This window comes from Vanessa atalanta, chromosome 7 (assembly GCF_905147765.1).
Source record: "Vanessa atalanta chromosome 7, ilVanAtal1.2, whole genome shotgun sequence".
NCBI classification, from domain to species: domain Eukaryota; kingdom Metazoa; phylum Arthropoda; class Insecta; order Lepidoptera; family Nymphalidae; genus Vanessa; species Vanessa atalanta.
This window is the reverse complement of record NC_061877.1, coordinates 1115274-1643526: the sequence shown is the minus strand read 5'-3', so window position 1 is coordinate 1643526 and position 528253 is coordinate 1115274. Positions and strand designations below refer to the sequence as shown.

The 528253-nt window shown below is 33.0% G+C and overlaps 16 protein-coding genes across 29 annotated transcripts; 5 read left to right on the top strand and 11 right to left on the bottom strand.

The window, feature by feature from the left end:
* The first annotated feature begins 10928 nt into the window (after window positions 1-10928).
* LOC125065117 (V-type proton ATPase 116 kDa subunit a 1-like) lies at window positions 10929-52563 on the top strand. 2 transcript variants are annotated; one of them, XM_047672557.1, is made up of 14 exons: window positions 10929-11082; window positions 32204-32331; window positions 40916-41083; window positions 41380-41706; window positions 42963-43139; window positions 44283-44495; window positions 45254-45404; window positions 46026-46399; window positions 46828-46937; window positions 47025-47152; window positions 48382-48599; window positions 49509-49692; window positions 50173-50344; window positions 50738-52563. In XM_047672557.1, exons 1-14 carry the CDS (start codon window positions 11010-11012, stop codon window positions 50862-50864), a joined length of 2550 nt encoding a protein of 849 aa, XP_047528513.1. In that variant the 5' UTR covers window positions 10929-11009; the 3' UTR covers window positions 50865-52563. The 2 variants fall into 2 exon arrangements, with proteins under 2 accessions (XP_047528513.1, XP_047528514.1); XM_047672558.1 differs by lacking the exon at window positions 10929-11082 and adding an exon at window positions 18052-18192.
* A 921-nt stretch (window positions 52564-53484) lies between these two features.
* On the bottom strand, window positions 53485-66011 carry LOC125065124 (katanin p60 ATPase-containing subunit A1). Of its 2 annotated transcripts, none has more exons than XM_047672569.1 (8): window positions 65821-66011; window positions 57385-57611; window positions 56725-57200; window positions 55706-55885; window positions 55191-55333; window positions 54551-54660; window positions 53867-53993; window positions 53485-53770 (listed from the first exon to the last, which is right to left on the bottom strand). In XM_047672569.1, exons 1-8 carry the CDS (start codon window positions 65973-65975, stop codon window positions 53572-53574), a joined length of 1617 nt encoding a protein of 538 aa, XP_047528525.1. In that variant the 5' UTR covers window positions 65976-66011; the 3' UTR covers window positions 53485-53571. The 2 variants fall into 2 exon arrangements, with proteins under 2 accessions (XP_047528525.1, XP_047528526.1); XM_047672570.1 differs by lacking the exon at window positions 65821-66011 and adding an exon at window positions 58194-58366.
* An 825-nt stretch (window positions 66012-66836) lies between these two features.
* LOC125065415 lies at window positions 66837-73402 on the bottom strand. Its single transcript, XM_047672995.1, has 12 exons — window positions 73286-73402; window positions 72423-72572; window positions 72023-72119; window positions 71575-71704; window positions 70378-70386; window positions 69940-70024; window positions 69241-69403; window positions 68520-68936; window positions 68328-68450; window positions 68067-68255; window positions 67725-67804; window positions 66837-67088 (listed from the first exon to the last, which is right to left on the bottom strand). Exons 1-12 carry the CDS (start codon window positions 73400-73402, stop codon window positions 66837-66839), a joined length of 1812 nt encoding a protein of 603 aa, XP_047528951.1.
* Window positions 73403-76698: 3296 nt separating this feature from the next.
* On the bottom strand, window positions 76699-88603 carry LOC125065122 (sphingosine-1-phosphate lyase). 2 transcript variants are annotated; one of them, XM_047672567.1, is made up of 11 exons: window positions 88298-88603; window positions 87886-88023; window positions 83701-83916; window positions 82246-82454; window positions 79981-80214; window positions 79068-79277; window positions 78511-78631; window positions 77868-77985; window positions 77496-77642; window positions 77241-77361; window positions 76699-76836 (listed from the first exon to the last, which is right to left on the bottom strand). In XM_047672567.1, exons 2-11 carry the CDS (start codon window positions 88019-88021, stop codon window positions 76714-76716), a joined length of 1635 nt encoding a protein of 544 aa, XP_047528523.1. In that variant the 5' UTR covers window positions 88022-88023; window positions 88298-88603; the 3' UTR covers window positions 76699-76713. The 2 variants fall into 2 exon arrangements, with proteins under 2 accessions (XP_047528523.1, XP_047528524.1); XM_047672568.1 differs by having other exon boundaries at window positions 88496-88603.
* A 492-nt stretch (window positions 88604-89095) lies between these two features.
* LOC125065132 (ras suppressor protein 1) lies at window positions 89096-92180 on the top strand. Its single transcript, XM_047672581.1, has 6 exons — window positions 89096-89259; window positions 89628-89918; window positions 90346-90428; window positions 90631-90745; window positions 90838-90970; window positions 91397-92180. The coding sequence occupies exons 1-6, from the start codon at window positions 89109-89111 to the stop codon at window positions 91482-91484; spliced, it is 861 nt and encodes a 286-aa protein (XP_047528537.1). The 5' UTR covers window positions 89096-89108; the 3' UTR covers window positions 91485-92180.
* A 1249-nt stretch (window positions 92181-93429) lies between these two features.
* LOC125065307 (nuclear envelope integral membrane protein 1) lies at window positions 93430-102515 on the bottom strand. The gene is made up of 8 exons (XM_047672841.1): window positions 102280-102515; window positions 101926-102047; window positions 101202-101412; window positions 98540-98706; window positions 97900-98115; window positions 97408-97532; window positions 95241-95402; window positions 93430-94576 (listed from the first exon to the last, which is right to left on the bottom strand). Exons 1-8 carry the CDS (start codon window positions 102350-102352, stop codon window positions 94414-94416), a joined length of 1239 nt encoding a protein of 412 aa, XP_047528797.1. The 5' UTR covers window positions 102353-102515; the 3' UTR covers window positions 93430-94413.
* A 2186-nt stretch (window positions 102516-104701) lies between these two features.
* On the bottom strand, window positions 104702-147845 carry LOC125065464 (myosin heavy chain 95F). 2 transcript variants are annotated; one of them, XM_047673049.1, is made up of 25 exons: window positions 147627-147845; window positions 122885-123077; window positions 121651-121724; window positions 118160-118289; window positions 117731-117895; window positions 117328-117590; window positions 117044-117193; window positions 116630-116886; window positions 115032-115189; window positions 114030-114194; window positions 113478-113601; window positions 112852-112960; window positions 112566-112763; window positions 112074-112298; window positions 111778-111985; window positions 111462-111703; window positions 111258-111370; window positions 110924-111031; window positions 110532-110669; window positions 110348-110440; window positions 109047-109091; window positions 107036-107156; window positions 106661-106778; window positions 106134-106484; window positions 104702-105831 (listed from the first exon to the last, which is right to left on the bottom strand). In XM_047673049.1, the coding sequence occupies exons 2-24, from the start codon at window positions 123069-123071 to the stop codon at window positions 106162-106164; spliced, it is 3714 nt and encodes a 1237-aa protein (XP_047529005.1). In that variant the 5' UTR covers window positions 123072-123077; window positions 147627-147845; the 3' UTR covers window positions 104702-105831; window positions 106134-106161. The 2 variants fall into 2 exon arrangements, with proteins under 2 accessions (XP_047529005.1, XP_047529006.1); XM_047673050.1 differs by lacking the exon at window positions 109047-109091.
* Window positions 144561-145245, bottom strand: LOC125065466 (myophilin-like). The gene has a single exon (XM_047673051.1). It carries the CDS (start codon window positions 145177-145179, stop codon window positions 144616-144618), a length of 564 nt encoding a protein of 187 aa, XP_047529007.1. The 5' UTR covers window positions 145180-145245; the 3' UTR covers window positions 144561-144615.
* A 5124-nt stretch (window positions 147846-152969) lies between the features above and the next one.
* On the top strand, window positions 152970-178945 carry LOC125065277 (FK506-binding protein 5). Of its 4 annotated transcripts, XM_047672804.1 has the most exons (26): window positions 152980-153182; window positions 163864-164046; window positions 164767-164907; window positions 165135-165167; window positions 166319-166501; window positions 166756-166899; window positions 167264-167446; window positions 167656-167787; window positions 168114-168428; window positions 168613-168927; window positions 169236-169550; window positions 169800-169988; window positions 170075-170215; window positions 170298-170618; window positions 170788-170970; window positions 174554-174685; window positions 174767-175090; window positions 175260-175448; window positions 175527-175664; window positions 175906-176004; window positions 176385-176699; window positions 176781-176937; window positions 177012-177178; window positions 177412-177738; window positions 177807-177986; window positions 178068-178945. In XM_047672804.1, the coding sequence occupies exons 1-26, from the start codon at window positions 153017-153019 to the stop codon at window positions 178253-178255; spliced, it is 5160 nt and encodes a 1719-aa protein (XP_047528760.1). In that variant the 5' UTR covers window positions 152980-153016; the 3' UTR covers window positions 178256-178945. The 4 variants fall into 4 exon arrangements, with proteins under 4 accessions (XP_047528761.1, XP_047528762.1, XP_047528763.1 ...); XM_047672805.1 differs by lacking the exon at window positions 165135-165167 and having other exon boundaries at window positions 152970-153182; XM_047672806.1 differs by lacking the exon at window positions 175906-176004 and having other exon boundaries at window positions 152970-153182.
* A 2093-nt stretch (window positions 178946-181038) lies between these two features.
* Window positions 181039-193408, bottom strand: LOC125065271 (2-acylglycerol O-acyltransferase 2-like). 3 transcript variants are annotated; one of them, XM_047672797.1, is made up of 6 exons: window positions 193070-193408; window positions 192697-192990; window positions 185199-185415; window positions 184352-184795; window positions 183455-183654; window positions 181039-181788 (listed from the first exon to the last, which is right to left on the bottom strand). In XM_047672797.1, exons 1-6 carry the CDS (start codon window positions 193290-193292, stop codon window positions 181631-181633), a joined length of 1536 nt encoding a protein of 511 aa, XP_047528753.1. In that variant the 5' UTR covers window positions 193293-193408; the 3' UTR covers window positions 181039-181630. The 3 variants fall into 3 exon arrangements, with proteins under 3 accessions (XP_047528753.1, XP_047528751.1, XP_047528752.1); XM_047672795.1 differs by lacking the exons at window positions 192697-192990; window positions 193070-193408 and adding an exon at window positions 190242-190306 and having other exon boundaries at window positions 185199-185426; XM_047672796.1 differs by lacking the exons at window positions 192697-192990; window positions 193070-193408 and adding an exon at window positions 187272-187406 and having other exon boundaries at window positions 185199-185426.
* Window positions 193409-193701: 293 nt separating this feature from the next.
* Window positions 193702-214498, top strand: LOC125065156 (set1/Ash2 histone methyltransferase complex subunit ASH2). Of its 3 annotated transcripts, XM_047672627.1 has the most exons (10): window positions 193702-193982; window positions 194069-194247; window positions 194531-194678; window positions 196092-196288; window positions 210072-210283; window positions 210727-210904; window positions 211280-211436; window positions 212062-212185; window positions 212590-212844; window positions 213876-214498. In XM_047672627.1, exons 1-10 carry the CDS (start codon window positions 193843-193845, stop codon window positions 213978-213980), a joined length of 1695 nt encoding a protein of 564 aa, XP_047528583.1. In that variant the 5' UTR covers window positions 193702-193842; the 3' UTR covers window positions 213981-214498. The 3 variants fall into 3 exon arrangements, with proteins under 3 accessions (XP_047528583.1, XP_047528585.1, XP_047528584.1); XM_047672629.1 differs by lacking the exons at window positions 193702-193982; window positions 194069-194247; window positions 194531-194678; window positions 196092-196288 and adding an exon at window positions 199929-200012; XM_047672628.1 differs by lacking the exons at window positions 193702-193982; window positions 194069-194247; window positions 194531-194678; window positions 196092-196288 and adding an exon at window positions 209595-209792.
* A 4198-nt stretch (window positions 214499-218696) lies between these two features.
* LOC125065263 (bolA-like protein DDB_G0274169) lies at window positions 218697-220174 on the bottom strand. The gene is made up of 3 exons (XM_047672780.1): window positions 220068-220174; window positions 219805-219995; window positions 218697-219052 (listed from the first exon to the last, which is right to left on the bottom strand). Exons 1-3 carry the CDS (start codon window positions 220087-220089, stop codon window positions 218903-218905), a joined length of 363 nt encoding a protein of 120 aa, XP_047528736.1. The 5' UTR covers window positions 220090-220174; the 3' UTR covers window positions 218697-218902.
* A 20308-nt stretch (window positions 220175-240482) lies between these two features.
* On the bottom strand, window positions 240483-242310 carry LOC125065414 (centrosomal protein 20). The gene is made up of 2 exons (XM_047672994.1): window positions 242112-242310; window positions 240483-240848 (listed from the first exon to the last, which is right to left on the bottom strand). Exons 1-2 carry the CDS (start codon window positions 242205-242207, stop codon window positions 240483-240485), a joined length of 462 nt encoding a protein of 153 aa, XP_047528950.1. The 5' UTR covers window positions 242208-242310.
* An 11325-nt stretch (window positions 242311-253635) lies between these two features.
* LOC125065269 (acid sphingomyelinase-like phosphodiesterase 3a) lies at window positions 253636-339115 on the top strand. 3 transcript variants are annotated; one of them, XM_047672791.1, is made up of 10 exons: window positions 253636-253780; window positions 288234-288337; window positions 322289-322357; window positions 322711-322870; window positions 323534-323736; window positions 325091-325248; window positions 331897-332065; window positions 336617-336729; window positions 338145-338350; window positions 338487-339115. In XM_047672791.1, the coding sequence occupies exons 2-10, from the start codon at window positions 288268-288270 to the stop codon at window positions 338707-338709; spliced, it is 1371 nt and encodes a 456-aa protein (XP_047528747.1). In that variant the 5' UTR covers window positions 253636-253780; window positions 288234-288267; the 3' UTR covers window positions 338710-339115. The 3 variants fall into 3 exon arrangements, with proteins under 3 accessions (XP_047528747.1, XP_047528749.1, XP_047528748.1); XM_047672793.1 differs by lacking the exon at window positions 253636-253780 and adding an exon at window positions 260476-260604; XM_047672792.1 differs by lacking the exon at window positions 253636-253780 and having other exon boundaries at window positions 288224-288337.
* Window positions 339116-375816: 36701 nt separating this feature from the next.
* Window positions 375817-384344, bottom strand: LOC125065268 (allantoicase-like). Its single transcript, XM_047672790.1, has 8 exons — window positions 384212-384344; window positions 382987-383185; window positions 380764-380844; window positions 379193-379353; window positions 378669-378825; window positions 377300-377446; window positions 376955-377133; window positions 375817-376270 (listed from the first exon to the last, which is right to left on the bottom strand). The coding sequence occupies exons 1-8, from the start codon at window positions 384266-384268 to the stop codon at window positions 376139-376141; spliced, it is 1113 nt and encodes a 370-aa protein (XP_047528746.1). The 5' UTR covers window positions 384269-384344; the 3' UTR covers window positions 375817-376138.
* An 85999-nt stretch (window positions 384345-470343) lies between these two features.
* On the bottom strand, window positions 470344-504544 carry LOC125065303 (sodium- and chloride-dependent glycine transporter 1-like). Its single transcript, XM_047672836.1, has 12 exons — window positions 504418-504544; window positions 499498-499669; window positions 495962-496240; window positions 494650-494866; window positions 490588-490702; window positions 490110-490289; window positions 487100-487289; window positions 479795-479994; window positions 475912-476043; window positions 474436-474570; window positions 472346-472498; window positions 470344-470649 (listed from the first exon to the last, which is right to left on the bottom strand). Exons 1-12 carry the CDS (start codon window positions 504445-504447, stop codon window positions 470518-470520), a joined length of 1935 nt encoding a protein of 644 aa, XP_047528792.1. The 5' UTR covers window positions 504448-504544; the 3' UTR covers window positions 470344-470517.
* Between the last annotated feature and the right edge of the window lie 23709 nt (window positions 504545-528253).

Below are 528253 nucleotides of genomic sequence, written 5' to 3'. Positions count from 1 at the left end.
TAATAAACGCAAATTAGCGCATTAAAAAATTTAGAGGAAATAGCCCGGACTTGAACTCAGACTAATCAGTTAAAATTCACGTCTTATAACTACACCATCTCTCTCCTCCTCAATGTTGATAATCTTAACCTCAACTCTTCTAATAGCTGAGGTCCATTCTGAAGAATGTGTGGTTCAGTTCAGTTAATAATGACCCAAAACCTCAAAGCATATATGATTTAATCTCATACTGCGCATCGTGTCACCACAACACGTTCTGATCTCCTATTTGAAAGTCTGCCTGTCAGCTATAAATACTTTTGAAAATGGAACAAATAAAATAGCATCAATTTTTAAACAATTGAACATCTAAATTAAATTTAAAAAACTCATAGGCTACCAAAGATATAAGCACTATCATATTAAGCATAATTCTGAAGAATCTACAACGAATATATGTTTTTACAGGCTTTTATTAAAATTGCTGTTTTGCAATTTTTTAAGTCAAATCTTCCAAATTGAATTATACTCGGTGGTACGGCTTTGTGCAAGCCCGTCTGAGTAGGTATCACCCACTCATCAGATATCCTACCGCTAAGCAGAAGCACTTAGTATTGTTCTGTTCTGGTTTGAAGGCTCACCCTACGCCAGTGTAAACAGGCAACTACAGGCACAAGGGACATTACATCTCATTTCCCAAGGTTAACGCCTAGCTATCTTTACATAGTATAAAACAAAGTCGCTTTTTCTGTCCCTATGTCCCTTTGTATGCTTAAATCTTTAAAACTACGCAACGGATTTTGATGCGGTTTTTTTAAATAGATAGAGTGATTCGAGGGGAAGGTTTTTGTATATAATACATAGACAATATAGTTAGGTAACACTGATAATTTTAAAAGTTTCTAATGTGATGTAACGTAAATTTATACATTTTTTTCGCTTACATTGTAAACGCTGGCTGAACCCTACGAGATAGATCAAAATAATGTACTTCAGTATTTTATACCTTAAAACGGTCTTCAAAAAAGTCCGCGATGGTATATGTCTATCTCTTAGGGATTACCCACATTGCACCCGTGCGAAGCCGGGGCGGGTCGCTAGTTTAATAATAATAAAAAAGCAATGACAAAAGGTTGTTATGTTAAGCATATCCGCCTAATATTGACTCCAGACGAAAGAACTCGAACACTTCGAACTCTTCAGCACATACAAGAAATTATGTATATAAAACCTCGTGGAAGTGAAACTTCTTTCGAATCTAAATGTAAACGAAATTGCGTCACAACACTTTTTTTATATATATTCTTTTATTATCCTTACGCCTCCATAGCCAATAGAATTTGTTTTCATAAACAACTGCGTTCATGGAAAATGGTCAAATTTCAACCATGTTCAGAACACCGTTAAAACGGGAGTGTTTTGAATATTAACATCTCCGTACGTCCCCCGTTTCATCGCCTCGGTGATGGATTTTCGGAAATCCAATTTTAAGTTATTGCCTCTGTAGTATCAGGAACGCCCGTGCAAGATTGTAATCTGCACAATGTTAGGAAGAAGATTTTTTAACGTCAAAACTTCAATCCGTAGATAATTACACATGTGTGGAACTTTATTTTTAGTATAAATTACGACATATTTTTATATATATGTGAAGTTATAAATTTGAACAATAAATTCTACTGAGAACAATAAATTCTACAAAAAAATCTCCGTAGTTACTCTTCTTCGTAAAACATTTATTACGTACACGTACATTCACTTATATATCCCTTAGAGTAATTTAACTTAAATTTCAATACAGTTGATAAGAACTGGCTTAAAAATGTCTTGCGGAATGGAACACAAACGTGTAACGTCAAATTCAATATAAGTTTAATTAAGAGCACCTTTTTATTAGTCGATTCTAAAACAAGAAATTGTTACTAAATAACTTTTCTATACTAATTACATTAACAGCCTGTAAATTTCCCACTGCTGGACTTAGGCCTCCTATCCTTTGAGGAGAAGGTTTGGAGCGCATTTCACCACGCTGCTCCAATGCGGGTTTCTGGAATACATATGTGGCAGAATTTCATTGAAATTAGACACATGCAGATTTCCTCACGATGTTTTCCTTCACCGCCGAGTACGAGATGAATTACAAACACAAATTAAGCACATGAAAATTCAGTGGTGCTTGCCTGGGTTTAAACTCGAAATCATTGGTACACGCGTTCCAACCACTGGGCCAATTATTTAAATAATAAAAATGCCTAAGGAACTCTGTATGTCTGTTAGTCTTTCACGGGCCACTACTGAACCGAATTTGATGAAATTTCGTATGAAGTAAGCTTCAAAGGCTACTTTTTTATGCCTTACACCTGACACCCAACTCAACAACATAAAATCGAGTGTAGCCGCAGGCGATAACTAGTGTTATACATTTTACAAGGAACTATTGCAATACCGATGGGTTGTTTACAAGCTATTAATCAATTATTCTACTGTCAAAGTGTAAGGCTTCATCTTACTAGCTGTTTTGGTACAGGAATAGAGTAGACCCGTATCATTACAACAGAATAACATAGTATCATTTAAATTCACCTTGTGCCTTAACGATTTTCATTCTATTGTATCCTTTATTGTCAGGTATTAAGGAATATAATAGCATCGTCATAGACATACATATTACAAAGTTAGATAAATTTAAAAGCGTTTGGTGGAAATTCTTGTTATTGCTTTCTGCACACAACCTGTCGGACAAAAGTAGGTTGAAGATGACGGATTTATGCTCTTCAAATATCTGAAGGACGAACATGAACGTGGCTCTACTCGAGTTAAAGTGAAGTTGTAGTTCCGTCAGCACCCTTTTTGCTTTAAAATATCATAGCGATTTACTCTTAAGTCTTCGCTCTCGAGGTCTGTGTGTCCACTGGAATGATATGTAAGACCTTGAACGCTGCAGCGAAATTCCTCTGCCGTAGGACCGGATTTTTGTGTATTTTGTGTCATGGCAATATGTCTTTATAACAAAAGGCCACTTCTTTGGCTGATGTTTAATATGGCAGCTTTGATAAACACTGCGTTCAGGTGCCTTATGCCATATTATTGAATCTATGTACGCAGGACCGGTAACGCGTTCGTTGTAAAGATTATTATTTTTGATATGCTTCATATTCATGAACCTCCTCGATGGTGTGGAGATATATGAATAATAACAAAATTGATTTGAGTAGTAATTTTATTATGAAACACAGAGCAAAAATTTTCCACGGATTATAGATTCAACTTTGGATAATTTATATTTAAAGCGAACGTATTTGCTGTTTGATTAATTTCTCATTAAGAATAAATTCGAATTTTAAAATGTAAAAGACAATTTAAATCTATATTAAATGACAAAATATATTTATATACCAACATATTTATTTGAATAAGTATTAACAATTAATTGAGGAGAAAGTAACTCCTCAAATAAGTTATAATTTATAATAAGATTAAAATAGTAATTATGAGTACCTTAGAAGACCCACAATTTTGTAGCATTGATATGTCTCCTAAGATTAAACCAGCATTAGCCATGTAAGCATACAAAACATTTCATTTAATTAAACAAAATACTATAAATAGTTCAGCCATTACGTACACAATATTTTCAAATTACATATAGGTATACAAACCCTCATTTATCTTACTTGAGTGATTTAGAAGAAGAATAAAAAGGCAAAGGCAGAACGGGACTCTGTATGCTTTACAAAATATTTATATAATTTAATCAAATAATCTTTACACTTCATGTTCTGTGTATATTTGCAATTATTCGAAGAAAATCAGCAAATTACATAAAAATGGTCGGTACGCTTAACTTTGCCTGTAAATTAATTGGAAATAATTGTACTTAGATATATGTACGTATATATTATTTGACTGGTTCGCTTATTGAGGACTTAAACATTACAAATTCTTAATAAGATATTAGTTTAACGAATGTTTTAATGTTAGGGGATATACTATAAAGTTACTTTGTTAAATATTTTTTAAAAGTAAATATTTTAATACGAATCTAAGTATACATATTTCTTAATCTAAAAACAGTGTGTTGTCATTTAAATTACATAAATTGTAGGTAAGATTAAAAGGAAATAAATTTGTAATAACGGGTAATTAGAAGAAGGCTAAATCAAATTCAGAAGATTTTAATTGTCAAGTAATTTCATTGTGTCCTACAATTAATGTGTTGATTCTTTTTATTTCTTAATTATACTTATTATCGTTTTACAATTAAAAATTTAATACGATCGATTTATAATTGTTATTTACATAGTTATAAGTAGCGCCATCTATTGGTAGATTTGGTAAATTTGTACAATAAAAGTTGCAAATGGCGGAAACAGTCAGTAAGTTTGTTAATGTTAAACTAGATGGCGCAGTAAAAACAATGTTTTACAAATGTTTTATTTATGTATTTTTTTAAGTGTTTATATTTTTTATTGAACATTATGCAAACATTTTTTTATCGCTTACTGATATGTTTATTACGTAACTGTTTTAACTTTATTATAGATAGTTTCCATTTATGTCGATCGGTCACTATATCTCTCCTACGAACAAATCAACATGCTTTTTGTAACAGGAAGTTGGTACTTCATTTAGTCGAATATCATTCATGTATAAAATAGTACAAAGGTTAATTTTTATGTCGGAAAAATAGACGGATCCCGTACAATAGATTTATTTTTATTTTTCACAGGGCTAGGGTTCGATATGATTTTTCGGCATAGTTATATCTAGTTAAGAGATCAGAAAATGATATAGGTTACTTTTTACTAAAAGTATTTAAAACGGGATATTTGCCATGTTTTTTATTATTATTTGGTGGAGCTCGATATTTCGACATTATCTACGTATGTCTTGCTCACGAAACAACAACACATTCATTCAAAAACTAAATTATTAGTATTATAAATACTATGTACCAAACTAAACTATGTACGTAACAAAGTCCGTGGCGCCATGTATCCTTTCATAAATAAACCACAATAACTTTAAATGATGTTATGTCCAATATAAGTTGAAAGTAGGTAAAATGACTAATCAATACGGACTTAACTATAAAAATTCAAAAATTGTGAGCTAACTTTAACATTGCAGTCTAACAGTCACAATTCTAGAATTATGTTGCCTCATTAAAATTACCGTCTTATAAACGAAAATAGGATATTTAATCTGTGATATAAATAGGAGTATTTGGCAGGCTTTTGAAATAATTCATTTTTATTCTCTTTAATGATAAAGAGTGAAAAATTAATTAAATAAATATGACATATATCATTGATTCATATCGCGGACAATTAAAATAACAATGTTAGTAGTAGAAATACCAATTATATGTAGCACATAAATTGATTAATTAATAACATAGCTTGGCTTTATAATTATAAGCCTTGTCCTTTAATAGCATCTTTACATAGTTAGTCAAAGACAAAACTATTTAGTATCTCGTGGTCGTTGATCATAGCAATTATTGAAAAAACGACTACTGAACTTAACCGAAACGACTTGGGAACCTTCAAGAAAAGAGCGTACTCATTCCTAAAAGGCAGGCAACGCACTTGCAAGCCCCCGGGTGTTGCAGATGTCCATGTTGAATCACTTTCCATCAGTTGAGCGTGCTGCTCGTTTGCCCCCTATAACATAAAAAAAGGATGAAGATTACTAGAAATACATGCGACAAATAAAGATATAACACGGATTGCCCACGTATTATTTACACCAGACGACCTGCCTCATATCAGCGTCTGACCATTGTATTCGCATTATTGCGTTTACAATTCTCAGATGTTTTATATTTAGGGCTGTCGGCAAAGCGATAAACAGTAAAGGCCGTGACGTACAAATTCATTTCTGAGCCTATTTTTATATCATGGTTAAGCTAATAATTTTTGTTCGGAGAAATGATGTTCCGAGTGAATTATGTTAATTGCAAACCCTAAATATATTATGCTAAGGACTGGATGCCAATAGATTCAACGTTGTTATTCGAAAAATTTAAATGGTAGCAATTTAATTTTTAGTATAATTGGCAATCGTGCAGCCTGATGGAGTATTCTAAGTCTAAATGTCTTTGTAGTGGACACACATGGGCTTTAATGGATCTTCTTCTTGTAAAATTTTCGCAATTGTTTCATCGTTTTGTCCTTTCGTTCTATTCATTTCCTTAAAACACAAAAAATATATATTAACATTACAATTTCATATCTCTAATTGTGAATGATATATTCATTTCTTTTTTTATATATATTTTACCAGTTGCTTGAGATATAAGGATGATTTTATGCTGCGAAACTATTGCGTGTGGCGTATAGAGAGCACACCCACACGCTGGTACGCTGTGAGGCGTACAATAATGAACACTATAGGAAAACTCCCATAGCGTTAATTTGAATCAAAACAAACACTGTAATGTTTCTCAAATGACACTTCATTAATAAACGTAAAAGCTATTAAATCATGCTTGACTGAACGGAATTTATTAGAATTTGATATAAAAATCCATTACGAAATGGAACACAAGTCAAAACATAAGATATATTTTTTTTATTTATTTTTAACAGCTCGTTGAGAAAAAGAACACAAAACGAAAATCTTTAAATTCTGGGTCAAAGTTCTCCTCTTAAGACAGCTTAGTCCATTTTCTTTAATATTTTCATGCTTGTTTAAGAATAGTTGATAGTCGAACTTACTGATGTGCTAGTCTATTCCATATATAAATATGGACTCTTATTCAGACTCTTAGCACAAGCTAACTTCATAACTTCTTAACTCGAATATACATATTGTAACCTTAAGCCATACTGGGAATCGACGTTCGGTGCGACCTCAATCCAAAGGATCACATCGAGGCTGTTATAAAAACAGCCTCACGTAAACTCGGAGTCCTGAACAAGGTGCGGCGTTTTTTCACGCCTGCTCAACTGCTCCTGCTGTATAAAACACAGGTACGGTCCTGCGTTGAATATTGCTCGCACCTCTGGGATGGCTCCGCTAAGTACCTACTGGAGGCCTTGGATCGGTTGCAGCGACGTGCGGTTCGCATTATTGGCGATGTAAAGGTCACCAACACCCTCGAGCCTTTACAATTGCGTCGAGAGATAGCGGCACTCAGCGCTTTCTATCGAATGTGTCACGGCGAGTGCTCAGAGGAACTATTCTCCCTTATTCCTGCTTCCCCTTTCCTTCACAAGTCCACGCGTGCTGGTTCTCGATGTCACCGCCTAACTGTGACATTAATTCCATCGCGTACAAAGAAATTTGGCAACTCTTTTCTTTGTCGCACTTCCAAAACATGGAATTCTTTACCAGCGCACGTATTCCCCTCCTCTTATGACCTGGGTTCCTTCAAGCGAGGCGTGAAGAGGCATCTTGCGGGCCGGCAAGGCGGGGGCGGCTAGTGCAGATCACCTTTCCCAACTGCACTAGCCGTCGTCGCGTTTGGACTCTACTACCACTTACCATCAGGTGGAGCAGAGTCATTTGCCCTCCCGGGCAATAAAAAAAAAAAAAAAAACGTTACAACGAAGGAACGAACGAAAAACCTTTATGCTTTTCAGGGAAACTTTCTCTCTTCTCTAGTAAGAGGAATACTCTCTTTTTCTCCGTCTCTTTCTATTGTATATGTTTTTATATATTATTTAAACCTATTTTTTTCATTTAACAATTTTTAATTCACGCTAGATTTTTAATAACAATATTCTTCGTTCCGACACATCTCATATTTATTTCATATATTTCAGCACAAGAGAATATTACATTTACAAGAGAATGAATTTCATCCAACACATTTTGGTATAATTGCGATGTTTTACTGCTGAGCATAAAATTAATTATGAGCGTGAAATTTGCACATGAAAAGTTACCTTCAATTAAGATATTCTTGTGTCACGACAAAGCGACATATGGTTTAAATATAAGTCTTGCAGCGTGGCTATTTCCTGCCACAAAACATGTTGTACTTAAAAACACTTAACCAGCTCTTTCGACATTTAGCTTGAAATTGTACTATGGTACCACAATAACGCATAGCCATATTGATTCTAACCTTAAGAGTTATTTTTTTCTGTCTGTTGACAACCATAATCTAGAATCTAGCACATGAAGATACATACATCCTCATTCACAATTGTGTGACGGAACTCGCTATATCGTTTCGTTACGAAATTACTCTCCGTACATTCACACTAAGTCTATTCTGTATCGTTCAAATATAGCTTAATAAAACCTTCACTCTTTTCATGAGAACGTTTGCGAGTGATTGAATGAGAAAGATTCGTTGATTACGCATTTTATTATCTTCGATGGTATGTATTATATGAAGTCTAAAAACACTGAACCGATTTTAATAATTCTATCAACATCAGAAAAATAAATATTTCAGCCTGATATAATCTATTTGCCAGCCAAAAAAAAGCGCTATCAAGCTGCTTTATCCGAGTGCGCTAAATGAATGGTCCGTCATACATAAAAACTACGTATAACAGTAACATGATCTTTAGTAAATCTAAAACAAATTCCACGTAACCATGCATCTATATCAAAAGTTAATTAACGTTTGTATACTAAAGGATATTACAGAAGTAATACATTTTTAGACGATTGCACTCTTTGAGAATGAAAAGATCGCATCCAGGTTATTACAATATATATATGTCGGAGAAGCAGGATGCCGAACAGTTGGGTTCGGGGATTGATCCGACATTTGTAAGACTATGTGGGCGTGCAATGGAGATATTCATAAAATAAAACGTATTTAATATCGTCTAATCACTGTATTCATTGATTCAATAATCGTACACCACAATAATATCAAAGGATTACAATAATTCATCTCGATTAAGAGCAAATGGGTTTGCAAGCAACCATCGCATTCGAGAAGCTTGTCAAAACATAACGACTCGCGTTGCCATGACACTTACAACTCCATTCGGGGTGACCCGCTCTTATAAGTAAATCAGCCATCAAACATTATTGCCAACTACTCGATTCATTAATTATCCAAATCAACAACCAAAGTAACCACGCTCCGATATATATATTATTGTAGTTTACAATTATTAAATTTGATACAAAAATAAACCGCTGAGTTTCTTTCTCCAGTTCTCCTCAGGTCTGAGGTGTTTATTTCAGAAAATAGTAGATTTTGACAATAAATAAGCAAATTTAACGCTTCTAAATTGAATAAAGATTTCAACTTTCACTTGACCTCATATATAATTTTATGTAGTAACAGTTAAACTGTTCACAATTAGCACAACTCGGTAGATGCCGTACAATTAACAGGCCTAAGTTACGGGTGAAGTTAAAGACACAAGAGACGTAACGCTATACTTGGTCGCATCCCTTACTGACAATAACAGTGTTTACTATGAATGGTTTATTTCTCTATATATGTATATGAATTTTAAGTTGTGATTTGAAATCGGGCAAGTATGTTCTCGTAGTCAGTGGTGTAGGAAATTATCTAGAGGAAACCTGCATCTGTGCAAAATATGAGACATGTATAGGATATCTTTGCTAGGAAACCTGCATGTGTTCAAATTATGAAACATGTATATCCTTAACCTTGTGTATGTAAAACCTTCTTTTCCAGAGGAGACCTTCGACCAGCAATGGGATATTAATTTACTTAAATTGCTCACGTAGCCCATTTGGCAATTAACTTTTTAATTTTTTTATCGATAAAACTTCTAAACAACACTCAAAAGATTACATTTATATAACTACGAGTTACGGCTTAGGACGGTAGCTAATCACGGGCCATGTAAAACTCAACGATTACATAAATTGTTAGATGTCACGATACTGTCCGAAGAAGCATTTTTATTTTTCAAGCATTTCATTACAGGTGCATAATCGTTGGGCAATATTTAACACGGGCCATTCGATTTTGTTCGATAAATCTAGTAGCGTAAACAAGACGGGTGCTGCTGTGATTATACGCGGTGATGTGTCGATGGTCTAGTCACTATTAAATAAGAAATTCTCGAAAGCTCAGTGGTCTCGAAAAGAACCGGGAAGTCGTTGGTCCTGCGTTTGAACTCCTTCGGGTCGTCGTATAATTGGATGAAGAGAATGAGAATTTCATTTTTAATTTGATATATAAATTGTTATTATAAACACATAGCATGTGTATCTGTATGTCAATTTATTCAAAAGTTTACAATAACTTTAAAATTACAATTAGTTTACAAAGATTTTAAATTATTACCACTTACCTTTCTTTTTTTGTTCTGTAATTCATGATTGTCTGGAAGAGATCGCTGTTTTAGGGATAATGCCGCATCTTGTAAATGTTACTTCCACTATGTCTATGTTTATTGTGTTTTATAACACGTACTTGACTGAACGTCAACGGTTACATTTAATTCGATGGCGATAAACTGTCAATTTGTTACTAGAACTGGGGCGTTGTTCACATAATAAGTGTCATTTGTCGGATTATTCGTAGTTGAACGCATCTCTTTTTGGCAATGAAGCCCTGACCTTTTAGATCAAAGCAGGTGACATGCCGTTGGTTGTGACGAATAGGTCGGGGTTGGCCGTAAAGGCTAAGACGTTTTTTTAATATTTTATAGTTTGCTGTTTAAAAATAAAATGTCAAGAATAATTGGTTGTGGATCAAATATCGGATTGCCATGAGTGCTGCCATATCTAAGCATTGTAAGAAACGTTACCGATGTATGAAAAAAAATACCATTTACGAAAATATCGGCAAATCTTCGCGAAGGCCTCGATTTTGTTTTACATTAAAAGCAACACCTTTGATTTTAATCAAACTTTCAATCAGAACATACACCATTGAGTACCTTGAGACATATCCAAGTGGCACTTCATTATCTTATCGCAAATGTTTTCGAAAGATGTTAATTGAAAATAATTTAATCAATTAATTGTTCATTACCATTCCAGTTCTCTATAGAATTAAACCATTCTTTAATATTAACATAATTGCAATACTTTGATATTTTACAACGGTTGCCTCCTAGTGTATCAAGATGAAGGGGGAACAGAGCAGTAACGGGAAGGAAATTATGTTAGAAACGTATGCTCCACAACTAGAAATACTTGGTACGTAGTTTTTTTTTTTAGTCTACCTCGTTGCTAATTTGTAAGGTTGAACAATTTAAGAACTTGAGAACAAACCCCAAGTCGGTTCAGTAAAAAATATTCGATATTCAAACGCAGTCTGTACTTTTGAAGTTGGGCGTGTTAACTTTCCAGTGTCTTAAAAAACACAGATGGCACATGCAGTTTATCCGTCCTACTGGTTGACGTTTCATCAGTTTATCAGACTGAGGGCATAGAGAGTGTACCGGTGTTTGCTGAAATGTTTGAGCACTTATATCTTCTGCGCATGGTTGAAGTAAACGGAATCAGGGAACATCGTCATCTTTATTTCAAATCGTAATAAAATTAAGAACGACAACATATAATTTTGTTTCAACATAATTCATGCTCAAAAATAACGGGAAAAACCCTAATTGATTTTACTAAGGGTTTATCGTAACTATAATATGACAGTAATTTGAATTTAGAACACTAGGGCAAAGCTTAATATTTTATAAGGAAAACTGCATTTAAAAGTCGTGATAGATCACAAAAAATACACGATTTAAAGAATTTTTATTATTATTATAAAAACTTCTTCATATCATTAGATTAAAAAGGCCTTAAAGCTAAATGCTAATAGTAAACGTAATTGGTATAGTTGACCCGACCCATATATGAAATACCATTTTAACAAGATCCTACCCCGCTCCCTCGTTTTATTAAAATTGTTCGGAAAGAAAGGAAATCAGTACAACCATAGGGGCCGATGTTAACTGGATTAGACGAAGATAGCCCGTGCAGAGTTATTCCCATTGCTGTCAGGATTATTCACTATTGTAAAAATAACCATTACTTCCAAAATGTTTACGTAATTGGGTTATCTGAGACATTCAATACGATTTAAATCCATATTTTTACGATCCCATATATTTCTTTCTTTTTGAAATAAATTTTCACTGGCCGCCCAAAATAAGGATGGGAGTTACACTCCTGAGCTTCAAAAATCACCTTAATCCGTAACTTCTGCGCACGGATTTGAATTAGCTTGCCAAAATACCACAAATCTACAGCTTTGCAATCTACAACGCCACACGTAAGAACCACACACTTACGCGCAATCTTAGACGTTGAAAATTTTACCATTATCATGTAGATAGCCGAGTGACAATCGCTCCATAATAGCTTGAACACTCAGTACATATGTAATTTAACATTCACTACATTCAATAATTGTAAAATAAAATCAATGATAGTGAGCCTAGACATTAGAAAAAGTTTAACATTCTCATTATCACGTTCTACCGCAAAACAGCAATACTTAGTATGTTTGTGTTCTGGTTTGACTGTGAGTAAGGTATTTTAATCACAGACACAAGGCACATAACACATTAGTTTCAAAGTTTTCTTGCAGAACCAATGACATTATAACAAGCATATTATAAATATTTAAAAAATCGTGTGATTAGTGCTAGTTTATAAATACAATAATGAGAGTACACCCGGTGCGGCAATGGCTAAAGGTCGCGACCAATGACCCCGTCATACAGCACGCTCGTTCTACACTGCTTTGTCTGAAAAATATTTTTTCATTTCTAATATAACATATCATGCTTCTAAGCTTTGTATCTCGGTTATATGATATTAATAAATAATATGTAACGCAAATCTTGTGTTCCTTTTATTACAAGGAACAACAATAGTATGTACATCAGTGAAATGAAATTATAATACTTGAGAAAACAAAAGATATTTTTATTTGTAAGCAGTAGGTACCTAGTTGAAGAAAACAAATGGGTTTTTTTTTTGAGAAATGTAATTTACGTATCCATACTTTTCCATTGGATTGTATTGAATATTGATGAACTTTTTACTCCTCACTAAATCATATTTAATTGATGGCATCCTATTTAATATGCTCCGACAATTTTAATGCCCTAGCATTAATACCCGATGTATAATACTCAGAAAAAAAACCCACAGCAAAACAACATCCGAATATAACAATCTTTTTTAATATAGGTAAGACTATGTGCTAGTCTTAAGGCCAATTCTACAAATATATAACTTCGACTATTCCTAACAAAAATTAACCTCAGTTTAATCGTCACTAAGGACCAATACGATCCAGATTATATTCCGATCTGACTTTGACAGAACCGCATCTGACTTTGTGTTAATTGAATGGGAAAACAGCTCTTTCGATTCGACTGCAATTGACAATTTGAGAGTAGAATTGACGCTTTGTGTTTCCATCCACTCAAACATTAACATTGCACACGAATCAGCGTTATAATTCTGCAATATAAACAGATAATCACTATCGGGATGTAATTAAGATTCGACGACCTCCGTGGTCGAGTAGTGTGTACACCGGTTTTCATGGGTGCCTATCGATTCCCGGTCGAATCGATGCAGAAAAAGTTCATTAGTTTTCTACGTTGTCTCGGGTCTTGGTGTTTGTGGTACCGTCGTTACTTCTGATTTTCAATAACGCAAGTGCTTTAGCTACTTACATTGGGATCAGAGTAATGTATGAGATGTTGTCCAATATTTTATTTATAATTAAGACGTATTTTGATAATAACGTACATCAATTTCCATTAAGAACTCTGACATGGTTTTAAGAGATTTTATTAACTCTTAAAATAAAGTTGACAATGAAAAAAGAACGCGCACAGATTTTAGCAATATATTGTAGATATCTGCAAGTTTACTCTAGAAGAACTTAAAGAACCTCGTTGATATTATTTTTGTATTATTGTATTCTGTGTCAAGAAAACTGTGCAATGACTGATACCAAATATGTCAGATCCCATAGTCGAAAACTTATTGTCAGTGTAAAACGCCTTATGATTCTTAGATTGCCTGTATAAACATAATTGAATGACCAACCAGTAATTATCGTATATCCTATTTGATCACTAGCCTGTCCATCATAAGTTAAAATAAAAAACAATCTATTTAATTGGCATTTTTAATATAAACGTAAAATGTCTAGCTGACAGTTTCTAGAAGTGGTTTATACATCTATTAGTGTCAATTGGGACCCCTTACCCAATGGTAAGGCGTCCCAATTTACTTATGAATTAATGGCCAACCTTATGGTAGGCCATATAGTCATTATATACAATAATGAACGAATTTACTCTATTGACTTTGAGAACAAAATTCAAACTATCAAACAGTTAGCTTAAAAACGTTTACATATATATAAATCTTATAAACTAATACCTAAAACACGAACACAAGTAATATGTTTAAGGAAATACTTGGATATAATTATATAGAAATTTATTAGTGTTTATTCAATAACGGTTCAGCCGAAATATCTATCAGAGGTTAATTAATTAATGGATACAAAACATCTGGTACTTTAAATTAAAACTAAGCCTACTTGTGAAGCAAACAAAATCAAACTTTTACATTATTTAGTAGTTCCAATTTAGAATTAACAAGACTTTCTTATTGAATTAGCTTCGCTACGCAGCTGGCGATTACAGTTACTACCAAGTATAATAGACGTTTTTACACTGACAATAAGACGAGTGATCCCGTGTGACTACGCGCACAAAAGACTTAGTTCCCAAGGATCCGTCTTAATCCCTTAGACGCTCTCACTTTAAGAAATATATATTCTATTCCAACCATAACAAGAAAAAATCCAAATAAACAACAGTTCACTGCAAATCGACGCGATGTCATTGGTTGAGAGCTTGATTAATCTATGATATTCACTATGGATTTGATGGATGGATTGTGCGAAAGACGATATAGTTAGAAAGAATGCTACCTGTGAGATGACGTCCGACACAGAAGTATGGAAGAAGAAGACATGCTGCGCCAAACCCAAGTAAAATTGGGATATTGGCAGGAGGATGATGATTCACTATGGATTTTAGAGAAAATTGCGCTTTGAACGTCGGCGAATTATCGGAATTTTGGAAGTAAAATTAAAGTGAAAATAAGTAGTTGTGTAATAGTGTTGTATTATAAATAAATATATATTAATCACAAACTCTTAGTAGTGCACAATGAAGCTGAGTTATTTGCAAATCGCATGAAATACGTAAATCTAAGGTTTGTTTATCTTTTTTCCTACTTCCATTGGAATAGGCTTTACCATCCTCGATACTCTACCAACCTTGAGAACTAAGACGTTATGTTCTTTGTGCGTGTAGTCACTCGGGCTCACTCATCTTATTCCGCGAGTCTTATATTCTCACTGAATATTATTTTTACATTGAAGTTTAGTCCAGAAACTTATATCATTTATTCAAAACGATTAGTTAATATTGTACCTAATATTATAAATGCAGAAGTAAGTCTGTTACGCTTTTGGCCAGACCACTGAATCGAATTTGTTGAAATTTTGTATGAAGCATACTTATACCCCAAGAATAGACAAAGGCTACGTTTGTACCTCAAATCTATGACACTCCTGCACAGACGAATCCACGAATGATATCTAGTTCAAATATATCAGATTGCTAATTATTAAACTCAAACTCAAACTCAAACTCAAATTCCTTTATTCAATATAGAAGTATTACACTTTCTTATGTCATGTTAAACACTACCACCGGTTCGGAAAAAGAAAACACCTTGACCTGAGAAGAACCGGCGAAAGAAACTCAGCGGGACTTTTTTTTTACGTCAAATTAATTATATACATAATTATATATGAGTAGAAACAGCCAGGAGGCGATCGTTTCATTCCCAAGGTGTGCTATCAAACATAAACTCACTAATTGTATAGTAACCTTTCGCACACAAGCGTTCCTTAACAATTTTTTTAAATTTCGCAACAGAAGCATTTTGAACGCTTTCTAGGATCCTGTTGTAGAAGCGTATACATTGCCCCACAAAAGAGTTACTGACTCTATGCAGTCGAGTAACAGGAGTAACAAGATTGTGTTTGTTCCTTGTACCAACGTTATGAGAATCACATTTTCTCATAAAAACATTAATATTTTTCCGTACATACAAAACATTACAGAATATATATTGAGAAGCAACAGTCAATATCTTAATTTCTTTAAATTTATACCTCAAAGATTCCTTGGCTCCCAGGTTATAGATTGCGCGAATAGCCCTCTTCTGCAGCACAAATATAGTATGGATAGCGGCTGCGTTACCCCAAAGCATAATACCGTACGACATTATACTGTGAAAGTAACTGAAATAAACTAGGCGAGCCGTATCAACATCGGTAAATAATCTAATTTTTTTGACCGCAAATGCCGCAGAACTCAGTCTACCCGCCAATCCGTTTATATGGGGGAGCCACTGTAATTTGGCATCAAGAGTAAGGTCAAGAAATTCAGTTGTTTCAATTATAACTCTAAGTCTGTTTGTTGGATTGTATTTCTTTCACGCAACAACGCGTACAGGATCGACGCGCAGATCCATAAAATGGAAGCCAGTCAAGCGAAGTATGAACTAGTGAGACACACGTGTGAGATTCTATGATTAGTGATTACATAACACATCTTCAATATGCCCCTTACAACTCGAACACAGAGATACAATTGATGTTTGGCAAACTGATCACCTTTTTTAAGGTTTTGGCTGATGAGAATATGAGCCACCTGATGGTAAGTGGTCACCACCGTCCATAGAAAATGGTGCTGTAAGAAATATTAACCATTTCTCACATCGCCAATGTACTATAAACCTTGGGAACTAAGATGTTATGTTCCTCGTGCCTGTAGTTACCCTGGCTCACTCGCCCTTCAAACCGGAACACAACAATACTGAGTACTGTTGTTTGGCGGTTGAATATTTGATGAGTGAGTGGTACGTACATAGTCCTAGCCACGTACCTACCTAGCCAGATGTACGGGCTTGCAGAAAGCCCTATTTTTTTGTTTATTATTTTTTTAAAGTTATAGGTGGCAAACGAGTATGAGGCTCACCTGATGGAAGTGACTACCACCACCCATGGACATCTGCAACACCGAGAGCTTGCAGGTGCGTTGCCGGCGTACGTTTAGGAAGGAGTACGCTCTTTTCTTGAAGGTTCCCAAGTCGTATCGGTTCGAAAAAACCACCGGCAAAAGCTGGTTACACAGAGTGGTTGTCGTCATCAAGTTACTAAAATAATTCTTATTCTATTCTATTTATTAATTAACTAATTATTACTAATTCTTAAACTGTCAATGTTCTGCTAACCATTGTATCTAAAGTATCATGTCCCATGTGCCGACAATTATACTGACTCATTCATCATTCAAACCGGAACACTACAAACTAACAATAAGTATTATTGCATGGAGGTAAAAGAACTAATGGGTAGGCGGTACGCATCTTAAAGGACCTGCACAGAGACCTACCGTCATTAATATAAAATATAAACCATTAAATATAATAATTATTACCATACGTCAAATTTAATTAACAAACATTTACAAAAAGTAAACTTAGGTATTGAAATGATACAAGATTAAAAATGTTCCCGCGTTTTAGTTTGTTCATGAACTTAAAACTTGTAACTTAAAATAATAATGTTGATTTAAAGGAATTATACGTACGCTTTACTTCATCCTTATATTTCACGACTCAATACGTATCATAATCGAGTTAGTTACACTTATACGTAACTAATAGAGTCATTTAACATTTCATTTTCTAATCGTACATTACTGTAACGACAGCGGACTTGTATGTGCAATTTATAGCTATTTATAACTGTGACTTTATTTGAGATGAACATTTTTATTGAAATTATTTTCTTTATTTAATTAATATACAGAGTTACGAATTTAAAGTATTTACTTAAAATTCGACCAAATTAAATAACTCATGTATTTTTATCTCTTATAATATTTTACAAATAACAATTAATAAAATAATGGAAATTAATCTATTTTGTTCATTCTTAACAATTCGGTGTTAATAAAAGTAAATATATGACTTAAAAAAAAAACAGGGAGCCTTTGTTCCCGGTAACTGGCAACATTTATTAATTGCTTGGAACTGACAAACGCCAGTCGCCGCGAAGTCAGCGCGTAGGTCACAAGTGATATATAAAAATTGTGTTCTCCCGTTCTGTGCAACGAATTAGCAAACAATTTCAAAGTGGACACAGTGTAAAAAAACTACCTATAATCCCTTGTTTTAAATAAAACGGTAAGTAAAATTGTTGTATTTTAACATAATTTTTCGATTAAATCGTTTACGTAAAAGAAATATTTTTGAAATTCGAACGATAAAATATTAAATGACACGAAAAGTTATCGATGTTTCACAATCATAAAGAGACGTCATAAAGTCACGTATAAATTCCAAGTTTGTACAGTGAGGGTTATTTTACGAAATTAAACAGTTATTATACGGCAATGAAAGCGATAAAGACTTTCTTATGTACTATAATCGAGCAATAAATAATTTTTTGTCATATCGAATCGAACGATAACAAGCAAAGAGTTTCCTGTATTAAAAAGTTTTTATTACTTATAAATAAACACATATAGTTGTATTTGTAGCTACGCCAACGCTGATATATATAAAACGAATGGACCTATTATCTGCGATTATAATAAAGTAACTACGAGCTCGAGCAAACTCTAATTAATGATTATTAGGTTAATTACGGACATTCCTTTTGCACGATTTGAAATGAGCAAATAAAACTTAAGCTAATTTTAAAACTTGGACTATAATTAAATATATTAATACTATTGATACGATTGTTGCATTTCGGTAATCATTACTGTAAATTCCTCAAAATAAATACTTGCGTGACATGAAATATTAAGCTTTAGTCAATTTAAACCAATCAAGCTTCGCATGCATTGCTACAAAACTCAGTAAGAGCCAATCAAGACATTCGAAGAAAAACCAGGTTAACATTCGAGAATAAAAAAAAAAACCGGTCAAGTGCGAGTCAGAATTTCAGAGTCGCATACTATTTTGTTTCTCTGGGAAATTTACAAGCTTACGACTTTCGGTAAACACACACTGTCTGATAAAGAAACAATTATTACATTTATTTAAATTCGATAATAAATTATTCAGTAAACAGTTGAATCCGTTAAAAAAACAGCAAGTCGATGTACTGGGCCAAGGCCTCGTCTTCTTTTGAGGAGGAAGCTTTGCGTATTCCGTGTGGAAGATTTTCAATCAAAGATTTAAATCTTAACGATCTTATCCACGATGTTAAATTAAGCGAGAAGAGAAAAAGCCACGCTTTCCCTTTGAAGATATTTAAACAAAAAAAAAAACGAAAATCAAATTTTGCTAGATAAAAAATATGTATATTGATAAGTATACATATTTATTTATGATAGTTAGAGGATAAACATTGTGACATTTGACTAGAAACACACATACGTGTGTCTATGTGTGTGTGTTTTATCGGAATTCGGAAGACATTGTAGTTTAAACAAATCTTATTAACATATTCATTGCTATCATAGACAATGGCATAAACAAATATTTGTTTACTATCAAAGGGGAAAATAGACGCACTTTATCTATATTTTGTAAATATGAAGATAATTAAAGTACAATTAATGAAAACCCTGAAAGTATAAGTATTATTATTGAAAAATAAATAATTAGAAAAATGTGCTAATTGCTTTTGGCAGTTTATTTGTTTACCATTATACAATTTCTGAAAAAAAACTGCCTCATTGACTACAATATGAAGAAGACGAAATAGGTGATTATTTGTCTAAATATGACATACAATACAATAATGATTCAAAGCACAAAATTTAGTCTAGGGACAAGACGTAGATTGTTCACGTCAGTCAGTCCAATTATTTGATGTCAAACAATAATGCTTTATAGCTACGTTCCAGTTTGAAGGATACAACCAGTGTAACTACAGGTACTCATAACAATACATCTTAAATCCAGTGGAAGCTGGTATTGATAGTGTAAGAATTTGTTTACATTCGTGGTTCAGTCACTTCGGTGGTTTGGTGGGTACCAATGATCCAATGGTCGATTGCCTTCTTTATCTATCCTGTTCACAACCAATCTGTGAAACATGCTGTTGCCGGGACTTTCATCGAACCGATTATTTAACCGTATGACTTGCGAACTAAGAAAATAAACTATACTTACCTTAAGAGCGGCAACGCACCTACAAGTCCTTCGGTATTGTAAACGTTAAATGGTGATGGTGCACTTTCCTCAGATGCAAGTTGACTACCGAATCCAAACAAAAAATTCTCTCAAGTTTCGTTCGAAATTCGAAAAGTTTTTATACCAGACGGCTTGGTAGTAATTTGTTTTTTTTTTTTCAACACGTTGAGACAAAAAGTTGCAATGCAAAAACATTAATACGAATTTAATTGACCAGGTGAATTCGTAAATAGCATTTAAAATTCTTCTCGAACTCGTTTTTATGTTTCAAAAGTGAAAAGTTGACATTCGACTTACGATGATTCATTGTTTTGATGTGTAATTAATGAATTAAATTATTACATAATCGTATATAACTTCTGACATTTGACGATCGTTTTCAGCGGTGAGTTACGAATTTGTTCTTACAGTATAGCTTTACTGAAACGAGATTAACAATAGACATAGTGGCCAAATATTTATACAAGCAAAAATAGACTTGATGCAAGCTGAATAAAGTGACAATGCTGATTGATGTTCAGTCGATAACCTGTATTCATGTAATATAATGAAAACTCTTAACAAATGACAAGAAAAAAAGTTATGTTGGTGTAAGAACCTATAACTTTGCCAATTAACAAATTGAAATCTCTTGCTTAGAAAAACTCGATCAAAGGTTAAATAGATCTCAGGTAATCATTTAAAATATTAACGTTACCTACGTTGATAAGATGACACGTCGCTTCACACGACGGGGATATTTGTATTCGCTTTTGTTGCTCCACTGTAATGTTCTACGTGCTTCAGCTTTTTTTTATGGCATTGGTTGGCGGACGAGCATATGGGCCACCTGATGGTAAGTGGTCACCACCGCCCATAGACAAAGGCTCTGTAAGAAATATTAACCATTCCTTACATCACCTATGCGCCACAAACCTTGGGAACTTAGATGTCCCTTGTGCCTGTGATTACACTGGCTCAATCATCCTTCTAACCGGAACACAACAATACAGTGTACTGTTATTTGGCGGGCTTGCGGCTTGTTTGGTCATCCGAAAAATATGATATAGAGCGTAAGAGTGGTTAGTACTCGTTGATTATTTAAAGCTAAATATCATCAGACATCTATACAATTTATACCTGAGTTTCTTGTAATAACGTTCAATGATAATAGAATTGTGCTCGTATAGAGCCTACTTTTTGTGACAGATCTCACCTTACCTATATATTACACATTTCATACAATTGATAAGCGTAACTTTCCTGTAATAATAGTCACATGTTTGTGTTTAAACCTCGGACGGCTGTATGTGTTCCTTGATGTATTGTTGGATCTATTAAATGTACGATCATCGTCGCTATTTAACTGTTTACTTGATCGTACTGTTTTACTAGATGGTAAAGCAATACATTTATACAATATGTAGAAAAGGGAATTATACTTAACACTTTATTCGGAAACTAATATTTCAAACGTGTCACCGTTGTCGAAACACGCGAATCTTTTTTTACAAAGAAAAAAAAAGAACACGTTAATCTTAACTCAATATTGCCGCTTAAATTCAGGTAATGCGCTTAAGTTGAGATATAGAGATTTATATCTTGTTTAATGATGAAAGTATGATGAGGATGTTTCCTGCAAGTGTTACGAAATTCTGCCTAGCAATCAACCCACCCAATTTTCATCTCTAAGCCATCTTCTCTAAAGGACAGGAAGAAAACAATAATACATACTGTCTCTTACTTAATGAATATTTCGTAATATTAAAAACTTCAGTTAAAAAAGCACAACCGTTGATTTGATTTGATTTTATTGACCTACAATTATTATATGCCCTCATGTTTCTAAAGGTCAAACAGACGAAACTCGTGGGAATATAACACTTATTCTCGAGGATATAAACTCGAAACTCAACTTTCAACTTCATCGTAGTAAAAATGAAGCTATTGATAAGTGACATTTAATACATCCACTAATCGATTTGTTACAATCGAAATCTAATTTTAAATTTATTCATACAGAACATAATCAACAAATATAGTTCATGTTCTATGAAAATTTTATTAATGATTTCGCCATCAACGTCAAGAACAAATACATTGAAGATTAGAGATTTAGTTCAAGAATTTTAATATTGCCAGATCGAAAACGAATTCTATCAACATATAGAACAATTTTTATCGCTAATATTCGGCCAGTGCAGGAAATTTCTAGAAAAACATTTGTTTGACGTTTTTATTGATGAGACTAAAATTAAACTAGAGGACTTACGCGCTGAGGGTTCCGTACCGACACACTGATGTAACAACAAATTTACGGTCTTCTATACTTGTCCTAGGACAATGGGGAGTAGTGGTTTTGATTATCTTTGCGAATGTATTGGAAATGGACATAAACAGTCATAACTTTCGATTGCGTAGACTTACAATTTTGATTTTTCACACCTTCAAAGGACCGCAGAACTGAGTATTTAGTAAGAATTTCATTTTTTATACTTCAACGCGTTCCTATGATAAAGGGCCTTGACAGACAGATGATCTTACAAGGGTTCTATTTTCCTTTATAAGAACAGAAACCGAAAAAAGAAAATCGGTTAACGGAAGAGAAAGGTTACTCAACTGTTTTCTCTGTGCCTATTTATACCTAGATTCTCATTTCAAATATGACTGTTTATTAAATCATATACGTACTTTAATAATCGTTCAATATTAAAACCGGTACATATTGAATGCGTCAGTAATAACCTGATTGATAAAAGAATGTCACACCGATAGGATCATCTGTGATATCCCCGAGTACTTTTTGGATGTGGTCCAGGTATATAAATGGCCGAGTGCCGTCTCAATGCAAGTCTGCCTGGGAATCGTACTGTGTTGCCAGATTACTGAATTGGATTGCCCAGATGTAAAACGTATTTTGAACTCTAATTGTCATTAATTTAAAATTTATTATTGTAAACTTTATAATCTTTTGATCACGGTACCTATATAATGCGTCCGCGATTTTTAAGGTTAATCTTTAAAAGATAGTCGAGATGGCCCACTGAAGACATAGTCAGTATCACAAGGTACCACCACACACCACAAAGGTACCTTTTAGCCCCTTAGCGTTTATTTCTTCACACTTATGACATAGATTTTAACCAATAATCTCGTCTTCATTCCGGAAACATTGTATTTATGGTTTATGTCATGTTTGTAATAGATTTCGGTTTATTTGACTTCCTCGTTGGTCTAGTGGCTATATGTAAGTCCGAGGTTCTGGGTTCAACAGTTAAAGCCTCTGGAGTCTGGAAGTCGGAAGTGTGTACCCTCCCGTGCCTCGGAAAGTTCTCTAGTCCAAACATAACAGAAAAAATCTATGATATTCACTACAGATTTGCGAAACAATGACGTTTTGAACGTCGACGAAACTGTTATCGAAATTTCGGAAGTAAAATTAAAGTGGAAATAAGTGGTATTAGTGCTATATATAAATGTAATAGTGTTGTATTAAAATAAAGATTTATTAATCATAAACTCTTAGTAGTGCACAATATAGTTGAGTTATTAGCGAATCGCATGAAGTACGTAAGTAATACAGCCGTTTCTCTTGCGCCTGATCTCTTTCTCTTCGTGTCGGATTTGCCGTTCCATCGAATTATGGGCGCATACATTTATTCTACCGTCACAAAGAGTCAATATTTTTATCATCTGTCTTCCGCTTGATTATTATTAATTTTCAAAAAACCTTAACAACAGTTTTTAACTCATTGACAGGAGCCTCATCAACATCAGCAATGTTAAATATCTATTATATATATAAACTATTATCCCTCACTTTGGTCTTGAATTTATATAAAAACTCTTAGTGTTATAAGGTGTTCCTCTGAAAAATATCGTCTTGTATGTCAGTCAGTTATTTTGGAATTTCACTATGCAGATATAATATGTATATTTATTTTGCTTCGAGTCTTAAATGAAACACATGTGTTATTTGTATAGGTTTTGATTTCATACGCAACATTTAACCACGAGTACAATCATACTTGGACGGTTATCATGCGTTCTTACCTATCGAGTAGTAGTGTATTATAAATACGAAAACGTTCTATAGAAATAAGCCTAAGAAAACTATTTTAATCTCGTGAACTACGCCGGTATTATTGGACGCAATAAAATTTTTCACATTCTACGTGTGACTGAAACACGTGTGAGTCGGTAGACGCTCATTATTATAATTATGTATAGCTCTAGGCTAATTTATAATTTAAAGATTCTCATAAAAGTATACTAAGAGACGTACTCCGGAGACTTGAGACTGCAACGGATATAATTTTTTATTTTTTTTAGGCAAGTGATTATCTTGTTGGTCCATTTCTTAGAGTCCACATTCTGATCCAATTGTAACTTTAAATTAAATTTTATATTGAAAAAGCCTTAAGACTTTGAATATGTTATATTTTTCGTGACTCAGTTACCCTTCAAACCGGGGCACAGCAGTACAAAATGTTTGACGGCAGAGTAACTAATACTTAGATAGTTTTCCAGGCGGCATAAATTAAATACTATAAGAATCGCGCCAAACAATCTATTCGCCCTTCTCAACAAGCCGACCAACTATCATAATAATACGTATTGACGCACGTTCTATTTTTTCATGTATTACAGTATTTTAATCATATGCGGAACCATACACACTTGACGACTCCGGGTGGTAACTAAGAATTTATCGACATCCCAACCTGGAAATCGAACCCAGGACCTCGAGATCTGTGGCGTTATATATAGTCGCTAGATCAACGAAGTAGTACATTAAATTATAAACAAATAGAAAGACTGTTTCGGTCATGATAAACGAAAGATAAAAAAGGTTCAAAGTTCAAACATAATCAACCCAAATAGCTCCCGGGGGAATGGAGACGACAAATAAAAAAAAAAACGTTTAGAATGACATCACATCAGCGCTATATTTAATAATAGCATTTTTGCATAAATATTGCCTTGTTTAAATAAGCTAGTAAATACCCTTGATGGTAAGTGGTCATGACCGCCCATGCACATTGACACTGAAAATATTAACCATACGGACTGTAAACTGTTCCTAAATTTTAAACTTACAGTGTAACATAAGGTCTAGTTAGTTAGTTATAAAAATAAATATAGGTGCCGTGAGAGACCTGCTTGGAACAAAGTTGCTCTTCCTATATATTATTAATATAAATTGTAAGCAGTATGTTACGGTTCATAATCTTTCGACAGCTTACAATTGCGCGAGATAGATTATAATCTAACTGTATTTCCAATTTTACGGTGATATATTTAATAACAAGACAAGAAATAAAATTGTTATTAAAATGTGAATTAAAACAATAATAAAAAAAAGTTTAAATAATATTATATTAAACCGTATAGGTCAGAAAGAGACAGAATGAAGAGAAGGAAAGGTCACATAAAGCTTTTTCCATATGTGACGATCTCTGCCAGTTTACTCTACTGTAAGCCGCATTAAAGAACTTCGTTTCAAAAATATTATTAGCATCCTTGGTAGCTAAGGTGTTACACCAGCTCACTCAAACTCCAACCGGAACGCTACAGTATAAAGTATTCGCTTTAGAATATGTACTTACCCAGAGGGTAACGCCCTAGAGACAAAAAGGCCCTTTGATCATGAATATGGTTCTAGAATAAAAGAGATACTAAAAAAACACATTTACAATGACGAAAATGTATTCGGAATGAAAGGAATTTTCAATGAAAACGCGAGAATAGACCAACGATAAAAAAACCTGTCAAAAGTTCAAGTTTCAAGGTCAAATACTACAAAAACCCTGACCGCATGCCGACAACTACCGATACAGCGATAATATTTTATGGTATTAGGCTGAGTGCACATTTCAGACTTGCTTCGATATCCTAACTAAATTTATAAATGCGAAAATGACTTTTTGTTGTTTTTTACGATTTCACGTCTTCTCGACTGACGATTTCATTGAAATTAATTGAAATTGAAAACTTGAAAAACATGATGATCATGAAATTCTGTATACACGTTGCCAGGGGTACAGAAAATAGACGTAGGATACCTAACAACTGTTCCCCTTTATACGCGATCGAAGACGCGCGCCGCGAACCGACTAATTTTCAAAGAGGTGACTACCTAACTAATTTCCATACATGACCTTTTTGGTACTGATTCATATAAATTCACACTTATTTTCCAATTGTAGCGGGAAACCAAGGTTGGTTGCTAGGTTACCATTAAAAGCATGGCCATAAAAATATATTAAATATTAAAACATTAACTAAGCTAGTTCATAATTTAAAAACAGATATTAAAAATACATGAATACACAAAAAGCGAAAAAGCCGCTGACTTGGGAATTACAAAGCATCGCTAATCGTCGAACATAGCCAAGTCTTGTTATAACATTTAATCTGCACCACTTTATCGCTCACTTATATACAATTATTTAATCTACTTTGAATCCGTAATACTAGTATTTCTAGTTCAAGACGCATCTTTACAGTTTCCATTGCATATGTATTTTTTACATTATGTGATATGGTCTTAGAGCTTTTCAGAAGTGCTTGCGTTTGTTCGCATACAAAAAGAGAAACAAAATGTGGTAACTTTTTTAAAGGCGATATCTGCAAAGGTAACAAAAGTTACAGCACAAAAAAAAAGAATACAATACGAAAAAAAATAGCGACCCGCCCCGGCTTCGAACGGCTGATACTAGTGTCATACAGAATGTCTTACAATGTTCCGGTTTTTTTGTCAATACAAACCTATGTCCCTATGTCCCTGCGTTTTAAATCTGTAATATCTTCGAAAATATTCATTTAAATTACATTTTATGGTATGTAATGAAGCTAAACTTCAAATTACAAAGAATGGGTTAAAAATATTTGAAAAAATAAAAACACTGTTCGTCCTATTAAATAGAAACTTTGTATAATGTATACATTGCTGGCATTACCGATGTTATATAATATGATATTTAAAGCCGAGATGGCCCAGTGGTTAGAACGCGTGCATCTTAACCGATGATTTCGAGTTCAAACCCAGGCAGGCACCACTGAATTTTCATGTGTTTAATTTGTGTTTATTATTCATCTCGTGCTCGGCGGTGAAGGAAAACATCGTAAGGAAACCTGCATGTGTCTAATTTCAATGAAATTCTGCCATATGTGTATTCCGCCAACCCGCATTGGAGCAGCGTGGTGGAATATGCTCCAAACTTTCTCCTCAAAGGGAGAGGAGGCCTTTAGCCCCGCAGTGGAATAATTTACAGGGTGCTAATGGTAATGCTAAAAAAATAAAAAAATGTAATGAGTGTTATTTTTGGTTATTTTTTTATAATAAAATAATTATTTGCTTCGATATAAAGTTGTCATAGTGCAAGTCCTACCCTTAGTGCCCTGACAATTTTCTGACAACTCAAAATTAGAGAGAGAGAGAGATAGGAATTTCTAGAGATAGCAAGACCATTTTTTATATATAGAAACATGCGTATTATTTTTAATTTGCCAAAGAATAACAAAAATATTGATAGTGATGAACTGTAACGAGAGGTTAACATGATTGTTGTAGTTTGATAAGTAACGAAAACACTTTGCTAAAATCATGAGATTGATAATTAAAATAACTTCCTTTATTTAGTGGCATAATACCCTTATGTTTTTTTTTGTAAGAAAATACCGAAATCAAATGGTTACTTAAAGTTTCCGGCTATTTCTTTATCTGATTCAGTTCAAGTTGGGCGTGTACCACCTTCGTCTTCATCTCCACTTTCCATCAGGTGAGATGGAAGACAAAGGCCTATTCCATTACAAAATAGAGTTATCGTTTTCACAAACCAATCGTAACTAATCAGCTATCGGATGCTATCTTCTCTATGGATGTATCACCTGACCAGCGCAAGACTTGGTGCAGTACCAAGCCTTAATTTGTAGTTATATGTCACGGTTCGAATAGGTAGTAAACCAGTGTAACTACAGACGTACATATTACACATATTAGATCCCGTGTAGTTTTTTTATAATGCCCATGCTACATTAAATTCAGTGGCCACTTCATAGATACATACTCTACCTTTCTAAAATAAAGTAAAAATAAATACTATATATATATTTAGTATTTATTTTACACTGACATAAGAAATATAATCATTATATAAATTCTATTGTCAGTATTTTGGTTTTTTAGTGGTATTTTTCATGAAAATAATGTGTATTAAATGACAGGCCTAATGGAATAAATTTACACTGTTTGAGAATATATAAATGCTAATAAAATAATAAATTATAATAATATAAAACAGTATGTAATAGAGAGAGAGAGAAAATGTGGAGAGGTAGCCAGTTCAATCTGCTATAAGCCGTATAAGAACTTCGTTCAATAAACAAATAGGTTTATAAATGACGGAATTATTAGGTAAAGTAAAACCTATCATAGGATAACCTCCTTTTTTAAGCCAGTTAATAAAAATATAAACTCGATTCTTAAAATATTTATAAATAATTATTATAGAGATGTGCCATCTATGTTCGGCCTCTGAGAATACGTTTCTGATGTATGTCAATTGGTCTGGTGACTAATGATAGACTACAATAATAAACAGTTGATATAACCTTGTAACAACGTAGTGGATTTTAAAAAAAATATATTTTTTTAATTATTTGCAATTAAATTCCTACATTTTATTGTGAATTGACATAATGATATCGTTTTTATTGTTATAGTTGTCGCCGATAGATTGAAATTCGACCACATTTCATTGGTAAAAAAAGATATACATATATAGATACATACATCTGAAAGATAAAACAATATAAGGCTCAGCAAGCAATATTAAATTTAAAAAAAATTGATAAAAAGGGGTTTCTATTTTTAAATTTGACATTACGTGTATTTGCATAAACGTAAACTATTAATATTTTTGTTTATTTAATATATTAATTTTAACACGTATTATGAACTAATTTTAGTTCCCTGAACTGCTTCTCCATATAAACATTAACTATGACCAATCCGTGCGCACAATATGCTTAAAAGCGTAGTACAGAGTTTTCTTGGTCGACAGGTATAAGGCATAAAAAAGTAGTATATGTCCTTTCAAATTTCATCAAGTTCGTTTCAGCTATTTGGTCCTGAATTAGTAACAGACAGACAGACAGGGTTACTGCCGCATATTATAACATTAGTATAGATTCGCTAGTATGGCAAATAAACCATAGTAATATATTTATCGTAAATTCTTTGCGACTTTAAGTTTACATCGTTCATCTGACAACGCAGCTCTAGGGAAAGATACTCTCACGGATCGGACATTTGTCCTATGAATTCTGCCAAAAATAGTTTTTAAAAGTCACAATTGTTTATTAAATTGTAAATTGTAGACATTTATGATATACACTAGATCTTTGCCGGTGATAAATAGAACAGTTCTACTTATAAATTACCTTTAAATACTAATACCGAAACCAACCGGAACAGATGTTAGAGGAATGTTGGGAACGACGAGCGCGTAGACACTCGTTCGCGCCAAAACATTTCTGTAAAGCTAATTTATTTCGTAGGATAAAGAAAAGACAAGACATTACAATGTATTATTACTCAACGACTCAATATGATCACTGCGAGGCTAGACGAAGTCACATAGTGATAGTATACTTCGAAATGTAATATTTATCGATTTTTCACGTCAGCAAAACTTGACGTAATATTGTGGTTTTATTTAAAAAAAAGGAAGATATTGGTTGGTGGTCACAACCACACATAGACTGACAGAGTAAACAAAAATAAAAACCCATTACATTACCAACGCTACTTAAAGAACTAAGATGTTATGGCCTTTGTCTCTATAGTGACTTAATCTTCTTGAAAATGGAACACAAATATAACAAATATTGCTATTCCTCGGTCGAATATATGAGTTATTTACCCACACCATACTAAGCATTAAAAAAATGATTGTATCTTTGAGGTTTGATTTTATTTGTATTTTTGTTAAAAAAATTATAACTAAATTATATATATATATAATATTATAAATGTAAAAGTAACTCTGTCTGTCTGTCTGTCTGTCTGTCTATCGCTCATTCATTGCCAAACCAATGAACCGAATTTGATGAAATTTTGATGAAATTTTGTATGAAGCATTGAATACCAAGGAAGGACATAGGCTACTTTTTTGCCTAACACGTGACAACCAACCCCCCAAAACGCGAGCAAAGCCGCGAGCGACAACTAGTATATGATAAGCGTAAAACACACTTACTCTGCACTACGTTACACTTTACTCTGATACTTTACTCTTATTGACAATGTCTGTCTCAAGCTTATACGATTGTTTGGATGAGACCGCAGCTTAGGATACGCCTTATTGTGTACTTTAAATAATTTTATTTTGTGTATTTATGAGGGAAAATTGATACTTATCTGCATTTTCAGTGCGCCAGGTTCGTCTATTAATCAACTTCCAATACAGTCAAGTCGTTTTATACATTTCAACTTGCATGTGAACCGCGAGGACTGATTTTTAGATATTGCGTGGAGATTTGGGTCCTGTTAGAGAAGCAATTTTCGATTACTATTAGCTTTCTCCGCCATCTTGTAATAATGTTTTTCGTGATATCTGATTGTGATTGGGTTATTTTTGTTATTTATTTTACGTTCTACAATTTTAGTCAGTGTGGAATAAGAGATTGAAATTGGCTTTTTGGTGTCTTGTAATAAATATCGAGAAAACTACGATATCAAATCAAATATTTAGAGGGTATTCATATTAATTTATAACGTCGCAACAGCATTGCGATTTCATTTCTTATCTCACTCGTGAAATCTTGAAAACCGACGTACGCTGATACGCCATTTTGATACGTGTATCCTATAAAATGTATAATTATCATAGTCAATGTCGCATAACTGAAATTAATCTTAATAGAAATTTTAGAAGTCAGATTTTTTCGATATATTTTTTAATTTTACAGTTAAATAATTGTTAACGAATTGAAAACGAATGTGACGAAACCTACTTATTTTACCCTCATTCGGTTTTACAACAACCACACACACACTTATGATAAATTTGTATGTTAATAAAATATTAAAATCAAAAACTCATTCACTTCAAAACATTCTTAACTTTCCTTATATAATTATTGTACTATAATTTAATATATAACTTCCTATATGTACCAATTTGCATTTTAATTATTTAAACTACATGATTATATGAATAATAGCCATCCAAATAAATGTTCATATACAAAAATCGAATCAATTAAACAAAAAAACTATTTCCAGAGCACTTAAACACGAGAATATGCCAGTAAAGTGTTACAAGCATGTTGTCGTTGTTCGACATCACAATAATCTACGTAGCATTTATAAACTCGACCCATTCTACAAACGTTTCATTTATTACGAAAATTGGCAGTCGGTTCAGAGAACACATTTGTCTTCGAGCATGAGACCTCGATTGCATCTTAGTGTACAGAGATGCAGTTCATTGAATTAGTCTATAGAACGTCGAATCGTTCCATTCTATTAATACTATATAAAATATTGATTGATTGATTGATAGTATTGTTATTTTTCATGTGATGTAATAGATACGAAAATAGTATTAAATCTGAAGATTAATTTTCCGATAACGGCCATCGTCAAAATATGCTCGCCAATTACAGGGAACAATTTAGTGCACAAGTATGTCTGTATAAATGAAATCTCATAATCCAATGGGACGACAAATCTTTCAAGACCGGAAGAGTTCAGATGCACAACCAACAGTTTCCCGCCTTTTCGAGCCATGGGTATAAACGCTGCCAATTAATAGTAAGACCCGGGGTTTGAGACAACCAACGAGTCATCAATGCTATTGTAACAAATTTTTTTTCGTATTAACAAGCAATATAATTCCAATTAAACAAGTACTGAGCAAATCATCTATAAATTAATGATTTTTATAAATTATTTAGTTCTAGTTACGAAAACTTATAAAGTATTATCCTGTGCTCTTTCCTGTAATAAATAATTTAGGATGTATTTTATCTTTAAAATCTTCTTCGGTTTTTCTAGATCCACATCCCGCGGGCACCATGTTCCGGAGCGAGGAGATGGTGCTCTGCCAGCTGTTCGTGCAGCCAGAAGCGGCTTACGTATCAATGTATGAGCTGGGCGAGGCGGGCATCGCGCAATTCAGAGACGTAAGTTTGAATTCCTAGCACTTGAACTCATGGACAGTATACTTCTATACAGTGTCTCAGTGTTCATTTTATAATCCTCTTATTCAAATATCGATTTTTTTTTTTGTTTAAATATATTAAGCTTGAAAAAAAAACATACTTTATTCTTTTATTGATGCTTGGTGGTAGAATATATGATGATTGGGCGGTACCTACCTAGACAGGCTCGACAAAACCCTGCCACCAAGTAACCTCGTAATTTTATCATGTTGGCAACAAACCATTACCACAACATCTTATACAAAAAATGTAAACTCAGTTAACGGGTTTCAGTCTCAAATCTCAAAATATATTTTAGAGAATACCCACTTTTGTAGCGATTAAAATATATACAGCGATTTAATTATATTCTATTCCGTTAAATAAGTACCTATACGGAGAATATTTTTATTGTTACATATATCATACTATTCTCATATAAGTGAATCTGTCTTTTTGAGTATAAATTCTTTAAACCTAAATAATCACTCGAATATAAAATAATTTTCAATCTGTAAAAAAAATATAATGTTATCATAAGTACCCCGTACATACAAACAAAAAAAATAAACCTGTTTATGATATAGTTATTTACATAATATAGATTTAATAATAAGGTGGAATGTCTAAGTAATCTTTGTTATTAAAAATCAACCTTCAACTCTCCAGCGCTATTATATTAGAACTTGTGCCTTAAGTAATTACTAGTTGGCACCCGCGACTTTGCTCCCGTTTAAGTGATTGATCGTCAGGTGCTAGGCATAAAAAGTACCCTATGTCCTTCTTTGTAATTCAAGTTCGCTTCGTTCTAAATTTTACCAAATTCGATTTAAAGATTTGACCGTGACGAAGCAATAGACAAAGACAGACAGACATACACAGAGTTACTTTCGCATTTATAATATTACTATAAAAGATATTATCATAGTATGTTTTGTTTGAGTGAATATCAGACGCAAAAAGGTTTCAATTCATTGAGGTGTAATAATTTGCTTGCGCTTTATTTATTTATAACCGACTTAGAAACAGAAGGAGGTTCTCATATACCGCATGTATCTTACGTAGTGACTAACTCATTGGTCTATACTCTATTCCAACCATAACAGGAAAAAAGCCACATAAACAACATTTGACAGCAAATTGACACGATATCATTGGTCGAGAGCTTGATTAATCTATGATATTCACTATGGATTTGCGAAAAAATGGCGTTTTGAACGCCGACGAAACTGTTATCGGAATTTTGGAAGTAAAATTAAAGTGGAAATAAGTAGTTAAGTGTAATAGTTGTATTATAAATAAATATATATTAATCATAAGCTCTTAGTACACAATATAGCTGAGTGATTAGCAAATAGCATGAAATACGTATACGTAAATCTAAGGTTTGTTTATCTTTTTTCCTACTTCCATTGCAATAGACTATAGATACAAGGCCGCAGATCCCGAGTTCCTGCGTTCAAATCCCAAGTTAAACTGATAGAACCTATCGAGGCTATCGGATTATGTGAGTGTATCTGTGTGTGCGCTCAAACTTACGCACTATAATATGACTTTGTAGTTGGCTAGTCGTGTTTAAGTTTGACTACCAGACAAAAAATAAAAAGGTTAAAATTTTGAAGTCGCTTGTCAATATTTTTTATTTTTGAAACATTTTCTTAGAAAATTGTTTCATTATAATAATATATTCATGTTGTGAGCAGTTTTTTCCGACGGCCAGTGGGTAAGTATCACGTAACATAATTATGAGAATTAGAGTCTGCCCGCTACTGGTTGGAAGCGAATATATGACTATAAGTGCAGACATATCGTACATGGTCATTTAAATAAATAGGTAATCTTATTTCATCGAATTAACTGCATTCGTTATAGACAATATTATTTTAACAGCTCCGTTGGTCCAGTTGCATAAGGTTCAAATTCTGAATCGGTCCAAAAAGTTAGTTGTTAATAAGTAACACGAAGTACCGTGTCTCATTTAAAATTACAGTATTTTTTTAATTTTAACCAATATAACAGTGTACCACAATACCATATTAGTGAGAAATGTATAAGGACTTCTTGTATATCTTCAAATAGCTGTTTTTCCTTTTTTTTTTTCTTCATTATAGTTGTCTGTGTTTTTTTTAATAATATAAAAAACAACTTAGTGAACGCTCTCTTAGTGCCTTGCAAAGTACGTAAAGACGTTGTTCCTGCGTTTGAAGTCTGAGGTCGCCTCTGATTGCCGTCCCATCGAATTATTATTTCCTACACTGACTCTTCGGTCTTCGGTGAGAATGGCCGACGTAAAGAAAAGCGGTTGGTCACTGGCTTGGATCTGTGCAAGTACATATGAATACCACTCAGCAATGCAACAGGCACATAATAACATTAACAGCCTGTGAATTTCCCACTGCTGGACATTGGCCTTCTCTCCCTTTAAGGAGAAGGTTTGGAGCATATTCCACCACGCTTCTATAATGCGGTTTGGTTACACATGTGACATAATTTCGTTGAAATTAGATACATGCAGGGATAAATTATTAACACAAATTAAGTACATGAAAATTCAGTGGTACTTGCCTGGGTTTGAACCCGCAATCATCGGTTGAGATGCACGCGTTCTAACCACTGGGCCATCTCGGCTGACACATAATGATTGATGGCAAACAGACAGTGTGATAAATGACTCGTACCTCTTGCAGTATCAATGTATATAGACGGAGATGACCACTTACTCGTTTGTTCGTCTGCTATCCAGAAATAAATAAAAAATCAACTTGAAAATAAAAAAATACGCGTAATAATTTCATCGTTACAATTTTGATTGCGATATTTCTCAAACAGAAAAATATATATCTAACACTATATAGTCTAAAATAACCCTGTCTGTCTGTTGCTCTTTCAAGGTCAAACCAATGAACTGAATTTTGGTATGAGGGAAGCTTGAACTCCAAGGACGCAACTCTTTTATACGCGTTTTAGTAGCTGACGACTAACAACTGAAACGCGAGCAAAGCTGCGGGCGATAACTAGTTCCAGATATAATTGTATGTTCTTGTATTTCACACTGCATTGGAAATTCAAAATTCACTGTCCAAAGCAATTTGTAAACTGACATGTTCGAGGACGTTCAAGCTTCAAATCCAAACAATGTATACAATACATTATGTATGGTATAATTAAGGCAGTCGTCTGTTATTTTAACCTAGATGGGTAGATCCAAATGGGCAATTAAGTATCAAAGTCTCATTAAATGTTATATAATAATAATAAATATTGGACAACATCACATACATTACTCTGATCCCAATGTAAGTAGCTAAAGCACTTGTGTTATGGAAAATCAGAAGTAACGACGGTACCACAAACACGCAGACCCAAGATAATATAGAAAACTAATGAACTTTTTCTACATCGACTCGACGCCGGGAAACGAACCCTGGACCTCGGACAAACACCCAGACCCAATAAAATATAGAAAAGTAATGAACTTTTTCTACATCGACTCGGCCGCGAAACGAACCCGGGACCTCGGAGTGGCAAACCCATGAAAACCGGTGTACACACTACTCGATCGCGGACGTTTAAATATACGATATAACTACACAATATTCTTATTTTGCAAATCATTCCGAATTCATTGTATAAAAATACAATTTCCGCCCGCGGATTACCCGTATGAGCCGTGTTCTGGTGTTACGGATAAAAACCCTATGTGCTATTCCAAACAATAATCTATCTGTGTACCAAATTTAATTTAGATTCGTTTAGCCTTTCCTAAGGTAATAAACTATTTGCCAATGTGAAAAATAAAGTGTCAATATTTGTAATCAGTATATATTATGAGTTTAAAAATGGTTACTTATTAACAAAAGTTGAAAATAATAATTAATTTATTCAAAAATTCATAGATAAAAATGCATTTTTTTAAACGTTTGTCACGTGACACAAAACGATCCTGATTGGTCGCGTTTATGATGACGTCACTTGCTTGTTGACCTCGTTTGCCTACTGTATGTGGATTATATGTGCCACAGATTACAATACAGGCAAGTGACGTCACCGACCACATTGATATTTTTCAGCAAATATATACTAGAATTAAAAAAAAAAACAACTTTTACTGGGTTCCTTAACCTCTACTAAATAATGTAAAATTGATTTTAAAAACCAGTCAAATAGCCTATTGCGTAACAAACATCCATTCATACTTTCGCGTTTATAATGCTAGTAAGAATATTTTATGTCATATTAACTAATTTAATTTATATATGATACATACATCGTTACATTGTATTCCTTGGATAATAATAAATAAATTAAATGAAAAATGTAAAAAAATCGAAATAAATATAAATTAGCAAGTCCGAGGCACTTGTCTAGTTTAGTTAAACTGACTTCTAGAAGCAGGATATCCTACTAGGGCCCGTTATGTCTCTATCAAATATTAAAACATACTACAGTGGCTTTAAAAACTTATGCATTTTATTTATGACTAAGTTTATTGTTGTTTTTTAACGTACAAATGTTAAAGGTATATCTTATTACTTGGCAATTGTGTTTGCAACTTTTTTGTCACTCTTCAGAATTTCACTAAAAATTGTTAACAATTATTTTTAAGTAGTGTAACTGTAACTTCTGGCAGAGTATAATATAAACATCGAATCAATACTTGGGTACTGTAAAAGCCGACTAAGGCTTTTTTGTTTTAAGTGTATCCAATAGGTTTGATTCTACTATGTTTGAAAATGTACATCAAAATGTTGATTTTCCTAATAAAAAGCCATAAAAAATATATTTTGGCAAAATGAACACGTTTTCTTGGCATACTGGCAATTTAATATAATTATATTAAATTTAAATTTCATAATTTATTTTTGACTACTGAAAGTACCCTATTCAAAACGTACCCACATAAAATATGTATGTACCCATATAAAATAGAAGAAATGATTCGATAATAAATTTATTACGTAATTCAACCGTGTAATACAAGTATTTGCATCTTTGTGTTGTATCTAAATATGTCGCTACTTTCACATCACGCTGTTGTCAGCCGTGTTCGCTATACGAGCGAAGTCAATCGTGCCTTTATTCTGAGGGGCCAACTTATGTCGCGCGAATCGGAAATCAGCTCTTATGTTCGTTGATCTTTATACTCTTATCCATAAAAGTTCCATGTCATTAAGGGTGATGATTGGTTGAATTGGAAGTTTATATAAACATTTATTATTACTATTTTATGAAATATATAGGCGGACGAGTTATTATTAGTATTACGAAATATTAACCATTTTTTATAAAGTCTATGCGCCACCTACCTTGAACACAACAATACTGAGTATTGCAGTTTGGCGGTAAAATATCTGATGAGTAGGTGGCAACTACCCCGGCGGGCTTGCACAAAGCTATACCACTAAGTAAAGTGAGTTCATGATTTATAGCATACCTTCGGAATGAAACGATCGCCTCCTGGCTATTTCTTCGTAATATCAAATATGGAAATAAAAATTAATATCTGTATAATTCACTACAGTCATATATCAGTATATAAATGTATAGTCAAGGCGGGTAAAAAATAGTCATAGTCACTTACGCGATCTTTCAAATTAGGCTAATCCCCAAATATTATATTCAACGAAATTGCTAGGCCTGTCTTGTGACCCTCCCAAATCGCGTGCTATCATAACGCATACGCGTTGAGTTAGGCACGCAAAGGAGTGGCTTGACTCACTCTCTATCGATTTAATACGATGGCATATTTTATTTAAAATATTTAAGTAAAAGTTCTACGCTAAGTTCCACTTCTACGCTAAGAGAAACTTAAAGGGAAATGAGATTAGCGTTTGAAGATTGGAGTTCGTCTTGAATGAATGAATGAATCACTTGTGGCAAATTTTCATTCGCCACACGCATATTTCCTCGTGACGTCTTCATTACCAGACACGATAATATATAATTATCGCAATCACATTAAGCTTAAAACATTTAAGTGTTCAAAAAACTTATAGTGGTTATACCTGCTATAAGATACTTTGTCTTCTTACTTCAATTGTTTAATTGCTAATGACAGATAGAGAAATTAATGTCTACCTATTCAGCTGATATGATGTACATACCTATATCGTAGTAGGGACAATAAATAAAGTTTTCAAACAAATTCCTACGTTTAATTAATTTTAATTCAATCATAACTCATCTACGCAACTCAACGGTTAAAATATAGTATAACACTGTACGTACAATTGTTTTTAATTGAAATGACAATGGCCAAGTCCGAGGCACATTTTTATCACACTTACGTAACGCGATAAATGTAATTGTTTACAAGGGGATAGTAGCTTATTGTTCTTCAATGTTGCCCATTATCTGAAGGACTACATATTTGTCCCCTTCGTCTCTATTATCGTCAAATATACACGCTATACGTTTTTTCTGTTCGCCTTTGTTCAAGCAAAGGTTGCACAAAGTGCAGCCTAGTGAAGGTTCTTTGAAAAACATCATAGTACTTTTCTTTTATATATATAGTCTTTTATCGAAGGATTTTCTATTGAAATTAGAGTTATGTTTATACCCAGACCATATGTGTGATATTTTATGTATATTTTTTTCGAATTTAATATGTTTTGTTTAATTTGGATATTTCCGCGCATGTTTTATGAAAATACCTTTAATACCAAAATCTGCAACCATGATATGTCCAAGGTAGTATAACTCTCCGTGCATCATTTTGGAGTTTGCTCTACCACTCTACATACAGCTTAAACAGATTTCAGAATCGCTTTCTTCTCAGCAAATGTATATCAAGGTTGTTTTTCGTAAACATTTCTATGATCTAAAATTAGTTTCTGCGCAATTTTCACAATAAAATTATCGATACCCTTAAAAAAAAATGAAAATAATTTTTCATTTTTTTTTTTGCACAGATGACATCTTTGGAGACTTAATTATTTCATTACAATCCCTAACGTTCATGCAAATTTACAGCGAAATGTGTTTGTATAAGTTGACACGTTTACAATTATCTCAAGTGCTATGAAACCTAATTAATAACAATCTTTCAAGTGGAAATATCTTAGTTGAGTAGAAACTTCAAGAGGACTATCTTCATTCGATATTTCACTTGCTTTACAATATATACTTTAACAAAAAACATTAACACTAAATATGAATTCTTATAAGTCCTTAACTATATACAAAGACAAAATAAAAATATTACCGTACAGAACATGACCGCGTTGAATGATGGTAAGAATGCCAGCAGCATTTAGTTTTATTATTTATATCAATTAAGAATCTTTGTACGCAAAATTTGATCATATATGTTATTGTTATTATTTTTTTCTATCCCACGTGATGACACCGAGAAACAAAAGAAATATATTCAAGCTACTATTTAAATCGAAATATGAAAGAATTGCAACCTACAAATATATGTATATGGCTTTCGTAATTTATAAGTGATATCCCAAAGAATCGATTAAAAACATTAAAAAAAAATGTTTGTATTTTTTGGATTTTCTACGCGATCAAAAATCCCCTTAGTCCAGGAGAGTGATATTTAAAGGTACTTAGATTCGATTATTAAAACGAAATACTTAGAGTATATTCTGTAAACGATCAGCCAAAACAATGACATTTCATATTATGAAACATAGAGCAACAAATTGTAAATGGGAGCAATAAAAGTTATAAAGAGATAGGATGCTGCGAATGGCCAACTGATGCTCTATTTTTGGTATTAAGGTGTGGTCTCGTTAGTAGTTTTATTGGTGTAGTCATTTTTTTATGTTGCGATAGTTTATTATTTATGACGATGTTGGTTACAAAACCCTTTCAAGGCGAATGGGTTTATCAATAAATCGACTGTATATATTTATTTTGTGGGCTAATATGTGGGGTTTACAGAGCTCATTTAGCGTACAAAATAGCTCTGGTGGTTGATAAAAAAAAAAAGGAGCGCTTATGTGCAAAAGGTTAATTAAACAATAAGTTACTTGTGGTGATAGCACACTTTGGAATTGAAATGATCGCCTTCTACCGTTAATAATTACAAAATTATGTAAAAAAATAATTCAAGGGCAGTTTCCTTGGTCGGTTCTTCTCGAGTCAGGCTTTTTTCTTTTCCGAAACGATGCTATTATATGATTTGACAATCAATAAGTGTAATATTATTATATGATTTCACAATAAATAACTTCTATATGGAATACAGAACTTTGAATTTGGATTTTCACATAGTTTAATATTAGAATTTTTGTACGAGGCGATATTCAGAAGCGTTCCTATAAAAGAGGTTATATATAAAAACGTAAAAATATGCAGGAACTGAAACGGTTCGTTACTCTTAACTCAAAAACCGGTCACTTATGTACAATAATCATTCGTTAAATAAAATAACAAGACATTATACCTTTATTCATAAGGAGCTTGAACAGTCCTCTTTTTATTCAGTTACTTAGAAATATTTTTACTTAGAAATATATTCATCAAACCGCATTGGAATAGCTTCTCCTTTTCAAAAAATGAAAAGAAGAAGATTAATATTGCATGAGTTTGAAGTATATAATTTTCTTTACAGCTGAATCCACACGTGAACGACTTCCAACGTCGATATGTAACGGAAGTCCGACGTTGCAACGAAATGGAACGCAAGCTGCGCTGGGTGAGCGGGGAACTGCCTGAACCACCACCTCCGCCCAAGCCGTCGCCTCGAGTATTAACACCGAGGGAGATCAATATATTAGAGGTAAGAAAATCCTTTCCTTAAAATATGACTGAGTTCCGAGCTTCACGTGATACACTAAACATCAATACTTACTGTATTATGGTCAGTGTAGTGAGTAAGTGAACTACAGGCTAATCGGACCATGAATCACCAACCTTGGAATCTTGGTTCCAAAGGTTGGTGCCGCATTTACAATGCAAGGGTTGGTTAAAATCACTTGCAGTACCATTGTCTATGGGCAGTGATGACCAGTAACCTGAAATTTTCAACTGACTAAAAATACATTACCATTGATATATCGGACGATTTTCTTCCAGGAAAGGATCGACTACATCGAATCAGAAATCCAAGAGATAACAAGAAACGCCCAAAACTTAAAAACGGATTACCTCGCGCTCATCGAACTAAAATTGCTGATAGAAAAGACACAGACTTTTTTTCAAGACCACAGCGCTCATAGGAAGATCTCCGCGTCAGTACAAATTTACAATAATGACGGTGCGTTAGGGCATTTGGGTTTCATAGCGGGTGTTGTGGCTACAGCGAGGGTACCGTCCTTTGAAAGAATGCTATGGAGGATATCACATGGAAATATTTTCTTTAAACAGGCCCAAATCGATGAACCCTTAAAAGATCCGGTTACGGTAAGTTACAACTAAGATTAACCCACTAGATTCCGACCGCATGCATCTACTCTATGTAGATAGCAACTCGAAGACTCGAAATCGTTTATAATTTTTAACCAAATCTTACAAAAATACGGATTTAACTTAATAAAACAACCATACGAAGTATTGTTACTTGGTAAAATATATCGCAAGTAAATAGTATCTCAGACTTGATCTTACTATCAACGATTTTCTCAATAAGTCAAAATCCAACATGAAATAAAGAAAAATACGTGATATTTATTTTCTTAAAGTATAAAATTAAAACAATCGTTGAGGTGCAGCGGACACGAGCGCGCGATAATCACGCGTGTTTTTAGTAAACAATAGCTACATGTAATCCTTGAAATACTTGAAAATATAAGCTCCGTATCGATAACGCAAGTGCCAATTGCTGATAATCATATCAAATAATGATACAGTTTGAAAACAAATCGTTAAAACATTGATTTAGAGACTAGTTAGAACTTGACATGCTATGGGCCACGCTAAATGCTATTCGGTCGTTAACCTAAGTTTTTATTGATTTTTTACCCTAAGGTTTACTTTATTTATTTAAGTGGCCGACTGGCATTTTGTTATTTTAAGAACGACTTAAACGTGAACTAGCGTTATACATTTACGACCTTACTAACAATTGTTGTTTAGTAGTTTAGTTAACCAATTATATATTTCACACAATATTGTTTGAATACGTCATCTCCTAACAGCATTTTGCGCTCATCAGCAACAAAGACAAATAAAATCTATTTTTTTTTCTATTGCCTTCTTTATTCTAACATTAGGCATATTACGCACACAAAGACATTTTATAAGCACGAGCGTAACTCATAGTAATGCATACATTTAAACGTGGAGGAGCGCGCCTGAGTTTCTTTCGTCGGTTCTTCTCAGGTCAGGGTGTTTCCTTTTCCGAACCGGTGGTAGTGTTTTTCAAAAAATCAAAATATACTTTATTCAAGTGGGCTTTTACAAGCACTTTTGAATCGTCATTTAACAAACTATTTAAAGTAAAGCTACCACCGGTTCGGAATGTAGATTCTACCGAGAAGAACCGGCAAGAAACTTAGTAGTTACTCTTTTTCTACATCTAAATTTAATTTGACTATGAATAATTAAGTATAATGCTTCTATATTGAATAAAGGAATTTGATTTTGAGTTTGTGAGTGTACAGATCCGTACGGTTTCTTTTGTCTAATTAGGAAAATTATAAAATTGTGAATTGTTCCAGAGCCACGAACTACAGAAGACAGTGTTCGTCGTATTCTTCCACGGAGAACAAATAAAGCTAAGAGTCAAGAAGGTGTGCAATGGCTTCCAAGCGACCCTGTATCCCTGTCCAGCGACATACAAGGAACAACAAGATATGCTGGCTGGGATAGAGTCCAGGATTAAGGACTTAGAAATGGTAAAAATTATCATATGACTATATTAAAATTAGACCCTAGAGTTTTACTATATTATAGTGTTATGTCAAAGCTTAAGAAACGTATTAAAGTTTCATGTTGATTGTTAGCTGTTTACTACATGGTTTGGAAAGAAATGCTTCAGACCTGAGCAAGGAAATCAGAAGACCACTACAAATCTTTATATCATTAGTATGACTCCATTACAAATTTACTTAAATAATCTTTTGTCACACTATAGAATCATAATTTTACAAAAATTTAAATATAAAACTACTCAATTTGTAATATCCTTACTTGTAATTATTTTAAATTTTTATGTATAGTAAGTGGTCACCAATGCCCATTGACATTGGCGCTAATAAACAAATCCTACACCTTACACCACCAACGCTTCGCCAACCTTGGGTGTAACCTTGCTAGCTATGAAGTTATGTCCGTTGTGCCTGTAGATACAATATTACCCTTCGAACCAGAACACGACAATACCAATCTCTGTTTGGCGGTAGAATTTATATATAAATATATATTTTATTATCTATAAAAGTATAAGATATCATCAAAATAGAAACGAACTTCAACACTTAATTTGCGTAATATTATTATCACAATTTAATAAACATCTATAAACGGTGTCAAGGCAGGATCTTCTCAAGTGATATACATGTTGTAATTATCGCATCGTGACTGTTTACAATTAAATAGGTTTACAATATTGTTGACGGAACTTTTTGATAAATATTTAAATTATAATCTGTACAAACATTACATCCTGCCGTTTCCATTTCAATATAACCACTTTTTTTATATGTTATTGTATTTAAAATAAAGTTATTTTATCAACAACAAGATACGGCATAGTATTCATTTGAGAAACGAGAAAAAAAAAACAAAACATAAATAATTTAAAAAATGACATAGGCAAAGAGACATTGTCCATGACGAACCCCCTGAAAATAATCGAGGTCGTCCCGTGCTCCGGATCCACCCTAGATAACGGTTTACTTAACCAAAATATATATTGATTTGGACGAAGGGTTACCTCACCTCAGCTTTATGTTGCAGTACACGTGTATAGCACTGCAATGCCGATTCAGGTAGTAAAACTATTGCTCAAGTCATACAAAATGTGATAAAAATTCCAGGTGTTGGAACAAACGGAACAACACCGTAGACTGGTGTTGGCGAACATAGCGAGAGACATCAGCACGTGGATGGTCGTGGTGAGGAAAGAGAAGGCCATATACCACACGCTGAACATGTTCAGTATGGACATCGTCAAGAAGTGCCTCATAGCTGAGTGCTGGGTCCCGAGGTGTGACTTACACATCTTGCAAAAGGCTTTAGACAACGGGGTCGTAAGTCCACTTTCAATCTACTTAAAAAAATATGGTCTATTTCAAGGGGGTTAAGCCTCATATTTTTTCACTTTGCTCTATCCTTATATTAACATAATAAATATGACAAAATTGGGTCGGTTTATATACTGACTTATATATTTAGAATTCTGATTAATTAAATAAAAAAAAAATGTCAGAGATATTTTGAAATTTGTACCTAAAAGACCGCCTTACACTATATTCAATGTTTTCTGTCTCACTATATGTAACTTAAATAATTTGATACAAATATACAAACCAGACCTGAGAAACGTCCGGGATAGAACACGTGAGTCTAAGCCGAAGATAACTTTACTATTGATCGCTTAAAACATCGTGAGAAAACATGTCCGATGAAATTTTGCCACGCGCATTGGGGCAACCGGAGAAGACATTAACAGACTATTATTGTTTCAATATAACACCGAAATCTATATATATATTCCAGAAAAAAATACCTAATATTTAAAGGAACATAGACAATTTATGTAATTTTTTTAAACTTAATTTTTGCTCAGTATACTTAAAGAAAGTAGATAAGATTGTTTTTAAGTGATTTGTTTTTTTTTTTCACTGATTAAACCTAATACTAAATTAGAACCTAACCTAATAAAATTAAAAAAAAACAATTAATTCTAAATAATCAAATATTCGTAACTGAAACCATTATTCGCATATCCATATCCGAAATTACCCACCCATGACATCCCCGGTTCACACGTAATGTATTATTTCAGAAAGCAAGCGGTAGTCCCATCCCGTCTATACTACACCACGTCCCCACGCTAGAGATACCGCCCACGTACAACCGAACTAACAAGTTCACTCGGGGCTTCCAGACTCTCATTGATTCCTATGGAATCGCCAGCTACAGAGAAGTTAACCCAGGTAATGAACAATCTTACTTTTTCCATTTAGACAACTGTCATAAACATGGACTTCTTAACATTTACTGACATGTATATCAATTAAAAATCTACAAAATATTCATAAATTTTTATATGACTAATGACAAAATGTTTTGCCATTTATTGTACCACTAAATATTGCATTGGATTCCTTTATTCTGGTTTGAAGGGGTAACTTCAACAGACAGGGCCGGATTTATAGTACAATACAACAACCTTGTTTTGTACTATATATATATGTATATTATATACTACACTATATTTATTCCTAGGAATTAAATATGTTTTTTTTTTTTTCATTTAGAAGCCCCGGGGCTGTATCCCCTAAACCCCAACTTGATTAGTCATTGGAGACAACATCCCACTAAGTTTGCTAAAATTTGCTAAAATTGAAAGTTTAGTGTCTTTGATTTTACTTACAAATACCCAAAATTGTACCTTACCGAATAATTATTCAGATCAAGTTATTCAGAGTAGTTTCCTTGAACTGGTTTGTTTAAAATACAACACTAAAATTTGATCCAAACATACTAAATAAAAGATTGTTAAGATAAAGATAAAAACTAGTAAAAAAAAACACTTATATATTTTTGTATTTCAGCTTTGTACACGATAATAACATTCCCGTTTCTGTTCGCCGTGATGTTCGGCGATATGGGTCACGGTCTCATTATGACCGTTTTCGCCGCCATACTCGTTATATTCGAAAAGAAATTCGCAAAGAATAAAACGGACAACGAAATATGGAACATATTCTTCGGCGGACGATACATAATACTTCTAATGGGAATATTCTCCGTCTACACGGGCTTGATATACAACGATATATTCTCGAAATCGTTAAACATATTCGGCAGTAGTTGGCAAAATGTGTACGATGAACAAACTCTGAGAAATTATAGTACTTTTGAATTGGATCCAAAAGACGCTTACACGAAGACTCCCTATCCCCTTGGAATCGATCCTGCTTGGCAAGTAAGTAGGGAATGACAGAAATATTTACGCAATATTAAACGTCAAACATTGTTACAATTTATAATAATAATAAAGCTTTTATTTCCATAACCTTAATTTTCCATTCTAATGTTGGTATTTGTTAGTAGTATTGTTAAATTTTAGTGTTTTCCTTATGTCTAAATGTTAGTAAAAGTTAGTTTTTGTTATTGATTATGGACCCCTCCTCGGGTGTAGGCCTCCTCCAGTTCTTTCCACTCATCTCTGTCTTTGCCGATATTTTTCCAATCCTTTCCTATTAATTCCGTTAAATCGTCTGCCCATCGTCTCCTCGGTCTCCCTACCCTTCTTTTGCCGATGGGCCCTTTCCACATGTAGCCTTTATTGTTACAATTTAATCTCTTCAAATATTTCGTGTCAATATTTTATTTTGCGTTGTTTTTTTACAGTTTGCCGCCAACAACATAATATTTCTGAATTCGTTCAAAATGAAACTATCGATAATATTCGGCGTACTACATATGGCATTCGGGGTAACATTGAGTGTGGTAAACTTCAAGTAATTACTGTATTCAAGGAATTAGATACCATAGTTTGATTTGAATTTTGAAAAGTTTTTATATATATTTTTCTTTTTTAATTTCAGCTTCTTCAAAAAGGCAGAGCTAATATTCCTACAGTACATACCACAGATACTATTTCTTCTTCTCCTGTTTTGGTATTTGTGTATTCTGATGTTCATGAAATGGATCATGTATTCTGCAGATGCGACAGGTAAATAATGTTTAATTTATTCTTATTTAATTGATTGTGCAGTTGTTGTGATTGACAAGATCTAAAAAAAAAATATGTGCCGCACAAAAAGAGGATTTATCGCTAACTGGCTATTTCTTCCAGATCTCTGAGATTTGTGACCTTTTATTTGTAACTAGTTGTCGGTCGCGGCTTCGCTCGCTTTTTAGGAAATGGCCGTCAGATATTATGCATAAAAGCAGCCTATGTTCTTCCTTGGAGATCAATCACCATATTTTACCAAATATGATTCATAGATTTGTCCCTGAAAGAGCAACTATTTGACAGACAGAGTTACTTTCGTATTTATAATATTATTAACAAAACAAATTTTCTTTTAATAAATTTATTACATGAATATAAAATAATAATTAATAATAAAATAGTTTAATCAATTTCTTGTTTGCTAATATTATTACAAAAACAGTTTAACACGCCTGACCGTATATTGCGCTGCTTCCCGCCAAAAAGAGAATGAATTTAAAAGACGTCTGACAGTTTGACGTATAACGTTCGGAAAGTCACACTAATTCTCCTTATAATATCATATAAATAAATAATCATTTTTTCTGTAACATTGATCTAATGGGCATTGCAAGGAATTTATGCCATCTCTATCATAGTCCTTGTCCAACCATTGGGATCAAGAGGTTACATCCTTTGTACGTTTTATCACACAATTTATCTCATACTAAATAATGATAACAAATTATGAGCGACTAGTACGTAACCACATCAAAAGTGATAACAATAGTCCATAACGTCAGGATTGAGCCGGCGTCGGTAAAGACACAGTTGATGATCTGTTTAAAAATAGAATTTGACGTATCCCTACCAAAATACTATTATAACAATAGTCGCTTCGGCTTCTAAATGCTGAAAACAATTGAATACATTCATTATTTTTCGACACAGCTCAAATTTTATTGGTTAATAATGCGCGTCAGTTCACAATATTCATTTACTTGGGAAATGTTTCAAACCAATATCAACTCAGCGCAGCATGTCTTCCTCTTCCATACTTCTCTGTCGGACGTCATCTCACAGTAACAGTCTTTCTAGGCATATCGTCTTTCACACAAAACATCCGTCGTTTCTTTGGTCCTCCAGTACATCTATATCCACCAAAATATTGTTCGGAAGAACTGATCTTTTAAAATGCCATGTTTTAAATTATTGTTTTAATGTGGATATTTTATACATTTTTACAGATAAAGCCCTAGGGACATCTTGCGCACCATCCGTATTGATAATATTCATTAACATGATGCTGCTAAAGGAGTCAACGGCTAAGGGATCTTGTAAGCCCTTCATGTACGCCGGTCAGGAAATAATTCAGAACATCTTCCTAGCTATTGCGTTCTTGTGCATCCCCATCATGCTGTTCGGAAAACCAGTGTATCAGATAATGGCGGCTAAAAAGCAAAAGGTACGATAATTATAATAAGGTTAATAATTGACTCAATCCTCATCTCTTTCTATTCTTATATAGAGACAGAGAGAAAGGAAAAGAGAGAGAAAGATCGCCTGGTGGGGGCATTGCGCTTTTTCCCTACGTGACGATATTTGCCTGTTCATTCTTTTGTATGCCCCAAAAAAGAACTTTGTTCCAAAAAATAGAATAGAATAATAAACAATGAATTCTAAATATACATAAAATTGCTATACATATATTATGACGCAGCTGTAAGTGTACCTAATTTCATAAATACATTAAGAACATCTCAATTTTTAACATTATAAATAGATCGGATTACAGACTATATATAACTTCTCTGACGCGTAATGAGAATTCCACTGATGTTTCAATTTAAAATACAGTGGCGTATTTGTTACATTAAGATCACTACTGTTTAAACGTCATAAGTACAGTAAAAACTACACATTAGCTTTTTTTTTGTATTCGAAACTAGATTATTTGTTGTGAAACAATCATTCCTCAGTGATCATCATAATTCATTTTTATTCCGTAAACGATAGATAATTTATGATTTATGAAACAATGAGATCGAGAACTTTAACTTTAGCATATTTTAGTTGGTAAAAGTATACGTGTTCTACTCGATGCTTCAGACAATTCAGAAAATGCCAATAGTTTCAGCATTCAGTTTTTTTTTCATAAAGATTGCTACCTTCGTATCAGTCGATGAAAAATAGGTACATCACTAGTTAATAGTGTTGCCGCATCTAATGTGGACGACTCTAAGAGCGGGGACGGAGGTGTGGCAGGTGTCGGGTCTCCCCGACACTACCGCACTCTAGTGCCGCTCGTCGTGCGAGTGAGTGAGAGTGTCGTCGTGAGAGTGAGAGTGAGTCACAGCGCCAACCGTACCCGCAGCGCAGCGGCGTGGAGGGCGGCGCGGCGGGCGAGGCGGGCGCGGGGGGCGCGGAGGGCGCGGGCGGCGAGGCGCTGGGCGAGGTGCTCATCACGCAGGCCATCCACACCATCGAGTACGTGCTGGGCGCCGTGTCGCACACGGCCTCCTACCTGCGCCTGTGGGCGCTGTCGCTGGCGCACGCGCGTGAGTACCCGGCGGGACCGGAGCGTACAGATAATGTCGTCCTGACCGATTTCCGCCGTGACTCTCGAGTTCGTGGGGGACTATACCCATACCTACGCAGGGCATATTGTTGTGTACAGGTGTGTGCGCAGGCATAGGTGCACCCTCCCTAATCCCTCACTCTCATGGCATGGCAAATCCGATACTTGGTAGCTTTTTGTCGGTCCGACCTGGGATTTAAGCCCCATACCCCGGGATCCATACGACCTTATCTATATCCATCTAGCCACTTCACCACCGAGGCGGTCGATGATCCTCAAAATATAAAACACTCAAAATGTTTAAAATAGTCGTGCCCTACGAATATGTAATTGGCAAATCTGTAATTCTAGCAATAAAACTAACCATATATGTAACAATATAATTATGGTTAATTTTATTGCTAGAATTACATATATTGTTCAAAAGCTATACACTCATATTAATCTTTGTATCCATCAGAACTATCGGCAGTTTTGTGGCAGAGGCTGCTCAAAATAGGCCTCGGCGGAGGGTCTCCGGTAAACGCAATCTTGCTGTACTTACTATTCGCCGCATGGGCTTTCTTCACTCTCGCGATCTTGGTGCTAATGGAAGGATTGTCGGCATTTCTACACACGCTGCGATTGCATTGGTAAGTTAATTTTTTCATACTCTTCACTCAATCTAAGAACACTGTTAAACAAAAGGGCATTCCCCTTAGGTTTGGTATTTTAAGCCATTTCCTCGCATTCATCGTTTTTATGAAAAAAGATCTCCAAACCATCTCCAACTATCGCCCAAAAAATATTGCCCTACAAATGTCTATATCAATATTCATAGCGATCGGTTTAATGGTACAGGAGTTGATGTGCTGCACTGCCATCTAGCGGCGAGACACGACATGTAAACGTCGACATCTGTCAGTCTTAAACAGCATTTCTCTGTAAATGATGAAATCGCTATGAATTTAATATATTTTTACGAATAAAATTTGTATATATACAATTTTTGGAAAATATTTGCCAAATTAAATCTCAAATTACAGGGTTGAATTTATGAGTAAATTCTACGAAGGGCAAGGTTATGCCTTCCTACCATTTTCATTCTCCGTGATCCTGGAAGCAGACGAGGTTGATATCAAGGAGAAGCCCAACGGTGGACCACCCGAGTGACATTTCCCGAAACGGAAATTTCAACTTTATGACTACGAAAACTGTTTGGAAGTGAGACGAATTTGGCATACAGAACCGATCTCTTGATAAAACATATTGATAAATGAAACTGCCTTACAAAATTATATATGTATTTTTCTAATTGGTAGATTTACTATCAAAGCATATTTAAAATGCATGTGCCTTTTATATTATTTAAAGGTTTAACTAATATTATAGATGAATGAAAAATCAAATGACACCATTTAGCGAATTAATTTACTTAGTGTATAAATTGATTGCTGTGGACATTTGTTATATTTTCTTAATATGTTTAAACGATTAAGTTTTAAATAGTTGATAGCTGTAGGACTATCATAGATCGCGTATTTTAATATTAAGTAAAGAATTGCCCGTTTTAAATATTATAAATGCGTTATTGCAAGTTTTGTTAAAAGTTATTTAGTTTCTTACAAATTTTATATACACATTTTTAGATATAATAAGGTTTTTTTTAAATATTTTTTTGTCAGTTTCGGCTGACTCAAACTGTTATTACCTTGTTGTTTTCATTTTAATGATCTGTAAGATCGAAATTTGATATCAAATTAAATAAATAAATTCCCTATTCTGTGCAATAATTATTTTTAAGCTATGGTACAAGTTGTTTAGATTATTTTTTTTAATTTAAAAAGATCAAGGTTAAGGTCTTACGATTAATTTTGAAAATAATATAATATCATTTTAAATACAATTCGTTATATTTCCGATGTAAGCCTAATTGTAAGTTGTTGTATTAACATAGTCTACATTTATCAATCGCTTGAAGCCAAAGTTTTATTGTACGTTCTTATTGATTGCATGTTTTTAATTGTTTATTGTAAAAATAGACTTTCTCGTGCCTTTTAGGAATTAGTGAAATTTTGAACTATTTTTATAATTATAAGTACTAATTAATATTGTAAAGACACTTTAATAATCTTATAGTATTTTTAAGTTCATCTTTGAATATATTTAATATTGTATGTGTCATTATTGTTCAATTTAATATATTATTTTTTTTACATTTAATTTTTCGATATTTTACGTTGTATAATTGATATGTTTAACTTTTTACACATAAAGTTCTTCGAACCAATAAATATATATAAATCAAATTAAATTTTACATATTTGAAATTATTGTTCAAAGAGCGGTTCTCACTAGCTCGTTATAATCGACTCAAGTCAATGTCAAAGTCAAAACTACCGTTGACAGCTGTCAAAATTATATCTTCTTTCGAGTTTTGCAATATTAATGTTCATATTCTACTTATTAAAATAGGATATACTTGGCAAATAAAATAGGAGACAATTTGCACTCTTTAATTTAGTAGTGTTAGATTCTAAAACTTTACTAAATTATATTGTCATCGCTAACTAGTGAGAATCCTTAGTGCGTAACCGATGACATACACGATGCCTTACTATGATAAATTTACTAGACAATACTTTGTTATATATAACCTCAAAAAAGGTTATATTTTTAAAGCAATAACGTATCTGGACCAATTGTCATGGCCTCGAATTTTACATATCGCTTTATTCAAACAACAATATCAGCAAAAGTTTTATTAATCACAATTTTACAGCACATTACACTATCAATTAATTTACATTACAGACAGAAATTGTTAAAAAACCACAACACCATTCCTTAATAAAGCTATTTTAATCGAAAACGTTTCTTATTTTCAATTTAGAACCAAATTAAAACTTTCATTATTTATATATTTAGATAGACTGTCAAAGTTACGAACGCTTCGAAATAAGTTGTGACCACACGCACACGCACACTTTGACACTAGTGACGTAGTATGACGTTTGGCGAGTGACAAGCGTAACAGTCACGCACACCAAGATAGAACAAAAAGAGAGGCTAGTATGTCAAAAGAACTAGCTTTTGTAGTTCAACAGTCTCTCTAGACGTATAAATAATCTAAGAATTAGACATCTATAACTTAGAACAAACGATATCTATATAATTTTAATAAAGCCTATTGTAAATGTTTTGTCTCTATCGTTCCAAGGACACGTTCAATTTGTGTAACAGGGATAGAATACTATTCTGAAAACCGCTTTAATAGTATATCTAATTGTAACCAATTTTAGTATGTATTGGTTGAAATTGAAAATTGTAATATCAAATAATAACCTACAATTTACAACCTTTGAACAATATTAGATAGTTGGCATCTTTTGTGTTGTCCTTAGAATTGGTGACAAAATCCTTTACTTTTTTTATAATATGATGATAATCTCCACCGCCCATAGACATTAGCTCTTTAAGAAATATAATAACATTTTCTTACGTCGCCAATACGCCACCAACCTTGGCCTGTAGTTACACTAGCACATTGTCAATAAAAATTGATACATGTTGTAATTTTTGATGTATTTCTGTATTGCCAACTTAAGTGGAAACAGTATATTCAATACAAATAAAATACACCATTGCAACTCTTAAATCTAGCGAAACTGCTTTAATATCCTCGAAACACTCCATAAAACATAAACAACAAATTTATTTAACAAAAAAATAAAACGTCAGTAAAGGCTTATAAAGTTAATAATAGTATTTATATATTTTCAAGTGCTAAATAGTCAATTCACTGTTATAAAATTTTATCACTTCGCACCTACTAATTCTTTAGGCACCGAAGCAGCGCTTTAAGCGCTTTAGCCCTACGCTAGGAGCAGCCGTGCTTTTGTATCCAGGTGGTGTAACGCGCTACATCAGCTTGCGTGACGGTGCGACGCGTCTTCTCTATGGCAGCACTAATATCCTCTTTGGAGACTGGAGCATCCAATTCGGAACGCTTCAAACGTCGTATCTGGTCAGGACTTTTTCCAGCTATTTTACGACGCATTGTCATCATCGCCGCGTCCCTAATTAATGTTTTTTAGATTCCGATAAAAATATATATATATTTAAGGTATTTTTTTATTTTTTATAGATGATGGATAAGTCATATAATTACTTACCTGCAAAGATTATTTATATCCGAGCCACTGTAACCTTCTAACTTTGTCGCTAATTCTACAAAATCGACGTCGTCTCCCAACACCACTTCTCGTAAGCATAGCCTTAGTAGTTTCACCCTCGTTGCCTCTGAAATATAAATAAAACGATTAAGTGTTATTGTTAATATTGTTTAATACATAGGTGAGATATCCTATATTACAAGTAATATGCGAGTTCGTGAATATCTTAGCATAAAATTGAATTTCTATGTCTAGATGGTCTGAATTCGAATTCTGTGCTATTAAATTTTCGTTATGCTTGTTGTAAATAAAGATAATTAGTAATAATATAATTGAAATAAAACTAGTTTTTAACGGATTTAATCGCGTATATTAATTATTTTAACATCCCGACGTTTCGTGACATTTCGTGGTCACGGGCACGTGACCACGAACACTGCAAAGTGCTCGAAACGTCGGGATGTTAAAATAATTAATATACGCGATTAAATCCGTTAAAAACTAGTTTTATTTCAATGTGTAATAATCGCGAAAATCTAAGACAACATTAAATAATATAATTGTAAATAAATAAAAATATTAATTAATAATATGATACCTGCCCAGGTACACGTCATACCACCTTTTGCGTATCTCTTGTTTATATATTTTGATTATTTTATAAGATCATGGTTATTTAGTTACCGTCAGGCAGTCCCACGTAAATTCGTTTTTCAAATCGTCTCCTGAACGCCTCATCGATATCCCACGGGTGGTTGGTTGCAGCCAGCACCATAATCACCTTATCTTGATTGCTATAGTGTTAGTTAATAATAAATATTATTATCCGAATATGTTAAAGGCAAGAAACATTTTTTTATTACATACATTAACATTACACTAACAGCCTATAAATTTCACCACTGCTGGGCTAAGGCCTCCTCTCCCTTTGAGGAGAAGGTTTGAATCATATTCCACCACGCTGCTCCAATGCGAGTTGGTGGAATACACATGTGGCAGAATTTCGTTGAAATTAGACACATGCAGGTTTCCTCACGATGTTTTCCTTCACCGCCGAGCACGAGATGAATTATAAACACAAATTAAGCAAATGAAAATTCAGTGGTGCTTGCCTGGTTTTGAACCCGAAATCATCGGTTAAGATTAAGCGTTCTAACCACTAGACCATCTCGGCTTTTTTATAGTTATCTGTATTTTTTTCCAATAAAAACGATTTTTAAAGCAATTGTAAAAATATAAATGCAGAAATAGCGTTATTGACGGTATCTCTCAATAACATTTTGAGTGTCAGTCAGTCACATAAAAAAGTGACATAATTACTAACAATGCTGCAGCCAGACCATCCATTTGAATGAGCAATTCCGCTTTGAAACGCCTCGAGGCTTCGTGTTCCGAATCAGCACCTCGGACCGCGCATAATGAATCGACCTCGTCCAGGAATATTGTACTCGGTGCGTAGAAGGCCGCCTGCGAATTACAAATGTGACACGAGGTCACTGTTTATGTTTTTCATTGAATTCACCTACATATGTACTAACTGTATGCAGTATAAGTGCACTGTGGTGCATATATGCATAATGAATATCGGTAATGTGTACTTGGAAATAAAAAGTAATAAAATTATCCGTCCAAATCGTATTTTCTTTGATTAAATTGTACATTTAATATTTAATAGTACGCCAGTTTGATTGAGGTCTATACCAGGGGACTTTAAATTACTAATCAGTTAGTATATATCTATATATAGTAAAAATGTTATTGAATAAGACTAAGTAATCAATAGTAATTATTCAAAAGTCAATTGGTGGACTGATTTCTTTATAAATTATGAATCTGTACCATATCGAATAGAAGTCTGACAAGTTTCTCTGAATCCCCGCGGTACTTTGAAGTTAGAGTCGCTGACGAGACATTGAAGAATGTGGTCCGACATTCGGTCGCTACTGCCCTTGCAAGAAGCGTCTTGCCCGTACCCGGAGGACCGGTCAATAGCACCCCTTTCCATGGTCGACGAATGCCCTGAGATATAGAGAAATATTAATTGTAAACTTAGTTATTCTATTAATAATAGTATATCATCAATAATAACGGATGGATGGAGTTGTAAAACGTTTGAAAGGAGATCTCAAATCCTATAAATTACAAGATTTTTATAAATAAAATAAAAGTAACAAAAAAATACAATCAAATTAAAATAAACTTCGATGATTTTTTTAATAGTCTTTCCGCCATTTCATTTCTTAGACGTTCGCTTTGTAGAAATAATTAAGCGTGCAGCGTGAATACTTAGATCCATGTAGTCGCTCACGCGAATCGCCACTTAAAACTAGGCTAGACCAACGAATTTGGTCAGTCAATTGTTCTTTTCACTTTTATTACGTATGCAGCCGAAACTTAATCATTAACATTTTCTAAGATTTATTTATAAATTTGTTAATTAAAACTTAAAAACTTGAACTGGTAAAGTAATATATAATGTAGCCAAATATTAATGTACCTATTACATTCATACCTCTCCAAGTAAGGTAACACATAGAAATTTACATAAAACCACACGTGAACAGAAAAAATATAAATTAACTACCGAGAGCCAATTTTTTCGTCCGGAAATTTCAATCAGAAAATACCTTTGACAAATGTCCAAAGACTGTTTAAAAAAAATACAAAAATCAATAGCTGCTCTTCGTGAATTCTTCAAGTCAAAGCCCTATGAAAAATATCTTACACCGTACTAAGTATTTTAATTTTGAAATAAACCCGTTTCATTAAAATATATATATTTTTTAATTTTTAATAAAAAAATGTTTATAACCCCTTTTTTATAATAAACCTATTCTTAATCCAATAAGTTCTTTCACCTTGAAATAATCAGGCATTACGAGCGGCAGTACCATGGCTTCTTGCAATACAGACTTCGCGTCGTCCAAACCAATCACGTCTCTCCAGCGAACGTCAGGATTTTTCTGCAATATATCTCTCTCCAAAGTTTCCACTAAATGTACTTCATAACCGGCAGTGTTGAATATTTTTTCATCTTTTTCTAGCATGGTTACATCTCCCTCTGAAGGTATATCAGTTTTTCGGACTACTGGCTTTATAGGAGCTAGCTGTCGGCGAGTTCTAGGAATCCGATCGACTGAGCGCGTCTTCCTTCCACTGCTTACTGAAGAGTTTGTAGAAGAAGATTTACGGGATACAATAGATGGTAAAGTCGGTTGGATGTCTGGATCTCTTTTCCTTAAAGTGCCTGCCCATTTTTCCGTCGTTGGATCCGTCGGTTTAGATGGTTCAGTCGATTGTTCTTGGAATGAATTTATTGGCGTCGGTCGAACAACTAAAAGAAAACGACAATCCATTAACAAAAAATATTTTCAAATGAAATAAGGTTAAAGAGTTGTGTAGAATAGAAAGTTTTATGTGCTACTTTCAGTATCACAAATCACAAATAACCTATAATTACAGCAATTTTGGTTCTAGTAATTTACTCTTTTGATATAAAGTATAAAATATCATTTTACCTTGTGTAGGAGGATGTCTTGTGCCATTACCGAGATGGGTGTTGGGATTTTTCGCTCTCTCCCTCCTACTATCACTTTTATCAGTCCTGAGACCATCTCTTGGTGGACCCTCACTTTTCTTGTCACCCTCGCGTCGTGCAGTCATTTTTGCGAAACCAAACGGCTGAAGACTCTCTGACATCATGCGATCCATCATCCTGGCCATTTGATGGAAACCAGAAGATGGACTGTCAAAGAAAAATATGTAAATTTAATAAATAATAATATATAAAACTTTTTATGAGTATGTTTTTATTTCGATAACTCTTAATACATAAAAAGCAAAATATGCTTGGAGTTAGAAGTGGGCTAGATGAGACCAAGTTACAAGTAACTAAGTAGATGATGATTTGTGCTTGTAAGACACGATTATGTGTTTTTATTACAACGTATCCGTTATATTTACTCATCAGTTATTCTACCGACAAACCTTATACAATATCTTGTATATAGTTACCATATGTTGTTTCGAAAGGCAATGTTAATAGAGAATGTTTAAAATCCTATAGTTGAAGTAGGAATGATCAATCATTTTGGGTGATGTGCTATCAAGACTATTTGCCCTAGAGTCTTTGTATTACAAATCTTAAAACTAATTATATGTCATGCTACATTATCAACCAAACTTGAGGAATATATTTAATATCTGAAACAGTATTAGGAATTAAAAATAATGCAAATTTGACGCTATAAATAGCTAAGTAAATATCTCCGTGATATTCAACTATAACGTATATCCTTCGCAATATTTCCAACAAATACATACATACCCAAAAAATGGATCATGTTCAAAAAATTGTCGTAATCCGCCGACATTGGGAATCAGCGAATCGCCAAAACCAAAATTCATGGTTCGTTTGAAAAATTTCAGCCCTTTTGAAATGTACATAGGTATGCTTGTATAAAATGTCACGAAAACATAATTTGTCTGTAATTATGTCATTTTCTGTTGGCCGGTCATATTGTAAAAATCTTTTGGCAAGTCTGTTTTGTTCACGTTGCCATGGTAACAGCGGAAACTCCTGCCGGCCATACTTGTGCGTGTAATAAGGTCACACTTCTTGCAAGGTGTCAAACGAAATTGAACTTTATGAAAACGCCTTTTGGTGAGCTATGAATATTTTTGTCAATTAATATATATTTTTCTACAGAAGGTCATTTCACAACCACAGATTTTTATCGTTATTCATATTACTGACCTAGTTTTTTGAATGTTAATACTTCAAGGGGCACTTAACGTTTTAACCTTTTTCAATCGAGGAATATTTTCTATTTACCAGGATTATAATCGAAGTATTTTTATTAATTTAAAAAATGGATATTAGTATAATTTTCTATGCTTATTTATATTCGACAAACATCAATTTTAAAATTTTAAAATAGATATTTGTAAATAGATGTTTATAATTATATAATATTAGCAATACAACAACAAAAAAATAGTGTTTAATTTTTTTCATATAATATCATATCCATAAAGATGTACTTCTTATTTCTAATTAAAACATACGAAAAATTCAAATCACTAATAACGCATTACGATGTAGTGCAGTACGACGATGAAGATTCAATAAAAAGTCTACAATACAGCACGATTTTCCAGAGGTCATTCAACTTCATGTTTGTCCATTGACGGATGTGGGGTAAACTTACAAGCTACAAGGATGTGTGTCAAAGGCCATCGACTACCGCGGGGTTAATGAACTGAAGATCCATCGATGGTATCGAAGGCATTTGATGCCTTTTTAAAATAATTATACACTACATCGCCCTTAAACAAGGTTATGAGGATATTAGGGTCTGACCCGATAGACCATTAAGGTTGATGTTCTAGTTCTTTAATTATTATAACGTGTTAGTTGTTTAGAAATATCAATTTGTAGGACCTACCTATTCCAGAACAAAGGATACGGAGGTTAAGGTAATGCGGTGTGGAGTGTATGTGTGTGTGTGTGTGTACTATGTACTGTACGGTTCAAAATGTGAGTGAGCTATTATTATAGGTACAAAGGACATCATATCTGGGATGCCATTGATGATGGTCTTTAGGCGAATGGTATAATAAGATACCGGCAAATATAATCAATTTACCATTTACTAAATTTAAAAAGTTTATTAAGACTAAAATAATAAATAAATCTTATTATTAATAAAAATAATACTTTTTAGAAAAAGCGCCTTGATTTTTGCTCGGGTTTCCTCACATCCATATTGTAAAAAAACAGCATTATAAACCTATTTATTTGAAAAGAGCAACTATGCGAGTTTCTTGCCGTTTCTTCTTGCTGGAGGCTGCTCTCCGAAACGGTGGTAGTATTTAAATATCGACGATTCAAAAACACTTCATTGTGAGACTTCACAGTCAGTCACAGAATAAAATTGATTTGATTTAATTTGATGTATAGAGTGCTTTATATCTCTGTGACTGCTATTGTCTATGGTCTATCTCATCAGATTTATCGGATTACCCATATCATCGTATGGGGGTCACCTACCTCAGTAAAATAAATATAAAAATATACGACTTAGTCCTTAATGTCCTATATATGCATACAAGCATTCTTAACATTTATACCTTTATATCATACATCACAAAACAGATATTTAACTAATTTATATTGGAATGACCAATGAAATCATTTGATTTTTATTTTTTACCAATAATGTAACTTGTTTCGTCCGACACGGGTCGATTATCTCGACTGTTATGCAAATTGTATGCTTTATGTTATTTTTAACGGACTATTAATTTACTCGTGTAGTTACTTCCTGATTCCAATAACTATAATTAAAATTCACCGAGGACTTTTATGCTACAAAACTTACTAGGATGTCTATGATATCGTTACTTCTCTTGGCGCATCGTCAAATTTGTAAAATAGGGACAATATGCAGGGCTGGATTAACACTAGGGGCACTCGGGGCTAATTCGCAAGGTGGCAAACGAAGGAGGTTTTGAAAAACAAATCTTCGCGTAATCAAAAATACTTTTATATCTTCTAATCTATAATTATACTTTCGATATTATGTAAAATTTCGATAATGGAGCGGATTTTTTTACAGTGCCAATGTGTTAACCATCAGCTTAGTAGCAATAAAAACGCTTATGCGGCTATCGCTTTGTGAATGAGCGAATTATCATAGCATATTTGAGTTATTTGCCAATTCAGCTCGTGCATGGGTGACGAGTACATAAACAAAGCGATATTGCTACACGAATAAGCTAAGCCCAACAAAGTACCGTCGTTAACCAATGTTCTAACCCACTCCATCCTCCTTATACAACTGCGGATTATACAATATGTGGCAGAGTTACATTCAACTCGTGCAGATATTATGTTCATCGCACGACTATGAATTCCAAATACAAAATAGGCACATGAAAAACCAGTGTTGTTTTCTTTCTTGGCAGACCAACTAATAGGTCACTAGATGGGAAGTGGTCACCATTCCCCATAGACATTGTCCACTACCCAGAAACAAAAGTGCCGTAAAAAAATCAACCGTTCCTTACATCGCCAATGCGCAACAAACTTTGGCAACTAAGATATTGTGTCCCAAAATGAGTGCACCCTATCCTTAGGTCCATCTGATAGGTTTAACCACTCTTGTATGTCAAAACAAGTGTAATTTCAGTACTTCGGGATGGCAAAATAAAATTATGTTGTACCCTGATGTTTCAATCTCTCTCTATATTTTTTTACAATGATCACAATTATCCAATTGTTTTCCTTATGACAGCTCAATCACTTTTAAATTAAGAAATAGTGTTACATGCCAGTATTAAATGTTATAAAATAATATCAACTAAAGTTGTACAAATTATTGATCAATTAATTACAATAATAATTGTAATAATACGTAATAACAATAATAATGTGATATTATTAATTATGATATCCTATGACGTAGCACCGTATTGGAGGCTAGGGCTAGTCTCGTAACACAAGCTAATTTAAATAAGCCAAAATAATTACAGACAATAACGATATAACATCCTAGATACCATTGGTACCAGCGCATTAACGATGCAAGTCATCTATGGATAACCAGTCCATCTTCTGAGATCAGTTTGTCCTTTGCTCATCTATATTCCTAGGTTGAAAAAGAGTACTACTAACTAATCATTTTCTTGCCAGTTCTTCTCGGTAGAATTTACATTCCGAATCGGTGGTAGCTTCACTTAATATAGTTTGTAAAATGTCGATTCAAAAGTACTTGCAAAAGCCTACTTGAATAGAGCATATTATTACATTGACAGATGTAAGTAAAGCAAAGAGTGGGCTCCTCTCGAGTGCAGGGAAACCCACGCAATCATTGAAACAATAACGTCACTTGAATATATCCTTGCATGTCGTTTTATCCTAAGGTCATTACTAATTTATTTTTAGTGTTCGTGCCCTCAATCATCGTATTAGAGGCTGTTATAATTTATACCATTGCGAATTGTTTGATATGGTTAAGTTTGAAATGATTGCGGACTCAATTCGTACGATAAAAACAATTTAGCAAAGTTACTGCGTAGATTCTGAGAGCATTAACCGAATAACAAAACTAACTTTGTAAATCTTGGTACTTTATCATACTAATTTTGAAAAAGAGTTTTTGTTTGTCTGAAGTATTTTATAAGTTTTCATTAAATTGAGACTATTTTTGTAGTTTGTTGTTTATCATTACTAAATAATTAAAACAAAAATAAATAAATTTACTTGGTGGTATCGGCTAGGTGCAAGCCCAACTGCTTTGGTAGTTGGAATCAGATTCTTCCTAAAAACAGCAAAACTTAGTATTGAGGTGTGCAAGTTTGATGACGCATTGGCGATGTTAAAAATGATTAATACCTTTTTCTTCCAAGGTCAATGTCAATGGGCGGCGACATGGAACAAATCCAGGGGACCTTGAACTATAATTTAAATCCTGAAATTGAAGACCTAACCGCAATTTATTTTTATATTTGCTGCAATACATTTGTCCATTTTCTGTGTTAGCTATTGAATTTAGTGTTTGTGAGTACGCAACTGGATCGAGACCATCGACGACAAAAATACATCATATTGAGATTTTTTATATTTTTGTGTCGTCACAACGCAGTTCCAAAAAGGCATGATTGCTCAATAGAAACTGTGCAATAAATTCCTTTTAGAATTCGAAATCGGTTTGCAGGCATCCCGAAGCATACCTTTCTTAATTTTAAGTTGATTTTACAACCGCTACCACAACCGCCAACGAAATCCACACCACATACTTCCTTTCAAACTATCACTGAATCATTATTTTATAACAATATATAAGATAAAAGTGATATATTTACTTTGAATTAAAGAATATTTAATATTAAAGATCTGTCACATTCTTTTAAATTATTTTAAATCACTTGAAAACGTACGATTTGTCCCTTACAAAACAAATAATTAGTAACTGTTAAGGTCAATTAAAAAAGTTATAATATTGTTTAATATCTTGTGATAATCTCTACTAATTGTATTCTCAACAGCATGTTTTTTGACACATACAAAGGAACATTATTTAATTATAAAGTCGGATCCCAATAACTGTATCTACCTTTTTCCGTAGAGACTTGTACTAAGTTAACTTTGAAGTCTGGAAGAAGTCAGAAAAGGCTTTAGAGATATTTTGTGACTTACTTGGGGCATTTGATTGCGTGCAACACGAAACACTGGTCAAGAAGCTACGTCACTACAGCATCGAATAAAGAGTGTCGTTTATGTATGACAAAGTCTCAAGTTTTGTATATCTCTTAAATTCTATGTACTTTTATTTGTAAGGGATCAATATCATACAATTAGTACAATTATTACTTAATTAGTCATAATCCTAACAGAAAATATAAATGATCAATTGTCTTATTACCATCAGAATCTCAAAATATTATTACATCAAGTTTAAACTATAATCCAAAATCAAATATCACGTAATGCATTGCATTGTGTTATTTGTATCAAAACAGAGTTACACGTCACATTGAATATCACAAGTTTCCTTGACAATCAAACTGTGTGATCAGATACACGGTCGGTTTAAAAAAAATCAATAGTTTTATTCACGCCAGTAACACTCTTTGTCATGACCAATGTACTCGTCCGTCTAGACTAATCATTAGTGAATTAAATGCATGCAACACGTTTTATTAATGCCAGACAATTTTAATCATTCTCCAGGGAACAGTAGAGTTATTCTGTAAGAAGAAACTCGAAACTCACTGCAGAACACGAACGTGAAATGTCAGGATGCGATAGGCGACAGTGACTATATTTATTAAACATATATAGACGTATTGAAATGACATGTCACCGTAATTCGTTTGTCAACATTTCACAAGTGAGATGCGAAGTGCATTCTTATACAATCGCCCTTTGTAATTTGTAAACCTTGTTATATCGGATTAATCTAAGCGAAAAGACTAATTAAATCGTTAAGAATAGGGTACAATTACTTTTTAAATCAATTCATTCAGTAAACAAATACAATCGCAATAAATTTTAAATTTTGTAGTTGAAATAAAAGACTTGATATGATTTTAATTAATAAATCGAACCGTGTAGGGTCTGATTTATGTATCACAAACGAAAAAAAAGTTTTCAAATCAGTCCAGACGTCTTTAAGTAATGAGGAACTTATATTTAAATTGAATTGAGAAACTTCTCCGTTTTTTTAGGTCGTTTTTGGTAAAAACGTGAACTTGGCATTTGTAGATTTATAGCAGGACATACATATATAAAAATAATTGTACTCTATTGACATACTCCGCAATTAAAATCGTGGAAAAGAGTAACTACTGAATTTCTTGTCGGTTTTTTTTTCAATAGAATCTACTTTCCGAACCTTTGGTAGATTAAATTCAACATTGTAACATGATGATTCAAAAGTCCTTTTAAGAGCATATTTGATTAAAAAATATTTTGATGTTAATTATGATTTTTTTTAAAATAATATTTATATAGCAGTTTTAGCAGCAGTTAACTCCAAGATATTCAAGTAAACTATTATAAGCAAGTATGAAAATCAATTTTACAGAATTCTATTGTTTTTTCAACAAAATATTTAACTTATTAATAGACAAAGAAAGTTAAATATTCTTTAAACACCAATTAACGTACGTGCCACACACGCGCTAATTTAAAAAACCCTCATAAAACACAGTGAGGTAACTCCTTTCTAATAATAACACCATACAATTAGTTCCCATATCTTGAATATCGCGTGAGTAAACGAAAACAGGTCAAATAAAATGTACAAATATCAAGAAATAAGTACTCAGTCCTAATGATACCATGGACCGTAATCAAAGACCCAGTAAGGACTATAGAGTTTCCTCGTGTTTAATTTTTGTTTATAATAATTAATATTATAAAGAACAAACGAGACATCTGATTGGAGGCACTTTGTTTGTTTGTTTGTAGTAATAACAATTTTATCTATAAACTTAATTAAACCGAGAAAAATAAAAATATCGGATATTAAATAATATTTTTAAGGGCATTTTTCAACGATATTAATTATGCATTTTAAATTATTTCAATCTAAATAATTGTTACTTTTTATTCGTAATTGCTTATAATATATTTTTATATCCTTTTTCAGAAAAGAGTACATCACAATAAAAATAAAACGACATCTTCATTATCATTAGCAGCCCGTAAATGTCCCACTGCTGGGATAAAGGCCTCCTCTCCCTTTGAGGAGAAGGTTTGGAGCATATTCCACCACACTGCTCCAATGCGGGTTGGCGGAATACACATGTGGCAGAATTTCGTTGAAATTAGACACATGCAGGTTTCCTCACGATGTTTTCCTTCACCGCCGAGCACGAGATGAATTATAAACACAAATTAAAGCACATGAAATATCAGTGGTGCCTGCCTGGGTTTGAACCCGAAATCATCGGTTAAGATGCACGCGTTCTAGCCACTGGGCCATCTCGGCTCTTAAACGACATCTACGACAACAAAATATTTAACTTGCTATGAATACATTACATACATTGTAATTTTCGGACATATTTTGGTAGGGAGTAATCGGTTAGTATACCCATTGTATTGATGATGAAATAATTAAAATAATGAAATGTTTCTGGCCGAATTTCGACCACGCCATAACTACCATCGACTAAGCATTTGTGCATACGATATTAAAGCACTCAAGTGTGTATGCTAACACAGAAACACTAGATTCTTTCACATAATCCACTAACAATCCTAAATTTCACCAGCATGACGCATGACGGAAGTAAAACCTGTCTGACTAACCCTCCGAGATACCAGGGCCTCGTAATTTGCATCCTTATAAAGTAACCAATAGGCTTTGTTTGTATAAGTTTGGTTTTACAACTTAGCATTACTAAAAAATACTAGCAAAAAAAAAATGCTTACAACTTACCAACCGATATCCCAAGCAGAGTGGAACACTGGATGAGCGGACATCGCTCCAAGCGGTACCCCGAATCCAAATTCGATTTTCACATCATTGTCTCTTCTACACCACGATCGAGACCCGTTCAGATCCATTGATGCTGACTTCATATCATTCGACATATTATCTATTTAAACTTTTAAATAGACAAATGTAACTGTTACAATATATTTTTATTTAAACTGAATAGGTTAAATTATGTATACAAGATATTTTCTAGTTAGTTAAAAAAAACGACTGAAATGTATGACCAATCATTAAATATATGTGATTCAATTATATATCATATCTGATAGATATATATGTATATCTATATACAGGTTTATATATTAATTAACTTAAAAAACACGAAAACAACTCATTTAACTATAATATGTTAATGTAGATGAGTTCTTTAATAACATCAAGATTAACAAAACAGCTAAAAGTTCTATCAATAAAATGTCACAATGTGTCATGAAAGTATTTAGAAGAAAATACTATTTCTACTTTTATATATATAATAACTTCTAACCCGAACAATACATCCGCCTAATAGTATGTATGTTCGTAGAGGTCTACGGAGCTACGCGCTGCCCGCACGAGCTCGCGAGCACGACTGCGGCCGATGACCGCGACTCGCCAACCCGTCACTTCTCACTGGCCTAATTGCACTAGCCTCTGTAGACTCGTAAACTTGCAGCTTGCGTTGAATAAATTTAAAAATGTATTCTATAATTTATTTATAATAATAGTTAAGAATAATTTAAAAAGTGATTCATCTATAACTAAAGCAATAGATTATCGTAGCAACTAATTTCTTAAATCGATATTAATAAAATTAAACGATGACAAAAACTTAAATAACAATAAGATAGATAAAGTACGTGTTTTTATAAATAAAACCACATAATAAAACAAATTGATTTACATTATAATGCTTTTAAAAACAAACCAAGATTCAACGACAAAATTATTAACATAAAGAACTTAGGAATTGAACATCAAAAATATAGCAAAGTACCAAATAGCATACTAGATAAAGCAAGAAACTGACTAGACTCTTTGCCACTAGAGCTCGAATCGCCTAAAATGCTTTTCTCGTATTGTTTTAAGTATGGCATATATTTCATCACCATATTTAACATTGGTCCTCTCTCTAATGATTTATTCCTTTCCGTTTCAGCTGATAGTATTTCTTGATTCTTCTTTAGGTTTTCTTTGTCTTGTTCTAAATTTCTCAATTCCCGTCGAGCCTTAAAAGAGACATTATTTTTTTTTATATTTATGTATGTCATTTCTGGAATAGGAGAATTCCAGAAGCATCTTATAATAAGTATGATATCATCCTAGTTGTCGGTCAGCCCAATGAAGAATATCGAACTTCGCCGGATATATTATACTGCAAAAGTGTGCGTTGAAACACAATCATTTCAAACACACTCATTAAGAATAGTGACAGAAAATCTATGCCCAATAGCTATACGTTCTTTCTGAGGCAAGCGAGTGTAGGCACTTTTAAAGTACAGACTCCGGGCCTCACCTGGGATCTTGACGACAGAACAACGAAACAGTTTTTTAATTAACTTGACTTGGAGTAGGACCCGAAACCTCGAAAGCATCCTTATAAGCTAGTCACTATTATCTAAGGAATCATCGTATAATCATTAATTAATTATATATATGTATAAATATGTGTCCATTTGACATTTACAATATATTTTCCTTTTGTAGTTCATGAAATTACTAGAGGCGTTCGTTTGAATTTCAACCTCTGCTTAAATCTGCTAAAAATAATATGTAAGTCTACTTTGTGGTATTCGTGCGTTCAAAATTTCACAGATGTGCTCATAAGCACACCAAAGTTTAATTTATAACAATACAAAAATCACCTTTCCTGAAACCGTCACTGGAACTGCTAACTTCTGCTCCATACGATTTAGGCTTGCTTGTATTTGACGAACCGTTTCAGCTGTACATGCAAATATAAAGGTAAATTATGAAGTATCCAAATGCTAAAGAATATTTACTGCTGGAAATTAGGAAACAATAATGTGTGTGAGTGTGTTTGGCTGTGATTTATAGATTACTGTTACACTTTTATCTTATATGCATCATTTCGGCTTATATATTTACAGAATTAGGTGCCGACATGGCGGACATATTGATTTTCTGAAACACTGTCTTATCATAATTGCGAATCTTTTTCTTTTTTGTTTCTTTTATTTACTTACGATCAGAAAGATATTCTTCTATGACATTTTCGTCTATTGCTGTTTCGTTTATAACTCTTGAAATATTTAGGTTGGCGATTATATCATCGATGTAAATGTCCAACATTTTTGTTATCATAATTGTAGATGTTTCAATATTTATTATTGTAGTGTTACCTCCATCTATTTCCATAGGTTTCACAGAAGTGTCTGAAAAGGCAGGTGTATTTTTACAATAGAGAAACACGAAGCTTAAATATTATGATTCTCATAAATAATGACAGTTTCTTGGTATGGCTGATTCTTTTGTGGTATGAGTTGGATGCGTTGTATCCTCTCGGATGTATGTCAATTCGTAATCTTCAACATATGTCGCATCGATTGTCGTTTCTTGTACTTTATCATCTGCAACATTTGACAATACACTTTATATCTACAGCAATATATAATTAAAAATTTCCGTTACTGACTTACTATTCTCTTCGTTTTTATGCTGATCGTTTAAATCGTCTATGTTGTAGGCCTTTGGACGGCCGACAAAAGTTCCTTTTTGTTTAAGTACTTTTTTATTTATACTATGAGTTGATTTACTGTTTTCGTTACTTTCAATACTGTTTGGCTCAGGATCTATTTTTATTTTCGATTCAGCATTACCGATTATTATTTCATCTGTATCCACTATATCACGTTTTTGTATTGAATTATAAGGTGTTTGTGTTAAAACTGTATCTTCAATAGTAGCCACAGCTAGTTTCGTTAAGTAAATTTCATCCAAAGTTCCGATGTTATCTAATTCTAAATTTTTTTCGATCAACATAATTGTATTTAAAAGCAAATGTTCTTCAACTGTCATAATATTATCTTCATCGTATGTCTCGTCCAAATCATACTCTGAAATTAAAACGTGATCTCTGTTTTTATTCGTTTTTATTTTATCCGCTTTTTCTCCCATATTCTTATCATATTGCAATGAAAAGTAAAGTCCGCCTTTTTATGAGTAATTCAAAGATGACTACGTTTAAATAGTTACAAAGAAAAAATATCGTAATTATCCATAAAAATAAATTAGCAAACATATATTAAAAATATAAGGACCAGCATTTTCGAGACAAATACCGTGCACATTCTTATTTCACATCACGATTTTTTTCCGTTTCAAGTAGTTCAGTAAAGTACAAGTCACTTAAGTACTTACGAAAAGTGCACAGTCCGGGTAAGTCAATATCGGGACGGGAGCGAGGAGGACAGTTGGAAGCGGGTGCGGCGGGCGACCACAGCGCTCGCCACGCCACGGGCCCGCGGGGCGCAAAGTTGCACACTAACCGTTCTACGGTGCGCTGACGGCCACGCCATGGTATCTAACGATTACTATAGTCAGATTCATTCTTCTTATTTACTTTTGTTTCTAGATTTATAAAATATTATCTTTTTGTGTGAAACTATAATACTATTTTAAAAATGTATTGAATAAATAAACAGTCTGATTCCGGCCCTCTTGGTTTCATGACTCACACTGCCGTTTATAGTTTGAATAGTTTTATCTTTAAAGACAATGCTAGCAATGCAGTTTCACTATGTTAAGAGTGGAACGGATGCCCAGAAGACAACATTCATACTTGATATATTTTTTATCGTATATAATATATTTTACCAATTAAAATTTAAATCAAATCGCTGTAGTTTCTTCCGACATTCGATACTTCTAATGCTTCTAGTCTTCAACTGTAAATATTATTAATTGCAAGTAACTCATATCACACAAATTGGCATATAGGATTACATTAAACATACAAAATATTTTAAGGCTGAAAAAAAAGACATTAGTACTCCTAATGATGATTTACAGAATCATATTTTTTTCAATATTACATTACAATATACATTTTATAAGTACCATAAATTTGCTCCTTCCACACCCCACCATATAAGTTCGCGACCAGACCATTTGCGCAAAGTCATCGTAGTAACTCTTGTGTGAACTGAAAGTTAAGAAATGACGTGAATTTTATATCGAAAATATTTTAAGCTAGCTAATTTAACGTATGAGGATAACCAGCTATCGCTAATATCTCACATATTGTAAAGGTTAATAGAACCACCAACCCGCATTGGAGGAGCGTGGTGGAATATGCTCCAAACCTTCTCCTCAAAGGGAGAGGAGGCCTTTAATTAGCCCATCAGTTTGAAATTTACAGGCTGCTAATGTAATGTAATGTAACTATATAGAAGATAAAAATAGATTGATTATCGTGTGGGATAAAAAATTGAACACACACACACACATCAGCCCGCATTCATCCACTGCTGGACATAGGCCTCTCCAAATGCACGCCACTGTGGTCTTTCTTCGGAAAATTTAATTGAAAAAATTGAACAGCGTTTATTTATATTTTGTATTTTTTTAAACTTATTTAACACTTTATATTTATTTATATATGTTTGTGTATTTGTATTATGTTTCACTGGTACTTATTTTGTGATTGTTTACATGTAATTTTAGGTATACATAATACTACTCAATTCGCCACTGACGTTTTCCCTTGTTAAAGGTTGTCTTATAGCCAAATCTAATAAATTTATGTGTATTTCACTTTTATTTTATTTATTCTGTGTAAAATAAAGACGTTTTTATTTTATTTCCTTAATTATATTTATAATATTCATAAATAATTGAATTACAACCAATTTACGAGTTTCTTGCCGGTTCTTCTCAGAAAATTCTACACTCAAATGCGGTGCCAGATTTACATTTACAGCCAAATCTAATATATAGAACAGATACAGAAGAATACACAAAAGTATTCCATAAGATCTGATATACATACTATGAATACAAGAAATAAGAATAAACTTGTAACCCCTACTTTCTGTTTGCATACGGTACAGAAAACGATACGATAGAGATACCGGTAAATGGAACCAATTAAATAAATCTTATTATTCATTAAATGAGTACTTTTTAGAAAAATACGCCTTTATTTTATTTATCATAAAGATTTAGGCTCGGGTCCCATCACAGGACACTAATTATTGTAAAAAAAACAGCATTGTAAATCTGTTTATTTGAAAAGAGGAACTATGCGAGTTCCTTGCCGTTTCTTGTCGCTGGACTCTGCTTTCAGAAACGGTGGTAGTATTTTAATATCGACGATTCAAAAACGCTTCGTTGTGAAGTTTACTTAAATAAAATAGATTTGATTTGATTTAATACAATAACATGAAAAATTAACAATATTAATGATCTACTTGAATAAATATCCTGACACTATCAACTTTAACTCAATCAGATGGAACAGACAAAGAGTCGTTGATATATTTTTATTTAGGGGCGTACAAGCCCGCAAGTGCAAGTTTCTACCAGCAAACAGCAATAAACGGTACTCTTGTATTTCGGTTTGAATGGTGAGGTAGTCAAACTACAGGCACATAGAATATAACATCTTAGTTCCCAAGGTTGGTGATGCATTGGTGATGGAAGGGATGACCAACGTTCCTTAGAATGCCAATACGAGAGAGATTCGAGACTTACGGTATATACGAAGTTGCATTTCCTTTGTAGCTCATACTTTGCGTGTACCACAAGTCGACCATTGTTTCTGGGCGAAGTCCTGGAGCTTCGCCCACAACTGACGCTACGCACTGTCCCACTGATATCGAATCTGAATGAATTGACCATCATAATTAAAGTATGACAAATATTTAGTCAGATTAGAAGAATAAAGTAGCCGTCCGTAAGAGCACTCTTTTTCTAAAGATAAGATTTATATAATATTTCACCGTACTGCGTCACCCTCCAGTACACAAAAGACATGAGATTGAATTTCATCAGACGCATACAGGTTTCCTTAAGACATTTACCTTCACGCAAAGGACATGTATTATACACACTGATTAAGCATATGGTCCAGTGTTGCTTATCTGAACTTAAACAGTGATTTACCATCAAGCGTTAAAATTGAAATATGACAATCACATACATAAATCACGACAAGCGTCATGTAGCTCCGGAGCGCTTGGCGGTTGACATTGATCAGCCCAGCGTTGGGCTTCTCGCGCCAGTTCTTCAACCCATCGCTATGAAAAATATTTTTTTGAATATAAAGTGTTACTCATGAAGAGTAAGCAACCTTGGGGGATAATTTACGGGGGCACAAAATGCTACATAATATGTTTCACCAAAATCTTCCTTCACAAACTAGACAAACTCCAGAAATTGCTACACAAACATTATAAACACTTATGTGTATCAGACATGTGATAATAGACTTATTTATATAACTAAATGTATATATTTAAACTTCTTCTTACTCATGTTTAAAAGTCAACACGAAATAAAAAAGTCTAATGTTGATTATGATCTTTCGAATATTAACTTACCAATTTTAACATATCCCCAGCCGTGGGCAAGCCGCGTATGCCGCGCGCCGCATCGCTGCGTCTACGATTCAAACGAGCTAAAACACGAGCTTTTTCATTCGGCGACAGCTCTGAGTCGATGTAGCCCATACATGAAGGACTTGGACCAGGCTAAATATTTTTGGACATTTTATACAACTTCTCTTTTAAATACTCAACTCTAAGAAGCTGTCACCAATAATTTGACATTCGAATGGAAGGGACAGTACATTTTGTAACCAAACAACTAATTATGTTTTAAGCACTTGTATAATATTTGTACAAAACTTGATTGGTCTTGACAAGCACTTTTTCAAATTCACTTGAAGTTACCGGTTAAACCAGTCTCTGTTCATTATTGGACTAAAGCTGTTAAGTCTCCTTCTTCTATGACTACACTGCCTTTCCACAAAACGGAAAAAATAGCTACATTTTAATAAGTGGTAATACTGGCTAAACAGTAAAAGTAGCCCCCAGTAAATGTCCCACTACTGGGCTAAGACCTCCACTTCTTTATGAGAAAAAGGTTTGGAACTTACTCGACGAGGTTGGTTGATACACGTAGCAGACTCTCATCCGCCACGTGGGGGTTTCCTCGCGATGATTTCCTTCACCGCCGAGCATGAGATGAATTATAAACACAAATTAAGAATATGAAAATTTAGTTATGCTTGCCCGGGCTCGATCATTGGTTAAGATTCACGCCTTCTAAACTGGGCCCTCATATTTTTTATCAGTACATTAATAAATTAACTAAACTCTTAACTCATATTTTTTATCAGTACATTAATAAATTAACTAAACTCTTAACGTAGCATTAGGTTTATAATTTTGGCAATACGTACAGGATAACGACAAAATGTATGAGAATCAGTGTGCCCACACATTTTAGCTCCACAGTAATTAATATATCCGTCCGCAACTAGTATGTCTAAAAATATTAATATTAAGAAGATTTGCATTTTGTTACCCTTGAATTTTGACACAATTTTTTTTAGACTTGTTTATATAAATATGTATGTCATTTCGACATTGATTATAAAGAACAGAAGAAAGCCAAGCGTACACACGTGTAAAAACTTATGCAACATTGTGAATTTGGTTGTTATTTTTATATAAAACTATAAATAATTAGAATAAAATAATAATTACCCTATGGTTTTCTATCTTTTTAAATTCATTTCTGTTACCCTGCAAATTCTTAATGCACTTCATCTGTGTGTACAATCGAGCTCGACATTGAAGAAAAAACGAGAAGTATTCTGGGATACCCGATATGGCGAAGTTGCTTTCGCAAACAATAAAAAAATAGTTTAAGTAATATTATATAAAACCATATTAAATAGAAAGAAAAATGGAAAGATCGCCTGGAGTGGGCCTAACACTTTTTCCTTGCTTGACGGTATCTGCCAGTTCAATCTACTGCAAGCCGCGTAAAAAAACTTCTCCAAAAAGCATCACGAGGAAACCTGGACATGTCTGATACTCTTGACACATTAGCGTGTCCACCGACCCGTTGTAAAGTACAGTCGTAGGCTAAGCTGGCAACCTTCTTCTACAGACAAGTGGATACCTATATCAGCTGTAGGATATTAGTTTACTTATTAAATATATATTGAGTGGGTGGTCCCTCGACGGACATACTCAAAGCCTTACCACCAGTAATGCGATAAAATATCCATCACGTGACAATGACAATTGATTTGCTACTTACTCCGTGGTGCTATTACGGTTAGAGCAGCATCTGTTGCTATCAAATATTTGTTGCGGATTGATAAATGTGGCAGTCTATAAATCAGTACTACAGAGAACTATGCCACTGCATAGGTCCATAATACTGATTTATATTTTTTTGGATTTGATTTGATATTAATCCGCATCAAATATTTGATAACAACAGTTGCTATGTTATAACCACAATAGCACCACTAATGACAGTGGTGATTGAAATTATAAGCAACATAAAAAAATGATATAAACGATATTTATTGAATTATCTTTATTTTAAATATTACACATGTAAACATACATTAAAAGCACAAAGCAAAATGCTTTATAAAATTGTGATTTCAAAATTATGTACAATTATTATAAAAAAAAAACATACAAAATTTGTTAGTTTCATTAAAGTACAAAATATTATACAGATGATGTAAAAAAAAAGTGTAAACATCTTCCAACGTAAATAAATATGACGACCATTCGTGGTAACTGTTGTACTTAATATTTTTTTTTTCAAAATTGTTGTAATATTATCATACAACTATATATAATAAAAAATGTATAGTTTTTCAATATTAAAGATTTATCATACACAATTCGAATGTGCGAATGTAACTTCCCCTTGGCTTTTCTTTACCATAACAAAAAAAAAGTATATACATTATATGGCAACTTTAAATTTCTGCAACCATTTGTAAGATTAAATGCAAAATATATAATTATTTACTTTTTGAAATCACATCGTTGTATTAAATAACTCGTAATCGGAATGTTTGATAATTATTTAAAAATAATTATTTAATAATTAAGTATTAATTTAAATCAACATCACATTAGTCTTAGTAATTTAAATAGTTAATTAAACCATCCCTAACGACCGTTACTATATATATGTAATTCAATCGTTTAGTTAACTACCGCCATAAAACATAGTCGCTCGACCGACGATGAAACACTTCGACTATAATAAGTTTTAGACTTATTATAGTCGAATGGCAGAAGCAAAGATATTTCAACAACATTGACCTTGAATTGAAATGACATCATTGCTCGATCTTAATAATCTGTGGTATTAACAAAAATAAATTTAGGATATCGGCGTAATAAAATTGTTATCGTATACAACTTTGGAAGTAAAATTAAAAACGATACAAATAGTTAAGTCGAAGAGTGAATATACTAATACAATAAATGCGAAAGTAACTCTGTCTGTTACCTCCTCACGATTAAGCCGCAGAAACGATTTAGATGGAATTTGATGTCATCAGGTAGTTCGAGTCCCGGGTAAAGATTTTTCTAAATTCACTTCTCGAAAGTGCCAAATGGGTGGACGGTTTGTGCGCTATAGGTTCAGGTAGTTGTAAATAAAGATATATTATATATGAAGAACTGTTTGTAGTACATAATAAAGCAGAAATCTCATGGAATATGTAAACTTATGTAAATTATTTTGTTTATCTTACTGCTCCTGCCATTGAAACACACCAACTAATAATTTGTACATTTTAAAGTTGGTAGAACGTCTGTTTGAGCTATCATCTCATCCACACTGTTAGACTAAAGTTTTAAAATTGACTAACAATCACGACTACAATGAACCAACTACATACTTCTACTTCATCATTTAGTAGTATTCGATCTCGAAAAACTACTGGATGTCTTTTAGCTGGTACCTTGGTTTGTTATAGAATATAATAATTTATTATACTTAGTATTATTGTTAACGAAGATCGCGAGCTACAAAACGGGCAAACTCTTGAGTTGCCGTACGCTTACTTTTTTTATAATTCATCTAGTTAAGTCGTGAAGTAACTCTTGCTTGTTTCATGAACTATAAACTACAATGGCATGTTTGAGCAAACCCTTCTTTTTAAGAGGGGATGCATAAGCCCGCTAATGGGAAATAATCGGGCTTATTTTCTATTCAGTTAAGTTTAGTTAAGTTCCAGTCTGTAAATCTTCCACTGCTGGCCTAAGGCCTCCTCACCCTTTTAAAGAGAAGGAATGGAGCTTATTCCACCACGCTACTCCAATGAAACACCATAATCCACCAATCCGTAGTGGATTATGGTGTTAATAATATATTATGGCGCCGGCGCGGTTAAGACGCGATCTAACCCCTGGGCGATCTCTGCTTCTATCACTACATATCTCGTAATTGTAATTGAACTTAACTGTTTAGTTGATTTGACACGTGTCAAAAGGGCATGAATCATTTCGCCATTGTTATGAATAACTTAATTTGCAACGACGCAATGAGAAATATATATCTTTCTCTTTTTGACAACAAGGGTTTTGTTAAAAGAAATTCCCTCGACATAAATCATGTAGATAGAAACCAGCTTAGAGATGAAATTAAATGTTTTTTATCAATTTACAAAATTGCAATTCCCCCACTAAATATTCCTTTAATATATTCTACTGTTTAAACTCTTTGAGTACCGAAGGCGTTACGAATGTTATTATAGGTATATCTTTGACATTACATTAGAAAACCGGTTTAAACCGCTTACAACCCTTTGAAAAATAACAATCATTGTATTTTAATCGTTTAATTCTCTTCCACGTAGTCTTCCGGCTTAGGCAGATAATACATTGAGTCGATGAAGTACTTGGTGATGTCTGACACGAGACTTCGGTCGGGAATGCCTTGAGCGACGCCGTATATGGCCATCTGGAAATATAAAGACGCCAATCAGCTTTGGATAATATATTTTGTAACATAAAGTTCTAACTCGTTTGAGAGATCTAATACTAATAATTGCTAAACATTACTTTTCACAGAATTATAGTTAAAGAGTTCAGAAAAATCAGAGAAATCAGAAAATAATTTTCACAGTTGGAACCCGTTCTTCCTTTCCGTCTGAATAACATTATCGTAGACAATTTACACCAGCAATGTTCAGTCAATCAGGAGAACTAAGATGTTGACTTGTATGTCTTATTACACTGGCTCACTCACCCTTCCAATCGAAATATTAATACTTAGAAGCCTAGCCTAGCCTTGAGATACTGCTTTAAAAACCTAATATTTAAAAAAAGGTAAATAAACAATATTAGATGTACGTAAAGACCGACCTTCCCCTCCACCGGCTCCCCGCCCTCCTTGAGGCAGGCGCTCGTAGCGGCGCGCACGTCCGCTACGAACCGCTCCGCTACGCCCGCCTGCGTGTGCGCGTGCGTCACGGCGATGTGGATGCTGGAAAATAAGATGCATTTTACATCAATAAAATAAATAAAACCTCCTAACGCAGACCCGGCACGAATACCCCGACCGTGTAGTTTTCCGGAAAATATTGGTTACAATAGGTTCAAGTTTATGTAGCAACTCACCCTGAAGGGAACTGCAGGGCGTTCAAGCTCCATCCCTTCTTATGCAACTTGTCCGCCAACTTGAACACGTCGAACTTTTTGGAGCCGAACGCGATCACCGTCGTGGCCGGCTTGCCGAATATAAATATGCCTTCGATTTTTCGTAGCCTATAAAAATATAAAGTTAACATAATTATTGATCGATGGCCTGTTTCACTAACTTAAAAAACCCATTTATAGTCTATGATTGTATATGACAAGTGATTCGATTTACACGGTCAATTTAGTTTAATGGCGAGACAATGATTTAAGATAAGAGATTACTATTTCCGTTAAGTTCAACTTTCAATTATAAATATAAGCTCATAGCAAAAGTGGAAAATGAAAACTCACTCAGCTTCGATGAACCTCGCGACGGAGACGATCTCCTTCGTCATCTGCACGTAGCGCTCCACCCCCACGAACATCATGGTGGCCCAGCACGCCGCGATCAGCCCGCCCGCGCGGCTGCCTGCGACACGAGGGGCTCCCGTTACGTCCCGTACTTGTACAATTCTATTCTTATATGTGGTCATTTCAAAGTTTATCAACCGGGAAGTACTTATCTTAATTGGCCATCAGGGATAAGTTCAATATTCTTGATTCGTGTTTGATGGTAAAGGTAGACATTGTATGATATTTTTTCAGAATTATAGTAAACGCAAAGTTACCATTGGTTCAGAATGTCCATTCTACCGAGAAGAACCGGCAAGAAACTCAGTAGTTCCAACGTTTGTATTACAATTTTTTCTCAAAGTTCATATAATTATTATCACTAAATCAATTAAAGTGAAAAATATTACTGTGAACATATAACTGTAAGTATCTCTACTGTGTCAAAAACATCCCAAAGGGAGTCTCTCGCTTGTACATATCAGGTGATAGTCTTAGTGCTGACAATGTGCAAATCTTATCAAGAGAGGACGCCTTCGCCTAGAAGACAGAGGCAACATTTGAAATATGTACGAGTGATTAATCAGTACAGCGTTATAGTTACCGTTAACCGTAGGCGACCCGTACACTCCGCCTGGCCAGTCAGTAGTGACGGTGTACTGGTGATGCCGCAGGCTCAGGCGACGGTACACCACCACCGACGTGCCCTTGGGGGCGTAGCCGTACTGCGGACGACATATCAATACACCGTGAAAATTAAGAATCTACAAAAAAAATCTTTCCGCCGAATGAAAAAATCGTAAAAAATTTAAAAGCAATTCTAATAATTGTCGAAGAGTTTTTAATGTTTACATGCTTATAGGATAATATTACAATGGATAGAATGTGGCTTGAAAATGCGTAATAAATGTATTAAACTACATAAGGGCTGAGCTCAACGGTTATAGAGCTACAAATATTTTAATTATTTATAAGAACTCGGAGCTGAATAGTTATAAAGATATATTTTATTAATATTTACAATTATTAAATTAAATTTGACACAGAAATGTATGACACAAAATCGGAATACGAGTACTTTTATATCGATTCTTAAATAATGAATAAAACAAAATTGAATGAGATAACGGGCCGCAGGGGCGCAGGGGCGCAGGGGCGTACCTTGTGCGTGTCGGCGGAGATGCTGGCGACGCCGGGCAGGCGGAAGTCGAAGGGCGGCAGCGCGAAGCCGGCGCGCGCCATGAAGGCGGCCGCGAAGCCGCCCAGGCACGCGTCCACGTGCAGCGGCACGCCCGCGTCCTGCGCCAGCGCCGCCAGCGCCGCGATGTCGTCCATCGTGCCGTACGGGAAGTTCGGCGCCGAGCCCACTATCTGAGGGAACCGCCGCGTTGGCATTACATCTCGTTTACTTGGTGGTAGGGCTTCGTGTAGGTCCCACCCACTCATCAGATACTCTACCGCCAAACAGCAGTATTCGGTATTGTTGTGTTCCGGTTTGAAGGGTAATGTAAGGAATGGTTAATATTTCTTATAACGCCATTGTCTATGGGCGATGGTGACCACTTACCATCAGGTGGCCCATTTGCTTGCCAGCCTACCGATATCATAAAAAAAAATTCTAAACGATATGTCCATTACATTACATTAACAGCCTGTAAATTTCCCACTGCTGGGCTAAGGCCGATTAAGCTTAATAGAAAGCCTTTACTGTCTTCCTTGGCTTAAGATATCAGAGACAGGACAAAGATATTTGTAGGGGACGAAGAGCGCACTCGGGAAAGAGCCAGAGGCAAGATTCCGTCTACCCGTGCTCGGTCCGAAAGGTGGGTAGGACCGTGGACTGGAGATGGGATTCGTCGTCTTTAGCCGCTAAAAATCCGCTTTGTAGATTGTATTTGGAATAAGTATTCCAAATACTCGACACGTTCCAAATCTGGACAAAGTTTCTTCTTCTCTTAGTGAGACAATTTGCAGATATTATATATAGTGATTGATTTTCCGATTTTGCTATATATTTTTTTAATTACTAAAAACTGAAAATTTAATATTCTCATATTCTCCTACTGAAACTCACCATACAAGTTCTCCTGCCAATAGCCCGTCGTACGGCATCCACGTCGACGGTGTAAGTTTCACTCGACACTGGCACCGTCACCACAGATATGCCCAAGTACTGCGCCGCTTTATCGAAAGCTGTATGCGCAGTTACTGGCAACACCATTTGAGGGTTGCTAATGCCATTACTGTAAGCCAAATCTCGGAAAGCTTTGCAAGCCATCATAATCGACTCCGTCCCGCCTGTTGTCACCTAAAATTAATTATAAAATGTAAATTTTACAGCCTAATGTCCTACAATTTTGCTAAGGCAAATTTTCATTTGATACATGTACGAGAATATTTCTTAACGACATGAAAAATCAGTGGTGCTTTCCCGCGTTTCCAGCTGCAATATTCGGACAGGATTCACGTATTCTAAATCCTAGTCCATCTCGGTTGATATACTCTAAATACTATAAGGAAGTAACATGTAATAGAATTAATTCTGATTAATTTTGTCTCGTAGCATTGTCAGCGTGACAGAGAGAAAAAATAATCTAATAAATATCTTAAAAAATATGATTAGTTTAAAAAAAACCGAAATCTCAATATTTCCTTGAACATACATACGAATACTAGAATGTGTAATGAATCATATTCATTAATAATATTACAAACAAGATACAAACTTTAGAGTAAAATAAAAAGACCCAACTGAAGGGAATCTGAGGAACCTATGTAAAAATACAATAAACCTATTTTGATATTAGTATGTGACAACACAAAAAGTATCTAATTATGATACATGAACGTCCGCCATTTTACAATGACAGTCTAGTGATACGGCCTATTCGGGTTTAGTGTTTTATTAAATCTTAATAAAACATAAACAAAGCTTTATTACCAAATCCTGTAATAAGATAGTTTACCTAATACCTATTACGTGTCATGTTAATCTAATGCCTAGGCCACATACTTCGCGATAACGCGAATATTCACGTTACGTGTCGCGCATCAAATGATTTTATCGCGATGAGTTTACTCGCGCGGCCACAATAAAATCAGACACTGACTGACTGACAAAATATAATGGCAAAGATTTATAGCAATAGCAATTAGCATGCACACTCGCCTTAGGCCGAAGACGAATTTTCTGACAAGAATATTTTAAGTTGCTCAAATGTTAAGGAAAAGCAATAATTTACACGATCTTATCAATATTATCTTATGAATTCTCTTATAAATTCAGCTACAGTTGCGTGATTGGTGCACATAGCATGACAATGCAATGAATTACGCATATGATACTTGAGCGAATAAAATTTAAACACAGTACGTGTCTTAAGATCATCGAGGGCGAGATCGGCGACGTATGCGTTTACCGACATTTACTTTGCTATATTTCTATGACTTTTATTATTTACTATATGATGTAAATTAACGCATATTGTCAAGGAAGTTCTGGTAACGATAACCGGGAAAAGAGGTATTAATGTAGCACAAATTTCCGCGCCTCAACTCGTCCAGCAATTAATCATTTAAGCGTTATCGTCATCACCGGCGTGTTTTAACTTTAAGGAAACTATGCTTTAAATATATTTTAACGAAACATATCCTCAACGATTCAGCTTCTGCGATATTAATAATGTTAATAAAATAAAAAAAAATTTTGTTCTGAACATCAATCTCCATTTTTTTTATTATTAACATTCTATGTGACTGGACGACATAATAGTTTTCCAACACAAAGTGAACTTTGTCGTTTTGATGATTAAATTACATTTCTTTACCTACCCAACTAGTTCTTAACATTTTGAAAATGTAAAATATATTCCGAACTCAAACCTGTAAGATTTAATTGTGCGGAACACGTAAAGCTAAAAGTAAACTCAGATCGTATCGACAGAACAGTGTAGTATATTGTGCACACCTATTAAAGTACTTTGTAATATGTTTGTTCGATCAGAATTGTTTGCAATTGTTGCTTTACAGAATTTCAGTTGACCGTGAATTGAAAACCAATTCACTAAGCTAGAATATAGGCTACAGACCAAAATAGTTACTCTTTTAATTCATATGTTACGGAAAGATCAGGCACAGGACAAGCGGATTCCACCATGCTGATAGATGCATTTTGATTTTCTTCCGACGCGTGCAAATTTCCTCACAATGTTTTAAACAATAAACAAGCATACACTAATGTCGCCTACGATCTTCGGTAATCTTAAGCAGATTTCATATTGTGAAAAAAATGCACTGAATAAAAAAATCTGGTAAATACGAATTGTATCAAGATACATACCGTCCCACAACAATCGTCGTCGCCGTGGAACAGGTTGATTGTCATTCGTACTATTTCAGCTTCCATCTTATTGATGCCCGGGAACACGTCCGCGTGAAGCGGATTCGTGTACGCGGTCATGGAGTAAGCGGAACACGCCACATCGCTGATGTCCTCGTTCACGTGGTACACGGCTCCAGATACGTTACCAATTTTCCAATCATATGAACCTAAAAGAGACAAAAAAATATAAAAAGGTATTAATTTAATATTAAACCATTATTATTACTCGTTTACAGTAAAAATTGTAATTAAGAACTATCGCTTCGGAAATTAAAACTCTCTGACTTCAGGAAAACTGGCAGGAAAAACTCAGCGATGTTTTCTTTTATAAAATTTCATAAACATATATAATTTTAAATGGTTCGAAAGTGTTCCAAGTGCAAGTTTAAAGTCACACTAATCGTATGAGACCTTTTTGAATACTAACGTCCCTCTACATCATTTTCTTCTTTATTTTATTTAAGAACATAATATATATCGTGAAAGTTAAATCGTATACATTGACAACACCCCACAACAGACTCTCAATCTAAATATCGAGTAACAGGGTGATACACATTGTTAGTCTCAGTTTAAGAATTTGTTATTATCTGTTGTCCTGAACTGGTGGCTCCAAAGTTAGAATTGATTCACCACAAATAATTATTCAAACAGAACACACAAATCATTTTCTTAAAAATATGTTATATTTATGACTCCATTGACGAGTAAAATCTAACGTTATCATCAATTTAAATCATGACATCCACTAAACCCAAGATACTAATTTCGACCTAAAACATTGCGAATCTTCATGCTTCCACACCCATAGGTTTTGTCTGTGAGTTAGTCAGTCATTGTAAGAGTTTAATTAAGTATAACATATTCCAATCACAAGACTAGAGACAAATAATCAACTATTACAGTGAATTGACAAGCCCTACCGCCAAGTAAATATTGAACAATCTACGTCAGTAATGTATGCATTCGTTTATTAATACGTTCAAAAAAAGCGTCTAGAATGTCGGCGAAGTAGTTATCAGAACATAATATATAAGTGGATATACTGTATTATTTACTCCATGCATGCGTGCATCTTAACCGATGATTTCGGGTTCAAACCCAGACAGGTACCACTGAATTTTCATGTGCTTAATTTGTGTTTATAGTTCATCTCGTGCTCGGCGGTGAAGGAAAACATCGTGAGGAAACCTGCGTCTAATTTCAACGAAATTCTGCCACATGTGCATTCCAGCAACCCGCACTGGAGCAGCGTGGTGGAATATGCTCAAACCTTCCCCTGAAAGGGAGAGGAGGCCTTAGCCCAGTAGTGGGGAATAGATCAATCAAGAAATATTAGTAGGGAATAAAGTAGACCTAAGTTTTGTTAATTTCTATTGCTTCGATTTGAATATCATATATGCAGTATCTTACCTAGTGTCAGATGTTTTTTGACTTCTTCAGCAACCTCCTCAGCAGTGAAACCACGTTCAGGCAGTTCCCGGTATATAGTCATACCGGCTAGTCTCTTCGCTACATCTTTCTTGAAACCTTTCTTGATATCATTCATTCTCTCTTCTATCTTTCGACGAACTATTGGTACTTGACGAAGCCATCTGAAGAACTCTCTTCGTAGTCTCACCGTGACACCTGAGTTTTGAAGAAAATTATGTGTTTAATCCACTTCATATAATTATGTATTCAATAAAATCAAATGTTATTTATTTTAATATAATATAAATAAATATAATACGCTTGAATTAAAGTGTTTAGTATTAAAGTCTTAGTTTGTGTTAACTCTAGTGTTCGCCGGCGGCTTCGTCCGCGTGTCGGAGCGGTCGTAGGTTTTAGGTATAAATGTTTTAGTTCTTTGGTAGCAAACTTGCTTTATACCAAAATTTATCAAATTCCGTTCCGTTCCGTGGTTTAGCCGTGAAAGGATAACAAACGTGCAGACAGAGTTACTTTCGCATTTATAATATTAGTATAGGTTTAGTTTAAAAATTATGACACCCAAAAGAGTTGCAAGCGCGGTAATTTCTTATTTTAGTCATTTAAGCGCTGCTGAATAAGGTTACGGTGTTGCCGAATTTTTTAGTCACCAAATTAAATAGAAGACTACCAGTGTTAGAACTTTGTGCTGCTGGCTTGTCTTATCAGTGATTTTGGGAGAAGATAACTGGCCATCAGCTAGACTGTTCGCTAGCCCACCTTCCGAAAACAAATTGCCAAAAAAATAAAGGAAAAAATTGCCAAAGACGATAAAAAATAAAATACGAGCGACGTAAACTGCATTAATATTTTAATCAAACGAAATATGTTTTAATTGTTTCGCTTACAAACGCTCCTAATATTTAAACCATATATGTCCGGAACATACAACATAGGCAACGGTTTTACTCATTTTCACATAACTGTTTTGCTTATTAAAGAATTTACAAGATGTCTAAACTATGTAGTGGTAATTTGTAGTCATCAGATTGATTACTACTTTGTTTTAATCAGTCAAACCTTATGAGCAAATATATACATATAATAAAATTGGAGTATATGTTTGTAATATTAAAATAACCGCTTCTTCTAAATGCATATGTATGTATACATGGTACATATACCAAAATAACATTTTATACATTTTTTTCTGTCTGTTTGTTCCGGCTAATCACTGGAACGGCTGGACCGATTTTGACGGGACTTTAACTGGCTGATAGCTAATTTAATAAGGACTAACTTAGGCTATATTTTAGAATTATATACAAAGCCACGCAGCAATGTCCAAATACTGTCCAGTACCACGCACAGCTCTCGCGGATGCCACCACTCCGCCGTCACGTCGGGTGCCTTATTATCACAAATGCTGCCTAATACAGAGTTAATAAGTTACAGTAAAAACCGCGAACTGAATAATAACTTTTTAATCATTCGTGCACGAAGTCGCGGGCACAGCTAGTAAGGGATAATAGTGTAGCGTCTTGCTAATACTGGTCAATTGTCATAATAACATAACACAGTAATGTTTTGGGATACAATAATGAATTAGCAAAACGTTTTGTTCTTTGAGTGTGACGAAGAACTACGAATTGTTAAAAAGTAGTCGCCCGCGGCCTCGCTTAAAGTGTTACTCGTGCAGTTTTAGGCCTATGTCCTTCCATGGGAATCGAGCTTGCTTCAGAACAAATGACATGAAATTCAGTTTAGTGGTCTGGCCGTGAAAGCGTAACATAGAAACATACAGACAGAGTTTATAATATTAGTATAGATAACTAATCTAAATGTAATCAAACGGTAATGATAGCGAAATGTATTTTTACGACATAATATCTCAACATTATGTTATAACAATAATACATCATTTGGAACATTTAATCGAAACAACTCCCTCGCTTATAAAATATTTAACAGATAATTATTTAAATTCATAAATTGAATTATAGGTAAAATTATCAGTTGAAATACTTAGTACTAGTGCAGTATTTGTATTTGACATTAATTGAAAAATATATTAATTTAAGTCATCTAATTTAACATTAATCTTTATTTATTTTTCTTAACTAAGGAGGTCAGGGATTTTTGTTGATTAGAACATTAAATAAAATATAATCGGATACGTTAGGAACTAGGACAGGTTTAAAGCGCAGTTAAATTAGCAAAAAGTCACCACAATGCCTTAGCAAGATGGTGTACATATGGCAGAATTTCATCAGCCGATCACGAGTTATAGATCGCTACCGGATTAGAGCCACGTATTCTTTTCACTTCATCCTAGAACAGTTCTTGTGTTCTTTTTTTTGTAATACCAGCTACCATAAACGCTCGCAATTTTATCTACTTGGCTACACGACAAATCTTTTATCTCTTATTATATATTTAGATATTATCCTGTGATAACTATAATAAAAAATAAAAATGAAAAATAATAGAATTTAATTTTAATTATACCTAAACAACTTCCCTACTAACGCGGAATGTTGGAATGTAATAAATTGTAACACCAGGTTCCGTCTCCGCAAATTCGATTAATCTTTCCTTGGGCTATATGTAATGTATAATAATAATACTAAAATTCCTCAAATTATTTTAGCCTTTTAATTAAATTTAAATCACATGTTAAGAAAACTTTGATTAATAAGGCGTAATATAAGATAAAAAATTATATAGTTGATAAAAAAACGTGGAGTGGTATTCGTTCATTTCCATGCGAGATATAGTATATTAAATCCTTGTTTTTAATAATCTACGTAACCGGTTATCGGAAAATTGTAACTACTGAATTACATGACGGTTCTTCTCGGTAGATCCTACACTCCGAACCGGTCGTAGGTTAAAATTGAAAGAGAGCAAAGAGCCTATTTGAATAAAGAATACGACTAACATATGCGACCTCCTACATCACGGTGCATGTAACCTTTATTTACATCTCACAATAGACCGCTACATAAACGATATGACTAATGGAACAAAATTACGAGCTCAAATAACAACAATAAAGTTGCAAGTCATGCTCATATGACAAATGTGTTAGAATTGCACCATGATACATAAAAAAAAAGTATTTATGTTTCTTTTCTTTTTTTTAATTATAGAATCTATACACTGGATATGCATTGGATAAACCGAAAGAAGCAAAGAATAATAAAAAGAAAACTATGTCCAATATTATACATATTTCAGTAAATAAATAATTAGTATATTTAGATAAACCATATAAATGAGCTAATCTAAGGAATTTATGATGTTTGAAGAAAAAGAGCATCAAATAGCCCTGATTATACATATATGTATAATGTGTATATAAGTAAATTTCCAATAATACATGAGACATCAGCCAAGGAAAACTTCTTAATTCTTTGCATGAAATATAAAGAGAATATATTTAAGAAAAAGACATATATTTTTTTTATTAGATTACGTAATCTACATGCATGTAATAAGAAATAATTGGGACGGCTTTGTTTTTTTTTTTATTCACCCAGAACGGCAAGAATATGCGGTGCAAAGCCAATGAGGTGCATTGTGAAGAAACTTCACTTCAAAAAGGATGTGATATCTATCATAGAACAACTTACTAAAAATATATAATGTATACTAATATTATAAATGCAAAAGTAAGTCTGTCTGTCTGTTTGTTAGTCTTTCACAACCTAATCACTGAACCTAATTTGATGAAATATGTTATGAACCAAATTTGAACCCTAAGGAGCGACGATGGATATTTATGGCTAACACCTAACAACCAAGCCCTGAAATGTGGTCAAAGCTGTGGGAGTCAACTAGTTTGTTTCCATTCCCATCCCATTGATAATATACATGGTAGTTTTTTTTTTTTTAATTTTTTAAATATTTTTTTTTTTCATAAATATATTCTCCCATAAGACACTGTATAATTTAAAAAAAATCTTAGCTGTAAGAAAACATGAATTGTTCAAACCACAAACCACAACAAGCATTGATTTTCATATGTTATGTTATGTATAATTTGTATAAAACATAATAAGGATGTGCATGTATCAAGGGAAATTCTGTGACATTTGTATTTATCTAAGTTTTGAATCTTCAACAGAAATAGAAGGCCTTCGCGTAGCAGTGAGACCTTTAGACAATAGAGGAAGACTGACTTACTGTCTTTGGCATTGTAGAGACTGTGTGCCCATACTATTGCTAGCACTGATGAAGCAGTCATTGTAACTATCTGCCATGGTTCTTTGCCTTCAAAAAACCGATTAACAGCTTTCAGTGGCTGCGGACGCTCACTCATCTCTAAAGAACAAAAGAATGACAGTAATTATATTTTAAATCTTTGCACTAACATAGCTAATTTATTTTTAATTTATTATCGAAAAATAAATAGACATTATATATGAATTTAGAAAATAAAGCAAAATAGTTTTATTCAATATTTATTTAGTTAATGATCATAATTTGTTAACAAAAACATTGTTCGTGAAATAAAAATGTATTTAATATTCTATACAATAAACTTATTTAAAATCTGAATCATAAGATTTGCTTTAGTTTAAAACACTTCACCTACCTGTGCCTTCTAGTAAATGGAAAAGAAGCTAATTAAGTACGATATCGTAAATCTTAATTTTCTTACTAGCAAATCAATTAAATTGTTAACATAATTGTTATCAAAATAATTCCAATGATAACAATAGTTGTAGATACACTGAATTTACGGCACAAGTTTGGTAATTAAGAGCACAGGAATCAACGAATTAATACTGACTGTTAATAGATAGCAAGAACACCAAGTGCAAATTTACATTCAACAATAAAACGATAAAAACAGCTGTATAAACTGCCGTAGGCTCGTTTAGTTGAACCTTGTACCTTGAAATAACTGACAGGTGTCAAATTCATAATAGTCGATATCAATAATAATATTAGCTTTTTAAATAATGTATTGGCTCTGGATAAAAGGTTTTTATTAAATTACCAGGCTTTTAGAGACTTGGCAAAAAATCCAATCTCTAATATTCTAAATAATCCAAACAATATCCATTAATTGATATAGATCAATTAATCATTTTATAAGGTATTTTTTAGTATATAATATTTACTAGTAAATATATTACAATGTGATTATATAGTATTATGTAGATTTAATGCGTTTTAAACCTTTTTTTAAAACATAACTGCTGTTATGTCTTGAAAAAAGGAACTAACAAGTTATATTTAGTTGTCTGTACACTTTAACATATGTTTTATCTACGTAGATCAATTTGTTTTATTTGTATTTTGTCCAACCAAAGCAAAGTAAATAAAAAACAACCAACTCTTATTGGCTAAAATGTCTGATATATTGTTGTCGCTCTGAAACGCTTAACGTACCTGCAACAATGAGTCATCCTCCGCCTGTTTCCTGTATTCCAAACACTGCCAAAATGTCGAAAGCTAAAAAAGTAATTGAAGAAGCGAAAGAAATAAACAATCCAGAAATTGATTTGGTGGATAAAGGGATTTCTAGCTTAGACGAAATACCTGGACTATGTGAGTTGGACTTTCTAAAACTAGTTTTCCCTTATATAGCGCAGAACAAGTTTTCGTACTTAGTTTGGCGAGTGTTTTGATTTTTTTTATACATAAATATATATTTGTGCACATAAATAAAATAAAAATAAATCCGATAAACTTGCTCAAAGAACAATATAAAATATTTTATTATTTTAAATTAATAGGTCGTAAATGAATTCCAATTTCGTTGATGATCTAATGCATAGAAGTTACGTGGGTTTCCAGAATGTAGTATTTAAAAGTATTTAAACCATGGAAAAATATCCCATGGCTACGTAACATCTAAATACTGATTACATCTTGTCCTAAGTAATAGTCAAACAATTATCATGTCTGGATTTCAGTTAGTCTCGAAAACATTACACGTTTAACACTGAGTCACAATAAGCTGCAAGTCGTTCCGGCTGGACTAGCGAACCTCATTAACTTGGAGATTCTTAACCTTGCTAACAACCACATCGAAGAGTTGCCAATAAGTTTGTCATCGTTGCCAAAACTTCGAATTTTAAATGTGTCGCTTAACCGGCTCTATACTCTACCAAGAGGATTTGGTGCTTTCCCGGTGTTGGAAATTTTGGATTTGACCTATAATAATTTAAAAGAGCAAACTCTACCCGGAAATTTCTTCATGATGGGTGAGTTTATTAACTTATGTTTTTGGAAGTGATAAATCCCTAATCATATTTATTAATCTATTGATTGAAATTATATATAATTACTTCTTATGATATTTTTTCCTTGTGTATTAATCAAGTGAAATGCTGAATGTATATGGATAGCCTATAATTTTTTTAATTCTGTTGATCCTACCACTGCTTTTTTATAATTTTTATTTAAATTGCTGGTTAGCAAAGCAAAAATGGACCAGTGTGTAGTGTGCAATGACGTTCCGCTGTGTCATACTTTTATCCCTGTATAATGTATGATAGTAGTGATGTTAAAAAAAATGTACCCAATTAACAGAGATAGATGAAAAAGGTTTTATATTAATTAATATTAATACTACAATAGGGCAATTTGGGATGAAAACTGTTATTAATTAGTCATAATTGTTTCTTTCAGAAAGCCTCCGAGCATTGTATTTGGGAGATAATGACTTTGAATTCCTACCACCGGAAATCGGAAACTTAAAGAATTTACAAATTGTAGGTACCTATTAATACTTTGATATTTTCCTTATGTAAATGTTGTGGTTTAAAATTCAAGGAAAATATGATTATTAATGTAATAATTAACATCAAAATGATTTAATATCTTTTAAAACCTTCATGAAACAAAAAATATTATTCATTTAAATTATTGCAATAGCCACGTAGTCATGAATAATATGTTTTTTATTAATTGTAGCTTTCAATGAGGGAAAATGATTTAATAGAAGTGCCAAAGGAGCTTGGTCAGTTGGCCCGATTGAGGGAATTGCATTTACAGGGCAACCGTCTTGTTGTCTTGCCACCGGAAATAGGTAAATCCGATTATGCAACTGAGATTTCGTTTATAAATGCCAAGTAAAATTTATGAACAGAAAACTAACAAATATATCAATAAAAATTTCAGGTACATTAGACCTTGCAAGTAATAAATCTGTGTTAAGATTGGAAGGTAACTTCTGGGTTCCACCAATCGAAGACCAATTGAAGCTGGGACCTTCACATGTACTTGACTACTTGCGTTCAGAAACATATAGAGTGTAAGTATTAGTGTCCAACAATATTCTATTTTTAAATATGCATATTTATAAAATTTATTGAATTGAGTTTCACTTACTATGATGAAGTGTTATAAATTGTTATTAAAATTTGAATAGTAGATACAAACAGAGTTGAAAGTATAATATAGTTATCATCATTTCATTCCTTCCATCATCTTAAAATTATCAGTAAGTACTAACCAAGTACTAGAGTACTAAATTTTTAGATTAGAATCTATGCTGATAAAATAATTGGTTATGTAAAGATGTTTGTGTTTTGCTAAGTATATAAAATTCAATAGGAGCAAATAATATATGCACATTGCACATATTATACTTTAATGATAAAAGTTATGTTAAGATAGTGTATATACAAAAAGAATTTGGATGAAATGGTAATAGTAGTTACTAAAATGTGTTTTGCAGACTGTACAGTCGCCACATGTCAGCTAAGCCGCCTCCGCCACCGCAGACACTGGACAAGAGCAAGAAAGCCAGCAGGGCTCGCTCCTAACTTCCTAGCTTAATATTTGTGTTTTCACTATCATCATAGAGTCATAATTTAAGCATAACATTTACTAGTATTACAGTTTTAATCTATACTAATATATATGCTAATATTATATTCGAAAGTATCTAACTCTGTCTGTGTTGCTTTTTCACTGCCAAATCACTGAATCAAATTTGATAAAATTTTGTATGAACCATGCTGGAACCTCATGGAAAGAAGTAGACTACTTTTTTATTGCTAACACCTGACAACCGATCCCTAAAACACAAGAAAAGCTGCGGGAGACAATTGTTATGAATTGTTTTAATGCAATGACATGTTAAACATTTCTCAATTAGTAGTGAGCTGAATAGCTCACTACAATAAAGAGAAACAAAGTTAATTTTGCTTTGTAACATTAAAACAAGATTCTTTAAAGTATAAATCAAGATTGAATCAAAGATATTTCAATTTGTTAAATGCCAATTTTGAAAATGAAATGATGCTAGTTATTAAAAGACAAATGGTATATGACATTAAAACAGTGAGGCTATTTGGTAAGAAACAGTAGAATCTCGACAAAAATTGAAAATAATATTTATTATGATTACAATTTATCATAATCACAATGATATCATATATGTGGAACTAAAAGCCATTAAAAGATTTTTCTTTTTCTCTCAGTTTTAAGCTTTTAATCATTCATACATAAAACTGGCATAAAAAAAATATTGGGAATTTAATGTTAATAAGAGATTGATAAATATAATGATTTTAGAGGCCACTTATTTTGTGGCATTTAACGTATAAAATATTTCAACTATATCAAGTTTGCCATAATGAAAGTAATAAGGTTACTAAAATATTACGAGGAACATAATTAAATAGTAAAATGTAATAGTTTGACATGCATTTAAATAGTTTGAAAGTGGTCTCTATAAGTGCCATAATTTAATGATATATAAACAAATTGTTATTTATAAAAAAATTACAACCCGATCACTACATCTGTGCACTCGGCGTCGATGACGTCATATCATTGTTCTGGTATGGCGTGAAAAACAATTATTCCTTGAAATATTAAAAACTAACCTTTTATTTATATAATGTTTGGAATAATAAATTATATAAAATAACAGGGAGAGAAACTAAAGGGGAAATATTGCGAGTTGTAATTTAAAAATTATTGATATATCAACTAAATTTTAAATTAAAAAATATACCGTCTTTAGTAATTAAAAATTTATTTGTATCTTAAAATATAAGGAACACAATAATTGTTATATAAAATCACACAAATTCATATATTTATTAAACACGAACACATGGTGCTAACTTAAATGTTATTTTGTCAATTCATAACATCTTTGTAATACAATAATTGTAAGAAATAAATAATAACTAACAAAACGAGTTTTTGTGCATCAACCAAATATTTGGAACGAATCCTCAGTGGTTTTCTCTGTGAGGTATATTTACTTTATTAAAAGTAATGTTATGGCAATGCTATGAATGAATATCTATGATTATAAAACCATTTATTCTAATTACCAACACAGTAAAAAAAACTGAGCATAAAAATTTTTTTATTATGAACATCAGTCACTCAGCATCTGATAAGAGAAGGATTTTTGGAAATTTCAACTTTAAAACTTTAATTACTTGGGTAACTTTGTGTAAATTTTACTTGTGGACACCTGGATATGTATATTGTTTAATAATACCGAGCTCTAAATAAGTCCTTATTCCTCGAGATGGCTAATTGGACAGAATATGTCAAGGCCAGTCATTAAGCACCTCTGGCTTTCACATGCATTTTTAATTATTATTCATTTTATGCCTGGTGATAGAGGAAAACATTGGTATCGGCACCGGATATAGCTATGCCACAAGTGCATACAAAACAAAAGCTTATTCCTTGGCAGGAGATAAGGTCATTGTGTTGCAGCATAATAATACAAAAAAATTATAAATTAATAAATATCAGAATTCGCATTTAACGTTAAAAAGAGCATTCTTATACGTTTTAGCAAATTTTATAATAAACTAGTTGTTACGAGAAACTGAAGCCGAGATGAAAATAAGGCTTATGTCGCTATGTATATAAATGAAAAAGTTCCAAAGAGTTCGTTTAGCCGTTTACATTTCATTTGTAACAAAATATACAAAAACGTTTTAAAATTCAATAAACTAAGTACAAGTTTAACGCATGAGCTTGTTTAGAATTTGGTCGTGTAACTTGTCTATTGTAACTGAGATATAAGTGCCAATGAAGGCAACATGCTAATTAAAAATATAATAATCTAAATGTGATAAATGAGATCTAATATCCATACTAAAATTATCAAACTGGACGATCATAGGAACAGTAGTTCCTCGGATTAGTCCGATCAAAATACATAAGATTTTTGCTGTAGGTTTATTGTTGAAGGATCTAGGTAGTATTAACTTGTTATTTAACAGAAAAAATTAAATTAAACGCGGGTAAACTGTCAGTAACAGTATTATAACACTAATTTTGTAGGAATTAAGAAATAAATTTAGCTTATAAGAAAGTATAGATACTTCAATTTCAATAAAAACATAGTAATGTCAGAGTTCAAAATGTCATTAAAGTGAAGTTATTTTAAGACACAGATAATAAAATGTATACAACAAAAAAAAAATCAGACTTTTTAAGTATGTAGTAATAAAGTAAAAAAATTGTGACTGAAAATTAAATGAATATTAAAAAATACTTGAAATTAATATGAATAAATCCATCCTTCGTAGATGCTTTATTTGTTTACGTTACGCAAATCACGTTTAAGAACCCCCTAAAATCCTTCAAAAACGAGGCGATGTCCGGAGAAACCGGGACGAGCCTAGTCCAACACGACTTCGTCACTTCGACGACCAATATTTCGAGAATCGTTACGTTTTTATTAGAATCACCAATCGATCGAAAATTCATTCAATCCTCGTCACCATACTCCGACGAGTCGTCATCGGATATCTCCATATTCCTGGTGGAGTTCGCGACCGGCTTCGAATGTTCCATCGAGAACGCATACGATTCATAGTCTATGACTTCGTCGTCGTTCAGGTGTGAATTACCTTCCACGAAACTCGCAAACCTGGAAGAAATCAATTTATACAATCACTGACGTGCCCTGAATAAACCTAGACACTTATTCCACGCGTCCGTGTAAGGAATGTATCGATTAGTAAATATTTGTGTATGTGTAAATCTCAGGATTCGATTAGTTTCTAATAGGCTATTTGACTGGTTTTTAAAATCAATTTTATATTATTTAGTAGAGGTTAAGGAACCCAGTAGTTTTTTTTTAATTCTAGTATATATTTGCTGAAAAATATCAAATTAAAAATACCATATTTAAATAGCGCGCGGAAACGCTACCGTGATAATATGGCACTGCAATGGGGTCGTTGACGTCACTTGCCTGTATTGTAATCTGTGGCACATATAATCCGCATACAGTAGGCAAACGAGGTTAACAAGCAAGTGGCGTCATCATAAACCCGACTAATCAGGATCGTTTTGTATCACATGACAAACGTTTGAAAAAATGCGTTTTTATTTATAGATTTTTGAATAAATTAATTATTATTTTCAACTTTCGTTAATAAATAACCATTTTTAAACTCATAATTTATACTGGTTCCAATAATTGACTCTTTATTTTTCGCATCGTCAAATAGCCTATTATATATTTGACGGCACGTCGGGTCATGCCGAACGTGAATACAAAACGTAGATGCAACGAGAGAGGCGCCGACCGCTTGGCGTCGTGCAGGCGCAGCATGACGCTCCACTGCTGGCAGTCGGGGCTGGCGCAGTAGCGGCGCAGGCCGTCCAGCGCGCGCTGCGTCTCGCGCGCGCCCTGCTCGTAGTACTCCTCGCTCGACAGCAGGCGCGGCTTGGGCGGGAAGCGGCGCCGCCTGCGGGCGTTGTATTCTTCATGGATTCATTGCGATTAGCATAATATCAATAAATAAATTATTGAATAGAAATCTTGACCCCCTACGATGTAGAATATCATATTCATATCGTTGATCGAGCACTTAAATATGATCTACCTACCTGCTTATAATGATCATTATTGCATCATTATTTATGCATGATCATTATTTATGCAGCGGTTTCCTATAGGCACGAGAATTATATTCATACAAATATTTTTAAATTCCATGTTAATATATAATTTTGTAATTTATAAAAATTCTCCAAACCATAATTCCGATCACCTTAATTACTTTAATGAATTATTACGGTAAACATATAGCTGGGCTGCCTTTTAAGTCGTGTAGGTTGCCAACCTCGCGCGATTATTAAAAAAAAAATATGGTATTTTTATCTTTTTGAATTTAGAATTCAAAAACAAAAGAATGTTTTCAGATTGGTCGTAGTTAGTAGTAGTTTGATTGTATCGTCTATTCAAAGGTAACGACGACTTCAGTGTTTTGAGGAGATCACTTCTGTGTTTAGTGATGCAGCACCATGTCTTAGGACTGTAGAACGCTGGTATTTATAATTTCAACGTAGGTATTCTAGCCTCTGTGACAAGCCACGTGAAGGTCGTCCAAAAACCGCCATGACGCACAAGAATAATGTCGAAGCCGCGCGGCAACTAATCCTCGAAGACTGTCATGTGAGATACCGTGAAATAGAGGCATACGTGGCCAAAGGGTGGTCACGTCGCCTTTATTGTACAAGAAGATCGCAAGACGGTTACCGCTGACTGGTATAACACTGTTTGTTTGCCACAAGTCATCACCGAATTTCGAAAAAACTATTCAAGACATATGATACTGCACCATGCCGATGCAATTTCGCACGCGTTCATCTGCCTTACAGGCCTGACTTAAGCCCAAACGATTTTTTTAAGTTTCCCAACATTAAGCAAAATCTTAACGTATCAGCTCACTCGAAGAAGCCGTTGACGCATACAAATCGGCCATTTTGACTACCCCCACTTCGGAGCGGAATAAATGTTTTAAAAACTGGTTTGAACGCATGCAAAAGTGTATTAAATATCGTGGAGAATAATCTATTAGATTATCTATACTTATTTCAAACGACACAACTTAAATGGCAGCCCTCGTATAGTGTATGCGTAAATATTTGTGTTTGCGATTTCGTTAGTTAGAAATTACATTCGCAGTGACGTGTTTTAAGTGTGTGCAGCCCCGCTAAAAATAACCGTCTTTTTCGAACGGCGTTTTTTTACGCGACTTGCCATGGAGTGAACTAAAGGAAATCGTCACGTAAGCTTTATGCCTCTTCCGGGCGACTTATCCCTCTCTTTCTTTTCTCCCTGTCTCTTTCTATCATCAACGGTTTTATATATTGTTATGTATGTCACATTCGGTCAAGGGTACAGACACTCAACGGAACGAAAAGCGCGCCTACGGTTAAGAATTTGACTTCGATGTAGTTCGGTGCTAACTTCTGCGCGCTTTCGACAGAGGCGTGAAGGCATCGCTCGGGTCGAGGCAGATGACTTACTGCAACGCATTGGCCGAGTGAGGTCACGGAACTGTCCTACCGTTACTGAAGTGCTGAGCGTTTTCATTCTAATTTGAGTACTTTGTGTGTGAACCTAATAGTGTAATAAATTGTAATTAAATATTAAATAAGTGTTCTTTGTATTATTTACACGACGACCCACTGTGAGCCCACACGACTAACAATAATAGTGACAATAGATCTGATGTCCCTCCGACATGTATAAACTATTTTTTTGTTATTATTTTAATTCACACAAAATATTTCAGTGAGAACTTTATTTATCGTCATTTATTTATTTTCATACATGGATGATTTATTTCATTGACTGTTTTTTAATACATATTATATAGCAAAAGTGATTACGTTCCAACTTTTTTTGTTTTAATATTCAGAGCAATAATATTCCAGAATAGAAATATACGTGTCATAACTCACCAGAAAGCCTGTATGTAGTAGAGAATCGATTTCGGGAAATACTTGGTTCCCAGCGTGATGACGGTCACAGCCGTTGATGCTTCTTGATATTGACTGCTGAATATAATCACGACCACGCCTACACCCTGCAATAAACCAATAGTCAGTATTGAGGATCTCAAACAGTGACTATTATCAATGAATCCTAATATCATAAATTCGAACGTTAGTTTGATCCACGTTAATTCATTCTAATTAAATTTTGCATGTTATTAAAAAACAATTTTTAATTACACCGAAGAAATAGAACGTCTCACACGCAGGCGCACACGCACGTTTATAGTGTACGCACGCGGATGGAACGAATAAATTATTTCCACATGTCTTTCTAACAATTATTTAACCGATCAGTATGATTTTTCTACCATTCATTTCAATTCATTCTTTTTATCATCATATATCTCTACGTGTTCATTCATTCGAATGAGTTTGATTAGTTGTCAAAGGAATTACCTGCAAAGTCCACATGACAAGATTTTTGCTTCTCTGATTCTTCGGTGGTCCGATTCTGTAGCAGACCACGAAACTGATGAAGCCAGCCATCAGAATATACCAGAAGATGTATGATTGATAAGCTGCCATGATGCTCCGTATGTTCTCCCAAATTTGCTGCACGAGATACACCCCTACCGTCCAACCGCCGATTAATAAGCCATAGGTTAATGTTCTCTGAAATCAAATGCGTAAAACATTTTATTTTCCTGGCTGTATAACCGATTTCAATTGCACAAAAAGAGCTATTAATAAATAAACGACAATGACCTTGATTTGAAAAAACATTATTAGCATTATTGGTCGAAATTTAAATAAACTGTGGAAATCATTATTTCTGGATTTGTGGAAAATGAGAAATAAAATAATTATAATCCGACCAAATGTATTCTTCTTCGTCTATCTAGAAGCTGCTGGGGCTCATTTTGCAGACCCTCACCTTGTTTGTGTCGAACAATACGTATCACACTCGTACATTAACATTGGGGGCGAATAATTACCAAGACACTCATTATCCTGGATAATGATTTTGATTTTAACACTTTCAAAACTAAAAACAAAGTACTTTAGCGTACGAGAATGTACGATAAAACATACATACCCCTGGTATAAACCTACTTATGTAGTACACGAGAACCATGAACGATGCTGATACACCAATTACGATGCCGCAAAGGTAGAAGAATACCGGATTGCCGCTCAAGGTACGAGACATAAATATAAGGGCTGCACCCACAACCATCATCAGAACACGCCAGAGATCCACCCCTGGAATTATCGCGGTCATTATTAGTGGTTCCTTTCAATATAGAGGAGTACAAAATAATTATTATATTTATTCAAGCCTGGTCTTAGTAAAAACAGGTTTAACGGGTATCAGATACAGTTACACAAAATTTTTTGAACATCGGAATATAATATATATTTTTATTTAATCATGAACATTACACACATTATGAAGACATATTTAAATCTATACTAATATTAAAAATTGGAACGTATCTCTGTCTGTTTATCTTTCATAGCCAAACCACAGAACCGAATTTTATGTTATTTCGTATGAAACAACTATATAACCCAAGTGAGGACATATATTTGATGCCAATATGCCTGACGAAAAAACCAAAAACGCGAGTAAAATCACGAGATACAACTAGTCTCATATAAAGAGCGGTGTTATTTTATTGAAGTATGTATTCAATCAGTTTACGCATCATTCATCCGATTTAGTTGATACTATGATCAGCTATTGTTGAGTATACAGTTTTTTAGTAATAGTACCATCTGTTAGAACTAATAGCGCACAAGTTGAATCCAAAGCAAAAAAAAAAAAATTAAAAAAAAAATAGAAGCGCGTTTTTAGCGCAATCATACTTATATTGTCATTGGTCACATTGGTCACAAGCCTCAGATATATAATACATTTAAAAAAAAATGTTTCCTAATTAGGTAAATAATTTATGTATAGTTTCATTTAAGGTATAAACGAGGTCACTTTCAAATAATTGCCATAGTGCTAAAAATACACCTTATTTAAAATAGAATATTTTAAAGGAACTTTGTGACACTCGCTATTAAGCAATAATCATTAATGTATAATTATAAATCCGGTTATACGGCGGTCGATGAACTAATTTTACTATTTTGTTACGAACGCGATATCTTATGAAATGGAATAAATCGTTTAATACGCTTGTGATAGTGAATAGCGAGTTTATTTAGGTGAAATCTAAATACGTTATTTAAATTTTATCTTTAACAAGCATTTAAGTTAAAAAAAGAATGAGAGCTGAATAGAAAAACATATACTATCAAAATGTTAAAGTTACCGGTAAGGAAATCAGCAGTCACTCTTTTCAATCAATATCATTTATCACTTGTAATTACGAATATACGTAATTTTTATTTTTTAATTTACCGCAACTCAGATCAAATTCACGCCATTCAGCCAAATCCATCTAAATAAATGCGAATAGTTTAATGATTCATGATTCCATTGTCTCATTGACTTCGCCGCGTTTTAGGGGTTGGTCGTCTGGTGTTGAGCATAAAAAAGAAGCCTTTGTCCTTTTCCTTGGATTTCAAGCTTACTTCAAACCAAATTTCATTAAATTCCGTTCAATGGTTTGGCCATGAAAACGTTAGGAACGAAGTTACTATCACATTTATAATATTAGCATAGAATTCTATTTTTGTATAATTTTTTTTTCGCTTGTATTTGCAATCAGCCCTAGAGCTATGAGCACATCTGTTCAGTGATGCTGTCATGCAAAGCGGCTTCCCATTGGAGGCACTACATCTGTTGCTCAGAGCTACTGCTGGTCTTCTAGCACTAAAATATGATGATGTTTTAGTCGTTTCACATATTTGTCTATGGTGAGTTGGTGAGCGAGATTTTTGAATATGGCAACACTAGTCCAGTGGCTAAACTTCAACTATATATTACAAATTGCTTTCAATATAATTTCATGATTCTATGGATTTACCTAGCAATATGAATTAGGAAATTCACTTAGTGTTTTACTTATTTACATGTAATTAAATAAATTTTATTAGTGCAATAAAACTCACCACCGGATAACCCTGGACTTCTTTCGGTTATGACACTATTAGGCATATTGAATTACTGTATTTTCTATACTGTGGTAATAAATATTTTCACTGACAATATTTTATTACTCATAACAATATAAAATTTTATAGTATCTATAATATTTTACATAATATATAATCTAATACATAACTATTGAAATTGAACATTGCACATGCAATTTCCACAATTTTAGTATTGTAAAATGCATAGGTGGTCTAGCTAAGAGGCTACTTGTTTATTAGTAACTACCATCCACAACCATTGATGATGCAAGAAATATTAACCATTCCTACCAACCACAAAAAGCCCTGGGAACCAAGATGTTATATCACTTGTGTATGTGTTAATGTGGCTCACTCACTATTCGATACTAAGTTTTGCAGTTTGTCACTAAAGTATGTAATGATTGAGTACTACAGCTTATTTAAAATTATTTACTAAAAATGACTCGACCACTAAACTAATCTTAATAAAGTTGTAGCAGGTCAAATTCAATTTGAGTCATTTAATTAGTATAATTTTAACTAGTTTTCTAGTAAGTGGCTGTAAGTTTTATGTATAAAAAGTAGCCTACCAAGCTTGCTTCATTTCAAATCCATAACAAACAGAAAGAGCTACTTTCACATTTATAAGACTAGTAAAAACAAATGAATAAGAAGTATTTACTTACTTTGAACATGTAATTCAATGCTGTGTTTTTCTTTTGTATTGACGGCCATACATGTTGGTGTGAAAATATCCAGCGACACACTCTTGTATGACTTCTTTTGAAATGGATTAATAGCCCAACCATAACTATCTTCTGTGTAATCTTTGTAAACTTGTTCTGGATTGTCACCGAGGTACTGGCTGAATTCATCATTTTTTATCTTTATATGGAACTGAAATCAAAAACAATAAAAAAAATTTGTTTATCATAAATAAATATGAGCCGAGATGGCCCAGTGGTTAGAACGCGTGCATCTTAACCGATGATTTCGGGTTCAAACCCAGGCAGGCACCACTGAATTTTCATGTGCTTAATTTGTGTTTATAATTCATCTCGTGCTCGGCGGTGAAGGAAAACATCGTGAGGAAACCTGCATGTGTCTAATTTCAACGAAATTCTGCCACATGTGTATTCCGCCCACCCGCATTGGAGCAGCGTGGTAGAATATGCTCCAAACCTTCTCCTCAAAGGGAGAGGAGGCCTTTATCCCAGCAGTGGGACATTTACGGGCTGCTAATGCTAATGCTAATGCTAAAAATAAATATTTAATGCAATAGCTTGGGGCAAGTTAGTATTACCAAAGTAAATATTATTTTATTACACTACTATTAGTCAGAAAAGTGAGGTTATGTTTAAATTATTGTGTTTTTAAAATGCACAAATACTATTGCAAGTATATTGTTACCTTTACAGTTTGCCACAAGGTTAATAAATTCTTTGGTGTTCCAGTGTAACAGTATATATCAATAGTTTGCTTCAACGGCTGCACATCACGTTCAATAGTAGCAGGCCCACTGAGCCAGTGAACTGGAAATATTAAATTTTTGAAACGCTATTCAAAACAATCATAACAATATTAAAAAAAAACATTATAATCGCAAATTTGGCTTATTAAAATTACTTGATTAAATAACCAAGACAATATCAACATGTTTCAATTGGTTTCGAAAATCAATCGGAACTTTGCCAAGTAAAATATTAATCAATATTGAAATATAAAATATTCAAAAGAATTCACTCGAACCGTGATTAATCTTACCGTCATAAGCTAGTGAGTTTACCCGAGTGATAACAAACAATATCAACACAATAAATCGTCCGTTAAATTCCATTATTTAGTAACACAGTTTATTCACAGATACTCTGTAAGTTAATCAAGCACGGTGCTCTTATAACACATCATTAATTAGATAATATCAAAACACTTTTCTTAATGAGCCCTTGAACGATCAAAAATATCACAAATCTTAATCTATCGTAATATTATCTTTTGGTTTTGACTTTTGACAATTAAACGACAACAATGTCAACAAATAATGCATTACTATTGACATATTTATCTATTCACGTTATGGTTATGATCTGTGGTGTTTAACAGATATTAAAAGAACTTTTGGTAATAAAAACATTTTTTTTTAATTCATATAGCATAAATTTAAAAAGTCCTTTGTTCGGTATTTCTAATACATTTTCCAGTAGCTAACTCTGTTAGGATTTTAATTTTCTGAACTAATAACTCTGCAAAAGTGCAAATCAAAAATTATACTGCAGATTCCGAAGTCCTGGATTCAAAATAATTATAAAGTTAAATAAATTGCAAAGTAGTAGTAGTAGTACTATCACTATTGCTGCTGCAAATCTTGTAGTTACAGGCCCAAGTACACAAAACAGAACATTTACTAATTATTTTATTTATTTATTTATTTACTAATTGTTATATAACATGTTACGATGTAACAATTATGCTAAGGATGCATACTTCGCAGATACGTCAATATTCACGTTATCGCTGTATGTGAAGCCAAATTTTTGGTAAGTCGTTGTCGGTAAGCTCTCGTGCATCAAACGTTTTTATCACGAGCTTTGCCGTGTGATCCGATACCGAGCGCAATGAGTAGGTACGAGGTATGTATAATTTCGAATGAATTGTAACGATAACATTTTAGGCCTTATTCATTCTTGGCTATTATTCTTATTATTATAAGGCCTAAAATCTTATCGTAAGTGTCATGAATAATTACGTTAAATTATTCATGAGACTTCACGTTAAATTATACGACGATGCATTGTAGCCAAGCTCATTCGCAGAGGAACAAGGCGATTTTTTATCGCAAGATTATTGTGGCGATAAGTGCGGCCTAGGTATTATATGATTTTATTGGCTAGTAGTAATCAATGGTAACCGATCGAGAATAGTAATTTCCTGCCAGCTGCCTTCATAATGATTGGGCTCGTGCAGTGTGTGAGAAGGGGAGATAGGGTCATAGGGAATCATAGGATGCAGTGGACCATTTTCTATAATTTAAAATATCTTACGCTAACGCACAAAAACAAACGCGAGTTTGTTTTATGTGAATAAGAAATATAAAAGAAGTTATTATATTTCTTATTTTGTTTCAACATACCCATATCATATTTTCGTAGTGAAATATTTTGTTTTGTCATTAAGATATGTGGATATTTGTTTGTTTTCTTTTTTTTTATCATAGGAATCAATGGGTCACAGTGGACTGCTGATGAATGACCTAAAACAACAACAAAAGTACAAATCCCTGGAAAACGATTACGAGGAAAACTAGTATCTAGTATCACATAGGAGAAACGATCTAAAGATGGGCAGAAATTAAGAGAATCAACAAGTTGATGTGGACAATCACCATAACGAAAATTATCACCAGTTTACTATAATGAAAATGATAAATCGAGAACCCAATCCATGAGGATCCTGGAGATGTCTTCCTGCGAAGAAATCATTCATCATGATCAAGTAATTATTTTATTTCTGTAGAGGAGGTTGTTTGAAGGTGAAGTTAATAAATATGAAACGGTTGCCAAAAGAGAGGTTTTATTATAGTTTAGTTTGAAGAAAACAAGTTTATAGGAGAAAATAGAAATGATACTGAAGCCTGTTTTTTTTAAAGATCTGTCAAAATTGCTTACGTCTAAGGGAATCCTAGTTTTAAGTTTTTTTTCCGAAGATCTATTGCGCCCTAATTGATTCGCTGTCACCCATGAATTGATTCAAAGACCCATTCCCGGGTCAAAATAGATAATAAAGAGAAAAACGATCGCCTTTTCGTTACGTGACGATTTCGGCCAGTTCACTCTATTGAGAGCCACGTTAAAGAACTTCGTTCCAAAAATTGTAGGTAATTCGATAATTTGGGCTTAAAAACTTGCCGCCTAGGAAAATTATCAATACTCAATCAATGTTACTAAGCAGTTACGACTTAGTTATTTAAAAAAATCATTAAATACAGTATTTTTAAAAACAAAACATAAAATTAAGTTGTATTTTGTTCAATTACTATCACTAGATAAGTCTAATATACTTAGTTTGTGATAAATTAAAATATTGTAATTATAAAGATAGCATTTATTTTTTTATTTAAAATAATGTTTTATACCTTTGGCTTTAAAAACGAAATAGGTGACATCAGGCAATTAATAAAAGACAAAAATATAATTATCTTAAATTTATTTGGTAAAGCATAACACAAGTCATGTAATATAGGCATGAAAAAGGCACTCATAATAACTCTGTACTTAATAAATTGTACTATAAAATATATTACATTATTTAAAAAAAAATCTCTACTTTAAATATTGATTATAGGAATGTTATAAATACTGTTGGATTTATACTTTCAGTTGATTTCGTTTTAAATAATACCAAAACTGCCAGTCACCAGTCTTTTGGTTAGCATTTGGAATGCTTCAATAAATACTTTTTTTTACTACAATTCATCTATTAAAAAAAAAATCACAGTTACAAATTTCATGATTAATTCATGCACTGTTAATTATAAATATAAATTTCCGAATAAAATATTGAATATATCTTTTTTTTTTTGTATACTTAGGCACTTGTACTTCATAATGAGTAACGTTACTGAATATTTTCTAAAATGTTTGCTAAATTATTAAGCGAGCAATTGGTAGGGAAAATGATTATGATATTTTTTGATATGGCAACATTTACATACAGAAATATTTTTATATCTAAATAATTTTGGCAACAAGCAACACTGCCTGATGTTATACATGTATTAACTATAAATATTATTCTTTGAATTCATTGGTCATTTAGAAATTAGGTAAGTTTTAATTTGTCACTTTCCCTACCAAAGCCATTAAATCTAAATTGTGTATATTAAATCACAAAGTATAATTCTACGGTGGAATATGTTTATATATTGCACTATCATACAATTATAGTTCACTTCATTAGAATTGATAAAATCTAATCTAATAACATTAAAATACTCTTAATTATCTGATAAATAACTAAGATTAAAATTGATCTTTTACTATTTTAGTGTGTAGTGTAATGATTCCATGAAGTTAGTTGATCTTCAAAGACTATGGAAGGAAACTGGAAGTAAGTTACTGTATAACTTTTAAATTACGTACAATTTAAAAAATATATTCTGTTCTTTTTAATTCTAATGAAATGGACCAATCATAGCATGTGAAGGCACATTTTTGAAAGCACTAAGTTACTTTATATTGTATCTTACTACTCATCTTTGAACTAAATTTCTATATATTTTTTGTAAACGGTTCGTGCTAAAAGGATTCTTCTTGTTATCTGCAAACAAAAATAATTATAATTAGTACAGTTATACGCTTATAAAAAATAATAATAAGAAAATCTTATCACTGATTGGTCAGTTTTAAATGTTACTTTTGCTGCGAATCAAAATGCGTGAGGCCTCCCGCCCATTCCAGTGTTTTTAATACTAAATAAGTTAATTAAATGAGTTCAATGGAGTTATTAATTTTAGTTAAAATTTCTTTACGATTATTATTTAATCTATATGTTTGCCTTTAAGAATCCGATGACGAGTTTCGAAGGAAACAACAGAACTCTTCAATAAATGCAAAACCAACCGCGATTGGTGCTGCATCGTGTGCCTCGCTAGGGCTGCGCGGGCCGGCCGTGGCGCTGCCACTCGCGCTCGAACTCGTGCTCCAGGATCTCGGCGCCGCGCTTGCGCGTGAGGCCCGTCTCCTCCAGGCTCAGCTCGCACATCTGCATGTCGTCCACGCCGGCCTGCAGCAGCACGGGCGTCTTGTCGGGGTGCAGCTCCATCTGGCGCGCCACGTACTGGCCGTCGAAGTGCGCGTACCACCAGCCGCGCCGCTCCTCGCAGTCGGCGCCGGGCCGCACGAACGGGATGCGGAAGTAGCGGTGCCGCGCGCCCAGGATCTCGCCCTTCGCCGGCAGCCGCGGGGCCTTCGCTGCGGACGAGAGTCATGTGCGGACTCGTGTAAGTGTGTCGTGTCAGCCGGGATGGTCTACACTCGTTACGTACTTATGTGCATAACGTTACGTCGTAGACATTACACGTATCGCACACGACAACGCTACAGATACCAAAGCTGTTTGGATTAAGCTATGTAGGGGCGCGACTCACCGGCGTCGAGCACGGACTGCGGCGCGCGCTCCTGCTCGGCGAGCGTGCTCTTGCGGGCGTTGCGCGCCTTCCACGCGTGGTACACCTTCAGCCGCCGGTGGAACTCGTGCCGGCACGCCTGCGCACACGGAACTAGTGCAGTGCTAGTGTCTAGGCGCTAATGTGACATTCACGCCGTCGCAAATTAGATTTTTACTACATTTTTATGAGTGATATAAGAATCCAAAAAATACTATATTCAAAATAATAACAAACACAAAACTTATGTCGCATGAGGCAATATTACTATATAATAAGCAATTATTGCATTCTGGTCGCCAGCTCGATCCTGAACTTTTAATATTTAAGCACAAGAAAAAGAAAAAACCATTGTACCTCCAACAGCTCAATATCGCAAGATGTATTGATAGTGTCCCGCAGCTCCGAGTACTTCCACTTGGAGAGGTCGTACTTCTGCTTGCCTTGCAGCGCCTGCTGCATGCGCACGCGCTCCGATCTGTCGCGTCACGTACACATAACATCTAGCCACTGACGTCGATTCATATCTACCAGCACGTAGCGAGTCCAGCCAAAAGCATTAGTATTCTATCTATATCTACAGGCTTAGAGTTGATATACGATCAAATACGCTTTAGCTACAATCGCTCAACCCGTAGGGAAACAAATTTCAAACTAGTGCAATATAATTTTGAGAATTTAAGGAATTATATCATGTTATTTGATAATATCGACTCACACGCCACAACCGTAGAACCGATTCCAATAGCAGAAGTTATAAGTAAACAACTTTGACCTTGAATTGACGGAACACGATTGGTCTTATAAATTAATGTGAGTTACCTAATGGTAATCGTGAAAGCTGATATTGAATTTCGGTGAAGTATTTATCGCAACATCACAATAACGATCGATTTAATATAACAGAGTTATTAGCAAAACACAGGGAATATGTAATTCTCAACGAACGTTAGAATAGCGTAACCGAGTGCTATGCTAACGTTCACTATATATGACCACGAAAATAATATACACATCTAGGCAATGTATTAAATTACAATTTTTATCTCCATACTGGTACGTGTCCGCTACGTGCGATCAGATATGAACCGACTTTTACTTTAAGGTTTATCATACATGAAAACAGTTTGCGTCGAATAAACTAAAAGTTAGAACTAAACTATGCAAAAGTATCACTGAAACTTCATGTGCTTAATTTGTGTTTATAATTCATCTCGTGCTCGGCGGTGAAGGAAAACATCGTGAGGAAACCTGCATGTGTCTAATTTCAACGAAATTCTGCCACATGTGTATTCCGCCAACCCGCATTGGAGCAGCGTGGTGGAATATGCTCCAAACCTTCTCAAAGGAGAGGAGGCCTTTATCCCAGCAGTGGGACATTTACGGGCTGCTAATGCTATGCAAAAGTATCAATTAAATACTGTACCGAGTTCTCTTCTATTGTAAAGATGTTTTTATTCGTATTAAAATAAACTGGATTACGATAAATTTTAAATGTTATAATTAATAGCGATCTAAAGGAGTTCACACACATGCTAAATTAATTACAATATCCAATTTCATACCAGTCATAGTAACGTAATGTCATTCTTCATAATTATATAGACTATGATGAAATTACTGCAAGTATATCAATATGATATTATAATCTGTTTGGTAGAGAGTATCTTCTCCGCGTCTAATTCATCCAAATCTAAAATCTTCCAATCACAGACGTATTAAGTAATAAATTAAAACTTTACAGTTTCAAAATTCATAGAGAATATAAAGTCAAGCTCATTATTTATAAAAACCTAACGAACACCCAAGAAATACCAAATAGAACGAAATCCTGCCTACGACTAAAAATTAAAACTATTTAACAATGTTAATTTTGTTTTTTAATATAATGACATTACGTTATTTACAAATAAAACCACGTGCAAATAGAAATAGGAAGCAATAGCCGTAGTGTTAGAAGTTAGTTTTGTTAATGTTCCCTCTTTCAATATATATCTTTAGTATAAAAGTATATATGTAAATTATACTGTTCTCACATTATTATCAAAATGCAACGTAAAACAAGGATGACAAATAATATCACACGTCCGTCTAAAAACACCAATCAACGCAGAGATCTCACACATACATTTGCTTTTAAATGAGACTCATGTAGTTACCACAGATAATAAATTAAAAATAAACGAATGAATTAATGACGTATTCTTTACTTTGTATTTGCAAAAACGATATATCAGAATTATATTTTATCTGTTTGACTGACACTGGATGCATCGCATTTACGGGCGAATATATTAAAAGAGGAAACGAGGCAGCGTGCGGAAGGTAAAACTTTTTTTTTATTTAACAGTTATCATTCACTTGGTACCTGTTCAATCTATTCTCTCCGTTCACTGAGTCCATTGTTGGGAAACTGTGCAAACATACAACATTACTGTACCGTGTACAAGCTATGTACAAGAAGACAGGCGAAACTTTGTGGACTTATATTTAATATTTCTTTACGTAATATATAATTTTATAATATATTGTCATGTCGTATCAGATTATCGTATGATGATAATATTGTTTCAGTATATTTTTTCAGCCTTTTGAAAAGTTTTAGCAAGACATTCTCATAGGATAAAATAATTCGACATGACATTTAACGCACACATACACATTAATCCATAAATAAATCTTATTGATATATTTCACTTTTAATTTTTAATCATACAATAAAATAATATCAAATTAAATCTATATGAGAGCGTTATTTTGCGTAATTGCCTCTCGTATATTATATCTTAAAATTATTATATTACATATAAATATTTTAATGGACATTTTTGTGTGGAAATAATGTCGGTACCTTTAGGACCATTATTATCTTACCGACAGCAAAAAAAGCCAATATAATAGAACTTATAATTAATATAACCTATGTACTTCTCTTTGAAGATTATATTGTAATTTACATATTCTGTAATTAAAATGGTGGCAGAGTTCTTGTCGGTTCTTCTCGGTATCAACTTTCCAAAACGGTGGTAGTTCTACATTTAATTCAACACTAACATGACGATATAAGTGCGTTTTTAGCTTTACTTGAATAAATATTTCGAATTTTCATATTGAGACACTTTTTTTTTAAACAAATCTGCTCTTCGTGCAGTTAAAGTCTGGGCTAGAAAATCTCGTCGCCTGTAATTACCTCTCGCTCGCACACATGTAGTGTAAGTATAGATAGCGACAATGTGCGAGCGAGAGGTATTTAGAGGGGACGATACTTATAAGTACATTTTTTAACTGCATAAGTAAAACGATGTCGATTTTTTCCAACTTGTGCACAGTAATAGCACAGCGTAAAGAAAACTAGCAGTGGGCCAAAAGAGGCGTCAGACAAAAAATAACTATTTTGTAAGTTTGTTTATGATAAAAATATTAATTATGTACATTATACTGGAATATAATATGGAATTGACTAAATATAAAAAATAATAAATAAATGTAGATCCAAGACTACAAAGGCGATGGCCGACTGGTAGTTTTTCTGTACGCTGTGTTGCATGGTACCGGACAATTTTTCCTTTTCCTTTTTTTAAATTTAATTTTGGGACTTTCGTCCGTCCCAACACCGGACAAATATATAGTAATTAATTTTATCGTACATTATTATTACTGTTCAGTTACCTCCGAAGTTGCGGTGGTGATCCTTCTACATGTCCGTTGGTCTCCTTCGCCAGCCGCACCGCCATCTCGTGGTCCCTGCGCTCTTGTTCCAATCTATAAACAGTCAGGAGCCAAGTGAGCATACGGTGCTGGTGACGCCCAGTGCGCAGGCGTTGGGGCCGTACAGTGCGCGGGGCGGGCTCACCGGTCGCGGTCGGCCAGGTCGTCGCGCGCGGCCTGCTCCATCTGCCGCTGCAGCGCGAGCGCGGCGGCGCGGTCCCGCTCGTCGCTGCGCGCGCGCTCCGCCTCCTCCGCCTTGCGCCGCGCCTCCATCTCCGCTTTGCTGCGGGAGTGAATGTTTTCAATGCCGAGACCCTTCGAGTACCACGAGTGTCGACCGGAAGTGGATCTTTTGTATCGAGTCCGTCGGACGTGGCCGACTTGTGAGAGAAAATAAATGTGCAAAAAGGAAATGTGTAACTCGGGATAGAGAGTCGAACCTGAGTACTTGAACTTGAGAATGGAAAAATTAATACATAGTGCCTCGACCACAGATTAATGAATTAAAGAGCAAATCGATTGTAAGGCAAATCTCACAGTCTGCGATTTTCCTCCTCCTGTCTGATCCTCTCTTGCTCCTGTCGCTTGGCTTCTTCCGCCGCTCGCATCTCCTCCTCAATCTTGCGCAGTCTCTCTTGTTCCTCTCTACAAAATAATATATTTTAGAACTGATACTATCAGTAATGTATGTATGAATGTACCGAGTCGATGTTCAAATATTATTAGTATTGTAACAAATTACTACTGTTATTTATATCGTTACACCGAGACTTGGAGTCAATCGGAAATGTACGAGACGGTGTTTATGAACATCATATAGCTGCAACTTTTATGAAATAAATACGTAGAGTGAGAAGCATGGATACGTTACTTATTCTTCTGCTCCACCATCGCCTTCTGCAGGGCGGTCATCTGCGACTCGACCGACCTCGTCAAGTCCGCATACGTGCTCTCGATCTCCTCGCGGGTTATACTCTCGTCACTCTGAAAGCGAAGCGATTCGCACCGGGTAATAAACCTGCGCAAGCACACACAAGTAACGACTTCCGCATCGAAGGCGGAAAGGCGGGCGCACCTTGATGCGCGCCTGCGCGCGCGCCAGCGCGGCGCCCACGGCCGCCAGCTGCTCGTGCACGCGCTCGCGGGCCGCGCGCAGCTGCGCCGCCGCCGCGCGCACGGCCGCCAGCCGCTCCTCCAGCGCGCGCAGCTTGGCCAGCCCGCGCAGGCGCGGCCGGTGGCGGCGCCGCGCCAGGTGCCCGCGCACGCAGCGCTGCAGCGTCACCAGGCAGCGCCGCCGGTACGCCAGCTTGTGCTTCACTGCGGACGGCGGACGCGTGAGGCGAGGGGACTCCACGGCGGGGGGCGGGGACGGGGGCGGGGGCGGCACTCACGCTTCACGATGGACAGCACGGTGAAGATCCCCCTCCGCCAGCGCGACTTGACGAGCCAGGCGAGCACGGAGTCGACGATCGCCCGGAGGCTCTCGGGGTCGGAGCGCATGATGGCGTCGAACTCGGAGTACTTTCCGGGCCGGAAGAACACGCGCGTCACGCCGAACTTGTAGTCCTTGTCGGACAGGCCGAAGCTGTGCACTATCGCCTGCGGGAAGAAAAATAATTCCCGATGGTTACATTTAATTTAGAGTATTTTAAGTAAACTTTGAAAGTATGTGAATATTGAAACATACCTGGCAAAATACTTTAGCCGATAAATTCTGCAGCTTCGGTGGCAAATAGGAACTGTACATATTGTGTAAATCTGCGAATGGAGCCCTCGAAGGGAAACCGTGCTCCATCAACGACAGTACTGCGATAGTTCCACTGCACTGCAACTGCGTGAGGACCAGGGAACCTTCGATCTGCTTCCCCACCATGCGAGAGTTGGGCTTGATACAACGGATGAAGTTTGTGCCCTTTTGATGAAAAACATAATATGTTGTTATTGGAAATATCTAGAAGTTCGTCAAGCTGCTCTTATTTAGGTCATCGTTACTCATTATTTACACTGAAGTACTATCGGAGACTCATATGGTAAATTAAATGCAGTTGCAATAAGAAGAGTCGACAGTTTACATAAATATGTCTGTCGAATAATTCTCAGTAGCGGTCCCCCTCCGACCGAAACCACGAACAGAAACTACAAATTAATGATTGTGTCAAATGAAGATCGATTTCCTTACATTTTCTTTTAATTTGTCCATGAGTTGAGACAACTGGCTTTGGAACTTAGCGCCGACAGATATAAAGTTCAATTTCCCTTTGGCGTTGTTGTTATCCGACGTTTCGAACAATTGCTGCACCAACGTGTTGTTCGACTCCTGCACGAGGAACTCCAGAGAGGCATGAAGAGCATCGTTGTTCTTCTCGATGAATTGACTCTGTCGATAAGAATAAAGAAAGAAGTAAATCACAAATTTCTGCGTTCAAGATTATTTATTTGAAACAGCATCGAGGGCGCACACGCACCGTGTTGTAGCAGACGGCGCCGGCGAAGTGGCGCAGCAGGAAGCCCTCGTGGTCCCGCAGTGTGCGGTGCGCCTTGAGGCGGGACGCGCGCGGCAGCTGCAGGCGCGCGCTGCACACACACACACACAACACTTACACATTTTAAGACTCTTATGTGTTCCGAGGAAAACTCGGCTATTTTTTTCGACAACTCAACAATACATGGTATTTATAAATTAATACAAATGATATCAAAACTTTATCATATTATTATTCACTTGGAATGGTCACCTGACACTGTCTGTGTTCGATATTTAAATGTGCTTTACGATAAATCAAATATATGATATTCAAAGGTTACGGTGGTGTAAATCTGTACCGATGAAAACCCATAACGCCCGCCGAAGAGACGGGGAAGGAATCATTGGTTTTTTACTGGGTAATCCGTTTTACTAGGGCGCACTAGGCGTCCTGGCCAAAGGCGAGTGTATTCTCCCCCCATCCCAAATCCCCCCACTTAATGTGAGGGAGAAGCGTAATATGTGAGTGAAATAAAATTGAGAAAGATAAATAAAAAAAAGTCTTTACGTATTACACTTAGTTTGACAGTCGGACTGTGACCGTGGACCATGATCACTACTACTTACTTTGCATTACTGCCTCCGAGCTCCTTATGCACCGCGTTTGTGAAATGCCCATATTCTGGTTTTGGTAATTTAGATTCTTCATCAAGAATATGAAAAACACCGTGATTCTTGCTTTCAATGAGATCTGGAAAATTTAATGAGATATGGATTGCCACTAATTTTTAATTGCCACTGATTTCATTTTTTATTTTACAAATAGGTCAGACCGACTAGCGGGCTACCTGATGGTACGCCACCGCCTCTATAATATATATAATAAATATACACGCTTCACTCAACTTGGGAATTAAGATGTTTTGTCTCATAAGCCAATGTACACGCAGATATACATTGGCTCACTCACCCTTTAAACCGGAACACAAATACTAAGTATTGTTGCTTGGCGGTAGAATTTTTGATTCGGGTGTGCTACCTTATATAGCGAACTTATTCTCTAAAAGCATTTGATAAGTTTTTCACATATCACTGTCACGTGATATTTTAATGTATGCCTGTGTCATGTCTATGATTTTGTCCAAAGCTAAAACCTTGTAAATGACAATGAATATTTACCAATGCAATCCTGGTTATCCACAAATCTGATCTCGGGCACGTTTAATCCTTCGCGTTTGTATAGTTCCTGTTCGTTCTTTAGAATACGTTCGTTGAAGAACTGTTGTAATTTCTCATTGCAGTAGTTGATACAGAACTGCTCGAAGCTGTTCATCTGAAAGTATTCTGGATAAAAACAGAATAATGCAAGTGATTAGTCTTTGACTATTATATTATAGTAATTGTTTTATCATATATAACATAAATACTAGCTCAGGAGTAAGCAACACCCATAAGGTGTAGATATATGTATACATGTTCGAACTAGTCTTCCCTACCCTTTCTATAATATAATTCCGCAGATATTTTTAACTTTACTGTTTCATAAATTCAAATCGTTCCTAAAAAAACATACTATTCGATAAATGGTTATACATATGATAAAAAAGCGCGGAGCTTAATAATGCTTGTTGACTTCCAGGCAGTACATAAATAATGAACTAATATTACTTTGTATTTAAATTTTTGAAAAGAGTAACTACTGAGTTTCTTGCCGGTTCTTCTGGGTAGAATCTACATTCCGGACCGGTGGTAGTTTCACTTAATATAGTTTGTAAAAGTGTAATATAGTTGCACATAAAAAATCGGTTATGGCCTCATTTTGAAGAGCTCCAGCCGTATATGTGCAGAACAATAAAAAGGATAAATTAATTTTAGTGAGCGGAAAAAAGGCCGGTTAGAGAACGGTGCTACGGCTGTATAATAAAAAAAACTTAAAAAAAAAATAAAGTAAATTGTTATCGACAAACACCAACACTAACTGAACTAATGTATACTATTTGACAATTAAAAATAAAAATCTTTTGAACAAACGCGAAGTGTCGCGCCTACTAACCACCCAGTTTAACTTGTTATTATAACTTTAAATGCTTTTTTTTAAATTAAAGCAAAGCTGCATATAGGCTTAAGTTATACAATTTTAAATATCAGCAAAATTGATTAAAAATAATTTTGCATGCGTACCAAATCCGGCGATGTCGAGCACCCCGATGTAGTATGCAGAAGCGCTCGATGGGATGCTTCCGTTAATGCGTCGCACGATAAAGTCAAACATTCGGCTATACACGGCCTTAGCCAATGCATCTCGAGCGCTACACGCCTCGTACGTCTTCAGTGGCACCCTGCGGATACAACAAAGACACTCAGCCACATGCGTCCCGTCCCGGGGCAGTTACGCACACCCAGCACGCCCGGGTGCTACGCACCGCGACACCTGCGCGACCTACGCACACCCAGCACGCCCGGGTGCTAAGCACCGCGACACCTGCGCGACCTACGCACACCCAGCACGCCCGGGTGCTACGCACCGCGACACCTGCGCGACCTACGCACACCCAGCACGCCCGGGTGCTAAGCACCGCGACACCTGCGCGACCTACGCACACCCAGCACGCCCGGGTGCTACGCACCGCGACACCTGCGCGACCTACGCACACCCAGCACGCCCGGGTGCTACGCACCGCGACACCTGCGCGACCTACGCACACCCAGCACGCCCGGGTGCTAAGCACCGCGACACCTGCGCGACCTACGCACACCCAGCACGCCCGGGTGCTACGCACCGCGACACCTGCGCGACCTACGCACACCCAGCACGCCCGGGTGCTAAGCACCGCGACACCTGCGCGACCTACGCACACCCAGCACGCCCGGGTGCTACGCACCGCGACACCTGCGCGACCTACGCACACCCAGCACGCCCGGGTGCTAAGCACCGCGACACCTGCGCGACCTACGCACACCCAGCACGCCCGGGTGCTAAGCACCGCGACACCTGCGCGACCTACGCACACCCAGCACGCCCGGGTGCTACGCACCGCGACACCTGCGCGACCTACGCACACCCAGCACGCCCGGGTGCTAAGCACCGCGACACCTGCGCGACCTACGCACACCCAGCACGCCCGGGTGCTACGCACCGCGACACCTGCGCGACCTACGCACACCCAGCACGCCCGGGTGCTACGCACCGCGACACCTGCGCGACCTACGCACACCCAGCACGCCCGGGTGCTAAGCACCGCGACACCTGCGCGACCTACGCACACCCAGCACGCCCGGGTGCTACGCACCGCGACACCTGCGCGACCTACGCACACCCAGCACGCCCGGGTGCTAAGCACCGCGACACCTGCGCGACCTACGCACACCCAGCACGCCCGGGTGCTAAGCACCGCGACACCTGCGCGACCTACGCACACCCAGCACGCCCGGGTGCTACGCACCGCGACACCTGCGCGACCTACGCACACCCAGCACGCCCGGGTGCTAAGCACCGCGACACCTGCGCGACCTACGCACACCCAGCACGCCCGGGTGCTACGCACCGCGACACCTGCGCGACCTACGCACACCCAGCACGCCCGGGTGCTACGCACCGCGACACCTGCGCGACCTACGCACACCCAGCACGCCCGGGTGCTACGCACCGCGACACCTGCGCGACCTACGCACACCCAGCACGCCCGGGTGCTACGTACCGCGACACCTGCGCGACCTACGCACACCCAGCACGCGCGGGTGCTACTGCTGCGGGACGCGAGCGACCGGTGAGTACTCACATGATGGCGGTGCCCTTGGCGCCCCCCCGCGAGCTCTGCATGAGGCGCGACACGAGCGCCATGCGCAGCTCGGCGGGGTCGACGCCCAGCAGCGCGGCGGCGGCGGCGAGCGCGGGCTCGCTGTGCGGCGCCACTCCGCAGCCGCCACGCGCGCCGCCCTCCTCCTCGAACTGCACGTTGCCGAGGTGCAGCACGGCCGCCACTATGGAGTACACGGACTTCTTCTCCGCTTCGGAGAGACCGACCCTCGACAGCGCCTGGTCGGAGCGAAGGAGAAAGTTAGAGGACGACCGAGGACCGACCGTCGGTCACGGGCTCATATGACCGTAGAATTATATGATAGGTATATGATTATCGACGCGTCTGTGTTCCCTATGAGTACCTCTACGAGAATATCTGATTATTGATATAAACCTGATGCAATCTCTGAAAGTCCTCTACGTCATCTAATATAGGATCACGTAAGCCACCTTTCGCTTGCTGTTGCTTACTCTTTTGACTAGCATTAATTTTTTTTTCTGATTGAACCGAAGTGAAATACTGCGTGCAACCATTCTTGAGATACTGAAAGAAGACATAATATGTATAAATGATTTTGGGTTAATTGCAACACTGTTAATATTTAATTTGTTTTTGGAGCTGTAGTTATACAAATACATTGTAGCGACTAAACATTCATGCCGTAACAGCATAGTTACCAAATAATCATCAGGCTTGGTTATTTTCAGAGCTGCGCGAAGTTCAGGTGGGGCTCCTGCGCACAGAAGGTAAAACACATGGTAATTCCTTTCTTCAGCGCTCTGGGTACATATCCTTGACTTTTCCAGTAGATAATGCGAGATGTGTCCGCCTACGACTTGATATTTGTTCGAAAAGTGAACCTCCATAAATTTACCGAACCGGGAACTGTTATTGTTGCGAGTTGTCTTAGCATTACCGAATGCTTCGAGGATTGGATTGGCTGTAAAATAAATTTGTTTGATGTTCTAGTAAATTGTCAAAACTGTAACTTAGAACATATATAAGATATTCACCAGCACCTGATAAAATAGATACGAATGTAGTTAAAAAAAGTCCAAAATCCGATCTATTAAAACTTACCGTCTAAAATCTTTTGTTCCACTGGTCCCGCACCCTTGGCCCACAAGTCACACAGGTATTTAAGAATATATTTGGTTGACTCCGTCTTTCCAGCACCGGACTCTCCTGATACTATTATAGACTGAGATTGTTTTAGTGATTTCATATCACGGAATGCCTTGTCCGCTGAAATTTTTAATTAAAGAATTACAAAACATCGTGAATTGATTTCAAAATTATCTGCTAGAATGAGCGAGATATTTTTTACTTAATGGTGATTTGATAGGTACTATAACCACAATGCTTTCAGCAATAAAGGTCATACAGTGGTTACCATATAATTAAGATCTGTTTTGAGAAAATATATAAAGAAATTGTGTTTCATAGTTCATAGATTTTTACATTAAACAGTGTTTTCTTTATTGTGGCGCAGTTGTATGAATAACATACCTATAGCGAATACATGCGGCGGTAACTCTCCCAACGATCTGCCTTGGTATTTTTTGATCGTATTTGATGAGTACATATCTGGAATATCTTCATACGGATTAACAGCAAGCAATATGTTTGCAACATACGTCTGAAAAAGAAGTATTAATCCATTGTTATGATGACACGTTAAAAAGACGCTTGAGTTATATGAAGTTGGACTTATTTATTATCTCTTTTATTCTTATTATGATATTATTATAAATGTGTGCGTATGCATAAATGTGTTATCTCTTTAACGTATAGTTATTTGTTTCGGATTAGTTGTAATTCTATTGATGTGTGTGTATGCATAAATATTTGAAAGTAACTGATAATCATTGTAAACACACGAGGAGAAAAGGCAAACTTATAACAACAAAATTTCTAGATTATACTTGTAAAAAAGCGTGACTTGAGTATTTGTTGATTCCCAAGTAGGGCACATATATAATTATACTTTGTGCTTTGCCGGCTTGACATGACGATTCAATGCTTTTTGATACTACTGACTCACTATGTTTTCCTTCACCGCTGAGCATTGGATTAATTAAAACACAAAAGACACATTAACAGTCATGAAAATTCGTCGCTTCAAGCTTATTTCATTGTTCTTCACCAATGCGATTTGATGGATGACATAAAAATTAATAAAATAATGCGTTAAATTGTAAGCAGTATGTTACGATTCACAATCATTATATTCACACATTACAGTACCTAGTAAAATAATCAATATGGCGTGCGATTTGTTCAAGGTGAGGATAATTGGGTAGAAATTGTTTCATGACATCGCCGTGGTAAATAATTACATACGTATATTTAGGATGACCTACATAATCATATTTTCTGTAGAACTATTAACTCGAAATTTATCGTCGATCGGGACATGTGCACGGGTGTGCCCGCGCCTTAATCCGCGCGAAATCCATAATTACTTACGCTTATTGGTTTACCCATAGCACACAAACCATCACGCCGATTTTACTTCCACGAGGGGTGCATTAAAAAAACTATCCTTTCCCAGGACTCAAACTCTCTCCATACCAAATTTCATCCAAATCGGTTTAGCGGTTTAAGCTTGAAGGAATGACAGACAAAGTTACTTTAGTACAGGCATGATACAAAGCGTTATATATACTAATAATATAAATGTCAAAGTAACTCTGTCTCTCCTCGCTTACGGCTGAACCGAATTTGATGAAATATGACAACTAGTATTAAATAAAATAATATATTAATAGTTTAATACTTTATTAATAATGAACGTCGATCGATGGGCGAACATTAGTAACAATGATAACATTTAAAGCATACAAGAATCGAAACAGCGTTAATCGATTTTCACAAGTGAGATACGACGTGAATTTACATAACAGCCCTGATAATTGTTTAATAAAAATTGAATAATTGCATAGAAATCTTTTCATCTAATTAATTACTGTGAATTCGATCGTACGAATAGATTTCGTTGATCTGATTGCGAGAAAAATTATAATTAACACAAGAATACATATGTAATGACATTATAACACGTATAATTTAATTCAGAATTGTTCAACTGATGTTCTTTTGTTTGGTTCAAATTGTTTGTGTAACTGCTGCAATTACACCAGGACATTTTGTTAATAAGTACTTTTTTTTAATTTATGTTTATAAGTCCCGAGCACAGAGAAAGGTACATCATTAGGAACCTGCATTGAAGCAGCGTGGTGATTTATAGTCCAAGCGTTCTCTTCGAGAGGAAAACTTTTCCCAGCAGAGGGAAAACTGTGTCATGTACTGAAGGCGTATACAAATAAGTTGTTCTTTAAGCCGTTAATCGAATCACTCGTCCGATATCAGTGTTTCATATTCTATGAACTAATTCGTAACTCGTCTGTGAATTTAAATTAAAACAATAAACTCTTTTTATTATGCGACATTATGAAATTTGGTCTGATGATTTGGTCTTATTTGATGAGTCTAGATTTGGTTCACCCACACCTTTATACTTCTCAATTTTTAATAGAATTTTTAGGGAATGCTCAATCGAATAAAAACCATACATACAGATACCCTTTAATGTGAAATGAATAGTCTATTAAAAATATTTTGCAAGCATCAATACAGCTTATCAGGATTACTTGGTGTTAGGGCTTTGTGCAAGCCCGTCTTCTTTCTACCGTCAAATAACAGTACACTGTATTGTTGTGTTCCGATTAGAAGGGTGAGTGAGCCAGTGTAATCACAGTGTGTATCACAGACACAAGGGACATAACATCTTAGTTGCCATGATTGGTGGCGCATAGGTGATGTAAGGAAAGGTTAATATTTCTTACAGCGCCTTTGTCTATGGGCGGTGGTGACCACTTACCATCAGGTGGCCCATATGCTCGTCCGCTAACCAATGCCATAAAAAAGAGCGACTTTCACGGAAAAGGAGTTCTCGTCTGAAGTTTGGGAAGATCTATATAAGAAAAACAGTTTTTTTTTATTTATTTGTTTATTTATACTAGTCTAACCTCTATGGTTAAATTTTAATCATAATAATTACTTACCAATAATCATTAAAATTGTTAATATATATTAATAAATGAGTCTTTTTTATATTAACTAACTGAAACACAGTTTGGCGAAACCTAGCTATTATGGCCATAAATAAAACAAAACGCTTATTGGCTATTAAGTTTGACCACAGAATATGGTGTTGGCACTGTGACCATAATCAATGAATATTTTATTTCATACAATGTAACTATAACACATATTACAAATAAATTAACAAACGCACACATGCATGCACATCACTTTCACACACGCACACACGCAATCACGACGCACTCTCACACACGAAGGTAATCTACCGCGCACGTTAATAAAAAGAAACATACGTTTATTACAGAAGTGTTATTATTAATTATAGTATTCTTGTAAATGTATATAATGGCCGAGATGGCCCAGTGGTTAGAACGCGTGCATCTTAACCGATGATTTCGGGTTAAAACCCAGGCAGGCACCACTGAATTTTCATGTGCTTAATTGGTGTTTATAATTCATCTCGTGCTCGGCGGTGAAGGAAACATCGTGAGGAAACCTGCATGTGTCTAATTTCAAGGAAATTCTGCCGCATGTGTATTCCACCAACCCGCATTGGAGCAGCGTGGTGGAATATGCTCCAAACCTTCTCCTCAAAGGGAGAGGAGGCCTTAACCCAGCAGTGGGGAATTTACAGGCTGCTAATGTATGTAAAAGAAAATGTAAACAGCATTACGAACATCAATATTGCTGTGTGCCGGTTTGAACATTGAGAGAACTAGTGTAATTCCCGGGTTCAAGGGCAATAACATCTTAATTTCCAAAAATAGTAGCGCATGGGATAAGTGATGATTTTTATTATTATTAAAATAATAGGCGGTGGCGACCATTTACCAACAAGTCAATCTACCTAATCTATTAAGCAGGGTATGTTTTAAATAACTATTTGTACTTACATATATCTTATTGTTCTTGTAACGCGTCAGCATGTTGTTAAGAAGCGTCGCCTCGTTTAGGAACATTAGCTCACCTGAAAATTATAAATAATCGGTTAATGAATTGTTTTAAATAAACACGTTACTATATAAATGTTAACCCAAGATCACGAGTCCAAACCCGAGCCAGCATCACTGAATTCTCATGTGATAATTGAAAATTGAAAGCAGATCAGGGAAATAAGCTCCAAGCGTTCTCCAAAAGAGAGGTCTCTTATCCCAGCAGAAATTCATAAGCTATTTTAAGCATGATATCTACGAGTACATATCCTTAAACGAATAATTAAATAATTTAAGAAAAAATCACTCGCTTATATTCGCTTTAAATTATTTTTTAAGTAATGACACTTCATTATAATAGCAACAAACTAGTTACGCCTGCATCATCCAAGGAAAACAAGTCCACTCCACACATGAACTTTTCAAGGTTCTCCGATTGTTTTTATTTCAAGAATCATTTTAATACGCTGTAAAATTATATCGTATAGTTTGGGTTTAAAATATGTATGAAAGATTAACCCTTTATTACCCTTATATTTATTTTTTACTAGTTAAATGTTTAATTAAAAAACCATTGTGTGTTAAGAGGATATTATAAAACTAATAAATTCTGAGAGAACTTGCGAAAGGATCACTCGTTTCGAATAGAAATATGAAAAATTATACTGTCAATATAATTGTTGAAAAAGTACCGCTTAGTTTCTTTCGGCGGTACTTCTCTTGTCTGAGATGTTTGTTTCCGAATCGGTGAATCGATTATCAATAAGTGAGATGCTACTATATTGAATAAAGATATTTGACTTTAAATTTCACTATTGTAGCCAAGGAGCCGATATGGCCCAGTGGCCCAGCGGCTTTAAATCCAGGCTACATTTTTTTTATTATTAATTTCGTACTTGGTGGTACAGGAAAACATCGTTAGAATATCCTGATTGCATGTTTCAGGTGAAAATTTGCCACATGTATATGCAACGACCTGAATTGGAGCAGCGTCTTGGAATTAGCTCTAAATCATCTCCTCAAGAGTAGAGGAGAACTTTGTCCAGTGTAACTTACTTTACTTTTAACTGAATTGCAGGAATAATTCCTGTAGTTCAGTTCTTTGTCATGTGTATGATGAATAAATGCCTACACTTTAAAATATATATATTCTTTACGTCGAATCAAAACTTACAAGAATCTAGAATCTACTTACAATTATCATCAACATCTTTAGTTGGCTCTCCAGCTGGGAAGATGTCGTCAAAGTTGCAGACCCTCCTCGGATATTTGTTGTCGACGGGAAACACGTCGGCCTCTTCCCCCATCAACTCCTGGAGCCGTGCTAACACGAACCCCTCGTTTGGATCCCGGACCCATACTAACTGTTTGTCGATCGTCATTTTTCACTGAAACAAAGACATTTAAATTATAGTCACAATTTTAACATAGCAAATGATTAGTTCTCGTGTTCTCTAAAGATCTGGCTCAAATATATTTAGATCAGATTCCGATTTTCAGTTGATCTATTTGGGTGTATTTACTAGAAGTAACGCAAAGTTCTACACACAAAAAAAAATTTTTTTTTGAAACGAATTATTTGAGTCGAGCAAAGATCCGTCATCCAGGTACTTATTATGAAACAAGATTTCAGCTCATCAGTCGTATGCAGTGTTACGATATTTGAACTTTTATTTCAAACAATCAATATTTTGTAAGAATTCGATGTTATAATAATAACGAATAACTGAAAAGTGATAACACAACAATCTCAGGGGCTACAGCCTCGTAACAGCCTCTAGACAAAGTAAATAGTCTATTCCGATCGAAGAAGAAATGTAGATAAAAAAAACTTTAGATTTACGTATTCCATGCGATTCGCTAATAGCTCAGATATATTGCGCATTCATCAGCTATATGTACAGCCGTTATCGTTTTAATTATAAACAAGATTTTTTTGAATTTGAACAACAACATCATGACTCTTGAATACTAATTAATGCACTCAACGTAATTAAACTACGAGTCACAATTCCAGGCCTTATGAAAACATGAACAGAAGCGCAACCACGCATAGAGATCAGCAAAAATAATACAATGTTTGAATAATTATGTAACCGTTATAAAAATTACGAGCAAACAGTTATAAAAAAATAACCGACACGTAATACATCGAGAGCATACCGAAAGTCATAATTCACTTTCGTTACGAACAAGTGTGGAATACTTTCGTGTTGTGTAATTTGTGTAATTACATTAATACTGTGTATATTTTCATTTTAATAATATTATGGGAAGGTGATCGTATAATTAGGATTTTTGTAAGATATATTAACCAGCAGATATTGTGTGGCTTCAAGGCTGTCCGAAGCCGAAAGTTGTATTGTTTAATTTAATCTTACTAGGCGAAAGCAGGCACGTCATAAAATCACGTCACATCACGTCACGTCACGTAAAGTAAATAAGAAATAATGAAAAGTTGAAAAAAGTACCACCAAAACATTGGCCATAAAAAAAAATCCGATATTGTCTCTTGAGTTTGAAATGACACTGGCTGACTTACTCTTTTCGCAAACAAAGTAGGTATTGAATATTTGACGGTCGATAGATTTATGTTTAGTTGTTACTCAATGTATCTTTTGTTTTTTAAATATATAGATAGTAGCAACGCCTCAAATTAATTAAGGTATTACTAATAATTTTATTTAGGACTCTTTTTAAGCTTATCAATTGTGTTAGGAGTCGGGAGAACAATACCTCAAGGTTGTTTACATTTATAAATGGGAATGGAAAAGAATACAGTTTTGTGTTATACCCATTTAATTTAAGTAACAAGTATATTGGTTACACACCAATATATCTTATTGTTATAACAATTTCAGGTCTTAAATTAGTTATACAGTTACTAAATGTAGTTACAGTTGATCAGTTATTCTATAACTAACAATAATGCCAGCTAGACTCAGCGTGCCTCACTAGGGATAAAAGAACGTTTGAAAAGACAATGTATTATTATTTAAAATTAATGTTTAGGCGCTGGCACTGACGATTTAATCATTTAGAACAGCGTTCGTCAGGCCGGTGTAATCTAAGTTTGTATAAAAATAAAAGTGGGTACATCACCAAATTTCCAGCTACATGTGGATATTGCTGATATCTAAGTGAACTGGCATGCCATCTTTCAATAAGAATATAAATAACCAAAAGATAAATAAATACCTTCAACGAGAGATGTAAGCAGTAATTTACCCTCTGGAGGTTCAGTCCTGCTTACTTTAAATGACGATTAAAAATAATATTGACGATTAAAATTAAAAATAATGGGTCAAAAATCACTGTAAACCACAAATTAAACATGACTATGACTCGACTACGAGGTCGGTAGAAACATGTTGTAAAGGTTTATCAAACTTCAAAACTCCATTATTAATATATGCTGTTAAAGCACTGAAGTAATAATCAATTACAAATTAAGAAAACTATTAAGGTAACTCACCGATATATTCAGTATATCGAATTTGAAGTTTGAATTCGGTGTTAAAAGCCAATGATATAAAAATGCAAAAGGAACGAAACGCAAGTTCTTGAAACTTTGAAAGGCATTGCCAAAATTAAATAGGAATTAAATCCATATTTAAATGAAAGAAATAATTATGGAATAATTATTTTATTTAATAAAAGCCAATTATAAGGCAAAATAAATCTGTCATAATAATACTCCGATATTTTTAAACAAATACTAACCTTTACATTGGATGACAGCTAATTAATCGATCTGAAACGATGCAATATGACTTCCACCAAATAAAGCAAACAAATTAAATAATAAAATCTAATTGTAAAAATTATTTCACTGCACCGATATTAAATAAATTATAAGAAAATGCCAAAATGAAGTTTTGGGTTAGCAACACCAATAAATGGGAAGTAGGAAATTGATTAACGCCACGGAATCAGCGTATTGTCAATACGCTGATTTCTCGATTTTTGTGACGTTTTAATTTTTTTTTTGGTATGTAACCATTTGTCAGGGTCGATCCTGCAACTTTGGCCCATAACATATTGCACTATTGACGCTTGCTATATAGTATCAGTAACAAACCTTAGATATATTACATGCGATTTGCTGATAGCTCGACTACATTTTGCACTACTAACAGTTCTGGATTAATACTTATGAGCACTTTAATTTTACTTTTAAAGTTCCAATAACTTAAGTTTAAAAACGCAATTTTTTGGCCAATCCATATTGAATATTATAGATTATATTAAAGCTCTTGACCAATGATAGCGTGTCAAGTCGATGGCAAATGTTGTTTATTTGGCTTTTGCCCTCTAGTAGTTGCAAAGACTAAATCAATCCAAAATAAATGAAGAAGAAAAATCGTTCTTGTTCTTCAGTTTACTTATATTTATTATTGTTTATTAATAAGACGATAATACAGTATTCTTGACATTTGTTAATATTTTTAGTAGTGCCTATGTAATATTATCAACAGTCGCTGCTGATCGTTATTACACATTTCGCGTTTCAACGCAGCTGCCGTTCCGGTGGATGCTTCCGGAAACGAAATGCTAAATAAGACCCACAGCTCACCGTCAATCCAAACAACTCACTATCGACCGATAAACAAAAAACTGTTACATTCGGTGTGTTTACTCCCGAATTGTTTACTATTTACATTTACGTTTGTTAACACGAAGACGCTTGTTAAAGTAAATATACATTTTGTATAAATTCCGTCCAAAAACTGTTATAAATAAATATATTTCATAACATAAAATGATGTATAAGAATAAAAGCGTACGCGTAAAAAGCAAAATATGTAATACATTTATAAAAAAATAAATCTAATTCTTCGATATGAATCGCCCGATGATATATGAGCCAGCAAGTGAAAGTAACTAAATATTATAAAAGACGACATTAAACTCAAATTGGCCATTAAGCCATTATACACATCGCGTACCGTAAAACACTTTTTGTGGAACACGTGTAATAACAGTTAAATAAAAACTTTTAATTGACCGGATCAAATGAAAACGAAATCTGACAAAACGATTGTATAATAGGAAATAAAATCTCATAGATTCAACTTGATATCGTGGAACAGAACATTAGATTCAGGTCAGGCGATAAAGTTATCAACATAGTACATGCTATGGATAATCGAAACGAATAATATCACTACATATTATTATGAAACCAAATTCATCGCGTCTGTCTGATAGCCAACAGATTTTCGTACGGTTTTCACCAATGAACGGAGTAGGAAACGCAATCTCGATATACCGGGATCCAGCATACATTTTTCGGGGCTCGGTAGAAAATTTTGCCGGATCCCGCTAGACTGACAGATTACGGAAAAGCATGGATTATAGGCGTTATCCCTTTGCTAAATTAACAATAAAGTTAGAATTATAGTCATCATAATCTTTTGTGGTACATTTACACCCGCGTTAAAATGAAAACCACTAAAACATATATTAGGTATTTATTGATATTGATTTCAGAGGTCTAAATGCACCCTGCTGAATCCCACAAATACCTGGACCCAGCTAGACTAAGATAGTTCGGTCCCACAAATACCTGGATTGCAATTATTGTGCGGGATTGCATCCCCTAGAACGTAGTGTTTCATGACAGATGACGTATGTGCAAATTGGACAAAACTTGACAATGATTACATTGAAGATGACGAAAAATTACGCCGATCAGGGCTTTACTGGTTTGCGCCACGTCAACCAAAACAGTTATACGTATTTTTTTATGCATTATTATTTCTCCATAGACGTACTGGCCTTGCCATTGTTTTATCTTATTTTTTTTTTTATTTGCGTGCCTGCGTTTTATTGCCAGACATGTTGAATCCATACAATCAGAAAATTTGACACAATATACATTTTTGGATTATACTGTTGTATGTATTACAATATAAATGCTTCTCTTTACGAAGCTGGGTGTTTTATTAATAACTATATATATATGATATTCTTCTTCTTTTAAAAATATTAACTGAGATAAACATACAACGATTACTCACATCGATTTTGACTGGTCTTCGTGGAGAGAACAATGAAAAGATAAATCACTTTATGAAGATTGATTGCCGTGATTGTGGAAAACAAAAACGTATGAATAAATAATAAGCACTGGCGGAAATAAGTGAACATTAGCAATAATCAGAGGAAAACCGACGAGAGTAGCGAAAGCGTATACAGCCTAAATTGTAATGACGATGCGATTGAACGTACAATAGTCTATTGAAGAAAGTTAATTCAATAGAAGTCACTGAGGATTTAGATTGCAAATCGTAATATCCTCAAGGGATATATTTGTGAAAAGGGATTTTATTCTCATTGGGATTAGGTTTCGATTTCATTTCCGTGCTTTTTACGCTTAGGACTGCAAGAAATATTAATTTAACAACGGTTTAGAATTTTTTTCTTTTTTGGATTCCGGAACCAAAAGTTCTACAGTACAGAGACACTATCAGAGATTATATCTTAAAACTATAAAAAAAAACAACTCATGGTGTTCAAGGAGGCGACTAAATCGTGAGTTGCGAATTTAACTCATCTTACCCGAGGTCACATAAGCATTTTTGGCGGAATACGCTGTACAACGAAGAAACCTGTACCTCATTTCTAAGAATCACTAGCAAAATTAAAAAGCCAAGGGAACAGAGCCAAGGATCGACATCCTATGCTCGAGTTTATATTATAAATAGTAGTGTTATCGTTTCTAGATCAATTTCTATTTTTAAATTATTTTCATAACAAGAAAATAAATTCAGGCGATTTAATTTGTTTTAAGGTGAGTTCAAAAGTATTATGTCATTATTGAATTTGAGGTTAAGGAACTCGATAAAACATTTGCCTTTTTAAACAGACTAGCATTAGCATTAATCATGTCCCGGCCCCCGACATTTTTAGAGCGTGTTGGACAACAATGGATTTTCAATGCAATCTTATAAGACAGTTATATTATGCTAAGGTAAATTATACCTAAAAACATTAGCCTATAGTTTAAATTCCAATGGCGTGATAAAGTTCGGTCACGGTATACATTAGACCTGACCGTATAACCTCAAATTATGGCATTTTCATCGAATGAACCCGAATGGGCGCACCTTCCAATTTTGCTGAGTGTACAATTAATGATGCTTCTATTAAATATTTTTATGAAACTGGTACGTTTGAAGAATTATTTTAAAGGAAAATGCAAATGTTTTTCACGAACAACCAGCAACAAACAACAACAACCTTGATCTGTACTTGGATTACACATGACGCATGAACTTGTAGGTATATCTTAAACGGCAGATGTTTATGAGCAAATAATTTTTTGATAACACACTATTTTAATACTGCAAATATTGAGGCGATATATTTAAGGCGTTTATTTATTTAACAGTTTATTGCACTCAATATACACTAAATATATTTTACGTTTGATTATTGCTTAAAATATTCGTACCAAACAACCTTAGGAAGCATAAGAAAGAATATTTTGGGTGTGTGCAAAGTTAATCATACACAATATGTATACAAAAATATATGAGTCATATTGAAAATATTGTTCTTAATGAACAAATTGCCACAGAGAAAAGTAGCACACTTGTTTTCAAGACTGAGTTTTCCTTTTTTATATTCTTTTTAGTTAATCGGCTCTTTTATTGAAGTAGGATATACGTTTCATAACTACAAGCAATGATCCTAAAGAGCCTGGGAGCCTAAGAACCCTAAACGATAACGAATCTGGTATTTAAGTACTGAGAATTTCCTTATCATGTGTTTATATGGGTGGGTGTATGTGTACTTAAATAAACGATTTAATACGCACACATACATGTAGAATAATAACTGGGATAGCATCTGACTTATTAAGAGATGTAGATAGCATCTCTTGATAATAGGGATGAGATTCAAGAGATAAGACGATCAAACAACACTCGATGCGCCGGAGTTCTCATGAGTCAGAGCATTTAAATTAGTATCAGACGACCTCCGGGGTCGGGTTGCGATTTGCGCAGCAATGAATTCAACGTGGACGAATTGATATTCATTAATCAAAATATCTTGTAATTAGATTGACATTGAGACACTCGATAAAAAATATACATACAATTTACTTTCTTTCGATATTTTATTGTCTTCGTTTATCTCGTCTCGTAACATAATGCCGGCAATTATTTATAAAACGAAACGATTTTTTAGATATGAGTTATTTCAGAATTAGATATTTTAAGTCATTTCATGTCGTGTTTGAGATAAATAAAAATCAAAATCGTTTCCACACATAGGTGTGCCCAACAAATAGGAAGTCTGTCTGGTTTTACTAGTAAAGGGTATATGATACAAAAAAATAAATAAATATAATAAATATTGGACAACATCACATACATTACTCTGATCCCAATGTAAGTAGCTAAAGCACTTGTGTTATGGAAAATCAAAAGTAACGACGGTACCACAAATACCCAGAACCAAGACGACATAGAGAACTAATGAACTTTTTCTACATCGACTCGGCCGGGAATCGAACCCGGGACCTCAGAGTGGCGTACCCGTGAAAACCGGTGTACACACTACTCGACCACGGAGGTCATCGAAAACAATACACAGTCATTTTTTAAGTCTTATAGGTATTTGTTTAAAAAAAGTTAACATACTATTAATATATGATACGTTAGCATATTGATACGAAAATAATTAAAACAATTAAAATAAGTCATTTATTTGACATCGTAACGAATGACACGACTTCGTACATTTCATTATCTTATCGCGTCAAGGCTCCGGCCACAATGAAAATTCTTAGACGAGAACTAAGTATTTCTCACTTTTTGTTTGTAAGAAAAAATAATGAACAATAAGTATGACGCGTTCGAGCCAAACACGTCATCTCAGTGCAGCTAAAATATAAGTAAGAATTCATCTTGTATTGTATTACACAATGTTTTATAGACATACTAGCATCTATATTTCCAATCTAAATCCAATCTCAAACACACCCAAAAATTCTTCGAAAGCGGTCCAGCCGAATACATTATATGAGCAGAGATGGCCCAATGGTTAAAACGCGTGCATCTTAACCGATGATTGCAGGTTCAAACCCAGGACTAAATTTTCATGTGATTAGTTGGTGTTTATAATTCATCTAGTGCTCGGCGGTGCTCATTTCAATGAAATTCTATCACATGTATGTCAACCCCTATTGGAGTAGTATCGTAGAAGTAGCTCAATACCTTCTCAAAGGAAGAGGAAGCCTTAGCCAGCAAGTGGGACATTTGCAGGCTAAGTTATAAAAATATGTAACTTCATATAAAAGAGTCCGACATTTAAATTGAATTTCGACTATAAGTAAAATCACCCACAAGGTTTCCTTTTCATAAAGATAATCTTTTTTAGGGCAAGTTATATGACCGTCTATATTTGAGCTGCCGCTATGCAGGCTTCAATTAATTAAAAAATAATCTCATTAGTCGAGCCCATTATATACTCTGTATTATAATAGATATCTGACAAGACACGTGGATTAATCGCTGGATCTCGTCTTGTATTAACTGATTCTATGTAATTTATACAAAATCGTAATTCTAGCAGATCCTTTTCATTTGAATCCACATGACGTAACGGTAAATCTTGATCTTATGGATATAATGACGTACTTTGTAATAGTCAATATCAATAAAATATTATGACAATATCCGCTAATATTTACTTCGATATGCGCATTGGGTGTGGTGTAAATGTAAATATACGACACCAATGTCTTTGCTCATTTATCAATGATGATGTTATAACAAAAAAAAAAACAATATAATACGGTAGGGACAGTAAAACCTCGCAAAATAATGCTACACATGGCGATAAGACGGAAGAGCCGAGATGGTCCAGTGGTTAGAACGCGTGCACGCGTCATCTTAACCGATGATTGCGGGTTCAAGCCCGTGCAAGCACCACCGAATTATCATGAGCTTAATTTGTGTTTATAATTAATCTCGTGCTTAGGAAGTGAAGGAAAACATCGTGAGGAAACCTGTATGTGTCTAATTTCAACGAAATTCCATATGTGTATCACCAACCGTATTGGAGCAGCGTGGTGGAATATGTTCCAAACCTTCTCCTCAAAGGGAGAGGAGGCCTTAGCCCAGCGGTGGGAAATTTACAGGCTGTTAATGTGTATATGTAATGTGATATGACAGAAACTTGTATAAGAGTCGACGGACACGAAGATTACGCATTATCCTTTAAATGTAGGCGTAACAAGAGAACACCTGCTCACATCCAGTGCGCCTACGCATCGCTCCTTTTAATACGACTTAATTACAAAGTAGCTTTTATTTGAAACAAACACGATATACTTATTGAGTTCATTATATCTAGTTGAATAACACTTTGAGTCATCATCACGGTTCCATTCCAATCGCAGAACAAGTTACGATGCAACCTAAGATTTAATCTGCGGGCAACACTGCAAACAGATTTTAATTATTATATATTTATAATACCTGATTATGAGTAAAGTGTAACCAATGAGTGTATTGCCGGTTCTTCTCTACATTCCAAACCGATGGTAGAATTAAATTAATTTAATCGTGTAATATAAATAAATTTGTTCTCGCAAGACCATCATTGAATAAAGTATATTTTGATTTGATTCTTTCTTATATACTTTGTATACTATAATTCCGGTTTTTTTGTTTTGCTCGGATCCACAGTGAGTATTATTCATCATTTTAGATTTCGACCAATTTCACGTAAATTGAAGGACAAAGCTGATCTTTACTTCTTTCTAACTCGATTCTCGTAAACATAATTTTTACTTTGATCTGCGTCTTCTTGCTACATGACATCCCAGTGCATTATAAGTCGCAATTTAATTGAATGAAATAAAATATTTATACTTTAAGTTCCATGACTCAGTTAATGAGTCCAATTTGCAGACCCTTTGTGGAGTCGTTAACTCACAATTATTATTTATTTAGTTTATTCTAAGACGTTCTCGAACCGGTGCCTACCACCGGTAGATTTTTCAGTTTACATTTAATTCTATTTTTTTTAATGATATAGATAGGAGGACGAACAAATGGACCACCTGATAATAAGTGGTCACGAACGCACATAGACAATAGCGCTGCAAGGGAACCAATATGTTATGTCCCTTGTGGCTGTACTTACACTGACTCACTCATCCCTCAAACAGGAACAGAGCAATAGTGAGTACTATTGTTTAGCGGGAGAATATCTGATGAGTGGTAGTACCTACCCACATAGGCTTGCACAAAGACTTACCACCAAGTAAAAATTACGATTCAAAAGTTCTATTTTGATTTTGAGTATAAGTTAACTGTTATTATGTCATCGAGACGCAACGTCACTTGAGACAAAAGATAATTTGAAACGTCAATTTAATTTTACCGTAAAATTTTCATTTAGATAACTAGTTCTTCATTAATAAAATTTACCATAAAATTATTAAGAACACCATACGCCAGACCGGTAAGAACTATGTTCCGAGATTACACTTTATCAAACAAGAACATAAACAAATTTTCAATTTTAATTGTATAGTTTTAACGAAAAAAGGGAACAGGCCCAACACATCTCGAGTGCATCGAGCAGAAGCCTGAATACACTCAGACAAGAAATTGCAGCCCAACTTAAAAATAAATCATAGAAATTGTAAAGAAAGATTACAAATGTTTTGGTAATTACTGGATATGGGCGATAACATCATAAATGTATTTAAAGACTTACTTGTAACGCCGCCGCCCGGTAGGTAGGTACATTACGGTTACAGAAAGATATATTTTCGTATGATAAGGACTTCGCAATGAAAATACTTGAACACTTGAATTCAATCACAAATTAAAGAGATGATTCTTTAGATAACTCATTTACATATGTACATACATATATTCAGTATATCGATTGAAAATATTTTTGAAACTATGAGAGCTTTATTGAGTGTGACCAGTATCAAAAAGAAAATGTTCTAAATGGGAGATATTCTTTATTTCAATTAAAAAAAATAAAACTCGGTTAAAATATTAATAAATTCATAAACATATACAAGCTTATTGAGACGCCACGTCTAAAAACGCCAGCGATGAAGCAGTTAATGATGAAATATGGAGAAACGATTAAAATACCGTTGTTTTTATAGAATTAATGAATGCTATTCTCGATTTAATGATTCACGGATCGTTGTTTTAACACGAGATATTAACATTCGTATTAAATTATTCTCACACCGCAATGAAATTGTGTTATGAGCATCGATGTGTGTTATTTCATACATATTTTATCTTTCTCAGCCATTTCAAACGCTTTTAAAATATAAGTACCGTAAAAATATTATAATAAATTATTTTTGTGAATAACAAAACGATCAAGGTTTATTACGACTAGCGTGATGAGGGTTCCGTGTATTTATCGACACAATATATATTGTATTGACACAAAATTAAACATATTCTTGTGCTGTTTGTGACTTGAGTTCTCTCTTTATGCAGACTCTGTAAGTCTATAAGAAGTATTGTTTACAAGTCTTTAGTCTGGGTTTCGTTTATCAGTAAGCGTGGAAATCTATATAATACGGTAAAAATGCGATGTATCCTGTCTTATGAAAATTACGTTTACGGGGTAGTATAAAATTTGGCACAGTTATAGGAGTCCTGAAATCTAATATTTATAAATAATTAAATTACAAATACATATAATTAATAAAAATAAAATTACACTCTACCAGTCATACACATATAAATATTTAATAAACATTCATAGTTTACGTTCAAACTATCACACACGTCATGATAGAGATAAAAATAAATAATGGTATTTTTGGACAATTGTTTTTTTTATTGTGATAATGACAAGGTAAGGACACTAATCGTCCACCTGGGCCTCTTTTTTCCAAACGATTTAAAAATAAGTATATATTAAACATTTACAGACGTTCCTGGGTTTCTTGACACCAGAACATTGACACGGAACTCTAAAACATTTAAAATGAATCGTTCTATCATTGCAGTTTAAAAGTTTTATTTAACCTGAATAGTTTTGACATAAATCACGAACACAAACTTAACAGTTTCATTAATTATTTTTTGTTGTTGTTATAAATCATTTTATTGCAATTAAACAAACAAACAATTAGTAACTCGAAATGGACTAAGACGAACTCATTTCAGTGAGATGTCTCTTCCTACTCTTTGAGATATCGAGAGAATAATCATTCAAAAAATAGATTATATCTGTGTGAAAATCTCTTAACTAATAAGTACTTCAATTAAAAATACTACAGGCGAAACTTATGTATTAAGTTAAACAAATGAAATCGTGTATAAATAAAGAAAATAAGAAATTATATTAATAGACACATAATTACAACTACTATTATAAATATGCATCGCGTTTTAAAATAGTCGCCTTGTAAAATGATTAAGATGAACTGCGAACAAAAAAATCAAAGTCATCCCAACGGAATACGTTATTTTATTAGTTAAGGCAAATACGAGCTATCGAATATCGTTACGTCATATACAATGCGTTTTTTGTTAAATAGTCACTCTATGGTTACTTTGTGTAGGCAGAAATGTACACGTTTGTAAAAACTTGTTCCGACCAAGACGATCTTAGTCATCTATCATCAATGCCAAGGCTGGCTCGCTTTTGGTGCAGTTAGTAAAACTGGTTGTATATCGGTCAGAGCTATTTCGTTAAAGTCAACGGTCCGACGGCGCAACCGGTAAATTCGCTAATGCAACATTAGGAATGCTATCAGTGAAAGCGATACTAAAAATATCGCTTTAAATTTTGAAACATTTATTAGTGTTTTGTGCAAACCTTAACAGGGAGGGTATCATCCATTTAAGTTGTAAGTCAGTAGAATATCTAACATCGATCCAATTGGGCTTTGACACCGTATGGTTTGTGAAAATAGTTTGGTCTCTAAGATTCTATGAAACCAATAAAATTTATACTAGTATATTATAAGTATAATACACAAATGAGAGAATAGCATGATGAACACGACTATGTTGATGGTATTGGTGTTGGCGATGACGATAAGTAAAATAAACAAGTTTATAGTGAATTGGCCACAGATTTGAATGTGGCCGCCAACGCTCATATATGTACATTGGAGCTGAATGAAATAATAACTATTACTTACATCGCCAAGTTTGGTGACGCATTGGCGATGGATGGAACGGTTAATATTTCGTTCACAAGGAACGTAGCATGTTTTCCATTTCTTGTTGACGGTACCACAACAATTATATGTATTGCCGTTTGGCGTAGAATAACTGATGAGTTAGTGGTACACCCCAGACGGGCTTGTACAATGACCTACCACCAAATAACATTAATAATAATAAAACGATTCATAAATATAATATTTTCGTTTGCAATGGAGTAGTGTATTTATTTTATTATGCAGTTCGTATCAAAGGAAGAATTAATGGCAATGCAGACACTGCAATGGAAACGGGTTTATTATAATGTGGTATACTTTCAAAACCTAAAACCAGTTTAAATACAGTTAAGGAAAGACGTTCAACAATATGGATTTAAATAAAATGGCAAGATTTAAAACATTTTAAAGCAAATATATTATTTAGCGAAATTATCTCAACTAGACTATACTCTCTGTGTCAGCTTTTATGAATATGAATTTTTTTTAATTTAAATTTAACTTAGACGATATTAGAAAGTTCCCCTCGGTGCGACTTTTAAACAGAACTTATTGCTTATTCATGTATCTATTCTAATATTATATATGCAAAAGTAACTCCGTCTGTTTGTGTGTGTTGCTCTTTCACAGCCAAACTACTGAACCAAATTTGATGACATTTGGTTTGAAACAAGATTGAACTCAAAGAAAGAAATTCAGCTACTTTTATAAAAAATATTAAACTCTTAAAATGCGAGCAAAGAATCAGGAGACAACTAGTTAATATGTACATAACACGAAACTGATAACAAATTACATAAAATGATTTAAATTATATAAACCTCATCGCTTCCGCAATTCCATACAATCAGTACAAGATGTAGAACGTAAAAAAGCGATACAGTCAGCGCTGCCGCAAAGATGCAGTTTCCGGTGTGCCGACTTCCAGTATATTAACAAACGTAAAATAATATAATTACTGTTTAAACGTAGCTCTGTTACGCAACACGCTATCAAGGAAACATAATCTAGTAACATTAATCATTACGAGTAGTAAAAGAGTGTAAACGATTCCAGGTCTATACAGGTTAAGAAGATATTAATAATTTTGTACCAGATATTATTAGGTATAACTCAATGGTATACGGGTGAGTTGAAAGTTCTTTGTAGGGCTTTGTGCAAGCCCGCCTAGATAGATATCACCTACTCATCAGATAATCTACCGCCATACAGTATTTTTGTGTTCCGGTTTTGAGGGTGAGTGCTCCAGTGTAAGTACTTACAGCATCTTAGTTTCCAAGGTTGGTGACGCATTGATGATGTAAGGTTGGTTAAATGGTTAATATTTATTTCAGATTCGAAATCCAAGTTTCATCCATTCCATCCGAAAATCCACAATATTTCGATTTTCAAGGCATCGGCTTTATATCGGCCTTTCTCAACATCTCTGCGGAACCAGCATTCGCCGGGTATTTTTACAAATACGATTTGGGAATCTCGTAGTAAAGATTTTACACATTTTTAAAGCTTGCCAACGCACCTGCAAGACCTCAGGTATTGCAGATGTCCGTAGACGGTGGTAGTTACTTTTTATCTGGTGTGCGTCTTGGAATCCACAAGATTTACGCAAAACTAAATTCAAAATAAAAATGCATATAACTTTGATCAGTTTGAAATGAAACTAAGACACGGATTTGTTCTTGTAATTTGATGAATTTCATACAACAAAATTTGTACAAGCTCAATGCGTTGTAGAAATTAATTAGTGCTAGTATTCACGCCGACTCCATCATCAGATCAGTTCTCAATGGTAACAATTTATTACACATAACAGTGCAGAGTCTCTAAGAATATGTCGTTCGGTTATCCGAGTTACAAATGAATATATCGTCTTAATTGACTTCCTAGTTTTGTTACAAACAAAAACTTATGATTGCAACAAAAAAAATAAAAAAAATTACCAATCATAAATATAGTACAACGATCTATAAATAACAAGCAATAATTAGTAATCGTCGTAGTTGATATTAATTAGTTCAATCTATATCAATATGTCGATTAACGAATAAATCGTCACGGGAGGCACAGGGCCATATCAATTGATCCAGTTCCCCTCACACGGATACGTGATGTGAGATACGTCACTGCAGGTAAAACGTTATAAATAAAACTAACTGGATACTATTGTTTAAAAAACAATTATTCCTATAATTAATAATGACATCAAATGCATTGCAGCTTTTGTATTATGTTTCAGTCAATAGGTTTTTCGGTAAGCTTCTATGTACGTAGATGTATGTTTTCGTCCAAATTTTATTAGGTGATAGCTCCTTGTGTGAGTACGTCTGGATAGGTACCAACCACTCATCAGATATTCTACTGATAAACAATAATTCTCAGTATTATTATGTTCAAGTTTGAAGGTCGAGTGATACAGTGTAACTACAAACATTTTTGCTCTCAAGGTTGGTGGCGCATTGGCGATGTAAGAAATGCGATGAGATGGTCGATGATGATCACTTACCATCATGCCATCATAACTAACTATATTAAAAATAATATATACATAAATACTTCGCTCCAATTCTATATTGGGTAAAAATTTTACTAGCTTATTTTTTAATATCACTTGAGCACCATTAATGGAGTCAGGCACTTCACGTCACATCTGGCACAAAGCAAAACGTACATTGACTGTATGTTTTGAAACCATAATATTTTTGGTATGGTCTTATTAATGATTACTTTTATGAAAGGAACTCTTATATCTTAGTATTAAATCTTTATCTTTCTGTGGTTCTAGGTTACCGATTGCCAAGGAAATTGCTACTAGTAGTAGTATATCTTGAAAATTTAATTGATTTTTGTTCTCTCAATTGTACCGATCAATCTCGTTCGTGTCTGTGTTTTCCATGTTCCAAAGCCATTAAATAAAGAATTAATTTATTGATTAAAGAAACTCCTGCAAAGGAAATGAACTACGTGGATGTTTTTTTAATTAAGTTTAATATTAGATATCGCCAATCTTTCCCTGAATATCATTTCACCAAATCTTGATAGTTAAATTCGGAAAATTGATATAAATAAATCGAACAAGACAGCATAATTAACGTGCACTTATTTATTATGTATTTTAATTTGATCGATATTTTGATAACTTATTATTTTAATACTAAACTCTCTATGACTTGAGCTAACCTCAAGATTTCGACTTTACTTTGTTAGGCTGATTTCAAGAACAAATCTCGGTAGTAAACCGGAGTTAATAAATTGACATTGCTTGGATTATGAAAGTGTAGAAATAGAGTGCCTGTATTTGCGCAAAATAACATTTCCTGCGTAGGACTGTCTTCGTTATGGACAACGTGACCAGTATCTTACAGACAGACAAAGATATTATTTCTTAATAAGTCGTTTATGTTACACACATTTGTTGGGGTTTTATTGGGGTTCCTTATTATTTCAACGTAATTGGAGAAAATAATCCGATCGAGAACTTCTATCTAATGCGATTCCTATCAAAATTATAATAAATACGTCGATTGATTCGTAAAACTCCAAAATATGTACATGGCATTTCGAAAATCATTATTTTTAAATAAAAACAAAATAATTTAGTGCAATTTATCACACAGTATTAACCCTTATCAAAACATACAAAAATATTTTGTATATTTAAGTACTTCCTGTTAATGAAAATAACAATTTGGATTTTAGCTTAACTAATCATATTAATTCAATCAATAACGTATAATAATGAATTAATTGATTTGTTCGATACCGATTGTATTATACCTTAATTTGTTATCGACTCGAACTCATGCACTAAGCATCCATGCTACTAAAATGTATGTCAAACTAATTTGATAGAGACCACGAAGTCTAATACAATGGCAGGAGGTGTAAAGATAAACAAACAACCTTGACCTTGAATTGGAAAAAATGGCGTTTTGAGTGTCGGTGATGTTGTTATCGGAATTTTGTAAGTAAAATTATGTCTTTGAGTGAAATAGTGTTATATATTTGATAGTAATAAGGGATAATGTAAACTTTAGGTAAATTCGAGATTTGTATGTTTCCTCCTCAGGCCATTGAAATACAAGTGCTATGTGAAAATATCGAATGATTATAGCTATCACTTTGTAATCTTACTAATTGTGTTTCACTGTTTTGGTGCGGACTACTTTAAGTGTCGTTGGAATCAATTTCTTCGAATTTAAAGTGAAAGACCAGTACTTACAGTTACGTAGTAGTTTTACTTAGGCGCTAAATTTAAATGCTACTAGCATACTTGCCACCAATTCATGATAAGTACATTAACTATTTTTAATTTTTATTTGTATATAATCAATGCCTTAGTGTAAATAATTCTTATGTAAATAAATGCTTTACGATTAAACTAAACCGATGTTATACACACACTTGGAAAGTAAAGTTTCATCTTCATAAACCTCCAGCTTTCTAAACATCAATGTATTTCACGAAGCATTAAATCACGAGTGCTGGAAACACATACAAAGCTATCTGACAGCTTTTACTACCGTTAATCCCAGATAGCTTCAGATAACTGCCTATTGGTCAATATCTTTATACAGGATGGGCCACTTCATCATTAACTAAAATCCAATATAGTCTACCTGTCATATAAATATATACAATAACTTAAAGTGTACACATTTGTTCGGGCTAAGCTCAGAAATTGCTGTTCTGTTTGAAGTTTGATTGGAAATAAAAAAAAATCCTTAAATCAATGAAATATGGATATAATGTATGATGTATTTTCTCTTAAACACTCGAGAAATCTGCGACACTACATGTCTGTGTTATAACAGAGCGTCATGTGTGAAGACTGACATGAATATTTTCGGTTAATTTATAATGTTTGTTTCTGTCGATTTTAGTACAGATAAAACAAAAGCTTATAAAAAAAATTGAGAATGCGCCCTGCGCATTATAGTTATTTAAATAAATATATATGAATAAACTAATTTTAGCTATGTACAGAGGAATAATAGGGGAGACTATTGTCCACAATTTAAACGTCAAGATATATATGTATATTTTTTATATTTTTATTGTTCTTTGTTAAATTGCTTATTAAGCATTTGCCGCCATCGTAATATCTGCATAGCCAAAAGGTTGAGTTGCAAAGCATGACATCTACGAAAAATAAACGGAGTATTTCTTTACCTTTGATACTAAAACTTAAATGTATAAAATATTTATATTTATTTTACTATGCTAATTTGAAATGACTTGTCACATTTGTAATTCGATGTCCTAATTTAGATATCGTTAGCAAAGCTGTTTATATATTAATTAAAACAAAACTACATAGATATTGAGTTTCACTATAACCATATTGATTTCTAATACGATTAATTTAATTATCACTGGCGATAATACAGTTATGGAACTTTTCGCTTATACCGTGTTCCAACGAGCGGATGTCGTTCCGTTAGCGGGATAATCTACGGAAGATTGACTAACGGTTCTCAACTCAAGGCTTGGACACAAATACAAATAGCTATTAAAACTTGATCGAGAAAACTGCAAGATTCAAGAAGACTTTCGAAAGTTCCAACAATGTTCCAAAATATCCTTGATTTACTCTAAGAAAAGACGATATATTCAAAAATTCGAAGGAAATTTGGCTACAAGTTCGTCCAGAATATGTAAACACTGGGAAAATTATAGTAAGCACCTAAGATATAGATGGAATCGGCGTACCGTAGCGAAGCCTTGCAAGAACGATCGATATCGTGTAACGTGGGAATGGCGGTTAGAAAAAATATTCTGTATGTTCTGTTCATGACATATTTGAATAATAATATTAATTATTATACTTGATCGGTACATATAGTTTTTTTTTATTGACCTGATGATATTGACATTTAACATAAATATATCCATCCCTTACATTAACTATGCACCACAAACCTTGGGAACTGAGAGTTATGTCCCTTGCGCCTGTAGTTATAGGCTCACATGGGTATATCCAATTAGAAGGGTTTCCAATTGGAACACAATAATACTAAGTATCGCTGCTTGGCTTGAATATATGCCAGTATGTACCCAGACACTTGCACAAAGCCCTCCAACAAGTATGAAATAGGCTTTGCTAGTCTTTTAAGAGCGCTTGCCAGACTAAAATCCTCTTAACGAATACTTTAGCTGTTGAATACACGACGTCGCATGGAGGGTTGAACTACTTAATTGAAAAAAAATATCTCAATCAGCTCTTACGACCCCTATGTGACGTGGTTGCGCTATTCAACTCTACCGGAACCACTCGGCATATCTTTCATAGGTAAAGCAGTCGTAATTCAAGCTAAATAAAATCTTCTCTAACTCCTCAACCATCACGGTTTTGAAACTTTAACTTTAGTTGTACAAAGGGACTTGATCCAATTTTCTCTGTGTTTGTCCTTCGATATAAACGTTAAATGTAGATTGATAACCGTTATTCTGGCCGTGCGAAGTAGGGGCGGATAGCTAGTTTTACACTACCTCAATAAAGCAGCGAGCCTTGACTGTCGTTTGAACAAAAAGCGTATCCAAAACTATTTTGTAAATTGTTTCAAGTTTTTTTTCTATTATCGTTCAAATAATTGTTTTTCGTCGATTCAAAGTGTTGTTACTGTTGTTTGTTTGTGTAAATTATTTATCAAACTTACTTACCTTAGACCGTATCGTCATTGGTACAGAATTACACAACCGATGAAATAACTTCGTAACATGATTTGTAGAAATAAATCGCTTTCTAAAGCATTAGGAAAATTGCCAAATCATTGAAGTTTATCAACTCATGCGTTTAAAGTAACTTTCACACAGTAACCGTTCAATACATCGATGAGAGGTTCCAGATAACGGACGCTTTAATATCTGTCTATACTAATAAATAAGTTTATTAGGCCTTTTTATGTCACAGTCGGGGTCTGGCATTTGGGCTACCTGATGCATGTAATTAGTCTTTAAAAAGTAAGATTTTCGTTGGCAAGTCGGTAAATATTTTTTTATATCAAAGTCGACAAGTAATGGACTAAGCGAAGTTAGGTCACCGTGGTAATCCAGGCTGAGCCCGGTCAAGGCTCAGAAATGCCGGTCAAGACCGATCGATCAATTGTATTATAAAAATTAAGGACAAAAATATCCAAAACACGTCAATACGACCTGTTATTATAATAAGATTATCCGTCTCTTTTCCTCTTTTTAGATCACGCGAGCGTTAGAGCAGGGGGTGATGATTTTTAAAATAGACATTTGAAATGACCTGGGGTCGGACATCCGTGCTTCCGTTGACTGCTGGCGCGTGACCACACCTTCCGGCCGTGTATGCTTTTGTTTTCAAATCACGTCAATGTTTTGTTACATTGACACTAATTAATGTCAGTCTAAAATCGTTTCTTTAAAAAATACGATTATATCATTTATCCCAAAATAACGAATTTTCGTCAATTAGTAGGAATCATTTGGGTATTTGTATTTTGTTATGGTCTTAATTATAAAAGAGACATTAATTTCTCTCTTTCTAACATCATTCTTTTAATATTTAAAAGAAAAAGATGCATAATAGTTTAACTGATCACTCTCTAAACAGGGTATAGGCATAGGTAAATCCTTTTGAGTATCTTAATAGGAATTAACAGGCGGCTTAACTTTAAGCAATTAAATGTGTTTGATTTATATTACTCGTATCGGCTTAATACAAAAAATTGCAGACCATTATTATCTTCAGCGCTATTAAATAAGATAAGCTGTTTTGATCAATTAATTAATGTATATTAAAAATATTAATTATTGCAGTCGAAAGTCATGTAAAACAACATATCACGATCGAATTCCACATTGAGTTTGCGTGTATCCTTACAAAATATCTCCAAAGTTACCTGAATAACCTGTGAAATTTTCTACGTCAAAAAAAAAACTTCGAATATCAAACAACTTTTAAAGTGTAATATACTGATGATATCATTATAATTATGCTATTACATTACTGATTAATCATATAATGTGTCATATTAAAATTATGTTCGTTCGATACCTAGGTATCACAAAAGATAAGTTATATTTTCACCTTTTCATATTTCCCTCTGGAATTCTAATCAGGTAACAAGTATTTGCTTCAATTGTGTGAAATATTTTCGACGATAAGGTTTTATAGTTGTACCGCTCGTGGAGGTAACCTTTTCCTTGCCAGGCAACGGATTTGCACCGAGGTTAGATCAATATGCTCGGTGGTGACGTCATTTGTACCTTCAGATAGGTATTTTATTACATTATATTTTTCTAAAGGTTACGTCAAACAGTCAACCAGATAATATGTAACATTTACCTAACGCGAACAGTTAGTAACATACTTCATGAGGATAAAATATTTTTTCAATGAATGGATCGTCAGTCGGTCTGACTTCTGATCGGCTCATTAAAAACCGAAATAGATGATGTGGATAACTTACTTATAAAACAACCGAACAAAATAAAATTACCAAGCAAAAATTAAGTACTTGATAAATTATTTAGTATCAGCACATAATAAGTCGCGTATTGAGAGCTTTATTGAATGTATAAAATTGCATTAAACAATCGCATTTTACATCAAGTATTCGAGCGTTATCTAATCGCCTTAAGCTACGCATTCTTTCAAGTGTAATTATTAATTCAACAAACCACACCTTACTACGAAATAAAAAAAAAAAAACAATTATAAAAATAAAAATATTTATTACGTTTAGTTAATAATATTAACAAAAATGTACATATCACATCTGACGTCTGTTACCGAAGGAAATGCCACTCTGTTGGCCCTTGTTCGTTCCATATTGAAGCGAAATCACATTCTGACCAGCTTTTAGTTGATCTTCGCTGAATTCACGAACATTTCTATCGGCTTCCTTTGGTCCGATCGAAGGAAGGCCGTAATTGCCGGCTTTCCTGCCCAAGGATTGCAGACATATTACAACAGAGTAAAGATTTTGCTTCTCCCATAGATCAATCGTTTGGAAAGTTTCTTGGGGGGGCACGCCCAATTTCTTCACGGTCTCCAGGAACGCGTTGATATTTTCCATGCACTTGAACGCCATTGTCGATTGGTTGATTTTCTTGACCGATCCTTCTTGGAACTTGTTAACTAAATTGCAAAGGAGGGTACCGTCTTTAAGGACTTCGTAAAGATTGTCAGCATCCCCAGCGGTATTCTCCGGCTGTCCCGTAATACTCTTGATCCATTCGAGCGTTTCATGAGCGATGTCATTGTTATATTTGCTGTTGATTCTGGCCTGAGCCTCGGCATTGATGCCAGCTTTTCCTGCGCGATAATCAGCCATATTTGATACTTTGTGTTAACAGCTTTGCGGCCACGTAGTCACTGAGCTCCTTGTGATAAGGGAGCCCTCAATATCAGGTGCATGACAAATATGATGCGAGTGATAGCGATTATCATTACATAAATATAACCGCTTAAAAATTTATCATTTTTACTATCGAAAAAATGATTATATTTTATGAATTGATAACTAGTAACAAGAATATACATTATTAAATAGAATGTATTTTTTAGAATATATGAGTTCGTTTGAATAATGTAATTGCCTTTTAGTTGATGAATATGCATTCAGAACTTCATAAACATTTGCATAAGTATTTTTTTAATTCTTATTTTATTTCATATATAATCGTTAATAGTAAATAATTATTATGAAGTGCAAATACAATTTATTAATCAATAATGCAGATAAATTGATAGTTTCAGTCAACATATGGAAATATCTGGAAAATTTTACCGGTCAATCTTATCGGTTTTATAATAGACTTGATTATATCGTATTAAATTGATAACACACAATAGGTAAATTTCAGAATTACAATTGTGCTTTATTGTAACTTAATCATTGAAAACAGTAACTATAAAGCTGTAGAGGAGTTTTTCTCAAAAGAATCCACGTTCCTGACTGATGGTATTTGTAACAATTTAATGTTGCTACACAACGATACAAATGTGCTTGAAGGGAACCTTTTTGAATTTATTATATTTAAATTTCGAATTATATGATTCTGTGAAATAAAAAACTGTACATATATAAATGTATTCATATTAGTTGTCATTCACAGTCTCGTTCATTATTTATTTATTGGTTACCTGTTCGGTATAAAAAGTAGCCTATATCCTTCCTTAGAGTTCAAAATTATTACATACCAACTTTCACCAAATTTTATTCAGTAGTTTGGCCGTTAAATAACAAGAGACAGACAAAAAGAGTTACCTTCGCATTTAGAATATTAGTAAGTATATATTGTTGGTTTAGAGAACATTATTGATTGATAAATTGACCTTGTGTCGTGTGTTTACCATTTTTAGGTTCTTGTTAAAAATAATACCAAAGATTGTGTGAAGTCGATTTATATTAGTAAATTTTTTTAAGAACCTTCATTCTGGGCAGAGTGTAAGATTACCAAGCCAAATTTGAGTGTGAAGTTTTAATATAAAACATAGAATATAGCGTCAAAACAAAAGGCCTTCATGGTTAACGTCTCTTTAAAGGTTTGGTACAAAGTTATTAGTAAGTGTAAATAAAGCAGAATTTATCTGATACATGTAGGTCTACTCAATATGTTCTCCACCTTGTTGATGTGGACCATTCAACAACTTTGGGGAGCTAATCAACAGAATACTGCTCGAATACTTTTGGTTTTTTAGAATAGAAACAATAAAAATAATATTCTTGGGATAAGTAATATTAAACCTAAGTTTAGCTTAAGAAACAAATATCTTTTTAATAATTTGTCAAATGACAAAATATGGTATAAATTTTAAGCTAATTCTCACATCATCAATGCATCTGCTACGATGGGAACTAAGATGTTATGCACTTAATAATTCCGACGGCTCACTAACCATCGGCATTCCAAATTGACCACAGTAAAATCTGGTACTAACCCATTAAACAATATGCTGCATACTTAAAACACAATTAACTATAGTATTATTTTATTAACATGGGTACAAGTCACTATAAGCATTTTTCTAAACTAGGAGTGATATTGTTCTAAACAAACAATGCTTGCCCAATTTAACCTTGCTCAATCCCACAGTATTGCGATATTTTATTGTGTTTTATCACCGAATAAAACAATGGAACCAAGTGAATTGTTGGATACAAAGAACTTGCTATCAACTAATGATAAAATAAGTTGCAGATATGGATCTCTAAACATTGATAGCGAACCCTGTGTATCATATGAATTGTAATGGATAATTATAGAATAGTTATTATCAATTTTTAATTAAAATTTATGATATATTGGAATATTTTTATGTTTCATGTACCTGAATTTTAAAACTTGTAAGAAACACAGAGAGAATTATTTTCTTAACTATTTATTTTTAGAAAAAAGTTTAATATATAATCCGTAAATGATTACCAATTGAATATCTTAGAAAACTTTTTTCTAATAATAAATCTATAACGCATGTAAACTTATATTTAAATATAATCGAATTTTATATCATCTCTTTACTTAACCTTTTAACGGAATAACTAAGTTTTGTGTGCTTAACGTAACATTTTCGAATATCGGTATTTTTTATCGCGCCTGTAAACTCACGTCGTTTGATTAAGGATCTAACTTCGGTAAGGAAATAAGCTAATTAGACATTTTTTTCGACTGAACGTTAGACAAATTGATAAGCAATGATATCGTGACCAGGTAAGTAGGTATTTGAATATCATAGATGAAAAGTTAACAAATCATCGAATAAGAAATGTTGACTTACCTTATTATCGTATTACAGTTTGTACGTAATATGAGCACTTTACACAGAAAGGGACGCAATTAATAAACAATATCCATTTTATTATTTCACAACACCTCACTTTCACGAGATAAAGTTGTTACGGTTTACCAACGTTGAGCGGACCGTCCGCGCGGCGAAATACTTGTTGACACAACAGCGACTTACATTAATTCTGTGGAACGTTCAGAAACTTTTGCTATCCATTCATTTCAAATGCCGCTCGGCCCCCTCCAGCCCCTCTGCGGGCATGTGACATTAGTTCCACGTTCCTATTGGTCCCAGCTAGCCTAAGAGATGTCACAATTAAAAAATACGTTTATCGATACTAAAATAAAATTAGATAATAAAAAATAATGGAACATTCTTTGTACAATTATAAAGTCTTCTTTTAATCTTAATTTTATAATTAAATTAACTTTATATGGTCATCGTTATATTATTAACAAATTTATATGTCATATTTTTATTTACATATATTATATTGAAGTTGGTAAATATATTATATTTGTTTAGATGCATATATTAATGATTAAATGTATTTATCAAAATTGCATCCTTAATAAAAATATATAGTCTATTCTAATCGAAGAAAGAACTCAGCTCAGCTACCTTGTACACTGCTAAGAGTTGTTGATGAATATATATTTATCAATAGTTTCATTTTTCTATATAAATAGACGAAAAAGTGATTAGTCAGAAAAAAATACACTAACATATTCAGTTTACATATAGCGTCATAGCTTTTATAACAGAAATATTTTTTCACTCGAATGAATGTATCTCAATGAAGTAATTATAATATCATTGAATATATTACAAATTCCAGGAATATTTTTTATAATATAATTTTTTTCATTGAATTTGAAGTTCCTTAGGTATAATTTATAGTTTTGTTAGATAAAATTAACTTTTTATGAACTATTTGATAATACATATTATTTAATACAAAAATAATTCTTAAATATTAAGCTTAATGAAATACAATATCATGTATCAAATGCCTGCCTGTGTATTATCCTTATAAACCTATTACACTAAAACTTTCCAACAAACTGATACAAAGGTGCATGTAGTTGTTTTATATGATTTTTATAAATTAAAATATATATATATACTTAGCATTTAAATATTGCTATGATAAATCAAACCTGAATTAATTCAAAATTTTCTAGCAATGTCGACTTGTTACCCTAGGTACAACACTAAATTTTAAGTTGACATTGACAGTTTGACATAACACCGACGTTCGGAAACTGGTGAAAGTTGGGCTTTAAACTGAATAAAGTGTCACGAATAGTTTTTACATTTAATATCGTAATTTTAAATGATTACAAAAAAGTCAAAGCGTAGATTAGCAACATTGTTTATTATTTTTAAGTTCCTAAAAGTATTCATTTGTAAATAAATTACCTTAGAATCCGAAATTAATTAATAAATGACGCTTTAAAGTTTTAAAAATGATAAAATAAGTTATAAATAACGATAAACGAAAAGAGATTATTTGCGTAAACCATTTGACTTCACTTTATTCCGAGGTACAAACAATGGGCCTATTAATATGCAAATTTTATAGACATCCTTTCGTCCAATAAATTGGAAGATATACTGCTTTGCGTTGAGCAGCTTATTAACGGTCAAAAAAACTGTTTTAAAAACTGTTCGTAATTGTTATAAAATTGAGAACTGGTTTTGGCTTGAGACAGTTTCGGCTACAGAATTAGTTATAAATAAATTTCATTTCATTCTACTGAACAAAAAAAACGATGCAAATAACATTGATATTAAAATAAAACTAGTTTTATATTAATTTCTCGCTTTAGTTGGCGTTCATACACAAGAATGTTGGATCTGTATCTCCATATGATTTATAATTGTTATGGGTTTTGTTGTTGTTGTAAATGCAAATGGCGAGCAGCCGCGTTTGATGCATGATCGTGCGGATAAAGGTTATAGAAGAAACTAGTAGTGTTACACACCTGTGACTCGGAAAGTACGTAAACCGATTAGCCTTGGGCTTGTACTTTTTTCGGGTGGTGGCCGTCCTAATGGACTATAAAATTGATCTTAGAAAAATAAAAATAATAAATAAATATACTTTATCTCAACCCAACTGACCGGGGATTTTCCAAATAAGAAAACCATTTACAATTTGCAAATGACACCAAACACAGAGATATTGTTTTAGTATTAATTTATCCATAGTTGGGATTTAACGGCTATTTAAAAGATAAACGTGTATTGGTCGTTTCAGTATTCAACGACTAGTTATGATTTAGATAAAAATATTTAATTCCGACTTCGAATGTAACCGAGTCATGAAAATCTAACCTAACTCATACAAAAATAAATTTAAAATGGAAGAAAACGTCAATAGTGAGTTAAAAACATACCTTATTTATAATATAAGTATACTCTATTCCAACCATAAAAAAGCCAAATAAACAACATTTGACAGCAAACTGACGCGATACCTTCGGTTGAGAGTTCGATTAATCTATGATATTCACCATGTATTTGCGAAAAAATGGCGATTTGAGCGTCGACGAATCTCTTATCGGAATTTTGGAAGTAAAATTAAAGTGGAAATAAGTAGTTAAGTGTAATAGTGTTGTATTATAAATAAATATATTATATTAATCATATACTCTTTGTAGTGCACAATTTAGCTGAATTCTCAAGTAAATCGCATGAAATACGGAAATATAAGGTTTGTTTATATTTTTTCCTACTTCCATCGGAATAGGCTCTTTCCACACTTTTAAATCGTCGTTTCAAAAGATTAAATAAAATGTAGGCTTTTTACGAATGTTTTCTAATTTCCACTAAGAAAGAGATTAAATATAAATTTTATTAAACTTTACAATACAATAACATGTATGCACCGTGCACGAAGATCAAGTAGAGTTACTTGATCATTGTGCACGGTTTCTATTTTGTAATGAATTCAAGTTTTAATTTAACTTGTAAGGCTTGTTCAGATCAAATTTTACCAGTTAAATTAGAACCTCTTCTGAAAGTGTGTCTGTTTACAAAATTGCTATTCTAAATAATAGATAATTGATGACAATTAATTTATATGATAAGTATGAGATGACTCTACAACCAGTATTGGCTCCAAATGAAGGAACTCCTCAATGGTGAACAGCATAGACACTATCAATTTATTATTTTAAGTAAGTATACTAAATTTTATTCCTTTTGGTACTAAGACGACCAACTTGCTTGTAATGTCCATTTATTGACCATAGACCCGAGATGGACAAGTGGGTAGAACGCCTGCTTCTTAACGCTGCTTAAAACTGCGAAGGTTACAGGTTTCTACCCAGGCAAGCATAACTGAATTTCGATGTTCTTAATTAATGTTTATAATTCATCTTGTGTTTGTTGAGGAAAACATCGTGAAGAAACCTGAGTGTGTCTTATTTCAATGAACATGTGTATCCATCCGCATTCTATCAGCGTGGTGGAATAAGCTCCAAATCTACTCCTAAAAGTTACAGGAGGCCTAGCACAATAATGGGACATTTATAGGCTGTTCCATTTTTTAGTTTTTATAAACCATCTATGAGATTTATGCTAGTAATTGATGACGAGGACAAAAGGAAAAAAAATAAATTAAATGTTAATATGTTTGTTACCGATACACTAGGCTTACATTTGAAATAATGAAAGGAATAAACGGAACTCATAATCTGAACCCTGTGGAATGCCCCTTTGCCCATACAAAAAGCCAGGAATTTACTGTACTTAATTAACATAAAAAATTAAAAAGTATTTAGTAATTTCATTGAGATACAATTTCAATGGGTATCTTAAGTTATATAGCAAATAAATATATTGTATAAAAGGCTGTATTGACCATCGTCTGCCAATGGCAAACAAACTGTGCTTCCAGCACCGTCATAAAGTTGCCTGTTCATTCTAAAGGATATATTTCGGAGAGTGAGCCAAAGAAGTATTTAATTTTGTTCTCCTTTCACCTTTTTACCACAGAACTGCGAGGCACCGATCTGCGCTTGTACGTAGTTGACGTACTTAAAACATGTACCGAACGATTTGCTTCCTCGTTTCTGATACGCAGCGCTAAGGTCTGGAATACCCAACCTCCGTATTCCCCACCACCTACAGTATGGGTGCCTTTAAGTCTAGAGTGAATTGACAAGAGCGCTCCACCTTAGGCTGTATCATCACTTTCGCTATGAAATAGCAGTCAAGTCCTAGCTAGCTATTATTATTGTCCTTTGGTGAAATTCTAGGTCGAGCTCAAAAAAAAATAATTATTGGTTTTTGTATTAAAAACAACAATAGCAATGTTTTTGTATTGAAGTGGCCAGAGTTAGGATATGTTTCAGACAGTCTACCGTCAAACAGCAATACTCAGTATTCTTGTGTTCCGGTTTGAACCAGTTTCACTACAGGTACAAGTCACATAGCATCTTAGTTCCAAAGTTTGAGAGCGCATTAGCAATGTAAGGAATGGCTAATAATTCTTACAGCGCCAATACATTTGGGCTGCATTGTATTTTTTTAAAAAAATATATCCGTTAATCTCGCGTGGAGCGTCTGTTTACTTTCCGGTCACTATCTTGCCCATGGGACTGTTAGAATAGAGCATTTGCGAACCCATTTGCAATGTAATACCTCCTACACACCACTACACTAATAATTAGAGCATTATCGACTGCGACTCTTTACTACTCCAATACTCTAGTGTTCATATTTATATTGATAGAAGAGGTACTTTAATTTTTTGTTAATATATGGAGTTAATAGTTCTTTAAATCGCGCGATAATTGTATTATGTTATTATTTTAAGTATATCGTCATTCAACAAAAGTTTTATAGATCAATAGTTTGTTTCATTCGTCGTCTAGCATCTAGGGTCCATAATGTCATATAATATTATGTTAAATGATAAGAGTAATTTAATATTATATGGTGCTCTTAAAACCAGTTGATTGATTTCGACTTTCGTCGTGTTTTTAAAAAAAAAAATATTCAAATTTGACTCATCGTCCAGTTTTTAACTATTGTTTTAGATTTTACGTTATTGTTATTTAGTTAAATTAAATGAAATAATGAAAGGTTTACATAAAGTAATGTGTTGAAATTACACTTTTTTTAAGAAAAAGTTTTTATTAAAAAATACGACTAGTCTTCTAGTTGATAAGGAATGTCATAATTATTTTGCTTTATTTGATGTAAACAAATCAGACCAAAGTAATCGACTGCATTCGTTATCTTGCAAATAAGCTGTACGTTGCGCATGCGCAAGGTGCGCGTGCGCGGGCGAGGCGGGCGGCGAGGGCGGATCGCGCGGCGGGCGGCGGCGGGCGGGCGGCCGGCGTCAGTACGCGCGCGCCCTCGCTATGGCTCGGTGGGTGCCGGCCCTCGTGGCCCTGCTGCTCGTATCCGTCGTCTCCGCCGCGCGCAAGACCGTGCCCCCCCCGCGCATCGAACCGCAGATCGAGGAGGTCACCGCCAAGCAGCTGGAGCGAGTGCTGGAGGACAAGGACTACGTGGCGGTGTTCTGGTGTAAGTGCGCGTGCGTTGCTGGCCGGCCGCCAGCGCGGGGGCGCTGCGCCCGCGCTGCCGTCGGCCCATCTCCGAGTTAATGATCTTCGGCCGCTCAGCGCGGTACGCCGCCCGCCTCGCGCGATATTTTCGCTGCGAGCCACGGCCGTTCCCGGTTATGCAACCTCGGAGACAATAAAACCCGAGCCGACCGCGGCGGTCGTCGGCGCCGCCTAAAATGGCGCCGAGACTCGTTCCTCACGGTCCCGTCTCTTCAAGGTCGCCGGGCGCCTACGCTCCCGCTCGGCTAAAGCTATATCAGTGTGTGCCGCACGTTTAGCTGAAATAGATTTCCATTACGTGATATTGGCATTCCGAATGTTTTAGCTTGTCGCCAAGTTAAAGGTCCGTTTCTGTTGACCCATCGAGTGTTTGTTGTCTGTACCGAAATAGTTCTGAGTGTTGAAAGATGTATCTATGTCAACTCGCCAATACCTCTCACCCTTTAGTTCTTCATTACCGTCACTTAATTTTGGCGTTATTCAATAATACCCTGATATTCTTACTTTCGAAGCGAGAAATGTTAAATTTTAGTCATCCGAAAATCAGTTCTTGGCTGATGGTCGACGCTTTCTATTCGAGCAGCGGACTTAATAAGAACGACTAGCCTAGACTGTAAATCCACGTCAGAAGACATAATTTGTTATGTGCTAGAACATCACGTCTAGTCGAGGTTAAGTCAACATAAACATAAATAAACAAACCAGGACTATCAGTCTACATATATTCACAAAAAAAAACATTTAGTTAAAGTTTGCTTAAAATAAACATTACATTTAATGATAATACATTGGATAGATTAGAAGAATTATCAGCAATTAATGTCGCCCTTGTATCGATTCTTAAAGAGCTACTTCTGATTGATGATCGCTTTTGAGGTTAATTTTTATGGCTCAACAAAATTTATTTTTATTAGTTGTCCTAATAACTTCACCGAAGTTTATAAGCCCGTTATAAATTGTCACGTTTTATTTTAAGCCAATTTAAATTTAATATAATTTTAACATATGTAACAAAAATATGAATTAATTCGTATACTGCTAAACGTTCAGAACGTTTTGCGGTTTCATACTTCTGGTGACCTAAGAGCTGGTACTGACTTAGCTCAAAGACTGAGCATAGGAGTTCAGGTATTTAATGGTACCAGCTTCTTCGTTACAACGCCACTGGTCAATCGTAGTTACATACATGCATAGTTTTATTATATTTATTTATTAATCATTGAAATATTACAATTCATGAAAAGTATATAAAAATAATTTTACGATTATAACTGGTTCCACTGTTAGTAGGTTGCATTGTTAGTGTGATTTCGAAGCTCTAATCTACTTATGTTGGTTATGTCCGTTGTCTTTTTCAAATAATTTAAGCATTCTTCGATTTATTTATTCGTATTGCTATTATCATATAATTATAATTCTATACTTACTAAACGCACTGCCAAACTGAGTCTAAAAGCTGAAATTAGGAACACAGGTTTATTTTATGACGTAAGCATTCGCTTTGAAATTATGTTTGGAAATTTAACTTTAATGGGAAACGGATTCAGTAAGTTTAAATGAATATTACTCGTACGAAGATCAATCGCTGAAGTTTGCTCAATGCTACTGCTTATATCAGAAAACGGATATTTAATTTCTTATGTTCATAAGAACTGATCTTAATCGTCTTAAAAATAGTCTCAGTTGCCTGGTATAATGTGTTAGAGAAAAGACATAATTACGAAAATTCTGTGGTACAAATGTTTCGTTTGGAGTTCTTCCAAAATCATAGTATGTGATCAATTTATTTACTGGATTAATAGAATCTGTGAGTCTTGTTAGGGAGGAGTTTCTTGACTTGAATTGCTAAGTAAAATTTTATTTAGAATTTTATTGAAGCTTTTATGTAAGTTATACTTATGTGAATAAAATAAAAAAAGGGTAACACTCAAATATACAATATACTGCTACCCAATACATTAAATTAAAAAAAAAAGTATTTTAAAAAGTAGAAATGTGATGAATTGGGTTTTTAATTAAACAAAATACAGAATAGAAGTTCTTTAATATGCTTTCTTTTTACTAGTATATTCTTATTAGTACTAATTCCTAAGTCAAGTAATCATAAGAAACAAATGAAGTAAGTTCATATTCTTCTGACCGATTTCGACCACGATACCTATTTTCAAGAGAGACAAGTCATTTTGTAACTGCGTTTTACTCCTTCACTACACACACAATTGTGTATACAAACATAGAAGACCACTCTATGCCTTCATACTCATAGCCCTTGTAAGAGGTACTTGAATAACGTAGGTACTTAATCATAGTGCGTATTAGAAAGTAACTACATATTACTTGTAAGAGGCTAGTCGAATAGTGATTGTACATAATGATACAAAAAATATTAACAAAGAATAACTCGAACTTTTTTTTTATATATTCGTTTGTAACACGAGGTAATTCTGTATCGTGCCCATTTAGCATTGAATAATAAAAGCGTTGAGTTGTCGTTCGGTTTTGTATACAACATGAAATGTATAATTAAAAAGATAATAATAATTGCGTTCATATTGATAAGTATCTTAATTTATGGTATATGCGAGATATGTTTTTCAGTTGAGTGATAATGTAAAGTTTTTTCCAGCTCAACACGAGGCTCAAATAGAATGCACCGTGTTTCACATTTGACCATTATAATAATTTGTGCTGAGCTAAGATTATTTAAGATGATTCTTTCAATGACAGGATTTAAGTATATTATCTCTGCGATTAATTGTATCGAAATTAACAAGTGCTTTTATATATATATATTCGTAAATACATTATGTATATACATAATATAAGACCGTAGTATCTACTGTCAAAAATTGTCTTACTAGCATTACAAGCTAATTTTAATTCAATAAATCCTCCATTTAAAAACTTATAAATAGTGTATTTGAATTAAAATTAATTTAAAATATTTACGGGGTGTTTTAATGTGTCATAATTTTTAAAGTGCTAATGTTCATTTGTAGAGGTAACCACGCTTTTGTTATCAATAAAAAGAGTTAAAATGATTGAAGGCGTTGAATCATAATTATTATCATCAAAGTACCATAAACGTGTGAACACAAATTTATGATATTTTTGAAACACGAACACGTCGAATACGGAACACAAAAAAATAATCGTGCAAATTAATAATATATACCGGATTTATTATTAATTTGCATGTTTGTTAATCTGATTTGAATAGTTGAAGACGGGGTGTCAGAAATATTTCCTTTCAATAAATAATTATTCCAAGCGTGTTATCGACATTAGGTTAGATTAATTTTCCAAGAGTACCGTCATTTTTAAGTCTTTATAAATGAATTACGAACAATTTACATTTAAATTAAGTATAAACAATTACAAAAAGTATTATAACTTGGTAAAATAATAATAATCATCAACAACGTTTTCCTTTGTACAATTAAAAAAAAAACAAATAGTACGATGTTAAACGCTTTCGCTAATTTAAAACTAAAAATTACCTTTTTGTGGGTTATAAACGGTTTAATAGGGTTTAACGTAGCAAGTATACTTGTTATGATGGATTTTATGTGCGATTAAAATGGCAGTTAATCTTGGTTTATAATTAAGTGATGTTTATTGCTTAGAGTACAGAAGCAGTCACTATGAGACTCGTAAACATTTAGGTTTCATTGCTAGTCACAAACAATTACTTTTTGTGTTTACTTTAAATTTACGTTATGTTACGTTGATTATTTTATTAATACAATATATCTAGTATCGAGTATTGTAATGAATCGAAATCGAAATTAAATGGCTTATCGATAGATTATGGCAGTTTTATAATGGCTCAGGGCGCAGGTTGCGCAGGCGCCAGGATGCAGGGGTACAAAAACCCCGGGCGTCACCGTTAACCGTATGGTCAAGTCTTGGACTATCGGATGGGTGCGCCCAACGCGAGATTCTAAAAATATTTTTTGGATAACGGGAGACTTGCTTTGGGCGCTTGTAGTCCTTAAGACAGGGCTGATAGGGTTCTTTACAAGCATTGCGTTACAGTACTGCCTCACTGACTCACAAATATTCATCTTTAATGTATTCAGTTTCGGTTTTGAGTCGAGTCAATTGTTTTAACAAGGTCGGACGGGGCGGTCAAATTGAGCGAGGTAAAATTTCGATTATGTTACTTACGTAAAAAATCTAAATGAACAGTATCGATATGGTGAAATATGCGAGGTTAGACACTGATGTAATGTTGCAGATTGTATACACAGGTTGCACACTGTAATGCTCAGTTCTCCTCATTTACTTAAATAATGCTCAGATTTGTACAGGCGAATGCTTCTAGTGAGGGACCGCCTTTGAATACCTAAAATAACTAGAATATCACTTTTTTTTTTTTGAATTTTTATTACTATTTAATGAATGCAAGAAGTCGTCCACTTGATGATAGTCACCTTCCACCATAAACAATTGCCTTGACTAAAGTATAAATCTCACTCACTCACTCTCGATAGATGACAGCAATACAAAATATTGCTGTGTGGCGTTTGAAATTATAAGAATAACTAGTGTGAATGTTGTAGTCACTCAGACGGTATAGTACGACACAATTTAAATGTAGCATCATTACATAGTATAAAACAAAGTTGCTTACCGCTGTCTGTCCCTTTGTATGCTTAGATCATTAAAATTACACAACGGTTTTTGATGCGGTTTTTTTAAATAGATAGATTGATTCAATGTTAAGGTTTATATGTACAATATAGTAGAGAAACACTGATAATTTTAGAGGTTTCTGAAGTGATGTCGTAAACAATTTTTGCGCTTACATTGCAAACGCTGGCTGAACCCTACAAGATAGATCAAAATAATGTACAATACGAACGCCATGGTTAAAAAGACGACACGATATGGTTAGAAAGAATGTTACTTGTGAGATGACGTCTGACAGAGAAGTATGGAAGAAGACATGCTGCGCCGACCCCAAGTAAAATTGGGATAAGGGCAGGAGGATGATGATGATGACGAACGCCTTAAAAAGGTCTTCAAAAAAGTTCCCGATGATATATGCCTATCTCTTTGGGATAGCCCATGATAAGACTGTTTTTATCCTTTATATTTTTACGAATAATAAAAGCTTATGTTAGACGCGATTTTAAGCAATACAGCATTAATCCTAATCCAATTAAGAACATTAAATATGACTCTTCACAGCATGTAATTTAAATGTATATTTTCGAAGAATTTACAGATTTAAAATGCAGGGACCCAGCGGTTTGTATTGTCTTCGAAATGGTTTGCGATTTTGTTAATCCGTCCTTGAGCGCCGGTCGGGAGATACCACTGGCATAACCGATTTAAAAAAATACGATAGTGAATTTAACTATGTAACATAGGAATAAATATTAGCGGTGTATATGCTTTCTAAGACAGGTTTCATAACAATTTCCTTGTCAAATATAATTACATTTGAAAAAGGCCGTGAATGCCCTATTGCTTGAACATGTGAATCATGATTAACGATTACGGCTCAACCGGTTGAGCCCAACAATGGGACATTAACTTTTTTGTAGTATGTGTTGTGAATATAGTTTTAACAAAAGTAAACAGTAAAAAGTCATCATTCTCCTGCCTTTATCCCAATTTTACTTGAGGTCGGCGCATCATGTCTTGTTCTTCCATACTTCTCTGCCGGACGTCATCTCACAAGTCTAAACAGTAAAAAGAACACTGCATTTATTTTCACTTTAGGTAGGGTAATGCTTGTTTAAAACATCAATTAAAATAATAATTATCAAAGTTAACCCGTAAGAATTCACAGTCTGTCAGGGCTTGAGACCCTATTAGGATTTCAACCTCCCCCCAAATCCGCAGTTGAATATATATAGCAACTAAAGTACCTAGACATAATAAGAATCGTACCCTTGGTACACGTGTTCACATGTTCTATCTATTAGGCCATCTCAGCTATTAATAAACTGACACTTAGAAATATTCGTTTTCGAGCATTTTAATATGCTATTCGCGTTTGATGATACAAAACATCTACACATATAATAGGAATGTATCTTAGCCGCGTCAAGTGGAAATTAATACACACATTAAAATACTAATTTTATACTACAGATTAAAAATATACAGTAGTTGCTGGATAAGTATCATCCATTTATCGGTAATTTTAAAGTTAGTATAGTACAGCACTTTGTATACGGTTTAAAAGGTGAGTGAGTTAGTGTTATTACAGGCACAAGGGACAATTTCTTAGTACCCAAGGTCAGTGATGATATTGCATTGGTGATATAAGCAATATTTCTTACGGAATTAATGTCTATGGCCGTGGTGACCAATCACTATCAGGTAGCCAAAATATAAGAAAAAATCCTTTTTTTTTTTTTGAAAATAATTTCAATATTGATTGCAAGAAAGCTGGTATTACATAATCGCATAGATACATTTTACTTGAAAATTAAATGTTACCAGTAAAAAAAAGTACTTTTATAAACGGATTTAATGGAACAGTTTCTTTACTATTTAAATTGCAATTATTTGATTGTTACAATGACATTTAAAACAAGCAATTAATCTTCAATCGCTTTGCGTTCTAGAATTCGTTCTTAGTAAAATCAAACCAAAGATATAATACGAATACATTTGAGCTATTTTAATATAAGTTACGATGGCAGAAATCTCATTTTACGTAAGTCTGACGTAGGTGCCGTTCCGTTTGTGAATCAAGTCTCATTGAAAATATTTAAATCAGGTTAACGAAATTATAATGCGAATAATCCAAACATTACTGGAAGTTATTGTCGTATTTATTAGGATTATTAAATTTCTCACTTCTAATGTGTCGTACGTTATTATAATAATAACGTATGCATCTAAGATATTTTGTTTTTGAATTAACAATTAATATAATAAAATTAATAATATTTTATATTGTCTGTAAAGACTATGTTCATTACCTATTAAGTTCTATAATTAACTATCAGTAGGCATCAGTTAATTATAACGATAGTTGTAAAAATTATATAAGAAACCCTGAGAAGCATTGTTTTATTTCTGAATTAAGATCAAGTGCTTGCTAATATTATAGATATTATCTTGCGGGGCGACATTATACTTCTTATATATTGGTTCCTGAACTAACTCTTTAAAGTACTTACGTTGATAGTGATTCTACTCAATAATTTTATTATTTACTAATTATTTTTAATAAAATAAATATAAGAAATATAACCTAATTTGTATTTTTTTGCCGTCTGTACTCTTAGTACTCAAAAGTTAAGGCATCTTTTAAGCAGCGTCACTTACTCAATGCACGCGGATAATAATAATTTAACGGCCTGGGGCGCCTTCATAAGTAACTTCATCGATGTATGTCAGTATCAGTTATTGTAAATACCTTTCAGTTAACGCTTCAGGCATCGACACTGCGTTGCTTAGGACTTTCAATCTTGAAGAAAGAATTTGTCAGACTATTTGACATCTCAGATCTCCAATTATCTTTATCTACATTTCTATTCTTATATACCAATTTGTTTGATTTCAATTGTCATTCGGACCATGGTTTCACTAACACAGTAGCTTGTTTATTTCTTCTACGTATTACATTTTCTTCTGTTACTTATATATCATATATTTATACTTCAAGCGACATGTTCAACATACGTAAGTTAAGCGAGACAATAAAATTTTCACAGTGGTCATTTTAGGGTTTTAATACACCAGTATTTGTTTCTCTTTGTTTTAATTGTCCCTCTACTCGAACTGTTTAAATTACATTAATTAATTGTACACGTGAGTTATTTCTGCCGTAAATGTTCATGCTCAGCTTGATGTAATTGCGATTCCTCGCTTGTTTAATTCGTGCCAAATAGAGTAATAGTTGTGTAACAGAATCGAAAGCTTTAAAATAATCTATATATATATAGGTAGGTCGATCTACATATTTTATATGCTTGTTTAATACTTCCTGCCTCTTAATTCATTTAAATTATTCTTTATCTTATTTTATATTACCTTGTATTTTATTCCACATAACCTTCAATTTATTTTGTTTGGATTTATATTCCTCGAGCTCTTACAATTTTATTTATCGTGTTGTGGTTTAGGAAAATCCTTGATATAGTTTTATAGATTCATGTCTTTTTTCTTGCTTTAATTTTGCATATCATCATAATCTTTATGTAATTTGTTCCCTATATATAAATCACTTTTTAAGTATATTTTTTAGTTTTGTATTCATTGCTTTGCACACTTTGGTCTTGACATTTTTTTTGTTAACTTTTATAGTAATAGTTATTCTTACCAGTATGTGATTACTTCGAGTTTCGACGATTTGATTTGCTAATTACATTCTAGTTTTAAGACATTTTTATTGTCTATATTGCCGGTTCCTTCCAATTAATTTGGGTTCACGTTATTACGATTTTTTTATTTGTATTAGAGGAAAAAATTAATACTTAATCATTTTCCTATTTTGTTGTTTCTGTTGCTGTACAAAGCAAGGTATACTTAATACTTTAATGCATTTTATATTGCTGCCACATACGTTATACAAATTTATTTATTTTGTTGTGCTATGTATGATAAACACCCAAAAAATCTCTGCCAATTCTAAAAACATCTGTTACGTTCGTCTATTCAGTATTAATATTATTTAAAAAATCCTAATCAAATTCAATCGTGAAAAAAACACTGAAAATGATAACTATGTATTTAATTGTGATATCGCAAAAGCCCTTTCGAATAATATTTGGTGTAATAAAACATATTTTCAGCAACTGCTTTATATAAACACGTCAATGACTTAACACCTCGTATTAAACGAACATCAATAAATTAAATATTCTTCATCTAAACATATTTTGTAAGCGTACACATCGCAGCTAAGAAATATCGAGGTTTTTCAAATCAAATTAATTTAAAATAAACATTTATTCAAGGAGGGTTTCGTAATAAATATCGAATATCTTGAAAAGATAAACAAAAAAGTCTTGTAGACACTCTTCTCCATCGACGAAATAAAATAATTATATTTGAATCAAAATAATGATGATGTTATGAGATCTGCTGACTTGTGTCTAGCCACTAAAGCAATGATGTATTAAAATATAATCCATTCTAGTAGGCTCTTTACAAGCTCCTGAGAATGGACAGCTACTGTCGATTAAACAGAATAGAATGACAGAAAATATCTACGACACGAAATACCAACAAATTTTGAAATTAGTTCCACGTTTTTTTAACATTTAAATAATCTTGTATCGATCAATATGATTTCAATATTAATGACTGACACATGCAAAATGTTTATGACATACATGTCAAAGCTTTTTGTTTACATTTTAAATCGATTGACAAACTGGCGATTGTGCTACCTAATGATATATTGAACATATATACCACCACCTATAGACATTGGGGCTGTAAGACATATTAACCATGGCCAATGCATCACTTGGAAGTCATGTGCCTGTAATCGCACTGGCCACCCTTCAAACCGGAATACAACAATATACCAAGTATTGCTGCTAAGCAAAATAATATACGATGAGTGTTACCTACCCAGATGGGTTTGCACTCAGCCCTACCACAAAGTAATTTAATCTAAACGAAACATAATAATATAATTCAACATAAACGGTTACAAAGAGGCTATCAAATGAATAAGTATCATAAACGCCGCCCACTAACGAACTAGGGCTGGGACGTTTATAATCTGCAATCGTAAAAACCGGTAACCGACGCGAATTCTTGATTTGTATATTTATGAGTTTATTTTCACTCTCCAGTGTTTAAAATATCATTGAATTCTACACTACGGCAGAGGTCATTACAATTCCAGAACTAATAGATATTGGTATACTTTAACTGATATTGATGGGCTAGATATGTTAAAGTTGAAATAAGTGTTTCTTTTTTAATTTCGTACCAGTAAATAAATCTAGTATAATTTACTACTGATAATTTGTCCGTTTTGGCATAAACCCGAGTCTTATAGTATATTGAGCAAGTAAATATTAAATTAAAATATTGATCGCATCGCATCACGACCGATAATGGGATATAAAACTATAAAATATTTTTCAGAAATTGTGACGTTTAAAATGAACTCAAGTAATAACTTAAAATTAATATGTATAAATATGCATCGCAAATACCAGTAAACGTATTTTTTTTATGTAAAATGTTTTGAAACGCTTCTGTTTTAAAGGAGAGTTCGCTTTGATTAAGAACCACAATTTTTATACAGACGACCAATTCGTTGATGTTTCTTATTTTATATTTAAACCAATATGCGTTAGAAATGTTTATTATTACGCAACTAACAAGAATATAATTAAATTACTTCATTAATTGTCCAACAGAACATTTTACCCTATTATTCATTTTGATTGTGTTGCTGTTGGCCCTACTGGTCTTCAGACTATCACCCATATCAGGTGCCCTGCGAGTTCTCATAGACTTCTATTTGGAACCTTATTAAAATTTCATGCATCATCATCAATTCAGTATATTTAGCACATAGGTACTTAATATAAATAATAAAACTAAATAAATTTTATATCACATCCCACAATCTAAAAACTTTTACTAAGAAATACACGAGTAGACCAATATTGAAAACATTAATATTTTCTAATTTCTTACAGATGCCAGGAGCTGTGTCACATGCGATAAAGTTCTAGAAGAGCTAGAAAAGATAGATGACGACACTGACACGTTCGGCGTCGACTTCGTTAAGATCAACGACAAGAGGCTCGCCAAACAGTATGGCATTACGAAATTCCCCGCCCTCACGTACTTCCGTGAGATGGAACCGATCATTTACGAAGGTTATTTATTAACAGATTATTATCACCTACTTGTATAATAAAATTTTTCACAGCTATTTATTTAATAAATCGGGAGAATTTGATAGTTTTCTTTAGTACAAGTATTTAATAGCGGTTTTCTAAATATACGAGCTAGGTCGAGGTCATTAATTTCTATTTAGTATTTTCTTACATAACATTTTCAGTTTTTTCAGAACTATAACACGGTATGGTGATTTGAATCAGCCCATAGGCGGCTCACTTGTAGATCTACTCCTAGTTATATAACTATTTCCTAGTACTAGTTTCTTTCTTATAAACGCTAAGAGTAAATTTAGGAATAGTAAACATTGTCGAAGTTATAATATATCATACTGGCTACTGACAGCATAAATCAGTCACTCATAAAATGCTTGAATGGAATGAAGATATATGAAGGAACCTGTTTTACTTGCGTTTTAAACTTGGTCATCTACCAATGTTGATATAAATATGTTTGTATATGTATAAACAAATTCTGAAGACTGACATTGACGATATAGCGATTGAAGAAACAAATAGAAATGTCTGCGAGGTTGATCTTTTTGGCAGCTGATCAGATTTAATTAACTTACTTATATTTTAAATACCTGACGCTTACTGGTGTATTTACCAGGGCAATATGGTTATTTTTAGATATATGGTTAAGATTTTAGATATATTTTGATGATCTCATTAAATTATATCAATTTGTGTTTATAGGAGATCTCATGGACGAAGAGAGCGTCTTGGATTTCCTGACGAGCTTAGAAGCAATGGACCTTCCAGACCGGATAGAAGAAGTCAATCAAAAGATCCTAGACAAAATAATCGAAGACACCGAATACGTAGCTGTTCTCTTCTGTACGTATCCATGTTGTTTAAAGGGGTCTTGTTTAAGGATTTAATGAGCTATTGTGGTAAAATATTGAGCAATCTTTTCTCAACTAACAAAAGTGAAATATTATAAATTCTTTTAATGTAGATCTATTGAGTAGATAATTCTCTATCGCTTCCACTGTTTAGTATTAAACTAAGCTGTTTGAAAAGGAGTACATTGTGCCGTGTGTTTTACATTGTTTTTCACGTAGGTCCTGATCACAAAAATTGCGGCCCGATGAACAGTAAGTAAGGTTTACAGCTAGCGGTATGTTTTATATTTATGTCGTTGTGGCTGTTACTTCTAGCTTTTTAGACTAGCGCAATTCAATGATTCCGACGTGCTTTCCGCTTACGATGCGGCTGCGGTGGGCAATTTCGGAGACTTATTGGAAATTAGAATAAGAATTGGCGGCTCGAACGGCTGAGGCGAGCATTCATTAATGTTTTGGCCAATTAAATTTTTGGCTCCGTTACAACATATCACAATAGCATGAATCATTTGATAAAGTATATCGATAGTATTTTGATGTTATCAAATCGAATGTTATATTTGTACGCCGTAAACTCTTTATCTTTCACGTGCTGTTTACTAAACATCGATTATTATAGCTTAAGAGCTGTAGCTTCTATAACATTTGGCAATTCCATTTGTCTAGTGTAAAGGAAGACTAGAATCAAAAACGCGTTTGCATTATCGGAGCGTGCGGCGAGCTATTTCGGCTGTTCTATTTATGTGTTGCCAGCAAGCTCGGATTGACGGACCGACGTGTCACGAACAAGACATCGGTTACATTATCTGCTCTTAACGACCACAAACTATTAAAAGTAGGAAGATGTTGTCTAGTCTGATTGAAGCGCATCGTGTAATGACCTTGACCTAAATCAGACTAAAGGAAATAATAACTAGTAATTACATTAGACATCATTAGAAATTTGAAAATTATTCAACTTATATATAAACTAACCAAAGAATAAGATCTATTTATGAATAGTTGGTATAGTTGCGTTGCGACTGATTTTGGTGAACCCTAGATGGACTAAGATTTAATTATTTGGGGTTATTCGTATTTAGTAAATTCTTAGTTACCCATTCCCTATAAAACACATAAGGACACATGGATTTTTCCCACTTAGAAACCAATTCAATATACAACAAGTGGATCCATCACAGACTCTAGCACCAGCCTTACGCTGAGTTTACTACCACCACCTTTGCACGACACCGAACGCTTGCCATGCCACACAATACAATTAATTTTCTCTTAACACACAATTACCTGAGCAATTCGCTTAACTGCACTGCTTCGAATCCTATACGAGGCATGATTTTATTAGGCACACATGTTCAGTTCTCGAAGACAAAAGAATAATATAAATTAATCGCATGTTACAGACAAACCTGAATGCAAGAAATGTGCAAAGGCTTTGCAAGAGTTGGAGAATATTGATGACGAAGCAGATCAACTCGGTATAGGTTTCGTAAAAATTCACGATGAGGAACTAGCCGAGGAGTACAGTCTTGGAGATTTGCCAAGATTGGTGTACTACAGGCATCAAATACCTATTATCTACGAAGGTTTGTGAGTCATTTTACTGACGTTAGTAGGTACTATGAAATTTAACATCACTTTTTAAGAGGCCACCATTAAGAAGCTATTGTTTTATATTTATTTCAAACTCGTATCAGTTTTGGGTTAATTTTTTCATCACAGTTTGTCATTTAAAGTTCAATATTGGATAAAAAAGTTGAAGGTATATCATAATATTTAAAAAAAATCTTTAAAATTCATTACTTTTTCTAAAGTAAATTTGGTAAAATATACTTTATAGGTGAGCTCAGTAGAGAAGAAGACGTCTTAGAATGGCTCATTGCAAACAAGTCGACTGGGGATGAAGAAGATGTGATCGAGGATGTAACGGCTAAGACTCTCAATACTCTTATAGGAAATGTTGACAATCTTGTTGTTGTGTTTTGTAAGTAAGATTGACAAGGCTTGTCAATTGTTATTATTTATTATTTTTTGCGCTACAATATATTTTTGTAAAGTATATTGTAATTATAACTTATTTGGCTGCGATGTCTGTAAAATTTCATGATCCAATAGTAGTGCAATTTTCTATAAGTAACATTAGAGTTACACGCTTCTAGCTGCATGCACCTAGAAGCTGTGTTACATACATTTATGTTACAATTAATGCAATTGAATTCATATAATTATTATTATGGTAATTTTCTGTGGAATAATTTGTGAATTAGATGAAATAGGTAATTAATTAATTTGTATAATTTGTATGTCAAATCATATAAATATTTTAATTGTTTATAACCATGTTACAGATGATCACGGTGATGAGGAATCGATGACAGTTCTGGGAGAGTTGGAAAAAATTGATGACGACTGCGACCGACACGGAATTCAATTTGTCAAAATTGACGATAAAAAAGCTGCTGAAGAGTTTGGAATCGACGATGTTCCCTCAATAGTCTACTTCGAAAAGCAAATCCCCAATGTTTACGACGGTAATATTGTACTATATATAATTGTATTAGCAATGGAATTGCGATCAAAATTTGTTTTTAGATTTTTTAAGAACCTATTAGTATTTAATTGGCAATGTGGTACTAGTATTGATTCTATCAAGTTTGACTTTTATGAATACACTAACAAATATATATATTATATGTGTTGTTTTGCTTAAACTAATTTACATTATTATTACACATTACAGGTGATCTCGAGAACGAAGAAGAAATTTTAGTTTGGCTCGTTGATCAGTTGGAAAAGGATGAAATTGAAGATGTTACCGATGAGATGCTCGATCGACTTATCAAGGACGGGAAAACTGTAGCTGTGTTATTTTGTAAGAATTTATTGTATCTTAATCTTTCTTCAATCTACATGCATGTGAAATAATTGAATAGGCCCAGTGGTTAGAAAACGTACATCGTAACCGATGATTGGGAGTTCTAACCCTTGCTTGGGTTAGACCCCGCTATTTTATTTGTAAATGTCATCTCGTGCTCGTCATCGTGAGGCATAAGGAGGTGTATGAAATTCTGTCACATCTATATCTACCAAACCAACCGAGAGAAGCGTGGTGGAATTGGCTCCAAACCCTCACCTCAAAGGAAAAGGAGGTCTTAGTCTAGTTGTGAAATATCTACAGGCTATTTATCATTCTTTCAGATGATAACAACGATCGCAGGTCTCAAAAAGTGCTGAATGAGTTGGAGAATATTGATGATGAATGTGATCAGCTGGGCATTGCGTTTGTGAAAATCGACAATGATGAAGAAGCAAAAGAATATGGCATCGAAAAAGTTCCTACTCTGCTATACTTTGAGAAAGGTATACCGACATACTATGAAGGAAATTTAGAAGAAGAAGAAAAAGTTCTTAGTTGGCTGCATCACCAAACTGAAAGCGATGAAATTGAAGATATCACTGATGAAATGCTCGATTTAATCATTGAGAAAATGCCCTACGTAGCTGTTTTGTTCTGTAAGTGGTTTTCATATTTATTTATGTAGTCTTAGCATTGTCCAATCAATTTGACAAAATGCCAGGTTTTTATATTCCCGCATTGCTCAATGGTAAAGTGTATTGTAACACTATAAAATTAGCTCACTTTGTTATTTAAAGAACTGACATAAAAATGAGATACAGTTGTTTGCATTAATTCCAGATGATAAGGATCATAAGAAGAGTCAGAAAGTTTTGGCTGAATTAGAGAACATCGATGACGAATGTGATCAGAATGACATCGCTTTTGTCAAGATCGACGACGATAAGGAAGCAAAAGAATATGGTATTGAGTCTGTTCCAACAATGGTGTTCTTTGAAAAAGGAATCCCGCATATTTATGAAGGCGATTTGATGAAAGAAGAAGAGCTTTTGGGTTGGTTACTGCATCAAAAACGTCACAGTGAGATACCGGAAGTTACTGACGAGATGATGGACAAACTAATCGAAACAGCTCAGTATTTGGCGGTTATCTTTTGTAAGTATAACTGTTTTTTTATTTGTAGAATAACAAGTATATTAAAATGAAAGCCAAAAAATATAAAGCTACTATTGTATTGAAGATATTTGTATTTCACGTTTTGGAATGAACAAGAAATTTTCATCCGATTTTCAAATTGATAATCGTTGGACATATATATATAACTATCAACAGTTCTATTTTATATGTCCTTTAACTGTTAGTAAATCAAAAAAGTTGAATAATATTTTAAGTTTATTACAGAAATAAGTAACCTTAAATAATATAATTTTTTAATTAAATCATACTTTTTTTTCGGTTTATAGATGACAAAGACGATAAACAAGATATGAGAATTCTTAATGAGCTAGAAAATATCGACGATGATTTGGAAAAAGAAGGCATTGTTATTGTTCGGATCGACAATGACGCTGAAGCTAAAGAATATGGTATTGATCATCTACCTACACTAGTTTACTTTGAAGACAATATTCCTGCAATTTATGAAGGCGATCTTTTGAATGAGGATGAGGTCCTAGAGTGGCTTATTGAACAAAAGAACAGCGCAACGATCGAAGAAGTAACGGATGAAATTTTAGTAGATTTAATAGAAGAACATGAATACGTCGTCGTATACTTCAGTAAGTGTTCTTTTCTTTTTACTTTTACTTATCTGTTAATACATACGCAAAGACCAGACTGTATAAACTAAACATATTTCTCTTCTGTTAGTCCACTGTATTTTTTTAGTTGAACATTGGTAGTGTTAGCCAAGTGGTCGAATTTGATTTTTATTAAATTATTTTATATGACTATTACGTAAATAATTATACATATAAAATAAAATAAATAAAAAATATAATACTTCTAATGTACAATTTTATTTACAGGTGGAACTTGTGAAGAAGGTGAAGAATGTGACAACATATTAGAAGAATTAGAAAATATCGACGATGAGCTTGATGAAACGGGTATTATCTTTGTAACCACCGAAGACTTATCCTTGGCTAAAAAATACGGAATCAAGACCTTCCCGACGCTTGTTTTCTTTAGAAATAAAGAACCTCTAATTTACAAAGGTAAGTTATTACTTGGTATAGTGGAATAATCTGTATAAATTCGTACAAATATAAAGTGTAAAAAATATTATTATGATATTTTTTAGGTGATATCGAAGATGAAGATGAGGTATTGGCATGGTTGACAGATGAAGACACTCTGGAAATACCTGGAAAGATTGAAGAAGTAAATGCCAAAATGCTAGAAAAAATCCTGGAGGAAAATGACCATATTGTTGTCTTCTTCTGTGAGTTTTCATAAATTAAGATAAAAAAATATCGTTTATATGTATTTAATTTGACTGTAACCTTAATATTTACTTTTTTAAGACAAAGAAAATGACAAAAAATCTCAGAAAATATTAAGTGAACTAGAAAACATTGATGACGAATGTGAAGAGAAAGACATCGATTTCGTAAAGACTTCAGACGACGGAATTGATAAGGAATATGACCTCCCCGACTTGCCCGCATTAGCTTTCTATCGGCATAAATTTAGAACTATCTATGACGGAGATCTAATGCATGAAGAAGCAATTCTTAAATGGGTTTTGGATCTACATGACTCGCAGCCTGATGTTATTGAAAATGTTGATAGAAAAACTTTAAAGGATCTTATTAATGATGTCGAACACCTGGCAGTATTTTTCTGTGAGTACAATATATAACAAGAGGTGTAAATTTTGATTACAAGGGTAACAAGACAAACATGTATTTAAGTTAGATGTTTGACTTATTCGAGTGTTATTAAAAATGTCTCAATTTTTTTGTCTGTTATTCGCAAAGAATATTTTCGAAAATACAAATAAGTTCATTTCAGATAATGAGAAATGCGATACTTGTGAAGAAATTCTTGAGGAGTTAGAAACTATTGACGATGACACAGATAAGCATGGAATACAATTTGTTAAGTCGAAAGATTCGAAGCTGGCGTCTGATATTGGTATTTTCAGTTTCCCTGCTTTAGTTTATTATGAAACTGGAGTGCCGATCATGTATGATGGTAAGTACCCGAAAGTAAGGATATAAGGATTATATATTTTTATTTTTATAACTTGTACATATCTATTCATTCTCGAAGGCAAGACCACCTTAAATGATTATTGGCGTTATTTAGTATGACAGAGTGACGCTCGTGTTAAGAAGATGTTTTAGTGTGCATGTCACGATTAAAGTACACGAGTAAAGTCTTTCAGCACAGATCTCTCAGTGAACTGTTCTGAAAGATAGCAAAAAACAAATTGGATTATATTTTTTTAGTTTGGTTTATAACAAAATAAAAATACCTGGAGTGGCGCGCCTTCATGAGTAAATATTTATGTAAAATATTTATGTAAAATATTAATACTATCGACGGAATATCACTGAGATTGGTATCTGGGTAGGTACATTCCACCACATGTTCCATTGCCAAATAGCAATAATTTGCATTGATGAGTTCAAGTTTGAAGGAACAGTGAGTCAGGGTAATTACGGGTACAAGGGACATATCATCTTACTTCCCAAGACTGGTGGCCCATTTGTGATGTAAGGAATGTTTAATACATCTTACAGCACCATTGTATATGGATGGTGAGAACCACTTACCATCAGAAGATAGTGGTTAGAATATAAGAATGAAAATTCTTTTATTCAAAAAATTTCACAATATTTAAACCTTTGTCCTGTTTATAGGTGACTTAAAGAACGAAAATAAGGTTCTCCAGTGGCTAGTAGATCAAAAAAGTAAGAATCCACATCCATTTAAAAAGTTTATTATGTAATATCTGTTTAAGGTCTAAGGATTTGTTGATGTATTACGAATAATAAGTTACAAAATATTACGTGCATGACATCATTCTTGACATCTCTTTAAATAAAAAATGTTTTACTATACCTACGCCTTAAATGCTGGATGTTTGAGCTATGTCATTTTGCATGACAGTTACTAATGCCTGCAGGTGAAGATAGCCACCGACCAAAAAAAAAAGCTTATCCTAAATCAAAGGCCAAAGCAGATGTTGATAAAAAAACGGGGTTTCTACGCAGTGGAAGAAATAAAGAGTCATCAACAGAAAGTCCAAAAAAAGCCGAATTGAAGAAAACAGGAAACCTTAAGGTGGTATATCCGAGTGCTCTTGCTGATAAGAAACGCCAAGAAGGCTCCCCTAATCGTAAGGGTAAAGTTCAGTTGGATGATGATAGTGACGATGATGATGACGATGATGATGACGATGATGATGACGACGATGACGACGATGACGATGATGACGATGATGACGATGACGACGATGACGATGATGACGATGATGACGATGATGATGATGATGATGACGATGACGATGAAGATGAAGACAGTGATGTAGATGTTGACGAAGACGAGGAAGATGATAATGACAATAGTTTCAAAAGTTTCATTCAAAACAAATTATCATTTTTCAAAACTCAACCAAAAAAAGAATCAGGGAAACTATTGACGCGTTCTGGTCAAAAATCTGTTTCGAAAAATGTTAATGACGATGACGATGATGACGATGACGATGACGATGACGATGACGATGACGACGACGACGACGACGATGATGATGATGACGATGATGATGATGATGATGACGACGACGACGATGATGACGATGATGATGACGATGACGACGACGACGATGATGACGATGATGATGAGAATAATAAAGAAAATACGAACATTCGAAAATATAAAAAAATGTATAACTACAAAGTAGGTAGAACGCGTAATCTTGATCAAAACGATGATGATAATGATGATGAGAACGGAGACGAAGATAGTATATTCAGTAGGATAAAGAAAATGTTTACAGGTAAATTAGTAACGTTGAACCCTGAGATGTGACCCTGCACGGTGGCACGGATGTACCTCAAACACACATCTGCATGGTCGAGTAGGAGCCCGCATGGGTCCCTTTACACCAGCTGTTGCCTGCAGTCATTCGCGAACGCTTACCAATTTTAAACGTTTTCCAGTTGTTATTAATACTAACATAACCTATAGATTTAATAGCGCGCTCACCGGAACGCGTGCTAAAATTATAAACATGCACAGTATTAACGTAGTTAACTTTATTTATATAGTAATCTTTACGGGTATAAAAACAAATTTTTACTGACTGCAGGCGATCGCTGTTTCTACATTGGATTGGGGGCGAAACCGGCCGTCCCAAAAATGACTTACGAACCCTACCAGTGCTGTCCCACTAAAGTTCAGAGTCCGACAAAAGTAGCGAAGGCGACCCCTACCAAGGTTCCGGCTAAGAAACTCGACAAGGATAAGCTCGTCGCTCCTGAGAAGCCTACCAAGGGCAAGAACAAGGCCCTCGCTAAGCCAGATAAGCCAGGCAAAGGAAAAAAAGGTTTATTCGGCTCTGATAATATTTGGTGGTGGTAAAGAGTAATTGTTAGACTATTGACTATAACGTCACAAAACTCGGTTCTTAGTGGCGCTTGCTCGCGCAGCATCAAGTGGACACGAATGTTAAACATTATTTATAAAATCTCGTAGAACGGTTTCTCCTTCTAAATCTAATTGTATATTCTAACGCATCGATATACACACGTATTAACATTACTAGCTTTCAATAACCTCGTGTCCCTTGATCCCTGCAAGCACTTACCAGGGTTGTATTTATATATTTATTGCATATGGACTGTATTAATATAAACAATTTATAATAACTTCATGATATAAAATCTGTCAAAAACATCGAACATGCGAATGCAGCCCGCTCTACTTATTATATTTATGTATATCAAAGAGTCTTGCTTTTGATATCCTTTAACTGAGAACTTGTGGAGACTAAATATTGGGATGTCTAGTGATGTTGTCAACAGATGTATAAATCGTTTTTGAATGTTAATTAATTCCAATATTTAGAAATTTACTCAAAGAGAACACAACAACACAGGGCATTTTAATTTTAACTTATTTTGTTATGCCACCTTGAAAGACTTATTGTTGTAAGGATTTCATGTTCATATAGTTTTCTAGTCTTCATGGAATCTCATTATTTTGTAATGCATATTATTAATTTACTTCTAGTTTTTAAAGTACTAGATTTCTGCTGGTTGATTTAATATAAATTTGAAACCTCAAGCAATGCTAGTACTGTAGATTTTTTTAAAACAGAATAAATAGTTCAACAAAACTTTGTTTGCAATATTATTTTTTTATAGATTTTGTTACAGTCATCTTCATTTACGGCTTAAAATAAGGCAAATTCATAATTCATTTCGGTCTTACATCTAGCGTTGCATATTATGTTATATATGTTTATAAGTTGTATTGTTTGGCCGAAATATCGCATGAATGTTTTTCTTATTTATTCGTTATGTTGAATTGTCGAATTCACGTTACTATAATTTTTGTTAATAAATACATTTTTTCTATTATCGTATTTCTCATTATTCTATTCAAATTCGAATGATGTCAGCATGGTGTTGCCGTAGTTGTTCGCGCATGCGATAATTGGATGTTCTCTGGTGAGTTAATGAATACAATAAAATGGATGTGGTTTCTTTATAAATTTAAATTAAAGCGGGAGGTTCTTCAATAAAATGTAACACTTAAAATATTTTAGGAAACTTATTGGATGAAACTGAAGTTCTTGATTGGATGGTTAGTCAAAAGGAAGATGAGAGCATCGAAGAAATAGATAGAGACAAATTATTTAAATATATTGAAACAAAAGAATTTTTAGCTGTTGTCTTTTGTAAGTATTAAAATGATACTATGTTTTATTTCGTGAATCTTACCGAAACTATAATTAACATCTCTTTTAAAAATATTACAGACAGAGATGATGATCCTCTTAGTCCGAGAATACTGCGTCACGTAGAACTTATCGACGATGAAGCTGCCGAATATGGTATAAAAATTGTTAAATGTAGCGATCGGTTGATGGCGAAGAAATATGGATTTAGAAATCCACCTGGTATAACATACTTTAGAAAAACAAAATATATAAACTATGATGGCGATATGGATGACGAAGAAGAAATACTTGACTGGCTAACAAATCCAGAAAACATGGAGCTAACGGATCACATTGAGAAGGTCAATCAGAAAATGTTCCAAAAAATAAGACAAACATCTGACTACGTGGCTGTATTCTTTTGTGAGTTCTTCCGTTGCGTTAATGTAAATATTTAAAATCAGTAATTACGGATGAAATTCAACATAATAGTCTCAATGTAGCTTGGGATGTAATTATATAACAATCTCTCTAAGTCTCTTTTTTAATATATCTTTAAATTCCATCTGTATTCCATTGTCACATGTTTTAGACAGTAATGACTGCAAACAATGTCCAAAAGTACTAGCGGAAATCGAACATATAGACGATGATGCTGATGCCGCTGGTATTAACTTCGTCAAAATAGATGACCGACAGATGGCTAAAGAATTTGGGGTGTTTGCCTTACCTGCCGTACTATTCTTCAAATTGAATTCTAAGGAACCCGTTATATATGCAGGTAACTATTATAATATATTTAATTAATATTCTATTGGTAAAGTTGTATTGCTCTATTTTAAAATTTTAATAAATACAGGTGATTTGTACGATGGGCAACAACTGCTCAGTTGGCTACTTACGCAGAAGAATCCTGCAGGTGATGTTATAGAAGCACTCGAAGGTCAAGAATTATTGGATTTGATAGAAGAATCGGCATCTTTAGCGGTTTATTTCTGTAAGCATTAGTAATTTTACCGTCTTCAAACAATCTTAACATTAAACTGATTATTTCTAAAGAATTTTACATATTAATAAAATTATAAATTTCGTAAATTCGTTAAATGTAATTTAGCTTAACAAGTATTGACGTTTTATTAATATATTTAACCCAGAGCAATAATCAAGTAACACGGTAATAAATTTACAAGAATATAATGAATTATGTAATAACATAACACTATCTTACTTTTTATTAGGGAATAAAACATTGTGCGAATTGTGCAATGCAAAAACAGCGAAAAAGCCGAAAAAGAGTATTAGAGAACACGACGACGAGGAAGGGCAGGAGATAGACGGTACTTCTCTACCCCTTAAGAGAAATATGTCTGGCCTTGAAATTATCCGTCCTGACTCGTTACCATACTCCTATGTTGCATGTCGCATGTCTGTCACAATATGCGCACTCGTTCCTTTGTCTGTATGCACACTAGAAAATGTTGTTAATTTTTATTATTTCTTAATATTTACTAGGATTACAAGATTTTTGATTTTAAGTACTACGCTTGTAGTTCCTCTATTTTATATTTCCTACGTTAAGAACTCAGAAACTGAAATCCCTTAGAAATTCCTTAATGGTAGGATCGGTAGTTGGCACTTCCTGTATGTAACCAAACATTTCTGCATCTTTATTTTTTTGCTTGTCAATTTAAGTTATTAACATTGGTTTTATTTATAGATTCTCTTGATTGTGAGCAATGTAATGGAATCCTGGAAGAGCTTGAAAATATTGACGATGACTGCGATAGACATGGAATTAAATTCGTTAAAACTCAAGATTATTCCATAGCAGAAAGTTACGGAGCGACTGACTTTCCAGTTTTAGTATACTTTGAACACAATATACCTAATGTATATGAGGATTCTTTGGCTGAAGAGGAAGAAGTTCTTCAATGGCTAATTACTCAAAAAACCGAAGATCGCATCGAGCTTATAACTAGAGTAATGTTAGAGAAAATGGTAGAAGAGACACAATATCTAGCAGTTTATTTTTGTGAGTTAAAGATTAATATTTATGAAATACCCAAATGGTGAATTCTTTTTTTGAAATAAAATGATGACTATTTTTTTTTAGACAAATTAAATTGCCACATTTGTGATCATATACTTGAGGAATTGGAAAAGATTGACGACGAATGTGACGTATATGGTATTCACATGGTTAAGATACAAGATCCACAGCTTGCGAAGAGATACTCTATAAAGACATTCCCAGCAATGGTTTACTTTAGGTAAAAATAATAAAGTCATAAGAGTAATTGAGTATATTTTCTTCTGAAATAATATTTTATGAACAATTTTACAGAAATGGCAATCCTCTTCTCTTCGAAGGTGACTTGCAAAATGAAGAATCTATACTAGAATGGCTGATTGATGATGACAATCGTGAATTAGCTGATGAAATTGAATCGGTTAATGATCGAATGCTTGAGAGACTGCTTTACGAATCACATTTACTTGCAGTGTTTTTCTGTAAGTAGTATTCGATTTTTTCTTTTGAGTACATGCATATATCACAAGACTACTACAACATAATCATTAGCAGACAATTGTCTGCTAATGATAAAGGAATTACTTTAATAATGGCAGTGTTAAATAATTATAGTGATATATTCAATTAATTAAAAATTATATTTCAATACCCAAGCTCCACAAAGATTGTTTTGAAAATTAATCTATATTTAAGTACATTTCTTATGTTTTAGATGACGAGGAGGACTGTCCAGAATGTCAAGATATTCTCGAGTCTCTCGAACAGATCGATGGAGAAGTTGATCAGTTTGGTATAGATTTTGTTAAAATAGCTAGTCCTGAATCAGCTGCCAAATATAACATAATCAATATACCTTCGCTTGTGTACTTTCGAAAACAAACTCCAATGTTCTACGACGGCGATCTCCATCAAGTGGATAGAGTTCTCCAATGGTTAACATCTCAAGAAGTTTTTGAACTAAAAAATGAAATTGAGGAAGTTAATCGTAAAATGTTGGATAAATTACTGGAGGAAAACGAGTTCCTCGCTGTTTACTTTTGTGAGTTTACGCATGTAGTTTAAGTTAAATCATAATTAACTTGATTGCTAATGTTAGTTTATTTTCAGATGAGAATACAGCTGAGAGTCGCGCAGTTTTAGACAAACTAGAAAAAATTGACAGTGAGACCGATAATTTGGACATAACATTTGTAAAAATGCATGATCCTCGTTACGCCCGCAAATGGGGTGTCACTAAATTGCCAGCTATTGTTTACTTTAGGAAACGCTTCCCCAGTATATATAGAGGTAAAATTTTATAAAAGTCTGCATATTAATTAACTGTTTAAGCCAAAGATAACATTTATTTACTTTTATTATATCTTTTAGGTGACGTGATGGAAGAAAATGAGGTATTAGAATGGCTGCGAAAGAACAGATTCAGGCAGCCAGAGCTGAATATATTCATGTACGCATTGATAGCTCTATCAATAGCGTTCGTTATGTACACCGCGTTTTTGCTTCAATGCTTTAAACCCCTCGCGTCAACGACAACACAGCATCCAAAGCAGGCGTGATTTATTTTTACAGGTTTTAGACCTAAAACTTTCGACTGTAACAAAAGCCTTTGGCTTAAAATATATTTCGACATCCACCTATATACAAAGATTTTATTCCAGTATTCTAACTTAAAATAACAACGTTGTATTCATAATTTTGACGCGGTTTTGTTTCGGTGATTTTTTCTTATTCTATAAAATATGTTAACCTTACTTTCTGATGTGATCAGCTATGAACAATTTTATGCTGTACCACAGAGTGGTCAGGTAATACTAAGTCAATGAATATTCAGACTAACAATAATATGGGATCAAACTTTATTTTACATTAATAGGTTTTAGAATGAAATGCTTTGTTACTTAATTTAAACACATCTATCGTGGGAAACAACATAACACGAACATTAAAGTTTTTCATTTAATTATAATCATTTATCTACTTATTCTGCCTCCTCTGCTATAACAGAAATTATACGGCATTTTTATTTCACTTAAGACTGTATAATTTTTTACTTGGTGCCAATTTTTTCGTTGTGTGCAACACCAAGTACTTCCTTCTTATTATAATATGCATGTGGGTTTTCTATTTTATTGTTGTCATGTTTATTCGTTGAAAGACGGTATTAAACTTCATTCTCGTTATATTTTTATCCATTGATTTAATTTAATCGAGAAACTTGATGTCTCATTATTTAATTAATTTGAATGTCTTTGCGCTAAATCTTCTTTTTTAACAGATTCCAGGTTTTAGCCTTTTTGTTGATGTTATTTAATTATGTACAGTAATATATTGTTGTTTTTAACTTTTCAAGTTGATTGTATTTCAAGAAGAATCTTTTTTTAATATTTTAGATTTATCGATGCTAAAATAAAAAACTAATCATTTATTCTCTGCCATTCCCTCTAGAACTTTATCGATGTCGATATATGGTCCAGTTACGATTCGATATAATATTATTTAAGTCAAGAAACTATGGACATTTATGTTTCGAAAAGACAAAAAAGGGGAAAATTAAAAACACTTGATCTGTAACTGGATTTTGTGCACAGGTTATGTATTCTAGGTTTAACCTTTCTTCAAATATTACAGCGAGGGCTGTAAATGCAAAATGTAACGAATACGTTATGCTCAAAAGAGTAACGCGCGCAGTGGAGCCAGCGTGTGTGAAATTGATAAAACTTGTATATAAAATGTAAATATTTAAAATAAAAATAGTAAAATTTATCTTACTTTTTCATTTTATCCTACCGAGGTCGTATGTTCAAAATTAGGTAGTCTGGTTCTAAAAGGGCTAATATCCACAACCTTTGCCTACTAAAATTCGCGCTAAAGTATAGAAAATTAATATAAGCAGAATTGGAATAATAAAAATGACGTGGGCGCGTGCGACGGGGTTACACACCTAAGACTTGAGGCTTGTGGCTCTAAATGTACTGAGCGATGCCGCGACGTCGTCGGCTGCCTGGCGCGCGACAGGCGCTCGGAGCGGTCGAAGGCTTCGAACACACGCGCGAGTTTAGCGGACGCTCTTACTTGTAGTAATTTTAAAATAGAAACAATGAAAGAAATATAGTTTTTATATACCAATTTTGCATAATATTCTAGGTATGAATAATGTTCAATCACAATCGTCAACTACGTTCTAAGGATTCTTAACTTCTTTCAGTCCCTACTCACACTTCTTGTGTAAGCTTAGTTCTTTTAAGCTAAGCAAAGTGCTTTATTTCGATTTCTACAAAAAATACATGCATATTATTATGTTAGAAAAAACCGAAACAAGAATTATTCTTTCTATATTTGTCCTTTAATTTGAAAGTTGCATATAGACCCTTATTGTAGTATTGTGAAGCCGGAATGGGTAGCTAGTGTATATTATGTTGAATGATAATTATAAACAAGACAAACCATAGTGAAACGACTTAGTAAAAAATCAACAATTTAATATTAAAATTATACATTCGAGTACTCATTACAAGTATAACATTCTTGTAATTATAATTTGTACATTCTTTGCAATATTGTAAATTTCTACTTGAAGATAAATTTGAATTTGAGATATTTCATAAACGGAGGCAATATTATCAAAATACCTTAAATATAAAACAGGAGTAAAAACTCGAGCCTGGATCTAGCATTCGGTGTTACAAGTATATTTCTTGTATGTTACCATCTACTCAAAATTTGTTAAATGTGATTTTATAAGGAGTTAAAAGAATTCAATAATATATGACACCTTTAAATTTGTCTTTCGATATATTTTAAATTCGAATGTAATTATATTTATTAATTTAGACAATAACAACAAATTACCTACACGTCTACGTCAAACGTAGAATTACCAATAGGAAGGTAATTAAACCAGTGCAGATATATAATTTGATTGAAAATGTCGCCTTTATTTGGCATTCCCTAACACGCTCAGTGCTCTCTATCTAAACTCTTTAGCGGGTTAGAGTATAGATAGCAACACAGTGCGAGCGAGAGGTAAATAGAACTGACGCCATTTTAATTACACTCTTTATCTTATTAGGTAGTTCATTCTTCACTAATAATCGTAAAACACGAGTGTAAATTAAATTGTTAAAGGTTGACAGGATGAAAATATATAGTCCGCTTATATTTTTGGTGTAAAAAGTTAAACAGACTTAAGTCCGATCACAGGTAATTTTTATGGCATTGGTTGGTGGACGAGCATATGGGCCGCCACCTGATGGTAAGTGGTCACCACCGCCCATAGAGAAAGGCTCCGTAAGAAATATTAACCATTCCTTACGTGACCTATGCGCCACCAACCTTGGGAACTAAGATGTTATGTCCCTTGTGCCTGTGATTACACTGGCTCACTAATATTGCAAATACGATAGTAACGCTTTCTGTTACCTCTTCACGCTTAAACTCCGATTTTGATGAAATTTGGTATGGAGATAATTTGATCCCACATAAGACTTTTTTTAATCCACCCTTTGAAGGGGGAAAAATATAGTTGACAGTTTGTGTATTATACTTCTTCTAGAAATGTTTGTTTAAATAGCTACCTTCGCTTTAAATGATATGACTTTATCAATTGCCGCTAGTGTATTTTTCATTAAAATTGAGAGATGAGTCATATTACTTGAACTAGGACAACTAGGCAAGACAAAGGCTGATAAAAAATTAGATCGACTAACTAATATCATAAGAGAGAAAGAGACGAATTGATAAAACGGCACCGACCTCAAATAAAACAGATGAAGTCAATATAATTATGACGTAATGATACAAGTGTTTTATGAAAACGAATTTGCATTACTTGATATTTTTTGTCACAAAACATTACACAATTACTAAAGTATATTGGCATGTTCGTGCATATAATCACAGTCTTGGATTATTGATATGTTGGCTAGTAAGCTCTAGGTAATGACTAAATGTGTATTCTTATGGTCCGTTAAATACTTCGATTTTTCAGATTCAAAGAGGTCGATTAATCTTCGTGTGAACTCAGCGTGTACTGCGTCCACTTCCTCATCGGTTGGGTCTAAGTTTTTCTCTATCTCCATTGGTACACCAACTGAAATATAAAAACGATAATACATAATAAAATATATTAATAAACTATTATAATATAATATTATTGTTATATGGCCAGCCAAGCAACCGACGTCGTTTTCACATGAGGTATTTTAGTGCACAATTTAACGCGACCGGAGTGACGTTACGTGCTTTCCTAGACACGGTACTGTATCATAACAACCTGATTGTTAAAAATTAATTGCCAGAAACACTCGATAGCTCTATTTTAGTGATCTTAGATTCGAATCATAGAATACGTAAATCTAAGGTCTTTTAATCCATACTCCGTCTTAGATAGGCAATATGTTTTTTCTTTATATTTGAATATATATTGCTATATTTTGTTGTTATAAACTAATTAGATTATATGATTTACGGCTATTGACAAGTCGAACATCTTATCAAATTAAAATGTACTGTGAAAAATCGCTTTGAAAATGACGAAATCGATACTACACGAATTTGTTATCATACTTTACGTTTAATAAGATTATTTTAGCAAATATTTAAAATAATTATCTAATTTATAGCTTTGCATGTGTCCTTTAAATAACTGGTAGTATAAATGCTATGTATTGTGAATATAATAATTAATTCAGTTCAATTTAAATAATTATTAAATTCTGTTTTTTTTTTTATAATACAGTATTATTTTATGTAATCATTTATGTTTATGACAATGCATCTACATCGTTTGCGTCACTTACAGCTTTAGTCCTGATTTGCCATAATATAATATGTATGTGTAGCGTGGAAGCTTGGAGTTACAATCTTCTCACATAAGAAACATTTCACTCAAAAAATTATATATGTAAGCTTTGTGATTACATTCGAGTGTTGGCAGTTGAGTCGAAGGAGGCCGTCTCAGTAAAAAACCATATAATATTTTTTAATGACATAAGAAGTGTCAATTAATTTAAAATATTCATTTTAAACTTAGAGATAAACATTTTTTTTTATTAATTAGTATTTTAGTTCAGTTAAGAGTGGAAAGGACAATTCCAGTTCACTTTAAGGAAGAAATAAAGCATGAACATTGCAATTGTCGATTCTCTATTTTTTAGATGAATCAAATTGTTAATGCTTGAAAAACCCATGACCTTATATATATATAAAAAGTTTCACTCTATTCTAATAAAGTTTTACATAAAAATATGAAAATACCTACAGTATATCAAGACTCGAAGCGAAGCTGCGTGATAGTACTCTATAATAATTATAAATATTCTACGACCTTGATATAATGATACAGATCCCGAGGTTCTGGCTGCAAACTCAAGGTCGGTCCGATAAAAAGTAATTGGATTTTCTGTCCTAGCACAACCCGAAGTTTGGAAGTTGGATGTTTTTACAATCTCGTGCACGAGAAGCCCATAAAGCCATTGATTCTGCGCCGGACTTTTTCCGGTCGTGTCAGATGTGCTATCCCTTCTGATTGTGAGATTAAGGGTATAGAGAACCTGAGTTTGCGCACTCACTTATGCACTAAAATATATCTTACGTAGTTAGTTGGTCTCCTTTGAGATTGTTCGCCGTGAACGAAATCGGTCTTTATCACAGTCATAAAGTCAGTCAAAAGTCATAAAGTCAGTCATAAACTCTGTCATAAGATTAAAATCGCAAATCTATTAAATAATTTGAAATTACGAGGCAGACACACTTACCAACTGTAGTGATGGGCGATCTAAGGGGAAGTACTCCAAATGAGTACTGGAATACACCTCTCCCTATTGGAAACACTGGTGATATACCCGTGATCTGGCGCACTTTCTCCTGGAACTTGCGGAGCAAACTATCTTCACTGTTATTCAGTGGACGATATACGTCTGTTTCTCCAAATGAAAATACTGGTACTAGTGGTGCCCTAGAATTTATTGGAAAAATTATGAGGATCTTAATATTATTTTACTCAAAATGTCTGTGCACAAAACATAATTCCTAAACCTATAATTATATAAATATATATAATTCCTAAATCGTTTGCTGTACAGGCTATAAAGTTATGGAATGCCCATCCAGTTAAAAAAAACACAATCAATTTCAACTTTCATAAATGCTGTTTAAAAACTATTACCTTATGGTATATATGTATTAAGTATAAGTTTTAGTGTGTAAATATTTGTATGTAAGTTGATTCAAGCCTATCCCGATGATTTAAAAAAAAAAACTCCCTCAGATTGGGTTGTCTGGAAGAGATGGCTAATTAGCCATAAGTCCTTTTGTACAACACATAAAATAATTGTTTATATTTTTGTTTTGAGCATTATTTTTATTTTTTTATTAATAGGTATTTAAAGCTATACATCGTCAATGACAACGTTATCATAAGTATGTCGAAGATGCACTTGCTATCTATAAAAGGTAATGTCCTGACCGATTGATTATTATCAACTAACAGGTACACTACACGGATGATTATACTTGGAGAAGAATTTTCCCACTGCGAAAGGACATGCAAATATTTTATATCAAATTTGTTTACCTTCATTTTTTCAAATTCGTGTACTCGTGTTTTTTTCGTGGATGAAACCGCGTTAATTATAAAAAAAAAGTAGACTCACCCAGATTTCATGGCAACACGAACGAAACCTTTCCTCCTGCTCAATATCACTTTGTATTCACCCGGATGCGAATCTAACGCCTCTGCAGCTCCACCGACAAATAGCACCACACATTTCCCTCGATTTTTATTCTTATCAAGAAGATATAACAAGCTCTCTTGAGAAGACGCGCAACTACCCAGAGCAAGCACCAATTCTCTAAATAATGGAACTCTAAAATGGCCTCCCAGAGTAATCATGTTGCATGTCATGCCTGGAAATACCTTGTAGAAGTCTAACGCATTTGTGGCAAATGCACCGAACGCTCCAGAGCATACCACGCCATGGGGAAAGCAGGCGAATAGGTAGTTTTTCGAGGTATCCAATTCGGCGGTTTTAACTAAGTTTATTGGAAAATAATCTCGGTAATAGCGCCACAGAGACCAATTCCTCACCCATTCTACTCTGAAATAAATTTTGTATTAATAATTATTGTCTTAAAAATATGACTAAAGTTATTTTAATAATCTATCTGGTCTTAATCTGCCTAGTTTAAAGCTACACATCCCAACATATTGGGTTTTAATCCGAAGTCGGGTAAAAGTTAATGTTAATGGCTTTTTCGATAAATTTTCAATAACTGCCCCTAGACTGGAAGTGGAAAGTACGTGAACTCCCATGTCTCGGACAGCAAGTAAAGCCGTTGATCTCTTTCCGGACGTGTCGGATTTGCCGTCCCATCGGATTATGAGAGTGGGGAATAGAGAGTACAACTGTGTTTGCGCACACACTTGTGCTCTATAATTTCACCTGGCAAGACCGAAGTCGACCAGGAATACATCGTTATAATAAAATAGTGAAAACTTACATCCTACCACCTCTGTTGCAAACGTCGAGGTCATTCAATAACCACGCTCCATACAGCAACGCTAACCACCAGTACGAAGAATATAAAATCTGGACGTAGATGAATATGCAGAAGGCTTCTCCGAATAATATAAGACATATCCAGGTGGTCGCTGCTAAGGTCTGTAGCCTTCGGGCCAAAGGCAGGTGGAGCGGCGCCCATTCTATACCCAAAGCCGCTGATATCGCTCTGAAAATAGGTAGTTCAAACTTTACACAAGTTAACAAGTAAAATTTCCCGTAGAAGTTTGTTTAAATAAATCGCTCTTTAAATTATTACTTAGATAAGTTATCAGTCAAACACCTTCATGTTAACGTTCGAGAATTATTAATCGCCATAAAAACATGTCGTTGCTTTACTATACAACTGAATGTAGGTCACAGTTTTATATTTAAATACTTACTACGTTTACTTCAAACAGGTGAGTAAATACATTCTATAACGAAATGTTGATAATATTCATAGAAAATAGTTAATATAGGTTTTACTCTAAATTAGCGTCCTTATACACATTATGAATATATAATTAAAAACAATACATTCACTCGATGGTAGGGCGTAGCATGCCCTTCCGAGATGGTAACCACTCGTCTCATTACAGATTCCGCCGCTAAAAATCCAGTCAGTTTGATGTGTGTGCGAGCTGGTGTAGTAACACCAGTTACACCAGCTCACTGTGCGCAAAGGTCATAACATATTTGATCTTTGTTCGCAAGGTTGGTGTGATTTAAGAAATGATTAATACTTCTTACAACGCTAATGTCTAGGGGCGGTGGTGACCTACCGTCGGATTGCCCTTTTGCCTTATAAAAAAGATCGTTGCATTATTACACAATGCTTTATCTTCTTCTTGCGACTGTTAAATTGCTGATGACAGAAAGAGAAAAAGGAGGAAAGGTATGCAGTCGATAAACAAAGTTAGGAAGCACAACTGAATGTAATTTAGCAAAGAATTGAATTGAATTACAACATCAATTAACCAGTTTTTTCGTTACTTATAAATATTTAATATGTTACAAGACTACATCATTTCAATTTTCTTTTGTTGCCCTGACACAATACAGACTCGTAAAAAAAATAATACAATGGCTTTAAATCAAATTTATATCATTGTACTAAATTCAAAATCAAATGAAGTTCGGTAATGATTTCTTAAGAAAGTTTTAACTGACAAAATCCACGCCATTTGATAATTCAGTATCAAGAATTTTATTAATTCTCAGTACGTAGATTTTAAATTTGATATTAAATAAATTTTTGTTTTTACGAAAATTACACCTCGTGTGTCTCCGCTAGAGACAGGAGTGCTGGTTTGTTTTTTGTCCAGAGGATCATAATTGCGATTCAGCGGGAAAATGCTGCCAGCATTCCACGCGGTCAAGATTTATACAGTAACTATTTTGAATTCATATTTGTATTTATTTGAAGACTTCATTTCAATAATTCTTTTTTAAATAAATATATTACTTATATGATCAAAGAAATAAATTAATTAAACATTCACGCGTATTTTATGACTATCTGTACATGTAGATGTAGAATTATTTTTTTCTTTATTTCGATAATTATTTTTTACGAGCAAACAAATGACTATAACAGATAATTGTATTGAGAAATTATAGGTATATAAAAACTCTTTGTATTGGAAAAATGATATATGTTTATTCGTTATTATTGTAATTATCACTTATAAGTGGCAGGTCAAAGTCATTAAATTTAATGTAAGCCCGTGATTAAGATCAACAATACCTTATATCAAAACATTTATAAACTAGAAATAAATGTAAAAACGACATAATTTTGTACAATTAATAATGTTGACAATCATTTTAATACTTTTATTTACTTCTTTTTTTTATTGTCAGACAGAATAAAACATTTAATAATTTAATTAAATAACAATAAAATCACGCGGTCAAGATTTATATAGTAACTATTTTTAATTGATATTTATATGAATATATGTATTTATTTAAAGAGTGAATATTAATAACTCAATAACATGTAACAAAACAAAAGTGTTTTGGTACTTACTGAAATATTTTAACAATTGTATCCATCATATCGTACACTTTTAAACTAACACTTTTAACACACTTCCATATCACTGCAAGTCTGTGAAACTACTAAATAAAATAATCTGTGATTAGTTATATGTATGTAGGTAGTTTCCAATGGCGTTTCGTTATCTGAGAATTATTATTTTAAATTGTAATACAAAGTTTATTTCCATTATCTCGTGGCTGTGTTTAATAAAACTTTGACAATGACTAATAGTAGTATATATACATATAATACCGTGATAGTTTATATGCGTGGTAAAGTCCACGTGAATTAACTAATTAAGTAATAAGGCCCGATCGAGTCATCATCAAAAAATATTTAAGCAAAAGGATATAGAAATGTAGACAATTTTTAATATAAAGTATTTTATTTTGTAAGATTTAAATAATATTATATTTATCAAGTTTTAGATTTTACATTCAAAACTTAATAAACAATCTAGGAATTTTCTTAATGATTGATGCAGATTGTACTTCTTTGTTTTATCTTTAATATAGTTAATTATACATGTAGTAAGAAAATAATTAATATAGTCCATGCTAATACTAGCTGCTACCCGTGACTCCTTTATATGCGTGAGTCCTTATCAATATGCTATGTCAAATATTAAGATTTGTTCAGATTTTAGTCGTGATTAATTAGAGAAAGTTAATTTTTAATTTCTATTAATAGTCTAGATTTATAAATTAGCCGTAATGGCCCAGTGGTTAGAAAAAGTGAAACTCAAACGATGATACCTACTGAATTCAAACCCGATGATTCCGAGATGCAAGCACCACTGAATCCAATTTGCTTAACTTGTGCTTTTAATTCATTCCGTGCTCGGCAATGAACGAAAACGTAATGAGGAAAACTGTACGTGACGGATGAAAATTTGCCATGTGCATTCAGCCCGAATCAAGCAGCGTGATGGAGTATGCTAAAATTAGTAGAGAAAACCTTTGCCCAACCATGGGATATTAACAGACCGTTACTTTACTCTTCTTTTAGTCTAAATTATTAAGCTTAACATTATTAACCTAGAACGAGCAAATTTCAGAAGTTACGAAATTTTATAGCCCAATTATTGAAGACCTGTGACCTGTGACCATAAATTTTAACCAATTAGGGAAAATTGTTGGGACTCAGCATGAGATAAGCATTTATAGGTATAAAGAAATGTTTATTACAACTTACTAAATGTAACTTAAAATATTCTTCAGAAAGTTTATGATTTCTGAAATAATGAAATAAAAAAAATGTTGTATATAATAAACGTTGAGGTTAATCAAAGTATTTATCAATAATATATTTTTGAAAGTGCAAGTTGTAAAATAATTTATTATTATATTATAACGTTCTGAAGATGGCTCGGATTTTCAGTATGACAAGACTAATCGCCGATTATCTATAAAAGTAAGTAGGTAAATCGTTTGGTTCACAATCGTATCACAACGGCTTGACCGATTTCGATAAAAAAATTAATAATCAAAGTTAGGGCCGATAAGTAACTAATTACACTAAAAACTTTTTTTTTTTAATGTACAAATACGTAAAAAATTTTATACACTAGTACACCATGTTTTGTTAGGAAATTATAATTATCTATAGTAGCTTTATTTAGTTTTTCTTTTTATGATATTGGTAGGTGGGCGGGCAAATGGTCCACCTAATGATAAGATGGTCACCATCGCCCATAGAAATTTGCACTCTAAGAATTATAAACCATTCCTTACATCGCCAATGCGCCACCAACCTTGGGAGCTGAGATGTTATGTTCCTTGTGCCTGTAGATACACTGGCCCTTTTAAACCGGAACACAATAATACTAAGTATTGCTGGTTGGAGGTAGAATACCTTCCCCGGCGGGCACCAAACCCTAACACTAAGTGATTATGAGATTATATATATGAGATGTAACATTAATTAAGTTAATTGTAAAATAATTATAGTCAGTATAATCTCAATACGGCTTGATCTCTGGAATAAATTACATAAACTATAATTATTTAAATTAGGTACATATATTAGTATCGTAATACATAAGTAAAAAATAACTTAACAGTTTATTTAAAATAGATTCTTGTGTAAGTTAAGTAATTATATATTTTTTTTACTTCTTAATGTAGACTTAGGATATTTGAACTTGTTGTAAAAATAAATTGCTGCGGACTCGAGTTTCTTCATCAATTATCATCATACGGACAATTTAGATGGCTTCAGCCTTCACAGTGGGAACCAACCTATTCCTACCAAGGTGACTGATGTCTTACTTGCTTGTTGCTAATACATATTCGAGTCATGTTGATATTTTACAATCACTGCAAAAACATCACACCACATAATTCCACCAAATTATAAGTAAGTACTTCTATTCGGGGTGGGTGTGTATATTAATATCTCTAATTTTAAATTACCTATATATAATTGAAACATAAGATATCAAAATTAGAAAACATGTTAAGTAATTAAATAAATCCTTTTCATCTTATTATAATTTTTTTTTATTATTTGGCTAGCAAACAAATATTGTAATTCTTTGAAATTATTAAAAATCATGTCTGATTCATTTCTACCTATGTGATAAAACTGTTTACTGATTATCTTCGAACTAATTTATAATAGGAAAATAATCTCTACGTTTTACATGTGCATCGCATCACGTAACGGTCTTTATGACAGGTAAAAAACGTTCCTCCTGCAATGACATACATTGGCTTCAAGGTTCTCTTTTCTAAAATAAAATTCCGCAGAAATTATAACTTTGTCTATTGACATTTTAACCCAAGTTGTAACAAAGATGTTACAAAAAAAAAACATTAAATAATTTTGTTCTATCTGTTACATGATTGAAAGCGTGGATTTTCGAACCAGTATTCTTTGATTTCTAAACATGATATATTAAAAATTAAACTGCATCTAAAAATTAGACCATAATGTCATTTGAGGAAAAAAACTTACTGAGTTTCTTGCTGGCTCTTTTCGGTAGAATCATTTTTTGGTATCGGTGGTAACATTACATTCAATTCGATCCTATAACATGACGATTTATAGCTGCACTAAAGAGCCTACTTGATTTAATTATTATAATTCGATTTGAATAACGTTTAGGATTTTAATTTAAATGATAAGTCTTAAAAATATTCAAATATGAATCATTACCTATTTAATAATGAACTTTGACTCTGGGTCAATTCGCACTTTAAAATTATTATTCACAAATGGCGATCGAATTGCACAATTTCCTCGATATTATGACATATTAATTTGTAAGAATATATTAAACATTGAAACATGTCATACGCGAATGGTATTTCGAACTAATCTAGCGCATTTTCCCTATTGAATATAAGACATAAATTGACGTAGGTATTATCAATGGTAGTATTTACATTAGGTAGATATATAAATTAATTTGAAATTTAGCTACCTCGTATCGAATAATAGTCACTCAATGGAACTGGAAATTGGAGTGGATTAAAAACTGGACTCGTACAAATCGCTGAAGTTTTTTTGTAATGTACATATTTTGTATTAATAGTGCATTTGGTTTGGTCAGCATTAACCCAGCCAGCGCTGTATTCCATCCGCGTTGTAATCTCGTGTTCGACAGTGCAGGAAAATACCTTTCGTCAGGAAACTTACATTCAGTCAGATGAAAATGTACCATTTGTGCCCACGACCGGCATTGGTGGAATATGTCTGCCCTTGGAAAATCACAGGTTAGGGTGTCCGCCTACATGGCTACATTACATCGCCGTGTAGTTTCTGTCGAAGTCGGTTAAAATAAATTAATTAATTAAGTAAACAAACCGAGCCGAGATGGCCCAGTGGTTAGAACGCGTGCATTTTAACCGATGATTTCGAGTTCAAACCCAGGCAGGTACCACTGAATTTTCATGTGCTTAATTTGTGTTTATAATTCATCTCGTGCTCGGCGGTGAAGGAAAACATCGTAAGGAAACCTACATGTGTCTAATTTCAACAAAATTCTGCCACATGTGTATTCCACCAACCCACATTGGAGCAGCGTCGTGGAATATGCTCCAAGCCTTCTCCTCAAAGGGAGAGGAGGCCTTAGCCCAGCAGTGGGAAATTTACAGGCTGCTAATGTAATGTAAATAATGTAAACAAACGAGCCACCTGATGGTAGTCACCACTGCCCATAGCCAAATTAGCTCCGTAAGATATTTTAACTATTCCATAAGATAATCAATTGTGCCTATAGTTACGGTGACTCACTCACACTTCACACCGGAACACAACACTACCTAATATTTGCTGTTGGCGGTAGAATATCTGATGAGTGGGTGGAGAGTTTAGCTCAAAACCTTACCACAAAAACAAATCATTCCAACTGAAGTCCAAATTAACTAGGCGATATTTATGAAAATAGTGTTACATTATAATTATTTTCATTGACAACTTTTAATAGTAATTACCTCAAATTGTTAAAAAAGTTAAGATGTAGTACATGGACATCTTTTAAAAGCTTAAACAAAAACTATAAATGCACCACATAGAAGATTACGTATATAGTAATTGTCCCAAAAATAGTAAAGAAGATACATGTACTGTTTTTAAGTATGTTTTAATTTTTTTCTACTTTACAAAATAAATAATTAAAAATAATACAACTAACTAGAATTTATTTTAAGTTTCTAATGTTTTAAATATACACAAAAACTATTCCAATAAACATCCATTTCAAAGAAATTATAAAGATTAGATGTTCAATTTCTGTTAAAAAAAAGTTAATTATAATCGCTCTCAATAATATCTCTAAAGTTTTTGATTCTCAGTTCAGTTTCTTTGATGCTCTCTTTAAGATCCTTGTGTATTTCACTGTAGGCTTTGATAGACTGATTTGTCTCCGTGTATATGTTCCGTAGAATTTGGAGATGCAGTATTCTGAAAATAACGTCATAATTTCTAATCACTTATCATTTTTTAGACAAATTTAAAAATATAATAAACATTATATCCCAGAACATTAGCAATACTTTTTCCTATTTTATGTTCTGTATTAAATTTCAAATTAGTTACATAAAATTGAAAATTTTCTTTCTATAATTTATTTTGAAATATTTTTTTTGATTTTTATCCTATTGTATGTACCAAAGATTAAAAATATTAAAAAAAATAAGCTCTTATTGCACTTCAAATACTTGATTATCCAAAAATATTCTCAAGTATTTATTAGCAGCAACATATTAGCACTAGAAGCACTAAAGTTATTTGTGTATTGTTTTCAAACATTTTACTGTTACATGGCATTTATAAGTACATCTAGGTGGAAACTGACGCCAAAGAACTACTTAAAATATTTTTTGTCATAGAAAAAACAATATTTGTCAAGTGAGTACTTACTTAGATTTTAACTCTAATATTCTTGTTTTGAGTGTCAATAGTTCACTAGAATTGTTACTAAACGATGAGACTTCTTGCAGGCGATGGTTCAGCCATTCCACCATGAGTTCAACCTTTTCATTTTCTTGTTCTTTCAATGTATTAAGTTTGTCATCCAAACTCTCTTGAAGACCTTTTATTTCGTTTTTCCTTGTTTTCTTTCCACTGCCAATGTTTTGTTTTAATTTATCTAATTCAGAAGCTAAGATTGGTATTTTGTTCTGAATTTTGTTGATGATAGCTTGGTTCAATTCAGCTTGTTCATCAAATGTTAACTCAGCGTCAGTTTTGTGCATTAATCCTGGAAAAAGAAATTAACTTTAAAGAAATTGAACTTCAAAATTTAAGTTATTTACGTGTTTAGTAAGAATTAAGCAAACCTAGTAAAGTAGAAGTACTCTCATCAGCGGTGCTTAGTTTATGTAAACTGGAATAGTGTGATAAATCGCTGTCAGCAATGATTCTCCTTACTTTTCCAGCAAGCTTTGGTGAAAGAACACAATTTTGATTACCGCACACCTCCTTTATAATATCAAAAAGGATGTTCTCTTGAATTGTTTTACTATCAGGGCAAAGGTCTTCAGTGCTTGTAATTATATCCATATTTTACAGCAATTTTTTTGTCACTAAAGTCTTAATCTGTATTTTTTACGTTACGAGAACAATTCACAATTAGTTGCAAATATTCTTAAATCAAGCAAATAGAACAAATCAGACAATAATCAAGTTTACAAATAAATTAAAATTCGTTGGAATTTAAATTTTGCTTTTTTAGTATTTAATACTGGCAACAAGCTTCAGTGATGTTTTTGTTAAATATTAAATTTATAATTGTGTGAATTACATACATTTACTGATAAATATGTGTAATAAAATTATGAAATATATAATATAAAATTATTATAATACTTTCTAAAAAACATTTTTTGAACTAATTAAAAAAGTAACCTACTTTGCGATTGTACTTGCGACTATAAAGTTTACGTCAGATCAAGTCAAAGTGTCAAATTCGTTGTCTTTGTACTAATGTCGTAAATCGTAATTAAACTTGAAATTATTTAATAAATTACGTTAAAAAGCATGAGTATTATGTGTGAATCTAAGGGTTTTTTATTATAAAAGTGTCATATAATGCAAAATATTTGCTCAATCGATGGAATCAACAAAGAAATCTATTGAAATGGATATTGCGTCCAATAGTCAAAACATGCATTCAGAATCTCAAAAAGCGGGGGAAAATAGCGATAAGAGTAAAAACAAACTTTCATCGGAATCTCAGGGAAACTGTTACTGGTAAAAACATACCGAAATTTGTTAAAACAATAAAAAGTACGTGTTAATAGATGTTGTAATAATTAATATGTTATTTTTGTCCTTAGTGGTAAAGATCGCAACCTTAATATAGTTGAGCTGTTATGTGCGTCGTGCAACAGATGGTATCATGAGTCCTGCATTGGATATCAGTTAGGCAAATTAGTGCCTTTTATGACGAATTATCTCTTTATTTGCAAAAATTGTTCACCAACCGGATTAGAAACTTTTAAGAAAAATCAAGCTCGTAAGTATTAAAATATATAAAAAGCTGAATGTATTCTCAGTTGCAAACACTAACATTTAAAATTAATCACCACATTATAGTTGAACTTAAAAAAATTAAAATAAACTTGTGTGATGTGATGAAAAATGTTTTATTATTATTTAAAGTTATTTTTTTTGTATTTAAATAAACTCATTATTAACTGTAACTTATAACTTGTTTTTAAGTGTATTATGAAATGAATCATTTAGCATAATTACATTTAATTTAATTTATATATTATATCAGTGTTTTATTTTTATAGCCTTTCCGCAAATGTGCCTCACAGCGATAGCAAACCTTAAACAGGAGAGCTGTAAAGAAGGCAGTAACAAAAATATGTTCAGTAAAGATAGGGAGATCATTCCTTACATTGACCAGTACTGGGAAGCTATGACTACAATGCCAAGAAGGTAAAATATATTTTTTAATAAAAGTGAACCATTTATTCATACTTACCCTTTTTCAACCATTCATTCATATTTACCCTTTACATTACATTACATTAGCAGCCCGTAAATGTCCCACTGCTGGGATAAAGGCCTCCTCTCCCTTTGAGGAGAAGGTTTGGAGCATATCCCACCACGCTGCTCCAATGCGGGTTGGCGGAATACACATGTGGCAGAATTTCGTTGAAATTAGACACATGCAGGTTTCCTCACGATGTTTTCCTTCACCGCCGAACACGAGATGAATTATAAAGACAAATTAAGCACATGAAATTTCAGTGGTGCCTGCCTGGGTTTGAACCCGAAATCATCGGTTAAGATGCACGCATTCTAGCCACTGGGCCATCTCAGCTCTTTTACCCTTAGCAAATATATATATACATATAATAGAATATTGGAGTGTCTGTTTGTAATATTAAAATAACAGCTTTTTACTAAATGCATATGTATATACACAACACATATACCAAAACAATATTTTTTGTCGGTCTGTTTGTTTGTTCCGGCTAATCTCTGGAAAGGCTGGACTGATTTTGATGGGACTGTAATAAGGAGTAACTTAGGGTACTTCTATTTGAGAATTATGTATAAAATAATAATAAAGTCACCCTGCAATGTCAAAATACTGTCTAGCACAAAGTCGTAGTTATAAAAGAATATTAGAGAGTGCTTCAAGAAGTTGTATATTACTCCTTATCCCCAAAATTACACCCTCAGAGGTTGAAAAAAGTAGCCTATGTCTGTCCTTAAGTCCAAGTATGTTTCGTATATAATTTCATTTATAATATAAGTACAACACTAATAAATTAAAAAATAAATATGTGTTCCAGGTATTTCTAATAAATTCAATGATCTGTTTGCTTTAACCTTTAAGTCACCTAGAAAAGTTTTTTATACATCTTACATAACACATAATTTTTATAAAAAAGGTGTTGTCTGTTTATGGATATATCTTTTTATAAAACCTTAGATTGACCTTCTTGCCAGCGTTGCAGGAAAGACAACAAAAAAACTATAATGACAGTAACAATTATAACAATCTATAGACATTAAAAACTTTTTACTAAGTTTTTGTACTGTTACTGACAACACAATTTGTAATCAAAGTATCTATATAATGTATATATTTGGCAATAATGTACTATATGTTGTTAATATAATTAATTAATTAATTCAATAAGGTAAATGTTGCCTACAAATAATAATATCAAAGTGAAATAATGTTTTAATCTCATTGCTACCAGTAATTTGTTTGTAATTTATATTAATAAGTGTTACTTCTTGTTAATTATAAAAACTCTTTTGTTATTAAACTCCTTGTAAGAGTTATAAAATATGATTATTAAACTGAAGTCAAAAAATCTTTATAATGTGCAGGGTAACTCAGTCCTGGTACGCCACAGTACAACGAGCTCTCGTCAAAGACATACAAGTTCTCTTCACTTATGAGGAAGACCCAAACCTTGGGCCAATGTTTGGCCTGTTCAATATAGAATTGACAAGCATAAAGCCTAACTACGAAGCCATGATCAAGCAAGGGCAGCTGAAGGTCACTGACATGGGTGTCGCAACTGGTAAGTCTTATGTTTATAAAGTCGATGTGTGTATCCTATCAATTGTACAAAATTTAGTTAAAAAGCATTTAAAGTTTCCTTCGGACAACATAATGTGGGCTATGGGCTAACATATGTAGGTGTGGTATATACAAAATGAGACAAAATTTTGACCAAATCAGTGAATTTTGGAATTGTTACAAATAATTACAATTCCCCAATAAGTTACTCAGTGTTGTAACATAGCAGTTCCTAGGCAGGTAGTACATCTGCCAATATTCACTCACCACCTAGACCGTACAGCGCCATCTGGTGGCATTTGTGCTTCACCACCGGTGATTAAGTATAGAGACCGGGGTTATATATAGTATTTATACTTTTATAAAAAAATCTAAAATATGACCGTAATAATAGAAGCAAAACAACATTTTCTTTCCTATCCCTGCGTTATTTTGGAAAATCCTGAAATATTTTTCAGTGATCATAATTAAAGGATGTGTTTTAAACAGTCAGCTAATTTATCGGTTTTGTAAAACCTACCTTTAAGGAGGGAAATCTGCTAATCACCACTCGCGGCTTTATGTCATAATCTTATTTTTTTTTAATTCCTCACCTTAAAGATTAAATTTTCTAAAAGGCACAAGGGACATAACATCTCAGTTCACAAGATTGACGGCGCATTGGTTATATAGAAATGGTTAAAACTGATGACGCTCCAATGTCTCTGGGACGTGACGACCAATAACTTGAGGGACACTTTGTATTCATAAAGATAATTAACAGATAACATGTTTGGTTATTGGTATCATGTTTGGATACCGACATGTTAAGTATCCTTTGTCCTTTTCTGAAGCCTTAAAGCGTGGTGTCTTAAAAAACAAATAAACAAACTATTTTTCGCATTAATGAAGACCTTGTACATGTATTGGAAACTATTTTTTTTCGACATTTGAGAAAAGTTCGTTAAGATTGACGTACAATGAGAGATTGCTTAGTTCATCATCCTCCTGCCCTTATCCCAATTTTACTAGGGGTCGGCGCAGCATGTCTTCTTCTTCCATACTTCTCTGTCAGACGTCATCTTACAAGTAACATTCTTTCTAACCATATCGTCTTTCACACAATCCATCCATCGTTTCTTGGGTCGTCCCCTACCTCTATATCCATCCACATCCATACTCGAAACCTTTCTCACAACATGGTCCTCATTCCTCCGCATCACATGCCCATACCAAGACAGCCGGTTTCCAGATAGCTTCTCGGTTACCGGTGCCACTTTCAAACTTCCTCTTATGTACTCATTCCTTACTCTATCCATTCGCGTAACACCACACATTGCTCTCAGCATTCTCATCTCCGCCACATGCAATTGTCTTTCAGTCATCCCTTTTATAGCCCAGAGAGATTGCTTAGTTGAAATATATAATTGATAAGTTGACAGAATTTCGTCCAACACATGCTACTTTAATTCTTCCTTACTAATTTTTCCTTAAGACCTTATAATATGGGTATTGTGTGTGTATATTTTATTATATAAAAAGTTCATTCATTAATTTAAGTTGCGCATTACGAACTACCCGTATTGATTTAAGTTAATTTTGATTTATTTGGAATTACGTGTAGAGCTTCCACGTGCGTTGGTCCGAATCGAACCGAATATGAACGTTCCATGCAGATCCATTTGCTACCCGTGCGTAGCCGGGATTGGTAGCAAGTCTATAATATGCATACTTGTGCCTTACTTAATTAAGTAAATTAAATATTATATTACTATTTTTTCTTTTTATTATTAATTTACAAATATTTTTTTGTTTTTTCCCATGTACTCTAATGTGTATGTAGCGCAGTCTCCTAATACAGGCATAGTGCTCAAAGGTTACATTAACAACTTTATGAATAATGAAATTATTTGAATATAACGCTGATAGGTCACGACCACGTTTCCTCTTGAGGAGAAGGCTTGGAGTTAATACCACCACGTTACTCAGATGTAGCAGCCACTTACCCACACAAATAACCATTTATCCGATACAATATGTAGCTCACGATGTTTTCCTTCGCTGCCGAGAAACAAAATCTCAATGTTAAGTTATCTTAAGTTAATACTTACACATTCTAACCACAAGGCCAAACATGATATATTTTTTTTATAAAATAATATCTCTATACATAATAATCTTCTATACTTGTATGTAACTGAACTACACATAAACGCTTGGACTGTTTTTTTTGTATGTATTTGTATGGTTTTTGTATGTAATTGTTTAGATGGGACGGTAGGTGGCGCTGCGTTCTAGATATAAATAAAAATAATCTAATTTCACCCGGACGATCTTGAGGCGGGCAGTTAATAGATATTATGATATATGTATATTTTTTTTAGCATTAGCAGCCTGTAAATTTCCCACTGCTGGGCTAAAGGCCTTCTCTCCCTTTGAGGAGAAGGTTTAGAGCATATTCCACCACGCTGCTGCAATGCGGGTTGGTGGAATACACATGTGGCAGAATTTCGTTGAAATTAGACACATGCAGGTTTCCTCACGATGTTTTCCTTCACCGCCGAGCACGAGATGAATTATAAACATAAATTAAGCACATGAAAATTCAGTGGTTTGAACCCGAAATCATCGATTAAGATGCACGCGTTTTAACCACTGGGCCATCTCGGCTTTATGTATATATATTAGTTAATTACGTAATAGATATTTGATTTATGACTTATGAGTACTATTTTCGGTAAGCATAATAGACTGTATGTCTATTGTTTAAAAATTACATAACATGAATCGAAATTGAAGTTCTCATGACGATTTTGTAATTTGTCAGTGTTTAATGAGATACTACTGCTTACTTTGATCCGTACAAGGAAATAAGCGTTTTTTTTTTAAAACTAACAACCCTGGCTTGATATGAATTAATGAAAATAATAAGTAATTATATTATTACATTTATTAATTTATTACTATTAGTACATCATGTGATAAATATTAATAATAATTTTATCGTGCAACATAGATCAAAACTTTAGGCTTAAAGATTCAAATGTAGATATAATTTGTACCAAATTTGGAAGATCACTAAGATGTCATGAGCATTGAGCCTGTTACAATCGCTCGCTCACCCTTCAAAACGGAATACAAAAACTAAGTATTGCTATTTAGAGAATATGATATTTTAATGTCGTACCGTTACTTTACTAGTAACATCATTCATCAAACATACACAAGATCTGTTATTTTATTATTCTTATAACTGTTAAATATTCACGTATACAAAATATGAACATAACGATAAGGATTTCAATTGATAACATTGTGTACAAAGCGTCTTTACCAAAGGAAGGAGGCCATCGTCAACTTGTGCTGCTGTCAAAAGTTTATGCAACGAAAAACATTCATAAATCATATTGATAATGTTCGTAAGATTCGCTGACGTTTGCGAACAAAAATTGACAACAATTTCGACGAAACGTCACAATTACAAATACCGTAACACCGGACCAGCGTACTGCGACATAAAACTCTAGACCGCTCAAGTATTGAATAATGACATTGTTCTGTATGCGACTGTGTTTGTAAACATCGAACACGGTTACACGGACGACGGACGTCACTCACACACGCACGGCCGACGCTTGTGTGTAACATTACTTCGACTTTAACTCTCACATAGGCAGCATCGCGTTCGCTCCGCGATTTCTATATCGATTCCATATTATTTTAATTCACCTTGAACTTCATGGCTGGTAAGTTTTAGATAATTTTTATTTAACTATATAATTAATTCGTTAACGCATGTTCCATAGTTATGATTTGTATGTAATGTAAATAGTATATTAATGTTTGTTATCAAGCAGTGGCCGGAAAACTATACGGTTTCGATAGGTATTTGGTGTAAGTCGTATTTGGGACGCGAACGACCCAATGACTTATCTTATCAATGGTTCGTAAGAATTTTTAAACAGAGGTGATTTCAACTAGAATTCATCGTGGATAGTAAGTTGTTAATATTATGTTAATGTGAATTTATTATTAAATATTTAATTCGATTTAGGAACGAACGAAACGAGCTTCGAGTTAAAAACGAAATACGAATGTTTGTTATTAAGATATTAATTGTTAATTTACATCAATTAAATATTAAGTGGCATGGAATTTACATGTCGATTTCGTTGTGTAGTTATTTTGCATATGTATTTAGTTAAGGATGATTATGTAAACAATAGCTTCGCTCTCGGCTATAGTGTTATATATATACTCATCTGTTTTAACAAACTATCCAAAATTTTTGGTCAAAGAAAAAAAGTGGATCTTAAAATTTTCAGACTGCAAGTTGCTTTTGTGATTTATACGTGACTTTTACTTATACATACTATCGTCGTACAATTGATAATTTGACGTTACGAGTGCAAATTAAGTTCGTAGTGATGACGTCACATATCGCAGGAAACCCCTTGGAAATATACAATCTTGTCTATTTTGTTACTTATCACCGGAATTGGTCTTTCATTCATTCTTAAGATATCTCATACGTCGCACGATATTAGGATATTTTTAAAACGAATGTAAAAAAAATACACTCTACATTTTAGATAATATTCTTTTTTTTAAATTATATGCTTGCAAAGTCTTATGTAATTTTAATACAATAAATAAAAGAAAATATTGAATAGTATCGAAACAATAAATCCATAGACAAGCGAATATTGCGATGTATTTAATATATTGATTGATGCACCCGCTGCACAAGTCAGTCATTTTGCGTCCAATCCTTTAGAATGTTCTAGTTAAGAGGGAAGATCGTGCTTCAAGCGGATTGTCAGCGATCTTCTGTTATTAGATCCCTTAGTAAATAGATTTGTTTGTTAAACGCATACCGTATGCTACAAATACACATAATTTAAAAATATATGTATTCAAAAACATGTCACAAAGTGACAATATAATATGACGAAATTAAAAAACTAACATAAAAAAAAAATCAGTCATCATCAGGAGTCCTGCTAGGTGATGTTACTTGGTAATATGAACCTGAAATTTTAAAATGACGTAAATCCAAATCATATAAAAGATAAACTAGGCACGGGCACCATATCTGCGCAGATACGATCTCCAGCAAAAAAATAATAATAACCATTTTCATATTGAGTTCACGACCTCTATCTCCAAGTGTCTTTGTGTGCCAAATTGTAGTATGAATTGCGAAAACAGCTTTGCCTATCTGATGTTACGTAACGAATTATACTAACGTAATTCGAATAAATTAATATTTGTTTATAATCTTGCTTTAAACCTGCAACTTCAATGCTGTGATATCGATCCGTCTTTATTTATAGCCGTCGAGTCTGCAGTACGCGCGTTCTAAGTTTGCCGTTAAGGTATTAATCACAGTGGCTGTGTAGATAGGGATTAAAGCTTTTTGGAAGATATTCGTGGGTTACGGACCGGCTTAGACAAATTTGAAACGCGTATTGCGCGGTTAAAATTAAATTCATAATCGTTTATATTTTATAGTTACTCGTCTCGGCTTCGTATGGGTAGAACAAGGGTGTAACAAACGTTTATTTTGAAGGACGAACATACAAAGATAAATTCTTGTTTTTTGGGGTCATGGACTTTGCTGGTTATTCAAAACATCTAATAAAATATTCATCAACCAGATTAGTGCAAACCTTGAGTTTTATTTGTAAACAAAGATTATGTTTAGTACTAGAACCTAAATTAATGGCAGAAAAAGTGTTGGCGTATTCCACAGTACTCATATTCCATATTGTTCAGTTAAAGAAGATACGATTTATTAATGAAGTAAATAAAATAGATAATAATCTTGTAACATTAACTAGTAACAACCAATAACAAAAGTAGTTACGATTTGAGAAAGGTCATGGTGGTAAGGTGGATTGTGCATGTAGGTTTTCCTGGGATACAAACTTATGTGCTATCTCTGTTTCAAATTTAATTCAGATCTATTCAGTCCTTCAGGTTTGATTACGTCACAAATTCATCCATCCAAATTTTCGCATTTATTTATCATGATTGAAATGGTACAAATTCAACTGAAGACCTTTACAATGACACAAGATTTTAAAAATAAAAAACATTTTATCTTATAAATGAGCTGGAGACAAAACTTTCTTTATTTCTTTAATTGTATAATAATGAATTTAGAATAAAATACGTTACTTTGTTTTTGATACTATTTACCCTAGGCAGGCATGGTTGGGTGCTCGACTGAATACCGCCTACTCCTGTAATTTTACCCCAATCATGAGCCAGTATAATTACAGGTACAAGGGCATAACATATTAGTTGTAGACATTTGGTCATCTACTTTCATACTCGCCCTTCAAAACACTATAGAGTTAAATAGTAAAATATATTGTTTACATTTCAGCGGTAAATAAACGTTAATAAACCAAGTGGTAGGCCTGTTTGTCATTGAGCTACTGTTTTAAACTGTTCTCTTATTAGAGATACTTGCTATATAACAACAAATAAATAACATTTCAAAGACTAAAAAAGAAAATTGAATTTAAGTACATATAGCAACACCAGCAAAAACTTATTGGTACCTTTCCAGTGCTTAAATATAATAAAAAAGATGATTAAAAAACGTGTATACTAAGTGAGACTTTGAATGAAAGGACGAAAATCCTTGAATTGATTTGCAAATATGTAATAAAGAGTTTATTACATATTTGCTAACTATTCCTCCAGTGTGACATTTAGTTAATGGTAATGGTAATGTACCATGTAGTTTCGCGTCAATATTAACCGAAGATTACGGGTCAAGACCGGATAAGCACCGCTGAGTTTTATTGTGCTGCAATAGTTAATTAATCTATGTATATATTATGTTATGATTCCTTCTGAAAATTTCACATTGTATCCAGCAATTTGGAGCAGCGTGGATAAGATATAAATCTTCTTAAGAGGTGTGGGCAGCCTTTGTCCAAGTAGCATTGAAATTAAAATAAAATATTCTTTATTTAAGGTTCATAATAGTACATTGGAATCGTCATGTTCCTGTGTTAAATGAATTGTAAAACTATCACCGATTCGGAAAGTTGATTCTGCCAAGAAGAATCGATAAGAAAATTTATAGTCAATCTTTTCCATCGTTTTAATTTAAACGTTTAGTCTAACATATTATATCCTACTTTAACAGTAGAGTTAACAGTTGGGGTCGTAAAAAATTACAATTTCAGATTGGTAGATGTTATAATCCGATTATGATTTTACAAGAGTGTATTCAAACGCTTATCCTATTCAATACAGCTATAGTTATACCAGCAGAACATTAAGAAATATGTATGTCAGCGGTATGGTGGCGCTGTATTAAGATTGAAATTTTCACAAGGCCAAATTTAAATCGCTCTTTACAACAAAGATAATTTAATGATTACTATGAATACGACATCCTCATATCGGTGCCTGAGGGTTGTTCTCCTCGTTTGGGAAATGAAGAAAATTATGAAACGAGGTTCTCAATTCCTCTGTATATGTATTTTATGTTCGGACATATTTTGGTTTAAGAAGCGATTTTGATCAAACTGTACTTTTTTTTTTTAATTGACTCTTATTATTTATAGTCTTGTATCTGAGTTACTGGGCGCATAATATTCAGCCAATGTCACGTATGACAGAGAATACACGTAGGAGACTGATGTTTATTTCAACAGCTGCAAATAGTCATTATCATAAAATTGTATTGTTTTAAATATATGATTAAACTATTTTTATTTCCGTTTCTTCTAGGTTCAACATTTATTTAACGTAGATGTTAGTTCAGTAAAACTATTATTTACTATAACAAATCTTACACGTTAAACATTTATGTATAAAGTTAGATTTGATTTTTGACTTTAAACACAACGTAAGCGCGATTCAGAATATCAAAGTATAAAACAAAAATTGACGTTACTTAACACAGTACGACGAAGTCTTTTTTATTGAAAGTAGGTTGACAGAATGGAGATTGATTCAAACCGACCTTCATTATTAAGACGTTTCTTGGGCCTGTAGTTACACTGGCTCATTTATCCTTATATCAAAACATCACGGTACAAAGTAATTACATTTGGCGGTAGAACATATGTTGAGTAGTACCTACACAGACAAGCTTGCACAAAGCCCCACAAAAAGAATGATCGTTGAATAAACTACATCAATTTAATAAATGAAATATAATCAGTGGCGTAGCTATCGTAGGGCCAGGTGGTGCAGTGCACCAGGGTCCCTGAAGTCTGGGGGCCCTCTAACCTAAGCTATGAAAAGAGCTTTGAATAGAGATGAAGTAAGGATTTAACTTACTAATGATATGTTCAACTCACTGTATCCTGTATCCCATTCTTATTACTATCTATAATTTAGAATGCCAATATACGTTAAAGAGGGGGTGAGGGCCAGATTCTTTTTCTATGCATCGGGGCCCTTACCCACCTAGCTACGCCACTGAATATAATACAATTCTGTGGTATACGGCAACAAATGCTTTCTATTCCATTCCAAGCATTCTTAATCGCTTTACTTCCATCAGTCTTTGATCACGTAACTTTGATGTTATGTCATTTCTATATATTTTGATGCGAATTCGTTAATCGACGTGTAACTTGTCTGGGAATGTCCCCTTTTCTGTTAAATTCATAGTATCTCCTTCATTCTTCACACTTAAGTATGAGAAAGTAAAAATTTATAAAGCAGTGAATTTCGTTTGTTGAGATTGAATGTAATCTGTATAAATTTGCAAATTTGAATAATTAATAAATTCATTAATTTGTCTTTGATAAATAATCGAAGATTTGAATAAAATTCGTTTCGATGTTTTAATCGTGTATTATTCGAGAATAATTACTCTCGCTTCAGGCTTGCGTTTTTTTTTAATTTTATGTCAATGATATAAACCTACATGTCTCTTATGTAATGCGTATTTATTATTCAACGAAGACCCTCCGTGGTCGAATAATGTGTACACCGGTTTTCATGGGTACCCCACTCCGAGGTCCCGGGTTCGATTCCTGGCTGAGTCGATGTAGAAAAAGTTCATTAGTTTTCTATGTTGTTTTGGGTCTGGGTTTATGTGGTACCATCGTTACTTCTTATTTTCCATAACACAAGTGCTTTAGCTACTTACACTGGGATCAGAGTAATGTATGTGATGTTGTCCAATATTATTAGAAGAAAAAATAAATTCAAAGCGAGTAACGATTTTTATAGTAAAAAATATATATTTTTTTATATTCTAAAAGAAAAATCCTCTGATAGCACTTGTGGGCACATAAAAACTCTTTGGTGATAAATTATCAATTTTTTATAAAAAAAAGTTGATTGACGTGTCTTTGGCAGAATATTACGCATATAGCAAATATACAAGTATCAATTTAAAAAAGTAATTATATAATACGTTCTATCGTGTGAAAATGTTCAACCAACAAAACACAAATTTGAGATTGAAGTGTCCTTTGGGTATATTTATATTTAATATATACTTTTGTGGTTTTAGTGCTTATTTATTATTAATAGTATATATATATTATATAGATAGGTGGCCAAGCAAATGGGCCACCTGATGGTAAGATGTCACCACCGCTCCAATATTTTTAACATCGCCAATGCGCCACCAACCTTGGGAACTTAGATGTTATGTCCCTTGTGCCTGTAGTTACATTGGCTGGTAGTTCTCGCTTGAAGGGTGAGCAACCTTCAAGTCGGAACACAACAATACTGAGTACTGCTGTTTGGCGGTAGAATTCATGATGATTGGGTCGACCTCCCCATATGGGTTTGCACAAAGCCCTACTACAAAGTAAATATATACATATATATATATATATATATATATATATATATATATATATATATTCGTTTCTGCATGATATATAACTAAATGCACGCTCTACGCTCTCTTAATCCCTTAGGTCACGGTATTGTTATATGTTATATATGTTATGTTATAAGATCAGCGATTGTTTTTATCATGTTCAATATACTATTAATAATATACAATGTAATATATAAAATTAGATACGGGCGTTATGACTTATTATAATCACAGGAGTGAAGATTAATCACAGACATTTTTAACTTTGACGTTTCATAAATACAATTTTACAATACAATCATTTGTAAATATACATTGGTAAAGAAGGCATATTATTCGATACAAGATTATATAGATGACAAAAAAGGCAGAAAGGATTTATTACATACATATATAATTGTATTTAACTAACATGAATGTATTTTTAGATGTTGAAAAAGATTAACTACCGAGTTTCTTGGATCGATCCTTCTCGATAGAATCTACATTCCGAACGGGTGGTAGCTTCACTTAAATATAGTTTGTTAAATGACGATTCAAAAGTGCTCGTAAAAGCTTACTTGAATAAAGTATATTTTAATTTTGATTTTTAGATAAATAAACATCTCGACATTGAATTGGTAATTGGTCGAGATGTAAAATAATCGTTCGAATTATTGGTTAGGAAAAAATGGCGTTTTTAATATTCTCGTAGTTGTTATCGGAACGTTGGAAGTGTGTTAGTCAAAGTGTATATAACTAGTTGTGATAATGGAAAAGTGTTTTATAAATAAAGATGTTCATCATGAACTATTCGTAGTGAATAATATAGTAGAGTTATTAACGAATCGCGTGGTATAAATAAGATTTGTTTATTGTTAAACCTCCTACCACGGGAATATAGTATAATGAGATATTAATAGCCGTATCTGAATCACGAAACACTCCTCAATATTGCGTTATTAATAAATTCATTCTCTGTTAGTAAATTAATCTGTATCTCATACGGATATGTGTTATTACCGTTCTGATTAACGTTTATAGCACTCAAAATAAACTGGAATACAAATGTACATCACAGAATTAGCCATTTAGGATTTCGAATACATAATTCAAGCCTTTTTTTTTCTCGCTGGAAAAACGCTTTACGCGCTTCCCCCACGTGAAGGTAAGTGGGAGGGGGGTGTGTGCAACTCCCCGGAGCCCTGGACGCCGAGTGCGCCCAAGTACGCCGGGTTTACCCACTAAAAAACCAGCGGTACCCTCTCCGTCTTTCGGCGGGCGCCACGGGATCGCTTACGCATGTTACCGTGACGACTTAATTCAAGCCTACCTGAATGAGGAATATTTTTGATTTTATATAATTTCATTTGTACATGATACTAGCTGTTGCCCGCGGTTTTGTTCGCGTGGAAGTTGAATATATTTACAGATTAGCTTAAAATATTACGTAAATTTAATACCTCTTTGTGTACCACATATGTGTGATTTCAACCCTTAGATTAGAATATCCAGAAACGCTTAAGATACATATGTATCTACTCATTATTAATTAGTAGCCCAAAATGAAGGTTCTTACTCCTAACTAAAAAAAATACGGAATTCCATACAAAGTTTTAACCCCTATTTTACTCCCTTAGAGGTAGAATTTCCAAAATTCCTTCCTTAGTGGATGTCTATTTAATAAAAATAACCTATTCATCAAATTTCATGGCCCTAACGTTAATAGTTTAAGCTCGGCGACGATGAATCAGTCAGTCAGGATATGTTATTTTATAAATATATATTAATGCGTTTCAATAAGGATAAATTATATTTTAATAGTATTAATTAACATATAGATTTAATAATTTATTTAAGTTTCTTGCTTGCCGAACTTTATATGCCGAAATCCTGCACAAGGGACGCATAGGTGCATGTAAGGAATGGTTAATATTTCTTACAGCGCCTTTGTCTATGGGCGGTGGTGACCACTTACCATCAGGTGGCCCATATGCTAGTACGCCGACCAATGAAATTTAAAAAAAAAAACTTCACTCGCGAGTGATGAAGGGTTCTTATAGATCTATTCATTGACGGCACGCCTATTCTTAATTATCGGCGTGTATTAACAAACATAATCTAATTTGTTTTTTTTTTTTGCTCATTAGTCATCTCACACACGAAGGCATCTTGTAAACACGAGCGTCACTCATACTAATGCACGATACGATGTGATACGTCACGTCTTCGTGTGTAAATAGATTTATATCATGTTTTGATTAATCTTCAGTTAGCAAGGGTGTAATGCAGGTGACAACGTTTAACGTAAAACTTTAATTTTTCAGTACTAACTATTGAAATTCTAAGCCATACAAATAATTTCATATCCACAAATATAGGGGCTATATTAAGGGTGTAATGGGGATGACAATGTTTACAAGATTATCTATACACTAATTATAATATGGAATATAATTTTATTATTATTATTTATTGATTTCGTTTCGATATTGAAAACTGAAACACTTCTCGCTTTGACTCTACTCTTTCTAACTCCAGAAATGGTTTGAAATAATAATTAAATAAATTCTTATTAAATCTTGCTTAAATAAAATATTCAATTCTTAACGTGGCTTTAACATTTTTGTTAATAATATTATGTTATGTTTTAAATTCTTTTTCTTGAATTTCTTGTTTCTTCGTAGATGCTTTGTCCTAACGTAATTAGCATGTTTTTATATTTCCATACTATAATTGACGGCAAATTGTTTTATCTTTGAAGTAAAAACGTATTGCATAATACACGTTAACAAAATATAATATAAACGTACAATGTACGTTTCGCGTACATACTTTGCTATACGTCATTGACAGAAAATGGTAACTGCCAAATTATGCACTTCAATTCCGATTCACGTTTACAGACTTTATTCAAAAGTCTTTTATGTATAAATGGATTTAGGTTGTAAATGTGTACTTGGTATATTTTTTAGTATTTTTACAATTATTAACTCTATATATAAAACGGTGCAGTGATTTATGAAATATACAGAAAGACATGGAAATCATTCTACTTTATATATTATTAAAAGAGGAAATAATAATCTAGTAAGTTCGGTTAGATTTAATGGCAACATAGGTGTAATTATTGGTATGACAAATTTATTGGAAAATTGACAGTAAATACATAACGCGCCATTATAAAAAATTGGCACATACTGAGTTTTGAAATTTGGCAGAGTACTTTAAAATGATCTTCGTTTGTCTAGACTATAAAAATGTATATATCAAATGGCATTGACCGGTCCGTCTTAGTCATTACACGAAACAACACCGAAATAAACGCTGTAATGTTACATTACGACATGCGTGTACGATGTATGCACTTTTCAAGGTCATATGTTGATAATAATCTCAATTTTGATTTCTGGTGATTGTTCAACTCATGATGACGTCATCACCGATTTCGGTCATGGCGGCAAATCTCAATCAGCCAACTAGCGCACATATAGTGCATGCTTGTGTTCGTGCAAACACAAGTGCGCTCTCTTATCCCTCATTCTCATAATCCAATGGGACAACAAATCCGATATGACTGGGAAGAGTTCAGGCGCACGATTAATGACTTTATGTACTTTTCGAGGCACAAGAGTGTATACAGTTCAAACTTCCAGATTCCAGGCTTTTACTGAGAACTTTTCCACAGAAGAAGCTTTTATCAGAACCCAGAATCTCAGAATGAAGAGTAAGTTTGGAACTTACTCTCCCTTCCTGTTTCGTGGCAGATTGTCATGTGCAGGTTTTGTCACGTTGTTTTCCTTCGCCGCCAAGTTTGAGATGAATACAAATTAAGCACATGAATTTAGTGGTGCTAAGTGTTAAGATTCATTTTCTGTAATCACTGGGATGGCTCTTATATAATAGTAAAAGTACATACATAATAAACTTTATATGGAACCGTGTCTGTTTATTTTAAAATAATAATTAATGTACATATATGTTTACGTGATTAATTTTTTCGCAGTTCCTCTAGGTGGCAATGTAAAAGGGCGTCAGGGAAAGCGTCGTCCGGCCGTGGGACTCGAAGCGAGCGCGCCGGTGGGCAAGAAAGGTCGGTCAGCTGACTTGAGCGCGTTAAAACTACCCTCACACGGCTACCCCACTGAACATCCTTTCAACAAGGACGGCTATCGGTACATACTTGCTGAGCCAGACCCCCATGCGCCGTTTAGACAGGTGAGTTGCTAAACTTTAGTCCATTTCGATGGCAGGAGGAGGAAAGTTAAGCAAACCGTATTTACATATTCCATATAATTTTGCTGATAGCTGCTCTGCTGTACTATATGTACTAATGATAACTTCTATAGGTATTCATTAGAACTTGAGTTTTTTTGGGCGAGTGTTTTGTCTATTTTCTTGTATTTTTTCCGTTTTAATCAATTATATTTATTATGTATAGGCGGATGTGCAAATGGCCTTCTTAAGGTAAGTGATCACCATCGCCCATAGACATTGGTGCTGTAAGAAATTTAAACCATTCCTCAAAACACCTATACGTCGCCCGCCTTTATATCTTACTGGCCCTTTTTTAATAATGTTTGTTCTATTTAATTAAAAATAAGGATTAAGTCTCTGATACTTAGTATACGATATTCTTATTACGTGCGTATATATTCTAGGAGTTCGATGAAAGCAACGAGTGGAGTGGTAAACCGATCCCAGGCTGGCTCTACCGGTCGCTGTGTCCCGGTATTGTGCTACTGGCTTTGCACGACCGCGCTCCGCAACTGAAGATCGCTGAGGACAGACTTGCGGTCACTGGCGAGAAGGGTTACTGCATGGTCAGAGCGACACATGGTGAGATTTTTTTGATGATGATACGGTCACTGTTGTTATTATTTTTCGAATTGATTTTTGCTCTTGGTTAGGGTAGCCGCGTCAGCATCGCAAGGTCGTACAATACTCGGCCGGATACTGAGTGCTCACTTAAAGGCACATAGTCCGTCGTCCCAAGGGCACCTCCCGTGTGCCGCCGTTGACGTCTAGTATGCAAAATTTCGTGTCTAAAATATAAATGCAAAATAAATATAAAAAGGCAGTTCTATGCATTTTAGTTTTACATCGTAAACTGTCAGGCAACGAAACAAACACACGTCAAATGGGACTCCTGGTGGTAAATGGTCCCGAAAGTTTCACCTTCCCTACCGACGTGGGGCGGCGTGCGTGTTGCAGGCGTGTCGCGCGGCTCGTGGTACTGGGAGGCGGCCGTGGAGGAGATGCCGGAGGGCGCGGCCACGCGGCTGGGCTGGGGGCGCCGCTACGCCAACCTGCAGGCGCCGCTCGGCTACGACAAGTTCGGCTACTCGTGGCGCAGCCGCAAGGGCACCAGGTGGGTCTGCGTCTGTACGCACACGCACGCATCGGCTGCCAAGTCGCTGCCTTTTGGTACCTGACGATATATTTTTTAGTGTAAATAAAATATTATTTAAATTGAAACTAAAAATCGTACGACAAAATCAAAAACAACATGTATTTTCTTAAATGTGTAATCTATTAGACGTAGTGAAAAAAATTAAGGGTTCGTTTATTAATTTAAAAAATGTCTTTTAATTAAAACCTTTGGAATTACAATCAGCATTATTTTTCCAATTTTGAGTTCAGTAGATGTTTTACTAAGTTTGCGGTATCACAAATACGTAATAACATATTACGTCTCCTTAAATTTATCGGAGGCAGTGACGGAATTCATTATTGTTTAAATTTTAAATAGTTTTTTAAATGGTATTTGTATTATAGTCTAAGAGCCATTCCGCAGACTTGCAGTACAATAGCAAACTCTACTCTCAGTCTATTACATTTATTATCGCGTAAAATCTTTCTTAATACATTCAAAGTTACTATTATAATATTGAATCTCACGTCTCGACCGATCAGAGTAGAGGGAGGCGGGAGGTACGTAACGTTTTGTTAATATACATAAATGGCCAAGAGCGCCTCCGGGACTGTCGGTGCAGGTTCCACGAGTCCCGCGGGAAGCGCTACAGCGCGGCGTACGGCGAGGGCGACACGCTGGGCTTCCTCATCGTGATGCCCGACAGCACCGCCACCAAGTACACGCCCAACACCTACAAGGACAGGGTGAGTGGCCGCTGCTGTACAGAGCTATCTGTAATTACACGCTAAACGCTAAACACTAAACACTAAACACTAAACACTGTTCATACTATTGTTCTACGTATATATTTATTTTATTAAATATATGAATGAGCGCAGAAGGATGAATATTGTGCATAGGTCTTTATGTATTTTTGGAAAGAACTTTATATTTTTTCTTTTACGCGGTTCACAGTAGAGTGAATCGGTAGAAATTGTTAATGTTGTTGTTATTGTTAATTTATTGTATACTCCATATACGGCGACTTCGTTCCAACCGGGTGTCCCTTATGATGAAAAAAATCTTTTATCAAATCGTCTTCATTACATTGCTCGTTACGTACGAAACGTAATTATTTAAGTACAATCGAACCCCTTATCCGTTGCAGCCTCTAGTCAAATTCAAGAGTCACCTCTACTACGAAGATAAAGACAACATTCAGGAATCGCTGAACAACCTGAAGGCCCTCCCGGGCAGTCGGATATTTTACTTCAAGAACGGCGAGTGCCAGGGCGAGGCGTTCGCGGACATCTACCAGGGCTGCTACTACCCCACCGTGTCGCTGCACAAGAACGTCACAGTCAGCGTCAACTTCGGACCCAACTTCAAATTCCCGCCTTCGACGGACTGCAACTATAGACCGGTATGTTTGTTTCTATCGTTATTAGAACTTTGACTGCCATACGAAAAATGCCACTAAATATGCATTTTTGCCGTAATAAATCTGCTATATTTAAATGCAAACATAAAGCGATCTTGATACAGGGCGGGTGAGGAAATACGTTCCTCTTGCTTACATATATTGAAAGTTATCATTTTATCACAAAGTAACGAAGCTTTTTTTTAAATTTACTTGGTGGTAGGGCTTTGTGCAAGCCCGTCTGGGTAGGTGCCACCCACTCATCAGATACTCTACCGCCAAAAATCAGTACTTTGTATTGTTGTTTTTTGGTTAGAAGAGTGAGTGAGCCAGTGTAATCACAGGCACAACGGACATAACATCTTAGTTCCCAAAGTTGGTGGCGCGTAGGTGATGTAAGGAATGGTTAATATTTCTTACAGCACCTCTGTCTATGGGCAGTGGTGACCACTTACCATCAGATGGCTCATATGCTCGTCCGCCGACCAATGCCATTAAAAAAAAATCCTAAATTACTTATATTGGAATTATAATGTTGAAAAACTTGTTTAGTTATTAAAAGTTTGTGTCAGCATAGTTAAGCATATTCTTTTTATTTTGAGAATATACTTTTTTTGGGTGTTCAGTTATTTTTAATTAAGTTTGAAGATAACAAATCAAGGTCGACGTTTATCGAATTAAATCTGCGCTCCTACCTCCAGTTTCTGAAACGCTGATCAAGGTCGAATTAACTAATCTGAATGGGGCTTGGTAGATGGCCGCTGGTGACGCTATAGGCGATTAATAAGCATTGACCTAGTATTGAGTCCATTAAGCTAATGGATTTCAGAAACTGCAAGCTTTAAGGTGGCATATTGTCTATGGGCGTTGATGACCACATACCATCAGGTGGCCCATTAACCCGTCCATCTTCAAATAGTATAAAAAAAGTTATCAACATAAAATCGTTTTTTATTTACAAGTACATAAATATATATATTTAAAAATTTACGTTTATTACAAGGTAACAAAACATGGTTTTAATTACGTTTCAGATGTCAGAAAAGGCTGAAGAAGCAATATGTGAGCAGACGATGGCTGATCTGTTGTTCTTGACGGAGAACGAGGGGAAGTTACGTCTGGACACGTTCAATCTCTGATACAACTAACACCGTTTAACGGTGTTTCTATCAATATAGACTAATGTGATGAAAGACGTAATCGGATGTGTAACATTTTAAATTGGTCTGATTATAAGTATAAGTGACGTGTATCATGTGTGCTATTTAACTTGTACCGGTTACACGAGCCGCACTCACGCAAGTGACGTCACCATTGCAACGTTAAATACGTCTGTCGTTGTGTCGACGTCCAAGCCTGATGTAATGAATCAGCCAATATAGCGCTTGTGGACGCGGTCATACGTTAAAGACATTAAGAATCGAGTGCGTTCGTGATATTTGCGGTTGTATGTACTACTAAAAAGTGTATTGGTTCTGTGCTATATGAACAGTTTTTACTGTGAAGCAAATGGGGGACTCTTTAGCACACCAGTTTATTTTTATGATATGGGTAGGACAGGCAAATGGGTCACCTGATGGTAAGTGGTCATAGACATTGGCGCTGTAGGCAATGTTAACCACTACACCAACCTTGGGAATTAAGGTGTTAAGTACCTTGTGCCAGTAGTTACTTTGCTTCACTCATCCTTCAAGCTGGAACATAATAATACAAAGTATTACTATTTGGCAGTAGAATATCTGATGGCATGTGCCCGCCTAGGTAGGCGGGCTTGCACAGAGCCCTATCAGTAGTTAGAAAATAAAGCATCTATCGTGACGTTAAATAAAATTATCAATGTTTCTATGTAATAATAACTATCCACATATTTTAAATATCCGGTGTATTACTAGCAAGTAAGAAAATATTTCATTATTAAATGTAAGTCCAACTGTTTCTTATCGTGATTCATGTGACAAAAACTCACAGTATAAGTTAAAAGTTTTATATAAAGACTAGTGCTTACCAATATCCTCAGAGGCATAATAGTACCTCGGTGGTCTAGTGGCAAGTTTAAAAGGCTGCTGAGGCGGAGTTGCAGTTGAAATCCTGGCTCGGATCAAGAAATTTTTTTGGAATTATACAGTTATGGATTTTGAATAACAGTTCAGAGTTTCAACTTCCAAGTTCCAAGTATCGGCGCCAATTCTACTAATTTATAACGGTTACGATATGAAGGGTTCAGGGGAAAAACAACTTTTATCACTTAATGAGCACACTGAGATATTACTAATTAACAGTTTAGATCATGGATAAAATGATAAATTAAAGCCATATAAATAAAAATTCTTTTTTATTATAAACATATGTGTATTGTTAATGTAATGTTACACTTTTTTAGTTTTGAACCTGGCTTATTTAGAGGTTACAATAAAAAAAAACTTCAAAGTCAGATTTATCAGTAAAAAAACAACCTATGTCCACCAAATTCAGGGGAAAAACAAATAATGTCCCTGAGGTACATTGTAACTTTAATGTAATATGAGCTGAATCCTAACTATACTTTAGTGTTGAATAATATTGTTTTGCTGCAGGGTTGCAATATTTTGATAACGACTGAATGTCTTGGAATTTTGCTTTACTTATTGGTAAAATGTCCTTGTACGCTTGTTCAGGCAGGATAAATTCTGCTGAATCAATAGGCTCTGCACAAGGTGTTGCGTTTCCTCTTTTTCTTTTTGAATCCAGCATAACAGAGGATGTCCAGTGACCATTACAAGAATTCCTGTAGAAAATGAGGCGAGGATGTGAAATCTCAACTCTTATTTCACGAATAGGTCTAGATAAAAATGGGCATGTCTTTTTATAAATTGGTGTTAAAAACTTGGTCCAAGATCTGACTAAAGGCTGATCAACATCAATAACCTGAAAAGGTGAAGGTTTTGCTCTTGACTCAGACACTACTTTTCTCCAGTCATCTGGTGTTTCACAGGGTGCCTTCTGATTTATTAGTGCCATAGTCACTGTCATGGACCATGGACAACAGTTATTTTTTTCCTGAACATAACGGACTATGGGTGTTATTAACCAGTACCTGTATTTTAAAAACAAAATAACTCGTGACTCCGGATTTTATTGTCCTGTTTATTTTTGGGAGGATATAGTGACAGCAATGTACTTTCAGATGGTATTGCTAGTGGAAAAAATATAAAAAGTGGACAAAAGTTGTTTTTCCCCTGACCCCTTCATATGTTACCGATTCAGATCCAAACCAAAGTCGATTCTTTATCGATAGAATCTGAACCAAAACGATACGAAGTTATCATATGCTGCAATATCAAAATTAGCCTGAATTGTAACTTTTATGTCAAAGTGGATAAAAAAATTAAAATAATAGGAAATCGGTTATACTGTCATGACATTAATTCTGTTACATTCTATTCAACGCGATAAATTGACAATTTGTAAGGATAATTGGTCTATCTTCGTCGTGTCATACCATCAGACAGACAAAAGTAAGGGAATTGATAGTGCACATATGTTTGCAGATATATATGTGTAATGTAATATCCTGCCCAAATAGATAGCCTCTAGTTTAGTCTCTGTGACCGAAATGTATCGTTGGATAATTATCATTATTGAATGGTTGTTTTTGTAGGATGATAATTTAGTATCTTTTCTTTATTGAAAACTGAACGTAAATAAAATGTATTAAATATTACTACTACTAGTTGATATAATTCAATGCATTAATTGTTGCAATAAATTAATCTCTACTGTTATTACTTATTATTTTGTCGGTAGAGTTAATAGTGACTCAATCGGCTGTACAGGCTGTGTGATCTGGGTTTTAAAATTAACATAAAAGTTTGGTAAATATGTTAAAACTATTTGTCCTTGTTAAAGGTTGTAAAATGTGCGCACGACGTATTAAATAAATTATAATTAAATATCTGAAAAAGGATTGTTCTAGAAAAATATAAATCATGGTAGATAATTCTTACAAATGGCAAAATACTTCATACTTGCTTTGTCTATGGAAGGGATACAGATAATAAAATGATTTAATTGAAACTTGTCAATGTTATTTATACCTCATATTTTAGGCATAAGAAAATAAACCTAAGTCCATGTATAAAGTGATTACGAAGACATCGCTGAGCCAAAAGAACATATTTTTGTACTTGAAACTTTAATGCATATGAAAAAATTAGGTGTCCACTTATTTAAAGTTTTCGGTGAATATCTCATACCAGGCAACTGTTCAGATATTTATATATATTTATTCAAATTATGTATGTAAATCTGTGTGTAAATGTGTGACTTTTGCCTCCATAATAGCCACCTGGCATGATATGTTTCCCTGAAAATTGATTTGCTTGCTAAACAATGTGTTGAATTTAATATCATTTTTAAGTATGTGTTTTTGTCATAGAAACAAAGATAAATTATTCATAATATGATTCAATTTATTAAGAATACATTAAACAGTAAAATAAATTGTATTGATCATAAATAAAAACGGACTTTTCAATGAGTGATGTACAGTATGTATGAATAAAAGTATTCTTTGATTGTAAGATATTGGAATCTTTTTAAGTGTAATAAAATGTATACAAATGGTTCATGATTTTTATTGCAGTAAGAGCTTGTAAATTTCCCACTGCGGTTTAAACCCTCGCCCTTTGTTGAGAAGGTTTGGAGCTTAATCTACCTCGCTGCTGTAATGCGGATGTGACAAAATTGCGTTGAAATTACACACATGCAGGTTTCCTCACGATGTTTTCCTTCACCGCCGAGCACGAGATGACTTATAAACACAAATTAAGCATTTGAAAATTCAGTGGTGCTCGTCTGGGTTTGAACCCGCAATCACCTCGCCCCGTTTTTTTCCACTTATTTAATTATTTAAATATTTACAGTTATATAACCTATATCATAAAAAAAAGTCAGTGTATAAAGAATGCATTGAAACTACATAATAAAAATAAATGGTGTAGGTTCCTAAGCGGATCGCAGATTTCGTACATTGTAAACATGGAAATAAAATCTTTACTAATATTATATATGAAAAAGTAACTATCAGTCTGTTGCTCTTTCACGGCCAAGCAGCTGAACCGATGAAATTTGGTGAAAAGTAAGATTGAATTCAAAGGTCATACATGCTACTTTTTATGTATATTACCTATTGACCAACCCCTAAAATGCGAGCTAACCTGCAGGTGACAACTAGTCTTGTTTTCCGAAAGTATCGAAACCAAAGCGCACGTTCTCATAGTGCGTTTTCTAGAGCGTAGTCATTAGGTTGATCATTTGGTACCCATAAGACTTACTTAAGCTAAACGGTTATTTTCATACTATAACTAGTGTCTTATGACTTCACTCGCGTTTTAGGGATTTGTTATCATTTATTAACAATACAATTTCTTACAAATTATTGCCTAAATTTTATTAAAATGTATAAGCTATATTAATGTAGTTTCATTAAAATCCATTCAGTAGTTTTCACAGAAAGAGTAACCTCTATACATACAAACTTATACCTTTATAATATTAGTAAGTATATATTCTGGTGAATAATGTCTTTAATTTGTTAATTTACTGCTATACCGAAAAAAAAAATCTGGTCTAGATTATCCAATTATTAACTAAGGTGATTTGTATAAATGAGATAATTTCTCAATTTTTGTGATAGTATAGTATTATACTACAGAAAGTTATCTAATAAAAACCAGTTATGCACTAACATTTGAATAGCCATGCACATTATGATAGAATTAAAACACATAATGTATCTATTTTTCATATATTTATTTAAACATTAAACATCTAAATTTCATTTATAAAATTAACTAAATGTAAAGATCTATTCACTCACAAAGGCATGCCCATTCGAATAAAAATAATTATTTATTAATAATAAAAAATAACTAGATATTTATTGCTGTCTTTACTCTTAGTCTCACACATACTATGATATCTTAGAAGTACGAGCATCACTCATATGAATGCATGGTGATAATAATTTAATATTTGTGGTGCACCTTTATGAGTAACTAGATATTTAACTCTATAATTGACTTTATTTACCAAATCCACCTCTACAATTAGGGCTGCTTTCTACCACTTTGTCACTCGAATCCCATTGTTCTGGTGTCTTTGCTACTATTGATAAAGCGTGTACACCATTTTGAAGTTCATCTTTCAGTATGTCATTTACTAGCCGATGTCTCTGAAATTGGAATAGAATATTACATTCCCTATTCAATAACTGGAGGTAAGCCATTGTGGAAGCCTATAATATGTGGTGTACATCTGTCCAAAATACTCTTTATAATAAAGAAAAAAGTATTATAATCAGAAATAAAAATGTTTATAATGTTTAGATGAACTAATTTTTTAATACTCATCATTTCGCACCTTAACAATGTTAACAAATTGCTTTATTTTCTTAACTATTTTATAAACAGATGTTGTATTAATGGTAAATAGAATTTAATAACTTAAACAAATAATATTCTTTCTATGACCAATTAAAAAATATGAGATGAATATATTTCTTAATGTGTTAACATTTTAGTGCTCTGTACATAAGGCTAACTGAGACTTAAGAGTGTCGGGCGAATATGTGTAAAACTTCAAGCATTGGAAGACATCAGTGTAAGACATATTTACACATCAATTCTTGTGTTAATTTTTGCATTCACATATTTTATTTTTATACCAATATTTTAAATGGGAAAGGAATTCTGTTTGCTACTTTTTCACAACCAAATCACTGAATCGAATTTGATGAATTCTGGTAAGGAAGGCCCGAGAGTATTTCATGCTTAACAACAGATGACTAAACCTTAAAACTATATAATTTCTTCTTTGTACAATTCAATATATAACGCAACGAAAAATTAGCTAAAAACGAAGTATTAATGTTATCGTGATAATAATGTTGATTAAAAATGAATTTTAATGTAATAATTTATTCACCTTTATTAAAGCTAGTCCATCGAATTTGTCTGACACAACAACAACTTTGAAGTGCGTCTCCGCGTTTTTAGGTACATTGTGCATATGGGATTCATTTATAACTTCCAAGTGTTTCGTTTGTAAAGCTGATTGAAGTTTAGTTCTAATAGAATTCGTAATTATCCCCGTCGTACTCATTGATCTTGAATAACCTAAAGCGTTATAATAAAAATAAGATACACGCTCTGTGATTACTGATATTAATTTTTAGAACACCATATCACCTAAGCGAAGCGTATGATGCATAAATAATTTTGCCGTTTCGAGTGTTAAATGAAGAACGCGAATTGTTTAATAAATCAGCTGAATGCTGATCATAATATTTTCACGTTTAAATTGACGTTTGATAAGACAGCGTTGACATTAGGCAAAGGTTCTGAATTCTTATAAAAAATAGTTATATAATTACGTATAAATATTAATGTAATAGTTACTTAATAAACATTTTTAAAAATTTAGTAATGTTTTCATTTTCGTTAGTAGTATGATAACATTTAATAATTCTACAAAGTATTAACGATGTGTCTCTACTCTGTTTAGACTTTTTTTTATTAATAAAGTTTCTAACGAATATAAGACTATATCGCAGAGGTTTTATTAAAATAAAAACATTACATAGTATAAAACAAAGTCGCTTACCGCTTTCTGTCCCTATGTATGCATCTTTAAAATTACACAACGGATTTTGATGCGGTTTTTTTTTAATAGTTAGATTGATTCAAAAGATTGATTTATATGTATAATACATGCACAAAATGGTAGAGAAACTCTGATAATTTTAAAGGTTTCTGAAATGATGTAGTAAATAAACACATTTTTTGCGCTTACATTGCAAACGCTGGCTGAACTCTACGAGATAGAACAAAATTATGTACTACAGTATTTGTACACCTTAAAATGGTCTTCAAAGCATAATTATGTCTTAGGGATAACCCACAATAACCACTTTTTATCCTTTAATTTTCGAAGCAATTTTAAGAAATACAGCATTAATCCTTATCCAATTAAGTACCTTAAATACCTTGTGAATTTAATAAAGATCAATATAGCCCTTTACAGCATGAATATTTTTAAACATATTACAGATTTAAAACGCAGAGACATAACGGTAATTACTGAAAAGTGTGAACGTTGTCATGATCATCATTGTATCAGTGCAGTATCAGCTTTGCACCCGTGCGAAACCGGGGCGGGTCGCTAGTAATAATAAACAAAAATAGGTAAGCCTGTAACCTAAAAACATTTCTTAACCAAAAATATAATTAAAAAAAAACTATAAGTATGTATTATTCGTGATTATTCACATTATTCATATATTTATGAGCGAGCGACCCAAAAAATAAATATCATTCCCTAAAAAGGTCTCATTGGGCTCAGGCTTAGTCTTATACTATACTAGGCAAGTACGGAGCTTAAATCACAACAAATATTTGAATTGGCGATTCGACATATTACACGAATACTTTTTGCAAAGTCATCGACATAGCCCACCGGATTAGTAAGCTGAAGTGGCAGTGGGCCGGCCATATTTGTCGTAGAACCGATAACCGTTGGGGAAAACGTGTTCTAGAGTGGAGACCGCATCTTGGCAAACGTAGTGTAGGATGTCCTCAGGCACGGTGGAGTGACGATTTGCGCAAGACGGCTGGCAGGAGCTGGATGCGAATTACCGAAGAACAGTGACGTGCATTTGGAGAGGCCTATGCCTAGTAGTCGACGAAAATTGGCTGATGATGACGAAGATAACTTTTTGCATGCCACGATGTGTTTTCAAATCTTATTGTCAGTAATTCTTGTTTGCTTTCGGAGCCAACAAGAATTACTATTTTCGGATTTGTACATACATAATATATTCTATTCACTTAACCGTCTTGGTTTATTATGTTTATTTTATTAGGTTCATTAAATTATTCTAATACGACTCATTCCAACTAAATTTTGTAGAAAGGATCCTCTTACATTAAAGTGTATGAAAAACAAAAAGAAATGACCGCGGTGAATCCGAATTGTGTCAAAATGCCAATTCATATTAAATCTCTCATAGATTTCAACTTGCATTTTATAAGATTGAAAAGAAGTTATGACATACCGAATTCACCCTGAAAAAGAACTATGAAAAATCCTTCCGAGCCATAAAACGATATTAACTTTCCCTAACATTTTTTTTATCGAGTTTGATGGATTGATTTTTCATTGGATATTTGGGCAAGTTTGTTTTTTGCGATCTGTCCCATTCCTTTGATATATAGCGCGATCAAATAATGCCGGTTATGTTTTATACTTACCAATCTTTTATGAGGTTTATGCGATTGCTTTGTTTCCTTTCAGAAATGAAATGTAGATAAATCTTTTTATCATTTTGTGGCAGTAATCTGTATGATTAACGTAATTTTATCAGCTATTCGATTGCGATAAAATTATATTATAAAATAAATGACGTAATTATAAAAAAATCTTATTCATTAAAGTATTCAAATTTCAGACATAGATTAGAAGTAAATTGTTTTAATGGGAAGGCGATTTGTTGAGTCTCAAGATCTACGGTTTTAAGTAACAGAATTTTTTGACTACAAAAAGCTGAATAACTATTACTGGCGTTATACAATATTTGAAACAAGGACACTGGCATCTGGAGCCTTATACGTTAGACAAACAAGCTTTTTCTTTTTCGTTGTTTGACCAACGAAGCAAAAATTTCCACTATTGAATCTCTTGCTAAATTAAATTTCAAATATGGTTAAGCGTGATCATCTGAGGTATTTATAAATAAATAGGTTAATAGATAATAAGATACGATAATAAAACGTCTTAACAAACACATAAAGCAATAATTAAATCAACTCATCAGCTTAAACACTCGTTCTTAATGTAGTTGTCAATGTCAGCATTCGTTACGAGTGCTTCGAACGCGTCCAATATCCGCTTTTGTGACTCCAGTTGATAATAGGATAGCTCGCGAGTCAAACAATGCTATGTCCCTATGAAATGACGAGCAGTACGACTCACGCGTGTGCCCCAGTTAAGTTGATCATTGGCACGCTTTGTTAACTGACGTTAACGAATTTTTAGTTTCCATTCAATTACAGCTAAATTTTTATATTTTCGTCGAATTGAATTTGATATTTTTTACAAGAAGGATTTCTATAGAAGAGGAAGATATCTACTTAAATAAAATTACTAGTAAATAAAATGACATAGTACCCTACAAAAATACAGCTTTAACCAGTAGGTGTAACGAGAGAAATTTGAAAAGAGGAGGAATTCCTTATAGAACGTGGGCACATTTGCAGTAAGGACAGTTATTTCGACAAGACATAATATTTCGCTTAGGTTTGTCTTTTTGTAATTTAACTGAAATTCAGTTAAATGTATTATAATCTAATGAGCAGTATGTTACGGTCAGCCGGTTACTAGTAGTGTTTTGGCTAGATAGAAATATTTTTTGGCTGTAGAGGAGATCCTTTACACCCAAAAAATATTTCAATAAAAATAGTCCAAGCACTCACTTATCAGATATTTTACCGCCTAATAATAGTACTCAGTATTGTTGTGTTCCGGTTTGAAAGGTGAGTGAGCCAGTATAACTGCAGGCACAAGGGACATATTATCTTAGTTCTTAAGGTTGGTGGCGCATTGGCGATGTAAGAAATGGTTAATATTTCTTACAGCGCCATTGTCTACGGGCGATGGTGACCACTTACCATCAGCCAACCTATGCCATAACAGAAAAAAAATGATGACATGTTTAAGCGAAATGAAAAAAAAAAGCCTTCGAATAAAGGCACGCCCACAAGACTGACGAGAAATAATTATTAAAAAATAATTTTCAATCGCGAATCTTATAACTTAATTGTTTATAAATAAATTTAAAAGGGCATTAACTGGAACTGTTACCGGCTCGTATTACCAATAAAATACTTTTTGAATATAATATCGTGAGATTGTTTTATTTTTTAGAAGACCATTTTAAGATTTTGCTTTGAAGAATGACGTAGGTATGATTCTATCATTTTATTGCCATAGACGAATATTGAAGTTTTTAAAGTGGAACTTTGAGCTCATGAGAAATGTGTATTTCAAGGTTGATTTAGGTGTTCTATCCACTCGTCATATATTCTATAGCCCGACACCAATATTTATTTACTGTGATCTGCTTTGATACGTGAAAAGTTTAACTACAGGCACAAGACACATCTTAGTTTCCATAGTTGGTGGCTCATTGTCGAAGGTTCGAAATGGTTAATATTTTTCACCATCAGGTGACCCATTTGTCTGTCCGCCTATATATATGAAATTAAAAAAAAAAACGTTGCAGGCTCAAATAAGTTTCAAGTCTCTCATATGTAGTGAGTTGCACTTTTTTTTTTTATAGTTACTAAAGTTTAATGTGGAACTGCTAATATAGAGCCAGTTTAGGTAACGTAAAGCTGTACACTCATTGTAGGACCTCCAGGACCCTCTAGGACCATTCTAACACGCTAAGTGCTTGTAAGCAGAATTTTATCCAAAAGATAAAGGTTTTTGCAAGGAGTTATGAGTGCGAGATGATTCATAAACTCAAATTAAGAACATAAAAAGGCAAAGGCGACTGGATTTTAATCCTCACTCGATTACATTCCACATATTAAGTCCGCACCATTTGGGTTCTTCAAATAAATAAAGTTCATAACATTTAGGTTATCTGTATACATTTTATTTCTGGAATAATATTTGTAGTGGCCATGACCACTTACAATTAAATACATTTATTAATCATGTATTGTATCAAAAATGTTTCGTGTTGTAAAGCCTTAAAGCCACTATCAGGAAATCTTAGCAATGTAATGCAGCTAAAATAATGTTCATTGCAGTGCAATAAACGGAACGAGGAACAGCTGTATGGCGACTGTAAAAGAATAAAAACATTTGTTATGATACTGTTAAGCTTTGCCGGATAATTCTAGGGAAATAATGAATAGCTTCTGTTCCAGAGCGGTAAAATAATGTTGGCTATGATCTGAAATTTAAATCTTAGTTCTTGCGGTATTGTTGTACGACTCTTCACATTTACTGAGATTACTTTACAAGATTACAACTAATAATAATAATAACTTTATGCTTAATAAAATGCCGAATATTATTTTTTATTTAGTAGCCGATATGACCCAGTGGTTAGAACGCTTGCATCTTAACCGATGATTGCGGAAAACGCTGGCAAGTAGCAGTGAATTTTCATGTGCTTAATTTGTGTTTATAACCAGGAAACCTGTACTATTCTAATTTCAACGAAATTCTACAAAATTTGTATCCAACCCACATTGGAGAAGCGAAATTTATAAGCTGTTACTATACTAAACTATTTCATATTTACAAATAGCCACATTATAGTAAACAAGATGATATCTTATAATAATGAATGCGAAGACGTTTTGTTTCGTAATGCCTCAATGAAAAAAACTTCTGCGTCTCGGAGAAGGTGTAAGTACAATATTATTATACGAGTAGTTTCGCTGCATATTTCCAACCGCTTTAAGTTTAAGCTTGACGTACCAAGCGTGAATTTCATGACTTGGTTAATAATAGAAAAGATTTGAGTTTTCGTTTTCAGTGATTTTCGTATATGATTATTAAATGATGTTTCCAGTATAACAGGTACAAGAGACATATATTATGAACATCTCAGTTAACGAGGTGGTGTCGATAAAATGAATTTTAACAATTCTATACACCAAGCAGCAATATGAGGTAAACTTAATAAAATTACGGCGCCAATGTTCTTTTTTTATGGGATCGGTAGGTGGACGAGCAAATGGGCCACCTGATGGTAAGTGGTGACAACTTACCAATCCATTGGTTCTTCTAGATGGAATCTTCACTGTAAGAGCCAATTTGAATTAAGAGAATATTGCTAACGAATGATTCAAATATCCTTTGCAGTTAAAACTGACCTTCGTTAGAGCGAAAACTCTTATTAAACGTATAAATTTGTTTTATTGCCTCCTGGTAACCGAAGAGTTTGATGTTTCGTGATACGTCATAATAGGAATCCTACCAATATTCCTCGCAGTCAAATTACGAAAGCCAGTGTCAAATATGTGTAAATACTTATTTAAATTCTAAATGTCAACAATTGTTTTGTTAAAGAATAAATGTATACAGACGTTAAAAATATATAATTCGTCATTTTCTTCGGTAAAGGAAAATATTTTGAGGAAATCTTCAGACATTGTCTCGTAATGTTTCCTTCAAAAGGGACGCATACTAATGATCCGTGGAGAAAAGAGTATGATGTTGCTTCTAACAAAAAATCAGTTAAAACGAAACAAAAAATTGTTAAAGAAGAAAATTCAATGTAAATATTTCACGAGTTTCATGTTTATTATTACGATACTGTTTAAATAACGTGTAAACAGTGCTTAAATTGTTTAATATTATTTTATACAACCAAAATAAAAAACATGTATTATTATAGTAAACATATTAAAATGAATTAATTAATTATTCCATATGATATCGATGAATCGATAAAATTGACAAAGAAAATTGCTGTTGTAATGGAGAGGTACAAAAACAGTCACGGGAAGCCGAGTAAAATGAAACATTGAAAACCAATATACAAATAAGGCACAACTTCGATGAAAACATAGAGTTTCGTTAAGAAAATAAATACATCATTAAATAAATATGTTTCTTATTATTAGAAAGATTAATTATATAACAATGACGTATATAATGTACACACACACTCAGAGACACTGAAAAAAGTAGAGAACGGCGGTGGAAAGGGGGCCTGACGACGTGGGAAAGCGTCATGCCGTTTGACGTCACGGCATACGAGTTGATCTTGCCCTAAAAGTGGAATGAATTCATCACATCCAGTCAGTATTATATGCGTATAAAACTATACTTTCTATATTGATACGAACGTTCATGCTGTCAACCACTTGAAACATTTATTCATCGAATATAAATGAACATTTTCAATCAACTACCGCTGCAGTATAATCGCAAATAGACTTTTATAATTTATAGAAATATATTTGAATGTAGCGTTTAATAATTTTAATGTTACTAAAATATTCTTTAATGCTTTTTAATTTATATTTATGTATGTATTAAATATTTATTAGGTTTTTGCCAACGCAAAAACTTCTCAACGAAACCTAGCCGCGAGACAAGACGATAGTGTGCGTGTAAATAAAATGAACTCTTTATTCTTTTACTATTGTGATCAGATGGGATTGCATGGATATGAAAGACACGATCGAAGAAACATTTATATCGTTCATTAGTAAATTAGGAGTGGAAATAAACGGTTCAGTAAATATAATGGAGCTTAAACAAAAATCGCCTGTTCGTACGTAAACTTCACTTAATTATCCACATGCTAAATTAATTTTGATTTAACATCGTCGGCAACGTTAATGAAGAAAAAACATAAGTGAATCTTCAGGTTGAGTCGAGATGGCCCAGTGGTTGGAACGCGTGCATCTTAAACGATGATTTCGGGTTCAAACCAGGCAGGCACCACTGAAATTTCATGTGCTTAATTTGTGTTTATAATTCATCTCGTGCTCGGCGGTGAAGGAAAACATCGTGAGGAAACCTGCATTTGTCTAATTTCAACGAAATTCTGCCACATGTGTATTCCGCCAACCCGCATTGGAGCAGCGTGGTGGAATATGCTCCAAACCTTCTCCTCAAAGGAGAGGAGGCCTTTATCCCAGCAGTGGGACATTTACAGGCTGCTAATGCTAATGCTAAAATGCTAATGAATCTTCAGGTTATCCCGATCACAGGACTATTGAAACCTTCTTACTAAATATCCTCTGCGGTTACCATTCTTAATGTAGACGGAATCTGAAACGACTGTTATAACCTATCTTTATATTTATAAGTGATCCGCTTCAAAGAATATTGGCTTCAAAATAGTGAGTGAGTTTTGAAACATTTTTGTGAAGAGAATAAATTACTTTAATATATTTCATTAAATTAAAATACGATGATGCGATTTAATTATGCAAAAATAATTAAATGTAAAACAAATTATCTCGCGCTAAGCCGCTAGGAGCGTAACGCTCTATAAATAACGACCAAGGCCAGAAGAAAATGTTTATTAAGCTTTCTAAAATGCAAGCGGCACTGTACCGGCACGTTGGCTAAATACGCGATTATTTCGAATTCACAAGGAGTTCTTTGGATATTTTTTTAAATTTAAAATTTTCTGCTATAAATTTAAAATACCCCCTACATTTAAGTGAGTCTTAGAATAGAGGCCACTGACCTAGACTGCTGCGTACCCAGTGTAGTTCGCTTTCCAGCGAGGTAGAATGACCTGAAGAAGCTAACGCAATCCGATTGGTTGTGGAAGTTTTAACTTTCTGAGACGTTCAGAGAATTGGAGACCTTTCTGGATGCAGAAGTCGGATCACTGAGAGCTTTGGCGATGATGATTGGCTGAATGATGATAATGAATTTTCAAAGAGCAACTTGTGGTCTACCATTCGGGCAACCGTGTGACAAATGGAGATAGATATATACGAAAATAAATATTGCTTAGTATGTCAATGGAACAAACCTTCCAAACATTGGAACTGATATGTTATGTCCTTTGCGATTGTAATTTCACCGGTGTACCCACTTTTCGAATCGAAACATAGCAATCGAATGTATTCCTGCTTGCGGTAGAATAACTAACGAGACGAACGTACCCAACGAGCTTGCACAAAGCCCTATCACGTCTTGGAAACAGCTAGTTCATCCCTTCTTTGTGTCCATCAGATTTTTATGATTTTTATTGTCACTTTATTAAATAGATATATTGCAGTGTCTACATTGAGCGGTTGGTATTCTGCATTTCAAATTACCAGTATTTATAGCGAAATATTTTTTCAACGATTATCGAAAAATAAGCTTTAAATGGTTTGCGGTTGCGTTGAAATTTGTATAAACCTCCGCAAATGAAAATGTATGAAATATCATTTGATGAACACGGAAAGCACTCACTTTGAATAAATTTGCATGTGGTTTACGTGATATGTAAAGGTATGCTCTTAATGGCACTTCTTTGATTTAAATAACTTGAGAGTGTTATCTGAAACACTTGGATTGCTCATATATTTTTTTTTCCATTATCTACTTTTCTATCTTATTAAAAATGCCGTTGCGATAACGATTTTCTTTAAAGTTTATTTTAAATTATCCTCTAAAAGGTTTGATTAGGTTAAATAAAACTTAGCAAATAAATAACTCTGTCATCCCAGATTTAAAAGTGGTAAAAATATTTTTATTTTTTGGAACAGTTTTAAATATTTCCATTGGACATTTTATTCTAACGATGTGTGTTTACTTAACAATTTAGTGAAATTGTGATAGGCATCAATAACGGTTGACCTGTTCTCTCAATGATGAATCCAAATCAGTTATCTCCACACAGCGTTCGTTAGTTTCATTAATTGGAGCAACTTAGTATTTCAAGCGCTGCAAAGGCTGCGCTATACACTTTCTGGTGAATATTTGAAAAAAATATATATTGGCCAACATTATAATTGCATATTAATCTCATTTTAAGTTCATCTATATTTATAAAGTCCATTATCTAAAATATCAGTTGAAACACAGCTGAACGGTGACTGATCCAGTCGCCTATTACGTATATTAGCATACCTATTCTGCAATTATTTAGCGTGATCGAAAATTAAATTTTAGGCATTATATTTCATGGTATTTTTAATTACTTTTGTGGTCATTTATAAGTCGTTATTGGTTTCCTTGAACAAACGGTTAATCTGATCTATATTTTCTCTGTCTTCCAAGCTGGCTTCGTTGATATTGTTAAGAACACAACTACGAACTTCACTTGTACAAATAACAAACTAAAGTCAACTACAAGTGGATCGTATCTTTTGGTGTATTTGAGTTCATACTTATCTTTTTATTTGGGTATTTTATGCTGCTAGTATGATGTTAACCCTCTTTGGAAATGCTTAAGTTGTTGAGTTAGTTCTTTCCCATCATACGAGTGGTTGAGATATAACTTAAAAGGGGGTTTACATTCTGGACCTTAAGATATGAGATTAGTAATTAAGTATGCACATATAATTTACACTTAGCATTAATTTACAGAGCCGAGGTGGCCCATTGGTTTGAACACGTGCGTCTTAACCGATGATTTTGGGTTCAAACCCGGCAGGCATCACTGAATTTTCATGTGCTTAATTTGTGTTTATAATTAATTATTAATAATATAATTATTGTTTTCTTTTTAATTATTAATAATATACGAGATTCATCTCGTTCTCGGCGGTGAAGGAAAACATCGAGAAAACCTGCATGTGTCTAATTTCAACGAGATTCTGCTACATGTCTATTCCACCAATACGCATTGGAGCAGCGTGGTGGAATATGCTCCAAACCTTCTCCTCAAAGGGAGAGGAGGTCTTAGCCCAGCAGTAAGAAATTTACAGGCTGCTAATGTATATATTTACAAGCATATATTATTAAAAGGGATTCCGAAATGTAAACAACCCACGTGGACCATCATTGTTTTTACTGGTACGACAAAATATGACAGATTTGTAACGTGACCATTGAAAATACACGTTATACTTACTATAAAATTATTATAATATGTTTTGAATTTAAATTTGGAATAGGTATATTTATTGAAATTCGTAACAATTAAAATCTGTCAGACAAATTTAATTATTGCCAGTTCGACCGATTCGAAACAATACAAATGGTCAATAAATAATTGATACGAGTTAAATATAATTAAATATGAAAAGCTAAAACAACGCAAATCACGCCCGTGTCTATTTGAATGCTAAATATGGAAAATTTTAATTGCCGTTATTGGTATATTTTCACTGAAACGTTCGTTCATTTGTACTTGTAATAAATAATGTCTGTCTATACTTGAAATAATAAAAATATGATAAGTCGTATTGTCGTGTTGTCTGTTAATAAATTTAAATCATGATTTAAGTTAAGGAACAATATTATAGTTTAATACAATTCACTATTCGTTGATTTTCATGAATGATATATAAATTTTGTTTGCTATTTTATTTGAGTAAGATTTGTATTGAGTATTGACACTGAGTATTAGATTCATTATTGTATGTAACACAATAAACATTTTTTTAAAGAGTGACTTCTATATATAAGCGGACTGGCAATTGACCACCACCTGACCACCTGGTGGTAAGTGGTAATTATTGCCCATACTACGAGAAATATCAATCATTCCTCATATCACCAATGCGCCACCAAACTTGGGGATTACGAACACAACAATACTAACTATTGTTGTTTGGGGGTAGAATATAATATAATAAGTAAATCAGCTCGTGCAAAGCTTCCACCACTAAGTAATACTACTACTGAATCTTTTACCGGCTCTGTTATTAATCCTTTAACGTGACTATTTAATCCTACCTAGCGTACCTACTTGTATGAAGTAAATTTTGACGTCATCATGTTACGAAAACGAATACTCTAAAGCTTCATTGATATATACACTACCTTTTTTATATTATATGTACAATTACAATTTACAATTGATTACTTGATGGTATTATAGTCATAAATACCATATTAATTGGCATTGAAACATTAATCTTATCATATACGGTGAATGTACCGGCAATTAAAGCAATTAAGATGATCTGTTCCTCGTGCTTTAACTACGCCGTCTCCCACTTCAAACTGGAACAGTTGTGTTGATATTATAAATGCGAAAGTAACTATGTCTGTTGCGCTTTCACTGAACCGAATATGATGTATTTTCGTACGAACTCAAACAAAGGTATGGTCATATTGTATACCCAAAAACCTATGAACCAAAACGCGGGAGAAGACGCGGCTGAGAATTAGTTGTTGATAAATCAAACAAAATACAAAATCCTACCAAGAAAAACTAACATCTTCAAGATTCATATTTTTTTATGAATACGTTTTGAAAAATGGTAGCAATATTCAAACGAATTCGCGGGATACAGTTCTCTGTCTGAGTTCAATCGAGTTTATTTTGTCTGCTCAATACAAATACAGAATAGTCGTTCAATATTAAAAGGTCTATAATAGAATAATAAACAATTCGTGTTTCAATAGCTCGTGAATTATTATTGACTCAGGAATGAAACTGACTGGCGAAATATACTAAAATGATTAGTTTGAGTGCTTCGAATATATCGTTTTAATGTTCAACACGCAAAAAACCTCAACGTCGTTTAATTTTCAAGTACATCTTTCATAGCAATCGTTTTTTTCGATTCCATTCGAAACATATTCTTTTAGCTTTGAGATGTCGCTCCATCAACGTTCGTGTACATTTTGTTACGCCTCGTGCGACGTGTCGATAAAGTATTTTCTGTATTTTCATCCGTTTGTTATTCTAGATGTATTTTCAGACAATACATCGTTCTCCGTTATTGAGCTGTATTCATTATATTTCGTCGAAGCTTTTCTTTGACGAGACTTTCCGGGGATTGGATCGCATCAAGCATATGAGTTACTGTTTTACCGTCGGATATATCAGTATTTGTTTTTCTGGTTTAATAAACTTGTAGTTGTTTTATTTAAAATTTTGACAAAGGCTATTATGTAATTCCGAGAGAAATATTTCGTTTTATAGAATTAAATAATTTATTGACGGCCATATACTTACATATAGTTAAAAAATTGTTTAATTTCTATATTGAAGTCATAAAATATTTTTATCATTTAGTACAGAATAAATATTAATATAATTGAATAGTAACAGCCTTTAAATTTCCCACTGCTGGGCTAATGCTTCCTTTCCCTTTGATGAGGCTAGGAGCATATTCCACTTCGCTTCTCCAATGCGGGTTGGTGGATTCCCATATGGAAGAAATCAGACACATGCAGGTTTCCTCACGATGGTTTCCTGCCTTCGCCGCGCTCAAGATGAATTCTAAACACACATTAAGAACTTGAAAATTCAGTGGAGCTTGCCTGGGTTGCACCCAGAGATATTAAATATTACGGTCTATAAAATTGGTGATACTTCTTCGCCGATTTTCATTGACATCATGCTTCATAACATTACAATGCATTTCGTGTTTCGGTTATAGATTTCATAATACTGCTACTCGGACAAGTAATTTTAAAACTTGTCAGCTTGCATTACAAACTCAGGAATACAAACATCAAAGTTTTCCCACTAACGGAAAGAATACTAGAATTCCTCGTCTTTTATGCACGACCGCCTTTACAGCGAGCGTTAAAGTTGCTCTAACTATTAACTTTTGTTTACGTGATGGAGGCGTTCTTTTTGAAGGGGGCTCACAAATTTTGTTGGCCCGCGATAAATCTGAGGAGTTCGTATTTTTACGCTCGACCGTGTTGAAATGCATTTCATCGTGTCCAATATCTCTCGTTTATCTGCACCGCTCGCTTTAAGGCATAGATTATCTATCTTTTAAGGTTCAGATTTACTTGACGGTAGCGCCTAGTGCAGGCCAGACCACTGATTCGTCAGATATTTTACCGCCATACAGAAATATTTAGTATTTTTGAGCTCCGGCTTGAAGGAGGAGTGAGAGAGTAAAATACGATCTTAGCTCTCTAGGTTGGTGGAAAATTCTTTTCAGAAACTTATAAACAGCATAACAAAGTAAAAGATAAGTTACAAAATAACCTGCAGTTCATTATACATATTATATAATAGTATATTAGTTGCTTGTGTTCAAAACCGCAAATTGATTAAGATTTACGTGTGCCTCGCAAATTATTTTTTTATAATTGCTACTAATTACCTAAAATAAGCTCTGAGTTTTAGCTACTCTGTGGATCGGATTGTCGAGGACAGGATGGTAACGGGCGGAAGGAAAACAATTTATAATATAGTACCTTGTTCGTAAATAAAAGCAGCATTTTAGTCATCATAGCCCAGTAAGCACCTTGGGAAATGGCAGTTGAAGTTTTATTTCCTTAGTGTTTATTCTTAAGAGCTTTAGTACTTATTTTATTTATTCTTACTTGCCTTCACTTTTAAAGTCATGTTTAATACTGCTATATAAATAGTTCTTTGCATGTAAATTTAATATTTCATTTATAAATTTAAAGTTATTTGAACAACCTATTGTTCAAGAATAAAATGATAAATATGATTTAGTTTCAACTTGTAGTCAAGACGACTTTTTACGGAAAATAACTTGTAAAGTAATTTATTCCTACTAATTAAAAGTTATTAAACTGAGTTAAGAATTGTTTGGCTTCATAGAGCACGTTTAATTGTTGAATTGTTTGGAAGGTGCTATACGAATACAATTCATCACTTGCTTGTTTTTATCGATACTAAAATTTACTAAGGGCCCTGGTATACGCATCGCGTTGCCTTGTGATAGCTACGTCACTGAAATAAATAACATATCTCCTATTCCTTGACCAAGCTGGTTCCATAGTTAATGCTATTTTATAATCATTTACTAGTTGCAATCCGTCTTAATCCATCCGCGGTACTTTATCACGAGCTCTTCAGGCAGCGCAGCAACGACGAGAGCTCTCATAAAAAATAAAATATTTAATATTTATATAAGAAAATATTTCATGACATGCTTCGTTTCAAATCGTTTATAAGTAAAAAATAATTGATATTCACATTTCTCGAGCCCAGTGGTTAGAACGCATGCATCTTAACCGATGATTTCGGGTTCAAACCCAGGCAGGCACCACTGAATTTTCATGTGCTTAATTTGTGTTTATAATTCATTTTGTCCTCGGCGGTGAAGGAAAACACAATTCCACCAACCTGCATCGGAACAGCGTGGTGGAATATGCTCCAAACCTTCTCCTCAAAGGGAGAGGAGGCCTTAGCCCAGCAATGGGAAATTTACAGGTTACAAATGTAATGTAAACAATTCTTAAAATATAAACGAATAATTTATGTGCATTTGATATTCAATTGTTTAATGTAAATGTAATGTAATTTCTTTGTACGTTTGTCCTTCAATATAAACATTCTGTGTAAGTAATCTACCCGTACGAAGCCGGAACGGATTGCTAGTACAGATATAAATGTATACAATTTCCCGCCAGTGTACGACCTATTTTCAACTATTAAACACTAAGATTTCACGAATGAAACAGTGCTTAAGGCTATTATTCGACGCGGAACTCATTTAATGTTACGTATTATTCATATCCTCAACGCTACATACCTCAAAGGTACGAGTGTATGCTAATTGCAACGTTAGATAAATCAGTCAGGTAAAATATCAAAGTTTATAATTAGAACGTCCCAGGCATACATTTCAGATATTTTTATATAATATGAGAATGGTCTTTAGAGGCTTAAAGTCGGAGTACGTCTCAGCTCTGGACTAAGACCGTCCTTCCATTTTTAGTAGAAGGATTGGAGCTGATTTCAACACTTTGCTCGAATGTGGGTTGTTTTTTTTTTGGTTTGGGTCACATGATGGTAAGTGGCACTGTAAGAAATATTAACCATACCTTACATCACCAATGGGCCTTCTAAGTCGGAACACAACAATACTGGGTACCTCTGAACACAAAGTCCTATCACCAAGAATCGAGCAAGAAGATTTTGACAACACATGCATGTTGCCTTTCGATGTTTTCCACCACCGACCACGAGATGAAATATTTAAAAACAAAAAAAAAATTGCTTGCATAGGTTTGAACCTGCAAAAATCGGCTAAAAATTACAAGTTCTGATCGCTTGGCAATGTCTATACTGGTGTTATAAATGCGAAGGTAACTCTATGTTTGTCTGCTACGCTTTCAACGAACACCTGACGGTCTCTAAAACTTGAGCGGAGCCGCAGGTGACAATCAGTTAAATATAAAACTCAATTATATAATTTTCTTTTCTAATATGACATTTACTGTGTACGAACTGTATGTGCAATATGTAGTAACTTTCATTCTTTCAAGTGTTCATATGGTTATAAAGCAATCTACATAGAGTTTAGTCAACTTAGTCGACGTTGTGAACTTTCAAGACGTTAAGACGGGGCGGTACGGGGTGACAATTATCGAATAACTTTAAAACGTTTCTCCCCTTTCAGTGTTGCTAGCTCTTAGAATATGCTCCACATATTTTACGACAAATTAATCGGTTATGCTTGATGTTCGTTTTAATTTTACCTCATTAATAATTATTAAATACTGTTTCCCAGAAAATCCATCGCATGGAAGACATGTTCTAAATTCAAAATCCCATTCTTATGTTTCATATAAGGAAATGTTCCGTGTGTTTTATAGGCATGCTTAACCGATATTTACTAAAAGTTAATTTTAATTGGTGGATGATGAGGACATGCTATCGAAATCTATTTTTGGAACTAAGTTCTTTTACACGGCTTATAGTAGAGTGAACTGGAAAAAAATCATCACGTAAGGGAAAAGCGTTATACATACCTATGTAAGAATGGGATTTTGAATTTAGAACGTGTCTTCCGTGGAGGAGGTCCTCCAAGCTATTGTTCTCTCACTTTCTCTTTATTTATTGATCTATTTATTTACTAAATCTTTCTGTCTCTTTCTATCGTATAGGATTTTATATAACATTTAATTCATCATCAGTCATTGTCGATTTAAATCGACAAAGATACAAAAATTATTCGAATGTCAAACGTTGTTCATTTATTTTATTGTGTCTGTTAGTTAATACATAATATATAATTCAACTTCGTTCCAACCGGTAGCCCCACAACACCTCTGTTCATTTTTTTTATTGGCCCCGAATTTTGAACTAAAGACCTCAGGATTTAGCTAGCAACGAAATAAATAAATATCTTTTCACCTTTGTGATATTAATAATTCGATAAAAATTTACGAATACAATTAAATATACATATAACTACGTCATCACGGTATTGCAAGGTTTTGAAGGTATTGTTTTTATATTTGAAAAGAACGGTAGGTAGACTAACGAGCTATACCTTTTCACACTTCGACGGCCACCGACGACGTGAGGGTCGAAACGCTGATTGAGAAAGAACTGCTGAATAATATGATTTTCTTTTGCAATGTTTTTAGTTGTATTATTATTTTTTATTATAATCTAAGTCAGTTTAGCTACAGGCAAAAGGGACTTAATTATTAATATTAGTTCTTACTGTACTAATGATAGTGGTGACCACTTACTCTCAGGCAGATCATTTGCAAGTCCAGGGCCGGATCTACCATATGGTATTTTGGGCTTCAGCCCAAGGCCCCGTGTATTCAAGGGGGCCCCAGCTAAGTCAAGTCAAAGTCAAAAATAGACTATAATGCGAAATAATCCATAACTTTATTAAATTAAACAGATCGTATGTTTTGCAGCCCTGCGAGTCCTGCAATTAATCAAACCCATTCAATTCATTTAATTCATGTCTACGTTCAGATATGTCTTAGGTGGGCCCCTAAGTAGTGATAGCTCCGCCCCTTTGCAAGTCCCCATTACTATATAAAATAAAATAAAAATTACAACAACACACTCAAAACTACTGAGCCTAAAAAGCTGAAATTTGGAACATCAGTTTATTTTATAAATATACTAGCGACCCGACCCGGCTTCCCACGGATGCAAAGCTGATACTAATTGATCTATTTTAAATGCACAATGTATGTAAGGTACATAATGGGATAAGGATTAATTGTGTATTGCTTAAAATTGCTTCGAAAATAAGCCATTATTTCTCGTAAAAAGTAAAGGATAAAAAATATATGTGTTGTGTACAATACTGTATTACATTATTTTGATCTACCTCGTAGGGTTCAGCCAGCAATGCAATGTAAGTGCAAAAAAATGCGTATATTTACTACACCACTTTAGAAACCTCTAAAATTATCAGTGTTTTTCTACTATATTGAGCATGTATTATGCGTAAACATAAACCTTCCTCTATAATCAAACTACCCATTGAAAACCGCATCAAAAACCCATGTGTAATTTTAAAGATCTAAGCATACACAGGGGCCGACAACGGTGAGCGACTTTGTTTCATACTGTGTATTATATTTTATGTTAGAATATTTCTATTACATCATTTGTAATAGAAATATTCTAACATAAAATATAATACACTAGGCGAGCTACCCGGTTTTGCGCGGGCGTAATTTGTGAATAAAGAAAATATTTATATCATAATATAAATAAAATTTATACTCTATACAACTCAGGAGTAATGTATCTTTATACTCATGAATAAATTTTATAATTAGATCTTTATTAGTTCCGGAGATTAATTCCTACATACAAACAAACAAATTTAACATTTTTACAATATTAGTATAGATTAAACAGTAAAGTTAAGATGTTTTAGTTTCAAATGGTTTTAAATTGTTTTTTCTTTTTGTTTCGGTTACCAGGTTTCCTAACTAACAACATTTGTGTACATACAAATATGACAGTTTTAAAGTTATAAGCTACTTAAACGTAATGTTAAGCCTATTAGCGTGAACATCGCATGCAATAAGGATTTAAATAACATTAACTTACAACAAAAAGTATACCCAGTTACGTTAAAATTGTACTGACTTTTTATGTTTCAATTGAAATATATAATATCCGAGCCGGTCCAAATGTAATTAGAATAGGACCTTTCGGAATGGAACATGTGACGTCAACTGATGCCTCCAAGTACCGTTAGCAACACTATCGATGTTACATATTTTTATTATATTTTGACACCAATATGTGTGCTTAACGAGAAGTGCTCAGAAAAAGCGGCTTAGTGTACCGTTTGAAAAACAGAGATTCGTATGCTATGTAATTTTATTTTATTTTAGTATTTAATTAGAAATGAAAATGATGTATTAAACATTAAAATTTATTTAACATCCCATTGGTTAGACTTGAAACAAAACACTGACTTCGAGAGAAATATATTAGGTCTTTTCGGTAACAGAGAATTTGATTTAAAAAAAAAAAAAACATTAAAAAGTTTTTAGTTACGCTATAGGCCTTATGACTTTACACAACGAGCCTCAGGACAATATACGTGAACCAATCTGCTAGCTGTACTTGAATTTAGTTAATGACATGCACGTGGTTATACTGATCGTATATGTATATTTGATACATGTATAGTATTCATTTAAATTGATGAAACCGCGGTGATGTATATTATATTATATATTCACCACGCATTATATAATAATATAAAATATTTAATTTTAAGATTCTATTTTGCACCCCGCTGCGTTCGTGTTAATAAAGTCTTTCATTAAGCTACGGGCCTTTACGCTCCGACACGTCTTTATATTAGATATCAGTTGTAATTTATAAACGATGCCCTGCTTTTATCTTTCAAAGGATGCGTTTATGAACTGGTTTGACTTTTAAGCTATTGTAGTCGAGAATTTTATCAATATCACATTATAGTATAAAGTTACATATTAAAACTATTTCATTATCTTGTAGTCCAAAATTTATGAATTTTTAAGACATAATTTTATCAAGATTATTTTTTGTTTTTATGATATCCTTCTGTATAGTAAGAGCCAAATAAAGTTTTAAATTTTTACATCAGACGTAAGGAATTTAGGAACACCGCACGAGACATTATTAACGTACGCGTCGTCAGAGCTAGAACCTTCTACAGGGCTACATAGGGAAGCCTATCGTCGGGGCGTTACGGTAGTATGTCCAAATGTCCAAGTGAATCTTTATCCCGCGAAGACATGCTCCGGAATACCGGAGTATGTATTCCGGTGCATTCAACACCTGTGAGTCCCACTTAAATTCCAAATGCTTAAAAGCTTTTTCAGCGAAACTACAAAACAATAGTGGTTTTAATTAAGTCAATTTTATTACTAATTACTTTTACTTAAAGTAACACCCAGTATTGTCCCAATGCTATGCAGATATTTCCTCTTAAGGAGAAAGTTTGTAGATTATTGCGCCGCCATGCTCGATGTTGGATACAAATGTGTTTAAATTTCATCATGCACGATCACGATGTTTTCCTTCACCAATCACGAGGTGAGTAAACACAAATTAATCTCATACAGATCTAGACGTGCTTGTTCAGATTACAACCAATAATCTTCGTTTAAATTTCAGGTGTTTTAACCACTGGGCCATCATACCAGTTATGAATGTTATGAATCCATAAATATATATTCCATTTTAAACTATTTCCACGAGTCGTGTTTTATAATACTTACTATTTATATTGGAGGAATTTTAAGAAAAAAAAATCAAGAAAAAACGGATACTAAAATTAACTTTTGCAAAGTTATTTATTGTACAGTCTTAGATTGCTTTATGGATAAAAATAATATTTTTTTAAAGTCTGAGCCCTGTTATTCTTCAAACTAACATCCAAGTTTTCTTGACTTTGATATTCTTGAATAAATCAGACGTTTTGTTGATACAAATCAAGAAAAATAAAGCCTGTATTCTCGTAATATTCTTGTATCACGAGACTTACTTTGATCTTGAAATCATATCATTATGATATAACTACATATATGACTTTATGAATAATAGTTACATAGAAAATTAATTTTACTTTAAAATGTGAAACTTAATATTTCATCAGAGAACAAAGGAGGTTGTATAACACGTTTAACCTCAAAATAAAAAACTAAACTATTTCAAGAATACTAATTTTAAGAATTTAAAATAAAACAAGAAGCGATAGAAAAGTCTAGATTAAAATTTTCAGTTTTATCTTCCATAATTACATAATCTGTTGCGCGTTGGAGACTGTTCCACTGTCCTTTTTGATTCTATTAATTTTACGTTTAATTCGTTCAGTGTAAGCAGCAACGATATTTGAAAGCAGCGGTAATGTTGATGACCTTTCATCATCTTTAACACCGACCTCTGCACATAGTTCCGTTCTTGTCCTCTTAACTGTCGGCATAGCTGCCTCTGAAGTCATCACGGAGGCGGTGTAGAGGTACCCATTCCACTCCAAGTATTCCTTAACAAGCTCATTGACTAACAAAACTTCGTCGGTCGCCTTTGGTGCACCCAAACTTTTGAATCCAGGGTTTAATGACATTTGTCTCTGTTGGAGAATTTCTGTAACTTTTGCTCGCATCTGAAGACATAGAACGTGAATAGTTACGAAACTATTCATCAATAAGGCGTATTACTCGATAACATATTATATAGGTGATACATAAGTGGAGTGAGCATTCGTTGATTTATATGCAGGATAATTATGTCACATTAGTAATACAAATAATTAATATAACTGAAAATATTCTATTTACATTATATATTATATATAAAATTAATATTGTAATTAATTGTTCAATAATTTGTATATTATTTTATGTGACATAATATTTAAGATTGGCATATAAACTATTATTGTTTTTTGTTTTTAAAAGATTGATCTGTCACGGAAAATAATCACTTTATTGCGTGGAATTGCAATATATATTTATCAAACTTGAATTTATTTTGTCATCCTGACCTACTGAAATTACACCTGTTAGTCAAAGTCAAAGTCAAAAATCTTTATTCAATATAGAATTGTTTAAACTTGCCTATTGATAGTCAAAAATCTACCACCGGTTCGGAATTTAGCACCTCGGACCTGAGAAGAACCGGCGAAAGAAACTCAGCGGGATATTTTTTTTTTACCAATTTGAATGTACAATAATAATTATATTTTAGTTATTTGAAACAGCCTGGAGGAGATCAATTTATTCCCAAGGTGTGCAGTCAACTAAAAAGTCATTAGTGTTGTAATATCCTTTAGCCGATTTTGTTAAATGTCGATTCTAAGAGCGTACTTCAAAAAAGTATAATTTTAGTTGAATTGTCTCAAATTTATTTCAAAAATTCATAATAAACTGTGTTTTATTTAAGAACGGGGTATGTCTAAAAATAAATCGTAGACAAGAGTTTATTTTATAAAACCGAGCAAAATATACTATAACAATGTTAAACGAAATTTACTTTTACAATAGAAGAAATGTTTTAATTCGAAGGTAGCAAATTTTGACGTTAGCTTAATTGAATTAACGAAGGTGCGCATTGCACTTTTCATCTATTTAAAATGAGATCTAAAAAATTAAGCTTTTCATTCAATTAGGGCGTAACATCGAGCAGGAATTTTTAATTTCTTTGCAGGGAATTTTTTACAGTATTCTGACATCAAACAGCGATGTTTAACGAAGAAAAAATTAACTAGTGCCTATATCTTTGTTCTTATTAAATATTTATGGCTGAGTGATTACACGTGACGTCGAATTATTCGTATTAAATGATCACTAGAAGTGAAACACTCAATTTTATATAATAAACGAAATACGTTACGCTTAAACAAGAATTTGTTTAAAGAAATTAGTACCTCCGCTTGAAATTTATTCAGCTGACCGCTCTTCCTCAAAAGATTTTTTATTGCGTCCAGAAGCTCTTTTTCGGAAATTGTCTGGTTTTCGTTCATTTCGTTTGAAATTTAATTATTTCCAAACGAAGTATTATTTGTTTAACGACGTTAATTTGTTGTTATCTGATATGAAGTAATCTTTTTGTATTTGACTTAAAATAATAACGATAAATAATTTTTCATGTGATTCAATATGACAAGATATCAATCAAATGTCAATGACCTTTTATAACGGTTTTAACGGTTCGTTATTTTCTTTTATGCTGCCAGGGTTTTTAATAAATATATATTTGCTCCATCGGAAACAAGCATTTCATTTAATAAAGATATTTATTTTAATGATAAAATAAATTGCATCTTTTTTAGTTAAACTTATATTTTTACTTAAATCTATTATTAGAATTTTAATTAAAATATTAAGGCAAATTACTAGGTAGCTGGAATTCTCTCTCCGCCAAATATTCGTATATTCCTTTCGCATTATACGATTATGTATAGAATATTCAATAAAAAGAAAACATTTTGAGATACTCTTTCCTAAAATTCTCTATTTCATAAATAATCCCACTCTAAATTACAAACGGGCAGGAGGCTCACCTGATGGAAAGTCACTACCACCGCCCATGGACATCTGCAACACCGGAGGGCTTGCAAGTGCGTTGCCGGCCTTTAAGGAAGGAGTACGCTCTTTTCTTGAAGGTTCTCAAGTCTTATCGGTTCGGAAAAAATGCCGACGAAAGCTAGCTCCACAGAGTAGTTTTGCGAGGCAGAAAATGATGACGATTGATGAAAGCTAGAAATGTCTTTGTAATAAATATATTTGATACTAAATTCACTTTAATGGCTGCCGAGATGGGCAAGTGATTAGACCATCGAAATTTTAACCGAAAATTGTGGGTGAGTTTGGATGTATTTAATTTCTGATTATAATTAATTTTTTGCTTGATAGTGAAGATAAAATAATGATCATGTATTTTTCGGATTATAGTCTGCTACATGTCTACCCCAACATTCCACATGCAACATGGTGAAACCAATAAACCTTCTATATAATGACATTTGCGCAATAGTGGTACATTTACTGGGTATTCATGTGGTGGATTTTAATTTTAAAGTATTATCAATTAGTCCTACTAAGATTACTAAGAAAACTAAGATCATATACAATAACGCACTGCAATGTATCTTCACGACTTTGTTTAATATTCAGATATCCAAATAATAAAACCTGTATTAACACAAAAAAGTAAATTGATACCCGAAAACAAAGCAGAAAAATTATTATTATTATTTATAAAAAAAATCTAATAAGGTCTAAAAGCTCACGAACCTTAGACAATCTTTAACGGTGCCTTTAATTTTCTACGAAGACTAGAAAAAAAACGTCAAGTATCAAAAACCAATCATCTTTAAGTGATACGTCGAAGCAATCGAAGCTAAACCGAGGGACAATTTTATATGAGAGACACGAAACTATTCGTGTTATCGGTCTATCCGCCTAAATTGCCGTCACAGACGATATTTCAAAATCAAATTACTTCCACCGCGGCACCGGATATGACTAACATTGTGTAGCTACCACGAATACAGAAATTATTCTGTTGAAAATGTATTGGAAGATATTATATATCGTATTTGATTGGAGTACTTTCTATCCCTTTGTTTTGAATGGAGTGACGTCAGTGTTCGTTTTAAGAAGTTTTGCACACTGTCATCGTAAATTCGTCTAGTGTGGTGTATCTAGTAATAAATTCGTGGTATTAATACGCTCACGGTATTTCGATACAATCTACATTCCGAACTAGTGGTAGCTTAAAATTATATTTAAACTTGTAAAATAACTCGTTCGTGCTTGTAAGTGCGTGCTTTCTTGATTTTAATTCATATTGTTTTATGCTTTATTTAAGTTATATTTTTTGACGTGTTATGAAAAAATTATGAGAGTGGATTTTGATGATGCGCGCACAGGATGACATTAATTCATGATATAGATGTTAAACTGCAAATGAAGCGTCAAGTCGCTCGAAATAGACAACTTCACACGTTTTCTTATATAACAATGTTTATTTTATCAAAAAATAAATTGTGAATATTTGATAGCGTTATGATAATAGTAAATCAGAGTTATTGACATTTATCATAATAATCATTATTATTTATTCATCGATAAGTTATTATTATTTTATTTTTAATTAATTGTTTTCATGCCAATAATAAATTATTATTGCACCGAAGTGACAGCTTACAGCCACTTTTTAATATTATTTGTAAAGGCATCACATTTCGTTCATTTTTATTTAATTTTACATTTTGATTAATCAACGAAAATGAATTCAGATACTATATATAATTAAAAAAGCCTGGACTTTGAATTGTTTAATTTTCATATATAAGCTTTGGCAAAAAACTTTGACAAAATTGACATATATAAAATTAATTGTATTTTATTGACATTAATTCTCTAATTAAAATATTGGATAAGAGTAACTACTGAATTTCTTGCCAGTACTTTTTAATATAATCTATTTTTCGAATCAGCGTTTGATTTATGTTTAATTCAATACCGTTACATGATTCAGAAGTGATTTTATGTGCATATTTGAATAAAGAATATTATGATATGATTTGAATGGTTCAATTCAAATACTTAGCCTGTAGATATGACAAATTATTTATATCTATATGTAATGAAGTTTAAAATCATTATTAATTTACCGCACGTGTTGGTTTCATGTCCCAAAAATTCAAGAATTCTTTGTATTTTTTCTTCAATATAAACATTTTATATTTAATTCTTGTTCTACATGTGGTCTCCCATAGTTGAAGGAGCACACAACTTGTAAGCCCTATATTGTTTAATATTAAAACTATTTAGCGCGTATCTTTTGTTGGAGGTTATCAGAAGACTTTTATGCCGTATTAGGGTTTTCTGAAACGAAATGTGACCCAAATATTTGTCAAACACTTAAAAAAATACTATAATTAATCAGAGGTAATTAAATGTCAGGTAAGCTATTTATTAAATAGTTATTTGTTTTAAAATTTCACCTCGAAGTTCTGTATTTTGTTACTATATAATTCAATCAATAATAATAATAAGGTTATCAATTCGGTTGAATTTTTTTTATTTTATTTTTGATTACACAGAATTTACGAAGCAATTTGGGAAGTTATTTTCTTTTTTTGGGATATTTCTCGTTTGGTTTCATTTTAACTTGAAGGAAATTAAATTTGCTGTCGCTGATAAAATTGATTTGAGTTAGATTTTGTTTTATGGTATAGGTAGACCACACCACATAGAGTCACCACAGTGTTTAGTGATCACCACCAAAAATCAAATAAAAGTGTGTTTTCATTCGACAAAAAAAAGTTCAGGCTATTAAATCTTGGAGATCAATCCTTCAGGATATTTTTAATAAAGTACACTTTGACATTTAAAATTTTAATTAATAATATTTTTTTAAGCTTACTTACTATAAAATAATAAGTAAGCAATTAAAGCATTTGCAAAAAAAAAAAAAACTATAATTTATGCAAATAAATAATTAGTTTTGTACAGTACTTAAAACGGGATATTTACCATGTTTTTTATTTTTATTTGTTGGAGCTCGATATTTCGACATTATCTACGAATGTCTTGTTCACGAGACTGACGTTTGCGGGTAGATGTTGACGGCATTAGAAGTGTCCATATCGGACTACCTCCTCTCTCGTACGTTTTAAATACTGTTAGTAATAAAAATAACCATGTTAATTTAAAATCTTAGTTTTGTACAGTACAGAATCAGCGTTTATCATTAGATGTTTTTGAGAACTACAGTTAAAATCATCTCTTATTAAAATGATTACCTAAATTTCTACAGATACATACATATGTTTGTTAAAAACATGTATACATAATACATGAAGAAATACAAGAATTATAACATAAAAGCAAAAAGGTTGTTTTCGCTGAATTAATTTTTTTTTTTTGTAACAATTTAATCCTTTTTAAAATGAACTAAGAAAAGGTAGTAAGCGACAATCACTTGTTACAGAATATTGATATAGATTTGTTTATACGGATGTAAGTTAGAAATCAGACAGAAGCCCTTTACCGGGCTTGTATCTGAACAAAATAAAAGAGAGTAGATTTAAAATGTTCCAACCAGCAGTTCGTAGTGGCGATAAGAGTTCATCAAATGTCACAGCGCGTGTATCGTTCGAGCACCACTATGGAATAGTTTTAAAATGACCGCAATCTAAAATAATAATAAAAAAAAGTATTTTTTATATTCCATTTGAACCTACATGACCTATAAGTTAGAACACGTAAAAAAACAAAGAAATCAAGTTTGAATCTATCTACCTATGCCATGCTTCAAATTCTTGATATAAAAGCCTATTATTGGTAATGCGGTCCGGTAATATCGGCTACTTTTTCCGACTAACGTGATGCCCTTTTAAATTGATTTATGAACAGTTATCTAATACGATTTGCGACACGTTATTTTTACCCCCATTGCCCTACCGCCAAGTAAAATTATGCATTAAATCAACATTATATTAATCTCTGCTAGATGGATACGATAATCTTGGCACCCAAGGAATGAAATGATCGCGTCCAGGCTGTTCCAAATAACCAAAATATATTCATCGTTATTGTATGAAAACAATTATTATTAATTAGTAAAAAATGATATTTAAAAAAATCCAACTGAGTTTCTGTCGCCGGTTCTTCTCAGGTCCGAGTTGTTAATTTCCGAACCGGTGGTAGATTTTTGACAAACGATAAGCAAGTGTACGTGTACTTCTATAATGAATAAAGATTTTTCAGTTTTGAATTTGAATTACTTCTAAAACAAGTTTTTCCTAATTTGGGAGACATGGAAGTAATTCCTTGAAAACCTTTTAATAATTTAAATAAAGAAATGTGTATCTGCCAATATTTAAGAATGGCAATCACGGACACTTATTACTATGTTTTTGTTATATACAAAAAAATATTAGGAAATTCCTCAAGAACACAACCGACAGTTCAATTTTTACCAGCGTGATAACCAAAGATGGATGCTCCTTTCTTTTACTTCATGAGACCGGTGACGTCACTTTACTCAGTTGAACAGTCAGTCATTGACCACGTTACTCAGTTTTCATGCAAATGTATAACATGTTTACATAATAAATGTATATTATGAATTATATATGAATAAATGAATGGTCATAAGTAGAGTCGAACATTTGTTTTGTAATAATAAGTAAATAAGGTTCAAATTCTCCTTCGGAGGACATTAGTGCTGCAGTTTGTAACAAATGTAACGGGTGTTATCGTGCAAGCTACAACTGTCACAGACTTTAGTCTTTATAGCTTTCGACTTGGGAGTAAATAACACATTAATAAAAATAAAACAATCAAATTAATTAAAGCTGATTCAATCCTCATTTTAATGTTATTAGGACTACTATTCGTTTAGATAATGCCGTCAGTTCTACGCTTTTAATTATTTTAATATTGCTATAATAAAACTTATTATATATTTTTTCCAAAACAAATAACCATGAACATTGTTCATTTTAATAGCTGTATAGTGCTCCGCTGACAAAGATGGCGTTCTGTGGTATTTCGTCCAGCGATGGACGGCAAAAGGCTGAAAAAAATGCTTCACTCCATCGTAGCGTAAAGCTAAATCTTTTATATAAAAATTGATGGTATTGAGATTGCTTCACCGTTGTTTGTTCAATTAGCATGAACGTTTGCATATATCTAACACTGTATCGTACAGTTGATTGCTATGTCAGTTTGTAATATAAACATAGCGAGGAAATAGTCTGTCCGGTTTCGATAGTACGCCACATATATCTATAAACGGTCTGTCTAACACGAAAATATTTTTAAAAAACGACTGGTTCTTTTGCTAAGTACGTTCAGACACATAACCTCTCTTGCTTTATAATATCATAGATCAAGACTCCGACTAAGATAAAGCTATGAATTTAGATTGTTCATTTCGTCAGAACTTCAGCGAACGCGAGGTCAGAAAATTAAGACGTCTGACTACAAAGCTAACATCGTTGTAGTCACGAGTTGTGTTTACTTAGAATTAAAGAAATACATTGTAGAATAGTGAAGATTCATTCAATTTTATTTCGTATTTTTTTTGTAATGCATTACTACTTTATAACGTAAAACTTTAGGCGTTTTACTGCTGGTCTAAAAACTCCTCCTCTGGGTGTGTTTTTTTTTTTTATTTAAAATCAAAGTCGAATTGTAATGTAATGTTTATTTGTGCTACTTTTTAAAGTATTTATCAATACAATCTTAATAATATTGTTTGTGATCAAATCCATCGCGAAACAATCCGAATTTATTAAATTAATTCACTAAACTTTAAACGAAGACATTTTAAGAAAAAAATATAAAGGAGCATGGAGTCTCCCTTTAATGTTTTCAGGGTCATATTGTGAAAAGTATTATAACAAAATTGGCAAAAAAAATCAACAATTTTCATACAAATACTAACCTTTGTATTAGATGACAGGTAATCAATTGATCTGAAACGATGCAGAATAACTTCTAAGCAAATACATCAAACGAATTAGAAAGTAAAATCTAATTGTAATAAGTATTTCACTGAACCCTTAAAAGAAACGTAATTTATTTTATTATTTAAATTTTAAAATTTACGGCACGGCTTCAAGCGATTTGACACTTTTGTGACGTTTTCTATAATAAAAAAAAAAAAGTTAAAATTATAAATATAATTTTAATGTAACAAGGTAATAAAATTTCCCTGATTTGCTTACTCAATTATAAATAACAATAGGATATAAATTGCTACAAATTCCCTCGTCCCTGAAAAAAAGCCGGCATATGAAACGTCACAATAAATGGTTATTGAAATAAATAAATGAAAATGAATTAAAATAAATAAAAAGATATTTTTTTTATTATAATTATGTATGTATAATAACGGAGTCATATAGTTATTATTATTTTTTACATCTAACGATTTGTCGTATCTGACACCGAGAAGGATATTCCTTGCATTGGACAAATTACGTTCTTCGAGTGTGACCGATCCCAAGGATCGCGAGAGGTTTCCCGCAGACGTCCCATCGATCCGGACTTTATCAAATACCAGTGCTTTATCATGAGATAAATTGTAATTGGTTTTGTGAGATTAAATTAATAGATAAATTATCCTACTGTCTCAATGGAAACACAATTTGAATTAAACAAGATTTTATTAAATAATTCTTTAAGCCTACAGTATAGATTTCTTGCTGTAACAATTTAAAAAGATTAGTAGCTTGGCAGTGAAGAAAGACGTCTTTAGGAAACATGCACTTCAGATAAAATACTGGTACATGTATATATATCTACTGTATACCAATTCGCCTCCACTTGGAACTTAATTTATCACGTCTTAGCGAGAGCAGGCTTTTGTCCAGCGATGGGATATTTGCTTTCACTCGGGTTAAACATCACTGCTTCACTCCCATGGGTCTAATTGGTGTTACATGGCATAAACCATTCTCAATAAATACAGTCAAAAAATGTTTCATATCAGTCTGGTCTGTCCGAAGGTTAATGCGCTCAAACTAACGAACAAGTTCTTCACCTTTGAAGTATTAGTATTTTTATATACGATATTGGATTTTCGCCTGGAGCTAGAATGACTAAGATGTTCAAAGAATTAAATCTAGACGAACGAAACGTAAAATATTAGGGAGCAACAATTCTGTGATCTCCGATATTTTTATAAAATTTTATTTAACTTTATTCAAGTACGATTTTTTTTTAAATTAATAGGCAGACGAGCGAATTAACCGCTTGTTGGCAACTAGTCAGCACTGCCTACAATAATGTTGGCGTTGGCGTATTTGCGCTGTAAGGAATATTAAGTATTCCTTACAGCACCACCAATATTGGGAATTAATATGTTATGTTACTTGTGCCTGTTATTAAACTGGCTCAGTTAACAGAACACAACAATACGAAGTACTGCTGTTGGTCGGACCATTCGTTACCATCAATAAAGCTGACGCTCACAACTCACACGTTTTTTTTTATTATAGTTTTTTTGTTTCGTTCAGGGAAATATGAAAACTTTGGTATAAAAAAATGTGAAAGGTTATTTTATAAAGACTGTTCGATATTTATATTGAGTAATAGAATAATTCTGAACTGAATTGCGTAATTTGATGATGTGGAAGTTAAATTGCTTGGTAGTAGGGCTTTTCGCAAGCTCGTTTGGTGCCACCCACTCATCAGATATTCTACCGCCAAACAGCAGTACTCAGAATTGTTGTGTTCCGGTTCGAAGGGTGAGTGAGGTCAGTGTGACTACAGGCACAAGTGACATAACATCCTTCTTGTCAAGGTTGGTGGCGCATTGGCGTAAGAAATGGTTGAATTTTATAAAATTAATTCAATTTAATATTCCTTACAGTGCCATTGTCTATGGGTGGTGGTAATACTTATTTTTTCTTTTTCCATTAGCTGGTTCACCTAAGTATATAATTTAAAAAAAATAAGTATTTTTGTTGAACGTGTCAGATTAAGTAAGAAATAAATAAAAAATTAGACGTTACAAACAAGGCTTACACTATGTATTGTATGTTTTAATCAATTCTGTAATAATAATATTTTAATTTAAGTTATTTTTGAATTGTATTGATAACATTGATATTAAATAAGAGGGTACTTTGATTTTTTTGTTCAATATTGTGAGTCACGTGATTCGTAGTGAGGCTTATATAAATGATCGAAGCTCGGTACAGAACAGTTGGGACTACGACTTTTTACTATTCACTTTGATCCTGGACTAGCAAGGTACTAATATTTAAGGTACGATATAATTTTGTGATATAGTATAATTGTTATTGCTTGTTAAATTATTGATGAATATATGAAGTGTCTTTTTGCAATTATCAATATACAAAGTTAGTATTATATATACAAAGTTAGTATAATATACACAAAGTTAGTATAATTGTATTTAACTAACATGATTGTATTTTTGGATATTGAAAAAGAAGTAACTACTGAGTTTCTTGCTGGTTCTTCTCGGTAGAATCTACATCCCGAACCGGTGGTAGCTTTACTTTAAATAGTATGTTAATTACAATTAATACAGCTATTATAATGGCTAAATAAATATTTGTGTTTCATATATAATCTCTTATTGTATTATAACCTTCAAATATAATAAAATAATAAAGAAATAGAAATTATTCTTCAAATATCCTGACATAATGTATTAAGTCTCTCTATAAAAAAATATCTAACAAACGCATGGCAGAACCACCAGCCTTTTCTCATTATACCTTATCTTTATTAGATAGTAGAAGCTTTAAGGTTTATAAGTAAATAAATGTATTTGGTTCATAAAGTCTCTTTTTGGAAACTGGATGACTCAGCCTCGTTGGTTTTCTTTTAAGGTTACAGGTTGACGAAATGTGTGGAAATTCAGAGAAATTATAGTGATTTTTCTGTCAAAAAACATCACACTAGTAGGCCAGAGTCACGAAGTTAGCGGTATTACAGTCTCCAAAATTCAGATAATTTGACAAAAGTTCCTTTAATTTTGGTAATTATTTCACTGATTCATATGACATGAACCAGCGACGTTCTGTTTAATTTTCCCCTCTTTTGTGTCATTCAGTCAACGGCGTCATAAATAATTAAAGTACTATTATATGTGTTAAAGGTCTGTTACTGGAGGAGAGTACAACTTTTAGCAAATAAAATTAAAGAAGATATTTCAATTATTTTTTTGACGTTGACACTGAAAGCAATGTATATTACATATTTACCCTGAGAGAGACAATAATTTGTATATTATTTATATTTTTAGTATTTATACGTGTTTTGGAGACACCTACATTTATTTCCAAAAGCATTCATACTTTGCCACTTAAAGTATTCGATGAAAGCAAACCAGAAAATATTTTTTACAAGAAATAAATATCATATTTTTTTCTTGCTTAAAATTTTTTCACGTTTTATCGCGACTTGATATTCTGTCACATAATTATTAAGCATAGGCACAAATATAAATACACACACTCTCCAAACTCTGAGAAGGAAACCCAACATATTTGTCTGGACCTCATTCCTCGATATTAAATAAATAAATAAATAATTATTGGACAACATCACATACATTACTCTGATCCAAATGTAAGTAGCTAAAGCACTTGTGTTATGGAAAATCAGAATTAACGATGGTAACACAAACACCCAGACCCAAGTCAACATAGAAAACTAATGAACTTTTTCTACATCGACTCGGCCGGAAATCGAACCCGGGACCACGGAGTGGCGTACGCATGTAAACCGGTGTACACACTACTCGAACACGGAGGTCGATTTTGGTCAGATATTTCGATTGGGGTGAATATTTTTTAACTACTGGGCCTCTCAGCTCATAACTGATATTATGTTATAATTATGTGAATGTAAAATAAATCATAGTTACGTAGTTGCCATTCAGAAGAGGTATTCTTGTAACAACTAATCGTATTGTACAAACTTGGCACGGTAACTGCGAGCTACTTAGACACGCTGTATCACTTTGAATGAAGAAATATCAAAGATAATCTTCTTGGCAAGACATAACGCCAAATAATCCTGGATTTCAAATTTCGAATAGAGTCCCGTGCGGAACGTTCTTTAATCGATTTTCAATATAATATTTTTTAATTTGACCAGTATTAAACTATTTCTTTAAAGAGTTTTGTTTGTTTTTTTCTGGGTTGTTGTTTATAGATAACAATATAAATTAATGTATTAATATATTTGTATTAAACATTACATAACATTACATTAACAGCCTGTAAACGGGCTAAGGCCTCCTCTCCCTTTGAGGAGAAGGCTTGGAGCATATTCCACCACGCAGCTCCAATGCGGGTTGGTGGAATACACACGTGGCAGAATTTCGTTAAAATTGGACACAAGCAGGTTTCCTCATGATGTTTTCCTTCACCGCCGATCACGAGATGAATTATAAACACAAATTACGCTTTTTACTTTTTACGCTTGCCTGGGTTTGAACCCGAAATCATCGATTAAGATGCACGCGTTCTAACCAGTGGGTCATCTTGTATTAAACATATAAACATAATATAATTGTATTGTAATACGTATGTATTGATAATAAAGATTATTGTTTGTAATGTTATATATATTATGTAGGTACCCATAGAATTCGTCAAAATTCGTTAAGACAAACTCAAATAGATTGAAAATTAAATTTAGGAAGTTTCAAAACATAAGATCGCGCCAAGAACTTCTTAATTTATTCTTAATCGTTATTTATATCCTGAAATGCTTTTAAGAGATTAAAATTAAACACAATTCGCGTAAATATCTAAGGAATAGGTCTTCGCTATCGCTATATTTTCCGAGTGTATTCGATTTTCAAATTTGAATTGTTGGCGTCTGGCTCGCCCGTAGTGTCGCCGCGTCGCTCAGTTTGCCAGTCTTATTCCGACCGTCAAGTTAGACGTTTGTTCCGAGTCCCACATACTTGACGCGTGTCCTGTGACAGTGAAATGCGCGTGTGCCATAATTTCGTGATCACATACCTCGTGAGGACATAATATGAGTGACTGATTCCATATTGTGTTATTACGGATTTTTTCAGGTAAGTAACGAGTATTTATAAAGTTTGACGATAAAACGATTATTTTAGTTTTAACTTTATTTTGTTTTGATACGTTCTCTTAATGTGTTGCCAAGCTTAAACTTCTGTTGGAATAAGTTTAAGTTGAATAGTTTTGGGTAGAAACATTTGAAGTTCAGTTGAAATGTGTTGCATAAACCGTTTGGAACTTCGTCTTTGCTTTTAAAATATTAAGTGGTGTGACAGACTGTTGATGAAGGTTGAAGTTTAAAGGCAAGGGACACATAAAAAAAATAGACATTTTTTTTTTTGTCTTTTATAAAAATTATATTCCATTTTCAAAAATCCTGTGCCAAACCTAATACTTCATACATGATTATGTGTTTTATAGACATGTTCAATCGAATCAATAAAAATAAGTTCAAGATTAATTATATTAGATTACAGTTTCATATGTAAAAAATATAAATATAAATATATGTATATTTTAACTATTTTTATATCCTAAGTAATATTATACCTAAATGCGAAAGGGAGTTTGTTTGACACACGTACGTCGTAGATACTGAGAGGAAATTTTATTATATCTTTATTTAATATATACCCACACTGAGAAACAACTACATAACATTTTTATTGCAAATTAATTACATACTAAGTTAACATATAATTAGCATATACTTGTAAGATTATTTTTATGTATGTATAACACAGTTAATGTGTTCAAAAATTAATATTTACAAGCACTTATGAATCGTCATTTTACAAAACTATATTAAAAGTTAAGTTCGGTTCGGAATATAGATTCTACCGAGAAGAACAGGAACAAGAAACTTGGTAGTTACTCTTTTCCAACATATAAATATATCACGTAGGCTTCGTGAAAAATAAATAAAATATATATTTAAGCGTGATGTGAGTTGACAAAGAGAATCTGCAACACAATGGCAGTATATTAGTTTTAATAAATACTTTTTTTTATATATAAATGTTATTTATCATCGTCCCTGTATGATATACAACTTTTAGTTGAATCAATGCATCGTTTTTTATTATAGTTAAAACTCTAAACGTAACGTAATTCGCGTTGCACAACTCGAATAACAGAGATTAATGTTTGTTGAACTGAAACAAAAGGTTGACTAAAAAAATCACAATAAATTTCTGTGATAAATAAAATCGTGTACGGTCAGCAAAAAAATTCGAAATTCGAGTTTATGATCTTGATTTTTATACATTGCATTGGAAAACAGGGGATGTTAATAGACATTCTCGCCGTTTAAACGTGAACGTTTGAAGTTTATTCCACGTCGCTACTCTACACTATATTTACCATCACTGGCATAAATAATAATGAAAATTAATTAAATAGATAAAAAGTAAGATAAGTTTTAATTGAAAATTTTTAATAATATGTTTTGTAAACAGTACATTTCAACCGTGATATAAAAGTGTGATAGTACATAGACACGTTTAAATAAGTAATATTTAATACTTTAAAATAACAGATAAAACTTGGTATATAAGCATCGCGGGTTCCGTATAATTTTTGATAAATTACTTGGGTAGGGTGACACCGAAAAAAATAAAAATATTAACTTATAAAATATAAAAGAGACATTGATGATGGGATGTCGTTCTAACCGATTTCGGCTACTCTATAGAGAGACTAGCCAACTCGCGACTTAATATATTACCTATAGTGCACGAGTCTGTGCGCTAATAAAGGTGTCCTCTCTCACAATTCGAGGGGTTGGCAAATCCGACACGGCCGGATACATCTCTCTATTTTCTCTTTGTACGTTCGTATTCGTCATCATCCAGTTAAATAGAAACTATGTATGGTTGATGTTGACACTAGTGCAAAGATTTTTGTCTTGTCTTAGTACTAATGTAGGATAGGTCGCATTCAATTTACATTGAAGCTAAAAGAAGTGTTGAAACTCATCCCTGGAATTATTAATAATGATAATCCCTGAGCAATTGTATGCCTCGGTGGTCAAGGTCAACATCAACAAGGTCTTAGATTCTAAAGTCCGAAATTTCAAGCTCCGAGTTGGACTGAAAATAATTATTAGGTTATTCTTTCGAACCTCACTAACCATTTAGATGTTGACAGTGACACTTCTCTGCTTTGAAAAGTAAGCCGTTTGTTTTGCGCTGGAATTCTTTTGGGATTTGCTGGATTATGACGTTGATGGAATAATGAGTGTATTGGTTTTGTGTTCAAACTTGTCCACTATAATTTATCCTTCGTTGACTAGCTACGATTTGTCAGGATGTCATCTAATTTATAAGAATAATTTCAATCAATCAACATCACCCCCAAATATGTTTTTGCCAACATAAAAACATAGTTGTCTTCGCATTCAATGTAATCGTTCTTATAAGGAACCCTACTCACGAAAATTGCAAAACCCGCTTCGTTTCCTTATACGTAATTTCGAATGAGTTTCCTTAAATCCGAACAATTCACAGCGCTAAGCAATTACGTCAGCGAAGACATTACAAGAAAAAAAAATCTTAGAAAAATATTGTCTTAAAGTTAATTTCACCGTTCAGATTCAATTATTCCTTTTTGTTTATATAATTGAATATTTAAACTGACATAATAACAGGTCGTTCGATATAATCATTCAACTTTTATTTGTTATATAGTAATACTTGGAAACTTAATTGGCTGTATTGTAGCCCATTTAGGTAGGTTTACTGATCTCATAGCGGTACACTTCGTAGTAGTAAACTGTGTCATTATGTTCATAATAAATTGAATTTGAAGGTAAAGTCATCTGATATTAATTGTAACATCACCAATATATATAGATATCGTCATTGTTAAAAATATCGACCATTCCTTAAATCATTGTTTACAAGCTTTGTAACCTTGAGAACTAAGCAATTATGTCTTACAGCTGCAGTAACTGTCTCACTCACTGTTTGGCCTCATAATTTGGGATGGGTTTGCTACCCACCCAGACGTTCTCAAAGCCCATTAGGTATGCACGTTTATGATATTCCGTTTATTTTCAAAGTATAATAGATGAATATGACAGCCTTCAATTGCTTGTTAAAATAGTCTTTGAATTACATGAATAAGTTTTAGACAATACAGAGATTTGATATTGATTTTGAATGTCACGCTTTGATAGTTATCATGTTGAATGAATGTTTGACTTACGGTAGTGAACACACTGTTTAATTTATTCTTTTTTTTTTTAAATTATATTATTAATTTTTTTTTATAGTATTTCTGTATTTTTTTAAAGTTATATTTGCGAACGTGAAATACTTTTCATACAAATAATTCACTGTCAAATGGGTCACCTAATGGTAAGTAGTCACCACAGATATTGACTCTGTAATAAATATCCACCAGCATTGACGCCAGCCAGATGTTCATAGTGCCTGTACCATTCAAATCGGAACACAATAATACTAAGTATTTCTGTCTTGACTTTACGACGACGTTTTATTCATTGATCTGAAATGTTATGTGCATATACCGGTCGTATATTTACTCAATGCTCTTTCCTTTTTTATTAATGTCAAATTACTGATGACAGAAAGAGAAAAATCGATGTGTCAATGCTCTGTTATACTGTTACGTTTATCTTACTAATATCTTAATTTTTTTTTATGTTATCGGTAAGCGGACAAGCAAATAGGTCACCTGATGGTAAGTGGTCACTACCGCCCATAGACAATGGCGCTGTAAGAAAAACTAACCATTCCTTATAACACCAATGCGCCACCAACCTCGGGAACTAAGATGTTATGTCCCTTGTGCCTGTAGTTACACTGGCTCACTCACCCTTCAAACCGGAACACAACAATACTGTGTACTGCTGTTTGGCGGTAGAATATCTGATGAGTGGGTGGTACCTACCCAGATCTTTTAATATATCTTTTAATCCCGAAAAATATATGACACCTGTACGAAGGTCCACACAAGGGAGAAGATATATACATAATGATAATATAACCTATTGTTAAGATCCTCTATCTCTATGGAAAACGACTGATAATCATTAGACGTCATTTTTTGTTTCTAAGAAAGAAGATTCTTTCCAACGGATAGTCCAAAATTGTATTTCCGAGTCTGAAGTCCACACAAACGAAGTTGTCGGCACCGATTGTATTTGAAAAAGAAATCCAAACTAAGAGAAGCTTGTGAACTGTTTTCTTTGTGATACTCTGTTGCTGACTTTAACTTTACGTAGTAAACTTAACTAAACTTATGCTATTTTATTACATAATGACAAAACATCAATTTTTACCTGTACATTTTTTTATGATCGGTAAAGTATAGTAACCACTGAAATTTTGCGTGTCCTCTGGATAGAATCCGATACAATAAATAACGCTGTAAAATGCAAAAGTGCTTGTAATAGCTTACTCGAATTAAGTATATTTTGATTTTGATATTTTGTTTATGTTGTTCTTGGAGGTAGGGCTTTATGCAAGCCCGTCTGGGTAAGTACCACCCACTCATCAGATATTCTACCGCCAAACTCATCAGATATTCTTCTGTCCCGGAACACAAATTCTATTGTTGTGTTCCGGGACGTAACATCTTAGTTCCCAAGGTTGGTGGCGCATTGGTGGCGCGCCTACCGATATCATAAAAAAAACAGAAATAGTTATAATTATAGAATTAAGAACGTGGTGTTCTTACAGTGTGTGATTTCGTTTTCTTTCAAAATAAACTTATCATCAGTTACGCTTATAAACTAAAGATCTAAAGAGACTTCAAAAAGAAAGGGTAACAATTTAGCCTCATTTTATTTATTTACCCTCAGTTTGAATGTACATCATCGATAGATTCATTGACTGTGAAACAAATTTTAATTTTTCATCTGTTAACAGCAACAAATTTTACTTTTTCTTATTTTATTCATAGTTTCATGATAAAGGCTAAGAGTAGAGTATAGGAGATTTTTTCAATTAAATCCGAAAACACTGACTTTTTATCATGTTCTCAAATGATATCTCTTGAAAAAGAAATCGTACTTAAGGTTTATGAGAATGCATAGATATGTCAAAAGAAAATATTCCTTTACATAAATACGTTGTAACGATCATTGCAAAGATGTTAAGAACTATTTCCATATCAACGGTATAACTCTTACGTTACTCCGTCCATATGTTTAGCTTACTTGATTAAAACCCATTATAATAATGGTATTAAGATAGATAGAGCCCGGGGGAAAAACATTGGTGAAAAGCTAGGGCTATTTCAAATCAACCCCAAAGAGGGTATAATATAAAGTACTAATTTTACGTCAATGAAAACGCTGGCACAGAATACATACTATAAGTTACGTATGCGGCTATTCACCCTAGCGATCCGATTTAACTCTCCTCGCCCGGTAGAGTTATTCTGTAATAATAAACTCGAAAATGATCTCGGAATTCAATCTTAGAATGTCATATTGATTGTAATATTGACTAATAATAATTATATCAAGCAATTTTATCTAGATAGAGTGTCGTATTACAAAGGAACAAAAACAAACGAGCCAAATTCTTTATCTTGGTGTGTGTGACAGCTACGCTTGACGCTCTCCAAATGTCATATTAATACTCATTCTCAGCTTTGAGTATCTGCTTCAAGGCTGAGTCTAGTACTCGCCCAAGCGCCCGGTGACGCTGTAAAGGCCAGTAGAGCCAACAGAACGAGTACAAATAGACACAAAAAAAATTGAGCATCTAGACGTGTACATAATCGCAGATTAAAATAATGTTCACGTCGAAATAGCGTGTTAATACTATACGAATGCGATACGCACTAACGTAACCGCAGTAACGTACCGACTAACGTATCCTTATGAAGTAGAGTTATTCTTTAATTCTATAAAAACAAATCTGAAACTCACCTATGAACGTGATCGTGAAATGTCAGAAAGTGATATCCGACATTTCCTATAGTCATTCATTCGGGCATCAAAATAACGTATCTACATACGTAAGTTCTGAACAGTTCACGAATGAGATACGAAGTTCTTACAGAATAGCGCTGCTGATATCAATAGACACTTGATTTATACTTGACTGTAAGCGGAGGGACATACGTGCGCATTGTATTGTAATTTGTTATGGTGTATACGAGGATTGATATCACAAAAGTTGACCCTTTTTTTTGTATATACTCTACTTTCGGGTAACACTGGTTTTTTTCTTTGTATTTTATATTAACTTACTCGTTGATTGTCAAATTAAAAACTATTATATTGGAAATATATGTTACTAAAAAAAAAGAAATAAAAAAATTATCTGTATGTTAATATTTATAAAACAAACATACTCGAACTTGTACTTATTTATAACACACACATAGTACAATATCAATTAAATTTTAAATATTCCAATTTTAAAGTAGTGTAAATCATCTTTCGATAATTTTTAAAAATATAAAATAAATAATTTAAATTCTGTAGATTACATTTATTTTAATACATATTTGTTACATATGATCCAAATAGCTACGCTCGGCCGTTTATTTGTGACAAAGTTCTAAATACTACGGTTCCTCATCTCGCTCACTATGCATAAGTTTTTGTTGTTTAGTAACTCAATTAGGAAGGCCTTAGAGCTATATAATACTGTTTGGTGTTGCACCCGAGCTTTACCGATTGCAGCCGAAGTTAAACTTGTGCAGTAACAACAGGAATCGCGCAGTTTACCCTCAACCATCGTGGCGAGAGGACGTTTTGAATTTTCATAGTTTTCCTCTTACGCGACTGTGATTGTGAAAAACGAGTGTATTTATTCCGTGAAGGGATATTTGAAAACATAATTTTGAGTGAATGTATGAGTTCAAAAAATAAATTTGTGGTTTTATTCAGGTTAGTAATAAATATTAATACGGTGTTTGTAAATTTTTATTTTATTAAATTGATCATTTGAATATATTAAGTATACTAATTAAAAATAATAATTATATTTTAATTTTCTTAAAATATTTTCTTAGCATTTTTAGATTTCGGGATACCATTAGTAACAATTATAATTTATCGAAAGATTAAAAATAAACTATTTGTTTAAAGCAAATATTATGTTCTTTTGATAATTGTATTGATGAATGAGAGATCATTTTTGATAATGAAAAAAATAGTTTTTTTCTTTGTAACTTTAATTTGTAAACTTTAATTTTGACTAGATAAGGTAATTCAATTCTCAGTCGTTCTTACTTAGCACGACTATTACATACTACTACTATAAAAAACTTATTACATACTACGTTTAATACTACGTTTATTTTCCGTTTGAGTTATGTCTTCATAATTAATATTGCAAAGCCTTTCATTAACAATACATTACCATTTATGGTATTTATTTTTATTTTCTCTATTGTCTGTAGGAATTCAGCGTTATCTTATTTATAAAATTCAATCTATTCTGTTTTTGTGCCTTTTGTGTGAATGAATTAACTGTCATTGCCCTTTTATAAATACCGAATAAATATACGACAATTTTAAATGTTCACGTTTAATATATTATATTAAGCTCTTTTGGAAATTTGGAGGAATATTTCGTAACCAAATTCTATCTTTTTTTTTGCGCTTGTTCATAGTATTTGAATGATTTCAGAGTCATTGACTTCGTTATAAATGTCAAATACGACAATATTTGATTTTCAAATATTGATATATATGTATACGATTGATTGAAATTAGTTATTATTTGTGTATTGAAAGATAACCCGACTTTGTAGCGGTAGCTCACGGGTTTGATTATAATATTGGTCAATTACAAACTTAACTGAACTTTCTTTTATATAATATATGTATTATTATTTAGTATTGTAGACTAAAAAATAATTTATTTGAAAAAAAAGTGATTGCTCTCGTTAGTCAGTGAGATTTCAATAAGAAGAAAGCATGTATCATAGCAATATTTTTTAGTTCTTCCTTTGTTACTATGTATTATTTTACAAAATAAGATTAATAAATGTTATTTTAAATATAAATTCAATTTTATTTTGACACAATGAAGCCATTCAGGTCTCTTTGTTTTTTATGAAAAAAATTAAGTAGGCAGATTGTCAAATGGACTGATGGTAAGATATTACTATCAGCCATATTTATTTGCACTGTAAGAATATTCAACCATTATTTTTAATGCACCACCAGCCTTGGATTCTAAAATGTTATATCTCTTATGCCCGTAGTTACACTTGCTCACTCAATACTGTGTTGCGTTACCCTCGAATAATGCTGTTCTGTTCTGTTGTCATGGGTAAGCAAAAGACAAATAAAATCAATAGTAAGTTGGCTCATTAAAACAATTTGTATTTGTTCAGATGTTCAGATTGTTCAGATTGATTTTATTGGCATACATGCTGTAAGAGGTACAGATAAAGATATAGGAAAGCACTCCTTCCCCCTTTTCCGTCAAACACGAACAAACCAGCGAACAGAAACTAGTATAAATTTGAAAAAAAATTAATTAATGAGCTTTTAGTTTTTTAATATACATTATTATAATTATTAGATATTGAAAATAATTCAATTTCTTGTTGGACACAATTTTTCGTAGAGGGTCTACGGCGTAGACGTATTGCTATATCGAATTTATAAATATTTTCACATATTATTAATATGACACGCATTTAAATGTATGTGCGGAATTCGTCGATGAATATTAGATTTAAAAATAATTCATCTTTTGTAAGTTATGAATAAATAAACATGAATGTTTCATCTAAGTCATTGTAGGGTAATTCCGTAAGATTTCATTTCGTATCTTACTCGTGAAATATTGACAACCGACTTACTGACACGCCAATTTGATACGTGTATCCCATAAGGTTCACAATTATTTCTGTCAATATCGCATATTAGAAATTCTAGTATTTTACGCTGGTGATCACTGGTGAGATTCGAGTTTATTTTTATACAGTACTTATACAGGATACTCCGGAAACTGTAAAAACGTTAATTATTTAAAAATATATTAAAACAAGAACCGGCAGAGAGTCAGTAGTTACTCTTTTTCAAAGTTTAAAAATACAGTCATGTAAGTTAAATACAATTATAATATAAGTAAGTCAACAAGTATTAACTCCACGCTTTTTTATCATCTGTATAATCTTGTATTGTATAATATGCCTTCTTTACCAATGTAATTTTTACAAATGATTTGAATTTATGAAACGACAAAATTAAAAATGTCTGCGGAAAGCATTAATAATACTATATTTTAAATGAATGGAATGGTGAGGGAAATAACATCTTAGTTCCAAGGTTGTCACCGCAATAGTGATGCAAGAATTGGTTAATTTGTTAAATGGCAACTTAGCATTAAGTGAAACATTAGTCAGATCTCCCACCTATGGTATAAAAAAGACGTATAGTTGATGATGTATAGTTTATACATAGTAACTGATGAATAGAACGATTTGAACAAGAAAAGTATTTTTTTCAAAACGTATAACATTTTGCATTGCGTTTGCATTTTGCATTGCATTGCATTTGCATTGCATTAACAGCCTGTAAATTTCCCACTGCTGGGCTAAGGCCTCCTCTACTTTTTTGAGGACAAGGTAGGTAAGGCACTTCACCACGCTGCTCCAATGCGGGTTGGTGAATAAACATGTGATAAATTACATAATACACATGTGACAAATATGTCTTTACATATGAATAAGTAAATGTAAACAAGGAACAAGTATAATTCTATATAATTTAATAACATTCTAAAATAAGATATAGGACATTATTTAATTCTTAAATTACTGAAAGTACCTTGAATTCAAAGCTTTTATTACGAACATCCGGTCCAATTAACTTGGATGAAGCCTTTCTGTCCCGCGGGGCTTATTTTCATAAACGGTTGTTTAACTTGCCTTTTTGGGTTACATAAGGGCTCAACTCGATTTAGTTAAATTTAATCGGTATTGGATATTAAATTTTGATTTATGATGTTTTTACTTTGAGCAAATGTTTATTTGGGTATAATTTTTAAATTATTGTATAATCATGTTTATTGATATATGTATACATACATTTAATTTTATGAGCTAAAGAATTATTTATAATTTAATTTATTCTAAATTCGTGGTGTATTTTATGGTTTTATGTTGACTTGCAATGCGAAACATTTTTTTAATATACTTCATACTTCATCATTCTGAAAAATGTACTCTAAAATACGGGTACATATATCCATTCAAATACAAAAACTTATTAAATTTACATACATAAGGGGACGCCTATTGGTAAAAATTCATTGCTATAAAGATATCAGATATATTGTTTTGAAAGATACAAAAAAATGAGGCTCAACTGTACGATACCTTGTGATTATAATAATAATAAAAAAAAAACAAAAGAAATGTCAAAATAGATGTTATTGAATTTTTAAGTTTGACATGACATTGACATGTAAACTATAAATGTGTATGTATGTGTGTATCAAACGCATATTAGTATATGTAAAGTTTTTTATACTAAATATGTATTAAATGTATGTGATATAAAATATTAACTTTATGCACTTCTCCGTATGAACTTTAATTGTACCAAATTTCATATTCTCTGCGTCTGCGTAATTTTCATACAAGGGAAGTAAGTTTTAGCTTAAAGTATTAATATACAGATAGGAAAGGTAGAACTGCTACCTGATATCTTGAATAAAATACTACAGGACTATCTTTTGAAGGGCGTATGTTTCCATATTTTATTTTTTATCTTTTAATTAGTTAAATAAATGAATATAATTAGAAATTATATCTTATTTAAATCATACATTGTTTTAGAAGTGAATCTAGTCCTTTTTTTAAATATATCGATGATAATGTGCAACCTAATGGTGAGTTGGTGGTGCATAATGTACAATTAAAAAGTGGAATGCAATATTTTTAGATTAATTATTCTTTAAAAAATAAAAGCATAATAAATCAACGAGAAAAAAAACGAAAAAAGAAACAATTTCAAATTTTGTTTGGAAATTAAAATGTTGAAATATAAAATTTACGTTTCGTATATTTTTTCCATGTACAAAATAATAATTTACCTCACATCTATATATCAGTCAGGGCGAGAGATTAATGTATATCGAAGTTATACAAAAGTTTCACAAAAAACAACTAAATATTTCGCTATAAATTTTTTATACAGTTGTCAGAAAAGTCTTGCTGAGTTATGAGTACTACTGAAAACGAATCACAATATTTGTGATGTTTCAGTCTCTAAGGGCTAAATATTATCTTGACGAATATTTGCTAATATACTAAATACGAAACTCATTATGAAAAAAAGGTCTAAATAAAAAAGGACGTAACAGTTTGTAAATGTCTACTAGGGAAAGGCTTTTTGCATTTAAGGAAAATATTTGGAGTATATAGAACCACGCTTTTCGTCTTTGCTCTAGATTTCATTTGATATACGATTTCTCAAAATGTTTACCTGAACTGCCGTGTATAGGATGAATTATAAAGCCCTTAAAACCCCTTGGGCTATTGTCGACTCCACTCTTAATAGAACCTTGACGGATAACTGGAGGGAAAATTGGAATATTACTTTTACCAAGAGAAGAGGTAGCTTGTTTAAGCGATATATCAAATAGACTCTATTATTTTTTTGTTCGGATGTCATGGAAAAGTTTCTCTAGGTTGATTTAATAAATTAGACCGCTGTTGCTCACTCATTCTCCAATAGTCTAATTTTAGAACTAGAGTGGATTTAAATTTGAGATACTTACTAACTAAATTTATAAACTAATAGCCGGTAAATTTTCTACTGCTGGGCTGAGGCCTCCTTTACCTTAGAGGAGAAGGATTTAATTAGACACATTTAGGCTACCTCACGATTTTGCTTTTTCACGGTCCAACCCTCGAACCGAATTTGATGAAATTCAATATGAAACAAGCTTGAACTTCAAGGAAGGTTGATACTTTTGAGGTCTAACATCCGACGGCCAATCCCTAAAACGCGAGCGAAGACGTAGGCGACAACTAGTTATATACTTATATATCTTAAGATTATGTTACACAGTAAAATTATAGGGGATTCAAAATTATAATAATAATATCGACTAGGTAAGTGCTAAATTATGCTCAGATTCGTTAGTCAGCTGGAATTTATTAATACCTTCATTTGTTTCCGAGATATGCAAAAACTAAGACGAACATTACGGATATACGTATGTATAATATAGACGGTTACCAAACGACTCGCTGAAGAGCTCGATTGATGGATGCACTTAACAAAAATTCCCTGAGTCGGCTCTCACGACACTGACGGGTTGAGATGAAGTGGCTCTATTCTAATTCACTGGAACCATACGATGTTCTTAGCATACATATACATTCAACATATAAAGTAACAGCTATTTACTTGGTGGTAGGATTTTGTGCAAGCTCGTCTAGATAGCTACCAACTACTCATCAGATATTCTACCGCCAAACAGTAATAGTATTGTTGTACAGGCACAAGAGACAACACCTTAGTTGCAGGGTTGGTGGCGCATTACGACACTTATCTCTACGAGGAGTGGTGACCACTTATCATCAAGTGACAAATTTTTTCTCTTGTGTAGCATGCCATTAAAAATTTCCAAATATCGAGTTACCAAAAAAAGTAAATGTTTTATAAATAACTGTATATATATAGAAGCCGAAGTATCCCAGTAGATACCAAATTCTAAGAGAAGAATAATACAACCCCACGGACAAAATATATTCTATAAACCATTACGACTTTCTGTTGTTTAAATGTCTTATAGAAGTAACAAACACGATAACTATTATGGCTTCATTTATTATAGACGTTGTTATATTAAAACGTTCGATAAACGTTTATCGACGGAATAATTCGACAATTATGAAATACCTTCAGTCTATTTAATGTTGGTGTAATATAATTGACTAGACATTCAAATAACTATACACATAAGTGTATATGTTACTGTAAAAGCTCGAACTAAGGTAAATCTTAAGATTTTCCAGTAAAACCTAAGATTTATCGACATGAGTTGGTAAATGTAAGTATTTATTATAAAGGTTGACTTTTACCATTCCAACCTAACCTAACATGTGAATCCTTAGATTTACCAAGTGAACGATAGTAAAAGTTCGAATCCCAAAGTTTTATGGACATTTATCATTCATAATCGATAAATCTTGGGTTTTACTGGAAAATCTTAAGATTTATCGTAGTTCGAGCTTTTACAGTAACATATACACAACTTTATTATTCAACCATACGAATAATGATCGTTAACCTGATTAAGTCACCAATGGAAAAATATTTATACGAATCATACATAACTATTGAAATAGTTAGCAGCGTTTACAGATTTCAGATTTTCATAACGTTTTAATAAAAAAAGTAGCCTATGTCCTTCTCGAAACTCACACTATGCTCATATCAATTTTCATCTGAATCGGTTCAGCGGCTCAAGCGTGGAGAGGTCACAAACAGACTTACTTTCGCATTTATAATATTGGTATATGACGGTAACATTATGGTTCGTTAAAGTCATACGAAACTCACGAAATAACTTTTGATCTAATAGTCGTCGTGTAAACAAAGTCTAAGTCAAAAATCTTTATTCAATATTGAAGTGTTACACTTGCTTATTGATAGTCAAAAATCTACCACCGGTTCGGACATTAATACCTCGTACTTGAGAAGAATTGACGAAAGAACCTTTTCTTTAATGTCTTGGTTTCAACTATTGATTTTATACAATAACAATAAATATATTTTCGTTATTTGAAACAGCCTAGAGGCCTCCTCATTCCTTAGGTGTAATCAACTGATATTATTAATTAATTAATAAACATTAATCAGATAGTGTTGCCATAAACATTATACACGAAGTAGAGCTTCGTGGAATAATCCTACCCGTCTCCTCAGAGCTGAGGCTTTCCATTGTTTCTATGTTTGGGTCATGTATCAGTCAGTACGATTATAAAGATTGCATATCCATACAAAATAAGTATTCAACCAAGTATTAAATCGCCCGCTGGAAATATCCATTCCGAGAATCTTACAAACATTTAAATGAATTTTGGCGAAATGTTGCAGTAGTCGGGTTATCGTGACCTACTTGTACTTTTGAGTATCAAATGTTTAGAATTGCACTGATACTACAAACGCTGAAATATTTCGTTAAATATTTAATGAAGACGCTGTAACTGCTATGTTAAATAATTAATAATGATTAACATTTAGTCTATCGTTTTTTTCTTGTTATATTTTTATTTTCTGTATGTTGTCAGTGCCTTTGGTGTATTTAATGTGTATGTGATATTTTAGTGAGCCTGTATGTTTTTCTTACCAGCATCACAGTTTGAGTTTAAGAATATTGAGCTTGCAAATAATAATGTGACAAGCATAATCGTCAGACATCATATTGACATATTATACCAAAATTCAGATCAATCGGAGGTATCGCCTAAGCGGATGTTTATCCATCCTAAGCCTGATTAACTCTTACTCAGTTATTTTATAAACGCACTTCATTTGAAAGAAAGAGAAAGAAGATATTTAATTAATAGTATAAGGATAATATAAACTTCAATGATATTATGTGTTATGTAAGCGATGGCCGAGCTGAAAAATAGTTTTTCACTTACCTTTATTTATGAAGACTTGTAAAATCTACGATAAAAATATCTAGCGACTTTCATCTAAACCTAAAAGGGTCGCAGTGCTAAGCACTTTTTCGTCCGTAACCATTAAAGGGGAAATTTTCACACAAAATGTGCCCGTGACGCGACAAAAAGAAATCAGCTGATGAAGGTCGAGTCGGAAATTGAATGAAAGTGTTATTATAATGTTATTTTTAAAATCTAGAATAACATTTAGGACGTAAAATTTTAATATATAACGATGCCCGTCCTGTCTTCTTACTAGTGACATGAGGATTTTAATTTTTTGTTAAAAGCAACAAATGGGGCTGATCACAGAACCTACTAGTCCTTTTTACACCATCCAAAAACCCAAATACATTTTTGAAAAAATGCCTCTTGTTCTATAAAAGAAAAACTGAAATCCATATCGGTGACTAATTGAGCTGTATAATTTCAAACTGTATATTAATGAAGGTTTGTTATGAGCATGATGAGAAAATCTTCGTTGTCGAGCATCAGAATAATTATAAACGACTAGTTGTCGCGTGGCTTCGCTCATGCTTTAGGAATTGCTTATCGGATATTAGGCATAAAAAAGCCTGTGTCCTCCCTTAAAGTTCAAACCTGCTTAGTATCAAATTTCATCAAATTCTTTTCGGGGCCTTGGCGGTTAAAGAGCGACAGACAGAGTAACTTTTGCGTTTACAATTTGAGTATAGATTAGTTATCGCTCGTGAACTGGCGTAAGAGAGGGGGAGAAGGGGAGAGTGTCAAGTATTAGATGTCATTATTTATGCTAAATTTTATTACGATCGATTGAGCAGTTAAGACATTAAAGCGTAACAAACAAATAAACAAGCAAACTTTCTATAATGAAACTAGTACGAAATAAATTAGGAATTGGTTACCCAAGCTACCGATAGCACGTACTCTGGGGAAGCTTTATCAAGGGTTAAAATAGTGTATACACTCCATCTCGGCGAAGGTAAAACCATCGTTACTTAACCCGAATGTATAGAAAAAATGTGTATTGATGCGAGACGTTTATTGGCGCGCCTTGGGGGTAAGACCGACGCGTATATATCGAGACGGCAAACGGTATAACGTTCTCTTACTTGGTTCTACTCCCTACTCCACCACGTGTACACATATACTTTATTGCGCGACCCATTCTCGTATCATACCAAAAATAATTTAATCCGATAGAAATGTAAAATAATCATCAAAATAGTCCAAAAACTTTTCCTGTCAATGTCAAATGTCAATTCTCAAAACCCGTAACTTGCGAAAAAATTTACTTATTGGGTCACAATCTTTTTAAATAAACTCCTCTTGATAATTGTAGGAACTGTCAACGGTTCGTGTCGTTTAATTGTTATTGATAAATAAACAAAAATCGTATATCTATATATACATATATATTTTTATACATCCATATATTGATTTTTTCTTTGAGTTAAGTTTAGCATAATTTTTTCGATTCTATGAGTGTTGTGAGACGTTTAGATTTTCCAAATCTTGTTATATTATAATAAGAACATAAATTTTGTTTCTGAACGAATCTTTAAACTTATATTTATTTATAGGTTATCTTACATAATAAATCCTTTTAATATTAATTTCACTTCGGCTGCTACGGTAATATTTTTTTCATACAATAATATAACAGACCCAGTTTACTTATCAGATATTTATAATCTGACTTTTGTTAAAATGTTATACAATACAAGTACTACAAGTAACTGTATCTATCCCAGTGGATCATGCTACGTTTGATAGTTAATAAAACTTTCAGACTTGTATAAAATAGGTAAATAAAGGCCCGTTTACATCTTCGTCTCATCTTATATTAAATGCCCTCATTTCGTATTCATTAGGTACTTTTCATAAATTATATTATTATTTTAACACCGGTTTTGTCATTGTAAAAATATAAAAGTAAAGTGTCTTCGCTTATTTTGAGTTTTTTTTCTTCTTTTTTTATTATATAGGTAGGCGGACGAGCAAATAGACCACTTGATGGTAAGTGCCCACTGCCCATAGACAATGGTGTTGTAAGAAATGTTACCCACACTTTAAATCGCCAATGTGCCAACTTTGGGAAATTAGTTGTTATGTCTCTTCAAACACAACGTTACTGTGTACTGCTTTTTGGCGGTAGAATACTGAGGAGTGGGTGTCACCTACCCAGACAGGCTCGAACAAGGCCTTATCAAAATGAAATATTTCACCACTCTGACAGACTTTCATAGGATATATGTAGGTTTTCGCTCAATGTTTTTTTTCACTTAGTTGGTCTAATGCTCAAGCTGCAGATCCCCAGATCCTGAATTCAAACCCCAGGTAGGGCCGATAAAAAGTAACTGGGTTTTCTGTTGAACAATTCTCAGTAGCAGACTTGAGTCTGGACGTTGGAAAAATACACTAAAACATAAGCCAAGTTAAAAATAACAGTGGAATCTTATTATAGAAATGAATACCGAGCCCCAGGCAGGATGTATTAACTTTGCGAAGTCGGTAACTAGGTGTTATTTATTTATCTTTTCTCCTCGTGTTTTTTTTTTAAGATCTATATGATTGCGAATAAATTATTGTAAACATTTGGTGCGGTAATTGAAAGTCTGAGGTAAGCTTAAATTTAAATTGTTGTACGTAATATACTAGTTGTCGCTCGTGGTTTTGCTCGCGTTATAGGGGTTGATCGTCAAATATTAGGCAAAATTAAAGCCTAAGTCCTGGAGTTTCAAATCAGTTTTATGATTTTTCCGTGATTGAATGTATGTATTTTGAATATTAGAAAAGAGTAATTACTGAGTTTTTTAGCTTCTACATTCCGAACCGATTCAAGAGAGCTTGTAAAAGTTTAATTGAATAAAGTTTATTTTGATTTTAATATTAGAGAGTAACAGACATACAGACAGAGAATAGAACTTAGTATGGTTAAACAAAATAAAACAATCGAGAATTGAATACAATAGACTACAACCGAGTTTACCGAGATTAACATAAACACTGTTTGTAAGGGAAATATTACACAATTATAATTATCCAAACAAATGACAGGCAACTGAGTGAGAACTAAATTAAATTATGATAATTTACTTCACAAACATTTAAACTATTAAGGAATTGCTTGAACCGAGTAGAAAAATAAAACCGCCTTAATCGTTACGGGGTATAGTCACGCAGTACATTCAACGCACGTGTAGCTTCCATATAACGTATAAATAAAATGTGAAATAGGTTTTTGTTTTTATTCGAAGTAATTCCGGGGAAGCGGTCAGCCTGTCTGAACATCAACGATGTCTGTTATTACTTAAAAGGCTTACAAAGATAGTAAATGTGGAAGGGGTTTGTGTAAGTCTGGGTAGATACCATCCACTCATCAGATATTCTATCGCTAAACAACAGTACTCAGTAGAGTCGTGTTTCGGTTTGAAGGGTGAATGAGTTAGTGTAACTAGGGGCACAAGGGACATAACACCTTAGTTCCCAAGGTTGGTGGCGCATTGGCGATGTAAGGAATGGTTAATATTTCTTACAGCGCCATTGTCTATGGGCTGTGGTGAACACTTACCAGGTGGCCCATATGCTCGTCCGCCAAACTATGCCATAAAAAAATAATATAGATTTATAGTTCATAGTCGGTGTAATTGGCTATTTCTTTTCATATTGAATATCTGTTATTAATAGAAAAAAAGACCGCGGAGTTTCTTTTGCCGGTCAGGTCAGGGTATTTTCTTTTCCTAACCGGTGATAGTGTTTAATTTGACAATCAATAAGTAAGTGTAATACTTCTATATTGCATAAAGGAATTTGAGTTGAGTTGAGTTGAGTTGAGTTGAGTTGAGTTGACTATAATCATTATAGATTCTTGCAATAACTATCAATTACGATGTTGCATTTGACAGGCGTTGAGTGACGGCCACATTTTTTAATGAATACATTTCAATCATAAACACAAGTTAAAAAAAAATAAAGTAACAATCTGTGAATATCTCATACTGGGCAAAGATTTCTTCCCACTTTTTGAGGTGATGGCTTGGAGCTTACTTCACCACCTTGTCTAATTCGGGTAGGTAGATCATTTGCCATGTTTTGTCCCGATATTTTCTTTCACCACCGAAAACGAGATGAATAATTATAATCACAAATTAAGCCATCTAATGTGATGAATAGTGGTCCTTGCGCAGATTTGAACTCAGAATCATAAGTGGAGATTCTAATGACCTGAGAATGAGATTCTAACCACTGGGCTATTATGGCTCTTTAAAGACAACTTAGTAACGAGAAAATTCAGTTCTGTTTACCTTGATTTGAACATGTTCAGTCATTATTAAAAACCACGAATTCTAACCAATTAGACTATATCGACTTCAGCATGATTGTTTTCTGTTACAATTAAAATTTCAATTATTACATACTCCCGAATTGATAAGCCCTTTTTATAATTAGATTATCATCTGTCTTCTTCTTTTAAATCTAAAATTATTGATGACAGAATGAGAGAAATTAATGACGAACTATTTATTTCAGTTATTGCTTTAAATGCGAAACGTATAAATATTCATTAATTCATTAAATTCTCTCATCATTTCCGAGTGTCATTATTATTAATTATTTCTGTCAACTCGGTACTGAATACATATATAAAAGTTTGAATACAGAAATAAAAGAATTTTGAGACAAATTTTATATACCTATTACTTTTATTCATTAAACTGTGTAAAAAAGTTGTAAAATAAATATTAGTTTAATTATATTGTTTGCTAAGCTGGAGTATATTACATTTAATTTATAACTTTGCCGGCAGATGGCGTAGGCAGTGAAAAGAGGTCTTATTCGGTTCGGTAATAAATTATTTTATTTAGTCTGTAAATGATTTGAATAACCGTCGACATAAATAGAGACTCAGTTTATTTGTGTGGGTAATATGTATAAAAACATGTCTTTTTGTTTGTAATATATTTTTTTCAGTAACAACAAATCGTTATAGAGTTTATAAATAAACTCACGCAAACATTACAAACCAATGAGTTCCATAGAATTTTTTTATGTGGGTAGATAAAGAAAATATGTATTAATGAAATACTAGTTTATCGCCCGCGAAACTACGCGTATATTCAAAATATTTTTCAGGAATTTCAAAGGGTATGTCAGGTTTAGTTTTGATTGAATTTAATTGTAAACTGCAAGTTACTCATCTACAGTTGGCGCCAAAATTAATTTGCAAACAAGAATCCTCTTTAATTTTCTGCTCATCAACTGCTGGAGCTCTTGAAAATGAGACCATAACCGATCTTTTATGTGCAGTTATCGTCCCATAATCACTGGGACAAAAATCAGCTTACGATATTAATATGTAAGAATAACACGAATTCAAAATAAACATAAAAACAAACTAGAGAAAATATGAATTTCAATATAAATAATAATAATTTCGTAAAATTGAAACTGATATATTTGAATAAAATTTAAATATATATTTAAATCCAATAAATATATTTTTAAAATTCTGTAGCGGATAAGAAAAACTGTTGTTCCATTTCTAAGCAGGCCTATAATTGTTTTGTCTTCAGAAATCACAGCTTAACTACAGACGCAAAGGATATAACATCTTCATTAATAATTTTTAAAGTACCAATGTTTATGAGCAGAGGTGACTATTAAAAATCGGATGGCCCATTTAGGCTAGGCTGCAAACTTAAATGACGAAAAAAAAAATCTGGTGCCGATTCTCCTAACTTGTAGTGGCTATGAGAGGTTATCCATCACACTTCGACTATTCCGCACTAAAATTAACCTCAGCTTAATCGTAACTGAGGTGTATTTCTACTTATGTATATAGGTTACTATAGGAAAGCTGAGATGGCTCAGTTTTTAGAACGCGTGCATCTTAATCGATGATTTCGGGTTCAAACCCAGGCAGGCACCACTGAAATTTCATGTGCTTAATTTGTGTTTATAATTCATCTCGTGCTCGGCGGTGAAGGAAAACATCGTGAGGAAACCTGCATGTGTCTAATTTCAACGAAATTCTGCCACATGTGCATTCCGCCAACCCGCATTGGAGCAGCGTGGTGGAATATGCTCCAAACCTTCTCCTCAAAGGGAGAGGAGGCCTTTATCCCAGCAGTGGGACATTTACGGGCTGCTAATGCTAAAAATATAACATTGCATTTAACTAGTATAACTTTGTATTTTAAATGTTGAAAAAGAGTAACTACTGAGTTTCTTACCGATTCTTCTCGGTAGAATCTTCATTCCGAACCGGTGGTAGCTTCAATGAATATAGTTTGTAAAATGACGATTCAAAAGCCTTGTAAAAGCCTACTTGAATAAAGTATATTTTGGTTTTGAAATCAGCGACCAGTTTAAATTGTCCTATAGGGAAGAGATCAGATGTGTCTTTGAAAATAAAACTATCAATTATTTTTCAAAGAGTGACTATGCTCATTTTCTCCTCCAGTTAAGCGTAGAACCTGTGTGTGAAATTGAAAATCGTGACGATAATAGTTCAAAGGGTCGGGATCAAACTTGCAATTTTTATATCTCAAGGCGCTGTATTGCGTTGAGCTATTGACGCTTTCGTCTCCTATTATAAGGCGTTGAGTTTATTCCATAACACTGCTCGAGTGCCAATTGGTGAATATAAGTTAAAATGATACCCAATTCTCTTGTTTGTCACAATATTTACTATCATTTTCGAATAAAATACATGTATGTATATAACGGAGAGACGGTAAGATTGTTTGGTTCGGGGTCACCATCTTCGTTATACATATTCACGAAATAATACAACGAATCCATAGCTGGATTATCGTATATTGATTTAACACTATTCCATAGGCCACGACACCATCCGTCATCCCCTTCTTGACAGCTCCTCATATTTTTGTTTGTAACATGACAAACAGCGATTGACCTCACTAGCGCCATCCAGAATCAAATCACAAAACTAAGTGATACAATCAAAGTATTTAATTAACCTGCGACATATATATATATATATATATATATCCCCCAATTAGAAGAAAGGCTAGGCTGTTAATTTAATGGCTAATTTAATTAGGTACCGAAATACCAACGACTCATCACGAGATCTCTCTAGTCATTCCTTTCGCTGCCACGGAACAAGGATGGTGTTTTAGAAAATTTAACTTTAAGAGGAGGAAATGGGTAGCTTTGTATCAATTTTACTAAATATAAGCAACTAGCTGCGCCTACGGCTTTACCTGTCGCGAAATTTAATAAAACACAAACTTCCAACCCCCGTTCTACTTCTTTAGGATATCTATAAGAAACCTACCTGCCAAATTTCAAGTTTGTAGGTGTTACAGTTTTTGAGACTTCGTGATTAATTTATATTGAGTGATATATGATATTATTTGATTCCGGTTGATTCGAATAGCGTCGATAGAAAGATGTGACCTTGGGGTTCGTGAGAGTTGACGAAGAGAATTTACGCGCATCGTTCATTCGAGCACAGAAGCGCATGAACTTCAAACATGGTGTTAACCAAACCAGTCTATGGTCGAAGTCTGTTATAACCATTTTTTATGAATACTTGTAACGATGAATACAAGGGCATGTGAAATACACTTATATTAAATTTAAAATCTTTTGTCTCAAGTGATTTAAGGAAGAAAACTATCAAGTCTATCTGGACTTTATTGTCGTATATAAAATAATATTATTTAAAATCGTATATTTCGCATACCCGCTTGTACCGCGTAACCGCTGACTCAGGTTCCGGCTGTGGAGCGCAGTGCAGGATATTCGCTTATTTCCTCAACATAAGGAATGTTTGTATTTATCTTTCAATTTTCTTGAGTTTTATTGCTAGAAATATAATATAATGGAATTTTTATTTCGATACTTTAGTCATCATAAAATAGATTTACTGGCTTGTTATAAGGGCGAGGTCTTGGATTCAAATTAATTGGCTGGTAATAAGAATTGGTGTACAAAGCACGTATAGGTGGTCCTGTATCTCAACTCTTTTCAGTTGTGTCCGATTTGCCATCCGATCGGACTAAGAGAGTTTTAGAGAGAGCATCTTTGTTTACGCACATACATACCAAATATCCTACAATATACATTGTTTATTAATGTATTTTTAAAAATTATTTGAATTTATGAAACGGCAAAGTTAAAAACATCTGCGGATTTTATTATATAAACGGATACCTTGCCCCAATAAATCCTTTATTGACTTTGCGGAGTCATATACATACAATGATTATCACAGATTATATTATTAAAGTGATTAATGTTACTGTTAATAAGAACATATACAATATTGTTGGAAGTGTATTATGACGCAAAAACATCCCGAAGGGATTTCGAACACATTAGTTAGGACGACAATACATCGGGTATTTTCATCCTAACCAATATGAAAGTGAGTTTCTTTGTAACGTTTTCACGTCTTCGATCATATAGGAAAGGACGCCGGGTATCTACCATTACCACATCCTCTCTTGCTTAATTTGACCCCCCTACTTAATCCTTGCACGTGGGGGAGCCTGTTGTTTTTATTTTTTTGCCGTGCTAAAGCCTCATTTAGTCTATTCATACATATATAGAGAACAGGAACAATTGGATTGTGATGTTTCATTGTGTCCGTCTGAATGGAATCAAGCATAAATTTATTATTCGTTTGTTAAAATTCTACGTAAAATGGAATGATTGTAAACAAACGCTTTTCCGGTATTAAGTTGCATTAAACTTAATTCTATATATGGTGGGACTCTGCACATATGTGCGTGATGGGCTATCATTTGGCTACTATTACGCGACAAAGGGACATACCATATATAAGTACAGCAGTGCAGCCAAGTTTGTATATAAAATGACGTCACGGACGCCCGACAGATCCGATGTGATTTTTGAAATAATTTATAATTATAAATAATATGCAATAAAATAAATACTGAAAAAGATTTTTCTACAAAAATGATTATTGTTTTATTATATTTAAGATAGGATTGGATAAAACCTTTACTTGGTAGGGCTTTTTGCAAACCCGTCTAGGTAGGTACTACCCACTTATCACGTATTCTGCCGCCAAACAGTAACACTTAGAATTGTTGTATTACAAGTTGACGGGTGAGTGAGCCAGTTAACTGAAGCTACACATGAGATTCTACGCTTGGGACAGTTTTTTTTGTTAGTTTGACCATTTGACCGGTTGTCCGTTTTATTAAATAAAAAGTACAATTGCAAAGTACAAGTAAAAAACAATTGAGTGGTTATCGTCTGAACTGAACTGAACTGTCAGTTGTCATAAGTATTTCATGAAACATTAGGTACTAAATACAGCAATCATTATAATATATCATTAATTTTCCAAAAAGTTAAGGTTATGTAGGAAAATTCACAAAACGAATAATCACCGAAACTATGGAGATATAACAAAATGGGGGATTACCGAAAATACTGCGCTTTGCGAACTCAAACCGTTAGGAAGTTTAACCGATTATTATACTAGTTCCGACGTTACCTCAGTCTGATAATGATTTTGGCTAACTTTTAATAGAATATCGGGGGTAATACGTCAAAGAAACACAAAGATTGGAAATTGGATTTGTTGGGCAAACACTTCGCGGGTAAATATTGATTGGAATTTCGTAACATTGGTACATGATTGTATATTACCTAGATATGATGTATGTTGGCTGGTCCGTTGGCTTGTCAGTTGGCTAGATTATATGATTGTACGTCCCGTGGTTCAATTGACAGGTTGGTTCAAGATCAAACATTGCGCAATTGGCCAAGACGACATTATTATTGACTGTAACGCATATTTGCGTCAGTTCGTAATGATTGTTTTGCATTTTATTAATGTTTTTTATCTATAAGTGCATTCATCAGATACAGTTGAACTGATGATATTGCGTATAATTTGAAATAGGTACTACGTTATAAAAATATTCCTAGTGATAAGTGTTCTTAGATAATTGTCTAAAACTCTTTACATCTTGAGTCTTTAAGATAGAAGCACTTAGTGACCTCGCGGAGAAATAAGATAGTATTTTATCTTTACGAGTAGTATCTTTATCGCAGTCTTACTTTATCTTAGTAAACATATAGTTTTTAGCTTTTTTACTTATTTTTTCTTCCGTACATCTCCAAACAGTCACATTAAGTGAAGCAGCATTATAGCACATACGACGAATTTATATTTCATAAGGATATATTTATTATAAAAAACCAGACATTAGCAGCTTGTAAATTTCCCACTGCTGGGCGAAGGCCGCCTCTCCCTTTGAGGAGAAGGTTTGGAGCATATTCCACCACGCTGCGCCAATGTGGGTTGGTGGAATACGCATGTGGCAGAATTTAGTTGAAATTAGACACATGCAGGTTTCCTCACTATATTTTGATTTATTTTGATGTTGTTTTGGGTAAAAATTCGAATTTAACTGATCAGGGGAAACTCGCAGCGTGTTCAAAGCATGAAAAAACAGGAGACACATTAAGATTAAACGGTCGATCAGCCGATCGCTTTATTGAACGACAGACATTAGCCTGCCTTATTGCAGTCATGATGGCTTTAAAGATCGTGTTTCTGCTTTACTTTTGCATTTATGAAGCGAATTTCCATCAGAAAAAACTTATAAAGTGCAATAAAATTGCTGTAGTTTTATTAACGATACATAGGAGATCATCTTTTTTAAATCGAAATTTAAAATTATTCGAATTCATTTCGAACTTTTGTAACGAGACAGATAAAGAATTAAGGTTTCATAACCTTAAATGAATATTAAGGTTTCATAATAAACAAAGGTTTTATTATTGGTTATTTTTTAAATATACCTCATCTACATTTGGTTATTGTAGTGGAGCTTATTAGTTAGTTTGCCCGTCTATCAAAAAAGGTACAAAACAAGTTTTTTCAACAACACATCACACCAAAAAGTATAAATATATTTATAGTATATGCCGACATGGCCCAGGGGTTTGAACGTTTGCATCATAACTAATGATGGTTCGAACCCAACCACGCACCACTGAATTTTCATGCGCTTAATTTGTGCATATCGTGCACGGTGGTGAAATAAAACATCTTTAGGAAAACCTGCATGTGTGTATTGTTATATTTTTTTTTTATGGCATTGGTTGGTGGACGAGCATATGGGCCACCTGATGGTAAGTGGTCAGCACCGCCCATAGACAAAGGCGCTGTAAGAAATATTAACCATTCCTTACATCACCTATGCGGCACCAACCTCGGGAACTAAAATGTTATGTCCCTTGTGCCTGTGATTACACTGGCTCACTCACCCTTCTAACCGGACCACAACAATACAGAGTACTGTTATTTGGCGGTAGAATATCTGATGAGGTACTCCACCACCAAGTAAAATTATAAGAATTGAATGAATGAAATGCCAAATGGTGCCCGCATTTGAGCAGCGTGGTGGAATTAAGTCCAATAGCTACACCTTAAAGGTAAATGAGGCCTTAGCCTGACAGTTAGCCATTTATTCACTGTTACTTTACTTTACATTAATAATAAATCTAAATCATATTCTGACTTGCAATACAAACGGGGATTACATGTCTTATTTTCAATTGTTGAACATTAAACCAGGTAACGCAAACTCAATATGTCGTTCGTGTTTTCGAAGACGGTAAAAACTTCCGACAAGTACGTGAATGTCAAAATTTCAGTCTCGAGCACGGCGACACTGATGCCAAGATACAGAGGACTACTTAACTTTAAGAAGAGTCGTTCCTTTTAAAAATAGAAAAACTTCACCACAGACACGAATACGACAGGAATCTGAGGCGTCGAGACGTTTAATATTTTAATGTTTTGTTTTTCTTAAGCCGGGTCAACATATTCTGTAGTTTATTTAAACGAACATAAGTTATTAGTATGAAGAATAATTTCATACAAAATATAAGTCATGTCAAGTTATTTTTTTATCCCATTTGCCGTTGAAACCTTTGGACCTTGGAGTGGTACAAAATATACTTTATTCAAGTAGGTATTTACAAGCACTTTTGAATCGATATTTGACAAACTCTAAGTGAAACTACCATCGGTTCAGAATGCAGATTCTACCGAGAGAAACCGGCAAGAAACTAAGTAATTACTCTTTATCAACATTTAAAATAGAAAGGCATGTTAGTTAAATACAATTATTTATCATCTATATAATCTTGTATTGAATAATATGCCTTCTTCATCAATGTATTTTTTACAAATGATTTGAATTTATGAAACGCAAAGTAAAAAAATAACTGCGGAGTTTTATTAAACAGACGGATACTTTGCTCGAAGAAGGATTTATTGACTTTGCGGAATCGGAAACTTTGTATTATAAGCCTATCCTTAAGTCTTGTGCAATGATTGTCACCGATTCTTTCAAAGTGATCAATGTTACTGTGAATATATACATTAGTGCAAAAAGCTTCATTAAAATTATAAAACCTCGCGTTATTGCCTCCCCTGGTGACAGGAGGGCTGGCTCGTTTTTTGCCCAGAGGATCGGAATTGCGATTCAACTGGGAAATGCTGTCAGCATTCTTGTTACCATTCCAATGTCACCAGGTCAAGATTTATGCAGTAACTAAATTTTATTCATATTTGTGTATATTTAAGGAGTTATATAAATAAATCTTACCTTATTATAATTATATTTATATAAGTAATTAATTAAATCAATTCTTTGTTATTTAATACAATATAAAGTATATATACAGTTATATTTGGTTTGACCGATTTATTATTTCATTATTTGTATAATAGGTATGTCCGTTTTTGAAGTAAGCGTGGTATTATTAATTTGTCTTACAGGAAAATTGAATGTGTAACATTTGATCTTGAGTTCACCACTGTGCGTACTACGTTTAATATATACAAAAATGATTGAAACAGCGACCGTTTTGTGAACAAACATTAAAATACGTAAGACAGTGACTAAAATACGCAAAGTATTTTTTGTCGATTCTTATGTCAAAAAAGGTAAATACAGTATCAGGTATGAACATAGAGATTTTAAATAAATAAAAAAACAAGAAATGCATTGTCGATCTCACTTGATAAAAGTTAGAAAGATTCATAGGATAGTTTCTTAAATTCTTTAGTACGTAGTAGCCAAAGCCTCGTAGAATGCCAATGTTAATGGCAAGTGGTGTCTACTTACCATCAAATGGCCCATTTGCACGTTTGCTTTGCTAGAATTAATAAAAAGAACGCGGCTCCCTCAATAGCGACGTTTTTGTCCTGCATTGCGGAGAGGTAATCTTTTCGCTATTTTTTTTTTTTACAACATAACACCAAGCTTTTAAGTGCAGTTTCGGGATAATGGCTCGACTTTTTTCTGACTAAATAGAACAGTGCTTTACACTTGAATATTGTGTGTTTTTTTAATAGAACCATATTAGCACAGCTTTGTTTTACGACACGAATTATTATATTTTATTGATAAAATATATGTTACATCTAATATACTATTTTTTGCTTTTGCCCAACCCTAAAACTATGAGCATATCTGTTCTGTAATGCTGTCATACTTAAAATATAACACATTTTACTTGATCGAAGGGTTATGTGCAAGCCACAAGGTCATCTGGGTAGGTAGGTAGTAATGTTGTATTCCGGTTTGAAGAATGAATGAGCCAGTGTGACTACAGGCACAAGGGACATAATATTTTGGCTCCCAAGGTTGGTGGTGCATTGGCGATGTAAGGAATGGCTAATATTACTTACAACGCTAAAGTTCACTCACCTGTCAAATTGGAAGATAACGATACTAAGTGTTGCAATCTGATGTGTGGTACCTACACAGATGTGCTTGAACATAGCCCTACCACCAAATGAAGATGCAATTCCTGAGTGTTATGAGGTATAAATTATAATTATATGATATAATTTTCTTTATTAATAAATTGCAATCGTGCTCGCGGTTCGCTAGTGAAAAATATTTAAGCAAAACTTGAAACTACAAATTCGTAGCTATCATTAAAAACTTGTTAAAACTATTAAGGTTGTAAATTGCGATGTCCTAGAACGTCGTGTTTTTTAGGTTATTCGTTCCTCGTTTTTAATTTACAAGTTTTGCTTTCCAGCCTCACATCATGAAAGATTGAACATTTCTTTTATAAAACTAGCCTGTATTGATTTATGCTGCCGTCATGAACACAGATAATATTAAAAAAAAATATCGTTCAGTTGTTCCGTTCAAAATGAGAATTAAAAAGATAAAATACAGAATCTGTGCACGTTTTCAGTCGAAGAGAATTGCTGTCCGCATTAACCGTGCTTTGTACAATTTAGATTCTGAATTTCTTTGTACAATTTGAAAAGCAATTTTTTCTTGTCTTTTATGAATTTTTACAAAACTTTTCTAATATGCACAAGTAGCCACTTTAGTAGCCAATTATGTTATATCTCGCATAACTGTAAATGTCCGGCTAACATAAATAAAATATAAAGTTCCTACTGGCTGTGTGCTTCAAAATATTTTCAGTTCGCATTTTAAACGTGAATTATAGTTCGAATTTTAAAATCAGTTTTTTATAGAATAGATATTTATATATACATGAGTATCGTCTTCATATGACTGTGTGTATGTGAGTGTTTGTACATACATGTAATAAATGCAAGTAAATACTTATGATGCTAAATATTTATTTCTTTTCGAATATTATGGGAAAAAAATTAATCAAACTACATTTATTCGACGCGCATAATATACAATTATACTTTTACACTTGAAAAAGTTCTCATCATCGTCTATAAATGGTGGTAAGGATTTGTGCGAGCCTGTCCACCACTCGCTTGTCATATATTCTACCGACAATCACAAATACGTAGTTTTGTTGTGTTCCGGCTTAAATTGAGCCAGTATAACTACAGCAAGAGGGACATGACATCTTAGTTCCCATGGGTAGTGATATTGAGGAATCGATATTCTTACAGTACCAGCACCAGTACAGCCTATGGGCAGTGGTGGTTATTACCATCAGATGCTCCAATTGCCAGTCCGCCAATCTATAAATAAATACTGCACTTTTTTATTAATAAGAAATGCAAGGCTTAATTAATAATATTCTGGGTTATCAACATGCATATGTATTTTATTTATAAAAGATTGTTTTAAAATAAAAACTAGTTAAAATAAAAATAAAAGATGAAACGACTTCAATCAAATAAAAAAAAAAAACATACTTCTTAGTTATATTTTCACTTATTAAAAAACGAAATTGTTAAACAACTCTCGGTAACGAATATTTTTACGTAGAAAATTCTCGAAATTTATATATGATTGGCTCTTAAAAATATTTCATTAAGGCATGAAAATATTCCACTGCTATTTCGTAATTAATCTTGAATATTTTCAAGGCATTCATTCGGGCTTCATTGATCTTATCTTATTTATTTTGGGTCGAATTGTGTTATAGTAAAAATCTCCCAATAATATTGGCAAAACAATGGCAGGTCGTCTGCGTAATGCTAAGCCTTGGGAGAGCTTTGTTGACAGGTTGATTTTTCGATATCAAAATATGTAGTCATGGCACTAATTGCTTTATGCCTCAAGCACGAACATTTTCAACATAAATATAACTCTTAAAAAAATGATATAGAATTTTTAAATTAACATGGTTATTTTTTATTACTAACAGTATTTAAAACGGGATATTTACCATTGTTTTTATTTTTATTTGGTGGAGCTCGATGTTTCGACATTATCTACGAATGTCAGTTACTGTTAGTAATGATATAGAAGTTGTTTGTATGGATATTTGCTGAATCGTTTGTAATGAAACTTTATAAATAATACAGCTCATACATTAGAATAATACATGGGTTGTAATTTATAAAGATATTGTGTGAATAATACCCGACAACCGATCCCTACAACGTGAGCGAAGCTGATTATAAATAAATATAACAATATTATTTTTTATTCAAAAATTTGTAAAATGTGTATCACTTTTTATGTTATCTTATATGTAAAACATATCACTGGAAAGCATAAATGTCGTTTATGCCATCAAAATACATCATTAATTTACTTAATTTTGAACTGATCAACTTAATATCAGCCACTGCTGGACTAAGCCCTACTCTACCTCTGTGGATAAAGTTTTGGAGCTTATCCCACCACGCTGCTCCTGCTGATACTTACGTGACCGAATTTCTTAATTGAAATTAGATTATGCTGGTTTACAAAATCACGAAATCAGTTATAATAAAAAAAATATAATGCACATGAATCCAGTGGCGATTGCCTGGGTTTGAACCTGAAATCAACAGTTAAGTTGCACGCGTTCTAACTACTTGGCAATCTCGGTTTTTAAATTATAAATAGAATATTGATGAAATATCTCCTCAATTTCTTCTGCCTCTCTATCGTTCTTTTCTTTTTTTTTATGAGACGCTGAAGGAATTTGATGAAATTTGGTTGAAGCTTGTACTCCAAGGAAGGAAATAGGTTACTTTTTTACATCTAAAACCTACGACTGCCCCCAACACGCGGGCGAATACTTTTATTTAAAAAATATGAACGATTATCGGTTGTTCGTTTTTAATACATTCTATTCACGAATCTCACTTTCAAAGTAACATTATATGAAAACTCAGTTCTAGACGTGTGAATAAATCCAGCACGCAATCTTTTCATTAGCGGTCGTTTATCTCATTTCAATTGTGCAAATGAATAGAAAATGAATAGTCTTGCACTATTCCGTGCAAAAACATCACTAATGACCCGCGCACGTCATTCGAACCGGCTGCAAAGCTTTTTATTGCAATGAAAACTAATTTCTTTGTAAACGAGAAAATAATTGGGTATAAATATCGTGACGGTCTAAATTCATTTTCACTTTTAATAATTTCTATAGAAAAGGTACAGTTGTTACAAGGGATGCGATTCGATCGGACTATTGGAACAATAAAAAAAAAAAACAAATCAAAATATACTTTATTCGAGTAGGCTTTGAGAAATATAGTAACACGACATTAAATAATTGACGGTACAGGTTGAAGCTGACATGACAGAAGTAGATGCAAGCAATAGTATGTAAAGTTGCTGGACAGTATAAAGATTATTCTATCTAGCTCCACGACCATTCGAGAGATTTTTACATAGGAAATTGAATTCTTCTGCGTCCGCATATAAATCGAGATCCTCTTAAGCGAATCTATTTGTTTTACTTGAAGAGTTCTGAATGAATATCGACCTCATAATGCAGTAAATGCAATGTTTATTCGAAATGTTTTTTTTTTTTTTTTAGTTTTGATTTGGTTAAATGTAAAACTTTTCAAACTCAGTCAAAACAATAGAGTTACAATGAAGAATTTACAATACCTATTCAGATGGATTTGTATGATATTTATATAATACAATATTATTGTATAATTCAGACATTGTTTTCCGTTCTCGCTAAGGCGAGTTCCTTACAAAGGAAATAAAATCTAGCCGCATTAAAACTACGTCCGTACGGAGGTTAGAGCTACACGTTACAAAGGGACTTAGCTCATCCTAGGATTAGTTGGTAAAGCTTCGCTTGGGGATGGAAAGACATATTATATTGAGAAGATATGTTATTTTATAACTGTCCATATAATTGATTTTTATTATTATTTATAATAATATCTTCAATGTTTTATTTTGCGCTCATTATTATTCTCAAACACTGACATTTCCTACCTGCATAGTATATATAATATATATACATTATTAGCAGCCCGTAAATGTCCCACTGCTGGGATAAAAAACTCCCTTTGAGGAGAAGGTTTGGAGCATATTCCACCACGCTGCTGCAATGCGGGTTGGCGGAATACACATGTGGCTGAATTTCGTTGAAATTAGACACATGCAGGTTTCTTCTTGATGTTTTCCTTCACCGCCGAGCGCGAGATGAATTATAAACACAAATTAAGCACATGAAATTTCAGTGGTGCCTGCCTGGGTTTGAACCCGAAATCATCGGTTAAGATGCACGCGTTCTAACCACTGGGCCATCTCGGTGTCCAATATATAGAAATATATATATATATATATATATATAGAAATAAAATTATTATTAAAAATCTCGTGATAAAAGAACATCGATTTAAAATATATATATGTATAAATTTATTTTCTTGTTTGCACACGAGTAAGATAACCTAGTTGCTAAAACTGGTAGATCTAAACAGAGGTTCGAAAGGTTGAAATTTTAAGGTTGCGGGGCGAAATTATTCACTTAATTTAGAAATGTTGGTCTATATATAATTTTATCTTGTCAAATAACAATTTGATATCTTAGTTTGAAATTCTTAATAGATTTCAATAGAAGGTATGTGTAACAACTCGTTAGTTTTCTTGAAGAACCAAATAAAAGTTAATTTATCCACAAGGAAATAGTTACTTGCTTCTGTATGCGGTGTTATATTTAATTTGGCTTTAATTCCAATAGCGACTGCTCTATGTCAGCTGATGTTGTTCCAAATGACCAATGAGCATTCAGAATTTAGTTACTTATTTTCAGAAATTGAAAGTTAATATCTTAAGCGCGTGTTGAGCTATGATGAATTTTACTCGTGAAAACATGCGATATCAACGCAGCAGGCCATTGATAAACGCAGTAAATTAGCACAAGAAAGAAATATGTATTATTTTTAGAATTGTGAGCGGCGTTCGTTGTGTTTGCGTAAACATGGAGATAACGTTCTTTTATATACTCCAGGGACACTTTTATTTTATATACAGTCACTGACTTTCATAGAAATTCGAAGGTTTGCGAGTGTTCTGTTCGCCGAGAGATAAACAGGTTGAAAATGAAACGTACCTAATATATCAATTTCGAAAGTTATTATTGAAATAATCAAATAACCGATATCTAATAGGGCTTTATATAAGCTTCTCTGGGTTGGTACCCCGAAATTGTCGACCGTGATAGAATTGTAACCATTTCTTAAAATATCTTCGCTCACAGCTACAAATATATTATGTATATATATGTATGTATATAAGGAAGCAGTGAGGTTTATTTAAAAAATATATTTGTGTTTAAATATAATAACGAGAGGTTTCGTGGGATACCAAATCAATTTATTCAAGTAAACTTTACAATGAAGCGTTTAAATAGTATTATTATCTAAATAGTATTATTTTAATGAATAATAAGATATTTATTAATTTAGTCTTAATAATATTTTGAAATTTAGTAAACGGTAAATTGATTATATTTCCCGGTATCTTACTATATATGCGTATACCATTGCAAAAACGTTTTTTGTACCGTATGCAAACGGATGGAAGGGGATGTTCAGTTCGTCTTCATTACGCTTTTTCATGACGTGACCTTCACTCTACTCATCCCACCATCAGCTTACAAATGAACATCGTTTCAAAAAATATACATTTATATTTATTTGCTTGTTTGTACATGAATAAGGCCTAGTGGATAAAACTGTTAGATCTAGTCGAGATTCAAAAGGTTTAAATTTTAAGGTTGCGGGGTGAAATTGAACTTCCACATACTATGTGCTTGTAATCCATCTCTGATCCGCTTTGAAAGAAAATATACTAAAAATGCAGCAAAGTATACATTACCCTATAATCTCGGGTGGTGAAATAAAGTAAAAAATAACTTGTTGACGAAGACGTTGTAAAGGTTCAGAAGGCGTTTTACACCTGTGCGACATTTACGACCTTATTGCCTAATCTTGCTAGAGAATACTTTTTAAAAATGGTGCATATGACATTTTAATTTCCTAACATAAGATTACGTCACAAAACTCCGTAAAAAACCCACATGGATTAATTACCAGTATAAAGCTTTTTTTATTTCCAATCCTAACTCGTGAGTTCGGTCGTTAATAATAATTAAATATCTATAACCGGAAAACCTTCAATATGAGTGACGTTAATTTTATTTTTCCAGATATCCAGTGAAAATGACGTAAGCGCGTGTCACGATGAAGATCGTTAGCTTGCTGTTGACACTCGTCTGTGTCATGACATTCAAGGTCACGCAAGCTAAAATCGGTAAGTTGTGTCAAAATGGTTTTATCTTGCTTATATATTAGCTGTCAAACTAAATAACTTCTAACAACATAATATGTTTATGTAAAAATAAATTGCTTAAGTTAGTGATTCATACAATATAATGATAATTACACATCAAATTTAGTCGATGTTAGTATAAGATCATTATTATTTTTTAATTTAGTAATTCGATTTATTTAAAACAATGGAAAATGTTTGAGTGCAGTAGAGAAGGGGTGGTTCTCCCTAACTGATCGAAGTCAATCAATTTTACGACAAAATACGGAGACTTATCGCGGCCCCTTAGGGGGAGGATTCTCTATTGTAACAGTTCAGATTCGAACATTACATCAGTGAGGGAAAAGAACCGAGTATTATATCGCTTTGTCCGACATAGTCATAACAACTGACTGAACTGCAGGCGAATGCTTAAAAATCGAATAATATATTTTGACATTACAGGAGAGAGTTGCCCGTGAGGGGGTTCCCCTAAATATTTTTTTAATTTAGATGTGCATTATATATACATATTAAGGTTCCTATCCAAATACTAGGCACATAGTCACATAATAAATATTAATCATACTAGGTGATACGCGTTACAGAAAAAGGATTAATTTATTCTATACTAATATTATAATTGTGAAAGTAGCTCTGTATGTCTGTCTGTTGTTCTCTCACAAACCACTGAACTATATTTAACTCAAAATAAGGACAGCTACTTTATAGTGCCTAAAGCTTGACGAGAAAACAAAAATGCGAGCAAAACCACAGGCGATAACTAGTTTCATATAATTGACTATGTGTATTTCATTTAATAAAAAGAGTAATGAATTTTTAACGGTTCTTCTCGATGTAATCTATATTCTGAAACGGTGGTAGTTTTACGTTTCATTTAATATAAAATTACGATTCAAAAGTGATTATATATAAGCGACGTTGAAATTATATTTCATTCATTCATTCATGTCACCCGAAGGACGTCCACTGTTGGACATAGGCCTCCCCCAAAGATCGCCACAATGACCGGTCTTGTACAGCCCGCAACCAGCGGCTTCCCGCGACCTTCACCATGTCGTCGGACCACCTTGTGGGGGCCTACCCACGCTGCGTCTTCCGGTCCATGGTCGCCACTCGAGAACTCGTCGGCCCCAATGAAATTATATATATTGTTATAATGCATGAGACAATAATCTGTCAGACGTGTGCTCACGCCGTCACACTTGACGTCGTATTTTCTTGTGTAACAATTTCTTGCTACAATGCGAGTGGTTGAGGCGCTTACGTGATAGATTGATGGATGAGCTTAGTAAAAATTCGGCTCTAACGATACCCATGGGCTCAGAACATGTACATGTATAATATTATATAGACACTGTAAGTAATGTTGAAATTGAGGAGGTATTTGCGCATATCATTAATGTTTAATGATATAATCGCTTTACGTATAATTTTGTAACCAGGTACGAGCTGTAATGGTTCTGAGAAAAATCAGAATATATTTTATTCATGATATTATTATGAAGACTAAGTCTTTTTTTGTATGGGAATTTGTTTATTGTAGATATTAAATACTAGCGACCAGCCTAAACTTTGCGCGAGTGCAATTTGAGACTACACAAGTAAGACTTGTTGGACATCAATCAGTGAATAAAAATCATTTGGGCCATTAGTTCCGTAGATTACTCGATACATTTAAAAAAAACAATTTTTCCCTTTTTATAATATGAGTATAGATTCGTGTAACTCTTACAAAAAATTCTATTAAAAAAATAGTTCGTAGATGACAGATTTTTTATATTTAACTTTAGTTCTTTTTTTTAACTTATGTTATTTTCTTATATTCAGTTCGTGTGTGAAGCTGGATACGAAGGTCTATTTGCCTTTCAACAATAAATTAAAAACATAGTACTATATAAAGAACGATACCGTTATGTATAAATAACTCTATATATCGAACTATAATTTTTTTCGTTCATTAATTTAATTTTCTTTTTTAATTAAGAATTGAGATATATTTTGGATTTTGGTCGTTAAAAAATCATTATAATAGCCCGCAAACTTTTCCGTCAATCATGTGAAAGTGAAAACAATGTAATTTACAAAAAAAAAAAAAACATAAACATAAATATTTTGGATTAAGTAATTGCAGGTATTGAAAATTTCACTTTGTATCGATTAATTAAAATAATTAATAAAATCCCCTCAAAAAAGAAATATGTATAAAAACAAAACATAACTCTTTTTTTGTTTAGGTTTAAGATCTGGCAGTAAGTAAAATTGATTTTTTTATTCGATTCCACTTTTGAATTTTTTTTTTTTTTTAAATACGTCTTCGTACTATTCTTCGTATGTAACTAAATGCAAAAGCTTACGTCATTGAAGTCGTATAATTGTTTTCAAAGCATACATTTACCACTCGTATTTTTCCATTTGCCTCAGTCGACCTTGCGTTACGAGATAAATTTCCCGGGAGACTTGCATTGCAAGATTACTTTGAGATACAGCTTGGATGGAAGGAATGTTTGTATACAAGATTAGCTAAACAAAAACGTTTACGTGTCACCTTACGTTAAGAGAAATGTGACAGAAACATATATTACGACCGTCCATTCCAACTACAAGAAGATATAAACAAATATAAAGTTTTGACACTGAATAGTTTCGATATCATTGGTCAAGATCTTGAATAATATATGATAATCATTATGGATTTGCGAATGATATCAGCGAAGTTGTTATAGGAATTTTCGAAGTATAAAGTGGATATAAGTAGTTAAGGAGTATAGCGTTGTGTTACAAATAATGATATATTCATCAAGAATGTTTGTAGTGTATTATATAGCGGAGCCATTAGCAATTAATGTGAAATACGTAAATCGATACTTTGTTTATCTTTACTCCTTCTGTGATTGGAATTGGGTACACACGCGATCTTACATATTACTAGTTTTTGTCCAGGGCTTTATTCACGTTTAAGGGTTTGTTCTTCTGGTTTTAGTATTAATATGTATGTATAAGCCTATGTCCTTCCCTGGAGTTCAAGCTCAATAATTCTAACACCGAATAAATCCTCAAAACAACAGTTTAATAACTAACAACAAATTACTACTACAGGCATGAGATTTTAATTCAGCTTTGACATAAATTGATAAGGCAATGTAATTTTTTATAAATTGCGAAAGGAGTTTTAAATACTTATTAGTTATAATTTCTTTTTACGCACATGCGGACGTTAGCTGAATTTCCGTTGTTAATTTAAAAAAAAAAAAAAATACAAATAAAAACCCGATTTAGAATATCTGAACATGCAATTGAACTATTTTTTTTTAATGACGGTCTTGATGTATGGCTAACAAACTCTCTTAGTTAAATGATGTGCCGGTTCTTGACACATATCGCTTACAAATGCGACCTCATATAATACGTGAGCAGTGAGAAATGTTCAACACGACTTAGCTGTTAACACTGTAATAACTATTTTATACAATAAATATTTTTGATCTTAGTAAAAAATACTTAGTAAAAAAATATATTTACTTAAGTTTAAAAATAGCTCAATTGAGTTTGGCTAACTACTGAACCGATGTTGATAAAAATAATACAGATGTTACTCATACCTTTAAAAATATAAAGCAGTTTTGTTATATGAAATCGGTTGTTACTGAGAAATAAACCCATTTTAAAAATTTACTCCTGCCTAATAAATCCGCTATCACTGTAAAAAACGTATATAGAACTACAAGAAAAACCTAATACCATATACCACAGTCAACATCATCTCAGAATGAAACTTAAAAAAAATATCTTCAACACTAATGCAGTTGTTGTGATTACATATTAAAACAGTTTCAATAAATAAAAAAAATAGTCTAATTAATTTAGAAGTTTGAAATAATATTTAAACTTATATCATAAATTGTAACCGAAGGGATGATAGAAATAATTCTAAAAGTTGTTAAAGGTTTAGCTTGCGTGTTGTCTGCTATATTTATATTTTAATATTTTTTAATAATTATAATAATTTAATTAGAAATAATTCTTTTCATTTAAATTTTACACTAAAAAGAAGAAATGTTTCGAAATTTAAAAAAATAAACATCCCATCATAATACTCTTAAATCGCACTTAAGTGATGTAAGATTCAATTACAAGATTCCATTGTGTTCCATAGTTAAATTTGTGTGAAGTAAAATACAGCGTTTAAAAATAGAACTAACGAATAGATTGCCCTCTGATAAAGCTTATTACCTCCATTCAAATTCTGTTTCAATCGCGATTGGTCATTTAAAAGTCGGTTGAAAATACAATACGTAGATAACCAATCGCGTTTTAATTTTAGAACAAAATTGAAAGCTTTTCATAAAAGGAATGCCGATTGTTTTTCAGCGATCCTATGAAAATACATCGCTTCAAATACAGGTGAAGTAATTGCTTATTTTCCATATGTAAATGCGAATGATTTGTTGGTTTAGCTTCGTTATACTTTTTGCCTTTTAGATATTGTTTATTTGTACACGGCGTCCCGCTGAACGAGATTATGGGATTGTTTCGAAAGGAATATATTAGGCTAAATTGTTTTTGTATTGAAAGTTATGTCACACGATAGGATGATTTTAGGTTTATTCAAATAAAAAAAAAAAAAACTTATATGCAACTGATATTTTAAATGATGTTTTAGTTATATTCCTAGGCTCGTTGCTCTAGTGGTTTAATTCGACACTGAGATCCTGGGTTCAAGCACTGGATTGTACTGTAAAAAGGTATTGGGTTTATCTGTTGAGCGAATCTCAGCAGCAGTAGGTGTTTCTGCTTCTGTAAAACCTTTGGCTGAATTTGAACTCTTTCCGTGTTGAATACACATAATGTATTACTAAGATCGCAATTATACTAGCGCACCGGCTTTGTATTATTGTAAAAGAAATATTATGTTACCAAAATCATACCTATTATTATTTCAATCTATCTATAAATAGACAACAATAAAACAGTTCAGCACCTTCGTTATCTCTGTTTGTTAACCGATATTTTTTTCGTTTGGTAGCTATTGACGACCTATAATATTTTATAGAATAAATTTGGAAATATTAGTTAAGAAAAAAGTCTTTAAACACACAAAGTAATAAATGATTTCCTCATATTTTCAATTTCAATTATAGTCGAATTTCAACCAACTTGTCAACGCTTTTATTAACATATAAAACACACAACCGTTGATTAATAGAATATACTATCATTAACTGAGGGATGCACTTGTTAGATTTTTTTATCAATTATTAATTACAATAAAACCAATTACATTAATCAAAATATACTTTATTCAAGTAGGATTGAATCGTCATTTAGCCACCTATTAAAGTAAAGCTACCACCGGTTCGGAATGTAGATTCTACCGAGAACAACCGGCAAGAAACTCAGTAGTTACTCTTTTTCAATATCCAAAAATACAGTCATGTTAGTTAAATACAATTATACTAACTTTGTATATATAATATTAAATTTGTATATTGATAATTGCAAAAACACAATTCATATATTCATCAATAATTTAACAAGCAATAACAATTACACTATATCACAAAATTATATCGTACCTTAAATGTTAGAAGCAACTTGCTGGTCCAGGATCAAAGTGAAAAATAAAAGTCCAAGTCGAAGTAAAAAAGTAAAGTATTCTGTATTGAGCTTCCATCACTTATATAAGGCTCACTAAAAATCACGTGACTCACAATATTGAACAGAAAAAACAAAGTACCCTCTTATTTAATATCAATGTTGTCAACACAATTAAAAAATAACTTAAATTAAATTATTATTATTACAGAATTGTTTAATACATAAAATACATAGTGTAAGCCTTGTTTGTAATTGTCTAATTATTTATTTATTTCTTACTTAATCTGACACACTCAAGACAATAATGACGAATAAAAAGAAAACGAATAAATAAAAACATCATCTAATCTATACTAATATTATAAATGCGAAAGTAACTCAAGCTATCTGTCGGTCTTTAATGGCCAAAGTATTGAAACGACTTCGATAGAATTTGGTTTGAAGCACAATTAAACTCCAAGGAAGGAGATAGTCTAACAGCAGATTATGCCAATCCGCAATAAAGTATTACAATCATCCAATTAAAGCTTTTAATAAACATACTTAATTAATTTTTACTTAATTTCGCCCGTGTGACATTCGGTTTTTTTTAAGCAAAATGCCGCCTCACTAACATAGACGCGTTGCTCCACCAGATTGCCAGTAACAAGACACTCTTTTCATGGACACGTAGTCATATTGAAAATTAATAAGTATCGAAATACCATTTTGATATTTTGATATTTATGTCTCTTTTAAATTAAATTAAATTAAATTAAATTAAATAAATATTTTCAATTTTATTTTTGGTTTATAAGCCGGTAGGAAGACTGTCCACCTGATGCTAAATGGTCACCAACACATAAAGACATTGTCACTGGAAGGTATATTACCCACAAATTACATCGCCAATGCGCAACCAACGTTTGGACATTCACACTTCAAACTTTAAATCTAAGATTACTTATATATCTAAATCAAGTGTCGAACTTGGGCCAACTTTATTATCTTAGTGTGCGTGACAGTTGACACACATGACATTCGAAAAACGTCACACTAATTAATTGGTGTGCGTGTACTTTGATGACCAACTATTATTTTCTTCGACGCGTTCTCAGCTTTGACAGTCTATCTAGACTAATATAAATAATTCAAACTTTAATTATCAAAATTGGATTTTTAAAACGAATTACAGATTTTCTCATTTCGATATTTGATGGCTATATCTATAATGACTAGCTGGTCGGGTATTGAGTTATCGATTACGGCCTTACAGCAAACACACTGATGCCCCGTTGGCCACATGATTTTATTTATTCATGAGCAACATACACTGCTAACGGACTATCGGCCTATTACGAAACCTTTTAGGCACCTGGCTAAGCCGTAGACCGGTATGAAATTTAGTACGGAGATAATTCGTCGCGAGCGGTTTTGTTTGCGTTTAATTAAACTATGTTTGTTTGTTAGTTTAAAAATATGAAATAAATGTTAATGATACTTTAAGAATTTGTTTAAATTTTATTAGTTTCTAGCAGAAACTTCGGCTTTGCACGCCTTGAATTCAGTGCCTACATTAACCGCTGAACGGGATAAAAGCATATGCCATCAAAATGGTTTCAGTGGTTTAGCCGTATAAGTGTAACAGACAGACAAACATAGGCATATATAATATTTATACAGATGTAACCTATAAGTTCTGCCACATGTGTAACCAGCAACCGGCATTGGAGCAGCGTGGTGGAATATGCTCCAAACTTTCTCCTCAAAATGAGAGGAGGCTTCGCCCAGCAGTGGGAAATTTACAGGCTGTTACTGTGAGATTGTTACATCTAAAATTATAAAACAAAAGCTAGACAGAGCACAGTAGTCCCAGTAGTATAGTGCCTTAATAATAATTAATACGTAATTAAGGCACTTTTGACCTATTAACAAAATTACGCGTCATTAATTTGAGTGTTCCATATACATTCTTGATCAAACTTCGCTCTATTTCCTCATTTCTGTTCTGTTTTAGAAAACTTTATTGAACAAAATGGTGTTAGAGTATTTGTGTAAAAGGCGGACTTAATATCTGAAGGCAATCTCTATATTAAAATATCTATATATAAAATTGTTATTATATAATGGAATTAAGAATACAATGACGTCCCGCGGGGTTGGAAAGGACAGTTGAGAGGAATCTGTTCTAAACAAACGGTTGTTCGAGATTAATTAATTAGCTCTCTGCATTGATAAATTTTAGGAATTTCTCCAAAGAAAGCTTGGTTTGAATCCGGTACCTTGAGACTTCTAACCGAATAAGCCAACGCCAACACACCATCAATAAAGTCGTGTTTGATAAACATTTTATAAAAAAAAACTAAAAAGCAATGTATAGAGGTTCATCGCCGATTCTGTTTACCGTTCAAAATTTTTGGTTGCCAATATCAATTATTGTTATATTGAAAAATAAATAAATAATAATAAATAAATAAATAAATATTGGACAACATCACATACATTACTCTGATCCCAATGTAAGTAGCTAAAGCACTTGTGTTATGGAAATCAGAAGTAACGACGGTACCACAAACACCCAGACCCAAGACAACATAGAAAACTAATGATTTTTTCTACATCGACTCGGCCGGGAATCGAACCCGGGACCTCGGAGTGGCGTACCCATGAAAACCGGTGTACACACTACTCGACCACGGAGGTCGTCAAAAAAAAAATAGAAACATATATCGGTATTCTGTTTTAATCTCGTGTATTTGATTGAGAGTTCTAGAATATTTAAATACATAAATTCACCAAAAAAACTTAGCGCAGCAGTACGATAAGGAATTCACTTATTACAGAATCGTGTAATGTTGACAACCGACTTAAGGTGATTCGCCATTTTGATACATATTGTATCTTATAAATTTTATTTTAGTAAATGTCACAAATCATATTCTGACATTTTCGCGCGTGTTCTGAGGTGAGTTTCTGTTAACAGAATAGTTCTACAGGCTGATATATGTAGTGTTCTTGTTGACTAAGTAATAAATTTATATCTAAAGTAAAAACATTCATTAATAAGATATACTGTTTTGTACAATTAGGTCCGCCTCAATCACATTACAGGGGGTATATTAGGTGGCGCCTCGTCGGTAATGGTCAAGTTTTAAACGATTGGAATTAGACACTACATATCTTTTTTGAGTTGTATCTTCGGTATACTACTTGTGTCTATGCGCTTGTCGTGCTTTAGACGGGAACACATTTAATATTATTTAAACTTAAAAAAAGTCAAAGTCAATAGTAGTAGTTAATACAGAATAAAAATAAAAGAGAGCCAAAGGATATGTCAATGCCGAGCTGGTCTTCTCTCTTTAGAAGAAAGTTTATTCCACCTACACACGTGGCAGGATTTGAACCGACCCAAGCTTTCCCTTACGATGTTTTATTTCTCTGCGCACGAAGTGAATTACGAATATGACCACATGGAAAATGCAATTCGGTCTAGATTCGCGTGTTCTACGTACGAATCTACGTTCCACGCCGTTGGTTTATATTTTATTTATGTCGAAAAATGACGCTGCAACCTAGAGAGTATCCGGGTTTTGATGAATTCTTCTTAAAATTTTAACAGTTATTATCCACTATTTCCGGTTTAATGATCCTAATATACAGAGACCTTTCTGCTTTTATTATGCAAGCTTAACTGAAAACTATGGATGTCTAAAACCAGCGCCGGCTACGTACTTTTATAAAACTCTATGAAATATAATGAAGTAAAGCTCATAGAGGGATGAAACTTGTTACGAGCCCCACGTGATATAACATTCTCACATTATATGTACGTGATTATTTTAGCCTGTATTTTCCATGACCTTGAAAGAATATTCAGCTATTCGCGATGTTTTACCTTATGACAGATGAAATACGGTCGGTTAAATCCTATATGCTGAAACGAATAGGATGTTTTAAGCGTAAATACATTTTCTAAACGTCAATTGGATTGCTATATAATAAAAACATTTCTGAAATCCGTAAATGTATTTTAGAATAGTAAATTTTGATGCGAATATATATGGCTACGTGCTTTTAAATTTATTAATATTGAATCTCGTTGGTTTTGTTATAAGGCGTATCCAGAGGTTTTGAAATTCTAAGTTTGGATATTAAAAATGTATGATAGTTTTCAATCAAAACATTTTTGTACCAATACCAAAAGAGTTGTTAGACTGACTACCTTAAAAATTTACAAATTATGTGTTTTATGAAAATGTTTTTAAGTTATTCACTTTTCTGTAAGCTGATTTTCTTGGAGGTAGGGCTTTGTAAGCACTTTTGAATAGGTTCCAACTCATCGGATATTTTATCGCTAAACATGAACATCAACAGCCTGTAAATTTCCCACTGCTGGGCTAAGGCCTCCGCTCCCTATTGTAGATAAGGTTGAAAAGGTGAAATACACATGTGGCCGAATTTCGTTGAAATAAGACCCACGCAGGTTTCCTCGCGATGTCTTCCTTCACCGCATAAAATTCATCAGATGCTCGACATAATGAATTTTATTATATACATACATAAACAGCCTGTAAATTTCCCACTGCTGGGCTAAGGCCTCGTCTTCCTTTTCGAGGGGAAGGTATAGAGCATATTCCACCACGCTGCTCCTATGCGAGTTGGTGGAATACACATTTGGCAGAATTTCTTTGAAATTAGACACATAAAGGTTTCCTCACGATGTTTTCCTTCACCGCCGAGCACGAGATGAATTATAAACACAAATTAAGCACATGAAAAATCAGTCATGCCTGCCTGGGGTGAACCCGAAATCATCGGTTAAGATGCACGCGTTCTAACCACTGGGCCATCTCGGCTTTTATTATTATACATAAACACAAATTAAGCACATGAAAATTCAGTGGTGTTTGCCTGGTCTTGAACCCGCAATCATCGGTTAAGATTCATGCGTTCTAAGTTAAAATCGCATTACAGCAATACTTAGTATTATCATATTCCGGTTCGAAGGGTTGTTACGGGAACAGCCACAGGACTACAAGTACATTACATATCATCTAATTTCCCAATTGGTGATCTCAGTAATAATTAATATTCCTTTCAGTAACAATGTCAGTTAGAAGTGACTATTTACCGTTAGTTGGTCCATTTGTCCGTTCACATTTATATTATATAAAAAAAGAAAAAGCAATCACCAAAGCAATTTGTATTTAAACAAAGACAGGAATTGTTGCTAGGATAAAATATATAATTAGCGAGCTATTTAAATGCCAACGCCAAAAATTAACAAAGCACTAACATCGTTCTACGTTAGCTGCTAATTCCAACTTCATGCATACCAAATAACACTTCAATTACTTAGTTCGTGTACATTGCAAATCGCTATATACTTAAGGATTATCATATCGTTAAAGTTTCGGTGAACATTATCAAAATTTTACCGTAAGAGGATTTAGTGAGTTCGTCAAATCGTATTAATTTTACCTTTGCACCTCGGTTCGCTTGTAACTTCACTTAACTGTTGAATGTTTGATGGATCTTTGATATCTTCGGTTCTTGCTGGTGTTACAGTTTGTGGGTCACGTGTGAAAACAGTCTTAAGTAACTTTAATCTAGTATGAGGGTTATAAGGTTGGAGACGTTTCTGTGCAACATTTTGTTTCTGAGTTAGAAGTTTACCATTTATCACTAAAAACTTTCCCCCTAAGGTACCATTAATAAAACGCAAATTGCGTTGATTAGATTACGTAAATAGTTTATAATGATTTTTTTCTTACGGTTTTAAATGCGCGCAAGTTGGAGAGAACGTGACTTCAGCCCGGCGAAGTTACATTGCTCGTATCATGAATCTAGATAAAATATTGTAAAAATTAAAATGCCAATACATTTGCCTTTTTCGTTTTCAGTTATAATGTTGAGATTTTTACATGCGATAAACTATAGCAATGAAAATAATAACAGTACAAGTGACATAAACTATAATGAATTTACTATTAATTGCCTTGTAAAATACTTATTGTTCCTTGAAACGTGACTTGAACCTTGAACCTTGATTTTGAACAATGACAATGAGGACGGACACTGACTGGTACTTAAAAGTATTCGTACTTAATTTAAATTTAATTAATTAAATATTTATATATTAAAAACTCAAACATAAATTACAATAAACTTTTAAAAATAATTATTAGTTTAGTTTGATTTTTTAAGTTAAATGGATTTGATGTAATATTAATGATTTGTTTGTTTATAATAACAACGCTGACTAGTCACCAAACAAAAATAAAGTAAATTGATTGACCACAGATTAGAAACTTTGTTTTCTTTGCATATTTATGTAAAAGTAGATATTGTAAATCGACGTTTCAATTAGAAGCTCAATGTAACAAAATAACTGTGTATTTGATTTTGGAATTCATCCAGAAACTTCTAATCTAATTTAATATAGTACTCTCTATACGTTCAAAAAACTTTCTTCAATTAAGCATTGTTAGGAGCTAAGGTTACTTCAATTTCCTGTTAATACAATATTCGTTTAGTTCGGGACCCTTAACGAGAGCTTTGTAGTCGGGCAAGTCAAATAACAGTTAATTATAATTCGAGTAATTCTTTTCTTACCATTAAATTTTTTGTCCGAAATTATTCAAGGTTTTTTTTTTTTAATAAATGATTTAATAACACTGGAATTAGCTGAAGTCTGTAAGATAACACATTAAGGTTTATATTGTAAAATAAAAGAGCATTTATTGAGTCCCTTGTTAGTTCTTCTCGTATATATATTTAATTTTATCGAGTTATAGTAATGTTATTTTATTATTAATGAAGTGAGTCTAACGGAGCTACATATGATCTGTAGAAAATATTATTTATTATTTATTACTATAATAAAAAAAAGTAAATGATAATGTTATAAAATAATGTACATAATTATTATCCTATTAAAGAGGTTTCATATTTTATATGTAGTCTTAATACTATATATATATATATATATACAGTGGGAGATGGCAATGTGACGTGAATCGTAACCAAAGATTGCCCGTTCATACTCGGTCAAGTATCAGTGAATTTATGTGCTTAATTTTGTTTCTATAATGTATCTCGTGCTATACAGTAAAGGAAAATCGTCAGGAAACTTGGAAATGAGTTTATAAGAAACCTCGTTATAGTAGGGTGGTGGAATTAGCTCTAACTTCCTTCTCATTTACAGCCACGTCGAGTAAGCCAAAGATCTAGAATAGATAGTTTTCTCTGCGACAAGACCGCCTTTGTACGACTCTTCGTACTTATTTCTATATTATTGTTTTTGATAAATTGTTCAATAAAGATATGATTTAAAATGTATAAACAAGTCTGGACAAAAAACTGATAAATTGCTTGTTTTTAGGGCTTTATGCAAACCTGTCTGGGCGCGTACTACTCACTCATTTAATATTCTACCGTCAAGTAATAATACTTAGTATGATTACGTTGCGGTTAGAAGGGCGTATGAGCCAGTGTAACAGGGGATATAATAACTTGGTTCCAAGGTTGGTGGTGCATTGAATATGTAATGAATACTTAAAATTTCTTACGGCTACAATGACTGAACAGTGTACCATCAGGTGGTCGTTGCTCTTCGCCAACCCATGTTACAGAAAAATAACATGAAATTTAAGAATAAGTCACATCTGTGTAGGTGACGTAGTAACTTAATAATATCATAAAAACTTAATTTATCGAAACAAATAAGAAAATCTAAAAATAATAATAATTATAAATCTATTTATAAGCACGTACTTCTTTATTGCTCATTATTAAAATAATTATTATTCTAGCTATAAGTTCTCACGTACAATGAGAATAATATTCTTTAAAACAAACTGATCATCTCAATTTCGAAGACGTTAAGTATACTTAACAGACGCTTTGAGTTTTCACAGACTTTGTATAAACTTGCTTTGTGTATGTACTTATCAGACGTTTCTCACCTTTGAAGATATAGTACCTGACATAAGACATTATTAATATTAAGCTTCTCAGAGCTTGCTTGTTCATTTCATTATTTTAACTACTCTAATGGAGCTTTATTTGTACAAAATTTATTGTTTCCGTTGTCCGTTGAGGTGTTCCATCATATGAAGCCAATCCTGACTGTACAAGCAGGTCAGAATTACCATAAAAATTCATTGCCATCGCAACTGAATCATCGAGTTATATAAAAAATCCGTAGGAAGAAAAATTGGCTCTTATTCGACTTGCATGACTACGTGGAAGAATTAAATACAAGCTTAAAGAAATACATTATTTTAAAATATAATAACATGAACTCTACCTTACTATGTACCACTACTGATTCATCCTTGAAGTTCACAATTCACGTGGATAACCGTACTATGTAATATGTACCACTACTGATTCATCCTTGAAGTTCACAATTCACGTGGCCTCTCACATTTCCCTTCCCTATGATAAAGCATTCCACCGCTTGATAGAATATCGGCCATCTATAACGATCTTGGAATATTGCCATGCATTTGATAGATTTGCTAATGTATTCACTCCGTTAGTTTAAGGATGTGTGAATATCTGCAAGCTTATACTGATGCTTGTACCTAAATGATTTGACTGCCTCGTTGGTCTTGGCTAGATCATTATGCAGATATCTATCAAGGTCCTGGGTTTAAGCTCCTGGTCGGGTCAATTAAATGTTATTAGATTTTTCTATTGGAAAATTCGAGCTAAGATGGTAGAATGGTTAGAACACGTCCAACTAAACAAATGATTGCGGGTTCAAACTCGGTCAAGCACTATTGAATTTATTTGAGTCACTGATCTCATCTTGTGCTCAGCGGTTAAAAGAAAATATCGTGAGGAAACCTGTCAATTAATGACACATATGTCCACTAATCTGTATTGGATCAACAAGATGGAATAAGTTCTTAATCTTCTCCTCAAAGGCCAGCAGTGGGATATTTATCGGCTATTTTTTTATTCGTAAAAGTCTCAGTAGCATTCCATTTGCCTACCAAAATGATATAAAAATAACTTTAAAAATGTATTTTAATGTTCACATAATTTTTATCGTGACATAATTTTTTCAAAGACAAAACTGAATTGTTCTCGCATTATTAAATTATCGATCGTTTTTATAAAATAATAAAATGAAGTATTGAAAGTGGATCTCCTTAAAAGTGCTACGAAATAAAAATCTCAAGGGACTACTTCGTCGTGTTTCTTTCTCAAAGACACTTAATTTCACGGCGCAATGGTTTGGAGTACCTACTCTTTTATTCTATTTTTATCATCTAAGAAACAAAAATAAATACAAATAAAAACACGAATATTATTTTATTTGATAAGCATTTTCTTATTTCAAACAACTCTTCAATGTCTTATTCATTTTCTTGTGTTTACAATAAAACATGAAGTTCGAAAATTATATTCATATTTAATCAAATAAAATATATTATCTTAAACAGAAAATGTTGGAATAAAATATAAATTCTGCCAAATTTCTTTTGTCAGTTCATCTTGGTCTGAACTAATAATAACCTTTGAATATTTAATTATATAAAACAAAATAAGCAAAATTATAAAAAAAAAATACAAAGAACAAATGTCTAAGGAGTTTTTTTCGTCATTACATATCAGATCAGAGAATGGAATGCACACATTTAGAGCAGCTAGATACGGAATATTCATTAGTTAGTAGTAAAACCGAGCGTGTCATCTTTTTTATATCTACAATGTGTACACCGGTTTTCATAGGTACGCCATTTCGAGGTCCCGGGTTCGATTTCCGGCCGAGTCGATGTAGAAAACGTTCATTAGTTTTCTCTGTTGTCTTGTGTCTGGGTGTTTGCGGTACCGTTGTTACTTCTGATTTTGCATAACACATCGCTTTAGCTACTTACATTGGGACCAGAGTATTGTATGTGATGTTGTCCAATATTTGTAACAAATGTAACAACAAACAGTAGTACTCAATATTGTTGTGTTCCGGTTTGAAGGGTGAGTGAGTCAGTGTAACTACAGGCACAAGGGACGTTACATCTTAGTTCCCAAGGTTGGTGGCGCATTGGTGATGTAAGGAATGGTTAACATTTCTTACAACGCTATTGTCTGTGGGCGGTGGTGACCACTTACCATCAGGTGGCCTACTTACTCGTCCGCAACCGATATCATAAAAAAAAAATTCTCGTATATCATCATAAACTTATTTTAAAATGAATTACTGAAATTTGAGCAAAATAGTAATTACCGATGTTAAGTCGTACCTCCATCGTATCGATTGACACTAGAAGAGTTTTAACAGATTATAAAGGCACAATTAAACAAACATAAACTAAAGTCAAGTCAAGTTTGCATAGCACAAACTTCGGGCACGCTTGGTCGGATGTCTTATGGTACTTTAAATCTGTGCTTGAATGTAATTTCTTGGCTTATTATATAGCTCATATAGTTTTTGTAACCTAATGAAGCTGATTGTTGTATTAGTATTTTTTATTAATAAATCATTTAGAAATTCCGCAATAAATTAAATCTATCAATCAGTAGGCTTCATCGACACTGAAAGTCGAGGCCAAACTCGGGCAAAATAAAAAATAAACTATGTTTTGACTATCGAAATTTAATAATAAATTTGAATGATTCAGTAAAACTAATGAATGGTTTTATTTAATGATTTATCGACTAAAGTTAGCAAATATGCTCTTCACATAGTAAACTAATTCAAAATAAGTGTTTACTAATGGATTATTCGTGTTCGACGTGATAAATTTCATGTCAGAATACTCGTAAACATAGGTATTCGTATGCTCGTTGATAATACATAGTTGTATCAAATTGTTATCAATATGCAATTTAATTGTATTTTTTTTAAATAAAATATCGATTTTAAATAATGAATTTATATTTTAATTTCAATTTCATGTAGATCTTCTTTTCTCTGTCCGTGTTCCAATCTATTTGGGATCGGGGCAGCATGTTTTTTCCTTTCATTCTCCTCTACTATACGTCATATCCCTCCTAACATACTCTATTCACGTCTTCTTAGGTCGTTCTAATCCCCCCTCCCTCTATGCTCTTACTCATCATTCTTTTAGTTACGTGTGTCTCTAACTTAACTCTTTAACTCAAACGTTTTCTTTCTTCTGTTATTGGCGCTACTTTCAGGTATCCTCTTATATACTCGTTTCTTTTTCTATCCATTCTCGTTGCAAATATTTATCTCAACATCCTATTTCTTTTCACCCTTCTTCTTCACGGCCCAGCATTCCGATTCAATCTCGCGAGTTTGTAAACTATCGGAAGATTGTGAATTGGGATTAAACTTACAACAAAACGTACAAAATTTCGATAAATATAATCTATCAAAAAATCGTATAGGCAGTGTGTTACAGTTCCCAATATTGCGACAGTTTACAATCATGCGATAATATATATATATATATATATATATATATATATATATATATACATATAAATCAGATCAAATCAGCGTAAGAATTTCCATACAATTCTCAATGATTACTTTATTTATTAAGAATATGCCTGTTATTATATATTTATCAAAAACTTCTGAAAATATATCTTATCACCTTATATTTATTCTAGATAATGAGTAAAATTATGTTCTCAACTACGGGCGTATGTGATAATTTGGGCGTGCTAATCACAGGCCGCCCGTCTCTTTGTCGAAGGGCGTACTTGATTGATGACGCCGTTAGCTTGAACGCTAATCTTCAAATTGCCCTACGATATTGAACCCTCTAATATTACTAACATTCAAATTATATTCAATAATAGTTCTGGAATCGTTTTTTTTTTCTTTTTTTACTTGAACATGATTCTTTGTATTTAAGGTTTTATTAAGGGTTCCGTACCCAAAGGGTAAAATGGGACTCTATTACTAAGATTCTGTCCGTATATCTGTCCGTCTGTCACCAAACTGTATCTCATGTCTGTCTAACTATAACTGATAATTGGATATTGGTACGAAACCCTTCGTGCGCGAGTCCGTCTCGCACTTAGTTTTTTACTTGATGTTGTTTTATTGGCTTCTAATTTGTTCAATATTTATTTCAGATATATCAGGTAAATTCATTTGATATTATATTAATTTCGAAACGGAAAAACAATTAGCAATAAATGTAAGGATCCTAGGTTTATCTTTAATAGTAATAACCGTAATATGTAATGACGGAGCATTTGCTCGAGCTGGGGGAGCTAATAAGAGAATGTATCTATCCGAGTAACGAGCGATGTCCAAATAGGCTACAATCTGTACTGGGGGAATTACATTATAGAAATGAAAATACTAATAACTTAATATGAAGCACTAATATATAAGGAACAAAACATAGAATAGTCCCGAAGTCAAAGTAAATAATCACAATGGAATATATATGAGCTATATATTACACGTTCGAAAGGAAAACCTGAGAAGTATAGGCTAAAAAATCTCAATGGGAATTTTCTTTTTTATATCTATTACAGACTAGCTTTTGTCTTGCCACATACATACAGATTATTTAGGATATAATATATGTATATAATGAACTTACACGGGTATAGTACGACACAACTTAGATGTAGCATCGGCAAAATTCGTAAAGCCGATCACATCCGAATTAAGTGCGTAATAAAAATCATCAATCTTTATCTATTTGTTATGCGAAAATGATCTTTATACAAACGTAATAATTTGTAATGTCGTATAACCAAATACATTCGCTAAATTGAGGATTAATTGCTTTTTTTTTAATTCTATGTTACATTTAAATTGTGTCGTACTATATACGACCTCATTTATTAGAATGATAATAAAACACAACGTGATTAGCGTTTTAAAGGTTGTCAGTGGAGAATATAAAGATTCAATGGTTTATCTGTGTGTGTTCCTTTGTTGAGAGAGGCACTTGGTCTCTTGGTCTTGGGACAGCGCCAGCGCCAGACGTGCGTACTGACTGAATTAGTAAAATAAACATATATATATGTCACATGTGTATTCCACCAACCTCAAAGGGAGAGGAGGCCAGCCCAGCAGTGGGAAATTTACAGACTAAAAAAATTTAATATAAAAAAAATATGTACATTTTTGTTTAAAGTTTTGAATCGTTTGCTGGCTGCTAGTGGGTATAATAGTAAACTCTAGACGTGTGCAGAAAATACAACATCATGTTAAAAAATAATAATAGTTACGATACGGTATGGTTGTTAATTGGAAAATATTCATCAGTTTGATTAAAAACTTTTACTTAGTTCACCGTTTCATATATATATTTTTTATTTTATTTTATAAAATTTATGACCGGGTCAACAATATGACGTCTGATTCAATTTTTTTTTTAAATATTTTTATCTAGGAAAATAGTGAAATTAATACTATTCTATAATAAACTAAAAATATAATTTCTTAAAGCATTTCTTGCAATTCCTCGCATTTTTTAAATATTTAGTATTCGTATAAGCGAATGGCCCAACTAATTGTAAGTGGTCACCATCGGCCCATAAGGCCGTAAGAAATGGTCACCATTCATAACAAAACTAATGCACCACCAAACTTGGGAACTACTTTATTATGTCCCTTGTGTCTATAGTTACAACTTCACCCTTCAAACCAAGCGTTGACCAAGTGAACTGAACTGAGAGATTTGTGGTGAATTGTTTTGTTTCTTTTTCGAATTTACAGACGAACTCTTGGAGATAGACATGTGCAAGTCCGTTGTCAATAAACAATAATCAATCAGGCTATCGCTAAACAGCACTGCTACGAGCTAACCAGTTTAAATAGACGCACAAGGATAACTTCTTAGTTCGCCGGCTTAGTGGCGCATTGAAGATGTTAGAAATGGTTGGTATCTTTTATAACGCCAATGTCTATGGCAATTGATCAATAACCATCAGGTGATATAATTCATAGACAGCCTGTTTTTTAAAAATAAAATATTATGTATGCTTTTTCTGTTTGATATGAGACATTCGCATCGTGATAGACGGATTAAATTTTGCAATAACCGTGCACTGGAAACGTCAGAAAAACAATTACATCATACTTAAATGCGAAATAAATGACAGATGTAGTGTTAATAAATGAGTTTTATTGTAATATGTTTTATTCGTTACTTTAGCGATTTCCATATTTCAACTGCAGTTAATGTTAAATAATACTTTGCATGTTCTTTGTGAGTAAAAAGCAAGTACACTCAAAGTCAAATAATATGTTTTATTCAAGTAGGCTTTTACAAGCTCTTTTGAATGTTTCAGGAGCTATCTGAATTGGTACGGAGAGTTGGTTTCATTGTAGAATGTAAGCCGAATATCTGGCTTTTGCTCTCTGATTACATGTCAAATTATTTACTTGGTGGTAAGTCAGGATGGTACCACCCACACATCATTCAATCTATCGTCTCAGGACAAACTTTCTTAGCTTCTATCTGATTACGTGTCAAATAATTTACTTGGTGGTAAGTCTGGGTGGTACCACCCAGACACCATACATTCTACCGTCACAAGACAAACTATCTTAGCTTCTATCTGATTACGTGTCAAATAATTTACTTGGTGGTAAGTCTGGATGGTACCACCCAAACATCATACATTCTACCGTCACAAGACAAAGTATCTTAGCTTCTATCTGATTACGTGTTAAATAATTTACTTGGTGGTAAGTCAAGATGGTACCACCCACACATCATTTACTCTACCGTCACAAGACAAACTATCTTAGCTTCTATCTAATTTAGTGTCAAATAATTTACTTGGTGGTAAGTCAGGATGGTACCACCCACACATCATACATTCTACCGTCACGGGACAAACTATCTTAGCTCCTAAAGTTTGTGGCGTATTGGTGAGGAAAGATTAGTATTTCTATGATTGTAAAAGTACCAATTTCTATTGAGCGTGGTGACTATTACTAAACCAGTTGTAATTGTATCTCGTTTTATTCATTTGTTCTTATGTTTTATTTAAAGGTCGAATTACAACACGGTTTGACGCGAGAAGACGAAAAACTTCACTTTTGTATACGTGTAAAACAAGTTCCACTTGGTTTAAATTTTATTTCAAGATACTTTATACATTATTATTTTAAGTGGTACAATAATTAAATACCATAAACTTTAACATCATAATATATCAAATTAACACCATAAATCAAAACTAGAACTAAATTTTTATTAAACTTCAAGAATAACAGTTGTATGACGCACGTATCATTTTAGCTTATTATCTGTGTATCATTTATATTTTTTTTAACATACTAAGATGTGTTAACTTAATTTCAACCGAGACTGGAAAAAATCAATCGTAACATTTGATCCACGCAATTTATATATAACGGAGAGACATTAAAGTAGTCAGTTTATTAATTATTTTATATAGAGTTTTTGTAATATCTGATAATTCCGAATGGAGTTATGTTTGGTCTAACAGTGATCGTGATGATACTTTGACAGAGTCGCCACTCAGTGCGCACCATTGGTTTTAAATTAATTAATATGCATTTGTATTTCTGGTCTTAGATAGAATTAGTAGGCTTTTATAAGCAAGTTTGAATGGTCATTTTTGTAGTATATTAAATGTAAAGCTAGTACAGGTTCGGAATGTAGATTCTACCAAGAAAATACAAAATTTTAAATATAAAATTATATCAATCAAATACAATAAAATTTATATAATATAATTCATTGTTCTCGCTTATATTAGTACTAGTACTTGTCTGGTTCTACGTTTTTATTAAATGCCTCCTGTTGCAGTCATGCAACTTTTAATATTAATCTTTAGGTATAATGTTGTAAGTGTTGATGCAATAAAGGATAAATAAATAAATAAACAAATAAATGTGATTGTAAAATTTAATTTCCACGTCAACTGTACGTACACTTCCATGGAATACAAGAAATGACGCATAAAAAATAAAATGTATAGCCGTAGCTGCTCCGTAATCCGATGTATATAATATGATATAGTTTCATATAGCCAAGTGAATGCTTTTAAATATTTCCTCTTAGTACGTTGAAATAAAAAAATATCGAATATGGTTTTTGTTTTAACATGAGATTACAAAAAACTTTCGCCCATACTTGTAAACAATTTATTTATGCGCTAAATTTAGTTAAACACTTTTGTCTCGTTCTAACATCATTGATTTCACATTCGATACAAGAAAATAGCTATATTTATCGACCCTCCCCCTAAATAACATAAGGGTAATGGATGTTTAGTATCGGAAACTTAATCTTTTTGTAAGATTTTTTTTTATGTGTAGTATATATTTTAAATTATTTGATTTCTGTCGATATACGTTCAATAAACGATTAATAAACTACCCTAGACATGTTACAATGAGTAGTATCGTTTCGATGGAACACGCGATGGTGGCGTGATCGTTTGTAGATAGGGGTCACGCACGCCCAGTAACCACATAATAACCCCTTGATTGATGAATACATCCCTTCGAGTTTGTGTGATGAGGCCTGACTGACGCTGCCAATGACTTCCTCCTAGGCTTCCATTAGGGAGGATAATTTGTACGGAACTCGTCGTGAAATTACTGGGCTTGTATATGAGGGTCAAATACCACTAGAATGATCTCCAGATACTTGAAAGGATTATTTGGAGTCGATTCGGAATTGTAAACTCTTTCAATATATTTTTTTTCTTTTATGGACATATCTCTTGATTAATTAAAGTTAAAACGTTACGCATTTCGTTACACTAAAATATATATAATAATAAATATTACTACATAGTATAAAACGATGTCGCTTCCAGCTGTCAGTTTGTCCCTGTATGTTGTTAGATCTTTAAAACTACGCAATGTATTTTGATGCGGTTTATATACATATGATAAGCAAGTAATTTTAAGTAATACAGCATTAATCCCTGTCCATTTAAGTGCCTTAAATGCATTGTGCATTTAATAAAGATCAATATGGTCCTTTACAATATGTAATTTAAATGAATATTTTCGAAGATATTACAGATTTAAAACGTAGGGACATAGCGGTTTTAATTGTCTAATGACAAAAAAGCTGTGAACGTTGTATAAAAAGACATACTGTAGTATATTTACTATCAGCATTGCACCCGTGCAAAGCGGGGCGTGTCGCTAGTATAATAATAAAAAAACTATCAAAATAAACCGCATGTCAGGAGTCATTAGACGAGCTATTTGATAGAATTACATGTATTTAACGTGGAGATCAGAATTTGATAAGCGAGTATAACACGGAACAATAGAATATAATGACAATAAATTAGTCGAGCAAAAATCGAAATAAACTTGACTGTAAAATATATTACTACACATTAACAATTTTATTTAGTGAATAATCTTTAGTTGTTAGTAAGTTACAGCAAGATACTGATGCAAAGGCGTCTTGTTCAGAATAGCATTGAATGGAACTGGATGCGATGTGTCTGAATTATTCATAGACTTCGAAAGAAGGACTAATCGAGTGAAATGGCTCAGAATCTGGAACTTTCTGACAGATTCTAGACTTGTTAAAGTGTAGGTAATTGAGAGATTTTCTTTTTAATTCGCTCGTTTGAATTATATTTGTTATTCTTAAATTAGGCTTTGCTAGGGTAGGTCAAAATCAAAGTCAAAATATACTTTTTTCACTTTTGAATCGTCATTTTACAAACTATTTAAAGTAAAACTACTACCGGTTCGGAATGTAGATTCTACCGAGAAGAACCGGCAAGAGACTCAGTTGTTACTCTTTTTCAAAATCTATAAATACATTAATGTTAGTTAAATACAATTATATATGTATGTTATGTCTCTTGCATGGAAGTCAACAATCATTAAATCCACGCTTTTTATCATCTATACAATCTTGTAGTAGCAGCAATATTAAGGGTTATTGTGTTCTGATTTGAAAAGTGAGTGAGTCTTTGTAACTACAGGCATAACATCTTAGTTGCCAAGGTTGGTGGCACATTGGTGATATGTGGAATGATTAATATTTATCACAGTGTTATGTCTATTGGTAGTGGTGACTACTTATCATCAGGTGGCTCATTTGCCAGTCCCACTATCTATACAGAAAAGAGGCGTTTAGTGTAGTTACGTTGAGTTAGTGCTCATTGTTTCCCCTGAGGAAAGCTTCGCCGATTCGCGAGTACGGCTCTATATAGATACCACGGCCTCTTAGTGGGTAGGAATTCCATTTAAAAGGGGCTTGGGTATCTTTAAAAATAAATAAATAATAAGTGATGATTTATTGAACTTATATTTTTGTCTACAGCCTACCTACTACTCAATTCATTGGTCCAAGGTCCTAAGTTCAAGGTTGGTGGTTTCATTCACCAACCGACGTTAGAACAGTCCCTCTCCTTATGGGAACATATCCCTTACTTTATGGGATATAATATAGGCGTACATCATCATCATCCTCCTGCCCTTATCCCAATTTTACTTGGGGTCGGCGCAGCAAGTCTTTTTCTTCCATACTTCTCTGTCGGACGTCATCTCACAAGTAACATTTCTTCTAACCATGTCACATAATCCATCCATCGTTTCTTTCGTCGTCCCCCACCCCTATATCCATCCACATCCATTCTCAAAACCTTTCTCACAACATGGCCCTCACTCCTCCGCATAACATGTCCATACCAAGACAGCCGGTTTCCAGATAGCTTCTCGGTTACCGGTGCCACTTTCAAACTTCCTCTTACGTACTCATTCCTTACTCTATCCATTCGCATAACACCGCACATTCCTCTCAGCATTCTCATCTCCGCCACATGAATAATAATAATGAAGGCGTACAATTCTTTTATTAATAGTTTTTTGAATTTCAGGTTGAATTCAAAACAGATTCTTAAAAATCTTGTATTTTTTCTTTCAAAATAATAATTTCCCGTTCTCATCATAGCAACGGATGTAATGTAATGCAGAAATGGCAATGTGAAAAATAATTTTCCGCTGTTCTACAAAGAGTACTTTAATATACGAGGAAGCGAATTAATATTTCATAGTTTACTAACGAAAGCCGACCGAGAATGTCCTGTCTGCGTATATTTATTTACTGAACCATTACTGTGTATACAGAAATGGGAGATCTGTATTTGGTGAAACATGGGATTGATAATGACAGTAGTGTGATTAAAAATAGACCCTATATACAAATATGAAGAAAGACATTTCGTTCGTCTTTAAAAAAGGTTCATTATTTACGTATGTTAATATGAACAATTTATATTTATTTAATTATTTACGTGTGTTGAATCTACTACTATTATCCTTCAAATTTAAATTAACTCTGTCACATCGAATGTGCCGTTCAATATCTATCTTTTTTTTTCTCCATTGCATCTGACATTGACAAAATAATATTATATAAATGGACGCGATAGCAGTTAATATTCTTCAGCAATGCCTAATGGTGAATTACAACTAATATAGTATAAAAAACCTTGTCCATAAAAATACATATTCATGCTAACTATCACGGTGATACGGTGATTTTCGAATTCTTATATCTCCATCAGATACCAATATCCATTTATTATTGAGATGATACTGAGGATCTGATCTGTCGGTCTATTTTTTCAGGTTAATTTTTGCATTTATACATTGGTTTGCCTCGTCGCTCTGGTTTATAAATTCTGAGGTCCTGGATACAAAGCCCTTGAGATAATAAAACGTGGCCGAACTTTGGCAAGTTAGTTGTTATCAGCATATAATATTTGAACATTTTCATTAAAAACTACTAAAACAAGAAGATTATTAAAATTGAATCCTCTAGTATTTTATTCAGAAATATTAAATTAAAATTATAATACTAAGAAAACTTAAATCGTTAAATTGCAACGTTTTATTTCTTGGATGCTCAGTAACCTGACTTTTCAGAGCTTCAACATTGAGGTTAGTGTAAACTAATTAAGTCTGCAGTACGCTAATGAAGTTTATAGAATCGTTAGAAACTTGAACGTGAAATTGGCAAGATTGTTCATACTAACAACTACACAAACCGATTACGAAAGCTTTTTTGATGTTAAAGATTGTTATAGTGACGTCATTTACTACGTTTACTTGTTTGGTGATTATCGACATGTTTACTATATTAGATTTACAGATTTCAAGTATCGTAATTAATTAAGAACTATATTGAAATGTTTATTTAGGAAAACAATATTAAAAGACACATATAAATATATGATGCCACAATTGAAATATATAATGGATTAAATAATATGTATATTTTTGGTGATTAACAATATTTGCAACTGTTATATTTTGTCCCATATATAAATATGTCCTTTCAGCCTTCAAGTTGTGTTCCAAAAGCCAATCCTGATTTTTAATACCACTTGAGGTTGAGACGATATCGTCGTTGGTGAGGTATGACTTAATATTCATTTAATAATTCATCACAATTATTATTTCATACAATTGCCCTGGAGGGGGTGGGGGAGGCGGCCGAGTTCGCACATACTCATTTTAGTGTAAAATAATTTTTGGGATAAAACGTTTATTTTAGAAAATTTGTCTATCTTCAGTGGTTTATTTTGTACCTTGCATGGCAGTCGCTCAGTCAAACTAGATTCATCAAATATCAAAATTTGCGAGGTTTTCTGTGACCGTTCTCAAGCTATGAGCTTTAAGTTGGCAATTATTTGCATGTCCTGACTTTGTCCGCGAGAAATAAGTTTAATTTATTCCAGAAACCACGACTCAAAGAAATAGAAAAAAAATCATCGAAATCGGTCCATCAGTTTAGGGGAATTCGGTGGCTCAATAAAAAAAACATATTTTTTTTTGATTTGTACAAATTTATCCTTGATTCATCATTGTTTTTATTTGCCTGATTCGTCGAATCGAAACTGAAGTCGTCGGGTAATTTAATATTCGGTAATAAGAATGTTAGCGCCATAATATTTATGTTTAACGCGTAATACCGTTGAAATAATATCCTTTTACGGGCCATAAATAAGACGAATCTTCATCACCTGCCGTAATGTTAATATATCATCATTCAAGTCGCGCTGGAAGATATATAAATCTATTTAAATACTTTTCTATACATTCATTTTCTAGACATTAAACGCAAAAAACTTGTTGTCACCTGCTGATTTGCTTACGTTTTATGGGTTACTCGTTAGGTTTATAAAAACTTAGTTTTTAGCTCAGAGGTATACCTCTTGAAAATCTAAAAGGAAAAAAAACACGTTATTTTGAATATGGAATTTGTGTTTGACTAAAAAAATTAATTATATTTTTTATTCACGACACGCTAATATATAGAAACATAATAAAAAGACAACCTTTGATTATCGTTTTATTGCTTAGCAATGATATTAAATTCAGAGAAATGAGATAGCAGGCGAATGTTTCAATTAATCAGTACACATAAATAACGAGTTCAATTTTACTATTTCATGTAATTTGATTTATAGTACAAGTCTTAGAATTGTTTCACCTTTAATTTCAATTACGACTTGACAATCACAATATCTAATTAATTCACTGCTTTATAGTATATAATTAAAATACGTATTCGATTTAATTAAGAAAACGCATTTTATTTTTTATTTACAGATAAAATAGCTTGCTTTATTCGCTTATGTTTTTAGGTGTTGCGGCATCGCGATACTCTTTTTTGTTCCATTAAGTGAATCTCTTTGGTTGCGATGAGTTTTAAATTTTAAAGTAGAATTTTAATGAATCACTTCTGTGTGTAATGTTTTATTTTAGTCACGTGATACTCGGAAGTTATTCGGTGTTCATACACCGTGAGGTATTAGGCGTATAATATACGACGACGCGCTACGCGACAGATGCGTTCTTAATTTGTATACAAAATACGCACAGTGACAACTCATCAAAGCTTCTTCCTCGCTTCGAGCACACGGCAGAATTCTTTAGGGTATGATACATTTAAATCTGCAAAACTGCACGGGTTTTTATAAACAATGACTATATCTATATTATGTGTATCCATCTATTCCAGCAGTAGCCTTTCGAATTATCTTTATTGCATAGACAGATTGACAAATGGCCCTCGACCGTAGGTATGGTACACTGCATGAAATGTAAACATCCATTAAATTGACACTGCGCCATCAACTTTAGGAACTAAATTATTGTCCCTCGTGCCTGTAAATATAGACTCACCCTTCAAACTGGAATACAACAATACCAAGTATTCCTGTTTGACGGTGGTATACATATATGATGCTGAACCTACCTACCCAGACAGGCTTGCACAAAGCACTTATTTTTCTAAATTAAATTAATTTAAATTACCCCATCGCAATGCATTCTTTAAAGTGAATTATTTTAATGAATAAGATTGTCTCTATAGTTTATTTTTTTTATATAGAGATAACATATTTTAGCCGAAGCTTTTCTGAAAACTTTTCCTTGGTAACATAATGGCGTGGTTTCTTGGCAATATAACCATCGTAACCACAAGCATGGTGGCGTGTTAACGTCCCCTGTATAGCGTCTGTTATTCTAGGAAGCCAGAGCTTTAATGCGTCAAATGGGTATTTAATAGTGCAGGCCGATACAATCAGAACGAGACGTTGCAGCGTGGGCTATTTTTATCTGCCTAATTAAATTCTACTAACGTTACTATCTATATTAAACGTATTTTTTTGGCTTTTATACAACTGCTCTTGTAACAGTTTTCGTATTAAATATTACTATATATATTAGTTCCCGCTTAAACAGGAAAACTGTATAATATAAGTAATACAGAGTATAGAAGACTTGTTCCCGCTTAGAACACGCATTTTCTTCTAAGGGCCATTAATCAGCTGTTTTTGCCTCAACTTGGGTCGTTGCAGATAAGTTCAAATTACAGCGACACGGTTTTCTTATGGCTTAGAGAATTCTGCGCAATTTGTTTTTATATATACCATTTTGTTCGCTAATGTTTTTATGTAAACTCGTTCTGGTAAACGTTTAGGTATTTACTCGGGAAAAGATTTTCGTTATTTTATTACTTATAATTAATTTCGTTCCTTAGGAAGAAGTTTCATTAATAAACGTCAGAAAGTCGGTTAGATTAAAATGTAATGAGTAATAAATTTTAATATTAAATGTTTATTCTTTATTCATGAAGTTTTTTTTTCTCTATGGAAGGTTAGACTAGACAGTTATAATGGACTTTGGACGGTTGGTGTGTTGGTAACTGAATGTTAAGCGCCAACGTTTCTATATAACTAAGTCAAATTCGTGTTGGTCGGCATTGGTTGTCAGGTGTAAGCTAAAAACAAATTAAAAAAAAAGTAGTATTGTAATTTAAATATTGTATTGTAATGAGATTTATTTTATCAGTAAAATTATTAAATAACAAAATGAAAGTAATCGGTAATAAAACAATTAAAACTACAAAATCGTATTTAATTATAATACGATTAAAACTTTTCAATAAATATTCGATCATTTTAATAGCCTTAATTTATTTGGAATTCAATATAAAAAAAAAAACACTAGCAAGTGCGATTCGGACTCGCGCATTGAGGGTTCCGTACGTTTCGAACAAATTTAAGGGTTTCGGTTTTTTTTTATATCCCTACAAAGTATGGAATTTTGCTTAATTTCATGATTCTAGGGATGTCCCTTATAGGTTTAGATTCCCTTTGCGAATGTATAGAAAATGCGACATAAACGGTCATATCTTTGTAATGCGTCGACTTAGAGGTGGTGACCGCAAGTGACCGCATATACCTTAGTATTCGGTATTAATTTCAACTTGATACATTTACGCTGAGAAAAAAATCCTTTCGTATAGGCAAACAGATAGGACAAGCGGACACCGAACAGATCTTATAAGGGTTATTTTAATGTAATTTTGTGTGTGTGAAGTGTTTTATAATATATTTATATAACTGACGGTTGTGAGTTCAATCCCAAGCAAGCAATGAATTTCCATCTGCTTGATTAATTAGAAATAAAATATTTAACGTAAGTAATAGTCGGTAACTAAGATTAATTAAAATAGATTTCCAATTATAATGATTTGAAATTAGAAATTAATTCAAAATAGATGCACCTCACAAGCCGTCGATATCGTAAGAGCCGACTAAGCGAGTTTATGTTAAGCGCATCTATCAATCAAGATGTGAGCGCTTCAATAACCCGTATGGTGGCGGAGAACCAATTTACCAGCAAAACTATTCGCAGTGAGGTTTTTGTTTCTAAAAACTGGAAATTAGCCCTGATAGTATGTGGTCACCACATCTCATGGACTTTGGCGTTGTGAGAACTTATGTTCCTAGAGACTGTAGTTGCATTGGATTACTCACCCTTTAAACTATAATTCAAAAAATATTGAGTGGTACTGTTTAGCCGATTGTAAAATTCTGCCAATTATTTCCATGCCTTCTAGCCTTTCAAATGAATACAATTAAAAAATAATTATACAATCAATTAAATAGGTTACTATTACGAACAATTTAACATATTGAAAATAACAAAATATTGACTTCTAAAATTATTTTCATAGTTCATAGTAGGAACTAGTTTAACAATAATTATATTCGTATTCGAGACGGCAGCAATTTTCCTCTATCGACATCAATAATACAACGATCGAAATGAAAGACTTAATTCTCGGTACCGGAAATGCTCTAATTATATAATAGAAACTAATAGGGATTAAATATTGGATATGGCTATCACGAAAAGATTCCACAGGGGACATTTTTTTGCTACGAATTGTTTAATCTGTACATATATAGTATAATTTCAGAAGAATTTATTTTGTCATCTTAAAAAATGACAAAAAAATCACGTTTTATAATAACTCTCCAACACAAATGTTTTAAGAGAAATATTAAAAAAAAGAAGTATGTATATGTATTCGTGCAAGTCTTAAATAGTGTGCCAAATAAAATAGAATTTAACAAATTATTACAACAATAATTTCATAAGTACATAATAATGTAGAATAAATAGTTTCGATATAATCATTATATGTAATAATGTGATATAATTAATTACGACATCCTATGACGTAACACCGTTTTGGAGGCAGGGGCTACTCGCTAACAATAGTTTTAATTAAATGTAGTTAGTATTTGTTTATGTGTATAAAAGACACCGAAACACAGAACACACACACACACACACACAGAAATCCACACGATATAAGTACGTACAAAAGAAATCCTGCGAAATGTTTTTTGGTTTTATTTTCTTACATATTTGACAGTGCTTAATAGACATACATTATAGCCGCTGATAAAAATAAATAAATAAAATTAATAGCTGTATTTATTAAAATTAGGAGATACTCATAAAACTAATATGCAATAACAACAAATTAAAATAAAAACATACATTTTAAGCCCTTTTCTTGTCGTGATAAATATCATTACGCTTACGTCACTTTGTAACTGAGTAAGTTACTCTCGGTTTCAAAGTAATTGAACGGCCAGTGGATTCTTAAGAAACGCACCGACAATACGTTTTCTTTTATCTTTAATATCTCTATTGAACAAATCGCTGCTAACGATTCAAAGAACTTGCGACTACGTATACAAGTCGTTTGTGATTACGGCGTATAAAATATGAAGTTAGACAAAACTATCCGATTTGCACCGGGCAGTTCTCTCCCAACTTCGTATTGTGGAGCAGTAATGTGCTCGCTAATTCTATGTCAAGAGTGAATGTTGAGTGGTAGCGGGCCGGAGCTACTGTGTTAAGTGTTTTACAAGCCCCATTTTTAGAATTGTGTATCCATTCGCATTGGGGTCGCGCTATTTTTATTTGCCATTTAAAATATATCTGCAGTGTTTTTTTTTATTTGGTTTCATGTTCGGGATGTGTTTTTTTTACTGATTGGTTTAATTTTGATGCTAGTTCCTTGAATTTCTATGTTACCGATGATTCGTGATGATGATGACGATGACATGAATCGATTATTCTTTTAAAGATTGGCCTATCTTATGTTATAATTAGGTAGACAGATGCGCAAATGAGCCTGATAGACATAAGCGCTGTAAGAAATATTAACCATTTCCAATATCCCCAAAATGCTACCAACCTTTGGAGCTAAGATTTTATGTCCCATGTGTCTGTATTTACATTGATTCAATTACCCTCAAACTGTTTGGCGGTAGAATATCTGATGAGTAGCTGGTTAACCCAGACGGGTTCGTAGAAAGCCCTACTACGATGTAAATGAAAAAAAAAACACATTAAATATAAAAAAGCTCATACAATTATACATTTCGCTTGGTTGACTAAGCGAGTATCTCTAACAAAATTTATTATTTCAAGCGAAGTTGTTAACAAAACGAGCTGACAGGACGTTATAATAATTAAAATCAAGAACACCCCTTAGTTAACAATTATTTATATATACAATCCACAAATACAAAATCCAAAACATTTGAGCTTAGACAGTAAGTGTCTAAGAAGTGTCTAAGTGTAAGCCGAGATGGCCCAGTGGTTAGAACACGTGCATCTTAACCGATGATTTCGGGTTCAAACCCAGGCAGGCACCACTGAATTTTCATGTGCTTAATTTGTGTTTATAATTCATCTCGTGCTCGGCTGTGAAGGAAAACATCGTCTGGAAACCTGCATGTGTCTAATTTCAACGAAATTCTGCCACATGTGTATTCCGCCAACCCGCATTGGAGCAGCGTGGTGGAATATGCTCCAAACCTTCTCCTCAAAGGGAGAGGCCCTTAGTCCAGCAGTGGGAAAACTTACAGGCCGCTAATGCTAATGCTAAAAAGTAGAAGTGTATATAATATTTCTTACATTTATGATATTTACTTTTAGATAACGAAGTAGAAAAAGAAAAAACATTACTACTATATTTCAAAGTAATATAATTCGGATTTGAAATAATATACCACCGAGAGCGTAGTTAAATTAGAATATGAAATATGCAGTTAGTTTAGGCTCTCGTAGGCCGGACTATCCCTTGGGCTAACTGAAAATCAGACATGCCCCTAGGCTGGAGTAATTAGTTAAACCTTGTAAATTACTATCTTTAGTATAATTCGATGCTGAATACATTTTATTTAACTTATTATATATTACTTTAACTAATATCTGAATAACTGATAAATATTTTAAAGTTAAATTAAGCTAATTTTTTATGTTATAGGTAGACGAATGAGCAAATGGGCCACCTGATGTTAAATGGTCACCACCGCCTATAGACTATTCACCATTCCTTACACCGCCAATGCGAAACCAACCTTGGGAACTAAGATGTTATGTCCCTTCAAACTGGAACACAACAATACTAGGTACTGCTGTTTGACGGTAGAATATCTCATGAGTGGATGGCACCTACCCAGATGGGCTAGCACAAAGCCCTACCACTAAAATAAATATTTTATTATAATAACTCCTTAAAGGCCGGCAGCGTACCTGCAAGCTCCCCGATACTAAAAGGCAAACTAAAAAGACTACTAATTCAAAGTAATTTATTTATTTTGATTTGCATCCATTAAGAGTAACCGTGATTGTAACTTTCATATAGCGTTGAAAAAAACAAATTGTGTTAAACATCTACGTATTCATTGTCCAAAAGCAATGGAGAATACTTTCAATTAATTTTTATTCATCAAATGTTATTTAAAAGCAAATTCAAGGTTTGTTGCCCATAAAATTCCTGACAGGGGTCAGGAAAATGCCTTCTTATGATATGGAAAAGGCTTGAAGCTCATTTTACCTCTGCTTTGACATGGGTTTCTGTATGCTCGTCAAAGAATGATTTTAAATATAAGTATTTTTAGGAAGCTTTCGAAGTGGTTACCTTTACGTTACAGATGGTAAAAAGTATATTTGATGGTCTTCGATTTAGTTAAAAATCATCTAACCGCTGGATAATTCAACTCAATTGGCATAAAATATTTTTGAATGACTATATTTTTGTCTAATTCTCTTTGAATACACATTAATATTGTAAGCAGTGTTCATTATTTTATGGCTCGGCAACTGCGATTGTCTTTGGAGATTAGCCAGATGTCCAGAAGATTTTATACTACATAAGTGTTGCGCAAAAACGGGCAAACTTTGCCTCGATCTCATAATTAGATTAGACTGTCAGATACAATGGAAGAGTTCAGGTATGAGATACAGACATTACGTACTTTCTGGGTATAACACCAAAAACTTCTAAGCTTCAGGCTAAGAAGTTGGACTTGTCAGAAAAAACCTATAACGATTTACTGTCTCACTCAGGTTTTGAGCTAATCATCTTAAAAAGTGCAGTCTTAACAGTTAGCCATTAAATTAACGAGGAAAAATACTCTTTATTTCATTATAACTAGAGTTATTTGCTTGGTTTTGATTTCTTTTCTCAAGTCGCTATTCTTCATACGAAAATATTCTAGGTCTGAAAACATGCTTGAGACTTTTTATAACCTAAGTTTTTGTTTCAGGATACTTCTGGCATATAACGGACTTTCATTACGACCCACTTTACACCGCACAGGGCGATACTAGAAGACGTAGGTATAAAATTATAACGTAGAAATTCATAAAGTAATGATTAATATTGACTTTCTGAAATGTATATGGAGAAAGAGCAATATTTTATTATCCATACTAATTTTATCAACCAGAATGTAGCTATGTATGTATATTTGTTACAACATGACTACGTTGAAAAAGGTCACAAATTTTACATTAACGTACCCAGGGCCCTGGATGAGGTTATAGGTATATAAATTACGTTGACATGGGCGAAGCCGTAGAGAATAGTTAATTAATTAACCTAATAAAATTCATTCATGTTGATTTAATTTTTAACGGGATCACAAATAAACTCAATTAAAATAGTACAATAAAATATATGTTGTAGATTGTCGAAGAGCAGATGAACGAGGAAGTTCAGGTCATCACCGCGCACTCGGGCGTCTCGGTGATTACTCATGCGATAGCTCTCTTGAGCTCATCCAATCAGCATTACGATATATGCGTACGAGACACTCGGAAAACGTTGAATTCGTACTTTGGACGGGGTAAGTGGTTATTTAATTCAAACTAAACTGTAAAATACTTTTATTCTCCTCATCATCATCACCTGATGATCAGTACATGTTAGTTTACTACTGAGCATAAGCCTCTCCCATATTATTTTAATAGGCTCTATTACCAACTCTCTTCGGATCCCTGCCCGCTGCTTTCTAAATATCATTAATTCAACCTATCTGCAAGACGCTTTACACTACGTTTGACTATAAAAAAAGAAATTCTGTATGACGTCATTGTTAAATAAAACCTAACCTTAATGTGACTTCTAATTGCCAAAGATTAACAGAAGTGTAGACACTTCGCTATATTCATTATTATCGCTATATACATTCGCGTCATTAAATTTATTAAAAAACTTATGTATCAGGAACGCCATAGATCACTTTCAAAGTTACTCGGAAGACATTGCTCGTTAGCGATAAGGCCAGCTTTTGTACTATTAGACTGTTTTATTAGTTGCACTGTATCTGGTTTACCATCGTATCCAAACTTGAAAGTCGATTTATACTTAAAGATTTTTTGTGGCCTCAAATTTTTGAGTAAAAATCACCAGGCCTATTTTAACATACCATAGCACCTACTTCTTAAAAAGTGGTTTACTATAATAATAATCATTGTGACTGCATGTAACATGTGATTTAATTTTGTAGTGACATCGTCGCCGATCAATATTCCAGTAATGAAGACAATAGGTACCAGGCGATCAGAAACGTGACAGAACTTCTTCGGATGACCTTTAGTTCCCACTTCGTTTTTCCTGTCCTGGGTCACACAGATCCTGCACCATCTGAAACATTAACCAACCTTTGGAGTCATTGGCTTCCAATGGAAGCTTTACAAACGTTGAAAAATGGTACGTAATAATAAAAAGCATACTCGCTTGTTAGTAGGTAATATTATAATTTTAGCATGTTATTCGAGTCTTCATATTTGTTAGTGCAAGCGCAGAAACGTAAACCTAAGAAAACACTGCCCATAGTCATTGATACCGTAAAACCAACCTTGGCAGTTAAAATGTTATGTCACTTGCTACTTGCCTTGCTAGTCACACTGGCTCATTCATCCTTTAAAGCGGAACACAAAAGCATTAAGTATTGCTGTTTGGTAGAAAATGTTATGGATGGGTGGTATCAAGACCAACTATTTCGATACCAACCTAAGGTTAGCATCAAAGGTTGCTATGGAATTAGGTCCACTAGTAAAAATAATGATATTAACGCTTGATACAACCGTTAACGTCTGCCTCTGATTTGTTTTCCCTTACTTTGTTTACCCTTGCGTTGTTTCATTACAAAAAGCTTTGTGTTTCTTTTTCGAATTTCAAATAATAACACAAAGAGACATTGCTGTGTAATTATTGAACGGCTTCGCATAGTTAATTATCAGTAAGGACGTTTTATTCAGATAACAGAAGCCTTTAATTCATTGTTCAATTATTAACATGTTCTGGAAATAAATAAATGAGATACATTTCGTTTTCAAAAAGAATTTATTAAATTAAACTACTGTGATTGTTTATTCAACTATTTTTAAAATTCTTAACTAAAAATATCCACCGCCGTTCCTAGTTGATTGTTTTGCAATTTAGCTCGCTGCAATACCTTAAAAAAAACCTTTCAATTTGAATGGTACTTTACAATGGAGTGCATTTTACTTTGACGCCAAGCTATTCTGAGTTTTTGCTAATCGGATAAAGATAAAACAGTCAGAACGTTCTTGATTTTTACCGAGTTTCGTTATAAGCGATTTGATTTTTGCTTTGACTATTTCACCAAAATGTTTTCTGAAATTGAAAAAGAGAAAATTCTAGTTTCAATTTCTGCAGTTTAAAACTTATTTGTAAACATTTGATTAAACTTTGCGATTTGAAAATGCAAATAAAATTTACATTCAGTTTTTCATTTTTCATTTACATGTGAATCGAATCGGTTTGATTTTTGTATATCCAACTTTTGACATATGTTATAAGATACTCAAACTTTAAGTGTATACGCGCGCTTGCCAGTTCGTGTGCGTGTGTTTCTATGTGTCTGTGTGTGTTTCCATATACCACTCTTCATTTGACAGTTATTGAATTAATCATCGGTTTAGAAAAAAATAATGTACGCGAAAACCAAATTAAAAAACGTACATATAACAGTTTTATTATGACGACATAAAATGATGTATTGGAGTTATTTTGTACAGTTATTTATTTTTCACCACAGGTGGTTACTACACAATAGAGCAGTCACACAGCAAACTGAGGATTGTAGCTCTAAACACGAACCTGTTTAGCCTCAGTGAAGCAAATGGCGTACATGCACGACGTCAATGGGAATGGTTGGATCAAGTATTGGAAAAAGCAACGACCAACAACGAAATGGTAAGTTTGTAAAATAAGTTTACAATTAAATTTAATATATTCAATTTGACCAAACTTTGGCGATGTTGGGCAATCTAGGAGATATTAGAGTATCCAAGTATGTGCTTAAATATAGACACACTCTTTATTTCCTTACTCTCATTATTTGAAGGGATAACAATATGAATGTTACGATATCACACGCAGAATAGAGCGTGCATTCAGATCTACGTGAGTTTAATCGAGGCAACTTTTACAGAATGATGCTTCTAGATGATTCCAGAATTGCTTCAGTGAAAAATCAAAACATTTTTAATGATTATGTGCAATCACAACTCAAGACCTCATAATTTGCAGCCATACACAGTAACCTCTAGAGCAGTAACGCAATCGCTTGAGACAACGTTTACACATACAAATGTTTTAAGTACTATACTTTAATTGAAATGTTGCATTTGTAACTTTTAAAGGTTTACAGAATTCAATTCTCTCAAACGATGATTATTATCCAATTATTCTGTTTTCATACCCAAGTTCTGCTATATGAATTTGTCAACGTTTAAAGTTTACGGTAACATTTTGACTGCTAACTCTTGAAGTCAATTTCGTAATTCGCTTGTAAGAATAATTTTAAAACGTTTCAAGGAAAAATAATGTTTATGTATTGATTTTTAATAATGAAATCATTTTAAAAAAATAATATGGATAAATAAATTGTAATTAAGGTAAATCTTAGGTTTTACTGGAAAAACGTATGATTTACCTTAGTTCGAGTTTTTAAAGTAACATATATATGAAAAGATATTTGAAACAAGAAAGGCTTCTACAATGAGCCTACAGCGTAATCTTACTTAAGTCAGATTTCTAAGAAATGTTTGTATAATTTAAATTAAATTATACACACGTCCTCCCACGCGACATGAATAATCATATGTTATTATTACATCAGGTGACGGATATTTGTCTTATTTATGACGTAAAATGGAAAATTATTCCATTTAACGTTTTTCGTATTAAGACGACAGACGACCAAATATACCAAGTTTTGGCGAGTTACTACATTGTATTTACTAAAATTTGAGTCTCAAGCAACATTAGGGCGGCGAAATCAAATCATTAGTAGAAACATTCTCATAGCTGGTGCCAGGAAACGACTGCCTGTAAAATAAATGGTTGGTTACAGAAAAGTACAGAAATAACGTCGATGATTTGCTTAATATTTGTTAACTTCTATTAGTTTTATATAATACAAAGGGCAGGTAAGTTGCTTAAGGGACTCTGTAATTTTAAAAATTATCAACTGTCAAATTTAAAATAATTGTTTAGCAGCGAAAAATTCTCAGTAACAGCTCATAGATTGGAAGTTGGTGAAATCTGTACTCCCGTGCCTCAGAAAGCACGTGAAGCGTTTGGTCCTGTGCCTGAACTCTTTCCGGTCGTATCGGATTACATTGGAGGAATAGAAAGTTCACTATGTCTTGCTGTTGTCGGCTGGTCTTCCTTGTAATAGGCCGCCGTAGTCGACGGTCAAAACGACATCGATTTATTCATGACTTCTTTACAAGATATATAAATTTATTAATAAGTAATTTTAAAAAATATCATACGATATTTAAAAACGATTTTGATTTTGACCTTAATGATTTGGAAAAGTGCATTTATTGCATACAGATAGCTAATGAGGTTTCTCTTAAATTAATGATGTTTTTAAAATGTATCATTATGTTTATTGTCTGAAAATCCGATGCAATTATGAGTTTTTAGGCTTTTGTTTTCGTTTTAATGACGCAACATTGTATTCAACTTTGATTTAGGTCACATATTATGATAGGAATTCAAGTACTGAGGCTTCATTATCGTTATGGACTCTCTTGATCTTACTAATTCTGATATTGTAATTTATTCATTTTTTATTAACGTTCGCAATCCACAACTGATATTATCTGAGTCAGAACCAGCTTTCGCTGGAGGCAGTGAGCCCAGCCTTTTTGCCCATTATTGAATTTAAAAAAAAAAACTTCATTACGCAACGTAAAGCATGTGTCACATGACGAATATGTAATTTCATGAATAGTGGGATTATAGTTAAATGCATGACTTGCATTAAAGGTCATTGTTCGTCTGTTTCACATTCTGGGTTTTTTTATTGAATGGTATTCGGCCAATCTTTTAAATATTACAAAGACCTTCTTAAAAGGCCGGCAACGCATCTGCAAGCCCTCCGGTGTTGCAGATGTCCATGGGCGATGGTAGTCACTTTCCATCAGATGAGCCTCCTGCTCGTTTGCCCCCTATAACATAAAAAAATACAACATTAAATATTGTAATTAGTTTTTAAGCGACGTAATCCTTTAAAAACTAAAAACAATATGTATTTTAATAATTTAAAGTTCACCTCGTAAGGGATTAAATAATTTTGTTTGACTACATGTAGAAACAGTTTATACGAAATACATTAAATACAGTGTACTGATACGGAATGTGTATTTTTATTAATAGCCTGTTTGTACTCGATCGTTTTTTGTCGATGTTGCTTTTCTGTTTTCCCTGACATCAAACTTCACCTGGCAATTTGACTGGCCATTTCTAGCATCCATTTTTAGATATTTTCATTTAAAGAATGTGTCTGCTTTTAAAATGATATTGGAAACATCAATTTCTTTTAACTTACATGTTATGGATGGGTGATTATAAATTTTATATTTTGACTTATAACCGTTTCAGCAAATTAAACTTTTATTTTTGTACTAGGGTTATTTTTTTAGTAATACAGCTAAATTTATCAAGTACTAGTTCCACCCCTTTTCATGAACTAATATTGTGTTGGATAAAATATTTTATTTATTAATGTATTTTTAACAAATTATTTTGCAGTTTTACAGAATTTTGTTTTATAATGTAATATAAAAAGTGCTTTTAAAAACCTACTTGAATAAATATTATTTAAATTTTTGACTTTTAAATAATGCTCTTCTAATGACAACCTTTGTCTATATGTATGTACTAGAAATCAAATTCAAAATATACGTTATTCAAAAAACAACCAAAAAGCCGGATCGCAAGTAATCACGTAATACAAATATTCTATGATAAGTCGTAAAATTATACCAATTTATTAAAGATTTCGTATGAATTACACGAAGGAGTTTCTAATCTCGTAATTTATGAACCTAGATCCGGACTTCCTTTGCGGTTCCGGCGTGCTAGTTATAATACCGTCAACTAACAAGATCCATTCCAAACTTGAATTACTGAGCTATAATGACACTTAATGGACTAATAATACCTAATTTAAAATATACTTGTATAATAAAAATGATAAAAAATAATTGAAAATAATGATTTTAATACGTACTTATTTAAGAAAGATACGTGACGCTTTAGTTGATAAATTTATCAAAATTTAAAATTGGAATACAACTGATACAATTAAAAGTATATATGCGTTTTAAATATTTTATTAATATTAAGTCCTAACTATATACAAATAAGAATTAAAAATTGTTATAATTGCTAATTCATGACCGCGTGAGAATGCTAGCAGCATTTCTCCTTTTAATTGCAATCGTGATCCTCTGGGCAAAAATGAACCAGCCTGTCACCAGTGAAGGCAATATGAGAAGGTGTTATACTTTTATGAAACTTTTTTGCTCAAGGGTCGTGTTTCAACAACAAATGAGGCAAAAACATAATTTGGAATAAGAAAAGAATATTTAGATCGTTTGTTCGCTGGCTGGATGTGGCTCTTAACATTGTTTCTCTAATATAAGAACCTCTTCTAGCGTGTAGCGTCCCACACTAGAGCCCGTCCTCGTTCCCAGAGGACCAATGTCAGTCCATGAGGTCTTCTACCATGATCATGACTAATAAATTATATGTTTTGATATATCATATTGGTATTGGATGTGGTTTACATTATGTCTTTATTTCGAAGACGATTTTTCATCAGTCGCCAGGGACTTACGATAATTAATTAATAATAATACCCTTAGATTGTATAAATTTGTATAAATAAAATCAATCATAACAATAACAAAAATTTTGCAAGATAAGATATTGTGCCCAAGAAGAGATAAATTGCAAAAGGTCCCATTATATTCTTGAAGTACAAATACTATTCGGAAGTACGAAAATCTACAGACTAATAAATAAAACTGCATTTAATTACCTTGGCTAAGATAGCCCAGTGGTTAGAACGCGTGCACATTAACCGATAATTACGGTCAAACCCAGGTAAGCTCCAATGAATTTTGATGTCCTTAATTTGATTTTATAATTCATCTCGTGCTCGTTAAAGAAAATCATTTTAAGGAAATCTGCACGTGCACATGTTTAATTTTTATGAAATTCTGCTTGTATCCACCATGCATTGGAGCAGCGTGGTGGAGTTAGCGCCAAACCTTCTCCTCAAAGGGGAGGCGGAGGCCTTTGCAGTGTGATATTTATAGGTAGTTACTTTAGTAACTTACCTTTATTATTTATTTTAAAGACAAGCTTTACATTTGCTAAACAAGTATTTTTATAATATGTTAAACGGATATATTTATTAGAGGAAACGTCGTTATTTTAGCATATTCATGTTGCGCGTTGCATTGTCTAAGAATATATGCAAATACAAATATTATTTTAGAAGCCCCATCTTTATTGTTACATTCAGGACGTTTCCGCATTCACAATTATGAATCATAACGATATGGTAACCATATTTCACGGTTACACACGGTAACAAAACACTAAGAGTAATTATTATCATTTTACGAATGTTTGCTTGCGAAGACAGAGAGAGGAAAGGTATATGTGTGTAATATTAATATAGAAGGCATTTGGTTGTTGAAAGTTGGTTTTTGGAAGATTTGCTTTGTTTCTTTGATTAGTAGACTACTTTGGAAGGTACCCGGGTTCGTATAGATGACTTGAGACATTAGGAAATCGTCATATTAAATCGAAATTCAGGCCAACTTTTGGACGTAGGTCTTTCATAATTGGCCCAACTCCTACCAACTCTGGATTGTTCAGAGGACATAGGAACGTATGAGCATTCCTTTTTAAATACATATTTAAACATTACATAATATTGTCATGGAAATTTTGGTAATTACTAGCAAAATTTAAATTTATATTACAAAATTCGTTGAGAGTTATTATTGAATAATGTATTAATGTAAAACAATGTAGTTTATCGCTCAAAATAATTTATCAGTTTCAATTAATTATCGTTGTAAAGTTTACTCGAAAAAAATCAGTGGATAGAAAACGAAGTTAATGGATGATTTCAGATTAAAATCCAACCATACACTGTTGTGATGCCGGGGTTATTTTTTGTTTATAAAAAAAATATCTCGGACGGAAGCATACGTTATTGAAGTTTTGAATGATGTCCACAACCACTTGAGACTAGTTTTACTAGGTTTCAGTGACAGTCAGATGGAATAAGTTGCATATCTTCTCCTTGAAATACGAGAAGAGGTTTTGTCCAGGAATATTTACCGTCTGTTATTGTGACTACAAACTATCTTTATTTCATTTACATGCAAACAAATCCGATTTTCAATATAAGGGATTACGAATATGTCAAGTTTTGGTTCTGAAACTCTGAAATATAAGGAAATATTTGACATACGTTTTTTTTTCTTACAAAGGGCTCGCGGAATCAATTTATGCTTGATTTTGTCGCCTCGAGAAACCGGGGATTTGGAGGCAATTTCGACGAAAATATATTTCAAGGCTGTAGATGTTGTTTTGTTTATTCGAATAAATCGAAAGCATCGTTTGAATGTCTTGGTTATTTTTAAGGGAAATCCGTTGAGTTTGTATACTTCATTATTATTTGACAGCTTCTTAAAGAACCTTGTCTTTTTTAGATTGTTTTTTTGAATATATATGTAAAGAATAATTCGATGCGAATAAGATGTAGTAGATACGGTGAACAAATTCTGCAGCCTCGCTGTATTGAGAGTGACCATTGCCTTAGCTTCACTGAGTAAAGAACCAAAATTTACTCAGTTTCTTTAGAACTTATTGTATTATGACTTTTTGTTTATATAGGAGGAATTATATTTTGAAGACTCCTCCAAATTATTTTTATGCATACACACTACGCTTAACTCAAATAAATGGAATAGTAGATACCACCCACTTATGATATATTTTATCCTTATTTATTCCGGTTTGAAGGGTGAGTGAGCTAGTGAAACTGAGACATAACATCTCAGTTCTGAAGGTCGGTGCTGCATTGGTGACGGAAGGAATGGGTAAAATTCCTAATGGCGCCAATGTCTATGACTAGTGGAATGGTAACCACTTACAATAGGAGTTTAAGCAGAACTTGAAGATTGAAGAACAAGCATAAAAAGAAAAAATCGACTAGGAAAGTTGGAATACGCACTACATATGTATATATTATACACACATATAAGCTTTTTTATCTCATCACTCTATTTATTCATGAAAATACCATTTAAATCTATTGCGTAGCTTAAAAGATCTAACGTACAGACGGCGCAAAACTATGTCGAGTTTTGTAATGAGCGTTATTGTTAGTTATTTTATTTATAGGTTTTTAATAATTATGGTAACAGCAGACCGATCTGTTTGATTTTACCTCAATACATATTTTTTTATTAATTGTGTACGATATACGATACTAAATGTATTATTTTTGGTTAATAGGTCTACATTGTGGGCCACGCAGCGCCCGGCTCCGATTCCAGATATAACGCCTACTCCGTCGACGCCAACACTAAATACCTACGGCTCGTACGGCGACACGCGCGGATCATAGCTGGACAGTTCTTTGGACATCTACACGTTGATACCTTCAGAGTCATTTATGATAAAGGTAATACAAATTATAATTCAATATTTTGAATTCAGAATTATAATCTGTCATATTTACAGTTAATCATAATCAAGTATTTAATACAAGTATTTAATACGGGATATTTACCCTGTTTTTTAATTTTATTTGGTGGAACTCGATATTTCATCATTATCTACTAATGTCTTGTTACGAATGTCTCATGTACTCACGCACACTGTGTTAGTGTGCGTGAGCAAGAGTGCTACTCACTCTGACTAATGCAGACTGATCATTTAACGCGAAGGGCGCGCCTTCGTGATTGAATAGATTTATAATGTACGTTGACTTTTCTATGTTTCATTACATTGGTATTATTAACGAAATTACCTTTTTAACGAATTTCCTTACCTTCTTTAATAATACAGATGTAAATTCTGCGCTTGCAATATTTACGTTAAAGAGGATTATATTGAATTTTGCAACCTTTTAATTTTAATAATAAATTGTAATCCTGATAATGTATAAAATGTTTTAATGACTATAAAATAAAAATATATATAAAAAATTTTAATTGTAAAAGGCTACAACTCAAAATCCTAGGAAGTAATAATATATTCATTCAACTGTAAGTTGGTGAGGAATGGGGTATCTTTCTGATTCCAAATTAAGCGACAATATTAGGACAGATTATTGATCTGGAGTATATTGTTGTATCATTGAAATAATTTATCAGATCAGTAGAAGTTCCTCACATCCCATCAACTACTAGAAAAGTGTTGATCAACAGCTCAACCGATTTTTTTAATGATAGCTGTGTACGTTTCCGATTAAGTTTTCGAACAAAACAATGCATAATCAAAATAGTTTAGGACCTACGATACAGACACACACATAAACACGTTGAACCTAATTACATCGCTATTTTTCTTTCAGTAGCTAAAGTATTTTTTTTTATGGCATTGATTGGCGGACGAGCATATGGGCCACCTGATGGTAAGTGGTCACCACCGCCCATAGACAAAGGCACTGTAAGAAATATTAACCATTCCTTACATCACCTATGCGCCACCAACCTTGGGAACTAAGATGTTATGTCCCTTGTGCCTGTGATTACACTGGCTCACTCACCCTTCTAACCGGAACACAACAATACAGTGTACTGTTATTTGGCAGAATATCTGATGAGTGGAAATATATTTTCTCTTAATCTTATACTTTAAAGACTTATTTCTAACAAATGTTCATTTATAATAGATAATAATTGTAAATTAAAAAAAAAAAAAACTATTTTTTTATTGATACTAGCTTATGCTTCTTAATATTAACTTACCGAAAAAAAAAACACTGGATTGACACACATGGGAAAGAATGTACTGAACTGTTTTTGACTTCGCTCGGATGCAACTTATATATTTTATATAATCATCTATTTATTTATTAACTTAAGTATGCCTTAAATGGGAGTTCCGAATAATATATAAGTTATCAGACGGGCTTACACGAGGCTTTAACACTAAGATAATCTTATATCTTCAAATTGTATTCCAAAATCAAAAATGTCTTCGATATAGACTACCAACCATATAGAATTTACGTGAAGGTGAAAATATCCGAAATGTTGGCAGTATTTAGTCTTTGTTAGGCCAAGCTTAGTCCTTGGTCGAGGTAGCTCACAGGGGACAGTACTTAGGTGCCCCGTTGACTCGATAAGCCGTTTTGAAATATATTTGAATAAAGACCAGGGTTTAAACGTCTAGAGCTGTTTCTCGAGTATTTTCTATCTTTATTAGAAAATATGAATACGTAAAGAGAATTGTTGAGGTTATATTTAAAAATAGAATACAAGGAACTAAGTGATGTATGTTTGCTAGATCTGTAAAGATAGAATGAAGAAAATAAAGTCAATTATTGCCTTCATATAGTAATCCACAATTGTGCCAGTACTGAAAATATAAATATCGATTTATTGGAATGTAAAATCGAGTAAGAAGCATCAGTCTTATCAGCGTTATTTATATGAAGTTTAATGAACCTTAAATTAATGATTTAATTATTTACTTTAAAAATTAAGTCAGAATTGATAAGTTTTTTTTTAAAACAATATAAATCTGATTCAAAAGTAAAAGCATTACTCTAAAATATATTTATACTTTACTTACGATTTATATAGTTTTACTATTTAATAATATTATATTTAAACAATTAACGGCAAACCACAATCGGAAATATCTCGTACTATGGACAAGGAATACACAAACAGCTATCGACATTAATCCGGCCGTGCCTTCGCAACGTCCTCTGGTATTTGAGCAATCCTACTTACTACACAATATGATGTATCTTGAATTTTGAAGAGTCAATTAATTCTCAATATATAAACTACAAATTCATCCGACATCAAAATCAACCGACAGTATATTTCGAGAATCTATTTACATGACTGCTGGGCTAAGGCTTCCTCTCCCTTTGAGAAGGTTTGGAGCTTATTCCACCACGCTGCTCCAATGCGGGTTTGTGAAATACATGGCAGAATTTCGTTGGAATTAGACACATGCAGGTTTCCGCACGATGTTTTCCTTCACCGCCGAGCACGAGATGAATTATAAACACAAATTAAGCACATGAAAATTCAGTGGTGCCTGCCTGGGTTTTAACCTGAAATCATCGGTTAAGATGCACACGGCTCTCCAAGCAAATATAATAATATACATTATATACGGTAGACATATATAAAATTAACAATAGCATTAAATAAAGCTACTAATTTCCACAAAGATTCTTTATATTAAACTACACAATTCAACTCTTCACGCTAGTTTGCGACGATAAAATGTTTAAACATAGTTAATAATTGCGTGTGTATTTAAAACACGAACTAACTTTTTCGAAACCGCTTTAATGATGCCGTGAAGCAAAGCCTTGCATGTTGAACACAGCCTACAATTTACGGAAACATTTTTAAATCGATATCGTTTGATAAGTGCCGGATAAAAAACATTTGTTCTATGGTATTAATTTTCGTTTCTGTTATTTACTGCTTAGGTAAAGATATATTCATTAGTTTTATATTTATCTTTAAATTGTTTATTTAAAAAAAAAAACATAGAAAATATAATTTAACGTCAAGTGGGCGTTGGTGAGTGAATAGATCTGAGAAAGAACTGATAGAACTACAATTATTATATAATTACACAATAAAAAAAATAGAACAAAACTCTGTTCTGGTTATTCATCAATTAATTTTATTGATACACTTTAATACATTTAAATGATAAGATCTTAAACCTAGACATTTTACGTCAGATAAATTATTATTAATTTCAGCTGTTAGTGAAGCTCTATTACAATCAAAATATTCGTTGCCTTGTTTTATGGGTATAAGTAAACTTTTAGAATTACGATTTTTCAAACAGCGACATAGTTATAATTTAAGCTTAACATTGTATTGACGTATTTGACGCATATCAAAACGTATTTTTCGTCTATGATAAAAGTTCAGGCTTTTTTTCTAACTGTACATTTAGTTGGTTTGGAATTCAACATACTTCCGTGAAATTTAATTTATAAAATGTACCCGACTGCTCTTTGAAATGGAGTGTTATTTATCATAATTATTTTTTTGTAAATGAATATTCTATTAGTGTATTTTCAATGGCCGTGTGTTCCACATTGTGAGATAGATTTTTGAGTATATCTTTCGGATTGTTAGTCATTTTATATTTTAATAATTTCATCCATTTGATGATAGCATTACTGTAGTCCTTTCTGGGTCGGTACCATCCACAAATCCGATATTATTTTGCCAAACATTAATACAAGTAGTATTATTGTGTTTCGATTTAAAGGGACATAACCTCTTAGTTCCTATAGCTAATGGAACATTGGCGATGTTAGAAATAGTTAATATTTCTTAAAACGTTAATGCTTGTGGACGGTTAAGACTTGTATCATAAAATTTTTCATTCACAAGTCTTTAATTTTCGATTATGATGTCTGTTGTGATAATGTTGTTTTATTATAATGTCTAATACACACGAAGAGTAACCACTGTGAATATTATAAATATTAAGGTTAAAATTAAGCTGATGAAAATGAATACCTACCTAATAAACTAGCGATGAGTAATCGTCCCAGATACGAAAATACAATTAAAATATATTTATGACTTTTGTAGGGGTAACATGTATGCGCCACTCATACTAAAATTGTATATATGTCCTAAATGTATTTAAAGAGAATATTAGTTTGACTCTACTGTTTTATTCGACAGTTCCAAATAAATAACTCACAACACATCACATACATAAAATGTCGAAGTTATAATAACTGTTTTATTGAGTTGGATTTTATTTTCGATTCCTTTTTTAAAGAGTGAAATTATTGTCCGAATATTAAATATTAAAATGTGCGCGATTAAGCACTACAACCTTTACAATATTTAAATTATTATACGGCATATTGTTATAATTAAGCCCAACAACAAATCGTGATTACCTCGAGGCACGTGAAATAATAATATTGAATAACATTTAGATTAAAGTATTTACTTTAACAAAATTTCCATGAATATATATTTTTATTATGTTTTAGAACAACCCGTTTCTTGGGCGTTTCTCGCGCCATCTGTGAGCCCTCATCACGACCCAGCGGGATCGTCCAATCCAGGTCTTAGACTTTACAAATTCGACTCCGACAATGGTAAGGTAAGTAACCTATATTTTATAAAGTGATTAAGAAACCTACTAAAGTACGAGTACATGTAAAGCTAAACTATATCTATGAAATTATGGCTAGTTTTTGAGTGGTATTTAAAGGTTACAATTATGAGTCGCTTTCAAATTGAATGGTGCTTGAAATTGGAGTTTTTGAATAAACCAGCGCTTCAAAAGTATTCGTCTCTTCGTAAATGTATTAATGTTTAAATATATATTCTCTTATGTCGAATTCGTGTCTGAAACTCCAAAGCAATCTAATTTAAACAAAACAAACTATTGTATCGTTTTTTATGTCTCTTTATCATTTTTATTTCTTTGTCTTCAATTATTTATTAAGCAACGAAAATGTTGTACAAATGACTGTGTGTACTATATACGTATAAACAATGATGGATTAAAAAAATATTCCTTTTACTATTATTGTCAATAAGATAATTACTATCTAATGTAAGACTTTAAGCTTATAGTCCTGTCAGTTTCATGTTATTTTTTTTTTTAAATCAACTAAGTTTTTATATTGTGGGATTAATCTACAATCTTCCTAGATTTTTTTTTACTTTACAATTGAGCAAAAAATAGTTACAATAACACATTTTCATATGCATTTCATTACTTTAAAATGACTTCTTTACTTTTCGAAATTATTAAAAAAATTATCAAAAACTCTCGAGATTTTAAGTTATGTCATAAATCACCTGACCTCTAATATTTGATATTCATGCTTGAATATACTATAAAGCAATATCAAAGTATTAAGAATACAGTCAATTAACAATGAACTACCAACCAGCCGAACGTCATGAATGGAAACGTCCTTTGTTCCTATAATTACACCAGCTCACCCAGCAATTACACCGGGAGACAGGAGAGCATTGTTATTTGACAGTAGAACTTCAAGTGACATTTGTATTTACATTGCTTTTTTATCAGTCTTTGTTAATATCAAACATAATACATAAACAATAAAGTATTAACATTTGACATACAATATACGGTTATAACTTTTGTATAATAAAATACTTTGATAATTATAGAAATAGAGAAAGTAAATATTTTTATACACGTAAATTAGAATCACAAAAAAAAATCGAATTATTTTTCTATTTGTACGAAACGATAAATAACTAACGACGATATTGAATTTGAAATTTTAAAGTATAAAGTTGAGGAAATCATTTGAATGTTTATTTTATATCGTTTACATTGTTATTTTATCTTTTTTATTTGGTTCTCTATTCGATATAAAGCTATCGATGTAAATCTTTTTTTTTATTGTTCCATTAAATTAGATAAATTCTAAATCAATTAATTGAATTTGTATATTTATATAAATATAAGTATTTTTAAATTACTTGTAATAATATCTTAAAGAAGTGTTTGAAATCATAAATGTAATTGAACAGGTATTAGACTACACACAGTTTTATTTGGACTTGGCTGTGGCTAACCGGGCGGGAGCGGGAGCGGGAGCGGTGGCGGGCGCTGAATGGGTCGCGGAATACAATTTGACACAATATTACGTGCTGAGAGACGTGTCTGCTGAATCGTTGCACCATCTAGCTGACAAGCTGAGGATAGGCACGACGCAAGAAATGACGATGTTTTACAAGTAAGTCATTGTTATATATACGAATTGATGACAATAGTACATTTTGGTTTTGATTTAAACTGCTATTAATTAACCTTTAAGAGGTATTATTTCATGGTTTTTGTATATGTCATGCTATTTTTTTTGTTTTCTCTAGATATTTACGTGCATACAATGTCAGGCATGAAAGTGCTGACAACTGTGACGGCGCATGCGCGCACCAACACTTTTGCGCCATCACTTGTTTAGAACATATAGCGTACCGTCAGTGCGTGGAAGCGGCAGCTAGCGCCCTTGCCGCATCTGGTCGTTCCGCTTCGCTCACCGCTCCGCTTGTGAACATGATATTAACCCTAATAATAAGTATCGTTGTGCTTTAATTGTTTTGTCGTTTGAATAAGGGAATGAAGAAATAACAGTGCTTTAATGAAGGAGTTATGTGGTGATAAAACTATAATATGTGTAATTGAACATACACTGCTGGTTATGCTCAGGATCTTTGTGATATGACGTGACTTTACCTTTTAATACGAGTTAGTGTATTTTAATTAATCGCTGGTGAAATAATAAAGTACGATTGTTAATTTTTTTTTTTTAATTTTTAAGGTTTTTAAAATTGAGTAGTTTAAAATGTGTCAAACTTTGATTCGTTTTCTTTTGATTGTTAGATCATAGCTCAATTATATGTTCATTAATGCTGTAATAAGTAGCGAAATTATACTCATAGATTTTAGGTGATTAAAATTTTTTATACAGCAGTATTCGGCGTAAACGTCATTCGGTAATTATAAGTATCAATAAATCTAAGTATAATTTTGTGAATATTTGAAGATTATAATTATTCAACGACTTTGATTTTTTTAATAATTATAATTAATTTAATACAGATTAACATCATCAATTAATTATTTTAATTATGATAATATTAATTAAACAAAAAAAAAAAAAACTAAATTCATAGTTGCCTTAAAGTCGTATTTGTAAATGCAAAGGCAGAGAGTCGTAAGTCGTTATTTGTTTTTCGATGAAAAAAAAAAAAAACTGTAAATAATTGTAATTTAGGTCTCAATTTATAATGGAGGAGCAACTAGAAAATAAGATTTACCTTAAGACTAGCCTACTTTGATTTGAATGCAGTGACCAATATTTTGTGTAGAAATTAATTTTAACGACGTCATAAATCTTAAAGAAACATACCTTCAAGGAGGTTTAGGTTCTAAAGGTTACTTTGGTAATTGAATATGACTGACGGCGTATCTAAGATCACATACTACATAACTTATAGAACGGAGCGAAATAATTGCAATATCATAATCTTAGATATTATTGTATTCAATAAAATAATATATCGAAGCAAGTTCTTTTTATTGTTTATGTTATTGTTAGCAAATGGACTACCCGATGTTAATTCCTTACCGATAAATATTGGACAACATCACATACATTACTCTGATCCCAATGAAAGTAGCTAAAGCGCTTGTGTTATGGAAAATCAGAAGTGACGACGGTACGACATACACCCAGATCCAAGACAACATAGAAAACTAATGAACTTTTTCTACCTCGACTCGGCGGGGAATCGAACCCGGGACCTCGGAAGGCCGTACTCATGAAAACCGGTGTACACACTACTCGACCACGGGGGTCGTCAATACCCATAGACATCAGGACTGTAAGATATTTTGAACATTCCTTGCATAACCAATGGAACCAGCATTGGGAACTGGAATGTTATGTTTCTTGTGCGCGTAGTTACACTGGCTCACTCACTATTCAAACCGGAACACAACAATACTAAGTATTGCGGTTTGCGGAAAATCTGGTGATTAGGACTTACACTACAAACGCCTGCGCACTTAGTGCTTGGGCACTAAAATTAATGTAATTTTATTTGAATGTGGAAGATATTTTTACAAAAACAGTTTTTACAGAAGTTTTTACAACATATGCCGTTCAGCCAATGAAATGTATAATTCTATGAGGTTATATAGCGCTTTTAAAGCGTTTTCATTTCACTATCAATATTAAAACAAACCGAAACAGTCAATGTGGTTGGTGGATCGTTGATTTATATAATGAAAACGACTGAGAAAAATTTAAAAATGGCCTTTTTAATTTGATAATGAAGCATTAGATAGGGTGTCATTGTTCATTAATTAAAAATACCTTTATGTTAAAATCTTAAAAAAGAGTTTGAGTCGAGTGTAATAACAAGATATATAGGCTTTGGAAAATATAATATAAAATATGGCTTAAGGGACAGGCGACTAATACCGTCCGCATTATAGATTTGAAACATCAATTTGGGCCTTTGGGGTAAACTGACTTACGAGTGACATGGCCCACGTGTTGCGACGGCGAATAGACCGAAGCTTTTACACGCCCAATGTCCGCTGGCGCTCACTACTCCCTGACATGTATATTACATACTTTATTGTTATATGTTACAACGAGCCCATCTCAACCTCGTACGGGTAAATATTGATTCGAATTTACATTTTTCTAAATTTAAAGAACAGAGACTTTCATTCAAAGTTGCCCTACCGTTCCCATTTAACGTGCTATACGTCGACTTAAAGCAACCAACTTAGGGCTGCTACTGAGATTTTCTTGACAGCAAAAGCAAAGTTTGAAACCCAGAGCTAAAGATCTACACCTTCACCTGAACTTCAACTTTGTAAGTGTGTTACATTTAAAGCACTATAATAAGAACGATAGTTTACATTCGAAATCAATTAAACTATCTATAATTTCGTTCGCTCTGTTCTAAAGTTATTTCGCCACAAGTAATTTTGAATTTTAATATGTGGTCACACAGCGCTCCGCGATTTTCAATGCTTGCAACGATGTCTGTTTTTTTTTTAACAAACAGTAAATAGATTAAAAAGTATATATTTTCTAAGTCAATCTATTTAGATTATATTTTAATTCGAAAATGAAAATCAATTTTTAAAATGTTAGTAGAGTCAGCGATGATTTAATTAAGTATTTGTGATATTAAATTTGTTTTAAAGTCTAACTTTCCGATATTATGAAACCGAAATAATAGTGTAATACTTTGCGTATCTTTCGATTGTAAATATTTTATCCACAGCTTTATATAACGAACGTGTTGATAATGTATTACGATAAATGTAACTGTATATTAAAATGAATGTTTTGAATTAATTTTAATAAAGAATCGAAATTATATTTGAAGTTTTATTTTTTTTAAAAAACGAAATGTGTTGTGGTACACCTCGCTGGAACGAAGTTGCTTTTGCTATTATGTATTAAACAACAGATGCAATGAAATACATGAACAACAATTAAAACAAAAACAAAATAAGTTTAAATAATATTATATAAAACTACATACAATAGAAAGAGACAGAGAAAGAGAAAGAGAGATAAAGGTTCTCAGGAGTGGACTTCGTGAGCGTTTGATTTTAACAAGGTAAAAAAGTCATTGTCGTAGCCTAGGCTACTCCTTATAACATCAGCTATCTGCCAGTGAAGTCCCCGTCAAAATCGGTCCAGCCGTTTCAGAGACAGATAGACAAAAATTGTAAAAAATATTATTTTGATATATGTAATATGTATGTACCGTGTTTACATACACATGCATTTAGTAAAAAGCGGTTATTTTAATATTACAAACAGACACTCCAATTTTAACTTATGTATAGATATACAAAATACTTTAGAATTGTAAAGTATCCAATCGTATCAAATTTTAGATACCTATTCTAAAATTATTATATCACCTATTTCACGGTAGGTCGTCCTTTGGGATAGTCATTGGGCCTGTTACACGCATTAGCTATTCCTAACATTATCAATGTTCTACCAACCATGGGATCTAAATTGCTACGTCCTTTGTCCCTCCATTAGCACGGACTGACTCAACCTAATACTGTGTTGCAGTAGTATAACATTAGAGAGTATTATTCGACAGAATTAAGATGGTACTTTGAATGGACTTGTTGCAGAATTAAATTCAAATTCTTAATCCACTATTCAATATAGTGGCATTACACATACTTTTTGATTGTCCAGTTTAAAACTAGCATCGGTTCTGAAAAGAAAATAAGCTGACCTCAAAGAAATATCATAGATTTCAGATATGAAATGATCAAGAAATATGTAAAGTTACTAACGGTTCAGAATGTAAATTCTATCGAAGAGAACTGTGATGAATTACATCATCATCTCTTAAATATTATCCTGAATAAAGAAAGATTATATGAAGGATAATAAAGTGTGGACTTAGTATTTATCTTAGCATTTAGATTTCTAGTCAAGATATACAAAAATTTAAGTGTACTTTATTGACTTACTCTGTAACTGAAATGGTGGCAAAGAGTAACTACTGAGTTTTTGACTGGTTATTCTCGGAATAATCTACTTTACGAACCGGGGGCAGCATTACATTTAATTCACCACTGTAAAATGAAAAAATAAAAAACTAAAGTGCAGTACAGATATTACTTTGCCAATTAATATTGGCAACGTAATATCTGTACTATTTTATAGCAATAACCTTGACCCAGTACCCAGTATGCCTACGTCAAATCTCTATACACGAGTACATATATAAAGGCATTAAATCTTCACCTTAAAGGCCGTAATTTTCTGACATAAATAGAAGCATATTGTGCTCTATACGATCAAAAGCTTCAGATAAATCACAGAATACGCCAAATTCATAACACGTATAGGAAGTGGAGTTCCAGCATCAGACGTCGAGTGATCCCTATTTAAAACCAATTACTGATGACTTTAAATAGTCTGTATACAAAATTTGATCGAAAAGTTGATTTAAAATATTTTATTATGGGATAACAAGTGAGTTGGTAATTTGTATTGAAATGATAGATTACTGAAAATTTAATTGGACATGTCTCTACTCTAGGATCAGTCAAATCCGCAAATCCTGTTAAATAGAAAACAGAGATTATTTTATTGACAATATTACATTTAACATAAACATAACATAAGCAGCCCGTAAATGTCCCACTGCTGGGATAAAGGCCTCCTCTCCCTTTTAAGGAGAAGGTTTGAAGCATATTCCACCACGCTGCTTCAATGCGGGTTGGCGGAATACACATGTGGCTGAATTTCGTTGAAATTAGACACATGCAGGTTTCCTCACGATGTTTTCCTTCACCGCCGAGCACGAGATGAATTATAAACACAAATTAAGCACATGAAATTTCAGTGGTGCCTGCCTGGGTTTGAACCCGAAATCATCGGTTAAGATGCACGCGTTCTAACCACTGGGCCATCTCGGCTCTTACATTTATTACATTTATGGAAATTAAATCGGATATAAATAAACTTAGAACAAGAGTAGCGTGTTGGAAAGAGTCAAGGCGAACGTAGTTGCTACTTCGAGGAATAAATAAAAAAGAATTGGTGTATCTCTTTTTAAGTCTCTCTGACAGGACACGGGAGAGAGAACAAGAGTAGATCCAAGAGCTATTCCTGCATTACGAGGTATGACGGTGACACAGGAAGATCAACATGTTTACAGTTAAACATTTATCCCATCAAAAACATAAATGTAAAAATGAGAGCCAAGTTAAATATTATGATATATACCTTGGTTGTTGACTTCAACGACAAAAGAAGTGAGATCTAAATTTTTGCCAAGTTAAATAGCCCTTCTGAAATTTATTTATAACTACATAAAATAGCATTTCTTCTTATAACTTGGGATAATATATTGTTGCCTAAGGTCTGACTATCTATCACTACTTTTTGTATATAAATTATTAATAGGTACTTATTAATAACAAAATTAATACCAAATGGTTTTTGTAAAGCTATTCTATTTTCCTACGTTTACGGGGTATAATTGTCTTTTTTTGATACGTTCTTATTTTTCTTGTAGGTCCCTCTGAAATGTTCGAGTGAATTGCCCATTCAGTGTCCGGATTTTTTTTTACGCGTTTTCTGTTTATACTTAATTTGGCCAAGTAGGGGTGGTATAACGTGCGCAGACGGTTGTACTCTACAATAGAGCTCTCTTGTGTCTTGATTTGAATTGGACCTAAATTGATAAGATGTACTCCATCTAAGGTTTTAACTCTAGAGAGGCCAACGTAAGCCTGCTCTTTACTTAATATAGAGGAGCCTATGTCGAAAAGAGCACCGTCAAGGCAAAGGCCTTGTAATTTGTGTATAATAGTAGAATATGCTAAGCAAATAGAGAATTATTTCCTTTGAACATATATGTACATTACTTAATATCTGTAACTTGGTTTTGACTTCTAGTTCGCAAATTAAATTATGTTTAAATTGAATTGTTATTTTACGTGCGCTATTGCTGTTATCGACGTCCCCAATGTACCTTCTCTATTTTTCCATTGGACCCATTCATCAGTCCTTTGCTGACATCAGCATGCTTGCTCGATACTGTTCTTCCAAGCAATAAGGATCCCCGTTTGTAGCGCTAGAGTACAAACTTAAATCATTCCAGTTACGATGTACATACTCTACTACAATCTCACGAAACCTTTTTTATTGTTGTATACTAGTATACTCAAACAAAAAATATGCAGTCGAATGGACTAGGCAGTTTCCATCGGAAGGTATTGAAATAATTCTTAGGAGCGCGGTTGCCACTCGCTCAGACACGTCTGCGTTAAGGTTTAATCGCAACGCTCCTAACCCGCTGCTCCGGCGTCGCGTCGCGCGCCGTGTACCGAAATGCCTATTATTATTATTTTTTTAAGTATAATTATTTGGCACCATTGATGTGCGCTAAATGCTAGTTAATAACGTAATAAATACGAAAGTCGGCTATACTCATAAGTACTAAAACGGAAATATTTGGATTTAAAAAACTTAAGGGTGGTATTCAACTTGTTATATATTCACGTGAAGACCTTAAAATCCACTTGAAGACCGGCTGTCATAAGTTTTGATTGCTGGTTCTTACATCATTTTTTTATTATTACAGTTATTACAGGAACTAAGTATATAAGTGTTCCTATAGACCCAATAAAATGAAAAATTATAATAAAATGATAAAAAATTACCAGTTTCAGATTTTTTCCTTTATATTGGCCTAATTATCTACCTGCATGCCAAATTTGAACTTTCTAGGTCACCTGGAAGTAGGATATAGTTTTGATCTATAGGTCAGTCAGTGATAAAAATGACGATTTTTAGACGTTAATATCTAAATAACCATTTGAGATGTGTTTATGAAATTTGGAACACATATGTATCTCGCGAGTCTCAATATATGAGCCAAATTTGACACATCTATGTCAAATAGTTTTTGAGTTATGAGGAGGTCAAAAGTGGCTCCAAATGGTTCGTGTAATATTACACACGGTGCTACTAGCCAGTTCTGTTACTAGAACTTGGCTGACACGCTACCGCGTGTCTAGATCCTCTTCCCACATTTATATTTTTTTATTGTAACCTTCTTGGTTCATGCGTAATACCGATTTGATACTGGTGATTATCTCAAGGAGTAATTACTTTGATATGTTATGTATGTTAACAAAAATGTGTTCTCATTATGAAAAAATTAAAACAAAGTTATAATGACGAGAAATAGATATTATCAAGAGTTCGTGACTGCAACGTCGGGTTGTTAGAGTTTTTTCCTTCAACAGTAACCGTTAATAAATGATCCAATACTGAAAAAGTGCTACTAGACCAAGACCATGTTATATTTCCTAGAATCTCGAGAATTATGCAAGTCCTTCACAATTGTTTTATTTACAAAGTTCATATATAAAATGAAATAAAAGTAACTGTTGACTTTTTGGCGTTTTATCGGTTTTGGAACCGTGTTCGACACGAATATCTTTATAAGCTACAATGAACGAATGCAACGAATAATAATGAATATTATTTGTATTTACATACACATTTATTTATTTATAGCGTAGAACAGTAATTATAATAAAGCTTTGGACACATAAAATACCGAACGTGCGGAATTCGAATTCAACGAGCTTTAATGCAGAACAAAACAAAATGTTTTGTGTTCGCCTGTTTAGATATTCCTGTTCCGTTACCTTTACAAATAGACGATTCAAACATGACTGTTAAAAATACTTAAAGTCCATAAGAGCTAGCTTTCGTGTTATGCTGAGTTAGTATTGTTTCATAAAATAACACTTTCTATTTCCTTTTTTAATTTATGTGAATTGCCAAACGGGCAACTCAAACTCAAACTCAAATTCCTTTATTCAATATAGAAGCATTACACTTACTTATTGATAGTTAAAAGAAAACACTACCACCGATTTGGGAAAGAAAATAGAAATAGATGAAAGGAACCAAACAAGTGTCGTTTATACCTACCCAGATGGGCTTACTCAAAGCAACCAAGTAAATATATAAGTAGGTCTTAGGTCTTAATATATAAGGCGCTGCGTCTCCATAAAACGCGTAAATGATAGTCTTAAAAAGGTATTTTGAAGTTCTAAGCTGTAATTTCATTTAGACTTTATTTAATTATGTCTTTATTTTTTTTTGTTTATAAATAATAAATTTAACGACACATTGCCATTATCATTATTTTCTGTATCTATCTGTGGCTTCCGAGCGATCGTGGGTAGGCGGGCGAGGAGAATCAAAACCATGTGTTTGAAGGTTTTACAATATAGCAGTAATACAATCAGCACTTTCTGTATTATAATAAAGTAACGACGCTCCACCAGGCACGTCTTGCTTACACGATATGCAAATGCATTACACAAAAGAGCCTGAAGTTGCGTCAGAGTGAAGAAACGTCCAACCGCACTATATCCCATGTTACTGTCAAAAATGTCATTATTACTTTTTTTCGTTTCTTGACACTCTCAAAACACAGTGGCCCGTCACGGCCAGACTGACATTCGCACGTCCTCGTGCGATAGCCCACACCTCGTGTTACATGAAAAAAAAACAAAATACACCTGTAGTGCACGACTATACCTGCTCGCCCATCCCTGACAAGCTACCCATTTATAACACCTGGTTAAAGAGATCTGGGCTTTTATCCCCACATTAACTACCAACGCACTGGGCGGACAATTGACCTCAGGCGTCCCTTCGACCAGCTCACCAAGTCACATGGTGAGATGGACCGGACAACCGTCAACGCCCCTTCCACCAGTCACGAAAACCACACACAGCTGCCGCAATCAACTGATTCGAAACGTCGACCCACATAGGCCAGTTCCAGACCAATTTATTGCCACTCAGCTCACACACAACAAGTCTTAGTCTGACCCTAGGCGTCGACCCGGTTTAGGCCGGCCCAGTAGATCAACTACATCACACACCACATAGGAAAATATAGTCTGGTCATGGACATCGACCCGATTAAGGCCAGCCCAGTTAACCAACTACATCCTACCAACTGTTTAAACAATATCGCTCTAGATAAAAGTAGTCACAAGAACAGGGTTTACACATAATTAACTCACCAATAACTATTCTTCATGTACAGAGGCAGATAAGGTGTTAGAGCTGGCGATCAAAGTGAGTGAACTAGATACCGACACTGTATCACTATCATCCTCAGATAATGCCATTCCATTCCCATGACTATGGACTGCCACCGTCTCGGCCTCCTCTACATTATTAATTAAGGAAGTACCTACTTCAACCAACCCGTCATGGCCCCCGGGTACTGCACGTAGGTTTTAATGGGCATATGTATAGGTTCGGCTAAATCCTTCAATATCTCTCAGCTAATACCTATCGTGGTCTAATATCCGGACTATAGTAAAAGGACCTTTGAACTTTCGCTATAATTTGATTTGGTTACGCTCACTACTTTTTGTAAAGACAAAGTCACCTACACTAAATGGTTTCACTTTAGCTTCACCCCGGTTAAAGGGTATTTCTTCCGATGAAACCTTTTTTTGATATTTTCAGAAGCATTATACCGAATATAGTGTCTAGATCTAAACGAGGATAAGGTTCCGCGTGCGCGGATTGTTTGGAACGGTTGGTATCCCTACCTATTATTAACGGTTCAGCAATAGTGCCATCGGGTACTATGTGAAACAATACTGAGAGCGATATAGGCCTTGGATATTGATGGAACTAATAAACTGGGACACGTATTCCACATTACCGCTACCAATGCCCGTCAGATACACTAATTCACCCTGCGTAGTACCAGGGAACTTATCGGCGTTGCTATTAGTTACTAATGAACAAACTGTGAATAAGCTGATCCACTATCAAAAAGAAAGGAAACTGGCTCACCGGATGATGTAGTTAACGTGCTCCTCGATGCCTTGCGTTCACTCACATGGACCTCTTTGACCGCCGCTGCTCCGCTGCCGCCCACTCGATCGAGACACGCCGACGCCAGGTGCCCTGGTCGTCCACACACGAAGTAGGTGATTGATCTGTCAGTGCCTCTGGATGCTTGACTGCGCATCTTGTCCGAAGCAGCAGGCTCTTCGTTTCGCTTGCGACAGTTGATTGCTTTGTGACCCGAAGTACCGCAGCGGTGACATGTTCCCGCGAAGTGCGATTCGTCGAATCGGGTCCTTTTCACATCTGGATCATGGTTATCACTGCTCTCGCGCTTTCGATTCAGCGAAATGCCGTTGAGAATTTGCAGAAGTTCTGGTAGTTGGGTTCTGGGAGTGGAGCTCACGGCGAGTCACTCTGTCTTTTTGGCATAAAACCGACGATACAAATCCCGGGGTAATGTCTTCATGCATTTCGTTCCGCGGAATGCGTCCGATGATTTTTCAAAGTCGTATGGCTGCCTCACTCGCGGTTTCTTTAACACCGACTTGGAAACGTAGAATTTCATCGAAATAATCTTGTGGCATCATACGCTTGGCAAATTTCGCGAACAATAGTTCTTTTATTTGAGGTCATGTCAGCTGCGATGCCTGCAGCCGTGTTAAACAGGTTAAGTGAACGTGTGACTAACAACAGCAGGTCTTCACCTCCTAACTTGCGGTCGTTGATTGCAATTTCGGTCACATTACACCAACCTTCTATGTCCGCTTCGTTGACGTCAGGGTCGAACTCAATTAATTGGATAGACGCGCTGCTTACAGATTGCGGCTGTGATAAAGACATCATTCGAGACAAAAATAACTCTATCTGTTGCGGCATGCTTTAATCCGGTGCTGGTGCTGACGATCTGGTACGGGTATTCTCCTCAAAAGTAAGCCCTTCACATCCCACTTCTGATAACGACACATTGCCATTATCATTATTTTCTGTATCTATCTGTGGCTTCCGAGCGATCGTGGGTAGGCGGGCGAGGAGAATCAAAACCATGTGTTTGAAGGTTTTACAATATAGCAGTAATACAATCAGCACTTTCTGTATTATAATAAAGTAACGACGCTCCACCAGGCACGTCTTGCTTACACGATATGCAAATGCATTACACAAAAGAGCCTGAAGTTGCGTCAGAGTGAAGAAACGTCCAACCGCACTATATCCCATGTTACTGTCAAAAATGTCATTATTACTTTTTTTCGTTTCTTGACACTCTCAAAACACAGTGGCCCGTCAAATTAAATTTTGATTATTTATCATTTACATTACATAACAGACTCAACTTTGAACTGGTAAGTTAAAGTAAGTAGTTTAAGTCAATAGGAGCCTGAATTTAATTCATTAATTATTATCATTTTATACGTGTAAAGTTACCACCAATTGAAAGTTTGTATTATAGAATAAACCAAAAATAAATGACAAGAAAATTAGGTACTAGTTTTTACTAACTAAATTCATATAATATCTATTATTATATATGTTTATTATTTGGAACCGAGATGGCCCAGTGGTTAGAAAGTGTGCATTTTAACCGATGATTTTGGGTTCAACCCCAGGCAGGCACCACTGAATTTTCATGTGCTTAATTTGTGTTTATAATTCATCTCGTGCTCCGGCGGTGCATGAGTCTAATTTTAACGAAATTCTGCCACATGTGTATTCCACCAACCCGCATTGGAGAAGCGTGGTTGAATATGCTCCAAACATTGTCCTCAAAGGAAGAGGAGGCCTTCGACCAGTAGTGGGAATTTTATAGGCTGCTAATGTATGATGTAATAAAACATAAACATTTAAGATTTACGTAATTCAAGTATTTTCTTAAATATAGGAAATAATAAAGCGAATTTACGTGTTTATGATTAGTGATATTTTTTATGTTAAAACAGGATTTTAAATTTCACGGATTAATTAATCAACATTCTGTAATAAAGTCGAGTATCTTCTGTTCATGATATATTACGAAGTACGTGCAGGATAAAAATCTTGTCAAGTTTTAATTTCTATGGAGACATGTATATTACATATTTATTATTGGGAAATGTTAATTATTTATTACCCTTGTACATTCATTACAACGAACTGCAATAAATCTCGGTGTAAATTATTAATTTTAAATGAAAATTTAGAATCTATGCTTTAACTATCATTTCAGTTATTGTATTTTTTTTTTTAATAATTTCATGTGCCCTCTTTTTATGTATAAAATAATAAAATGCCGTTAACACGTCACATCCTTGTCGAAAAATGCACTTTAAAAAAAAGTCATACCTTCGTCAGTCGGGATTATGTGCATATTCTAATGACATCCTATACATCAAAATCTGTTCAGGTATTCAAAAGCTATGATGTTATAAACAAACTCACATACATACATGAACCGTGCGAACATTGCACTAATGATTTGGGTAGCCGTGTAAAAAGTAGAAACTGTAATAAAAAGTTTAGTGGCACAATAAACGATAGCGCATAAATTGCTTATTTCATTTCCTCATAACAAAAACTTGTAACTTCGTTTTTGTCAAAACAATAATAATAAAATTTTCGATAAAATTCGCGTTTATAGATAACAAATTAAACTTTTACAGCGGCTTTACTCGTCTGCATTTTTACGGAAAAAATGATTACGTTCAAACTGCATTGATACGTTGTGTTTACATATCAACAACCCGGTAAATAAAAAAAGTATATAATAATTAGTATGATATCAAGATTATAACAACTAATGTTTTACTGACTGATTTAGGCTATAATGCCGAGCGATTTCACGTGAGACTGGCGAACTATTCAACTTGTGTTGGCGCACATACGCCATGGCGTCAATATTAGTTCAGTCTCTATTTTCTCACTCTCATAATCTGATGGGACGGCAAACAAGACTCGATTTTGAAGAGTTCAGGTGACAGTAACAAATTTTGTCTGAAAAATCCAATAACTTTTCATCAACCCGAACTATGGTTTGTACTCTGGTTTGGTGAGTATGTGATATTAACCCATGCTCCCACAAAGGCCTGGTAGAGCAACGAAATGAGTGGTATTAAATGAGCAATAATAATCCTAACCTATCTGTACTAATACTACAAAAGCGAAAGTAACTATGTCTGTCTGTCCGACTGTAGTCCTTTCACGGCCAAACCACGGAACCGGTTTTGACGATATTTTGTATAAAACAAGAATGAACTCCAAAGAACATAGACTTGCTATGCCTAACACCTGACAACAAACCCATTAAACACGAGCGAATCTGCGGCCGTAAACTAGCTTCTAACGCTTTCAAGTCTTAACTGCTCAACCGATTATTTTGAAATTGCGTTAACGATATCAAGGGTATAGAAAAATACATAGGGTACCTAAAAACCTTTATCCTTTCCTCACGCCTGAGTAAAGCCGCGCACAAAAACTAGTAATTAATAAGTACTTATGTTTGTTTCTTCAAAACCAAACGGACAATGCAACAGACACATTTATAAGATTAGTAGGGGTAGAATACAATTACAATGTCTATTGTAACTTTCAAGTAATATTACTTTCAACAATCGTTAAAACAGTGAAACTTAACACATTATCTTTGTAAGTTAGTATCGCATTTAATAAAAGTATAGTTTTCTTGTTAACAGTTTTTATATGATTATGGAGAAGTTAAGCTGAGACGGTTCAGTGGATGGCACGGATGGAATAAAATGTACAAAGACTAGAATTTTTTTTGTGTCATGTTTGTAGTACTTCTGTTGGCCCTATTGGCTTTGACAGCGTCACCGGCCCTTGGGGCGAATACTAGACTCAGCCTTGAAATTTGAGCCCTTTCGAGCTCGAAAGTCACGTTCGTCCTGAGGGTGTCTCCTATGAGATCGAACCTCGGCTCAGAAGGTAGTCGGTGGGGTGGGAAACACTTCTGATCGGAGCACTGATTGAATCTATTGACATCACGGCCGCCTCCGTGACGTCACTAATCTGGGAAAGATTATAAGTGATCATCTTGGGTTATATAATATGTTGCTCGATAATATACGCGCGACATTAGCCAGTCCTTAAAATCGTCGGCCATGACATTTAGAACTACATAAATGAAGTAAAAATCGAGAAGAGTTATGGGAATCTTGGTTGGAACGAAGTTGTTTTCGCTACATTATGAATTAAACAGACACAATGTAATAAATTAACCACTTTTGAGAATAATTAAATCACATCGACAATTTTTTTATTAAATGTATAGTATGTAACAAAAAATAATTTTGTAATATAAAACTGTATACGATAGAAAGAGACGGAGAGAAACAGAAAGAAAGGCAAACGTTGCATAACACTTTTTCCTTACGTGACAATATCTGCCAATTCGCTCTACAGTACAAGAACAACGTTCCAAAAATTAAGTTTTCTTACAAGCAGGTCAAGAATATTAAATACAATTCGCATGTTTTCTTCATTGTGATATGTCACGAAAGGTGAACATCCCATCGACGGATAATCTCTCGAGGGCGGTATCATGTTCAGTGTTGTAAGCACAAAGCTGAAAGCATATTGTGATGGAAATTTATGCAAAGCACGAAAGTCGATATTTCGTCTCTTGATGAAACAAGACATATTGCACTTGTAATATGAACTAGCTTGAATGTTCCTATTTGAACATGTGTTGTTTGGCTCTTCAACTTTACAGCATTATAATATATAGTTTGTGTGCGTGTCGTTTACACACATATACACGGAGTAGGTATTATAACTATGATATAAATTGTTCGTACTTTATTTAAATTTCTGTCTCAGAGAAACGTTAAAAATTAAGCCGAGTGGAAGTTTTTTGTGGAGAATTTCGTGGTACAAATGTAACACTTATTAACGTAGTATTCAAAGATTATTTTTGTATGAAATCCGGAAAAGTGAGAATTTACATAAACCATAACCAATTAGGAATGGGCTTATTACGCTATGTAAAATAAAATAGATAGACAGTAGAAAGATCTTATCGTTAGGGTAAATTCCACAAGAAGTCCGAAGGTAATTTTGTTATTCATTTAAAACATCAATTGATGCTTGGGAACTGAGGAGACTGAATCGTGTGCGGTAACGGTATACGATAAAATGCTCTCATAAAGTTTTTTTTTATTCTATTCTCATATGATGTCGTACCCCACACCGGAGCTGTTCTCTGCTCCTTTGTGTGTGTGCATTTACTTCTTCACTGTATCATCATGATCAGCCTGTATTAGTACACTGCTGGACATAGCCCCCCCCATCCTCGATCTACCAGCCATCTTCCGTACATTGGCGCTCCACCGAATCACAGGACACTACGTTTGCCGATTCGCGGTCTCCACTCTAGAACCTTCTTGCCCCAGCGGCTGTCGGTTCTTCGACAGATGTGACCGGCCGCCACTTCAGCTGGCTTTTCCTCTGAGCTATGTGGATCTCTGTTGAATCACCTCGTACACTGTTTAATATTATTACAATAATACGAAAAATATCTATAGTGTAATATTTTTTTTATTTTTATATTTAGGTTTCATTTTAAATTCGTGTTTAATAAACTTCCGTCGGCGTCATTTTTTTTATATGCCATTTTTATATCTGGAATTCTTCTAGCTGCCTTTTCTCTTATTAGAGAACATGGCAATCAATTGTTCTTGTTTGTCTTTGAGTATGCGATTAATTAAATATCACGAGACTTGCTTTCTTATATGCCGTAATAATTAAAAATAATAAGAGAGAAAAGCTCCAGTACACTCGTGTGAAGTCATGATAATTTCAGAATGTGTTAAATTTGTTCAATTTTGTTTATTATTTCTTATAATAAAAAATACTTTTTATCGTAAAGGGTAATACTGTATCTATACTAAAATTATAAAGCTAATTTTTTTTGTTTTTTTTTTTGTCGATCGCAGGCACTACTGGACAGATTTGAAAAAATCTTTGAGTGTTAGACAGCCCAGTGATCGCAAAAGGCGATTCTCCGACCAATGAAAAATATTCTGAATTTTGAATGAATCTGTAATATAGCCGAGCGAAGTCAGGACGAGCAGCTAGTTACATACAATAATGCAATTTTCTGCTACATTTGACGATTTTTGTAAAATATTATAGCTTATATTTTTGCTCAGACAGGGTCACTGCTCTGATCAAATAAGTGGGTATCAAAGAATTATTTAACTTTTTCTCGATCACAGTTGATGTTTATGTACAAGATATATTCAAGCAACGAATTTGAATAAGCAAGTGCCACTCCGTGGTTGTTTTGAGAATCCAAATTTATATATCAATGACCACAGAGAGCCGAGATGGCCCAGTGGTTAGAACGCGTGCATCTTAACCGATGATAACCCAGGCAGGCACCACTGAATTTTCATGTGCTTAATTTGTGTTTATAATTCATCTCGTGCTAGGCGGTGAAGGAAAACATCGTGAGGAAACCTGCATGAGTCTAATTTCAACGAAATTCTGCCACATGTGTATTCCGCCAACCCGCATTGGAGCAGCGTGGTGGAATATGCTCCAAATCTTCTCCTCAAAGGGAGAGGAGGCCTTTAGCCCAGCAGTGGGAAAATTTACAGGTTGCTAATGCTAAATGCTAATGACCACAGAATAATCAAAAATACACCAATTTTAATCATATGGAAATATCAATCACAAGATGTTGTCCAATAACGATTATTTTAACATCGACTCTGTACTGTGTGTTAATCTCTTATTGATGAATAGACCGAATTCCAATCGAAGAAAGAGCAAAGATAAAAGAATCTTAGATTTACATTTTCTATTTAGTTTGTTAATTACTCAGCTACATAATAAATATATATTGGACAAAATCACATACATTACTCTGATCCCAATGTAAGTAGCTAAAGCACTTGTGTTATGGAAAATCAGAAGTAACGACGGTACCATAAACACCCACACCCAAGACAACATAGAAAATTAATGAACTTTTTCTACATTAACTCGGCCGGGAATCGAACCCGGGACCTCAGAGTGGCGTACCCATGAGAACTGGTGTACACACTACTCGACCACGGAGTTCATCGCATCATATTGTACACTAAGAGTTCTTGATTAATATATCTTAATTTTGTTTGACTGTCTCGTTGGTTTTGTAGCTTAATATGAGACCACATATCGCGAGGTTCTGGGTTCAACACCAGATGGAGCTGATAATCTTTTTTGGGTTTTTCTAACGAAAGATTCTCAGTAACAGCGCAAAGTCTTGAATTGTGAAGAACTTGGATTGTGTATGCTCCCGCGCCTCGGGTGGGTACATCCGTTGGTTCTGCACTCGAACCCTTTGTGGTCGTGTCGTATTTGCCGTCTCATCGGATTAAGAGAGTGACGGAATAGAGAGTGCACCTGTGTTTGCACGCACATTTATGCACTCCAATATGTCCTGCGTAGTTGGTTGAACTTCCATGAAATTGAACGCCGTAACAGAAATCAGAATCATAGATTATTCAAGCTCTCGACCAATGATATCGCGTAAAATCGTTGTCAAATGTTTATTCGTTGTATGTTCACTTGTAGTTGGAATAGGCTATAGATGCCAAAACATGTCTCTTTCCGATCTTCAGCAAAAACTTAACATTGCACGTCAAGTATTATACGATCCTGTAGCTTCTCATATTCGTGCTAGGAGGAGGGGGTCAAGGCTTTCATTTTGGTACATTAAGTGGCGGTTACGCTTATATTAAATATTATTGCTTGTAATATTATATAATATTATTATTACATAATATTCACGGATTTGTATTCTTTGGCAGCACAAAGAATCGACAAAAAACATTTGACCCTCAATCCCTATGTACGACTAGTCGACGGGCTATTTGTTTAACGGGTTGTACAATAGCACAGTTGTAAGTAACTAATAGTTGCAAAGCCGATGTACCTGCAGCCACAAGGGACATAATTCTTACGGCCCAAATATCTATGGGCAGTGGTAACCACTAAAAAAAATGTTATCCAAATTAATCTAAGCCAGATAATCCATCAATGTATTGAAATAAAATAAGTACCAATTTTTGTTTAGTATAAAATTTTTGTTCCGAATTTAAAATTATTTAATTCAACATTAACAAGTGTTAACTAATAAATAAACAAATATATTATATATATAGTTAGTCTTAAGTCATAAATAAAAGTAGTATGTTTTCATTTGTTAGAAATAATTATCTGATTACATCAAGGTCGGATATCGCGTGAGAAGTCACAGGTCAATGCGACTTAATATAATTCCAAGCTTTCTTTATTATTGGTAAAAAACTTAATGAGGTGCCAACGATTATATTAATATCATAATGAAATCGCCTTAAGGCTCCCAGGAAAAGATTTTTGTTTTTTTTTTTAATTCTTATTATAAGTATCTAGAATGGAGTCGTATGATTTTCATAGTTTATTATGTAATTCTCATGAATCTTTATAAGTAGGTATATAAGATTGTTAGTCGTTTATTAAAGGTACAAAAATAAAATTTACTAACATCTATTTCGTATAAAGTTAATAAGATTATTTAACAAAAGTTGGATTGAGAGATTTCTTTTCTTCTTCGAATTTCTAATTTGTATTGATAATTTAATATTTTATTGAAATTTGGTATAAAGTAAGATTTAATTCCAAGGAAGGATATAGGCCTTTATCTAAAAACACTATGACCGCAAAACATATAATCCCCCTCCCCCTTTATACACGGTTAAAAAAAAATTATAATAAAGAAAATACAATTATGTGAAATTTGGTTTATTTCTAAGATAGCAATAGTTTTAATAATTTTCTTTATTTTAAACACTGTTTTAGTGGCTCAATATAAATCTATATACATTGCCTGCCTCTTAAAGGGACTAACATACCCCTACCCCACCGCTCTAATGACCGCGTGAAGAGAAATATTATAGCAATAAATTATTTTGTATCGAACCTACCATGTATGTATTTGTATATTTTAGATTTATCCTAAAAAATATATAGGGAAATACGCTGCGTATTTTCGAGTATGAGTTATTTATTTTCTGAACGATCGTATTTTTCCGATTGATTTGATTTTTGACCTAACTGGGGAGGTACCTACGAGCTTTTCGGGTAATTACAGATACATAATGCCTTCAATTTCATGGTAAACGAGGGTTTAACGGTGGTAGGAGTTACCTCTTGCAGTTCAGAAAAAAAAAATACGTTTGCGTGGCTAGTGCTGTGGGAGGAGTCGAAGTTACTGCTGCCGTATGCGTAAGGGAAAGAGACCAGACAGATTGCCGCCGTAACGCGTTATGTAACGAAGCAGTTTACCCTCACAATAAGAAATTATCACTTCAAGAAATTTTTATTTCTCTGGTTTTATTGGTAGAACGAGTTATCCAGTTTAATTACAGGAACAGATCACTTTGGATCTCGTTGCGTGGACGCTGTACGTGCCTTAAATGATTTATAGTACCCTTGCATAAGGGTAAAGTGTTTATCATCAGTTGCCATTGGTCTGTTTTCATAAAAGGACTTAAAAATCGTATTGATCGCAAATGTATTTCATACAGCGTAAATGTCTATGGACTTAACGTCAGTGTGGACTTACCGTCAATAGAGTTAGTTAGTTAGTAATAAGTTTAATACAGAACACACTTGTCCTGAAGACACCGATTCGTTTTTGCCCTAAAGATACGTGTTGTCATCATTACCGACTTAATATGGTTCCAGTCAACGGATGGACAAAATTTCACGCAAATGAAGGCGTAAATTAATATCATAGAAATTAAAATGCAACCTTTTAGATCCAGCTATTAGGACTTATATTTAGTTTGCACTGTTCTGCACGCTAACTTGACAATAAGAGGATCTTTCCTTAAAATTAATTCACAGTCCTTAATATCTGGGATATCGTTACATTTGGCGATGAGTTAATATGAAGTATTTAAAATTTTATGTTCATTAAAAAATGCATAGTTTTTTATTAGAAATAATAACGGTACTTCAGAGTATATAAATGTCATGTTATGTTATTTAGTTATTAGGCCCTTTAAATAGAGAAATGACATTATTTTTATATCACATTAATTTATTAAAAATAAATGATAGATAATACTTACTCGTAATATTGTGTATTTGAGATTTTATTTCTCTTAAACGATGAATGGTTACAATGAAATTGGAATTAAGCGAAAAATATTATCCTTTACAAATGTGCAATCCGACGCATTTCTGTGACGACGATAACAGAAGGGATTTACGAAAAATTCGGTCGGTCGAATTTTCCTTAAACATTTATTTAACGACTACATTTATTCCGGCTACACCGATATTGACGAAGTTGGGATTTTTCAACTTTCAAGGATCGTATTGGAGTATATTATGTGGATTAAAACTTCATAAGTTTAATTTATTTCAAGTTAACAGTTAGGTTACGAGATAAATTTGTCAAATATTACTAGTGTTCAAAATAAATTACATAAAAATATCTTGAACTTCTACATCTGGTCTTTTTCTGGTTAGACATATTTTTTTAATTTGTTGTTTATGTATAGTATACGACTTTACGGTAAATGGCGTTATGGTGGGATACAAATTTTTTGACGTTATTATTTAACTAAAAGTAATTTATGTCGGTAAAGTAGATATAAGAATTTGTTAATAATTAAACTCGATCAAATCTTTCAGAATGAATACTCATATCGGACATTCATTATATGTACAATAATTTTAGTAGAGTAACAGTCTATAAGTATCCCACTGCCGAGGTATGGTCTGGTATCATCATATGGAGAAGATTGTTTCCATTAAAATGATCCAATATGGGTCTTTATTTATAAAACTTGATTGTTACTTTTGTCCTAATCGATTGTGTTAACGCACCGTGTTGCTTGGAAATAATTAAGCAGAGCCCAGTAGTAGCTTGACATCAATCATCTTCCATCTCTCCTTAAAAATATTTAAGCTTAGTCGGTTGGTTTCTCATCATCATAAAGTTTTAATTGCTAATAGTATTCATTGGATGCGCTTGATACAAATTATTTTTTAGTTACACATCCCCTGATGCCACCAAAAAATGGAGACTGTACCGCAGTTTTTGTAGTAGGTATTCCAGTGCACTAGGATGCATTAGGTGTCTTAGGCACCGAAAAGTCCCATATACAAAGAGTATATGTGTAGTATATATGAGTATATACACTTCATGTGGGGCAAACGCGTAAGATGTTTTCCCAGTGTGATTAAAAAAGGTGTAATAGCATCGATCAACTTATTTTTATTGCCAATCAGTAATTTTATATATCGCCGTGTTTCGGTCGGAAAGATCACGTAACCTGATAAGTTGGCCTGGTCAAAAGCCCACTAAATTCAACACATCACTTTATGACATCCATGTTGCCAGGTAAAACTGGAAATCACGACAATTCCTCATTTCAAAGGTAACATTAGGAATTTGATGAAAGGAAGAGGAGAACTTTTATAAAATAGATATTTATTATACTAAAGTTAGTTAATCATTATTTTAGACAATTTTATCAACGTAATAATTAACGTAATTTGTCTTTTTTACTCTCTCCATCCATCAAAGGAATCGCTTCCATTGTTTTTAAACCAATAAAACCCCCCTAACTCCCCTTCTGATAATTTACAATCAGTTTTAGATGAAAAGCATTAAGCAATTCAAGAACGTAGTTTTGTGTGAAAAACCTACGTTCTTTAAAAATAATTCATATTCAATATTTAAATAAATAGAGTTATCGGTTCTTCCTCCCCAAAATTTTTATTTTTGGCCTTAATTTTTATTTATGTCAAGGTTGGCGGACTGGCAAATAGCTGGATAATAAGGGGTAACTACTGCCAATAGGCATTGGCACGGTATAAAATTTTAACTTTTTCTTTTGTTAAACATAGGGGATGTTTACAGCCTTCAAATCAGAATGGAATAGAAAGTATCACTGCTTGGCAGTAGAATATATTGTAAGTGGATATATTAACAAACGAGCTTTTACAAAACCAAGTGCACCAACCATTGGACCATTATTTTACAGTCAAACAATAATGCAAAATATTTCGGTGGCACAGTTTGAAGGGTTAGTAATCTAAATGAATTACAGATTCAAGATATATGACGTTTTAGATCTTATGTCGGCACGACACGATATATCAAAGTTTTGTATTTTTATTTAAATTGGATAATTAATATCGAAAAATACATAAGAAAGAAAATAAAAAAATATTAAAAGACAATAATTGCAAAATATAGTAAAGTAGATATAGATATTTATATAAAACAAATGAATGTTAAAATCAATTGATTCCTTGGTCTATTAACTTATAGAGATGGATGTTCCAAGGTCCTGGTTTCAAATCTAACAGTAAATCTGGTTTGGTAAAAATATATACTTTTCGTGAGACTCCTGTTCATTTTTTGTATACAATCGAGTATGTAACATGGTTGTGATAATTTTTATACATAGAAATATTTTCCAAGACCTCTGCAACTGTGGATAATTTTCAGGTGATACCCGCGATTTAAACGGCTTTGTCATACTCCTCATGTTGCAAGACGGGCAACGTATCTGGATCTAGTATATTGAATACCATTTGCTGTTCTCCTGTTTCATTCCTCCTTTTTCTATGTTTTATGTTAATCCCGGTGTACTTAGCTCCAGTTTAGTCCATTACTCAATGACCAAATGGAAACTATACACAAATTTGTATAATTATTAAAAAAACATCAAAGCATGAATGAAAATTAAAAATCTGTCTTAAAATGTAACTACGTAATTTGAAAACAATTAACTTTTTTCACCGTTTTTCCAACGTTTTTAACCTCAGAAATTTAATGAGGAATATGAAAATAACAAGACGATGTCGAGCTTTATAACAAAGAATCATCAATCTTGTTCAAAGAGACAACCATAAAGAGTTCAGGGTGTTTTTTAAGTTGAAAAATGTCTCTGCTATATAAATCTATTTCGATAACGTTAACTTTGGTTTGCAATAATGTTACGTCATTATTATGAACTGAAATATTTACCTTCTTAATATTAAAATGATTTAGTTTCTCATTAATAATAACCAATTTAAGTTCGTTTCTAATTCGATGTTTTTGTAACAATAATTATTTATATCCAATTATAGCCAAGGCGAATAAACTTAAAACATTAATCTGTCACTGGTAATAAATTCAAAATGGCGACCAGATTCCACCTTTACGTTAGCCGCCATTTTGGGATTTAAGTGAGAATTGTTTCTGCTGAATAAGGCGGTTAATTACATTACGAAAAAATGGCGACGGCTTTGGTTGTACATTTTTAAGTTGAACGAGAAATCCATTCATTAAAGTTAAAGCAGCGTTAACAAACAGTTTACTAACAACGTTCGCAATTTAAGGAAATATATTGCAAGTAAGTTGGCAAGCAACCGAAACAGAGAAGCTAAAATCGATAATAATGATTCAGCCAAAAAAATATAAGAAGAATTATTGTTATATTACAACAAGAGTGCTTAGAATATAAATTTTTTCTTTACTACTTTCAGAGAAGAAAAAAAAATCTTTAAAAAATTTTGACAGGTGGTAGACACTGGTAATTCAATTAATAAATTAGATAAGGACGGGTAAAAGATTATGATACTAATAATTCAAATTTTAATAACTATCTTACGGCACTTGTGTTTTTGCAATAAAGTCGTGAATTCTGCCAACGATGCTCACTCTAAGATGGCCCAGGGTTATTTTAATAGACGAGATTTTTATTTATAAGTATTGTAATGGACTTTGTGATGATAATAAAACCCTTTCAGTTTTTGTTATAACCAATGGGCGATCTGATAGTTAGGAAAGACCCCTCACATTTAAACTGCTGGTAAACTTTAGCGCTGTTAGAAATATGTGGTGGTTACCACATATAAAACCGAACCCAAAATTGCTATTAGTAGCTCTGTATAGTGTAGTGTATATACCCTCTTCCTATTACTAAACTTTTTTGGGATAACAAATTCGTATACTAATCCTGTTTCAGAATTGCATGAACGTAACTTCATTACGGAAATTCAACGGAATCAGAAAAGGCAATTAGAGTTTGTGGCGTAGGATGAACCACACGGCCGAGGTTTTAATTTATCTTCAACGCGTTATAGATAATGTTTATATGAGTATTTATTTTTCCAATTATCGTTTAGAAATCTATCAGAATAGCAGACAAGCAAATCTTTGTCTGCCATCTTAGGAATAGTAACCGTTATTTATATTCTGTCGTCAATGTGTCAATTCAGTTTCCGTATTTGGTTTCGGGCAATTGTAAGTTACTGGAATATAACATTTAGAAGATGATCAGCATTTTGTCCGAGAGAATATCACAATGCGACGAGTTCGAACGTAAATTAAAAAACATTTATAGCTTCGTTGTAAGATGAAACTGAAAAACAACCGTAGAAAACGATTGCTTAATATAAAAAAGTCATAAGCGACATTGATTTTAATAATAATTATAACATATAGGAGATACGAATTTCTCCCGTTACCATGGAAACGTATGTATTAAATATTCCGACATTTTGGTATGTTATAGAACGAAATTAACTATCTGTCTTTTGTGTGAAATCTTATTGATACCCTCGCGGCATCATAAAGCCAATACCTCTGGAATATTTCATAGCGAATGGCATCAATTTGACAAGGGTGTGACGCGGGTTGGTCGACAATTATACATCTGGAGGCGCACTTTCAGGAATCAGTATAGTTATGGAAATGTGAATGAATTTTGATTTGCGATCGCTTTTATGAAATTCTTGCCTTTTTAAATTAAATTTCATATGACATGTTTCATTAGATATGTTTTACTTAATCTTGATTTTCAGTTATGGAATTTTAATCGTTATTCATTATTGAAGTAAAATAGTACGAGCTGAATTTGGACAAAGGCTTCCTGTCTTATTTTAGTGCGGGGGATGGAAAAAGTATTGACTGCAGATTTCTTTACGATATAATACTTTAAACACGCAAAAAGAACTTTCGCTCCAAAATTATATTTAATAGTACCAGCTATTACGCAACACGTCCTAAACATTTTTGTGTATCATAAAGTACAAATGAATATAAAATAAAACACACTATTTGTAAAACGATGTCGTTTTAATTAAAAAAAAACTAGTCTTAACACAATAAATAATTAACAAACATTATAAGTCTTAAAGAAGCATGCTCTTTCGGTCAATACTGCTTTTAGTGTGTGCTCATTATCGAAATTATATCATTTTGTTGTTGACTCCTTCCTTCCTTACAAGACATTGCGTGACACGTGTCATTGAATGTTAACCAATTTTTTCCTTGAACAGAAATATTCCGTTACCATCCCATGGGGCTGCAGATATCCGGGAAACAGCGAGAAAATGGCTTTATTCAATTCACGTAGTCGTGTTTTTTAGAATTATATTATGATACACCGAACATATTATATTGTAAGAAAAATCATCTCTAGCTTATTATTTATTTAAAGTATTGTATAAATGATATTAATATATTTAATACTAGTGATTTCTAACAGGATTTGGACTGGTGCAATTTATATATAGGAAGGAGTTTTTATGCATCGCCATTAACCTACCCGACGAAAAATAACGCAGAAACGTAACGTGATATTTTGGCTTGTCATCGGTGGTATGCTACGGACGTTGGTGATAACCAGTGTTAGTCGTGATTAAGGTCACGTACGCCATTTTGATTTCATGTTATTTTATTATTTAAGTTTGCAGTATTTGCTTGTGATATTCTTTGTGTGTTACCTCGCTTCTGGTTGGTAAAAATATAATATTTAATAAAGAAAATGTTATGATATTTATACCCCGATCAATTCAGGAATAATGTACCTTTTTAGTTTAGTTTTAGTTCCGGAGATTACCCTACATACAAAAAAAAATACCGTTTTATAACATCAGGGCAGAAGATTAAATTGGATGTAATGGTACTACCGGATTAGAATTTAGATCATAGCGAGAAGAGCAGTATCATTTATCTCAAAATTTAAACTATTAGTTGACTATATATAATTTTTTATATTAATGTACCATCAATATATATTATGTATAAAGTAGTTATCTATAAATATAAATATTTAATTTAAATTAAAACATTTAGGTCGGTTTAAAAGATTTTGTTATACTTATTTTCAATTCATTCGCGTGAACGTTATTTTCATTTGTTTATATAAGTACTAGTAGAATTTATTATAGGAGCAGTTCAAATCAGTTTATGACATATTAGTTTCTAGTTGGGCTTCGTGTGCGTGTGAGGGAGATGGGCAGCGTTTTACCTTATGTCTTTTTCCGCACCTCTGACAACGTGTATGGAAATCATAACGATCAGTTGAATAGGTGAAACGCTCTAGTGTGATAATAAAAAAATAAAAATGAGAGATGTCGTGGAATACCTGTTTGGAACGAAGTTGTAAGCTGTATATAATGTATTAAATAACACACACAACGAAGTAAATTAACAACGTTTGAGGATATATAAACGGCAATAAATGAAATTGTTATTTGAGTCCCGTGTTAATTAAAATAATTACAAAAAATAAATTCCAATAACATTATATAAAAAAGTATGTATTACCGTAGAATTGCAAATACCGTTAGATTCTAATCTATCTCGCGAGATTGTAAACCGCCCAAATATTTTGAACGGTGATTTAACTCAAAATAAAACGTTAAAAATTTCGATAGTTTATGATATTTCGGTTAGGTTAGGTTAGAGTTTTTATAATTTAACCTTAATTAGCTTCGGTAGATTAACTACCGAAAGTAATTTGTTAAATTGTAAGCAGTATGTTACGGTTTACAATTTTTTGACAGTTCACAATATCGCGAGATAGATTATAATCTAACGGTATTTAAAATTTTACGGTGACATATATAATAGAAAAAAACGGACAGAATGAGAAAGAGAGAAGAAAAGGTCACTTAGAAGGGGCATTTTCCTTACGTGACGAATTCTGTAATTTCACTCCATTGTGAGCCGCGTAAAAGAATCTACGTTCCAAACAAAAAAAAAACTTTTTGCCTTTATAATATTAGTTAAGATAATTGTCATGTATTTTAAATACATGACACATACTAACATATGCTTGTATTTGAGTACAAATGATAGTTCATTTGTACGCTAACACGAGCATATGTTACAAATAAATAACGATTAAAGTGGGAACAAAGTAGTGACCCGTAAAACGGGCACACATCTTGTTGGTCAACGCCACCCCATTCGGCTCGTTGCCAGATCCATACGGCCACTTTGGTAGCTCATTTATACCGTGATATTACCGCGGACAATGGTCAAAATATCAGATTCACATACATATATTTATCGAGCACGAATACGCTAAGAGTAATATCGTAATATATGTATGAGATAAAATATATAAATATTTGTTAAGATTACATTCGGCTGAACGATCTTTCTCACGTTCGTCGCCTTCATCACACATCTTTAGATTTTGATTTCGCAGAAGTCATTGTCTAGACGTCTCTTAAGCCACGATTTATTGATTTGGTAGCGCCATAGTTCTGTATCGTTATTCGAATCAATCCCTTTTTCTTAAAACAATCTTTCCATACATGATAACCACCAATTTATTTCCTTAGTAACAACGAATGCTGAATGTCATAACATTGATAGTCAGTGACAATCAAATCGAGTACAGTTAGGCTTATTTAGTTATTCTGTATCAAGAAACTCGAAATTCACCGCGGAACACGAGCTTTAAATGTCAGAATGTTATATACGACAATAACTATAATAATCATAAAAATTATAGGATACACGCACCAAAATGACTTATCACAGTAAGTCAGTTGTCAATATTTCCCGAGTGAGATACGAAATGGTTTCTTACAGAATCGCACTGCTGTCTACAATCAGACGTTACTTGAAAATGAAACAACGTTTGATGCTAACTAGTGCCATCTATTAAGGACCTGTCATATCTATGTATTATAAGTTCATATTAAGGCTTGGTGGTACTCACTTGCTGGTCTCCTTTTAATCCTGGAGCAAGTTACACATTATTAAAATAAGCATCACGGTTATATTAAGTTATAGTAAGCACACTTACAACATACATATTAAACATTTACAGTTAAAGTGACTATATTAAAACATCAGATATGTACGTCAATGACAAGTGTACATAACATTTACTAACTATAAACAGTGCACAATTAAAAAGTTTACATATTAATTTAAAGATAAAATAAAAATATTACTATATAAACTTAGAAAAAAAATAAAAAATAGTCAATAATTTTTTGTTTAAATACATGAAATGAATCACTAAATAGGTCTAGACTTGGTAATTTTTTGGAAATGTCATTATAAAATTTTGCTAATTGCACTACGGGAGACTGGGATCCAAGATTAGTTATATCTTAAAACATTAATACAATATTTTTATTATTACTCATTTACAATATAAACGTATTGGTGCAGAGTGGAATTAGCACCAAAACATTCTTCTCGAGGCGAGAGATAATTTTAGTCCAGCTATGGGAATTTTATTGGCTATTATTCATACCACCAGATATCATAACAATTCTTTGTGTTATTACTTGTATATTGACTATTAAATCACTACCACAGCGTCACCAATGGGGGATTTTGTGATTTTCTTTCTGGCAATAAGCCATAACATATATTGTGGATATGCCATTTCGGTCAATAAATAAAGATGTCGTTTGTAACAGTAGAAACGAGACTGTTAACGATTGGAGTTAAATAAAAAGCGAATTGAAATGAAATGAGCTTTACTCGAGTGATGGAACGTTGAAAGACCAATCGCAGTCACAGACGACAGTTTTGCGTTTCCTAAATGCTTAAATTTGAGTTTACGCTCGAACAGTGACATAGCTCTTAACTTTGAACAATTAACCCAACAAAACATGTATTATGTATTATTTTATAGTACGTAATAAAAGCGTATATGCAGAATAGTGATTTATATTATAATATAATAATATATTTATATGTATATATAAACATAATAAGATTTTAAATTAACATGGTTATTTTTATTACTAACAGTATTTAAAACGGGATATTTACCATGTTTTTTATTTTTATTTGTTGGAGCTCGATATTTCGACATTATCTACGAATGTCTTGTTCACGAGACTGACGTTTGCGGGTACAAGACATTCGTAGATAATGTCGAAATATCGAGCTCCAACAAATAAAAATAAAAAAACATGGTTAATATCCCGTTTTAAATACTGTTAGTAAAACATAATAGATCTTAAAACATCAATATGTGACGGTCAAAACGCTTTTTCCCATTCTAAAAAAAAATTCGGACCCGCACACGAAAAGTTCCATAGCATTATCTATAAAAACGGCAAAAAAATCATATCAGTTGTAACGGAGCCCTCTTAAATATTTATTTGATTATATTTTGTTTTTTAGTGTCTACTTTATTATATTCTGTTTTAAATATCCGAATATCATGGTTCATGAGATACAGTCTGGTAACAGACGGACAGCGTAGTCTTAGTACATTAACAGCCTGTAAATTTCCCACTGGTGGGTTAAGGCCTCCTCTCCCTTTTGAGGAGAAGGTCTTGGAGCATATTCCACCACGCTGCTCCAATGCGATTTGTTGAAATACACATGCTGATGCAGTGGTGTCAGTGGTTTAAAATCATTTGCCTACACATGACATAAAAAAATAATAATATTATTAACAATAAATCACAGCTTAGATCAATAAAATACTCGATGAATACATATTTAATTGTATTTTTAAATGTTGAAAAAGAGTAAGTAGTAGTAAGTACTCTGTTCCTTGCCGGTTCTTCTCAGTAGAATCTGAATTCCGAACCTGCGGTAGCTTCAATTAATATAGTTTGTTAAATTACGATTCAAGAGTGATTGTAAAAACCTACTTGAACAAAGTATATTTTGATTTTGATTCTGAAAAACGACGTAAAATATGATAAGCAGTTGCGAGATATCTTTGAATATAGAACGTACCTCTGACACTGTTTGTTTATTTTCAATCCAAACGGCACAGGTATGAAACTAATGCTTCTTACATACAGTCAACACATGCAACGCTTGGAATGTTGTTTGTACGTGTAAACATATATAATATCGTCATCATAGCAGAGTCGCTGGAACAGCTAACCGAAATGCTGCGTAGCCTAAGCGATTCTTCCCGGCGTGTCGGTCTCGGTATGAATTTGGACAAGACCAAGGTCATGTTCAATAGGCACGTCATGCCGGGGCCGATATACGTCGAAGGGAAATCTCTCGAAGTTGTCAGTGAATATACCTACCTAGGACAGGTCATTCAAGTCGGTAGGAACAACTTCGAGAAGGAAGCCGATCGAAGAATTCGCTTGGGATGGGCAGCATTTGGCAACCTTCGTCAAGTCCTCACGTCGTCTATACCGCAATGTTTGAAGACGAAAGTCTTCAACCAATGCGTCTTACCTGCCATGACATACGGTGCCGAAACGTGGACACTGACTGCGGGACTAGTCCACAAATTCAAAGTCGCTCAGCGTGCTATGGAGTAAGCTATGCTCGGAGTGTCTTTGAAGTATAAGATCAGAAATGAGATTATCCGGAAAAGAACCGGAGTCACCGACATAGCTTGCAAAATTAGCAGGCTGAAGTGGCAGTGGGCTGGTCACGTATGTCGTAGGACCGATGGCCGTTGGAGCAGACGAGTCCTAGAGTGGAGACCGCGAATCGGCAAACGCAGCGTAGGGCGCCCTCCAGCCAGGTGGACCGATGACCTCATGAAGGTGGCGGGGACCGACTGGATGCAGAAGGCGGAGGACCGGGAGCTTTGGCGCACCTTGGGAGAGGCCTATGTTCAGCAGTGGACAACGATTTGCTTTTGATTGATTGATTGTAAACACAAATGGCGTCCCACACCAGTGACCTTGATAATTTAAATTGAATATAAGGCTAAATAAATAGAATATATTCTTTCTGGTCGTTTAATGACATTTAACTATTATTTTATAAAATCTGTATGTCTGAAACATGAACATTGACATTTGACGTGCCTTGAGATATTCCAACCGACTTGAACACCGTGACAGCGAACGGTATGATCTTTACGTGTGCATGTGGCGTTGATATAATTCGTTATTGTATGAAAAACATATTTATTTAACAAATACAATTATGTTTTTATTTTGATACATCAGCTGGGCGTCTCGAGACAGCCAAATTTATTCAGTGGTGTTTTGTTTCTTATTATGAATGTTTGCTGTACTATATTTTGTTGAACTGATATTGTTTTCTGATGACGTAAAACACTATTGTTACAATTTACGTTCTAACGTTTAACAATGCACTCCAAGTAATCCGAGCGTAAACATTTTGGAATGGGAGTTTATCATATAACAAAAACCAGTTGCAAGTTTTTATATAAATTAATTCGAGCAAAAACTGACTTAAATTACTTACAATACGTGACAAGATTTGAACTCGATACTTTAATAAATTTTGAATAAAATTATGTATTAAGCTGTTCCTTGATAGGTTTCCTTGATAGGTTCCTTGATAGGTTCCCAAATCTATACTTTACTTAATATTATAAATATGAAAGTAACTCTGTCTGTCTGTCTGTCGCTCTTTCACTACCAAACCAATGAACCGGGTTTGATGAAATTTGATATGAAGCAAACTGAAACTCCAAGGAAGGACATAGGCTACTTTTTTGCCTTGCACATGACAACGACATGAGCCGAGATGGCCCAGTGGTTAGAACGCGTGCATCTTAACCGACCACCACCACTGAAATTTCATGTGCTTAATTTGTGTTTATAATTCATCTCGTGCTCGACGGTGAAGGAAAACATCGTGAGGAAACCTGCATGTGTCTAATTTCAACGAAATTCAACCACATGTGTATTCCGGCAACCCGCATTGGAGCAGCGTGGTGGAATATGCTCCAAACCTTCTCCTCAAATGGAGAGGAGGCCTTTATCCCAGCAGTGGGACATTTACGGGCTGCTAATGCTAAAAAAAAAAAACATGATAACCAACCTCTAAAACGCGAGCAAAGCCGCGGGCGACAACTATTGTAAAATAAGATATCCAATTAACTGAATATATTTTTTCAACAAATTTTGGTTGTTTGGATAGATTCGATGAATTCAATGAAATTGCAATAGGAAATACGATAGTGTAAAATAACTGTAAGCCAACTTGTTGCCCGCGGATTTGCTTGTATTTTAGGACTTATCGTCAGGTTTTATGTATGAACTAGCTGTTGCCCGCGGCTTTGCTCACGTGGAAGTTGATTATATTACAGAATATTTTAAAAAATAATGTTAATTTAAGACCTCATTTGTGGTTCGACTTTCGTGCGCTAGATACACCAGACTGCTTACTCTCCAAAAGGCTATGTAGAGCTAGTAGTCCATACGAAAAACTGTGTTCTCTAATATCTACTCTGGCCATTTTAAAAAATTGACCTTGTACTATATTAATTGTCATGGTGAAGCATACTATAAGCGCGAACTGTACTCTCTTGAAATTAAAAGGATATTCTGATGGTATCAAAGATATTCGTGAAATATATATATAGGGGTAAAATATCCAGAAACGCTTAAATACGTATCTACTCATTTTTAATCAATATCTCAAAAATGAAGTTTCATGTTTCTAACTTAAAAAATTACGGACTTCCATACAAACGTTCAACCCCCATTTCACCACCTCGGGGTTGAATTTCCGAAATTCCTTTCTTAGTGGGTGTCTTCTGAATAAAACGATCCTACTCACAAAATTTCAAGGGCCTAACTTTAATAGTTTATGCTCGGCGATGATGAATCAGTCAGTCAGTCAGGACTTGTTATTTTATATATATATATAATAGGAATAGATAAGTAACCTATGTCTTTCCTTGGAGTTCAAGCTTGCTTCGTACATCAAATTCGTTTTCGCGGTTTGGTCGTGAAAGATCAACAGACAGACTTATTAATATTATTTAATATTATTTTGAATAATATGCTTTAAATTGATGTGTTATTAAATTTAATAAGGATGGAATATGAATAAAATCTAGACCTAGTTAGTTTATGTTACGGGATGTTTGCGTCACTAAAGTGATCGTTAGTGGAAATAATTTCAATAAAAAAATCACATGAGTTTTCTCAAATCTCTACTAATGTAACGCAGTTTAAACAACCGAAATTATCTCGATTTTATCAAGTAATTGAAAAATAAAAAAGTCACAAAAAGCATAAGTCGTTATCACTTTTATAAACACTCTATATCTTCGAATTCATGGAAAACGGTATGAGATAATTCTATCCTGAGTATATTAGACCTGCCTCAATAACATGAAGGTTAAACCATCGGAATGGCTCGAATAAACGACGTAATCTATAATTCTATGCTAATATTTTACATCTAAAAGTAACTCTATCTGACAGTCTGTTTTGCTTTTACGGGTAAACTACTGAACTGAATTTGATGAAATTTGATATGAAGAAAACTTAAGCCCCAAGGACAAGACTTTTTATACTAACACTTGACGACCGACTCTTAAAACGAAAGCGATACGAACAACTAACTTCATCTTCGTTTGTCGTTACCTTATTAATAGTAGGCAACGGACTGACTGACAGTTTTATGCTAACTGTCTTTGAAAATACGATTACGGTTGGTTTGTTAATGTTGTTCATGGATAACTACGTACTTGATTTAGTGGATACGCTTAACAAAACTCCCTTAGTTTAGTCATTTATATAAACAATTCTATTTTTAAAACATGTAATTTTTTTTTAAATTTACAATTTAATCGAATGATTCGATTCTTGTTGAATATTCGAATTGAATCGAATGTAAATATAAAAAAAATCGATATGAGGAAAAACAGGAATAAGTAAGAAATAATATTTCTCTATTACCGAATTATAAACAGTTTCCAAGTAATTTCCAACTTTAGCAAATTTCTTTCCAATTACTGGCACATTTTACAGAAAGAACATGTCTTTCATATAGTTTAAATGGTATTACATAGAATAGCAGGTGCCTCATTAAAACGTACGACACTATTCAGATTCCTACGTCCTTGTATTTCTTTGAATCGTCTTCATAGGCAGTGGTTAAGGGATTAAATTAAAATTGACAAGCACGTTTAGTATGAAATGATACTTATAAATAGAAACAAATATTCTGAACTAAGTAAATTATAATTAAATACCTAAGATGACTCAGTGGATTTAACTTGTAAATCTTAACCGGTAGTTGCGAGTTCAAATCCAGATAAACAAGAGTTAATTTGCAAATGCTTAATACTTAGTATTTAAGTGAAAACACTGTATTAGAATATCGTGAAAGAAGCCGGTAGAAGCGTATGAAAATCACCCTCAAATCATGTGTACCTCGCATCGGAGCAGTGTTGGAATAAGTTTCAGGAGAAAGGTTTCTTGTCTTCAAAATAAAAGCCCAGTTAACTTAGCAGTAGGCAGTAGGTTTTCATGTTAGATAGATTATGTAGATTTATTTTTATAAATATTGGTATGTTAAAAATTTATGTGTTTTCAAAGCACGTGCCAGTGAGTGGACCTTAATTTCTTTCTTATCGAATTCAGAGAACTTTAACCTCAGTAACGGCTGCAATGTATAAATATATTTTAAATACAATAATGTTGCGACAAATATTTAATTAATATCTACATTGAATTTTAGGTATCAAGATAGAAACGCGTGTCTTTTATCAGACTTGACTTAACCCCATCTCGACCTCTAACATTCTGATCAGAATTCAACCGGTTTAGTGTCAGTTGCGTCTAGATATTCTAGATCTGTTCCGCAGCTCATGTCTGGTTCTATGACCCTATTTATAGAACAAAACACGAGCCACGAGTTGCATTTAAATTGCTTCGAATAGAGTTAAGACAGTGACAACGTATTTCTAATGATCGTCCTTTGGATGGATTTTGACACGATTATATCAGAATATGGCAGCCAAGGATAGGAAGGAAGGTCCAAGTACCAGTCGAATTTGCTCAATGAGGATTCACAATATAGGCTTTCGTGTTATAGAGTCAGCATATATAGCGAGAACCAGACTGACACTTGACCTGTGTTATTATTACGCCTCAGTGCTGCCAGAGAGTCGAAAAAAATCATCATTTACTCTCTACATATTTTGTTGGACTATGTACTAGTATATAATATATAAGCCGAGAGGGCCCAGTGGTTAGAACGCGTGCATCTTAAGCGATGATTTCGGGTTCAAACCCAGGTATGCCACTGAATTTTCATGTGCGTAATTTGTGTTTATAATTCATCTCGTGCTCGGCGATGAAGATAAACATCGTGAGGAAACCTGCATGTGTCAATTTCAACGAAATTTTGCCACATGTGTATTCCACCAACCCGCATTGCAGCAGCGTGGTGAAAAATGCTCCAAACCTTCTCCTCAAAGTGGGAGAGGAGGCCTTAGACCAGCAGTGGGAAATTTACAGGCTGTTAATGTAATGTAAAAAATGTAGTATAAGCGAATATATATAATATCAACCTTCTGGGGCCGTGGGAAGGGCGCTAGACTCGGTCCCGTGTGTCTTTATCTTAAAGACGGTAATACAAATATAAGCGCGAACTCATAATCCAAGCGACGTAAGGAAAGACTCACATACAAAGATTTCATACATTATAAAAATATATTTATGCTTTATTATTTATAGAAGCAGTAGTATAAGTGAGTAGTTTAATGTTGATCGGTTAAACGATATCAAAGTCTATTAATCTAAAATACAAATTCCGACATACACAAGATGAATAAAAGCCTATAAAGGGGTCATTCAAGTATTACGCAGGCTTAGGGGGGAGCATTCATATTTTTCTTACTTTTGCTGACAAAGGAAGGGAGAGGGTACGGATATAATAGATCTTATCGTACTTTGTTATTATAATTAATATTATATATGCGAAGTGTGTTTGTGGTCTCGTTTACGTCAGAGGAACTATCAAGGGATTTTTTGCTTACTGGCGAAGTTTGTAAGCCATACTGTGAATATACATAGAAGCATAAAATAAAATTGATCAGAGTAATAAGGAAAGTTTGAAGAATAATAGAATTGTTCCCATTATAGATTTCCTTGGTTAATTAAGAAATATGATTATTTCATAGAAATTAATAAACTCATTTCGTTTATCATTATCATATATTGATTCCAAATCAGATGGTCCAGTTTAATAATAGTATAGTACTTATTATAGTGCCAATAGTTGTGACGTTGAATGATTTTTGTTTGTTGACACCAAAACGGTTATATCTGTATGTTTTTTCATATCATTCAGTCATTAATTAAGTTAACGATTTCGAATATGTTTTTGTTGGGAATGCTAACTAAAAATTGTTATGAATACTTCACATTTTGTTCCATTTATATTTGAAAAAACAAAACTATGGCTGAAAACAAAAGTTTTTTTATGAATACTTTATTTTCTCAGGGACTTGAAGCTTTTTTATTTGGTAAATACTATTATACCTGTTATAATTGTATCCCATAACATTTATTTGATGAATTTTATTTATAATTTTGATTTACTTTATTTTAAAGGTGTTATCACCAAACTGTATCCCAATTTAAATTTAAGTGTGGTGTGCACCTAAAATATTTTTTTTTGTTTGATGTTGTTAATAATAATTATATATTATTATTTGATTTAGGAGAGTAATTAACGATTTCCTTATTTTCTCTTATGTATAGGAGACGCTGTATAAGAGAATTATGTAATGTAAACGCCCATGAGTAGTGTTAATCAAAAAAAGAACTTCATAATATATTTCTCATTTATTAATAATTAATAATACTTTCAGTGAACATAAAACTATTATTTAAATTAAATCGACAATAAAATTACACTTAACTTAATTCAAAAGAATACATTGCACAATAAGATCACTTAAAATTTAACATAAATAATATCACAATTAATTGGGTTTATTAACAATCATAATAACTCAATCGCGAAGACCATTTAAATATTTGAAAATTTTACAATGCGATGATTGCAAACTATATAAAATTAATAAATATATTTAAGTGCCGAGATGGCCCAGTGGTTAGAACGCGTGCATCTTAACCAATGATTTTGGGTTCAAACCCAGGCAGGCACCACTGAATTTTCATGTGCTTAATTTGTGTTTATAATTCATCTCGTGCTCGGCGGTGAAGGAAAACATCGTGCGGAAACCTGCATGTGTCTAATTTCAACGAAATTCTGTGTATTCCGCCAACCCGCATTGGAGCAGCGTGGTGGAATATGTTCTAAACCTTCTCCTCAAAGGGAGAGGAGGCCTTTAGCTCAGCAGTGGGAAAATTTACAGGCTGCTAATGCTAATGCTAAAATTATATTTATTAATTTTATATAGTTTGCACAGTCAAACTACAAATATTATTAGTACAGATGCAGTTGTCGTAAAGTAAGGTTATCAATTATAATTTTAGAAGCGTGGCGTTGACAGTTTTATATCGTTTTGCATTTTTAGTTTGATAGTGCAAACAGTTTGCGCAATTAATTGTTGCGTGTAACGCGACCATTTCAGTAATCCCTAAGTGCGATATTTTCAGATTAAAAAAAAAAAACGCTTTAGCATTAAAAAATCAAAGGATAGTCGGTTCAACGTGGCCAAACGTTCTTATTCTGCTAATTCCACCATCAGGCGCCATTGTGACTCTGATATGCGAGATAGCATCAGAATTGCACGAGAACCAATGTTCTTTGTTCGCTGAGAGCTGGAAGAAAATAATAAAACTTAAAATAAATTCAATAGAATTATGTTTTGTTACTTTTAGAAAAGTAATTATATTTTGTTCGAAGATATTATGTATCTTATATTCTTTTATGTCCTCTTAACAATATGTATGCAATATTTCATAATTATTGGTTGAATAGTTAATACTGGAAAGCGTAACAAATAAACAAACTTACTTTCACATTTATGATATTAGTTAGGATTGATTTGAATAAAAATGTGCATCATAATAAGAAAAAGTAAACTATTGGCAGCATGACGGAAGAGCGTGATGCTATTTGGGCATCTATCCTTTAACCTTTTTATTAGGTTAAAGGATAAACGCTCCAATAGCATTTACAGTTAAATTAAAGTATTTTGATAAATTCAGTTTTTTGTGATTTTAGGGGACCGGCAAATGAGCCACCTAATGGTAAGTGGTTACCACCACAACGACGATGTATGTATTAACCATTCCATCCTCAATGCGTCACCCGATCGGGAACTAAGATGTTATGTCCCTTATGCCTGTAGTAACACTGGCTCACTCACTCTTCAAACTAGAACAGAAAATACTAAGTATTGCTCTTTAGTGGTAGAATATATGATTGAACCCATTCGTTGATACCCAGACAGACTTGCACAAAGCTCTACCACCAAGTTTTACGAATAAAACTTCATTTACCTTGCTTTGTTTCAAAATGTTGTACCATTTGGTTGATTTTGTATGTGACCATTCCTTATCTAGTAAAGCTCCCTCGACTTTAATGGAATCGGGGAAGTTGCCTTTGAAATGTGCTGTATCTACACATATGTTTTTTATTCTTCCACAGAAACCTAATTTGAAAACTGCCCATTCTTCTCCTGCAAACAAAATTAACAATTACAATTTTAAATCAATTCAAGTTAACTATTTCGGATTTCTAGGTATTTCATTTGGAATAGTGCGTTTTCAATGGATAATTAGATCAAAGAACATTAAATAAAATTATCTCATATCTTCATGAGTGTATTTTTAAGGCATGCATACCTGTTACTATCAACGTGCCGTCATCCGTAGCTTCAAGAACTTCTGGTCTGTCCAGACGCCTGGCCGTCTCCCAGCCATCAGCCATCGTGTCTCCTTTACTGGGTTTTATAATATTTCTAGGATGACCATAGTGTGCATTGGAATAACCTATAACAGAAGTGTTATGTTGTAGAACAGGGGCAAACATTAAAAAGTTTATATTAAATGAGAAACAAACGAAAAAACTATCTTGTTTTCTTATTATTTTGGTTTAGAAATTTTCTTGAGCGTATACAGAACGATTCGTAGGAATTCTAAGTGGACTAACATACCTAAAATCATTTTTATATGTATAATACATCTGTATGTTCATAAAGAAAATAATTATGCATATATTATAGGCCGCGTGTAAAGGGGGTCGGTTGTAGGTTTTAAAGAAACCTCACTAGAGGTTCAAGCTTCGCTCATATCAAATTTCATCAAACTCTGTTCAGCTGTGAAAACGTAACGAGCAGACAAACTAGAGTTACTTTCGAATTTATCAAATTAGTATCTACGTATCTATGTATTTCAACAATACAATTTAGTATAAACATAATATTTAATAAGATCCAGATTCATTAGAGAAGATCTCGTTACTTAAGTTTGTTAACTTGTTCGAGGCTCGCTTCAGGGACGATTCACATTTTAGATGCATAAATGCTATCGTGACAAAGGGGCGTCTTAAGGAGTGCAGCTTGTGAAATTGCAGCGATTCGTTTGGATCGCCGTGGGATAGAATTTGTGGACGCGATACTATTAGTTACCGCATATCTAAACCACACGAATTTCTCCACGTAAATACGATTCTAAAATTTTGGACTTGTTTTTGTGTTGTGAGATTACTGCTTGGAATTCTTTATTCGTATTTTAAAAGTTCGGAGAAAATTATTATGTTCATTATTAAATTTGATAATTGTTTTATTTTTTTATTAATGTTATTTTGTTCTAAATTATAATCTTATTCTATCGTTTCTTATTTTAGTGAATGTAATTATAACACGGGGACTAATGGACAACCTAATTGGATGAATGGTTACATAATATTGGGGCCATTATTCCCTCCATCGCCAATGCGCCGCCAACCTTGGGAGCGAAGATGTTATGTCCCTTTTGAATGTTGTAACACTCACGCACTTACACTTTAAACCAGAACATAATAATATTAGTATCATAAAGACAGCAATACTTATGTATAGCTATTCGGCATTTATATACGATGATTGGGTGGTTACCTAGACGGTTGCACAAAGCCCTACCAGGAAAAATTATATGTCTTTAGATTTCATAAAACCACTTTTAACATGTTGATAAAATAATACTACTTTGAAAATTTGGGAATTAATTTTACCTAAGCAAGTAGTTCCTGATAACATTGAAGCCAGATCGACCAGTTGGCTAGCAGGAGGCGCCTCTGGCTTCGCTTCACCGTAAACCCTCAGTCTAGCGATGCCTCCATCGGGATATATATTCACTCTTATGTATGTCCACGCTTCATCGCATAGTACCTAAAAATAAATATTTCATATAAATTGAAAATAATTAAAATTTTTATTTTTAGCTTAATTAATACCTATTATAAGCATACGTGTCATTTTTAAGGTCAAGTTAGTCGTTCATACTTAGAAATAAATTTTGGAATGTATTTTTAAAGCTGCTATGTAGTTACGAAAAAGTATAGGTAATTTAAGAATTCGACTTTATTACGATAAAATTACCGTTATTTGTATATTCAAATATTTTTCTAGAATATTCTTCAATTTGACGTAATTTTTTTTTTTTTATAATTGTATGTATAATTCCAGACTTATATACTACGACTCATATACTAAATTCCCAAAGCTGTCGATGGTTAAATAAATAGAAGAAAAATACCTTCTGATAGTTCATTCTGGACTCTTCATAGCCGGGTCGCAACGCCGTTATGGGGACGATTTCCTCCCATTTGTCAGACTTAAGCTGTTCTACCCGTTTCAAGTCACATTCACTGCACGCTGCCCCCATTTGCGTGTCCCTTCCCGGCAATAATGCTTCTTCTGTAATTACAGTAAATAATTAGCGGTGTGTCGACGTTTAGTGCTTTGGACTATGTTAGGATAAATTCGAAATCATTGGCCATCAGTTCGGTGAAACGGATTTCGAAAGGAATTGAATTTTTTTTACGTGATTTCCTTTTTTTGTATATAAAATAACTTCAATATTTTTGTACATGTTAGGTTTTCACTTTGTATTTTGTATGTATGAAGTTGTAACGCATAGTATAGGTAGACTGGCTAATCGTCCACCTGATCGTAAGTGGTCATCATTGCCCATAGACATTAATACCAGAAGTAATGCAAATAATTTCTCATATCACCAAATCGCCTTCAATCTAGGGAACTAAGATGTTACCCTTGTCCCTTGTATTAACCCTGGCTCACTCACCCCTCAAACCAGAAAACAATACTAAATATCGCTGCTTTGCGGTAGAAAATATGCTAAGTGGGTGGTACCACCAAGTAGGTATAAGTACAATTTTTATTTAGCAACACGAATCTTTTTTTTTTTAAATATTAAACGTTAAATATATTTTAATGATAAAATAAATTTAATATGCAGTGCGAATTATGCATCCGAGTTACTTTCCTTAGGAATTCGCGTGCAGAAGCGATAAACATTTCTGATGACAGCTACTGATTAAACTATAAGTGTAACGTTTTAAATAAAATATGAAGTTAATCCAATAATCTCACGATTAGAAGTAATATATCAATTTAAAAATAAACCTTATAACATTCAGCTTTCAACCGTTTAGTTTTAAATAGCTTATTTTGCAATTATTCAAATAAAGAAAAATGTCATTCTCTATTCAAGGTACGTCAAGTTTTTTGCCCACCGATGGGAAACCAACGAAGTGTTCTTTATGATGAATACAATTAATGAATCGGTGTTGACAGTTCGTATTCTATTAAAATCTTTTAATAAACTGATTCAACACAGTTGGTTTTGACACTAACGTTCATTGTGTTTTTTTTTTATTCATATCAGTTTAACTATTTATTTTATAACTAAAATATTATTTTTTAATTTTTACTTAATAAATGTTGCCGTAATAATTTGAAATGTCAGTAAGATAATCTACATATATTATAATATTATTTATGAATTCTTAGTTTTTAGATAAATTCTGAACATCATTCTTAACATAAGTCTGAGGCAGTTACAGTAAAACTTAAAAATTATTATACCACTTTTGTATGAAACTTTAAAAACTCAGCGTTATTTTAGCTGACGTGGTCTTTAGTTATTCTTATGCGTAATAATTATTTCTAATAATTTGGCTTCCTAATTCGAAATCGTCTAAAAAATAGAAGTATTAATTTCACTACTTAAAGTGAGATTAAATAAAGTGGCATTTATGTTTTTCGCAGCTGATTGAACATAAGATATTATAGTTTTATATTTACCTTCAGGCGTTAAGCACGCAGCTTGAATGGAATATTTCGGTGCGTAGTTACCGGTAAAGAATGCTGTATCAACCAGTAGACCTATGAAACAAAATAATAAATAAAATTAATCCGTACTAAATATCATATTATCATATATATTATATCGTAATTTAACTTGATGTGTTGGTAGTAAGGCATTTGTGCAAGCCCATCTCAAGAGGTACCACCCACTCATCAAATATTCTTCTGCCAAATACCAATATTTAGTGAGTAAGTTAGTGAAAATACAAGCACAAGAAACATAACATCTCAATTCCTATGGTAAGTGGTGTATTGACGAAGGGATGTGGTGACAACTTAAAATCAGGTGAAACCGTGGTTTTCTATTACAAGTTTGAAAAAATCAGGATTTTTGAATTTCATAAGATTAGTCGTTGTACAAAAAAAATCGTTTATTCAATATATAAACGTTATGACCGAGCACACTTTAAAAAAAAAAAAAACAAAACAAATTTTAATTAAAAAAAAACCGAAGCGATAATGGTGATTCATTTTTAAGTACTATGTGGTTATTAAATCATAATTTCACCGTGTCAACTGAAACCAATAAGTGTTATTTACTTCTGGCAGGTTAAAGTAATTATTATTTATAATTAAAACGAATATTACCCATGCAAATATGACCACTTCAGATGGATCTGATTAATTAATTTCCATACATTGATATCATATACCAATAACATATATTAAAATTTCAATCATATACAGATATAATTTAATATAAAGCTATGAAGTCAAATGGTAAAATATTCGTCCCTACCAATAATCGATGTATAGTGAGAGGACATGCTAACATTGATTTGTCTCCCTCTGACATAAGTAATTTGACGTTTGATAGAAGAAGACAGAATATTCTATTTTATAAAGTTTACTAGCGGGTTTCAATAATTACTTTTAATTTCCTATGTGCCCTTTCCAGAACACAATATATGTATATATATACATTTTCTCTAGTTAAGGCCTTATAGAATATAGTTAAACAAATTTTGCGTTTTACGTATTTTAGCACTTTAGTTAGAATTATTTAAGAATCGGTTCTTTAAAAAAATAAATTTTATTGGAGTTCGAGGTGTTAGTTATTTTGTTAAGAAGAAAGTTACGTAGCATATTTGTGTTTTAATTTAAATGCACAAATAATAAAATAAGTTAGAGAAATATTTCCTTAATTCATACTTATGATTATAATGATGTCAGTCTCTGGTCTACACGGCCAGAAAAAGTTTATTTTATTCGATGTTGGTCACGCTCTTATTTAAATTTAACAGATTTGTTGTTAATATTAAAAAAAAAAATACCAGCACTTCAAGTTATGAAGATTGTTGCCGTATTCATAGCCTTTAACTCACAATAACATTATGTTTTTTTTTAACAAAATAAATCAAGTAACCAAATTTTATCAGTGATTTTCTAACAAAGTGAGTCCGTGTTTACAATGAAAATCCGAGGCATTTTATCGTCCGTTAATCTACAATAAATCGTGATTTATTAGCGTCACAATGTTTAGGGGAGAACCCTAGTTCTGTAATCAGCCTTAGTTTAAATTTTAAAGAAAATTTAGCTCAATATTAAAATAATGTTCCTTATTCAAATTTCTTGGTGAACCTTTAAATTTATCAATTGGGAATTTCGTTTGGAAACCGTGATTTTCATCATTGTAAATATATCTACGTGATACAACCTAAACAGCAATTGGAAAGGTATAGAATTCAAAAAATTTTTTGATTAATTTTAAATTGGTATTTAAAAATAGAATTTGTTCATTGATCGTTTCGTAATTTATTCTATCGTTATTTTTTACTTCATTGCATTGACATTCTTCAAAATAAATCTCTTGCTGAATTCCGAAAATTAATCCTTGTAGCTAGATTTTTACTCTATAAAAGTATTTATATTTGGTTTCATGGTTTTTTTTTCCATTTAAATGTACATTTTTAAATATTTATTCTCTTTTACTTTTCTTATAACAAGGCTTGGTGTAAGTATATTTATTGTTACTTATCATTGTGCTTAATTGTTGATTTTTATCTAAATTATTATTGCATGCGGTGTTTACCTATAATTAACTTATCATTTTCTTTTTAGTAGTTTATAAGCTTAAAACTGTAATAGATATACACAAATGTTATGTTGTTGGTGAACCATTAAAAAAAAAAAAATATATATATATATGATGTTTCTTACCTCGAATCACACACTTGGTGGCAAGTTTCAAAATGCACCAATCATGGCCAGGTATTCTTTTCCGTCTCGTTTCCCACCCGTCCATCCATTTTCCAAACTCAGTATACTTATCAGCTATGAAAACTGGTTCGGTGTCATGTAGCATGTTCTCGCATGGGGCGAAGAAATCGTCAGTTGCGAAGATCACCGAACCACCGGCCTGGAATTTTATTCATTATGAATAATCTGAGACTAACAACCTTTTTTTTTTCTTAATATGAGTAGGTGGGCGAGCAAATGGGCTACCTAATGGTAAATGGTTACAATGGCCCAAAGACAACGGCGCTGTAAGAAATACAACCCATTCTTTATATCCAACAGTTTATATCTTTGGTATTGATTTTTTCATATAACGATGGATTGTAGTTTTAGAACCTAGAAGAACATGAAATTCTAGAGAGTCAAATTAATAGTCTAAATTTAAAGAGGGAGTAACTGCGATGCGCAACTGTTTTTAAGTTTTATATGTATTGATTAAAAGGTTTTCTCAATAAGGCTTCACCAAATTGAAAATATCTCTTTATTTTAGTTTTAGTACAGATGTTACTGTTAAGGAGAAGAAAATGACTTCCAAATTACTGGTATTGAGAACTATTTTACAGGAAAATCCAACCAATTGTCCAATATCCAGGAACTTGGGAACTGCCTTATAAACAAACAACAAACTAATCCAACGAGGTTTTGAAAATTTCTAATTATAGGGGCACTAATTATAATATAATTCTAAATATCTCTTCATCTGCTGGTTAGGTTCTAATTTTATTTTATTATGACGTGGATTTGGGGTAGTTGATTTTTGCTACATGCTTGCGTATTGCACAGATAGCTTTCATCTATTGCCACACTTACGCACTGCTAGTTCTATATTTGTGCATGGTGCACGGATATAGTTTAATTTATTTCCACATATACTAAACCTATATATATTTTTAAATTGTACCCATCCAATTTTTAATTAATCTAATGATTATTAATATTATCTCAGAAGTAATAATTTATTCACCGAACACAATTGGAATACACAAATTTCCAATTAATATAATTATATCCAATACACAATACATAAATATTTATCATTTATTTCATTTAATAAAAAACATTGTAATATACTTCTTTAAAACAATGACATATCTTTTAACAACTTAAAAAGGTTTTAATGTATAATTATATAAAAATAAAAACTTACGGTCAAACTTGCAAATTCACTGAGTTCAGCAAAAGCGGGCACGTTGGTCTCGATCATTTTTACGTTATAAACGAATTTTTAATCGATTAATTCGGAACGAGTCGACTATGTGTCACTGATCGTTTGCTTCGCGAGACAGTCTAATATATAGGTGATATTGTAATCGATAGTTCCAAGTGCACGCATAAACGCCTTATCTATGGAAATACTGAGATCAATTCACTTTAGAGGTACTTGGTACAGTTAGTTGGAAAAAGCTTTAAATAATTAAACATTATTATATTCATTGGTTATAAAATTATTTATATTTGAGTTGTATTCTTAATAAAGTTTATTGTCTGAAGATTTAGTAGTATGTGTATCCACTAAAACGTATAGAGTGGCGTGGTGGAATCTCTCGAAAAAATCAAAGCCATCTCCCAAAGGCGAGATGGCAAACATAATTTTTTGATATGTGTGTGTATAAATATTAACGCCGTAGTTATTTGTATATAATATCTAATGTCATTGTTATTAATTCTTTTGTTCTATATGATATTCTATAAGCTTTAATATCGATGATTCCAATATCTTACGATAATAGTTTCCCCCACATTTCACTATGTTCTTAAAACTTTGGAGTAAATATTAATCCATCAAATTACAAAGTCAATAATTAATGAGAAGATGACTTAGTTAGAAGCGAGTTAGTTCATAGTTGTGTTATACTCGGGTTACTCAAGTTGTTAATATTTAATAAATACATATAACAATTACTTAAGTTCCCTTATTATTTAAAGATTTTAACGTCAACCATATTGCAATGAAATATATATATTTTTTTATCGTCACCTTCGACATTCTCAAAATCTACATACATTGCCTACCATATGAGTAAAAGCTTCCAGTCCTCTACCATCAACATACTGTGGGATCCCCCATTTTTGTCGATTAATCCAGGATCAACGGTCATTCTAAGGCGCGTCTTCTCCAATGGCCATCGGTTTTTTCATACGTGACCTGTTCAGTCTGCTGTTGCTTTCATTATATATATATATTTATTAATTGTATTTATTATAAAATTTAAAATTATTCAAATGTAAATATATAAAGTGTGATTAAAATAGTGAATATCGCTTAAAATTAATTAAGCTTTTAGTTATAAAGTATGTTAAGCATTATATTGTAACATAAATGAAGCTATTTTAATTGAAATATGAGTGTCGTATTATCTTTTCAATTGATATAATACTCAATTAAAATTGGATTTATTATTTTAATTATAACGCATATCAATTTATATTTTAAGTTTATTTCAAATAAATGATTATAGATGTAATTATAAATGTGCTAATATTTTTGGTACAAAACATATTTAAAATAAGCCCATTTAAAAAAATAATAATATTATGTCTGTGCAATATGTGGGTTTAGAACGCGTACATCTTAGGCCAGGCTGAATACTGAATTTTCTTGTGCTTAATATGTGTTCGTAATTCAAACCTCCTCCTCAAAGAGCAGAGGCCTTAATCAGTCAGAATGCTAGCAGCTTCTCCTTACCAAGTGTTATACTTTTAATAAAGATTTTGTTATGGATATATATGACACCGATTCTTAACTTCTTTATTAATAAAAGAAATATATATATATATTTAATTCTAAAAAAATATCAATAGTGAGTTATAATTTTTTAATACGAATTGACAACAAGAGATTTTTGAACCGTTTCAAAAATAAATGACATTTGGTTTTTGATTCTAATATTTTTCAATAGAGTTTAAATTGAACTACATTTTACAAATTATTTGTCAAATGAGTGTGGAATATTTATTAAATATTATAAAGATAATATATTGTAAACGATTGTACTGTTGCTATTTGTTACTAATGCAAAAATAAATTTTAAAATGACATTATTATAAAAAGAACTTCTTGAAAAACTTGCTTTAGTGTTTTTCACGTACAATTTATTTTATAATAGAATGAATGTTATAAAAGTAAGCCTTGAAATGTTCGTAAAAAAATGCGATAAACAGAAAAAAGGTTAATCGAAAGGAAATTTACAATTCTTGAAATAGATTTGATAAAAATAGCTTGTTTTTATCTGTAGTACAAATTAGTCAACGAAATTTTATTCTCTGTGAATCATTAATTTTATATGTGGTACGAACCTATTAGTTTCACCATTTTGCCTTACATTTTTTAAATATTTTATAACACAAAACATGTCATAAAAATTGTACTATTTTACAAATATATATAAAATTTTATGGAATTTTTTTTTGACAGTACCAGATTGAGGTATTTCTTCCGAATTGGTGATGAATGCGTCTATTACAAATGAATGTAAGGTTTGAATTTCTAAGAAGACAAATAATGCACTTTCAAGGATACTTTCCGAGTCAATAAAGCTGTCGTCTGGAAACTGACAGTTCTAATGTCCTAAACTAAACTTAAATTGTTAAATTCCGAAAGTTTTAAAACATTGTACAGGAAAACTAAAATAAGATAATATATACAAATAAAAAAATAAAAAAAAACAGCATATGGAGGATTGCGGAAAACATGTATATGGAGACAAATTTAACAAAAAAAAATATTGATGTAACGTTTTAAAAAGATTTAGTTTATATTTCTCAAAATTTTTGCGGGAAAATTAACAAATGCCTTATCCAATGACGCATTTGTTAATTTGCCTTCCAAAAATCAATAACCAAAATATAATTTCGAAGTGTAGCTTCTTTGGAACGAGTTTAGAACTTAAACTTTAAAAGTGTAACAAAGTTCAGTTCCACATATAACATGTCTCACGTTACATTTTCATGTGCTGTCACAATTAAGTTGCACGCGCTCTCGTTATAAATAAATACATATCATGTACTAACTTCGTATATTTGTTTACATTGAATAGTTAAATTATTAAATCCATCAATATTTTTAGCATGCCGATAGTTGTTACTTTATATATAGCAAAGATTATGTTGTCTTTTTTGTAGGAAATAAGTTTAGGTAAACCTTTGGATTCGAAAGCACCAATGCGTTGAAACTTTTGACTATTTCAGACTCAAGATCAAATAAATTCGTTTTTAATTTCGATCCATGTATTAAAAAGTAATCGTTGTGATACCCTTTTGACAAACGATCAAGACTGTTCGGTCCACGTGTACGAAGTAAAAGTTACTGAAAGTAAAACAAAATACTATATATATATAGCTACTTAAATTGTCATCAATTTGCAGCTACCTGTGTTTTTAGACCTGTGTTGTTTGACTAACAGAAGTAACAACATTTTTGTAATTTTACTTAATATTATTAATATTTTGAGTTAATAGGAATATACATCTAGATTGACACTTGAAAGCCAAGAAAACATTTAAATGAATTAAATATATACGAGTAAAGTTGACTAACTTTTGTGAAATCAATATTCATCGTCATATAAAGTCTATTCGTTGTTCCAAATCGCTTTCGATTTAACGGTTTGCCTGCTTAAATCAACTACTGTTTTTTTTATGTAACATTATTTCTCCAAAGACGTTGTCAACGTATTTATAATTTTAATTGTTTCACCTTAAATTTCCTGTATTTTACTATTAGACAACATCACGATCTGAATTTGCATTGCAATTCGATGTCGAAAAATTTACATTGAACTTTACGACGACAACTCCTTCATTGACTCGGAGTGTGTCTTTGTTGAGTAAAGTTATCGTAATTAAGTCAACTGGTGGTAATGTAAATGCAATATTATCTGTTGAACAATTTTGTAAAACAGTTAAAGAGTAATCGACTGGATTGGTAACTAACAAACAATTAAATAACAAACCAGATTTTATTCACCTAACTCTATATTTGGTTTAAATTTCGAACTCAGACCTAATTACCGCGTAGATACGACACCGAGAGTCCGGTATGTCTACATCGTTTTAATGTTAGTAAACTTCCTTATCAAACGAATTGGTTATTACTAGTTTCATATGCTCTTGTTAACCCTTCACCCAAATATCATTGTCAGTCTATACATGAATGATATCAATAAATTGTGTACAACACATATCGCTATGGCCTCGTTTACGAGTTATATAAATTCATGACACCAGAAGGCCATGAAATGTTCTATCGAGCGTTAGTTTAGTTTACCTATAATGTTAAAAAAGTAATTTCTTTTAATTAGGATATATCTTTTTCCTCTTGAGAAGTTTTGTTTATGCTGCTAAACTTAAACGTCGTCACAATCGAGTTGAAATGTCATCCAACACAAGCCGATTTTCTCATGACGTTTAATTGTTTCTAGTGTTTGAACAAAATTTAACAAAGCAAAATTAATTATACTAATTATATTAAAATCCTAATTATACTAGCTACTGGGACATCTCGGCTTGATTAAAAAAAAAATTAACCAGTTATCACTAGTGACTAAATAATCTCAAGGTTATATACAAAACAAGTATAATGTTATTATTTTATGTACCACATTTGTTTATATTATAATCATTCACATTAAGACCTTAATTAATAAAAAAATATAAATAAAAGATAGCTACCGTACAAATCACGACAGCGTTGACAATTTTTATTAGTTGTTAAACATTTATTTAAGTATTATATAGAATGACATATATTAATTTAATATGTATTTTAATTCTACAGCTTAAGGCTTGTGATGAAGATATAGATAATAATATTATCTAATAATGATAATAATATTGCCTAAAAGTGCCCCCTACTCCCTTACTTTCAACGGTAGGTCGGTAAGTACTACCTACTCATCACATACGGTATCGCCAAAGAGTTAATACTTAGTATTTTTATCTTCTAGTTGGTAGAGTAAGTGAACTATGTTATAACAACTTAATTTCCAAGATTGATAGAACATTGGCGAATGCAAGGAATGAGTCATAATTGGTGCTTATATATATAGGTCGTAGTGAACACTTACCATCAGAAAGTCCATTTGCTGGACACCTTCCAATGTATATTATAAAAAAAAAAACAGATAACCAAAACATATGTAATCTATCTTATATTCATTAAAGTTTGATTGAAATCCATTAGCATTAGCATTAGCAGCCCGTCAATGTCCCACTGCTGGGATAAAGGCCTCCTCTCCCTCTGAGGAGAAGGTTTTGGAGCATATTCCACCACGCTGCTCCAATGCGGGTTGGCGGAATACACATGTGGCAGAATTTCGTTGAAATTAGACACATGCAGGTTTCCTCACGATGTTTTCCTTCACCGCCGAGCACGAGATGAATTATAAACACAAATTAAGCACATGAAAATTCAGTGGTGCCTGCCTGGGTTTGAACCCGAAATCATCGGTTAAGATGCACGCGTACTAACCACTGGGCCATCTCGGCATTGAAATCCGATATTTTGTAATAAATGGTAGATTATTTTAAATATGATAAATCTTATTGAATAAAAATAAGACTAAATTCAAATTAAAGATAGATAACAGTTTTGAATTACAAATGAATTACTAACAGTGAGGTTTAAGTTGTACATGTTCCTGTAATGATACTTTTCGTAACAATAAATTTGTTACCAGATAATGCCCAAACAATACAAGAGTTATGATTTTGACAATTATATGTGTTCATCTGTTCCTAATTAGGTCTTAGGCTACTTGATATCCATGTGATTTGTCAAAAATATGTTTGACAAATCAAATTTCGTTTAGGTTTCGCCTAAAGTCCTCCACTAAGTTCAGATTCGATCATTAAATAAGTGAGAGAGAAGTGAGCATTACAGTGATTCGTCTGACATTTTAAAAACAGCGACTGCAAGGAATTTCTCAAAATCGAATCCTAGATTGTTGCATTACAGGCGTGTGCTACGGGCCTTATGTTTCGTGACATGATGTTATATTTAACCCAACGAGGCGAATTTCACATATAAAATAATGCAATCAACAAATTAAATTTGACAAATGTTTCATTTGCTTGTAATTCACAGAAACTAAAACATTAAGTTTTAGTTAAACTTGACCAGGTTTATTTTATTTCTAGGCGATTTTCAAGAGCAATAATTATGTAACATATATAATTTTATACTTAGAAAGATCTATCGTTTCTTTGTTAAAGAATTTCTAAAGTCTTATAAATTCAAAGAGAAGAATCTAGTCTGTATGACAGTGGCAGGTGCTAATTGCATTCCAAAGAAAAATAATCACGAAAGAGTTTCATTATGAAAAGAGTTTCTGATTAAGATAAGCTAAGACGAAAAAATGTTTTTAAATTGATAAAAGAAGGAGTAAAGAGCTAGCAATACCGATATAACTCTGATGGCTTTATAATGTTTTAATGATAGTCGAACTCCTTACATGAAATGAAATAAAATTTTGACAGGTATAAACTATTTACGATTTGAAAAATATAAAGAAAGATGTACCACCGACATTTTAAGAGTTCGTTTAATTGTGCCGTTATAAAATGTAAAAACTCTTCTGGGGTAGTGAATCGAAACAATGAAGGTATTACCTAGCATCGATAAGTAATTTTGTTGCTCAAATATCTGTAATTAGCTTTAAAATCATTTATTATGTGCAAGTATGACTCGGTTAAGTCATCGCAGATTTAAAAAGTTTTTTTTTATGTTTCAGGAAAGTAGGCCAGCAAATGAGCCTGATGGTAAATGGTCACCTCAGCCCAAAGACAATAGCGCTGAAAGAAATATTAACCATTCCTTATAACGACAATCAAATGGGCCATCAACCTTGGAAACTAAGATGTTATATCCCTTGTGCATATAGTTACACTCAACTCAACCTTCAAATCGGACTATAAAATGCTTAGCACTATCTTTCTCGGTAGAATATCTGATGTTTGGGTGGTACCAGCTACCAGCAAGGTAAGACAAAGATGACGTTAATTATTTACTATTTAATGAACATGCGGTATCTAGCCTGTTCTAAATCTGTGGTCTAACCCTATCCCTCGATTAATTACAGTAAATTTGATATACATTATTTCAATAATTATAATCGTTGCGCGTAGTTGTAGTAAGTTGTTTAAATGTATAAGACTAGCAGTAAATAAAAAAAATATGTTTCGTTACTTAACCAAGATTATATGCATGATCTACACAAGGACTGTTTTCAGCGCACCGCAAAAATTACCTACATAAAAAAAAATCTCAAAATTTTCTCGATTAGTATCCCTTCTAACAACAAGTACAAGACAATACATAGGTTATTAACAGCCAATCAAACGTCCACATTTTATTTAGTCCTACTACTACTTGTATTTCGTTAATTTGTAGTGTATTCAACACCTAAATGTGTTTACATTTATTGTAATTAAACGTATCATTTATGTACACGATAACACGCAGACTTTGTACTGATTGACACGAGCTAGTTAGATAACCGGATGTAACCGGTTCATCCCAATGTATGTACAATCAAAGACAAAACTTATTAAGTGCACAAATTGTTATTTTATCGTTGATTATTAAGTTTGCTTTAAAGTCAATTAATAATTTAATTTCTTTGTTTCGCGTTTATTGTATGCCTACGTACTTCGTGATAGGACTTGGGTAGATAACACCTTTTTTTTTTTTTCTCGCTGGAAAAACGCTTTACGCGCTTCCCCCACGTGATGGTAAGTGGGGGGGGACGGAGCCCTGGACGACGAGTGTGCCCAGGTACGCCGGGTTTACCCACTAAAAAACCAGCGGTATCCTCTCCGTCTTTCGGCTGGCGCCACGGGATCGCTTACGCATGCTACCGTGACGTCCTGACGGTCGGCCCGCCTGTGCAGGCCTCCAACACCTAGAGGGGGTTCTCAGGGTACTGAGATCCTTCTAGTCCCTGCGACGCCTATTGAGGCGAGAGTGGAGAAGGTGCGCGTAGCGCTTCTTCCTCCTCCCCGGTCGTCTTCGGCGGAGCCGGTCTTCAGCGGCATCCTCTTCCCGCTCCCGCTCCGCGGCTTCCTTCTGCGACGTCACGTTTTCGCAGAAGGAGCGTATCTCCGACCAGCAAGTCTCGCTACCGAGCATTTCGTTGACGATGCTCGGCAGCGATAGGTCTCCACCCATAGTCGCCGCCAGGGTGCGCCGTGTCGACTGGCGCATCACACTCGTGGCAGGAGGGTGACACCTCCCGCCGCGCTATTCCGTGCAGATACTTACCAAAGGTAAGTACCTGTGTCAACCTGAAGGTGTGTGTGCCCTTCTTCCTCTCGACCCAGCGACTCAAGTGGGGACGGACCGCCTCCACTGTCGCCAGGCCAGATCCTCCTGAGGGTAGATAACACCTACTCATCAGACATTCTACAATCATACTATTATTTAGTATTTTTGTGTTCCAGTTTGAAAGATTAGTCAAACAGTGTAACTACAGGCAGGCAGGAAATATTTTTAATGAGCCTATAATTTACTTCAGACCGATTGGCTGGTCTCTTTTGAGAATGCCTTAACCAAAATCGTTCCGTTAGACATAACCACCGTCTTCACTGTCTTTAAAAATTAAAAAAAAAAAAAAACATATCTGTTAAAGTATAACGATAATCCGTATAAATTAATCACATGTTATTGTTTAAGCCTGCAACGAACATACAATGAGACCATGAATAATTTTCCGGTAAACATAATTGAAGTGCATCACATTGTATTAAACGGCTTTGCGCCATTTCCCATGCTATTAAACATTTTACAAGGATCAAAGCGATTTATAAATTGTTCGGCTTATACACTAATGGTAAAGCTATTTTTAATTTGTTGACGTTATGACAATGTTTATATTTTTAATTTTTCTTTTTTGCGTAAATTGTATTCATGTTAGTTTGTCGGTTAACTTTAACGAATTATTTTGCATTCGAAAATTATTATTAATAGCATTCCAGATTTAAAAAAATATTTTATATTAAAAAAAAATCGTAAAAATTCGAACAGAATTCGAAATACGGCTAGCGCTGAGTGTTAGTGTGAAAGAGGAGGAACCTGTCTACCATTTCCGTATGCGTAAAAAGGGAATCCAGACATACTGGCGCCGTAACGCGTTTCGTAACGAAGCGGTTTACCCTCCCATAAAAAGTTATCACTCCAAAAATACCGGTTTGTTTTTCGAGGATTGTGAACATCGAATTCTTATATGCTCAAAGGTCGATTCACACATATCATCTCGTGCTTGGAAGGAAAAAATCCTGTATAATATTGGATAAGCACGGTGAAATAAGTTCTTAGCATTATTCTCAAGCGTGGGACGGACTCAAAGGGAAGTCTATTTCAGGAACGGCTCATTTACGCTGGCTGTTTGTTTTTGTGAATATTTGTTGCGTAATATCATAAAACTAATTGTATTCTTTGAAGTCGCACAGTCTACCTCACTAATAGTTAGTATATAAGTAAAGGTGTAAGATCACCAATGCGAGTACATTAAGTGTAGTAATTAACTCAATTAATAATGTATATAGATTAATTGGGTATATAGATAATAAAAAGCGTGAAGCTAATACTTGTTGATTTCCAGGCAAGATATATGATATAAATATATAATTGTATTTAGCTAACATAACAAAAGAGTAGCTGCTGAGTTTTTTGCCAGTTCTTTTAGTAGTATCTATGTATATTCCGAACCGGTGGTAGCTTCACTTAATGCAGTTTGAAAAATGACGATTACCTACTTGGATAAAGTATATTTTGATTTTGATACTAGTGATACTAGTGACTAGCTTATTTGACTGAAGCCACAACACACCCGTGTGTAAGTAATGAATAAAAATAAATTTCAGTTGAATTGCAATTATTGACATGATTCCGAAAGCATCGTATCATATAAAATCAAATTATAATTATTTATAAGCTGATTCTTTGAAAACTCAGAACTCAGACGTATCAGAGAAACTTCTATAATGTTTACACAAATAGAAATGATTCTTTTTTTCTTTTAAATAATAACAAACCGTTTTAAGTACATTTAATTAGGCTGTTATATAAAAAAAAACTTCACAATAACCAATCTCTACTTATAAAGTATTACTTTCCTGTAATGTCCCGCTGTTTTAATATTTTTAGCATTTTACAAGTGCCACACAACGAAAGGAAATAATATAGGAAGTAAGTAATGAAACCTACATTTATCCAATAAAAAACAGCGTGGTGGTTTACTCCAATGTATGGCTTAGTGCAAGAAAGTCTGTCGATGAAATATTCTACCGCCAAACAGCAATACATTAAGTATTATCGTGGTCCGGTTTGAAGCGTGGCTAAGATGTAACTCTAGGTACAAAGAGCGTAACTAAACTAACCGTAGTTCCCAAGGTTGGTCCTGCAGTGGTGATACGAGGGATGATTAAAATTTCTTTTATTAATAATAAAATTATAATATTATTATTTCTTCTTTACGGTGCCAATGTCACCAGTAACCACATATAATCAGATGGTATATGTATCATGTACCATCAAGAGATCCATTTTATTGTCAGCCAATCCAATTTTTTTAAAAAGTCCCCATGGAACTATACTTACTTACGAACGTCAATCATCTAGAATCAAGATATTAATCTCATAATGTATATTAATCTGATAAATAAAATTATTACGGTAAAAAATCCAAACATAAAAGAATCATTTAATGGAAACCATATCTTTTATTCTTAGACAGCCTTGACTAAAGTCTGCATTCTAAAGGTGAATTCCTGTATTTTCCTAAAGTGTAGACAGGCAAACCAGACAATAACTGCTGACGTAAGCTGTGCTGTGTTCCGTAGAGTGCACTCGTTCCATTACTGGATGTCTTCCTCGTGATAAATTACTCAACTCTGCTTATAAATTATTGTACGTCGTGTTTTGAAAAATTGACAGGAGCTGGGTGGAGTTCTATGCAATGTCCTTTGTCTTTTATGGTTTTAGTATTTAATGGATATGTGGATTTTCTTTTCAGCGATTGTTAAATTGAATTTTTGACTTGAGGGTGTATATATTCCGTTTCAGATGATTAGGTTTTTATTGGTTTTCTTTGAGAGTACTTTTTACTCATAGTCGGCAATATATTTGTATATTCTTGGTGCAAGTCTGAGTGAGTCACCCATTCGTTATATATTCTAACGGCAAGCAGCAAATATTGTACTGTTGTGTTTCAGTTGGAAGGGCGAGTAAGTAATTTTATAAAATATATTGTATATTCTTTTGATAATGTTATTCTTTATATTGCCTTTAAGAATGACATGAAAGCTCAGGTGACTCAGTGGTTAGAATACGTGAATCTCTACTGAATTTGCGGGTTCAAACCCAGACAAGAAGCAGTCAATTTATTGCTTAATTTGTGTTAAAAAAATTGTGGTAAAAGCTCGTAAAAATAATCATGAGGAGATCTACATGTAAAGGGTAAAAATCAGTTTGTTTTATGTTCACTTAATAAATAATTTTAAGCATTTGTGATTTTTTATATTTAAATAATGTTGTTATTTATATATATTGTAAGGAGTTTTCATGTATCATCATTTCATGTTGGAGTTTGCAGTATCTCAGCAACGCACCTACGAGCCCCCCGGTGTTGCAGATGTCCATGGGCGGTGATAGTCACTTTCCATCAGGTGAGCCGCCTGCTCGTTTGCCAGCTCTAACATAAAAAAAAAATGTTTGTCATATTCTTTTATGTGTTACTTCGCTTCTGGTTGCTAAAAATACATTTATATATATATTCGTCATGGTATCTCCGAAACTATTGATTTAAATGACTTGAAGTTTGGCATAGTTACTCCTTTCACGATGTAGATACTCAAAAGGCAATATTTAAAAACTCCAACTTCAAGGGGAAATGGAAATTTTGTATGAATTTTTAGAAGATTTTTTACAAAAAGCGTAGAGTTAGTTTCCTCGAATGTGTGTGCTGTGCTGCGAATGTGTTCTAATATAATCATTTATAGCGCAAATATTAATGAAATTTAATTCTTACATCAAAAGTACGAAGTCGGGGCAGGCAGCTAGTGTATATACTAGAAACGCTGGAAAATAAAAGAAGAAATTCAATAAAGTAAGCTAGTCCCAGGACAGCAATTGGCTTGCTTTTAATAGCTATAGTTTATTACTATGGCAGTTAAACCTTGCCTTGTAAGTCCCAGCACTGGTCACTCGTAAAATAATACCATTTCTCGTTTATTTAACTTGAATATTGTAGGAACCGCAGTGGAGCTGAGATGGTCTTGTAGTTGGAACACGCAAATTCTAATCGAGGGAGGCTTCTATACCGGGTTCTATTTTCCACTGAAATTAAACGTGCTTAGTGCATTTCGTAGTCACTGGACAAGAAGAAGAGACCTCACCAAAGTAGTGGGTTATGCAGCCTGTTACTTTACCATTTATATATTTAAAAATTTTATATATTTCAAAATTATTAAAGGCCGGCAACGCATCTGCAACCCCCCTGATGTTGCAGATGTCCATGGGCGGTGGTAATCACTTTCCATCAGGTGAGCCAACATAAAAAAAAAATTACATATATAACGCATATATAGATATACATACAGTATGAAAAGACTGTATCGGCTATATTTAACTATTACTGTACACAGCATTGTTACAAGACGCCTTTTCTTATTTAAATATTGATTATACAAAAACATTGTTTTTTTTTTTTTTAAGTAAGTGAATAAAAACGTACACATGTAAGCTTAATTATCATTTCTTGCCAAAAAAATCGCTTGTTCGTAATCAGAGTTATAGAAGATTGTTTCATTGACTTCCAATTTGGAAGAAGCAGTTTATGTTGTTGTGACCTGAGTTTTAAAAGTTCGAATGTAAATTTTTCCCATTTTAAGAAACTCTACGTTTTGTTTTGACAGTATTAATAACAATATACTTATGTGGATTAGTTTATTTATAAACGCATGAATATGTTCACGTACTTTCATGAATTTTCGAATGAATAGTAATATCGACTTTGAGGCAATTTCATGTTCGTTAGAATAATAAGCTCGATTTAGTTTCAAAGCAGGCATTAACAATAAAATCTATTTATGCTTACAATTATGATTATAAAACAAGGCTTCATCAAAAGGCACTGTAACGTATATAGTTGATATATGTAAATATAGATTTATACTGGCAATAATTTTTTTTAAATAAAATAGGAAAAGATATTTTCATTAAAAAAAAATAGGTATATTTTTTTTAAGTTAAACGATTTCTTTAAAAATAAAGATAATATTGATGTAGATAATTTACTAAAAAATAAAATCACACATTTACTTACATTACGCTACGAATATTTTAAATATTACTCTGATAAAAGTACGCCCCAAGATTTTAAGTTTGAGTCTGATCTATACCCTAGATTAATGAGAAGATTGCTGTGATAATTTGCACCTGCAACCTACCTAATTATTTTTTAGCTTTTAGTACAGCAATGCGATTCTGTGAGAATTCACTTCGTATCTCACTAGTGAAATGTTGACAATCGACTCACATTGATACGTCATTTTGCTACGTGTATCCTATACTTTTCATAATTACTACAGTCAATGCCGAATATCACATTCCAATAATTGACTGTCGTGTTCTGCAGTGACTTTCGAGTTTCTTCTTACAGAATACTCTACAGTATTTACATAATGATTTAAATACGAATCCAAAATATACATCAATTATATCAGAAGATGCAGTGCGTTCGTCAAAGGTTTCAATGACATTTTAAATGACAATTACTAATATTATAAATGCAAGTTTGCATAGATTACTGTTTGTTAATCACACAAGAACGGCTGAACGTTTTTGAAATTTGTCACATAGTTATATTCTAAAATAGCATAAGTTACTTTTCATCCCGAAAAGTTACCTAACTCTCACTCACTCGCTTTTGATTTGTAATAATTTGATTTGTGTAAGTAAATAGCGAAACATCTCCGACTCTGGATTTTAAAGGAAGCGCACCGTGGCTATGTAAAATCTTACTATAATGTCTTGGGGAAAGGGGGACGTCAGGATAAATTGAATCAGTTGATTTGAGTGAATTAGAGGCATTCATTTCGTTGAAGAGTCGATTTATTAAATCAATTTTAAACGAAACGAGTTAGGGCTTTATTTCATGTATGTATGCAATGAGGACGTTTTTCTTATGTAAACCAAAAATAATACTGCCACTTCCAATGCTGGCCTAAGACTTCGTTTTATTGACGACGTGTTTGAAGTCGTTTGGAGTCTTATTCCGTGATACTTGAATGCGTTTTATAGTACATTTTATTTAGACACATGCAGGTTTCCTAGGTTTTGGATGCTTTTCTTCAAATAGAAAAACTAAATAATTTAAAACTCATGTCAAACAAATTTTGATAAATAAGGCATACAGTACAAGATTATATTAATGATAAAAAAGCATGGACTTTATTAACATACTCTTTAAAATAGTGGAAATAATAACTACTGAGTTATATCCCTGTCCCTATACACCGACCGAATCACCTTTAACTCAGCTTTTATGGAATATTTTTGTATATTCTCCTGTATAAATATTATAATATCACATATTGTGAAGTAGCCGTTATACACCTATTTCTTTAAATATATCTCGTAATGATATCCTAAAGCCAATATCGTAACTAGTTCGGGTAGATCATCGCAAAGGTACGTATGGAATCGACTTTTAATACATTATAACAGATTTATTGGCCTTTGTGATATCTCCCGCTACCTTTAATTACTTAGCCCAGATAACAATCATACGAAAGACACTTGGTGGAAGGGCGTTGTGCATGCTTTATTAGGTACCACCCATTATTCTACCGGCAATCAGCAATACTTTATTGTTGTGTTCTGGTTCAAAAGGTGATTGGGCCAGTGTACAGGGACAGGGATATAACATCTACAGTACCGATGGTTGCAGGCACGTTGTAGACATGAGGTATAAGTATTTTTTCTTAAAGTACCAATATATATTGACAGTGATGTCTACTTACCATGAGGTAGCCTAGTCCACCTAACTATATGACAAAAAAACATGACCTACCACATTTCGATGGAGGGAAACACGAGCCATTTTTTATAAAAAAATTCTTAGGACTCGCAATAGAAATGTCCAACTGAAATGTCTATATGGTGACATATAGATAAAAACCTTACATATGTATGATTTTTTTAAATATAACAACAGCCAACATATAAAATATTTAAGCATTATGAAGAATTATGAAGATACCTTGTCATATTTCAGTGATATTGCCGGCCGTTCATACTGCGTAAGATGTTTATACCCATCGTCCGCCATATTGAAGTTTATTGAGTGATAAATTCAATATTATTGGTGAGGGATTTAGCACGTCATCTCCACTGTTTTATAGTGCAGACTGTAATACCTTGTCATTTACGATTTAGTTCATGGATCCTTACAAGTTAGTTTCGTATGTGGGGATAATTACTAGCTGAATCTGGGCAAGTCGTTGTTGTAATGCACAAACTCAAATTCATAATGCTGCATAGTACTAACCACCAAGTAGGTGGTTAGGCTCTGCCTTATTGGATAGGTACCATCCATTCATTAGATATTCTATCGCCAAACGGAAATATTTAGTATTATTTTGTTTCCATTTTAAGGGTGATTGCGCCAGTGTAACTACGGGCATGGTGGACATAACAAACTTGGCTCCCAAGGTTGGTGGCACATTGGCTATGTAAGGAATATTAAATATTTATTACAGCGCCAATGTTCGAGGGCGGTGCTGGTGATATAAAAATATATATAAATAGGTTATCTCACGATGTTTTTCTTCACTGTCGAATAAGAGATAAATTATACGTACAAATTAAAGCATATAAAAACTCAGCCAATTCGGATTAATCACATCAATCATTGAGCCACCTTGACTCTTCACTCGATTATACAGAGATAAGAAAACTTTTGTTGGACAGTCGAATATATACTATTTTATAACAAAAGACAGAAAGAACCAGAACGTCTGTGTCCCTGAATTAAAAAAAAACTAAATTATTTGTATGCAAGAGATAGAATTAGAGATTTTATAATACTAGCTACTAGAGATACTATAAATAAATACCAGCTAATTCTTATATTAAAAGTTGTAAGTGATCATGATCTAAGGGCAGACTTTTAGTCGTTACTTCTTTTTAGGTCTAGGAGTTTGCAGTAGTAGTTTTTACGCTCACCATAGATAAATAAGTGGTATACATCCATCTACTTTAAAATTTAAGGAACCATTACGATATTTTTTCAAGTACATACGATACGATATAATTTCGCCCAATTGGGCCTAAGGTAAATACATATAAAATGCTGAAGCTCTGTGATTGCTGACTTAGTACGATTTTATGATTCATGTAACAAAATTAGTAAGATTGAACTAAGTGTAGAACTATGGAACTGCGTGTCTTTTTTTCGGTATCTGTGGCTCAACGGGGCATTCAATAATATTTTATTCCACAAACATTGTCCCATGTCCTAACTAAATAAGAGAAAGTTACTGAAAACTGCACTACGATCAAGTCTTGTATATCGAAACCTAATATAACTTTAGAGAAATTGGCGACACAGGTGTGAGATAGGAAAGCGTCCTACCATATCTTATTAAATAGACCCCTTAAATCAGAGTGGATTTACGCTATTGAAAAAATCTGAGAAGGTAAAATGTTATAAGTTATTTATTATAAGCAGAAACGAGATAATATAGTACGAGAAAATATGACACCTGATGATAACGGATCACGTTTTTACACCAGGAACGAACCTTAGGAGCCAATATTTCTTTTCATTCAGTATATTGTTAATCATTGAAATTGATTTTTGAACATATTTATTTTATTGCGATATAAAACCTAATTTATTAAACTCTTTGATTTCCTCTACTAAAGGAAAGAAAAGAAAATTTGACATATTACTTTTATTCCATTGGAGTCAAAAAATCTAGGATATTTTTAAAAATATGCCATCTGTTAATGGTCATTAATGTCCATAGAAATTGGCGGTGTCACCAACCTTGGGAACTACTATAGTATGCCCCTTGTGCCTGTACATGTGTCCGTGTTACATTGGCTCACTCAACCTTCACACCTTCACACCGTCATACTATTGCTTCTTGGTAGTACAATATATGATGAGTGGGTAGTGTTTAAGGCTGGCACAAAGCCCTGCCCCCATGTAAATGTTAATGTAATTTAACATTATAATCCTAAAATTGGTGAGGGCTATCTAAGTCAGTATAATTACAGGCACACAGGACGTAATCTTACTGCCCAAGGTTTTTGGCACATTGGCGTTGTGAGGAATGATTAATATTACTTACTACTTATCATCAGATGACCAATTTACTCGTACGCTACTAATATTCAAATAAAATAAAAATACTTTACCTGGTGGTAGGGCTTTGTGCAAGCCGATCTGGGTAGGTACCACCCACTCATCAGATATTCTACCACCTAAAAACAGTACTCAATATTGTTGTGTTCCTGTTTGAAGGGTGAGTGAGCCAGGGTAATTACAGATACAAGATACATGACATCTTGGTTCCCAAGGTCGGTGGCGCATTCACGATCTAAGGAATGGTTAATATTTCTTACAGCGCCATTGTCTATGGGCAGTGGTGACCACTTACCACCAAGTGGCCCATATGCTCGTCCGCCAAACTATGCCATAAAAAAATACAAGTCTTCATTTACAGGTTCATACTCATATCGATGGAATGATTTTAATATTGAGTAGTGATCATTATTCATTATCTGATCTATATGAATTTTGTAAATGATAGATGTGACGTCATAATATCAGTTGTATCAAGGCTTTACTAACTTTAAAGTTTAATTTTATAAAGAGTAAGTTGCGTATTATTTGACCTGAAATCTTATTTATGTACATTATGTTTATTTATTTAATTATTATTATATTTAAAGTGAAGTAACATAACTTTAACGAGCATTACTCGACAAACACAGTCTTGTTTGGAGGCTTTATAACACCACGTCACTCCAATGCGCCACTGAAAAATATTCAGGTTTTCTCACTATGCTTTCCCTTTATAACTGATGCTTCTATATAATGAAATTTAGGAGGTGATTACTAAAGCAATGATGTGTCTTTGTCTATTGTTGCTAAATGAAAAATGAGAGAAAAAATAAATGATCTTTGATTTAAGTAACCGCCTTAAAATGTCCACTGCTAGGCTAAAGCCACCTTCCCCAAAAGATAGAGCCGATTAGACCACGCTGCTCCAATGGGTGTAGACGAATAAACCTGTGGCAGATTTTCATTGAAATCAAACACACAGAATGAACTACAAACAATAATAATAATTAACCACATATAAATTCAGTGGTTTTCGCCTGGCTTCGAATCCACAACCATAGGTTAAGATACATGCGTTCAATCCACTGGGACAACTTAACTCTTTGATTAAGATCCAGGTAATCTATAGCGTCCATAAAATAAGTTCAACAGATAAATCGTAACAAACGAGTTTACGCTGTTCTCGTATGCGACAGCGATTTAATATAATACATAGTAGTACCCTGTTACATGTAAAAGTTCCCGTCTTTAAATATATGTAAAACAATTCTCTCGTATTCACAATTTTGTCTCATTACAAATTCAAATAAGAAAAGTTTTTTAACAATTTAGATTATATTTCTTGTCGGTCAATGACTCAGTCTGGGAGTTCTTGTACAAAGATAAGCTCATTAAAGTCAATATTTATATATTATATTTATCGATAATAATAAATGAGAAATATTTTTTTTTGTATTGCCTATTTGAGCTGAGCTGGTCCAGTGGCTAGAACGAGTGCATCTTAACCGATGATAACGGGTTCAAACCCAGGCAAGCACCACTGAATTTTCATGTGCTTAATTTGTGTTTATAATTCATCTCGTGCTCAGCGGTGAAGAAAAACATCGTGAGGAAGCCTGCATGTATCTAATTTTAACGAAATTCTGCCACATGTGAATCCACCAACCTGCATTAGAGGAATATGCTCCAAACCTTCTCCTCAAAGGGAGAGGAGGCCTTAGCCCAGGAGTGCGAAATTTACAGGCTGTTAATGTATGTAATGTTATTGGCTGTTTAAGAAAACTGCTAAACCAATATACAAAATACTTATACCAGAAGAAGAAGCGCGTTTCGAATATATCAGGCAAGGTTTGCTGACGATTTTGCTTTTATTAAATAATGGAAGGCGTGAAATAGATAAATATCGAAAAGGTTGTGTTCTTGATTTCGTATTTCATCCTTGACTCCAAATACCTCGGAGTTAGGCTTAGTTTATTGAACATCATTAGACCGTGGTTGCAAATATGGATTAGGAATATGATACGGATTAGCAAATTGTAGGTATGGTAAACAAAAGGAGATTTTATTACTCTTCAATTATAACAATTATTAATTGTAAATGATATTGTTTTATTGAAAAAGTATAGTGGACAAAATTCCTAAACTTTATTGTCCAGAGGAAAAAAAGCCTAAGTAACCCAGCAGTGAAACAGACTATTTCACTCTTTGTTCAAATTGTTAAAGAAAAGCGTACTAAAAGCAAAATTAAAATATACTTTATTCAAGTAAGTTTTTACTATATTCAGTATGTCTTTAGGATATATTAATAAGACAAGATATGATCATTTTATTAGTAGTAGCTAGTAAAATCTAAACGATAATTGTTTACATCTTACTATTAAACGTCGACGGTACAGGGCCATCTAGAAAAAGCAAAAAACTTCACACGACCGTCAACAAAACAATGACATCGGATGAATAAAACCTGATTAAACAAAACAATGTATAAATGTTCATTGTATAAAACCCTATGTAATATATCTATATTTGTTATAAATCACTAAAGCTCTGATTGCACGTAATATTTATAAAAATAAAATAAAGCCTCGGAATTATTTAGCTCTCATCGATTTTCCTCAAAAGAGCTGTTTGCGCGAAGTGAAAAGTAAACATGGATGTAACTAAGTCCGTTCACAACAAAAACCGCACGTACCAAAATATAATCCATCGCTTGTATGAAGCGATAGACGAGACTTTTAATACTGAGTTATTTTTTATTTTTTTAATAAATATGAAAATGAAAATTTGATTTAATGTCAAAGGTCAGTTATTATAAATTTGATATATTAAATTATGAAATGGCCGATTAAATAAAGGGACGGGAAATATCGAAATTGATGATTACTTAAATAATTTATAATCTACCAAATCAATTAATAATCATGGAATCAAATAAAATAAAACAAACATCGAAATAAAACTAGTTTTTAACGGATTTAATCGCGTATATTAATTATTTTAACATCCCGACGTTTCGAGCACTTTGCAGTGTTCGTGCAACGTGAATACGCGAATTTAATTTAATATACGCGATTAAATCCGTTAAAAAGTAGTTTTATTTCAATGTGTAATAATCGCGAAAATCTAAGACAACATTATGTAAAACAAACATATTCCATAGAAAAATGAATATCATTACCATTAAAATTATACATATATAACTACGAATTATGTTAATTGTATATGTACCATGCATACTGGAAACTGGAATTAAAAAGTACGACGTGATATGAGAACGTCATGCCGTTTGCCTTACTCGTTATTCGCTCCAATAGATGTTTCAAATCAAAAGTATTATACTATTTTTTTCAGTAATTCTAATTTATAGCAGTTCGGAGTTTAATAAGTCACTGTGGTCATAATCTCGAATGTTGGAATGTCGTTGGTCCGTTGCCTGAATTCTCTACGGTTTGGTTCGGACGTCTCATCGGGTTATTAAGGAGAATAGAGGGTGCATTTATGTTCGCACGTACAATCACTTCAATTACAGATACCATTAGGGAGCAATTTTGCTTAATTTGAATACTTTCAGGGTTACCATATATAATTCCACTTATATTATGGATAATGATACGGGTAGCACGTGATAGCTTCGCGCGTTTTGATTATTGTTGTTGTTGTTGTTGTTGCCGGTGACTGTAGTCTGTGCAACTCCATAAGTGTATTTGGAGTAAACTAGTCCATGAATGGAGATGGTGCACCGGCAAATGCAATAATATGGGGATCCAGCCTGGTAGCCCAATGATCTGAAGAAGGTGGCGGGACCCGATTGGATGCGAAAGGTTTGACCGTGAGTTATAACAAACCTTGGAAGAGGAATATATCTGTGGTAGATTGACTTGATTGACAATATAAGTAGATTATGATATTATTTTATTTTCTTTAGCAAAACTAACGTCATTTACCAAAACCAAGGTAGTAAATCTAAAATTTGTTTATATAATTTAAATAGTTAAATATGAAAACTCATTGGATAGAACTACTTTGTGCAATTACATAAGTGATCTGATTTTAACGGAATGAGATATCTTTAGATGATTTAAACTTTGTACAAATACTAAAAATGCGAAAGTAACTCTATCTGTTTCTCTGTCTGTTACGCCTTTTCGGCTAAACAACTGAATCGGTTTTGATGAAATTTGATATATATACTTTGACATGACATAGGATACTTTTTTACCCTCTAAGATGTTGGGGTTAAAGGATTGGATACCACATTTTTATCACTAACTGAAATGCGCACAGACGAAGCCGTGGGCTCACCTAATGTAGTATAATTTCTGAATCATTATGAGCAACATATACACAGACGTTATTTACAACTCAGTTTATGATCAGACACCAACTAATTATTGCGAGGTAATTAGAACAGTAATAAAGTAATTTAGAATTAATTTTAGGGCTCAAAGGACATATACAATTACATTAATTTATTGTTTAATATTCCTGTTAGCCTAATTACCTGTACCGAAATGTTCATTAAAATATTCATACATGTTTGGTATTTAATGAAAATGTAACGTTAAATAATGATATGTAATTCTTCACAGATGTTCTCCGTCGTGGAAATATTGTCTAAAATGTTGTCTTTATTTTGTTTATGGATTGTTGTTGTATATTTTTTTTTATTTGTTGATGGTCCCGCATATGGACCATTATTGATATTTTAAAATTAGTTTACATCAATAGTAATTGTACTTGTTGAAATAAAATAAAATATTTATTATTATTGTAATAATGGCCACTTGATGGTAAGTAGTCATCTTTTTCCATAGAGACTGGCACTGTTAGAAATATTAACCATTCCTTACAACGCCAATGCGTGGCCATTCGTGATAAAGAAGATGTTATGTCACTTATGCCTGTAGTTACACTGGCTCACTCACTTTTCAAATCAGAACACAACAATGGCAAGTATTTCTGTAGATGGTACCTACGTACATTGTCCTGCCACCGAGTGAAAGAAAATTCTCGACAGACAAAACCCAAAAAACGTTTTAATGAGTCGACTCGGGGCTCAAACTCAGGCCTTCGCCGTCTGTAGCGTTATAAGCTAGACATCCTTTAAACGAAGTAGTCAAATATTTAACATATCACTATAGCAAACCACAATTACGAAAGCGTCGAGTGTATTTATAGACGCTTTGTGGCTCCCCGTTACTTTGACTTTCAATAATTTAAAAACTTTTTATAGTGCACTAAAGTAGTAAAAATTTGTAACCTTTGATAAATTATTTGGAAAATTTTCGACAAATCTTTGAATTAGTTAATCCCATCCCATCAATCGTACATTTTAAAAGCTTAATAACATGATAACCTTAAAAAACACGGTTAATTTTATTTATATATGTACAGTATTTTTAGCAAAATATCTCCGTTGGAAATCACCATATTACCATATATTAATATATGTAAATATTATACAAGATATTATGTTTCAGTGTCTTCAGTTTATAGCGGCTCTTTTCTTTATCTTTCTCATTTTTACGTGTGCAATGTTTTATTTAAAATTTAATTTCTAGCCTGCGCAATTCCATAAGTGTATTTGGAGCAGACGAGTCTTTGAGTGGAGATGGCTGACCATCCAGCCGGTGGTCCGATGACATGAAGAAGGTGATGGGATCCGATTGGATGCGAAAGATTTCTGTTTAATTTATTAATACTTACGTACCTAAAAACACAGGCACTGCCACGTGCGGAAATTAGTGCCAATATAATGAAAATATTTCTACTTTCTACGATGTTGAATTAAATGAATAAAACTTTAAGAATATCAACATAACTTTTATGATAAAATCGTAATTTCCTTTCGCTATTCTCTCTGAGCGCAATGAACACCTAACGCTAGTGATAATTCCACGTTTTAAATCGTAATACACACTGAGATAAAAATGTTTTAATTCTGAATTCGTCTGTTTTCGTTTTGGTAATTATTCTTATTTTATTTTTGTTTAACTTTAATGTTTCAAATGTAATGTATGAAGCAGGTTTATCAAAAAGACTGACAAAAAGTCATTTAATATTAATTATAAATATATATGTTGTATTTAAACTTTACTAATTCAAATATGATGATGATTTAATAAATAAAAAAGCTTTTAATTATAAAAAGAAAAAAACATTTTTTTATAGTTTATTATTGTTTTTATTTTTCTCGTATAACTATGCCGTAGATATATACATACTCGACATAAAACTCGATCGTAAATTGTCTTAAAGTGACGACACGACGATAATTCGACATTCACTACATTAATTAAAAATAATGGAATAAAAAATCTGCATGCTGCATCTTAAGCGATGATTGCGGGTTCAAGCCCAGGCAAGCACTAATTTTCATGTGCTTAATTTGTGTTTATAATTCATCTCGTGCTCGGTGGTGAAGGAAAACATCGCTAGGAAACCTGTATGTGTCTAATTTCAACGAATATGCTCCAAACTTTCTTCACAAAGGGAGAGGAGGCTTTAGCCCAGCAGTGGGAAATTTACAGACTGTTAATGGTATGTAATAAAAAATATATTCGTCACATCTCCAAGAAAGATCAAATCTCAAGATTGAGATTGCTGAACTCTTTTGAAATATAAATAATAAAATTACTAGGAAGCACCGCTCTTCCTAACTTGTGCAAAAAAATTACAAGTGTGAAAATAACCATATAAATTGAAAAAGTTTTGACTCATAATTTAAAAGAAAAAGTTGAAAGTATTGGTTTGTTTGATGTTAGACAGAGGTACTAGATTAATACTTCGCTGTATGTGGGAAGTGTTTTTAAACGATTTCAAAAAGGAACAGATTCTTAATTCGTTTGTACTTTTTTATGTTTGTTACCTCAGAACTTTCGACTGAGTAAACCGATTTTGATGATTCTTTTTTTTCTTTTTATTTGAAAACTGTTGCTTCCCGTGTGGACCCATTTCAATTTGGTCCAGTTTTGATGATGGCATCTATAAGAAAATACCATATAATTCTTAAATTTGTATGACCTTATGATGACAGACAGATTTCGTAGTCTCGTTATTTCCGTCAACGATCAATTGTAGCATGGTCTTCTTAATAATTCGTTGGCGTCCAACTCTGGTAAATTATGCCTTCCAAACTCTTGACACGACTTATATTTGCCCTTTCGTAAAGGTTTTTTTACCAAGGTCGATTATAGGCAATTCGAGGGTGATACCCTGGTAGTTTATGGACCGGAACCGCCCGTCTTAATAATCAATCTGAGACGATGACTACGTTTTTGATATTTTCCCTGTTCAAAACTTTTTTCATGTATAACCGCATTTTGGAAAGTCTATTTTGGTTGGTGGCGCATTGGCGATGTTAAGAATGGTTGATAGACATTGGTCGGCGGGGACCTCTTACCATTATGAGGCTCAATTGTCCTTTTATCAAAAAATCAATAAATGTCAATCACGTGGTGTTGAGTAATTTAAAATTCTTTAGTTAATAATACAATTACATAATATTAAAAGGATACTTGCATCAAAAAGCATATAACTGTTAGTCGGTTCTCAGTATTTACGCTCGGTATTAGTGTGAAGCGTCTTTGTTTTAGAATAGCGCTGCAGATTAAATTTTGCGGCAAAGTTTTTAACCGTGCAAATGAATGAAAGTTTTATAAATTAAGTTGTATATATTTTTTTGCTTAATAAAGTAGGTGAGCGGTCGGGCAAATGAATCGTCGTAGTGTGGACACACCATTACCCATAGACATTGGTGCTGTTAGAAATATTAACCATTCTTTATATCGGCAAAACTTTTTTGGTCTCTAGTGCCTGTAGTTACCCTTCAATTCGGTTCACAACGATACTATGTATTACTGTTTGGCGTTAGAATATATGACGAGTAGTTGGTACCTAGATGGGTTTGCACAAAGCACTACCACCAAGTGTCGTATGTATCCTTAAGTGTATTGTTACATAATCTAGACTAATATTACAAGAACGAAATAATGTATGTTTATTTGGTACCTTTTAAAGGCCGGCAGCGCACCTGCAACCCAGGGGGGTTTCAGATGTCCATGGGCGGTGGTAATCACTTTCCATCAGGTGAGCTTCCAGCTCGTTTGCCCCCTATAATACAAAAAAAAAACCTCAATGTGTGTAAACTACTGAGCTGATCGCGATGAAATTTAACATCGAAGTAGATATGGTACCAGGATAAGGTCATTAACATAATATTAAAGAGAACGGATTTTGTTTTTATTTTTTTAGACTCTGGTTCGTCGTACTTATTTTTTGCTCAAGTTTTTTTTTTTTGATAACGTAACTGGTACGAACATTCATTTCGAAACTGACAATAATCCATTTGTCTTTTTCCGTTCCAATGATCATCGTGATGAATGAGAGTGACAGAGGATAAAGTTCATCGAACTAACAGAATAAATGGCTGATTACGTTTTTCTCCTACTGACTTTACAGATACATTAAAGTTTGTTTGTGACGGTCATCTCCCACGTTGTCCAGGGAGTAATAATTCGATAAGGGTGCCTTTGGGAGCTATATGCGATAGTACTTCAGGAATGTACTCTGAGAAACGGAGGTTTCGGGGAATTACCCAACTTTGTCTCCTTTATTGAACCAATTTAGTGTTTGCGCTTAGGACGTTGTACAAACTTTGTAATACTCTAGTTATATCGTATTAAAGTAAAGTTTGTATATGTATCATTGTCTAATATACTTTTAATATAAAAATGGATTTTGCATACCTGTTTTAAATTAACAGATTTAAAACTATAAAGAATAACTAAATCAATATGGTGGTACATAACATTTTAGTATTGAATATTCTAATTTTTATTTGATATTATTGTTGTATTATTTTTTCACTTTTTATCTTAAATGTGTTTCAGTATTTTCTTTAATACCTAAGTACCTAAATGCTGTAGTCTCTTATTGAATAATTACATTTTTATTTCGTTCTATTTCTAATAATAAGTTTCATAATTTAAGTTAAAAGATATCTATCTATGCGATTCAGGTTTTGACAACCATATTAATTCAAGATTAGCCAACTTTGGTATATTATATTGTGTGTGCAAACGCAGGACCTGAACCAACAGCTGCTAGCAACAAACGCTTTAAACTAAAAACTTTTGTTAGTATAAAAATATATTAAAATTGATAAATATTACTCACATACATAATATTTCAATCACATATAACAAAAACCACAATATAAGAAAAGTTAACAATGTATGACTTTATATCAAAGATTTTAAAGTTAAATATACTATCTAAAAACAGCTAATCGTTCCATTATTTAACAAAGGATTTCTATCTTTAAAATGAAAGATTTATCGCCTAACTGCCAACGTTATAAATTTTTAAGATATATCTACAGAATGTGCTGTTTCCCTAGTGTCGTTTTACTTGCAACACAATGTATAATATACGCAATGAACACTTTTCGTATAAAAAAATAACAGCCAGTGAAGGAATCATTACTTTTCTAGATACTTTGCCAAGTACTGGCCCATTAACAGATTGAGACTATTGCGTACTTCGAGAGAAATCTGAAATCTTTAACTTTAAGTCACATATATTTGGACTTTATTTAAGCAATATAGTCTCAAATATTATCTAAATTCGGAAGAATGGTGATTAATTTAATGAAGTATAAGTCTTTAAAGGTATTCAAAATCTCAGCCTAGATGGAGTGTTTTGTACGGTCAAAGCAAACATGATATTATTAAGATTTTATAGTTAACTTTGTTATAGTGGTTTATTTATTCTTGTAAGATTAATATAAGACGAAGATAATATTATAGAAGTTTAGATAAACAAATATTTGTGTCCCTTTGAAACATTTTATACAATAATCGTTTTGATGAAGTATAAATTTGATTGTTGAATTAAAATATTTCAATTGATTAATTAAGGTAACTGAGCTCTTCCAATTTTTTTTTTATTTTGAGTCATTTTTAAAGAATTTCATATTTAAGCGGGTGTTGATTTTCTTACAGAATATTAAGAATATCAACATTTGGTTCATAAAAAGGTAAAGGCGACACTCACTATGAAAAATTAACCAAGTCTTCCAAAGTTTAAGGTATAGGCAATTTGCCGTCTACAATAAAATCACCTTATTTGTGGTACCTTAAGTCAATATAGTCCACATTAACCTGATTTAAAGGTAAAGATTTCAGATTTCAAAGCAAGTAAAAGTTACAGTCTATTAATGGGCCAGTGCTTGACAAACTTCTTTTAGTTTTTTTAGACTGTTGCTCTATCTACAAACAGCATGAGTTGTAACTGACAAAAAGAAACGATCAATAATTTCGTGGCTTGTTCACTTTATCACGATTTGCCAGTTCCATCTTTAACACTTATGAAATGTAAAAAGCATTGTGTCAACGAATCCCAAAAAAGGTCCGGCCCCGTTGCCATGGAACATTGTCAATGAGGCTCGTTCCCTTTTTTCAGTCCATCAGGTCTCTTGCCTTATTCTGACTTACTCGAAAGGAAATTCAATAGAACAGTGGCGAGAAAAAACTTTCGAGCGCCGGAAAAGTGAAACCGTATGATTGTGACTATATACTCTTGTTCATATAGACATCAAAACTCAAACCAAGGAGTTGCCAGAGATTATTGTTCAAAAAATTCTAAGAATTTGATAAAGTCTTTTATCTTCTCTTACAATATGTTGTATCACATTAGGTATGTTGTGCTGCGTGAAACAATAGCCTATTCCAAAGTTTAGTTTGGTTACTGATAGGTTTCGTCGTCTCAGACCATTTGCAAGGATTGATGTCATTGTTCAAGCTATAATTTTGAATAGAAAATTTAGCATAATTATGTAACATAAAAACGTATGCATTTAGAAATATCATGTGGATCAGTGGTGCTTTTCTGTAAGAACGACTGATAAAATGTAAAATGCTTAAACTGACTGGCGGTGATATGCCATTTTAAAATGTATACCCTACAAAATAATGTTAAAAATATTATACTCAATTATTGTCGCATACCACTTTCTGATATTAAAAAATCGTATCCTGCGGTGAGTTAGAGTTTGTTGTTCTGAAAAACATAGTCCTACTGAACTATTAATAATATTTATTTTTCGTTATAATTATTTATAATACAATTTATAATGTTACTGCCATACTTTGATTTGCTATTTCCGTTTGGAAAATGAGAGAGTTAGCGTAATTACAGACACTGCGACATCGTGGTTTCCATAATTAGTGAATTATTGTCAGTGTAAGGAATAATTAATATTGCAATGTCGAGTTATCATGACAGATATTGATTAATATTGGTTAATTTCGAATATCAGACAAATTGTCTTTAAAATTGGTGATTGGTAATAAATATTATAACTACAGGACCGTTTTGCAATGATCGCAGCTTAGATACGCTAAGCGTGTCGTGGCAACGTTTTCCTTGTCATTTTGATGGAGAGTTTTAGAAATATCGTAAACATTGCACGTACGGCAATGTTTCATTCGCCAAAACCTCAGGGAATAGATACCCTTCACAATAGCGAAATTTCATTTAAATATTACTTGTGGAACTCAAGTTTTATCGTACTGGCAGATATAGGCCATCACTTTTTATATTATATAAAGAAATAAAAAAAAATGCAACTACATATAATAAATCATCACGAGCGAAATGTTTAACTCAATATTTTGTACTGTGCTCGGCGGGGAAGTCAAACATCGTGAGGAAACCTGCATGTGTTTATTCAATGAAATTCTACCACATGTTTATCCACCAACCATTTGAGCAGGCTACTGCAATAAGGTCCAACATTTACAGGCTGTTAGTTAACTGCATCATTGGCTACTTTAAGAGACTGCAGATCTTTGAATAAAATCTAGAGTCTGACTAAAAATATATATCATTCAGTCAAGTTATTAACAGGCCGGTTCAGAAGAAGAAAGTTACACATCCCAGAAAGTCTGCCTATTAAGGTACCTACGTCTTATGTCTCGTCGGTTTTACAAATCTATCGGATTATGAGAATGAATGTATTCAGATTGCACTTGTGTTAGTGCTAATTCTTGTACACTGAATGTATCGCACAGTTTGCCTTTAGAATGGCCATCGTGCCCAAAATTGTATAAGATATTATCATCATTATTATCATCAATTGTCTCAAAATATCTAAAAATCTAATTTATGAAACGAAACACTTTCTTTTGTATCGTGGTTCACAAACAAATGCAATTCTTCCGAAGAACAAAACCCATTGTTTTAAATTTTTTTACTTTCACAATTAACTTTCACGACCTCTGAGTTCATTTGTTTATTCACTTTGTTAAATCTTGACATTGTTAAAAATGGCTACATTTTTGTATAAAATGCTTTTGTAACCAGTAAGAAAAGCATGCTCTCGACGATATTTCATATTTGTTGCTATACTGAAGTTGTTAAAACCACAATTATTTGAATGAACTATTTCCTATACTTTAAATTGAAGTGATTGATTTTTTTGCGGTTATTTTTTACCAATTATATTATGATGGAGCATTATGACAATAATATTTTGACAATTTGTCGATTATGTCATGGAATATTATGACAATTTTTTAATGGATTAAAGAAGAAGAAACAATGACGAACTGTGTATGATCCATCACTCTTATTTTTGCATATTTGCTGTGCTAAGGAGACTTATTTTTTAACAATATTCGTGATTTAAAACCTTATCACGTATCACTGAATTTTTATGCGCCTAATTTGTAATTCATATAGTACTCGATGGTGAATGAAAACATTATGTTTAAGCTTGTTTGTTTTGAATAAAATCTATCCACCACTGGAGCAACGTGTGTTATTGACCCAAACCTTAAGAGAAAAAGAGATTTTAGGAGAAGAAACTGGGCTCGGTTGCTTAATTTGCCATTTATTTCATAAAAAATAAATGGACACAATACAAATATATACAAACTAATACTGGAATATATATTCTAGGAGATAACTTTAAATATATCTAAGTTGGTGCACGTAATGTGTAATAAAAATAACTGTCCGCGCTACAATAGAAACAAAAGGCACCGAGACAATGGTCTAACATTCAAAGTTAAATATCGCTCAGGCGAAATAAACAAGTGGAAGGCGCTCATTTAGTGAAATAACTAGTGCACTCGAAAATAAAATGCTTTGAACCCTTGGTAGCGAGGAATGCGTCTTTCAGCGAGAAGTAAGCGAGTTTTAAATTAATTTGATGTATGCTGCAGACGTTGTAAAAGTTATATGACTTTGCGGTATTTGTTGTGAAATTTTCTTAATTTGTATAAAATCTGTTCGGTGAAGTTATAATTTATTTGTTTTTGATAAATAATATATTATATATACTGTTATAATTTTTATAAACACAAACTAAGCACATGAAAATTCAGTGGTGCATGTCTGGGCTTGAACCCGAAATCATCGGTTTAGATGCCATCTCGTGCTCGGCGGTGAAGGAAAACATCGTGAGGAAACCTGCATGTGTCTAATTTCAACGATATTCTGCCACATGTGTATTTCACCAACGCGCATTGGAGCAGCTTGGTGGAATATGCTTCAAGCCTCCTCCACAAAGGGAGAGGAGGCCTTAGCCCAGCAGTGGGAAATTTACAGGATGCTAATGTAATGTAATGTATGTTATAATTTTATGTAATTCTAATAAGTATTATAGATATAACGACATATACTGGTATATTAACGTTCGTTCAGAAATAAGAGGGGTAGGGGTGACATTATAGTAGTGGCATTCCACTCCACATTTAATATAAAGGATAAATAGGAATACAAAATATCTTAAAGTAAATGCTTTCCAAAGGTATCAAAATGCCATTGGTTAAGTTGATAGAAGGAAAACGAACTTGTGTTTGCGTATACTTGCGCACTTTAATATTCCCTGTGCAGTTAGTTAGTTTCTTTTTAGAATAGTCACATTTTAAAAAACAGGTACGTAACAATAATTGTTCACCCATTTCGTAATTATATTTACTCTTTAAAATAAGCATTATCGTTTTCGGAGCATCTAATATTCGGTTTTTTCTCTGTTTAGGTATGATATGCAATCAAGTTTACTATTGTTAAGATAGTTTTAAAATGTCTTGCAAACTGAATAGGAACTACATCCATCTATCCTACGATTCTGTAATTTTGTACGATAGGTAAGTTCCGATGATAATGCATTATTGCACGACAAGCTTCATCAAATTGTTGATGCGTCAAATTCATGTGTTTTATTTCCTTCAAAGATTATTTTTCCTTATAAAAAATATTTATTTAATTACTTATTTATTTTTATACAGACTAACGCTTGACCACAACCAAGCAAACAATCAACAAAGACATCAATCGTGACTGTCATTCCACATCAAATTATCTATATAATATTTACATTAGGATTGGTCAGAGGAGTGGTCACCATCTCCTGGTCACCATCATGCTGTCTTAAATTTGATTTCGGGATTCCGAGTGATAGTAATAGTGTGGTAGTGATAGTATTATTAATATAATTATATATTATTACTAGCTTTTGCCCGCGGCTTTGCTCACGTGGTAATTGATTATATTATAGAATAATTTAAATCCTATAAAATTATTTAAGACCTCATTTGTGGTTCGACATTCGTGGGCTAGATACACTAGACTGCTTACTCTCGAAAAGCTATTTAGAGCTGTCCATACGAAAAACAGTGTTCTCTTATATCTGCTCCGGTCATTTTAGAAATTTAACGTTGTTCTTTATTAATTATCTTGGTGAAGCTTGGTGGCGCTTAAAGTATTTAAGCGCGGACTGTACTCTCTGGAAATTAAATGGGTATTCTGATGGTATCAAAGATATTCGTGAAATATACATTCTTTCTCCTTTAGTACAGTGATAACTGTAACCTATGACATTACGATAGAGAACCCTTAATGTTAGTCTGGTGCCGTTGCATGATTTTAGAAGTCTTAAATTCCTCAGTAAAATTATTGGCGCGCCTATCTCCTAACATAATGACAATGACAGGCTTCAAGACTAACCTATTTACGAAATTTCAACCCCTATTTCAAACCTTAGGGGTAGAATATTCAGAAATGCCTTAATACATATATACTAATTTCTCATCAGAAGCCTAAAAACAAAGATTAATGGTTATAACTTCAAAAATGACGGATTTCCAGACTAACCTACATAAGAAATGTCAACCCCTTGGGGTAGAATATCCAGAAGCGCTTAAATACTTATCTACTCATTTTTTGTCAAAATCCCAAAAATAAAGTTTTATGATTCTATCTTAAAAAATGACTAACTTCAATACTAACTTCATCCTCTTAGGGGTAGAATATGCAGATACGCTTAAATGTGTTTCTCATTTTTAACCAGTATCTCAAACGTAAATCTTCATGTTTCTACCTTAAAAAATTACGGACTTCCATACAAACTTTCAACCCTTATTTCACCCACTTAGAGATAGTATATCCAGAACTGAAAATACATATCTACTTATTTTTAATTAGTATCCCAAAAATAAAGTTTCGTGTTTCTACCTTAAAACTAACGGACTTCCATACAAATATTCAACTCTTATTTCATCCTCTTAGGGGTAGAATATCCAGAGGCGCTTCAATACGTATCTACTTATTTTAAATCAGTATCCCAAAAAAAAAGTTTCATGTCACTTAAAAAATGACGGTTTTACCTACAAACTTTCAATCCTTATTTCAGAAACGCTTAAAACGCTTTATCCAGAAACGCTTAAATACGCATCTAAATGAAGTTTCATGTTTCTAACTTAAAAAATGACGGACTTCCATACAAACGTTCAACCCCCATTTCTCTCCCTCGGGGTTGACGGACTTCCATACAAACGTTCAATCCCCATTTCAACCACTCGGGGTTGAATTTCCGAAATTCCTTTCTTAGTGGATGTCTACGCAATAAAACTCACAAAATTTCAAGGACTTAACTTTAATAGTTTACGCTCGGCGATGATGAATCAGATTTTAAAATTTTATTCACTTTGTACCTTTTTTAGTAAAAATAAACTATTAATATCACTACTGAATGAAACGTGTAAAGGTTTTTAATAATACCATAACCTTTTCAACCATAACATAATAGTGTTATTTGACGTATATAAGAGTGTTTGAATTTTTGAACAGCTCAAATATCCGCAGAATCATTGCAAAAACATTTTTCCCAACTACTATATTAGTTCGTAAAATAGGGCGTCCCCGTCGAGACCTCAGCGTGATTGACGCAGGCCTGACATCGGCAAAATGGAAGCACGAAGTCTACTGAGACAGTATACTTATGAGAATTTAGGTGTGAATTAAAATAAAATAAACTAATAATAAGTTAATGTTCAACTACTGGCCTTTTCCATTCTTAAGAAGAAGTAATTCTTAAATTAACTAACATAAGGTATATAAAAAGTCAGTGCTGTTTGCCCGGATTTGATTTTAGTTACTTGATACTAAGTTAAGTATCGCATGCTTTCACCACTGGGCTATGTGCTAATTGTATCTCGTTTAAATTTAAATTCGATCATTGTTCAGAAACAAAAACATATTTTCAATATTTTGTATAATATATAATTTTGCATAAATGTCTGTCCAATTAATGTATTGTAATGTTGAGTGAATGTTAAGTTGAATACGTAATTGTCACGACAAAAGTCAAAAAACATTTTGGAATATTCGCCATTATTTCTTTGTGCACGATTCACGCGGTCACCGCTGAAAATTGATTTTAATAAAACTGAAATAATCCTAGCAAATCATTGAATACGGCTACATAAATAAACGTTATTTAATGGAGATCAGCTTAATATACTATTTAACATTTAAAAGAACAAGACAAACTATTGTATAAATATAGAACCAAAATACAATCACTATACCATTATTGTTGGAACAATTTTTTTTTATGCGGCTTACAATAGAGTAAGCTAGTAGAAATCGTCACGCAAGGAAAAGGTTATGCGCCCTTCAGCCGTCGACCTCTTCCTCTCTTTTTCTTTCTTTCTTTCTTTCTCTTTTTTTCTTTTATATATGGTTTTAATTTACGTAGGATTATTAATACTTTACTTTTTGGTAGGGCTTTGTGTAAGCCCATCTGGGTAAGTACCACCCACTCATCAGATATTCTACTGCCAAACTACAGTACTCAGTATTGTTGTGTTCCGATTTGAAGGGTGAGTGAGCGTGTAGCAGTGTGAGCAGTGTAACTACATCCACAAGGGACATAACATCTTAGTTCCCAAGGTTGGTGACGCATTGGCGACGTAAGGAATGGTTAATATTTCTTACAGCGCCATTGTCTATGGGCGATGGCGCCCGCTTATCAGGTGCCCATATGCTCGCCCGCAAACTTATGCCTTAAAAAATATATCAATTTTATTTCTTGTCATTTATTTTTTCTCAAATGTTCTTAATTTATGACATTGTGTTTATTATTTAGTACATATTAACTAGCGAAAGCAATTTCGTTCTGACCGGGTATCCGACACGTATCTTTTTTAATCAAGGTTAGAGTAATTTTATTCTTGAAAAAAATTACCTTCACTATTCACACCTGCATTGTAGACTTAACTTATCAAGGTCAAGTTATGTATTGATTTAAATATGCTGTTAATAAATAGTTTTCCCAACAGTATCTTGATATATGGCATAAGTTTTCAGACCATATCTTACGTGTTCGATGAATGCAATAAATTCAGGAAAAACAATAAACTTCCTCGTCACGGTATATGGAAATAAGAGTAGCACTTCTGCGTATTCCCATAGAGTACAAGTTAGGCAGCTGTTCTCAATCTTTATATAAAGCCAAGTCTGGGCTAGAGCCTCCTCTTCTTAATTTACTCCTAAATGAACTTTACACTACTCTACTGACATAATTGAATCCAACGCATGAAGGCCTTTTTTGTACAAACCAAAATGCCAAACACAAGTTCAATTAATTTACCCTATAGTTAGGTAAGTGAAACTCAGTGGCGATTGATTTGATGCATTAGCAAAAAGGGGGAGAGGGTTAAAATTTAAATTACTATCAACATACAACTCCACTGCTCAAGAATTGATCTCTTCCAGAAAAACCCACCACTACATAAGTAATTAGTTTGAGTAAAATGACAATTGAATAAGTACATAAAGGTTTATAAGATTCCTTAAATAGATAGCATGTCGTCCATTTTTAAATATGGAATGATTATAATGTCACGCGATAGTCGCACGTAAAGTTTGAGAGCCACCGTTGCGGGAATACATTGTGAGCCGGCGGCCCCGACGTCGACGGTGTAAATTCAACTTAGCATCAAACTCGTATGTCTTCCATTTTCTTTTAAGAATCCGCCGAGACGATGGTCAGAGCCGTAAATATGCCCGAGGTCCTCACTTGTAGTCGCTTAATGTAACTGTCTCGCCTCTTAAAGTTAAATAATGTCCTGGCGTTTTATTGGTTCTGTAAAATATATTTGAATTTAAACGAATAGAATATGGTCATGTGAAAGGATGAATGTTATATTATTAGTAAAAATAATCGATGTGAGTGAGGATGGTTTAAAGGCATGAAAAAGATGTACATGAGTTTCTAATAATTGAAAAATTCACTTTATAAATATAACAAATGTTTTTATCAATATTTCTTACATTATCAACATTTGAGATTGTATGCCGTTTCGTTTTACATAACATTTTACTATTATTTTATAACAATGCAAAGACGTTTTCTTCGCCAATTAAATTTGATAGGACACAATTCCGCGGAGTATTGTTCGTGTTTTGAATTTGTTCAATGCTTACATTATGTATCGACATTTGTATCTGAAATTGATTCATTATTTATTTTCAATATATTCTTAAGTTTTTTTCCGAAAACTTTTAACAGACCCTTACATTGTCAATATGCCAATGCCAATATGAAATAAGAAGTCGTGTACCTTGTGTAAGGAACACAAGGTACACGACTATATATACGTATAACACGGGCTCACTGACTCTTCAAATAGAATTAAATTAATTGTAAGTGCTGTCGTGTCGTGCTTAGCAGTCGAAATAAAAAAGAAACTATTAATTAATAATTTATTATTAAAACTAGATTATTATATTAATAAAGCAATTTTCCTTTAACAATTAAGTCAAACAAAAAATTATGTCCCTCATGACTTTTTTATAGAACATTTAAGTGTCCCATTAAAAAGTAGGCTAAAACTCGTAAATGAACTTAATTTGCCGGGCAAAGAATTCCTGTTTAAATGAAAGTTACGGAGTTTGATTACTCACACCACTCCACTGCGGATAATTTTTAAATTCATGCAGAGAAATAGGTCACGTGATGAAAAATGGTGTCCAGTAAGGGAGCTAAAATTTCATGTTACTAGTCCTTATAATTACATTTTTATGAGCATTAGCAGCCCGTAAATGTCCCACTGCTGGGATAAAAGCCTCCTCTCCCTTTGAGGAGAAGGTTTTGGAGCATATTCCACCACGCTGCTGCAATGCGGGTTGGCGGAATACACATGTGGCAGAATTTCGTTGAAATTAGACACATGCAGGTTTCCTCACGATGTTTTCCTTCACCGCCGAGCACGAGATGAATTATAAACACAAATTAAGCACATGAAATTTCAGTGGTGCCTGCCTGGGTTTGAACCCGAAATCATCGGTTAAGATGCACGCGTTCTAGCAACTGGGCCATCTCGGCTAATAATTACATTGGTTACCCTATAAATTGGACACATAGTTATATAAATGTATTTAGAGTTAGTAATGGCTACCCAAGTGACCATGCAGGAAACGGTTACCCTGCTTTGTGTTTGAATTATGGTATTTACATAGTGTAGTTTTATTTAGCTAATGTTTAATTCATTAATATTAATCGAAACTGAGATAATGGAGAGTTAGAAATGTAAACTATATACAGTGTCTTCAGCGAAGTATGTTTGTCAAATATTAAAAGCAATCATGAACGTATTTAAAGTTCAAAATATACTAGAAGGCGGTCTTTCTTCATTCGACACTTCGAACTGGTCGATTGGGCGAAATCGAAGATCGAGGGGTTGGGCGGATAGTTGAATTAAAACTTAGCGAAAAGTTTCGTAGTGCGACTCTACGTTACGATAGATCTCATCAAATTAATAAAAAAAAAAACGATATCATAGTTTTATCTGTGTAATGATATTCAGCTAAACCGTGAATGGTTTATTAACTCTTATGGTAAAAGTTTGTCTATTATTATTATATTATTTTATTTCTATTTTCCATTTAAAAAAAAAAATATAAATAGAAATGTTTTAAATAAAATGGATTCAAATTCATAAATTGTGTAAATTCAAAGATTGATTGAAACACACACTCTACACACGTCACGGTTACTAATGAAGAGTATTTTGACTGATGGATGTGGTTATCTGGTTCGTGCATTAGGCTGCGCGTCAAATAGAGACAAATGTACAATTACAGGAAACGAACGCAAATTCACTGATATTATTTATGTATTTTTTACATTTATTTTTGTCTTTATATTTCTTTGTTTCTAATATCTTAGATATACGAATGTAGATCACAGAGTCTGGATATCATGAAGGTTCAAATAGCAGAATCAATGAAAAATAATGCGGTTTTCTGAAAAGTCTTTGATGTAGATTGGAGCTTGAAAGTTGACAGTCTAATGTGAATGTATAAAAGTCATGTTGCATTGTCGTTCCAGCGATTTAAGACGGTGTTGGAATGGAGAATGGGCCTGGGTTACTGCACACACTTGTGCAAATTGTTACCTCCTTTGTACTTTACGCCATTGATTTTACTCTGACCTAAATTCGCTCAAGAGAACCATATTTAACGTACAGAACTGATGAATCGAGGGAGATATTGATATTGATTCCGAAGATACAAATGCATTTGCAATATTAATTATTAACTTTGATGTCTGAAATACTGATATTTATTTGTCTCATCATAGTTCGAGCTCAGTCTTTTCCACAGTTGAAAATGTACCAAAAATTTTGACCGTCTTAGAAATGATACAATTAAATATATTTGTTTTGGTGTTTTTTACATCTATCTATTTATTTATTTATTTATTGAAAAAGTTACATCATCAACTTAACACTAAGCACTTAAAATTTATATCTGATGTGGGTAACATTCAAAGTGATACGTCTTTAAAGGTGTAAACAACATTTATAATAGTAAACAGATCAACTATGATAAGCATAATATTACTTTATATGGATTAAATTTTATAAGGATTTAAAAATATTCCAGAACAATAACTTGGAATATTTTGTCTGCTTAGTTATATTTTTTAATGTAAATAATATAAATATCTTATTATATCATAATGAAAGCTGATTAATTCGCAAATTAGAACCATACTGAAGAATCTTTTATAGAGATGAGATGAAGCTAAATTAATATTAAACTTTAAATAGAAAGTTACAGATATTATTAAAATACAAGATAGTTTCGCAATTAGTATTAAGCTAATTTTATACGCGACCGAGGCTCGATCTTTTCTACAAAATTAAAACGATATAAAAATGTTGAAGAATATTCAGTTCACTTAGGTCATCTGATTTGCGGTCAGTTAGTTCACGGCTCCGAAATTCTTGGACCGACGCCAGCGTCGTGATTAAACACTATTGTTACAGATAAAAGACGCTCCTTGAATAATCTACATTAAAAACGTTTTTAATTATTATAGAACAATTCCCAATATTACATTTCATGGATATTATAATTGTATTTTTTCGATTCACGATGTTGTATGTCTTGTTCTTTTTTTTAATTTTGGGAGGCACTCAGGTCTTTGCTTAGTTTTGCAAAAACTTTAAGCTTATTATATCGTAAGTGCGCGACGACCTTAGGATCTACTCGTTAGATGTTACTGGCCCTTTGTGTCTGTAATTGAACTAGATCAATATTCTTCAAATTGAAATTCAGCAATAACCTGTAACGGTATTCGCTTAGAGAATAAATAATGTTGTATAAATGTTCAAAAATGTATTTATATTCAAGTATATGGAAGAGCGTTAGTCCAAATCAAGCAAAAATATTTACTTAATTCGGGTTTCTGCATGATGTATGAGGTGTCAAGGTTTTGTAAGTGAAGAAATGAAAAATATTGTTTCATTTTTTTTTTAAAAGTTTGGTGCAGATTTTGTAAAACTATTTTGTAAAAATTTTATACAATGGAGTTAATACATTAAGCCAAATAAAGCTGACAGTAACTTACTCTCCGAGGCACATTTTTCTGAAATTTTCGCAATTTCGAGATTAAACTGCGAAACTTGCGGCGTTAACGAATTTTTCACACTCGACAAACACGTCGATATTGGCAACGTGCGAAAGGAGGTCATTTTTGAGTGCAAACGGTGGTAAACATAGACTCTGAATATTACAATATATACATACCTATTGGACATCATAATCCCGTATTAAAGAACACATTGGTTCTTAACCACAGGTTGCCGTGATAACAACAAATCTGTGATAATAATAATTATTACTTCGCCACGGTACCATACCCACCTTGGAAGCTGAATGGTACACCCTTTTTGAGACAGGAGTGTTACATACATTGCAATATAAGTTAAGTATATAGATATTTTATCATTGTATTTTTTTTTATTTTATGTGATATAAAAAAAAATAAGAATTTAATTGATTAAATATGAAAATCGAATAAAATTGATAAATATTTTTGAAATAGTAATTACATTTTCCCTTAGCGTTAAAATGATAATCTTAAAATTTTAGCGAGCAGAGGACGGAAGAGGTAAAACAAACGGTTACGAGTAAATATGTAAGAAGCTGCCAAATTTAATAAATCTTAGTTTCACCAGAATAAATCTAGATTTTTACACTGGTCGATGTGTTCCAAAACTGGTTCTTTTGAAGGATTCTGTCATGAAACGCCTTATGAAATTGACGCGGCAACATTTGGATTTTATCGTCAAACCTTTTCGGAGGGAAAATTTTAATCAGGCGCTGTTAAGTGACGTGAATATTAAGATCCGGAGAGATTAATAAGCTTCATAATTTCATCCTTTCAGAGAAGAAACAGGCTTGAGGCATACATTACAAGGCTTATCAATTACCATTTATTGTATAGAGTTAAATAGATTTACATGTAATATTATCATTATTGGTATTTCGTTTTAAAATCATTTAATGCCTGCGGTAGACCTTTGCGCTTCAAATTAAATATTAAGCGGACATCGCGTTATCGTAACACAATTCATTATGAATGCCTCAAACTTTTTAATTATCGAATGGATTTTTTTTTTTATTTTAATGTTCCTTAAATTTGTACAAACAAGACATCGATCGGTAATATATATTTTTTTATCAATTTATATATTATTAGTTCTAACTATTATTAAACATGAAACAACAAAATATACTGTTATAGTAATCAAGGAAAATTCTCATGGGAAATAATACGGTTTCAATTTACTTTCAATCGCCGCAAATATCGAGGGAGGCTTGGCCGTATTAATCTTAAAGTACCGTATGCTCGTTATATACTGCTATGTAGCTCTCCCGCTATATTTATGTCTCCTTCCTCGTTGCTTCTGTTGTTATCTTTTATCTCGGCGTCTATTAGCTATTTGTAGCACGGAGCACGCTGTATAGTTATACGCTACATGCTGCAATTAATTCGCTCACATAAATTTCACTGGTAAAATTCAGTGCAAACCAGTTATAACCGGATATTAACACGTCCTCTTGACCAGATATTTTAGCAAATGAGTGAAATTATTCTGACTTTTTGTATTGCCTTATCCAGATGCAATTGGTTCTAGAAGTTTTTTGTAGATACTCGTAGCAGGTCATCATAACGTGGTTTTATATAGCGTGTAATGGAATGCTGAGCTGAATCTTAAAGAGACAGCTAGTTAAGATGAGAATCAAAAATGATTTTTGAGGCAATATTTTATCTGACCTCTACTGAAGTTAATTTCAGTGATTTTATTGAATATTAATATTTCGTTTTTATTAAATATCTGTTTATTACCTGAATTACATTTGTTTTTTATTTGATATTCAAAATTTTTTGTAATAACAGTTTTATTAATTTAAACCAGATTTAAGTTTTTAAGTTCAGTATCTTTAGATATGTTTTTGAAAATCATTATAATATATATATTTATATTTTTATATTATAAATAGCTAAAACATATCACATTACACTATTTGTTAAACAAATGAAAATTTTTAATGAGTATAAAACTACATAATATATTTTTTAAGTGCTATAGGGGTGAAATGTATATGTAAATATATATATATATATAAGGATTGGCATCCTTATATTTACATATACATGCATATAATAATTACTTAAATGACTTTATTTGTAGTTTAATTAGTTTACTAAAATTTCTTTAATGATATAAGAGATATTTTAGTAAAGTAAAGATGAAGAAAAACCATAGAGCCTTCAATTAGTGTATTAGGTGAAAGCGCATAAAACGTGCAAACTAAAATAATTATGAGTACATAAGTCATTTACCTGGTTCTTTCACAAATTGCGATGCCTTTCAGCAGAGTAGGATACACTTGCCAAATAAAAGCTTAGTTAGTTAGTTTAATTTTGTAAATTAATAATCAGCTTTCATTATATTTAAACTGCCTTTAGTCTATGAGTAGGTTAACATTGGAAAGGCCGATTGTCTTTATCATGTAATATTACTAGTTTATGCCCCTGGCTTTTCTTGTGGGCATGAAGGGGCATGTCAGGTGTAAGGGATATGGCTTGACCTCAGGACCTTTTGGACGTGAAAGCATAAAAAACAGGCAAATAAACTGTTGCATTTGAATTATTAAGTAGGATTATAAATACATTTACATAGCATTTACATTAGCAGCCTGTAAATTTCCCACTGCTGGGCTAAGGCCTCCTCTCCCTTGAGGAGAAGGTTTGGAGCATATTCCACCACGCTGCTCCAATGTGGGTTGGCGGAATACACATGTGGCAGAATTTCGTTGAAATTAGACACATGCAGGTTTTCTCACGATGTTTTCCTTCACCGTCGAGCACGAGATGAATTATAAACACAAATTAAGCACATGAAAATTCGGTGGTGCCTGCCTGGGTTGAACCCGAAATAATCGGTTAAGATGCACGCGTTCTAACCACTGGGCCATCTCGGCTCATATAAATACGGACAATAAAAATATCATCGGACTTTAACAAATTCCCTATCAAAACTCTGTGACAAAAACGCAAACCAGAATTACTGATAACGTAAAATAAGATGACCACGATAAATAATTCATTGATGTCAACGCAAACGTCTCGTAATCTTAGGATATCGTGTTTTGTTTTTATAGCGTCACTCAAGTTTTGGGAAACAGGATTGGCCTGTTTTGTTAGGTTTCATGTGTAACCGAAATTGCTATTTTATTATCGTAGGACATCGAAGGTAACGATGTGTGTCGATGCGAATTTGTATTAAAACGTTTGTGTTGGGGAGATTTTGTAGAAATACTTAATACTAATTTCGAACATAATTTTTTTTTTATAAAAAGTATATTACCTTTGCTAACTCTAAATTTATATCTTTTTTTTCTTTTCGTTTTATATTTTTATTTATAGTTGCTAATCTAAGTATTATTTAAAAAACTTTTTTCATGATATTAGCCCCTTTGTTGATAGTAATTTGTTTGAACCCGTAGGTTCAGCAGGTGGGTGGAGCATTTACATTCATAGAAGGTGAAACAACGCAAACAAGTTAATAGCTTATACTTTCTAAATTATCAAGAGCCAAAATAAATGCGTATACGGCGATGGGAATCCATGTTGTCGAAATCAAAAAATTATTCCCGTAAAATGAATTGACCACATACACCAAGTTTAATATGTAGCTAATTTCCTATGATTTTGTTTGTTTGTTTATCAATAATTCACAGAGTTTAATCGTTATAAATGACATTACCAGCGGCAATAAAATAGGATGTATTATCTTTTAAATCAATAGATTCTAGAGCTTCGAAAATGAATTTATCTAAAATTCGATCTCTTCTCTACTCCGCCAAACTCCGCCCGATATTACTTTGAAAATTTTTTGATATTCCGTTTTATGTATATGCAAAAAATTAAGCTTTCAGAATAACTGTTTTTGTTCTTGTTAATCTAGCGGGTAGCTAGCTAGGAAACTGTAAGAATATTTTACCCTTTTTTCCTATTTTAGAAACTAAAATATGTAAATGGTAATTTATATTAAATTTTATGCTTTCAAACCTTCAAAGCGAAATTAAATATTATTTTCGTTCGTTAAAATATAATATTTCCACTATGAATTTTGCCAAAAATAAAAGGTAATAGTTCCAAATATGTCATTTATGTCTATTTAATTTAACTAGGAGTTTTATTAAAATAAAAAGGACTTTCAAAATAAAATCACAAAAACTTTTTCATCCATTATAGTCAGAACGCCTATTCAGATATTTAAATTTCAATTTAGTGAATGTAGCCTTTTTATGTGTCAGCTTTCATGAGGATCAGGCTAATCACGCGTTTTGCTTATAAAAGCCTACTCGAATAAAATGTATTTTGATATATTGTTGTGGCAATTGTATATGCTTGACAATACTATATATTCGAAATTAGAGACGAGTTTATTTTTTAATCTGATAATTTTACTTCTATCAATAAAGAAGTGTACTTGATACTCGTCTCAGCTTTGATCAAGTAGAATAAGGGTCTATATAAGGAAGCCTATATCGTAATACGGCCGAGATGGCCCAGTGGCTAGAACGAGTGCATCTTAACCGATGATTTCGGGTTCAAACCCGGGCAGGCACCACTGAAATTTCATGTGCTTAATTTGTGTTTATAATTCATCTCGTGCTCGGCGGTGAAGAAAAACATCGTGAGGAAACCTGCATGTGTCTAATTTCAACGAAATTCTGCAACATGTGTATTCCACCAACCCGCATTGGAGCAGCGTGGTGGAATATGCTCCAAACCTTCTCCTCAAAGGGAGAGGAGGCCTTTATCCCAGCAGTGGGACATTTACGGGCTGCTAATGTAATGTAATCGTGATACGAATAATATCGTAATACGCACGCCAGTAAAGCACCCATTTGGCATGATTTTTTCCGATATTATCAAGTCACTGGCATATTTTCTACCAATTTACACAAATTTAAAAAAAAACATTATGATCCAGGCTCATGTGTTACGAATGTCATGCTCGGTAGCAAGAGGTGCTGGAAGGGGATGATCTCGCTGACCTGCTTCGCCGAAGATTTTGTGAAAGTGAGAGTGAGTGTCGGAGAAAATGGAGTGGAGGCATGCATAGCGCCTTTCTCCTTCGCCGTAAGAGTCACCTAAGGGGTCTTTGTATTCCGGGAATCTCCTAGGAATGTGAGCCAACCTTAAAGAGACTGGAGTTGGTTGCACTGGTTTTTTATTGGCTATTCTGGCACATTTGGCATTGGCGAGTTCTACATCCCCCCTTTTCATCTGGGATAAAAGCGTAAATGCGTTTGTCGAGCGATGTCTAAAACGAAAGGCTAATCAGGTTTTTTTAATAAATGTGGATGGTATTATTTTTCATGTCGTAATAATTCGTTTATGACTTGCGGTTCATTAAGCGTACTGAGAGTTATAAACATAGAATGAGCTCCAGATATAATACCCGGTACACGATTACTCGTCAAATGAAAAAGTCGTAAAGAAGTATGAAAACAACGTATAACTCAGTTACGATGAAAGTTTTGTTTCAAATTATCTCTTTGTTATCCAGTTAAGTATATAATTGAATTTTTAACTAAAATTAAATAATATCTTCTGAAAACATTCAAAGTATTTGGTATTTACTGGATATGTCGACTTTTAAATATACTTGGTGGTAGGGCTTTGTGCGAGCCCGTCTGGGTAGGTACCACCCACTCATCAGATATTCTACCGCCAAATAACAGTACTCTGTATTGTTGTGTTCCGGTTGGAAGGGTGAGTGGGCCAGTGTAATCACAGGCACAAGGGACATTACATCTTAGGTCCCAAGGTTGGTGGCGCATAGGTGATGTAAGGAATGGTTAATATTTCTTACGGCGCCTTTGTCTATGGGCGGTGGTGACCACTTACCATCAGGTGGCCCATATGCTCGTCCGCCAACCAATGCCATAAAAAAAAAATACAAATTATTCAATTATATTATTACTAAATAAAACCTATTTGTTTCTTCTGCAACTGTGATATGGGAAACATTGGGATTTTTTTATGTAATAGGTACCAAAATTAAAAACTATGATGTTCCTTGCGCCTGCAATTATCCTTTCTCACTCTTCAAACCGTTGGGCGTTAGAATATCGAAAGAGTGATCCTACCACCAAGTTGAAAGCAACGTAGCTTTTCCAAAAATTATGAAGTCATTCCAATATCAAAACATACCAATTTCCATACTGAGCTAAGGTCACATTGTTATTAATTTAATAAATGTAATTATTGCACAGAACTACTTCCTCTGTTTATTAATTTATTTATTTAGCTGTTTATTTCAAATACGAATAAATAAGTAATTCAAAATTAGTGAACATATATAAAGATACTTAAACGTTGTGCACATAATCTCTACTTTAAGTTTAAGCACGAAGCAATTTTAATACCTTAACGTCCTTTGTATAGAACTTTCATCCGTGAAAAATTAAATTTTTAGTCTCATAATCCGGCATTATGTTTGGGAGCCGTGTGAAATATTAAAATGTAATTTGTATGCCGCAGCTCTGTAGATGTTTTGGATCTAATAAGGTTTTACGTCCATTGAAATGAAATTAAAAAAAAAAAATCTGTATTATACGAGTACGCTACGATTCGATATTTTATAATTATAAATTATGTAGTGTGTCGTTCACATGTGTGTGTAGAATACTTATAATTTGTAATTTGTGTTAAATAGTGCTAACATAAACGATTCTTATACAACCGCCATTGGTTTACTTCAAAAACAAAGACCCCATTAATATTACCGTTTTTTTGGTGTTGTCACAGACAAAAAATATTCTCAATATTTTGTTAATTGTGTGCCGTTTTAATAATTCGACTTTTGAGCGTGATCTGTTTTCTTCATATAATTGAGTACAGAACATGTATAAAATAACAATACATTGACAAATAAATCATATTATATAGCTTTATATAGCATAGTATAGCGTCGCAATTTAGTGGACTACAATCCCTAAGAATGTAGATGTGTTGGATCTGTTAAATTAGACGCACGTTATAATTTAATTCTAAGGTGGACCAGTGGATGTAATATCAGCGCGGTGCTTTGCGGTTGTACAAAATTAATTAATATGTTCTCTCTGATATATGATATTAACTTTTATTTTTTCTTTGTACTTATAATTGTGTGAGTATGTTTGAGTATTTTTATAAATCATGTGTGTATCGTTTATTGATAACTTTAACTCGTAATCTCCTTTTTATATACGTCATTATTAATATTAGAGAAATAACTACAGAATACTCTTTCGAGGACTTATTTATAGACAGACATTTAAATTGCATATGAATAACAAATATCGATCAATACTCAAACTCAAACTGTAATGCTCCCCGGCAATACAAATGTATGAAAATGGTTCATATGCAAACATAAAAAAAATACAATTTAACGATAACATACACCAAAGTCGAGCCGAGGTGGCCTTGTGGTTAGAGCGCGTGCAGAACCGATGATTGCGATCATAAGAGAACATAGAGGACACAAAACTGTTTGCACCATAGATATGAAAGAGCCCTATGCCAGATACACGAGGAGAAGTAGGCGTCAAGTGTAGCTGCGTATTATGATGGCTGGACGAAACGTCACGAGGGTTATTTATAGCCGACAAATGCACGTTTCCTAACTATGAGTATGAGATGAATTATTTATAATACTAGTTATTTGAAAACATATGACTATTCGGCTATTTTTGAGCCCGCTTAGAACCAATTCTCTATAGTGATTCTTAGCCTGTATAAGTAAAATGACGTTATATACAAATGCTCTTATAAAGCGGCCATCGTGAACCATCTTTGTTAATAAAGCAGTTTGTACGGTTCTAAGAAATTTGACAATCAAATAATTTTTCGAAGCTTGTATATAATGTTTTCAATTGTATAAATTCCATGATGTCATATGGAATGTTGTTATGGGGTAATGCAGGTAATGCAAATTTTGGAATAGTATTTACTCTGCAAAAAAAAGCTATCCGAACTATTTACGATATTAGTAATAACGGCTACTTCACAATATATTTATGATAACATAATGTTTATACAGTAGAATATACAAAAGTATTCCATAAAAGCTGATATACATACTATTAATACAAGATATAAGAATAAACTTGTAACCCCTACTTTCCGTTTGCATATGCTACAGAGGACGTTTTTGGGCAATGATATACGCATATATAATAAGATACCGGGAAATATAATCAATTTACTATTTACTAAAGTTTATTCAAAATAAATTAATAAATAAATCTTATTATTCATTAAAAGAATACTTTTTAGAAAGAAAAAAAAAACGGATTTAGGCTCGGGCTCACAGGAAATTAATTATTGTAAAAAACAGCATTGTAAATCTGTTTATTTGAAAAGAGCACCTATGCGAGTTTTTTGCCGTTTCTTCTAGCTGGAGGTGGCTTTCTGAAACAAAATGCTTCATTGTGATGTTTACTTGAATAAAATTGATTAGATTTGATGATGTCGTCCTGATCGATTATGGAGACGGCGGCAATCTCAAGGGGGACCAGCTCAACTACGCAGGGCTTATAGTGCACAAGTGTTCACAAATAAAGGTCCAATCTCTATTCCCATACCCTAATATTTATGTATTTTTATGGTTTAGGTAAGCGTTATGTCCCTTATGCCTGCAGGTACTCTAGCTCACTCATCCTTCAAATCGGAATACAACTATACTGAGTACTGCTGTTTGGCGGTAGAATATCTGATGATTGGGTGAAACCTGCCCAGAAGGGCTTGCAAAAAGCCTTACCACCAAGAATTGACACGACCGGAAAGAGTTCAGCCGCTTACCATCGGATTTACCTACATTCCGAGGCATGGGAGTGTGCACACTTCCAACTTCCGGACTGAGAATCCATAGATAGAAGATAGAGATAAAAACCATGATGAGGCCGCCATAGCAATGTCCATTTCATTAAATTTCTTATTTTTAATAAATTTAAATATATTGTTTGGGTATTCTTTGCGAGAAACAATAGTTTGTTATCTTCGTCTCTTGCTTGCGTTGCTGAATAAGGTGAAGTTTTAAAATTATTCCACTTATACCGTATTTACATTTTAGCCGTATCTTGATACCCTCAGTTTGTTGCCGGTTCTTCTCAGTATAATCTACTTGCCGACCAGGTGGTGGTAGCTTTACGTTTAATGCCACACTGTAACATGAATATTCAAAAGTGCTTTTATGACCCTAATTGAATGAAGATTATTTTGACTTTTTATCGACCCGACCTGTTATTTATTTACAAGCTGTTATTTAATTTGCAAGTGGAATTAAAACCACTTCCTTTTATCCTACAGTTGAAAGGTCACATGTCCGGATTGGCTCCATGTGAAATAACTCTTTAATGATTAACAGCATAGATACTTGGTGGTAGAACTTTGTGGCCGTCTGGATAGGTACTCTATCGCCATGCACCATTATTGTATTGCTGTGATTCAGTTCGGATGGTGAGTGAGTCAGTGGCACTACAGGCTTTTTTTGCTTTATCATCCAACAGACGATCAGATTGAGTGAATAAAAATTGCACCGGTGTTTTACTTAGTTTTAGGGCTTTGTGGAAGCCTATCTGCCACCTTACTTTGTATTTCTTTATTCGGGTTTGAAAGGGGAGTGATCCAGTGGAACTATAGGCTCAAGGGATCTAATAACCTGGATCCCAAAGTTGTTTCGTATTGGATACGTAAGGAATGATAAAAATTTCTTAGGTACCGTTTGGTACCATGAGGTGGCCCATTTGGTAGTTCTCCTATGGAAAAAATGTATACATTCAATATATATTCAAGTTTATTTTTAAAAAGGTTGTATTTCTAATACACTTCTCAATATGTCATTTCACTTGTCATTATAAAACAACAAGTTGAACGTCCCCCCTTTTTACGGGTTAAATTCATACATAGTGACACTGTCTTGTCTTCCATTAAAGGCTAATTTCTGAAAAACCTTTACGAGCGTGAACCACGTTGAGCGTATATGTCGCTGAAGAATTATATTTCGTGATGATTTAGTACATACAATAATCATCACAATAACACACACATTATAATTACAAAACCTATTCAAAATTATAAAATGAATATTTGAATATTCCAATTTATGAGTTAAATTGTATCGTAACAAAATACCCTAAACTTTTAGATATAACCTAAAGAGTTAATTAGTGAAGCTCTCGTACGGCTAAATCGTTTCAGTTAGGTTTACTCACGTTTACCTGTGATTTAGCGTTTGCGTAAACAATAGTGGCTCTAGAGAGCCTGTTTGTGTTTGGTTAACGGGTGCAATACTTATCGTTCGTATCGAGGATTATTTATTACTTCAATCCTAACTGACTTAAATCGTTCTATATTCAAAACAATTGTTCATTATGACGTATTTTGACGTACTCATGTTTTTTTTTAAATTATTAATTTAAAAAGTTTGTTATAATCCTTTACCTTATGTAACGAATAAAAAAATATTTGTTTTTTTTTCATTTATAGATAGGAGCTTTGTGCGAGCTTGTCTGGGTAGTTAACCGGAACAAAATACTATGTATAGCTCTGGATAGTACCTATTGGGTTAACTGTGGATAATTTCTACTTTCCTCGTATATATTAAGTAATGTGTGTGTGTATGTGTTTGAATAACTATTAATATGTATGTATAGTTAAGAATTTGTTTAGATTTATTATAAACTACGCGTCCCACACACACGAGTAGAATAATAATCTACATAAAATGTTCATTTTGAAGGATAACATATGTGAGAAAAAAACTTGTTATTCCTGCCAGGAACTTTATTAGGCGTATGCAGAGGAATTTACATGCCCTCCAAAATATGTTCATCACAATTGGATATAATTATATAGATTTAATGTCTATACATTTTGACTTATACAATTGGAAGTACCAACTAAACTTTCGTATTTTGAATAGTAGATAAAGCGTAAAATTTTCAGCAGACTGAAAACTGATACTGTGATATATCCAATTCAATAAACTGAAAGGTAAATAAATTCTCAGCATCACCGTCACGAATAGATCACAATGTATGAATATGGACCATATTAGTATCGCTTTAGAGTTTATATTGCGTTGTTCTACTTAAGTTCGTTGGAGCTAATGTTTTGCGGGTGGGCAAGAACAAAAGGATACCTTTCAATCCACTGATATGAGGGCGTTATGGACCAACGTCTGATAACGTTATTCATTTTGTTTGTTTGGAGTTCAATTTTTAGAATTATCGTCATATTCCGTTTAGTCTAAAAATTTATAACAATATACGTACTTATTTAAATATATAAAAATATCATCATCATCATCATCCTCCTGCCCTTATCCCAATTTTACTTGGGGTCGGCGCAGAAAGAAGCAAAGTTAAGTTAAGTTTTCCAGAAGCTATCTGGAAACCGGCTGTCTTGGTATGGGCATGTTATGCGGAGGAATGAGGACCATGTTGTGAGAAAGGTTTTGAGTATGGATGTGGATGGATATAGAGGTAGGGGACGACCCAAGAAACGATGGATGGATTGTGTGAAAGACGATATGGTTAGAAAGAATGTTACTTGTGAGATGACGTCTGACAGAGAAGTATGGAAGAAGAAGACATGCTGCGCCGACCCCAAATATATAAAAATATATTAACTTAATTATCTTTGATACGAATACATATTTTGAGAGGGTAAAGGTTTACACCCCGACACGAGCGACCAAAAGGTCGAGGGTCAGGTCGAGTAATCGGCCTACTTAGCTGAATATCTCAATACATCTTGTTGCATCTGCGCTGCAAGTGAACTGCTACGGAATCTCAGTTACCTCAGCAATAAACATCGTGAAAAACCTTGGATTTGTCGAACTAAATTATGTTACGCGTGTAATAAATATCGGCTAAAAACGGCGGCCAGCACGACTGCGGTGATACAATAATACCAACTCTATATATAACTATTTATATATACGTGAATATTCGTGCTTGCTTTTTCCGGTGAGGTTTACATAGGTAACAAGTGTCAGCCGAAACTAAAGAAGTGGTTTTTTGGATAAGTGGACATGGTACTCGTAGAATAGTTCTAAATCTTCACCTTGAGAGAAATATAATGATATTATGTATTACAGCCGACAATCCTCAGTACATAGTGGAAATATAAGTCAATAAGTAAAAACTTTTAGACCTTCAGACTCAGAGCGATCGCCATCCTATGCCCTTAGAATTTATTAATATTTATATTAAAGAGTTAGGTTATAAGAGAATCATCACAGATAATTCCGAACACAAATCCGGATAAGTAGCACAGATTTTCTTGTACTTAAACTGTGTTTCATCTCGTGCTCGGCGATAAAGGATAACATCGTGAGGAATGTGCATATGGCAGATGAAAAACCAACCCGCATTAGAGATGCGTGGTGTAAGCTCCAAACCATATCCTGAAACACAAGAACCTAGTGGGAATTTTGCAGGCAAATACTATTTTCTATTTAAATTTATATGTATAATTATATAAAATGTTCATAACTACCAGCGACACTAAAGTAATTCCAAAGCTTTGATGTCAGATCATAGTATACCTATATTATCAAATCAGTAAACACGTTCTTCAACTAAATAGTTCAGCTAAGCATATGTTACATTCGGTAAAAGGTATTAATAGTCAAATTAATACGATATTGTAATACGTTGAATAACATAATAAACTGTATTATTCTGGTCTTAATACAGACTGAAAATTATCCCAGTATTTATTCGTACGAACCTTGCTAGTATATTTTTATAATGGAATTCAATTAAGTCGTTTCACATTGCTTGATGCACCGAAAATGACGTCATCGCCCCAATAGTCATAAAAATAAATTTAAATCACCTTATACACAGTTATAATACACTGCTATCTTGTTCTTATCTCACGGAATTATTCACCGTTATCACATTCAAGTGTAAAAAAGACGGGCTTGCGTAAAACCATACTCCACTGGATACTATTACGGGCTTACGATGTCATTTTTACGTTGTTTTAGTAGAATAGCTTATGAGTTCGCAAACCTTGACACGAGTAAAATTATAAATTGATCCTTCCATTGAGAAATACTCAGAAGCAACCCCGGAATCTTGAAGCTGGTAGTGTTTTTTCCTGCTTCGAAAAACAGATACTGCGGTCATACACCTAAATCCTTTCCATCGAGTCTAATTAACCATCTCATTGGTTTATGAGGCTGAAGAAACGGAGAGAACTTGAATTTGTGCACAAGCTTGTTCACTATACTAAGCCCAGCAAAGATAGCTAGTCTCCGTCAAAAATAACTTTAACGAAATCCGTAAAGAAAATATCATCACATGATTTTTCCGTAAAACAAAAAAGTATTGTCAATTGTAAAAAGTTTTTATTTTTTCTTCGAATTTTTCCAGTTGTATAAAAGTAACAGATAGATTCATATTTTCATTAATGTATTAATTTTACTGAGAATAGTTACGAGCTCCGTTTTCATATTACTTTAATTAACTCCTTGGTCCAGTAGCTTATAAGGCTCCGATACCGTGCTACTAAGAGTACTAAATAAGACGGCATTATTAAAATGCACTGAAGGTCCTGCGTTTAATTTCAGTTGTTTTTTTTGAGATTATCATTTAACAGACTATCAAATTGACTGAATACAGATTGCACCTGTGTTTAGTTGGTGGTAGGGTTTTGTGCCCACCTGGGTAGGTATCACCTACTCATCATATATCCTACCTACATCAATACTTTGTATTGTTCTGTTCTGGTTTGAAGGGAAGGATATTATTATGTCCCTTGTGCCTGTAACTACAGGCACAAGGGACATAATAATTTAGTTACCCAGATTGGTGGCAAATTAGATATATATAAAATGATAAACAATTCTCACAGCGGCATGTCTATGGGTGGTGGTCATCGCTTAGCATCAGGTGACCATTTGCAAATTCTGTACCTGTTTCATAAAAACAAGAAAACACTTTTGCATATCACTGTTGATACTCTTGAAATTAACCACCATTGTCGAAGTTTTAACATTACTTGAACGTTCATTGTATACTGAACATACACTTTACATTACAAATTCCTTTATAATAAAAAACAAAATAACTTTATTTAAATATTAACGTTTTCGTTAAAGATTTATTATATTTAAAATAGCTATTACTCTATAAACAAACACGATAAATAAAGAGAGCTGCCGTTGTTAAAGCGTCCATCAATTACAAGAAGGAATTGTAAAAATATTCTTTTATTATTTTTTGTTTATATATTTTTCACGATTCACGCAATAACTTTAAACGTCTACTTAACGCAAAGCTTAACATTTAAAAATAGTTTAATATATCCATTCAATTAATTTTGTGAAACGCGAATGAAATGTAATCAAACAGTCAACGATTTAACTAAAAACTTTGATTGAACTGATTTTTTTTCTTTTATATTTCGGTTTATGAAATAACATCTAAGCATTAAATGAGAAGAGGTACTTGTCCCAGAAGCTTTTTTAAATATTTAGTATCTAAATATACAAGTAGTACGTACTTAGTTCGTTCGTTTATGTTTAGAATGTTGAATTAACAAGCGTTAATTTCCAGTTCTCATAATATATGTATATATTTATCACAAGAAATAGCGCTCTTTACTTTAAAACTATATCTTCTATTCGTTGAATAAAACAGTTCTGGTAACATTAAAAATATGTCTAACAATCTGAAGACACATTTATGTCTGTGTACATAAATACACTGTGTGTACAAAAAATTAGCTTTGATTAATTCAGTACATGCACACTAACTGGTATTTTGTTACGATTTAATATTTCCGTTAAAAGATGCGATTACCATTTGTTCTTTTAAAATATTAAACGTTTTCGTGTTTACCGAATCGCTTGTCACTTATCAAGTATGAGTTTGATTAAGCGATCAGAGATTTTACTTCCTTTGTTTAGCCGCAGCGAGCAAATAACTTACATCTCATTTTGTGATTGTGATCTTTACGAAAAAACGCGACACGAACACGCGATAGCAGAGCGCATTTTTTACATTACTCATGGGACAAAGTTCGTTTGGGTTCCGTAGTTAGAATAAGAGTTCCTAATAATTTAAAATATTAGACTGCGTCAACGCAAAAGGAAAATTGGTAACTTTTATGTCGCGTTTGTGAATAATCAACGTCAATATCACTCGCCTGAACAAATCATAGCCTGAGAGCCGGGATGGTCTAGTGGTTATAACGCATACATCTTAACCGATGACTGCGGGTTCAAACTCAGGCCAACCACTGAATTTTCATTTGCTTAATAATTCATCTCTTATTCGGCGGTGAAGTGAAAATATCGTGAGGAAACCTGCATGTGTTTAATTTCAAACTGGAAAAAAAATCAGCTACATGTGTATCCACCAGCCCGCATTGGAGCACCTTGGAATATGCTCCAAAACCTCAAAGAGAGAGAAGCCTTAGCCCAGCAGTAGGAATTTTACAGGCTGTTGATGTTATTTTATGAACAAATCATATTATATCAGCTGACTAACTCGTTTATCCAACCTGTCTTACTTGTGTGAAGTTTGAATAGATAGATGTTCGTTACCCAGTCACACCAGAACGGCTAAACGCCTACGAATGAAATTTGGCATATAATTCAAGAAAAATATACCAAACACCTACACGTGATAATACCTAAAGTATTTAATATTTATGTAAGTTACATCTTAGTAATCTATATATTAATACCTATTTGAAGAGAAGATTTTGTACTCGATTTTAAAGATACTGCGCGTATGGAAGTGGAGTGCGAAAGTCCTCCATCCTCCTGCCTTTATCCCAATTTTACTTGGGATCGGCGCAGCATGTCTTCTTCTTCCATTCTTTCTCTGGGACGTAATCTCTCAAGTAACATTATTTCTAACCATATCGTGTTTCACACAATCCATCCATCGTTTCTTTGGTCGTCCCCCACCACCATATCCATCCACGTTCAAGATGCCCATTCCTCCGCATAACATGCCCATACCAAGACAGCCGGTTTCCACATAGCTTCTCGGTTACCGGTGCCACTTTCAAACTTCCTCTTATGTAGTCATTCCTTACAGTAAATGTATGTGTTACAAATACTATAATTACTCAATATAAAACAAAGTCGCTTTCCGCCGTCTGTACACATAAATCTTTTAGACTACTCGATGGATTTAAATTTAAGAAAAAGGCATGCATGTTCGGGAAAAAAGACGCGAATTTAAAATTTGTAGCCGGAAAAAAACACATTTTAGAACAAACAGTTCTACCATATAAATGTTATATCCGCGTGTAGCCGGGACGGGTTGCTAGTGTTAAATAAAATAAACATTACCTGTTTGCGTTCGTACTGCCAATCATAATACACGTCATGTCAAAAATAAATATCAATAAGTATATCTTTGTCGTCATTTGGATTTTTTATTTTAAGAACGACAAAGTGATTCTGAAGCATATTTTTCTACTTTTAAATTAATTTATCGATATTTTTATGAGTAACGAATTAAATTCGAGTATCGATCAACTAACCACCAATAAAAGCTCACTATTATATAACTATATATATTTATTTTTATGGCATAGGTTGGCGGACGAGCATATGGCCACCTCATGGTAAGTGGTCTTTGCTCATAGACAATGGCGCTGTAAGAAATATTAACCATTCCTAAGATCGCCAATGCGCCACCGACCTTGGGAACTAAGATGTTATGTCCCTTGTGCCTGTAGTTACACTGGCACACTCATCCTTCAATAATTACTATTTTTTGTTGGTATAATACCTGATGACTGGGTGGTACCTACCCAGACAGCCTTGCACAAAGCCCTACCACCAAGTTTATATATGTATTTGATATGTTTCGTTATCAAAAATATATATAATCTATATATAGAGTGTCTAAATCAGTTAATATAATTATTATCACTATCCGCATCCGCCTCTCCGTCCATTTTAATAATTTATTTTATTTGTTTTTTTTTAATGTTATAGGTGGCAAACGAGCAGGAGGCTCACCTGATGGAAAGTGACTACCACCGCCCATGGACATCTGCAACACCGGGGGGCTTGTAGGTGCGTTGTTGTATTTATTTTTTACTTATTCTGTAAGAAATATTTTTTATTTTAAAAGTTGAAATATTATAGATGTTAACCAAATTAAAAATGAAATAAATCATTTTATTATCTTTTTAATTACGTTTTAATTTCAACACCGCCTCTGCGTCCGAGCCTTTGAGTTTTATTTTTGTTTTTTTGTAATTATATAAATTTATGTTTTGGTCCGGATACATTCTTTTAATTATTTAACTTAATTTAATATAAAACAGAGTGCTATTGATCTGTTGATTTATTGCACGCAAGAAAAATACAAAAATAGGTTAAATACAATTACTAAACTCATTAAAGATAGACTGCATAAGAGTAATATTATAACTTATGACAATCTCTTACTTATTATCATGAGATAAGTAAGGATTCGTAATAGGTACAAAACTATAAGTAATAAGTAACAAATGTAATTAATACATAAAAAATTTACAGAATTGTAAATAAAGGTAATTAAATTAATTAGTATAACGGAATTCCGACAGTGATTCACCTTTATTGATGCCTGTAATTATTTAAAAGCTACGCCTACACAAGGTTGTAAATAACAAAACGATTTCTGACGAGCAATAGCTTGAGGCTATATCGGATTATGAAAATAAAAAAAAAAAATTAAAACTGTTCCTTTTTTGAAAAATATGGAATTGTTTTATATTTTTTTTTTTGTTAAATTATCTGTGTCAGCTCGTTATATTACCTTCCTGCGTTTGTTTCTAGCACGTATTAAGTATAAACTTACCTTAGGGGCTTTTCTCTCTTTCGGTCGTCATTGATTTGGCACTCGTAAGAAGGAGACACAATATTATTTATCTAATTACCCTCTAAACAACATTTATAGGTAAGCAGCAATTAACAGCCAATCCCAAGTTATATATTTTGAATATAAGAATAACTACATGCAAACTTTAATAAAGAAAACACAATTAAAATTGTATATAATTTTGATATTTTTTTTTATGATACTACCTTGAAGTACCATGCAAGCATACGAAACTACCAAAAATCTTGATCAAATAACAAAAAATACACCAAAGGTTCGGTCATGACGTCTGTTGGAGTAAAAATGTCCGGTTCAGCATCTATAAAATAATTCTGACCAAATTTAGGTCATAGTAGCCAATCTACAGACTAGACAAATTCCTTCGAATCGAATCGAAATCAAATTTGTAAAATTTAATCATTTAATTCCGTGGTCTGGTTCTAAAAGGGCCAATATTAATAAACCTTGCTCTTGATTAGACACATTGAACAGATACTTCATTGGGTAGGTACCACCGATTCATTATATATTCTACCACCAAACGGCAAGACTTAGAATCGTTGTGTTTCGGTTTGAAGGGTGAGTGAGCTTGTATAATTGCAAGCATGATACCTCTTAGCAGCTTAGGTTGGTAGCGCATTGGCGATGTAAGAACTGGCTAAAATTACTTACGCCGAGATGATCACTTATCATCAGGTATATTTATTCAACCGCCTACCTATGCTTTAAAAAATATAAAAAGCCTGTAAATTTCTCACTGCTAGACTAAAGGCCTCCCCTCCCTTTGAGGAGAGGGTTTGGAGCCTAATCCACCACGCTGCTCCAATGCGGGTTGGCGGAATACACATGTGGCAGAATTTCGTTGAAATTAGGCACATGCACGTTTCCTCACGATGTTTTCCTTCATCGCCGAGCACGAGATGAAGTATAAACACAAATTAAGCACATGAAAATTCAGTGGTGCCTGCCTGGGTTTGAACCCGAAATCATCGGTTAAGATGCACGAGTTCTAACGAATGGGCCATCTCGGCTCTTAAAATAAATGGTTGGTTGAAAGTTTTATACAACATGAGGATTAATATTTACAGTATTAGTATTGTTAAGCTTATGGTTAGCACAAATAAATTTATTATTTTATATTATGACAAATGGCGAAACTTAGATACTTACATATCATATTATTAAAATGTACTTTTGTCCTTTTAGCACTAGGCCACAGAATTAAATAATATCCAATCAATATCCTTGAAGTTTATATATATCGTTATGACGCGTGTATTCGCTTCCATTGATTACAGTTTGCTTGGCCTAGTCCCTTATTATGTAAGAATCAATACTAATTCACAATGGTCACGCGAATGTTGCGTGCTAATGTTTATATTTAACTATAGAAGTAGGCGATGTTTTGGTAAACTGGGATGCGTAACTAAATCAAATAGTAGTCCACGCGAATTTTAAATAATCCTAAAGTAATGAAATTTGTAATTAATAAAGTCATTTTAATTTTAGTCGAATTATAGCATTTTTTGTGTTGAATTCTACATTTGTCATATTTCAAGGTCACGTCCATATTTTATCTTTTCGTTACAAATATTCGATTTGCGTCATCAATTCTCACTTCATCACATCCCATACGTGAGCTGGGCTCCATACATCGCCATCCTTAATGTTACAATAGGAACAGTAATTCAGAGTTATACAGATACCTGTAATTTTTTTTCACTATACACTCATTCTCAAACTCAAACATTTATAATTTAAGTTTCTAATAAAATAAACCTTGTTATTTAAGATAAGATGTTCAAGAAAAGAGCGTATTTATTTCTTAAAGGCCGGCAACGCACCTGTAACCCCCCTGGTGTTGCAGATGTCCATGGGCGGTGGTAATCACTTTCCATCAGGTGAGCCTCCTGCTCGTTTGCCCCCTATATCATAAAAAAAAAGATTTGTGCTCGATTTGGCATTTAATTGGCAGTTTAGGGAACAATTCCATCATGTAGTGAACGTGGCACCCTATGTGCGCATCTTAAAAGTTTATTCAAATCGTTTTTTTATAACACTTCAAAAAATATATGCTCAATCAGAAACTGATGATTTTCAAACAGCAGATTTTTGATCGTAAGCCATAGCTAAAAATTATCTATCAGAAATAAAAAAAATCATAAAAGGTTCATCCGTTTAGAAGCTATGATGTCGCAGACACCCCTCCTTTAGCACAATTCTATCACTTTCAACAATTTCTGGTGAATTTCTCTCATTAAATCTGTCTGTATTCGCCTGATGGTCTAGGTGTTCTATTCTTTATTTAAAAAGTAATTGCAAGATAAAATAATTCGTAGTATTTTCAATCCTGAAGCGTAATAAATTTATCGTCTACAGATCGAGTTAACTTGTACAACAGATTGCTACGTCCAAGTTCTACTGTGCCGTCTTTTTCAATGTCCAGATCTATTTGTGGAACTTTAGTTTATTTTCTGTGTGAATATTTAAAACTTAGAACTATATGTATCGTATAATTTTTTATTTATCATGGATTGTTTTTACTATTTATTTAAATTTCAAAATTAGGTATTCATTTGTTTATTTTTTAAACATACACATACGTGTTTTTCGAACAAGCAAGTGCATTCAATGACACTCGCATTACAAATGAAACTTTTATTTAATCGGCACCAAAGTTGTGTATCTATATGTTTCGTTGCAAATTCCAATTAGGTTTTACATAAAGAAGTCCTAATATTATTCATTACAAAGAATATTTTTTTTATTATGTTTTCAAGAACAAAGACAATTGTATTATTCCCGATGCTCGTTTATTAGTTTCGAAGCAATAAGAGAAATTATGATTTATGAAAAATTAAGAAAAACGTTATAATAAAATATTACAAAGCAACTATCGGTTATTTTATTCGATGTCTGGGTGTTTTTTTAGATTTTGATATGAGTCTAAGGTATAAGACATTTATATTAAAGTCGTAAAAATGTATGATTATTTGTCTTCAACTTGGTGGTATTGCTTTGTACGAGTTATTTAATGGTTCACCGATCGTAGTCTCTAAGGTGATCTTCTAAGGATGGTTAATATTTCAGGGTTATTTAATATATCTATGATCTTTAGCGTTAAAATAAAACTTTAACGTTGAATAGATATTTGTATACTTTTTTACAGAACCGTAGTCAAACTCACTAAGGTGTAAACGTGTCTTAATACCTGGCGATGGAAAGGATCAAATATCTCCCTCATACATCAAACGGACTAATAACAATTTCGCGAAATTTCTTACTAATTTCGTTATGACTCAAACGAATATATTGTTACTAAAATATTATTAGTTGGATCGTATATTAAATATCCTTTCCTTCAAATTATATTATGAATGTATTCAAGGTATTTTACTCGAAACTGAAAAACATATTTGTCGGGTTGAAAATAGCTGCTTTCCAAGTAAGAGGTACTGATAGCAGTAGATTGAGCGCTCTGCTCAACAATTCTATGAGTTTATGACTGTAACGATTATGATACGTTCTCGATTTTAATCATGATTTAATTAATTTTATATAAAGCTTCCATTGGTTTGGAATGTAGATTTGAACCGACAAGAAACTCAGCAGTAACGATAACATTTCGATTACATTAAAGTGTATATTTTTAAATAGGATTAACCTTCGTTTAATTTTTTCATTAATAGTTAAAAATCTACCAACAGAAGCTGAGAAGAACAGGTCAAGTAAAATCACTGGGTTTTGTTTCTCAAACACCATGGCATTTGGTTTTTTTTCAGCGACTCTTAGTAACCTACCTGAACAACTAGCTCACTCGATCATAAGGATGCTCCACAACATTAATGTTTTACTAACAAAACTGTTAGATACCATACATACAAAAATATTCATAGCGCTATATAAAACAGTTCGCGAATCTTGCCATCGCGATGTAGAAATGTCTACAATTTGACATAACGCCATCTAGTAATTATAAGCTGAAATATATACATTGATTACGAGTACACTATCGGATATTCATTGTCAGCCTTTTTACAATAAATTAACTTATTGTAAAAAGTTTTTTGTTTGTTTGTATTTTAATACTAGGAATCATAATATTCCGTGAAATATATATAAAACTTATATTTCACGTAATGTTTTTCTAGCTTATTATTCTATAAACATCTACGTGGAATGAAAGTGTTGTGGGATTATCACATCGACCCCGCTGAGACGCACTCATCTCTTAATTCCTGATGATGGAAGGGCTCAAGTTCCTCTCTTACACGTCAAATGGAATAATACCGATTTTAGCGAATTATCTAAGTAATTTCGTTACGTGAATAACGTCTACGTATTCAGAGGTTTGGCTAACGGATGGTTTCTGAAAAGGTGTTGTTATTTATACTAATACTAATTGTTAACATAGTATTATAAAGATGGAAAATTTGTTTGTTCGTATGTAATGGGTGATCTCCGGAACTAATGACTCAATTCTAAAAAAAATTCACTGGTAGAAAGCTTACATTATTTATACATAGAGTACTAGTTGTCGCTCGCGGTTTCGCTCCCACAGGGGTTGGTTGTCATGTGTTAGGCAAAAATGTAGCCTATGTCCTTCCTTGGAGTTTAAGATTGCTTCATACCAACTTTCATCAAATTCGGTTCATTGGTTTGGCCGTGAAAGAGCGACAGACGGACAGACAGAGTCACTTTCACATTTATAATATTAGTATAGATAAATTATGATTATGTCTTATAATTTTATTTATTAAATAATTGTTCTGGGTTAAAATCACTGATCGCGCCGATAAAAAGTTATTTGGTTTTTCTGGTGAAAAATTCTTAGTATTTGCCCGTAGTCTGGATGTTGGACTGGTGTAATACGCTTCAGTGTTTCGCAAAACACGTAATACTGGATTTGCCGTCACATCAGGTTTTAAGATAGAGAGCATAGAGAATGAGGCTGTGTTTGGACACTTGTGCACTATAAGCCCTGCGTATTGAGCTGGTCTCTCTTGAGATTCGCCGCCGTGACCGAAATCGGTCAGGACAATATCATTAACAATATTCTGTATAAATCATGAACTTAAAAAATACAATACAATGTTGTACAAAGTCATAATAATACTATAAATGATTAAATCTCATTATCTATGATTAGTATTTACTATATTTGTCAATACGCCAGAAGGCTCATAATGATTAGGTATAAATTAAATGATCATTAAATGTAGCTTAAAAACTAAACAGTAATGATAATACACCAACATCAACCGATACTTTGAATATAATAACTTAGTGTTATTAATTTCTAGGTTTAAAAATGAACGTGTGAACGTGGAAATTGCTGAATGATGGTTTCTTTTTTTTATTTATATTTCTTGAAATTACAGTAATCATCTCTTGTATGTAATTTAATTATAATTATTAATTTCTTATTAATTTAATGTAATCGAGTATTAAAAGCGACTTTCGCATTCCTTATTTACATTCGATCAGCTATGTTGTTTATAAATACGATAAAGTTTTATAAATAATTCTTTATAATTGAAAATCTAAGTATACTTACTTTAAATTATATCCGGTTCGAGGGGTGAGTGAGCCCGTAACAAGGACAAGATATATAACAGCATAGTTCTCATGGTCGGTGGTGCTTTGATAGTTAATATTTCATATAGTGTCAATATCTATGGTGACCATTTACCATCAGGAGGTATGTGGTGGATTCGTATGACTTACTACCTATTTTCGTTAAAAATTGACGATCTTATAAGCAACTTTGAATAGTTTTAGAAGGTTTATTTATTCATTTATTTATTCTGTTTCAACAATGATAAATATACATGGAAAAATTATATATAATACCATTTTTGTATCCTGTGAACATCCTGTAATACTTAATTCAAGCCTTTTTATCGTTTACGTAAAAATAAATGGAAATTATGAAGCCCGAACACGTGTAAAATATTTACTACCAAGAAGTAAAAAACGATCCTTAAAGTTAAAAGCTCTTTGGGTTTTTTTTTTTTTAAATACACAATATTTAACATTTCCCGGTATAATAATAAAAACCTTTTTTTGAGTAATTGCTATTAATTGCCAAATTATTTAATTGTAAGGTTAGCTTTATTTTAGTAGAAAATAAACGATGTTTAAAATGTGGTCTTGAACAAAGCAAGACGATTTTGTGTAGTAAATTATTGTTAGTAGAGAAATTGTTATTATATTCCGTGGAATAAGGTCAGCTATCCATTAAAGCGTACTTGGATGTACAAACTAATTTGATTATTTTGTTTCATGTACGCTATACATTGAGTCGCCTTAAGAGTTCAGGTGATAATTGACAAATTAATGACTGAACTGAATTTCTAATTGAATTAATGGAAGGTATACAATTAATAGACATTGTCCCGTCATGACTTAATAAAATATCGCTCAAATTGAATAATACAAATTAAATAATACTTACGAATAAGTGAAATTATTCTTAAGTATTATTTTTCCGTCATTATTTCAGTTTTAATAGATAATCGATTATTAATAAAAGTACATAATGTAAAAAAGTAATTACAAATAAAACAAAATTGGGTTTAAATAATCACACAGACATTCACTGATCTTACACTTGTGTAAGTCACATACATACGTACATAACACGCTTATAGACAAATAAAACGGAGATACGTAGACATACTAAATAAATAAACTTGTAATAATAATAAACTAAAGAATGACAGCCTCATTCTCTTTATTTCACACAAAAATACATTTAATTTTTATAAACTAAAAACTTTACTTTATAATTAATAATGAATATAGTAGTCATTAAAGCGATATTTCATTCTAAAATATATTTAATGAATACAAATTTAAAATGTATTCATAAACATAACCAGCTGATGATATTTTTGTCCTAAGTAATAATATGTTATAATAAAAAAACTTTTTTTTTAAGAGCGTAGAACTCTTGCTGGATTGTCAACTTAACACAACACAAGAAATTGTAAAGACAAGGTCGACACGCGAGTTATTGTTGTGACTATAATTACAGGTTATTCTCGGACACTATTTATTATTTATAATATTTCGTAAATTGGTGGCTTAGAAATAGAATGTGACTGATAAATATCTGAACACAACTGAATAATTATAGAGCCTTTATAAATAACAGGAATTATCCCAATCAATGTGACTAGGATGATTAATTGTTATAAGATTATGATGTCTTCATAGAAGACTTCACACACGGTAGCCATCATCTAGGGAAACTACCTAACTTCATGGAATATATTATTAGTGCACACTGTGTGTGTGCACTTGTGTTTACACACTAGTTCACTGCTTACTTTATTTTCCACGAGCGGAAAGAGTTCGATTATTTTTTCTTATACAATCAATGCATATATCAGCAGTTGTAACTTACTGGAACGTGTTCCTTTTTTAAACGAAACACAGAAACTATCACTAGCCAACAGCAATAATGGTTTTTTACTTTTGTATTCCAGTGCAAAGGGTTTGTAAGTCGGTAATTACAGAACGCTATTTAGGACGACTTGAATATAGTGGCGTCGCAGTGGTAATAAAAAAGCGAATTTTGTTTCAAATCAAATTTGTTTGTGATTGTTGCTATATAAAAAATGTTATATAAAAAATATAAACTACCGACATGGATGATGGTATACTAGGACTTGCCTGTCAATGCTGCGAACCTTTTGACTGATACGTTTATTTTTTGACCCAAAAGTGTGGTCATGTTTCTTATAATGATGTGTCGTATATATACCAATTATTTTCCAAGATAGAACAGATAAAATATGTATGGGTTCACTTCATCACATTAAGTGAAGGAACAGTGAATCTAGTACACTATCTGTTCCATCAGAACAACATACACATCCGCGCCCACTTGCTCAGATAGTCTTTGAATTACCTGTCGTGGCCAAAATCGATTAGGAGAATGAAGACCATGGCTCGCCTGGCTTAACAGAGTATACCGAATCAAAAGCAAAATGAATAATAGACTTAAATATGACGCAGATTTATAAAAAGATAAATACGACAAAACAGAAGACTCTAGATTTTGTAATATATATATATTTTTTGGTTTTGAGTATTTTATGGTGCCACTACAGAGGCCCTTGATTGATCGGAATGATTCAGCAAATGTCCAACATAGTGAAAAATCAATTATATCGTGAGCGGTTCGTAAAGATAATTATCTTGAGAGTTTCTAGATCGGACGATTTTTGTACATTTAAATGGATAAAGTTATTTACAATTCACTAGCGACCCGCCCCGGCTTAGCACGGGTGCAATGTTGATACTAAATATACTACAGAATGTCTTACAGCATTTACAGTTTTTCAGTCATTAGATAATACAAACCGCTATGTACCTGCTTTGTAAATCGGTAATATATTCGACAATGTTCATTTCAATTACATGCTGTAAAGGGCCATAATGATCTTTAACTAAATGTATAATGTAGTTAAGGTACTTAATTGGATTAGGATTAATGTTGTATTGCCTAAAATCGCTACGAAAATAAGCCATTATTACTCGTAAAAGTAGGATAAAACATGGTTATTGTGGGCTATCCCTAAGAGATAGACATAATATACATCGCGGATTTTTTGAAGACCTTTTTGAGGTGCACAATACTTTGATTTATTTCATAAGATTTAGCCAGCGTATTCCGGTGTACGGGGGCGCACTCGCTGTCTTAAGCACCGCTGAGTCCCACATAACCCCCTACTTCCACATGGAGGAAACGTGAACGCGTGTGTCCAGCGAAAAAAAAGGTTCAGCCAGCGTTTGCAATGTAAGCGCAAAAAATGTTTTTATATAACACATCACTTTAGTAACCTCTAAAATTATCAGTGTTTCTCTTCTATATTGTACATGTATCATATATATATAAACATTATTTTTAATTATATTATTCAAAATAAAATTATTATAAAAAAAAAGAAAAACATTTTCCTAAGACTACATTTTAGTGTTGCAGCATTCCATTGACAATAATCTATCTACTAGACCATCTCAGCTCATAGAGAATTTTTCTTCCTGTTTGTGCTTTATTAAAAGAGTAAAATTTATGTCACAGAAAGGTCTTACGAAGGTCAGCGAGAAAGAAATAAAAAAAAAACGTCAAAGCGTAGAGAGGCATACTTAATCACCTCATATTTCCCAGTTAATGAGACCTTGGAATATGAGTGTACACAGAAAATGAGATATTAGAAGTGACATCATTAACAATGTTTTTCAAAGTTAACAGCCTACTAAAGCACCGCTGAGATTTCCTGGACTAAGATATCATCAACTTTTGAGGAGGTTTGGAGCTTAACACGCTACTCCAATAGGTTGGTAGAGGCAGATTAATTATACATTTAGGAAACTCATTTGTACTATATAACAAAAAAGTCTTTATAAGGCGGCGTATACCCGTACTAAGGGGCATTCTGCTCGTTGGATTGGTACAGAACGCTAGCTAAAGGTAGTTTTGTTTGTATACCCAATTGATGTTTTATTTTGGTATAAAGGTTATGCAATTTAATAGGTACAGAGTTTGTTTGTTTAATTTTGTAATTATTTCATAAAGTGTAAGATAATGTTTTTTTTAATAATTTCCTCTTCGAATTTCTTAATATATAATATATTTTTAAATCACAATTTCAATAATAGATAAATATAATGACAGACAAAACAATCAAACGTATAAGTAACTTGTATATGTTTAATTTTTCATAGAGAGCTGCGTTGCAACACCTCCACCACCAAAAAAACCGATACGACTTGAACACCATTTGTTGTATACTAATGTTACTAAGCAATAAACTTTTACTAAGCGCTACCAACTGTAATGTTCAACACGATCGGATGAACGACGCGTGAACACAAAGGATAAGAAAAAATCGTCCAGTTGGTTATAGTTTCGCGTCTCTATCGCTTTATCTGTGGAATTATGTGAACTGAAATTGTATTTCCTGTATGAAAGGTAACAAGTATTAACTTCAGGCTTTTTATTACCTGTATATTGCAGTGTGGTTTATATCTTATTTGGTCATGTTTTTGAATGACTACAAAGAGAAATGGTTAATCAATATTAGAGCAAACAAATGTTGAGGCATAGTAACTATTGCGTGTCTTGCCGGTTCTTCTTGGTAGAATCTACATTGCGAAAAAGTGGCTTTGGGAATTCAATGGCAAAAGTGTTTGTAAAAGCCTACTTGAATAAAGTATATTTTGATTTTTGATACTCCATTAAGAGTAATATTTAATACTTCAAGGATTTGTAATATTATTTTTAAAATGTTTTTATTTTGTGAAAAACAATACCTTACTTGTTAATAATATATGTAAATATATATATAACAATAAATTATAATCTCTATCACCTTAATTCTATATTATTTTCGTGAGCAAAGACAGCATACAGTTAAAGATATTTCAGGGGTATTAAATGGCACCTGTTACCTTATAAATATCCGTACCTCCGACTTTAACGTAGTCTACCTTTAATCATTATTGTACATCTTTTACTGTACTCTGTTCTAAGAACTGATATACCCAGAGGCAAAAATATATTCGAGATGAGTATAAAGATTGATGATGATTGATCCGAGATGGCCTAGTGGTTAGAACGCGTGCATCTTTACCGATGATTTCGGGTTCAAACCCAGGCAGGCATCACTGAATTTTCATGTGCTTAATTTGTGTTTATAATTCATCTTGTGCTCGGCGGTGAAGGCAAACATCGTGAGGCGGTGAAGATGATTATTTGATACAAAAAGAAAAGAGAAAACTTACAACGAAACATAAATATTTAAGCTATGTACAAGATTTAGTACACATCTTTACAATATAAATATTATCTAAAGCGTTAACTCTTTACGAAGGATTTGTCATTTTATGGCAGCGAATTTTCAGTTAAAAATAAATGGAGATAGTGGGTGTATCCGTGTGTAATGCTAATGCACACTCAAGTGAACTCTAAACTTACCTGTGCGGATACTTTTGTTATTATAATTTTATTTGGGATACAGAAGGACGTTATTTATATTTTTTTATGCAATAAATCTATTTCATTATTATTTTTTATTCAATAATCATATGCATACTTTTTAAGGTATTCAGGATTTTTTTTTTAAATAAAATACATAAAATATTTTTAATATAATTGGTCTCGATTCGTTACCATTTGCGGAACAGCTACTTCAATCAAAATAACTTGGCAATCGTTAAATAATACTGAAAATTAATTAATAACACTTAAGGAGCTTACGCCGACAAAACAATGAACGGCCGAAAATTTTAATTATGAAACAAACGTCATTATAAGAATCGTGAAAGCCTCTCATAAAAGAGTTATCGCCTAATAAATTTCACGACACGCGATGTCTGTATTTTTGTAGTGTTACACACAGCTTCTTTGAATTTAGGGACTAAATATATTTATCTTAAAGGAAAAAGGGAGTAAAATTATTATTATGTGTCTTATTATAAGATGATAAGGTTTATTATATCTTGAGTTTCTCGGGTCAATGATAACCGAGTATGAAAAAGTTCCACGGGCCCTGATTTGTAAAGAATCTTTGTTACAGCGATAAGTTTTCTGAGAATATACTTACAATTTGTAATCGATAGAATTTCAATCACTAGAGGTTATTGTTATCTGTAATTTTGGAAATATTGTTTGTTGTTACATCTTATGTATTATATATCTTTTTTGTTATTTATATATTTTGATGATATTTATATTGAAGAAAGGAATTTTATTACTTTCCAAGAATAGCATTATCATATCAGCCGTAAGACGTCCACTGCTGAACATAGGCCTCCCCAATGACTTCCACCTTGACCGGTGAGTAGCGGCCTGCATCCAGCGATACCCCGCGGCCTTGACCAAATCGTCCGTCCATCTCGCGGGGGGGAATATTTCCAAGAACATTTGATTCAATTTGTTTTAGTATTTGATTGCAATTGACGTTTTGTTGTTGGTTTTGAAATTCGAATCATCTTACAATTTCGCAATTATAAACAACGATACAATGGACGATTTTCTACTATCGAATAGTTAGCGAAACTGAGTAATTTAGATGGAAATACCGCTGACAATATTTAATCCATATTTGATAATGATAATTTTAGTGACGAAACAAATAGCGGTGAAAATTAATAAATATTACTTGTGTTTGTGTATTGAAGGCTCAAAATTTAAATCAATATTATTTATTCAAGTAGGCTCATAAAATAAATTTTGAATCGTTACGTTACAGTGTTAAATTAAATGTAAATGTTTTGAAAAGTAGATTCTAACGAGAAGAATCGGCAAGAAACTATGTTACATTTTTCACGCAGGGATTACCTTCAGAATACTCGCAGTGAATTTCAGTCTGAAAGACAATTATTACAAAAATCTACTGATTTTTAAACCTCGACTTAAAATATCAAAAATTTACATGTATATTACGTTTAATAATAATAATATTTAAAGGATACGCGCATCAAAATAGCGTATCATCATAAGTCGGTTTCAACATTTTATAAGTAAGATATTAATGGAGTCCTCGTAGGACTACGCACGACTGTTCTCTACGTTCGTGTGTCATAACACTGCAATAGCTTCATTGTAATATGACATGATACAGCCAGTTTTTATTGCTTTGACAGATGCGGTTTGACTGAGTCAATATAAAATGTACATATACAAGAATAGACTAGACTTATTCGGTATTTTACTTCGATAAAGCTTACTGCAAGTTAGGTGCCACTCATCAAATATGTAACCAAAAAACAGCAATACTTAGTATCGATGTGTTCCGGGTTGAACATAACATCCTAGTTCCCAAGGTTTCTAGAGCATTGTTGATATGAGGACTGATTAGTATTTCTTAGAATAAATGTTTATGGGCAGTAGTGTCATCATGGCGCATTTGTTTGCAAACCTACAAGATAAAAAAAAATATATCATTTATTGAATTAATATAAATTATTACTCAGAGATTCCCTCTTAAGTTCTTTCAATGATCTGACGCGTCTGATTTCATTTTAATTTTGTCTTTTTTAATTAAAATATTACATTTTACTTCGTTGATGTAGTAGATTTGTATGGCTGAAAATTCTAAGGTCCTAAATTTATTTGTTTAAGATTTATTTCACCAACACTTAATACGAAATTATATCTAAGGATTAACATTAAAAGTTGAATACAACAGGCGGCCTTATCGCTAAAGCGATCTCTTCCAGGCAGCCTTTGGGCAGATACTTGGTTGTAAAACTAATTTGGGAAGGGGTCCAATAATTTTGATAAATTATATATTATACTGTATATAAAATAGAATACACATATAACTATTAATATAAATAAATATATACATACTGTATATAATATAACACAAAAATTTTATAAACTAAATTAAATAAAAAGACAAAGAAACAAGTTCAAATAAGACATTAAAGATATCGCCTGGATCTTTGACTTCTAATGCACCTTATTCATATTCATATTACAAGTGGATACCATATTATTGCGTGACATAAAAAAATAAAATAACCCTAAAGCTTAAATTGTTATGTTGCTAGTAATTAAAACAAACAAAAATACTAAAATAATACTATAGATATTCCAAAAGCTGGACAACATGTGGATGTACATATAAAACAAAAAAAAATATCCCGTTGTTATTATACTTTAATATTTTATGCGTGGAAAATTTCCACCGTTTTCAAACATATATACGATCATAAAATTGATGTGTTTGTTATATTTTTTATCTGTAAAAATAAGGCATTGTTCAAAATTAAAAAGATACGATAATAGGAAATAAAACAAAATAATACGTCGTTATCCAATATACAGTGAGCCGCATATTCATAAGAAATTCCGTTTTCAAGAGGTCTGGTCATTCGGTTTCCGTTATCAGGCATCAGCGATTTCCTCCAATGAAACAATTACTAGATTGAAACCACAATTAGTTTTGTCTAGTAGTATCTTTAATTAAGGTTCTAACGAATGATTATGGCTATCTTTTGGACTCAGGACGAAGTATTTATAAGTGCATTACACGATTTTGGTACCCTCTCAAGTGTTGCCTGGAATTAATAGTCATATATTAAATGTTCCAAGCATATGTGGTATCCATCACGTCTAGTTTTCGAGGTACATGCCAGTTATTATTTCGAGTACCCTCACTTTAGGCGTAAAAGAATCAGTTACCGTTTTATGTATTGTATGTGCCGTTGTATGGTGTGTTGTACTTTTTATTAGAGAGACACTAGTGCACAAGTGTGTGTGCAAACCCGTACAGCCTTATTTGCAGACTCTATTCCCTCCTTTTCATAATCTTATGAGACAGAAAATCTAACACGACCAGAAAGAGATTAGGCGCAGAACCAATATTACGTGCTGTTCTTGAATAGCACGAAAATTGGTTTTAAGTGTAAATGTAACTTTCAAAGTGTAAATTTAATTTAACTTTTATATAAAAAAGTGCCAAGGCACAGGCTTATTTACGCATTGAACTTTTAGACTCGGGGCTGTTATTGGGTATATTTTGACATAAAAATCCAATAAACTTTTATCGGCTTGACCTGGGGTTTGAACCCAGGACCTCGAGATCTGCTGCCTTATAGCTACCAGATTAACGACACAGTCAAAAAATAAGTATTTTTAAAATCAAATAATGATTAACAATTTTGAAGATTTTATAACGAACTATTGATATTATTCTCTTGACTGATTTTGGTCTCGGCGATCATTTTTAATGCAGTAACAATAAATTGCAATCCATAAGTAGGTAACTCGGTATATTGTGTTCCAGTTTGAAGGGGAGTGAGCCAGTGTACAGCACCGATGGTGGTGACCATCCTACTCACTTTTCGCAGTATCCTTCCAGTGGGCTATAAGCTCTGCCAAGTCTATACCACAAATTTCTAAGCAATATACACAATAATAATAATAATAAAATAGCTTTATTTATTCCACAAACATAAATTGTAACCAACAAATTTAGTAAATTGACCCATTTTAATTTGTGGACCCCTCCCCACCCCTCAGGGTAAAAGCTTCCTCCAAATAATTCCATTTATTTCTGTTTTTGGCAGAGGTCATCCAGTTCCTTCCTTCGTAGGCCACAATCTCGTCCTGCCACCGAGCGTACGGACGACCTCTCTTTCTAGCGCTAAACGGTCCTTTCCATCTCGTGATGTAGATTGTCCAACGACTGTCCTCATATCTCGCCATATGACCAGCCCACCTCTATTTCAGACTTTGAGAGAACTATATACATAACAATATTTATTAAATGAACTCAGAATTTAAACCTCGAACCTCGGGATCGACACCCTCATAAGCTAACCACTAAATCAACGAGGGGGTTATATGGCGAGCATTCGAGTTGCTGATACGGTTCAAACGAGCGATATAAAATTTTATGGTGTATACGACTGGCTCACATTATTATATACTTAATAATGTTACGATTACTCTGAATATATTATGTAATATAAAATAATGCTATAAATATTTTTCTTCCTGGCAAGTATTATGGTAATGAACAGTTCCGCTTACAAACTCTATCCCTTGGTACTGTAAAACTGTTTATTATTTAATAGTCAAACTAATGCTACAGTGAATTATATAAAAATAACTAATTGTCCGGGTATGAAAAAACTTTATATATAACTTTGACTGAAGAAGAAATATAAAAAAATAAAGGCTTTTTTCCGGTTAGGAACATTGGTATTATAATATAAAAATTCCTCTTGAATCACATTGCTTATTTATCGTGAAATGTCTTTGTTTTATAATATTTAGAGATGTCATAAAAATATTTTGTTAGTTAATTTTGAATGGGGGACATTATAAAGGAATATTTCAATATGTAACGTCCATACAAAAAAAAATCGTTATAAATTTAAACAGCGCAATGAATATACTAAAATATATACACATAATTATTATTAGAGATTATTTACTGTTTATGTTTTTTATAACAATGCGATTTTCAACCACATTTTTTTTATTAATATATAAATTATATATTAGGTATGAGCGAAATATCATTGACAGAATCATCAAGAGATCTTCTATAAACTATGTTAGTAGGTTTGAAATTTAGCATAGCCATTCCTTTCGCGACGTAGACACCCATTAAAAAATGTTTTTTGTAAATTTCAACGTTAAAGGGACACAATCAAAGATGACTAGTATGAAATGTACTTAATCGGTACGGTCATCTCATTTTACTTATTGAAACGTATAGAAATGTATTATTTTATTTGCCTAAGAGTAAAATAAATCAAACTTCCCAAACAAAATCTGACACTATTTGTATGAAATACAAACTTTAAAAATAAAATAGAATAGTACGCAGATAAATTCAAAAGTCAACATTTATTATATTTATTAATTCAATATTTACGAAACCTAATCGGGGTTCAGATGAATCTTTACTAATCGTCTTCACTAATATTATAAAGGCGAAAGTTTGTATGTATGGATGTTTGTTACTTTTTCTCGCAAACGCTACAGAATACATTTTAATGAAACTTTACAATAATATAGTTTATACATTAGAATAACACATAGTGTGAATACCTGACAACCAACATCTAAAACGCGAGCGAAGCCGCGGAAGAAAACTATAAAATAAAGTTGTGAAGCCTTCTTAAATATATATTTTAATTGTTACTTCTGTTGTTATAAAAGAGCCGAGTCGAAGATAAGAGCCGAGATGGCCCAGTGGTTAGAACGCGTGCATCTTAACCGATGATTTCAGATTCAAACCCAGGCAGGAACCACTGAATTTTCATGTGCTTAATTTGTATTTATAATTCATCTCGTGCTTGGCGGTGAAGGAAAACATCGTGACGAAACCAGCATGTGTCTAATTTCAACCAAATTCTGCCACATGTGTATTCCACCAACCCGCTTTGGAGCAGCGTATTGGAATATGCTCCAAGTCTTCTCCTCAAAGGGAGAGGAGGCCCTAGCCCAGCAGTGGGAAATTTACAGGCTGCTAATGTAACAATAATGTAATTGTTAATTTTGTCACGATAGAAACTGATACAAGATAATAATCTAGTTAGGAATTTGCTCCAACAAGTAAAACTAACCGTCACCTTTTACCCTTCTTACATCGGAGTTCAATTATAGCCTGAGCTGTGAGATAACCCCCTGGCTTCTGGGCTAATTTAACTTACTTTCCTTCGACTTTAACTTCCTCTGGTCGCATATTTTTTTATTCTATTCAATTATGACAATTTAAACTTAATTTAATTGGAAAAAGTTAAGAACTCCAACCTCGCAGAATGCGACGGAGATGTCCTGTTGAGTTTTATTATTTTAGTTTTTCATTTTGAATCGAGATTATTTGACGACTAGCTTCGCTCAGATTAATCTTGCAAAAAATGTTTTTCTATAAAATAATCAAATGCATATTTTTTATTTTTTATTTATTGTTTTTAAAGTTGTTCAATATTTGAAATTCAATTTCGTATGTTCTAAACTTTATATGAAGTATTTCGTAAAGGTTTTTTAATTATACAAATAAGGAGGCCGGGTTTATTTTATAAACTTTTTGGAAGGATAATATTCTATTAATGACTTCGGTTCGGTGAGACTTTAATCATTTTCATCATCATGTTAAAATAAAGTGATATAATACACACCTATCAAACGTGAAATGTTAATATAGTACGTAGCTTAACATCATAGCTGCTAACAAGCTGTAAAGTTCATCGGTAATGTACGGAATGGTTGGTATTTATTATAGCGCTAACGACTCCAGGAGGTGGTGATCACTTACCATCAAGCCCTTTGGCTGTTCCACCTACGCGAAGTACAAAAATATATATAAATATAATTTAATTGAAGTCTAAATAGCTGGAGTTGGGTGTATCCCGTGTATGTAATTACTCATAATATTTTATTACAATTAATCTTATAACATTTAAGTTTTATAAAATAAAATTAATAATATCAGTACCTTCATTAGCGTTAAAATTTATGGGCAATTAAGTTTTTAATTTACTTTTACAGCTAACTTGTTATAAATCGCAGTTGTTAAGCTGTCTTGTCATTAATTCCCAGCGCTAAAGTACACGCTTCTACTCGTATTTAACTAACGAAACCTTTCAGCACCGCCTTCACTCCGTGTGATTATTAAATATTATCATTTTTTCCCCCTAAAAACGAAGGAATTATACCTGAATCATGTGTTTAATTTTTATGTACTCCGGTCGAATTGCTTGTAATATTGCAGATCTCATTATTCCATAAAGTTTTTAGGATTTTCATATGAAACATATATTTTCTTAACTTGTGGGTCGAAGATTGGCTCGTTTACGTGACGGCAAACCTCATTATGCTCATTTTCATGTTGAAATTAAAATCAAAATGTTCTTTATTTAAAAAGTCTCACTCTCTTTTTCACTATTTTAATTACAGAGTATGTCAGTAAAGTACGGTTAAATTTTTATATATATTGCCTAGAAAAAAAAACTAGAACCACGCTTTTTTATTTTTAACTAGCAGTGCCCGCGACTTCGTGTGCGTTTTTTGGATATTGTAGCGTGATTTTATTTTTATTCTATATATAATCCTAAAATAAAAGTAGCCTAAGTTACTCCTTATTACATCCGCTACCTGTCAGTGAAAGTCCCGTCGAAACCAGCCGAATTCAGCCGTTCCAGAGACCAGCCGGAACAAACAGACAGACAGACAGACAAAAATTGTAAAAAATCTTATTATGGGAGGTGTTATTAGTCTTTCCTCCTCGTGTCTATACGATGATTGTCATGGTTTCTTACAAAAGGATCTATATTACTTATTTATTTATTTAGATTCTACTGAGATGAGCTAGCAAGAAACTCAGTAGTAACTCTACGCCCTCCATTCCAATTACAGAGTATATCCAATTATAAAATAAAACCGCCGCTTTTTGTACTTGCATGTACATAGCGCGTATACTGTAGCCATCGTTGCTAAATATTATTATTATAACAACAAATATACATTCATTTAATGTAGAAGACTATTCAATAGCAATCAAAACGATGTTTCACATCTGCTGGGCGTCGCGTCAAGTTAAGGAGATGACAGTGTTTACATTCCCGTGCCTCTGAAAGCACTTAACCCTGCTTGATCTCACTCGGAGTCGATTTGGATTGGATGGATTTCGGATGAGACGGCTCCCATCGAACTATGTGAATGAGGGATTAGAGTGGATATCTTCGAGTATATATAACAATTTAATTGGAACGTAGTTTGTTTGGGGAAATGTAACGACTTTTTTTTTTGTTTTTAATATTAAGAGCTGGAACAAATAATACATCGTTTTTTTGTCGATGATGATGTCACTCGACTTTTGATTATAAACTTTAGGAATATACCAGATATTCAGTACAATTTTCGTTAGCTTTAATTGACATTTTTTTCAACTAATTTTTTTTTTACCTGGCCCTATGTTTGAGCTCAGGATATCGATGTCTCCAGCCTTATAAGCAAACGACTAGACCTAGCGAGGCAGTCAAATCCATTAACTAATGATATGAAATTTACGTAACATATGTGAATCTCGATTCGAAAATGTCGATATCGATATTGGAGTAGAGTGGTGGAATAATCTCTAAACCTTATCCTCAAAACGGAATTAAATTAAGTAAATGACTTGACTTTAATCTCACATATATACATAAAAAACAAAGTCACTACTTAGGTGTGAGAATAGTCCAATGTGTTTTATTTTATCCATTGTGAAACTAGATCGTATAGCCTTAGGGAACTATGAATCGATGAGGGTCTTGTTTTATTTAATTAACTCAGAAAACGAGACGAGCTGAAAATGTAGGTCACTTCGGTCGCTGACTTCTATTACTAAGCTACATTTTAAACTTATCAAGATTACACTTACCGACGTCGTTAATTATAGTAAGCTAATACCTACTTTGTGAATAGATTTTTTTACTTTAATTATTTAAAATATTTAACCGAACTGGACACGACGACAGAGGGTAGGAAGTCCTCATTATAAAGCACTAAAAATGATATTATTCCTCATTTTAGACGCTCTAGATCTCCGGCTCTTTAGACTTTAAATAGGTATATACAGTTCACACACAATACGGTTTTTATATATCTTGGTAGAACAACTTATAGTTGGTATATAAATTAATTGATTGACAAAGATATTATACTAGAAAAATACGCGTTGGGTATATTATTGGGAAGCTCCATTCTAGGATCATATGAACATTGTTTCCTATGAGATCGGATTCTGAGGGTGTCTCCTATGAGATCGTACCTCGGCTCACAACGTAGTCAGTGGGGTGGGAACACTTCTAATCGGAGCACAGATTCAATCTAATTGACTTCACGGCCGCCTCCGTGACGTCACTAACTTGGGTAAACATTGGTGCAGCAAGAAATATCAAATATTCCTTACACCGCCCATGCGCCACCGAATTTGGATAAAGGCGTTTATGATATAAGTTTTTCTCTCCACTGTTTTCACAGATAATACTGATATTGAAAAATAAATATCAGTATGGAGCTATAAGAGTGGAAATGTTAAATAATATTGTTATTATAGGAAACGATGTGACTGCAATGTAACGTCAAATTCAATGTGACGCAACTGATTCTTTTATTCGGCTGCGTTGAGAATGAATCCTCAACGCTGGTTCTTACTATAAGAACTAGAGAGAGGATAATGTAGAAGAAATTTGAAACTCACCGCAGAACACGATCGTGACATGTAAGAATGTGAGATGCGACCATAATGATCACAAAATTTATAGGATACACGTTACAAAAAGGCATATTACCGTAAGTCAGTTAACTCAGATAACTCAGTCAACATTTCACGAATTGGATATCGAGTTGATTCAAATAGTATCGCACTGCTGAATGGGTCTTAATGACATTTGGTAAGATGATGGAGATATGATATTTTATTAGCCATTCAGTAACTCTTTCGTGGGGATTTGGTTATAATAGGATTCCAGAAAACATTCGAAATAATTCAATTAAAATTGTGAAGGAACGCTTTTGTGATACTTTTTTTAAAAATGGAAATCAATAAGTTTGTGTAAGAATTCGATTTTAGAATAAAGAATTATGAATTTGGAATCAGATTAAATCGCTTTAATACATAATAAGTCTAAAAACTACAAAAGAACGAACAGAACTTATATTGTAATCCTTACATTCAACGTATTCAGATATCAAATACACGTCGTTATTTTTTTCGCGACTAGACTTTAAATAGAGAAGGCATACAGCGTAACAATCAAATGTAAAAAATAGGTTTATAGGCGCGTCCTGTATAGAACTAACAATGCCAAACCGGCCTTGTTTCAACATGTCCACTCGTTCACAAACGAGGGATTCAAAAAAGTCGGCGAGGATACCGAGAGAGGTTTAACTTTTCGATCTTTTTCCATGCAAACGTTGAATGAAGTATGATTTTAAGGGATTCCAATGAACAAAAATAATGTAGTATGTATTTTTTGGACATGAAACAATAATAATATTCTAATTTATAAAAAAATAATTTTGATTATTACAAACATTATGAAACAAAAGAGGGTCAATTAGTCGAGCCGTTCTTAAGTGATACGCTTACCAACTAACATCATTTGATTTTTATTTATTATATAGCTTGCATTTTATCCTAACATATATCTATTCCGCATTAATATTTCTACATATTTGTATGAATTTCTCTTTCTTTTATTAGCGTGGTCTCTGGTTGATCGTTTCGGAAATTGTCAGCTCTACAAAATTCTCGAAAATTAAAAAGTTACATTGCTGCGGAAGAAGAATTAATCAACTTGTAACACGAAGCGTAAAACGAATGAGGAATTTATTAGGATAACGAATCTCAAATTAAAAAAAAGCGCTTAATTCACTTAATTGAACTGAATTTTGAAACACTCGACAAAGTTATCTCAATTCAATAAAACAATTAATTTAATTGTTGCGTAAACTAATATAATAATATTCATTATTTATTTAATAAAAACAGAGAATGTAAATATTTTGTAGTATTTTCTTTTTCATTATATTTATACATATAGTTTAACGTCATTAAATTTGACGCGCAAATAAGTGTAGTATCATGATAATTAATAATAATAATCTTTCGTCTCGATTAATCGCCTCGCTGAACGCCTATATTGGAGTTAAAAGTATCTAATTTGTTTCTATAGATTACAAATAAGATTTTTTTAACGTTGACAGACGAAGATGAGACGAAATTTTATTTAGCAAGGTTGTTTATCTAAGGAGTCATGCCGTTCTTTATATTAACTTTCAATAGGAATTAAATCATTTCAGAAAGGACGATTACATAATACTGCTGGTGCTGCAACCCACGACAAGATACCACTACTTTCAAAATTGATGTTTATTTTTTTAAATCGTACCGTAGACCTACACGGAATTATTAATATAGATTGAAATGCTGCATGCTGTTTACTTGTAAGTGGCATAGATTGCATTATTTATATTTTACTTTTTGTTAAATTATCAAATGTAACGTTATTGTTCACAGTAATCAAATTTAACGGTGTAGTTAACAGTTGCCACATTACTTAAATACATTTATCGTAATTTGTTTTTTTTTTTTTTGTTTAATGAAATAAAATAAAGCTCATAATCTCGGTGAAACCGTGGAAGTAATTTGTTACGATTTAATCTCTATGTAGAAGATGAAAGCGTTTGATAATTAAATATAGACAATCCTCGAACAGTCTAATTTCAAACATCAAATAGTAAAATTTCGTTTGAAAGGAATTCGTGAACTTAAACGGCTTCTACAATCCTCAGGAAAATTAATTTAATAATTTACTCAGCCATCAGGTAGAAAAATATTATCGTCTATTCATTTTGGCTATATGAGTGAGAGAGACAGCATATCATTTGACCGAAGTGAGTCTAATTCTAATAAAAAGTTGTCACTTTACCGTAATCAAATTGAAACGTGTTCGTTACCGTTTTCCTACTCTATTAACAAAAATCCTGTTGCGGTTCGGTCGACGTTTGATCGGAATGTATCACAATCGATACAAATAAGTAGAATTGGCCCTCAGTTACGTTTAAACTGAGGTTTATATTTGTAAGGAGCAGTTGCTAGTTAGTAGGATTGCCCCCTGTGCTGTGCACAATAGTATCGTTGCCGAAAGATACTCTTTAATAAAAATAATTATAGTGGCACTAATACGTTATCCCCTTTGCTCTTTACTTCCTAAATAGATAAAATAAAAAAATAAAATTCTAAATTCAAACGCAAATTGAATCAAAAATGCCATGGAATTAGAGCCGAGAGTATTTATCAATATATTATTTTAAATTATTGTTTGTAAAGTCCAGAGCTCGTCAACTGTATTTGCATTGAGTTAAATGTTTTAGTTATTATTCAATTAGTGTTAGTTTAAAGCTATATTGTTGTTTCGAGCGAAGAGTAAACAGTCATACAACGTTTGTGTTATTAGCCATTTATAAAATAAAATATTATTTGTTTTGCTTTATCACAATAAAGTATATACATGTAATGATTGCTATTATGTAATAATAAACTCGAATCTCACCGCAGAATATGGCTGTGAAATGACAGTAAGTAATAAACTTAAGGAAATAGGAATACAAACATCAAAATAGTGTAACACGTGTGAGTCGTTATTTCAATAATTCACGAATAAGATACGAAGTGAGTTACTAGCATTGCTGAGTATTGACGTTCTGTTAGCTAATGACTTAATAATATCAACGACTCAGGTCATATTAGTTACGAGTACACGAGGTCTTTCAAGGGATATTTTTTTCTCTATTGGTTTTTGTTATATTTGACAATATCAACCGATCTTATACTTAAGCTAGCAACCCGGTTTCGCGCGGGTGCAATGCTGATACTAAATATACTACAGAATGTCTTACAATGTTCACAGTTTTTCAGTCATTAGACAATACAAACCGCTATGTAAATGCTTGTTAAATCTGTAATATCTTCGACAATATTCGTTTCAATTACATGCTGTAAAGGACTATAATGATCTATATTAAATGTATAATGTATTTAAGGTACTTAATTGGGTAAGGATTCATGCTGTATTGTCTAAAATCGCTTCGAAAATAAGCCATTATTTCTCGTAAAAAGTAAAGAATTAAAAATGATTGTTGTGGGCTATCCATTAGAGATAGTCATATACCATCTCGGAATTTTTTGAAGACCTTATTAACGTATACAATACTGTAGTACATTATTCTCGTATGATTTAGCCAGCGTTTGCAATGTAAGCGCAAAAAATGTGTTTATTTACGACATCACTTCAGATAACTCAGTAAACTAAAATTATCAATGTTTCTCTGCTATTTTGTGCATGTACATATTATACATATAAACCTTTCACTGTATATATATATATATATAATATGTTCTAACCACTGAGTCGCGATGGCCCAGTGGTTAGAACGCGTGCATCTTAACCGATGATTTCGGGTTCAAACCCTGGCAGGCACCACTGAAATTTCATGTGCTTAATTTGTGTTTATAATTCATCTCGTACTCGGCGGTGAAGGAAAACATCGTGAGAAAACCTGCATGTGTCTAATTTCAACGAAATTCTGCCACATGTGTATTCCGCCAACCCGCATCGGAGCAGCGTGGTGGAATATGCTCCAAACCTTCTCCTCAAAGGGAGGGGAGGCCTTTATCCCAGCAGTGGGATATTTACGGGCTGCTAATGCTAAAAAAAAACCTTTCACTTGAATCAATCTATCTATTAAAAAAAACCGCATCAAAATCCGTTGTGTAATTTTAAAGATCTAAGCTTACATAGAGACAGACAGCGGTAAGCGACTTTGTTTTATACTGTGAAATGATGATTAAAGTAATGACTTCAACTCCACTTTAATTTGTGCTTTGTATGGTTCGATAAGTTTAGTATTGCTTTTATTAAAATAATATACTTTTGAAAAGAGCGTCATCGATAAATATGCCTTATAGTACTATAAGGTTACAAGGGTAAAAAAGCGTGTATTTAGTATTTATTGATTGGTTTCCATGGTGTTATATGAAAGCATAGATATGTTCACTTATGAAGGCGCGCCCCCCACTTTAGTTTCTCGGCTTGCATTAAAATAATCTAATTTGTATTTTATTTTACCTGTCTTTAATCTAACAATAGTTATCTCACGCACACTAAGACGTCTTGGTAATTTAACGTAGAGATCCTTCGTAAGTAAACAGATCAATTGTATTTTATTTAATAAAAGTAATAAACCGGTTATAAGATGTGCAGTCTCTGTATCACTTAAGGAGAAGCGTTGGAGATTTTTCCACCACACCGATCCGTGTAACTAACACGTGACAGAATATCAAGGTAAACGTACAAGTATCCTCGCTCATGATAAATTATAAAAAAATATATGTAATAAGATTTATTTAAATTAATCATTTAACTTAAATTCGGAATTTAAATGTGTAGTAATTTAACATTTATTTTATTTAAATTATATGTATAGAATCAATCGAATCGAATGCAATCGAACACACTCAGTCGCTCGTATCAATCCTACCGTGTATCTCAATACATTTAGGCAGATCTGTTTTGAGACAGACTTCAATATTTGCGCGTCTAAGTTACGGATAAGTAAATAGGACTAAGCTTGTTGTGGTATTTACAGTAAGTGAATGTTTATTCGAATGTACAATTCTGTATCGAGTTAGACTTAGTGTTACGCGTCTATGTTTAATGTTAAATGTGTCAGGATTTGCTGCTTTATGAGTAATGTGATTGTTTTGAAAATTATTTAGTGGACTGTTACTAATTTATGCGTCGTTAAGTTTCTAGTTTTAATAAGCGGGTGACTAAAATAATTTACAGTCTGAAAATAAATTGAAGAACGATGGTTTGGCCAAATCCGGCTCGAAGGACCAACTTGTCCAAGCATGGATAGATTGGTATGGTTAAAACTGCTACGCTGATATGTCATCGTCTCGCATGCGTGTGCACGTGAATGAAAAATTAATTTCCCATACAATTTTAATATGAAGACTGTGCTTAAAACGTAACTCATGCACACAACATACAACACACTTGTGGTAGAATTATGTCTTACTTATACTTTCCCCAGCAGAAGTTCCCCAGCACGAAGGGAGATAAAAAAACCCAAAACGAAAATTGAAATTTGAACCCATAATCTTTCTCTTATAAGTTTTGTCTATCTAATTATCTTGACTTTAAGCGGATAGAAGTTGTTTCTGAATTTATTTCGTGACTCATCTATTATTGTATACATATAATATTCATTTGTGAATACAATTAAATTTAAAATTAGATTTTCTTTATTTTGAGGCTTCGCTAGAATAGGGACTGTTCACCGTGGAATGATAAGTACTAGCTCTTAAGCTATTCGCGTGCCAAATGTCACGGCATGTGGGTAAAACGTTAAAGCGAGAAAGTAGAACAAACTTACATATTACATAATAAGGCAAAAAGGTTCATTCTTTGTTCATTTATTTTGAGCAACATCTAGACTAATCGAATCTAACCTGTAAGTTTTTACGTTTATTACTAAATAAAAAAGGTGCGTGCTACGTACGCGTAAGTACAGTTCTACTTCTTCACTTCACTTTTATACACTTAATAATAAAACAATAATTATTGTTATGATAAATGAAATTTATCCTTTTTCACCAATAATGTAACACTCACTCACAAATTAGATTTGTTTTTTTTTTAGCATTAGCAGTCTATAAATTTCCCCACTGCTGGGTTAAAGGCCTCCTCTTCTTTTAAGGAGAAGGTTTGGAGTATATTCCACCACGCTGCTCCAATGCGGGTTGGTGGAATACACATGTGGCAGAATTTCGTTGAAATCAGACACACGCAGGTTTCCTCACGATGTTTTCATTCGATTTGTAATTAAGCATTTTGTTATGGTGTGAAGTCGTCTATTTCGAGCGGTTTGACATTTAAAGGAAGGCTTAGCGAGCAACTTCATCGGGTAGTTTGCTTGTCAATACGTGCATTAAGGAAAGTAGAGGAAACGAAACGATGACGCGATTCAGAAATAGATTTTCAAACAATATCATTAAATAATCATAATTTATCAACAGGTATTTTTCACTAACAAAATGTTTAGTCTATTATATATTTTGAACGTAATATGTATGTTATTATTTCAACAATAATTAATCTTCCACGAGAATATAAAATGAGAACTAATAATATATTTTTTTTTAATAATTAAAATTACCATCGAGATTTTGTAAAACTATTAAGCCTGTTTAAGCGAGTAGTATTAGTTGTCCATCATACTCGTATAAAGCTCTAATTAATATTTAAGGCTGTATTAATTACACACAAACATAAATACCATTCAACGTTTTGAAGTGCAGTTTGAAGTTCAGTGTATTTTAAAGTCGGAAGTTTTGAAACTGTTTCGAATTTATACGAACGCTGAGGCGTTATGGTTCTTTAACTTTAAGAAATTGTTCTCATATTATTTAATAAACAGCTGAATCTGTAAAGTTACAAATGAGTGAAAAATTAATTTGATTTAATATCATTAAAAATGTTTATAGATAGTTTAGTAATAATAATCTTAAGATATAATTAAACAAACGACGAACTGCGGTCCATACCTTTATCCGTCCGTTAATTCCAGTTAGAGTCCCACGACGTATTTAATTCCGGACTGTTCCATTTGAGGACCCTTCTGAACCCTATCGAACGACGTGGTCTGTCATTATCATTAATACTTACAAACACTGAAGATAAATGTCAAGTACCTTCGTCCTTTTATTGATTTCAAAATTACTCATTATTATCACAACGAGGTATATATAAAACATTTTTACTCTATTCTAATATTATAAACGAGAAGATAATTCTGTTTGTTACGCTTCATATTATTTGGTATGAAGCAAGCTTGAGCCCCGTAGCAATTTTTTTTTAACACCTGATGATTAACCCACAAGCAACGAGAAAAGGCTCCGGTGGCAATTAGTTCCAAAACACTATTAAAATGATTGGCTATCCAAAAATCTTATCTCCATACATTTCGTTATTAAAGTATCTCTCAGAATGGACGAGAGATAATAAAATGAAGATGAAAAGGACTCGAGGAAAGCTGTTATAAGAATTAAACGATAACGCTAACATTAATTTAGTTCAATTTAAAAGGAATTAGCTTGCTGATATCTAAGAAAACTTTGTGATTTTAAGTCTCTTGCGATATTCATTTAAAGACGCTGATTCCGATTAGATACTTTTGAATGATTACACTAAGACATCTCGGTTACTCGAACGGTCGCTTAAATATTGTCGCAAACAAATCAAAATAGATAGATAGGGAGATAAGTGGGCTTAGTTGTTAATTACAGCAATCTTTTTCCAATTACGACTTTACTAACAATGTTACTACGACAAATAAAATGAAAAAAAAATAAGAATTAATTTGTAATATTTTGGTCTGATAGAAATTAAATACAATTTATGTGTAAATATTCAATACTGTAATTTAATCAAAAAAATACATTGTAATAAAAGGTCACGGGCAGACCACGAACACTGCAAAGTGCTCGAAACGTCGGGATGTTAAAATAATTAATATACGCGATTAAATCCGTTAAAAAATAATTTTATTTCAATGTGTAATAATCGCGAAAATCTAAGACAACATTACAAAAAAATACAGTCGATTTGAGAACCATCTTCTTTTTTGAAGTATAAACTATTTTTCAAAGAAATTACCTTAATATATATATCTTATTATATTGGTAAGCTACGGGAATAAATATAATAAAATAAACTTTATTTGAGAAATATATTTAATTATATAAAAATAAAAAGTTATCAGGAATCATACATCATATCCTCTGTGCCTCAAATTCCACTGAATTATACAACGTCATTCGCATACTTCAAATTTAATCTAAAACAGGAACTAATAAAAAATTACTGGTCAAACAAATAAGGATTATAAAACATATCATATTTTTAAAATTATTTACATATTTTTATTCTTATTTTATTACTACATATATGCAATATTTTCGTGTCCTGCACGCTCGGGATCGTCTACAATATTAGAACCGGAGTTCAAGGGTTCAAGCGATTTGACAGCTGGTTGCCATACTGGTGTCGGTGTAAACAGTTCTTTGCCCCTCTGCAAAATTAAAAGTAAAATTTAAATTCTAAATATGAATTATTCATTTTATTATTCATACTAGAAGCTAATAGTCAACTGCGACCAAAGAATTTGTCATTTTAAGTACTATAAACGTTTTTACTAATAAACACCGTCAATATGCGTAGGATCTAAGATATTCAGTCTCTTGTGCTTGTAATTACACTGGGTACACACACATACAGATGAGTGAGTGGTGCACGATGCCTTACCAGAAATAACTAGTGATACAGACTGTCTCTTTGATCTGGTGCTAGTTGCTAACTAGCTTTTAAATCAATTCGAATGTATTTCATTCAAGTAAACTTTACGATAAAGTATTTTTAAATCTACTTTACCAGGGTTGAAATATTGACCATTATTAACCATGACTCCCTTTCGGAAAATATCTTCCAGCGAGAAAAAACGGTACGAAACGCGCACAGTTGCTCTTTTAAATAACCAGATTTACAATAATTTTAGTATTCACAATTATTTTTTAATCAGACCTGTATTAAAACCCGAGCCTAAATCCAGGCGTCTTTAATTAAAAATATTATCTTAATGAATAATAATATTTGTTGATTAATTTTGTCTTAATAATATTTCGAAATTTGTTAAATAGATTGGAAAGCAAATTAAAAGGTAGTCAATAAAAAGTTATTGTATTATATTAAGGGAATCTATTTTCCATGATATATTAATATCGAAGAACGTTCTGATTGTATTTTAAATAAATTAATTTTATAGTTAATATTTAAAATACGATTATTGAATACAATATAGACTTTTTTGTTTATAATTTCACTAATATAATACTTATGTTTTGAAATATCATATATAATGTATATACATTATACATATACGAAATATATCTTTATAAATAAATAAACATCAATTTAATTTATAATTTTAACTTTTTAAATCCTATGAAATTTTTATTATTGAAATGAACGAAAACGGTATGGACTTGTTATTAATCTTCAATCGTGTAACTTAACATAACATGCTCAATACACTTTAAACAATAAAAATCAAATACTTATATTTTGTTAAAATTATGTCAAAGTAAAAAATATTTAAAAACTAAAACCTTTGTGAGTCATGTATTATCTTGGCACAAGTCCGCGATAAAACTACGTGGCACTCACCCAGAAATAGATTCAAGTATTCTGAGATATCTTTAGACATTTAGGTTGTCTAAGCTTAACGCAATCCGTGCCATGAATAAGGATTGAAAAAAAAAGAGATTTTTTTTGTCCCTACAAATGTTTATTACCTATGTTACTATTTAGGTTATTTAACTGCCCAAATTCACATTTTATTATTATTATCATTTTAACTTGAAAGTAGGGGTTCATTGAAGCCCATCTATCGTCCCGCCCGGTGACTCTGTAGCGGCCATAAGAGCCAACAGCATAATCATTTAAAAAAAAATCTGTCGTCAATTGATATACCACCCACGTCATATTACACCGACAAGCAGCATTACATAGTATATCTTTTGCTTGCCGATTTAAAGGTTAGTAAGCCAGCGTAAAAGTTAGTGGTGCATTCCAACGGCTATTAGTAATGTATGGATTATCATCGGTTAAGCTATTTGCCACCGACCTACTATAAATAAATAAATAAAAACACTTTTATGTTAATTAGGTCCTTCGAGCCGGATTTCTAATAAATCGATTGTAATACTTACATATCCTTTATATAGAGCCCAACATACTCCGACAGGGAATAAAATCAATGTAGAAAAACCAACAGCCCACCCGATTAGATCAGCGAATAGCGGGAAAAGGTAATCCTCATAAGATGGCGGTGACCAAGCCGAGAAAACGAATACTAAAACACCCTGTGAAGTAAAATTACAATGAAATACGTCACAGATACAGATTTTGCATAACAAAACAATAGATAAATTTACTGGAACTCAATAGTTGAATATTATAAAATATTTCTTTATAAAAAAAATTCGATCAATAGACATTACAATGATTTTAATTTATTAACATTATTGTTTATTATTAATTTGTCGACATTCTTATAATTTATTAAACAACATCAAAATTAATTTGTTATAAATTATTTATTTTTAATTATTTTTGCAGTGCGCTATTGCTTGTTTTAAGTTCAAGTTTGCAAGAAATTAAAGGGACATCAATAATATATAAATAATAAAAAAATATGTTTAGGTCGTGAAGAATTAAACTGAAATCGACTCAAGTTCCTACAACGATTTTGTCTCAGATTTGATTATTTACTTTTTATTTTTGCCTTTCATTAAGTGCAATGTTTCAATATTTCATCTAAAAAGTAAATCACTTTTTACAGCTCTATTCGCTTTCCCCATATCAGAACTTTATGTTGTATGCATTATGTCGTATACGTATAAATATATAACAAAATTGCTGTATTTGCCGTCGTATTTATTATAACTGTTTATCGTTCTATGAAATTACAAAACTAATTGAAAACTAAACCAACAACACTCAATAAAGTATAACAACATAAATGATTGATGATTCTAGTTACATTTATTATTTGATACAATTCCCCTCGTAGCTTTGTGGCTTTACGAGTGAAGAGGGGTGATTTTAGGTACCATATACCGATTATTTTTTGTACTTTTGATAACGTAAATTTATCATGATAATCAATTGAGTAGTTAATATGTAAAAGCGTAACAAACTAAATTCCTTTCATATTGATTAATTTTACTACTTTCCGTCGGTGACTTCGCTCGCGTATGAGGGACGCGGGGTGCAGCTGTTAGGGATAAAAAGTTTTATATGTGCTATTCCAGACTAATATTTATCTCTGTGCCAATTTTCATTCAGATCAGATCAGCTGTTCTGGCGCGATTGAGTTACAAACATTCATCCAAAATTTCGTATTTATATTTAAAAAATATATTTTCAAAACAGAATTTACAGCCTTAACATATAAAAAGCATAAGAGATATTTTCCACTCGTTAATGCGCGAGCAGTTTTATAATAACCCTTACAAACTAATTAGTCTAAATGTAAAAACTAGTATCATATTCGTTTTCACAACATTTTTGCATGGTTTTCTTTAAACACGATGCAATATAATCACTGTGATATTTTATCCAGAGTTGACGAACGATCCAAATATATTCCTATGCTTTTATTTGTGAGAATCACACACATCAAAGACAGTTGTTATAACCAACCAATAAATGTATGTAAGTCTTACAATAGAACTATTGACTAGAAGAATCTGATAAAGTTATTGGCCACTCTGCCACGATTTCAATGTCGCGTTTGATTTACTTATTAGTACACTAGATAGACAAATTACATTATGGGCTTTTTTGTAGAACTTTTTCAGTTATACAATACTGTAGTACATTTTTTTGATCTATCTAGTAGGGTTAAGTCAGCCTTTGCAATGAAATCGCAAAAAATGTGTTTATGTACTAAAATTATCAGTGTTTCTCTACTATATTATGCTTGTTTATATATATAACCCCCTTTTGAATCATTATATCTATTTAAAAAAAAGTATCAAAATTTGTTACGTAGTTTTAAATATATAAACATACATAGGGACAGACAGACAGCGGGAAGCGAATTTGTTTTATACAATCTATAATTAATTTGCTGTAAATAATGTCTGTAATTTAATCTGTAACTCATTCAGCAATCAAAACACGAATACAAATACAGTGTAATATGCAGAAGTGTATTACTTAACCAGACGAGCCTTTACAAAATCCTATCATTGCCTGTAAAACGTTTCCATTAAATTAAAAAAAAGAAACTTACAAAACTCGCAACAGGTACGGTAAACGTCCAGGCAGCCTTCCAGTAAAATCTCAACACTTTATTGAGTTTCATATCCATAGAAGCCAAGTCCCGCATAGCGCGGTTAATACCGTAGCTCCAAGACACCGCTGTGGTCTGTAAGATTGTTAGTTAAGTTTCAGTAAGCTTGTTCCTTGTAAGATAATATTGACTCTGTATATTGTTTAAGATACGGCTGAAGTGTTTCAAAAGATCATTTCTTAAATTAAGTTTCTTTAAAGTATTAATTTCCTCTTTTTGTTATATTGTACTTTTTATATCGTAATGTTAAAATCACAATCAAAATATATTTTATTCAAGTAGACTTTTACAAGCACTTTGAATACTTCCATCGGTTCGGAATAATGATTCTACCGAGAAGAACCGGTAAGAAGCTCAATAGTTACTCTTTTCCAAGATTTAAAATACAAAGTTAAATGTTAGTTAAATACAAATATAAATATATAAAAAATAATATATCATGCTTGAATGTCAACTAGTATTAGCTCTACGCTTTTTTATTATCTATTTTATCTTGTACCCAATTATATGCATAATTTATTAATGTATTTTTAACAAATGATTTGAATTTATTAAACGTCAAATTTCAATCATCATCAAAAAATCAATGAGATTTTTTTAACATTTGATTTTTTTTATTGTTGTAGTGACAATGTATCGTTCAGTAGAGCCTTATTTTTATCTTTCTAATCAATGCATTTAATATTTTAGTAGCAATGAATTACGGTCGAATTTCGACCAACGGGCTGCCACTAGTTATTCCTAAAAATAAAAAAAAACAACGTTATTCTAGGGGATATTAATATCCGAAGACACGCTGTCACAGATATGATTACGAAACGGTATCATTTTAATTAGAAATATTGGTAGACGCTCGGAATACAATCAGCTATGGTACATCTAGGACAGTACCATTTGTTACGTCACTCTTGTTCACGTCCTAAGGAGTCTGATATGCCGGGAGATAAGAATAAATTAATATTCATTGGATTCTGTCTAAAAAGATTGGGGAGCAACGTACGGAGAAAAATTCTTTACGAGTTGAACTCGAAAAGATTGTCTCGAAATTATTTAAGCGGGTCAGCTTCATAATTTAATCCGCAGGTTTCCAGTTTTAAGGATTGTGATGCAATTCGTTCTTGGAAGTATATCTGGGATATTATTGTTATTCTATATTGTCCAAGGTCTCGACTCAAAACCTTGTCATAAATATTTGTTGATTGTTTTTGCCACTAAAATTCCAATAGCAACCCGGAGCTGAGAAGTTTACATTGTCATGAAATGAAAATCTAAATGAACTCAATTCCTCCTAAACACACTTCTAAATCTAAATTACGTGATAAAATTAAAGTAAAGATACCAGCTTGGAATCTAGTATATCCAGACGAACAAGGAAAGGGACCAACTTAGCAGTTCATTAAGTAATTAATACTTTACCTCAGCAATTCCAATAAGTAGAATAGCCCATGACGCGGTATTCCAATCCAGTAGCGTAAATAAATAAACGCCTCCACTGAAGCACATTGGCAGACCAAGGATGAAAAACGTGAAACACGTGGCAGCTGTTACCTGAAATATTACAATACATAGCTTATATTTAAGACCAAAATATCCCCAATATATAGAGATTAACAAAATATGGCGACCTCCTTGGTCGAGTAGTGTGTACACCGATTTTCATGGGTACGCCACTCCGAGGTCCCGGGTTCGATTTCTGGCCGAGTCGATGTCGAAAAAGTTCATTAGTTTCATATGTTGTCTTGGGTCTGGGTGTATGTGATGCCATCATTACTTCTGATTTTCCATAACATAAGTGCTTTAGCTACTTACATTGAGATCAGATTAATGTATGTGATGTTGTCCAATATATGTAGGTATTTATAGGAATATTATATTTTTTTTAAATTTTGATGATGCAGAATTTAACTAAAATATCTGAGGTTATTAAAAAAAAGAACCAGTCCAGCCATGTGGCGTTTACTTAATGCGTGTTTATTGTTTTATTCTAAACAAATTTGTATCCTTTGTATTGTAATATATATAATATTTGCTTGTGATTCTTTCACGAAAAAAATACTTTTAACGAAACTTTACATTAATTTAGCTTATATACAGAATAACACAAAGGTCATAATTTATAATGATATTATGTGAATAATAACTGACAACAGACCACAAAAACGCGAACGAAAACTAATATAAATAAAACAGCGCAGTTTATCAAGGCAAATTGGCTTTAGATCTACACAATATTTAATGTGAAGATTAAATCCATTAAATTTAACAAAGTAATTCGTAAGAAAATTACTTGAATATATAATAAAGGCTGACTTAATACCTGAAGACCTTTTATACCGGTTAACTGTTAGAATTGAATTAAAGTTTTATAATTGAGAATATATTATTTTATAGTTGACTTCCCTAAACATCAGCAGCTTTATTTTCCAAAGCACAATAACACAAGTTGCGAGTAACATGAGATTTTTCATAATAGTCATTATGATTCACGACACTTTTTTTTTCTTTTAATATTCCTTCATACTTTGGAGAAGGTATTTTAGCAATAATAACGTTTTTTTTTTTTTTATATAAAAACTAAGCAAATTACATAAATTGGATTTTGTATATATATTTTTTACAAGCATTTATTTAATTGCAATATTGCTTGCATATTATCTGGTTTATTTAGGTCAAATCTTGCTTCTCATCTATTGCCTTAATCCACAGGTGACGAAACTTAATATGAATTTTCAAAAGAGTTATAATTTCAATATACATGATCTTATATCAAATATTTCTTATATCAAAAATGACCAATTTCTACACATAGTATCAACTCCCATTTCTAATTTTGTTTAATTTAAAATAAAAAGGACCTAAATTTCTACTTCAAATTATATGACATACTTTATCTTCATATAAAATTGTATAATATAACAAAATGATCGGTGTATATATACGCTTCAAACATTATTTATTCTTTGTGGAATCTTTAATATGTATTAAAATATCGCTAATTTTTAAAACGCCCATCACCAAATACCAAATAACCGCTCAATAAACATCTTGCCATAAGACCATTATGACTCACATGATTCAGACGTTTTTAGCCAAACATTATCCTAATATAATATCATTCAATGTTTAACGTACGGCTAAATATGAATAATATCTAATATACACATCGTCATCAATAATCAATTCCTCAATGATTACAATTAGATTGGGAATCTCAGATAAGGCAAAGATTATGTATTTATTGTAGTCGGTACATAATAAATCACTGTTAGAAAATAAGATTGATCATTGATATATAAAGAAAAGGCGTCTTGGTATCGAAGTCTAGAAATGGTGATTCAAACTTAATGGTACTAACATAATATTTTATCTTAGTTTTATTTAATTTTTTGAGCGATTCCAGAATCAATTTACTAGATTCTTGTATATGAAGCAGTATGGGGTATATCCTTACAAACCTTTGATGTACTCAACATTGTTTGTCCTAGGCATGACAGGGTACAATGAGCTAAGACGTAAGGAGAGAGTTGGCGCTTTTATTTTATCTATGTATCTAAGGCATTGATTGTCCTTGATGCTAATGTACTAAGACAATTGAGTCTGTGCGCCCAAAATAGATATTTGTGGCGAAGATATCGACTGTCGTTGCTAGCGGTACCCAACGGACGAACCAAGTTGCTCAAGCAGGCGCCACTGACGCGCACATTTCGTACCCTCAACGTCATAGCGACAGGGTAGATTTGTTTTATTGCAGCCTGAGCGGACTCACAACTATAGCCACTTGGACTATATCACATATAATGTAGAGACTTATTTTAAGTATTGTTAATAAAGGTGCTGTAATATCGAAATCGGAGAACCATGTTCTGTAATGATATGTATACAGTTCTGTATTATAAATAAGTAAATAAATGATTCAGAAATGTTTTTAAGCCGCAAGACCAAGATGAATCTATTTAATCGATTTGAAATCGATTCAATGAAAGCTGTTATCTCTTTATCTTTATCGATATAATTTTTAATTAACGTTGAAAAATAGTTAAACTGTCGCTCAACTGAATTCGGAACGATAACCCGACATATAAAACTACAATTACGTGAGATTATTATGATAGAACATATTCGAATTTTGAATAAATATTCTTTCCAATTACTTGGAAACGGTGGAATATATTTTCGGAAGTTTTATTTTATGCGTCAGGTTTTTATCTAAAATCGGTAAGGATTTATGGGCGAAAAGGGATTTGAAGTTGATAAGGTCAGATGTTACTGTCAAAGAAAGATTTTCTCTTGCAAACTGCATAAATAACTCTTAAGCTAAAGCATTATATGAGCAAATAACGATATTGTTGTTTAAAGGAATTGAATTTAGATTTTTTACGCCAAAGAAGTAAAAAGAGGATTATTGCCAAGAAAAAAAAGATTTATTTTAATTTATTTTTATGAGAAAAGATTAGCAAGCCTGTTTGATATATATATTTCAATTTAGCTTTTATTTGTGCCGAGAGGGCACAGATTTTTTTATTTTGGATTCATCGAATGATTAACAATACTAAAAAATGCAGTTTGACTGTAGAACATTTGTTAAAATCATCGTATCACACCAGGTAGGCTTGCAAAAAGCGCTACCTCCAAGTTGTATAACCTATATAATAAAATAATAAGGAAAATTACTCCAACATTTTTTTCTATAACAACAAAAATATTATATATATAAAACCACTAGACCTATTCTACAAGAGTTGCCTAGAAACTAGACGTATACTCGATTGTCAAATGCCGGAAAGTAATATGCGACATTAACTACAGCAACGGACACAAGCATCCGGCGCTCGTCACTTCGTGAAACACCAGTACCGTACCATTTTAATATTCCATACTATTATTTAAATCTATTTTGGTTTATAAATAGATAGAATCTCATATTGTTTTAAAATCCGCTAAGTTAATTTCAGAAAATATCAGAGATAGATATTTGTAAGTGATAAAACGTAATGTAAGTTACATGCAATAAAATAATAATAACTAAAATCAATGACTATGACGCGCTTAAGATAGACAAAAGACGATCCTATATCTGATATTTGCTGTAATGGCTTAACTTGTGTTTTAATACGCCTCGTGCTAGTCAGTGAAGGAAAACATCGTAAGGAAACTTGCATACATTGAATGATAGTCTGCCACGCGTATATTCACCAAACTGTATTGAAACAGCGCAATGGAATACCGTCCACGTCTTCTTAACATAAGAAGGGAAACATCAAGCAGTGGAAAATTAAAAATCGTTTATTAAGTCACTTACCATCCAATATCTCTTCCTGAGCTGAGGCCATTGATCAACAATAGCAGTGTTTATAGCTTCGATGCCAGCGAACTGGCTGCCAAGACCAAGAATGAAAAGCATGAAGAAGAAAAGTATAGACCAGAGTTGTGGTATCGGCATCTGGAGTATTGCTTCAGGGTACGCCACGAACGCCAAACCCGGTCCTTGTTCAGCCACATCTGAAATTAAAAAAATAAATATAACTCTTTCTAACTCAAACTAGTTAATGATCTACCATAACAAGGATTGACTTTAAATATGTTATAGGATTTTTTGATGTTTAATTAATTTTATTTCAAGGTCAAAGTCAAAAGTCAAAAATCTTTATTCAATATACAAGTGTTTACACTTGCTTATTGATAGTCAAAAATCTATCATATTTATTCGTTTATTTTTATAATCTTAATATTTATATACATATTTATAAATTGGACATCATTTTTTTTAGTCTCAATAAGATATTATATTAAGAAGTACTTTTCATTCACACTTTTATGTATATAAATTGCACTGTATAAATTTAGTTGACTAACATTGACAAATTTTTACCACCCATTTAAACAGTAGTACTACTTGCTACAAATAGTAGTAATTCTTAACAAATAAATAAATATTTATTATTAAATCAATGTCAAAACATATAAGCATGTATACATCGTCGCCTAGTAAAGCGTTTCTCAAGCGCTTTAAAAAATTATATCGTGTAAATAGTAATAAATAATTTTCTTACTTGCGTTATTACAAAGCATCCCATAAAAATGTTTTACAACCTTAAAATAGCCATGTGACATAAGAAAACTTTTTATAAAAAGCAATCGCTTTCTGATTTATTATAACGATATGTGAAAACTATATATAATCGGGAGTTAGGATATTTTCACTTTAAAGCGTTTGAGACAATTTGAATACTCCCGTAGCAAAGGTATAAACTACTTCTAATGGAACTTGGCACCCATTTAAATACCAATTCTTTTATCGGAGAAGTCGACAACACCGGTTTTATTGTTCGTAAGCTGTTTTCATTCTTCAATATATATTTCTATAAGATAATTTCCATTAAACTTTTTGAGTGAAAATTATCAGTTCATAATTATATATGTGAAAAAGTCTGTAAAAGTTAAGTTCTTACATAGAACGTTAATAACGAAGATATAATATATAAAAGTTTTTTTAAAACGCTATGCCAAAGTAAAATCTGGTTTACGTGTCAGACCTCAGGATAAGGTACAACAAATAAAATATGGATGAACGAAATGTTAATTTTCATATACGTGTTGTTATGATGTTTTGTCAAGTGCTAAAAAAACAAAAGATTAAATGTAGTCTATATAACGTTTTATCACTGTTATTTTATATCGCATTTTAATAACACTATGTAATCGAGATGCGACTACTAATAACACGATAATATTCATTAATTTGTTTATATATATATATATATATCGGCGCAACGGCATTATTTATTTACGTTGATGTGTTATAAATAATTTCAATTATGTTTTAAATCATATTCTCATAAACTGATTGCTATGTTTATTGTTATTGGTCCAATTATTCTATCACTCTTAAAATTAGTTACGTTAAATTATAATTATTATGAATAAGTACGGCGAATGTAAACAGTAGGGTTTTTGTAAAAAATCATAAGATTGCCCCAGTCAGTTTTAGTTATAAATATAATAGAAGAGAGCTCATAGAAGCCCCCTTTTGTGACAACAAAAGGGGGCTTCTATGAGCTCTCTATCGTCAGTTTTATCTGAATAAAGTGATTAATTTGAAGAATTGGTTTTACAGCAATGCTGACGTCATAATTTTTTTTCTTTTTTTATTTATCTTGTATTTATTAACTACCTGCGACGTGACGTACGTATTGACTGGCAGCCACAGAATACCAGCGTTGAAACTCATTTTACAATGATTTCAACATAAGCATGGTTTACCAATTTGGGCATCACATTCTCTGTGTCTTTCGTTATTTTGTATGTATATATTTCTATGATCTGTAAAATGTGTATGTCTAAATAAAGAATTTATGATTGATTATTTTTAAAAATAATGGCACCAGGGAATCTGTTGTATATAATATTAATTTATATAAAAATTCCTTCACGTATTAGCAGTTTACACGCGTTTTCTAATGGGAACTATGAGCTGAAAAAAACATATAAAATTACATCCGTGTGACGCGAGACAGATCACTCGTTTTTCATATATATTCATTGAATCAACAAATAAAAACTCTTTTATTAAAAGATATAAAAACAATACTGGACGCCCGGCGGCTGTAACATCGATATTGACATTGAATCTGTTATCGAACACACAAATAAATCAAAATAAATCATAGAGTTTTATTAATCAAATAAATATGTATGTTTTGACGAATCCACGAATCATTATGGAACGCACGCATACAATATGGAATACGGAACAGAGAAGAAGTGATACATGACGTCATAAAAAACGTTTTAATAATAATTTCAACATTTGGGCGATGATTTTTTTATTAATTAAATATCTTACAAAATCTGCTCACGCACTACTAACGTACTAAGAAGTAACAACAACAGCTGTTCCTAACTAGTCAGGTGTCATCATCCACAAAATTTGCGATAATATTGATTCAAAATTGAATTTACTTGAGCAAACGTTATCAAATTGAGTTGTAGCATCGATCTATTTACACCCTAATATTTGCTTAATCCATTATTGCACATTCAACATTCAAACGAATGAGCTCCGCATCAATCGATCACCTGTTATACAGAGCTATAGGAATACCTGCATAACGATTGAAAACTTTTCATGTTATTTTTATACATAGCAGTACGTACACATAAATTTTAATACATGATTGAGTGTACAAATCAGCCAAGAACCACTAAGATTCTATGTCCTTAATTTCTGATTGAAGGAATACATCCTGAGGAAATCTGCAGATTTGTCAAAACGCTTTAGAAGAGCGTGCCTTTGACGTTTAAGTTTTACGTATTTAATTTATGCTATGCAGTAACTAATTGATATAAAAAAACTGACTTCTTTGGAAGAATACCTCTTATCATTTTTACGTCCAAGAATCTCGTAAATTCTACAACCTCAAAATACAGTAAAAGTCATGTTCCAGATAAATTAAAGTTAAATCACACGAGGGACCTTGTCTAATATAAAACGATTCTGACAATCACCGCTATAAGCGAACGTAACAGTGTATTGAATTGGCACTTTCGTTCAGAAATTAAGTTGTGGGTATCTACATTATTCGCGAACATTTATGACTTTCATTGTATGCGTTATTTATCTAATATTGGTTTGGTAATTCTTAGTGTCGAGACTAATACTAATTAAAATAATATTATTAATTACACGATAGCTGTATTAAATAGATTACTATATGCTTATTATAACTGTATCCGATTGCTAGCTAGCACGGTTAAGGTCAAAGATTAATTATGATTGAAAAATAAAAAATAAAAGTGTACTGAAGACATTGAAGACATTGAAAAGAATCGTCGAATTATCTTCGAGAGTTCGCACCTAAGTTCGGGCATAAATAACCTATTAAAAAAAAAACTAAAAGTACTATCATTCATTTTGCCGCAAATATTTATAAGAGGTGTTTTTCTTGTAGATTATTATTTTAAAAGCTTAACTAAGTTAAAAATACATAACTAAAAAAGAGCCATCATAACATTAAAAACACAGAACGCCTTAAGTAAAACAAACGAATGTTTTGTTAAAAGAAGGAAGAGTTAAAAAATTATGTTGGTTTTTCAGCTTACCGCAAACCGATACCAGTTCGAATTTGTGTGAAGTTGTTTACTGTATCCGTGGCATGCACGGACCTCGGATTAATCAACTTGACCAGATCAATACAACACGCGGGATGTCGGCTTGCAAGCTACCTCCGACAGAGACTTCGTTCAAGCAACAAAATTGTACGTTGCATTCGCCTCGTAAAAACTTCGTAATAGTGATTTGTAAATCTCGGAATTGTCTGTATAAAATGTTGATATACCATATTATGTGTTTTCAAAATCAGGTCACTGACCCCATTTTTATATTCGAAATATGAAATAAACGATCAAAATAAATAACAAACATATTTTCTTCCTTTGTATGTAGTTGTAATTTGTAGTTGAAGTATTAGAGAAATTATCTTTTTTCACTTTTTAGTGTAATTACCGTTACTCGGTGGTAGGGCTTTGTGCAAGCCCGTTTGGGTAGGTACCACCCATTCACCAAATATTCTACCGCCAAAAAGCAGTACTCGGTATTGTTGTGTTCTAGTTTGAAGGGTAAGTTAGCCAGTGTAACTACAGTCACAAAGGACATAACATCTTGGTTCCCAAGGTTGGTGGCGCATTGGTTATATAAGGAATGGTTAATATTTCTTACACCATTGTCTATCGGCGGTGGTGACCACTTACTATCAGGTCCGTCCATTTGCTCGTCCGCTTACCAAAATCATAAATAAAACTGATATCGGTTAATTATTTATTGCTCGTATTGCGTAATCAATGAAAGAATATTTCAGAATACCTTTGATCAGAATACCTCCCCTTAAAAAAAGTTGGAATAATAGTCGACAATGTAAGCATGTGGTCCGAAATATAGACCGGTTATCATTTTGATTTCACCTCACGTCCTCATTAATAATACGCTCATAAGGTCAGGTAAAATCATTGAAATTATTCTGCCATATACAATAATTGAACAAGTATTATTTTAATTATTTATAAAATATTTTGCACAAGATTATATAGTTATTTTTTAAAATTTCGTTGGTAGTAGGGCTCTGTGCAGGCACGTCTTTGTATAACCCAGTAGTATTTTTGGGTTCCGGTCTGATGGGTAAATCGGCCATCGTAACTATAGGCACACGGAGAATAACCTCTGGTATCTGTTAAGGTTGTTGACGCATAGGTTCTGTAAGAACTTGTAAAAACTTCATACATAGTATAATATACATAGTAATCGGTATTCGCATTTCATTATTGTGGTAAATAATGTTTTCTCACTTTTTAATTAGTTCACTACATATGTACATACTTAAGGCCTTTGTGTTTAAGCATTTGAAACCACTTTTTTCTTTACTTTGGATATACTTATTTGTTAAAAAAAAAACTTTTCCTGATATAGTATTTTAGATCAATCAATCAACAAGACTACATGAACTCTCAAAAACCCACTATATACAAGATTTCTCGAGCTTGGCGGCCCTACATCCATTTATTTACCCTTAATTTTGTACAATATTTGTAAATTATTTTAGGCCACAATATATAACTTTAATTGCATTCATGCTTATTACTTGTTGTTAAAATTGCCATACTGAAAATATTCCTCAAATAAACTCGAAGGTGAAGAAAAACGAGGAGAATTAAAGACACAAAGCACGCAGCAGCAGATTGTCAGTCTGAACACCAATAGAAGCCAAACTCACAATGTTTGGTTCAAATTCATCTACTCTAATAATAGGACTAACCACCTACTTAATTGGTATCTAGTATACATTCTATTGCAAGTCCTCAATAAATCCTGAACACGTAATTAAATACCAAATCCAAAGAGCCCAATAGTTAATTATAGAATAACTCAATCCATTCATTCTTTAAAAAGAAAAAAAAAACGGTCTGGTTCGTTACAGATTTGAATTGCGAACAGTATCGTTTTATTGGATTTAGTTTCGCCCCTTTCTTTGTTTAACATACGGAGTATATTGGAATAAAACCACACATTCCTTTTGTGGGATATCGATAGAAGTTTCTTCTTATATTTGCTTTGTGGTCGTTGATCGGAAATATTTTCGATTCAGTTAAAAAAATATACGTAATATTAATAATAAACTTTATTAATTAAGCAGTAAAATCGCTTATACATTGAAGTTAGTTAATTAAAATTGTTGTACTGTGAATATCACATGTAGATTGATTGCATACGGTCAGTGATGTTGTTTGCACTGTTGGAATCTTCTAACGATATAACTCGGCATGTCTGCCCTATGTTTTGTAAGCGGTAACAACCAGTTTTAACTAGATCGAACTGACATTGTTATCGTACGCTGGGCAGCCGATTCAGTTGAGTTTTAGTTTTTAGTAAGTTGTTATTGTTGTTTTATTTGTTTAAAATAAAGACTATATTTTTTAATTTACAGTTTAATATTGGTCACAAAATTGGACCTCGTGGTAAGTTATCTCGGGACACTTCCTAATTACATCCAAGCGTTATATTTTAAAATGACTAATGAGAACTACTACAGTCTACATGAATCCACTTATAATATAAACGAATTAAGGAGAAAGGTTATCGTCTACGGTATTATCTAAGCTTAATTTTCAAGTTAGATATAAAAGTGACGACATTTTATTCGAAACGTCAATATATCGGTGCGAACTAGTTGAAACCGGTTTATTCAGCATACAAATGCCGATACGCCGGTGGGCCGCCGTAACATGTACTATTTTTCTGCAGCGCAGTTAACTGAACGTACCGTAATAAAATCGTGCTATGGACAAACAGCACAAAAACATAAAAAAAACTAAAGATAAAACCATTTGAATTTGGAAAGTTTGTATTATAGCGAATGTTTATAAAGCAAGCGTTTAATTTGATGATTAATATGTATGAAAAAGAGATGTTTTCAGATTTGGGAATGTTTGTGCTGGTGTTGGGATTCGGCCAACACACTGATAGATAGCGCTTAACTTATAACTTAGAAAAAATCTCTTGTATCATTCACGGGCTATAATGGCATGACGGCTAACTTGCCACCATAATATTAAAAATAATTTAATCTATTTAAAATCAACATTTTTTTACAATTGAATAATCATTCAAGTTTGAAAATTGGAAATAGTCAGCTTCCTTAACTATTAACGTACGTTCGGTTAAGATTAAAGATTCTCATGTTTATAAAAACTCTACTACTAATAAATAGTAATCTATCTATATAATATATATATATATACTGAAAATCATAGCTATTGTGACTTCAATATGAAGCTAAGTGTTTACTGAATGCTTTTTTTACTTTTATTGCACATAATTTATTTTTGTTTCCATTTAACCACTGATATATTAATTATAAGATAACAGAAGTTCATTATTTATTTAAGTAAATAGCATTTCTTTAACGTCTTTCTGAGCAGATCATAGTTTTGAAATCTTAAAGATTAAACAAGAAATTATATAGTCTGACCTAGATGAGACACAAGGAAGTCAGGTGCAGTCGCATAAGGCATATTAAACTGATGCATCAGGCTAAAAAATGGACTTATCACTTACCATCGACACTGACTCCCATCATCTGAGCTTGGAAACCGAGGACGGAAAATATGGCGAAACCCGCGTATATTGATGTCAGAAAGTTTGTACAGCTGACAAATACGGCGTCGAAATGACAGTTATTGTTGAACTTGTTATACGATGCCAAGGTGACCAGGGAGCCGCAAGCGACTCCGAAGGAATAGAAAATCTGTTGAAAATAATGTTTTTTTTATTAAATGAATTGATATATTACATTGCTAGTCCAAGTCTGCCTAGATGTACAAAACATCACTGCCTAAATAATTACAGAAATAAGAGAGTCATGACCTCGGTAGGTACCAGGTCCAAGGTAAAAAGGTGTATTCAAACGTTGTATGCACTTATGGTAATTAAAACAGAAGAATAAATGTATACCCAAATGTTTTCAATAGATAACTAACCCATAAAATAGTCGCATACGATATGTAACTGCTGATATCTCATCATGTTAACCTATAATAATATTATATTTTCTTGGAAAACGGGTTGACATCAGACGGTCAACTCTAGAACCACGCATGCTCATTGGTCAAATCGAATAGTTTCCGCTTCAAATCAAATCGTTTCCTGTTACATACTTCCCTCCCTTTTATCTATCTATCAATACCAAAAATTGCTGGAAAGCGAGAGGAAATATGTCACATCAATAACAGGAGTAAAGTGACGTATTACTAATTACTAATAACTGGGTGGATCGAAGTTTATAATATTGTTACCTATATAAGTATTAGCACAGCTGATCAAGGCCTGTTCTCCTTTGGAGAAGAATTATTCAAAAAGGTAATTAATATCTTTAAAATAAACATATTGTAAAGATTTTTAGTTCCAATTTTTTAGAATATTGCATTAGCAGCCCGTAAATGTCCCACTGCTGGAATAAAGGCCTCCTCTCCGTTTTGAGGAGAAGGTTTTTTGGAGCATATTCCACCACGCTGCTCCAATGCGGGTTGGCGGAATACACATGTGGCAGAATTTCGTTGAAATTAGACACATGCAGGTTTCCTCACGATGTTTTCCTTCACCGCCGAGCACGAGATGAATTATAAACACAAATTAAGCACATGAAAATTCAGTGGTGCCTGCCTGGGTTTGAACCCGAAATCATCGGTTAAGATGCACGTGTTCTAACCACTGGGCCATCTCGGCTTAGAATATTGGCAAATTTTAATTTATTTATTTTGTGATCGTAAAAATTTCCATTAATACAGCTCACAAAAAATTTTCATTTTATATGGTTCTAAACGTAAAACGGAAAAAATGAAATCTAAGACCTCGTCATTGCAAACTCGTGTTACGAAAATCCAGCAAGAAACCGGTAATATTATTTGCTTCAAAGTTCTTAAAGTCGCTCAGTAGCTTAAGTGAAAAACTTCGCCGAAAAAAACTTGAAGAAAATTTCGCTAATAAAAACAGCGTCAATTAATTTAAAACTTTTGTATTAATCGCCGCACAATTTGTACAAATTTTCAACTTAATTAGTCTTAAGGTGTTTATTTATGTATAACGCGAATAAAAGTGGAAATTGTTTTCGATAAATCCCGTAGAAGGATTAATGTTTTGACTTGAGAGTTTCTTAAGTTTTAATGAGTGACTGAATAGCTCTTTGGCGAAAGGAGATTAAAACTATACTCCGTTTAATTGACACATCATTGTTTCTAAACATCGAACACATTTGCATGTTTTATAGGATCTTTTAACCAATTTTATTTAGGGCTAGGCAGCTGTCCTGAATGTTAGGGACATTAGGGACAACAATTATAAAAGTTTCTTTTAAAACAAAGTAAGACAAAAGATCTACTTTAAAAGCAAGTAATTTATTTTATAATAGAAAATGAAAAATAAAAATAATTATTCAAAGTAATTACTAACTTTAAAAAAGGTCAATTTCCAAACTTGAGCTAGCAATATTGATGTCATTAATTAATGGAGACACACTGCATAAAAGGTTACTTTTTTATATCATGTAGGTCGACGGACTGGCAGACAGGCGTGATGGTAAGTTGTCACCACTGTGTGAGATGTTATGTCCCTTATATAGAGTGCATTTACACTGGCACTCACCCACCAAACGGTTCATCGGTAAAATATGTATATGATGGGTGGGTGGTACTTCACAGTCGGGCCAAAGACCAAAGCCGAACAACCAGATAAACATTAATAAAGTTTTGATTTTGTTTTAAAAATTGATTACACGACATAGTTTAACAGTAACTCGAGTAATATTTAAAAAATAATAATAAATATGTAGATGAGTTATTACAACGTCGCAATGCAGTATAATGGATAAATTAATTGGACATTGTGATCAAATAAAAGCTGATACTCTTAAGTATAGTTTGATATGGTTCAGGTCTTTTGTTTTTAAATTATACAGGACTGGACACTAAAGAATAACGTCGCGAGGAGAAAATTAATATCTGAAATTCTACCACACGTGTATCACCCGCTTTGAAGAAGCGTTGTGAAATAAGCTCTATAGTGTGTCGTTCTCATAGGCGGTTCGTTATTTTTACTTTATTTAGTTTAATAATATATTTTTATTAATTTCTAAGAGATAAAAATATTTTATTCCGAAATTGTTGATACACAACCTAATTTAATCTAAGTTAGAATTACTATAGTTATTTTTGATAATATCTCAGGAACGGAGTATCTAAGGTTAGGGGTCAGACCGAGAAGACCAAATAGAGCTAGAGAGCCGGGCTTATTTAAAAACAGGAGAGTCTCATAAAAGGTACCCTATTCTATGAACGGAAGTTTAGTAAAATGGCTAGGCGTTTAATTTTGATGTTTAAATAACCAGTTGCAGGCTTATATGCGGTATTGCTACTAATATAAGATTAAGGCAATTTCTCTTTAACAACTTTAACAAAACAGTACTATATATTTTTTTTAAACTATTAACAAGTCATAACTAATTCAAGGTCAAACATAGTACTGCTCAAAACATAATTTTTAATCGCAACATTTAAAATGTGTATATATTTACCTGGGAAGCTGCATCACCCCAGACTCGAGCTTCCAATAGCGTACTCCAATTAGGGGATAGGTAGAACATTATACCTTCTCCAGCTCCTTCTAACGTCACACCCCTGATTAATAAAGCTGTTAACATCACGTATGGGAATAGAGCCGTGAAATATACTACTTTTCCTGCTGACTGTACCCCCTAAAACAAATAAAGTTCATATTCAAATACAGTTTTGCTCACAAGTGTTAGAACATTTATTAAGTAAATATTAATTCAACCAATTGTATAATCTTTCTTCTTAGGTAGATGTTTATTGCAAGCTTGACTAAATATGTACTTCATTTTCCACTTATCTCAAGGCTTGTACTTATACTTGTACTTATAGTTGACTCAAGGCTCAATGAAAAGTGGTGTATCACTGGTAAAGGGGTACAGTGTACCACTTTTTATTGAGCTTTTTCTTTTAGGTTAAATACATATAATAAAAAATTCTTACCTTAATAACACATAGGAATGCCACAAACCAAGAAAAGAAAAGACATCCAACTATGTGCCATTGGATAGTTCCCCAATTTTCCCATGTTGAATCACCACGTCCTAATACACGTTCACTAAAAATAAATAATCACTCGTTTAATATTGTCTAGTTTAAAAACTATTGTACACTAGGACTGTAGGATAATTGTGACAAATATTCATTAATTAAGTCCTAACTCAATATCGATTCTCAATAACTAGACTAGTCTGCACATAAATATTATGATGCATCAAGGAATACAAACCCAGGTGCTCGAAACCTTTACGAATAAATTCTATACGACCATAGAGTGATCATAAAATGGTTTAAGCGTGATCAGAATTAATATATTCAGTGATATTCTGAATCCTGGTTTAGCCCGTCTGTGTAGAATCCACCCACATACCAACAACAACTACACACGCTCTACTGCCAACCAGAATTAATTAGTGTTATTGTTTTCCGGCTCGAAAGATCAATGAGTCAGTGTAAACTTCTGGCACGAGGAAGATAACATCTCAGCTCTCAAAGATGTTGGTGCATTAGCGATATAAGGAATGATTAATATTTTTTAAGGTGCGAGGTCTATACGCAGCGTCAGATTCAGTGTCTGCGTCATCAAAGGTGAAAAAATTCAAAAATAAATTGATCCACTTAGAAATTACAAGTTCAGAAATTGGGTAATGAGGATATGATCAGAATTAGATGTGAAAAATAAGAAATAATATGACTCAAATAACTGGAATAAGAGACAAGTACGTTCTAAATTCAAATATATAATTGGAAAACACGACTTTATTGCAACGTAAACATAATAATTTTGATCATTGTTTCATTGGGTTCCATTCGATTATCGATGCTCTTTGACCTTGTAAGGTGTATCATAAATATTCATAAACCTTGTTTGAATACAACGAAAATGTTATTATTATTAATATCTAGATTACCCTTGCGTTTTTTTATCATTTTTATCGTCATTTATCAGTCAGGGAAGTAATGACGCGTACGCTCCATAAGGATTAGGAACAGTAATCGTCCTGAAATAAATCGAGATTTCCTCGATAAACTTTAACAAATCGTTGTGTGACATGTATGTAACTAAGTAGGGATACTTACTGTTGCATTACAATATATTTACAATAATATTATGTATGTATATTCACAGTAATATTGATCACTTTGATAGAATCAGTGAATATATAAGCTTATAACGCCAAGTTTCCGACTTCACAAAGTCAATAATTCCTTCTTGGGGCAAGGTGTTCGTTTCTATAATAAAATTCCGCAGATATTTTTTACTTTGCCGATTCATAAATTCAAATCATTTGTAAAAAAATACATTGTTAAATAAGGCATATTATTCAATACAAGATTATACAGATGATAAAAAAGCGTGGACTTTCAGGAAGGCAGACATATATAATTGTTTTTAATTAACATGACTTTTTAAACGTTGAAGAAGGGTACCTACTGATTTTCTTTGCCGGTTCGCCTCGGTAGAATCTGAATTCCGAACCGATGGTAGTTTCACTTATTATAGTTTGTTAAGTGAAGATTCAAAAGTAAGTATATTTTGATTTTGCTACTATTAGCATGAAAGCAACGTCTATTTTTGCGAATGATTAATATACATACATAATTCGATTAGTACCAATAAATATTTAATATATTACGCGAGTCTTGTTTGATACCAAGGTGACCAAATCTGATAATGTAATTAGTGATGTGATTGATAAAAATCTTAATACGCACACGCTACCGGATTGCCATTGCTTGGTTACAGTTTAAATATATTTAAAATTTGATAATAATCAACAAATATTGACCAAGAACTCTTTACATTAGTTTTGTATGTGATTATTGGATACGTATTGAGAGCAAAACTACGTAGTTTTCGAAATTTAAAAGAAAATTAAAGTCAGAGGCCTAATTATTTTAGAAATTCCGAAAAGCTAAGTCTGGAATCTGTCATTCCACTTTTGATACTCCCGTGACTCATACAGCTGTATCTTTGAATTATTCAATTGGATCACCTGATATTGAATTGTCACCACTACTCGTAAACATAGCCATTGTAAGAAACATTATAAACAAGAATTCCATACAACGCTTATGCACCACGAACCTTGAAAATTGAAATGTTATGCCCTTGTTCCTGTAGTTACACCGTCTCACTCACCTTTAAAACCAGAACTCAATAATATTAAGTGTTGCTCTATGGCGTTAGAATATTTGGTCAGTGGGTGGTACCTAGCATTGGGCTTGCACAAAGCCTGGTAGGGCTGTATGTAAACCCGATCATGTATTTAACTTTTCCAGTGGTGTCAAATTTATCACCTCATCGTATTAAGGGAATAGAGATTGTACTTGGGTTGTGCATGTACTTCTGCACTAATGATGTAGTGCACAATGAATGCCTATTAAAATTGTTAAACACAAAAGTTATTCTTTGAACATATGTATATACATATAAATGACGGTGATGTTATGAAGTGAGCTGAATGAAGCTGGCGTTGTGTAGGGGGTGCTGCATTGAGGTAAGCTGAGGTGAGGTGAGGTGAGGTGAAAAGAAGAGGTAGAAGGAGCATACATTGTATTATTAGTATCAAAGTTTTAGTATTTATTAATTTATTTATATATATCCAGTTGTTTCCTGCTATGTATACAGGCCGGTTCTTTATATATATACCCTAAGAAGTTATAAACTATCTCAATCACAATTCACTTTGCTAATTCGAATGGTATTTAAAAATTCTAATAATATATATAACGTCATATTATCAACGTGATAATATAGATAAGTTATTTAGAATAATCAGATTATATAAGTAAGGAAACAGATTTGAGCATTATGTATCGACTGTCAATTTTTTTTTCTAATTATATTTTCAAATCAAATAACACTCAGAAGCTAGATAATTGTTAAATTGGTTGAATCAAAATAATGATTATACTTGATGATGTAGTTCTGACCGATATCGGCTACTACAGCCAATCTCAAGGCCGAACAGCCAAACGGCTTCTCTTACTATCACTATCCGATGGGACGGCAAATCCAACACGTTCGACAAAGTTCAGGTGCAGGACAAACGGCTTCCCTTACTATCACTATCCGATGGGACGGCAAATCCAACACGTTCGACAAAGTTCACGTGCAGGACAAACGGCTTCCCTTACTATCACCATCCGATGGGACAGCAAGTCCGAGACGATCGAAGTTCAGGTGCAGGACAAAAGGCCTAATATACTTTCCGAAAGCAGAGGAGTGAGGAAGCCAGTAATTGTTATAGTATGTGATTGAATCGAAATAATGATTAAGCTACTAACATTTACATTAATAAATCTCACAATAAAAAACCTTAAATATGTAATTTTAACCGTTAAATTGTCATATATATTGTCAGCATCTTTTTGCTGATAACGTGGAACGGGCAAAGGACCAAATTTCGCGCACAAAAATTAGTGTTCTTTATAAATATCAAATTTAAATTGTTTATAATGGAACCAATAAAAACCACATATGCCTTGCAGAATTAACCTCTGTTCAAATTCAATAAAAACAACAAGTACTCAGTACTTTATAGATTACATAAAAGTGAGTGAAGTGTCCAAAACACTTTATACGAATAAACTGATAAGATGATCCAAAAAAAACGATAAAAACTAACTCTTGGTTAACTTTATAGATGAATTTCATAAAGATCAATAAACCTATAAACTATTCCGTACAAATAAGAATTTTTGTGTCGAATTTCCACTTAAAATTGTATTTTTTTTTATCAAAACTAAATAGGCCGATTGGCAAATGGATAGTGTGGAAGTAAACATACGGACAGACACAGTCAGGTGGCGCAAATACGTTTTCACTTTCATATAAATATTTCTTAAAAAATGTCTGCTGTGACTAAAATTCACACTTGTCAGTTCTCAGTTCTGTCTCAGTATTCCAAAACATTTGCCAAGTATTGCGAAGAAGTTTTATTAGATTTACCAAATCCATTTCCTCATCACCTTTACCATCATCAGTGCCTTTGAACTTACTTGTAGTACTCTTCGGAAGCCAATCGTCTGGTAACGTTCGTGTACCAAGGAACTGTTTCAGTTCCGTTCCAGCAATATTTTCCATCATATGGTTCGAATCCTGTCATTCTACATATTTCATCGATGCTCATGCACTTTCGTAAATAATACGTCAGATCTGAAGATTCTCCTGTGTTATTCATTCTGCACTCCTTATCGTAGGAACCACTGTAACAAACTGTATTTAGAATTTACATATTAGACTTGAATTAACTATAAAATCGGACATTTAAAGTGCAAGGGCTTCTTCAAATATCTACAATTTGGGATTATAATATGGCACAGGTTTGTTTAAAATTAGTGCAGGAGTAAGCTAAGCTTATACTATCAATCATTAATTTGCATAAAAGGTATTTTTTTCAGGCGTATCTAATAAATTTTGTCCTTCGTAAACAAGCAAAAAATATTTATTCAATAGAATTTCCCTTTATGTAGCAATATTGCATTATCACGTATTGAAAGTAATATAATTATTGAATTGCACTGTATAGAAATGCATTCGACTGGGATACATTTTGTATTATGAATATACTAATTTGCGTTCAAGAATATTTTGGAGGTTGAAGAAGTGCAACAAAATCTGCCATACTTCATAGCTAAGAAAAACAGAATTAAGAACTAAGTAAGTACAGGAATAATTGGTGGATATATTTCTACTAGAGAAAAAACAGGAGAGAATGTTATATCATAAACTAACTTCAGCTTTATAATTTAAATAAATTTTTTTGTGTTCAAAATTACCATATACCTTAGTATTGCCAATAATACGGCTATAATATACGTACTTTTTACGATTATAATATACTCGTCAGTCATAAATTTTATACGACTCGAGCATAAATTTAACGACTAAAGTAAGGATTGTATTACTTTTCTACGTATGAGAGAAGATAATTTCTAAATTTCAATTCTTATCTTAAATAATATATACAAAGCATAAATCACACACATCAATGATTATGTTGTTAGTTAATTTTGTAGATGTTAAATTTATTCATATTTCCAAATCGTAAAATATTGACACATTTACAAAAAGTAGCTAGTTGTTTTTTTTATGAACTATATGTATATAAACGGGGCTTAAGAATATACCTCTATGCTATTGAATATCTAAGGAGAAATATTGAGGAAATCATGGGATGGATTGTTATACGCCCTAAATTATATTCGAACACGTGTCTTTTAATGTATCCATTCGACTACAATGAGACAAAACACAGTGCTTTTCATCAACATAAACATTATCTTTCATAAATAAAAACAAACCACTTACAGTCAGTGTTATACACATTGTCACAGGATCCCCAACCAAGTTGACCGCCAATTGACACGAATGTATAAAAACTCGTCCAAGCGATGATAATCATGAAATATATTGATATAATACTGATCACAACCAATGTGCAGTAGCCGACGCCGCTGAAGAAAGGACCAATCGAACTAAAAGCCTTGATTGGCCCCAATGCTGTGTATTGTCCAATATACAGCTCAAGGTAGAATATTGGAAGTCCAATTAGGACCAACATCAAGAAAAACGGTATCAAAAATGCACCTGGAACAATATTTTTTTATTACAATCATATTTACTAGTACATTTTAAAACTTTGTCAATCTAATGTGTTAAATATCAAAAATATGGATTGTTTTGTTTCGGGTTTGGATGAAGAGCCAATTTTATTACAAGTACCAAGGATATAAAAGCTTAGATCTCATGGTATGCAGTACTGCTTCTATGTAACTTTATTTATGCATCAGATACAATTCAACTGAATCTACAACTACTCAACTCAATCGATCGAGCATTTTTTTAAATTTTGCATTTCAATTGTTTCAGTTGAACGACTCGATCCTACCTGAGATATAGTACCTAAAATATATTGGAAATATATTATTCAATCTGTTTCTTTATTTCATTATCTTGGAATTTATAACGACAATATATTAATAACGCTATCGTGAAATCTTTTATGGTATTTTCGGGTCCGTAATTCCACCTTAACTGATATAGTATATTATTATAATAGTATCTCAAGAAAACAACCGAAAACCGAACCCTCATCTTCTGCCCGACTGCACACGAATATACATACGTCTTTAATCGATTTTGACCAGAAAACGAGTAAAACAGCATAAGAAACATTATGAATTCGCGAAAAATTGCGTTTTGGATATCTGCAAGGATGGTATCGGAACTCTAGAAGTAAAATTGTGAAATTGGCTTGTGTTTTTAAATTCAAACTAATCTGAATGTTTCGTTTGTCTAATGGTTAGATATATGGCCGCAGACACGAGGTCCAGGGGTCGGCCCAGGTCGGGCCGATAAAAAGTTATTGGGTTTTTCAATCGAAATTACATCGATATATTAATCAACTGTCTATAGTGTATACTATAAGCAAAACAAAGCTTGGAATATGAAAATCTCATGTTTATTTTTTTTTACTTCTTCTTCTTTGATTGGAATAAGCTATGGTATATACAAATAGTGGTTCCGTACGGTTTCATTTACTTCAAACGTTACTGCTTCGCCTCCGTAGATTGCGGCATTATGTTATATTTAATAAGCTTTTTCTATAAATAGGCTATTAAATATGCAAAATGAGGTAATTCATGTCTATTATCTGTTATTCTATTATTGATAAGGACACCTTGATTTTGTTAAATATATTGAATTTATAAAAATAACCGCCACCGCAACTTTTATTGGTAATTCTTAGTTCCATAACGAAAGGGTTTCTCGCAAACATAAATCACATTTTTATCATTAAATTTGCTTTTAGTAAATTCTTAAAGATTTTAATGTAGATTTAATGATTGTGTGTTTTTGTGCAATCTACCTACATAATAATTATTATTTATTACATTGGCTTCATTGAGCTACCTATAAATATCGTAAAACATTTTTAATTTCCAATAAATATTGAATAAAAAAAAACGAAGAAGGTCGATTAGTCTTTTTTTTTTAAATTTATAATCAAAGACAATAGTAAAAAATAATAATAAAATAAAGTGAATTATTAAAACCCGGTAAATTTCTGTTTTTATAACATTTAAATAATCATTACGTATTTATATATTATTATTTTTTTACATTAATTACATTTTAATTAATAAAGTTAATAATTGTTAATATTGGACAACATCACACACATTACTTTGGTCCCAATGTAAGTAGCTAAAGCACTTGTGTTATGGAAAGTCAGACGTAACGACGGTAACACAAACAACCAGATCCAACACAACATAGGAAACTAATTAACTTCTTCTACATCGACTCGGCTGGGAATCGAACCCGGGACCTCGATGTGGCGTACCCATGAAAACCGGTGTACACACTACTCGACCACCGAAGTCGTCAAAAACATTTACTGAAACATTAATAAATAAATTATTAATCAAAATGTTTGTAAAATAACGATATGAAAATACTTCAAGTTACAACGGCTAAGGTTAAATTTATAAAAGAAAATAGTTCTACATTTCTTTACAAAAGGAAAACAAAATTTGTTCTCGGTCGCGGCAAAGAAAATGCAATTACGCAATATACGCATCAGAAAGCTCATTTTTCATAGCTTAACGCGGATTTTACTTTGAAAATTTTTACCCTTTTAGTCCTTACAAGAATAAGAATGCACAATAGAGACTTTAATCTTGAAAACAAGTTATATTCCTAATAATCCCATTGACTGATTTCCTTTGATATTTTTACGTCTACGCCCTGGTATGGTTACTGGCCAAAAATAAAATAATAATCAAGACAAACACATTTAAATTAACAAATCGTTCTCACTTAATTTTTAAATTTCGAAAGCTGAGCTCACACAATATTATCATTAAATATTTTACCCATTCATTGTGGTGTTTTATTGTCTGTGATGTTTTTTTTTTATCTGCCAACCGTGTGCAGAAATATCGTAAATCCAATAATTCATCTAGATCGATTTACTGCTTATATAAGTTATAAATGTATACAATAATTATATATTATTTAAATTTAATTATGAATTACAATTTTCAAGATATATACTACGGTGTGTAGAAATTAGATTTTACTAATATTCGATTTATTTTACACTGAAAGCCTCGCTTTGAGCGCACTGAAAGTAAATTTTCGAAGCAGAATTTGAGACAAGAGCTCTTAGTGTTGTAACGTTTACAGGATTTTACTGCAGACGTGCATAAAAAAAGATCATATATTTTCGCTAGGATTCTGTATAGGTCCTGGTATGTGTCATTTTAATTTTCATGCAATTTTCTTTCACTAGTTTTTCTCGGGTATCTCTTAACTGTTTTTTTTAATCGATAATAAATTAAATTTTTAAAAGGCACTTAGATAGTCTTTTATATATAGTGAATAATCATTTTTAGTCGTTTAAAGTACTTTACAAAATCAGTTTCAAATATATATTCTTTGGATAAAATCTTAGGATATTTTATTGTACGCATTACAGGAACAATAGTTTGAGGTCTTACGTAACATTTCACCTTGTATTTCAATCAGTAATTTTTTATTTTTATTAAGTAGATACATGCTGTCGGCACAACTAAAAGCCATTAAATTAAACTAAGAATTGAATTTTAGTAAATACATAATAAACAGCAAGCAAAAAATAATACAATTGATACCGTCATTTTGAATGTAAAAAATATTCGTTAAGAAAAATCACTACTAAAATCTTACTAAAACATTTATATAAAATACCATAAAGTAAAATATAATCGAGGCGTTAAAGAGATATTCAAATAACACCTAAGCTAAAACAATGGCTTCGTTCTAGGGAATAGAAACTGTTTTATCGCATAGCTTCTTACCTCCACCATTTCTGTAGCACAGGTAAGGGAATCGCCAGACATTCCCAAGTCCGACGGCGTATCCTAGACATGCCAATATGAATTCCAGCGGTCGTCCCCACGCTGCTCGCTCGGGAGTATCGTTCAAGGCATTATCACTGCTGTTCTCCGGCAGATTGCCTTTAGTCTTTGCCTAGAAGGAAATATATTTTCAGTTTTAAAATGAACATTTCTTGCATTTCAGTTCTATTATTTTTTTTTATTATGTTGGTAATGTTTTTCATAATGATAGGGTATTGTTATAATACAGAGTAAGTTAAGATGTTTTTTTTTAATGGTCTAAGTACAGACAGATATTTTTTATCTATAACAGTTTACATTTGTAAGAGGTTGCTATAAAAGGATGGCAGCACGTTTGGAAATAAAACGACCGTATTCAAGCTATTTATTATTATTTTTATTATTATTATATATTGGAAACGGTAAGATCGTGAACTTTGAAATAAAACCGCGGAGTTTATTCCGCAGGTTCTTTACAGGGGTTGGTGTAATCTTTTACAAATTCGTTGTTTATATTTTTTTCATTATCGAATTACATGAAACATGTGCGAGTGTTTGTATAATATGTGTAAGAGTTTATGTCATAACACAGTCGAGAATCACTGATACTTTGGAGGTTTCTAATATGATGTCGTAAATAAACACATCTTTTGCGCTTACGTTGCAAAAGCTGGCTGCACCTTACGAGATATATCAAAATAAAGTACTACAGTATTGTACACCTTAAGAGAGTCTATAAAAAAGTTCGCGAGTATATATAATATGGCGTTTTACAGTATGTAATTTAAATGAATATTTTCCAAGATATTACAGATTTAAAATGCAGGTACATAGCGGTTTGTATAGTCTAATGAAAATAAAATGCTGTGAACGTTGTATATAAAGACATTCATATATCAGTATTGCACCCATGCGAAGCCGGGGCGGGACGATAGTTTTATTATATAAATCTCAATTGTTTTGTCAATAATCTAAATTTGAAACAGATTTAACTGCAAACCACAGCATATTATTTAATAATATTATATACTGAAACCTTTTCCAAAACGCTCTTCATGATCTAGTATAAGTTTTACGAATATTGGTTAAGTCATTGTTTCATGTAGACATTGCAAAAAGTCTCCTCATTTCCTAATATCATTTATGTCGGATAGGGCACCAATTAGAAATCATTTATTTTTCTTCTTTTTGGAGCTTACAAGTTACAAAAGAACTTTTGGAACCGAATTGTTATAATGAGTTTGACTCTAAATAGTTACTTAAAGTATTAATTTGAATAAAGTGGATTCTTGCTAACTTAATCCCATCAAACAATTGAATAATTATTTTAATTTAAATGCAAATTTCGTTTCAATTGCTATGGGCTCAATGGAGATGCTAACTTCGATTCAGTTTGCTGTTCTTCAAATAATATTATGCAGAAGTTGTCGCTCAGACATTAAGAAACAAGACTATCTCCTACAGTAGCTCTTTAGTATTCTGAACATTATTTATATATTTTATTATTTAAATAAGTAATGCATTTCATTGAATTTTTTTTTTGTTTCTGCTGTCTGAAATAAACCCGTGAATGTACCATGTATCCAGAAAACTATTCTCAAGGTAGGTTATAATCAAATCTTTTTTCTTGCAATGTGTGAGTATGTGTTTTACTGCGTTATGAATTCACCCATGAAAATGACAAATGGTGTCAACGCTTTTTGCAATTCCATTTTCAAAATTCCGCATAATAGTAATAAATTATTGCGGAACCCAATAATTTATTGCTGTTTAAATGATAAGTGAACTAGTATAACTACAGACCCAAGGGAGGTTACATTTTAGTTCCCACGGTTAGATGCGCTTTAGCGATGTAAGGATATTAACTATTCCTTACTTATTACGCCAGTGTCTTTGGGCAGTGGTGAACGTTTACGATCAGGTGGCCCATTTTCACGTTTGCCTTCGTACAATATTAAAAAAAAAACTAAAAGTAAAACTATTTATTCTGTCTCATAAAATTGTATGAGATAATTTATCTTAGAACGATAAAACAATTACACTTTAAACGTATTGATCCAATAAAGTTGAGGAAAAAGTAAAGGGCCCTTTTGAACACCTCTTCAAAATCCTTTTCTAATGCGACGCCACATTACAAAACCATAGTCTTCTCCAAAATTGAAGGTTTTTTGTATTTTAGTTTGAGTTGTGCAAGATTTGCTTGAACAAAGGAAATTCTTACTATAAAAGTATGATATTCAACACAAGACTATATAGATGATAATAAAACGTGGAGCTGAACCCGAACCAGAGACCAGGACCGATCTCATCGAGATTTTGAACGAAACGAACTACTCCTCTTCCCCTCCCTCCCTATAAGCTGGCGATTTAAATGTGCTTGAAAATATACATATAATAGCTTACTTAAAAAGTATATTGATATTGATTATTGATTTATATTATTAAATATTAAACTTAGTTTATTTTAATGATTGCAAAATCGTTAAGTTAAAAGTGCGCCGTTGATAACGTTACACCGATTCTATAAACATATGAGATGTGCACCAGCGCTCGGAAGTTAAGAGCTCCAGTTTCAAACACCTACCAACTTAAGTGATACTTGTAGAATGTCGTTAACTGAGTTATGTACTTCTTACTTCACATATACTACATTATCAAAGGCTTTCTAAGTGAAACTTTTTAGATCTTAGCACGATTAATGTTGACATACTGAGATTTATAAGAAGTTCGCTTAGTTATATTAGACTTTGAAATACTTCTAATTATGAAATATAAACGCAATGCAGATCTAAATTGAGCCTTCGATTCAGGTCTTCTGGCCACTGGATATCTTCGTAATTAAAAGTTATTAGTACGTTAAAAGCAAGCCTTAAGTACTTTTAATATCATTATAAAAAAAACACACTTTTATTTCATTATCTAGTTTTGTTTTTAGTTTTCATCCATTTTTGATAGGTTTTTTATTTCATTTAAATGCTATTTAATCTACATAATCATGTAATGTATACATCTACATACATACATATTTAAATAACGAAAATTCCGAAACGGTGGTAGTGTTTAAATATTGACGGTATAAAAACGCTCTATTGTAAAGTTTAAAAGAATAAAAAACTTTTGTTTTGATTTAAGTTTGTCAGGGTTATACTATTAAAAAAAGTTTAATATAATTGTATTACAAATAAGTATATTATTATTATTTAATTATAAAATATATTTAATTAAGAAGATGAACACACGCACCTTTTTTTTAAGTGTGATTGTTTAAAGATGATTCATTTAAGTGAATGTCGTCATTGATATGTTTAAAATATCAAATGTATTCATATTTAAAGATAAAATAATATCGTGTAATTTTAATATGCAAATAATTACTATGAATCACTCTCACACACACTCACACGATTGATAATCATTTTTATTTTAAAAATCGATATCAATTGCCAAAGAGAATGCATGAAATGAAATGAGAACTTTGCGGTTTGTTGTCGAAAATACACGCTTGTCATTGATATCTAACCAATGTGAATATAGTTTTAAAGACTAATAATATAAAGAATAGCTTTGTGGTCTTCCTAGCCGAGGGCTATGCTGCTTCATAAAATAGGTACCCTCTCCTTTATGATATAATGTTTCGTAAGATCGTGGTACCTATCAGATTTAATTTAATTCGGTATATGATTGTTCATAACCAAAAATTCTTATAAAAACCCAATTTAATAAAGAATATTTGATTTTGAATTTTCATTTTTGATACGATCAACGTCTCAAAAAGATTGCCATTCCTAGTTTTTTCTTTATTTATATTTTTTTCTTTATTTAAATTCAATAAGTATCCCTAAAATAAATCTACCCGTACATTTCCTTATTCTTTAACATAGGTTTTTTAAATTATTTTAGAAAGAACGTATTTATTAGACTAATACGGATGATAGAATTGATTGATTTTGTTAACGATTGGTAGAATGAAGTTATCTTTGAGACGTAATTAAGAATCGTTCGGTTTCGCATGTAATATCTACGAGTACGTGAAATAAAATTTTATAGATACAACTTTGACGACTCGTTCATACGTAACTCAAAAACGATCGGTTTCTGATGTTCAATCACGATTTGTTAAAGTAAAGAATAAACTAATTAAATATAGAACACACTTAATTCTATATTCAAATATTTTTTTTGTAATAACTAGAAACTGCTTTGTTTTTTATCTTTTATTTAAAAAATTAAAAAAAAAAATTAAATGAGAATTGTGTAGAAAGAAACGCACAGCTTAAACTAGTTCTGAAGCCAGGTTAGTATTATTAAGATTTGAAAACATCAGGTTAACGATAAAGTTATTATTATTACTAATATATGTTTTTTTATTTATTTATACGTATTAGTTTTGCAAATATCTCTTTCCCGTAGTAAATTATACGAGAGACAACGTGGACGCTTTACAGTCTTATACCCTGATTTATAAAAAACAAAATTCATTGCTATGGATATAAATTTAAGATAAATTAATTGATATGGAAATTTTATAAAATTCTATTGCAATTTAAGTTTTTTTTTACATTGCCAAGTAACCAGTGCATTGACATTTTATCGACTAATACTTTAACAATGTTATTATACTTATTACAGGGTACGATAAATCAATCGAAACAATTAATTCCGTTGATTTATTTATAATAAAAAATAGTCGATAATAATATTTATCGATGCTATTTGAAACTCTACATAAATATTTTAATTTCACAAACATTATTTTAATTTTAAACATTGAATAGGAAATACTAATGATCGATCGTTTTTATTGTTAATTTCAATACAAAGCCCAAAAAAGTTTACGAATATACCTAATATGAGAATTAAAAATAACTTTAAATAACTTGCCTCGTTCATAGTGTTATTTCCACCAGCCATTTTAGTAAACAGGACTCCGAAACATTAAATTCTAAACAAATATACTTTATGCGACACATAGGCACTAAGAATGACGATGAAACGTTAAATTCCAACACAAGTACATGTCGCAAATATCTGATCCAAACTGATCGAATCGTACACCGAAATTATAGCTCTTATCTCCAAAGAACTGATTAGAAATGATAAATGTGATGTAATCAATACGATATTACTTTTAACGCAAGTCTAGGATTAAGAAATTTGTGCAAACGAATAGTCTGATACGAACGAACGACATATTATACACATGAGTAATTTGCTAGAGTAAGAAAAAATATATAAAAAAGAAAGAGAGACAAACAGTCACGAAAGGTAAGTGAAAAAAAAAATGTCATTGTAGGATTGTTTTTGATTCTAAATTCAAATTTTTTTTAGTCTATAAATCAAAGTATACCACTAAAATGTTATCAAAATTATTGCTGATAAATTACTTTTATCAATGTTACGTTAAAATTTTAATGTTTTTTCAATTTCGAATACAAATTTTATTTGCGAAGCTGATGTTAAATTTTGAATTTAGCCTCAACGAATACGTTGGTCCAATTCTGATAAATTCTCAGGTGAGGATTTTCGTATTCAAAAGAGTTGAAATAAGAAATTTTACGATACAAATTAAAAATATAAAAGAGCCGTACTTACAGTGACGTTTTGTAAAATTTTTATAATTGTATTAGTATAGTCAATATCACCTTATCATTTTCTGACATTTCACGAACGTAATCTGCGATGTTTTGTGCGAATTCTTACGGAACGGATTTCGAAATTTGTAAATATTCGTTTATTATTATTGGTGGTAGGGCTTTGTGCAAGTCCGTCTGGGTAGGTACAGATGTTCTACCGCCAAACGGCAGTACTCCGTATTGTTGTGTTACGTTTTGAAGGGTGAGTGAGCCAGTGTAACTACAGGCACAAGGGATAATCCCATCTTAGTTCCCAAGCTTGGCGATGTAAGGACTAGTTAATATTTCTTACAGCGCCATTGTCTGTGGGCGATGGTGACCAATTGCTAGTCCCACGACCGATATCATAAAAAAAGATAACATCTATAACCCTATGCACCTACATCACATTCCTGGTGTTGTATTACTCTTGCGTCTTTGTATGCTTTGTGTTTAGTTTGCCTTTTGACTGACTCATTTATCTAGTTTCCTTATGGGTCTGCAGACCCTGAGCTTGTGCATTCAAATAAACAATATTTTGAAGTCAGCAAAAACTTATAGGGGAATTTCTGTCGAGGAACTATCAAAATTTTCCAAGCCCCTCTCGTCATCGATAACATCTTCAATCCTCTGATCCCTGGTATTGGGCATCTTTGGATGATTTCTGTTTAGTTAGTCTTTTGACTGACTCGTTGATCTAGTTCACTTATGGGTCTGCTAATCCTGAGAAGATATTTATATTATTATTTCTTGTACTTAAATAAATTGCGCAAGTGATTTAAATTTGACGAAATAACTAAAGCCGATTTTGCTGAAAAGCTGCTTCTGAAAGAAGCTGCTTGTTGAAAGAAGGAAGCAAGAGCTTCTGGGTCTTGATGTTCGGTACAAGTATTTATTCAGGTTTTGATGAAAACACACAAACAGAATTAATGTTGACTTAGTGAACGACAACATAATGTCCCTTTTATATTGACTTTTACGAACAACTGGATCGAGCAAAGCGCACTAATTGAACATTCGCGTTTCATTGTCAATTGAAATACCGTATTAATGACCTTTATGAGAAATATTCCTAATTGTTTATTAATTTCGAAGTAAGTATTATCGCTATTAACTTGCAAAGCCACAAACCGTATGATAGTTATTTAAAGATTAAAGTAAAATACGTTGCACAATTTAAAGTATTTCTTCTTGTTATCATTGATAAAATAAACAAATTGACTTTATAAGAAGATATTTATCGTATTTACTGTTTGTCTCAATTGTCGTTAACAAATGTTGTTTGATAAATTAGTCACTAGTTTAGTGAATATTTCATATGGGCACGTTTTTTTTATATCTCACATTCGGCTTTTGAGCCTTTTATAAATGTTTTTCGATTTTTAATCGACTACAAAAAAGGAGAAGTTCAATTCGAAGACCTTGTTTAGACCTTCGTTATGTATGGATTGATTTTTTTTTTATATGTTTTTTTTTTTATGTTAGAGGTGGCAAACGAGCAGGAGGCTCACTCGATGAAAAGTGACTACCGCCGCCCATGGACATCTGCAACACCGGGGGGCTTGCAGGTGCGTTGCCGGCCTTTCAGGAAAGAGTACGCTCTTTTCTTGAAGGTTCCCAAGTCGTATCGGTATGGAAAAACCGCCGGCGAAAGCTAGTTCCACAGAGTGGTTGTGGTTTTGATTTTTGTTTGTTTAGCAGGTGATGGAAAAATAGTTTTTATTCGGGATATTTATTTATTATCATTTCTTATATATATACTACCAGTTTGGTCCTATTTGAAACTGAAGAAAATATGGGGTGTCATTTGTTATGGGCTCGCATTACTTATTTTACTGAGTTCTGAGTCCCACGATATCCCACGATTGAACGATTTTTCTCCTACAGAAAAGAGCTATGCGAACAATTTAACATATAAGGTTCTACTCAGGTCTGATGTTTACGTTCCTGATGCTTGATATTTGACAACCAATACGAACGTGTAATTCTACCATGTTGAATAAATTTTGATATAATTATAAGATAGGTATCATAAGATACATAACTGTATCTACATTTTTAACGCGTCAACGGAAACAATTGAGAATTATTTCTAACATTTGTTTATTTTTTTGTTAATGTATAGGCTAACGGACATATTTATACTGAAAATTTGTATGAAGGGGCTGATTTCTGAATCGCGCTAACGTTTGGTTCGCTCCAATATATATAGGCTCTCGATAGTAAAAATATTAGGTAGGTACTTTTGGAACTTTGTCACTTTTTCGAACTCAAAAGCATATTACTTATTAACTCCCGTCAAATTATTTCCAAACACTTATAGCGTTCCATCCTTTTATCCACTCCATACACTTCATTGGTTTCTTTCGCGTGAAATATGAATGTTATTTGACATCAAAGATATATTCCTGTTTGATGTTCTCTTGTTAAGATTCAAGCGAATATAAAGTGTTACGCCATGTACAAAATATATAATATATTTTAATACATAGTACGTGACGGAGTATGATAGTGTATTTGAATAGATTAAAAAAGGTTTTAATTGCTTTCTGCAAGTCTATCTGGGTTATCTGTGGTATACTCATCAGATATTCTAACGCCAAACAGCAATACTTAGTATTTCTAAGTTCCGGTTTGGACTGAGAATGAGTCGTTGCCACTATTGACACAAGTGACATAACAAGTGACCCTATACCATAAAAAAAAAAAAAAACCTTTGAACTCTCAAGATCTGTGGCGCATTGGCGATGCAAGGAATATTTTTTTACAGTGCCGATGTTCATGGGCAGTGACAGTTTCAGGTGACCCTGGTCGTAAGTGGTCACCACTGTCGAGAATAACCGGTAAGTTTCATCATCAGTAGTTAAATACAATCATACATATATGTATATAATATCTCTTGCCTGGAAGTCAACAAGTATTGGCTCCATGATTTTTATCATCTATATAACCTTCAATTGAATAATATTCTTTATTTAATAATGTATTTTTTTACAAATGATTTGAATTTATGATCGGCAAAAGTAAAAATATCTGAATTTCACCATAAAAACGGATACCTTGCCCCAGACGGATTTATTGACTTTGCGGAGTCAAATTTTGGCGTCATAAACTTATTCTTACGTCTCGTGTACATACAATGATTATTACTGATTCTATTAAAGTGATCAATGTTACTATGAATATATATATCATAAAAGTATATAATTATATTAGCAACATACAGGCTTAATACGGCGGCAATATAACTATAAAGAAAATTATATGACATATATATACCCTATATATAGGGAATGACGTAATTAGTAATGAGATGACAAAACACACATACAAATAAATTGTACCCCTTCATAATATTAGTAGATTGATGAAGGTACAGTCAGAATAATAAATTATCAAATACACATACATTTTAAGCATAACTATCTAAAATAAATAATGTACAAGATAAACACACTATTACTCAACATATTAAAATGAGACATATTATACTCATATACATATTATATGATGTATTTCAATTGTACATACATTAACATTTAAACGACCAGAACATGAAATTCACGCTGGACACATCTATATGAAGCAATATATTATACTTTTATTATACTTGGGACAGAGAGATTGACTATGTCAGCCCCGTACAAGCAAAACACAATAATAAAAATCAAACCAACTTAGAATCTAATAAACTTAATATGACTTCCTTAATATAATAATTTTATACACCAATAATCTGTTATTTTCTTTTTATATGAGGAATTATTAAAAAACTTCTATTCACATATTTTAAATAATAGCTTACCTTCTTTTGATGATGGTTCTGCGAGCAAGCTATTACGTATACCCACATCATATGATTTTAATACAAGCAATGTGGAATCCCAAGAAAGGATACGGGCTAGCAAAGCTGCGGGCAACAACTAGTATTATTGTAGTATGGTTCCCTGGAAGAGATCGCTACGTAGCTATAAGGTCGCAAAAATTGTACGCCTCTTTTATTTAGGTTGGATCTATGTTGTGTTTATTTTTTTTCTCCGCGTGGTGTACAATAAAGTGTAATGTAAAGTAGTATTAAATATTAATTATAAATATAAACCTACTCTGGAATGCGCTGAATCGTTTGCTATGCTAAAATCGTCATATAGTTAAACGTTATAAAAAATGTCTTGTCTAAATTTTACTTGGTGGTAGGGCTTTGTGCAAGCCCGTCTGGGTAGGTACCATCCACTCATCAGATATTCTATCGCCAAATAACAGTACACTGTATTGTTGTGTTCCGGTTAGAAGGGAGAGTAAGCCAGTGTAATCACAGGCGCAAGGGACATAACATCTTAGTTCCCAAGGTTGGTGGCGCATAGGTGATGTAAGGAATGGTTAATATTTCTTACAGCGCCTTGTCTATGGGCGGTGGTGACCACTTACCATCAGGTGGCCGATATGCTCGTCCGCCAAATAATGCCATAAAAAAAGGCATCCCATTTATTAGATTGGATGTTTTTTAACGCAATGTACATTTATATATAATAAAAACATTACTTAGCCTCATCACAGTTGGATTACTTATAATGTAGCCGGGAAATCATTACGATTATCTTTAAGATTTGGAACTGAATGACATTGAAAATAATGGAAATCAAGAAACGATGTCATCTTTGTGCGGGAAGATATAGTACGGGAGGAGGTGGTTGTCTTTTTAAGCAATTTGGTTATTATTTATTACGTCATAGATACATTCCTATACTTTTGCTCGAATATCAATAATTGACTGCCTTGTTAGTCTAGTGGCTATATATAAGGCCACAGAACCCAATGTTCTGGTTTCAAGCCCCAGATTGGGTGAATAAATAGTTATTGGGTTTTTCTGTCGAAAACCTTTCAAAGTTTTGTATTGCACCTATATGTCCGGCGTAGTTGGCTGTTCTTCGACACTGTTGCGCAGTACAAATGTTATAAATGTCAAATATGTAATTTAAATACTCGTATATAAATTAAGTATTTGGATGATTTTTATTGTATATGTTATGTATGTTAATGTTTATTCATGACCATAGTTTTATAACTACATCGACTTGAAATTATTGTTTTACATTTTGTATCAACATGACTATTCCCGATTGCATATTGTAACAAACATTTTGATTAATTTATTTTTATAGTCTCCTGGGCTCAGGGCCTTCTTTTCTAAAAACGGAGTAGTTTTTTGAGAAGAAGGCTTGGATTGCTGTTTGTTTTAAGCTTATTCCACCACGCTGCGGGTATGCGGGTGTGGAGGATACAAGTGGCATATCTTCATCCGCCTTTGCAGATATCTTCACGATGTTTTCATCGAGCACGAGATGAATTATAATCACAAATTAAGCTCATAGAAGTCAGTGATGCTTCCCCGAGATTGAACTCAGAATAATTGGTTAAGACTCACGACTTCTAACCGCTGAGTAATTACGGCGTTAATTTTTAAGATTTATGATTAAATTTTAAAGTATAAAATGTATTCTTTTTTCATACAGAAATCCAATTGGAGATCCAAAAATCTCAATCAAAATAACTAAATAAATAAAACACCTATGTTAGTGTTAGTGATCAATTAATTTACTATGTTAATTAATTTCAAAAATATTTAATGTAGAATTTGTCATTGTAATTTAAAATAAAATGCAATCTCCTGGTCTAGGAATGTGATTGAAAAAAATAGAATAGAAGCGGCTAAAGCTACACCCCATTATGCAAATGAAGGCTTCTCTTGTTTCTGCCTATTAGCTTTGAAAAAAAAAAAAGATTTTATGTAATTTGCCAACAATGTCTTTACCAATTTGTCGAGATCTCTCCCTCCACTAATGGCTAAAACCATTTTAACATTTCATCCGTGTTACTATGCTTCCCTGAAAAATTGCGGTAATTTTGTACTGTCGTTTTAAAGTATCTTCGTTTCTTCCTTTAGACGACGGACTTAAAGTACATCAGCACTTCCGAAGTTTCAAGAGTATGGTGAAGTTTTTTCTCGTCAATGATGAATGAGCAATATTATCTTCTTTCAATCAATCAATCGAATTGGAATATTTACTGTGTGTTTGAGAAAATCGGAACCTTTCAAGTTGAATCCTGGGTTAGGCTAATGAGCATCATAGATATCGGGTTTTCACGTGAAGAAATGCTCAGACTTTTTAACGGACTACCATTAAGATGTTGGCAGTGTTACATCTTGTAATGGTCGCGTCGGATTGTTATCCCATCGGACTTTCCATTTCAAAGAGGAAATAGAGCGCCAAGTGTGTTTGTCAATAATGGCTCTATATTATCTGGATGATAATCACGTGCTTGACTTTTCTTTGAAATTTTTCTCCGTAACTGAAATTCCAATGGGCGGATATTATTACGATTTAGGTTAAATCGACAAAAACTTACAAATAGTTCATACTATTAAAGTGGACAATACTTGCTGAGGTTCTTGCCAATTCTTCTCGTTAGAATATACTTTCCGAACTGGTAGTAGTTTTACATTTAATTCAACGCCATTACACGACTATACAAAAGTGATCTAGGAGGCTATTTGGATAAATTGTTTTTTTCCGCATTCTTAACGGATTCTGGAAAATTTCATCAATTTAATTGGAGTTCGAATAAAAACAAATATGACTAAGCAATTAATGTTGAATACCGTTAAGAATTTCTTTATTGGTTAATTTAATTAAAAATCTTGAATAGAACTGTATTTGTCGACAATACCTCTACTGACGATCGACCAATCAGTTGAATATCGTTTAATTTATATTTTTTTAGCATTAGCAGCCCGTAAATGTCCCACTGCTGGGATAAAGGCCTCCTCTCCCTTTGAGGAGAAGGTTTGGAGCATATTCCACCACTGAGCTGTTCCAATGCGGGTTGGCGGAATACACATGTGGCAGAATTTCGTTGAAATTAGACACATGCAGGTTTCCTCACGATGTTTTCCTTCACCGCCGAGCACGAGATGAATTATAAACACAAATTAAGCACATGAAATTTCAGTGGTGCCTGCCTGGGCTTGAACCCGAAATCATCGGTTAAGATGCACGCGTTCTAACCACTGGGCCATCTCGGCTCACATTAATTTATATAATTTGATCAATTCAGTCAATTAAAACTGTGTCGAATAAATTTCAAAACCCAAGATCAAAGGAGATTTTTATCAAAAAATAATGCTTCTATTTGTTCGTATTTTATACTTTTTCAAATCGTTTATCCCATAACAAGTAGTAAAAAAGGTAGCACCATCAAAAAATCTTGTTCACGGTAGAGTGATTCCACCGGTTTTAATATTTTAACCACGACTGTGTAGTAATTTTATGTATTATCAAAGGCGAAATGTGCGTCTGCTCATAATGTTTTAATTAATAACTCCAGTCTTTGCAAATGTTTCGGCCTGAGTTATAGACGATAGGCTAAGCCTGCATAATTATTGCCCAGTAAATAAAAAAAAAATATCACATTCACTGTCAAAGAAGATTGAAACACAGTGTCACAGATAAAACAGTTTGATCGACCAATTTTGTAAAAAACATAAAATTGGCTTATTAATATTTAAATTGATAAGTTTAATCTGTTTGATGAACCTGCATGTATTATCTTACCATTATATTGTAAATGATTCAGTAATTAAAAGTGAAATTAAAGATATAACGCAAATACACGTGTTTTTTCTATTCCAAAAAAATAAATCAGGTGTAGTTCCAACTGCCTTACGCGGCACTGGAGTGTAACACTACGCTCATCCTAATTTAAGACTTCTGTTATGAATTAATGGATAGAAAAACTCAATTACTTTTTTCTAATGCAACGTAGGATTTTAAACTTGCTCAGAGGATCTGAAGTCTTATAATATATCTAATAGATCAACGAATTCATTGAAATTTGAATCAAAACACGACCAAAAAACTTTATATAACGTATCTTAACTCCTTTGCAGCGTACCGTACACATCTTCATAATTTACACCTATATATCGGTAAACGCTATGTCTAGAGACTTAGCACGTTGAAGCCACATCGGATGCGAGGTATAAATCTTGGTAGCTCTTTCCTACCTTCCGGCCGTACAACGCTTCCATAACAATAATTAATTTAGTGTATGTCTTTAAATTGATATTTTGCGAAGCAGTTTAACTCACTTTGTTATTTATGAACAGAATACTTGACATCGATGCGGATTGGAAAATATTTCAAGTATTTCATCAATGAAAACAAAGTGGAAAAAAGTAAAAGAAAACGTTGTGGGGGAAACCTGGACTTAACGAGTAATGCTGCCACAAGTGTACCCATCCACCAACTCATATCTAAGCAGCATGGCGGAACAAGGTCCACATCCTTTAAGATATTTTTTTATCAGTTACCTAATCTTGCAAAAGCTGTATAACACAAAACGAAAGGAAAATACTTATATAATTGATTTGTAAGACCTTGACAAGTTTTGACCGCACATTTAATTTAGGTTTGTATGCACTATTTTATGTTGTACGTCCTAAATATTATTTTAGTTCATAATAGTTTGTTTCATAAATTAATTAAAATATACGTTGTATTTAATATACAGTATTTATTACAAATACTGAAACGGAACTATTTTCCATTTTACAAGACAAGTTTAAATGCAATTCGAAGTTTGTGAAATAGGAGATTTAAACTGGACTTATTATCGACAGTTCAGTTTACTTAATAAAACAATTTTAATTGTTTAATATACTTAAATTTACAATATTATTATAGGATACAATCTACAGAATGTAAAATGGAGATACATATTAATAGATTAAAATATCCAAATAAGGTATTGCTGTTTAACGGTAGAATATCTGATTAGTGGGTTAGCTAGCCAGACAACATTGCACAAAACCTTACCACCCTGTATATATACTACATATATGTCAACGCAAGTCTTACATCATTCTATCTAACTTGAAAACTAATTTAATAAACTAAATTGAAACGATTTCAAAATAAATATAAGGAGTATTTTTCATTGTTAGTATTTTAAAAGTATTCCCATATACCAAGTGGCTCATTCAGAGGCCACTTGAAATCAATATTGGATTGGATAGAGGCAGCTCGGGGTCGGCGGAGTATCGTCATTGTGAAATATCATTTATTTCTCTTATCATTGTCTGAAAATATCGACTTCTCAACGAACTTCAATCCCCTAGTGAAGTGCTCGATTTTGAGAATAAATATATTTTCAAGTTTAACTCATACAAAATATTTACACAATACAACTTTAGTTGTAGATTTTATTGGAGGTTGTTGCTCTAGTGGTGTCTCAAGAGGTTGAATGTTTTTGGGTTTTGCCGTTCGTAAAAAAAAAAATAGCTCGCTGAAGTTTGGGAGTTGGTGCTCCCCTATACCTAAAAAATAATTTCAGTCCAGTCAATAGCGGATGCACATAGGTTTTGTAACGACACAATTTTTAACAAATCTTCTAACATGATGGCTTTTTGTTTGACTATTATTTATAACAAACTTTTTACCTCTTTAAAAACTTTCAAATACCTATTAATATAATATACATATATTTAGATACATGTGGTATTTTTTTGGTCCCTATTTCAATTTAAACCTGATCTGTAGTATCGTAATGGGTACGAATGTATCAGGCGAGTTGCTAATACACTAAATGCCCTAATTATGTGTAACGCAATTTAGTCTCCGAGTGGACGACAAGCATAATTGCATTATACGTGTAACTCAGATGGTATTTGACACAGTCTAATATTAACCATTTCCATAACGTTGTATGATATTTATGTATTTCGATGTTATTATATTGTCTGAATATATATAGTTTGATTTTTTGTTAGTGTACATATACCACAAAAATGGTACACTAAGGTAAGTTTCTAAAATCTTAAAACTCAGGCCAGTACCACTAGATTTTCATATATTTAATTTGTATTTATTACGCAAAACGCATTTAGTACGAAGCGGTGAAGGAAAATGTCGTGAGGTAACCTAAACGCGTCGCATAAAAAGCCTTTGTGTACCCATGAGATATTTACGTGGAAGTCCATATGAATTGCCACCATTGAAGTATGTTTCACAAAATGCTTAACATATTACATTTACTTGGTGGTAGGGGTTTGCACAAGCCCATCTTGGTAGGTACCACCCATTCATCAGCTATTCTACCGCCGAACAACAATACTTGGTATTATTGTGTTCCGGTTTGAAGGGTGAGTGAGCCAGTTTAACTACAGGCACAAGGGACATAATATGCCGGTGATGCCCACTTAACATAAGGTGTCCGATTTCCCAGTCCGCCATACTATTACATAAAAAAAATTACCGATATTAGTACTTCCTAATTTTTCAGCGCAATGTTGGAGCGTGTGTGTGTGGAAAGTCAGAAAAATTGCTTAGATATATTACTGACGTTTTACCGATTTTTCCAATCGAACGTGAAATTAAATATAAAATATTCGACCATATTATTGGCGATGGTTCATTTCCCATCACTAAAATTAACTTGAGACGAAAGTAATTCATGGGTACAATAAAAGATAGTGGAGCGGTCGATCAGTCGCGGGATTCATTAGTTGATAAGTATCTAGTACGATTGACGTTCGTTATTTATAAATGTCAGAAGATAATTACTTGTGACTTGCCGACATTGCTTTGAAAATACTGACCTTTGATTTATCTTTGTAAATTAACTTTTTTTTTGTTTCGTATTTGGTAATTGTATTTGGGGATTTTTGGAAATTTGTTTTAATTCATTGTTTTTATGCCTTACTGTAGGTAGCACTCAAGATGGATTTTGTAGGTAGTGTATGTATTAGAGGATGGCTATATGTCTGAGATTTTTTTTCCATGTTAATAATATCCATTTTAATTGAAGTAGAATTCATTCTTTTTTATTTTCATTTCCAACATCAAGTCCAGATTTCTATGAATTTCGCCGGAAGCCGTTCTTACAATCATTTATATCATGGTTCAGTTTTATTTATCACTTGCTGCTCGTCCCAACTTTGCATATCTGAGATAAGCATATTATTTATATTTGTATTTTCGTTAACAGAAATCCTGAATCCGATCGCAGTACCTCCTATTTAGTTTTTTCTATTCCATTCAGAGTTTCGAACACAAAAAGTCATCAAAATTGGTCGAGCCATTTAGTAGCAGTCAAGTAACAACACAGGTAATAAAAATTTTAAAACTGCATCCACAGTAACGGTGACAAAAAGTAGCTTTAAGATGTGGTAAATGTTCTACCGTGTATAAAATTAACTCATTCACTTTGACTTAGTAAGCATGATCAAGCAAAATGTCACGTGTACATTGGACTTGACATGATAGGACATAATAAAACGACATCGTTGAAGAATTGACAAAATACGTGACATTTTTATTATTATAAATTTTTTGTAAGAAAATATTGCTATCAAAGAGGTTAAATATATAAGGTTTTTTTTTTTCATAATAACAATATAAAGTTCGCTTTGTTGATATATTTGCTTTTAAGGCTTCAAATCCCAAGGTCATGGGTTCGAGTGCCGGGTTGCACAAAAAAATATTATAGATTTGTGGTCAATAAATACTCACAACAAACTGAAGCTTGAAATTTCATAGCGTTAATGATTCGGAAAGCATGTAAAGATGTACTTCGAATTAACCCTATATAAGGAGAGTGGGATAGTCGTCTTATTATATTATAAAAGTAAGGGTATATAGTGTATATGTATTCGTACACACACTTGAATACTAGAATATTCTGCGTGTGAGGTATTCTCCTTTGAAAATGCCGCCACGACTGAAATAGCGTAGTATTACATCGTAACTATTAACTATTAACTATTAATTTTATTATTAACAATTAAACTCTTACATTCACACACAAAACATTTAAGAAAAAGAAAAATTATTTTAATACAATGACAAAATTATTATTTGGGGCAAAAAAATAACAATCAATAAATAAGTAAATGATAATAATAACATAAAATAACGACATCTAATTATTTCATTAAATATATGGTCTAAGCGTAAAGTATATCCTACGAAACAAAAAAATAAATATCCCAATTTGGTCCTTAAATGATCAAGTTCTGAGGTAACAACCACTTTTTGAAGGCAATTAAAAAGATGACATTAACGAAAAGTAAATTAATTGATAAGGTATTTAATTGTTACAAATTAATATACGCATTCGCGATATTTATGGTAGAACGACAATCTTCAGCGAATTTTCTGCGTTCTTACTTAGACAAGCACCACTGACTTTTATGTGCTTATTTTGAGTTTATAATATATGTAAGAAAATTTTAACATGATAATCTATCATATGTGACCTCTCCCAAAAAAGGATTGGGACATTAACAAACAATTATTTCACTTCACTTGAATTCAGATCAGATGGTCATTCTCTTTATAGCTTTGCTTGATGCATGAAGTATATAATTTTTTAATAGGAAACATAATATTATATTAATAAAAAAAAAACTCCTCGCTTTTTCCGAAAGAACATTTATTATGTGGTGGAATAAAATTGAATACTACCAATTAATAAACTTCGCTTTAATTAAAATAATTGGAACAAGATATATAAAAAGTATCATAAACAAAATCCAATGAGAGATTAAATAATCTGTTTTCATTTAAATAATTAATGTCCGCCGGAGGTCGGCTATACTGCGGTCATGGGCTAATAGGCATTTTGGGACCAAAGAAGTCACTTTATTGGAGCAATTTCGTCCCATTTGTTACGGACCCCACACAACGTGAGATTTTGTCGCTATTTACAAACATTAACAACGATAATAAACATGTATAATTAGTTCGGATTGGTTTAGATAAAAAGTAAGTTTATTTATAATATTTATTATGCTGTTCACTAAGCAACCCCAGATTTTAATGAAGATAATTTAGATACTATGAAAACGTGGAGTCTTATACGAGTCATCAGACAGTAAGAAAATCTTTACAAGGAAATCTCACAGGTACCCAGACTTTAATTGAACATATAATTACTTTATTTCCTAGGGAGCAAACAAAAAACAGCTTTAAGGACTATTGTCGTATTTTTAAAAAGATTTTCGCACGTCCATACTTTTTAAAATTTAGCATAGCTATTTAGTTCCCAAGGTTTTGCTGTATGAAATATTACAGTATTGAATAAGGTACGTACTCCTATTGAATAAAGACTTATAGTGACATTTATAGGTATAACTCAGTAATTGGAACAAGAGACGCTCTCCCTAATTCAATAAGGTAGATTCAAGAAATGCGGTCATTCGCTAAACATAAAATATGTTTTCTATTATATAACAATTAGCCATGACCATCCTAAAAGCCTCTTAATGTCACACACTCCATTTGTTTGTTAATTTAAGCACTAATAGTGTCACTGAAGCTAATTGTTAAAAGTGCGAATGGTAAATTTCATTTACGGGAAACGCTTTATGAATTAAAGTGTTATTTAATTTGATGGGGATTGATATTGCGTGACGAATTTATGTTATCTTTTATTTTTAAATAAATCCAGTACTGTTAGGTGCTTAAATTGTAATTGGTTTACCTATGGGTAAGAGCCGAGATGGCCCAGTGGTTAGAACGCGTCCATCTTAACTGGTGATTTCGGGTTCAAACCCATACAGGCACCGCTGAATTTACATGTGCTTAATTTGTGTTTATAATTCATCTCGTGCTCGGCGGTGAAGAAAAACATCGTGAGGAAACCTGCATGTGTCTAATTTCAAAGAAATTCTGCCACTTGTATATTCCACCAACCCGCATTGGAGCAGCGTGGTGGAATATGCTCCAAACCTTCTCCTCAAATGGAGAACCTCCTCTATTCTTTAACCCAGCAGTGAGAAATTTTCAGGCTGCTAATGCTATGGGTAAGAGTTAACAAAACCAGATAGTCTTGTAATGATCACGAGGTAAAGAAAATATAGTTTTCTTCCTCATTATTTAAAAAAGATTTCCAAAATTTAAAAGTTTAGGGTTATCTGTGAAGTGTACATTGATGATCGTTCTAAAGTGGTCGGAATATCGTACATCGTTCATAATCCTTGATTCGGAGATGCAAATGAAAAGAAAATATGGTAAAGATATCATTATTAAGACTTCGATTGCAATATTCAGATATCTCCCACAAGTCACTTGAAGATATATTCGATTTGGCGGTGGAATATTTTGTAAGTGCGCGGTACTCAAACCGGTAGGCTAGTTTAGAGCAAAATACAACTCTAAGCTAAGCTCTATTTACGTGAAAGTTATATCATAATAGCGACCCGGCCCGCCTTTATACAATTTATTAACAAAGTAATTGAGAAGTGTGCTTAGCAAGGAAATATTAAGTGGTAAGGTAAGTATCAAGGTATATTTATTTTGTCTATGTCAATTATGAATAACAGAAAGATTTCGAAATATTATGATGAAAAACAAAGTTTGTCCATGGCTTCTGGAATCAAATTTGGGTAATTTTAACTGCCAAGGTAAATATTTTATTAATCATTTTTTTTTATGGTATTGGTTGGCGGACAAGCATATGAGCCACCTGATGGTAAGTGGTCACCACCGCCCATAGACAAAGGCGCTGTAAGATATATTAACCATTCCTTACAACACCTATGCGCCAACATTGGGAACTAAGATGTTATGTCCCTTATGCCTGTGATTACGCTGGCTCACTCACCCTTCTAACCTGAACACAACAATACAGTGTACTGTTATTTGGCGGTAGAATATCTGATGAGTGGGTGGTACCTACCCAGACGGGCTTGCACAAAGCCCTACCACCAAGTAATTTATCCGACCACAAGTTTCGCAGCATACGATTTTTTTGATTGCACGTAATTTGAAATCGTTGATATCTTTTTAAGTATTCGTGTGAACGATATAATGTATAACATACAATTTTAATCTACGTTTGATGTCCAACATAAGTTGTTTATTTATCTCCTTTGGTTCACTAACCCTTTTTACTAATTTGTAATAGATAAAAGTATTATGAACACACTCATAACACTTTTATCTTTTATCCTTAGAATACAAAAATAATGGATTTTGAAAACAACGCCTAAGATGATAATTGGATTAAAATGTTGGCTTGGACGACATCATTTCTAATATAGACAATATTAAAACTAATTATTTAAAATTGGTCAGCAAAATAAAAGCAATATGTGCAAGGTCGCCAATCAGATATTCTACCGCTAATGAGCAGTACTCAGAATTGAAATTGAAATTGACAGAAACTACAGGGGCATAAAATCTTGGTTCCTAAGTGTGGCGATGTAAGGAATGGTTAATGTTTTTACAGCGTCATTGTCCGTTGGTCAGCGTTAACCATGTATCAACAAATTGTATATAAACCTATATGTTATATATTGTATTTCAAATGTTGGAAGAAGGTATGTAACTTCTACGGTTTCCGGTTATTCTTGGTTGAATTTACATTCCGAACCGGTGTTTACATTTTTCTTGTCCATAATTACTACTTTTAATAAAATTATGATTCAAAAGTACTTCAAAAATGTACTTGAAGAATTATTTTTTATTTGATTTGATAAACTAATAAAAATTTAGTTTTTTCTTTAATTGAAAAGCTCATTAAAATGCGTTGAGTGATTTAAAAGAAGTTAGCGAAGATAAAGACAGAAATAGAAAGTAAATTCATTTTATACTATTTAAATATTTAAAAACCAGTTGATATCACACGCAGTAAACATCAATCGATTCGAGAGCGATGACATTCGACGAGTTCATTTTAAGTTTATAATCTTGAACCTCAGTCTACCCTACACTCGGATAAAACTTAAAGCAAAGTTCTCGCTCTAAAACCTTTCGGTTGGTACAAAATAGTTTGTTCAATTTTACTCGCGAACGAGAAACTATTTGACATGCAAAATCGAATTTAAAATTACGATTCGTGTAAGATTATCTGAGTATGTGTAAAATTTTATTATATCAAGGACGTGTCCTCTGTGTTCGCTTAGACGTTTTAACCAGTTACACAAAAGAGGGTCCAATTTCACAGTTTTTTTTTTATGTAAAAGTAAAGTATCAGCTTGTAAATATCCCACTGCTGGGCTAAGCCTCTTTTCATGTTTAGGAGACAGTTTGGAGCTTACTGCATCGCGTTTCCATTGGAGCTGGTGGCATAATTTCGTGAATTAGACAAAAGTTAAGCTCATAAAAACTCTGTACTGCTTGCCAGGATTCAGATGAGCGTGTTAGATTTATTTGTACAGACTGAACAAATTACGTTAGAATATTTTAGGAAGATTTTTTTTATTTATTAATTATTTTACAATATTATACAGTTATAAGACGATAAAAGATTATATGAAGCACAAATATCTGATTGTCAAATCTCTTTTAAATGTGTTCTATATTTCATTGTCGTATTCATTTCGTGTTCGGTGGTTGAGGAATATATTGTGATAGAAGAAACTACACGTCTTTCACTTTGCTAGAAAAATATATTAAATATACATATTTTATACAAGATTATACTAAAGATAAAAAGTTTTAATTGAATTCTAGGCTCCATATTATATAGAAATTTAATTTTACTTTACTCACATACCATGTAATTAAAATGGTGGAAAAGAGTTACTACTGACTTTCTTGCCGGTTTTTTTCGGTAGAATCTACTTTCAGAACCGGCGGTAGTTTTAAATTTAATTCAACAGTTCAAAAGTGCTTTACTATTTATAATTACCTAGTTGAATAAAGAACGTGAAGATGAAGTAATCATCACAAGTAACATAAACATTATATGATGAATTTGCGCAATTCAATTCTTAGCTTAATGGCTTTTAGTTGTGTCGACAGGGCACAGATTATTTCGCCAATGTCACGTAGGTGAATTTGCTCGATAAACCGCCAATGTAGTGTCGAGTCACTCGACGTAAACAACTTCACACCTTAATCATAATTTACAATGTTTATTTTAATACATATTTAAATTGTGAATATTTAAGTAAGTGTTACAGCCGTGAAGAAAAAAGAAGAAATTACATTTATGATAATATTGTTTATCGTTTTTATGTAATTGATTAATTGTATAAAAAATACGGCGGAGAAGTAGGATAAGCTCACTAGTAATTGGCCACTTAAGCCATCTGCGTTAGTCTTAGTTAATAATTTGCTCAGTTGTATTATAGCATTCGCTTAGTTGTTTATATCTATGGATAACTGATATTCTCTTCTTTATGTAATGAGCATTGATGTTAAATAATGTAGTCATCGTTTTTTTAATTTCTAGATACATTGAAAGTTGAAATTTAATTCACCAATAGAAATTATCAAAACTATGTTAAAATTCGGTGTTGCGAATTTCACAGGGCAAACTTTTGAGGATCATACCGATCCAAATTGAATTATTGACTGTACAACTTTTCGAACGTGAAATATTTAAATAGAAAAACTATAACGTGAATTCTGATGCCAAAATACCGTGAAAGATATACGTACCTACATATGTCCATAGAATAAAAATTGTATTTTGTAATTTTAGTAAGCATGTCAGACATTGTTAAAACGCTTATCAAAAATTTAATAGGTGTCAACAAGGATTGATTTTTTGTGGGTCGCGGAAGATATTGTTGATAGCTGTTGATGTCTACCGGTCATCATACCGGTTACTTGAATAAAGCTACGTATGAATTGAGTGCTTCAAAATCTTCACGATAGCAAGCGCAAGTAATGCTGTGATGTCTCTCTAAGAGACGGAGTGGGTACCAAATCCACCTCTTAGAATATTCACTAAAACTAGTGAATATTCCGGTGTGCTAATCACCGACGAGTTCTAAAAAGAGGGTGCTTTAAGAACCTAGATCACATCATTACTTTTTATAAGACCATCAATCTAAATCTAAAGTAAAAAAATAAGGTTTTTATAAACTTTTGAAGGACAAACAAAATAAATTCGATTTAATAGCTGCCACTTGTTTCGAATATTGATTTTACCGAGATGAAACGACTAAAAACTCAGTAGTTAATCACTGTCATCAAACAATAATATTTATATATTTTGCATAAAAGACAAGCGTTACAGAAAAGCATTTGCAAATGCCTTTTCAATGAGTTATAATTTTTCAAGCGCGTTGAGAATAAAATTTTACTGTGCAATGGAAATTATGTGAATAAATCTCACTACGAAGATAGTTGCGAACGATAGCTAAATAATTTAGCCATATAATATGTGTTCGTCAAAGACTGGTAGTTTATGTATGTAAAAACTGAAAGTAAAATATTTTAATCTAATACAAAAGCAAGCGGACCATTTTTATCAACAACGTCTTAATGTTGTACAAATTTAATGCCATTCTAACACAAAATTCGTATTTCTTCACTGGTCATACTTTGTACCAGGAAGGATGTTGACATTGCCAAGTCGAAAACTTGGTTATAAGTTCATCTTTACTTCACCCGTTTAAACAATGTCGCTGTTTCTCTTAAAATTCCATCAATCTATAATGGAATCATTATAAATAATTCTTATAAAAAATAAAAACAACATTTCAAAGGTGAGCTTCTCAGTACTCTTAATCTACCAAAACGGAAAAGAGAGAAGCACGTCAGAGATTAAAAGAAAGGACCCTGAAAAATTTACAAAACAAAATAAGTTAAACAAAATTCAAGGATGTATATACATATAAACAACTCAAGTGGAGATTAGTAGGACATATGATGAGAGAAAAGAAAATAAAAATGGACAAGGTTCGTAACAGAATGGTAACCCCGAGATAGCAAAAGAAACCAAGACAGACAGACTATGAGATGGGAGGACGACATTAAAAAAGCAGCGGGTCCAACATGAACTCGCAAAGCAAAAGACAAGACTGAGTGGAAATCTTTAGAGGTGGCCTTTATCAGAATACAAGCTGTAGGAGATTAATGACAGTAGGATGATATTATACAACAAAAGTTTAAGGCACATTCAAAGAGAAAAATATGTTATTATAATTTATTTGTATAAACAAAAACTGCTAGAAAGTATTTATTTATTTATTTTATATTGTAAATAAGTAAACAGACAAATTTGTGTGACGGTAAAACCGGCAGAATAGAATTATAAGCAACGATTCCCAACAAAACAGAAGTCAAGGACAATTACTTTAGGCGAATTCATTTCGTATCGACGCGTCGGAGCCTAAATTATTCCGCTTATTTTCCTTGGAGACAATATCAATAGCTTCACATTACACCCGGAACGAGCTGCATATTGGTACGAAGCCAGGGAATATTTTTTTTAAACAATTTTGAATTTAAATAATATTACATTTTTTATTTCAAATTTAAAATAGGGACTTTCATATAGACCAACTGATACGAAGTATCACCACCGTCTATAGGTATCGGCACTGGTAGAAATATTAACCATATCTTACATCGTCAATACGCCACCAACTTTGGTACCTAAGAAGTTATGTCACTTATGCCTGTAGTAACAGAACTATTTATTATGTATTTGGTGGTTGAATGTGTGATGGAAAGTGTACCTAACCAAACGAGCTTGTACAAAGCCTTACCTCCAAGTAATTTTCATTTTGTTTTTGACGAATAAAAATCTTGAAATCTTAAGAATTTAATATCTACGACATTGTGCATGACCAATGAGGTTTATATGTATATGATAAGAGGCATGAAACTTCAATTAAAAGTGACACCTCTTGCAAACACTTTGCCATACCAAAATTCATCATCAGTTCAGTTTGGCTGTGAAAGACCTTAAATTTATAGTATTAGTATAGATAATCAAATATGCCTGAGCTAAAATATTCTCCGTCCTCGAATGTCTATTGATTATCATAGCGATAGGTTGGAGTAGCAAAGAATAACAAAGTATAAAAACTAACATCATGAACAAATATGTACATTTACGTATGATGATCAAACCCTGTCGAAATCAATTAATCACAACACCATTATACATAATCAAATAACAAACCTAGGAACCTAGGATCTTGATTATGTAAACTAGCTACTAATTCAACGAGGAATTCTATTTCACATTATTATAATTAACAAGGATAATACATATTCCGACCCTTGAGTAAATTAAATCCAAAAACAAAACGTTTTAAATTACAAACTTTGTGAAATGTCAATTCGGGTAAAGGTATCCAAAAATTATCGTAGTAAAGCGATATGGATTGAACAAGTAAAGTTTGAAAACCTTATTTCCCTTTCGGTAACTTCTGTGAAATCAGGACGTTGTATCTCGTCAAATGCTAAGGGACGGACGGCCGGCGAGGTTTCTTATTGAATTATGAATACCCTTAGCCTTCAATCGTGATATCTTTTTTCGTGAGTGTTTTATTATTTCGTATTTCTGATTTCTGATGAATAAGACGTTTGATATGATTGTATTTTAACTTTATCTTTTGCGTGGTTTTTTTTATGAAATATTAAAATGAACAGATACTTTTATATTTAATTAAATGAACTCCGTAATGTCTACCTGTGCGGCGTTTACAAAATAATTATATAATATTTACAAAATAATTTATTTTATTATTTATTATAAAATATATATTTAAGAAATGGTTTACATTTCAAACAGCATTGAAATTGGATAGTAATGACCACTACCCATCTGATACCTCATTTTCTTATGCGCCTACCGATGTCATAAAAGAAAACCGAAAAAAAAGTACGAATATATCGTTCTAATTTACTGGATGGACTTTATTTCCAATTACGCCACACAAATAAAACTATCAAAACGTTTCAATGTAATGTCACAATAAAGTTCAGGCGGCAACCATTCCACTAATTACTTTGTTTTACTAAACATCCATTTTGACTAATTAATTTTATTTAGTTACGTTTGTACATGAAGTTAATTGCCTGACATGCGGTTTTCTTGTTACTGATGTTATTAAATAAATTGATTTTATTAATTAATTCAAAATACGCACGATTGGAAATGTTAACACTGACATTTTTGTACGAACGAAAGGGTAATTAGACTATTAATTACTGTTAGTAAGTAAACCCCTTTGCCAATATACATTGACGACGAACAATTCTACGGCCAATGTGTCTTTAAGTAAGGTAGCTGTGAGGTAAGGTTTTTTTTAATTTATCTGCGAATACTTTGGAAAATTTGCTTAACATTGCTTATTAAGAAATTTAATAATATTGCAAGCCTTAATAGAAGAGTTTACGGTTATTTAAAAGTGAAAAATAGTAGCCTGTTACTGTCCCACAGCTATGCGAAGATCTTCTCTCTCATTTAAGGAAAATATTTGGAGCTGCTTCAAAGCGGGTTGGTGGCACGTGGCAAATTCTTATTCACCTCGTGCAGGTTGCTTCACGATGTTTTTTTTCACCACCGTACACGAGATAAATTATATATAAAAATTAAGCATATGGATTCAATTATGTTTTAATTTGAACCACTGAGTCATCACGGTTCTTTACAGATACATTAAGTCTAAGACATAATTTATATAGCTTCTTAATCGAATCCACATCCGGAAGCAGTGGTAGCTTCAATTCATTTAATTCAATTTTCGTTGTTTTAGCTTACTTGAATATACTATATTTTGACGTGAAATAGATGTATCAATACTGGTGGTAGGAAGGTACCACCTATTTATCAGTACAACTAAATCTTTACCACCAAGTATTTTTAAAGTAAAGCAGATTGAAGAAAATAAGTCTTTAAGTGATTCCAGTGTGACTATTTTATAAAAAAATATTTTCATTCCATATTTTGTATGATTCTTGCATGAACCAACTGCAAAGTGTAGTGTTTTAAGCTTACGTCTTCACTTTATCTCCTATTCACATATTTTAGTCACACACGAACTCCTAATTAGCCGTTTTTCAGTTACTAATTAAGATTTTACTTTAAATTTATACATTTTATGTTTCTTTGGTAACTTCCATTTGTGACTCTGTTCAGATTTTGTTGATGTTGTCTTAATTCCAAAATTATCTACTATATTTCTAGATTATTTTGGATTCAAATAAAGTACTCTATCTCCGAAATTGTTGACATTAATTCACTTCATTTCATTGGCAAATTATTTTCCACGACAATTTTAAAGATTAGCCAACTGCTCGAGATACTTTAAAGTCCACCAGTGTTCACACAGTCGCAGACAGACAGACAAATGCACTCTCTATTTCCTCCGTCTGAGTATACTTTCAGTATATTTAGAGTAAGAGAGATGGAAAACCTACTTCTATGAGAGCCAAGATGGCCCTGCGGTTAGGACGCGTCCTTTTTAACGTATGATTTCGGGTTCAAATCTCATGTTTTGTTGGTTGTCCTAAGTAAATAAATAAATATGTATTTTAGTGTTGTGTAATAAATAAAAGTCATTGGTTGTTTGTATAAACTGTTTATATAAGCATTGTTTTCACGAAATACGTTATTCCACGTTTTGAAATATGACTGTTTTGTACTACACTTTACAAAACTGAATGCAACTATGTCAACATTTCTTTGAATTTTCGAAACAATGTTACTAAAGTTTCTTTTAGTAATTCTACCAAATAAAGTTAGGTGTATTGTTATTCAAGATAATAGAGAAATGATATTCGAAGCTGTGAGCTAGTTTGGTATGGAACAAAGGGTCGGGTTGCATTGTTTTGGGTACTCAGAATAGTTTCTCACTTGAATAATCGCACTCATCTGTTCGTGTTTTAAAAATAATTGTACAACAGCTGATATTATCTTCATATACTACTTCAAAAAATTAAAATTGTATTATTCTAATTGATTATATATCAGAATTGTCTCGTTGATTTTGTGTTTATAATTATGTCTCCGGAAGAATCTCACTCAACTTAGTTCCTAGTTCTGCTTCCCAAATATTTATACTTTTTCTGCTACGTTATTTATAAGAGTAGTTTTGAGCCTGCGAGGTTTTTTAAATCTACGCCATTATATGAGCCACTTCTGTTCTTTAACTGCAGGTACTCGTAACAATGTAATTTCTATTAAACTGCAATATGTTCATTGGTCAATTTTCCTAAACCATTCCTGTTTCAAATATCAATACGTCATAATACTTTTTGTAATCTGGCGTGGTTCAAGCTCACATGGATCCGGTGGCGGATAAAGTTTTTGATATTTACCTTTAAGCCAATTACGCACGTCAAAGGCGCCGG

Bases quoted from the DNA above. Each gene is read 5' to 3' on its own strand.
- LOC125065132 (XM_047672581.1), top strand. From the start codon at position 89,109: ATGAGTCATCCTCCGCCTGTTTCCTGTATTCCAAACACTGCCAAAATG. The intron at 89,260-89,627 runs GTGAGTTGGACT...TCTGGATTTCAG, and splicing joins AGACGAAATACCTGGACTAT to TTAGTCTCGAAAACATTACA. The intron at 90,746-90,837 runs GTAAATCCGATT...TAAAAATTTCAG, and splicing joins TGTCTTGCCACCGGAAATAG to GTACATTAGACCTTGCAAGT.
- LOC125065307 (XM_047672841.1), bottom strand. From the start codon at position 102,352: ATGGAATTTAACGGACGATTTATTGTGTTGATATTGTTTGTTATCACT. The intron at 95,403-97,407 runs GTGAGTTATGAC...CAACGCCCGCAG, and splicing joins TACTACATACAGGCTTTCTG to GCGGCGCCGCTTCCCGCCCA. The intron at 94,577-95,240 runs GTCGGCGCCTCT...GATTTCTTCCAG, and splicing joins CGCCTGCACGACGCCAAGCG to GTTTGCGAGTTTCGTGGAAG.
- LOC125065268 (XM_047672790.1), bottom strand. From the start codon at position 384,268: ATGATCGAGACCAACGTGCCCGCTTTTGCTGAACTCAGTGAATTTGCA. The intron at 379,354-380,763 runs GTAAATATAAAA...CTGTAATTACAG, and splicing joins TGCGTGCTTAACGCCTGAAG to AAGAAGCATTATTGCCGGGA. The intron at 376,271-376,954 runs GTAAATGAAGTT...ATTTTCTTCCAG, and splicing joins ACATTTTGAAACAAAGCAAG to CTCTCAGCGAACAAAGAACA.
- LOC125065269 (XM_047672791.1), top strand. From the start codon at position 288,268: ATGAAGATCGTTAGCTTGCTGTTGACACTCGTCTGTGTCATGACATTC. The intron at 325,249-331,896 runs GTAAGTTTGTAA...TTTGGTTAATAG, and splicing joins CAACGACCAACAACGAAATG to GTCTACATTGTGGGCCACGC. The intron at 338,351-338,486 runs GTAAGTCATTGT...TGTTTTCTCTAG, and splicing joins GAAATGACGATGTTTTACAA to ATATTTACGTGCATACAATG.
- LOC125065263 (XM_047672780.1), bottom strand. From the start codon at position 220,089: ATGCATCATACGCTTCGCTTAG. The intron at 219,996-220,067 runs GTGATATGGTGT...ATAACGCTTTAG, and splicing joins GCATCATACGCTTCGCTTAG to GTTATTCAAGATCAATGAGT. The intron at 219,053-219,804 runs GTGAATAAATTA...TTCCAATTTCAG, and splicing joins ATGGACTAGCTTTAATAAAG to AGACATCGGCTAGTAAATGA.
- LOC125065271 (XM_047672797.1), bottom strand. From the start codon at position 193,292: ATGGATATAATTACAAGCACTGAAGACCTTTGCCCTGATAGTAAAACA. The intron at 184,796-185,198 runs GTAAGTTTTCAC...AATTTATTTCAG, and splicing joins TGCAACAGAGGTGGTAGGAT to AGTAGAATGGGTGAGGAATT. The intron at 183,655-184,351 runs GTGAGTCTACTT...AATAAATTCTAG, and splicing joins CGTGTTGCCATGAAATCTGG to GGCACCACTAGTACCAGTAT.
- LOC125065415 (XM_047672995.1), bottom strand. From the start codon at position 73,402: ATGCAAATCTTCTTAATATTAATATTTTTAGACATACTAGTTGCGGAC. The intron at 72,573-73,285 runs GTACGTATTGCC...AAAAATATTTAG, and splicing joins ATACATTTTGTCGTTATCCT to CCTGGTCCAAGTCCTTCATG. The intron at 68,256-68,327 runs GTCATTATTTAT...CTGCCTTTTCAG, and splicing joins ATCAGCCATACCAAGAAACT to ACACTTCTGTGAAACCTATG.
- LOC125065464 (XM_047673049.1), bottom strand. From the start codon at position 123,071: ATGACGATCGACAAACAGTTAGTATGGGTCCGGGATCCAAACGAGGGG. The intron at 117,591-117,730 runs GTAAGTTTTAAT...TTTATTTTACAG, and splicing joins GGAACAAAAGATTTTAGACG to CCAATCCAATCCTCGAAGCA. The intron at 109,092-110,347 runs GTAACTGAACAG...ATGTTTGCACAG, and splicing joins TCACCACCGCAACTTCGGAG to TTTCCCAACAATGGACTCAG.
- LOC125065156 (XM_047672627.1), top strand. From the start codon at position 193,843: ATGGAATCAACAAAGAAATCTATTGAAATGGATATTGCGTCCAATAGT. The intron at 196,289-210,071 runs GTAAGTCTTATG...ATTTTTTCGCAG, and splicing joins TGACATGGGTGTCGCAACTG to TTCCTCTAGGTGGCAATGTA. The intron at 210,905-211,279 runs GTGAGATTTTTT...TGCGTGTTGCAG, and splicing joins CATGGTCAGAGCGACACATG to GCGTGTCGCGCGGCTCGTGG.
- LOC125065117 (XM_047672557.1), top strand. From the start codon at position 11,010: ATGAAGGGGGAACAGAGCAGTAACGGGAAGGAAATTATGTTAGAAACG. The intron at 32,332-40,915 runs GTAAGTTTGAAT...TTTTCTTTACAG, and splicing joins GCATCGCGCAATTCAGAGAC to CTGAATCCACACGTGAACGA. The intron at 45,405-46,025 runs GTAATGAACAAT...TTTGTATTTCAG, and splicing joins CTACAGAGAAGTTAACCCAG to CTTTGTACACGATAATAACA.
- LOC125065277 (XM_047672804.1), top strand. From the start codon at position 153,017: ATGGCTCGGTGGGTGCCGGCCCTCGTGGCCCTGCTGCTCGTATCCGTC. The intron at 166,502-166,755 runs GTTTGTGAGTCA...TATACTTTATAG, and splicing joins AATACCTATTATCTACGAAG to GTGAGCTCAGTAGAGAAGAA. The intron at 168,429-168,612 runs GTAAGTGGTTTT...CATTAATTCCAG, and splicing joins CTACGTAGCTGTTTTGTTCT to ATGATAAGGATCATAAGAAG.
- LOC125065124 (XM_047672569.1), bottom strand. From the start codon at position 65,975: ATGTCGAATGATATGAAGTCAGCATCAATGGATCTGAACGGGTCTCGA. The intron at 55,886-56,724 runs GTGAAAGAACTT...TCTATATCTCAG, and splicing joins TAATGCCTGATTATTTCAAG to GGCATTCGTCGACCATGGAA. The intron at 55,334-55,705 runs GTACAGATTCAT...TGTAATTCGCAG, and splicing joins TCAGACTTCTATTCGATATG to GCGGCCTTCTACGCACCGAG.
- LOC125065303 (XM_047672836.1), bottom strand. From the start codon at position 504,447: ATGGCTGGTGGAAATAACACTATGAACGAG. The intron at 494,867-495,961 runs GTAAGTGGTTTG...TTCTAAATACAG, and splicing joins CAATGTGTATAACACTGACT to TTTGTTACAGTGGTTCCTAC. The intron at 472,499-474,435 runs GTAAGTTTCTTT...TTTACTTCACAG, and splicing joins CCGTACCTGTTGCGAGTTTT to GGTGTTTTAGTATTCGTTTT.
- LOC125065414 (XM_047672994.1), bottom strand. From the start codon at position 242,207: ATGAACGAAAACCAGACAATTTCCGAAAAAGAGCTTCTGGACGCAATA. The intron at 240,849-242,111 runs GTACTAATTTCT...CTATGTCTTCAG, and splicing joins TGAATAAATTTCAAGCGGAG to ATGCGAGCAAAAGTTACAGA.
- LOC125065122 (XM_047672567.1), bottom strand. From the start codon at position 88,021: ATGAGTGAGCGTCCGCAGCCACTGAAAGCTGTTAATCGGTTTTTTGAA. The intron at 78,632-79,067 runs GTACGCCCCTGC...TGTCGTCCGCAG, and splicing joins TCTCCGCCGACACGCACAAG to TACGGCTACGCCCCCAAGGG. The intron at 77,643-77,867 runs GTGAGTTTTCAT...ATATTTTTATAG, and splicing joins GCGAGGTTCATCGAAGCTGA to GCTACGAAAAATCGAAGGCA.
- LOC125065466 (XM_047673051.1), bottom strand. From the start codon at position 145,179: ATGGCTGATTATCGCGCAGGAAAAGCTGGCATCAATGCCGAGGCTCAG.